Source organism: Lissotriton vulgaris, unplaced genomic scaffold (genome assembly GCF_964263255.1).
Source record: "Lissotriton vulgaris unplaced genomic scaffold, aLisVul1.2 SCAFFOLD_661, whole genome shotgun sequence".
Taxonomy (NCBI): domain Eukaryota; kingdom Metazoa; phylum Chordata; class Amphibia; order Caudata; family Salamandridae; genus Lissotriton; species Lissotriton vulgaris.
Window position 1 is genome coordinate 65,326 of NW_028249328.1, and position 552,138 is coordinate 617,463.

Sequence of the window (552,138 nt, forward strand, 5' to 3'; positions counted from 1 at the left end):
AATCTGTACGTGTCCTCATACAAAAGGCTTCTTAAGTTCAACACCCTCTCTGACAGCTTTACTCCAGGTCAGGTAGATGTTCCATGTACAAGAAATATCTGCCTACATAATATTTTGTGGAGAGTCAAACAAAGATGCTCTACCACGCTTGACAGAGGTGTTCCTCATATATGCCAGCCGTTTAGTTGAATTCCACCCTTGAAGCTGCATATAATCCATGAGTATTTCCCTAGTAAAATAGTTTTCAGATCTCACCTAAATAGTGAACCATCTGATCAAGGGATGCAAGGCAATGAGATCCGACATATAAGGCAGCCCCAACTTCTCATGATCATAAAAGTAGGAGTAGTTGCCGGGGCTGCCAAAAGCTGTCTACAGAACCCATTGCTGTCCACTCAGTGGTGGCCATAGTGATCGGGGTGTTGGGTGGGGACGGGGGAGGCAGGGGTAAATAAAAAATTTAATAAAACTTACCTCCTGTCCACGGTGCCGCATCCTCCTCGCCGTGTCTCTCCACTCCTTCCTACGGCCGGAACAGGAAGGATACAGGAAGCACCCAGACTCACCTCAGCCAATCACAGCGCTGCAGTGCAGCATTGTGATTGGTCTGAGCGTGGTAGTTCGGCACTCACATGGGGACTGGGGGCCTGTGCATGATCTCCACCCAGGCGATAATGCAGCCTGGGCGGGGAACATGCTGTGTGCACATAAATCTTTGGCCAGCCCGATACGGCCAGCCACACATTCATGCGCACATAGGGAGTGAAAACCACTCCTCCCCTCCCCTGCTCTTTCAGCAGAGCAGCCTTGTCCCACCTCACAAAGCAGCCGAGCCCGCAACAAGAAAAAGTCAAATGCTAATAACTGAGTTATTATTATTTTTCTTTTCTTACACTGCTGACAAGCTATGTGGCGACGCTCCTATGCCTTAGCAGAGGAGCCGCCTCTGCCTCCACTTGTAGCTCCTTTGGGTCTTCCATATCCCCACACATCGTTGCCGTACGTGGCAAGCAAGACCGATTTGGCCTGGTAGATCTTAATCAATGCGCCCAGTGGTTCACTACTAATTCTGTCCGAAAAAGAAATAACGCTGCAATAGAGACAGCCAGGTATACTCTTTTAGATCTTTTCAACGGTGCCCAAGTAGATGGATCCTCAAAACCCACACCTAAATATGTCTATGTCTGAACCCTAGCCAACTTGTGGCCCTTAACATTAAATGTTCTTGACTTGGTCCCTCTAGGGCCCAAAACCATCACCGGAAATTGTCCATAGTCTGTTGAAAGGTCAAGACTATTCATTTACATGACAAAACCGTCAAGCAGTGTCTGAAGGCTCGGGCAGTTCTCGCCAGCAACACGGTGTCTTCCACATATACCAATGCGAGATCTGGCAAGTACCCGCCCGCCGGGCAGTCACATGCTTATCTAGTACTCTAGCCCCCAGGTCATTTATATTCTGTGGAAACAGAAATGGCACCAATATACATCCTTAGTTTACTCCGCTCTTTAGGCGAAGAGCAATGGTACTTGACCCATCAAAATTATATCGGACAACTGTCACCATATCCCTGTGCAACTTGCTGAGGTAGTAAAGGATGTCTTTGTCCATTCTCATATCCAAGAGAATGGGCCACAGCTTGGATCTGTTCAAAGGTAGAGGACAGATCCATGAATGCAATAAACAATGACCCTGCTTTTGCAATGGTGTATTTTTTAATTTACAGAAAGAGATTTAAGCATTGGCCACTCCCCTAAACCTGGTCAAAACCAAAACTGTAAACCCGACAAAATGGAACCGTCCTCTGCCCATGACATTGCCCTCTCCAAAATGACCCTACCCATCACCTTGACTACCGAGTCTATCAAAGAGATGGGCCTGTAACAGCTGGGTAGATCTCTGGGGTCCTTTTCAAACACAGGGATGTTAATGGATTGGGAGCAGGAATGCAGGAGACCTGTACGTACTACCAAATTGAACATTCAGGTTAATATCAGAATCCAAAGTTCAGGTAACAACTTAAACAAATCGTCGGGAATCCCATCGGGACCAGGGCCTTATGACCTGTCATATATCGTAAAGCTGATATACCCTCATTAACCCTAAATGTCAAATTACATTGATGGTAAGTAAACAAAGAGAGCTTATGATGGACACTACCATTCAAGGATTTATAAATAACCTCAAAATACTTAATCTATGTCTCCGAATGAATATATGAAGAAATAGTGTGCCCCCCCCCCCACCACTTTCATTAAATAAAGGGCGATTAACAACCTCCCAGATTTTGCCACTATCAGCCCAAAGTGAGGCCTCCGCGAGATCAGCCCAGGCTTCTGATTTGAGTGCTGTCTTCTGTAGATCTATCGCCTTCTTATGTGCAGAACACCTACTGACTGTAACACAATGATCTTTAGCTTTAGCCTAAAGTGCAGACTTTAGGGAGTTATATGCTTTTGAGCAATGTTTATTGAACCAGCTAGGATTGCTCCTCACTGCTGGTTTTGGGGGAGCTTAGATTCAATTTCAGCTTTAATCTCTGAGCAAGCATTATGGAAAGCACCATCATCACATGGGTCCCCCAAACACAGGTCAAATTCATCCCACTAAGCCAAGTCAAGTCAAGTCAGCTTTATTCTGAGTAATTTTACAGCCATTAAAGCATTCCACAAATCCACTAATCATTCAAAATAGGAAAAAATACTTCAAGCCTTTACAGTGTTAAAAATGTCAAAAATTCAATTCTTTCTCATAATCAAGTTAAAAATACGCATTCCTAAAAGTCCGCATAAGCAGAGCGGTATATTATATACATTTTTAAAATATCATTAAATTCAATCATTCAAATCTTCATATAGTAAGGCATCTAGATAAGACAGTTAATTTCAGATCTTAATTGCCCTTTGTATAAAAGACATTACAGAATACACAGTTTTTACATCCCATTAAACTTCCACAGGGCTTTCAAAAATTCCACTGGGACGATCTGCGTCCACCTAAGTCTTTTACTCTGATCAGTCACTGAGCTGTCCAAAAGGTTAGACACAGTCTGTGCCGGAGATCATGCAGACATACCATTGAAATTAACACAAATACAGTAATGATCACTAAAACCAGAAGAACATCTCAAAATAAAATGATGGACGGAGTAGTGAAACTTTTCCAACACTCAACACCAGTCTCAGATTTGGGTTTATTCCATCGTTATTTTGCACGCCACGCCATCCAGTTTGGACCCAGCTATTTGCAAATCAGTCCTGTCGGACTGCCAGGTGAGGACCAGAAACAAGCCTCCTGGGACTGATTTTGGGGTATCACCCCATCAGCCAAGCTAGCTTGTATCAGGTGGCGCAGCGATCGAGGGACCCACGTCTGGGTATACCCTTAGCCTGCACCTCTCGACTTCAACGTAGTTTTTTTTGGGGGGGGGGCCCTCCAACCCCCCTTTTTGAATTGCACCCTTTACTACACATGCCTTTACTACGTACCTCGTAGTAAACGTATTCGTGGTAAAGGCTTTTGTTGTAACCACGCATGTGTTGTAATGCATGCATGGTGAAGGTTTTCGAGGAAACGGCCGAGTTGTAGTGGCCGTTTCCCAAGAGGAAGAGCCTGGATGATAGAAGTACAACCAGGTTGCCTAGCTAGATGTAAATCATTGAGACAGCTCCTGGACAATCAACTTTGATGACTTCACAATCCCAGTTAGAGGTTTTTGGGGTTGGACCAACCCAGTCCAACCACTGGGCCATGACACCCCTATTGGCCAAAGTTTGCCCTTCATATCCCAATTGTGACATCCAGTGACTAATTCTGGAAAATCTCTAACCCCTTGTTCTAAAACCGAGACCTCCATCAGTACCACAACATAGGAGAAGATGATGCAGAAGGAAGGCTAAGTACTATTTGGGAGGGTACAGAGACATCTCTACCGCTTAAAGCGCAAGACTGGTTCAATTAAAACATTTTAGCCCCTTATTGAAGAAAGTAGGGGACCTTACATCTTCCTGGATGAGTCACCTCAGAGCCTCCTGAAACAAGAATGTTTCTGTGCAATGCATTAAGGGTAAACATCTTAAAAGTGCTGCACCTGAGTTAAACATACATGCATATCAGAGAGATATTCACAGGAGGCCAATCTGCCCACAGGTGAACTGTTCCACTGTATGCACCCAGAGATAACGAGTAGTAGTGTGAAGATTTGGTTTGTAGTAGGCTAGTGTGAATGGGGAACACCAATCAGAATAGTGTTGCTCTATTCTAAGTTAGACAACACTAGAGCGTGGCTGGGGATACTTAAATCAATCATAAAGGTAAGTTGTGTACATTTTTAAGAGATGTAACCAATATCCACAAAATTTGAAGAAATGTAGGCAAGTGTCTGAAATAAAGTTGGAAATTAGGGAAGGATAGGTGATACAGCAAAGGAAGGAGGGTAGTCACCCCTTGCTGCGAAAAATAAGAAGAGAGAAGGCAAAAAGGGTTCAGGTAGGCTGTGTTTTAAAGAACCATAGGGCATTCTATCCTCACTGGTTCAAACACATTTAACAACTTGGTGGGCATCTACCTATGCAGGTCTACTCCCAACAAAGCATTACAAAAAAAGTTAAAATCATCGACAAATTCAACCTATACAACATTTCTATAGGCATTTAGATATAAGAAATATTTGTGAGTTCATTGTTGCATTTAGACATTATGGTAAGAGAGCAGTGCGTTTTAATGGCTTTTTGTGTATCTATTAAGTTGTATTTTGCTTTTTAATTACAGTGAAAAGACTGTGGTAACAATGCCTAGCTTCTGTTTAAAAACGTTATTTTTCATTATTCACCAAACATTTACAATCAGTCATCAAAGTGTATACATCCTTTATATTAGATCTGAACAATTGCTTTCACTATTTAAATACTCACTTCTCCCTTCGAACGAAGAAAGATTTACTACATAAATGTAGTTAATAAAAACAAGAGGTTGAATTAAACAATAAAGAGTCTCAACCAATAATCTATACAAATAGATTTTAATAAAGAAAGCATTGTTATCCCCGCTAGTAAATTGAAACCTTTCCAGAATTACCAATGTAAAGAATTAATAATCAGCCTTAGGAAATGTTGAACTCTTTTATTTATGCAAAATAATCTTCTATATTAATGATGTAGGCTTCAAGAATCATATAACTTTGACCTGATTGAATAGTTTTGTACTATTATCATGACTACTACTGCACCTCTCTGCGCGTCTCATTGAGAGGGCTCAGAACTACCTCAGCCGGATCTTGGTAGTTGGTAGGTCGAGCACATAATCGGTACCTTGATTGCCTCACGCTAACTCCTCATGATACACCACCCTCATTGCATGATATGATCTACCCTGGAAAAGATGCTCAGATACCACACCAACTGTTTCCAACTATCAAGTCAACCAAGCACATATGTACCACCTCCCTGAACCCATTATGCTTCCAAATGGCCAAACGGGGATGGGTCGTTTGGTATCGCCATACCCAAAGCGCGACCTTCTGGAACTTTAGCACAGTATATCTACAGTTTGATAACACATTTCGGTGGTTCACGAAGGTTTGAAGATGTGCTTATTCCACATCACCTATGTACCCGTGGTCCTAAATGCCCCAGCCACTCTTGCACATGGAACCCAAAAGTAAGACCTGTTTTCTGCCTTCCACCTTCATGAGCCATATTGAAGCGGTCGCAAGCAGGACTGAAGGCTATTCTAGAACCACAAATTAAATACATTGATAGTCTTGTCCTTTCTTATCTTTGAATTCTGGTGTTATCACAAAAGCAAAGCGCCCTCACAAACTAAGGTAGCATTATTAAGGTTTCAGGCACTTGTTTAAAAATTTAGTTCAGCTTTTGGTAAAATTCTAGATTTTCCCATGCAAGATTCGAAGAACATATTTTGAAAACCACAAACATGAATTGTTTTTAATTAATAGCTGTTAAAAGTAGCTGTGAAGAAAAAAGAAACTATTGATTGTATATTGCATATTCAGACCCATTATGAGATGCCCCTCCTGTGTCTGTGGACCAGGGGTATGCTAGTTCTCCACCATGAAAAGGGCCGGCAGAAAGAAATATCGTAATGCCTGTGGCGGCACCTTGTAGGCACCACCACAATTGTCGGCAACACTCTGCCTCCGATGGAGCCCGTAGGATCTGTGGCAGTCGGTCTTCTCAACCGCCACACAGCCGCCCACCATCCAAATGTGGTGGTTGTTGAAGCTGTTGAAAATGGTGGGGAGACAGGCTATTGGTGGCGGTCTCCACGCCATTGTAATCAGGCTCTAAGTCCCAGCCATTGAATCTCTGCAGTGCAGTCACTAGGGTTAAATGTGTGCCAACCCACAGTAAGGTCTGCCCTAACAACCCCTCCTGCCTCTGAATACTTTCAGAGAGTCCCTCCAAACTTGGAAGACCACTCTTCAGTCTGCTGGAAACTCCTTAGGCAGTAAGGAGTATGTTTTGGAAGGATATGAATTCACCTATTGCCCACAGTTAGTTTAAATATGCCATATTCACACTTTAATTCAAATAACCACTCATTGATGTGCCCAGGTAAGTTTGTTAAAAAAAGGGGAGGATGGACAACACTGTGACTGATGTGGGATAGGTGGTTAGCACCACACGTTTCACTGGATTCATCAAGGAACTCCACCCTTGAGAAGCAACAGAGAGACATTTGAAACTATCCAGGACCCAGAGACCGGAAGGGGTCAAAGGAGGTATTGGTGAAGAAGGGAGATATAGGGCCTGATATAGACCTTGACACATGAGTTACTCCAACCAATAGGATTTAATTTGATTTATATTTCAGTAGACGGGATATCCGTCACCATTATGACAGAGTAACCCGTCTGCCAAGATCTAATTCAGGTCCATAGTCCCTTGTATGCTAAGAGCCCCTGAAATGCCAAAATGTTAAATGTCCTATACTTGTAAAGCGCACAGCTGCCCCAGCAAAGGGGCGTCCCGGCGCTGTATACCGCTGGAGAACCCATCCTAGCTTTCCCTGTGAGATGGTCCCTCCTGGGCATCTCCAAGGTGAAGACAAGCATCCCCGGCGCTGATGGGCCCGTTAGTAGAGATTAAGCAAGCTATTGCCCAGAGTTGCCGAGTGGGAGCCATGATTAGATCAGGCACCGAGGCGAAAATTACCGAGTCCGCTGACCATGGCCCAAGACTCTGCCGCGTCGGGAATCGAACCCTGGTCCCGGGCCGACCTCTGCTTCCGGGTCTGCCGCCTCTAACTAGTGAGCCACACCACTCCACACAAAACAGATACTGAGGCGGAGATTTATTGTAGTATGTTGACCAATAAATTCACCAAAAGGGTCACAGATTCCATCTGCCAGTGCAAGAGCATTGTACAGACACAATGACCCTCATGTACAAAACCATTTTATGGTCTGTAGGGCTCTGAATTATAGGGATTCAGTAACATGTTACTGAATCTTACGGAATCGTTCATTGGGTTTGGGAATAAATACAGATTCTGTATTTGGAAGGGGCTTGTTAGGGTGTCCCTTCCAAATACTGAATCTTTAAACTATGTATTAATGTTTTACAACCGAAATCTGGTCGCAAAATATTCATATTTTACCCCTTCCTGAAAGGAGGCGGCAAGACATTCTCAAAGGGGAAGGAGGCCCCTCAAGGGCCCCCTTCCCCAATATGAATCTTCACAAAAACTTTTTTTATGAGCAGGCAGGTGTTCATGAGACCGCTGCCCTCTCATAAAACGGGCATCAATATATTATTTTTAACACATCCCCTTTTCCTTTAAAAAAAAAAAAACATGCTACTTTTTTTAAAAAAAATACATTTATATAGAAGCAAACACAGTCATAGTGGTCTGCTGACCCCAGCAGACCACCATGCCTGTCATTGTAGCTAATAGTAGTGGGTCTCAATTTACAACCTACCTCGTGCATATTGATGATAATAATACATAGGTGGGTTCTCAAAATACTAATGGATTCATTAAAAGCCGGTGTGCAAATTTCACCCACTTCAAACAAATTCCTTTGTGTACATTCAATTTAAGGAATGCAAATTGCGAATTGTTATTAGTCTCCATTTACGATTCCTTACATTTTACCTTGGTACATGAGGGCTCGAATTGTGTAGCCAACAGAGCGCCCTTCCATAAAGCCATGGTGGTCTTGATAAATGAGCAGGCTACTTGCAGGAACTTTTGCTAAGCTTTTTCTTTCCACATTTGGTACGATTTGCTGTTGGTTCAGAGCTTCAATATTGGGATCGGTGCCAGACTGAAAGAGAATGCCTTGGGCACATTAGCATAGGTTGACAGTAGAGGCGGAGTAATCATTTTCAAATGCTTGGGGCTCGGTCAGCAGTCTCCCATCCTCACTCAGTTCTTCCTTTTATTAGCTTGAGAGCCACTTTTATTGCCACTATTTTATTTGTTGTCATATTTACCAATACAATGTACTATTACATATTTCTGCACCAGGATAGGATTTTAATCTTGTTATTAAAAAATATAAAGATGTATTCTTAATCCATATTCTTGAGTGTGTCTACTTATGTTGAAAGAGGGTTTGGAACCGATTAACAAGAAGTACTCCTGGGAGTCTCACAGGACTGATTGTTTCCAAAAATGCACCATCTCTATTTAATGCACAGACGATTTGTTGAATTATAGTCCATCTGGTTCTCAGTCTCATGATTGGTGCACTGACTAATTCCTTGCTACCAATGGGTCCAAGGGATCCCAGTTCAAGCAGTATTCCAGATAATGGCCAGAAATATAATTATGGCCACCAATGTGGGGCAAATCTTTGAGTAATTGTTATATTCTATGGTTTATTGTTGACAGCCTATCCTCTTAGTCTGTCTCTTTGGTATTTAGATTGTTTGTGTGAGGATTCTATGTTCTGGATTCGTGGCTTGGCAGTTACACCAGACCTCTGTTCCAGGCTGTTGTTCTTGGTTGATGCTATGAAGGAATTAAGAAAAAAGAAGTTTTCCTTCTTCCAACTTGACTTCTCTGCTTTTTGATCAACCGGATTTAATATTGGCGACGATTGGGATCTTTTTTCCTTCATCCTCCAGTGTCCCTCGAACGATTTTGGAGCTGTAAAGAATTCAGATTTCACAGATCTTGCCTGAGCCCTCTACCGGATTAAGACTTGTTGTCAGGTCATATGTTTTTATTACTTTATCTCGACCTGTGACTTTCTTTTCTTCCGCGAGCGCATTTCCCTGCCTGCAAGATAAATCCTAACTAAGCACTTTCTCACCGTTCACTGTGCTTAGAATCCCGAACCTCCGGAGTTCCACGGCCATCTTCCACTACCTCACAGCCTTTTTCCTACGCGTCATTTCACGTACTGCTGGATGATGTAACACATACGCAGCGTGACGTGCCGCCATCTTTGATTGGGTTACAGCAGCAATTTGAAACCTTTCTAAATTCACGTTATTTATTGTGATGATGTGCAGTTTCAAACTATAAGGCTCCTTGACAGTTCTTGTTTACTTCTTCGATTTCTTCGTGATCATTCTGCCATTCAAGGTGCTTTATTTCTTTACGATGATGCACACTTCACTTCTGGTTTAAAAACATGTATTCATTGTGTACATTCAATTTACAAAACTTATCCACAGAACTAATGTGCATTTTTGATTTCTGCTTGCATCATTTCTTCACGATGATGCACACATCTAATATTTAACATTTCTTACTCATTTTACACAAATTTATTTTAATGATGTGCACAGCTGTGGATTTCTTGGTGCACTGTTTCATCATGATGGTGCGCACATCTCAACTTTAAAATTACTTGTTCTACACTTGTTGAACACTCATCGAGCATTTTTAATATTTGTCTCTGTTGATTACAATTTTAACATACCTACAGGTTTTAGCTTCTTACAAATATACTCTCTAGAGTTTATTTTATTATTTGTGTGAATTTTGAAGTGATTGAGGTTATTGTTTTATAATGGCAAGTAACATAGTTACTCCTCCTTATTTCCTAGCAGAACCAGGAGTTCAGAAAACTAAATGGAAACAATGGTTTAAAGGTTTCGGAAATTACATCATAGCATTAGATGGTCAAAAATTCGATCCTGTTAGGAAATTAGTACTATTATTTCACTGATGAAACCAGTGTTGTTGTCGAAAGACACAAATTCTACACTAGACATCAATTCGAATTTGAATCTATTGACACCTTTTTGACAGAATTAAGAGTATTAATTGCCACTTGCGAATTTGATGGAAATATTGATTCTTATTTAAGGGATCATATAATTGTGAATTGTTTTAACAAAAAAGTGAAGTAGAGAATACTCTATTGTAGGGACCCTTCCTTAAAAGAAACTCTTGAACTAGCCAGGGGTATAGAAAGGTCCGTCTCTTCTCAGAAAGAATTGAATAAGAACAAAATTGAGTCTCTTATTGAATGAGTTAATGCTTTAAGTACAAAACCTACATTCTACCCTAACAAGAATAAGGACAATGTAAAAGATTTAAAGAAACCTAGTGCTTGTTATAGATGTGGATCATTTCTGCATTTAGCCTACGCAAAGAATTGTCCTGCCCTTGGTAAAACGTGTTTAAATTGTAAAAGACAGGGGCACCTCACAAGACAGTGTAATAGAAATCCTGTAAAAGTTAGTGCTATAGAGAATGTTGATGATTTTGCAGTAAATAATATTTGTAATGTCAAAGGTTCTAAGAAAATTGTTTTATATGTTGACTCTGTTGGTCCTGTGTGTGAAGTCACCAGTGGTAATGTAAATTTACAAGTGTAGGAGAGTAGGGTCTGCTATCCTATGGTCACCCCAATTTTTGCATTTTGCTTCACTGGTTTTCGATTTACTGAGGCTGTGGGCCTGCTAATCAGACCCCCAGCCTGCTGTTCTCTCTCTAAATTTGTAATACATGTGCTATAGGTACATACCACAATTGGAAATGGACTCCTTGTCAGCCCCTGTACCATGCACTACAGGTGCTCAGGGCATAGGTGCCACCAAGGCCTACCAGGGGCTGAAGCATAGCTTTTGCCACCCCTGGCTGGTTCTTAAATTGACACAACTGGCTGATCACTCAGCTGGGGCAAGTGGGTGTAATCACCCCTTGCTTAGGTATAGTATATCTATACCTAAACCTATATCTGGACACATATATAGCCTGTAAGCCACTCCTATGGAAGGCCTCATCAATCCTGGAGGCAGAGTGCGTGGTTTTATGTGAGATGGAGCTCTGGCATGAGATGAGCCTGTCTGCAGCTGTCGGGAACAACTCCCTAAGCTGATCCGGGATAATGCCATACCATATACTCTTAAGCGCCTTATAATCCTCGCGGTTATATAGCAACTTTGGTTTGGCTTTATCAAAACATGTCGTGTAAGGTGTCATACGATTTGGAATACTACCCCCTCGCCAGTTCTGGCGACGGGGGTAGCATTTCACCCTTCTAGAGGGGTAGCATTCCACCCTTCTAGAGGGATAGGACATGTTACTTTACTGAAACGCGGTTGATTTAAAATGAGCCTCAGATCCACAAAATGGATGCCCCTGCCACAGACACGGGTCTGGCCTCCTGCTGCTGACCGAAACTCAGCATATGGTGGCCTGGACAAAGGGTTTCCTGTCGCAGGGCGGTGTCAAACCACCCCAGACAGGAGATAGTGGATTGTAGTAGGGAGGTTTCAAAGAAACCAGACACTGCCTGGGGAGCACAAGGCTGCCCCTTGCATAATCCGGTCAAACCGGTTCTGGGGCCTTCCAGCCCCCGTCCCAGCGTGGCCTGGATCAAAGGAAAGGGGTGTAACCACCCCCTTCCTGGGTCCCACCCATAGGAGGGGACCTAGCAGGATGTCCAGCCCACCAGATTCGAATAAGAGTGGGAGCAGTGCCAATGCAACTCAGATCATCCTGAAGAAACATAAGAAACGAATTCTGGACCCTTCGACATTCTACTCAACATAGAAGACTGAAGAATCTCCCTTGTGGTCAAGGAGTGACGACCCTGTGCAAACAGGCACCATCCAGCCCTCGACCCTTGCTTTGTTGCAGTTCCCGCCAGAACTCGAGTGACAGAGATCGACGAGATCAAGCTTGCCTGCCTTCTCCCTGCCCGATCCACAGTCCCTGCAGAGCTGAGACCCGTGGAGGCGACCGGAAGCGTGGGGCACACCATCTTGAAAAGGCCACGAGACGCTGACCGTGCAGCCCACGGGTGACCCTCGAAGCTGTACACCGGGGTTTGAGAAGCCCCAACACCGAGCTCCACTTGCACCAAAGCTACCCCCTCCACACTCGACGAGTGCTGCTTGGGGCCCTTCTGCTTGTGTTGGCTCGACGCGTTGGCCCGGTCACTTGCCAGCTGGCTTGTGGCCCCTGTGCCGACGCAAACTTGAATACGACTCGCTTTTCTGGTTGCTCCAGATATGCAACAGCTCCTGTAAAAAGGAGCCCCCACTCTGACCCTCCTGGTTCGAGTGATAAGCAATCTCCCGGTTCCGCGTGGATTGCTTTTGCCAAGTGCTGTTTGCTGCAATCTTGAAGCCGACGGTGCTGACGGCGAGAGCCTACGTGGGACAGATCGTGACCTGCTCCTGGACGTCGCAGATGCCCCAGAGCCCACGTGACAGCGGAGAGAAGCCTATCGACAACCACCTGATTGCGCCCGACATTGCCTGGTTCCGTCCTGGTTCCACCCTGGTCACTGCTGAGTGACCCAGACTCTGTCCCCTCTGCTTTCAGGTACTTTTCTACTTCGATCCACCCTTGGATCGCACCGGACACTTCTGCTTCACATCGCCTGCAGCTGCAACAGCTTCAAGCACCAAGAGCCTGCGTGTCAAAACTCGACGCCACTTCGACCCTGTGCACCACCGGCCTGTGGGTGAGGTAACATTGCAACGCCGGTGTTCCTACACTGGTACACACCTCTAGGGTCTGTGTCTAAAGTTTTGTTCCTCTAGGTTCAGCGGAAGCCTCTTTTAATTCACTTTGTGTAACTTTTACGCACCGTTGACATTGCATTGGTGCAAGCCGCACTTTCCGTGCTGCACCCACATCCTGTGGGCTACTCCCGACTTCAGCATTGCTAGTCCTGACTGCTCCCAGCGAATCTCTAGGCCCTAGGCCTAACCACTGTTCGATTGGTATCTCTTATACCACTTTTTTAGTATATGGTTTAAGTGGCCACCGGCCCTTATCCAAAATTGTGCAACTTTGTATGTTATACTGTGCTTTTGATTTAACGCTTGTGCCCCTTTCCTCATAAAGAGTACTGGGGAGTAATTTAGAAATAAATACATATATTTTTATAATATATACTTGTGTGGTGTCCTTTCATTTGATTACAGGATTGTATGTGGTAAAACAGCTCGCTTAACACGACCTCTTAAGTTAAGCCTTTAAGGCTGCTTAGTCCATGCTACCACTAGGATAGCTTGTCTAACAAGGTTGACTTACAACCTGACATCTTTGGGGTTTGTTTGGACTGATACCAAGTGGTTCCAGAATTGGAAACACTACATATCAGGCCAACTTCTCACATTGGTGTGCAGCGGTGCGGATTTGAGCTTCCTGTTTGTTTTACCATTGCAATCTTTACATCAAATTGAAAGATCACATCAAGTACCTTAGGTACATATAAATCAAAATCTTAGCATATTAAGTTCTACTGAACTTAGTAGTTGTAGATTAAAGGGAGTAGCACATCCTGACTACAACTCACTAGCAAGGTACAGTAGGAAAACACTTAGTGTAGGTAAGTGCATCACTTACACCTCACTAGCAGTCATGTCTGATACAGGTGGAGCCTCAGGGTCTGCTCCCGTAGCAGTTGACCTTACCAAGGCAACTTCCAGATATGACAACCTTAGCCACAAAGACCTGAGTGCCTTGTACACAGCCAGGGGGCTAAAAAAGGGCAGAGGCCCTACCATCCCTTCCCTAATAGCTATCCTGGAAAAGGATGACTTAGATAAGGTGAGTCAGGCTCCCTTAGATTCAGGTGAAGGGGTACACTCCCCTGAGAATGAGGATCTTCCAGAAGATGAAGAAGAAGAGGAGGAGGAAGAGGAAGAGGAAGGCTCAGATGTAGATGAGACTGAGAATCAGGATCAGAGGGTGACCCAGGTACAGGTTGCCAGGCGTAACCAGGCCAACCTAGACCTACATGGGAATGGAGAGGGCCAGCACCACTCCAGATCTCATAACCAAATTCTCCCAGGTAACAGGAGGATGAGATCTCAATCAGGGGACTCTCATCTTTCTAGTGCCTCAAGAGAATCTCAAAGAGGGATGACTCCCTCCCAGAGGAAAGAGCATAGGGCCAGAATGAGGGCTGTCCAACTCCAGATAGAGAGGGAAGAGGTAGCCTTGGCTCAAGCTAAACTTGCGTGGCTTAGATGCCACTGGTGGCAGCAAAGTTCCTAAAGAAAAAGACAGGGCCTATGACAATAGAAACCTGACAAAAATTGTGCCCCCCTACAAGGAAGGGGATGACATCCACAAATGGATGACTGCTCTTGAGAGGGCCTGCATGGTACAGCAGGTCCCTGAGGATCAGTGGACAGCAATTTTATGGTACTCCTTTTCTGAGAAAGGGAGGGACAGGCTCCTCACTGTTAGACCTGAGGATGCCAAAAACTACTCTGTTCTGAAGAGTGCTCTTATTGAAGGGTTTGGCCTAACCACTGAGCAATACAGGTTGTTGTTCAGAGACACCCAAAAAGCACAGACTCAGGACTGGACTGATTTTGTTGATTGTGCCACTAAGGCTCTGGAGGGTTGGCTGCAGGGAAGTAAAGTTTCAGACTATACAGGATTGTACAATCTAATGATGAGAGAACAGATCCTTAATAACTGTCAGAACCAGCTGTTGCATCAATACCTTGTTGACTCTGATTTGACCTCTCCCCAAGAATTGTGGAAGAAGGCAGACAAATGGGTCAGAACAAGGATTAAGCAGAAAAGAGAAGCCTTAGCTTGTCTGTGGGCTACTAAACATTTTGAAACTTTTCTTTGGGGTAGGAAATTTATGTTAGTTACTGACCACAAGCCGTTTGTTTTTCTTTTGTCTAAAATGGATCACAACACTGCCAGTCCTAGGTTGCTAAGGTTACTTTCTAGGATGTTTGAGTTCAATTTTTTCATCAAACACATTCCAGGTGGAAAAAACCAACGTGCTGATTTCTTGACTAAGTGCCCTTTAAGTGATTCTGTTAATTCTGTTCTGCATGATGATGACATTGATTGTGTTGTTGGTTTGGTTGATGGTTTAGTTGTTCTAGATGGTACCATTAACAGCGCAGAGTGGTTGGAATTTTCAAATTATCAACAATTTTCAAAATTAGGGTTGGCCAAATGAAAGAAATCTGGATTTAGGTTTGTGTCAATTTTACAAAATTAAAGATGAACTTACAGTGGAGAATGATTTTCTCATGAGTGGAACCTTATTGATACCTCCAAACAAACTTAAAACTAAATTGTTAAACTTAGCCCATCAGGGTCATCTTGGTTTAACTGGCACAAAAAGTGGTTAAGATTATATTACTGGTGGCCTGGAATGGATGTTGATGTAGAGAATTTTGTAGGACGTTGCACTAGTTGTTTGGATGCTAACAAATCTTTAAAGCTTTGTAATACCCCTCTTCATCCGGTCGCTTTTCCTCATGGTCTTGATTAGGTATTAGGTATTGATTTTATCGGTCCAATGTATAATTTGAAGTCAAACATGAGGTATGCCTTAGTTGTTGTCGACTATTTCTCAAAATGGGTGGAATGTACATTTATATCTGATCCCACCACTGTTGCTGCTATTGACTTTTTAGATGAATTATTTTTTAAAGAAGGCCTCCCAAAATTTCTAATCTCTGACAATGCTGTTCAATTTAAATCTCATGTTACACAAAAATTTCTCTCCAACTTGGGTATTAAGCATCTCACCATAGCCCTCTACAGTCCTCAAGAAAACGGCATGGTAGAAAGGGTGAACAAAATGCTGAAAGATACCATTCAGTTAGCGTGCATGCAAGATATTTCTGTTTTTAAAGCAGTGCAAGAAAGACTATGGAGTTATCACAACACTCTACACTCCACGACTGGGGTCACTCCCTTTGATCTGCTTAAGGGTCGTTTTGGTTCTTCAAAACTTAGTCCTTCTTGGGTTCTAGATCAAACTAAAAGTCATGAAAAGTTGCCATCTATTGATCAAGTTCATGAAAGTGTGGAATGTATACAGTCTAAAATGAAAATTAATTATGATGATAAGTTAAAAACAAAGTAAGTACAGTTTAATATTGGTGATTTTGTTAAAGTAAAAAGGCCTTTTAAAGGTAAAAATCAGAAATCAAAATGTTACTCTCCTACCAGAATTGTGTAACGTCCTGGTGGTCTCAGGATCGTTAACAGACAATCACAATGAGGACACAACAACTATAGTACGTATTGGGACTTTAATGAAGGTAAAAGAAATACAATAAGTCAACGAAAAAGAGTCGCTGGAATCTTCCAGCCTTTATACGTTACCAACCCACAGCACGGATGGTCCTGACCGTCCTCTGCAAATACGCCGGTCCCGGCGTACGCCAACAGAGGGCAGAAAACACAGTGGCCGAAAATGCCACTCGATATGCTGTGAGGGGCACGAGGAGTCTGTGGGTGAACAGAGAAGTCAGGGAGACACCCAGCCGGGGTCTCTACCTGTAGGGAGCAGCCGCTCGACCTCTTCCTCAGACTACACCGGGATGCTGAGTCACCTCCTGGTGCTGCGTCACCGATGTCCAAAACAAATGCAGCGATGGGATCGAGAGCAGCCGCTCGATCGACCCTGGGGACCCCGCGGCTGCGACGCGGCAAACACCTCCCGGTGTGCGTCACAGAGGGTATCCCCTGAAACACGGGCAGGGCTGGGAGCTTGGGCTCACACCAACCGGTTCCCGTTTGAATAGTTGTAACACAGCAATCACCTCCTGGTGTGCGTGTTAGCGTGAAATGCGGCAAGGTACTTGTAGGCACCACGGCGGCTGGGAGCCACGGCTCCGACCAGCGTCTGTACTACAGGGCTCTGACTCCGCCGAGTCAATGCGGCTGTAAACGGATGCCCGGTAGAGCTTCTGTGACTGAAACAGAGCGAGCTTGGCAAGACACGGCCCAGGGAGTAACGACTCGACCTACCTCCGTTCTTGCAGAAAGCTCCCGCTGCTTCTCTTCTCTCCGGAACGCCTCTAACAACGATGCTGGGATGTCGGTGGAAAACTCAATATCCGACAGCGTTCCTTTCCCAGGTTCCTCCTTTATGGGCGTGTTTTCCCTGAGTTATGCAATGGCTCTCCCGTTTGCATAACATCACTCACGCTAAGCATCCTGGGAGTCGTAGTCCGCCTTCGCCGATCACTGCGTTTTCCCCCGCACGACGGGAATTCTTGACAGTACATCCTCCCTCCCTCAGCGTCCCCCCACGGGGCCAGCGCTGGAAGGAAAACGGCGATGAAAAAACGAGACCAAGCGCGGAGCGTGTACCCCCTCAGCAGGTTCCCATGATTGCTCCTCAGGGCCATAGCCTTTCCACGCCACCAGGTACCACAGCTTGCCCCTACGCCACTTGGAAGCCAGTATGCCCGACACCTCGTACTCCACCTCCGACTCCACGCATACCGGCTTAGGTGTCTCAGACTTCTTGGAGGTCGCTGGTTTGAGCAGTGAAACGTGAAAAACTGGGTGAATACGCAATGACTGGGGTAAGCACATCTTCACGTTCACTGGACCCATACACTTGGTAATTCGATAGGGACCCATGAACATGGGATGGAATACACTGTTCTTTCTAAATCTCATGTTCCTCATGGATATCCAAACGTAGTCTCCAGTTCGGTACAGTGGCCCCGGTCTTCTCTTCCTGTCAGCCGTTGCCTTGTACTTCTTTTTGGCCACTATCAGGACAGAGCTCGAACGCAGCAAGGTGTCCTTAATGTGTGCCACCCTGTCCGCTGTGGCAGGAATCTTGTACTCTTTGAGAGGATGGAGAAATGGCAAGAACCTAGGATGATGTCCATAGTTGCTGTAGAACGGAGATGACTGGGTGGAGCTGTGTGTGGCATTGTTATATGCTATCTCCGCAACCCATAGCAAGTTGACCCATTCTTCCCTACCCTGATCCACAAAACAGTGCAGATACTGCTTGAGCGTGTGGTTCAGGCGCTCTGTCTGGCCGTCCGTCTGAGGGTGGTAGCTGGGGAACAGGGCAGTCTTGACGTGCAGTGCCGTGCACCAGGCTTTCCAAAACTGAGCAGTAAACTGCGACCCCTGGTCTGACACAATCACCCCTGGCAAACCATGCAATCGTACCACATTCTTCAGGAGTAATGACGCTAATTCTCCAGCTGTAGGGACTCGTTTGCAAGGTATAAAGTGCCCCATCTTCGTCAAATAGTCCATAACCACCAGGATCGCCGTCATCCCTTGGTCTACCGGCAGACCCACAACGAAGTCTAGCGATATATTATCCCATGGTCTATCCGGGGTAGGAAGTGGATGGAGGAGCCCTTGGGTTCGGCTGTGATCGGCCTTCATGGTAGCAAACGTAGTGCATGCCTGTCCCCACCTCCGGACGTCCGCTCTCATGGCTGGCCACCAGAAATGCCGTCCCATGCTAGCCACCGTTTTTTCGAAACCCAAATGACCTGCACAAGGAGAGTCATGGCACCAGACAAACGCTTGTTTCCTGAGTCTAGGCGTGGGTATCAACAGGCACCTGCCTTTCAGGGGTATCCCATCCCTCACCTGCCATTCCTTGTGACTGAGGAGCCACCTCCTCCATGCGAACGAACGGATCCCTCTCTGGATTCCCCTAAGGAAGGTATCCGGCTGAATAACCCCCAACACCATCTGAGGGCGAATGATGGAATGCTCGGCAACAGGCAGTGGTTCCTTGACCGCAGACTGGCACGACAGGGCGTCCGCCTTCCGGTTTTCCAACCCAGGCCGATAAGTGATGTGGAAGTTAAACCCCGCGAAGAATATCATCCACCGCAACTGCCGGGGAGAAAGGTGTTGTGCTGCCGTCATGAACTGTAGGTTCCGATGGTCCGTGTACACCGAAACCACATGCCTGGCCCCATTAACCAATGCCTCCACTCAGCGAAGGCGCATTAATCGCGAGAAGCTCCTTCTCCGCGATGTGATAGTTGCGTTCAGCGTCGTTAAGTTTGCGGGACATGTACGCTACTGGATGAAGCACCCCTGTGTCTTGATTACGTTGGGACAGGATTACCCCCAGTGCCACATCCGACGCGTCCGCTTCTACCACGTAGGGGAGATCCGGATCAGGGTGAGCCAACACCGGTGCTTTACCAAAAGCGCTTTTCAGGGCTTCAAAGGCTTCCTGCGCTTCCGGGGACCAGACGAACTCCTAGGACTTCCTCAGTAGTTGTGTGATCGGGCCACCAACCCCGAAAATCCATCTATAAACCGCCTGTAAAAATTGGCGAAGCCTATGAAGCTTTGAACGTCTTTAACTCCTTGAGGCACCGGCCACTCTTTCACCGCCCTGATCTTGCATTCCGCCATCTCTTGTCCGTCCGGACTCAGCATCACTCCGAGGAATTCCACAGATGTGACGTGGAAATCACACTTGCTGAGTTTGCAAAACAGCATGTTCTCCCTCAGCTTCTGGAGTACTGTCTTGACGTGGCTTACATGATCTTCCTCATTGGCCGAATAGATGAGAATGTCGTCGATATATACGACGACGTATATATCCATCACATCCCTAAATACCTCATTCAAAAAGAACTGAAAGGCCACTGGGGCGTTGCACAGGCCGAACGGTATGACGAGGTACTCAAAAAGGCCGAACCTGGTCTTAAAGGCGGTCTTCCACTTGTCTCCGTCCCTCATGCGCACAAGATGGTATGCCCCCTGCAGATCCAACTTTGTGTATATACGAGCCTTCTTTACCTGTTCCAGGAGAACACTGATGAGAGGCAAAGGGTAGCGATTCTTTATGGTTGTCGCATTCAACGCACTGAAGTCCACACAGGCTCTCAGCTCCCCGTTGGCTTTTGGGATGAAGAAAGCGGCGAGGCGGCCGGGGATTTGGACGGACGGATGAAGCCCAGCTTTAGGAGCTTATCCAGGTACCCACGGAGATGCACATTTTCTGGTTCTGTCAGGGCATACAGTCTGCCACTGGAAACGCTTGCCCCTGGCACCAGGTCAATCTGGCAGTCGAACAGTCTATGAGGAGGGAGCACCTCGGCCTTCACTTCATCAAATACGTCCTCAAAACTGTGATAAGCTCGAGGGAGTGCCACATCCGTTTCTGCCGCTGTAGCCACCGTCTGTCACCCGCTCTCTTCTGCGAAAGGGGGGTCCGGACGCATTCCACAATGCTGCTTGCAATACGGTGACGTCATCTCAATGCTATGTGTTGGCCAGTCCACTGATGGGTTATGCTTCTATAGCCAAGGCAGTCCCAATATGACACCGTATTGTGGTGCTCTGATGATGTTAAAATCAATCTTCTCCAGATGGCTCCTTCCGTACTTCACCGGAAGGACCCCCGTGTGCTGCCCGATGGGCCCCGTCACCAGTCGCCTCCCGTCTACTGCGTAGACATCTTCGGGTATGGCCTTGGGAAGAAGCACTAGCCCCAACCTACACGCCTCGTTGTAATCCATGAACATGCCTGTAGCCCCCGAATCCACCATGGCTACAACGGGTATCCACTGGTCGTGCACACCCACATGCACCGTTATGTTATGTTATGTTATAACAATTTATTATGCGCACAGCGACTCCAGCGAAGGAGCGTCCCGGCGCAGAGACAAGGAGCAACATAACACAACAGGGAGATAGGCCTCAGAGAGATGGCTAAAACAGGAAAGTCTTGATGGCTCTACGGAAAGACAACAGGTCCTCAAGCAGTCGGATTTCAACTGGGAGGGTGTTCCAGTTTAACGCAGCTTTCACCCTGAAGGAACGACCCCCCATCCTGCTGAGCCTAAATCTGGGGACAGCAGCAAGGGCCTGACCTTGAGATCGGAGGTTGCCGGTGGGGGCATAGAAGGAAATTGAGTTGGCCAAAATCTCAGGGCCTATACCTCTTAGGATTTTGAAGGTCAAACAAAGGACCTTAAAAAGAATACGCTTCCTTACAGGGAGCCAATGCAGGGAGCGGAGGACATTAGCCACCGGGCAGAATCTAGGTAGGCCGACAATGGCTCTCGCCACGGCGTTTTGCACCCGCTGCAGACGTGTTAACTCAGCCTGGTTAGCCCCAGCCAGCAAAGAGCTTGCGTAGTCCAGACGAGAGATGATGGTTGCCTGGACTACAAGCTGTCTGGTAGGGGTGAGGAATAGGTGTCTTTGTCCTTTGGTGACAGAGTTAGATAGGGAAGGGATGTATGCGTGACTCCGAGATGCCCCTTCATTGGTCTGGGAGTCCTCTAGTTTTCCGCCGGGACATCCACCACGGCTGTTACCGACCAGTTGGCCCGGTAACGTGAGGTTTTTGGCTTGGCAGGACAATCACGTACGTCGTGACCCTTCTTGCCACAGTACAGGCACAATCCCTGTTTACGGCGGGATTCTTTTTCCGTGGCAGTGAGACTCGCTCTTATAGCGCTAATGTCCATGGGATCTCCCTTGGCTGCGGTAGAGGGTTCAGGACTACCCACCGTCACGTAGGACGGAAGGGCTTTCCCTTTTCTCCGATGATCGCCTTTTCGTTCGCTTAGCCGATGATCCAAACCCAACACCAGGTTGATAAGGCCTTCACATGTCTTGGGTTGAGGGTCGATTTGAGCCACGACATCCTTGAGCTCATCACACAGCCCTTGGTGAAAGAGCGCCATTTGTTTCGCGACAGGCCACTTGGTTTCCGCAACCAACCTACGGAATGCGCTGAGGTACTGCACCAGATCGTTAGATCCCTGTCTCAACTCTAACATTTCACGGTCCGCAGTGTACGATTCTGCCCTTCGGTCGAACACCTTCAGTAATTCTTCACGAAACGCCCCCAGTCGCATAGGATGGGGTCGTCCCTGCTCACCAGAGGTACGGCCCATTGTGCCGCGTTTCCAGCCAAATAGGAAATAAGGAATGCCACACGGGCTTGGCTTGTAGGGAACGCCTTAGGTTTGCACGATAAATGTAGCGCCACCTGCGTGAGGAACACCTGCACTGTGTTGGGATCCCCACTGTATCTCTCCGGTGTCGCCAAGGGTATGGAAACCGGCATTTCCACCACTACCACTGGGTTTTGGTTCGTGCGGGAGGTGCTGGGCGTGAGCGGGTCGCTCTGTAGGGCATTCAGCCTGTCCCTTACATCGGCAGTTTCTTGCCTTGAGGCCGTCAACTATATTTGCATGGTGGCTAAAGCGGCCAGTACGTCTTCCAGTGTCGCCATGTCTGTTATCGACCAGGAGACCGTTATTGTTGTAAGGTCGGATATTTTGTAACGTCCTGGTGGTCTCAGGATCGCTAACAGACAATCACAATGAGGACACAACAACTATAGTACGTATTGGGACTTTAATGAAGGTAAAAGAAATACAATAAGTCAATGAAAAAGAGTAGCTGGAATCTTCAAGCCTTTATACGTTACCAACCCACAGCACGGATGGTCCTGACCGTTCTCTGCAAATACGCCGGTCCCGGCGTACGCCAACAGAAGGCAGAAAACACAGTGGCCAAAAATGCCACTCGATATGCTGTGAGGGGCACGAGGAGTCTGTGGGTGAACAGAGAAGTCAGGGAGACACCCAGCCGGGGTCTCTACCTGTAGGGAGCAGCCGCTCGACCTCTTCCTCAGACTACACCGGGACGCTGAGTCACCTCCTGGTGCTGCGTCACCGATGCCCAAAACAAATACAGCGATGGGATCGAGAGCAGCCGCTCGATCGACCCTTGGGACCCCGCGGCTGCGACGTGGCAAACACCTCCCGGTGTGCGTCACAGCGGTTATCCCCTGAAACACGGGCAGGGCTGGGAGCTACGGCTCACACCAACCGGTTCCCGTTTGAATAGTTGTAACACAGCAATCACCTCCTGGTGTGCATGTTAGCGTGAAATGCGGCAAGGTACTTGTAGGCACCACGGCGGCTGGGAGCCACGGCTCCAACCAGCATCTGTACTACAGGGCTCTGACTCCGCCGAGTCAATGCGGCTGTAAACGGATGCCCGGTAGAGCTTCTGTGACTGAAACAGGGCGAGCTTGGCAAGACACGGCCCAGGGAGTAACGACTCGACCTACCTCCGTTCTTGCAGAAAGCTCCCGCTGCTTCTCTTCTCTCCGGAACGCCTCTAACAACGATGCTGGGATGTCGGTGGAAAACTCAATATCCGACAGCGTTCCTTTCCCAGGTTCCTCCTTTATGGGCGTGTTTTTCCTGAGTTATGCAACGGCTCTCCCGTTTGCATAACATCACTCAAGCTAAGCATCCTGGGAGTCGTAGTCCGTCTTCGCCGATCACGGCGTTTTCCCCCGCACGACGGGAATTCTTGACAAATTGTAAATGTTTCTAAATATTCTGTTTTACTTGCTAATGCTAAATGGTGGAGTAAAATAAATGTTGTTCTTGTTAATCAAAAAATCTCTAAGAACTGTAAAGCCCATTTGAATTACAAAGTTTCAGACTGTTTGGCATCTAATTTTCAATCCTCTGTTTCTTCATCCACTTGTGATAATCTTCAGTCTGCCGGCGGTGGAGATGCATCTTCTTCATCTTTGCCTTGTCGGCAGAGTACAATCTGTTTGGATAATGATGTTTCTTCTGAGAATTTAAATTGTCAAAATTAAGTTGTTGTTTCTGGTGATGTGTCATCAGCTCACAGAAGGAGCAATCGCAATACTCATGCTCCCACTTATCTTAAAAACTATATCCATTATTATTTTTTTAATTTTTGTTTCTTTGTTTTTGGAAAGGGGGAGGTGTGTTATATTCTATGGTTTATTATTGACAGCCTATCCTCTTACTCTGTCCCTTTGGTATTTAGATTGTTTGTGTGAGGATTCTATGTTCTGGATTCGTGGCTTGGCAGTTACACCAGACCTCTGTTCCAGGCTGTTGTTCTTGGTTGATGCTATGAAGGAATTAAGAATAAAGAAGTCTTTCTTCTACCAACTTGACTTCTCTGCTTCTTTATGAACCGGATTTAACAGTAATCTTGAATGAAACACAAATATTTTTGATCATTATTACTAAATAAGGAAGGTGTCTATTGTAATATTGGGAACCACCCTCAGATTAGACAGCAGCACCCTCGCTGCTGTGCTTCACTAGTACAAAGTGTTTTAACAGTTTGATATCAGTTTGAATTTCATTTATTAATCTGTTTTATAATAGTGCAACCTCCTTTCCTGATAGGATTTAACTATAACGGCACTGCAAGTAATTGGGTTGTTGGTTGTTGGTGTTAATCAAGCAACAACAACAATCCCTGTCAGGGTGAACTACAAAAGTCACTAAATTCACCTGTTCTTAACACTCTAGTGTCATGGTTCTGATAGGCTTCTGGCTTCTGGCTTCTGGTCTTCCCGGTTGACTGCGGTGGATGTGCATGCTTCTTGGCATATGCGGAAGTCAGAGCGCCTAACTTTCCATTTCTATCGAGGTTAGCAGTCTAGCTCCGCTACCGGAAGCTACCACTGCGGCGTCCAGCCCATCCGCATAGGAACCACGGTTCGTGCCGGGTCGGCCCTTCGGATACTGTATTCGCCGATGTTTGAATGCCAGGACAAAGGTATTCCGTGTAGCGCAAGCATTCTTAACCGCGCTGGAGCACTTGTTACATTGGCAGTCACTGTGCTGTGTGCTTTCCGCGCAGGAGCGTTTATCACGTAGGCAACCACCGCGCTGGAGCGCTTGTTGCTTTGGTGTATCACCGCGCTGGAGTGCTAATTGCTTTGGGATATCACCGGGAGCGTTTTTGTTACTTTTTACAGCGCTGGAGCTCTATTTGCTTTGGGGTATCTCTGTGCTGGAGCGCCTTTGTTTTTTTTTACTTATAGTGGCGCTGGGGCGCCAAGACCGTTCCATTACGCGCCGGAGCGCTTTGTTTTCGTGTGTACAGTTCGCGCAGGAGCCCATTGTTTTTGTTTGGACAACACCCACTCTGGGGCGCCTGCTTAGTTTCTTAGTGTGCAGGAGCGCTAGTCCACTGTGACTCTAACTGTTAGGGCTACCTTACTGCTTGGTGCTTCCATGACAAGGTAATTGTCTATTCCGCATGTGTCTTTGTAAGTAGAAGTAAGGGGTGTGTTTGTGGGTTCTTCTTAATAGGGTCTGCTTTTTTCTTCCTTATTTACCGGTGCTCACAGATATCCCCCAGACAGAGGGAGGTTCCTCTACCGGGCTTCAGAACACCATATCTGTATTCTCTGGCTTCCTTTCCCGTACCCATCGCCATCCTATCCAGTTTACATGCCTCTGCTGGGGTATTGTGGGAACGGTGGTGGTGGCTCATGTCGTCTCTGCGAGATTGCTTCACAAGCCGAAGGTAGGACTTGTGAGGCGCCTGCCTGCTAGTAGCTTGGCACAAAAGCAGTCAGGCTTACCTTAGAGGAAGTGTGTAAAGTAATTATGCAGCAAACAGGCAGCAGTAAAGTTGAAACCTAACACAGGAAAAATCCCAAATCAACTTAGAAAAATATAGTAAATTGTAATATTTATTAGACCCAAAGACGAAAAAAATCTAAACAGTACAACTGGAGCTATGGTTTTTTAAATTTTAAAGTGAAATCTAGTTCCTAGGTGATCAAATCGCCAACAGTTGACATCTAGTCGCAGGAGACCGAGGAAAAGTTGAGAAAATATGGGCAACCGCGATGGTGCGAGGTTCGGATGTAAGAAGTAAATTGTGCCTTCTTAGCGCTTACATTTGGACTGAAAGTGCAGTGGGGCAGGGCTGCAGGCAGTGCTTCAGGAGAGGCGTTGTTGTCTGAAAACCCCTGGACAAAGTTGAGATGAATATTGCCCGTGGCAGGTACTTTGAGGTGTCTGTCACGGGGTGCAGGGATGAACGGCACCTCCCATTCCCCTATGGGAACATGTATTATGACCGTAATGCATGCACCCATAGCAAAATGTAGGAATGTGACCGAACAGTGTTAAGTCGCAACATAATTAAGCGGTTGGGACCGCCGATCAAAGGGTGGTCCTAGGACTGAGATGATGTCGGGCGGGTTCAAGTACGCCCGACAACGTAATTAACCCCTTTGTTTCTTTTATGGAAGTCGAAAATATTCAGTGGGACGTAGCTGGAGGCTGTAGCCCACGAGAGTTCCAGGAGGCTGGATACTCCTTTGGCGAAGGACAGCTGATTAGCATTTGCTGCTGCAGAGATGAATAAAGGAGGAGCTACCGCAAAGTCAATCCAATTGGTGTTGCATCTTTGGCGGATAGACAAGCAGATTGGTCCTAGGTTTCCCCCGGTTCCCAGTGAAGTTTTCGTAAAAAGTCCCAATTAAGATTTTGGTTATCTAGGCACTTTTAACACCACAACCAAGGGTCCAAGACTAAAGAGGCACGTCACTGAAAGGGTTGGATCCAGGTGGGGGTTGAAGATTATTCGAGCCTTGTCTCACCTTGAGGCTCTAATCAGGAGGCCAGCAAACTAGCCCTTGTTCCGGGTTTAAGTAAAGCATGGGGCTCAAGCAGCAGGGCAGACCTCTGAGGGTTCAAGGCAGGCTCCAGGCATAAAAGCAGTCTTTCAAGGTGCAGAAAATAAGTCTTGTGAGGTACACAGTCGGACACCGCAGCAGACAGTCCTCTGAGACTCCTTACGCAGGTCCAGAAATTGAACTGAACAACGGGTCTTAGGGCCCTATTTTAAAAACTGGGGCCTTCTTTGAAGTAGGAGAAGTCTCTAGAGAATTCCCTTTGAAGTACTTGAAGTTTCCTGACTCCCCTGCCGTGACTCAAAGCTGGCTGCATGAACAATGCAGGGGTGACAAGTCCTTTGTGTGAAGGCAGAGCACAACCTATTCTTGCAGGTGAGATGTGCTAAGCTCTGCCTCCCTATCCTGGCAGTTGATGGCTCATCCTGACCAATCTAAACCCTCAAATGTGTGGCTGTCTGGGAAGAAATAAACAAAGTCCAACTGCACCCAGTTATGTGACCTAGGGCAGGCTGCAGGCATCAACTAGTTAGAGCAGGAAAATGCCAACTTTCTGAAAGTGTCATTTTTAAAAACTGACGAGTTCAGAAGCGGTTGCTCCCTTTGCCCTGCTGCCTGCTCCAGTACGGTATCGTTATTTAAACTGCATTGCTTTTAATCTGCCTGCATTTTTCATTCAACAATTGATTTGCCTGCATAGCGCTGCAACGCGAGTGCTGCCACTGTTAATTAGGACATTTTAAATAGCTTCTGGGGAATGCTGAATCGGCGCTCATAGACCTACTAATAGAAATAGGAACGCTTGGGGGCATTGTACTGCCGGCGCTTCATCTTTAACATTAATTTACAGAGGACGTTTCAGCTGCAAGCTTAGTCAATTACCTGAGCCTCAGCATAACGCAAGTTGCGCTTTTTTACACAGCTGCCGCCATCTTACGCCTGTTGTTGTTGTTGTTCAGACCGGCCCCCACAGCCCGCCCCGCCTCCCTGCTGGCCCTCCCTCGCCCCTCCCCCCCGCCAACCATTTATGACAGATGCTTTTGCGCGCAGCGGTCACGCGCAGCGTTCGCGCCCCATTCGCGCCAAAGGTGCGCCAAAGGTAAGCCCGTCTACGCCCGTCCGCGCCTGGACCGCGCCCAGCGCCAGACCCCCTGGCCCCCGTCCCTCCCACACCTCCCGCATTACTTACGATGCCACCACCCTCCTAGCCCTTAACCCCGGCCGACTTCCCAACTGCGCCCAAGCCGCTCCTGGACACACCCATGGACCCTTCTCCTGTAACTCCTGCAAGTTCGACGGCACCAAGAACAAATCCTCATCCACGAACACAAAACAGACATCTGACTCCAACCACCTAAAATGCATCCTGCTCAACACCCGCTCGGTCCACAGACACGCCATCGACCTCTGGAATCTACTTGACACCAACTCTCCCGACGTCGCCTTCCTAACAGAAACATGGATGAACGCCTCATCAGCCCCAGACATCACCATTGCCATCCCGGAAGGATACAATATCATCCGTAAGGACCGCACTGACCAAACAGGAGGAGGTATCGCTATCGTCCACAAGAACTCCATCCGCATCTCAACCAGCTCAGAAGTCAACCTTGCTAGCGCCGAACACCTTCACTTCCAGATCCACACCGACCCCAAGACCACAATCAGAGGTACACTCCTCTATCGACCTCCAGGACCCCGGGCACAATTCAGCGACGTTATCACAGACTTTATCACCCCACACGCCCTCCCCTCCGAAGAATACATTCTACTGGGAGACCTCAACTTTCACCTGGATAAGAGCAATGACAGCAACGCCACCTCCCTTCTGGACAATCTCGCCAACCTCGGACTCAAACAACTTGTCACTACGCCCACCCACATCGCAGGTCACACACTCGACCCTATCTTCACCTCCAGCAAACATGTCTCCTTCAGTCACACCACTACTCTCCATTGGACGGACCACAGCTGCGTACACTTTATCTACAATAAAACCACAACTCACAACCATCCTCAACCTACTCTGCGAAGAAACTGGAACAAAATCACCATCGACCAAATCTCCTCATCGCTTCTTCAAAACCCCCCTGCCCACTCCTTAAACCCCGACCAAGCAGCCATTAACCTCACCCAATGGCTATCCAACAGCTCCGACATCCTAGCACCACTGAAAAAACGTCAAATCAAACTAGGCAGCAAAAACGCCTCCTGGTTCAACGATGATCTTAAGAAATCGAAGAAACTCTGTCGCTCCCTCGAGAAGGCCTGGAAAAAAGACCCAAACACCAGCACCAGGGACGCCTTCAAAAACGCCACCCGCATACACCACCAACTAATCCGATCTGCCAAGAAAGCCGCATTCAAAGACCGACTAGACAACAACGCCCACAACAGCAAGGAATTATTCAACATCGTCAAAGAATTTACCAACCCCTCAGCCAACTCCAATGATATCACGCCCTCTCAAGCCCTCTGCGACTCCCTAGCTTCGTTCTTCCACGACAAAATCGCAGACATCCACAACAGCATCGAAGACCGACCAGGAGACCAACCCACCCAACCTTCTGCAGGACCTTCACCCCCCTTGAACATCCTTAATGACTGGAACCCAATCTCTACCGAGGACACCATCCGCCTGATGAACTCCATCCACTCAGGATCCCCCACAGACCCTTGCCCTCACGACATCTTCAACAAAGCAGACTCCATCATAGCACCACCCCTCTGAGACGTCATCAACTGCTCCCTCAACTCCGCCACCTTCCCAGAAAGCTGGAAACACGCCGAACTGAGCGCCCTTCTGAAAAAACCCACAGCTGACCCCACCAAACTCAAAAACTACCGCCCCATCTCGCTCCTTCCATTCCCAGCCAAAGTCATTGAGAAAGCTGTCAACAACCAGCTCGCCGCCTTTCTCGAAACCAACAAATCCCTCGACTCCTCACAGTCCGGCTTCCGAGCCAAACACAGCACGGAGACCGCCCTCATCGCAGCAACAGACGACATTTGAACTCTACTGGACAATGGAGACACAGTCGCCCTCATCCTCCTCGACCTCTCCGCAGCCTTCGACACAGTTTGCAACAGCACCCTCCTACAGCGCCTCAGAAACATCGGAATCCAAGGAAAAGCACTGGAATGGATCACCTCGTTCCTCACCGGAAGAACTCAAAGAATCCGCCTCCCACCGTTTAAGTCAGAGGCCACCAAAGTCATCTGCGGTGTGCCACAAGGATCTTCACTCAGCCCCACCCTCTTCAACGTATACATGAGCCCCCTCGCGGCCATCGCACGCCAACACAACCTCAACATCATCTCCTACGCAGACGACACTCAACTGATCCTATCACTCACCAAAGACCCTAACACCGCCAAAACCAACCTACATGAAGGAATGAAAGAAGTAGCCGAGTGGATGAAGCACAGCCATCTGAAACTAAACTCAGACAAAACAGAAGTCCTTATATTAGGTACCTCCCCCTCCGCTTGGGATGACTCTTGGTGGCCAGAGGCCCTTGGAAAAGCACCCATCCCAACGGACCCCGCACGGAACCTGGGCGTCATCCTGGACTCCTCACTCTCTATGAACAGACAAGTCAACGCCGTTTCATCATCATGCTTCAACATTCTTCGCATGCTCAAAAAAACATTTCGCTGGATCCCCACCGAAACCAGAAAAACAGTCACTCATGCACTGGTTACAAGCCGCTTGGACTACGGAAACACCTTATACGCCGGTATCACCGCAAAACTCCAGAAAAAACTCCAACGCATCCAGAACGCATCAGCCAGACTCATACTAGACATCCCGCGTAAAGACCACATCTCTAGTCACCTGAAAAACCTCTACTGGCTCCCCGTCAATAACCCACGCACACAAAGCACTTTACGAACTTGGACCCGAATGCCTCAACACACGACTTTCCTTCTACACCCCCTCTCGCCAGCTACGATCTTCTAACCAAGCCCTTGCTACCGTACCTCGCATCAATAAAACCACCATGGGAGGTAGATCCTTCTCCTACCTCGCAGCTAAAACCTGGAACTCACTCTCCACTCACCTTCGTCTCACTCAGAACCACCTTGCATTCAGAAAGCAACTTAAAACTTGGATATTTGACAAGTAATTCCCCACCCTTCTTCAAGCGCCTTGAGACCCTCCGGGTATGTAGCGCGCTATACAAATCCTCTGACTTGACTTGACTTGACTACTTTATCTTTAAAGAGGATTATTAATTTCAATTTTTCAGACACCAAACATGAGATGCCTTCCTCTTCCCAATCAAAGGTTAACACTTATTAAATGTAATAAGGCAACCCAATGTTACCTTATTGAAAAGGAAGGCCTCACAGTAGTGAAAAATGAATTCAGGACATGTAAAACTTAAAAGTAAATGCCCAACCTTATAATTACAATGCACCCTGCCCTATGGGTTACCTAGAGCCTGCCTAAGGGTGACTTCTATGCAAGAAAAGGGAAGTTAATACTTGGCAAGGGGTTTATATTGGTAAGTCATATTGGCAGTATATAACTACATTCAGCCTGCAATGGCAGGTCTCAGACATATTTCAAGAGGCTACTTAAGTGGGTAGCACAATAATAGCATTTACTTTACAGGCCCTGAGTATATATTCTTCCACTATACAAAGGACGTCTACATAAATAAATATACCAATCAGGTGTAAGACAGTTCTAAGGAGAGAGCACAATAATTTTAGCACTGGTTAGCAGTCGTAAAGTGCAGAGAAAAACAAATTTCATCAAAAAGTAGAGGGTGCCGGCAAAAGGTTTTGGGTGACTCTGCAAAAATGGCCAAGTCCAGCAGGCACCATTCAATCAACATCTCCTGGCTAGAGGTGTCCCTGATGTGGGGGATGGGGTTACTTTCTTTATAAATGCACACTCTGCATACCACCCTGGAATGTTGTACTCCGGAGTAGAGTTGTATTCTGTTGACTTTAATATCAAGACGCCTATAGCAAAACCTCCTCCTAATAATCAACCATATCATAGCTTAGAAGTACCGTTAGGTTTATCAAAAACACCAATTACCTCAAGTAGATTAGAATGTCAAGTCAGGTTCTTTAAGTACTGATGGGGTTACCTGGCCTGTATTGGTACAGTACAGATAACATTCTGAGCCAGAAAATCTGCCTTCCTTAGATTGAAGATTTTTTTTAAAATCAGTTAGTGGTCACCTAATGGCAACTGTGAGAAGTTGGCCTGATATGTAGTGTTTCCAATTCTGGAACCACTTGGTATCAGTCCAAACAAACCCCAAAGATGTCAGGTTGTAAGTCAACCTTGTTAGACAAGCTATCCTAGTGGTAGCATGGACTAAGCAGCCTTAAAGGCTTAACTTAAGAGGTCGTGTTAAGCGAGCTGTTTTACCACATACAATCCTGTAATCAAATGAAAGGACACCACACAAGTATATATTGTAAAAATATATGTATTTATTTCTAAATTACTCCCCAGTACTCTTTATGAGGAAAGGGGCACAAGCGTTAAATCAAAAGCACAGTAAAACATATAAAGTTGCACAGTTATGGATGAGGGCGGGTGGCCACTCAGACCATATATTAAAAAAGTGGTATAAGGAACACTTATCGAACAATGGTTAGGCCTAGGGCCTAGAGATTCGCTGGGAGCAGTCAGGACTAGCAATGATGAAGTCGGGAGTAGCCCACAGGAGACGGGTGCAGCACGGAAAGTGCGGCGCGCACCAATGCAAAGTCAATGGTGCGTAAAAGTTGGATAAAGTGAATTAAATGATACTTCCGCTGAACCTAGGAACACAAAACTTTAGACACAGACCCTAGAGGTGTGTACCAGTGTAAGGACACCGGCGTTGCAAAGTTACCTCACCCACAGGCCGTGGGTGCACAGGGTCGAAGTGGCGTTGGGTTCTGTCACGCAGGTTCTTGGTGCTTGAAGCTGTTGCAGCTGCAGGCGCTGTGAAGCAGAAGTGTCCGGTGCGATCCAAGGGTGGATCGAAGTAGAAAAGTACCTGAAAGCAGAGGGGACAGAGTCTGGGTCACTCAGCAGTGACCAGGGTGGAACCAGGACGGAACCAGGCAATGTCGGGCGCAATCAGGCGGTTGTCGATAGGCTTCTCTCCGCTGTCACGTGGGCTCTGGGGCATCTGCGACGTCCAGGAGCAGGTCACGATCTGTCCCACGTAGGCTCTCGCCGTCAGCACCGTCGGCTTCAAGATTGCAGCAAACAGCACTTGGCAAAAGCAATCCACACGGAACCGGGAGATTGCTTATCACTCGAACCAGGAGGGTCAGAGTGGGTGCTCCTTTTCACAGGAGCTGGTGCAGATCTGGAGCAACCAGAAAAGCAAGTCGTATTTCAAGTTTCGTCGGCACAGGGGCCACAAGCCAGCTGGCAAGTGACCGGGCCAACGCGTCGAGCGCACACAAGCAGAAGGGCCCCACGCAGCACTCGTCGAGTGTGGAGGGGTGAGCTTTGGTGCAAGTGGAGCTCGGGGCTGGGGCTTCTCAAACCCCGGTGTACAGCTTCGAGGGTCACTCGTGGGCTGCACGGTCAGCGTCTCGTGGCCTTTTCAAGATGGCGTGCCCCACGCTTCCGGTCGCCTCCACGGGTCTCAGCTCTGCAGGGACTGTGGATCGGGCAGGTAGAAGGCAGGCAAGCTTGATCTCGTCGATCTCTGTCGCTCGAGTTCCGGCGGGAACTGCAACAAAGCAAGGGTCGAGGGCTGGATGGTGCCTGTTTGCACAGGGTGGTCACTCCTTGACCACAAGGGAGATTCTTCAGTCTTCTCACGTCGTGTAGAAAGTCGAAGGGTCCAGATTTCGTTTCTTATGTTTCTTCAGGATGATCTGAGTTGCATTGGCACTGCTCCCCCTCTTATTCCAATCTGAGGGGTGGATCTCCTGCTAGGTCCCTCCCCTATGGGTGGGACCAGGAAGGGGGGTGGTTACACCCCCTTTCCTTTGTCCAGGTCTCACTGGAGCTGGGGCTGGGCTGCCCCAGAACCGGTTTGACCAGATTATGCAAGGGGAAGCCTTGTGCTCCCCAGGCACTGTCTGGTTTCATTCAAACCTCCCTGCTACAATCCACTATCTCCTGTCTGGGGTGGTGTCACACCTCCCTGTGACAGGAAATCCTTTGTCCAGGCCTCCTCTGCTGAGTTTCGGTCAGCAGTAGGAGGTCAGACATGTGTCTGTGGCAGAAGCATCCATTTTGTGGATCTGAGGCTCTTTTAAAAATCAACCGCGTTTTAGCAAAAGTAACATGTCGTCCCCTCTAGAGGGGTGGAATGCTACCCCCGTCGCCAGGACTGGCGAGGGGGTAGTATTCCAAATCGTATGACACCTTACACGACATGTTTTGATAAAGCCAAACCAAAGTTGACATATAACCGCGAGGATTATAATGCACTTAATAGTATATGGTTTGGCATTATCCCGGAACAGCTAAGGGAATTGGTCCCGACAGCTGCAGACAGGCTCAGCTCATGCTAGAGCACCATCTCACATTAAACCACGCACTCTGCCTTCAGGATTGTTAAGGCCTGCCATAGGAGTGGCTCACAGGTTTATATGTGTCCAGATAGGTTTAGATATAGGCATACTATATCTAAGCAAGGGGTGATTACACCACCTTGCCCCAGCTGAGTGATCAGCCAGTTGTGTCAATTTTAGATAGCCAGCCAGGGGTGGCAAAAGAGATGCTGCAGCCCCTGGTAGGCCTTGGATGCACCTATGCCCTGGGCACCTATAGTGCTCTGTACAGGGGCTGATAAGGTGACCCAAGCCAATCTAGTTATGCACCTAGGGTACATGGAATCCATTTTACAGAGAGAGCAGATAGCCTGGGGCCCTGATTAGCAGGGAACCAGGCCAACTAAGTCGAAAACCAGCTAAACACAAGGCAAAAAATCTGGGGTAACCATAGTCAGGTAGCCACCTTCCTACAGCAACTATAGCTGTATTTCCTACAAACAGCAGCCCACTAGAGCAGTATTTCCAGACCAGGCACAATATGTGTCATTAGTGTAGAGACTATTAATGTTAAGTGCTGGGAGAAGTGCCAACATAGTGAGAGGAGATTCCATTCTGGATTACTTGCAAATCTAACATCCGTCTCTCCTTCCCATTCTCCCTCCTACTCCTTTACCCTACCCCGTTTCCTCCCTATGCTCCATTTATCTTATCCACTATGATCTCTAAATGTTTTCCTGTGGAGACCTACGTATTTGACTGATGACCGGTGGAGCTACCTGATAGCTATGGAGGAGATGGGCTGTGGACTTCCCCCTTGGCCGTAACCTACCCAGCCGGACTTTGGGCAGACTCTCCTTCGTCTCTCCATCCTATTTCCCTCCTACCCCTTTATCCTACACCCTTTCCCTTCTAAGCTCCACTTATCTCATCTTCTACGTTAGTGAAATGTTTTTCTAGTAACTGATGTAATTTGTAACTTTAGTAATTTTGTAACTTTGTGGAACCTTATGTAAAGCGCTCTGATACCTCTGGGTCTAGCCAGCGCTATATAAACGTAAATATATCAAAATAAAACACCCACCTCAATATAAGCATAAAATACTCACTATGTGTGTTGTACTTGTTACTGTACTATGTGTAGAAAAGTGTACTGCAAGGGTAACAATCTTGGCGAGTATCTATCCTGCTATGCATGGCACATCCTCTTTGGCCTACTGGAGATGTAAAAACAAATAAGAGTACTGATTTAAGTATAAAATTAATGGTAATTTTCAGATAATTTCTTCAATAGTAACATTCAAGGAGAAGCTGCAGTTCTGGCAGTACAACAGCACTGATCATGAACAGAAGCTTCCAAAAATGTTTTGAGAAACATACACCTCTGTAGACTGCACTGCTTAAGGTTCTTGAGCCCCAAAATCGTAAAAAACAAGTATGAGGTTCCAGTAAAGAAAAGTCTGCTCATGAGACTAAGACAAAACAGAAAGCTAAACAGAAAACCAGGACTGGGTCTCCTCCACTGGGAGCCAGCTACTCCTCCCCCATTTAGAACACGATAACCCCCTGCCCCTCTGCCCCAAAAGCAGGAGTCGGCATTAGTATTGACTGTCAAACTAGACAAAGACAACACCTGGTAGGGCAATGAGGTCAGGCTGGACTAGGTAGAACCCACCACAACCAACAAAGCGGAATAGCGAGTACAAACAAAATACCAAAGGAAGAACATCTCTCTGGGGCGGCTCACCCAATCTACCACAAAATTACGGAGCCGCACTTATTTCAACCACTTACTCAATCTTCGGGACAATGAATCCAACTGGTAAATATACCTTTTTAAAGGACCCAACTGCAGCTATCTACTCAACGCCTGAAAAGATAAATGGCCTTTTAAAACCACTGGTGCCATACAAATTAGCCTCCACCCAGAAGGAGGACAAAAAAGTTAATTACTTACATAAGTCGATGGCAACACACACGAACGTTGACCCCCACATCCCAGGGAATAAAGAAGCTCCTCAAGTGATTGAGCGTACTGTACAAGAGGTCAAAAAAACGTACTGTTGGAGCAACAATACTCAAGTAATCCAAGCACAAATACATACAAACAGAGAAGTGCACACTAAAGAGGAAGCCTCAGCTCAGATTAAGAGAACAGCCGCCACCCCGGGGATTGCGAAGGTGACCGAAATAACAACATTTTGCCAGAGTAGCTCTAATCAATTAGGGCAAGAGCATCTATATCTGCACAATAATCAGGATTTAATGCACAGAATAGATGCAAGACCCCTCAACAGCTCAAACACTACAAATGACCCAGAAAAACCAAAAAATCAATGCACACCAAGACAACAACAAAACAATAAAAATGAAGACATCCACAACACAGATGAATTCAGTGACTCCTGGATGGAGTCCCAATCAATACTGAACAACAAGGAGATACTGCATGCAATAAGTACAATATCCAAACCCCTAAAACAAATCAACAACACATCAACACCTCAACAAGGAGAACAAATACCAACAGTAGAAACATCAAGTTCTCCAGTACAGGCAACAGTCAGTATAATAAATCAAATAAACAATAGCACCGAACAATCTAATAATAATAAATCTAGCAATCAAGCTACAAATCTAAAGGAAGATATAAAGGCCCAGCACATAAAGTCAATCCCAGCCACCTTAGTACAAGGGAAGGGACTGTCAGATAAGAGTCTAACAGAGGGTCAACAATGGAAAAACATAATGCATGTATCAATAGATGAACAACAAACACTAATTGACATATCTAGTTCATCTGAACAGTTAGGACACAATACTTCTGAGCCAATCACCAAGTACATAACATAAATAAATTCCACACCGATCAGAGGACTCATATGGATAACGTAGCTGACAAAATCAGCTCTAGCCACTCATCCACTAAAAAATTAAGGCACTTGCCAACAATATTTACACGTATTCTTTGTGAATGTAAACAGGCAAATCATCCCCCCGAAACAAATAAAGTAAATGGCAAAGAGCCACTAAGTGGGGAAATAAGTTCCCAAAGCATCGTTCTACCTAACACCCAACAGATAACCCTTCTGTCAACAGGAAATAAGTCAAAAGCTGGAGAATCAAGTGTTGATTCAACCATCGTAGATTCACCCGCATCGCATCCTGCAACAAATAGCCGCACCTCACGAACTCAAGCGATTCACCAACCACTCCATCAGACGAATCAAATAAACAACCCTCTTCCTGGTCTAACAAAAAGACAGAACTAAACGCGCAAGGAAAGCGATAAATTGTCTGCACAAGAACAAAACATCAAGAATACAGGTATTGGTGAACTACCCAATCTTCAATTTCAATGACGTAATCAGCCCTCATTAATAACCGCAGGGCAGTATCAAGAACACAAGTAGAAAGATGAGGCAGGGTGCTCGTATCAGTCGGGGACAATCGACTCGTCACATCCATCGCATAGGGTATTGCCAGTGCCAAATAGCCCAGACTCAACAAACCTGAATTTCGAGAATAGAGGCCTGTCATCAACCAGAAAAAACAAAGAAGTACCCAAATCAGGTGGGAGTAGACAGGGATGCCTAGAGGATTTGACGAACAAAATAAAAAAAAACAAAGGACTAGCATGCCTCCAAGAGAGAATGATCCCAGGCACACAAGAAAATGGCCGCCCCTACAGGAACCCAGGTTCCATTCTACAAGTCTACAACAGGGACAACAGAGGAGATAGGCAAGTCATCTCAAGGATAGGTCAACAATCAGGAAGTGCCAAGAGAGGACAGTTGCTGATTAATATAAAAACTCAATGTGACAACGTGTACGAATCAGAAGGACCACTAAGAATCAAATGTCCACTGCAGGTATCAACAACCCACCCGCAAACGAAGGAGCCTAAATCAAACTTAAACAATAGGATCCTTTTCACACCACACTATTCCTCGAAAGGACCACAAGAGTATTTAAACAGAGGGAACATCATTCACCTTTTGGCAGTAATTCCAACATTAAAACATCTAGCAAGCACAGATTTATTGACAATAGAATTCATCAACCCAGAAGTAGAGGAATGGAAAAACCTTAGCCACGTGGAAGACGGAGAAATAATGTCAGACAACTAAAAAATTTGAAGATTGAGTGTAGCGGCGGGACTAGTAAAAGGCAAGAGTCTGGTTTTGGTAATGCTAGGATTTAATCTTTCATATAAGGAATCAGTACAAGTTTTCCGAATTGCTCCTCGGCGTGGCGATCTGCTCCTTTCCCGCCGGGTCTTCCGAAGCACTCCCTCTTCTTTTCTTCTTACTGGGCTCCTCCTCCTGCTGGGCTCCGGAGGCTCCGTGCTGTCCGCCCTCGCCGACACCGTACAGGGGTGAAAAGAAGAGAGGCCGGTATAAGTATGACCGTCAAAGCAATGATTGGAGCTCAGGGAAGGGGGACCGTGAGGGAAACACCCAGTGACGCACACAAGCAGGAATCCCAATTAAATGCAACTGAGAGGGTAAGTGACAGTGTAGGAACCCAGGGTTTTTAATTAAATCAGACAACCCTCTACTAGTTGCGACTAGCTCGCTTTTTGATCCAGCCTATGAAACGGTTACGCACCTCAGAGAGCCGTAGCCCTCCTGGCGTACGGCTGGGCGGATCGTGGTGTTGGCCTCCGGGCGTGTCCAGTGCTTCTTCTCCTCTCCCGTCTTGTCCTCTCCCCTGCTCCGGGATCCTCGGTGCGTCCGCGATGTTGTCCTCGCTGATCCACGTGTAGCTGTGGTCCGGCTCTCGTCCTCCGCTCCTCCAGTCTTTCTCCCCTCTCCTCCAGTCGTCCTCCTCGCTCACTCGTCCTCCGCTCCTCCAGTCGTCCTCTCTGCTCACTCGTCCTACGCTCCTCCAGTTCTCCTCGCTGCTTCCCGCCTCTCCGCCCTGCTCCTCACTGACCGCTCCTCCGGTGAAATAACACACCTGGGTCTTGTCAGATATGCCTTTTAAGGGATTTTCTGACTCCACCTCCTCTTCCAGGTCTTTGGTCCAGTTAAAGGGCCCGTCTTCCTCCTCGTCGCAACTGTATCCCTCCAGGCCAGTCCATCTCGTTGCAGGTACGGGCTGAGGAAATAAGAGGGGGGGGTCACAAAAGGTTAGTTCGCGCCCTAATGCGGGGCTGTCGCTGGGACCCCGGTTACACACCTCCCCCCTTGGACCCTTCCGCTTGGGAAGGGGATGCCGGGACAGGTAATCGGCCCCCTTGTTGTCCACCCCCTTTTCGTGGCACACAGTGAAGGAATAGGGCTGTATCGCCAGAAACCAGCGCATGACCCTGGCATTTGAGGACTTGTTCCGAGCCATCCATAACAGTGGGGCATGGTCTGTGTACAACGTGAAGGTCCTGCCCTCCAGATAGTAGGCCAGTTTCTCAATAGCCCAGCGAATAGCCAGGCATTCCTTCTCCACAGTGGCATATTTGAGTTCTCTCGGGAACAGTTTTCGACTAATGAAGAGTACCGGATGATTCATTTCGTCATCCCCCTTTTGAGACAGCACTGCTCCTATTCCGAAGCATCTGTATGCAGTGAAAAGGGTTTCTTGAAGTCAGGCAAGGGGAGAATCGGGGCCGAAGTGATAGTCCTTTTCAAAGCCGAATAGGCTTCCAACATGGCTTGGGTGGGACACCTCAGGACGGACTGTTTGACGTGGGACTGCAGGGCATCCGTGAGAGGGGTGGCCAGCTGCGCAAATTGCGGTATGAACCTCCGATAATAGCCAATGAGACCTAAGAAGGCACGCAGCTCTTTCTTTGTACTGGGAAACGGAGTCTCCGCTATCGCCCTCACTTTTTCTGTTTGTGGCTCTATGAGGCCGTGTCCCAATACGTACCCTAGATACTTAACCTTGTGGAAGGCTATTCGGGATTTTTTTGCGTTTATCCGTAATCCTGCTTGGACGAGGGTTTCTAGCACCTTCTGTAAATGAACCAGGTGGGTCTCCCAGTCAGGGCTAAATACGACAATGTCATCCAGATAGGCGGAAGTGAATGAGGATATGCCTTTCAAGACGTTGTTCATGAGCCTCTGGAAAGTTGCGGGTGCTCCGTGTAGGCCAAACGGAAGCACCGTAAATTCATAATGACCCTCAGCAGTTGAAAAAGCAGTTTTGTGTCGATCTTCTTCCCGCAGTGGAACCTGCCAGTAACCCTTTGTCAGGTCGATAGTGCTGATAAACTTGGCTTTTCCTAATTTCTCGATCAGTTCATCGATACGCGGGATGGGATATGCATCGAATTTAGATATTTCATTTAGGGCGCGAAAGTCCATGCAAAAGCGTCTTGTTCCATCGGGTTTAGGTATCAAAACGATAGGACTCGACCAGTTACTGTGAGATGGACGGATCACACCCAGTTTCAGCATCTCTTCCACTTCCCGTTTAATATCTTGTCTTCTGGCCTCCGGAATCCTGTAGGGGCGTATCTTCACTGTTTTCCCCGGGCTGGTCTCAATGCAATGTTCTGCAGAGGGTGGTTTTTCCTGGAATGTCGGAAAACACCTGTTCTTGTTTTCTAAGGACTTCCGTCAGCTCCTGTCTTTCTTTTTGTTGTAGGTCATCATTGATTACCAGTTGGGGTATGGTGCTGGGATCGGGAGGCAGGTCTCTCCCCACTATATGCACACCTACTGGAGTTTTACCCAGCCATTTCTTTAACATGTTGATGTGATACGTTTGTTGTTTTCGGGGGTTCATCTGTAACCGGTAACTGGTATTTCCGATAGTTTCCCGGACCTGATAAGGCCCACTCCACTCTGCTTTGAACGTTTGTGTGGAAGAGGGTAACAACACCAACGCCCAGTCCCCTTTCTCCAACTTACGCCATTTCTTTCCTTTGTCATAGACTCTTTTCTGTTTCTCCTGGCTTTTTTCTAGATTAGCGAACGCCAGGTCCCGTAATTTGCCTAGTTTAGAACGGAGGTTGCGTGCATATTCCAGGGTACTGGCCGTTTCTTCCGGGGATTCTCTCTCCCAGGCTTCTTTGGTCATGTCAAGCAAAGTTCTGGGTTGACGACCGTAGAGCAGTTCAAAAGCAGAACATCCAAGGCTACTCTGTTTCTGTCCTCTGATGACATATAAAGCAAGAGGCAGTACCTGATCCCACTCCGTACTGTTGACTTCCAACATTTTTCTCAACGTGGTTTTTATCGTACGATTGTACCTCTCCACGAGGCCATCCGTTTGTGGGTGGTAAACAGCAGTGCGTATTTGGTGTATGTGTAACATTTTGCAGACCTCACCCATGAGGCGAGAGACGAAAGGAGTTCCTTGGTCGGTCAGTATCTCTTTCGGGAATCCCACTCTAGAAAATAGTTCCAACATTTTGTCAGCGACATTTTTAGTTGTCGTCGAAGTAAGGGGAAAAGCCTCAGGGAATCTGGTTGAGTAGTCTACAATCACCAGGACATATTGGTACCCCTGTCTGGTTTTCGGTAGGGGCCCGATGATGTCCATCCCTATCCTTTCAAAGGGAACGCCTATTATAGGAAGGGGCTGCAGAGGTACGGCTGGTGGCCGGGTCATATTTCTTTTCTGGCAAATGTCACATTCTTGGCAATAGTTCATGGCATCTTTATAAATACCAGGCCAATAGAAGCATTGTAGGAGATTCTGAGTTGTTTTTTCGGCCCCTATGTGACCTGCTACCAGGTGAGAATGTGAAAAAAACAGCACTTGTTCTCTGAAGGACACCGGGACTAACAACTGTTCCGGGTCTTCTTCCTTTCCTTGTCTGTACAATAGTCCATTCTTGATGAACATGCGAGGATACCGAACAGGCACCAAGCCCTCGTTTTGATGCGCATTCTCCCAGGCGTTAAACAGCGTAGCATCATTAGCCTGTGCAAATTGGAAGCTGCGGTCCAATGTCCAGGGGTCGGGAGAGATCATTGCGGGTGCCTCACTTCTAGTTCTGGGGTTCTTTCTGGCATGTATCCCCTCTCCCATACTCTGTTTGAACATTTTCAGAAAGGTCGGGTTGTCAGTCCCTATGATCAGGTCTTCTGGAAGGGTGTCTAGTACCCCTACGCGTACTCGCGAAGGGGGGCCTTCTTGCGATATCAACGTGATAACAGCCACGGGGTAGGGTTTTATGTCCCCGTGGACACATCGTATAAACACCTGTTCTTTGGGTAGGACTTGCTGGGGTAGTACATGGTGGGCTTGTACTACTGACTGGCGGCAGCCAGAATCTAGGAGAGCTTGTACGGTGTTACCGTTGATTCTCATACTTACTCTGTAGGCGTTTCCCATTTCGGCGGAATAGAGTACGGCGCGGGGCAAGTATCCCACCTCCATTGGTTCCTCGGTCGATTTTTTTCTGGGACAGAATCTGGCAATATGACCCCGTGTGCCGCACTCAAAACACTGAGGTCCACTGTGCGGAAGGGGTTCGGTCCTCCAGTTACGTGGTCTGGGAGGTTCTGGGAGTCTTACTGGCCTTTTCTCCGATTTGAAGGAGGTTTTCTGTTTTTCTGTTTCTACTGGAAACATGGGTCTCTGTTGTACCCGAGAGAAAGTATTTGCCATCTCCACGGCTTGAGCTGTGGTTAAGTCAGGGTGTTGTTTTAGCCATCTTTGTGTGGCAAATGGTAGAGCCTCGAGAAATTGTACCAGGTATATCCTGTCCATAATTTCCTCTTTTGTGCTTTCCGTAGGGCTCAGCCATTTGTCTGCTGCCATTTTTAGACGGACAAACAGGGTTTTCGGTGTCTCCCCGGTTACTCCTCTTTCTCTTCTGAATCTTAGCCTATAAGCTTCCCGGTCTAGCCCCAGATGATCTAGGATGATCCTTTTAATATCAGCGTAAGGTGTGTCACCCCTTGGGTTAGCTACCTGATAGGCGGCTTGGGCTTCACCGACTAGTAAGGGGGCCAAAAAGAAGGGCCATTTCACTCCAGGCCATCCACAAGCCCGAGCAGCACGCTCAAAATTCATTAGGAATGCATCCGGATCTTCGCCGGGTTGATACTTCTGTAACGACACTCCTCCAATAGTGTGAGGTATGTTGCTCACTGTTACTGGCCCAGAAGCAAGGGGGGGGTCCAGGGCTCGGGCCGCCACGGCGGTTTTAATTAACTCCCTGTCAGCTTCTGCGGCCCTGAGCTGTTGTTCCGCAAGTCTCTCCAATCTTTCCTGGCCCTGCACCAGGTCTTGTACAACACCTTCCATCGTCTTGGTACAGACGCTCACACTACCCGCATTCTCCATCACTGTAGCGGCGGGACTAGTAAAAGGCAAGAGTCTGGTTTTGGTAATGCTAGGATTTAATCTTTCATATAAGGAATCAGTACAAGTTTTCCGAATTGCTCCTCGGCGTGGCGATCTGCTCCTTTCCCGCCGGGTCTTCCGAAGCACTCCCTCTTCTTTTCTTCTTACTGGGCTCCTCCTCCTGCTGGGCTCCGGAGGCTCCGTGCTGTCCGCCCTCGCCGACACCGTACAGGGGTGAAAAGAAGAGAGGCCGGTATAAGTATGACCGTCAAAGCAATGATTGGAGCTCAGGGAAGGGGGACCGTGAGGGAAACACCCAGTGACGCACACAAGCAGGAATCCCAATTAAATGCAACTGAGAGGGTAAGTGACAGTGTAGGAACCCAGGGTTTTTAATTAAATCAGACAACCCTCTACTAGTTGCGACTAGCTCGCTTTTTGATCCAGCCTATGAAACGGTTACGCACCTCAGAGAGCCGTACCCCTCCTGGCGTACGGCTGGGCGGATCGTGGTGTTGGCCTCCGGGCGTGTCCAGTGCTTCTTCTCCTCTCCCGTCTTGTCCTCTTCCCTGCTCCGGGATCCTCGGTGCGTCCGCGATGTTGTCCTCGATGATCCACGTGTAGCTGTGGTCCGGCTCTCGTCCTCCGCTCCTCCAGTCTTTCTCCCCTCTCCTCCAGTCGTCCTCCTCGCTCACTCGTCCTCCGCTCCTCCAGTCGTCCTCTCTGCTCACTCGTCCTACGCTCCTCCAGTTCTCCTCGCTGCTTCCCGCCTCTCCGCCCTGCTCCTCACTGACCGCTCCTCCGGTGAAATAACACACCTGGGTCTTGTCAGATACGCCTTTTAAGGGATTTTCTGACTCCACCTCCTCTTCCAGGTCTTTGGTCCAGTTAAAGGGCCCATCTTCCTCCTCGTCGCAACTGTATCTCTCCAGGCCAGTCCATCTCGTTGCAGGTACGGGCTGAGGAAATAAGAGGGGGGGTCACAAAAGGTTAGTTCGCGCCCTAATGCGGGGCTGTCGCTGGGACCCCGGTTACATTGAGGTATAACACTTTCTACTCCCTCGGCTAAACGTTATCCATCACCTTTCCTTTTAACCAGCACACCCCCAAACAATAAACCCAACGGCAAGAATAGCCCCCTCGGTCCTGCGTGGTGCAATAGGTGTAGATGGTACATATACACAACAACAAACTCTGCACAAAACAGCACACCATAGTCTCAACATATCCGGACAGAAAGGAGAATGACATGCCATTACTCCAAGCGTAATAGAGCACCCCCCAATTAAAATGTTGTTGTGGTACATAGCAGGAGCAAAAGAAATCCTACAGGAAAAAGGGGCTTCTGAAAACTGGGATAATTATGAAATGGTCCCACTACAAGAAACATGGTTGACAGCTCCAGTAGAGGTCCCAGGCAGGATCCTTCACCATGTGAACGCAATACGAACACGGCAATACGGAGGACCTAAAGGCGGATTAGCCTGCTATATCCCAACAGCACTAAATATGTCCTCAGCTCAGCGGTTACCAACCACATCAGCCATGCAAATAATAACTATGGAGCTGGGCTCACAATCAGGGGTCAGTGCCATCATCCTAATTTACATCTAAGCACATCCGAAACAAAAGATGAAAAAAGATCTATTTAAAAAACTCATTGCCACAAACGCATAATTTTGCTTTGAAGAACCAACTTGGGAAATTATTTTAATGGGAGACTTCAATTCAAATCTATTGCATACCCAAGAAGAGGAAGATAATATCACTGCAGCAAACGCAATCTGGGCAGTACAAACACAATCTTATCCCAATCCAAAACATATGGATAATGAAGGATGGCAACTCATAACAGATCTCGAACATCTAGGAATGCGTACATTAAATGGGAGAATAAAACAGGATAGACCCACCGCTTGCACGTATAATGGCCTTCGCTCAAGTTCAGTTCTGTATTATACAATACTAACCCTCCCACTTCTAGGACAAATAGAAAGATTTCAGATCAAATGCTTCACCGATAGTGACCACTCAGCCCAGCATATCAAACTCAAAATGTCATTTCAAAGACACATAGAAGCCCCAGTAGTGGAGGGGTCAACATCGGCAATAAATCTAAAACGCCTGCAATGGACAAGTGATGCACTTCCGCAAATTGCTTCAAAGGCAAAAGACCTAATGCAGACCCTTGAGTCACAATAAGACTTGACAATTGAAACATAGACCACCTTCCTGGCAAGTCTACCACTAGCAGGGGCATCCACTAAACAGTCAAATTAAAAACACAAAAACGATAATAGTCACCTTAGTCAAACTGCATGCACCATAAGGAAACAACTAAGAAAGGTCCTCAGGATGGCACATCATCAAAGCCCATCTTCAACAACATGGGAGCAAGTACGTCAATTAAAGAAAAAATACAAAAAATAAATCTAGATTGATAAACAAACTAAACATAATAACTTTTGGACAAAGCTACTACACAGTGCAAAGAAATCAGATGCTAGAGCTTTCTGGGACCAAGTGAATTCCTTGACCAGAACCTAAAAAGTCATCAACGTAACCTGTGTCACAGAGCCTGCCTGGGTAACGGTGCCTTCAGCAACAAACACAGGTGGGCCAAACTCCACAGTAATTACTACAAAGGGAGAGCAAAAAGCGTTAGCATCTTCAAATAAGAACAGTACCAGGAAGGACAAGTTCTCTATAATTACCAAAGCAACAGGAAATGGTATACAGCAGAATGAGGCAACACCACAGTCATACACTCCGTACTCTGAAGTAGAACTTTTATAAGTTATAACAAAAAGTAGGCTTGATGGGGCACCGGGTCCTAATGGCGTACCACAAGCAAATTACAAGCAAGATCCCAATTATTGGGCAAGTAAGATGTACTGCCTGTTCCAACTGATAGGTGCATCCAGTCGCATCCCAGAGAGCTGGAGAGGCGCAAAAATCAATCCAATATACAAAGGAGGAGAGCGTACAGACCCCGCTAATTACCGATTGATCGCGTTAATAGATGCAGAGGCCAAATACTACGCATCTGTGATCTTAGCAGACCTGATAAGTTGGTACAATACGAACAAAAAAATCCTCCTCAATCAGTCGGGATTTTGACAGTGCACAGGTACAGTCACAAAAGCACTAGCGATAGGGCTAATCGCTGATAAAAGCCTTTCGACAGCGACTAGAACTTCATCCATGCTTTGTGGACTTTAAAGAGGCATTTGACCGTGTTAGTAGACGTCCGGTGTGGGCCAAACTGAAGCAGCAGGGTCTACTGGATTCAATCCTAAACCAATGATGGATCTCTATACTGACACCTGGATGCAGGTCAAAATCGTCCATGGCCAGCGGCTCACCATGAAGATCTATACCAACGAGAGATTAAAGCAAGGATGTGTCCTGGCACCACATTTGTTCAACCTATTTATGGCCGACTTTACACCAAGGCTAGATGGGGTCAACTCGCACCCACCATGCCTGGCCACACTGCCTTTGACACACTTGTCCTACACGGATGATATTGGCTTCTTAAGTCACACAGCTGACTTCACCAAAACAAATCTGATGGCAATAAATACAATTAAAACAAAGGGCATGATCATAACTATCAGATTACATAAACAAATGACATACCCAATTAACAAGGTTAGAAGTGGTCAACAGCTACAAATATCTCAGGAATTTTAAGAAATCTCAAAATAAATGTGAATTTTTTACATACATACCAATTCGCAAATCTCTAATAGCGATTTCTAAAAAATCGCTATTTGAGATTCGAAAATCTGGATGTTGTCAAGGTTACAAGCACTCTTACCTGTAGGTTGCTTGTAGATGGATTTCGCAGAGACGTTATGGACCCACTTCCCCGAATTCTAGGCAACACCTAGTGATTAGTTAGTACACTTAGGTAATCAAATAGGGAGGTAGGCCGGATCGTGGACGCTACCTGTTCCTTGGTTGTCGACCTGCGAGGCAACAAAGAAACCTTTTGTAATATTTATCCCTTTATTCCTGTAAACAATTAACCTACAACTACTCTTACAGTTCTCTTTCAACTAACTCCAAAAAGCCTATCAGAGACTGTTAGAATCTAAGTGTCGCGTCCGTGTTGTCGTCGTGAAGGGTTGGATCAGTGTAGGCTGTTGACGAGAGAGTTGGAGCCAAAAAGGAGAGTTTTCGGTTTCTTCTAAGAAAAAACAATTATATGAGAATAAGTTACTTCCTTTCTAAAGTTGTTCAACACCTCATCATTGCATCTACTATTTTACATGTCACTTACTCTATGTACTCTGTCGTGTCTTTCTTTTCCTCCACAACCTAGGTAGAAAGAATACTGAACAAAGAAACAAATTGACAACCACAATCATCAAATAAATATTGTCCCAAGTTTTCTCTTTGATATTTTTCTCAAAGCCTCTTTCTTTTCTTTCAGAATATCTTTATCAGGATGTCTCCTTAATCAAGATTCACCAAAAATGTCTTTGAATAATTTTCCAGGTAAGTTCTAGTCTTTTAAACAAATTGCTGCTTGCTTGCGATGGGCGCCTTGTAACCAACAAATATTAAGGTTTCACTTAGCTTAAAATGTCTGTGTTCTTCTTGCAGGGTTGCGCGAACAAGAGAAGAATTCCTTCGGAAGTCTCAGGGCGTTGGCTGGCGTTCAGGCTCCCAGGGCGCTCCAAGGTAAGATCCTCTCGAGGGCGGCAGGAGGCAAAGCGTTGAGAAGCGTTGGGTGTGGCTATTTATAGCTGAGCCACACCCGAGGGATGATGACGCATCGCGCACCGTTTTCCTGCGTGCGTGTGGGTCTCCAGAAGTTTCCTCAGTCTGCTGTTCAGTTCTTAAACTAATCGCCTGCAACTAACTCCCCAACCAGAATTTCAAATCAAATTATACCATTACCAAACAGTGCTTTTTTCTTGAAAACACACAGCAATTGGCAACATCATTCGGCAATGCACCTGGAGAGATCCAAGTGCGCAAGCGATATGTACAATAAAACCACTGAAAATCTGTACAATCACAAACGCAATACACTACTGAAGTTATGTACAATCACAAATGCAATACATCATTCTTTACATTACACTTTGGCGTGCTGGATGTAAGGGACAAGGGGTGAGTTTCTTGATGGAATAAGACTGCTCTCTTTAGGGCAGAATGTATTACGACTTGCGGATTCATGACAGTCCTCCCCTCTCAAGAGCCCTCCCAAAATCTGAGGAACAGGTCTTGGTTTGTTTGGATTTTGAAGATTAAAACGTTTTAGTAGTCGAGGAGAATTTTGTAAGTTAGAAAGAGGTTCCCAGGTCCGTGCCTCTGGACCATAACCTTTCCAATGTATTAAATAAAATAATTTTCCTCGAATTCTTTTTGAATGTAGAATATTTTGAACTTCTAATTCTGGAACTCCATCAACTTGTATGGCTGCAGGGTTCTTTTTAAATCTAGTCATAGGATCACAAGGTTTAACCAATGATACATGAAATACCGGATGAAATTTATATCTGGTTGGTAAAGTTAGTTTAACACTAACAGGATTTATCAGTTTCTCAATAGAAAATGGTCCGATAAACTTGGGACAGAATTTCTTACAAGTCTTTATTTTTGAATTTTTTGTGGATAACCACACCTTATCTCCGATGGAGTATTTGGGTGGTGGCTTTCTGTGTAGATCTGAAGTTTCTTTTTGTCTCTCCTTTGCTTGAGCTAAATGATATTGGGCCTGGCCTTGAACGTGAACTAGTTTCTTAATATGATCTTCCAATGATGGTATTACAAAAAGAAACTGTACAGATCCAGGGATATTTTTAGGATGAAATCCATAGGTGCAGAAGAAGGGTGATAGAGTAGTGGAGGAATTATCCATGTTATTATAAGCAAATTCCAAGACCCATAATATATCTGACCATTCTTTTTCTTCTTCTGCTAATGCACATCTTAAGAATTGTTCTATGGTTTGGTTGGTTCTTTCGGTTAGGCCATCCGTTTGAGGATGATAACCAGAAGATGTGCGAATGTCCATGTCTAAGGTTTTTCCTAAATTTTGCCAAAAGTGAGAAACGAACTGAGGGCCTCTATCAGAAATTATTACTGATGGGATGCCATGCAAACGAATTATTTCCTTTGAGAATGTATGAGTTAACTCTTTTGCAGAAGGAATTTTCTTTAACGGGATGAAATGAGCCATTCGAGAAAAATGGTCAACCACAGTTAAAATATATGTTAAAACCTTCCTTAGTTTTGGGGAGTTCAACTATGAAGTCAAGGGATACTGTGTGCCAAGGTTGAGGTGGGATTGGGAGAGGAAGTAAAAGACCACTAGGTGCTTGATGTTGTGTTTTATTCTGAGTGCAAACCACACAAGTCTCAATATAAGATTTCACATCGCTTAACAAAGAAGGCCACCAGAATTTTCTTTTAATTAAATGACTGGTCTTTGTTACTCCTGGATGTGCAGACATTAAAGTGTCATAATGTAAGTGTATCACCTTATTTTGGAGTTCTTGTGTGGGTACCAAAATTTGTTCATTTATATACAACAAATCATCTCTAATTTGCAACAAAGGACACAGGTCATGCCATTCTTGCATTGTCTTTTCTTGTATCTTTTTTATATGTCTTCCATTACATCAGTTACAATTACACCAACTTTAAAGCAACGATCTGACAATACCGGTTGAACTTTTTCAGGTGAACAGTCTTTTTCTTCTGTGATTCCCATACGTGACAAAGCATCTGCTTTTAAATACTCTTTTCCTGGACGATAAGTGATTATAAAATTGTAACCATTAAAAAACAATGTCCAACGTAATTGCCTAGCAGTGAGAGCTTTAACAGAACGCAAAAATTGTAGATTTCTATGATCCGTATAGATTGTTACTGGATGTTTAGCCCCTAACAAATAATGACGCCATTCTTCAAAAACTGCTTTAATGGCTAACAACTCCTTGTCAGCTATAGCATAATTTTGTTCAGTAGGGGTGAGTTTTCTAGAATAATATGCAATTGGATGCATCTGACCAGTTTCTGTATGTCTTTGAGATAGAATACCACCAATGGCAACCTGGGAAGCATCCGCTTTGACTATAAAGGGATTGGAAGGATCTGGTTGCATCAATACTGGTGCTGTAGTAAACTGTCTCTTAAGATTTTGAAAGGCTTCCTCTGCATCATTATTCCATTCAAATTTTACATTCTTTCTTAGTAACCTAGTTATTGGGGTTATCATGTGAGAAAAGTTACAGATGAATCGTCTATAAAAGTTAGCAAACCCCAAAAAACTTTGAATTTGCTTTACAGAGGAGGGACTGGACCAATCAAGTACCGCCTGAATTTTCTTTGGATCCATCTCGATACCTTTAGGACTTAAGACGTACCCAAGAAATTCTACTCTTGTAGTATGAAACGTACTTTTCTCAAGTTTTATGTACAAGGAGTTGTCAAGAAGTTTTCGAAGAATAGCTCTTACTTGTTTTACATGTTCTGTGGTATTTTTAGAATAAATGAGAATATCATCTATATACACAAAGCAACAAAATTCCAAGAATTCCCTTAAAACTTCATTTATAAAAAATTGGAAAGCCGCAGGAGCGTTGCAGAGTCCGAATGGTATGACCTGATATTCATATAAACCGAATTTGGTATGAAATGCTGTTTTCCATTCGTCTCCGCTCCGAACCCTCGTAAGTCCAATTTAGTATAAATGGTGGCATCCTTTAATTGATCTAAAAAGGTTGGAATTAAAGGAAGTGGGTATCTATTCTTGATGGTGACATTATTTAGGGCTCGGTAGTCAATACAAGGACGCAATTCACCTCCCTTTTTAGGGATGAAAAAGAGAGGGGAGGATACAGGTGACTTAGAATGTCGAATGAAACCGTTGGCCAGATACTCATCTAAATATTCTCTCAAGTGTTCGTTTTCTTTTTCGGTGAGTGCATATATTCGACTACATGGTAAGGTAGCCCCTAGCACTAAATCAATTTGACAATCGAAATCCCGATGAGGTGGTAAAGTGTTGGCCTCTTTTTTATCAAACACGTCATGAAGAACTGAATATTCTTTTGGAACTCCTTCCAACATTAATACACTTTTTGAGTTCATGGGGAAATTACTACCTTGAATCAGCAATTCCAAACCTTGAGATAGTAAACAAGAAGATTGACAAAATTCAGAATCTAATAGTACTGTTTTCTTCACCCAGTCAATTTTTGGATTATGCTTTACAAGCCAGGGTATGCCTAGAATCAAGCGAAATTGAGGGGCATCAATGATGTCAAAAGTTATGTTTTCTTTATGTTTATTTAAACAAGTCATTAGAAGAGTTTCAGTGTGAAATTGATTCAATCCAGATGATAATTCTTTACCATCTACTGCTTTAACAACTTCTGGGTGTTCTTTAGACTCAGTATTAAAATCCAATTCCTTCAAAAACAAAGTGTCAATAAAATTGCCTGTGGACCCTGAGTCAATTAAAGCGTCAACTGTCCAGACCTTGTCTTTTCCTAAAAGAGACTGTAAAGAAATCTTTATACTAAGATGATGAGAAGTTATGTCTGGAGTTATGGAGGCCAAATTAGATAACATACTCGACAATCTGACCTCTTGATTTGTCGAGCCAGTTAGTTTTCCGACTGCTGCACTAAATCTACCTCTGCGTTTTTACCTTTAGGTTTGTTTGGGCGTACTGGACATTCCTTAACAAAATCCCCTAACTTTCCACAATAAAGGCATTGATTCAATTTCCTTCTTTTGTTCTTTTCATCTTTACTCAAAGGTCCCTTAATGGTTCCTATCTGCATAGGTTCTCCTAAATCTACCCTAGGTGTGGATTCTGTTTTTACACTGCTGTTTCTATCTTTGAAAGAAAATACCTTAGGTTCAGTTTTTCCTTTTTCCCCTCTGCATTCAGACTAGCGATGATTTAGTTTTACCACTAAATCAATGAACTCCTCAATATCATCTGGTGGATCTAAAATTTGTGTGATCATATCCTTTAACTCGTCCTTAAGACCTTTGTAAAAAAGCGAAACTCGCTTATCTTCGGGCCAGCGAGCTTCAATAACTAGTCTGTTAAACTGGGATATGTAATGTAGTAAGTCCGATGAACCTTGTTTCAAATGTAGTAGTTCATGATCAGCAGATTGAACAAAAACATGTTTGGCAAACAATTTTTTCATAGTATTTTTAAACCGTCTAAGATCATAAAGAACAGGGTCATCTCGCTCTACTATTGGTACTGACCATAAGGCTGCGTCACCTCCTAAACAAGATAAAATGAAAGCTATCTTAGAGGAATCATCAGGAAAAGCTGCAGGTTTGGCGATAAAATGTAGATTACATTGATTTAAAAAGATTGAGAACTTGTTACTGTCCCCATAAAATCTTTCAGGTTGTGCCAAAGGAACTGGTACAGGAGTCACAACTTGAATCTGAGTTGGTGCAGTAGGAGAACTAGAATGCAAGGTTTGAAACCCTGGTTGGAAAGTTGCTGGTTTTAACACAGATTTCTGAGTTGGGGAAAAGCTCCAAGTACTAGGACCAGATTGTATACTGTTTTGAATCACAGTAACATCTCTACGAAGGGCAGCATTTTCGGATTGTATAGCAGTCAACATGTTTGCTATGTCTTGCAGAGAAATCGAGGCGGAAGGATCCATAACGTCCGGGCGAAATAATCGTCATGGGCTTTGCCTTCTGTCAAGGTTACAAGCACTCTTACCTGTAGGTTGCTTGTAGATGGATTTCGCAGAGACGTTATGGACCAACTTCCCCGAATTCTAGGCAACACCTAGTGATTAGTTAGTACACTTAGGTAATCAAATAGAAAATAGGGAGGTAGGCCGGATCGTGGACGCTACCTGTTCCTTGGTTGTCGACCTGCAAGGCAACAAAGAAACCTTTTGTAATATTTATCCCTTTATTCCTGAAAACAATTAACCTACAACTACTCTTACAGGTCTCTTTCAACTAACTCCTAAAAGCCTACCTGCGACTGTTAGAATCTAAGCGTCGCGTCCGTGTTGTCATCGTGAAGGGTTGGATCAGTGTAGGCTGTTGACGAGAGAGTTGGAGCCAAAAAGGAGAGTTTTCGGTTTCTTCTAAGAAAAAACAATTATATGGGAATAAGTTACTTCCTTTCTAAAGTTGTTCAACACCTCATCATTGCATCTACTATTTTACATGTCACTTACTCTATGTACTCTGTTGTGTCTTTCTTTTCCTTCACAACCTAGATAGAAACAATACTGAACAAAGAAACAAATTGCCAACCACAATCATCAAATAAATATTGTCCCAAGTTTTCACTTTGATATTTTTCTCAAAGCCTTTTTCTTTTCTTTCAGAATATCTTTATCAGGATGTCTCCTTAATCAAGATTTACCAAAAATGTCTTCGAATAATTTTCCAGGTGAGTTCTAGTCTTTTAAACAAATTGCTGCTTGCTTGCGATGGGCGCCTTGTAACCAACAAATATTAAGGTTTCACTTAGCTTAAAATGTCCGTGTTCTTCTTGCAGGGTTGCGCGAAGAAGAGAAGAATTCCTTCGGAAGTCTCAGGGCGTTGGCTGGCGTTCAGGCTCCCAGGGCGCTCCAAGGTAAGATCCTCTCGAGGGCGGCAGGAGGCAAAGCGTCGAGAAGCGTTGGGTTTGGCTATTTATAGCTGAGCCACACCCGAGGGATGATGACGCATCGCGTACCATTTTCCTGCGTGCGTGTGCGTCTCTAGAAGTTTCCTCAGTCTGCTGTTCAGTTCTTAAACTAATCGCCTGCAACTAACTCCCCGACCAGAATTTCAAATCAAATTATACCATTACCAAACAGTGCTTTTTTCTTGACAACACACAGCAATTGGCAACATCATTCGGCAATGCACCTGGAGTAATCCAAGTGCGCAAGCGATATGTACAATAAAACCACTGAAAATCTGTACAATCACAAACGCAATACACTACTGTAGTTATGTACAATCACAAATGCAATACATCATTCTTTACATTACACTTTGGCGTGCTGGATGCACGGGACAGGTGTGGGTTTCTTGATGGAATAAAACTGCTCTCTTTAGGGCAGAATGTGTTACGACTTGCGGATTCATGACAGATGTTGATACATCTGCCCCAAAGATCTTAAAAGAAGAGCCAAAGGCATTATCATAAATTGATGACACAGCCATTGGAGATAATATCTTGACTGAATATATCAATAGGGTGTACACAGTAGAGTAACTTCTGGGCTCATATGGGAATAAAATTAATTCTAGAAAACCCTAACATTGCTTATCTTAATGGGATCTTCCTCATATATGAGCAATCCAAGTACCAAAAAGGAGTGACATCTGACTCCCTACAGAAGTGTGCTACTTTACAAACTCTAAATCTGATGATAAAGTTACAAGTCCTGATGGGGGATTTGAACTTTGGAACGGCTTACTTGCCACATTTTGCTCAGCAAATTAAGCTTCGATACAAATTAAGCACGCTGACTTTTCTGAAAAAAGTTAGACAAAAACCTGCACAGCTATATTACATGGAATGTAAGCAGACAAGTTAGAGACATACAGGCTATCAACAATTGTTATATACACGTGTGAGTAATTTTCACATGTAAATATACACTTACGCTTCGGAGTAACTTTTCTACTTTTGCAATTTAAAAAATCCAAGTGTAAAGTTACTCAAAAGTGTAGACTAACATCTCCACTCCATGTAAAAGTGGGTAGAGACATGTACAAGTGTAGTTTACCATTAAAAAAAAAATAATAGTAAATCCAGGGCCAGTTATGGCCAACCCTTAGTAGTGCAAAACTCTACCATAGAAAAAAATGGCGGCAAGGACTTAAACACAAACTGCATGAGTACCAGCATTAGCTCATTTAAAAAAAATCTTTCAAACAGATATGTAAATAATTATAATTTAATGTTAAAACATATATAAGAAAAAGTACATGTTTAATTTTACTATAAATATGTAATACATTTTTATATTTAAAAAATAATGTAACAATTAATGTGATTATATATATTTAAATTACATTCAATTACATCTGTACATCACTTTTAATATCATTAGTGCACACTCATTTAACTTTTGGTGGCAGTTTATTTCCTAAAGTAACCTTGAGAAAAATATTTTTAATGTAATTTATTATATTAGATATAATTTTGTTTTTATATTACAAATAGAGTTATTAGTGCTTCGCCATAAATAAATAAAAATTATTTACATTAATATTTAACATCACAATATATTTTTACAAACGTTTTTCCAAGCTAAAAAAAGTTTGAGCTTTCCTTGTACTTTACCACAGAGAGATCTCTGCCACTTGAGGGGCGTGCTCCCTAGAGTGAAGTATGGTGAATTTTCCTCTATACTTTACGATGTGGAGATTTCCACCCAGACTGCAGAGTCTTCTATTATAAAGTATTTGTAAGAAGTAAAATGTTTATTAAACTTCAAATTGAAAATATATTTCTGATAAATATTAATGTTAATTAATTTAAATAATGTAGTTTAAATATAGAACTAGATAATAAAATCGTACAGCACTATTAATTTAATTTTTAATTAGATCTATAATTAATGTAAATACAATAAATTCATTTAAAATATATTTTCCGAAGTTTAAATTAAAAACTAAATTCCCACCTAAGGTTAGAACACTTTTTATTAGGCAATAATAATTACTAAACATGATGTACAAAAAATATTAAAAGTAATTTAATTATAATTTAACAAAATGTATTTTAAATGTGTAAAAGGGTTCTTAAATATGTTATAATTAAATTACAAATATACAATAACGACAGAAGGCTGAGGTAAAGGCAGTCCACACTTATCAATGATATCCAGGCAGTGAGTACTGGTGCTGGAAACAAAGGGGTACATCCCTCTCTACTCCATATTTTGGTAAAGAATTCCAAGCCAACATAAAACACAAAGTGGTTCCGCACTCCACAGTTAAGTCTGTGGAATTCAGTTGGAGAGTAGCCTTTATGTATTTGTCAAAACATTTCCAAGGCAAAGTAATGTCTTTTTTCCAAGTAAGTTCTTTATTAATTTCACTTTCACGATATGACAGGTCAAGCAAAATGAATTCCTGTAACAGACACGTTTCATCTTGAAAGGACTTCTTCAGGGCTACAGAAAAACACATTAAGTACATTTAAAGTATATACAAATACATAGACAAATGCACAAATACATTTACCTAATATAAAAGTGTGACTTGTAATATTTGGGAGTCAGCTTTTACTATATAGAGAGCCATTGTTTTTATCGATCAATAAAATTCAGTTACATTAGCATTATACTTTCTTTTCTAATAAGGAAGGGGAGTACTTGCTAATATCTGCTATTATCAATTGGAGAATATGCAATCATGGTCACATACCTCTAAATCATAAATCCAATCTCAGATTTTGTTTTCACCACAACCAATGTACTGGGCTCACCCATTTTATACAGTGTGTTTTATCCTATAATGTTAAAACTACCAATGTTCTTGCTTACATCATGTAATGTAATATGACAATTTAAAAATTGTAACATTTATGAGTTCTCCTATGCACAATCTTGTTAGACAGATATGGTCTCCTATACTAACCAATACATGTTTTACCTCCAGTGTGCATGGCCTTGTAAAAGCTAGAAAAAAAGCACATCTATCTGAATGAGAACTCTTGTTTAGGGAAACGATTCATAGGAAACATTTTAGCAATTGGAATGCACCATTTCCAAACTATTTCACTATCAAGTATGAGCTCTATATATCAAACATGTATAGACCACACAATTTAATAACATGAAATTATGCTGCATTTCCCATCTCAGTCGTGTTGTGACAATAGATATGATTCGGTTATGCATAATAGGTCATGTTTATAACCCTTATCTTTGTTTCTCCCAAAAATGTAGTATAAACAATTTTGCTACCCTTGATGGTTGTCAAAGGGTCTAAAACTATGTATTGGTAGCTATACAAAACAAAAGACATAATATTTAGAAAAACAACATATTCTCATTTTTAAAAGGTTATCAGTTTTATGTATACTAGATCATTAATAATCATCAGCCTTTAATTTTATGCTACTTTTCTTGACTAGGTATTTGTTAAACAGTGCGTGTGATTGCCGTTAACTGTTGAAATAATCTACAAATGACAGGCAAAATAAATACAGGACACATCACTTTGGCCTTCACATATTGATATCCCACCCTTTTAAATAGGCTTAATATTACATGTTCACAAGCATTTTTTGGGAGATGCTTGTGACTCTACAGTTGCCAAATTTCTGTAGAGACACTATACATATTCCTCATTGTTACTTATACACAATGAATAGGGTAAATTAGTCTCTGTGATCTATTTAGATGCCATTTCAAAACAGGCAACATGCGCCATTCGTGCTGCTTGCCACAGGATATCACATATATATTATGTTAAGCTCAACAATATTTTTGAGATGTTATTTCGCATTTACTCATTTTCCAAGTGTTTTTCTATTATTAAAGTACCATTCTATATTTAGAGGTTCCTATGACGTCACAATGCCTGTCCACCAATGTTACCAGTGATCAAGGAGCCTGCTCGAATAATCCATGCTCATAGTAAATCATTCCACAGGAACCACTGTTTTACCTATATAACCAATAATCCATGGGGCATAGCAGAGTGCCATCCTAAGACCATCATCGCAAAACCGACAACATGTGACAAATATCAAGAATACTTGTTAAGCAATATTCTTGATGTGAAGTAAGAAGCAAATCAAAACAGTGAATCTTGCAGTGTTTATTACGTTAAAAAGGAACACATGCATGTATAGCATCAGTAAATTTAAAATAGTAAACTAGAGGCGCATTAGGATCGAAAAGTTTAGCCTCATTCTGTATTATAACGGACACTTACATTTTCACGTGGTTTGATAATCAAAGTTCCATCCATGTGTGTGCTCCAAAAAAGAGTTGAAATAGAACGCCACGAATGGGACCATTTTATACTTTGATCATTAAATGTCGAATACCTGAAGATGTAAAAACAAACAATGGTCTTGTTGGACACAGCTAACTCTTACAAATTTGGCGCCACCTTGGAGTGGACAACTTAGCCCGTATTATTTATTTTGTTTGGTTTGGTACTTTTTACTAAACAATCATAACATATTCAAGTTAAACGTTCGGCCTGTAATTCTATCATTGGATATGTTATTGGCATGGAAATCAAACATTTGATCTAGCACAATTGAACAAACTTGATTCAGCAAGAGGATAGTTTGGAGAGGCACAAAAAAAAGGACAGTCTCCTGAGGCATGGGTAAGTCTTGCCAATTGAACGACATCTTTGAGTAGACGGATAATATCTTAAATGGTCAAAACGATATCCTTTATGTAAAATAGTATGCAAATCAAAGAAATGTAGATCTTTCAGTACTTATCGTGTTAAATAAGACATCAGTAAGTATAAAATGGTGATTTAAAGGCACATTACAATGTGATACTTGATCTTCACACTATATTATAACGCTCACTTACATTTTCATATGGCTTGATAACTGAAGTTTCGGTCCATGTGTCTGCTTAAAAAAAAAGAGTTGAAACAGTACGCCACGAAAAGTACTGTTTTATACCTTGAACATTGGATAACTAACACCTGAAAGTGTAGAAACAGATAACGGTCTTGCAGGACACAGCTAACTCTTACAAATTTGGTACCATCTTTAAGTGGACAACCGAAGCCATGTTACGAATTTTCTTTAGTATTGTTCTTTTGTTAAAAAAAATCAGGACAAACATTAGTTTAGCACAATCGATTTAAACTCATCTAGCAAGAGAAACACTAGGAGTGGCACGAAAAAAAAGGACATTCTCGTGAGGCATGGCTGATTCTTACGAATCGAACACCATCTTTGAATGGACAGATTACCTTGTATGGTCATATGATTGGCATTGAGACGCCCACAAATAGAATGGAGCAGGGGAAGGTGTTTGTGAAAATGACCCTATTTCTTAATCCACTCTAACTTGAGTCCAAGATAAGACTAAAGGTTTCTCACTAAAGCAATTACATATGTTGCTAGTAATGGACTCAAACTCATCATATTTAAAGCATTGTCTTCTTTCATAGTACAACAAAGGTCCATAGTGAGGACTTGTCCATATTTATACCAAAGCCCCATTAGATTTTGTACGGGCGCATTTCCCCACAAATATATCATGATATGAGATATCTAATATTACATTTAAATAAAATCCAACACATCCTGCATTGGTCATTTACATTTTCCATGATAAGGCAGTGGTCCATGATGGGGATAAATGTGTATTTATGACAGGAACCAAATGGCATAAGTCACCATTGTACCTATAATGATGGAACTTGTGTTAAGTGCTGAACATAAGAAGTGATGAAATTCGTTGGTAATATTTAATCCGTATTTTACACTGCGTAGGCAATGCCTCAAGCTGCCTTAGTGATAACTCTCGTTTGCCACCTCTCTCCTGTACCATTACGTGGTCTCCAGCATGGAACATGATGCCTTTGTCAATTGGCTGATCACAGTTTATGTGTATTGCAACAGGATACTTCACATCACTATTTTTGTATAACTCTCACATGTTCATGTATACGCTGTTTTAAACTGCATATGCTACTGCCAATGTACATCTTCTTGCAGGAGCATATGAATGCATATACAACAAATGCTGTGTTGCAGTTGATAAAGCTCTTAATGGTATACTCTTTAGATTTATTATAATTACATTTCATCAGTTTGTTCTGTTCAAATTTACAAATGCAGCAGTTTCCACAAATATAAAAGCCCATAAGTTTATCAGGCAACCATGTCATGTTAGTCTTGTTCGTTGTCTTGACTTAACTCGGGCATACTGTGTTCTTTAAGGTTCTGCCCTTCCGATATACTACTTCTTGGATTCTTAGATGGTATACCTGTTGGGACACTTTCTGAATTCAAAAGATGCCATTCTTTTCTTAAAATGTTATATACATGGCTGCTATAGAAGTTATATTCAGCAATAAAAAGGATTTCTGACATTCATTGTTTTTTTATAATTTTTCTTTTTAGCAGATGGTGTTATCATGATTTTCTGTCAAATAGTAATGCCCTTCTCTCTGCATTATGCAGGTATTCATCATTATATCCCCTTATGCTGAAATTCTCTTTTATCTTGTGGATCTAATTGTGTCCTGGTTTCAATTGTGCCTAGCGCGAACTATTTCACCATAAGGTATGGCTTCTATGGTGGAGCGTGGATGAGAGCTACTGTCATGCAAAACACTATTGCATGAGTTCTTTTTCTTGTATATATCACTCTGTATGGTAGTCAGTGATAGAGTCTCAGATCTAAAAATTCGATATCACTCACAGAATGTTGGATTGTCAGTTTCACAGTAAACTTGTTGGTGTTTACATATGTATGGAAGTCATTTAAATTCTCAACAGTACTCTTCCATATCATCACAGTGTCGTCTATATAATGACAATAGTATAGGAAGTTGTCAATCCACATCCTTGGATCCCATCGCCGAGCCCTGTTTTTGTGCATACGACATGTTGTCAGGACTCAAGGTAGGCCGCTACCCACACAGCACAGCGCCACCTGTGTGCTTGTATCCCGGCCCGCCGGCTGCAAGCTCGTCGCTGCTGTCAGGCTCTTGTTTGTGCTTCCTGTTGTCTACTGCTTACTACTACTTATTTGTGCTCCTGTTGTCATTGCTTTTTCTCTCCCCTGTTAAACTGTTGTCTTTGATTTTGGTTTCTTCTCTGCTCTCTGTTACCCGCTGTGTCCGCTCCCGACGTTTTTTCCCCGCCGCTGACTCCCCTGTGGCCCCGCCCCCTCAGCATCCATTGGCCACCCCGCTCCCGCCTCCCAGTTGCTCCTCCCTCCCTACTTCCCTAATAAGGAGGCCACGTAGCTGTAGGGAGACCGACCCTTGACCCTGGTTCAGGGTAGGCCGCTCCCCACACCGCACATCGCCACCTGTGTGCTTGTATCCCAGCCCGCTGCGGCTGCAAGCTCGCCGCTGCTGTCAGACTCTTGTTTGTGCCTCCTGTGGTCTACTGCTTAAACTACTAATTTGTGCCTCTGTTGTCATTGCCTTTTCTCTCCCCTGTCAAACTGTTGTCTTTGATTTTGGTTTCTTCTCTGCTCTCTGTTACCCCTCTCTGTCCGCTCCTGCTGTTTTTTTCCTGCAGCTCACTCCCTAGCGGCCCCATCTCCTCAGTGCCCATTCGCCGCCCCGCTCCCACCTCCCAGCTGCTTCTCCCTCCCTACTCCCCTTATATGGAGGGCGTGCAGCAGTAGGGAGATCGACCCTTCACCCTGGTTCAGGGTAGGCCGCTCCCCACACCGCACAGCGCCGCCTGTATGCTTGTATTCCGGCCCGCTGCGGCTGCAAGCTCACTGTTGCTGTCAAGCTCTTGTTTGTGCCTCCTGTTGTCTACTGCTTACTACTACTTATTTGTGCTCCTGTCGTCATTGCCTTTTCTCTCCCCTGTTAAACTGTTGTCTTTGATTTTGGTTTCACCTCTGCACTCTGTTACCCCGCTGTGTCCGCTCCTGCCATTCTTTCCCCGCCGCTGACTCTCTTGAGGCCCCTCCCCCTCAGCACCAATTTGCCACCCCGCCTCCCAGGTGCTCCTCCCTCCCTACTCCCCTTATATGGAGGCTGCGTAGCAGTAGGGAGAGCGACCCTTGACCCTGGTTCACGGTAGGCCGCTCCTCACACCGCACAGCGCCGCCTGTGTGCTCGTATCCTGGCCAGCTGCGGCTGCAAGCTCACTGCTGCTGTCAGGCTCTTATTTGGGCCTCCTGTTGTCTACTGCTTACTAATACTTATTTGTGCACCTGTTGCCATTGCCTTTTTTCTCCCCTGTTAAACTGTTGTCTTTGATTTTGGTTACTTCTCTGCTCTCTGTTACCCCGCTGTGTCCGGTCCCGCTTATTTTTTCCCGCCACTGACTCCCTTGCGGCTCCGCCCCCTCAGTGCCCATTCACCGCCCGCTCCCGCCTACCAGCTGCTTCTCCCTCCCTACTCCCCTTATATGGAGGCCGCACAGCTGTAGGGAGAGCGACCCTTGACCCTGGTTTAGGGTAGGCTGCTCCCCACACCGCACAGCACCACCTGTGTGCTCATATTCCGGCCCGCTGCAGCTGCAAGCTCACTGCTGCAGTCAGGCTCTTGTTTGTGCCTACTGTTGTCTACTACTTACTACTACTTATTTGTGCTTCTGTTCTCATTGCCTTTTCCCTCCCCTGTTAAACTGTTGTCTTTGATTTTGGTTTCTTCTCTGCTCTCTGTTATCCCGATGTGTCAGCTCCTGCCGTTTTTTTCCCGCCGCTGAGTCCCCTGCGGCCCCACCCCCTTAGCACCCATTGCCGCCCGCTCCTTCCTCCCAGCTGTTCCTCCCTCCCTACTTCCCCTATATGGATGCCGAGCCACTGGCGTGTCTTAGGCAAGCCCGTCTGCGCCCATCCGCGCCTGGACCTAGCCCAGCTCCAGAACCGCTGGCCCCCGCAGACACCAAGTCACCTGACTCGCCTACGAAGCCAATACCCTCCACGCACTTAACACCAGGAGATCGCACCCACTGACCTTTCACCTGCCGGAACTGCAGCTACACCAGCATCCGCCCCACCAAGCCACAAACCAGGAATGAACCCAACTACCTTAGATGCATTCTCCTCAACACCCGCTCCGCCCGCAAAAACGCAGTTGAACTCTGGGATCTTCTCAACTCAACCTCCCCAGATGTCGCCTTCCTGATGGAGACCTGGCTGAATCCCTCCTCAGCACCTGACATCGCCGTCCCTAAAGGCTACAAGATCATCCGCAAGGAATGTACCAATGGAGTAAGAGGAGGAATCGCCATCATCCACAGGAACACTCTGAGTCTCGACTGACTCCGATGACACCCTCAGCACCGCTGAACACTTGCACTTCCAGATCCACACCGACCCCAACACCACCCTCAGAGGAACCCTCTTCTACAGACCCTCCAGACCCCGACCACAGTTCAGCGACTCCATCGCCGACTTCGAGCGCACACGGCCTCACCTGCACAGACTACATCCTCCTCGGGGACCTGAACTTCCACCTCGAGAACAACAACAACACCAACTACACCACTCTAATTGACAACCTAGCCAACCTTGGACCCAGACAACTCGTCACAACACCCATCCACTCTGCCGGCCACACGCTGGACCCCATCTCTCCGCAAGCCCCCACGTCTCCTTCAACCACACCACCAAACTCCACTGGACCGACCATCGCTGCATCCACTTCACCTTCAAGAAGCCCACCACGCACAACCGCACCCAACAAATGCCTCGCCGCTGCTGGAGCAAAGTCACCACAAACCGGCTAACCACAACCCTCGCCCAGAGCCCACCCGCTGACCCCGACACTGCTGCCCGCTACCTCAGACAGTGGATCGACAACTGTGCCAACACCCTCACCCGTTCAAGAAACCTTGCAACAAACACACCAGCAAGAAAGCCAGGTGGTTCACTGAAGACCTCCAAGCAAACCTGCCTAAAACTGGAGAACTGCTCCGTGAACGAACACCAGACAGCTATGCAGCCCACAAGAAAGACACCCGCAGACACCATCACCGCCAAAAGAATCTCAACAGCAAAGAGCTCTTCAACATCGTGAAGGAACTCTCCAACCCCTGCTCTAACACCAACGAAATCCCACCCTCGCAAGACCTCTGCGACTCGCTGGTTGCCTTTTTCTTCCCGACAACCACCGAGACCTCCGCCCCCATGACCACTACCCGCACCAACCGTTTGCTCTCCTGGACCAACACCAACGACAACGACACCATAAAGATCATGAACACCATCCACTCCGGATCTCCATCTGACCCATGCCCACACCACATTTTCAACAAAGCCAGCACAGCCATCGCACCCCATCTCCGGAAAGTCATCAACATCACCTTCAAGATAGCAACCTTCCCAAAGAGCTAGAAGCACACCGAGATCACGCCCTATTCAAGAAACCCAAAGTGGACCCCAAAGACCTCAAGAACTTCTGGCCCATCTCCCTGCTCCCGTTACCGGCGTAGGTCATCGAGAAGACCGTCAACAAACAACTGACCCGCTACCTCGAGGAGAACAGCATCCTGGACCCTTCCCAGTCTGGTTTCCGCAGCAACCACAGCACCGAAACTGCCCTCATCGCCGCCACCGGTGACATCAAGACCCAGCTAGATAAAGGAGAATGTATCTTCAAGATGTTGTGCACCCCGCAATAACAGAAAGTATTTCAGGGCACGTAGTACATGTACACTCTGAATACAGGTGTGTAAGCACTCAATGTCCACTGTTACAAAAAGTAAATCAGTTTGGTCTCACTTAAAATACTCCAATTTACACAGTAAGTCTCCACTGTCCCTTAGATAAGAGGGAAGATTTTGTACAATCAGTTGAAGATAACAATCAAAATATTCCGCAATGTGTTCTTTAGGCCCACTATTTCCAGAAATGATCGGCCTGCTCAGTGGAAAAAGGCCTGCCTTTTGAATTTTGTGCAGGATATAGATACAAGGATATCTGGAATGGTGGGCCTGTAGAAACTTGTACTCTTGATCAAACAATAGACAGGATTCATGCCAGTCCCATAATTTGGCATTGATTTTATTTTCAATCTGGGGAATAGGATTAGATTTTGATTTCTCATAGCGTGATAGGTTGTACAGTTGTCTCTCAATTTCCCCTAATTAGTCTGTGCGGTTCATAAGAACAATTTTCCCTCCCTTATCGGGTTCCCTAATTACTAAGTTGTCATCATCCTTGAGTGCTTTCATTAGTTCCCAATCCTTTCTGGTCAGGTTGGTCCTATGTTTACATTTGTTGGACCCATATTGCTGATCTTCTAACTTGTATAGGTCACATGTGACTTTATTATGAAATTCATCTATCACTGTCTCATCCTCCTGGACCTATCAGCTGCCTTCGACACGTCTGCCACCGCACACTACAAACACCCCTCCATGAATCTGGGATCCAAGAGAAGGCCCTGGACTGGACCACCTCCTTCCTCTCCGGCAGAACACAGAGCGTCCCACTTTCCCCTCTGCCGCTCCGAAGCCACAGAAATCATCTGTGGCGTACCCCAGGGCTCAGCCCAACACTGTTTAACATCTACATGGCACCGCTCGCCCACATCGCCCGATGGCACGACCTCAACAACATCGACTATGCCGACGACACCCAACTGATCCTCTCTCTCACCAAAGAACCCGACAACGCTAAAACCTACCTCCATGAAAAAATGAAGGCCGTTGCCGAATGGATGAGGAACAGCTGACTGAAACTGAACTCTGAAAAGACGGAGGTCCTCATCCTCGGATCCACCCCCTCAGTCTGGAACGACTCCTTGTGCCCGAACGCACTGGGAACAGCCCCAACACCCACCGACCATGCACGCAACCATGGGTTCATCCTCGACTCCACCCTCTTCATTACCAAGCAGGTCAACGTCATCTCCTCCTCCTGCTTCAACACCCTCCGCATGCTCCGCAGAATCTACAAGTGGATCCCCAGCAAAATGAGAAGAACGGTCACCCAGGCCCTCGTCAGCAGCAGGTTGGACTACGGAAACACCCTCTACGCAGGAGCCTCGGACAAACTCTTGAGGCGTCTTCAACGCATCCAGAACGCCTCTGCAGACCTGATCCTCGACATCCCTCGCCACAGTCACATCACACCCCACCTGAGAGACCTGCACTGGCTCCTCGTCAACAAGAGGATAACCTTTAAGCTCCTCACCCATGCACACAAAGCACTCCACAACAGCGGACCAGCATACCTCAACAAATGACTCAGCTTCTACACCCCCACTGCCAGCTCCGCTCCGCTGACCTTGTCACAGTCCCCCGCATCCGCATCGCGACCTCCGGTGGCAAATCGTTCTCCCACCCTGCCGCCAAGACCTGGAACACCCCCCATCCACCTACGGCAGACCCAAGACCTGCTGACATTCAGAAGACTCCTCAAGACCTGGCTGTTTGAGCATTAAAATCATTTCTGACATGTCCAAGAGCATTAATGTATCTTCAAGATGTTGTGCACCCCGCAATAACAGAAAGTATTTCAGGGCACGTAGTCCATGTTCCCTCTGAATACAGGTGTATAAGCACTCAATGTCCACTGTTACAAAGAGTAAATCAGTTTGATCTCACTAAAAATACTCCAATTTACACAGTAAGTCTCTACTGTCCCTTAGATAAGAGGGAAGATGTTGTACAATTGGTTGAAGATAACAATCAAAATATTCAGCAATGTGTTCTTTAGGCCCACTATTTCCAGAAATGATCGGCCTGCTCAGTGCAAAAAGGCCTGCCTTTTGAATTTTGTGCAGGATATAGATACAAGGATATCTGGAATGGTGGGCCTGTAGAAACGTGTACTCTTGATCAAACAATAGACAGGATTCATGCCAGTCCCATAATTTGGCATTGATTTTATTTTCAATCTGGGGAATAGGATTAGATTTTGATTTCTCATAGCATGATAGGTTGTACAGTTGTCTCTCAATTTCCCCTAAGTAGTCTGTGCGGTTCATAAGAACAATTTTCCCTCCTTTATCGGGTTCCCTAATTACTAAGTTGTCATCATCCTTGAGTGCTTTCATTAGTTCCCAATCCTTTCTGGTCAGGTTGGTCCTATGTTTGCATTTGTTGGACCGATATTGCTGATCTTCTAACTTGTATAGGTCACATGTGACTTTATTATGAAATTCATGTATCACTGTCTCATTCAGTTGAGGAGGGATGTACTTTGAGCTTGGACAAAAGCCACTATCGATTGGTACAGTCTTCATGTATACCCAGCGTACTAGCAAGTTGAACAACAAAGCCAATAAGTACCTCATCATATAATGTTGCAAGCAGATGTGTGTTATGTACATCCTCGATTGATAATGCGGTCTGACTATCGCTACTTCATAATGGAACACATGGTGCAATTGGATGTTCTTCAAAGTATACTTTTATTTTCAACTTGCGGAGAATTTATACAGGTCAAGGTGAACAGTTTCAAAATCACACTTATTCGTTGGGCAATAGTTTCAACCCTTACACAACACTGACATTTCATGCTCAGTAAGTTCTTTAACACACAAGTTGATAATACTAAGTTCATTGGAAGCTGCGGGAGCGCTATTTCCATTTGAGGAATGACAATCTATCGGGCTATTTTTTCATGTTCACATCCTGTTGCCTGGCTCTTAGTCCTGCTCTGGTGTTTCTAGCCACCCCACCTTGTTCTTCGTTTATAGCTTTATTTGCGATTCCCTAAACGATACATTTGACTTCTTGTAAAAAAACATAAGTCCATTGGTAACCGGACCACTGCTAATACCCTTCCCTGGGTCACTCTCAAACTAAGACAGTGAGGTACTACTGGAGATGATGCTGGCATCTTTTTCAATATCACCTGAGATTGGATTTACGATTTAGAGGTATGTGAGCATGATTACATATTCCCCAATTGCTAATAGCAGATCTTTGCATGTACTACCCATCCTTATTAGAAAAGAAAGAATAATGCTAATATAACTGTATTCTATTGATCAATACAAACAATGGCTCACTATATAGAAAAAGCTGACTCCCAAATAGACTCCCAAATATTACAAGTCAAACTTTTATATTAGGTAAATGTATTTTTGCGTTTGTCTATATATTTGTATATATTTTAAATGTACTAATATGTGTTTTTCTGTAGCCCTGAAGAAGTTCTTTCGGGACGAAACATGTTGACTACTGGATTTTATTTTGCCTGACCTGTCTTATCGTGAAAGTGGAATTAATAAAAAGTTACTTGGAAAAAACACATCACATTGCCTTTGAAATTATTCAACGAATATATAAAGACTACTCTCCAATTGAATTCCACAGACTTTACTGTTGAGTGCGGAACCACTTTGTGGTTTAAATTACAAATATGTACAATTGTTATAAAATATTTTTAACATTAATTTATAATTATTGATATATATTACTATTTTCAGTATTGACATATAATTTAACATTGCCTCTTATGAGGTCTTATTTTAAGTCCCTTATCTCCATTATTGCCTATAGTAATGGATTGCAATACCAGTGGTTGGCCATTTGCCATGCTAGTCTTATGCCAGCTCATAGCTGGAGTACTTTGCTACTGCTTTAGGTCCCTTTTTAGGTCTCGCACCAGACGACGCAGCGCGAAGCGCTGTCGCCAGTGAGCAATATTGTCGTCGACTAGGCTTTCAAGGGCTCTCAAGGTAGACAGGAGATGGGCACGCCCAGGCTGCAGGCCGGACTGGAACTGTGAACGCACGCGTTCACCACGAACAGTCTCGCGCTGTGCCCATCTCCTGTCTCCCTTGATGCGGAGAGGAACACAGGGAATTGCAACTCACCGGGCTGACTCAGGACTCCCCAGCTGCTCTCGAGGAGTACCTGCTCACCGGGCTCTCTCTCTTGTCAGCGTGGCAGGCTCAGCAGCAGGCGAGGCTCTCCACGAGCACGGGAGCCCCGCTGGCTCACACGCTCTCTTTTTCCGGCAGGCTACACGGGCACAGGAGCACGGGGGTAGGCTCCCATCTGCTACCTGTCTTCTTGAGGATTCGCCCCTGTCCCAACACAGGTTGCCTTGCTTCCTGTCGGAGCCGGGCAGTCTTTAAATGTACAGCACGGGGCCGCACTGGGCGCCTCAAGCGGTCCTGACGAATGTTCCTCTCACAGCCAAGCACACTGGTCACTTTGTCACTGGATTCAAGCAAGCCTGGCTGAAGACGGCTGAAATGCCAGAAACCGGTCCTAGGAAGCTTGTTTCTGGTCCAGGGAAGGCATGGCTTGGCAGTTCGGGCTGGACTGTTCCCATGAGGCACAGGGTCAGACTGATTTGCATATGGCCATGTCTGGGGTGGCAGAGTGGGCTAAAGAACTGTGATGTTTTAGACCCGGATCTGTTGACTGGGTGTGAGTGTTTGATTGGTTCAGATGCTCTGTAGGAAGGTGGCTACCTGACTATGGTTACCCCAGATTTTTTGCCCTGTGTTTAGCTGGTTTTCGACTTAGTTGGCCTGGTTCCCTGCTAATCAGGGCCCCAGGCTATCTGCTCTCTCTGTAAAATGGATTCCATGTACCCTAGGTGCATAACTAGATTGGCTTGGGTCACCTTATCAGCCCCTGTACAGAGCACTATAGGTGCCCAGGGCATAGGTGCATCCAAGGCCTACCAGGGGCTGCAGCATATCTTTTGCCACCCCTGGCTGGCTATCTAAATTGACACAACTGGCTGATCACTCAGCTGGGGCAAGTGGGTGTAATCACCCCTTGCTTAGATATAGTATACCTATATCTAAACCTATATCTGGACACATATATAACCTGTGAGCCACTCCTATGGAAGGCCTCATCAATCCTGGAGGCAGAGTGCGTGGTTTTATGTGAGATGGAGCTCTGGCATGAGCTGAGCCTGTCTGCAGCTGTCGGGAACAACTCCCTAAGCTGATCCGGGATAATGCCATACCATATACTCTTAAGCGCCTTATAATCCTCGCGGTTATATAGCAACTTTGGTTTGGCTTTATCAAAACATGTCGTGTAAGGTGTCATACGAATTGGAATACTACCCCCTCGCCAGTTCTGGCGACGGGGGTAGCATTCCACCCTTCTAGAGGGAGAAGACATGTTACTTTGCTGAAACGCGGTTGATTTAAAATGAGCCTCAGATCCACAAAATGGATGCCCCTGCCACAGACACGGGTCTGGCCTCCTGCTGCTGACCGAAACCCGGCAGAGGAGGCCTGGACAAAGAGTTTCCTGTCACAGGGCGGTGTCAAACCACCCCAGACAGGAGATAGTGGATTGGAGTAGGGAGGTTTCAAAGAAACCAGACACTGCCTGGGGAGCACAAGGCTGCCCCTTGCAGGATCCGGCCAAACCGGTTCTGGGGCCTCCCAGCCCCTGTCCCAGCACGGCCAGGATCAAAGGAGAGGGGTGTAACCACCCCCTTCCTGGGTCCCACCCATAGGAGGGGACCTAGCAGGATGTCCAACCCCCTAGATTCGAATAAGAGGGGGAGCAGTCCCAACGGACTTCAGATCATCCTGAAGAAACATAAGAAACGAAATCTGGACCCTTCGACTTTCTACACGACGTGAGAAGACTGAAGAATCTCCCTTGTGGTCAAGGAGTGACCACCCTGTGCGAACAGGCACCATCCAGCCCTCGACCCTTGCTTTGTTGCAGTTCCCGCCGGAACTCGAGCGACAGAGATCGACGAGATCAAGCTTGCCTGCCTTCTACCTGCCCGATCCACAGTCCCTGCAGAGCTGAGACCCGTGGAGGCGACCGGAAGCGTGGGGCACGCCATCTTGAAAAGGCCACGAGACGCTGACCGTGCAGCCCACGAGTGACCCTCGAAGCTGTACACCGGGGTTTGAGAAGCCCCAGCCCCGAGCTCCACTTGCACCAAAGCTCACCCCTCCACACTCGACGAGTGCTGCGTGGGGCCCTTCTGCCTGTGTGTGCTCGACGCGTTGGCCCGGTCACTTGCCAGCTGGCTTGTGGCCCCTGTGCCGACGAAACTTGAAATCCGACTTGCTTTTCTGGTTGCTCCAGATCTGCACCAGCTCCTGCGAAAAGGAGCACCCACTCTGACCCTCCTGGTTCGAGTGATAAGCAATCTCCCGGTTCTGCGTGGATTGCTTTTGCCAAGTGCTGTTTGCTGCAATCTTGAAGCCGACGGTGCTGACGGCGAGAGCCTACGTGGGACAGATCGTGACCTGCTCCTGGACGTCGCAGATGCCCCAGAGCCCACGTGACAGCGGAGAGAAGCCTATCGACAACCGCCTGATTGCGCCCGACATTGCCTGGTTCCGTCCTGGTTCCACCCTGGTCACTGCTGAGTGACCCAGACTCTGTCCCCTCTGCTTTCAGGTACTTTTCTACTTCGATCCACCCTTGGATCGCACCGGACACTTCTGCTTCACAGCGCCTGCAGCTGCAACAGCTCCAAGCACCAAGAACCTGCGTGACAGAACCCGACGCCACTTCGACCCTGTGCACCCACGGCCTGTGGGTGAGGTAACTTTGCAACGCCGGTGTCCTTACACTGGCACACACCTCTAGGGTCTGTGTCTGAAGTTTTGTGTTCCTAGGTTCAGCGGAAGTATCATTTAATTCACTTTAACTAACTTTTACGCACCATTGACTTTACATTGGTGCGCGCCGCACTTTCCGTGCTGCACCCGTATCCTGTGGGCTACTCCCGACTTCTTCATTGCTTGTCCTGACTGCTCCCAGCGAATCTCTAGGCCCTAGGCCTAACCATTGCTCGATAAGTGTTACTTATACCATTTTTTTAGTATATGGTCTGAGTGGCCCCCCGCCCTCAGCCATAATTGTGCCAACTTTATATGTTTAACAGTGCTTTTGATTTAACGCTTGTGCCCCTTTCCTCATAAAGAGTACTGGGGAGTAATTTAGAAATAAATACATATATTTTTACAATATATACTTGTGTGGTGTCCTTTCATTTGATTACAGGATTGTATGTGGTAAAACAAGCTCGCTTAACACGACCTCTTAAGTTAAGCCTTTAAGGCTGCTTAGTCCATGCTACCACTAGGATAGCTTGTCTACAAGGTTGACTTACAACCTGACATCTTTGGGGTTTGTTTGGACTGATACCCAGTGGTTCCAGAATTGGAAACACTACATATCAGGCCAACTTCTCACATTGGTGTGCAGCGGTGCGGATTTGAGCTTGCTGTTTGTTTTACCATTGCAATCTTTATCAAATTGAAAGATCACATCAAGTACCTCTAGGTACATATAAATCAAAAGCTTAGCATATTCAGTTCTACTGAACTTAGTAGTTGTAGATTAAAGGGATTAGCACACCCTGACTACAACTCACTAGCAAGGTACAGTAGGAAACCACTTAGTGTAGGTAAGTGCACCACTTACACCTCACTAGCAGTCATGTCTGATGCAGATAGAGCCTCAGGCTCTGCTCCTGTAGAAGTTGATCCTATAGGGACAACATCCAGATATGACAACCTTAGCCACAAAGACCTGAGTGCCTTGTGCACAGCCAGGGGGCTAAAAAAGGGCAGAGGCCCTACCATTCCTTCCCTAATAGCTCTCCTAGAAAAGGATGATCTAGATAAGGTGAGTCAGGCTCCCTTAGGTGCAGGTGAAGGGATAAACTCCCCTGAGAATGAGGATCTTCCAGATGATGATGTAGTGGAGGAGGAAGAGGAAGAGGAAGGCTCTGATTTAGAAGAGCCTGAAGATCAGGATCAGAGGGGAAACCAGGTACAGGTTGCCAGCCTTAACCAGGCCAACTTGGACCTACATGGGAATGGGGGGGGCCAGCACCACCCCAGATCTCATAACCAAATTCTCCCAGGTAATAGGAGGGAGAGATCTCTATCAGGGGACTCTCACCTTTCTAGTGCCTCAAGAGAATCTCAAAGAGGAATGACTTCCTCCCAGAGAAAAGAGCATAGGGCCAGGATGAGGGCTGTCCAACTCCAAATAGAAAGGGAAGAGGTAGCCTTGGCTCAAGCTAAACTTGCTTTAGCAAGAGAGAGAAAATTGTGTGGCTTAGATGCCACTGGTGGCAGCAAAATTCCTAAAGAGAAACCCAGGTCCTATGATAGTAGAAACCTGACAAAGATTGTGCCCCCCTATCAGGAAGGGGATGACATCCACAAATGGATGACTGCTCTGGAGAGAGCCTGCATGGTACAGCAGGTTCCTGAGGAACAGTGGGCAGCAATCTTATGGTACTCCTTTTCAGAGAAAGGGAGGGATAGGCTCCTCACTGTCAGACATGAGGATGCCAGCAATTACAAAGTCCTGAAGAGTGTCCTAATAGATGGGTTTGGCTTAACCACTGAACAGTACAGGTTAAAGTTCAGAGATACCCAGAAGACACAGACTCAGGACTGGACTGATTTTGTTGATTGTGCAACTAAGGCTCTGGAGGGTTGGCTAAATGGCAGCAAAGTACATGACTTCACAGGATTGTATAATTTGATTATGAGGGAGCAGATCCTTAGTAATTGTCAGAACCAGCTCTTACACCAGCACCTGGTGGACTCAGATTTGACCTCTCCCCAAGAATTGGGAAAGAGGGCAGATAAGTGGGTCAGAACCAGGATTAGGCCTAAGAATCAGGACAATAACCAGAAGAAGGAGTCTACCAAGCCTCAAGATAAGGGTGGGGATAAAGGTAAAGAAAACACTTCCCCAGGGCCCCAAAACTCCAAGAAGGGGGGTGGGTCCCAAGACACTTCTTCAACAGAGAAAAAGCCTTATTGCCATGCCTGTAAACAGGTTGGGCATTACAAAACAGACAGCTGTTGTCCCAAGAATGGCAATAAAGAAAACATACCTCCAAAGCCAGCTCCAACACCTCCTGTTACTGTCAGCAGTAATCCCCCAGGAAGTGGGAGCACACCCAGGAATCTGGGTGGGTTTACTTTTGGAGCCCAAGGGGACCCTGGCCTATCCAGGTCCCCATCCCCAAATAATCTTGTTCATGAGACTGGCATGGGGTTTGCCAACTTCTCTGTTTGCCCAAATACCTTGAGCAAATATAGACAAGAACCCATCATCAATGGTTTGAAAGTTGAAGCTTTTAGAGACACAGGGGCTAGCATCACCATGGTGGCTGACTGTATAGTCCCCTCTAAACAACTTTTACCAGGTGCCACATACCAGGTAACAAACATTGATGGCATCCAAACAAATCATCCCATGGCAGTAGTAAGTCTCAGCTGGGGAGGTGTCACTGGCCCAAAGAGAGTGGCAGTGTCACCAAACTTGCCTGTAGACTGCCTACTGGGCAATGATTTAGAAATCTCAGCCTGGGCTGAGGTTGAACAGGAAATCCATTCTAGAATGGTAAACTCTAATGGAAAGGTTAGTGGGGCTGTACTTGCTATAGCCCCAATCCAAGATGTCCTTCCTGAAAAGGTTGGTAGGGCTGAGCAACTCTCTGCCCCATCTTTAACAGAAGCTCTTCCCAGACAGAATAGCAAAGCTGTTATGATAACAGCAGAAACCCAAACTGAGTCTCCTCCTGAAAAGGTTGGTGGGGCTGTGATGGCCACAGCCCAAACTCAAACAGATATGTGTGTTGTGAAGCCTGAAATGATGGATCACTCCACCCAAACTGAGAGCATGGAGGAGGAAGAGAAATCTCCCCCTCACCAGACAGTAGGACAGGATCAGCCTCCTCAGGGAACTGATCTTACCCCTGATGAAGGAACTGCCCCAGAGGTTGTTAGGCCTGGCCTGACAGAGCCTCTGATGGCAGTGGACCCTTCTCAGGTGGGATCCAGTCTGGAGCAGGTAACCTGCCCCTCTCTACCTTGCCTCAGTCCGCCCAGGGCTGCAGAGGACAAGAAGGACAGTGAGACCCAGAGGGCCCCCTGTCAAATAAAGCACCCCCATCAACAGATTAGGGGCACCAAAACTAGTAGGCCTAGTAAGGTGAAAACTTTAAAAACTCCTGAGGGAGCCCCCTTAAAAACAGTTAGGGACCTCCCACAGATGGATTCTGTTGGGCACAGCCAAACCTGGGACCCAAAGGGCCCAAACCTGAACTGTCCCTCCAGCAAGCCAAACAGAGGGACCCAGCCTCCAGCTTTAGGTAGCCAGAGGTTGACCCTGAGAGCTCAGTGCAACTCAGTTGAAGAAAGAAAGGCACACATGGTGGAAGATAATTGGAGGAAGCTGAGCCCAAAAATAGTGGAGCCTCACTTCAATACTCCAAATCCAAACCAGCCTTTAACTTTGCATAAACACACCCAAGGTAGTGATTCCCTATGGTGGAGACCCTCTAATACCCCTAGGGTGAGGGACTGCTTAGTGGACCATGAGACAGGGGGTACCCATGCTAGTGCAGGTACTTCCTTATATGGCCACTCAGGCAATAAAGGCTTACCTGGCCAAGGATAGCCTTATCTCCTTTCGTTTGGGGGGGGGTTATGTAGGAAGGTGGCTACCTGACTATGGTTACCCCAGATTTTTTGCCCTGTGTTTAGCTGGTTTTCGACTTAGTTGGCCTGGTTCCCTGCTAATCAGGGCCCCAGGCTATCTGCTCTCTCTGTAAAATGGATTCCATGTACCCTAGGTGCATAACTAGATTGGCTTGGGTCACCTTATCAGCCCCTGTACAGAGCACTATAGGTGCCCAGGGCATAGGTGCATCCAAGGCCTACCAGGGGCTGCAGCATATCTTTTGCCACCCCTGGCTGGCTATCTAAATTGACACAACTGGCTGATCACTCAGCTGGGGCAAGTGGGTGTAATCACCCCTTGCTTAGATATAGTATACCTATATCTAAACCTATATCTGGACACATATATAACCTGTGAGCCACTCCTATGGAAGGCCTCATCAATCCTGGAGGCAGAGTGCGTGGTTTTATGTGAGATGGAGCTCTGGCATGAGCTGAGCCTGTCTGCAGCTGTCGGGAACAACTCCCTAAGCTGATCCGGGATAATGCCATACCATATACTCTTAAGCGCCTTATAATCCTCGCGGTTATATAGCAACTTTGGTTTGGCTTTATCAAAACATGTCGTGTAAGGTGTCATACGAATTGGAATACTACCCCCTCGCCAGTTCTGGCGACGGGGGTAGCATTCCACCCTTCTAGAGGGAGAAGACATGTTACTTTGCTGAAACGCGGTTGATTTAAAATGAGCCTCAGATCCACAAAATGGATGCCCCTGCCACAGACACGGGTCTGGCCTCCTGCTGCTGACCGAAACCCGGCAGAGGAGGCCTGGACAAAGAGTTTCCTGTCACAGGGCGGTGTCAAACCACCCCAGACAGGAGATAGTGGATTGGAGTAGGGAGGTTTCAAAGAAACCAGACACTGCCTGGGGAGCACAAGGCTGCCCCTTGCAGGATCCGGCCAAACCGGTTCTGGGGCCTCCCAGCCCCTGTCCCAGCACGGCCAGGATCAAAGGAGAGGGGTGTAACCACCCCCTTCCTGGGTCCCACCCATAGGAGGGGACCTAGCAGGATGTCCAACCCCCTAGATTCGAATAAGAGGGGGAGCAGTCCCAACGGACTTCAGATCATCCTGAAGAAACATAAGAAACGAAATCTGGACCCTTCGACTTTCTACACGACGTGAGAAGACTGAAGAATCTCCCTTGTGGTCAAGGAGTGACCACCCTGTGCGAACAGGCACCATCCAGCCCTCGACCCTTGCTTTGTTGCAGTTCCCGCCGGAACTCGAGCGACAGAGATCGACGAGATCAAGCTTGCCTGCCTTCTACCTGCCCGATCCACAGTCCCTGCAGAGCTGAGACCCGTGGAGGCGACCGGAAGCGTGGGGCACGCCATCTTGAAAAGGCCACGAGACGCTGACCGTGCAGCCCACGAGTGACCCTCGAAGCTGTACACCGGGGTTTGAGAAGCCCCAGCCCCGAGCTCCACTTGCACCAAAGCTCACCCCTCCACACTCGACGAGTGCTGCGTGGGGCCCTTCTGCCTGTGTGTGCTCGACGCGTTGGCCCGGTCACTTGCCAGCTGGCTTGTGGCCCCTGTGCCGACGAAACTTGAAATCCGACTTGCTTTTCTGGTTGCTCCAGATCTGCACCAGCTCCTGCGAAAAGGAGCACCCACTCTGACCCTCCTGGTTCGAGTGATAAGCAATCTCCCGGTTCTGCGTGGATTGCTTTTGCCAAGTGCTGTTTGCTGCAATCTTGAAGCCGACGGTGCTGACGGCGAGAGCCTACGTGGGACAGATCGTGACCTGCTCCTGGACGTCGCAGATGCCCCAGAGCCCACGTGACAGCGGAGAGAAGCCTATCGACAACCGCCTGATTGCGCCCGACATTGCCTGGTTCCGTCCTGGTTCCACCCTGGTCACTGCTGAGTGACCCAGACTCTGTCCCCTCTGCTTTCAGGTACTTTTCTACTTCGATCCACCCTTGGATCGCACCGGACACTTCTGCTTCACAGCGCCTGCAGCTGCAACAGCTCCAAGCACCAAGAACCTGCGTGACAGAACCCGACGCCACTTCGACCCTGTGCACCCACGGCCTGTGGGTGAGGTAACTTTGCAACGCCGGTGTCCTTACACTGGCACACACCTCTAGGGTCTGTGTCTGAAGTTTTGTGTTCCTAGGTTCAGCGGAAGTATCATTTAATTCACTTTAACTAACTTTTACGCACCATTGACTTTACATTGGTGCGCGCCGCACTTTCCGTGCTGCACCCGTATCCTGTGGGCTACTCCCGACTTCTTCATTGCTTGTCCTGACTGCTCCCAGCGAATCTCTAGGCCCTAGGCCTAACCATTGCTCGATAAGTGTTACTTATACCATTTTTTTAGTATATGGTCTGAGTGGCCCCCCGCCCTCAGCCATAATTGTGCCAACTTTATATGTTTAACAGTGCTTTTGATTTAACGCTGTTGGACTTGGCCCGCAGGGCAGGTTCACCCCTAGACTTTTTGCCTTATTTGTGACCCTGTGCTAGTGATTTTTGGGTCTCTGCGCACTTTCCCCTGAGTCCCAGAGTGAAAGTGCGTGCGTGAAGTATGGCTGGCCTGCCCTCCCATAGGAATGCATGGGGAATGTGTGTGTCCCTAGTAGTTCCTGATGCGTGGGGAGTGCAGGCTCGAGTTTGGTATGCCTGAACTCGTGAGAGTGAATGCTGCAAGATGGTGTCTGCGGCATGTGTGTGTCTAGTTGGGAAGTGCTACTTCTGGACATTGAGATATGTGTGCAGTGAGGGTGCTGGAGCGTGATTGGCTGGAGCTGGCTGGCATGCCAGGCTCCAGGAAGTCTGGATGGGTCTGCCCGGTGGTGAGTGGGAGATTAGCATGAGTGATGTGTGGGAGGAGTGTACCTGTGTCCTGGATGGGCTGGGTTTTCCCCACACAATGCTGGCTCCGCCCCCCTGTGGTGTGTCTAATGACCCTAGCCTCCCCAGTGAAAGGAATGGGTGGTTGGGCCATCAAGAGTGCTCCAGAACCCGCTGCGACTGGTTTTCCCCCCACCCTGCACATTGTAACAAAGGATTTGTTGGTATAAGAAGGGGCTGTGTCCCCACTGAAAATGTTCTTCTTTTGGAATCCTGCCAGAGGGGGCTTGTGCCGCTGCTGGGGCCAGAAGGACCGCCACTTGGGGAGTCTCCCTGCCTGGAGACCCAGTGTGCTGGCTCTGGCCCAGCCTTGCCCCCCTGCCTGCCTCCAGCCCTGCTGGAGCTCTGCCCTGTCCTCCAGTGCTGGGGAGCACTGAGGACTTCTTGCCTAGCGCTTGGGAGCGCTTTATTTCACTTATTGCGCTTGTGAGCGCTGTAATTACAGAGGCCGGTGTCCACCCGGCACTGTCCGCCCCGAGCGAGTGCACACCTCGCTGACTGTGAATTGCTGCTGGGACCGGGCGCTGTTCCTTGCCGAGGATCGAGTGCCCACCTCGAGTAAGTTCTATGCCGAGATCGTCCTGAAGTTGCGAGTGCCACCTCGCTTCTTACTTTAATTGGAGCCGGTGCCCACCCGGCATTGCCCCGTGTCGTCCTCGCAGAGGAGAAGCCGAGGAGGAGAAGCCACCCGCGTCATCGCCCTGCCGCGCTGGGATTGGCCCAGCCGGCCGAGCCTCCGGCCGCGTCATCGGGAAGACCGGAGAAGCAGGAAGCAGCCTGCCGCGTCTTGCCTGGAGCTCCCGAGTGGAGAGGAGCCCCGCCCGCGGCCCAGCTGAGCAGCCGAGGCAGCCGGTGAGTGCGGGGGCGGGTTCTTTGTTGTGCTGCGGGCGGCCCCGTGGAGAGAGGGTCGCTCCGACAAGAGGGGCCAGTTCTTTGTTCGCGCCTATGATTGAGAGCCTGCGAGGCTCTAGGCGACCAGTATTTCCCGAGTCCCCCGAGAGGGACTCCAACGATTGTGGCCATTAGTGTGCTCAGAGCGGCCCCGGTTGGCAGCGGGCCGCTCCCACGATCTGGGGGGCATTGTCCCTTGCATCCCGAGTCCAGGGGGGACTCCAACCCGAGCCTAAGAGAGGCTCCGACGAGAGGAAGCATCTCCGCGTTTGTGGAGCCACGAGGTGCCCCGGGGGCACCAATTGATTAGAGCCCAGCGTGGCTCTTGGCAACATCATTGCTTTGGGTCCCCAGAGCGAGGGACCCCCCCAGCCCAGCGAGGCTGCACCTTTTTCTGTTGCTGGAGCCCTGAGAGGCTCAGCAGCCCCCTTACTGGTGAGAGAGCCTAAGAGAGGCTCACCAGTGCCACAGTGGTGGTTCTTTGAGCCCAGAGAGGCTCCAACTCTGTGCTAACTTTCCCTGCTCCAGTTGTCCAGCACTTAGTGGACAACTGCCACGTTTAGGCCCTGACATTGGGACACCGGGACAGTCACAGGTGGTGACTTGTGAGTATGGGGTAATGGTTATTGATTCTGCACCTCTGAATGTATTGCTTATGCGTCATGTGCCTTTACACCTCTGAATGTTGATACATCATGTGTTTTATCCTTGCACCCCTATAGGTATTATGACATGTAGGTGGTTGTTTTCTCCCTAGTACAGGTGGTGCTAGAGAGGTCCTGTTACCAGTGATTACTGGTTGTATGCTCTACTGTTATATTTTTGTGCTACAGTAATTGTTTCTAAAAAGTGCTGATACCCTTGACAGTGGTCCAAGTGGCCCTGTCCTGTACAAATATCCCTTGTAAATTCCGCCTGTGCCTGTTGGCACCGTGTAATAAGATGTGTGTTTTATCTGATGTATATTTTTATAATACAAAGGCTATTTTTACATAACCTTGTGTGGAGTGTTTCTTTGTGGTGGGCCTTGGGTGTTGTTGCTGGGGTGCATGCGCAAATACTTAACTTACATCGCCTCCAAGTTTAGCCTTGACTGCTCGCGCCACGTTACCTAGAGGGCGAGTGGGGGTTGCCTTGGTGTGTGACTCCCTTGCCCTGACACTTAGAACTGGCGATCCCTGACTGACCTCGACGCGAGTCTTGGCCGGCCAGGGTCCCGGGTCTAACATTGGCGGCAAGCGGTGAGGATGAGAATTTGTGTTTGCGTTGTACCACAGTGGCAACTGGCCACTACAAAGCTCTGCATTTTAGATGACCACATTTTTGGGGATTATTGTGTTTTTGGTGAAGTTCCATTATTGCTTCTCCTGAAGAGTGTCACTTGATAATTGTGTTCAGTACATTTGTCCCCCGCCCTGCTTCCAGAGTTTGGTACCTGTGTCACATGTGGTCAGGTTGAGAAGTCAGGGGTGGTAGAAACTGCCTTACCGATCCGAGGGGAGGGTGTGTGTGGATGAATGGTGTGTTTTCCTGGACGCATGAGTGAGTTCTTTTTTAAGGAGATTGTTGAGATTTTGGAATTGTGTACTCTTACTTCAGATTGCTAGGTCCCTTGTGTTGCACGAGTCTGTGAGCATCCTGTCAAGATGGAATCTCCTTTTAACCTGTGTGGCCTGTCTAAGTACAGTGTGCATGAGTTGGTACGGTTATGTAAGGAGAGAGACATCCCAGTGAGTGAGTCAGACACCCAGTCCAAGCTTAGGGATAACATGATCCTGTGGCAGAAGAGCGACTGGGAGCGTGAGCACAGTGAGAGGGAGAGGGCCCGGACCGCACACCATGAGGGTGGTGGGTCTGAGGGGAGCCCTGAAGAGTCTGATGTGAAGAGTGAGTTTGACAGTGAAGGGGCGCCAGCAGAGAGCGAGTACCCCCTAGATAGGGAGTCCCTTGCTGGGTCCCGTGTCAGATGTAGCACCCCATCCCTTTCCCTGTCCCCAGAGGAGTGGATGGATAGGAGAGAAGAGAGGGAGCACCAGCTGGCCATGGAGAAGCTCAGGTTAGAGTATGCCTGGAAGATGGCGCAGCTGGGTGTGAATGAGCGGATTGCAGAGGCTGAGAGGGCCTGGGCCAGGGAGAAGATAGCCCTAGAGAGTAGGTTATCCCCTGCCCGCAGTCCGAATTTTCTGGATCCCCCAGGGAGGGTGGAGTCCAGTGGTGGCAGCTTTTTGAGTGTTGATGTTGACAGTCCCACTCCCAGTTCCCAGAGTATGGTTCCTGGTTCTCCAGAGGAGGAGAAAAGGTTGAAATTCAGGGGCAGTAGGAAGCTGCCTCACCAGTCGTGGGAGGAATTTGAGGAGGACTGTTGTGAAGCCCTGTGCGATTGGGTACAGGAGCCCACGAAATGTGATTGGGACATATTGTTCGATGTGTTTCTCAGAGAGCAGATGCTCAGTTGTTGTCCCCCAGGGTTGCGACAACACCTGATGGGGTGTGGATTGTCTGAACCATGGGAGCTTGCACTGGAAGCAGACCGCTGGGAGAGGGCCAGAGGTGCTGTACAGTCATTAGAGAGTGAGTCCAACAGCAGTGGTACAGGGAGCTTCCAGCCCAGCGTGGTGGAAGAGGCTCAGTGTAGCCCAGCTAGGTCCCAGTATAGTGGGAAGGGTGAAGGGGCTGACTGCCTGGCTCAGTGGAGCAGGAGTCAGGGGGTGGCTGAGAGCACCCAGAGGCCCGAAGCCCTGTCTCAGAACTTGGGTGGTTTCTTGAGGGAACACCAGGTTGGGAACCTAGGCTGTCCTGTGAGTACACTTGAGGAAGATCTCCTACTGCCTAGGGAACCTGGAGTGTCTGTAACTAGAACTCCAGGGGTTCCAGTGTCCGGCAGTGTCGCTCCAGTTGGGAGGGCACAGAAGTCCGAAGCGAGGAGTGATTGGGGGACGAGTTTCCCAGTGGATGCACCAGTGGACCAGAGACTAGCCAGAGGGGCTAGGTCTTGGGTGGACCCGGGTGGCGCCACTTCTGGTCTGGGGGATCTTTGCGCACTGTCAGGTGGACAGGAGGCGGAAGATCTGCGCCAGACAGACCGTCACACGACACATGGGTCATGTGTCAGCCTCAGGGGGATTGCGTGTGAGTCCCCAGAAGTCCTGGAGTGCCAGGAAATTATTCCACCAAAGGTTTTAGACCGGAGGTTGGGAGGCCAGGTGCAGGTTCGGCCTGACCTGAAGGGTAGGACGACTGTAAGCAGTGTCCTGACCGGTTCTTCCAGGGGAACTTCTCCAGTTGGGAGAGGGCAGACCTCTGGAAGGGGGTGCAGAGGATGGGAAAGCCCACCTCTGACCCCGGTGCAACCTGAGGGGTTAAACCCTAGGGTGGAATGGCGTTCGGGGTGTCCCCCTCGCAGGAGGAGGAGGAACCCTGGAAGAAGAGGTAAGGGGAGGAAAGCCTTCTCTGAGACTCCTGGTCCGCCTGAGGTTGTAGGCCAAAGGTTGGTGAACCAGTGGCAGTCTAGTCCTGTCTTGCAGACAGGGAGAGTGGAGAATGGACACTATGTGCCAGGGGTTACTACCCCCCGCTCTGCGAATTGGCAAGGACCGGGGGCACCTGGGTGGCCCAGGGCCGGGTCCTGGCCGCGGACAGCTGAGGAGTACCAGTGGGGTAGCCCAGTTGGTCCTTACAGGAGCTTTAGAAGGAACCCTAGGGGTTCCCCGTGGCATAGAACAGGAGAGTGTCCCGGCAGTGGCGGGCCTGCGTCCGTGTTCTATCGCCCCAAGCAGGGAAGTCCATCACGGTGGTGATTGTTCTCCCCTGCGTTTTGGCTGGAAGGGGGTTGTGTTGGACTTGGCCCGCAGGGCAGGTTCACCCCTAGACTTTTTGCCTTATTTGTGACCCTGTGCTAGTGATTTTTGGGTCTCTGCGCACTTTCCCCTGAGTCCCAGAGTGAAAGTGCGTGCGTGAAGTATGGCTGGCCTGCCCTCCCATAGGAATGCATGGGGAATGTGTGTGTCCCTAGTAGTTCCTGATGCGTGGGGAGTGCAGGCTCGAGTTTGGTATGCCTGAACTCGTGAGAGTGAATGCTGCAAGATGGTGTCTGCGGCATGTGTGTGTCTAGTTGGGAAGTGCTACTTCTGGACATTGAGATATGTGTGCAGTGAGGGTGCTGGAGCGTGATTGGCTGGAGCTGGCTGGCATGCCAGGCTCCAGGAAGTCTGGATGGGTCTGCCCGGTGGTGAGTGGGAGATTAGCATGAGTGATGTGTGGGAGGAGTGTACCTGTGTCCTGGATGGGCTGGGTTTTCCCCACACAATGCTGGCTCCGCCCCCCTGTGGTGTGTCTAATGACCCTAGCCTCCCCAGTGAAAGGAATGGGTGGTTGGGCCATCAAGAGTGCTCCAGAACCCGCTGCGACTGGTTTTCCCCCCACCCTGCACATTGTAACAAAGGATTTGTTGGTATAAGAAGGGGCTGTGTCCCCACTGAAAATGTTCTTCTTTTGGAATCCTGCCAGAGGGGGCTTGTGCCGCTGCTGGGGCCAGAAGGACCGCCACTTGGGGAGTCTCCCTGCCTGGAGACCCAGTGTGCTGGCTCTGGCCCAGCCTTGCCCCCCTGCCTGCCTCCAGCCCTGCTGGAGCTCTGCCCTGTCCTCCAGTGCTGGGGAGCACTGAGGACTTCTTGCCTAGCGCTTGGGAGCGCTTTATTTCACTTATTGCGCTTGTGAGCGCTGTAATTACAGAGGCCGGTGTCCACCCGGCACTGTCCGCCCCGAGCGAGTGCACACCTCGCTGACTGTGAATTGCTGCTGGGACCGGGCGCTGTTCCTTGCCGAGGATCGAGTGCCCACCTCGAGTAAGTTCTATGCCGAGATCGTCCTGAAGTTGCGAGTGCCACCTCGCTTCTTACTTTAATTGGAGCCGGTGCCCACCCGGCATTGCCCCGTGTCGTCCTCGCAGAGGAGAAGCCGAGGAGGAGAAGCCACCCGCGTCATCGCCCTGCCGCGCTGGGATTGGCCCAGCCGGCCGAGCCTCCGGCCGCGTCATCGGGAAGACCGGAGAAGCAGGAAGCAGCCTGCCGCGTCTTGCCTGGAGCTCCCGAGTGGAGAGGAGCCCCGCCCGCGGCCCAGCTGAGCAGCCGAGGCAGCCGGTGAGTGCGGGGGCGGGTTCTTTGTTGTGCTGCGGGCGGCCCCGTGGAGAGAGGGTCGCTCCGACAAGAGGGGCCAGTTCTTTGTTCGCGCCTATGATTGAGAGCCTGCGAGGCTCTAGGCGACCAGTATTTCCCGAGTCCCCCGAGAGGGACTCCAACGATTGTGGCCATTAGTGTGCTCAGAGCGGCCCCGGTTGGCAGCGGGCCGCTCCCACGATCTGGGGGGCATTGTCCCTTGCATCCCGAGTCCAGGGGGGACTCCAACCCGAGCCTAAGAGAGGCTCCGACGAGAGGAAGCATCTCCGCGTTTGTGGAGCCACGAGGTGCCCCGGGGGCACCAATTGATTAGAGCCCAGCGTGGCTCTTGGCAACATCATTGCTTTGGGTCCCCAGAGCGAGGGACCCCCCCAGCCCAGCGAGGCTGCACCTTTTTCTGTTGCTGGAGCCCTGAGAGGCTCAGCAGCCCCCTTACTGGTGAGAGAGCCTAAGAGAGGCTCACCAGTGCCACAGTGGTGGTTCTTTGAGCCCAGAGAGGCTCCAACTCTGTGCTAACTTTCCCTGCTCCAGTTGTCCAGCACTTAGTGGACAACTGCCACGTTTAGGCCCTGACATTGGGACACCGGGACAGTCACAGGTGGTGACTTGTGAGTATGGGGTAATGGTTATTGATTCTGCACCTCTGAATGTATTGCTTATGCGTCATGTGCCTTTACACCTCTGAATGTTGATACATCATGTGTTTTATCCTTGCACCCCTATAGGTATTATGACATGTAGGTGGTTGTTTTCTCCCTAGTACAGGTGGTGCTAGAGAGGTCCTGTTACCAGTGATTACTGGTTGTATGCTCTACTGTTATATTTTTGTGCTACAGTAATTGTTTCTAAAAAGTGCTGATACCCTTGACAGTGGTCCAAGTGGCCCTGTCCTGTACAAATATCCCTTGTAAATTCCGCCTGTGCCTGTTGGCACCGTGTAATAAGATGTGTGTTTTATCTGATGTATATTTTTATAATACAAAGGCTATTTTTACATAACCTTGTGTGGAGTGTTTCTTTGTGGTGGGCCTTGGGTGTTGTTGCTGGGGTGCATGCGCAAATACTTAACTTACATCGCCTCCAAGTTTAGCCTTGACTGCTCGCGCCACGTTACCTAGAGGGCGAGTGGGGGTTGCCTTGGTGTGTGACTCCCTTGCCCTGACACTTAGAACTGGCGATCCCTGACTGACCTCGACGCGAGTCTTGGCCGGCCAGGGTCCCGGGTCTAACAAACGCTTGTGCCCCTTTCCTCATAAAGAGTACTGGGGAGTAATTTAGAAATAAATACATATATTTTTACAATATATACTTGTGTGGTGTCCTTTCATTTGATTACAGGATTGTATGTGGTAAAACAAGCTCGCTTAACACGACCTCTTAAGTTAAGCCTTTAAGGCTGCTTAGTCCATGCTACCACTAGGATAGCTTGTCTACAAGGTTGACTTACAACCTGACATCTTTGGGGTTTGTTTGGACTGATGCCCAGTGGTTCCAGAATTGGAAACACTACATATCAGGCCAACTTCTCACATGCTCCGTCCATCAACACCCCCTTTTGTACCGCTTTGTTCGCTATAAGTAGGCAGGGTATGCTCAGACGTGAGTCACTTGCTCACTTTGCCACTGGATTCAAGAAAGCCTGGCTGAAGACAGCTGAAATACCAGAAACTGGTCCTAGGAAGCTTGTTTCCGGTCTAGGGAAGGCATGGCTTGGCTGTTCGGGCTCGACTGTTCCCATGAGGCACAGGGTCAGACTGATTTGCATATGGCCATGTCTGAACTGGGGTGGCAGAGTGGGCTAAAGAACGGTGATGGATTAAACCCAGATCTGTTGACTAGGTGTGAGTGCTTGATTGGTTCAGATGCTCCGTCCATCACCACCCCCTTTTGTACCGCTTTGTTCGCCTTAAGTTGGCAGGGTATGCTCAGACGTGAGTCCCTTGCTTACTTTGTCACTGGATTATTGCAAGCCTGGCTGAAGACGGCTGAAATGCCAGAAACCGGTCCTAGGAAGCTTGTTTCCGGTCCAGGGAAGGCATGGCTTGGCAGTACGGGCTGGACTGTTCCCATGAGGCACAGGGTCAGACTGATTTGCATATGGCCATGTCTGAACTGGGGTGGCAGAGTGGGCTAAAGAACAGTGATGGATTAAACCCAGATCTGTTGACTGGATGTGAGATGCTCCGTCCATCTCCACCCCCTTTTGTACCGCTGTCTTTAAGTATAGAGCACGTGGGCCGCACTTGGCACCTCGAGCGGTCCTGACGAATGTTCCTCTCACAGCCAAGCACACTGGAAACACGAGAGTTTCAGAGGTGTCAGCGATGGGCCAATGCTTGTTTACAAGGTGGCAGGGAGGGAGGGGCTGCAGATCAGAAGGCGTGCTTCTGAAACATTTACTTTAATCTTTGGGAAATTCCGACGAATAATCTAAACACCTGGAGTGACGAGGCACTACGGCAGCAGGGAAATGAGTTGTGGGTGATTAATGGTCAGTCAGCGTCATCTACAGCCCATTGATACAGCGCAAACTCGACCCGAAGGTATTAGAGCGCATGACATAAGCATCAGTTACGTATTACAAAGACACATAAGCATGGGGTAATTAAGTGGTTTCCCCACAATCACAGACTCCTGAGCCGACACCGAGGGACGAACTTGGTTCCCTAGCTCCAAGGTCGGCAGCTTTGTCCCTAACGCCACATCCTCTGTCCCCTTGTGTTTCTGTGCATGTCATCCCGCCCAGTGTGTTTCTAGTGCTGATTTATGCATTTGATTAGTTCCAGAGTAAATGATCAGAAAGGAGGCCCCTTGCTAAATAATGCAACACCAATAGCTCAAACTTTATTGTAAAATGACGCTGAACGATATGCCCACTGTATTGAATACTCCTGTACTTGCATACTGATGTGAGAATTCACCTACAACTTAATGCCAATTAAAAAAATGTTTCCCAAAAAACAAGGAGAGTAAATAAAATGTGCTTGAAATAAACAGGTACGAGGGAAGCCTTTTTTTGCAGAGGGACAGCAAAAATCCACTAGAGACTAGGGTACTTCGACAAAAAAAGAACTGCCCACCATGGTATTGGCCATACCTAACTTAACTAGCATTTGCAATGCAACAGGTCTCGCATTTACGTGAGTTTTAGCTATCGGCATTGTAAATGAAATGCTTTTTATTTATGTTTTGGTTTGTTGAACCATAAATAAAATGCATTGTCATGACAGCAGCGTAAAGTCTCGTAATTGCGAGACCTATTGCATTAGAAATGCTTGTTGGCTGTAGTAACTAACTATAGAAGTGCAGCATGGGAAATAAGTAGAATCCATGATAGGTGCCTAAACTGCACATTAAGCAGAACTGCAGAAGCGCTAGTAAGTCAGGTGGAGGGAGGCGGGTGAGTGGCGTGATGGGTGGGGCGAAGAACACGAGAGTTCCAGGCCCGCCCCTTACTGCCTTAGAGGCAAGACGAGAAACATAAAAGAAGGACCAGGGTAGTCAACGGACCAATGTGCTATATCACATAAGCGGATGAGGAGAGGTAAATGGAACGCTTGTCCTGCAAAACATTATCTTGCGTACAACAATTATTATAAAAACGTTGCCTTACATGCATTGCTCCTCGTGAAAATGAGACGATAATATCAAGATGTTAATATGTGCAGAATGCATACATTTGGCAATTACATCAGGATTTTAATATGAATAGAATGTATAATATAAAAAACCGTGTAGAGATTCTAAATACTGTAAGTGATGCGTTATTGTTTTCTTTCAATAACTGTACTTTAATTATCTTTTGTTTATATGCTCAACTCAATCACAGCGAGTAATGGTAGTTATAAGATGGCAGCTAGACTGGCATCCTGCGTTGACAGCCGCCAGTCGTTACGCATGCTCAGTGCGTGTCCGCGCACGCGCCGTCCCTTACCTGCCATACTTCACTTGTGCCCGCCCCCACACCTGTCAGTGTGCGCGCATGCGCCGTGCGTGCTCCTGTCACCTCTTCCGGGTCGCGGTGCGATCCTCCGTTTCTAGCCGCTGTCATGCACGGGATGTGGTTCCATTCAGAGGCAGGGTCCCTCCTCTGCTGGCTCGGCCTGCTGGCCGTAGCCTGGCTGGGACTCCGGGCCGCCTACACCCTCCTCAGCGCCCTGAGAGTCTGGGGAGTCGGGGGCGGCATCCAAGTGGGCCCGGGATTAGGGCGGTGGGCAGGTGAGTCACGTGGGAGCAGCCTTTGCCTTGGAAAAAATAGAGTTCACTGAGGGACAACTGTACCACCCCCAACCCTTGTGCAATGCTCTGGGGGTAACTGGCACTGACATCTGGGAGCTGTGCAAAGCAGTCTATTGCTGTACCCTTGCTAATGCAAAAAGCGGATTTTATTGTAGTTGTTCAGAGTTTACTGTGCAATTTTACAGATGCTGATGGTGGTATTCTGTTGAGGACCAGAACAATCTATAAGGGGACAAACCCTGGGAGACTGACCTCAACTGCTGGGGGATTGGAAGGGGGCTTTGTAGGGGCTGCACTAATAATCATTTGGTATATCCTATACCCCATGATGAAGCAACCTGCAATTGCTGGTTTACTCCATGGTACAGCTCCCATTAGGATGGCATATGCCATCCTAATAGGAGCTGTACCATGGAGTAAACCAGCAATGCAGGCTGCTTCATCATTTAGTATTACCAAAGGTGACTCAGCGAAACGCGGCCGTGGACTTTGGAATCATAAATGGACAGTGTACAGAGGTGCAGCATGGGGTATCGCAGGAAGTGGAGTGCCATGGGACATGGACCAATGCAACATACCGTGGTTACTGTGCCAACACTCGTAGAAGTAAGCCCTTCCCAACCTAAGAGTAGATAGTCGCAGAGAGTGACTACTAGCACCTATGTCTGCTGCATATTTACACACATGGACAGGAGTATAAATGGGCGACTTTGCACCTGCACAGGAAGATAGGTAACCGTAGGCTAACCTCGCTACGACTGTGGATGCTATATGCCACGAGTAGGAGTGAAGGAAGTGGAACAGAGCTGCCAAATCCCTGCAGGGGCCGCCACGCAAATATGTATCCAATCTCAGAGGATTATTATATTAAGGATATATATTGGCGTGGTGGCCCTTTGCAGGTACACAGCTTGCACATGCCTAAGGCCGCCTCTGAGGCTGCTCAATTGCTTTCTGTAAGCCCCAAGACAAAATTAAGTTGTCCTACCACATTTAAAAAAAAAAAAGTTTTTTAACTGCCTCTATAGTCGAAAACCATATTGGCGCTGAGGCAGGAAAGTAAGAGTGCATGGACGCATTTTAAAGGACTGCAGTTGATTGTTTTACACCAGGTTTTATTTTACTTGTTGTTAATTGAGTGAAATTGCTTATCTGGTGAATATAATCCCCTTTCTACAACTTGAATTGTTGAAATTGAATGTTCAGCATTCGGATATTTCCTAGAAATTCGAGAAAATTAGCATAATTACGCAGTAATGGAATTAAGTAGTTGTGGTTGATCCCAGTTAAATCAACCTATTTCATGCTACTGTGACAGGCTACTGGGGTGAGAAGCACCCATGCTGTTGAGGACCTGTCTATTTGCCCTAGAATTGTCTTTGGCTGCGTGAAGTCAGGTGCATCTTGTTCATGCTGAATTCTCTCCATGGTGTCCTTGCCTCTCTCCTATGTCTTTAGCTTCCTGGCGATAAAATCATGAATGTACGTGCCAGCACACGTATGTTAGCTCATGTTATCCATGGGGAAGTTAACAGCTGAATACAAAGTTGGGGAAATTAACTGTGGATGGCTGAACAAACACTGTGCCAATATATGCAAAAGATGGTAAGCACTAACCGTGGAACTCAGTACCAACACATAAGTGGCAACTAAATGTAAATATGGGAGACCTTACTAACACAAACAGAGCAAGGCAGACTATTTTACTAATGAAAAAAGCTAATCTCTTTTCTAACATGCATATCTGGGGAATAAACTGTGACTTACTGAATGAACATGCATAAACGGTATGGTAAACTAAGGTTTGGGAACTGTACAAATTCACACAGTGATGAATTGACAGGGTAACGGATAAACAATGGGTACAGCGCTGGGATGCTCATCGAGTTACTACGCGCTTTATAAAACCATTAAATAAATAAATAAATAAATAAATAAATAAATAAATAAATAACAGCTCACCAAGTATAGGTGAATGAATCAAAGTATTAGAGTCTGTTCAACTGTGTACATGGAAAGAACACCATGGTGCATCTAGTCGTTTCCGAGTTAGTTTTCAGTTTCAGCGATGAATGTTTTCTGCAATATTATTTTTTTCAGAGCGAGAGACCTACGTCGTGACAGCCTTTAGGAGGAATATTGTCGGGGCTTGTTCCCCTACCTTATGATCAGTCATGCCTGAACTAAAGTTCTCTGCATTGATCATTATTGCCAGCTTAGTGCCCTGCTGCCATTTCTTGGTCTTAGTGCATGTGCCTATTATCTTAATTATTAATGGTTTCCTGGTGGTAGACGTGATAGGAAAGGTGACCAGCATTAAGCTTTCCAAAATCTGCTAAAGTGGCATCCTGTAAAAGGCTTAAAGGAAAATGGCGAATCTAATATCTTCCGGAGGGTAGGGGCATCTATAAATCCGCCATTAGGCAATATTTTAAGTCCGTAAAAAAAGGCAAGAGGATTTTTTTTCTACCAAAATGGAGGAGGCTAGAAATGCTCCATAAGAAATTTTTCAAGAATACGTTTCTTTATCCCAGAGCCTGTACTGTGGAAATTCTACCTTCACAAGAATTTTTATGTGATGAAATAGGTGAGTTTTTGAAACACAAAATAGACCTCCAGTCACATTTACCAATAGAAAGGAAAGGTGAAAATAGAAGAAAAAATATTACCTGTATCACTCTTCTCGATTCAACAGTACGCGGGCTGATTTTAAATTAACCACACAAGCTGGTAAAAAGGGGTAGGAGGAAAAAGAAAGTAAGACAATTAAAGCTAAATCACTGTGAATTAATAAGGTTCCTGGGAGGATACCCAGGTGTGCAAAACTGCCCTCACACACAGCAAGCTGTATCATGCTTCATCATAGGGCTGCTAACACACCTCTGCGGTCGCCAATACTGGAGGTGGAGCAATAGGGCAGGGGAAGACAATGCAATACATAAAGAAAATGCGAAACATGGGATCAAAATGTGTGCATAAAGGTGCAGAAATAGTGATATAAAACTGGATCAAAGGATGCCCTCAAACCAACTTTAATTAAGGACTCCCTTGCCCAGAGTTAAAAGAAAATGGCCACAAATAAGACCAGTGGATGAAGGTAAGGTGAATTGTGATGGATCACCTATCCCTCCACTCTCCAAAAAAAGGTCGACATGTTTCAGCCAAATCACAGGATTGAATTAATCATTATCCCGGCTTTCCTCAGGACTTCACATAGAAGAAAAGATCTCAAAAGAACTAACCCTAACCCCTTAGTCCAGGAGTAGGAAATAAACACCCCTACTTAAGGAATACTACCTACTCATCTATAGGGATAATTTCCATGGGAAACCTGCAAAAGAAACCATAATAACAAGTGATAAAGTGTTAACTATCATGTGGATAGTGACAACAAATAGCCTTGGTAATACACCCAGACCTAAAAAAATCACACAGCGATCACGCAGTGGGCATTATCACAACGCTTATGGACCTAACCAGTGAAGTTTTCCTCACACATAAATGGAAATCCCATATATTTCTCACTTGGTGCCATTGCACCATATAACATCTTATTTTGTCACTATACCCTTTGGCAAGTTCTAAAGATCCGACCATCACAGCTCAGGAGAGAAGGTAAATACACAACCAAGTGCTTGCTCTTACCGAGTTTAAGTTCAAAACTCAAATGGTGGGGGAGTGAGAACAACTTCCTGTAGTCAAACTCTGTAAAATACATTAAATTGGATTAGAGTATGCACACCATACATACATTAATTTTTAAGGATGGACCTGTGACTGCTTCATGTCAGCGTCATAATATTACATTGTAACAGTAGTTTTGCAATAAACTAAGCACCTTAGATGAACCCATTCTGAGCAATATGGAAACGCCTGTAGGAAGCCGGAGGCAATGTCGTCACTGCCTCCCCCCTCGAGAGTGCACTTACTACTTCAAGATGAGTGTATGCCCATCGGGACCGGGACAATCTTGTCACTGTCTGCCCCCTCCGATTCTCACTTACTACATCAAGGTGAGTTGTTGGCCCTCAAAGGTCCCTCCCGGCCCTGTGTAGGTCACTGGCAATGCTAATCTGTAAAGTTTTGAACTATGTCTCCCTGAGCCACGCAACGCAGCACATGTACATGAGGTGCCTCCATTGGTTGGTGTTACGTGGCAGGGAAAAACGTCTAGACCGCTGCCTGTCCCACCACATGATAGTTGAGGGAAAGGTGTAGCGCTCTCACAATGCGTGGGAGGAAAATATTACTGGGTCAGCTATAATTGCATAAAGTTCCCGCAGAACCCTGTTGTGTTCGGTATCATGTGCATAGTGTTCAAGGATTAAACGGAGGGGCCCCTTCTCAAACACTGTCAGCCATTATGAAAGCTCCTCATTTATGCTGGTGTTTTTATTTTTTTTAAATTGTGTAGGAGCAAATGAAAATTGGTAAAAGACAAATACATTTGAATAAATTAAAATAGAAACTTTTACCATAAAATTCATAAGGAACCGATCCTAAAATGAAATACACCTATTATTCTTGATTGTCAGGGTACTTGATCCTAGTTATTAAACACAATCAAGGTGGTGCATACCTCAATAAGCGGGATGCCCTATATAAAAAGAAAATAAGGGCACTCATGATAGCCCTAAATAGAGAAGCACACACCTATCCAGTGTGGGGACCCCTACTTATATTCTGAAATAAATTGGAGGCCTAGTCTAATGTGATCACCCATAGTATACACCACTAGGTAGTCCCTTTATGGCCTTAAACTTCAGACTGGTCACTAAGAGCTAATTTAGAGTTGACCAAGGGATCTCGTCATCAAGCCCCTCAGCATGGCTCCAGACTCTATAAATCCACTATTATTCTCTTAGGAAGATGGCATGTTCTGGGTTGCGTGTGATGTTGATGTTTGGCTTATCCAGTATCGTCCAGTATCATCCATTGTAATCATGTTACAGGACGCTGAATTGATCTTAAGAGCTTTAAATATGGATCCTTTTGGACCCATATCAACCAGAAATTTTTGGGAAAGCTCTTAGTATTATTACAATATTTATAAATTTTGTATTCTACTCTGACCCATGCTCAAGTCCGTATATCATCGAAGCAGGTTAAAACCTCTGTTGAAGAAGGTTACGGTGGACCTATAGAACTTGACCAATTTTAGACCTACCTCATTACTCCTCGCCTTGTAAAATCGTTTGAAACATAAGTGAATGTACTACTTACAGAATACTTTAAAAGATTTAACCTTCTTCATACTTCCTAGTCAGGCTTTAGACCATGACGTGGCACGAATTCAGCCTTTCTGAAAGTTCCAGAGTCTATCAAAATAATGGTAGACAAAGGCTTAAACTCAGTCTTGATCTTACTTGATATGTCGACGGCATTAGACACCGTGTCACATGCACTATTGCTTAATGGCATAGAGGACCTAGGTATTTGTGAAAATGTTACAATGGTTTTAATCTTTCCTCCATAACAGCAAACAGGCATTACACTATGACACATCAGTTTGGGAAATAGGATGCTCAGATATAGGGTTCCCCAGGGCTCCTTCTTGAGACTGACTGACTTTGTTTAAAATCTATATGATTCCTCTTATCTCGCTCTCGATATTGTTCGATAAGAGCTCTTTAGGTGCTAAATTGACTTTTAAATTGTATCTTTTCCAGGTCATTGCCTAGATGGATAACCATCAGTTAAAATATAATGCAGATAAAACCAAAACGTATTTGTCAGAAATAATGTATTTTCTGCTTCAAACAGGTGGCCCAAAGAGCTTGCTGCCCCCCTCCAATCTCAATGGCCAGTAATTTAGGGGTCAGGTTAAATTGAGATCATTCTTTCAATCTCAAATTTTGACAATATTAGGCACCTGTTTTTCCTATATAAAATCTATGAAGAGATTTTTGGACTTCTGCATTTTGAATCTTGGAATTTAGTTGTCCATGCACAGATCATCTCTGGATTGGAACATTGTAATATTTTCTACTTAAGACTACCTAAATATATTCTACGCAAACTGTAGGTGGTACAATATGCAGCAGTGAGACTGTATCCCACAGCATGTTTAAACTGCATTTTTAGTAGAATTAAGTGAGCAGGAGGAACCAGCTTTCACATACACAGAGGGCCTTGTACTACACACATCTATTTATTTTAATGTGGAAAAACACTATAACATACTGTAGAAAGTCTGTGACTGTAGTATAAAAATAAAAAAAGTTAGTGGTCCGACCAGTAAAGGAAAGCGGTTCTCTCGTTATAGATGTGCATCACCCCCCCCCCCCCCCCCACCCCCCATACCATGAGGCGAGACAGAAGGTTATTAGCACCCCACCTCACTAAAGGCTGAGAGGGGAGCCGAGGGGTGGTGGGGGTTAGTTTGAGGGGCGAGAACTCCCTTGACAACAGTGCTGCAGTGACCAGACTGTGTGCCAAAATCTGGAGTAACACTGAGCACCAGTGCTTTAGGAGAAAGATGAAAATGACTACTTTTGAGTATGTGTGAAAGGTGGATGGGCAGGTATAGCTCTCATTATCATACCAAAAGCACCTCAGTTTTCTCCTTAAGAGTGAAGGAGCTCCGTAGCATCTCGCTAGGCTACACACAGATTTCTGCAGGGAAGGTTGTGGCATTCATCCTTGAAGTGAGGAAAAAAGAGCCTACACAACATTGGGTTAAGAAATGTTCCTGTTTTTGGCCAGTCTCCCAGCAATGATCACCAGTTAGAAACCTTGGAGCCGCAGGCCATATGTGATCTGCTTGTTAACGATGCTTAACCATGTGTTAAAACATGTATTTTGTGTGTGTATCCCCTGCAGAGGCATCTGATAAACCCTTCTACATGTTAGAAGTGGTGCTCTCATTTTTATTTTTAGGTTGAGCCTGGGCAGCGCAGACGCTGCTCTGCAAGGCATGTTGTGTCGAGTCTGGGGCTTAAAACTCCTCCACATTTTTTCATTGGCTTGTGTCATTGTCTACTGTAAACTGTGGCTGCTCATTGGTCAAAAGACTTAGTACTTTCTCCTTAGTACCGCCTTGTCTCATTTTTTAACCTCCCATGGCGACACCACTTGTACGTGTGTTGTTGCTCAGGCGTTCATAATTACAGTCTCTGAGCACTATTTTCTCAAATTGCTTTGCCCTGCCTACTATTTCAGGCAGCACTTGCTCTCTTTTAACGCTTTCCCCAGAGATCCTTAAAACGTGCACACTGTGTCAATAATTATTTAGAAAATGAGGCTCTTTCTGAAGAAAAAAAGCAGTATATGTGAAGTGTAAACCTTTCTGTGCCCCCATGTAGAATGTTCTGTAAGAAATAATACCGAATATTCAGTGGTCTACCCGAAAATGTACCCTTTGGCATTAAAGCCTGGAGAGTGCTAGTTCTGTTATGTAACTTTCTGTGACGGCAGTGTAAATTTTTAATATTGACCCCCCTTCCACCCCCAATCCCATTTTTGTAACTAATGCCACATAGCGTCAGAAAATTATAATATATTGTTACGTTGGAACGTTACTGTTACCATTTTAATAAGCAAGCTTAGCAAATTGTGCCACATTTTTACATAGCAAATATTTACTGGTAAGACTGACAAAACCACCTGGGAAATGAGGCAGTTACACGAGATCACTTGTATTTAAATGAGTTCCTCTTTCATATCCCACTCCTGAGCTGGCAATGCCGTGGGAGGGTGTATAGTAGCCCCCAGAAGCCCCTTGGGGGGTGCAGCTCGTACACTGTTGGCATGCCATGACACGCGTGTTTATGGTACACTGCACTGTGTTGTATTCTGTCTCCAAGTTCCTTGCTGCTCAGCCTGTGTGAGTGAGAAGTAATGGAATGTTCGCTGGTGCAAGGTTTATTTGAGTGGTCATTTGGAATGAGTGGGGCTGAGCAGCAGGATGCTGTTCCCGTGGGGCCTTTACCATCTTTCTTGTAACTGAATAAACTACATAATATACACTACTGGCCTAATTACCCGCAATTACCCTTCTTCACTTACAAAAGTGGCGACAAGGATGGGTCCTTGTGGGTAATTAGTCCAGTAGCGTCATGTAGTGCCCCAGGTAACCTGCTATTTCATCCATTGTTGACTGGACTGTCTAGCCCAGCTGTGGACTTTAACAGCCTTCTGTTTTTACGACGTGGGACATTTATCGTTCCAGCACCTTTTTATCTCTTGCCATGTCTTCCTTGTGTTACAGTCCAGTTTAATCCTCCAACCCTTCCCTTTTGTTTCTCTAAAACTTTATCCTTCTCCCACTCCATTGTTGTTTCTGTATCCTAAGTGCAAACCTTCACATTTGGTTGCAGTGGACGAAGAAAGAGTACGTTCTGCCTCTTTAAAATGACTTTTCTTTATTTTCATTTCCCTGGTCAGGCTTGTCTGGCACGACTTGAAGGGTCAAAGGACCTGTTAAAAATCCTAAGTAAAACCGCCTTTCCTTCTGTCGAAAGAATGGCTAAATATTGAAAGCTGCTTACAAACGAGGGCTTCCGGCTTCTTAAAAATCCCTCCGAGTGACGCGAGTAAGCCGGATAAGCCTTGAGCAAGGCCGAGCCAGATAGTGAAGTCTGTGTGGTGTCTGGCAGTGTGACCTCAGTGATGTCTAGGTGGCTCAGTGAAGGAACAAACAGAACTGCAGATCTATGCGTTGGATGGTGGTTTTGCCCCAAGGCACGGCCACAAAATTTGAATCATAGTGAATTGGTGCCTTGAGCTGTACTTAGCAGCTACTATGGAACCCTGTGATGTTTACACAAGTCCTATTTTAGTAGGGATGGTTTGTGTGGGGTAATTAAATAGCTGTTAAGACGAGCTTTGCCCAGTGTACGGTTTCCTTTTTCATTTTTAGTTTCACATGTGGAAAGATTCGTAATCTAACAATATCCATCCTTTCTCTTACCACGTGCTGTCTGCAGCACTATCTAGAGGGCGTGCATAACCTGCGAATGACTAAGTTATTAGTAGTCCATGTTGTCTCTCTGGTGAGAGAACTTGTATTGAATGTAAAACATTGCCTAAATTCAATAGCATATACCTTATTATGTCCCCCACCACTTAATGCATTTTCTTTTTCCTTTCTGATTCTTTATCCCAATGACTGCACGTTATGTTTTAATTTAATAATGGAATGCTCAATTTGTACGGAAAAATTGAATAAAGTGTAATTAGGGTAGCCCCCCCACCACCCCTCCTCATAACGTTACCACCGTTTCAGTGGTCGTTAAGGGCTTTTTCTTCTGGCAACACCTGTTTCTCACTCCTGAGCCTTCATTTTTGACAAAATTAAATTCACAATTCATTCCCACATCTAAGTACACTTTGCACTGAAACACTCTGATAATCCCAAATTGAGTCCCTTTGGCACAGACGAGGTTGTTGACAGTTTTATTGAATCCACAACCTTCTAAGGGTTGCCACCAATAGATATATTTCACCTTTCTTCTCTTCATTCTTCCTTCCATTAACCAGCAGGAGAGATGTACTGAGGCAGCATTCCACGGGAAACGGCCTCTACAACGAAGCCGTTTCCGTGAAATCCTTCACCACGCATGCTTTACAACGCATGCGTGGTGACAACGAGAGGCTTACCTTTACTACAAAATACGTAGTAAAGGCATGTGTGGTAAATGAAAAAAAAAAGGGGGGGGGGTCTCCCCCATAAAAAAAAATAAAGTGTTGGGATAAAAAGGGGGGCTGGGGGGGGGGACTCCCCCCCCCAAAAAACAAAACTTACCTGAAAAGCCGAAGTGAAGACGAAGCTGAAGCAATCGACGTCGTTAGAGAGGAAACGGAAAGTAACTTCCGCTTCCTCTCAACGACGTACGACCAACGTAAACAAAGAAGAAGGCGAGTTAAAAGGTAAGGGGCATTTTAGTAAAATAAATATATATATATATATATATATATATATATATATATATATATATATATATATATATATATATATATATATTAAGGGTTAAGGGCAGGGGTAAATATAAGGAGTGGAGGCAGGGGGAATTTAAGGGGAGAGTTATAACCTTTATCAAGAGTATACCCTCACCATGCATACATTTACAACGAAAAACGATGTGAATGTATGCGTGGTGAGGGTATATTCGAGGTAGAGGTTAAGCGTGGAAAACGAATTCCGTTGTAACGCATGCGTGGTAAAGGCATGCGTTGCAACGGAATTCGTTGTAACGTCATACATTCTTGCTGAAATGTCTCACCTACTCCAGAGTTTTGCTTTTGTATTTTTTTAACATGTCTGGTTTTACCAATTAAATCCGAACTTCATGCCCCAAAGTGCTCGCTGCTGATACAAGGATAGGACACGAATTGGAATAGCTGATAGGTCTCGCCTATGCGGCCTTATAAGTATTTAGTTATGCAGCACAATATCGTTTGTGCAACAACATCAACTGTTGCATGGCTAAACACTTATAAGGTCCCAAAGGGGAGACCTTTTGGCTATGCCAATGCTGGTCCTGACAAGTCAACATGATAGTTTAAAAACTACATGGCCGGCTGAAGGAGTGCAGACCTGGGACATAGGTTTAGAGCTACAGTAGTGGGTATCAATGCGCATAGACCATTCAAATAGTTTTGCCTCCAACAAATAGGAATATATGAAACCTGGTAATAAAATTGCACACTTTTCTCAAGTGTGATTTTCACATTTGAAGTTTAAATGTACAATAATGGAGATAATTAAAAAAAATTGTAAGTTTTTTAATGTTTTTAATAAAAATAGTATTTCATCTGTTATTGTTTGTATAGCCTAAACTGGCATTATAGCTAACAAATTATAAGTTTTTCGCAAAGAAAGTTAGTTTCAAGCACAAAGTTCCAAATCGTGATTAGGCCGTGAATACCACTTTGGGGACCATCTCCAGGTTGTGCCCTAAACAAGATTATGCTTCGTGCGCATGATGTAAGTGTTTTCATCCGCAAAGTGAGAAAGACTTCCCCACATACAAATACTACAAAAACGTTATTTGCACATGCAGACATAGGGAATATTATGCAAAATGAGCTACAAATATAACTGCTAATTTGTGAACCCAGCCCTATCGCATTGGTGCGTAAACACTAGTGACCCAGCTGTGATATGATCGGAGATCAACAACTACCACAAATAGTACGACTGCTTCACATACACAATGTATACTGTATTAACCAGGTTAAACTCGAGAGAGTGAATATAGTCTAACTGCTATTGCGGTTGACCTCAGAGCTGGGGAACCGGGTTCGAGTCTCGGCAGGGATGCTCCACATTCTGTGATTCTGGGCAAATCACTTAATCTCACCTGCGGAACAAAAATTAATGTTTTCGCCTGTAACCTAACTGGTACTCAAGTATAGCGCTCTGATACCTCTGGGTCTAGTTTGTGCTATATAAAAAAAAAACCCACACAAAAGACAAGGTGGCAAAGCTTGTGTGGAGTTAAGAAAAAAGACACTTGTCGATCATGTTTTCAGCACATTTCAGGCGATGAACATGAATTTACTCTTGAAGTGAATTTGATGCAAATAGCACCAGCATCCTTGCGCAAAGAGGAAGGTGGTAAATTTCAGTTACAATTTAAACAGCTGAAAATAACACTATTATACACAGCTTTGCTCGATTTTCAAAGCTTCAAGTGTAATATTTACAGGGATCAACCCTACAAACTGTGGAGGGCAAATAAAGTGCAAGAAAACTATGGCTTTGTCAAAGTGTGCGATGACTGATTAGTTTCTAATGTTTTCCAATTTTGAAACAATCGGATATTTGAAATAAACGCACATGTGCATAACGCACAATCACGAATTCTGCAGATATGTTGCGATCAACTGATCACGCGATACTACCAGCACGTGCACAATTTTTTTAAAGTCAACACCGCTTTGCGTTTTGGGACTAGTAGTTCCCAATGTAGCGGCATTAGTACGGATGTAAAAATGCCAGCATGAGCAATTCTGTTGGCTCAAAAAATCAGGAGGGTTTGCAGGTGTGTTACATTCTCTTTCATCATATGTGTGTTTCTCTTTAAGGTTTATATCTGTCGCATGCACCTGCATGAGCTCCTGCGTGAGCCATGGCACGAGACATGTTTTTACTTCAAGAAGTTCTACATTCCAGTGGCGTTACTGAGGCTATGTAGTGTATTGATTTGTTCAGTTGAACTGTGGACTCTGCACTGCCTGTACCTGTTTTTTCGTGCTGCAATAAATCCTGCTTAAACTTCAAAGAATTCATTGAATATATTCCTACAAGGTGCCATGAAAGACGTGGTGTCACTTGACAACTGAAGAGTAAACTAAAATGAATGTTAAACCAAATAACAGAGAATGTGTTATAAATCGCGTAATTACCCCACAGACTGTATTCGGTATGTCCTCTTCGGACTGAACGCTGGACATGTTGAAGGCCTCCACTGAATGAGGAGGTGTGCAGGCCCGTAGAGGACCAAACTCCACGCACTCAGCTGCTCAGTACATCAGGCGGTGAAGCCTTGAGATATGGAGCGCACACATCATATAAGTGGTCGCAAATACATTTTTTTGAGTAAACAAACATTTTTTTAAAGTCCAATCATTTATACGTTGACTTAATTCAAGCTGAAGCAGATATAGGACAGACACGGCCTATTTATGTCTGTTCCCTTCCACAGCTGGACTTGAATCTAGCTGTAAATTCAAAACATTGTCCCGCAGTACTTGGCACAATACTTTGTGACTTTAGAACAGTCTTTCTAAAACTTGGAGAGTCCCAAACAATAATCGGGATGATCAGAGGAAACCGAGCGTTGCTTATATTCTAGAATAGCTGAACTACTTCTGTAAACATATGTAAATTTACTGACAAAAATGTCAGCACGGGATAAACGTTATGCAAGCACAAAAATAAATTGTGTATTTCAGCATCGGTACTCCAATTAGATCAGACACTTTGCACAAGAAGGGAAAGTACATTTTGGCACCAAAAGGGGACCGTACCTGTTCTATAACACGACATTTTGCATCACACATATTGAGTGAGAGAACTGGTAGCATATTTAAGATGTTAATATTCTGTATCCTTTATGGCCTTACTTCGGAGAGAGATAATATTGCTAATTAAATAAATGCTAGCAGAGAATGCCCCAAAGGGCATCAGAGCACGTCACACAAAAATTACTAATACTACTTTACAAAGAATGAACTCCGCTACAACTGGACAACCAGGTGGAAGGCTTGGATGAACAAATGAATATTTCGCATTGGGGTAAAGGGTTCTGCTTGATAATGTGGGCAGTCGTTTTCCTTCTTTTACGTAACATTGTGGTTTTTGCACTTGAATTTTTTGGAGCATGCTGAAGTCTTATGCAGCGTGGTGACCGGGATGAGCAAAGTATTCTACCAAACCGGAGATAGAAAATTCAAGGCCTTTAATTTTTGACCCTGGGAACACTACACATACACACTGCACAGGGCACCCCAAAGCTTTCAAGGCTCTCAAAATCGTTCCCTAAAGCAATCAATCTAGATTGCCCTAGATACTGAAGCCAAGTCTGAACGGGTGCAGGTGAACAAGTAAGAGGGCTTGAAGAGCCAATAGACTCTAAGGCAGAATCCGAACTCTAAACAAACAGTATCCCAAGCTGTGCAGAACTACTCGGTACTGGGGAGGTTATAAACGTTTAGTCTAGCAATATCTTCTGTTTTCTCTTGGGGCATATTTCATGAGCGTGGTACTGAGAAGGATGTCACCCTAAAACAAACTGCAACTCTCGATTGTAATAGGGCTCTACTAGCCCTATGTTATCTGGGGAATGAAGTCAAGTAGACATTGACTCATTTCAAACTGTAGAGGTACCACAAAAGGGAGAAGACGGAAATGGCAAGAAAGGAGGGTACACAAAAAAAACTGGAAACATAATAAAGTAGCAAGACAAAGTACAAGATGTTAAACGAGAACAAGACTTATTTGGGCAAGCTGTGGACCAAAAGAAAACAGGTTGTAAAAAAAAAAAAGAGAGAAAGGAAGAACGATTTCAACATGAATAACAAGTAAAGGCAGGCAGCAATGTAGGAAAAAGAAAAATTGTAAACTGCAAATGGTTTAGAGAAAACGAAAAAACAACTTGTTACAGGAAAAAGAGCGAGAGGAGTAATGAAAATAAGCGCGCTTGCCTCGTGCTAAAAGTGGGGGGGCGGGGGGAGTGCGAGAGCACACACAAAGTTTCCCTTGCGGTAGTGAGCCAGGGGCACCATGTGCTTTGTAAGTTAATTACAAACATATGGTGTCTAGCTAGCGCCCGCTAGGGAATCGCCAAACGTGCACGGGTTGCCATTAAAGACAATGGAACGCGTGTACGTTTTTGGGACAAAAACCTAAGTGATAGCTTACGTTTTTTTTCCTATGCAACGCATGTGCGCTGCGTAGGTGAGACCTAAAAACCCTGTAGTTCTGGGTTTATAGTGGCAACACGTGCTAGACTAACACATTTCAGCTTGACACAAGAGAGTGAGCCTGCAGAGTGAATGGAGGGCTATACTTAGAAGGCCCTCGTACAGTTAAAAATAAGCACATGAATGGAGTCTGAAGGATCAAACAGCTACTAAAGTTAGATGGTACCCTCATTGGCTGACCCGAGACATGACTGACCATGGCCTGTGTCCGTGTCTGAGGGAAGCTGGTCGAAGAAAGCGAATGGTGTAAAGATACTAAGTCCACTCTATGTATATGGTTACTATTTTGCCAGATTCTGTTCGACAGCAATACTGTTAAGCCTAGCCCTGAAAAGCAGGGCTCATTTGTATACCAAGCCTGCCCCAAAGACAGGCAAAATCAGAAGTCACTGGTTTCTTCTAGTTGCGGCTCACCAGTCATTGCTTTTCTTTTTAGGTTGAGCCTGGGCAGCGCATGCACCGCGAGCCATGTTATATTGGAGTATGTACATGAAGACCCGCCCACTCTACGCCCATATTTGTCATTGTCTTGTGTCATTGTCCTTCGTAAATGCTGCCTGTTGATTCGTTATTAGGCCTGTTAGTCCCTCCTTAGTACCACCTTATCCTCATTTGTAACCTCCCATGAGGACTGGCCCTTTTACTTCAATCGTTACACAGTACTTCTTCTTTAGTCTGTAAGCATTACTTTTTTAAATGAGTTTCTCTTGCTGCATGACAGTCTCTCATGCGCAGTTGTGACCACCAGCTTGTTTATTTAACTCTTAGAAAATGGGCAGCTCTTCTGGGATGATGGGAGACAGAAGGTGGCAATTCAGCGATGCCATCAAGCATTTGGAATGCAATAGGTCTCGCATTGTAAATGAAAATGCCTATTATTTATGTTTTTAAAACCAAAACCTAAAAAGGCATTGCCATTTACAATGCCAATAGCTCAAATTCGTATAAATGTGAGACCTATTGCATTGCAGATGCTTGAAGGCTTGAAAACATGCACACATTTGAAAGAGGCTCATCTTGTTTTCACTTAGCCTTGCCGCTTCCTCAAATACTGTTGTTACTGACCCTGCCCTAGCTCAGATAGGGGAGTTCACGCGATTTGTTATAACAGACTGTTTCTTCACTAGCAGCATTACAGGATTAGTTGATTACTGTGTTCAGCCACTTTAGGCTTTGGGGTTCACTTTGGATGCGGCTTGGTGCATTTTCTTTTTATACTTTATAAATGCAGACTACAGTACAAGAAGTCCAAAATCAGGACTTGCTGATCATTCCGCAGCTCACATGGGAGAACTTGAGCGACATGTATCTACCAGGGGGCGCCATTTATAACAGATTACAAAGGTAAGTAAACACCACGCGGATGAAGAACTTCTGGACAGAAGTTTCAAGCTGTCCAAAGTCTACTGAATATTTGTTTTTATTCGTTTAGCGGAAACGTTTTATAGTTGGTTAAAAACATGTTTGAATTTTTTTTTCTATTGACTGCATTATCCAAAAAGTCGCGAAGTAGGTTCTCCCTGCCATGCTTCTAGCGATCTGCAGCGTAGCAGGAAAGTTTCAATTTCTGACGCCAGGCACTGGGGCAGAGAGCCCCGCTGTCTCCTTTTAACCTACCCAAAGATCCAGGTCTCACCCCTGCTGCTTGCTTTCAATCAGCTTCCACCCCCTCTGCTCTAGCCCGTGATTCCCAGACTATTTAAGGAGTTTGCCATATAGCCCTATTATATATAGGGAGGGGGTATACCATATAGCCCTATGAGCATACCTTTGGAACCACAGTCCGACTCTGAGGAAGGGATGCTTGCTTGGCTGGATACTATCCTGTACTATGGAATGGTTGAACCTGCAAAGCAATTCTCTATGCTGTACCTGCCTTGTGAGTGATGGAAGATTGCACTGTTGGTGCCATGCTGACTCTGCCCTGAAAGGGAAGCTTGTCCTAACTATGTTCATGCTGATCCTGCTCTGGTCGGGAGGGAAGCTTGCACTGCTGCTGCTGTTTAGGGAGAGCAGCATGCATTTCTGTTGCCCAAGCAGTATTTGCTATGCGAGTAATGGAAGCTTGCGCTGTTGATACCTAAGTTGTACCTGATTTGTGAGTGGTGCTTTGCAGTTCCTTTTTCCTGAGGGAAAGAATAACTGCACGAGGCCCTATATGGTTTTGTTTATTTAAATTGCAGCACTGTTAGTCGTGATGTACCTGAGGAATGGGCACAGCTGAATGATATGCAGGACCAATTTTAGCCACTCGGGTGCCCACGTTGTCCTGTTTTCTTCTCGGTATCAACCTTGTCTATTATATATGGCTGTATATTTAGGTGCCTGTCTCGAATATATATGCACATTTATTAATCTTCTTCATTGGGACATGATCACTCAGCCTAGATATTAATGTTTTCTTCTGTCCTGTTTGACTTTCCTTGCCAGTGATTTGTGGTAAATAAAAAACTAGTTAATTACGCCGTTCGGAATTTCTATAATTACCCAAGAAAATGGTAATGCATAAAATGAGGAGCAGAGTCCGTGGTCTTCGAATTGAAAGGGTTTTATTCCAGAACTCGAGTTAAGGGAGAGCTCCTTCACCAAGCGGGTTCAGGAGTAGTCTACTTTGCTTGGAACATGTCAGCACTTTTATACAATACGAGTACAATCAAAAAGAAGGAGTTTCCCTTAGACTAGATTCAATCATTTCATGACGTAATCATACAGAAGACATAGCATACTTGTTCTCGTTTAAAGAATAACCTGAATAGCATTTACACATAGACACACATATTGCATCGGGGTGATTGAGGTAACAATTTACAGGGTTGCTAGTATCTGAGGACAGAGAATCGAGGCATTGTCACAGGGTCAGTTCTGTCGGAAAGGTAGAGAGGACGAGGCATTGTGCGTTCTTTGCTTCGTACACAAGGGCGGGGATGTCTCACAATGGTATGTGTGTGCAGCGGGGAAGAGGGAGAATGGGTTGTAGTAAACTATTCTTCTTCGTGGCTGTCTTGTGTGCTTGATTAGGTCTCCCCTTGGTTATTAACCCAACCCGTGGCTGTCCTCGCAAACTAAGAAATCATTGACGAGCGAGAGCTGCTCGTTCGGTGACAGGGTTAGGGAGGGGGTTTTCCGAGTCAACCATCCGACTGACTCTGTTCTGGTCTAAAGGAAAATATCGAACGGAACGGAAACCCATAGGATACATGATGGCTGGTCATTATTCTTTGCATGTGCCAGTACTATGAGAAAGAGAGCAGGCAAGAGGGGGTATAACGGGATTTGTGCTTGAAGTAGGAGAATCGGCTTGCCTGGGTGGATAGGGTGCATGATGGGACACCAGGCGGAAAAGGGAGCTTTTTAGTCAAATTCCACAGATTGTTTTAAATAATGAGCAAGGCTTTATGAATTGATATCTTGATTTCTCACTTACTGTTATTACACACAAAGCAGGGTTTCACTGAAAGTGAGTGAGCTTAGAAGGGATTTACTATTTATTTTGATGATCTTCAACAATGTACTGGCAAAATATATAAACTAGAACAGAGCGTCAGGAGATCGAGACGGACTTGTGACTGGGATACGAGACTAAGGTTTATACAGAAGTTAGGAATCACCTTGCCCTGCTGAGGGTAACCACAGCTTTTTCTTTGCTAAATATTGGTTCTGTTGTTCAGTAAAGGTACACAGGTGCAATCTATATATGAAACTCCACTAGGACTCTTTGGGTGTGAAGTTAGCTAGGAGAAAGGACTGCCTAGGTATATGGATGTAAGGAAGCTTTGTGATATAGTCTTAGTTTTATAATATTTTCTACTTTTCTGCTTCCTGACGAATCATTTCCACAATCGTCTTATTTTTATAATAGTAACTATTGATATTGTGTGCTCTAGGTTAGGATTTTGATTTTAATTTTGAAAGTATATTTCTGGTGTCCTGGAATTTACAGTTGCTGCTTAACTGCGCAGACACCGTAAGACCCTCTGAACAAACTGTGTGGATTCCCCCAAACTAAGATTAAAACTGAAATCCTTTTGCTTATTCAAACCATCTACTACTCTGTTAAACTCCTTTGAATGCTTAGATCCCTGTTAAACATGACGCAGAGCTCCTTAGTGTAATCTGAAGATGCGTTCGCTGGACCCCTCCGAGTAATTCTTAATGCCCTTGGATTTCCATCAGTTAAAAATCAATTGGAAATAATGCAAGTGAAGCTCATACTTTGATACACCTTTTGTTATCTCGGCCGAGTATTGTTTTCCAAAAGGCCTCACAGTAATATTTATATGTAGGAGGACTTTAGTAGCACGCTCCCTCTATTGGGCGGTTGATTTGTCATGCACACTTTGCTTCTGCCGACTGTACCTATTGGCGCCCTTGTTGTAATTATGCCTTGCGTTGTCTACTCCATTCATTTAAGCAGTGTACCACAAGGTATGTGTCAGATTAAAAGTGTGTGTGTTTTTGCATCCTTTTATGCTTTACATTTTGTGACATTTCTAGTTGTTACTAGGGATGTATATAAAAAACTGTGCTCTTTACCTACGCCCCTAACTTCACATCTATTACTTTCGGTAATGTCCTCCAATGCTTTTTATCCATCCATGCTGTTCTCGTACTTGCCACCATGATTCTGCATTCAAAATCCAAGCTGAGCTTTATGCTGCAACAATCTCTTGTCTGCTAGCATAAAAATTAGATTCTGTTTTGCTTCCACCCTGTGTTGCTCCCCCCACCCAATTATTTTTTTGGTAAAGGTTTTTGCATGTTTTCCTTCTATTCATTTATCAATCCCTACCATAGCCTCATTTTTTTTTCTTTAGCCACGCTGCATAGCATCAGGGATGCTGTATTGGATTTCAACAAGGCCTATGCACAAAAGCTTCCATTTTACAAGTTCGCTTTTAAACTTGATCTCTTTTTAGGATGGTGACTTTTAACATAGTTTGCATGTACATGATGACACCCTTGGTGCTCTGCTTGCAACGCACATTACTAAAGAAGCATTTTATCACAACACTGTACATCATGTTCAAGGATAAAGTACTCTCAGCACGCTGCCCTTGTATTTTGTTGTCTGTTTGGAGATTCCTCTGAATCGGTAAAATAAAAAATAATATTGGCAAATAACCTAAGAAACGGCACAAATGGGACCGTTTTTGATTATATAAATAGCTTCCGAGCTTAGTGTGATAACTATTCCTCGTGCATCAGTAAGTTCTGAAGTGGAAATAGTCTCTGGGTTTGAAGGGGGGACGAGCAGTTGGATTGCGACAGTGGACGGGCCAGCTATAAACCTACTTAGACACTTCACTCTCTATCTGCATACCTTGTTTCACTGGCGACGAGCAGTCGGTCCACACAGTAAAGGATCTTCCTCAAAGAATATAGTTTACATCAAAAGCCTCTTTTTTAATTGCAGTGTAATTGTGCTCTGCCTCTTTCAATGCACGCGAGGCACAAGCAATGCTGTATTCCTTTCCACCCTCCTGTTGAAGTACAGCCCCCAGACCTTTATTATGGGCATCAGTGTCCACTTTGAATTATGAATATATTTGGAGTAGGTATTTTCCGTGCTTCATTTTTAGGTCGAAGCCTGCGTTGCAGCGCCTTCACTGCTGCAGGCAAAGAGATATTGTGAGGAGGGGATTTCAGTATGGCGTGAAGCCACGCCCCTTTTTTCCATTGGCAGGCCTCTCGAAACTGAGGCTTGCCATTGGAAAAAGCTGCTGTTTAGCAGATTTGTCTGCTCTGTATACTGCCTCTCGAGGACTCCATGACCTGCCTTACGGTAGCACGACAATATTTTTAGAAATATTGCCTTGGCAACCATGAGGCAGGTCAGGGTGTCCTGGAGGGGCGGGATTCAGCCTGTTTCCGCCCGTTTGTTTTGTTTTTGTTTTTTTGTTTCGTTTGTGCCATCATTCCTGTGCGTTCCTGGGCGGTGATGGTTATGTTTGTTGCAGGATGCCTTTAAACATTATGGTGTTCCTAAAAATACGTGGTGCAGCACACCATTTGTGAATGTTTTCCTTACTGCATATAATGTGCAAAGAAATGCTCTTCCTTTTAACCCAACTCCCCCAATATTTAGTCCGCCCTTGTCAAGGGAAGTGACGTCACAGATTGCTGACCGTATTCCGGGTAGAAAGAACTGATCGGGCGCAGGGGCAGCCGGCATCCGACGTAATCCGGGGCTGTCTGAGGGCTCCTCAGTGCAAGCGGTGGCTGAGCAAGAGCCCCGGAACCCGGGCAAGCCATACATCGGGCCATTGAGAGTCCACCGCCACCGGGGCTGAGTGAGCTATGGGGACAGTGACGCTCGGGGTCTGACCGGGAGGGAGCCGGAGGAGGCGAGAGTTGAAACTCAGGAACAGGAGGCAGGCAACAATCGGCTGTTGCTGGGTCCAAAAGACGGAACCGGGGACTAAAAACTGCATATTCGGGAAGGTGCCAGAAGAATTAAAACTGTTTTCGTGGTGACAAGTAGTCTCTGGACCGGGGGAGATCCAACAGGCCGGGGAGCCGCCCCAGGATCCCCGGGAGCCGACAGAACGATAGAGCCATGGAGCTTCGAGTCTGGAACAGATACCGACTGGGCCGGAAGATCGGCAGCGGCTCTTTCGGGGACATTTATTTGGGTGAGGAAGTAAGGGCGAATGTGGAAATACAACAGTGGTGATATCGTATTCAGAGGGTACAAATGGGGTGGGGGGAGCTGGGATTTATAGGCTTGTTGGTTCCGGGCGGTGGAAAAAGTCTGAGAAATACAGAGCTTAGGAGTGTCAGTGACTAAAACATAGAGCCCTTGTTTTGGGGGACTTTCAGTGGTTGGTGCCTGCCACGGGGAGCAGAAAAGATTGTGCAAGTTTACATTTCTGTGTAAGCTTATGGGGGAGTACATTACGTATACTGAAGGGTGTAGTGGGCATTACAGATCCCGTGAGTTACTTTGAGGGGTCACACACCCTTGTATGTTGGGGTACTGCAAATGTGAGGTGTACTCCAGGGAGCGTATTTGGGGTGTGGTGAGCAGTACATATTTTTGGGAGGTTGAGGGGGGGGTCAGTGACTGGTATAGAGGTTACAGTGGATCGTGTTCTTTTAGCGAGAGTCTGAGAATATGGTAAGGCAGAGGAGTCTTATAGGCTGGGGGCAGAAGGGTTGAGAACTACTCTTCGTTTTAAGGGCCTCGAGCTAAGGAAACGTCAGGTTTTAATTAACAAGCATTTTCAATGCAATAGGTCTCGCATTTGCAAGACTTTTTAACCTATTGGCATTGTAAATGACAATGCCTTTTATTTATGTTTTAAAAACTAACACGTAAATAAAAGGCATTGTCATTTACAATACCATTTACAATACCAATAGCTCCAAAACTCGCAGTTGGGAGACCTATTGCATTGCAAGTGCTTGTTTATTATTCAAATTCCTTTTGGCAAGCCTTACTCAACACAAATACCACCCCTTTCTTCCACAGACTTCTCATTTCAACAGTTTTACCAGACATATTTTTACTAACTTGCTGTAAAACTTCGCCATTCCTAGAGACAATGCTAATTCCTCTATGTTCTTTAGAGGGCACATTGGTTTTATTTTATTGCATTGCTCATGTTAAGGCTTATCGTTACATGTTAATATTATTCCTTAGATCTGCTACATCTCCATCGGTTTGATTGGCTGATTTCTCCACCCCATCATTCTGCAAGGTATCTGTGTATATGCTACTGTGTAGTTATGGTTCAGGAAAAGACAGTTTTCCTAAAACACTATATAACGACAAAAATTGGCACTCGTTTTTGCGCATGCAGCGAATGCCCAGCAAGTCAATTTTAGTGCATGTAAAAATTAACAGGATGGAAGTGGTAAACAATTTGCCTTTTTTTTTTTTTTTTTTTAAGCTCGGTTTGAATAACGTCCAACTTTGCATGCATGTAGAGGTTTACCTGGAAGGTGTGGTTTTGATTTGATGGGCTGATGAAGGGGATCCAAATCTTTCTAATCTTTAAAAACGTAATTTTGGACAAAACACTAATTTGTTTTAGAAAAAAAAATCTACATAAAGGGGAAACAATATGGAAAGTGCCTGACTGGGGAGAGGAGTATTAGGTGATACTCCGATATGTATAAAGAGGGGAAAAAACTGATTTGCTATAGTAAAATTGCACATTTCATATAGCGTAAAGCAACGCCATTTTCTACTGGAAAACTGGCATTTTTTTCATGACAATCGTAATATTTAATAATAAAACTATCAAAGCTGTGGTTTTGTGAAAGCCCTGGTAATGTGCCTGTGGTGCAGGCATTCTGCCCCAAAACAGAACTATGCGTAGGATTATGGGACCCTGGTGCATTGGGACTAAGTCATCCTACCACCTTAGTACCCATGATCCCAGCACCGACTCACTCACATAGAAACAAGTGATTAGACACCCTAGAACACAACACTCCCATATCTCTCAGGAATTGCGGTGGCAAGGCACACCGTTTCGCTTGCACTCTTGTACTTGTCCACAATAAGATTTGACAGATACACAAACAAGTTTAAATTATTTATTTAAGCTAACATGCGCTAATATGCAGTATACTTGCCAAAAAAGCAGAAAAATGCATAATACAAATACAGTCAGCATAGCAGTTAGTCCATAAATCATGAAAGGAGATGTCATTATGATAAGACAGTATAGCCTGACCTCCCTCCCCTTGCATAGAAGTAGTAGTATTATATATTAGAAGATCTCTGGGCGTTGTCTGCAGACCCCATACTTTAGCCTAAAGAGGGCTGATCTACATATGGGTGCTGCCTCGCTCCTCTCCCTAGAAAGGTACCCCTCCAAGTGTGTGCTACCTATTCATATATTCCAATAAGACCAAAGTTGTCCCAAACAAGAGCTGCATCTGTATGTTTTTGTTCAGGTGCAAAGGCCTGGCCAGAACAAAATAACAAGGGGCATTGTTGCTCGACCTTACCCACAATGTTCAGACAAAATCCCGAGAATCCGCAGAATGTGAACACAGCGATAGGTTCTAGTGTAAAAACTGCAATAGAGACTTTGGAAAAATAAATGCTTATAGTAACGCGTGCAAAGCAGCAGGCAATCTGCAGCGTGCTCATGCTAACTTAGAGAAGGACAAGGTCCCCATGGGTCATCTGACACCTGCCTCTGGGGCCAGGCCAACCTGCGCAAGGCCAAAGGCCAGTGTACAACTGGGTTATGCCAGGTAAATGCAGATCGTCAAAGGTTAATTATGGTTCAGCAAACCCAAAACCTAAAAACCAATTAAATTATGCAGTAATACTACTAAGTCCATTTACAGAGCAGGAATTTTACTGTTTTTGAGAAGAAAAATACCTCCTGTGCATGCTGCCTCTGAAATTTAGCAACCGCCATCAAACCAAAGGCTGGATGCTATAAGTAGGTTGTTCCCTCTGAAGATATGGAGACTTACTTGCTGTACATTTTTTTAATTCCTAGCTCAGAAAATGACTCAATTGATATTTTGGAGGTGCTGGGAGCCATAACTGTGTTTAAGCTGCTGGGCTCCTGTCAGGTTAGAGACAGCAGTTTCAGTCCTCTTCTGATCTTCGCAGCTCCAAACAGTGTTCCAGGCATAGTTGAATTGAATAAAATCTATCCTTATTGTGACAACTCTAAAACTGTTACCCAGGACCCCACTACCAACAATACAACTGTCTGGACTAAAAACCTATTCCAGGAGGCCTTTGCCAAGTAGTTGTCCAGTAAGGTGTAGTAAAGAGTCTTAAATGCAAAGCTGGGCTCCCCCTGGACTCATCTCCGCCTTTCATCCTGCACCGTGTCAGAGAGGAAGCCATACCCATCTTTACTATTCTATGCAACTTTTCCTTATGACCTCTGTAGTTCCTGAATGCTGGAAAATGATCGCGATATGGCTTTAGTCCTCTATTGTCTGATCCACAATGCATAGATTAATTAACAAAATATTCTGCAAACTTATTTGAGGACAATCAAGTCGGTACGTCTAAACAAATTACCTGGGACGCCTATAAGGCGGTTACAAGGAGGAAGTTGATAAATCTGGGAGCTCACAAGTCTAAAATCAAGAAACCGGAAATTAGAACTATGAAAAATGACATTAAACTTATGGAAGAACAAATTGCGGCAGGAAACCCCATAGAACCGAAGGAAACATTAGAAAAAAAGAACCAAGAGCTTAAGGAGAGATGAACCGACTACCTGGAGAACATAGTAAGGAAAAAATGGGAAGCCAGCAAACCATAAATATGGGGAAGGATGCGGAAAAATGTTGGCGTGGAGAACTAAAATAGATCAAACAAGAAATAAAATATCCTGTATTCAGAACCATAACCAAATTACATCAAGTTCTGACGATTCCGTAATAATGCAGGAGTTTACAACCTTTTTTTCTAATCTATTCAAAGAAGATATAATTTCAACCGAAGATCAGATTAGAAACTATTTAGACACTGTCTCACTCCCTTCATTAACGGAAGAGGAGAAGAAAGGGTTAAATAGCGAAATTAAACCCGAAGAAGTGAGAGCTGCCATAAAAGACCTGAAAAGAGGTAAAGCTGCTGGACCTGACGCATTACCTAACGACTTCTATTTACCATTGAAGGAATCTGTGGTAGATCAACTAACAGGACTAATAAACACAATTGATATTGATCATGAAAAGATTCCCGATTCATGGAATGATGCGACGATCAGCATCATTTTAAAACCATGAAAAAACCCTAAACTCTGTAAATCCTATAGACCCGTTTCACTGTTAAATTGTGACTATAAAATCTTCATGCGAGTCATAGCAAAGAGGCTATCTACAGTAATATCAAAATTGATCAACCTCGACCAGAAAGGATTTATAAAAGGAAGACAAATTCACGAAATAAAACACGAACTGTTCGCAACAATAGACATAGCCATCTGCGAAAAAATGCCTCTCACCATAATCACGTTTGATGCAGCCAAAGCATTTGGCAGTTAACTGGGCATTTTTAAACCAAGCTATCCATAAATACAACCTAGGGGAACATTTTGGCTACACGATAGGGGAAATATACAAAAAACCAAGAGCAAAAATACTATTTGAAGGAAGTCTCACCAGCAACATTGAAATACAAAGAGGCACAAGACAAGGGTGCCTGTTATCTCCCTTACTTGTTAACCTTTATATTGAGCCACTTGCATGTTCCCTGAGAAATCGTTCCTCAATATCTCCTTTCAAAAATCAAAACTGGTCAAAAAAAGTAGCACTTTGTGCGGATGATTTGATGATATTCACAGATAACTTTGAAAACTCCACCGAGGCAATAGAGGACACAATAGTTACAATTGGCAATGTGTCAGGCTACTTAACAAACCAAACGAAAACTGAGGCTATGAGCTGGAATACGCACCCCAACACCTCATACTCTAGAAATATTATAAAATACTTGGGGATAAATCTGACTAAAAATCTAGAAAAAATCCCCCAATTGAACCTGAACAGAGTCCTTGTAGAAACAAGGAGAATATTTAAAGTTTGGGATGGGCTACCCTTAAGCTTCCTGGGAAGATCCAGCATTATGAAAATGTTAATCATACCCAAATTTACATATCTTTTTAATACCATACCCCTGGAATTCCAAAAAGATGCACTAAAAAAATCCAGGGTGAGCTAGCCAGCTTCATTTGGTCATCCAAAAGTACAAGGATTGCATGGAGCAAATTAAGGAGGAAAAAAGAGCAAGGAGGAATAGCTATCCCAGATATTTTCGCATATTACAGGGTATTCCAATTTAAGAACCTGAGATCCCTGTTAAGGATTTATCAATCCTACCCAGTTTTTAGGTCTCGCTCGAGACCTATTGTGATTAAGTCGGCTCTCAAGGGACGTTGGCAGGGGCACGCGCGGCGATTTAACAGCGTGGACGCGCATGCCCCGCCCCCCGAGCCGTGCACATCACCAGAAGCCGATTGCCAGGGTCAGCCATGCCTCTCCAGTCACACGCGCACACACACTGCATACACGCACGCGCACACACACACACACACTGCATACACACACGCTGACACACAGGTGCCAAGCCCCCCAAGCCCCACTTACCGCCTGAGCCGCCTCTCCTGACTTCTGCTGCCATCCACTTTGTGAGAGTGGGCGCGGGCTTCTCCAAAAGACGGAAGTCCCGCCCCACGACTGCCGTGAGCGTGCACATCCCGAGACCGGAAGTTCGGGAGAGTGCACGCTCACGGCTTGTGTTCCACTGTGGCGGACGCACAGACCTCTCGCAGGATGCTGCCCTTGTTATAAGTGCGTGCGCACATCTTGTTTACTAATGTGATGCCTGCTGCTTGTTATATTTTAGCACGGCTGCCGCTTTATACAAAAAAATCGTGGATACTGCACACCTCTCGGGATGACACATTCAGCGTCTGCAGAGATAACAAGGGTCCCTGTCAGATAATCCTGCCTCCCCTATTGTGTAATGGCTTCGGGAGCAAGGGGAGGAGAGAGATTTAGCTCGCTGCCGGGGTAACGGCTACCAACGATCACACATTTTGCACGCGGAATACCATGTCTAAAAACCTGTGTTCCGCCACCGGATCCACCATGTGCATTTTTAAATGCGTGAGCTCGTACAAACTGTGCTAGCAAATGCTCCGAAGCCTAGAATAAGGGAGCTGGGGGGTATTGTCGTCTGGCTTTAAGCCTTCCATAAAAATCAACTGTAAAAAGGCGTAATTTGAAAACCTCAAAACATTACACAACGTCAGGGAGAGTTTGCAGAAGCGGCCTGCATATCTAAATTAGGCGCTGCATTAGTTTTCCAGCACGTCCCAAAATATGGACACGGCCTGCTTTCAAACTTCCAAGTGCTCCCCCCTGCCGGTCAATCACGTCTCCTTCACATCTGCAAGTGCAGTCGGCTTCCTTTGTTAATTCACACCTCTCCAGTTGACATTACGACTTCAGAAACAAATACGCTTTTGGCACTGATACACTTGCACACGCTGTCCCCTCCGCCCCTATCTTTGCTGCAAGGACTGCATTCTGCATGCGGAAAGCAAAACAGGGTGATTCCTAGCATGTCTAGTGAGTATCTCTGAACGGGATCTCCGCGGCCCTCCACACACGTCACTGAAGCAGGGCCACAGGGCCAAACACACAGCAGCATCGGTAGGGAGGCAATTAGTTAAAAGCATTTAAATAGTTACAGCAGCAACGGGCCATGCCGAGAATGTTCCAGAATTACATGTCAGCTAACACAAGTTAATACATGTCAAGGAGAAGTTCGTGTTTACATGACTAAATAAGATGTTTCTTTTAGTAAGTCTGCAACTGTTTGAGACAAAATGAGCAGATTGGATTTCAGCTCAGATTTAAAAGAGATCGCCACGTTTCACATCCGAGGGGCACAACAAACAACACACAGGTCTCTAGCTTGAAATCAGGGGTTGCCTCCGAGGCACCGGGAACAATGCTTTGGGGGCTATGACGTGTAACTTTGACAGCCTGGTTCGGGGCACTTTCAAATACATGGGAGGGAAACCTTGAGAAACAAGTGAGAGAAATCTCCATCAAACATGTCAGGGATATCTGGTGTGCGAAGTGAGAGGACACATAAATGATTTGTAAGGGTAGTGATGGTTGAGAAGTGAGGGAACATTTCAGGGGCAAGAAAGGGAAACTGAGGGCTTGTGAGGAGAAACTTAGGGAAGTGAGGGGAGCATAGATTTACAAAAGGGGGTGGTGATGAACAGAGTGTCTGAATTGAGCAGACCACTCTTACCCAGTCCAAAGATCAGGGCTTGATCCATCACCGTTATTTATCTGAGGGGAGCATAAGCATAACAAGACTTGTGGACCAAACCTTAGCATACAAGTGATGTAAATCTAAAAAGTCAGGTACAGAAAACGTAAACGAAAGTGCGACATACATAATAATAGTCTTCGCTTTGAAGCCCTGCACAATGGTGCCGGGCTTTCCACGGCACGTCAAAGCGCCCTCCAAGCCCCGAAGGAGAAGCCGAGATCTAGTGGTTTCATAGCGATGACAGAAGCGGATGGCCCGGGCTACCCAAGGATGAGATGAAGATAAGCGTGAATATGGTATGAGGGTGAATGATGAGTCCAGCCTGTTCCACAGCACCTTCCCCGTCTGTGTGTGATTCTTCTTTTTCCCGTGCCAAGGACATGCACTGGCTTTGATGTCAGAGTCCAATGCCATCCCACATCTGGCCACCCATGCTCTACGGGTCCTTTCCTTGCCCTTAGTGCCCACCACTGACTAGTTTGTGCCACCCTCTCTTCGCCACCCCACCTGTAGCCACCCTTGCTCCAAGGGCCCTTTCCTCTTATTCCCCACCACCGACTAGTATGTTTTTGTATCGTGCGTTAAAGCTGAAAATGTAGATTTATAAATAATTGTGCCCCTCTTGTATAGATCTGTTCCGCTCTGTTTTCTATTTGCGGTAAAACGATAGAAATTGTCCAATTGTATAAAAGGATGAAGTTGTTTGGCGTCGTCTGAGAGTCCAGGTTCTTCACGGCTAGGAAAGGGTGAAAAATTGACTTGTTGTTGCCACTTTTTTTTCTTCTTGATCTGCAAAACCTCTGCTAATCTTCTTCCCTTCCCAGCTGCCGGTCTTTTGTTCCCTGAGAATGGAGCTAAAGCGTTTTTCTCCCCCACCAGAGGCAAGCAGGGGAACCCCTCACGCGCTGGGGTGGGCTTCACAGCTTTCATTGCACCGCTCTTACCAGAGACGGATATGAGTGCGTCCATGGAAATACACACATTTGTAGTTAGTAAGATATAATTGATTATAAGGACTGATGGTTACATGTTTTACTTGGAGGCTTCCGCTTTTAGAAAACTCTTAGACGAGTACAGTTATGGCATTGCATATTCTTGTAAATCGGCCGTAGTTTTATATTTTAAAAACCGTAAGTTCGAAACAGTTCTTTTATTTGTATTGTTGCATTGGTACTTAAATGCGTTTGTTGGAATTCTTAAAAATAATTAAGAACATATTGCACTATGATTACGACTAACTGTACGCTTACCTATGGGTGATGTTCTAAAGAAGTGTACATTTCCCACTGGCGGCATCAATTCAAAAGAGGTGTGTATTTTTACTGGCGACATACATTTTTCCCCTTTCCTTCCTAAGGAAATGTTAATGCTTCCTGAATTTGTTTAGCAGCAGGCTTATTTGGAATAAGATTTTTCCACTCCCAAAAATATCTGGAAATTCGATACACTCATGTGGCGTTCCCACATGGTTTTCCATTTTTTTTGCGCGACATGTTACCATTTTGTATATCTGCCCCCCTGTATTTTAATCTCGTTTCTTACATTTGAATAGTATTCTTCAAGCTTGTGTTCACAATAGTGGAAATTTATTGATGTGACATTGACATTTGCGGGATTGTGTTTCATGTAGCGAGTTATTAATCTTAAGAAAAAATCAAGTCAGCAGCTTTTCAGATTATTTCTCAGGAATCCTGTGCACTACAGTACATTCGGTCCACTTGTTCGCTCCAATCGTGCTCTTATTTTAATGTGCTGCACTTCTGCCTCACTGCCTGACCAGGCTCCTTTGCAGTCATGGGTTCTGTATTGGATCATCACTTGCTTGAGTTATCGATTACACCAAAGCACATTTTTTAGTGACTGCAGAGTAAGTGTGACTGCAGAGTAAGTGTGACTGCAGAGTAAGTGTGACTGCAGAGTAAGTGTGACTGCAGAGTAAGTGTGACTGCAGAGTGAGTGTGACTACAGTGTGACTACAGTGTGACTACAGTGTGACTACAGTGTGAGTGCAGAGTGAGTGCAGAGTGAGTGCAGAGTGAGTGCAGAGTGAGTGCAGAGGGAATGACTGCAGAGGGAATAACTGCAGAGGGAATGACTGCAGAGGGAATGACTGCAGAGGGAATGACTGCAGAGGGAATGACTGCAGAGGGAATGACTGCAGAGGGAATGACTGCATTGTGAGAGTGACTGGAGAGTGACTGCAGAGTGAGAGTGACTGGAGAGTGACTGCAGAGTGAGAGTGACTGGAGAGTGACTGCAGAGTGAGAGTGACTGGAGAGTGACTGCAGAGTGAGAGTGACTGGAGAGTGACTGCAGAGTGAGAGTGACTGGAGAGTGACTGCAGAGTGAGAGTGACTGGAGAGTGACTGCAGAGTGAGAGTGACTGGAGAGTGACTGCAGAGTGAGAGTGACTGGAGAGTGACTGCAGAGTGAGAGTGACTGGAGAGTGACTGCAGAGTGAGAGTGACTGCAGAGTGAGAGTGACTGCAGAGTGAGAGTGACTGCAGAGTGAGAGTGACTGCAGAGTGACTGCAGAGTGAGAGTGACTGCAGAGTGACTGCAGAGTGAGAGTGACTGCAGAGTGACTGCAGAGTGACTGCAGAGTGACTGCAGAGTGCAAGCAGAGTGACTGCAGAGTGCAAGCAGAGTGACTGCAGAGTGCGAGTGACTGCAGAGTGACTGCAGAGTGCGAGTGACTGCAGAGTGACTGCAGAGTGCGTGTGACTGCAGAGTGACTGCAGAGTGCGAGTGACTGCAGAGTGACTGCAGAGTGCGAGTGACTGCAGAGTGACTGCAGAGTGCGAGTGACTGCAGAGTGACTGCAGAGTGCGAGTGACTGCAGAGTGACTGCAGACTGACTGCAGAGTGCGAGTGACTGCAGACTGACTGCAGAGTGCGAGTGACTGCAGACTGACTGCAGAGTGCGAGTGACTGCAGACTGACTGCAGAGTGCGAGTGACTGCAGACTGACTGCAGAGTGCGAGTGACTCAGCAGTGTGAGTGTTCCAGAGAGAGCAGGTTATGCTAGTGCGCTTACACGGTGCACTGACACACAGGAGCTAAAACAAAGAACAGCTGAACACGTGTCTTGGGAGCTTCATTGAGGCAGCCGGCCCTCTGTGAGGGGAGCAGCAAAGAGTGGACGCCCCAACCAATGAAGCGCAACTACTCACTACCTACTGTACGATTACAACACAGGCCGAAGGGCAGAGCTAGTTTTAGACTTGTAAGTAACACACACTTAGGTCTACTCTGGTCTAGGACAAGAATACATCTTCCTTCCATTAACATGATAAACTATGGTTGATTCCCACACAGGTCACACTCACATCCCAAAACAATGCAAGGGCAAAGATGCTGAATCGTTCTATCCCTGGGTCCTCTTCTATTTTACTGCCCCTTTAAGTGCATCCCACATAGACCAAACAACAAGGCATCGCCCTTCCAACAAAGCGTAATCTGCGGGTACATAGCAGTCCTAGACACATTTCAACGAGCCTTACCAGGTATCAGCCGGATCCCCCGGCTCCCGGTTGTTCTGTGTGATGCTGTCTAAGGCAAATGCCCGTCCACCTTGTGATGGGAAAAGTAGCATAGACATGGCCGAGCGTGGCCCTGCGGGGGCGAACGATACGATTTGTTTCCTGGGAAGGATTCTCATTATACAGTGCATAATAATTGGATCTACATTGCAGATCGTGCCCCAGGGCCAAATGTTGATGTTCTCTAGCCGACGCCTCTTTGTGGCTCTGCATCAATGTGTAATCTTGTTTAAATCAGCATGCTTATAAGCAACAGCTAACCATTCACAAACAATGTTTATATACCAATTGCAAATAAAATAAAAAAATGAATGCAAAGCATTGTCATCTGTGAGCCCGTGCCTGAGGTGCATCATCAGAGCTGTGTGAATAATAACTGCGTCAGCCCCATGCGTAAGGTGCATCATCAGAGCTGGGTGATTAATAACAGCTGTGAGCCCCGTGCCTGAGGTGCATCATCAGAGCTGTGTGAATAATAACTGTGTTAACCCCCCCGTGAGGTGCATCATCCACATTGCTCAGGTTACCCAAATTCCTGCACTCTCTACCACACTGCTTTCAAGAACAGCATACTCTTGCACACACTCTCACTGCTCACCAATTCAAAGTTTGCTAAACATTTTATGCAACGGCATTGTCATACACAATGCCAATAACTCAAACTTTAACGCTGCGAGACCTATTGCATTGTAAATGCTTGTTCTATAGAGTATGACAGGCAAGCTGGACCATTTTTTATACACGTTTGGCCACCCAAAATAAAAAAAATAAAAAACTAAATATTTTATACATGCTGCAAAATAATGGTATCAAATAAGGAACACAGTAAATATACCGTATTACAGCATCATGGCTCCGATATGGGACTCCCCTGATACACCAGACGGTTTAAAGTGAAGTAGTGTGGCTCACTGGTTAGAGGCGGCAGACCCGAGAGCAGAGGACGGCCCGGGACCAGGGTTCGATTCCCGACGCGGCAGGTTTCTGGACCAGGGTCAGCGGACTCGATAATTCTCTCGCCTCGGTGCCCACTCTGATCAGCGATCACACTCGGCAACTCTGGGCATTAGCTTGCCTCATCTTCACTAACGGCCCCACCAGACCGCCGGGGATGCCTGGTCTCACCCTGGAGATACCCACTAAGGGACCATCTCTCAGGGAAGCCAGGAAGGGTTTCGCAGCGGTCGAAGCGCGAGATACTCCTCCGGGAGTCGATCCTAGCGCTATATAAACCTGCAATTAATTAATTAATTAATTAAAAAAGGATTCTCTAGCCATACCACTAAAACTGCTAGAATCGAAAACTGGGGGCAACTCTTTATAGACAACTCCATAATCACGTGGGGGCAATTACTCTTATCCACTAATTCTGCTTTATCTAAATTTAAATATTATCAGTTGACCAGCTGGGCCAAATCCCTTACGGAAAAAAATGGGCTACGAAGATCTGGAGAAGGAAATGATAAAACCCACACTAATAAAAAAGGAAATATCTAGATAGTACTGGGCGTTCATAGTGGCCGGAGAGGAAGACTGTCCATTTCCTGAAACAACATGGAGGAAAGATATGCTTTGATTTGATCTACAATCTTACTGGCAAAAATCTCTAGAAAAATGCTGGTCTACCGTAAAACCAGCAACCTTGAAAAGGAACCACTTCCTCACAATTCATAGGGCATACTGTACTCCAAAAAGATTATCGAAATTTAAAGGAACAAACATAAAATCTTGCCCAAATGTGGAATGGAGAAAGCGGACGACATCCATATGTTCCAGAAATGCCCCCTACTCACTTCCTTTTGGCACGAAGTTGGTAAGACGATATCCATGGTGTTGGGACATCAAATAGATGTCCGTATTTCCCTTATTATCTTTGGGATTCAATTCACTAATGATATAGATTCAAGTAAGTTGACCAAAAAACAGGAAAGGCTTTTGTTTGTGTTAATACGACTAGCAAGTAGAGAGATTTGTATAAATTGGGTTAAACCAGCTCCTCCTATACACACAAACTGGCTAAACTCCATATTAAATACTAACAAACTTGATAGGAAAAGGAAAATTGGCAAAAAATCAAACTCCTGGGAAATATGGGAACAGTACTTCCAAATAGTTAAATAATCTCTTCCGTATGGTCCCGGAAACTAAATCCGATGATTAAAGTGATGGCAATAATTCAGGCGGAAATCATTTTCTGCCGAGTAGCCAGGATGGCTAGCTTCTCCCCCCTCACGAAATAGAATTATTGACAATATAAAGGATAAAGGAGAAATCTGTTTGGATCCAACACCTAAAGGGATACTCCCCAAACAAACACGAGAAACATGGGGCTGTGACGGGATAGACGATTGGAACAACGGACTCCCGAAACTCCTTACACATACAATCGCAAAATGAGGATAAAAAAAAAGGTAAGGCTTTAGTCGTCTCAAATTATCGTCCAATCGCTCTGCCTTTTCTGCGAGACAAGAAAATTGAGACTGTAGTAAATGTTCGACTATCTGAAGAAGAAACAGTAAATTGATTATTCCTATTTAGGCCAGGCTACAGCACAGTAGCACATAAGACGTTCTAGGAAAGATCCTGGACAGAGGGATCTGCAGCCCTCGTCCTATTTGATCCCTCCACAGACTTGGCTACCGTCTGGCTTTTGGCCTTACACATTTTTTTAATGTTTTCTTTTTGAAGTTTTAAGGATAAAGTGTATCAACGAAAGGAGTAACAATTATAAACAATGAGTTGTAATAATAATGTAATCCATACAGTTAGAAATATATTAACTTTCTTATAAAATTTGTATGAAAGCCAAAAGATAGAAAGGGAGGGAAAAGAAAGCATAAGACATGTTAGAAAATATAAATGAGGTGAGATTTTTTGCCCTTACTCTTGAGAAGCATAATTCTTATGTCCTATGTAAAGAAGCCTTCAGCTGCACAGCCCCTTTCCTGAAATACTAAACTGATCTACTCTCTCACCATTCTAAACTTGCGCTGAGGATAATCTGCCCGCTGCCTGAATGAGCACTGTAGGAAGCTGGGTTTCTGTTGCAGTAACCCCCCCCCCCGCCTCCCCCACCCAACACACACACACTTTTGCTACACTGCTGATGCACTTTAACTTGCTGTGCCATGGGTCCCTGCCAATCAGGTTCCCAGGACCTGTGTTCTTTCCCAAAACTGTTCCTTGTACCCCAAATTGGCACCCCTCTGGCCTCATGTCAGACCCTTGTAAAAAGTACCATGGGTACCAAGGGCACTGTGACCAGGGAGGGCCTCTACGGGCTGCAACATGTATTGTGCCACACTTAGAGGCCCTGTGCACACACACTACCATTGCAGGCTGCACGTTTTGGTGCAGAACAAAATAAAGAGTCGATATGGCACACATCCCTGTTTGTCATGCCTACAACACACTACCCTGGCATGGGTCAGCCAACCCTCTAGCTGGGTGCACTATCAGTGCAGTGGTGAGGGTACAAGTGCATGAGCCCTGTATCTTTACAGTGTTTAGACCAATTCTAAGACACTGTAAGAGAAGTAATGCCATTAAGAGTATATGATCCTCAGAGTTTCATTATGAAGTCCACAGCACCACAATGGCTTTCCTGAAAACTGACTAGTTTGGTATTAAACTTCTCAGAACATTAAACCCACACTGATGCCAGTGTGGGATTTAATGAAAAATGCACTCAGAAAAACTACCAGACTATGGTGGGTTCCCTGACTGGTACACACCAGCCAGCCACCACAAGACATGTTTCTGGACCCATGGGATGTGGGCCGTCGCTCTCTGAGACCAGAAACAAAGCCTGTACAGGGAGGAGGTAGTCACACGTCCCCCTGGCCAGGAAGAGCCAGCGTTGGATTGGTAACACGGGCACTCGGGCAATGCCCGGGGGGGGGGGGGGGGGGCGGTGACGAGTTCCAACTGTGGGCTGCTTTTTGGAGTAGTCTGGAGGGCAGATATGGGGGATGTCGCTGATGTTCGGATACAGCCATCGGCCCAGTGGGTGTCAGAGTGGCCTTTCTGGAGGCAGATGGGCGCTCATTACCTCACGTTTAGCAACAGGCCGAGGTGTCACTTTCTTTCTCTCATATGGACGGCCCATTAACCACTTGTATGCTGATGACGGCCCCCAGCCGTCATGCACTACGGCGCTCGTGTGCTGATGACGGCTGGGGGCCGTCATAAACCCGCCCACTTGCGATTTTGCCGCACAGGCGCAGAATCGCGGCCGCATGCAAGGGGTTAATGTATGCATACCTAGTGGGGCAGGGGGCCTGAGCAGAAGTGGCCTCACTTGTTTGCAGTCATCAGTGTAAACTAATCTGCATTTTTTTTTTGTATCTTCCACCCCTTTTTTTAAATAAAATTTCGCCAAAGCAGTGTTTTGAGGAAAGGCAATATGCCCACTATTTTTTAGCGTGCCAGGGCCGATTTTGAATCCTAGGCCTACCCTGGGAAGAGCCATCTATGGCAGGGGAGCTACAAAGGCCTTGCCGCCTTTGTAATGCAACCCCCAACCTCTCCTGCTATCAGGAGCACCCCCCTTACTATCTCCCCTCTTTTTCAGCGGGAAGACAGGCGGGAAAAATTAGGCAGCCCAGAAGGTGTGCCCACATCTGTCAACCCCACCCTTCAGGCGGGGGAGGCTAGGTGTTGCCCACTCTTCTGTGCCCACCATCTTGTAGATGGCAGGTACTCCCCAATCGGGGTTAGGGATTGTGCCCACTCCTCCACGTGGGGTGATCACACCAAGAGTGTAGTGACCCCAAAGGTCCGTAGCCCATTGGCTACTGACCTCGAGACCCCTAAAATGCCTCCTAAATACAATATTTAGGGGGCAGCCCTGAACCAGGAAGACTGATTCCAGCAACCTACGAAGAAGAAGGATGAAAGAAGACACCCAGCAGAGGAGACTGCAGAGTACAACTGACTTAGCCCCAGCCCTACCGGCCCGCCTGCAGTATCCAGAGATACTGCGCCAAGTGTCACCTTGTCCTGCATCAGCGACCTCCAGAACCCCTGAGAGGAATGACTGCCTTCAAAAAAGGCTGGGTCTCCTGTGAACAGCAGCTCTGTTAAAAAAACAAAACTCCAAAGACAGACTCTGAGCCTGCTGAGCACAAACAAACCCTTTGCCTGGCACCACCACTACACCCGTTGCCACAGCTAGAGTTTGAGTGACCCACCGGTCCCAGTGAGGTACCCCAGCGCTCCATAGTCTGAATCCAGATTGGGTTGACCCCTCTAGGACTTCTCGATGTCGCCAGCAGCCTCTGCAAGAATACCCCGCTCCCCCCAACCGCTAGGGGCCCGGTAAGGTGAAATCTGTAGTCAAGACACCCCTGCATCCAGGCGCCCTGTAGAAAAGAACCCAAGGGACACCTACGTGCCCGAGCCCTCCAACTTACCTGCCCAGCTTTCGATTCCTCCCCGAAGTCTTCCTGGACCGAGCCTGCAGCTAAAAACAAAAACCGAGAATCAAGGCACCCGACGCCAAAACAGCACCCTGTACCCAGCCGCCCCTGCGGGTTCACTTTGTGTGCTAAACCGGATCCCTCTTTGCCCTGAAAAGCCTAACACCAGGAGCTTTGCTCCCAAAACCTTGTGGCCTGCTTGTGAGCAGCCACCACCGAAGGCCCCCAGTCCCCCATTGGATAACATTGGGCCTCAGCACTCTCCATCGGGCCGCCCTAGTGCTGCTGAGGATGCTTTGAGAGTGCATCCTTTACTCTGGGGGAACCCTGGTTTCTAATCCTAGAATACCATCATCTAGACATCTTCGACCTGTTAGGCAACGACCCTCCAGACTTATTTTGCCTGACAGAGACTTGGCTGCAGGATGCTGATACGGCCGCTGTCAACTTGGCCTTCCCGCCTGAATACTCAGTATTTACTCTCAACCGAGCCTCTAGAGGTGGAGGGATAGCCCTTGCAGTTAAGTCCTGTTACTCGTGCACTTGGCAGGGACAAAGCATCTCTGGCTGTGAAAGTGCAATGTTTAAGGTGGCTATTACGCCTAATTTTACCCTGTCGGGGCTACTGATCTATCGGCCCCCAGGGAGTGAAGTGGCCTTTAGAGCGGCACTACCAGACGCCATTAGTGAGCTGGCTGCAGGGTGCTCCAACTTCTCCATTATTGTGGATTTAAATCTGCACTTCGACAATCTATCTATCCCTACGGTGTCCAGTTTTACGGCAGATCTTGAGGCGCTCCAGCTGGCTCAGCTGGTGTCACAGCCTACCCATATAGGGGGCCACACCCTCGATCCGTTTTTTACCAACGTTGCGGAAGCCAGCATTTCCAGCCTTACATCGTTGGCATGGACTGATCATTATTTGATACAGATCCAGTGCCCCACACTGGCTATACAACCTAAATCAGTGGTGTGTTCTATTCCCAGACGGCGCTGGAATAAATTAAAGCTGGATGAGTTTTTCCATCTCTTGTCCGACCCACTAGACACAACTGGGTCGGCAGATCAGGGCTATGATGGCTTTTGCGACTGGGTAACCAGGGCTTTAGACACCCTCATCCCTATCGTACGATGTAAAATGGGGGCTAGTAAATCCAGCCCATGGTACGATGACTCGTTACGGGCACTTAAGGTCACATGTAGGCGGGCAGAGCGGGTCTGGCGCAAAACCTATAACAACGAGAAGAAGGTTTTGTATTTGGCCACCGTGAAACTTTATCATCGGGCAGTGTGCAGAACACGCGCCGCCTTTTATGCCTTACAATTTCGGACTAGTTCTAACCCCTCTAAGGCTATTTTCAAGGTGTTGAAAGACCTCACTGCCAAAAAGGTGACTGCGACCTACCAGAGCTCTGTTGAGCACTGTGAAATATTGGCGGACTTCTTTATGGAAAAGGTTAATGCTATTTATCGGGCTTTTCCGTCGGCTACTCCTTCGACCGACACACCTCTTAAGCCATTGACATCAGAGGAGCTGTACTCCTTTCCAATTCTAACACCTGAAAGCCTTGGCAAACTGGCGCACCAAGTGAAGTCGGGGTCCCCGGCGGATCCGCTTTGCCCGGCTGTGTTTAAAGACTTAGCTGTGCATGACATCTCACCGCTATGTTCTTTGATTAATACGTCGCTCACATCCGGCATACTTCCACTGAAGTGGAAACAGGCCATGGTTCGGCCTATTCTTAAGAAACCTAACTTGGATGCTAGTAAGCCCGAGAGTTATCGGCCAATTTCACTTCTACCGTGGCCTGCCAAGGTGACTGAGGCGCATGTCAATGCGGTCCTCTCGGAACATCTACTTCATACTGATGTCCTCGATATGACGCAGAATGGGTTTCGGGCCGGCCATAGCACGGAGCCGGCTCTACTGTATATGGTGGAGCATCTTCGCTCCGTGCTGGATGCGGGTCAAACGGCGGCGCTGGTGCTATTAGATCTGAGCACCGCCTTTGACACCGTATCGCACCCGATCCTTCTGCGTCGTCTAGAGGAGGTTGGTGTCACCGGCATCGCTCTCCATTGGTTCCGGTCCTTTTTAGCCAATCGGGCCTTTAGCGTGACCGTCCTGCCGTTTCGGTCCAAATACCATCCGCTGGGCCTGGGGGTTCCCCAAGGCTCCTCGCTGAGTCCTACGTTGTTTAATCTATACGTAAGGCCGCTAGCTGAGATTGTCAGGCAATGGGGTGTGACAATGGTGTCATACGCCGATGATACCCAGCTAGCGGTCACGATCAGCGGGGATGCCGATGTGGATGCCCCCAGATTCCAACAAGGACTGCGGGCGGTCGCCGGCTGGATGACGTCCAACTGTCTCCAGCTGAACGCTAGTAAGACCGAGGTCATGATTTTTGGCAAACAACCGGAACTTTGGGGAGAGAGATGGTGGCCAGGGGATTTGGGTCTTACACCCACCCCAGTCTCCGAGCTTAAAAACCTCGGGGTCTGGTTGGACCCTTCCCTTACGTTTGTTTGTCACACCAAACGTACGGCGGCTTGTTGTTTCGGCATCCTACGCGGGCTTCGTCCTGTGCTCAAGTTTTTTGATGCCTCCACTAGGCAACTCGTGATCCAAGCCACTGTCATCTCCAGGCTGGATTACGCGAGCTCCTTATTAGTAGGCCTAAACCAGGCAGAGATTGGACGCCTGCAGAGGATCCAGAATGCCGCAGCAAGATCGGTGGTTGGACTACCTAGATCGTGCCCCACTTCCAGTACTCTGCGCTCGTTGCACTGGCTCCCGGTGGCTCCGCGGATTCGGTTTAAGGTCCTCTGTGTCGCCTATAAAATTCTGAAGGGGTCTCCAGCTACGATCCTCTCTAAACTCCTGGTCCATTACATCCCAGTCCGAGCTTTAAGATCTGCTGATTTAGAACTGGCTGTTGTCCCTCGCTTCAAGCGGAGTATGGCCGGCGGTGCTCTGGAATTCCCTTCCCCCGGCGATTCGATCCCTCAGGGATTTGCTTTCCTTTCGCCGTGCGGTGAAAACCTTCTTATTTCCTTAGTTTAAAAGTGTTCTGATTTATTGTTTCGTTGTGTTGTGCTGCTACCTTGTCGGGCGCCAGGACGCTCCTTTGCTGGAGTATCTGTGCGCCTAATAAAAACACATAACATAACATAACATACCAACTCCCATAACAAAATATATACCTGTTAACCGATAACTTAATTTCTCTCCATAGGAACACATTGACTGAGTTGGTTTTGTATGGAACTTTGAAAAACTGCAAAGAACTAAAAAATTGTTTACTTACCTTATCTCTAGGAAATGTCCCAGTATGATATCTAGGTGTTTCACACGGAGTAGAAAAAGTAATCCCGAAAGTTATCTGTAAAGTAATCAAAAGTAATCCAACAGTAAATACCACTGTATTGAAGAGATTTGCAAACCTGTAACAGTCATTTTCATTCACCTTGCTTGTATTGTTCGACCTGCCTTGAAAATGATCAAATGAATTACCTGTGCCAGGCTTGCTTGGTTCTAGGAACTAAATATAACTAAATAATATTTGTATACAAATCAAATTGGTCTGAGTACAGTCTTTGAGTGGGTGACATCATTTGCTGATTGAGTGTGTAGAACAAATGCTTAACATTACCCTCTGATAAAACCTTACTGCTCGCCCACATTACCACAAATACAGAGAAAGGTGCTATCTACTATTACCTCTGCCTAACTTTGGGGTTCCACTGGACACTGTGCACACTATACCTCATTTTGTGTAGTATATACAGAGCCAGCTTCCTACAAGCACATAATTGTGCAGGCGTTTATTACCGCACATTATGCCGGGGTGTGGAATTTATTTAAATATCTACTTATCCATGGGGCAAGTTGCTTCATAAATCTACTTGTCCTATAACAAAATCCACTTGTCCCTTTGGTGCCATGTGGTTCGGCGACAAATTATGGTAGCAATCTCATAATATAAGAGCTTATATAGCCTCTCTGATTATGCCACTACTCATACCATAGTGGTTCTTGAATGCTGGCAATCCCTTTATGTTGCCACGTTTCTGCAGATCTACATACTGGAACTGAAGGTAGTGGTAAGCAATGGTTCCAGGGTTGGAATGCCCTTCAAGTCTGTGCAAATCTACTAATTTGCATGTTTTAAGAGTTTTCAACAACTCTTCTCTAATCTTTTCCAATACTGAGAAATGTTGGAAATTTACTCCTGACAATAGAAGACGTAAACCTTCTTCCAGAGTTGGGAAAAAAGTGGTTGATGGGAAAATGACCTTGCAAACACTTGGGTTTTCGCATGAGCAAATCTACACATGAATATTTGGTCATGATAAACTGCAGTTCACAAATATTTTCCAGGAGTACATTTCTTGCCCTACTTCTATAAATTCTTGTAAATTCTCGAAAGCCATAAAGCTGCACTTAATGCAAGGACATATACCAAGGGTGCACTTTGAGACTTTCTTTAATAATAGGGCCCCTAATTTGGTCTGGCGTTAACCATAACCTTTTGTGTTTATTAAAATTCTCTCTCCCTCTCTCTGTAGCGGCTGGCTTCACTATGAGTGACGGCATTAAGCTCTTTCACACGGAGTTATAATGGTGAGGGCCCGGCAGCTCTCACATCAAGAAGGCTTTACAAAAACCATGCCAAAACAAGTGACGTATTGGCAAAATTAAAAAGCTGACACTAATTTCAGACCTACTGGCTTTGCCAATGCTTGTTTGTTTTTGTTTCTCATAATCTTATTGAAACTGGTTACACTGGTTTTCCTATATGAATATTTTTGCGAAATACTAGCATGCATCAACACATTTTACTAAATGATGCTGCAAAGAAACGGTACCTGAAATTTCACAGTAGTTTAGCAAAATGTATTTTTTTCCTACTTTCATCTTTTTAGGAACATTTTATATTGAAAGCAAAGAGTCATTAATCTTTCAAACTTCTTAAAATATTTGTATCTAATCGGAGAGCATTCTGGGAGCATTATGCATAGCCTCATATTGCTAAACTTTGAAACTGTGAGTACACATTTTTATACTGTAACCACTGTCAGTAGTGCAGTCAGAACGTATATTTACTTAGAGCGCTCACCCTAATAATAAAGTCTTTCAATTAATGAACCATAAATACAATTTTGAACAGCATTTACATAGGCACACAATAACCTGACTTCAGGCTGTGCCCTTCCCTGGCCCTTAATGTGCTACTGCAAACTGGCAGCCAAAGGGTTTCTGCTGCAGGGGGTTGGACCTACTTGTCCCAAGGACAAAATGCACATTAAAACTTGTTGCCCTTCACCCCAAACAATATGTCCTGGCCTTCAGGCTAAAGGAATTCCACATCCCTGTCATGACTATTTGAACCCCATATATTTTTGCATTTATCAATACAGAGTACAAGGCCTTGAGGTTGCCTAAAGTATGGCTGCTATATTTCTACTGCAGAATATCAAATTCGCCTCTCTCTTTACACAGTTAAAGCACTTATATTTGCTTTCATTGCATAAACACCTTGTTCTTCAAGGCGCTATGCCTCACCCACAAAACTTTTAATCCCCCCCCAGTACTATACGTGATGCAAGTCTCACATCTGAGGTACGGACACACCTTGTAACATCCAATGCACTCACTTGTAGTAATAAATACTCCTCGTTATAGTCATTGATGCTCTGTCCTGACTGCACACACTTCTGACTTATGACGCAGACACTCATTAAACTTACTCCTAAATCTACATGACACCTGAATTATTGAATACAGAAGCTAGACACACCCAACACACAGCTTCCATGCGATAGACTCCTTTCGCCTGACTGTGCACACTTTAGAAAGCGACACACTACTGACACATTCATATAACACACAGTGAATATGTGCATTCAGGCTGATGCATGTCTGGCACAAGTGACTCGTGCAAACATCCCACAGGGGCCAGTATAGGCACCCAGTGCACACACTCGCCTGATACAGCTATGGCACACACTCCAGACAACCTACTATTGACTGCAGCCAAGTCCTGGAACCAGCTACCAGCAGCCATCAGACGCGCCCCCTCCTTGAACACCTTCAGGAAGACCCTCAAGACCTGGCTCTTCGGCTAACAGTTCTGCTGAACCCCCTCCAACCTCCCCCACCCCCCCTTGAAACCCTCACGGGTGAGTAGTGCGCTTACAATTTTCCTGATTGATTGATTGATTGACCACATATACCCTGTAGAGACACACCCTGTCCTGACACACACTCTTAACTCTCTATTCATTGTAAATGGTGCACACAGCCGATGTACAGGCTGAGCGTGCCCTTAACTACAAATAAATGTACACATACATAGGCCCCATCTTCGCAAGAAACCTCAAAACCTGGCTCTTCGACAGACCCCCTCCTTGATGGAATGGAACCTGCACCCCTCTCCCCCTCCACCCATAGCGCCTTGAGACCCTCACGGGTGAGTAGTCGTGCTTTAACAAACTCCTGATTGATTGATTGAGGCCCCTCCAAAAACACTGCAATGCCCACTCCTGACTCTTTACGCCTGCCTCTACTCTGTTGAAAGTAATTTTCCTGAGACACTTGCACACAACGTTGTAAAACACACGTCTCAGATTCTGTTTACACTCTGAATGATAACATAACCGCTGCCTTCACTCAAAAAAACACACTCTTCGAACACATTTTAAACTGTACTTTCTTCATAAGTATGATTGAAAGTCGCACACATCTGGATAGGCTTATATATTTTTTAAACCGTATTGATTTCTTTATAATGAGCTGGTTGTAAAGAGGATCTTAAAAACGCATGTTGATACCAACTGTGAATGTCTAGAAAAATGTAATGAAGGGATAGCTGTGAAAGGTGTAATGATTGAGTTGCATTTGCACAATTTGATAATGGGCACACAGTGTTACTGCCTCTTTGAGGTATGATCAGATTCACTGCTAAGACACTAAGCTAGTGGAGGGGGGGTGTTGCGCATGGGCATGTTTGAGGCGTGGGCATGTTTGAGGGGTGTGGGGCATGAGCATGTTTAAGGGGTGTGGGGCGTGGGCATGTTTGAGGGGTGTGGGGCTAGTTGGCCTGGCTTACAGTGTATCAGGGAGACATTCAGGTAGATGGACTGATGCCTCCAGATGAGGGGTGGTAAGTTGTTGACATAACTGGGACATGGGGAAGATTAGTTGGATTCGTGGAGTTTCCGCTCATGTTGGCTTGGAAGTGCAGTAGAACTAACTATTTTGTCAAAGTTTTTATAGATGATGATCTACTAGTGAAAGCAAAAAATAAATTGCAACATGGAAAGAACTTTTCGTATGTGTAACATCAAGGCACACCGCCCTTAGCAAATCAACAAATGTTAACCTTTGTGGGAATTCACAGCCCACAACCATGAAGCTGTTGGCCTAGCTTGAGAGACTGACAAGGAAAATGTGTTCATGCCTGCTGATTTGTAGCTCTAGCCTAAAGACCATGTTAGCTTTCTTGCTAGCCTGATGTCCCCCTCACTTCCCAAGCAGAAATCGTGGTTAAAATGTAAACAACCCTCTTCATCTTTTCTATCTATGTTAGTTTTAAGTGTACAATATGGGGCAACGGGTCTGCCTACTTCATCTAATAGTGAGTGATAACATCTTCATTCGCCATTGCTAGAGCTGATTTGCTTATGCTACTGAACTACCCCTTTATTTTTTATCAAGTTTTTTGCACATTTAGGGGCGCTAGAGGGCGCACGAGCTGAATGGCCGCACTCTCGTGAGGCTCCAGCAGCCTGGCGTTTATATCCTTCCTTTTTATCCTCTTTGACCTGCTCCTGCCCGTCCAAAACCCCTTATGATGGAAGAGTGAGTGTTCCTCCACACTCAGTGAAAGTTTGGCGGCTCGAGATTTCAAACATCTGAAGATCGGGCTGGTCGTAGTGTCACCCTGAAGGCGCCCTGCCGCTGCGGAGCTCAGTGGCGGCACGGACAACTACGCTACACTGAGGCATGACACGAGGTGAGAGGGCCTGAGCAGCATAAGCGGCGGACCTCCTGGGCGCGATTGCGGGGGTGGACTGCGGCTCCTCCCGCGGCCCTACGGACACTGTGGATCTGGGATACAGACAACCGCTGCTGATGAACCTGACTGCCTACTAAGCGGCGGAAACGTTTGGTAAGCCGCTGTTCTGCTCTGACTGCCGCTTCCGTGAGGAGGCTTGAGGTGAGAGGCGCTGTCGGCTCCGAGTCCGCCACGCCGGACCCTGCACTGCTGCTGCATCACGGGCGCGCGCTGATACTGACGCCCATGCATGAAGAGGGCTCCTGTGATGCCGGTGAGAGCATTCATCTTGATAGTGCTGGGGGAAACTGCCAACTGTGGGGCTTTCATGTGAGTGCTCCCTGGGTTCGCTCTGCACGCAGTTGTCTCGGCTGTGGCGTAGTGGCAGCACACGTTATCCTGATATTGTTGTGGCAGCGCACAATCTCCTGACAGTGTTGTGACCCTCGCCCTTGCCCTGCAAACACGCAGCTCTAACGAGAATCTGGGGCCACGGACTCTCCGACCCTTATGATAGTGAGAGTACTTTGGGCGCAGGGGGACTCTTTCACTCTCGGAGCAGCTTCAGGAAGCCGGTGTCCATGCTGAATTCACGGGCTACATGACAGTGGAATTCAAGTGCTAAGTAACCTCCCTATACGCTCGCCCGAGAACAGAGACTTTCCCTCCCTGCATGTCACAGCTGCGGAAACTACTGCGCACTTGTTGTCTGGCTGCCATCGTGACACAGACAACGCTGTTGTGGAGTGGGGGTGCTTAGCGGCGAGGGAGATTCTCTGCTACCGGCTGCAACCAGCAAGATCTGCACTAATTTAGGACAGGCACCCTTCTCCACGTGGCGCCATGGGAAAGCCGGATAATAGGCAGCCCAACTTGCAATTTGAACCCGCAGCGCAGAAAAAAGGCACTCGCAATACAGTGGATAGCGGACAGCCTCGGAGCCCCTCTGCTGAAGTCTCTGCGCCAGCTCAGGCGATGCCAGACATTGCTATCATGCTACAAGAAATGCGCCAGGGCTTTGCCACTGTCGTGGACAAGGTCGACAGACTCTCAGCTAGAATGGACGGCATAGTCCAGAAAATGGATATCCACGAAGAACGCATTACCGAAGTGGAGCGCCGCATTTCTGACAATGATGACACCACAGCATCTCCATCTCATACCTCGACACTGTCACGAATGGATAATGTGCTGCGGGTCATTGCCGCAAAAAATGAGGAGTTGGAAGCGACGAGCCGACGAAACAAAATTCGCGTCACGGGCATACCAGAGACGACCAACACAGGGAAGATGGAGCTATATATCGAAAAGATACTGGTTGCGGCGGTCGGAGCGGAGGCCTTCTCCAACCAATTCATTGTGGAGCGCTCTCATCGATCGCTTGGACCCAGACCTAAACCTGGAGCCGCGCCACGACCCATCATAGCGCGCTTGCTCAACTATAGAGATCGGGATGCAGCACTGTGAGCGGCCCGGACAAATCAGAACCTCACGCATGATGGAGTGACTTTTTCTATTTATCCGGATTTTACCCCAGTGGTGCAAGAGCAACGACGGAAATTTCTTGTAGTTAAGAAAAAACTCAGAGACCTGCAAATTGATTATGCTCTTCTGTACCCGGCCAAACTGCGGGTGACCCATCAAGGCACGCAACATTTTTTTATCAACCCACAACAGGTCGAGGACTACATCAAAACATTGCCGAAACGGGGAAGACCGGCTGCAGGTGCTGAGAACCAGAATGACTCCAGCTCCGAGTAGGAACACTGCTGCACTTTGCTACCTGAATGTATATGCACCATTGAGACACGCTCCCTGACTCACGGCACAACATGGTGCCTTTACTGACTGTGGACACAGAGCCGATTTCAAGGGGTACCACGGACGGGTACGGACTACAGGTGGTAATGTATGCCAGGCTCCCACCCCCCCTCTTCCCCTCCCCTCTGGACAGAGACATAAGGAGCTTGCTTGCACAGAGCGGGAGAAATGAGGGTGGTTGGTAGTGCACCTCAGATGACCCCTGATGGGTGTACCCCATGGGACTTGGCACTATTTCTGTTTTTGTTTAAATGTTTGAATCAAACTCTGGGTAGGGGGGTGGGCCCGAGGTACTGTTAAGTTGGGGATGCTTCAGTGGGAGGGGGGTGGCAGGCGGAGGAGCTTGCATACGATGGGCACAAGTAACGGGACTTGGACTCTTTGTGAAAGAGTGCGTGGAATGCCGTTGGGCAGATGGTCGGAGGTTACTGCTGTTACTTTTGTGCACACTATGTGCCTGTTGGGGATTGTTGGGGATGGGTGGGATGGATGCATAATCGGGGGGACTGTTTGGTTTATGTTCGTGACATGTGCAATAGGTATCAGAGAACTTCTTTTACACTCAGGATTGGATGTTTTTGGCTACGACCAGCCTGTGAGTGGGTCTGGGGTGCGCATTGGAAGCTCTATATTACGGCACTGCGCTATGAAGGGTGATGACACTTTCCATGGGACTGGCCCTCTGGTCCCACTGGGGAAATGGTGCGTCCACAACTTGGAAGCAACATGTGGTTTGCAGATACTGGAATTACCATGGTATGGGCCACGGTCCCTGACTCATCTTTCCACCTGCACGCATGGGTGACACTGCCTTGAATATACTCACGTGGAATTTGAGAGGATTGGGTGATCCTAGGAAGAGGAGGCAAATACTGGGCTAACTTGATCGTCATCAGGTTCATATTGCTTTACTCCAGGAGACACATTTCAAACTACATGGGTTACACTCCTTTGGGAAAAAATGGGCCTCACATACTGTATTCTCCTCCTATTCGTCATACGCACGGGGCACAGCTATTTTAGTAAAGAGAAACACACCCTTTCATTTGGCGGGCTCTAAGGCTGACTCACAGGGGAGATTTTGCTTGATGTGGGGGAAGTTGGGGCGCATAGCTGTGACACTAGCCTGCTGCTACGGTCCCAATGTGGATGACCCACGATACTTTACTGACCTGTGGGCGGCAATTGTGGAAACGGGGCCACAGCACCTTATTTGGGCGGGGGGACTTCAATGTTACCCTAAATCCTACTTTGGACAGGTCACATCCTGCCCCCCACCACTATACTAAAGGGAGGGAGACTCTTAGTGCCACGATTGAGGATAATAATCTACTAGATGCATGGAGGTCTATGCATGGGACCAAAGGAGAGGGTACGCACTTTACTGCTCAGGCGAAGTCATGGGCCAGACTGGACTATATACTATTGACATCACAGCTTTATACATCACTGCAGCACTCCGCGCATCTCCCCAGAACATATTCAGACCACTCCCCTGTACTCATTACGTTGCGTGGCAATGAATTAGGTCCCCCTATTGCGGCATGGCGTATGCAGCCCACGATGCTGCTTGACACTGAATTTCAGGAAGAACTTAGAGTCGAATGTTTGGATTTCTTCAAGCGTAACAAAGATTCGGTGAATGACGTTGAAACCATTTGGGATGCGTTCAAAGTCACACTCAGGGGACTTTGCATTTCAAAAGGATCAGGAGTGCTTAAGAGTATAAGGAATAGGTTGAAAGCTCTGGAGTCAGAACTTAGAGATGCAGAAAATACTCTTCGGGATGGGCCTGGGAGTGACACGCTTGCGGTAATACGAGATAAGCTGTCGGAATACTCAGATGAAGCCGCACGGGAGGTGAAATTCAGGAATAAACACTGGGTGGCTAGAAGATACGGGGAGGGCGAAAGACCGGGGAAGGCCTTAGCTGCGACGATTAAACTTATACGTTCACCTACTGTCATTATTGAATTAGAGACTGCGGAAGGAGTTCTCCTCAGGGACACCACACACATATTAAATGAATTTGTGGGACATTACAGTGCCCTATTCCTCTACCCGGGCGGGCGACTTAACACTCGATGACTACCTGGCAGATGTGTCGCTGGGATGGCTGAGCGATTCGCAGCGAGCGTTTCTCAGCGCCCCGTTTGAACTGGATGAGGTACGGGAGGCCATCATGCACATGAGTTCGGGTAAGGCCACTGGACTGGATGGCATTCCTATTGAATTTTACAAGACTGACTTCATGGCCCCAGTTTTGCGCGAAGTATATGAAGATGCTCTGGAGGTTGGTCACCTACCTGCATCCATGCGAATGGCCCTTATAACGTCCCTTCTTAAGCCTGGGTAGCCTGCTAACAGATGCGAATCAAACAGACCATTATCGCTATTGAACTGCGACGTGAAAATCCTGGCCAATTTAATAGCCACGCGAATTGGTCTCCTTTTACCTGACCTGATACTCGCAGATCAGGCAGGTTTTGTCCCGGGTAGGGCAACGTCGCATAAGCTCCGCACTTTTTTTTCAGTATATGATTCAGTCCACGAAGATTTTCCAATGGCTGCTATTTTTCTGGACGCCACAAAAGCGTTCGATTCATTGGAATGGGACTATGTCTTCCGGGTGCTCGGGCGTATGGGATTTCCCGTGATCTTCATATCCTGGATTAAATTGTGGCCAAGGTCCTCATTAACGGCAAACTGTCCTCGGAATTTCGGATCTCTAGAGGTACTAGGCAGGGCTGCCCCCTCTCCCCGCTCCTGTTTGCCATAGCCACTGAGCCCCTTGCGGCCAAGCTGCGCCAACATCACAGTGATAGTGCGCTGCGGTGCTTTCAACGGCAGATTCTGATCTCAATGTATGCCGACGATATCACGCTCTATGTTCGACACCCTTGCGAGAACTTGAATCCTATCCTTAGAGAATTTATACGATTTGGGGTCCTCTCTGGTGTCCAAATAAACTGGACCAAATCATGTATATTCCCTCTTACCGCTTCAACGCATAGGTTTGCATTGGACGTCCCACTTGCCTGGTGCGAGGGAGACTTTAAATATTTGGGGATACGTATTGAAAAAGACAGAAAAGCATTGATGCGTGCTAACTATGGCACTGTAATGAGTAAAATCAGTGATAACGTCTCTAGATGGATAACCCTACCACTGTCCATGGCTGGTAGAGCACCACTAATTAAGATGGTAATACTCCCCCAATTACTATATCTCTTCTTAAACATACCATTCCACCCGGGAGGCTTTTTCTTTCGATTGTTGCGTACTGAACTAATTCGACTAGTGTGGGGCGGGAAATCGCGAGACTCAAATGGGAGATTCTCATTCGACCCTACTCACAGGGGGGCTTTGGAATCCCTGATTTTGAACTTTACTACCGCGCAGCTCAGGCCCATTTTGCTTATTTTTGGATACGGCAGCCTAGATATATGCCCCAATTGGCAGCGGAACACTGGCTGGCACACCCGACACCGATTGAGGGTGCACTTTATTCCACTGTGGAGGGTAGGGAAAAAACACCTAACACTGTACTAAGCACTGTCACTGCATGGCAGTATATCGGCTCGAAGCTTGACATCGGGCTGTTATATGCCCCGCTATTGCCGTTGGTATATCACCCCAAAATGCCGCTTTTACAAGAATCAGGTTTTCAGAAACTTCTGAAGAAGATGCATGTCGTTACATGGGGGGACCTGTACCATAATGGCACATTCCGCTCTAGGGAGCAGCTCTATGTAGGGATCCAGCCGACGCCACTAGATATTTTTTATTATGTCAGGCTCCAGGACGGACTGCAGGCGGTTACTCCTGACTTTCCACATGAACCACCTATCCTGACCCTGTTACAACATATCCTTTTGAATGACCACCCCAGCAGACTAGTGTCCACGCTGTACAAATCTGTCCGTGCCAATGTAGACTATACTGATTTGCCGGCCAGGGAGAAATGGGATCAGGAGTTGGCCGTGACTATCACGGATAGGCAATGGGATTTCTGTTTGCAGCAGACGGAACGCATCTCATCTAGTAGTAGATATAGGATCCTTCATTATAAATTTCTACACGGGCTTTATCACACACCGGCGCGAATGCACAGATTCCAACTGAGAGACACTGATAATTGTGATAGGTGTGGGATTCCGGGGGCAGATTTCTTACACCTTGCATGGGGTTGTGCTCAAATTCACCACTACTGGGAACAAGTTTTTACGCCCATTTCTAAAATGATACATACGTTGGTGAAACCATCTCCGTTGTTGGCGCTGCTGGGCTATGTAGAACCACTTCAGGCAGCCCACCGTAAGTATATAGCACTGGCTATGCTATTGGCTAAACGTAGAGTTGCGTGCAGATGGGGAAGGGGGAGAGCCCCCAAGTTTAAGGAATGGCTGAGATACTTGGTATACTGTCAGGACCAAATGCATACCTACTCTGAGCTGTTGCCGGTGGCCTCCAGACCTACCGATATCTGGGCTCCTCTGCAATGTTATCTACTGGAGGTATCTGCGGAGGGAACCGAGGATTAACTATCTACATTTTCCATTATTGTTATACCTTTGCATGTTCTTGCGATCACAGACTACGGGAGGGATGTGGGTGGGCGGGCTCACGGTTCCTGGCATTGATACCCCCCCTTCTATCCTACAGCGCACCCCCCCAGGGCCAAGGATATCTGTTTGTAGACAGCTGGATGTATGTCATATCGGATTGTCATTTATTCAAAATGTCATGGCTTATCGCAGCTTGCTTAGCACTTTTGCAGTGTGTTGAGTGTCATGCACCGTGATATTGCAGGGCCCACCGCAGATGGTCGAAAAGACATCTCACGAGTAGATTGAATACCGCACGAGTTGAAGGTTAAAGAACATGTAACAAATACAAAAAACTATAAAAAGTGAGACACATTGATTTGATTGAATTGTATAAGCGTACTGTCAAGATATTTCGTTCTCAACTGTAAGTTTGCATGTGAACAATTACTTTGGATGCTTTGTGACTACCGGATATGTACAGATAGCGGCCAGCCTCAGGGTTGTAGGCGTGACTCTGTGTACGTTTGACAGTACTAAATAAACGTCCTACACCAAAAAAAAAAAAAAAGTTTTTTGCACCTTTCATATGCTGCCAATAAAAATGAGCATTGGCAGTGCCAATTGGTCTGGCTTTAAAGGAGTGTTGTGTGGTAATATAACAGAAATTGATATTCATTTGTGTGGAAGCAAAGCACTGTAGAATATTATTGATGTAGGTGAAAAAGTCAGGTGACGGTTACAATATTAAGCAGGACCTAAAAATCCATGTATCCTAATCACAGCCCTCCTCCCATTTTTGCTGCTGCAGAGAAAGACAACTGCTTTAAAGTATCTACTTATCTAGTTATCTAAAACGTTTACAGCATGTTGTATGTTTGCGCCCTTGAAAGTCCAAACAGCTGGATGAATAAACAAAATGATCACACCTGGTGGAGGGTAAACTTTTTTGGGTGGAAACACACAACTTCTGTCCAATCAAAACATGTACTCTTTGCTGTCAACATGTACGTGGAGCTATAGCCTCACACTAGTGATCTTCACATGATTGTCTGAAGATAGCTACTCTGTCAAGCCAAACCATTTAAAAGTACACTCACCAATGCGAGATCTACTAGGTTTGCCAGTGCTTTTTTAGTAGGTGTTTTCGGGGTGGTAGTTTGGGGTTTACAAAACTCACTTCTTGTAGTCCATCAAAAGTTGTTGCATGCTGCAATCTGAATCGGTCCTGGTCACTGTGGTCTTGGGTCAAGAGCACATGTGATGCAGCGAATATCAGTTGCCATCATTGTGATCAAGTCCGTGTTGGAAATGAGGGCGAAGCATGCAGATCGTGGATCCGGCAGCTGGTATGGAGCTGGATGTGGGATATAGGCCTGCATTGGTGAAAAGTGCTGACTTTGTCCTAGTGTCAGCAAGTATCACCAGTTCAAAGTTGGAGGCCCCTGTGCTTTCCGTGCTCGGTGTCCAGAGCTGTGTGATGGGAGTCACTTAACTTTCAGTTCCAGCCTAGCCCAACACAAATGAGTGACTTAATGAGCCATCAGCGCTCTTTTGGTGAGAGTTCTCCTGGCTGGGGGTCAGGCGGAGCCTTAACACTATTGCCTATGCCATCCAGGACACAAGGGTATACACACTTTCGTTTCACAAGTTCTTGAAATTAAGTACGAGTTGGAGGCTGGTTTTTGAGTTTCCATGTAAGCTCCATCTGTGATTGTGAAAGTGCTCAATTTTCTATCACATTATCCCCAGAAGTGTCATTCTCAGGACTTTTAATTTACCGTCCACCTGGCTCAATTGGACAATTTCTGGAAGGAACTATCGAAACTATTATAGAGTTAGCCAGCAGGGTCTCAAATTTTTTAGTACTGGGAGACTTGAATCTCCATTTCAATAATCCCTCAGATACTATTGCCACAGAACTAACCAAGGACTTAGCTGCATGTGAACTGAGTCTGATAGTTTCACACCCCACCCACTCCAAAGGGAACCTTCTAGACCCTATATTCTCAAACATTGTGGATTTATCATCAGCCGAGCCATACTCAATTCCTTGGACAGACCATATGGTCATACCTTTCACATGGAAGACGCCCACACCTGGCTTAACAAAACCCCTTAACAAAGTCCTGGGTAGGCGGTGGACGAAACTGGAAGCGAATGACTGGCTAGAGGCATTGAAAACAAGTGAACCCCAGGCCAATCAGGGCATTGACAGGGCAAATAAAGACTTTAATCAATGGATCAAACTATCATTGGATAGTGTGCTCCCAAAAAAACATATTTCTAAAAAGAAAGGTCCCACTAAACAACCCTGGTTTACTTCAGAATTAAGGTCCGTAAAACAAGAATGTAAACGGCTGGAGAGGCAGTGGCGAAAACACTTTGAGGAAGAGAAAAAAACCAAATACAGACTCACTTTAAAGAAATATAAATCTGCTCTTAACATGGCCAAATCCACCTTCTATGCAGAAAAAATTGAGGTCTCCGCCAACGCCCCAAGAGAGATGTTTAAGATAGCTAAATCTCTGCAAAAAGTCCCTGACCCGTCATCATCACCTGCATGCGCTGAGGAAGCTGACGCTCACTGCGATAATTTGGCGAATTTTTTTGCCGAAAAAAATCAAAAGATTCTCCTTTCCCTCCCTCCCCTATCCTTGGAAGAACTAATCCCTTCTCCAGTAGACGATATTGACACTATTCCGCCTTGCCTCCCTTTCTTCTCTCCCCTTAGTGAAGAGCTTTTACCCCCGCTTTTCAACTCTATAAAAAGCGGCTCTCCACTAGACCCTGCCCCTATCTTAAATCTAGCCCTGCCTTACATTAGTACACACATCACCCACCTAGTTAACACCTCACTTGATTCCGGTAAGGTACCTCAAGATTGGAAACTGGCCATGGTCAGGTCCTTGTTAAAAAAGCCACACCTCGATCCTCAAGACTTCTCCAACTACCGCCCCATCTCGCTGCTCCCTGGCATCAGTAAGCTTGCTGAAAAATGGGTGAACAAACAGCTAGCATCCTTTTTGGAGACCCATAATCTGCTTCATCCAACTCAAACTGGGTTTCGGAGAGGACAGGGAACGGAGACGGCATTGTTGAGGGTGGTCGAGGATTCCAGGAGGATTCTGGACGCAGGTGGCAGCGCGGCCATTATCCTCCTGGACCTCAGTGCCGCCTTTGACACGGTGAATCACCGTGTCCTCCTGTCTCGTCTCAGAAGGATTGGGGTCAAAGGCAGGGCCCTTACGTGGCTGGAGTCCTTTCTTGGCGACAGATTCTTCAAGGTCTTTTCAGAAAACAGCTGCTCTCCGCCAATACCATTACAGTGTGGGGTGCCACAGGGCTCCTCCCTTAGCCCCACACTGTTTAATGTTTATATGGCGCCCCTGGTGGAAGTAGTAGCTCCTTTCGGAATCCAATTAGTAAGCTATGCTGACGACACCCAGCTAGTTGTTTCTCTTAATCAGGTGGAGTCCCTCCCTTCCAATCTTTGCAGCTGCCTGGAGGCGGTTGCGAAATGGATGGACTTGTCCCACCTGAAACTGAATGGAGGAAAAACGGAGCTGATGCTTCTAGGGAAAAAGGCCATATTCGACAACTTGACACACTGGCCCTCTTGCATGGGCCCTGGACCCACTCCAAAGACCGAGATTAAAAGTCTTGGGTTTTGGCTGGATGCAGAGCTGTCATTTAAGATCCAGGCAAGGAAGACAGTGGCCACCTGCTTCGGGTTGCTGAAAACAATTCGAAAAATCCTTCCTCAGCTACCCGAAACAGCTAAGAAAACCATAGTCCAGTCCCTTGTTTTATCTAGGCTGGACTATGGAAACGCGCTCTATCTTGGAGCCCCTGTCTCGGTTATCCGGCAACTCAAGGTTGCCCAGAACTCCGCAGCAAGGCTACTTACGGGCACTAGCCACCGCACATCAGCTAGACCCGCGCTTTGCACCTTGCACTGGCTCCCCATAAAGGAGCGAGTCCACTTCAAGACACTTTGCACGGTCCATAAAACACTCTACGGGAGAGGCCCCCCCCATTTTAGATGACCTGATTAGGCCATACAAACTTCCTAGGAATCTTCGTTCGAATCAACAAAACCTTCTGGTAACTCCCAGAATCAACAGGGCCCGCACATGGGGCCGTCTTTTTTCGCATAATGCGGCTAGGTTATGGAATGCTCTTCCTCTACCCCTTCGACAAGAACGTAACCTACTCGCCTTTCGGAAAAAGTTAAAAACCTTCCTGTTCCCAAGAAGCTAGATAGCACAGACCTCTGCATCTTTGTAATCCATCTCCTTCTGGTTTGTCCTAAGTGCTGGGATGCTTCCGAGTAGCCATGCGCTATAGAAGAGCCTTTTAATAATAATAATAATAAGAGCATTCACAGTGATAAGCTCAGATTAGAGGTTGCTAAGCCCGCATATTACCTGGGAGAGCTGAGCCAAGGGACTTACTTGGCTGTAAGAGACTTTGTAAGAGCCTAGCCGTGAAAATATTCTGCATAGTACTCGAGTAACAAACGACATGTAGATTGAGAGACTGACTTTCCTGTCACCCAGCCCTGGCAACTATGCCGCTAGTGAGTGAAGTATCAAATCAGTTGTCGCGTGGACCTGATGGTCCACATGGTCTATTTTCTTACTGTAGATGAAGCATCATTATGGAATTTTTAATAAAACACAAGGCTTTTGTACAGTGCACACCTGTAATTACATATGTGAAGGTGCTCTCATATGTGATAATAAAGAAAAAGGAGGCTCAGTGTAATAAAATATTTGCCTAGGATCACATATGTGGTCTAGCAGTGCAGCCAGGATTGATCCCAGGTTTCGGTTTCACAATGTGCACTTCAGTCACTAGATGGGTTTTTCCTCCTTTCTCCTTTTTTTGTTGGTGCATGAGGTTATAGATTGGCCTGGGCGGAGTTTGTGGAGTTCTGCTACTGCTACGCGGATCTCTGCGTGTAGTTCCACTTGTCATGAAGCTCATGCTAGTTTTTAGCGCAGGTTATTTGTCCTGCACTGTGTAATCAGTGCCAACAGCACCAGGCGCAGCACAAGAGGGCACTGCTTCTTTCTGCCGCTTGAGTAGAGATGTTCCACTCGAGCCGCAGCTTCCTCAACGCGAGGTGTAGCGACCATCTTCGACTGCCCATTTTTAGAAATCTTGCCGGGAGGGGGTTTGGAGTATGAGTTTTCATGCCAGTCATTTTAATGTTGGTAAGCCGCATAACAGGAATACCTCCAAGCCGCAGAGTTTTTCAGAACTCCGCGCGCTGTGCGGGGTGGAAAAAACTTTGCAAGCATCACAACCGGAGCAGGATTTCGTGACCAGGCCTAGTTAGAGTAGGTGGCTGGCTGAAGCCAGGGCTTGAGTTTCCAAGAGTACCTTTAGCTGAGCTAGGCACCTGCCTCAATCCTGTCCTGTGGCTACAGTGTCTTATACACTTCTAGGTCACCTATATGTGCCTATGTGAGTAACTACGCTAAAAACCAAATTAGTATTTATTGCTACTGTTAGACGGGGACCCGGAGGGTCGGCCGAGTACAGGGGGAGAGGCCTCCGGTGAGGGCCGTCTCCGGCGATCATACAGACAAGTAACTTCCCCCCCCACAGATGGACACCACACAAGGATGAGGTCTACACACTTTATATCAGATTCTTGAGGCAAGGTTATCAACGATACAGTGGGGGCAGGACACGAGGATCCTCCCAATTCTAGTCTCTGTAGGGAAAAGGGGTAGCGGGACAGTCTTGGTACCGGTCTGGTACAGGGGCCGCAAGGAGGAGCTCACAATCCTCGAGCTTAGGGGTCTGCAAGGTCGGGCCGCGGCAGCGCCAGCAGGCTAGGATGAAAGGTCTCGGCAAGGAGGGCCGCGGCGCGCCAGCAGGCTAGGATGGAAGTTCTCGGCAAGGAGGGCCGCGGCAGCGCCAGCAGGCCAGGACGAATGCTTGTCAACGAGGAGGGCCGCGGCAGCGCCAGCAGGCTAGGACGATGGTTCACGTTGCAGAAGGGCCGCGGCAGCGCCAGCAGGCCAAGGCGATGGTTCACGAGGATGGGCCGCGGCAGCGCCAGCAGGCCAAGACGAAGGTTTACGTTGCAGAGGGCCGCGGCAGCGCCAGCAGACTTCAGAGATGGTTCACAAGGCAGGGCTGCGGCAGCGCCAGCAGTCCGTCAAGGATGAGTTCTTCTCGGTGTCTCTCGACTCCAGGGTACAACTCCCTTCCTGCTCTGGAGCTGCCCCAGTTATAGGTCTGGCCTCCTTTGATGTCCGGACCCTCGCACTTGGAGGTTGGGAGGTCCGGGATGAGGGAGTCCAGACACCCAGCAGGGGGGTGGAGCCAGCGCCCGGGGAGGCCGGGGGCGATCGACACCTGGCGGGGGAGAGCCGTTGACACTCCCTCTCCCATTGACCTGCCAAGTGGTCTCTTCACCTCCTGGGTGGATGGTGGTGCCTCGATGTCGGGGCCTGGCCAGGCCCAGGGTTGGGGTTGAGCCGAGGCCACGCGGCCTCGTGATGCAGGGTCCAAAGATGGCGGCTGGGTTGGGGCAATGGTGCTGACAGGGGCCCGGCCAGCCGATACGGGGGAGTTCAGGAGCTGGAGTCCCGTTGGGGACGGGTTGCGGGTGGCCTCGATGGGTTGCCGGGATGGTTCTTGTCGGGGATACAGGGAGAGCAGGGGTCCGGTCCCCGTCAGGCGGAGAGGGAGCGGGCCTCTCCCGAGGCCTGTCCAACAGCTACCAATACGAACCATTTTTTTAACTTTAGAATAATGAATGTTTGAGGGAAAAACAACTATTTTCTTCACTTATTGTCTGCAGTTTGTACGCAGCTCTGTTGCTTCATTTCTCCCAGCGCTATCTTATAAGGTTTTTGACTTGCGACTTTTGTCAAAGGTGCATCTCTGCTGCAAAGGCAGTAACACTCGGAGAAAATGTACCTAAAATACAAATCTGCGACCTGCACGTTCCACCTTTTGGTTTACACCTGGCACGTTAATCCTCTGATATTTAAGAATCAAACCTCGGACTACACGGTCCACATATTCTTAACTACTTTAGTTATCATCCGAGTTGTCTTTGTTATTACACTCTGGAGATTTCTAGGTACAGTTGCAGCAGGTGCCTTACTCGATAAATATTCAAAAGCCATTCTGTGAGCAAATACGTAAACCAGCCGGGCTTGCCATCACATTTGTCCTCGAGGGCAGAGTTTTTATACATTATATTAGTGTACGTTTTGAGCGTCAGACTTCAGTTTCGATGAGTCGGCCCCGCGTGATTGATTCCACCCTCATTATTCAGCCGCCGCTTGAACTCACCCGCCCATCCCGCGGCCTCATTGTAAACTATTTCCATTTCCAGCTCTGGGTCGAGCATTGCCGTGCGGTCGGTGCCAAGTCATCGCTGAGCCATCTTACAACGATGGGATTTACTGTAGGAATGTTGTGTTAAGGGGAGAAACAGAGCGCCAGGAAAGGGATATTTAGCAGTTTATTTAAAGCACGTTTTAGAATTCTTAAGCGTTGATTCAAGTACTAGAGATGTGTCCAGGTGGCAGGGTACCAGTTGTGTCCGCTATTAATCCTTCCACAAGCGATAAATTGATTGCCACGAAACAATGTTTAACATCGCTATTACAAATATAAATTGTCCTTTCCGCCAGTGCGAGCCCTTCGTCTGCAGTAAACCTCGAGTAGCTTGGAGGTGGCCGGTGCTGGCAGACACTCGCCAGGTTGGCATGGCCTAAATAACCCTCTTTCTCTAATAATACAAATCGTTCACAAACCCCAGAGATTCCTTCTAAATTGACCCCAGAGTCTGTGGTCACGCCGGGGGTCCGCGTCCTCGCTGGCCTCTGCCCCCCTTTTCTTCTCTTGTACCTTCCAGCGTTGAATCCAGCGGTGAGCGTGAATGGGCGCTGTTTCTCTGAATGGAGGCCGGTGCCATTCATGCGCTGTGCCAGCCGTGTGCCCTGCGCTCCTCCCGCCGCACCGCACGTGACGGCCGCATGGGCTGCTACACGTGAGGGATGCGGGGCAGGCCTGGCACGCGGAGGGCCCCACCTCCCCCTGCTCGGCCACGGAGAAGTAAGTGCATCAAGTCAAGTGCGGCTGAAATATTTAAGGCCGCCCAATCCCAGGCATCCGCTCTGGGAGGAATGCGTCGTCGTGGCACAGACCCGCTCTGCCCAGTACTTTTCCACACGCGCCCGTGTGCTCCTCTTTCATTTCTTTGTTGTTTCCTTTTGTTGTTTATTTTATCAGGGCCTGATAAAATGACATGGCCTATAAGGCCAAACCCTCGAAGTGTTGAATAGTGAACTTGGCCAGTCCTCTGTGGTGCCTCTGTCCCCCTGCCATCCTAGACACCGCTGTATGGGCAGCAAAGAAGCAAACTCCACCTCTTCATCGGTGTGCTCCCTCAGATGGGAAAGCAGCAACCTCCTCCTGCTCCCTCACAGAACCCACATAGCACCACGCTTCAGGGAACTATACTGGCTCCCAGCTCAACAAGCATTGGCATATCCAGTAGGTCTCGCCTTTGGGACCTGCTCCATAACTAAAAACGTATAAGGTCCCAAAGGCGAGACCTATTGGCTATGCCAGTGCTTGTATTTTTTTTTAAATGTCCACACCTAGTTCAAGTAAAGTAAAAAGATCACATGTTAAGAAAAGCATGACAAAAATCGAGCAAAACCGTTCAATGAAGAAATGTAACACTGCTGCGAAGGGCAATTCTTGGCCCAAAAATGATATGTTTCTCACAAACAGCAAGAGTTAATCCACATATTCTTGTGAATGAAAGTAGCCTCCCTCCAGTGGTTCTTTGGAGATGTGTTTCGCAGACAGACTTCGTGAATGGAGAGGGGTCAGCGCAGGGGTTATTACTGTTCCTTGCTGTGAGAAGTTGGCCTGATATGTAGTGTTTCCAATTCTGGAACCACTGGGTATCAGTCCAAACAAACCCCAAAGATGTCTGGTTGTAAGTCAACCTTGTTAGACAAGCTATCCTAGTGGTAGCATGGACTAAGCAGCCTTAAAGGCTTAACTTAAGAGGTCGTGTTAAGCGAGCTGTTTTACCACATACAATCCTGTAATCAAATGAAAGGACACCACACAAGTATATATTGTAAAAATATATGTATTTATTTCTAAATTACTCCCCAGTACTCTTTATGAGGAAAGGGGCACAAGCGTTAAATCAAAAGCACAGTGAAACATATAAAGTTGCACAATTATGGATGAGGGCGGGTGGCCACTCAGACCATATACTAAAAAAGTGGTATAAGGAACACTTATCGAACAGTGGTTAGGCCTAGGGCCTAGAGATTCGCTGGGAGCAGTCAGGACTAGCAATGCTGAAGTCGGGAGTAGCCCACAGGAGACGGGTGCAGCACGGAAAGTGCGGCTCGCACCAATGTAAAGTCAATGGTGCGTAAAAGTTGGATAAAGTGAATTAAAAGGTACTTCCGCTGAACCTAGGAACACAAAACTTTAGACACAGACCCTAGAGGTGTGTACCAGTGTAAGAACACCGGCGTTGCAAAGTTACCTCACCCACAGGCCGTGGGTGCACAGGGTCGAAGTGGCGTCGGGTTCTGTCACGCAGGCTCTTGGTGCTTGGAGCTGTTGCAGCAGAAGTGTCCGGTGGATCCAAGGGTGGATCTGAAGTGGTGAAGACCTGAAAGCAGAGGGGACAATGTTCAAAGTCACTGACCAGTGACCACCGTGGAACCAGATTGGAACCAGGCAAAGTCGGGTGCAAACAGGTGATCAGGGGTTGCTTCTCTCTGCAGCCACGTGGACACGAAGAGGTCAAGGACGTCCAGGAGTCGATCACGAGCTGTCCCTCGAAGGCTCTAGCTGATGGCGGTGTCGGCAACTCGATTGAAGCAAACAAGCCTTGGCTAATGCAAGCCACGGGGAAAGTGAAAAAGGCTTATTACTCGGACCAGCAAGGTCAGAGCGGGTACTCCTTTCTACAGGAGCGAGGGCAGATCTGGAGCAACCAGACCCACGGTGTAAATCGTAGGTTTCGTCGCCAAGATGGCCGCTGATCACGTGACAAGCGGACGGGATGGCGAGTCGAGTGGCACAAATCAAAAGGGCCCCACGCAGATCGTGGAGATGCTGGAGGGCTGATCTTTGGTGCAAATGCTGCTCGGTTATGGGGCTTCTCAAACCCCAAAGCACAGAGTCGAGGGTGCCTCGGGTGCTGCGCAGTCAGCGTCTCGGGGGTCTTTCAAGATGGCTGCTCCCACGTCTCTCGGTGCCTCCACGGGTCCCTTCTTTGCAGGGACTGTGGATCGGGCTGGGAGAAGTCTGGGAAGCTGTGTCTTGTCAGGCTCTGCACTCGGGCTCCGGCGGGAGGCGGCGGCAAAGCAGACGTCGAGGTGCTGGGTGGTGCCTGTGTTCACAGGGTGGCCCCTCCTAGGCCACAAGGGAGATGCTCTTCAGTCTTCTATCATCAGAATGTCGAAGTCCAGTCGTCTTCTTAGTTTAAAGTTGATTTCAGGATGATCTGAGTTGCATTGGCACTGCTCCCCCTCTTATTCCAATCTGAGGGGTGGATCTCCTGCTAGGTCCCTCCCCTATGGGTGGGACCAGGAAGGGGGGTGGTTACACCCCCTTTCCTTTGTCCAGGTCTCACTGGAGCTGGGGCTGGGCTGCCCCAGAACCGGTTTGACCGGATTATGCAAGGGGAAGCCTTGTGCTCCCCAGGCACTGTCTGGTTTCATTCAAACCTCCCTGCTACAATCCACTATCTCCTGTCTGGGGTGGTGTCACACCTCCCTGTGACAGGAAATCCTTTGTCCAGGCCTCCTCTGCTGAGTTTCGGTCAGCAGCAGGAGGTCAGACATGTGTCTGTGGCAGAAGCATCCATTTTGTGGATCTGAGGCTCTTTTAAAAATCAACCGCGTTTTAGCAAAAGTAACATCTCGTCCCCTCTAGAGGGGTGGAATGCTACCCCCGTCGCCAGGACTGGCGAGGGGGTAGTATTCCAAATCGTATGACACCTTACTCGACATGTTTTGATAAAGCCAAACCAAAGTTGACATATAACCGCGAGGATTATAATGCACTTAATAGTATATGGTTTGGCATTATCCCGGAACAGCTAAGGGAATTGGTCCCGACAGCTGCAGACAGGCTCAGCTCATGCTAGAGCACCATCTCACATTAAACCACGCACTCTGCCTTCAGGATTGTTAAGGCCTGCCATAGGAGTGGCTCACAGGTTTATATGTGTCCAGATAGGTTTAGATATAGGCATACTATATCTAAGCAAGGGGTGATTACACCCACTTGCCCCAGCTGAGTGATCAGCCAGTTGTGTCAATTTTAGATAGCCAGCCAGGGGTGGCAAAAGATATGCTGCAGCCCCTGGTAGGCCTTGGATGCACCTATGCCCTGGGCACCTATAGTGCTCTGTACAGGGGCTGATAAGGTGACCCAAGCCAATCTAGTTATGCACCTAGGGTACATGGAATCCATTTTACAGAGAGAGCAGATAGCCTGGGGCCCTGATTAGCAGGGAACCAGGCCAACTAAGTCGAAAACCAGCTAAACACAAGGCAAAAAATCTGGGGTAACCATAGTCAGGTAGCCACCTTCCTACACTTGCCCATCCTGCCTTCTGTGTACTGCTCCTGGTGGCATAGTACCAACTAGACCCATTCACCTTCTAGCCAGTCCTAAACGCCATTATTCCACTGCCTCGATAATACTGGGTTTAAGGAAAAATGCACATGGGTTTTTGAAATGAAATCCCAAGCTTCCACTTTCAAATGGGTAGAAGTTTATGCTTTTCATTTACTTTCTGAAATAGCGACCTGCCATATTGCGTGACTAACCGAGTCCTGCACTAGGATCACAGTATATCCTGTTTCCAAGTCCCTAGCGGTAGATATTTGTAACTGCTCTTACTTTCTTAAGCAACCTTAATGTTGCCATATGTAAGGCTGATTTGTAGTAGAATTGGCTTTTTTTAACTTGTATATCGCTATTAAGTTTTGAATATTAGTCTGCACACATTAACGAAACACCTTCTGAATAAATCGAGAGAGGGGTTCTTAAAAGTGTGACAAAATAATCCGTGGATGAATATTTTTTTTAAGCTGCTAGGGGTATCGCTGCTCTTTGAGGTTTCCTTGGTAGAAAACAGAAGTTTTATTTTTTATACACGATGCAGTGTGAGCTCACTGCTCCAATCTCCTAGATGCAGATGCGCTACACCAAAGGCTGCACGGACAGCGAAGGACTTGGCCTTTCAAGTAAATCTATACTATGCAAATTTGTAAAGCGCATGGCTACCTTAAGGCTTCCCAGCGCTAACCGAACTCCAGTTACAACACCTGTGCTGAGCAGGGATCTGTATGAATAAATGTTAATTAATTGGGAAATATCCATGTTCCTAATAGTTTCCTGAGCAGCAAACATCCGTAGCTCGCTAGGCAGTGAGTTCCATAGTTTTGGAGCAAGATGGGGAAAGGAGTGGCCACGCACACTGTGGACGAGCCTGTTTAGCTGTCCTTAAGCCACAGCAGATTTGCAAAGACCCCCAAACATGAAAAAAACAAGCATTTACCATGCAACTGTCTCGCCTTTGCAAAAGTTAGAGCTATTGGCATTGTAAATGACAACATTTTTATTTAAGTGTTGGTTTTGAAAACCGATAACTAAATGGCATTGTCATTTACACTGCCAATAGCTTAATCTCTCGCAAATGCGACCCCTATTGCATTTGCACCTACACACATCGCCACACACACAGAGACACACACACACAGCCACACACACACAGCCACACACACACAGAGCCCCCCTCACACAGAGCCCCCCTCACACAGAGCCCCCTCACACAGAGCCCCCCTCACACAGAGCCCCCCTCACACAGAGCCCCCCACACACAGAGCCCCCCACACACAGAGCCCCCCCACACACAGAGCCCCCCCACACACAGAGCCCCCCCACACACAGAGCCCCCCCACACACAGAGCCCCCCACACACAGAGCCACACACTCACACAGAGCTACACACAACCAGGGGGCAGAGGCAAGAAAAGCGAGCACAACCAGGGAACAGACGCAAGAAAAAAACAAGCACAACCAGAAAATGCAAGTCCTTTTGCATTTGCACCCACACACACACACCAAGCCACACACACACAGAGCCACACACACACACAGAGCCACACACACACACAGAGCCACACACACACACAGAGCCACACATACACACACAGAGTTACTTGTTTCAATTACGAAAGCATAAACTACTGGCACTATCAGAAAAGGTTTCACCCTTGCAGGGGCGTAGCATCCATCGGTGCAGGTGGTGCAGTGGCACCGGTAGACAGAGGCCTGAAGGTTAGCGGCCTCTTGGTGCACCCAGGCCCACCAGTTATGCCCACTTATGTCCAGTTTTACAGGCTGGACTTGTTGCTAGAGCTGCATGTGTTTTGTAAGCTCACATATCATTGGATACAAAGAGGTGCACGGAGGCTGGGAATGTACCGGAAGATAATCTGCTCAGACTCTCAGAGCGTTAGTGGCGCAGCCTGGAAGCAGTTCTTCGGAGCAGCCCTGTATTTAAATTTTCTCATTCATTCATTCAATCATTCTTGATATGCTGGAGCATTTCATGTGTAAAGGGTGGCTTCAAAGCGCTTCCGTCATGGAAGCTCACTAGTATAGATCTAGTGCACCACAACCCCACTCTCCGCTATTAGCTGTCCCCTAGTGCACTGAAAAGCCCCATAAATCTCAATAATGCTATGCAGTGCCCATCATCTGCTTGCAGGGAGTGTACATCAGCGCTAAGAAGCATAGTCAATGCGCCTTGCTCTCAACAGGTACTGTACTAGAAGCGTCACCTGCAATCAACCCCAACTGGAACGTGCTGTATGCGTCTTCTCAGCACAGTGAAGTATCACAACCTAACACCGTGCATGCAGACTCAGTGAGTGTAGTGGAATGCTGCTAGGCACCTCCAGTGCACCTCGAACATGACATGCAGAATACTACCTCACAGAAGAGGGAACAAACACAATTTAACTCCATTCATGCAGACACTGAGTGTAGTGGAAGGCTCCTAGGTGCCTCCAGTGCACCACATCCAGGCATACAAACACCGTGATTGTAGTGGAATGCTGCTAGGCGCAACTGATGCACCTCAGCCAGGCATGCAGATATAGTGAGTGTAGACTTGTTTAAATGCCTCCACATTAATTATTCTCTTTAGATAGCACGTGTGGAACAGCGAGTTACCATACCTCGTTGCACACTCCTCCGGCTGGGAGCTCAGTCACTGAGTACCCTGCACACTCCTTTGCCCTGGGATCTCAGTCACTGAGTACCCTGCACACTCCTCCGCCCTGGGAGCTCAGTTACTGAGTACCCTGCACACTCCTCCGTCCTGGGAGCTCAGTCACTGAGTACCCTGCCTGTCCTCGTTGCACTCACCGGCCTACCCGCCAGCACTCTGCTCCTGTTGAGGTCGGCGGAGTCCACTTTGATGAGCCGATGCTTGGGGGACACCAACCTCCCCTCGGGCCCAGGCTCCTGGAGGGGGACTCGTGGCCCTCCGGGGCCCCCTCCTCACGGAAGGGGGGCTCGCAGTCCTCGTAGGGATCCTCAAAGTCCAAGCTCTTCTGGGCCCGGTAGGCCCTCAGGATCTTACTCTCCATGCAGTCAGGCTGGGGAGGCTGCGGAGGAGACCTGCTGCTCCCCAGACTCAAGTAGTCCCTCAGCCACTTGGCCACGTGCTCCAACCTCGTGGCGCAAAGGTTACCGGGTTCAGAGAGAAAGAAGGGCGCAATATAAGGGAGGGGCAGTGGGGTGGGCACTCCAAGCTTCTCACAGGGCAAGGCCAAGAGTCACTCACAAGAGAGTGACTGACCCCCCATCTGTAGTGTAGTTCCTATATTCCCAATAGGCTCTGCGGATTGGAATAATATATTCAGCAGTGTAGACGTAGGACTGAGGTCAACTAGGTCTCTACTGACTATATTAGACTTAAGGTTTGCCAGCTAGCTCAGAGGTCACTAGAAACTTTCTCGAATAAATGAGGAGGAGTTTAACCTCCCTGGATAGACAAGAAGGGATTAGCTTCCGACAACCATATAACATGACAACTTTGCTCCCTCAGAATAAGAGTATATCTCTAGAGTCGTGTGAAAACAATAGACAGCTATTTCACTCAGTCAAATGTGCGTACTTAGTTTCACAGAGTGCAGAGAAAAGAGAGACGGGCGTTTTCAATATAAGGTGTCATTTATTGAGCAGTCTTCTTTCTCATGCAAGAGAAATGAATTGCAATACTTAATGTAAAGTAAAATGCGTACAGTAAAAAGAGTATTATGAAAAAATACTGTAAAAGCATTGATATGGTTTCTTAGCCATAAGATATCTTAAAATGGATAAAATATATACATACATATATACATTGACTAACGTACTCAACTGGTGCTTCTAAAATACGCCTACCCCGGTGTACCTGACCTAAGCCTAATACGTGGGAAGGAGTAAGTAAGTAGCAGTTTAAGTTAAGTTGGTTTTGCCAAGAATCTGACTCAAGAATTCTCTTTAAGGGTTTTGTCAGCTCCGTACCTGGGTAATAGAATGCAGGAGGTCTGGTATCTCTCTTTCAGGACTCGATATCCCAGCAGCCCGCGAAGGTGGCTGAGAACACCGGAGCTGGATTTCTCGGCAGGAGAAAAGACAGCGTCTCTATCATTGTGTCAAAGAGGAGGGGCAGCGTCCGTGGGCTCTTGCATCAGCTGGGCTCTCGGGCAAGTAGATAGCTGCTCGGCTCCAAAACCACCACTGTGTGTTTGCTTAAGGCAACGTTGGTATATTTATACCTGAAAGGTGCAGAGTTTGACGTAAGGTTTGGACATAAGACGTCAATAAAGATGTCACTAAGAACTGACTGTTCCTTTAGTGTTCGCAGGAGTTTAATGACAAATCAAAACAAAAGCAAGTGCGGATTTCCCAGGTTGCTGGAGGTTTGGTGTGTCGAAAGAACTCGTTGTGCTTTCTAGGAATCCAAGGAAGTAGCTTCTGCCGTGCTTTGGACTGCAAGGTCTATTTACTTAAATATGGATCTGATTCTTATGCCATTATAGGGATATTATTGATTATAGCCGTACAAGGGCATAAAATAGCAATATTGATTCAGGTTCCTAGATAAAAACACAATACATCCATCCCTGCAACCTCCCAACCTCCAGTTTCCAAAAACATGTATACCACGCCCATTCTCCCACGCGCCCAAAATTGGTCCTGTTCATACGCAGCGCTGCATTCGAAGTGCACAGCTACAGCTTGCAGTGCAAAACATGCACCTGTTGTTGTGCAATGTTATACTCCCTAACGACACAATGCCATTGGCTTCATGGAATTGTATTTACTGGTCGTCCGGATGCGCCTTAAAACCGGTCCTTGTGGGCGCTTTACAAACATAAAAGGTACAAATCCTTATGGCTGAAGCCAGCGGCTTTCTTTGTGAAAACACTCTTGGCGAGTAAAGTTTCTCACAGTGAATGCAGAAAGTGGCAAACTTGGAACAAATCGTCCAGTTTAGGAGGCCCGGGAAACTCAATCAGTCGACAGCAGGTTTAAACCAGCCCCACTGGGACGTGCAGGGTTTATTCAGAAGGTTCACGCCCGTGCCCAGCTGGCCTTTGCACCGGTGACCCTGGGCAATTCTCCACGTGTCACAAGAACTCCAAATCTAATTTCAGTGCCAGCATGGGGGGCTTTCAGCGAGCGCCCGGCTCCGGAAGTCCAACAGAGAGTGTCCGCCACCCTTCCGGCGAGGAGAATGGATTTGCTAAGAAATCACCAGGCGAAGAAACAATGCGGAAGCGCAGTGGGTTACTGCGCTTGCTGCAGAGGTGCTGATGCAACCGCAAATTGGAATCCAATCCAACTTTTCATTCTGCGGCGGCCCACAAAGCGCTTAAGTGCCTCTCGGCGCCTTGCCATACCGTCCTGTTGGTGCTATATAAATTGTTTAGAAGTAGCTGGTCGTCTGCCTCAGGATCTGTTTCCGACCTGGAAGTTGTATAAAGTGCCGCGGGCTGTGGTTTCTCGGCTCTTTCTTGCTCAGAGTATGGAAAGGTGGCGCTGGGGGGAGGGGGTGGCGCTGAAGATTCCCCCGGCCCCTGGAGTCCTCAGGTAGCTAGCTGCAGGAGAGATAAGACACGGAGCGGCGTCCGCGCAGCGCACAAAGGCAGGGGTTGAAGGCTGTCCCCCGGGGGCCCCGGCTGGAGGCGGCTGGAGGGATGGAGGGTCAGTCGGTGCTGAGGGGGTGCAGTAGCAGCTCTGGGGGGTCCGGGCACAGCAGTATACCTCCAGGCCAAGCTCCGGAGACAGCAGCTTCTCTTGAATCAGCGGCTGGGAATGGATGGATGGATGGGCAGAGGGGAGGGGAAGATGAAAGAGGCCGGGCATGGGCGGGGGAAGGCAGGCGAGATGCAGAGCACACAGTGAGAGAGGGGAGGCGCTGGGAGCGAGGGAGCTGAGAAGAGGAGGAACCTAGGAAGAAGTGTGAGGGGGGGTAAAATTGGGGTGGCTGTGAGAAAGGAGGACAGCACAAAGAAATCTAGAATAAAAAAAAAAACAAGAGGTAGCAAAAGGTACATTACAAGAGGTATAGACTGGGACCTCAGCGAGAGGGAGGGTGTGGGGGGCGGGACTTAAAAAAAGAGACAGAAACGCCCATAGATCGCGTCGTGGCGGGGAAAAGAGTGATTGACAAACATCTCTTCCAATGGATACCCTCCATTTATGGAGCTAGCCAATGGAAGAGAGACGGGACAAAGCCCCTTACTGTCTAACATAAGATTTCGCCTGCGCGAACACTGCTGCGCAGTGGACGCCAGGCGAAACCTAACAAGTGGCTGTGTACCACTTAGCATGGAGTCTGGCAGCTTCCTGGAGTCTGGCAGCTTCCTGGTGACGTGTTCCAGTTCCTGGCGGCACCTCCTATCCATTCCCCTGTGAGGGGGTAATATATGCTCCGTGGCCTGCAGGGCCACTTTTGTACTGTAGCAGCATTTCCTTTTATTTACAGCCCAGCAGGTCGGAGGTGGCTTCGCAGAGCCGGGCCTTCTTTCAGTATTCGGGTGGCAGGAGGTGCTCTACGGCAGGAGTTGAGAGCTTTGACAGCTGGGTGTGTCCATGTACGGCGATAGCGGGGGCGCTACATGTCTGGCTGGAAGGTGCGCTGCTCCAGCCGTGTGTGAGTTCCGGTGATGAACAGCAGAGAGAGTGTAGGTGAAGTTGTGTCGTTTTTTTGAGGGTGGGGGGGTATTCAAGGGAGGGTTGGATTGCTTTGGCACAGCTATTTATTGTCATTCATAGCACTTAAATATAATGGCTACTCTAGTCCGTATCGGGGGAGTGAGTGCACCCCAGAAATACAAATCGGCGAACTCTGCCAACCAGGAGTGAGGTGCATTGATAGAGCTGTATGGAAAGGCGAGCAGGCTGCAGGTCAGGATTGAGGTGCTTTGGGAAATTGTGTGTGGGCCCAGATCTCCAATATGAGGGCTGCACCAGGTTGGCATTGAGTGGTGCGCGGGCCTTTCTGGTGGAAACGCAGATACTACTTGCGCATGGGGATGCATGTATGCGCACGAGGATGTCTAGATACTGTGTGTAAGACACTGGCATACAAAGCAAACGTGTATGACCGGACCGGTGCACAGGCACCGCGTGAGCTTACGCCTACCTGCCTACGGTGCCTCTGGCTTTAGAGCCAGGCCCCTAATCCTATGTACCACCGCACTGCCGGCAGGGATACCCTTGAAGGTGTGACAACCAGGCCTGGGGTGTACTGTTTTGTCATCATAAGTGTTGAGAGTATGCTTGAGTGACCCTCCCCGAGGCCATTGCCAAGTAGTCCTGACCTCCCCACCATGTAACTAAATCGCTGCACTATGCTAAGCATACCTCCCTCCAGTAAGTACTGCCCCCAATGTGGAATCCTGTAGCCTGCCCCAGAGGTAACTAAATGTAAAGCCAGGAAGGTTTGGGCCATCCTGGCGATTTACCAACTGCGTGAGCTGACTCTACAGTGATGGGTCTGAAAGACATTTACAGGGCCACCCCTGCGGGTGGCACTACTGGTAGTGCAAGCCCACTATCCGCATTTGGCTTACAGGCCATGGCACCCACCCATTTAATTCCACTAGATTTACCAGTAAATCCGATACACCAACCTTAGGACACTCGGGTCATGTTGCTCCGCTTTGAATGAGTGTTCTTGCTGAAACCCACCAAGTAAAACTGACTCATCACACATTGTTCCAATCACTGCATACTTTATTCCTCAATATTAAATGCCACTGCCCTTAACTTCCTTTCACACAGTTTTCTACAGTGTTACTTCATATATTTGTAATACAGGCCAAGGCATTGTTTTAGCCGACTAATGCATTTCCAGACAATTTGGAATGGGTCAAATGTATATGCTGCATCCAAGGCTCTGAGTACTGACTTACATGCATAACCCTTATGTGTTCACAATTGATCCGAAGCCGGTAACAAGCGAATATGACCCTGATTTCCTGCAACCTGCATTAGTACTGGCCTGTGTTTCCAACTGTTTGTTTGCTGATTACAAGAACCGCAACAAGTCTCAAAAATTACACACGTAATAAATTCCCCTATTTTAAGCGCACGTTCACCACTACGGGTATCTTAGCGCGGAATATCAGATGTTTGTTGTTACCCAACTCAATGGTACTAAATTTTTCGACCTCAGATAGATGAAAGGCTGAGTGGACCCGCCAGGATTTGAACCTGTGACCATGAGGTCTAACACAGGCCCCTGCTTTTCTTTAGCTTTGAGAGCAAAACCATAATCCTCAAAGCAATGATCTAGCTCTAGGAGGTAATATTCAATCAATTGCACGTGGTACAGTCGCCATCCTTTTGATTAATATCTGACATCTATACTGTTGCATTAAATTTGAACGCGCCCGATTACATTTGGGAAAACTGAAAAGCGTTAAACAGCAGCCGCCTGATTCATCTGCGCTCACCTACAGGTGCGGCCTCCAATACTGGAGAACCTGTGACAGGGGTGTCGGCCACAATTGTTACTCAGACTTACTTACTTAGAGCGCTTACCATAACACCAGATGCAGTCCCTCAGGAACATTGGAAGCAGACTCAAGTGAGAGTGCCCCGTCTAGAGCCAGTGATATCCCCTGTGTGGGCTGTTTTATGTATGCTGGTGTGACCTGGACCTCACTCCCCCTTGCTGCGGTGAGTGATGGTCCCTGTGTGCTCTGGTTTGTGGATGCTGCTGTGACCTGTACCTCACTCCTCTTCTCTGCGGTGAGTGATTGTCATCTGTTTGGGCTGGTTTGTGGATGCTGCTGTAACCTGGACCTCACTCCACTCTGCGGTGAGTGAAATCCCTGTGTGTGTTTTATGTATACTGGTGTTACCTAGACCTCACTCCCCCTTGCTGCGGTGAGTGATTGTCGTCTGTGTGGGCTGGTTTGTGCATGCTGGTGTGACCTGTACCTCACTCCTCCTCGCGGTGAGTGATTGTCCTCTGTGTGGGCTGCTTTGTGGATGCTGGTGTGACCTGGACCTTAAAACTCTTCTCTGCGGTGAGTGATTGTCCTCTGCTAGGGCTGCTTTGTGGATGCTGCTGTGACCTGTACCTCACTCCTCCTCGCGGTGAGTGATTGTCATCTGTTTGGGCTGGTTTGTGGATGCTGCTGTAACCTGGACCTCACTCCACTCTGCGGTGAGTGAAATCCCCTGTGTGTGTTTTATGTATACTGGTGTTACCTAGACCTCACTCCCCCTTGTTGCGGTGAGTGATTGTCCTCTGCTAGGGCTGGTTTGTGCATGCTGGTGTGACCTGTACCTCACTCCTCCTCGCGGTGAGTGATTGTCCTCTGTGTGGGCTGCTTTGTGGATGCTGGTGTGACCTGGACCTCACTCCTCCTCGCGGTGAGTGATGGTCCCTGTGTGCGCTGGTTTGTGGATGCTGGTGTGACCTGTACCTCACTCCCATTCATTGTGGTAAGTGATGGTCCCTGTGTGCTCTGGTTTGTGGATGCTGCTGTGACCTGAACCTCACTCCTCCTCACGGTGAGTGATTGTCCTCTGCTAGGGCTGGTTTGTGGATGCTGGTGTGCCCTGTACCTCACTCCTCCTCGCGGTGAGTGATTGTGGATGCTGGTGTGACCTGTACCTCACTCCCATTCACTGTGGTGAGTGATGGTCCCTGTGTGCTCTGGTTTGTGGATGCTCATGTGACGTGGACCGCACTCCTCTTCTCTGCGGTGATTGATATCCCCTGTGTGGGCTGCTTTGTGTATAGTGGTGTAACCTGGACCTCACTCCCCCTTGCTGTGTGGTGAGGGATTGTCATCTGTGTGATCTGCTTAGGGGTTGCAGCGCAGTGTGGTGTGTTTCTGGGAGCTGCTGCAGCTAGAGGGCGCTCCAGAGCTCCACAGAAGGTTCTGCCTGACAACAGCAGCGCCTGACGCTGCTGCACGGAGAGCTGGCTGCTGGAGCAGAGGCAGCCCCCAGGAGCACAGCAGAACTGAAGACCCTGCCGCTGCCTCTAGCGAGGGGTGGGAGGGGGGCAAACATCACTCAAGGGCTCGCTCCCAGAATGCACCTTAGTCACGTTTCTGTACAGACTTTGTTTTCGTGCTAGACCTGTTATTTCTATTCTATCGGTTCTCAGCGATGATCAGTTCTGGAATTGGCAGCATTTACCTGGGGATCCATACATTGTGGGTCCGTGTGTGGTAGCGGTGAGTGGAAGGGGCGCAGCCATGAAACGTGGAGTCTGGATTGTCAACATACATCTATCTATTTTCTAGTACTCTACTGCACATACATTTGGCAACATTGAAAACGTGACATCAAATCTGATCTGCCTCACTTAATCGGCCACAAGGAGGCTGCATTGTTACATATCTCTGGGCTAAGGCACCTGCTGCAGAGATCTGTGTGAGCTGTGAACTGTGGTCGGCGATGCACATGCTCGAGAGGTTTGTGTTCTGGCCAGTCACGGTTTAGACCCACGAAGTAGCATTGAGGGTTTATGTGCCTGCTGCTACCATATCGTATGAGGTTGACTGTATTTTTAGTAGATGTGTGAGTGGGTTACTATTTTTTGACAGACGTCCTTTTGTTTTTTCAATCTGTCATTCTAAGGTTGCTAAAAGGGTTCCTCCTAGTAATAGTCTTAGTACAGCCAACCCTAACTACTGTTACATTTTAAATACAGACTTTTTACTTTTCCAGACCATGCAGTTTTAATGTAGAGTGCCTACCTTTAAGAGTGATATCTAACTCACACACTTTGTTACCCTTATTAAGTCTCGCATACGCAGCGCGCAAGCGCTTCTTAGGAGGGGGACCTCTTGAAATCGCTCTGGGCTTTTGTGGAAACTTGTGCATGTTCTGCACTGTTTCCAATGGGCCCTCATGCATGTGCGGCGTTTGCCTTGCTGGAGCGAGCAGAGGCGCCATCTGTTAGCAGTTATCGCGCCTGCCGCTGCCAGCTCCCGTAACGTAAACGCTGTAGATGTTTGCGGGCCGTGCTTGTCTTTCAGCACTTGTTTGGGTAAAGTTTGCATTTCTCATCTGCTGGGTAAGTAAGGCTGGTACATGTTGTGATAGTTGAGTTAGGTCTGTGACGCTGTAATGCTGGGTGAATACGGCTGGAGCTAGGTGGTGATGTCGGGGTTATGCCTAGCCCTCTTATGTTGAATGAATGAATGAATGAATGAATGAGGAATTTGTATTGCGCGATTTAGCCCGGAGGCATCAAGGCGCCTATGTTGGGTGCCACCCATGTTGTGGTAGCTGGTTTAAGTCTCCGGGTGTTTTGTGTTGGGAGACTGAGGCTGGAGCCAAGTTGTACTGACCGGGTGAAGTCTGCGGTTCTTTGTGCTGCGTGAGTAAGGCTGGACTCGTGTTGTTTTGGTTGGCTTAAGCCAGTGGCCCCTTGTGCTGTGTGAGTAAGGGATTTGTTGTGTTCTCTTCTCACTGCGTAAGGCAGTTTACCCTTTTGGGTAAATTTGTCGTACTTATTGTGTACGTCAGTTGACCATTATCAGTGACGCTTGAACCACTGTGTCCTAGCTGGCAGAGGCTGCTGTCCTGTGGCCATGGCTGGGCAAGGCTATTATTTCAGTATGGTGGGGGTGCTACTGCTTGCCTGGGTAATATTGTTATACTGACTGCTTGTGACTGCTTTTTTCATTGTTCAGTTGTTGCTTCAGTCTCGCAGCTAAGTATTAAAACTGCCAACGTCTTGTGTCCAGAGGCTGGGGTCAAAGGGCCACCTTTGACCCCACATCACACTGCCAGGTAGGGAAACATGGCCATGCAATAAACTACACCGATTTCGTCAGCAGTCTGTGGGGTGCGCAACTATCACTATCTGGTCACTATTTTGGTTTTTCGCACTTTTAGGTGCTTTTAATATTTTGTAAGTCACATTTTCCATCCCTCCTCACTTTCTTCTTCAGGTTTCCACTCACACTAGGTACCCTTTTCTTTTCTTTGATTTTCAGTTTGTAATGTGTTGTTTCGCATTCTCATTGTTATCATTCCCAAATCCTTTTCTTCTTTGTATCACCTCCAGGCCTGAAGAGTCATTGGGTATACACCCTAACTGACGAAACACGTGTCGGCTGGTTTTCTTTCTTGGTGGTGTCTCCTTTGATAGGAGTACCACTCGCATACCCATTACACCAAGACAGAAAGAACATAGTGTGTGATCTTATCCTTGAACTCCCTACCTTGAATAACCATAATCTATAACTGTTGTGTGCGCTTGACTGGCTGTTTGACTTATCATAAGGGTTAGTTCCCACACCCTTTGGTACAGAGTTTTAGGGTTCCCTCTGTACAAGCGGCACCAACCAATACTACCTCTTTTCGTGACTACTCAACCACTACACGTTGTGCGCCACCCAATTTCCGAACACCAATTACCCCCCGCTGAACCGTAACTGTAGTAGCTTCTAGATCCGGGATCCAGCTACTAATGCTTTAGATTAGTCCCCTTACTGACCCTTGTGCACACCGCTTATTATTTTGTATATGGATGTCTAAGATTACCAGGTGATAGAAGGACACTATGTTTCCAACTTGGGCTGTCTTTTATTAATCCTTCTCAGGTGTGTTACTCCAGTTGCTCCATTTGAACTAAGCCAATATCAATACTACACCTCACACACAGAACAGACTTCTTAAATGACAATTAGGACTAGAAATATTGTCTTTGGTGCCAATGAGTCATCTTGTTACCCATCATTTCACATTGCCCAATTTACAGCTATTTGTCAGTTCTTCACTAACATCTGTAATGTTTGTTTTCAGTGACAGTGTGCTTAGGATGTCTTCCCCTAAAGACTAGATGCTTTGAACTTGTGCTGCACTTTCAGGAAGCAGATGTCTTCTACAAACCCTCATGACATCTGTACTTGGTGTCTCTGATAAAAATATGATTTGTAGTCCTGCAACAGTGCTCACTGATGCACCCAAAGGGCGTCAAGGAGCAGGATACACTTTGTCGAGCACAAGTAATAGTTGCGCTCCAAATCCTGCTCCTGGTCCAGTTCCTTGGATAAGTTTAATAAGAAGTCCAAGAGCATATCTCTGATCAAACACAAGCATTCTAAACTGAAGTCCTTGTTTCCTTGCTATCTGTCCTGGGAGAGATTGCAGTCAGCTCAAGGGCAAGACAATGCCCCATATTACACCTACCACATTTCACAGCTAGACTGGTTTTCTATAAATTTCCCAGGCCTTGCTAGACTCCAACAAGTACAGGAACTCAAGGAGGCAATGCTGCGCCTACCAGAAGATACCAAATCCTCCTGCAGTCCTTTCCAGCCTTTTGATTAAAGCAGGACTTCAATCAGCAGGTTCTTCCCAGTCGCCTACTGGCTCTCTTAAGGCACTGTCCGGTCATGCCCCTGGCTTGAGAATCTTTTCCTTTGAACATGAAATACCCTGGAAAAACAAGAGGCGTTTAGCGAAACAGTAACAGTTTGTTTAATTATACAGTGTGGCCGGGAACACAGTCAAGGTATATGGTCTGAGGACTGTTTCAATTTGCAGTCGGTCTAACATAGACTTTTATACAGTACATTTAATGTAATAAAGTGTTTCCGGCTAACCTTTTTTGGTAAGGGATGTGTACCTCTCTAGCAATAAATTAAGGTATTGGATGAGTAACTCAAGAACCACAGGTCCCTCATGGCCAAATGCAAGTTACACCTAATCTACCAGGTCCAAGTCTTTTTCCCTAAATGTCCGCATCGCACCCTGTATTACACCCATGGGCTAAGTGTAACATCTGTATCACGCCCAGTATTCCAAGCATACTGACTGTCACACCTTGTGGAAAAAACTTACCATCTGTGTTACGCCAGCAGTCCAAGTGGCCAACACCTCTCACTTCTTGGCAGTTTCTCACTGGGGTACTGAGAAACCCTTTTAGCTTTTAAAAAATTTAAGGTGTCAACACTGACGATAAATATTCACCTTTACTAGTGTGCGGACTATTGAAAACAAGCATTTGCAATGCAATCGGTCTCTCCTATGGGACATTATATGTATTTAGCTATGCAGCACATTAGCCTGGGTGCTGAAACATCTAATGTTCTTTAACATGGAGGGAAAATAAGCACCAAACTGTGTGACACGCCAGGTATGGAAACACATAAAATATAAAATCAGGGCCTTTGGTGGTCAGATCACTGAAAGTACAAGATTTGAAAAAAATATTATTTTCTACTGTGCTCATCGAAGACAATGTCTATGGACTGGAATCTAGAGAATGCTAAAGTGATTATGGTATTTTACTGACCTCTGCCTGTCATTTTCTATCAAAAAAGTTAAATAGGGGCAGTTGAACAGAAAAAAGTCCCTAAACTGAAGCGGACAAGTCCTAGGGTTGATCTCCAGAGCCCACAAAGTACATACACCTATAAGTATATACTAAAGTATATACAAGAGTTCTTGAGTGCTCGACCTAAAAAGAAGACATCCATGTGACGCCCCTCCGAGTCCGTCTTGAGACGACTCAGCTAGGACATGTAAAACGGGCTATATACCAGATTTATGTCAGTGCCAGGGCGTTCAGGTTACCTTTTACACTTCTCCCTAGTTTTCCGTACATCGGATGCTTTACTATGCTTCTTATGTAGTCTCTTACCCTCTGTGATGGCTGCTTTAGGACGGACCTCTGCCCCTCAGATTCAGAAAAACTTCCAATCAATTTTGGTGTCTGCTCACCTTCCTTGTTACGCAAATGTGAAACAGTCTGGGGTTGCCTTCCTTTGGCTGCATTCGGGTTTGAGGTACAAATCTGTTCCGATGGTGGCTTGCCAAAATGTAGCTTTAACATGAAATACCTTAAACAAAAGAAAAGAGGCGTTTAGAAAAACAGCAACACTTTCTAATAATTAAACAATGCGGCCGGGAGCATAGTCACAAACCTAAGGTGTGAGGACTGTCTTAATATGCAATCAGTCTAACATAGACTTTTATACTGTTCACTGAATGTAATGAAATGTTTCTGGTAATCCATTTTTGGTAAGGAATGTGTAGCTCTGTCTTTGGAGCTATAAATTAAGGTATTGGATGAGGAATCCAGGTGGGCCTCAACTTTGCTTGGACACAGTGCAGCCAGTGGGTAACGTGTCCAGATGTCCAGCTTGAGGAGTGTTTGATCACTGTGTGTGCTGTGTCTTGATTGGCTAAGTATTCCAAACTTCACGTGGCATCTGACTTTAAGGTGTTTTGGGAACGTGCCATGTGTGCTTTATTGGGGCAAATCTCCCTGGAACATTGTGGTGTTGTTGGGCCTATCCGTGGGATCGATCTGGAATTTCCTGTTTATACCGTTTGTCTACTGGCACTTGGCACTTCACCTGTGACCTGATCGCTTCATGCGGTTTGATTATAAAGTAGATTCAGCCTTGGAGAGATTTAATGATTTAAGCACCACAGCGATCCTTAGGCTTGTTCGCTCCATCCCGCTAGTTTGTTCAACAATCCCAAAAGTTTCTTGCTTTCCCCCCAGGACCTGGCTTACCACCAAAAGCAGCCATTTCAGCGAATGCTGAGACCGTCCTGCCCTTTTACACTCCCAGAGGCGGCGTGGTGGCAGAGGATGGGCGTCCTTCAACAGAACAACCGTCGGCAAGGCCAGTCCTTGCTGAAGTCACGGCAGGCCTGCCGCAATGATCACCCCTTTTGGAGGCATCTGTGGCCACTGAGATGCACAATACACTTTTACCAGTCCAAGTGGTGTGTAGTTTACGCATACCAGTGGTTCCTTTATAATGATGTCCTGCCCTTTTTCCATCCTCCACTGCAGATCCTGCTGTCTTCACTCAGACCTTGACCCAGCATGCTACCATTCTTGCCAAAGAGGTTCAGTCAATACTTGACAAAAGGAAAATGGACAGAGTGACTGAGTGACTGAGAAAAGGGCCAGTGTGCGCAGCTCCTGCAACTTCTTGGTGCCCAAAAAGAATGGTTGCCTACTAACAATTTTGGACCGTTAGACCATTAAGTTATTTGAGGACCCTTTTATCCTGTGTATGTTTGCTGGATCTACCCTCTTTATTTAGGTCACCAGTTGTGATCCGTTCTTGGAAAGTGCTTCTATATGTTTCATCCTGCGTCTATTGTTATGCATCAGTGTTACCTTAATTTGGTTATTAGTTTCTTAATTTACTTACTTTTCAAGACTGTGCACAGCTGTTCCTCTTTGTGATTACTTCTGTGTGCTGTGTCCTTGAACCTCAGATGCTGTCAGTGCAACCCCCATATACCACCTTCCTTCTGTACAAGCTGATGCTTCGGAGTAGCATTTTTGTCAAAAGTAGTCTTTTCTTTACATGTGGGGCAGTACATCACGATTCATCTTTGCTTCTTTCCGCCACATCCTTCTAAGCAGAGGCTTCACCGGTTAAACCCCAGATGGGCTGAACGTGTGTGGCCTTCTCTGGTGTTAAGAAGGGAAAGACCGTCCCGAAACAGGCCATATCTAGGGGGATCGTTCTTACATAACCATGTACCATACGTTGGCCAAGAAAGAGCTTTCCCGACTCATTCTCCATGAGTGAAGGCCTCATGCTGGCCTTGTCCATGGGTGTTACGGTTGCTGGGCATCAGCCGGGCAGTTTCATGGGCATTATTGCCTTGACTCTCAGGGCTCTATGGACTTTGTCCTGCTGAGTCCTGTAGCATTTCCTGGTGTAAAGACCAATCCTCAGGCTATCCACTTTGAGAGGTAGTGCTATGGTATCTACTGAGAGGGTTAGAATATGTGGCTAGAAGCATCAGTCAGAAGTACAAGTTACCTTCGGCAATGCTCTTCCTGGTGGTAATGCGGATCCCGCAAAGACCACCCTCCCCACTGTTCTGTGAAGTTCCACCTAGGTGTTGATAAGGTCCAAAGTATGACTTGGCACACGTTCACTGTTCTGTACTTATCCCTGATGGTTCATATATAAGGGTGTAGAAGGGCTGGTTATACACTGAGGTTGACATGCAAGGGTGGTGCCTGCCTGTGCACTTACAGAGGCGGTGTTGGAAAAGCTTCCTAATCCAGCCTCGTGCCGGGGAAATTCAAAAGATGAGTAATCTGTTATTTACCAGAAAGTGCACTCCCAAAGGCAAGTAAAGTGTTTTCTTGACTTCCATTCCATTCCTTAGTGCAGGAATCAGACCTACAAACACAACTCGGGTCACTTCAAGTTCAAGTTCTGCAATTTGTATAGCGCACTACTCACCCAGAGGGTCTCAAGGCGCTTGTGGGAGAGAGGTGCTTTACTTATCAAATATCCAAGTTTTTAGTTGCTTTCTGAAGGCGAGGTGGTTCTGTGTAAGGCGGAGGTGGGTGGGGAGGGAATTCCAGGTTTTGGCCGCTAAGTAGGAGAAGGATCTACCTCCCATGGTGGATCTGTGGATGCGTGGAATTGCGGCGAGGGCTTGATTAGATGATCGTAGTTGGCGGGGGGGTGTAGAAGGAAAGTCCAGTGTTGAGGCATTCGGGTCCTAGGTCGTAGAGGGCTTTGTGTGCGTGAAGGAGACGGAAAGTTATTCTTTTGTTGACAGGGAGCCAATGGAGGTCTTTCAGGTGGTCAGAGATGTGAGCTTGTCGAGGATGTCCAAAATGAGTCTGGCTGAGGCGTTTTGGATGCGTTGGAGTTTTTTCTGTAGTTTGGCTGTGGTTCTGGCATATAGGGTGTTTCCGTAATCCAGTCGGCTTGTGACCAGTGCGTGGGTGACCGTTTTTCTTGTTTCGGTGGGGATCCAACGGAAGATTTTTTTGAGCATGCGTAAGATGTTGAAGCATGATGATGAGACGGCGTTGACTTGTCTGGTCATCGAGAGGGAGGAGTCCAGGATGAAGCCCAGGTTACGAGCGTGGTCCGTGGGACTGGGTGCGGTTCCCAAGCCGGTGGCCACCATGAGTCGTCCCAGGCAGAAGGGGATGACCCTAATATGAGGACTTCCGTTTTGTCCGAGTTTAGTTTTAGGCGGCTGTTCTTCATCCACTCCTTTCATTCCTTCGTGTAAATTGGTTTTGGCGGTGTTTGGGTCTTTGGTGAGGGAGAGGATCAGTTGGGTGTGGTCTGCGCAGGAGATGATGTTGAGGTTGTGTTGGCGCGCGATGGATGCGAGGGGGCTCATCTAGACGTTGAAGAGGGTGGGATACAACGGAAGATTTTTTTGAGCATGCGTAAGATGTTGAAGCATGATGATGAGACGGCGTTAACTTGTCTGGTCATCGAGAGGGAGGAGTCCAGGATGAAGCCCAGGTTACGAGCGTGGTCCGTGGGACTGGGTGCGGTTCCCAGGGCCGGTGGCCACCATGAGTCGTCCCAGGCAGAAGGGGATGACCCTAATATGAGGACTTCCGTTTTGTCCGAGTTTAGTTTTAGGCGGCTGTTCTTCATCCACTCGGCCACTTCTTTCATTCCTTTGTGTAAATTGGTTTTGGCGGTGTTTGGGTCTTTGGTGAGGGAGAGGATCAGTTGGGTGTGGTGTACGCAGGAGATGATATTGAGGTTGTGTTGGCGCGCGATGGATGCGAGGGGGCTCATCTAGACGTTGAAGAGGGTGGGACTGAGTGATGAGCCTTGTGGTACGCCGCAGATGACTATGGTGGCCTCTGATTGAAAAGGGGGGAGGCGGACTCTCTGGGTTCTACCGGCGAGGAATGAGATGATCCAATCCAAAGCTTTTCCTTGTATTCCGACGTTGTTGAGGCGTTGTATGAGGGTGCTATGACAGACTGTGTCGAAGGCTGCGGAGAGGTCGAGTAGGATGAGGGCAACTGTTTCTCCGTTGTCCAGTAATGTTCGGATGTCGTCAGTTGCTGCGATGAGGGCGGTTTCGGTGCTGTGTTTGGCTCGGAAGCCGGACTGTGAGGGGTCGAGGGATTTGTTGGATTCAAGGAAGGCGGCGAGCTGACTGTTGACGGCTTTCTCGATGACTTTGGCGGGTAATGGGAGGAGCGAGATGGGGCGGTAGTTCTTAAGTTCAGTGGGGTCTGCTGTGGGTTTCTTCAGAAGGGCGCGGAGTTCGGCATGTTTCCAGTTTTCCGGGAAGGTAGCGGAGTTGAAGGACCAGTTGATGACATCTCGGAGGTGGGGAGCGATGATGGAGTCTGCTTTGTTGAAAATGTAGTGGGGACATGGGTCGGTTGGTGATCCTGAGTGGATGGAGTTCATCAGGCGGATAGTGTCTTCGGTGGTGATTGGGTTCCAGTTGCAAAGATTGTTGGAGAGCGGTTTAGGTTCGGGGGAGGGTGGAGTGGGTTTGTCTCCGGACTGGAGCTCAGCTCCTATTCAGTCAAGCAGGGCTCCACGGGGGTCTTGCTGATCGTCCACTTATGCGCCTTGGGGCATCATAGGCGATATGAAGCACTATATAAATACATTTTCAATGTATTACAAGATGGGGCAAGGATGCCTGGCCGTGTTGGAGAGAATCCCGCACACGCTGCGCTCGCTCCTGGCATGTAAGTGCCACCTTCACCCATCGCCCCCAGGGCACGCGTGTACGTCCCTGGCAGCAGCCCCAGTGCTCGCCGGCACTCAGTGCGCTCTCTGCTGTGAATTCTAGGGGCCTGTTCCGCAGGCACAGTGAAGAGGAGGCCTTGCGGTCGAGGTGACAGTGACCGCAACGAGTTGAAAGGGTCTCTCTCCTCGGAGCGGCCCCTTAGAGAACGCTCCGAGTGCCCATATAATGCTTCACCGACAGGTGGGCTGGGCTCGTGCTGGAACCGGCCTTACTTTGTTTTGTGAAAGTGCGGAATCCACATACACATGGCTGCCCCTGGGTGGAGATTGGCCACAAAGGCCCTTCACCTGCGGTGGACTCCTGACAGGAACTTCCACGCTACAAACAGTCGCTTTCCTCACTCGGAGCCGGTAGATGCCCCCCCCCCCCCTTCTTCTGTCGGTATCCACAAAACTGTGTAGGTTTTGGATACTCTGAGACCACATCTCTACCAAACAAGGCCGGGAAAGTTTTTAAACCTTGGAAGCGTCTGGGAAGCCCAGAGTTGAGTTTGCCTGGAACATTTCGCAGATGTTGGTTTCATTTTTCCATTATTTTTTTTATAAACCATGTGAGGTTTTATTTGTCATGGCCAGATATCGGTGTTTATTTCGAAGCACGGTCACGTGGTTCGCCCCGGATTACAAAGGGTTTCTGAAAGGTGGACGGAACTCGGAGTCTGGGCTTTAATTAAGCAAAACGCCAGGGGTAGGAAAGGTGACGTGAAGGGCCCCTGCCACCTGGCACCCCCAGCGCCTACCCTGCTCAGACCCGCTCTGTGCGCGTATTGGCGCATTAGTCCGTGCGCACCTGTACACTCTGCATGAGACCCCGATCCGTGCATCGGTGATGCTTTTAATTCGAATATTTAGGTGACCGAAGAGGGGAACCCCCGTAGCGTGTGTGGGCGCCCCAGGATGCTGTGGCGCTGCTCTGCCTGCTGGGCCCGGTGTCTGGCGCCTCTTCCTCGCCAGGGAGACTTTGTATTCCAGCGGTGTCTCCGAGCCAGACGGCTCTGCGGCAGAATGCTCTATTTTTAGCTCCTCGGTTGCCATTTTTATCCTGTAAAAATATTCATCAGCATCCGTGTGACAGGCCATCAGTTTGTATAAATGCTTTGGAGCCCAGATTCCCCTTTCTTCTCACCCCCCTCCCGTCACCCCAAAATCTCCTTTCTTCTCCGGCGTGCGGTGCTGAAGAGCTCCTCGCGCGGGGAGTGGGGGGCCGGGGGGCTTTGATTTCGATTCATGCCCGCACCTCCAGCTCCAGATCCCTGCGTCACCGCTCTCACTCGGACGCCTTCACTTGCGCATCTCTGCGCTTTGTTCGGTGTCGTGCGGCTGGCGGGGGCGGTGGGCCTCGTTTCACTGCCTTTGCTTTGAGTGTGCTCGCCCCCGCTTTAAAGAGACCCTGCCCGGTGAGCCGTGCACGTGTGTGAAACCCTCCTTTACCCCCGTCTCCCTCCAGCCCTTCCCAGTTAGGTGTGTGTACCACACTCCAGGTGATCAGTTTGCTTCAGTCTTTGAGAGTTTTTGTCTTCATGAGCACCGCATGCTTTAGTGTCGTCCCACAGCAGCTACAGGATGACGGAAGTGACCATATCCTGTTTTACCATTGTCCCCAAATTGGATACGATTGTTTGTGGCCCTTTCAGTGGAGGCAGGGCGACACCGCTGCCTCCACTGACTCTTGCGGCCCGTGCAGACACCATATGCCAATTTCAGTACACAATGAGCACAACTCAGCACACGATGAGCACAATTCAGCACACGATGAGCACAATTCAGCACACGATGAGCACAAATCAACACACGATGAGCACAATTCAACACGTAGTGAGCACAATTCAGCACACGATGAGCACAATTCAGCACACGATGAGCACAATTCAGCACACGATGAGCACAACTCAGCACACGATGAGCACAAATCAACACACGATGAGCACAACTCAGCACACGATGAGCACAATTCAGCACACGATGAGCACAAATCAGCACAGGATGAGCACAATTCAACACGTAGTGAGCACAATTCAGCACACGATGAGCACAATTCAGCACACACTGAGCACAATTCAGCACACGCTGAGCACAATTCAGCACACGATGAGCACAAATCAACACACGATGAGCACAATTCAACACGTAGTGAGCACAATTCAGCACACGATGAGCACAATTCAGCACACGATGAGCACAAATCAACACACGATGAGCACAATTCAACACGTAGTGAGCACAATTCAGCACACGATGAGCACAATTCAGCACACACTGAGCACAATTCAGCACACGCTGAGCACAATTCAGCACACGATGAGCACAATTCAGCACACGATGAGCACAATTCAGCACACGATGAGCACAAATCAACACACGATGAGCACAATTCAACATGTAGTGAGCACAATTCAGCACACACTGAGCACAATTCAGCACACGCTGAGCACAATTCAGCACACGCTGAGCACAATTCAGCACACGCTGAGCACAATTCAGCACACGCTGAGGACAATTCAACACACGCTGAGCACAATTCAACACGCAGTGAGCACAAGTCAGCACAGGATGAGCCCAAGTCAGCACAGGATGAGCCCAAGTCAACACAGAATGAGCCCAAGTCAACACAGAATGAGCCCAAGTCAACACAGGATGAGCCCAAGTCAGCACAGAATGAGCCCAAGTCAGCACAGGATGAGCCCAAGTCAGCACAGGATGAGCCCAAGTCAGCACAGAATGAGCCCAAGTCAACACAGGATGAGCCCAAGTCAGCACAGGATGAGCCCAAGTCAGCACAGGATGAGCCCAAGTCAGCACAGGATGAGCCCAAGTCAGCACAGGATGAGCCCAAGTCAGCACAGGATGAGCCCAAGTCAGCACAGGATGAGCCCAAGTCAGCACAGGATGAGCCCAAGTCAGCACAGGATGAGCCCAAGTCAGCACAGGATGAGCCCAAGTCAGCACAGGATGAGCCCAAGTCAGCACAGGATGAGCCCAAGTCAACACAGGATGAGCCCAAGTCAGCACAGGATGAGCCCAAGTCAGCACAGGATGAGCCCAAGTCAGCACAGGATGAGCCCAAGTCAGCACAGGATGAGCCCAAGTCAGCACAGGATGAGCCCAAATCAACACACGATGAGCACAATTCAACACGTAGTGAGCACAATTCAGCACACGCTGCGCACAATTCAGCACAGGATGAGCACAATTCAGCACACGCTGAGCACAATTCAACACGTAGTGAGCACAATTCAGCACACGCTGAGCACAATTCAGCACAGGATGAGCACAATTCAGCACACGCTGAGCACAATTCAGCACACGCTGAGCACAATTCAGCACACGCTGAGCACAATTCAACACGCAGTGAGCACAAGTCAGCACAGGATGAGCCCAAGTCAGCACAGGATGAGCCCAAGTCAGCACAGGATGAGCCCAAGTCAGCACAGGATGAGCCCAAGTCAGCACAGGATGAGCCCAAGTCAGCACAGGATAAGCCCAAGTCAGCACAGGATGAGCCCAAGTCAGCACAGGATGAGCCCAAGTCAGCACAGGATGAGCCCAAGTCAGCACAGGATGAGCCCAAGTCAGCACAGGATGAGCCCAAGTCAGCACAGGATGAGCCCAAGTCAGCACAGGATGAGCCCAAGTCAGCACAGGATGAGCCCAAGTCAGCACAGGATGAGCCCAAGTCAGCACAGGATGAGCCCAAGTCAGCACAGGATGAGCCCAAGTCAGCACAGGATGAGCCCAAGTCAGCACAGGATGAGCCCAAGTCAGCACAGGATGAGCCCAAGTCAGCACAGGATGAGCCCAAGTCAGCACAGGATGAGCCCAAGTCAGCACAGGCGATGAGCATAATTCAGCACACGCGATGAGCACAATTCAACTCGGCACACGATGATCACAAATTAACACACGATGAGCACAAAAATCAACACACGATGAGCACAAAAATCAACACGCGATGAGCACAATTCAACACGCGATGAGCACAATTCAACACGCGATGAGCACAATTCAACACGCGATGAGCACAATTCAACTCAGCACACGATGAGCATAATTTAGCACACGTTGATCACAATTTAGCACACGTTGATCACACTTTAGCACACGTTGATCACACTTTAGCACACGTCAATCACAATTCAGCACACGAATAGCACAATTCACCACACGCTGAGCACAATTCAGCACACGCTGAGCACAATTCACCACACGCTGAGCACAATTCAGCACACGCTGAGCACAATTCAGCACACGCTGAGCACAATTCAGCACACGCTGAGCACAATTCAGCACACGAGCACATTTCTGCACACGAGCACAATTCTGCACACGATGAGCACAATTCTGCACACGATGAGCACAATTCTGCACACGAGCACATTTCTGCACACGATGAGCACAATTCTGCACACGATGAGCACAATTCTGCACGCGACGAGCACAGTTCAGCACACGACGAGCACAATTCAGCACACGACTAGCATAATTCAGCACACGACGAGTATAATTCAGCACACGACGAGCATAATTCAGCACACGACGAGCATAATTCAGCACACGATGAGCATAATTCTGCACACGGCCAGCAAAATTTAGCACACGACGAGCACAGTTCAGCAGACGACGAGCACAGTTCAGCAGACGACGAGCACAGTTCAGCAGACGACGAGCACAGTTCAGCAGACGACAAGCACAATTTAGCACACGACGAGCACAATTTAGCACACGACGAGCACAGTTCAGCACGCGACGAGCACAGTTCAGCACGCGACGAGCACAGTTCAGCACGCGACGAGCACAGTTCAGCACGCGATGAGCACAATTCAGCACGCGATGAGCACAATTTAGCACACAACGAACACAATTTGCCTGTTACGTAATGCAAGTCGTCAGATTAATCTGATGACCTTGTCACCTGGACTTTAGGCAGCAGTGAGGACACATTTCCACTTTGCTTATTTTTGTGGGTGGAGGAGTGAGTATACCTCCCTGGTTATCGCTACATGATTCAATCACTGCAGATAATCTAGCTGCGGTGGGTTGGTGCACGTATGAGGTCACAACCTGGATGTGTGCACGTGCCCTCATTGAGTAGTGAGTTTGTTAGTTTCCTCATTAAGTAGGAATGAGATCATTCAGCGTGAGATGAGTGAATGCCGCTTGCTGAATGTACAAGGATATTAATATTGCTACTGAGGTGGACTGAAGCTAAGATTTATTTGTGATTTATTTATCTTTTACAGAGCTCGGCTCTTATTCAAAGGGTTGGACGTGCGCTTAGCAAATTACTGAGTTCAAGAATGGGTGAGAAGGGAGATACAGTTTAAAGCCAATTTCACTGAAGTAAATATACAATATGGGCACCACCTCTTTCTGTAGAAGTCAATATGTCAGATGGTGTATGTGAAGCAATGTCCGATATCACCCAGGGCCAATGATCTGTTTTAAACAAAAAGGCCCTGCCCCCTAAGTACGCCTTGAATTTTCTGCACCCTACATGCACACCACCATCTCCTTTTCTATAAATGGGATACTTAAGCTCACTCTACTGGCCAGAGTGTTATTGTTGCAAAGCCCACTATACATTGTCAACTGCTTCCAGTGGAGAAAATAATCATATTCAAGGCTATGACAATGGCCTATCGGACTCTGAACAGAAACTGCCCGAAGTATCTGAAGGAAAGACTATGCCCCTATAATTAAAACCGGGTGTTGCGCTCAAACACTCTCAACTGGCTGCAGACCCCACGCTTTGAGAAATCCCGGCTAGGTGGGAAAGCATTCACGGTTAGAACGGCCGCTCTCTTCTCACTCTCGCTCTTACTCCTTCTGTACCTCTGTCACTCTCTACTTTCCTATCCTCATCTCTAGCCTTTTTATGAGTGCTCTGTACTATACATAACATGCCCCATGTCATAAATAAGTTTCCCTGCAACTTCGAGGAAAATATGCTGTCCATAGGACCGGCTTCAATCAAGTTTGATCCTCTGGGACCGTTACGAAGGATTGCACAACTCCAGCATCTTGCCCGATCACGGATCTGGCAAGTACAACTTGCATGAATGCATGTTTGCTGTTTCCTTGAGGTATTGGCCACTGAGGCCAAGTACTACTTGCATGTTTACTGTCTTCTTGAGGACTTGGTCACTAAGGCCTACTGCATTCCAAGGTTATACACTCACTAACTTGTGTCCCTTCGCATCGATCAGATTTTAATGTACCATCTGAACCACCGCTTGCTGTCTTCTAGTAATGGCCTCATGGCTGACGTGATGTACACACAATACTTTGCCCTGTCTTTTATGCATTTTGTTTTTGTAAGGAAAATCAAATACATTTCTTTGAACAAAAAGAACGGCCGCTCTGTGGAACGCCTTACCAGTTTCCTTACGAAATGTCAAGCCAGAATCTTGCTTTGAAAAAACCTTGAAGACGAGTCTTTTCAGTGCAGCTGCAATCCAGACTCGATAAGCGTATTACTCCTTTTGACGCACTGTCACCTATTGTTTCCAGCGCCGGGACACCCCTGTGTTGGGGGTAGCTGTCGCGCTTAATAAATCTCAGTATTATTATTATTATTATTATTATTATTATTATGCTTCGCCTCGAATATCGTCCCAAAAATAGCATATCAAATGCATTTCCCTTAAATGCTGTTGTAGTGAGGCCCAGATGTAGCAACAACTTGCTGGCCCAAAACCCTTGAACTTGTCACTCCACTATTGTGATAGGAGCTCCCTAATTCACTAATAATTGTATGTGTCTTTAATCAGTCTTTACATTAATGTCAAGATCTACATTACACCCTTCCCCGCCTCCCCAAAAAAGTACAAGTTTTGCATTGTCAGACAATAGCTGTGCATTTGATTGTGTTAAAGGTGTGTGAGCCACACATCCATCACACATTACTTTCAGCAGTTGTTTAGCCGATTGTCTAGATTTGAGTTGTTTGTATTTGGTTTAATTAGTAACTGTCCAAGACACAGCCATTAATGCAAAATATACTTCTATTGGTTTCGCGTCAAGTTCCAAATTCTCAATACCTTTGAAAATGTAAACCGCTTTGTGTAGGTTCGGATTGTTGTTTGCAAGCAGCTTGCAAGTAGCAGTTTATTGGTCACAAATAAGTTGTTAGATGAAATTCACGAATTCACAGTTTGCTCCTAGTACCTTTTTATGCAGTTACATATGTACCCATAGATTTATTCTGGAAAGAAGCTCAGATCTATACACTTTTTTGAACATGTAAATTACTTTTCCATCTGTTTTCCCTGCTGTTTCAAACTTGTCAGGATTGTTACCTTCTGCTGGTGTGTATTATGGAAAGCAATCAAATGAATTTTAGCCATCTACACCTAAAGAGCAAAATAATGGTATTCTTTTTCTATGGCAGTGGTTCTTTAGCTGTGGTCTGGGGACTCCTGGATGTCTGCGACTCCTTAGAAAATTTAATAATACCAAATTAATAAAGTATATATAAATAAAAATTCACAGTGTAAAATTGAACATTTTAAAAAGTTCAGTAAATGTAAAGGAATTTAAAATCGGAGGCAAAAATTTGAGTTGGTATCCTCAGATTGGTTTGTGTGAGCTGTGCTAGTGCACCACACCTAATTTAGTGTGGATGATTGGTATCCTCAATTTAAAATAAAAAAAACTTAACTTCCTGTTAGAATTGCCGTCTTTAGCGTTGTTTCCCCTGACTTTTTGCCTCTACTTCCTGTATTTTGAATGCTGCGCTGGATTTCTTTTTTGCTGGCTTAGATGCTGACGCTTGCCAGATTTCCACACATCGTACCTGTGCGGCAAGTTTTTGCAACGCATCACCAGCAGACCTGAACTATCTTGGAATCGACGCATCACCCCCCCCCCCCCCCCGCCCCCCCTCCACCCCCCTACAGACCGGAGTCAACGCATCACTTCTCCTGCGAGCAGCAGAACTGTTGCATCGCCTCCCAATGGTCTCAGGAACTGACGCATCTCTTTGTTTTTCAACACTTTCCATCTCTGCGGCTGTCTGACCTTGTGAATTTTGTCGCAACTACAGGCACTTTTGAGAGAAATCATGCATCCATAGTTTTCTATGGGCCAAGTTGTTTGAAACCTTTTTAAAGTCATTTTCTTATTACATGTATGTTGGATTTTTGTCGTTTTGGTCTTGTTGAGTTTAGATAAAGATACTTTTTTGTCTAAACTGGTGTGGTGTCCATTTGTGGTGTTATCACTGTATTACTGTGCCTTTTGAGTACAAATACGCCACACGTTGTCTTTAAGATAAGTCTGTCTGCTCGTGCCAAGCTACCCAGGGGGTGAGCAGGGGTTATCTAAAGTATGTATACCCCATTCTGCAAATGTCCCTATTTGGACAAAGGTACCTATCTCTGCCAACTAGAGTCCCCCATTTCTAACACTTCCCATGAAATTTTCTTTTAAATATATATTTTTTGTGTATTAAATAAAATGTCATTTTTTGTATTTATTTGTTGAATGCTTCTTTCTGTAATTTTGTCTATTGTTTTGGAGTTCAAATCATAAAAATTGCTTAGGCCAGGGAGCCTAGATTCCAATGATGACTCAACGTATGTCCCTGGATTCAAATAATCATTCAGTGGGGACGCCCAGGTGCCTGTTGAGTAAGTGGATGTCCACAGAAGTCAAAAGGTTAAGAACCACTTCTGTAAGGACTATATCTCTGCACATCAATCGCCCGGTGGTATTCTTTAAATTACATGAATCAACACCTCCATCCGTTGATGAATCAAGGGTGGTATTGGTATCCTAAACTAGTCTATCCCTTTCTCTAGATGTATTGTTATGTGATGATCTTTTGTGAGGATCCCTGGATCTGCTTCCTTCCACCTTTACAGCTCATACATGAGGGTTGGGTCTTGCCAGTTGTAGTGGACTGGTGTCTTAAGGAATGTTGAGCATGTCTTAGCTTTTAGAATGATTGATAGGAATGCAATGATGTACTTGGAGTGTGTGTTCCCGTGGATTTGATCAGCTGTTGGTGATCGTAATCCGAGGAACACACTGCTCCGCACCGTGGCTTTAGAAACCTATGAAACTGAATAAAGAAGAATACGCTCATTCTACCTTCAACTTCGTGGAGTCTCTTCTTTTAACATTTGGCGACAAGGATGGGAGTTTCTTTTTCCACCTGCAAGTTTCTTGCTGGAACCCGCTGAAGGCCACTCGTCATCCTGTAAGCAGTAGTCTTTGGTGCTATCTTTGGGCTGGAACCGGACTTTGGTCGTTCATTGTAAAGACTGGTAGGACCTATTATTGACTTTCAATTGAAGTCTTTGACCTAGGGGTCCTTGGCGGCTCGAGCGGTGGCTCGCGCTGAGGCTAACGGCCGGGAGCAGTGTTTGCGTGAGCTGTGTTTGCGTTCCTGTGATGTCACAGTATCGCGTTGGCGCAAAGGGTCCTGGAAAGGGTCCGGGAAAGCATGCTGACGCTGGTTACGTGACGGAGCGGCCATTTTAAGTAAGGAAGGTGGCTGCAGTTTCCTTGACAGCGCGCTGCGTGTCTAACTCCGATTTCTTAACGCTGGGATGTCTGATGTCTTCACAGCTAGATGTGTGTGTATCGCAGTGATACACACACCTGTTTTAGGTGAATTGGAGGTACAATTCGGAGATTTTGGCTCTATTTTTTTTTCTTTTTTTGAGTTAATTTTTGATTTCTTTTCATTTTAGCAATTTGAGTCAAGGATTCTTCGTGGAACTTTTGAAAGCTTTGTTTAGTATAAATCTATAACAAGGTATTTGGGATCACAAAGTTTCAATTTATCTGAAAGACTGTGTCAAGGTCCTGTTTCAATATAATATCATATTACATTTAGCTGCAGTTTTTGGGCAATTTGAAGATGGCTTCAAACCAACAACAACTTAGTCAACTTACGCAACCTCCTCCATTTTTGGCAAAGCCGAGTAAGCCCAACCTGATATGGTCTGAGTGGTTTGGGCTTTTCGAAAACCATATAGTAGCCATTGATGCAACAGAATATTCTCCTGAAAGGAAATATGCTCTTCTTTTTGTCAGTTTGTGTTTGGCTGCTCGGCATATTTTACAGAGTTTACCTCCTATTCCACTCCGACCTGGTCACTCTGGTTCTGGGGATAGACGTTGGAATGTCTATTTGGCGGCTATAGAGAGACTTAAAAAACTGTTTTCTGAAACACCTAACATTATGTTGGAGCGACATAAGTTTTATAAACGGAAACAAAAAGAAGAGGTGAAAGTGGAGGAGTATATTTCTGCATTGAGTGTTGGCTATACCTTGTGAATTTGGTCCAACAGTGGATGATATGATTAGGGACCAATTTGATTTTAATTGCTTTTCACATAAAATTCAAGAAAGGATTTTAAGTTGTAAAAATTCTCCTCTGTCGGAGGTAGTTGACTTGGCTCTCTGCATTGAAAGGTCCACTATTTCTACTAAAACTTTACAAGCTAGTGCTGCCAAAGTTAATATAGTTTATCAGCAAGAGGATTCTGCTGATGATGGGGTTCTAGCTATTGGTGGAAAAGGTGTCGAAAAAAAAACTTGCTACACCATCAGTATCAGTTCAAAGAAAGCCTCTAATTTTTTGCTTCAGATGTGGATCAAAAATTCACATTGGTAATTTTCCAAATTGTCCCGCTTTGAATAAGCGGTGTTCGAATTGCAAAAGGTTTGGCCACTTTCAAAAGTTTTGTAAAGCACAAAAAAGAGTGGTACAGATTAGCAATGTGAGCAGCAGTTTGGAATCCTGTTCGGAAGATTTTGACAATTTGCTGATTACTCTGGATTATAAGGAAGATCTTTTGGAGATTAAGGGTCCCTTTTGTGAGGCGTTGATTGATGGAGTTCAGACAACAGTGATGAAAGATTTGGGTTCTCCGATGACAATTTTACGTGACTCTTATTTTTATGGCAATTGGGGTAAGGATGTACAATTCGCTCCCCCTGATTTTAATCCAAAGGCATTTGGAGAAAAGGACATTGACATGTTGGGGTTCTTTTTGTCAAAGGTTGAAATTCTTGGTCAATGTATTATGATAAAAGTTTATGTTGCAATTAAGGGGAAAAATATAGTGGGGTGGAAGGTCTGTATTTGGTACCAGGGGATGAAAATCCCATTAAGGTGAGGAGTATGGAGGTCATGAGTGTGGAAAGTTTGGAAATTGACTGTAAGCACTTGCTTGAAGATTTTAAGGAAGTTTTTAAATATCAAGTAGGGTGCATAAAGAATTTGTCATAAAAAGAGATTGGTTCCGGACGCACAACCGGTCATTCATAAGGTACGACCTGTACCGTTGAGTGCTAGAGAGGAATTAAAGAAAATGTTAAATGACCTTTGTGATCAAAAAATAATACAGCCAACTGAGTCTTCCCAATGGGTCACCCCTATTGTTGTGGCGAGGAAAAAATCAGGAGAGATTAGGCTCTGTGCAGATTTGAGGGAATTGAACAGAAATATTGCAGTGGATTGCCATCTCCTTCCTAAGATCTACAAACTTTTGGCTAATTTGGGGGGCGCTAGGTGGTTCTCCCTTATTGACTTAAAGTACGCCTACCACCAGATTCCTTTGAGTGAGGAGTCTCAGGAACTTACTACGTTTGTTACAACTTTTGGTGCGTATAAGTTCCTGAGACTCCCTTTCGGGCTGGCCTCAGCAGCAAGTATTTTTCAGAGGTTGATGGACTCTATGTTCAAGGGAGTGGTGGGGGTCCAAACTTGGACAATATCCTGGTCTTTACAAAGAACCGTGATGAGCATTTGACTCTCTTAAAAAAAGTTCTGGGCACTTTGGAAGGTAATGGAATGACGATCAGGGCTGACAAATGTAAGTTCGGTGTGAATGAACTTGATTACTTGGGGCATAAGATTTCTAAAGGCATTAGTCCAAAGTTTTCAGTAATTAGAGCTCTAAAAGATGCTGCTCCACCTACTGACAAAGATACTTTACGCTCTTTCCTTGGGCTAGCTGAATACTATGCTAGGTTTGTGTGCAATTAAGCTCAGATGGTTGAACCTCTTCGCTGTCTGATAAAGAAGGGTCAAAAGTTTATCTGGTTGGAGGACTTGAACAAGGTTTTTGAGAGAGTAAAAGATCTAGTCATTTCTGCAAAAGCGCTACATGCTTTCCGTGATGATTGTCCTTCATTGATCACTGTGGATGCTAGTTTGAATGGGCTAGGTGCAGTTCTTAGTCAAAATGTAAAGGGACATGAACAAACTGTGGCTTTCGCCTCAGCAGCACTTAAGCCTTTTGAAAGAAATTACAGTACGATCGAACGGGAGATGCTAGCCTGTGTGTGCGCAGTTCAGAAATTTAAAATGTATATCTGGGGAAGGAAATTTCAGATTTTGACCGATCATAAGCCTCTTGCTTTCATTTTTAACAGAGTTTCAAATACTAATTATATGTCTGCTAGGTGAACTAGGTTGGTTTCCAAGCTGTAGGAGTTCAATTTTGACATTAAGCATATTCAGGGAAATAAGAATTTTCGTGCAGATTGTCGGTCCAAAATGCTGATGGATAAGGATGATGAGGAGCATTTTGAGGAGGATGATGTAGAATGTGTGGCGATGTTGGATGCAGTTGAAGGTTGTGGTTCCCTTATTTCTGAAGAGGACTGGAGAAAAGCTTCTCTGGAAGATTTAGTTCTTTTCTAGAGTTTTGAACTACTGTAAAAATGGTTGGCCAGAGGTGAGAGATCTTTCTGGGGATTTAAAGAATTTCGTTTTGGTTGCGGATGAGCTTTCCGTATGTGCCTGGTGTGTTGACTGTGGGTACTGCGTGAATGCTTCACATGTCCTCCGTAGTTTGGCCTGCATGCTTGGTTCCATGCTACCCCCTTGGAGATTTGGGTAACCCACATTTCTTACAGTGGCGGTCTCTGATACCTTTTTCTTCCCTTCCAGTCGTGCTTTACTTCTGTTGGCTTCTAGAGTCTACAGAAGGGCACATCTCTGGCACCGGGGGCATGACGTAACCCCGTTACACTGACACAGTGGAATGCTAAACCCACGTTAGCTGCTTGGAGTTGGATATCTGTGGTGAACTTTGATAATACATTACATGGAATCGTACTCCGTTCAAAGATGCACATTGCGGGTTCCTCTGTATCTCTGGCCTCTACCGGAGATCACAGTCTCACAGTGGGTTTTTGGAATTAATGACCTGTGTTTTCCTTAAGGTCCTTTAAAAGTTATTTTCTTCTGCCATTTCAAGCACAGTAATGTGCAAGTTCGACCACTTGTGGACGTATTCAGACGTCTTGTTTGAAGGGCAATGTGTCACATCTTTCTTTCCAGTCTCCAGGATGTTTAATAGTTTTGTTTGAGCTTCTCTCTTGGAATTACCAAAGAGTAATGTAAACATAATAGGCCTCGGCGGCGAACTCCGCTCTGTTCGTGGAGTTTTTTTTCTCGCCCACCAATATTAAGTTGGTGAGCACGTGCGATAAAGTCAGACGCTCGACCACCTTGCAGCGAGATTTCTCAACGTGGGCGGCCGTTGATGGTCTCGACCACTCGGGTTGAGAAACAATCCATTTGCGTTGAGAAAGCTGCTTCTCGAGGAGGAAATCGAATCGAATGGCAGAAAGAAGAAGGCCCTCTTTTGCTACGCATGGTGCTGTTCACGCTGATTTTCTAGCGTGGGACAAGCACCCGGCGCTAAAAATAAATGCAATGTCCCATGAACGGACATTGGTCAATCCTTGTCCATTAGCCCTTGCCAATGCTATCTGCAGCACAAACATTTGGCTTGCATATCTTCTGAAAAAGAAAAGACAACCCTCTTCACTGTGATCCCTTTGGCAGGAAGAGCTGTGCGCGTGTTACACCAAGTATCCTCTGAGGGGCCATCTGAACTCTGCGACTGTCTCCAGTCATTGGGGCTCTGACCGTAGTGACCTACATCATTGTTTTTTGAGAAGGCTGGCCTGGAGTTTCTACTCCATCCTTAGGTGGAGAGTCGCATCCTAGTGCAAGAGAGCACGGGACCAGTGCAGACTCCACCCATTCTACTGTAAGCGGATCCCATGATGAGCAGCGGAAGTATCTTCTGGAGTCCAGAATTGTCTACTTTTAAGCTTTGATAGTAAACATAGGATGTTTGGTGGATGCCACGATACAATCAGGAATTTGTGAAGTGTGCTACTAACCCGTGAGGGTCTCAAGGCGCTGGAGGGATAGAGGGCGGGGGAGGGTTTTGTGCAACTTCGTCTCATTCTAAGAGCCAGGTCTTGAGGTTCTTCCTGAATGCTTGCAGAGTGGGGGATCGTCTGTTGCTGAGGGGGTTTTCTTTTCCGGTTTTGGCCGCGATGTAAGAGTAGGCTCTTCATTCCGTTCTGGCTCTGCGGATGCATGGGGTTTCGGTCAGGGTGAGGTCGGCGGCCTCATACAGGTGTTTCATATATTTATATTGGTGATTGTACAGCACAGGCATGCTTTTGACTCGTTGCCCTTTGTTGTTGGATATATATGAAACTTTACATTGAAATAGACTGTCTGTACAGCAATCTGACTTGCCTATAATCTGCATTAACTTGTATGTTGCATGGGCATGTTCTATGGGGTTCAAGGGCCCTAAGATGCTGTTAAATAATTGCTTTGTTTTACTACGTATTAAAAGCCAGTGGCGACCAGTTGTTTTTGCCCTGTTTTGGCATGTCCAGTGTCTTACCACACTGGTTGGGACTCTACCTCAGCCCTGCCTCCCACTCAGGATTCTTAGGCAGAGGACATAGGGTTATGTTTTTGCCATAAAAGATTCCCAGCCTAGTGAATCGATTGTCCGTCAGAATATATGTTTCCGAAGTTGTTTTGGAAGAGCTTGGTGCTTCCATTGCCTCTCTCTGGTGCTAATTGATTGCATGGTGATGTTGAGTTCATGCCATGGGTGTAGCATGGCCCTAGTTCGGTAACCGCTTTCCCCTAAATGTGCTGCATGCTTACCTTACACTACCCTTTTCTTTCTTAGGACCCTTCTTGCCGGCAGCCTTCGCGCCAACAGGTCTGACCATGGTACGGGAGTGTGACTGGTGCCTGAACCTAGGCCTTGGTGTAACACTTGGTTAGTCTTCGTTGCAGACCATCACTGAGAGACTTAACATGTTGCTTTGTCCTTTTCATTTCTCAAAGCCCTGGGCCGATAGAATGTGCTAAAGTCTGGTTGAGGTTCTCATCTTTAGGTCTTCTATTTTAGCTCATGACATCCTTGTGGCCCCATTTATGGTGCACAGAAAATAGTCGAACATCACGTCCATCCTTGGACTGGGTGCTTATTGGACCATTTCTTCGTCTCCCCCGCTTATCCACCCCCACTACCCCAAACAGGTTGGTAAAGGCTGAATCCCCTTAAATTTGCCATTAAACCCTTCAGCAACGCCCTACAATTCTTCATTACCCCATTCTTTTTACGCGCTAATATTTGCGCTTCCAGCTACATAGACATGCCAGAGGTCCTGTAAGGAGTGCTGTAAACTCGAAGAGCGCAAGAGCATCTGCAAGGTGCTTTTTACTTGAGATATATACTGGAGCAGACCTGGTGGTGGTCAGGGCGGCTGGGCTAAGATTCTCAGAGCATCTGCAGGGTGTTCTGTACTTGAGGTATATACTGGGGCAGACCTAGTGGTGGTCAGGGCGGCCTCAAACCCGTCTCCCCTCTCATATTGGAGTTTGTATGATCTGACCTCTACCCTTGGTGCTACTACCCAACCACGGGTGTACCTGATGACATTTCACGTCCCGGACAGACACCGTCCAGTTGTGCCTTGTTTGGGGTCGATCTGCAGCCAGGGTGCTCTCCAGCACCCCCTCACCCTCCCTTAAACTTGATAGTGCAGTGAAATGAAATGAAATGAAAGGAAAATCAATTTTTATAGCGCAACTAAGCCCGATGGGCGTCAAGGCGCATAACCAGTGTGTACTTGTATTGTATAAAGATACTGGGTTGGGTTCATGCAAGGACGCGAGTTCGGCCTAGACTTTAAAAATGGAAACTAGATAACTTGAACTCGTTGTCAGCTCCCGCCCTCTTTCTCTACTCCGGTGTATTGTATTGTATGGTATTGTGCATTTATATAGCGCAGACTGTCACCCCACGGGTACCCTGGTGCTTGAAACATCAGAAGATATTGCGGCTGAGCTGGCCTACCATTACAACGGGAGAACTAGATGTCGCCCCTCGGGAACAACCATGTTTTCACCAGCTTTCTAAAGCCAAATAGTGTGTAGGACTGTCTATTAGGCTGGGGTAGCTCATTCCAGAGTTGCGACGCCACCACTCCAAAGGCTCTGCCCCCCCCCCCGTCCTAGCTCACTTAAAGCCGATGGTCTTTACCAGGTTTTTATTGGAAGAGCATAGCTGCCTTTCCGGATTGTACCAAGAAAATCTTTCCCGTAAAGGGATAGGGCCCATGTTGTGCATCGCATTGTAAACGATGCACAAGGAGTTAAAGCGAATCCTCTCCTTAATGCGCAGCCAATGTAAATCTCTCAAAGCTGCAGTCGTTGAGGTCCTCCGTTGCCTCTTCAGGGCCAGTTTAGCTGCCATAGACTGGACTCTCTGTAATATCTGTACGATGTACTGCGGGGCTCCCAAGTACAGAGCATTACAGTAGTCCAGTCTACTAAGAATGACACTCTGTCATTAGGCAGGAGCGGGAGGATCTGGCGTAGAATTCGCAAAAACACAAAGTCAACAAAATGACGTTATTCATTTTGTTGACTTGGGATTCCATCTGGAGATTACCCTCCAATTGTACCCCCAGGGTACGCACCGTTCTGGCCGGAGTGTCTGTTCTGTGCTCCGGTGTCTGCTCTGTGCACTGGTCCCCCTCGCTGCCGGCCTGTCCCCCCCCCTCGCTGCCGGCCTGTCCCCCCCCCTCGCTGCCGGCCTGTCCCCCCCCTCGCTGCCGGCCTGTCCCCCCCCCTCGCTGCCGGCCTGTCCCCCCTCGCTGCCGGCCTGTCCCCCCTCGCTGCCGGCCTGTCCCCCCCTGTCCCCCCTCGCTGCAGGCCTGTCCCCCCCTCGCTGCAGGCCTGTCCCCCCCCTCGCTGCAGGCCTGTCCCCCCCCTCGCTGCCGGCCTGTCCCCCCCTCGCTGCCGGCCTGTCCCCCCCTCGCTGCAGGCCTGTCCCCCCCTCGCTGCCGGCCTGGTCCCCCCTCGCTGCCGGCCTGGTCCCCCCCCCCCCCCTCGCTGCCGGCCTGTCCCCCCCCCCCTCGCTGCCGGCCTGTCCCCCCCCCCCTCGCTGCCGGCCTGTCCCCCCCCCTCGCTGCAGGCCTGTCCCTCCCTCGCTGCCGGCCTATCCCCCCTCGCTGCCGGCCTGTCCACCCCCCCGCTACAGGCCTGTACCCCCTTCCCTGCAGGCCTGTACCCCCTTCGCTGCAGGCCTGTACCCCCTTCGGCTGCAGGCCTGTCCCCCCTCGCGCTGCAGGCCTGTCCCCTCGCGCTGCCGGCCTGTCCCCCCTCGCGCTGCCGGCCTGTCCCCCCTCGCTGCCAGCCTGTCCCCCCCTCGCTGCAGGCCTGTCCCCTCACGCTGCCGCGCTGCAGGCCTGTCCCCCCTCGCTGCCGGCCTGTCCCCCCGCGCTGCAGGCCCGTCCCCTTAGCTGCAGACCTGTCTCCCTTGCTGCAGGCCTATCGCCCCCCTCCTCGCCCCCCCTTCCTTGCTGGCCTCGACCCACTCGCCGGGTTTGCTGGCAGCTCTGACCTTGGCCGGAGCGGGGTGGTGCCCCGGGACCCATGGCCTCTTGTGGGGGCTGCCGCCCACTCTTTCAGCCTCTAAAGCCCCTTCTCGGTCCCTTGAGTGGGACAGTCGCCCCCGCAGCGCCTCTATCCTGGGCAGGAAGCTTTGCTGTCACATGCATGCAGCAGGTTGAAGCCGTCCGCACGCTCAGGCGCTTTGTTCTTCCACAGACACGAGCTGCATCAGCGGCTCTAAATCCGGCTTCGATCCCTGTTTGTCGAATCCATCGGGGCTACTATTCTTAGCAACAAAGGGGCCAGAAATAGCCCTTTCTTCCCGTGCACCGGGTCCCGGGGGCCCTCGGATGCAGGTCTCTGTCACTCCGTGTTACCCTCGCCCCCGCTTCCCACGCGAGAGGCAGCTGCCACGGCCGCCTGGCACCATTAATCTTTAATCCATCGAGCGTCGGGGGCGCTCAGGTGTACGGCGGGGGGGTCACTGGCAGGAGCAGCCCAGAATAGCCCAGCGCCCGGGGGCACCGGGCACACGCCGCAGCCCTGATGGCAAGAAATAGACAAGAGGGGCTAAAAATAGCGCCCGGCTGCCGCTCTGACTCGCTCGTCTTTGATGCCTCCTTGTGATAAGGTTGATTGGGTCTGGCTAAAAATAGCTGTTCCCTGCGAGTCGAGGGCGAAGTGAAGGAGTATTCTTAGCTGCTGCTCCGGCCGCGGGGGCTCAGAAGCTCTGGGGTCATCTCCCTCCATCCATCCTGCAGCAAGGGTTGCCTGCAGAGGTCTGGCCCGCTTTATTTATTTGTTTAAAACATTTATTGAGCGCACAAATACCCGAAGGTGTCTCGGCGCTATGGATACCCTAACGGTAAAGAGCAATTGTATTGATTGAAAGGCCATGTCTTTATCTGGCTTTCTTCTGCTTGGTACTTGCAGGTCTCTTGAATCCCTTTCTCATCTGTCCTGGCACACACTTTTTCCCTCAAAGTTTTCTGGGCCTGGGAGCTGGGCGCTGCCCACCCTAACCCAGTCCTTCTCTGGACCTTTGTGTATTTCTTTTTTTATACATTTTCCAGTTGTTTCACTAGTTCTACCCCATCCTCCTTGTTGGCCACTCTTGAAACGGTTGGATCTGTGGATTTATCCGCGCCCCACAAGCGGTGTCCTCAGCTCAGTATTAAACCATATTAATTCGCTAACGGGCGGCTAGAGATGGTTGAGGCCAGATCGGTGAACCCTCATCCAACAACGTCAGACTCTTGAATATTCACAGTTTATATTTACATTGTATCTCTCTAAACACTGGTGAATTCTGATTGGCCAACAACCTGGTGGAAAGGAGAACGATGATGCAGACGTTCTTGTCCAACATTAGTTGGCCGCCACGTCTCTCTGAACCTTGACATGGCTACTATTCAGGTGGTTGAAGGATGCGCTCTCGCAGATCTGCACCCGGAAGATATTTCTCTGAAGGTCCTTTTGTCTTCTCAGTCCCGACCACCAGTTACTGACCTGGCTTGGTTTTTTTTGGAAGGGGGTGTTTATCTGTACAGCTACCTCCTTTCATAGGTGAGCTTCCCACACACATGAACAGTCCACGACCATATGGAAGGCCGTTCCTACATACTTTCCTTTGTCCTCTTGCCTCCACTGCCTCCTCTTGGGCCGGCTGTCCACTTTTTGAACCCTACCTCATGTTAGTAACCCTACACCTCTGTTAGTCCTTCTGACACACATGCACAGAACACCTGTTCAGTGCAATCTTTCAACTATACTGATGTTGGCCTCACACAGCATTACAAAATCAGTGGAAGGAACTCCATTTGTAAAGGTGATGTTTCAGCTTACAATGAAACTAAGTTGGCCAGGTGCATTCATCAGGGCAAGAAATAGGTTTCTTTACCTTGCTGTGGTTGAAAGAGTGTATTCCATCCAACGGAGCTCTCGGTCTTAATCCATGGGTACCTTTGTTAAACCACCCATATTACGTTAATCAACTCTCTCAATACCTATGTTTCACTAGTTGTTACTACCGGTTCGCTGTCACTCCTTTGATGGGCTAATCTATTACAGGATGCTGCCATGTAATCTTTGTCTACTCCGCAAACAGTGTTTTCTTCTGTAACACTTATTAATTGGTGTTAGAAAATGAGGTCTCTAGTTGGCAGAGGTAGGTACCTTTGTCCAAATAGGGACACTTGCTTCTAGTCAGGATAAGGGGATACACACTTTAGATAACAACTGCTCACCCCCTGGGTAGCTTGGCACAAGCAGACAGACTTATCTCAAAGGCAATGTGTAAACTATTTGTAACATATGCACCAAAGAACTGTCACTTTTATCCTCATTTGGTAGTAAATTGAAAAAGACACAGCCAATCACAGAGGTTCCATTGGCGATTCTTCAATAAATAATCCAAACTATGCATACGAAAAAATCCGCAACAATGAGAGAGAAGCTCTGAACCTGGTATCTGATGCCTACGCTGACTTATCAGGGTCTGGCGGTGTACAAATCGGATTGAGCCATTTGGATGGTGCTTACGAGAGTGTTTTGAATTATAAGGACAGTTATTGACAAACCTGCTGCCACGTACTCAACTGCGGCTCAATAAGCTCACATTCTGCCGATCGAACATGAGTAAACAACAAGTTGAGTTAGAGTGAAACTTTTACACTCGAAACACTTGTTCTTGAAATTGAAACATATTTTTTACAGTCTTGACAGAAGCCTTGAAAAAGTCCAGGAAGACGAAACGCGCGTCGGCTGCCGTATTTTTGTCTTTAATGGAATAAATCAAAATGACCTGATACGCTGACTGCTTTGGATTACTTATTGCAGAATCGCCAATGGGACCTGTGTGATTGGCTGTCTTTTTTTCAATTTACTACCAAATGAGGATAAAAGTGACAGTTCTTTGGTGTGCTTTGGTGCATATATTGGAAATTTTGGTCTAGACTGCGGCTGTAGATCTAGTGGACTTATACCCTAGGTGGATTGGTATGGTAGCACTATGGGAGCACCCTTATGAATTGACAAGTTGTGAAATGTGTTGCACTTTTACAAAATTACTGACCTATAAATGTGCAGATCTGTAAGCATATCCACCGGTGGTACACTGATAATGTAAAGTATTTGTACTCAAAATACACACCACAAATGGACACCACACCAGTTTAGGAAAAAAAGGTATCTTTATCTGATCTCAACAAGACCAAAAATCCAACATACATGTAATAAGAATAGGACTTAAAAAAAGTTTTAAGCAACTGGGTCCATAGAAAAGTATGGATGAGTGATTTCTCTCAAAGTACCAGTAGTTGCGACAAAATTCACAAGGGCAAACTGCCGCAGAGATGGGAAGCGTCAAACACAGATGCGTCAGCTCCTGACACAATGAGGAGGCGATGCAACAGTTCTGCTGCACGCAGGAGAAGTGATGAGTTGTGTCCGGTCTGTAGGGGGAAGTGATGCGTCCACTCCAAGATGATTCTGTTTCCTGGGGGATGCATTGGGAAAATTTACCGCACAGGTACGATGCATGGAAATCCGGGATGGCGCGGTGATCGATGCAGTGGTATTGAGCGGCGCTGCGGCACTTTCTTCAGCCGTGAACCTTTGATGCGTCGGTGACAGGCGCATTGGGTTCGGGCGCGGCAATGCAAGGAGATTCTTCTCGCACAGTGGTGTTGCATCGGGAAAACGGCTACAAGAAGAGCAATGCGTCAATTTTTATTAGTAGTTGTGTTGCTTTTGAAGCTCCTAACTACTGGCACAACCTCCAGAGGCCCAACACAGTCACAGGCACCTCTTGGCAGACCAGAACTCCCAGCAAGGAAGTTCAGGGGCGCTGGAGGTGAAGTCTTTGTGTCCCTGAAACTTCAGTACAGGAGGAAAGCTCTACTCTCGCCCTTGAAGATCTTCCTCCAGTAGGGGGGACACAACACGCAACTAAGTCCTTGTCCTATCCTTGGCAGAATCAGCTACTGTAGGTCAACCCCTGAAACACAGCAAAGGGGCAGTACATCTCCTCAGTTTCTCCAGCTCTCCTCCTTGGCAAAGGTTCCTCTTGATTCCAGAAGTAGTCTAAAGTTCAGGGGTCTGGGCCCCACTTTTTATACCACAAAATAATTTTTTCTGTTGGAAGAGAAGCTCTTTGTTCAGCCAAAACCAGTTCTGTCCTATCTGGTGCAGCTGCCCGGCAGGAGGTGGAGACAGCATTGTCTACTGCAGATCTGACCCATTCAGGTGTGAAAGAAATCTCTCCCGGGGGCCATATTAACAGTGTTGTTTGAGGCCGAGGGACGCATTGGTGAGGATGGGGTCAGTGGGGGCGCGGGGTCAGTCGGGGCACGGGGTCAGTCGGGGCACGGGGTCAGTCGGGGCCCCCCAGAGAAAGTTTGCGAGTACCCATGATGTAGACATACATGCAAGATGGCTGAAGGCTTGTTGACAGCTGAGCAGGCCTAGGTGCAGTGGTCACACTGGACTCAGAGTTGTGGAAATTCCCGCAGTCACAGGCAGAAGTGGAAACGAGGGTGGTGCGGGGAATGCGAGGGTGGAGGTCAGAGGTCAGACCTTTGACTCCGTTCTCACCTTGGTCAAACAGGTTTTACGTTGATCAGAGGTTCAAACACAGATTTCGGCTACATTTGCTTCCCCCACTTTCAAGACCTGTGTACATGCAGCGTGTACTTCATACTCTGGCTGCGCAGAGTTCTAGAAAGTGTAGCCAAAGGGAGAGAGAAAAGGAATGATAAAGAATCTGCCGAGGTCAGCAAAAGAGACAGTGTAGGCTGGTTGAACAAGACACATGAGGAGCAGTCAAGATAGGGCAGCCTTAGTATTCGGCAACTTCATCACTGGGCATCAACAGGTTCCTTAGAAAACCGTAGCTATTATTGTGTGTATATTTAACAAATATTACACATTAATCACAGTCTGTTGCTATGTTAAAACAAGCGCGCACGTGCCTCGTGTGGCAGCAGGGAGAGCGGAGGGGCCTGTGCCGGTTTCCCTCGCGGGAGCGAGCAGTAACCATTTGTCAGAGCTCGTTCCCGCAAGGGAATCGCCAAACGTGCACGCGTTGCCATTGAAGGCAATGCAAGGCATGCACGTTTTTGGCTGAAAAGACAAATCAATTGCTAAAGGTCTCCTTCCTATGCAGCGCATGCACGCTACGTAGGCGATACCTAACCAGTGCTGCAACCCATGTTGTGGTGCTCTCATAGCTCAGCAAATCAGAACACGATCTGAAGAAACCTGCAGTTAAGTTGTGTGATGCTTAGTGTCTGTCTGATGGGCTTTCGATGATCACAAGGTGAAATAGATAAACTGAAACTCTTTTGTCTTCTTCCCCTGCAGTTGTCACTGGAGCTACAGACGGGATAGGGAAGGCCTATGCACAAGAGGTAAGTGTGGTGGCATAGGAGGCTTCAGCGATGGCTTTATAATGGTGTGTGCAACTCTGTGCATGGGGTTGAAAATTAATTGGAAATGTACTGTTCTATTGCTGTAATGCTGTGCTCCACTAACTGCCCTGAGTGCATGCCTTTACTGCGCGACAGTGTAATGCTGCTCCCTGTCTTACTCGCTGTCTCCTACTGCACTCGCTGTCCGCAGCGCATGCATGTCTTACCTGTGCTGTACTATCCTGAGTGCATGCCTTTACTGCACTGTAGTGTAATGCTGCTTCCTGTCTTACTTGCTGTCTCCCTACTGCACTCGCTGTCCGCGGCGCATGCATGTCTTACCTGTGCTGTACTATCCTGAGTGCATGCCTTTACTGCGCGACAGTGTAATGCTGCTCCCTGTCTTACTCGCTGTCTCCTACTGCACTCGCTGTCCGCGGCGCATGCATGTCTTACCTGTGCTGTACTATCCTGAGTGCATGCCTTTACTGCACTGTAGTGTAATGCTGCTCCCTGTCTTACTTGCTGTCTCCTACTGCACTCGCTGTCCTCGGCGCATGCATGACTTACCTGTGCTGTACTGCCCTGCTGCCTCACTGGACTGAGCAGGCTTCTGTGTTACTTGCGCTCTTCTCCATTGCCGCCTGCCTTTCTTTAAAGATCTTCTGCATTCAGTGTTTTGAGAGTGCTGGTCCCAGTTGTGCTGTGCCTCGACTGTTACTGTCCTGAGCGCGCGCTTGTTTTACGGCGGTTACACTGCACTCACTGTCCTGCTCCTGTCCCTCTGACCCTTGCTGCAATAAGTGGTCTGAGCATGTGCCCGTCCTGTTTGTGCTGTACTGCTCTGCTAGTCTCTGTGATCTGTGTTGGTTCTTTTTCTCTTTTCACGTGATGCCTTCATTGTCCTTTGTGTGCAACTTTCGTTAGTGGTGCGCTTCTTCCAGGTCCTGCACCCAAACTCTTTTGGCCGTGCCCAGCGAGGGCTGCTTTCCTGGCAGTGTGCTTATTTACTAGCTTCCAAGAGATCTGTCAAACAGCACAGAGTAATTATTTAATTACACTTTAACTGTACCCATTTTTCTTAGAAACTTCTATTCGCAGATTCCTCACCTGTTGAATATTCCCTCAGCATCTGACTGGGTCCTTTACATTTTGGCAGTACTTTGTCGTGCTGTCGAGTGGCACTCTGCGTCCCCGCCTTGACTTGGTTCATCGCCAGAAATGGTGTGCAGAACCTATATAGGCCCCACCCCTGCGTGCTGACATCAGTTACTTTCTTTCCTCACCTTTAGATCTGAAGGTCTGTTAATGTCGCTCAGAGACACTTATTTAAACAAAAAATGTTTTCCAGTCTGTAAAGGATGTAACCCCTAAAACTGAGCGGTTTAGAGATGGGGACAGTCGAAAGCAATGTCTCTGCTGGATCCCCACCAGGTATGTCTATGATGTCTGGGGTCGAGCCTTGACTCCGAGGCCTGCAGCGACTGCACGTCAATGAACCTGAAAGTCATCCCGGACCAAGAGTTGAAGCTTTATATGACCAAGCATAACCACTCCCCCCAGCACGGCTCCAGGTCATGGTCACATTGAAAGTAGATTGACAGAGTCGACAGCCGGAGTCTAGAGGCTGGGTTTGTAGTGTCCAAAATACTCGGGTAAATCAAAGAGGAGGCACAAAAAATTGAAGCAGGATTATGCTCACTTACCTCACTCTTGTTCACCTAAACAGGTGTGGGTGCGGTGCTCCAACACTCAAGTTCGCTTCTGAACTATCTGGTTTTTGAACAATGCACGCACCTGTTTCTGGCACAAACAGTTACTGGAGCCGGCAGCCATGGCATATCAGAACGAAGAGTTCTACGCAGCCATGCTTCTGAAATCCCTATCTGCTTCCTCTGGCATACCTTTGGGTCACAAGGCATCTAGAGACCCTCCATCTGGAGTGCTGTCAGGGGATGTGCGCCCTTGGCGCCAGTTGGGCCATCTTAGCTCATCTTGCCTCCGGTCCTCACTCCGCTGCGGAGATCAGGAGCCACGCTGGCCCAGGGCACTTCGACACTGATGCCGGATCCATCTATGTGGAAGGAGAAGGTGGTTCTTATAGTTTGCTCTGACTCTGAATCGGAGTTAATCATACCTGTACTAAATTCCCTGTCCATTTCAGTTGAACCCCCAACTTGAATTGCTGCCTCTGCAAGGAAAAACACACATTGTATTCCCTTATTGGCACAGTCTTAGATAACAAGTACAGGAGGCTAGTGGTCTCGATACCTACCCAGAAACGGGCTTACTCTCACACCCTGGCCCAGCCACAGAGGAATCTGCTTTCCCCCCATAATTCATGGGGCGACCAAAGTACTTGACCTCTGGCTCCACATAGTGGAGGTCAACATCAGTGTATTGACCGAAGTCCTCCAACTAGGATAAACATCTACCTTTAACACTGTGATCATTAAATACCAGCTGCCTGGTGGGATGCTGCTCCCATGCCCTTTGGGACACCGTGGCACGATTCCTCCGAGGTGTGTCTGTGGATCTCCTACCAGTCCTTGCTCAGGCGATTCACGATAGTAGTGATGTCATAGCCACTAGTGTTGCCTTTCATCAATAGGCGATTGACTGGGTTCTCAGGTGAAGTCCAGTCCTCCCTGATGGACATGCCCTGCGAATTGATTCGCATATTTGGGGTGAAGGGCTACTGTACTGGAAGATTTAGTAGAGCTGTACCATATCTCCAGCCTCAACAAGGAACCCAGCAATTGCGTGGTCGAGGCCATGGTGCCCACTGCCCCAGTGGCCAAGATCATCAACCCACTCCGTCCCCCCACCCACACACTGTCTGCCAGCACCACCTGTCAAACCTCTGCTGTGTTCCTATAGAGGAGCACCATCACCCGGTGGGAGGCAGAATCTACAGATTCGTCCCACGTTGGCAGGACTAAGATCAAACGGGTGGCTACTCGCAGTAGAAACACCTTAACCACCCTATCTTCCGCTGCACCCTCCATAACCTCCAGCGACTGACTGAGACCCATTTCTTGATTTTCCAGCAGGATGTGCAAGATATTTTGGCCAAAACGGTTATCGAGAGGGTGCTTGTGCTCGAAGTAGGATGTGCTTGTTATTTCTGCTATTTTGTGGGAAAGATGGACAGTGGTAAATGTGCAGTGCTAAGGGATATGTCAGAAACTTTTGACACAATCTATCACAGCATCCTTCTTCAACGGCTGCTTGACATTGGTATTGGTGGTCTGTGTGGAGGCGGCTCCAGTCTTTCTTGGAAAATAAGAGGCAGGTGATCACCATTGGACATTTTTAAATCAAAGGAATAGGTGCTCAAATATGAAGTTTTGCTGTGCTTGTCCCGAAGTCTAATCTTATTTAATGTATATATGACCCTCCCCACTAATCACTCCTATCAAATCTTTTGGGATCTCCGTTATGTTTCATGCGTGTGATACCCAATTGATCTCGGCTCTTGATAAGAACTTTTCCACTTCGGAACTTAATTTTAAAACTTGTCTCTCCGACGTGGTCAGTTGAATGAACCTTAATTTCTTAAAATGCAATGCAGAGAAAACAGAAATTCATTGTTTTGGATCTCGCAGCCAGTTTTCTGCCTCGTACTGGGGGGCCTGACAACCCTCCTTCACCTACCGAGGTTGTAGTGAACTAGGGTGTTAAGTTTGACCATGATCTATCTTTTTGCCAATAGTTCAACCCCGTCTCAGGGCCTTGCTTCTCTATAATCAAGTCCCTCAAAAAGTTTAAAGATTTTCTTCCCCTCTCAGCTAGAGAGACTATTACTCACTCTTCGGTCACCTTAAGACTGGACTATTGTAATAGTCTATATTTGTGGTTGCCCAAATATCTAACAAAGAAGATGCAGGCAGTTCAAAATGCGTCAGTCAGATTGACTCTAAACTGACGGTCTTCGGCAGCTTCGTTTTCTTCCTGTTGAAAAGCTGATTTTATTTAGACTCTTAACTATTGTGGATGCCCGATGGGTTGCAGTGCGCTTTATAATTATACTGTACTTTACATTACATTATAAGGCAGTTCATCAAAGGGGGCCCGCTTTGTGTGTTATGCCCCTCTTAGAGAGTGAAGAGCCACCAAGAATAGATTGCTAAGGATCACAAAGTTCAGGTTACAAACCAGAGAAGATAGAGCTATCTTTGATCTCCTGCTTACTGTCAAATTAGCTCTCAACCTTCAGGTTTTTACAAAGTTTCTAAAACCGTGTCTTTGTCCTTTTTCTCTCTTCTTTTCCTTTAGAGGTGGGCAGACAAGTATTCTCTGTTCTCAGATGGTAGCGCCGAGATACCAGTTGGGGAGATTGTTTGTGATTTATAAACGCCATTCATTCGTTCATGGAGCCTTTCGTCGCAGTCATTCTGGACATTGCTCGCTATTTGCCTTTCCTCTGGGGCATTCAGGCTATAAGCCCGATCTTTCAGCCTCTATCTTCTATTTTAGTGAGGTTGACTCTGAGGATGTGGGGACTGATGGCCTCCTGTATCTTCTTGGTCAAGCATGCCAGGTGGCATATGAAGGTTCTGCAGTGGGATCTTCAGTCCCAGTGAGCATAACATTAACGGGACGTCTGCATGCACATTCCGATTTTAAAGGAGTGTGAAAGACCTGCAATAGTAGTTGCAGGACTATGATTGGGTCTACGGAAGACCCCTCTGTCTACCCCACCCAGAACTGATAGTGGTGATAGATACATTACTTCTGGTTTGGGGTGGCCATCTAGGAGAGTTGAAAATCAGAGGCCTCTGTACTCCGGCGGAATTACTGGCTCCACATCAACCTTCTGGAGCTGAGGGCCATCCGTATGGCGTGTTAAGCCGGTATTCCATACGTCAAGGGGAGGCTAATTTAGGTTTTGACAGACAACACCACTGCCATGTGGTATTGTAACAAACAGGTAGGGGTGAGTTCCCAGTACCTATGGAAATTGCTGTCCCACCTACTGACTTTCCAAGTTGCTAACCACTTGGCAGACTCTTTGAAGGGCAGGGTAGACTAACTCTGCTGTCGGCACCTAACCAATCACGAGTGGCCATAATACACACAAAGGGAGCAAAAGGCCACTTTGGCTCATGGGAAGAAACTAGGCCGGATCTGTTCGCCACTGCTGAGAATACATCATGTCATTCCCAAGGCATCACTTGCTCGGAGATGAGTTCCCCTCAAGTGGAACGCTAGACTCCTGTATGCGTTTTTGCGATATCGCTCCTACCCAGAGTTCTCCTGAAGATCTGGACAGACCAGGCCCAAGTCTTCCTAATTGCTCCGGATTGGATATACAGGACTCCTTTGTTTGAGCAGATGTACACGGATAAGGCTGCCCCTCTGAGAGGACCTAGTGTGCCAGCAATAGGGCATGGTTCTGCATCCTGTTCTACAGTCTCCACCCTCATGCTTGGAGATTGAACAGCGACAGCTAAACCCCTACAACCTTACTCCAGAGGTGGTTGTCTTTTTGCCAGTCAGGCGACCTTCCCCAAAAACTGTGTACACCTGGCATTGAAACAAGTTTGTGGTTTGGTTCGGCACACGCCAGATTAACCCCCACCCGGACAAGTTATGACGTTCTGTTCGGTTTTTCTCTTGCACGGCATGGCTTTGCTTTATGCACAGTTAAGGTTTATCTTTCAGCTCTTTTAACCGTCTAACAATTGCCAGATCCCGACCATCATTTCTACCAAAGGTTGTTCTACTGTTCCACGTCAGTCAAACCATCACCCTGCTGGCGTTCCAAGTTCCACCTCACTCCTCCAAGGAGGAAGAGGGACTCTATTGCTTAAATCCCTAAAGAGCTCTACTCTTTTACATCGATCGTACCAAAGAACACGGAGTGGGGGATCAGCTCTCTGTTGGGTTCACTGGAGCACAAAAGGCAACGCAGTGCAGGAAAGGACCCTCTCCCTCCGGATCATATTCTGCATTAAGATCTGCTGCACTCTGGCCAAAAAGCAGGCTCTGGAAGAACTGCATCCTCATTCTACCAGGGCCAAAGCTGATACCAGTGTGTTAGCACGTGAGGTTACAAACCGGGACATACGCCAGCAGCTAAGGTTGTGCTGATCCACATGCTCACAAAGAACTATTGTCCGGACAACCAGGTTGGTTGAGAAGGGCTTTTCGCCCACTCCTTCTAGCTTTCTGGTGAGTCTATTCACCGATCCGTCGCCAAATAGGTACTGATTTGGTATCTATTCAAATGAGGATAATGAATCTGCAGGTACAAGTCTCTACCAGAAGGAGAATTACTAAAGGTGAGACTTTTGTTCTTCTAATAGAAACTCTGTCTAGCTGCAAGTTCCTTACTGACCCTCCCATCCTCCCCGTTCTGTGATTGGACTTGATCCATCAATAAGATCCCAATTGTGGGAACCTGCACATTGGTCACAACCAATTTGCACTTGGGATTCTGTGTTTGGATGCGTGGACAGCCTTGAAAGTAACTGATGTCTGTTTGCAGGGGTGTTGTCTACAGGCTCCGCACGTCCCTTTCGTAGTGGGACTGTAAGGAGCCACACGACAGCACTGAGCGCCGCGCAAAGATACTGCAGAAATTTTTTTGATTCCAGTCAGACGCTGTGGAAATATATAAAACGTAGGGAATCTGCGGTTAGACAGTCTCTACCTTACTGACTGTAAATATGTTTATCTTTGCCCATCCCTCTTGACCAATCAGGTTAATATTTGGCATACCCACCAAAAACGACACCCTTTACAGGTCTACCAAATTTTGTGCAGAATAAGAAAACTGTATCAGATTTGTTAATAGGTAAACACTTCTTTGACTCCACCCCTATAAATCTGCTGCCCAACGCCTCCACTCTTTTGATGGACTGCATGAAATTGATTAAACAAAGAGTAGGCTAAACATGCTAAATCTCAACCAAATTCTATGCAGATTCAGAAAGGTATGCCAAAGTAGCTGCACAAAAGCTGAAATACAAGCACTGAGTGTTTCTTCCTAACTTCCTGCCACATTTGTTGCATGTTCACCAAGCAGTGCTTACATTACGAGCAATTAAAATTTGCATTACTTCCACTTAAATTTTGGGTCCATCCATCTAGAATGGTAAAGTTGACATACCAATGGAAAACTGTGAGGAGAGTGGTTTTTTATGTGGTATGGTTCTGCAACCTCACTGTGTAATAAACTCGCAAACCTGTCTTGGGTCCATTCAGGTTCCTCTGGAAGATTTAAACTCTTCCCTGAGTAGCAGTGACTTCGAGTTGTCCGGCTTTGGCAATGAAGCAAGTGCAAAGCAGTTAGAAGTACCAACACAGTTGAACAAGAAGAACGCGAAACAAAGGAAACCGGACACCAGTTTATAAAGATAGATCTTATTTTTATGGATTTCTAGACGCTAATATGAACAAAATCCGAGGTGTAAATTATTAAGCAAATAATAAATTGCTGCTTTTAGTCAAATCACAAACCGCATTGGCAACTACAGCAGTTAGCTGTTACTTGGAAAATGTTTGAAAGCTTTTGTAAAGTTGTGGTCAGTTACTCTGGCCTGCTTTTAGCGTCCACCTCCGGCAGGAAGCATGTCACAAGGGGCAACGAGGCTTGGCAGGACAGGTACGGTGCATTCAGAGCAGCCTCCAGTCCAGTTTGGGCTCTATTGGCGGATGCCAAACACATCAATGGAGTGGTCCTGATGCAAGGGATACAGGATGCTGAAGATGCTGATCCCCCGTGACCAGGGCAAACTTGGGCCACCTGTAGTAATCTAAATGATCACAAATTCATTAGAAGTACTAAGCAAGTTACATTTATTAAAAGAGCATAAAGATGAACCCGCTCGTATGCTGCCGGCAGTTCACATCTGATCCCTTCACATTTCATAAATGGAATCCATAGATGTCATAGAATGCATCAGCAAAGAACTTTAAAGAATGCAATAAACTTAAAGACACATATTGCAATATACTGAGAGTGGCAAAACATATTTACAATAATATATTCTTAAATGTTATTCAAGAATATAACACATCTTTCTTTTTTATCACTAAAGTAAAAATAACAAACAAAACAGAAACAGAAAAACAATAAAATAATGGAGAGCAAGAATCCCCACAAACATAATCCTCCAAGTACCTAGGTGGAACTCTTAATCTTTGAGCCCTACCAGAATTCAAAAGGTTGTCACCACAACTAGATTGGATGGCATCAGTAATGTTATTGCTGACTCCAGAATCTTCCATAAATAAATGTGGATTCAAACCCTTATTATCCAAGTCACTTACCATTGTATCTTTTGAATTCCCACTCTCATACAGTGCAACTCTCCTCAAATTCCAATTTTCCCCATTGTAAAGAGTCACATGCCTTTTGTATACATTTTTCACCTTGTAGCGCCCACGTAATTTGGTAAATCCCTGACTAAGTCTTCCCGGCTTCACTTTTGCCCAATCATTCGGTGAAATACCTGATATAAATCATCTTACTGTCTTCCGCTCTTTTACTCGAAACATTATCCAAATCAAGACAGTCCTTCAACCAATCAGGATACAATTTTGTACTAATGGAGCGTCCTCTCATGCACACAAATGGAATCCTCCCTGTAACAGTGTTTTCAGTTGTCCTGTACGCCCATACTAAGTCCTTCACCATTTTCCTTACATCACATCTACACATCTACTCGCTAATGCCTTTTGAATTGTTCCTTTTATCATGCGGTTGGCCCTTTCCACAACACCAATCCCTTGTGGGTTGTACAAAGATGTCCTTGAATGAACAATTCCACATGATTTCAGAAATTCAGTAATCTCATGTGAAACGAATTGTGTACCGTTGTCCGTGATCAGCCGTGTGGGAAATCCTTCTTCGCCAAAGACTTCAGACAGTATGTTTAGGGTAGACCTAGTGGTGATTTCCCTTACAAACTTCACCACCAACTATTTAGACATGACATCAACCATGACTACCGCAAATCTCAATCCCCCCCCCCTCCCCCGGCCACTCCCCCCCCAAACCTGAAAGGGGACCAATGAAATCGTAGCACACTATGTGCCATGGTAACCCTGGATCCTACATCTTCCCCATTTCCGATTGACTTCCCACTTTTAACCTCTTTTTACTTTCCACACACACAACACATCTCTCCACCCACTCTGCCACTTTCTGATCGATAGCAGGCCACCAAAAGTGTTCTTTTACCCTTTTTTTAGTTAAGGATTGCCCCAAGTGACCCTCATGTGCCAATTTAAATAAATCAGACCTAATTCCCTGCGGTGGAATTATCTTGTCACCCTTCATCACTATATAGATATCATCATCTATAATGGACAAGTCGTCCAAAACTTTAACGAACGGTCTAACAGCAACGGGAATGTTACTTTCCCTTCTCACCCCTTTAACCACCAAACCCTTCACTAATCCCAAGGTCTCATCCTTATCCCTACTTATTCTCCACTGGTCCTTTCTTATCCCTCCTCCACACAACTCCAAGACATCTTCGACAAAAGCGACAGCCCCTTCACTTTGAAACAATTCGACATTCAACTTGTCAACATCTTTCCATGGTAAAGGTAATCTAGATAATCCATCAGCTTGACAATTCCTCCAACCAGCTAAATACTCCACCCTGTACATATACTCCTGAAGACGTGAAGCCTATCTAGCTAGGCGCGTAGAAGTCTTGTGTGTACCACCAGGACTCAATATTTTGATAAGCGGCTTATGGTCAGTTTGCAAAGTAAAATTGAAACCCCATAAATATATCCTAAAATACTCTATTCCCCATGCCGCTGCCAATGCCTCCCTCTCTATCACTGAATAATTCCTTTCAGAAATTATCAGTGATCTTGAGGCGAAGACCACCGTCTTCACTACACCATCATGTACTTGTGCTAATGCAGCTCCAATCCCTACCGCACTGGCGTCAACAGTGATAATTGATCTCAGCTTTGTATCAAATGGTGTTAAAATATTCGCTCACATATTTCTCTCTTAATTTGATCAAAGGTACACTGTTGCTCCTTTGTCCACACAAACGTATGGCCTTTTCTGAGAAGCCCTCTGATATTCTCCGTCTTTTCTGCAAAATTCTGAACGAATTTAGCATAAAAACTTTGAGACCCAGAAAAGATCTCAGTTGGTCCTTATCGTTCGGTGCTGAAGCCTTCTGTATTGCCTCTAACAGATCCCTTTTCGGCTTAACACCATTGGCAGACAAGGTGTAACCTAAATATTCCACCTCCTCAACAGCAAACGTACATTTTTCCCTCTTAAGTGTAAGGCCAGCATTCTCCATTTTTTCAAAACATCCTTCAATACGAAATCATGGCGCTCTCTTGTGTCTCCAAATACTAGCACGTCGTCTTGGAAATAAACCACGTTTCTATCTCCTGCAACACCGGATGATGGCATCCTTTGGAAAACTCCAGCCGCCGATGCCAGCCCAAAAGGCATCCTTGTGAATTGGAATATTCCCTCAGACGTGATAAATGCAGTAAGCTTTTTAGAGTCATTGTGCAATCTGATCTGATGATACGCACTGCGTAAGTCTAGTTTTGAAAAAAACTTACCACCTTTAAGTAACAAAATCAACTCATTTATATTCGGTAAAGGAAAATTATCCACCACAATGTTTTGATTTAAAGAGCGTAAGTTCACACAGATTTTAAAATTACAGTCTGGTTTGCTCGTGATCACCACCGGAGAAATCTAGCTAGAAGTTTCAATTGGTTTTAGGATTCCTTGCTCAACCATCCCACCAAGCATGTGTCTAACTTCCTGTCTAGCTATGATAGGTACCTTCCTAACTTTGTTGTATCTGTACTACATCTGATTTCAGAATGATTTTGTGTACATATCCCTTCAATTCGCCAATCTTTTCTGCAAACAAACTATTCATACTGTTAACTATCATTTCTTTATTCATTTCCTCAACAACCATAACTTGTTGACTAGCCCTGGGATTAAGATAATATGCAAATCATATTGATGCCACCATCTCAATATCGGTGGTCTACTATGCGCTATGTAAATTTTACCTTCTACATTCCTACCCTGAAAATGAATGTCACCAAACATATAACCCACAATGTCGATTTTCTCACCATGGTAACCACCTGGGTTAATATCTTTGGGTAGTGGCTTTTCCTTAGGCCAGTTTTGTTCATATACTGACCAAGGAACAATCGTCCAAAACGACTCTGAATCTACCATTAACTCCACTTCCTTACCATTAATCATAAACTGTAAGCCTTGGGCCTCCTTTTCCTTCCCGGGGCCATCATGTCATCCTCATGTTAAACACAAAAAGTGTCATCCTCAACACACAACAATTTATCCATACCTTCAATCGTACAAGTAGAAGATACCCCAATCATGTGATTACCAATAGCAGCCACCCTCTGTCTATTGTTTGACTAACGCACCTTGAAGAAATGGCCTTTTTTACCATATTTCTTACAATGCTTATCCAATGCATAGCATTTCTTATACTCTGCAGTATGATACGTGCTTCCACATCTAGAACATACTCTTTCCTACATTCTATTTTGTTCTCTGTTTGTTCCAGGAGTACTGTTACGCTTTCCACTAGGAATCACTTTCTTCCACACGCTTTCATTGCTCTTATTGCTATTTACTACAGCCACCTCCTCTTGAGACACACTATTTACATCAGCTGTGCTTGTTTTCTTTTCCGTCTCCTTCATACATGTTTCTGATTGTTCTACAACCTTAGCTATGTCAATCGCATTACTCAGTGTTGGATTTTTTGCCGCCCATAACCTTTCTTGCATCTTTTTGTTGCAACATTGCACTATCAGTTGATCTCTTATCATCCCATCCTCGTCGCCAATTGTAGTAATCCAATTGATCACAAATTCATTAGAAGTACTAAGCAAGTTACATTTATTAAAAGAGCACAGAGATGAAACAGCTCGTATGCTGCAGGCAGTTCACATCTGATCCCTTCACATCTCATAAATGGAATCCATAGATGTCATAGAATGCATCAGCAAAGAACTTTAAAGAATGCAATAAACTTAAAGACACAGATTGCGATATACTGAGAGTGGCAAAACATATTTACAATAATAGATTCTTAAATATTATTCAAGAATATAACACCACCCCTCTGCCTTCAGGTTGAAGTCCAGCCAGAAAACAGTTACTTGTCTCTGGTTTCCGCAAAGCCAGCGGTTCCCTTTAACGGAAGCTAGTATCAGTCTTGGGCGACAGCAGACTCTGGTGTAGCTTTCCAGTGTTGAGACTGTCTCTCAGGCTGCACTTCAGTAGCAGTAAAGCGTTTGAAGCTACCAAATACACCAAGGCAGGATCTATAGCCTTTGTGGCCCTGAATTTATCCAGTGGGAGGGTTAGTCCCCGCTTGATTACCTAACTTGCAACTTACCTTTTCTAACCGTGACCGTGCATTTATAAACAATAGACCCAACCCACTAAATACATTGCCCTTTGTTTAACCCCTTCACTGCGGCGGCTATTCCGCCGCAGTGCTAAGGGGGAAGGGGAGCCGCGCGTCGTTCCCGTGCTTGTGACGGAACCGCTCCGTCACGGCACGCGGGTGAGCTGTGCTTGTGACGGAACGGTTCCGTCACGGCCCCGCCCGCTCAATAGAACGAGTGGGCCGTGACTGAACCGTTCTGTCACCAGCACAGCCCACCCAAGGTTCGTGACGGAACGGTACCGTCACGAGCATGGGAGAGGTTAAAAGTAAACAAAACTTGAACATTCTGATTCCAGTCTGGGCCCAGGGCCCGATAGCTCCCACACCATTTTATAAACAAAAAGACAGCAATTAACAAGCATTGACAAATCCAAATGTCTTTCAGGCAACGCCAGACTAATTGCCTCTACCAACGCGTATTATACTTGTGCTTTAAACTGGTATTGTTGCTATTCAGAATGCGTCGGAGTTTGTTACAGTATCAACATCCGTATATTCTATAGTGATGAAGTAGGCCTTATTCTGAGGCAGCAATGAGTTGTTCTCATGAAAGAAACTGTTTTCAAGTGGATCTTGTGGCTGTGCTTGCAAAGAAAATCCACAGTTCCAGTAAAGTCACTCTCACATATTGTTACCAATGTGCCTCAGCCCCGATCAGCAGCACTAAAACATATTCCACTGAAGACACCTTAACAAGATACTGCAGATTACCTAAATCCTGCCCGAGTCCCACACACATAGCGGTCAGTGACCTATCCTGTCACCACATGCAGACGTAGCCCTTGTAAAACAACTCCATCATGTGGCGAAGCATCCTAGGGTGCGTTTCCCCCTTGCTCTCAAAAAGCTTTGCCAGTGCACCCCTGCTATTTCAGTACTGTGGATCCAAGCAGGTCTGATGAAGCACCCCAGTCCTGACTTTCAGAACCATAAGCCGGGTTTATGCGCTGCAGTTGGACTCTGTGCACCCAGTTATCTTCCATTCATCTGCAGCAGATTGGGAAGCGACAGGGATGAGGGGTGACGGGTGACGGGTGGTTAGTGTGGGTGGCAGGGATTTAAAAGTGTTAGATCGTAGGAATGAAATGAGGATTGGTAATGCAACAGGGATGGGAAGTAAAGCTGGGATTGGCTAGTCCCAGGATGCCTTACATTAGGATTGATATGAGGATTGGGAATGTGACGGGTGGGAAGTAAAGCTGGTATTGGCTAGTCCCAGGGTCCATCACATTAGGATTGATGTGAGGGTTGGGAATGTTCCAGGTGAGAAGTGAAGCCGGGATTATCTGGTCCGAAGAAGTTGCATACTAGGATTAATATGAAGATTGGGAATGCGACAGGGATGGGAAGCGAAGCAGGGTTTGGCTAGTCCCAGGGCGTTCCATGCTAGGATTATTATGAGGATTGATAATGCGACAGGGATGGGAATTAAAGCTGTGATTGGCTAGTCCCAGGGTGCCTCACATTAGGATTGATATGAGGATTGGGAATGTTATGGGTGAGAAGTGAAGCCTGGATTATCTGGTCCGAGAGTCGCATACTAGGATTAATATTAAAATTGCGAATGCGACAGGGATGGGAAGAGAAGCCGGGATTGGCTAGTCCCAGGGTGCCTCACATTAGAAATGCTATCCGGATTGGGAACGTGGCAGGGATGGGAAGTAAGGCAGGGATTGGCTTGTCCCAGGTTGTCTCGTATTAGGATTGATATGAAGATTGGGAATGCGACAGTGTTAGACGGACCGGGAGGGTCGGCCGAGGACAAGGGGAGAGGTCTCCGGGGAGAGCCGTCTCCAGCGATCGTACAGACAAGTAACTTCCCCCCCACAGACGTACACTACACAATGATAAGGTTTAACGTTCTTTATAAGCAATCTTTAAGTACGGTAGAATGGTACTAGGAGGTCTGGACTCAGGGGTCCCCTCGAATCTTAGTCTCTTGGATGGGAAGGGGTTAGCGGGACAGTCTTGTTACCAATCTGGTAGATGGGATGATACGATGGATAGCTCACAATCCTTGAGCTCGGCGTTCTAGATGGTCGGGCCGCGGCGGGGCCAGCAGGTCCCGAGATGATCGAAGGTGACGACGGTCCGCGGCGGTGCCAGCAGGTCCCGGTGAAGATGGTTGTTACAACGGTCCGTGGCAGAGCCAGCAGGTCCCGACGAGGTTGAAGGATTCAGAAGGTTGCGGCAGCGCCAGCAGGCAGGACAATCGTTCGCAAGGCAGGACTACGGCAGCGCCAGTAGTCCGTCAGGGATGAGTTCGTCGCGGTGTCTCTCGACTCCAGGATACAACTGCCTTCCTGCTCTGGAGCTGCCCCAGTTATAGGTCTGGCGCCCTTTGATGTCCGGACCCTCGCACTTGGAGGTCGGGAGGTCTGGGATGAGGGAGTCCAGACACCCAGCAGGGGGGTGGAGCCAGCGCCCGGGGGAGCTGGGTGCGAACGGCACCTGGCGGGGGAGAGCCATCGACACTTCTTTCTCCCATTGACCTGTCAAGTGGGCCGTTCATCTCCTGGGTGGATGGTGGGGCCGGGATGTCGGGGCCTGGCCAGGCCCAGGGTTAGGGTCGATCTGAGACCACGCGACCTCGTGGTGCAGTGTCCAAGATGGCGGCCGGGCCGGCCGAGGGAGCTGGAAGGGATTCGACCATAGGACACAGAGATGTCCGGGGGCAGGAGTCCCGCCTGGGACGGGTTTTCGGGTTGCTTCTGTGGGTAACATCGGGAGGACCGGGGCTCGGGCCCTGTCATGCGGGGAGGAGGCAAGCCCCTCACGTGGCCTGTCCAACAGACAGGAATGGGAAGTGAGGCAGGGATTGGCTAGTTCCAGGGTGTAGCATGCTAGGATTATTATGAGGATTGGTACTCTGACAGGGTTGGGATTTGAAGCAGGGAGTGGCTAGTCCTAGGGTGCCTCACAGTAGGATTGATGTGAGGATTGGGAATGTGACGGTGGGTAGTGAAGCCGGGATTGGCTAGTCCCAGGTTGCCTCACATTAGGATTGATAGAGGATTGGGAATGTTATGGGTGAGAAGTGAAGCCTGGATTATCTGGTCCGAGAGAGTCGCATACTAGGATTAATATGAAGATAGGGAATGCGACAGGGATGGAAAGCGAAACAGGGATTGGCTATTCCCAGGGTGCATCACATTAGAAATGCTATCAGGATTGGGAACGTGGCAGGGATGGGAATTAAGGTAGGAATTGGCTAGTCCCAGGGTGTCTCGTATTAGGATTGATATGAAGATTGGGAATGCGACAGGGATGGCAAGTGAAGCAGGGATTGGCTAGTCCCAGGGCATAGCATGGTTGGAGTGATATGAGGAATGGGAATGCGACAGGGATTGGAAGTGAATCCGGGACCGGGGAAGTGCAGGGGTCTGGGAGCGTGAGCGGAATAGTGAGGGTAGCCGGCATTGGGATGGTGATGTGGATATGAGCGTGACTGATCGAGCTAGTGACAGGGCCTCGTGGACTGATAAAAGATGCTGCCACACTCCCCCTGACGCCCACTCTTGCTGATGTCACAGTGAATTGCTGAATGAAGCCTGTCAGAAATAGCCCTAATGTTACCTCATTCACAGTTATACAGAGTATGTTAATTAGAGCACCATAGAAAGTAAGAGATCACTTCTCTTCACTGTTCCTTCCCTCCCCCCCTGCCCCTGTTACCCTCCCTCAGATGCCTCTCTCCTCAGCACCGTCCTCTTTCCTCCTCCCCACTGCTGGCGATGCTCGCCTCTTCTGTCCTCACCTTTCTCACCCGCCTGCTCCTCATTTCTTTTAGTCCATTCACTGCTTCTCTCCAGGTTCACCTCATTTTGCTTTCTTTCTCGCTCTCCTCCTCTTTTAATCCCGTCCCCCATATTGGTATTTTTGTATATAGTATCGCGCATATGCGGCTTCCTTTCAGTGTAACCAGATTTCACTTTCCAAGTGCTGGGAAGTTAACGCGAAGTGACGTGGCGCTATAGAAAGCCTCAAGTTGGACACTAACTAAAAATGACTGTAAGCAATGGGTCTCGGTGTTCTGTTCCCAAAAGGATTCGATTCCCTGTCGAGATATGGGTTGGTGACGTGTTTGTTGCAGACACGTCTGTGCAGCCAGTGCTTTACCCGGTGTGCCCTCCTCGCAACCCCCTCGCTGCTGGCACGGATGCACTGTCCTATCCCCAAGGGAGACGGTGACATTAGCAGATCTGGTTGCTGACAAACCTACCAGCAGCAGGATGGCCCCGTTTATCAAAGAAAATATTGGCTATTTATGTTTTGAGATTATGAATGGGCTAGGACCCGATATTTCAAATAGAATGTCTGTAAAATCCCCTTTATTCCTTTTTGACGTCGATATTCTGTTTTTTTTCTTTGAATGAATGAATTTAGATTTCTAGAGCGCACATAGCGGCCCTGAGGCGTCCAAGCGCTAAGAATACCAACTGAAGCTAAAATCAGGAAAAGGAAGTGTCAAGCTCCACTATTTACGTGGTGAACAAGAGTGTTTTCAGCTGTTTACGGAAGAAGAGGATGTCGGGGTTGGATCTTAGTTGCTGGGGAAGGGTATTCCACAGCTTGGCTATATTATAAGAAAAGGAGCAGCCTCCAGATCTTGATTTCTTTATTTGCGGCACAATGGCTAGATTTGCGGAGGTAGAGCGCAGCTGTCTGGTGGGAAGATAGGGTGTGATGAGGGGGAGATTAATTGCCGGACTTAAAGACCAGAAGGTCTGGTGTGCAATGCAAAGTGATTTGAAGTTTACTCTTTCCCTTACGGGAAGCCAGTGCAGTTTCCTTAGTCCGGACTTTACTGAGGATCTACGGGGGATTTGTAAAAGCGTTCGTGCTGCGCAGTTCTGTATCAGTTGTAATTTGCGTAAAGTAAAGTCAGGAGCTCCGAGATATAATGCATTTCCGTAGTCCAGCCGTGATTGGATCAGGCCCAGAACCACGGTTTTTCGTGCAACAAAGGGGAGTAGAGGTAAGATCTTCCTGATGACTCTCAGGATGCCGAAGCAAATGGCAGAAAGTTTTATTGCCTGTTGATCGAATGACAGGGACCTATCAAGCCAGACGCCGAGGGTCTTAATGGCGCCTTTGGGAACAGGGGCAGGACCTAAACTGGATGGCCAAAGAGTGTCTATGGAAGATGGTGCAGTGTGACCCAAGAGCAGGAGCTCGGTCTTGTCTCCATTAAGTTTGAGACAAGACTTGGTCATCCAGCTCTTGACCATCTCCAGGCAACCAGCAAGATCTACACTCGCCGAAGATCCCCCTGCCTGTGCTAGAGAGACCACCAGCTGAGTATTGTCCGCGTAGGTAACGATCTCAATACCATACCATACGGACGGACGATCTCAGCCAGTGGACTCATGTAGACGTTAAATAACGTCGGGCTCAATGATGATCCCTGTGGGACTCCGCATCCCAGAGGCTTGCTAGAGGAGGTGACATTGCCCTCATACACCTGGAAAGATCTGTCACTCAGGTAGGACCTGAACCACTCCAGAGCTCTGCCAGATATTCCGGTGTCCAGGAGACGCTGCTAAAGGATACCGTGGTTAACGGTATCGAATGCCGCGCTCAGATCCAGGAGGATGACTGCCACCGATCCTCCCCTTTCTAAGCTTGTTTCTTCAGGGAAGAGGTTTACATATTTTTATAATACATTTGAATTGCTATTGACTTCAATGCAATTACTAGTTTTTGTTTGTACAGGAAGTGGTAAAAATACTAGCTTTTATATTTTTACCACCACTTTCAAACATGTTTACCTGGTCTTGAAATGGAACAGGCTGTAGTCCTTCTACCCCAGAAGAACCACAAGGGCCTTGGCCCGAGCGCCCCACATTCCAGCACTTTCCAATCCTTACTCATGCTGACAGGAGAGAAGCCCCAGCCTGGCTCTGACCTGAGCCCAAGATCCTCCTATCACCAGACAGAGTTGCCAAGCCCACTCGTCAGCCTTCCAGCCTCAGCAATGTCACTTCACATATTGTTTCTTGGACCAATGCTAGATGCCTGATTACTGGGGTTTGCTTCACTTCGTCTTAGAGCAGTGTACCTGGTAACTCCAGAACCAGGAACACTGCACCGGCTGCACTTTTCTCCTTGACGTCCCTCCCCTGCTCGGATCATGTCCTTGCCTTTGCCCACCCCATGCCAGCGCTGAGGTGATGGGACACCAAAATAAGAGTGACCAGCGGAGAGAACGTTCAAATAGAATAAAGTGCAGTACATTTATATTTAGGAATGCAAACATGTCCATTTGGAAAACCAGAGGGGCTTGACATACTTTACAAACACTGCATTTCCTTCTTAAATGCACGCGGATGCCATTGTAAGCATCAGCAGCCCTCCAATCCAGTCACTAGGGGTGAATTGTCAGCTTCTGTAACAGACAACAAGCCAGAGGGGACCATGGTAGTGTTGCCCCCCTATTATCACTGCCACTGAGTCCACTCACTGTCCTTTCACTAGTGTCTCTCCGGACTGTCTTAAGCTGCGCTGCCCGCCGTCCTGACTGCTCACCTGTTATACTTGTGCTGTTGTGTACTGTGTCTTGAGCGGATACCCGTTTGTCGTGTGCTGTTCTACCCTGCTTCCCTCACTGCCCTACCCTGCTTCCCTCACTGCCCTGATCACACTCTGTTTCTATCCGCAGTTGGCTCGGCGTGGAATGAGCATCGTCCTCATCAGCAGATCCCAAGAGAAGCTGGACCAGGTCGCTGGTGAGATTGGTGAGTGCCCTTTAACACTGACCGTAAGTGAGAAGGGGTGGCACTGTGAAGAGCCGATCTTCTTCCTGGCAGAGTAATGGGTTGGAGTTGGTTATTAGGGCAGAGTGACCGCTGGATTGAGAATGAATTCAGACTAACAGAGGGCATAACACGCTTAATTGAGTAGCGTCACCACTTGAAATTACCTGAGAATTCTGTAGGATACTGCATAATTACGTGAGAAGAGTAAGTCTGTGTTTAGAGCGATTTCTTAGCTCCAAAACGCCTCCTTGCATCCAAAATGGGTGCGAGAATGCATTTTTAACTAAGAAGTGGCACTAAACATGCACTTTGTAGGGTTTCCCCAATGTACTCCCATCATTTAGTGCTATTTATATAGCGTAAAATGCACTCTCGTAACTCATAAATACACAAGCAGGTGTACTTGCGTAATTGTTGGTTATTCAGCGTAAAAGAGTCGCACGGCATTACCAAAATTACCACAATTACTCCAGTGTCATTGACATTCCGCCCAGGCCTAATGAAGACAAGGGTTTGTTGCTTAACTACTTCAGTTTCCTATTTTATAGTTCTCTATGGCAAGCTGTCTGTCCTCCGTTGTGAGCCCAGTCATGTTTTTGTGATTTTCTGATGAGAATTTCATGTGATGCTCCAGCGTCTCATGTTGTGAAGCACCTTACACACTCAGGATATGGTGCCTCGCTTGCGCAATATGTCCAGGACAGGACCCAGCATTAAAGTAGTCTGCAGCTTTTTCTTGCCTCGTGCAAGCAGGATAGCTGTCTTACTAAGTAATATTTCCCAGCGCAACGCCAGACCAATCTGATGTGACTGAGAAAAGTGATTTTTACTCCAGACATCTATCGGTAATCCAACTTGGAGTGGGCTTTAGTTACCACAAGATGCCCACCTCAGCATAGTTTTGGAAGGGCCTAGCTCTTCCACTCATCACTTGCCTCTTTTTATAGTGTACAGGAGGATTTGTTTTTATTTGATTTCCCTTGAACCTGCCCGCCCGGAAGGACAGTACTTCTCTGTAACTTTACAGCATATTATAAAATACGTAATCAACAGGTTTTATACAGTCATTACATTATACACATTTTTTTCCTGTAGAAGGGTGAGAACGCTTAGTAGGCAATATCAGTTTAAAATTGTGTTAACCCCTTAAGTGCTGCCGTCGGCTAAAGGTCGTTGCGAGCACTACCTTGTCAGTGCAGCGCTAGCATTCGTTCTTCGAACGTTCAGCACTGGGCGCTGAACGTTCAACGCTCCTATGAGGTTAAAAAATAAGCCCCATATGTTTGTAAATACTTGTGGGCAAGCCAATGGTTTATGCAAGGGGTTTCCACAGAGAGGTTGCCATACACCGCGAAAAAATAAAATCAAAGGTTTTCTGTCGAAATGTGCATACTCTGTCACATGTGTTTGTGGGATCTAAAGAGCACAACTGGGCTAAATAGCAACCTTGTACAAAAGGGGAGTTGCTATCTAACAAAAGGAGGAGAGAGTTAAATGGCATTAACCCCTTCCATGCTGATGACGAACCAAAGCTGTCATGCACTACGGTGCTCGTGTGCTGATGACGGCTGGGGTTCGTCACGGCCTGCCCCTGTTCGTGTTGTTTACAGCACACCAGGGGAATCGCGGCCGCATGGAAGGGGTTAAGGGATTCTAAAACATTTGAGAGTGTCAAAGGGTGGTCATTGGGGGGAGATTATGCCGATAGTAGGGTGTGCTGAGATCCTTGTGACTAAATGTGTTCTCATACTTTAGATCAAGAAAATGTTCTGAGCGTGCCTAGGCTCTTCTGGGTTTTGGGGGCTTAGTAAGAGAATGTTGTCGTCTTTTCCCTTTCTTGCATCTTTTGGTTTCTCATCTTGTAACGTTGCTACCCATGGGCACAGGAACCACTGGAGATTGTGATCTTGGAAGCTTGATAACGAGGAGCTTTTGTGTGACGTGGTCTGACCATGTGAGATACGTCATCCTTTGAATATTCCCTGGTGCTGCCTGGCTCCTCCAGTTTTCCTTGCAGAGCTCCTGCAGCTGCCATGTGGTGGCTCTGCGTGGACTTCCATCTGCCCCAGATGGCACTGAGCAGAGCTGCAGATAAACCCCACCCCATTGTGTGCTGGCTTCCCCCCACCCCCAACTCTTTCAAACCCCCCCTCATGTGGCGTTATGCTCAGGTGCATTATCATAATGAGGGGTGCTGCCAGGGGCATCTAGCTGGTCAGAATTGGTGGCCACAGTTAGAGCATCGACCAGCAGTGTGGGGCTCCTATACAGCTCTAATGCACAGCATTTTGCCTGTTTCACAGCAACTTAATGTACGGTCCGCGTACAGTGCTCTTAGTAGCCAGTTGTTATATTTGGAAAAAACGTAGTTCCTGTAAACTGAATGAATGTTAAGCTCTAAGTGAACATAAAAAAAGAGCCGCTAAGATAGCTCAGGCTTCCATTGTAAAACCTCTCTATAGCCTAAAGGTCACAGATTCCTTTCCACTCTTTCATTCTTCCGGAGTGGATTTAGTGAGTGGCAACCCCCATTATCAATCCCTAGACACCAGGCGACTGGTGCAGTGCTCTGTATATATGCGATTATTATTGTTAGTCTGACTCTTGTACTCTTCTAAGATGCTACATTTTGATTGGCTCGTCGGCAGCTGAAATATATACATATGAAATAACTGCGACAAGCCGCTAAAAGCATCAACCCACATCACTAACCCTTCTTTCACTTACAGAAGTCTTTCAATTTCAGAGGTCTAATAAGTTCTAGGCTTCACCTGGCTATGAGGCTGTGCCCGTCTGATTGGGATGCCGCAACACCAGTAGAAATGTTGCAGCCGCCATAGCAGGACACCAGGACGCTGCCACGGTGTCTTAAAAACACTTAAAAAAAATATCATATAAAGCGGCAAATTAGGGGTACCCTGATGCCTTCGACAATGTGGGCTGGAAATTTTGGGGTGGGACATTTGGAGCATTTGCTGAGATCCTGCAAGAGTTCAGTGGTTCTTTCCAGAACTCCTGAGGAACTATCAAATGACCAGGAATCTAAATGTTAAAAAAAATGTGGGGTGTGTGCTCGCGGGGAGTTGGCGGCCATCGACCAGGTCCAGCGCAAACCCCACACTGCGCACAAACAAAGGCCACGCTGGAAGGAGGTTGCCCACCCAACCCCATGCTATGCATGGCGTTCTTGAGCCGCAGGGTGTTGGCCGCCTACATGGAGTTGTGTATCAGTATAAGATATTGGATACGTAGGACTTGAAGATAGCTAACAAGAACTTATGCTCCCACCACGGGTCAGCAGCCCTTGCCATACTTTGGTTTCATCATATGGTTCTAAACTCAAACACTTCACTCAAGAGGACCACTATAGAAATATTTGACACTAAAACCACCTAAACCTTTGCTACAAAAGCAAGATTTCCCGAGAGTATGGTACATGGCCAGTGCCTCCTTTATTTAAACAGAAAGGTTGGATTGATTTCTGAAAGACCAGATAACTTTGTTTCATCTGAATGAGAACAGAGGCTCATTCCGAAATGCAGGGTCCTCAAAGGGGAATGACCACCCCGACTGCAAGGTTTATTTATCCGGGAATCCGGAGACGAGCATGATCCATGAGGGCATTCTATTGTAGCAGATTTTATAAGCGAGGCAGTGGGTCATAAACCTGGTACTTTGGTCCAAGGACAGCCAGTGAAGCTTACACTTTCAAAACATCACATGATTTAGTTTACAGAACAGTCTTACTGGATAATTCTGGATATTCTGGGGCCTAGCAGGGAGCCCTTAATTCAGGAGATAAAAGTAGCCAACCTCGCTGTAAACTGAGCATACCTGTAGCGCTGCAATCACTTGCAAGGAATGGTAGAAGTTTCCTATGTGTCTTCGGTAACCCACCGCAGGGGTTGGCAACAGAGAAACATTAGGGGATAAGGAACAGATTTTCCTGAATAATCCTACTAATCGATTTGACCTTTGGCATGGGCATTGGTGGTTCACCCATGGAAGAAGGCAGTGAACAGTTGCTCTGGTGAAGTTTTTCTTCTGAAAAGTAAGAGCTCTGGCTGTGTTAATGCTTAGGAAGCTGTGATTCATCCATTGCTGGACAATAGAATTCAAGTTTGGTCAAAGATCGGGGTCTTTGGGTTCAGCTGAACCAGAATCCATGTGTCCTCTACATACGAAACCGCTTGGCATCCAAAAGAGAGGCTGAGGTGCAGCAGAGGTAAAACGGAGATTAAATTGCAACAAGGAAAAGGAGGAGCCGTGCAGCACACCACAGTTAATCACAACACAACCAAACGGTAGACAACCTCAACACTCGAGAGAGCCCCATCAGTAAGGATCTAGAACAATGCCATATCATACTTGCAAAGCAATATTTCAAAGATTTACCCATACCTCCTGCCGCCTCCAACAACACCCTCTCTCCCCCCCCCCCCCATAAGACCTTTGCAACAAGCGCTTGGATTTCTCCAGTATCAAAATCACCTCCATATACAGCTGGTTCGTCCCTCAACCAGAGCAAAGCACAGCACATCTCAACTTCCCATCACGGTTTCAGTAATGAACCCTGACGTTGTGGCCTGCCATTGCCACCATCAAAATCACTAGCACTATGAGGACCATTCACTTGTGGCCTCCTTCTGACCCTTGCCCCCACCATGCCTTCACCAAAGCACTCCTACTGATCAGTGAAGCACCAACACCCATCCCCAATGCCTCCACCGACTCCGCCGCATTTCCAGACACCAGGAAACAGGCCACCATCATGCCTCTGCTCAAGAAACCATCCACTGACCCATACTTCCAACCATAGCCCAATCTCCCTCCTACCACCCATGACAAAGGTCTTAGAGAAACGAACCAACTGACCCCTCACCAGCCAGCATCTGCAAGCTATCCAACAGGTTGTTTAACTCCCATCATTTCTGAAAATAAATATCCTAAGCCTTGTAGAAGTGGTATCAGGAGAGTATTTCTCTTACATCAGATGAATCCAGATTACATTTTTGTCAGTAGTGTGATGAATGCAGCTTGGCTGTGTGAGGCCTACACCGTACCAGAAAGATGTAAAGTATGAGTTCAGTTCCGTGATATTACCTGACGGGCGGGGGTCTTGGGGAGGGTGTAGGGTCATCTGGTTACCCAGAGCCATGAGGCCCCGCCCACTCTGTGCAACTGCTCACTCAGTAGGTCCAGAAGAAGGGACAGGACGACACCTGGGGTCCGTGCCCGAAGCATGTTGGCACCTCTTTCTTGGGATGAGAACCCAGGTGCAGGGTGGCAGCTCTTTCTAGAGCTGTTCGTGGCTCTTTCCGCCTTCACCTCGAAGGAGTCTGTAGGCAGAGGTCCGCAGAGGGAGTTATGGGAACAATCACAGGTTCAGAACTGGAACAAACACACTCCCCTCCAGCAGACCTGCTCTGGTGGTGCCAGCTCCTGCCCACCGTGCCTTGGGCACAGATGCAGGCCCGGAGTAAAGCACGAGCTGTGGGCACAGCTGCAGGCCGGGGGTGAAGCACTGAGCTGTGGGCACAGCTGCAGGCCCGGGGTGAAGCACTGAGCTGTGGCCCGGAGTGAAGCACTGAGCTGTGGCCCGGAGTGAAGCACTGAGCTGCAGGCCCGGGGCGAAGCACGAGCTGTGGGTACCGCTGCAGGCCCGGGGTGAAGCACTGAGCTGTGGGCACCGCTGCAGGCCCGGGATGAAGCACTGAGCTGTGGGCACAGCTGCAGGCCCGGAGTGAAGTACTGAGCTGTGGGCACCGCTGCAGGCCCGGGATGAAGCACTGAGCTGTGGGCACCGCTGCAGGCCCGGGGTGAAGCACTGAGCTGTGGGCACCGCTGCAGGCCCGGGATGAAGCACTGAGCTGTGGGCACAGCTGCAGGCCCGGGGCGAAGCACTGAGCTGTGGGCACCGCTGCAGGCCCGGGATGAAGCACTGAGCTGTGGACACAGCTGCAGGCCCGGGGTGAAGCACTGAGCTGTGGGCACCGCTGCAGGCCCGGGATGAAGCACTGAGCTGTGGACACAGCTGCAGGCCCGGGGTGAAGTACTGAGCTGTGGGCACCGCTGCAGGCCCGGGATGAAGCACTGAGCTGTGGACACAGCTGCAGGCCCGGGGTGAAGCACTGAGCTGTGGGCACCGCTGCAGGCCCGGGGTGAAGTACTGAGCTGTGGGCACCGCTGCAGGCCCGGGATGAAGCACTGAGCTGTGGACACAGCTGCAGGCCGGGGGTGAAGCACCGAGCTGTGGGCACAGCTGCAGGCCGGGGGTGAAGCACCGAGCTGTGGACACAGCTGCAGGCCCGGGGTGAAGCACTGAGCTGTGGGCACAGCTGCAGGCCCGGGGTGAAGCACTGAGCTGTGGGCACAGCTGCAGGCCCGGGGTGAAGCACTGAGCTGTGGCCCGGAGTGAAGCACTGAGCTGCAGGCCCGGGGCGAAGCACGAGCTGTGGGTACCGCTGCAGGCCCGGGGTGAAGCACTGAGCTGTGGGCACCGCTGCAGGCCCGGGATGAAGCACTGAGCTGTGGGCACAGCTGCAGGCCCGGAGTGAAGTACTGAGCTGTGGGCACCGCTGCAGGCCCGGGATGAAGCACTGAGCTGTGGACACAGCTGCAGGCCCGGGGTGAAGCACTGAGCTGTGGGCACCGCTGCAGGCCCGGGATGAAGCACTGAGCTGTGGGCACAGCTGCAGGCCCGGGGCGAAGCACTGAGCTGTGGGCACCGCTGCAGGCCCGGGATGAAGCACTGAGCTGTGGACACAGCTGCAGGCCCGGGGTGAAGCACTGAGCTGTGGGCACCGCTGCAGGCCCGGGGTGAAGCACTGAGCTGTGGGCACCGCTGCAGGCCCGGGATGAAGCACTGAGCTGTGGACACAGCTGCAGGCCCGGGGTGAAGTACTGAGCTGTGGGCACCGCTGCAGGCCCGGGATGAAGCACTGAGCTGTGGACACAGCTGCAGGCCCGGGGTGAAGCACTGAGCTGTGGGCACCGCTGCAGGCCCGGGATGAAGCACTGAGCTGTGGGCACAGCTGCAGGCCCGGGATGGGCAGCTGGGGCTGGATCTGCGGCCAGTGGCTGTCGTGTGCTCGAGGCTCCTGTAAGGCTGCTCGCATATCACGACACCTTGGTATCGTGCTGCGCGTGGCACAGGTACACTTGAGCCTGTGTGTGGGCGTGTTCCCTCCGAGCACGATCTCGACACCCCGTGTTTGAGCGGAGCACAGCGAGCTGGATGAGGTTCACTGCTGAGATGGAGGCCCGTCAACTAACGCAAAAATAAACACCACCACGGAGCGGTCCTTTGCCTCGCCGCGTCCTCCCCGTCCGAGCATCTCTGTAGGGTCTGATACGTCAGGGCCACCGGCTTCCATCACTCTCTGCCACCCTCCCTCCCTGCCAGCTGAGCCAGTCCCACGGCGCAGGGGGTGCGAGCAGGACTACAGCACCCCCGGGGCACCCTACCAGAGTCTGTTCTGGCATTTGGCCAACAGTCATTTTTTAAATCCCTCTTTGACAATTCATTGAGGGTTCGTTGTTCATAATTACCACATTTGTTTGCACATTAGTTACTATTTGTGTTTTTTTTAATTTTATTTTTTATAATTAATAAAGCGAACAGTCCCGCCAGGCACCACCAAAGGTCACGCCAGGCACCATCCAAGGTCACGCCAGGTAGCATCTTGTTGCTGTGAACATGAAACTGAGAAACCCTGCGCACCGGCCGTGGGAACCCTGCGCACCGGCCGTGGGAACCCTGCCTACCAGCCGTGGGAACCCTGCGCACCGGCCGTGGGAACCCTGCGCACCGGCCGTGGGAACCCTGCCTACTGGCCGTGGGAACCCTGCCTACCGGCCGTGGGAACCCTGCCTACCGGCCGTGGGAACCCTGCGCACCAGCCAGGGGGACCCTGCGCACAAGCCGTGGGGACCCTGCGCACCGGCCGTGGGAACCCTGCGCACCGGCCGTGGGAACCCTGCGCACCGGCCGTGGGAACCCTGCGCACCGGCCGTGGGAACCCTGCCTACCAGACGTGGGAACCCTGCGGACCGGCCGTGGGAACCCTGCGGACCGGCCGTGGGAACCCTGCCTACCGGCCGTGGGAACCCTGCCTACCGGCCGTGGGAACCCTGCGCACCAGCCGTGGGGAACCCTGCGCACCAGCCGTGGGGAACCCTGCGCACCAGCTGTGGGGACCCTGCGCACAAGCCGTGGGGACCCTGCGCACCGGCCGTGGGAACCCTGCCTACCGGCCGTGGGAACCCTGCCTACCGGCCGTGGGAACCCTGCGCACCGGCCAGGGGGACCCTGCGCACAAGCCGTGGGAACCCTGCCTACCAGCCGTGGGAACCCTGCCTACCAGCCGTGGGAACCCTGCGCACCGGCCGTGGGAACCCTGCGCACCGGTCGTGAGAACCCTGCGCACCGGCCGTGGTAACCCTGCGCACCGGCCGCGGGAACCCTGCGCACCGGCCGCGGGGACCCTGCGCACCGGCCGCGGGGACCCTGCGCACCGGCCGCGGGGACCCTGCGCACCGGCCGCGGGGACCCTGCGCACAAGCCGCGGGGACCCTGCGCACAAGCCGCGGGGACCCTGCGCACAAGCCGCGGGGACCCTGCGCACAAGCCGCGGGGACCCTGCGCACAAGCCGCGGGGACCCTGCGCACCGGCCGTGGGAACCCTGCCTACCGGCCGTGGGAACCCTGCCTACCGGCCGTGGGAACCCTGCGCACAAGCCGTGGTAACCCTGCCTACCGGCCGTGGGAACCCTGCCTACCGGCCGTGGGAACCCTGCGCACCGGCCGTGGGAACCCTGCGCACCGGCCGTGGGAGCCCTGCGCACCAGCCGTGGGGACCCTGCGCACAAGCCAGGGGGACCCTGCGCACCGGCCGTGGGAACCCTGCGCACCGGCCGTGGGAACCCTGCGCACCGGCCGTGGGAACCCTGCGCACCGGCCGTGGGAACCCTGCGCACCGGCCGCGGGAACCCTGCGCACTGGCCGCGGGAACCCTGCGCACCGGCCGCGGGAACCCTGCGCACCGGCCGCGGGAACCCTGCGCACTGGCCGCGGGAACCCTGCGCACTGGCCGCGGGAACCCTGCGCACTGGCCGCGGGAACCCTGCGCACTGGCCGTGGGAACCCTGCGCACTGGTTGTGGGAACCCTGCGCACTGGCCGTGGGAACTCTGCGCACCGGTTGTGGGAACCCTGCGCACCGGCCGCGGGAACCCTGCGCACCGGCCGCACTGAACGCAACCAACAAAAGAGGAACAAAAGGAGAGCCTTAGTAGACAGTGGATGAATTTCATCTTGTCCAAGAGCCAGTAGAATAGAATTCCAGAGTAAGGGCCCCAAGTTACAGGCCATGTCAAGTCAAGTCAAGTCAAAGAATTTATATAGCGCACTACATACCCAGAGGGTCTCAAGGCGCTTAGGAAGGGGAGGAGGATTATTTGTCATATAACCATGTTTTAAGTTGCTTTCTGAATGCTAGGTGGTTCTGGGTAAGGCGAAGGTAAGTAGGGAGAGAGTTCCATGTTTTAGCAGCCAGGTATGAGAAGGATCTGCCTCCCATGGTGGTCTTGTTGATGCGAGGTACGGTGGCGAGGGCTTGGCTGGAAGAACGTAGTTGGCGGGAGGGGGTGTAGAAGGACAGTCGTGAGTTGAGGAATTCTGGTCCGATGTCGTAGAGTGCTTTGTGTGCGTGGGTTAGCAGTCGGAAAGTGATTCTCTTATTGACGGGTAGCCAGTGGAGGTCTTTCAGGTGACCAGAGATGTGTTCGTTGCGCGGGATGTCTAATATGATCCTGGCTGAGGCGTTTTGGATTCGTTGGAGTTTCTTCTGGAGTTTAGCGGTAGTACCTGCGTAGAGGGTGTTTCCGTAGTCCAGTCGGCTCGTTACCAGAGCATGGGTGACTGTTTTCCTGGTTTCGGTGGGGATCCAGCGGAAAGTTTTTTTGAGCATGCGAAGAATGTTGAAGCAGGATGAGGATACGGCGCTGACTTGTCTGTTCATTGAGAGTGAAGAATCCAGGATGACGCCTAGGTTCCGTGCGTGGTCTGTCGGGATGGGTGCTTTTCCAAGGGCTTCTGGCCACCAAGAGTCGTCCCATGCAGAGGGGGATGTGCCTAATATGAGGACTTCTGTTTTATCTGAGTTCAGTTTCAGGCGGCTGTGTTTCATCCATTCGGCAACTTCTTTCATTCCTTCGTGTAGGTTGGTTTTGGCGGTGCTGGGGTCATTGGTGAGAGAAAGGATTAGTTGAGTGTCATCCGCGTAAGAGATGATGTTGAGGTTGTGTTGGCGGGCGATGGTCACGAGGGGGCTCATGTATACGTTGAAGAGGGTGGGGCTGAGTGAGGATCCTTGTGGTACGCCACAGATGACTTCAGTGGCCTCGGATTTGAATGGTGGAAGGCGGACTCTCTGGGTTCTTCCGGAGAGGAACGAGGTGATCCATTCAAGTGCTTTTCCTTGTATTCCGATGTTATTGAGGCGTTGTAAAAGGGTGCTGTGGCAGACTGTGTCGAAGGCTGCAGAGAGGTCGAGGAGGATGAGGGCGACTGTGTCTCCATTGTCCAGTAGAGTTCGAATGTCGTCTGTTGCTGCGATGAGGGTGGTCTCCGTGCTGTGTTTTGCTCGGAAGCCGGACTGTGAGGAGTCGAGGGATTTGTTGGCTTCGAGGAAGGCGGCGAGCTGGTTGTTGACAGCTTTCTCGATTACTTTTGCCGGGAATGGAAGGAGCGAAATGGGGCGGTAATTTTTGAGTTCGGTGGGGTCCGCTGTGGGTTTTTTCAGAAGGGCGGTGAGTTCAGCGTGTTTCCAGCTCTCAGGGAAGGTTGCGGAGTTGAAGGAGCAGTTGATGACGTCTCGGAGGTGCGGTGCTATGACGGAGTCTGCTTTGTTGAAGATGTGGTGAGGACATGGGTCTGTGGGGGATCCTGAGTGGATGGAGTTCATCAGGCGGATGGTGTCCTCAGTGGAGATTGCGTTCCAGTCGTAAAGGGTGTTCACGGGGGGAGAATGTTCAGCATATGGTTGGGCGGGTTGGTCTCCGGGTTGGTTGTCGAAGCTGTTGTGGATGTCTGCAATCTTGTTGTGGAAGAATGAGGCTAGGGAGTCGCAGAGGGCTTGCGAGGGGGTGATGTCGTTGGAGTTGGCCGAGGGATTGGAAAATTCCTTGACGATGTTGAAAAGTTCCTTGCTGTTGTGGGCGTTGTTGTCAAGTCGATCCTTGAATGCTGTTTTCTTGGCCTTTCGGATTAGTTGGTGGTGTGTGCGGGTGGCGTTTTTGAAGGCGTCCTTGGTGCTAGTGGTTGGGTCTTTTTTCCAGGCCTTTTCAAGGGAGCGGCAGAGTTTCTTGGACTTCTTAAGATCATCGTTGAACCATGAGGCCTTCTTGTTGCCAGGTTTGCTTTGACGTTTTTTCAGTGGTGCTAAGGTGTCGGCGGTGTTGGATATCCATAGGGTGAAGTTAGCGGCGGCTTGGTCTGGGTTAGAAGAGTGGGCTGGGGTGTTTAGAAGGAGCGATGAGGAGATCTGGTCGATGGTGATTTTGTTCCAGTTTCTTTGCAGAGTTTGTTGGAGGTGGTTGGTGGGTTTTGGCTTGTTGAAGGTGAAGTGAACGCAGCTGTGGTCAGTCCAGAGGAGATCCGTAGTGTGGCTGAAGGAGACATGATTGCTGGAGGTGAAGATTGGGTCGAGTGTGTGACCTGCGATGTGGGTGGGGGAAGTGACCAGTTGTTTAAGTCCGAGGTTGGCGAGGTTGTCCAAGAGGGTGGTGGTGTTGCGGTCGTTGATCTTTTCAAGGTGAAAGTTGAGGTCTCCCAGAAGGATGTAGTCTTTGGAGGGGAGCGCGTGTGGAGTGATGAAGTCCGTGATGTCTTCACTGAATTTTGCGCGGGGTCCTGGTGGTCTGTAGAGGAGGGTGCCTCTGAGTGTGGTCTTGGGGTCGATGTGGATCTGGAAGTGAAGGTGTTCGGAGTTGGCGAGGTTGGCGTCAGAGCTGGTTGAGATGCGGATTGATTTCTTATGGACGATAGCTATTCCTCCTCCTGTGTGGTCGGTACGGTCCTTGCGAGTGATCTTATAGTCTTCAGGGATGGCAATGGTGATGTCAGGGGCGGAGGAGGCGTTCATCCAAATTTCCGTTAGGAAGGCGACGTCTGGAGAGATGGTGTCTAGTAGATTCCATAGGTCAATGGCGTGTCTGTGGACCGAGCGGGTGTAGAGAAGGATGCATTGTAGGTGGTTGGGGTCGGGAATCTGTGGTGTGGTCGTAGCGGAGATGTTGTCGGTGCCGCTGAATTTGCAGGAGTAGCAGGAGAAAGGTCCATGGGTGTGTCCAGGAGCTGCTTGGACGCAGTTGGGGGCGCGACCGGGGTTGAGGGCTAGGAGGGTGGCGGCATCATAGGTAATGCGGGAGGGCTGGGCAGCGCGAGGGGCAGGGGGTCTGGCGCTGGGCGCGGTCCAGGCGCGGACGGGCGTAGACGGGCTTACCTTTGGTGCACCTTCGGCGTGGCCGTAGCGCGTGGACGCTGCGCGTTGGGACATCAGTCTTAAATGGAAGGTGGAGGGGGAGGGGCGGGGGAGGGAGAGCTGGGAGGCCGAGGGCGGGGTGTATGTCCGAGCAGGGAGGCGCCACAACAAACGTGACGAAGCAAATGGCTGCTAGCAGAGTAGCAGGCTAACCAGGTAGGAATGGGCAGTGCCGGTGAAAGCAAAGCGAGGCACAAACTTAAGATGCAGGCGCTACGGTGTCAGAGCACTGGAGGTGGCACAGTTACAAAATATGAGCAATGCGAGGCACAAACAATTGATTAATGCAGGCGCTGCGATGCCAGAGCGCTACAAGCAGCACAGTTACAGCTAATGAGCAATGCGAGGCACAAATCAGTCTGCAGCCCAAGCGCTACGATACCACTGCAGGCGGGTGAGGAGCTGCGTGGGGGAGCGGCCGTCTCAGGAGGAATCCGGACGGTCACCATAAGCCCCACTGCCTGCGTTCTTTTAGTTTTTGGCCCCTAGAAAAGTAGTTTACCATCAGACCTTAGAGTGAATGAGGGTGTGTATGTGGAAAGGTGGTCTTTGAAGATGGGACTGTTACTCGTAGAGGGTGGCTCTACGCTAGCGGCTCTGAATACCAGACCTTAGAGTGTATGGGGGCGTGTATGTGGCAAGGTGATCTTTGAAGATTGAGTTCTTATTAATAGAACGCTTTACGCAATCAGCTTTCAGTCAATAGCTTGTAAAGCGCATCTACTCGCCTTTAAGGGTCTCAAGGCACTGTTGATGGGTTAGCAGCTGGTTCTTCAGAGCCGCTGTGGGTCAGTCAAAGGGCCAGGTCTTGAGGTCCTTCCTGAATTGAGGCCATGGCAGTGATTGCCTGAGGTCGAGAGGCCAGATGTTCCAGGTCTTTGCTGCGAGGTAGTAGGAGAGGCCAGGTGTTCCATGTGTTTGCTGTGTGGTAGAAGAAGGATTTACCTCTGGCTGTGGTCTTGCAGATTTGTGGGACGGTAGCCAGGGCCGGTTAGGCAGAGATGAGGTCTTTGGTGGGTACGTAGAATGCGAGATGGCGTTTGAGGTACGCTGGTCCTGCTTCTTGTGGGCTTTGTAGGCGTGTGCGAGAAGCTTGAAGGTGATTCTTTTGTTGGGTTGACTGGGAGCCAGTGGAGGTCTCTTAGGTGGCTGGTGATGCGGCTGCGGCAGGGGATGTTGAGGAGGAGTCTGGCGGAGGTGCTTTGGATGTTCTGCAGTTTCTTGGGTTTCTGGGCGATGCCGGCATATAGTGCTGTGCCGTAGTTGATTCAGCTGCTGACGAGAGCTTGGGTGATTATCTTTCTAGATTTGGTGGGGATCCATTTGAAGATCTTTCAGAGAAGTTGCAGTGTGTGGATGCAGGATGTTGAAACCGCGTTGATGCTGGCGGCTCATGGTGAGCGAGGAGTCTAGGATGATGCAGAGGTTCTGCGCGTGGTCTGTGGGGGAGGTACCAAGTGCTGCAGGCCACGTGGAATCGACCCAGTCAGGGGAGGGTGGAGGCCCTTGTCGCCTGCCTCTATGTCCGTCATGCACAACACTTGAGTTGGTGTGTGCTGCGAGTTTGTGTTGGCGGGTTCAAGCAGGATGCTTTCAGTAAGAGCGGCTGTCCCCTTTCAGCCCAATTGGACATAATTGGCAGGCCGGAGGCATTGGAACTTCCTCCTTACCAGTGAAGCCCTCCAGACAGAAAGATGTGTAGCTAAACAACTCTCCCGTCATATCAAGGACAATGATCTTCTTGTCAATTTCCAGTCTGGCTTTATTCAAAACTGCAGCACTGAAAGCGCCCTGCTGCAAGTGATTGATGACACGCTGCGGATACTCGATTCGGGGGAGTCTTATCTTCTAATTCTCCTTGACCTTTCTGCAGCCTTTGACACTGTCAATCACAACACCCTCCTCAACACTCTTCAACAGAGAATGGGCATGGAAGACACAGTGCTTAAATGGTTTGCTTCCTTCCTCTCGGATAGATCGCTAATGATCAAAATAGCGAACAGTCTTTCATCTCCTTTGGTGGTAGGTGAAGGTGTTCCTCAAGGCTCTATACTTGCACCCACTTTGGTCAACCTCTATTTGGAGCCATTGGGAAATCTCCTAAGTACACCCATCATCTTTATGCGGACGACACTCCAATATTAAGGTGTCCTCCACACACAATCTCTCAATCCTAAACTCTACTCTCGACTCCATTCAAAACTAGATGTTAACTCATCAACTCATCCTGAATCCCTCCAAAACTGAATTCCTCCTCCTCTCCTCCTCACTCTCTCCTCCTCCAGTTCAATCATGGATAGATCAGATGAATCTACTTAACGATAAACCCATCATTGTCGACAGCGCAAAATCCCTAGGTGTCATACTCGACAAAAGACTCAATCTAATCTACCGCATCAATTCCATTGCAAAGTCTTCTCGATACCAACTGCGCCTTCTTTGGGGGATTCAATGCTTCTTCCCGGAGCAAGACCTGGTCCAATTGCTGGTTCTCTCTAGATTGGACTACTGTAATTCTCTTCTTACTGGCTTCCCCAAATCCCACCTGTCCCCCCTTAAATCTGTTCTCCATTCAGCAGCTCGTTTCATATATGGGGCCAAAAGAAGGGACCACATCACACCCATTTTATAGTCCCTCCGTTGGCTTCTCATCGAGGCAAGATATATCTACAAGACTGCCTGTATCGCCCACAAAGCCTTTCTCACCTCGCTACTTAGTGAATAAACTGTAACTCTCTGGAGGCTCTAGACCACGTTACGCGGAAAATGTATTGCTTGAACCTCCCACTTTCAAAAAGGAAAGATCGATGGCCCAATCCTTTTCAGGCAGTGCAGTGAGAATCTGGAACTCACTTCCGCCTCAGCGCTGGACCACCACCTCTTCCCGGTCCGTCAAAACTGACCTCAAGTTTCTCCTCCTTGAAAGACACTTCCAAATCTAATTCACGCCCTCTCTATATTCCCTCAAGGAAGTTCTTTCACTATATGAAATTCTGTACTCCATGCCTATACAAGTGCCTTCCCAGTGTGTTCTTGTGTTTTGAGTGTCTGCCATTTATTGCAGTATTATACCTGTACTTGTATCTTGTATGCCTATGTACCATGCACACTCGTCACTTTTTGCTCTTGTAACCTATCGTTTGCTACTTCTTCTTGCATCTTGTTGGCTTTTGTTACATGTACAATTGTCACTATTTCCTCATGTAACGTACCGTTTGCTTTTGTAACATGCCCACTTGTAATGTTCTCCCCACGTTACTGTTCCTATTGTAAAGCGCTCTTACACCTTCGGGTAAAGTCCGCGCTATATAAAAACGCATAAAATAAATACATTTTAATAAAAAGCATTTCGGTTGTTCCCGTCTGGCGAGGAGGTGGCTGTGACTGCACCCCTGACGTGACCCGGAGAGAGGCCGCCTGCCACGCGGTGGCGCCAGCCCCATCAAACAGTCCCGCAAGACCTTCAGAGAACACAGCTGGCCTGGGAGGCGCCGAGAGCTGAAACGCGAGAGTCTCTCTCTGCAGTGTCAGAGGGCTGTGGTCTGGGGTAAACCCCCTCACAAGCTTTTACTTCAGTATTTAAATCGGTCAAATCTTTCCAGCAATTTCGCAATTCATTTATCACTAGAAAGTGTCACTCATAGTGTTTGACTGTCACTCCTAATGAAACGGAAATTATGAAAATGTCACACACGTGCAATCTGAAACCGTGGCAGCTATGGAACCAGGATGTTTAAAATAAGAGCTGAAAAGAAAAGGCTCCCGCCCAAAATGTGTTGCGTGCAGAATATAAACTCGGTGCCCTGTCTGCGGCGGAGGGCACCGTGGGCTGGCACCGTGACGCGTGGGCGGACGCTTGCACCGAGCGCAGTCCAGATGACCCCCTTGAAGTGCCCACCCACTGTCGTGCTTTACCGGCAGGAGGACTCGGTTCATGGGAAGCAGAACATCATGTGGCAGCAAATGGCTGTCTGCCTTTCAAGTTGCGCATTTTCATTTATTTACGGATGACTTTTAATCATTACTCCACTATAGTTAATCAGATTTGATTTGATGTGATTTTTAAAACTGGTATAGCGTTTTGAGTGTGGCTGGGTGGAGGGGGTGGGTGAGTAGGACGAGCATCCTGTTTTATGTCAGGGTGGCCTTGCTCCCTACGCCTAAAATAATTTTCTAATGCCCTGGAACCGGGCTGAGATGGGCTCCATTCCGGGCAGCATGGCAACAGAGCACCTCCAAAGTTGATGGGGTGCAAGAGAAACTGTTTATTCACAGGAAATGTTTCTCTTTTGGGGGAAAACACTAAAGGAAAAAAAGCGCACTGACACGAAGGCGTTTCCGCGTGCACACTAGTATATTTTCTTCAGTGGTCCGCGGACTGCACACCTGTGCACGGGCATATTGCGGAGTCATATATGTTTTCTAGGTGTCCCATGGATTCCTTGTGACGCTCCTGAATGTAGAAATTTGCGTCTTCCCGCGGGGTCATTTATCTCCCAAAACTCCCGCCTTCCTGTCATCTTGATTTTCGCCCCAATTTATGTTCAATAGAAATGGGTGCTATACTAGTTTATCGTTTTCTCTCTTATCTGTTCCCACTTGTGAACATTCCAGATAGATGTACACCTTTTTACAGGACACTGTTTTCAATTTTGAGGTAACAAGAGATAAAGTGATCGCCCAGAATCACACGTTTCGTTGCTGAAGGTCCTAAACTGGGATTAAAACCAGGGTTCGAGCAATTCAGCTCTTAGCTGCCACTCCAGCACAGCCCTGGCCAATTACAGATAACCGAGGTAACAAACTTAACACCTTTATAGTTTAAATACTTATTTAAGGGTTCACCCCTTTCAAGTGCTGGTGCATTTTCCCCAGTGTTCAGCGCATTCTTTTATAGTTCGTGCCACCCGTGCTTAATGCTTTATATATTTTTTTGTAGCCTTTATTACCTATAAACCAAAGTCCCGTGCACACGTATGAGGATAGTGGGTTTTAGTGTAAAAAACAAAATTCTAAGAAATTGTTCTTGAAGAAATAATAAAGATCGACATCAGGAATTTCATGCTAAAGGATTTATATATCAATCCAGGTCCGTACAGAACAGAAACAAACTAGCCGACACGTGTTTTGTCACAATGTGGTACAATTGTGACTCTACAGGGCTGTAGGTTTGGAGAAAGGGTCAGGAAATCGCGAAACCGGTGATACTTCCGACCTGGTTGCAGCATGGGTAGCGATCAAAGTATACCATCGAGAAAGTTGATCGTAAACAACTCCTAGCGTCTGAGTCGAGTGACACGACAGCACAGGACGGGTGTGTCCGTGGAAGTTGGAAATCTAGGCTTCAGCGTTGTAACGTAGTCGTTGTGTTAATCGGGGTAATTACCTATGTTGGTGATTTTAAAGTTACCCTGGATTTTTTGTGAGAGATAACATAGAAAATACTATAAATGGGACTTTTCTTTCTTTTGGAGTCAACAAAAGGTTGTGCTTTTCTAAGACTGCCATCTTCCCACCTTTCAGAGTTTTGTTTCGTACGTTTTTGCTATTTTCTAAATGATGGTTGTAAAGTTGGATTATTAATTGGGGTAGGTGTCTTCCCTCCTCTCGGAATAATCACAAACCTGGTCACGGTGAGCCCTCCGAGTCACTAAATGAACCAGAGCTCAACCGAAGCTCCGCTCCCTGCTAGACATGGCGCAGAGCAGCCAGGATTCACTTAGAGCAATGTGTAAAGTATGTATGCATTACCAAAACAATAATAAAGTCCTAATGCAAAACAAAGAAAAGACTAAGATTTAATAAACAAAGATCCAATGATGGGAACCGGGGATATGAATTCTTTAAGTATAATGCAGCAATAGCGCCTAGAGTGGCAGTAATAGTCACCGGCCGCAGTTGACTGGCCCTAGAAGCAATTTGAGGCTGCCCAAAATGGTCAATAAGCCAACCAGGTTTGCGCTGTTCAAAGATTTTACCTTCTGACTTAGTCCTTTAGGTTACAGCTCTCCATAGGAATACACTGGTAGCCTTTGAGACTCACAGGGTGTCGGGCAGACGCCAACACCAGGGTCTAGTCCAAGTGTAGTTTAGGAGTGTTGCCCCTTACCCTAACTAGACGCAAGAGTTCCTATTTGGCCATAGGTACCTACCTCTGCCAATTAGAGACTCCCAAAGGTAACAGGCCAGTTTACTGGTGAGACTTTATAGTTGTGGTCAATCTTTCATTAAAATATACTTTGTAGCATATCTTCACTTACCCAATGGGGCATTCAACTCTTTGATAATAGTCTACAAACCTCACTCACAAGTTCACTTCACATTTAAGCAATCATTCGCTAACCTGGGAGCTGCTTTCTGAACTACCTCCTTCCGTCATGTTCTTCAAATTACAAGGAGAGTGGTCATGGGCACGACCATATTTATACTTATCTGCTACAAAATGGCCACGTAGAGTTTGTGATTTTGCTGTATTTTTCTGATTGGGGGCTGCTAGAATGGCGTAGAAGCAAATGTTCCTGTTTTCTGTGCCCCGACATCCACACAGGGTGTTTGTGTGTTTACACATGAAGGCCAACGCTAAGGGGCCCACTGATGATTCGTCCAGTGAGGTAGACATTATGACTTACTTGGCAGTAGGGGGCAGTAGCAGCAGTGTTGCACTCCAGACTTTGGAGCATATGAAACATTTCTCCCGAGTACTTAGCATGAACATGGTTTTCTTGTTCCCAAGAGCCATTTTCTGGGATGTAAGCTTTCTAAGAACCACAAATCTGCTTGTTTAACAAACAAATAAAAGTCCTTAAAACTTTTTACTTCAATTTCTTGCGAACCCTGAATACAGTTTATTAGAGGCTGTGATCTTACTTGGCCTATGGCTGGTTTGAACAAGGACATTTGCAATAGAGAATGTATTTCTATGAGAATAAAGTAATTTTGCTTCAAATCTGACTGGGTTTTGTCGCCTTATTTTTCCAAACAGACCTATGTACTTGGGATGGAGGTTTTCTTTGACTTAAAATTGAACTTCTTGGTTGGGAACCAAACTGACTTTACTGATTGATGTTGCGTCCCTGCTTTCTTCATTCGATCTTCTTTAGCCGTCATTAGATGTTGGGTTGTCTTACAAACAAAAGTTTATCCTTGGGTCTTACAGAGGACACTCGCGTGTAGAGAAAGGTCGAGTCAGTGGTTGCGGCCCATCTTTGCAGGTCGGAGATGCATGTGTACCTGCCCGTCAGCTGGATGCTAAAGGTGAGCTTGCATCCGGAAGTAGCGGACCGCCTTCTGCTGATGGTGTTGCTACTGCCCTTCATGAGTGTCTCCACCAGCCAGACCACCTGTAGCCTGGGCAGATGATTGAACGTTTAGAATAGCTGTTCTGCGCACATTGATGAATTGGATTCCAATCTGTATTTTCATCGAGTCTGGGACGTTCATGCTGTGAACTCAATATTTTGGGCTTCAGCATATGAGACGAGACTTCTGGGGCTCCTGCCTATGAGCATTCTGTTGTCTCACTCCTATTGTCATATGTGCCCCCTCCATTGGGCCCGACGCTGGGGGTATCTTTTGGACGACTGTAGCATAATGGATTAAGCAGTTCAGGACCTTCTGTAGTGGATGTTTGATGCCAACCTGATGGCACATCCTGAGATCATAGTGATGACAATTGCTTCATTCGTTGGCTCGGGTAGTCACCTTGACAACTTGGAGATCAGAGGCCTTTGGTCCCCGGGGGAGCAGCTCCATAATCTCAATCTTCTGCAGTTCATTCCTTTGGCCCTGAAGACCTTTCTTACCTCCCATCAGGTCTCAGTATTGACAACATGACTAGCATGTGGCACTCCTTCTGTGCTCTTCACCTAGAGGCTCTAGCGGTGGCTGCCCTTATAGGGAATTCCCAAATGGTCAGTCACCCAGCGATACCTCAGCATCAGGACGGACATCCTCTTGCTGACCATGAATTGCAACACCAATGCATCCAGTGGTTGGGAATATCTTTGTCCGGTGGGGCAATGTCTTAGTATATCTGTTTATGTTTATTGGTTTGTATAGCGCTGAATCACTCATGAGGGTATCTCAGCGCTTTAGGGCGTCACAGAAAATCCACGAAAAAAATTACAACAGGTGCGTTTTCAGCAGCTTTCTGAACAGAGGCAAATTCTGGCAGTTGCGTAGATTGCAGGGTAAGGAATTCCAGTATACCGGGACGAGGTAAGAGAAAGCTTTGCCTCACTGCATGTTTTTTTTTACTCTTGGGGTTCTGAGCAGAAGTTCAGACCCTGATCAGAGTGCTCGTAACGTGGTATATCGTGTAAGTCTGCTCGTGAGATACGAAGGGCCTTGGCCATTGAGGGCTTTAAAGATGGTACATACGATTTTGAATTTAACCTGCTTTCTCACCGGCAGCCAGTGGTGTTGGTTAAGGAGGGTAACCGAGGGTGTTCTGGTTGGGACATCGGTGACAAGGCGGGCTGCGGTTTTCTACACTACCTGAAGTCTGTTGAGGGAAACTTTGTTTATTGAAAATAAAAAGGCATTGCAGTAATCAAGTCTACTTAGTACCAAGGCTTGCATTAGTATCTGTTTGCTCCCACTGACAATACGCACCACCCTACTTTTGGCATCCTAGAGTTTCAATTATGATATTCCTCCTACACAGAAGGGAAAATCTCTCCGGTCATGTACAAGAGAGCGAGTGTAAACGCCTAATAAACTGCGTTTGGTGATCGCACTTCAAAGATAGCTGTAGAGAAAACTCCTGACCATAGCTTATATTCATTTTGACTCTAATGGCGCAGTGGAGAAAGTGTTTGGTTGCACTTGCTGGTAGAGACGTGCACATCGATACTGTCCAGATTAGGGTACTTTCAGAAAGGCCGGGTCACCTGGAGTGGGCCTGTACAATGGTTTACAATTACTGGAGAACCTGAAACTGGTTTGGGCGAGCTGGACACAAGGAACTACCTTCAGGCTACATGAAAGAGCGGCAAGGATTGTGAAGAGTAAGGCCTATGCACCTTTCTGCTTCGACGTACTACCAAAGGAAACGAAGCCCGTTTTGTGGGGGCTTCTAGGGTTAAATGTACCTTTGTTTCAGGGGCAGTGTGGCATTCTCTATGTCTAAATATACGCCCACCTCAGTGTATTGAGGGTGAGCATGCAGTTCTGTCCCTCACTGTTGCTGTGGGGGATATGTTCCTGACCTTGAATGGAATCTAAGTCTGAGCCAAAGCGTGCCGCCATGGGCCGGTAATATTGCTTCAGAGGCAAGGTGCTTGGGCGAGAGTCCTCTTAGTCCTGGGATCGTGCCTTAGTTAGATGGTAGTATTCTAGGATGCACCCTGGTTGAAGCCGGCTTAGAATCCGCACCAGCACTGGGATACACTCCACTGTCGCCACCATCAGAGGAACAACTAGCAAGGCCTAGACCCCGAAGTTAGGATGTAGCGAGAACAGTCCGCACCAGGAAGGACTTACTGACTCAAAAACAATTGGACCCGTGTGCGTCAGAGTAGCAACACAGGGGCCTGGAACGATCTTGAATAGTTGCTGCATGGCATCCATGAAGGCTGCAGTCTACTCCGAAATAAATTATGCCTCATGGAACCCTGGGTATATTGGTTCCAGGACAGAACTAGATCTGAAGTGCGCCTAAGACATAGTCCGCATCTTGCAGCACCAGCTGTTGGACCCTGGAGTGGGAGTACCTAGAGGGTGAAGAGCCATGTTGGACTACTTGTGCTTCCAGTTAGACTTGTCCGTCGACTTCACCTTGTACTTACCAGAGGAAGGAGAATGGGAGCAGGTCCAGGAAAAAATCTGCAATTTAGAGAGAGGCTGACCGCATTTCTTTTTTGATTGTGGCCCGCTCCGCCTTGCTTCCATCTCTTATTACTTCACTGTTCAACCTCTCTTTGAGTTCTGCAACCGTGCCATTGGAATGGAAAGCATACCATAAAGAAAAAAGTGTGTGCAGCATTAACGGTTAAACCTAATTCCTTATTACAAACACACTGTGTCTGAAAAGCCATCTAAATTTATTATGGCAACAAATATTTAAAAAAGACCTTACGAAACCATATATTTCTAAACCTAGTCATTAGCGTTTTTATTTTCCTTATCATATTTTATGATGTACCATTATTTTAACAAACAATCATCGATATACATAAAACCACATTTTCCACAAAACAGAAACAAAATGACGCCTTTCGAAGATATTTTTACGTCAAAATTCACATATGCAGTGTTGGTGCCATTCTTCCTCCGTACTAGTTTGAAATTCAACCCACAAGCTAATGTATGAGGACCACAGTCTTTTTTAAGACTTTCTGATTTGATTCCCAAACCAGGATAATTGATTAATCACTTCCATCTGTGGCTTGTTACTTCTCCCAGAAGGATAATAGTCGCTTGCCGACATTCAAGGTTTTTTCGGCCTCACCAGACCTCAAGATAAAGGGTTGACCAATTTATTCTCTCGTTGTTAAAATCATTGCTAACCCCTTTAATCCTGCTGGGTCACAGGACACAGCTCCTGATTTGTGGCTACGTCCGTGGTACTGTGGACGGTCCTCCATGCGCTGGCCTCCTGGTGATGTTAGTGTTACTAGAATTGTCAGCCGCATTTGAAAAATTCTCTCACTCCATCTTGGCCCACAGACTGAGATCGGTATTCACAGAATGTAAATGTAAAATGTGAAGAGCACTTTTATAGCGCACCTATCACTCCAAGGAGTATCTTGGCGCACAGACAAACAGATGAGAAGGTTGAGGGAAAGAGATCAATTCGATGGAGAATGCTTTACACTTTACACCAATGCTCTGCAGGCCACATCTGTAAGAGAAAACACCCACGTTTTTAAAGCTTTCCTAAACTGAGTTTCGTGGGACAATGACCTAAGGTAAGATGTAAGCTTATTCCAAGCCCTAGCACCCAGGATGAAGAGAGATGTTCCTCCTTTGGTAGCCAGTCTGAATCTGGGGATTATTAGTAGGTTCTGACTAGCAGACCTCAGGCAACGGGTGGGATGGTACCGTTTAAAACCGTTACACAGATATTTGGGCCGTGGCTGTTGAAAAGCTCTAAATGTGATCAGCAAGATCTAAAATAGGATCCTTTTGCCAATTGGTAGCCAATGCAGCGCTTTAAGCGCAGCTGACGGATGACTTACGGGGCCATCGTAGCACCAGCCGGGCAGCAGCATGTTGGACCATCTGTAGCCTATGGAGTACAGACTTATTGACTCCAGCATATAGGCTATTACAGTAATCCAGCCTCGAAGTTATTAAGGCAACTGCGACTGATTTTCTGGCTGACAGAGGAAGAAGGTCAAAAAACTTCCTCAGAGATTTAATTATGTGGAAACACATACCAGCTACGGCCACCGCTTGCTGTTTAAAGCACAATTGGTCATCAAATTTAATGCCAAGGTTTCGAGCAGATAAGATGGTATCAGCAGGGGCTTCAGCACCGTCCGGCCACCAGTTTTTCGGGGAAAACAGATTTTGATTTCCGTAAGGCAAGATTTCCGTCTTGCCGGAATTGCATTTGAGGTGGTTCTCAGTCATCCATTTAAATGTGGCTGTTACGCATTTTTTCAGGTTTTCCTCTGCCCCAGGCAGTTCCCCATCCAATACCAGGATAAGCTGGGTTTCATCTGCATATGATATTGTACTAATATGAAATGATGCAATTAGCTCAATCAGGGGTACCATGTATAGATTAAAAAGAACAGGGCTTAACCTCGCGCCCTGAGGGACCCCGGAGCTGATGACCTTAGCTTCCGACTGGAATTTGCCCAGAACTGTAATTTGGCGTCTGTTGTTTAGAAAGTTCCTAAACCAACCCAAGACTGTCCCTCCTATTCCTGTGGCCACCTACCGGTCCACTAAGATGTTATGTGAAACCGTGTCGAAGGCTGCGACAAATCTAATAAAATCAGGACAGCCTTCTTTCCCTGGTCTATGGCCATTCGAAGGGTCTCTGCTGTGAACAGCAGGGCAGATTCTGTGGAGTGTTTCGACCGAAACCCTGACTGGTTGGGATGTAGGATGTTGTTCTCCTCCAGAAAGCTCGTAAGTTGACTGTTAACGAACTTTTCCAGCAGTTTGAACAGCAATGGGAGCAGGGATATAGGCTGCATGTTAGATAGGGTCGTTGGGTCAGCTAGGGCCTTTTTGTGAAGGGGCTTAACTACTGCGAGCTTCCATTCACTGGGGATTTCTGCTATATATATATAAGAAAAGCTATAAGTTGGCTTAAAGACTTTTCGAACAACATGACCCAGACGGTGTCCCTTGACTCATTTAAATCTCGCACTGACGTTGGACAAGGGGGTCCCTCAAAGTTCCTCCTTGAGCCCCACTCTTTTCAACATCTATGTGGTACCCCTTGCCCAAAAAGTAAAATCGGGTGGCTTTGAAATCGTCTAGGTTTGCTGACTGTATGAGATAAGTTGCCTCCTGGATGACTTTAAACTGTTACAGCCTAATGGAGACAAGGCTGAGATTTTTCTGTTTGGCAAGGCCAACTGGATGACTGGTGACTGGAGTTAGGCTGTGCTCCTCACCCAAAGAAGGCTGTTAAACATCTCACCATCCTGGGTGACTGAAATGTCTCTGAGAGAAAAGAGTAAGTCTACAAGAGGTGCAGGCTTTGATAATATGCGCATGCTCAAAAAGTGTACATTGCCTTCTGTTAAGCTGTAGTAGAACTCTTCTTCAAGCACTCCTTGTGAGCCACCTTGTTTATGGGAATGCCCTCTTAGCAGTTGCCAGTTAGTCGATGCTTCCTAAACTGCAAGTGGTTCAAAATACTGCTGCACGTTTGGTCTGGCAACTCCCTTCTGGCTTCCTTTGCACAAACTCCTTCACTGGCTTCTCGTGAAAACACGCTCCTTGTTTAAGCTTCTTTGCCTTTTGTTAATGAATCTTTAGCTGGCAAGTCTCCACTTTAACTAGAAGAGAAACCTTTTCCTTACTTAACTATTCGGAATCTCAGCTCAAACGATAAACTGCTGCCGTGTCCCCACCGTAATGGGGTGAGGGGGGTGTAATTTTCCCCATCTTGCTCCTCATCACTGGATCAAACTTCTTTTCCATAGATATTCCTTCTCAAACTTCAATAGCTATAACAACTCTTAAGATCTGGCTATTTTGACCATCTCTCCTGCCTAGAACCTCTCAAAGCGCCGAGATATTCCTTCGGGAGTGAGTCGCCTGCGCTATACGGGACCTTCTGGTCACAAGGTTGAGTTGAAGGTAGGCTAACCCAGTCTCTCTTACTCTTGAGGTTGGTAAGTGTAGTACCTATAATTGGGTCCCAATAAACCTGTTGCCACCAGCGCTGAGCACCAGTGAAAGTGCGGTAGAGTGTTCCATGGCATCTTTAGCAGGGTAAAGAGGTTGCTGTTACCCCCCTCGTAGTCTTCATCCCCATCTACCCTAAAAGGTATGGAGTGTCCCTAGAGCGGCCAGTCATCCTCCATTTTGCAGCTTTATCTCCTGTCCTGCAGCCTCATGGAGGCACTGGGGATGAGCCAATTCTCACTTGCTCAGCTCTGTAGGAGCTGTAAAGAGCTGCCTGCTTGGAGATGGGAGGAGCACAGGAAGGGTTCTGCAAAATGCACCAGCAGGAACGCTGCCGCTAGCACCACCTGCATTTAAAAACCCCTCAAGCTGTTAATAAAAACACTGCTGGGGTACTTTACTGCCAGTCTGCCTTGTTTAATCCATCACGCCTGTTTCAAATGGCTTACATCAATAGTTCTCAACCTTGACTACTGGCGAACATCATTGAATGACAATCGAAAACACATCTTAGCAGCTTGGTGATCTGCACCTCAATACAATACACACATTATAGAAACAAGTGTACATTAAACAAATACATACAATATGAAATATTCTGTTTAATACACAGGCAAAAGATACTCAAAAGCTGAAATTTTAATGGAAAGGTGGCGTGATTCAAAATGTGGATTTATTTCTAAAAGCCAAAGCGATCGAATAGGCTCTAGCATATTGTTAAGTCTTTTTGCTCCTAATGTAGGCATTTTGCTGATGTCTGAGGTCACCAATTGTCCATACTTAGCTGTTGATGAACTGTTCTCACGAATCAAACTAAGGGTACCATCTTAATTTTTAGCTTCCAGTTTCAAATTCCTACACGCTTATGAACGTTTTAAACATTTATATTTTTTATGTAGAAAAAACTTTATTAATCTACTAATTATTACATTTTCTAAACCAATGCGGACCACTTGAATAGTTGCCATGATCATCGACCCCCCCCTCACCCGGGGGTCCATAGACCCTAGGTAAAAATCAGTATCTTCCAGACTGTTGTATCAGTAGACAGAGACACACGGGCGGTGTGGCGAAGTAGAGAAGAGGTGCTGGGTTTGCAGAGTGGAGAAGCTGAAAGCAATGTTTTTACAGCATTGTACTTCAAATTCGCTTTCTAGTTTTATGTAATGAGGTGTATGTTTGACTTCAGTCATTCTAAGTACTTCCTACAATGTGATTTCTCCCAACAGAAAAGTTTGCAATTCCATTATACGCTTACTAGATGACCCCAAGCAACGAAAGCCAATGAGCCAGTCCTCTGCTTTCCTTTTACAAACGCATGTAATTCAATGGTATAGTCGAATTGTTGTCATTCACAGCAAAGAAGACAACAACTGACACAATGCATTATGTGAAATAAAAGCCCAGGGCTGTGGTTTTGGTGGCACGGAGTGTTCTATTACCGCAGTGTTGCCTATTTTCTTTTGTTAATTAGAAATAATTCACATCTTAGGCTAGCAAAAGCCTAACCTCTTGACTTGCAACACCATGGCATTCAGCACGTGCTGCTCAGATGTACACAATGATGAACTCGTGGCTGCCCAGGAGCGCCAGGTCACAAAGGTCCTGAAAGGCAGGTCAAGTGTTTGTACGCTGTGACATGTTCACCCCTGATTGTAATACTACATGTGCTGGCGTGTAAAGTGCTGTGTGCCAATGCATGCAAACTATCAAACTGAGTTCCTGAAGTCAACGCTGTCTAGTGGTTGAAGTGCATTTAAAAAAGTATAGGGATTGTGATGCGCGCAAAGGGTGTAGAGAGAGTGAGCATAGCTGCGGGTCAAATGCGTGGTTGAAAAACCCAAAGTGTACTGTAACTTTTTTCAGCCTTTCACCTTCAGGTATCTAGATATGAAATAACGCACATCTTAAATGAAAATTAACTGCAACTTAAGCTAATCAATGGGAAATGCACCGCCATACATTAAGAACCCACTGTAAGTTAATGCACTGCAGAGGTCTGTGTGTGTAAACAGCGAGCCATAGAATTAAATCCTGATTAGTACAGTGGAAATTAGGAACTTGTGTATGTTGAGAGCTACGAGAGTCCAGTCTGTGACAGAAAGCACTATGAATATGAAAGTCCTTATTTTTAACTCGTATTGCACACGGTTACAAAATGGGCAAAAAGGTGTAAGAGAAGTGTTCCAAAATATAGATTTGAGTAATACTCAGTGTTCATCAGGCTTTTTTTATAACTGTACTTTAAAGGCACTCAGCCCAGTTCAGTCGGTTACCCCCAATGCACTCCCACTCAAAAAGAATACATCTGTGTCTTCAGGAAGCTTCAGGGGATTCCTTCAATTAAAGCCAATACCCGCTTCAAGCTCTCTGTACATGAGCAAATTAATCAGCTGTCTCGTTTACATGTGTTCGAGGCTAGCAGACGCCATGGCAAGTAGGCTTGTGGAGTTGTCTGCCCTTCCCTTGGTTTCACAGCACCGGAGTCCACCTGCCTCACCTTCAGCTAAAGCTTTTCTACTCTCTGAATTACAAGTCCTGCGGCGGTTGGTTAGTTTTTCACAAAAAGTAGGGGGCCTCTTTTTTATGAATCAAAAAAGTATGGCACGTTGTGCCCCTCGGATCCTGGTGCTTTTACTGGAAATGTAATAGTGCAGGTATGCCGTATTTTGAGAACCTGCTCCTCCTGACGAGGGCCAGTACTCTCCCATTAGATGTATTACATCAGTACTGAGAAGTGCCGGGACAATCCTTTTTTAACTGAAGAAGTGCAGGTACTCCGTAGCGGACAGCACCTACCGTTCTAAAGCACTATAGTCAATGCTTTAAATGGGCCGGTACTTATTTTGAGAGGGAGAGTACCGGCACTTCTCAAGAGAAATTCCATACTTTTAATAAAAGAGTACCAGCAGCACTTCTCTGAATCAAGCAGGTACTCTAGTACAGAGTGCCTGCACTTCTATTTTTTTTACTATAGTCCCTGGTAGGAGTCCACAGCAGTTGTATCTGTAGCCCAGTGTCCCAGCCTAAGACCGTGACGCTACAAAGTGCTCGTTTCTGCGCTCACTCCCGGCGGGGAGGGAGCGCGGGGGGGGGGGGGGGGGGGGGGGCGCAGCTGCCACTGAGGCCGGGATGGAGCTGCAGCGAACCTCGGTGCCAGCTGCCGCGGGGCACGCTGGGAGCCGGGCCTCCTGAGCCAGCCTGGGATCCAGGGCGCGCGCGTCTCAGTGAATGGCATTTCCAGCTCATTCACAAGGGACGCCTGACGTTTTTTCTTTTTATGTGAATGGCAAAACAGCACAGTACATTTTCCACACACACGTTTTTTTTTCTTTGCAGGAAGTGTAATTAAACATGTTTCCTACCGACGAGGAAAAGGTGAATGAGGGTGTACGTGGTGGCATTTTTTTCCTTTTTTTGGAAGTTTGTTTTCGTTGAAGTTGCGCACACTCCAGTACATCCACAATTAATTGTATCTTGATGAGGAAGAAGTTATTGTTCTTCGACAAGAATCGTTTTTCAGCGCCTGCATACTTGATCGCACTCAAAAAATTAGGCAAAGTGACTAGTTTTTCACTTTTTCTTTATTTCTCTATCGCCTGACCTCCCAATTGAGCTTGTTTTTAGTCTGCTGTTCATTTCGTACAGGTTGGGGGGGTGGGGGGTGGGGGGGCAGGATTCCATTTTCCCTTCTCAAGACACTTGTGATGCATGGAGACACTCCAGTACATGTTGCATAGGAAGTGGTTGAACTGCGCTTCACAGCACATTTTAGGAGTTTCGTTCCATTCGCTGCAGACACGGCAACATTTTAGGGCAGGGACCTGGGATTTTTAAAATACCAAAAATCGGCAGGATGAAAATTCCCCATTGACTTCTATTGTAGAAAATGCAATTTCAGACGGGAGCCATTTTTGGCTTGAAAAATCGGTAGTCTCCCGCCTGAAGCGGGTCTATTGGCATGTATGAACCTGTCTTCTCCATTTTAAAGGATCTAACACTATTGTGCATTGAGTGTGATTACTGTATTTCAGTTTAGTCTATTTACTGCCCTCTGCAGTTAGCACCGGCTGCTTGGTATCACTACCTTAGTAGAGGCCTGCATACAAAATAGGAGCTCTGGTATCCAAATGCATTTCATTCGAGTTAGGGCCTGAATCAACACCAATAAGGGGCGGTGCTCAGCATGGCGGCTGCCTGGTAACCACCTCCTGCTCCCGCAGGTCTTGCAATCTACTACTGTACTTTTCCAATCTATGAAAGTCCTGAAAAGTGCCAGTACTCTCCCATTAAATGTATTACAGCAGTACTGGAAAGTGCCCGTACACTCCTTTTTCTAATGAAAGAAGTGCAGGTACTCAGTAGTGGACAGCACCATCCGTTTCAAAGCACTATAATAGGTGTCCACATCAGTTGTATTTGTAGCCCATTGTCCCAGCCTAAGACTGTGATGCTACAAAGTGCTAGTTTGCAAGAAGCTCTTGCTTGGCATCGATGCATTTGGTCCCTGGCAGAGCAGGATGTTGGCATCGGACGGGTTCCTCTCCTCTTTAAAGTTCGTATTCCCTCCCGGCCATTCCTTGTCTCTTCCACGCTGCCCTGGTTTCTGCGCTCACTCCAGGCAGGTAGGGAGCCCGGGGGCGGCAGCTGCCACTGAGGGATGGAGATGGCAGTGACCCTTGGTGCCAGCTGCTGCTGGCAGCGCGGGTGAATGGCACTGAGCATACTGGGAGGCCAGGCCTACTTTCCCCTGAATGGCGCGGAGCATGCTGGGAGGCCAGGCCTCCTTTCCCCTGAATGGCGCGGAGCATGCTGGGAGGCCAGGCCTACTTTCCCCTGAATGATGATGAGCCAGCCTGGGATTCCAGGGCGCGCGCGTCTCAGTGAATGGGATTTCCAGCTCGTCCTCAAGGGACGCTTTTTCTTCTTTTATATAAATGACAAAATAAAACAGTACATTTTCCACATAAATGTGTTTAGGTCTCGCAGAGGCTTGGGCGGAACAGCGTGGCTGCTGCCACACCCTGCGAGAGATATTGTTCTAAAATGGGTACTGTAAGCCCCGCCCCTCTTTTCCATTGGGTAGCGTCAGCTTTGATGGTAAACGCTGGCTTCCCATTGGAAAAGAGGGGTTTTGCTGCCACCCTGTCCGCACTGACCCTCCACACAAGGTAGCCTGCTTTGTGGCTGGCGTAAAGACTATTCTTATCTGCTTGTTTATTTAACAAGCAGATAAGAACATTCTTCAAGTCGGCTGTGAAGCGGGCACCGAGCACAGAGGCACACAGGGAGGACAGGGGGAAACCCAGCAGACTCTGTGTTTTGCACGGGCAGCCTCTCCTCGTTTGAGCCCCCACCGTCCTCGGAGCACACCTCCACTCTGGGAGCCTCTCCTCGCCCCTCACCCCCTCCCAGCTCGGAGCACACGTAACTATTTGTAATCTGTATATATTTATGCCAATGTGCAAGAAATGCGAATTTCCTTTCTTTACTCGGAGAGAAAGTATAAATCAAACTTAATACATTGTAATGAATTATGCATTTGTAAAGAAAGTGAAAACTGCACAGCTCCCGCCTTCTGTTTAAAGAGAGCGCCTATGATATACTTGCGATTTCGCATCTGAGGAGAAGGCGTTGAGGGGAAACTGTTTGCAGGCTGAGTGCTCTTTGCTGCGGACAGTTGTGGTATTCCCTCCCATTTCTTCCAGGTACATCACCGTTCGGAGGAGCCTATAGACATTGAGGCCTCCCCCCTCCTCTGTAAGAAGGAGGCGCAGAGCACACACTGTTTGCAGTGTGGGTGCTCTTTGCTGCGGGCAGTGGTGGCTGCAGGAGGTAGTGCCCTCCACCCCGGTCGGAGGAGCCTGTGGATATTAGTGGAACAGAGAAGGGCTGGACAGAGGAGGCTTGGCTGGAGCAGAGAAGGGCTGGACAGAGAAGGCTTGGGTGAAGCAGAGAAGGGCTGGACAGAGGAGGCGTGGGTGGAACAGAGAAGGGCTGGACAGAGGAGGCTTGGTTGGAGCAGAGAAGGGCTGGAGAGAGAGAGGAGGCTTGGGTGGAGCAGACAAGGGCTGGACAGAGGAGGCTTGGGTGGAACAGAAAAGGGCTGACAGAGGAGGTGTGGGTGGAGCAGAGAAGGGCTGGACTGAGAGGAGGCTTGGGTGGAGCAGAGAAGGGCTGGACAGAGGAGGCTTGGGTGGAGCAGAGAAGGGCTGGACAGAGAGGAGGCTTGGGTGGAGCAGAGAAGGGCTGGACAGAGGAGGCTTGGGTGGAGCAGAGAAGGGCTGGACAGAGAGAGGGATGGAGCAGAGAAGGGCTGGACAGAGAGGAGGCTTGGTTGTAGCAGAGAAGGGCTGGACAGAGAGAGGAGGCGTGGGTGGAACAGAGAAGGGCTGGACAGAGAGAGGAGTCTTGGATGGAGCAGAGAAGGGCTGGACAGAGAGGAGGCTTGGTTGGAGCAGAGAAGGGCTGGACAGAGAGACGAGGCGTGGGTGGAGCAGAAAAGGGCTGACAAAGGAGGCGTGGGTGGAACAGAAAAGGGCTGACAAAGGAGGCGTGGGTGGAACAGAAAAGGGCTGACAGAGGAGGCGTGGGTGGAGCAGAGAAGGGTTGGACAGAGAGGAGGCTTGGGTGGAGCAGAGAAGGGCTGGACATAGGAGGCTTGGGTGGGGCAGAGAAGGGCTGGACAGAGAGATGAGGCTTGGGTGGAGCAGAGAAGGGCTGGACAGAGGAGGCATGGGTGGAACAGAGAGGGCTGGACAGAGAGAGGAGTCTTGGATGGAGCAGAGAAGGGCTGGACAGAGGAGGCTTGGGTGGAGCAGAGAGGACTGGACAGAGGAGGCATGGATGGAACAGAGAAGGGCTGGACAGAGAGAGGAGTCTTGGATGGAGCAGAGAAGGGCTGAACAGAGAGGAGGCTTGGGTGGAGCAGACAAGGGCTGGAAAGCGAGATAGGAGGCTTGGTTGGAGCATAGAAGGGCTGGACAGAGAGAGAAGGCTTGGGTGGAGCAGAGAAGGGCTGGACAGAGAGGAGGCTTGAGTGGAGCAAGAAGGGCTGGACAGAGGAGGTTTGGGTGGAGCAGACAAGGGCTGGACAGAGGAGGTTTGGGTGGAGCAGAGAAGGGCTGGACAGAGAGGAGGCTTGTGTGGAGCAGAGAAGGGCTGGACAGAGGAGGCTTGGGTGGAGCAGAGAAGGGCTGGACAGAGAGGAGGCTTGGGTGAAGCAGATAAGGGCTGGACAGAGGAGGCTTGGGTAGAGCAGACAAGGGTTGGACAGAGGAGGCTTTGGCGGAGCAGAGAAGGGCTGGACAGAGGAGGCGTGGGTGGAGCAGAGAAGGGCTGGAGAGAGAGAGGAGGCTTGGGTGAAGCAGATAAGGGCTGGACAAAGAGGGGCCGCTGTGGTGGAGCAGAGAAGGGCTGGCAGAGAGAGGAGGCTTGGGTGGAGCAGAGAAGGGCTGGACAGCGATAGGAGGCTTGGGTGGAGCAGAGAAGGGCTGGACAGAGAGAGGAGGCTTGGGTGGAGCATAGAAGGGCTGGACAGTGAGAGGAGTCTTGGGTGGAGCAGAGAAAGGCTGGAGAGAGGAGGCTTGGGTGGAGCAGAGAAGGGCTGGACAGCGAGGAGGCTTGGGTGGAGCTGAGAAGGGCTGGACAGAGGAGGCTTGGGTGGAGCATGGAAGGGGTGGAGCAGAGAACGGCTGGACAGAGGAGGCTTGGGTGGAGCAGAGAAGGGCTGGACAGCGAGAGGAGGCTAGGGTGGAGCAGAGAAGGGCTGGACAGAGAGAGGAGTCTTGGGTGGAGCAGAGAGGGATGGACAGAGTGGAGGCTTGGGTGGAGCAGAGAAGGGCTGGACAGAGGAAGCTTGGGTGGAGCAGAGAAGGACTGAACAGAGGAGGCTTGGGTGGAGCAGAGAGGGCTGGACAGAGGAGGCATGGGTGGAACAGAGAAGGGCTGGACAGACAGAGGAGTCTTGGATGGAGCAGAGAAGGGCTGAACAGAGAGGAGGCTTGGGTGGAGCAGACAAGGTCTGGAAAGAGATAGGAGGCTTGGTTGGAGCATAGAAGGGCTGGACAGCGAGAGGAGGCTTGGGTGGAGCAGAGAAGGGCTGGACAGAGAGGAGGCTTGAGTGGAGCAAGAAGGGCTGGACAGAGGAGGTTTGGGTGGAGCAGACAAGGGCTGGACAGAGGAGGTTTGGGTGGAGCAGAGAAAGGCTGGACAGAGAGGAGGCTTGTGTGGAGCAGAGAAGGGCTGGACAGAGGAGGCTTGGGTGGAGCAGAGAAGGGCTGGACAGAGAGGAGGCTTGGGTGAAGCAGATAAGGGCTGGACAGAGGAGGCTTGGGTAGAGCCTTGGGTAGAGCAGACAAGGGTTGGACAGAGGAGGCTTGGGCGGGGCAGAGAAGGGCTGGACAGAGGAGGCGTGGGTGGAGCAGAGAAGGGCTGGAGAGAGAGAGGAGGCTTGGGTGAAGTAGATAAGGGCTGGACAAAGAGGGGCCGCTGTGGTGGAGCAGAGAAGGGCTGGACAGCGAGAGGAGGCTTGGGTGGAGCAGAGAAGGGCTGGACAGCGAGAGGAGGCTTGGGTGGAGCAGAGAAGGGCTGGACAGAGAGAGGAGTCTTGGGTGGAGCAGAGAGGGATGGACAGAGTGGAGGCTTGGGTGGAGCAGAGAAGGGCTGGACAGCGAGGAGGCTTGGGTGGAGCAGAGAAGGGCTGGACAGAGGAGGCTTGGGTGGAGCATGGAAGGGGTGGAGCAGAGAACGGCTGGACAGAGGAGGCTTGGGTGGAGCAGAGAAGGGCTGGACAGAGGAGGCTTGGGTGGAGCAGAGAAGGGCTGGACAGCGAGAGGAGGCTAGGGTGGAGCAGAGAAGGGCTGGACATAGAGAGGAGTCTTGGGTGGAGCAGAGAGGGATGGACAGAGTGGAGGCTTGGGTGGAGCAGAGAAGGGCTGGACAGAGGAGGCTTGGGTGGAGCAGAGAAGGGCTGGACATTGAGAGGAGTCTTGGGTGGAGCTGAGAAGGGCTGGACAGAGAGAGGGCTTGGGTGGAGCAGAGAAGGGCTGGACAGAGGAGGCTTGGGTGGAGCAGAGAAGAGCTGGACAGAGAGAGTAGGCTTGGGTGGAGCAGAGAAGGGCTGGACCTGCGGAAGGACTCTCGTAAGAGCTCCTTGATGCCTGTGGCATGCTGTCTACCTCCAAGGACTGCCCTGCTGCCTGAAGCTTCTCTGGGCCCTCAGACGACTGCTTTACCGTCTTGAGACCTGCTTTCCTGCTTGTACCAAAGACATAGAGTGACTCCAAGGGCTAGTTCGCTTCCCCCCTATTCTAAAACTCAGCGACATAAAAGGCTCAAATTATCTTGAACCTGCACCTGGACCCAGCCTTGGTGAGTCCTGAGTCCTGGACCCTTGGAAGTGCTTCTTACTGTGCCCAGATAGCCCAATTCCAAAACTCGAGACATGGTAATTTTTCTGCCAAAAAGTGCTCTGTGAAAAGAGAAGACTGGGAACTACCTGCTTGCCGATCTGCCAAAGATTCAGCACTGGCAGGCATGACTTTGGCTTTCTCCGTAGCAGCAAATCCTGTTCAGCAGCTCCTCGCCGAAGAGGCATCCAGCTGTGTGGAGTAGACGTCTGCTACAATCGGCAATTTCGTACCACTGGAGATTTTGGACGTTAGACATTTTCACTGGGACTTTGTCCAGCGACCCCCTCAGCTATGACGACTGCTTGTCAGACACAGCTTGATCCTTTTCCCCACTGAACGTTACTTTCTAAAGCATTATCTTCAAAAATTCCTTTAAGTCCGATGGTAAGCAGAGACTGGGCCCAATCCACTTTGTGTAACTTTATGAAACTCTACTTTTTTTTGCTAAATTACTGTGGGATTTTTCTTGTGCTGTGTATGCATTTTATGACTGTTTACGTGCTGCGTAAACACTTTGTACATTGTCTCTAAGTTATGCCAGACTGGTTTTGTGCCAAGCTACCAGAACTTAGTGATATTTTTTCTTTTTTGTGGTTTACCAGGATTAGGGCTATTGCTCCAGTAGGGTTTCACCTCCTCCAATCAACAACCTCATTTCTCGCACCGGTAAAGTTCTTGAGACCCTTTCAGCTTCTGTGTCTGCCGGTGCATGGACCACCCTCCCTCCTGCCCTTGAGACCCTGACAGCCTCGTATGTTTGCTGATGCTCTGTCCAGCTGGTGCATGGACCACCCTCCCTCTTGTTCTTGAGACCCTTTTAGCTCTTGTGTTTGCCGATGCTCTGCCCTGCTGGTGTATGGGCCACCCTCCCTCCTGTTCCTCAGATCCTGGTTGCTCATTGTGTGTGGCCTTTCCGCAGACATTGTACTATGTTTTTTTTTGTCCGCCTTTGATGTAAGTTCCACAGTGGGTTTGTGAGGGAAGGGGACAGGGTGGTGGTGGGTGTGTTGATGCTGGTGCTGTCCTTTTTAAAGTGGGGCACACATCCCTCATTTTGCCTCCCCTGGACTATAATGCGAGGCATGATGCTCTGGGTAAGTAAAAAAGGGCAATAGGCACAGGGAGAAAACTCCCTGTGATTCATTCCATCATGTTTTGGATTTCTGTAAACAAATTCTCCCTCTGAAAGGTTTTTTCCAGAAAACAAAACGTGTTGCCTGCAGGCACGTTAGCCATGGTTCCTGCTTGGCAAACCTCAGTGCTCTGGGTGGCATCGTTGAAGGCAGAGCTATCCCAAGCATTCCTGGCAAGGATCTCTGAATATGGCGGCCCATCTTCTGCCAGGGGAGTGCAGCCCTTAGCCCGCATCAGGGGAGCAGAGGCCATGAGCTATGCTGGCCTGATGGGACGCCATGCTTCCCACCCAGCTCTACAGCAGACCCTGAAACTAAGCTACCATACCTGCTCTCCTTTTGGAAGTAGGGGCTTGTCAGCACTTTAAAATAAGAGGTGACTTAGTATTTATTTCTTGTACAAGCCTCATACATACCCTACTTATGCACTTTCTTCCATCTTTTTTATTGTCTTTTAGAGGAGAAATTCAAGGTGGGCATCAAGACGATAGCTGCTGACTTCGCAGAGAGCGAGGCCATCTATGGACGGATCAAGTCTGGGCTGGATGGGCTGGATGTTGGTGTTCTGGGTAAGTGACAGGAAGTTTGAGGAAATTGGATTGTGCCAGTAGAGAACTACACCCAAGTCATCTTACAGTACTGTACTCCCTATATTTGTGAAAGTGGCAGCACATACTGTGATATTGACGTGTTTTGAGGATTGTCATCATTGTTTCAATTGTTTCTGTGTACAGTATTCCTCCATATTAGCCCCTCCTGTTGAGATACTGACTGTCACAAATTAAGGCTTCTCACAAGTCCAGTTGTATGGCTTTGTCTTTCGAGAGACAGTTAAGCTGGAACCCCAGTTTCTAATGTTCAACTGAATTATTCACATCTACATTGAGTACCCGAGGCCCCAGCTCCCACTTACCTGGATTGTTCCTCCTACCAGTTAATGCCAGTGCTGCCCTACTCGGCTCTCTCCCTTATCGCACGATGTCTTCTCCCCTAATTTCTGCGTTCGAGGCATGTGGGCTGCTGAATTCATATCTGTGCATAGATCGCCACCTAGTGTTGGGTCCGGATGATCGCACATTGTTGTCCTGGAAGAGTCTTCGAAGTATCACGAGATAGGTGGCTCCTCCCCTGGACTACAGTGCGCATGGGCATCGACTCCATCCCCAGATTGTTTTTTTCCGCCATTGGGTTCAGATGCATATTTGTTCCCTCAAGTTCGGAATCTATAAAAAACTTTCTTTTTGGCCAAAAGGCCTTTAGTATATCGTCAGTATTGTCTTGCGATCGGTGCCCAGTTCTGTTCCAGCTCTGTTCCAGCTCAGTTCCCGAGTCTGACATCCAGAGGAGTCGCGTGGCTTCTCGGCACTGAAGGCCCGGCCGACGCCAGAGGCCTTATCGACGACCCATCATGGAACTGAGCCCATTCAAGAGGTGCCCCGTATGCAACCCGAAATATCCTCACATCGACGTACACCCGGTGTGCAACAAGTGCCTGTCGCCGGATCACGATGAAGCCAGTTGTATGGCTTGTTCTCGTTTACGCTCCAAGAAGACGATTCGACTTCAGCGCGCAAGGAGGCCCAGCAGACGGCACCTGACCCGGTGAACATTTTCGATATGAGGATGATGAGGGAGTCGAGCGGGAAGTTCGAGAGATCCTGTCTGATCCCGCATCGGAGATCGACTCCAGCTACGACGCTGATATTGAAATGCAAAGAAACAGAATGGAAGGTGCACTCAAATGAAGTCAATAGAGAAAGTAATTTTAAATATCTTCTTCTTTATTCAAAAAAGTGTTCATGAAGCAAAGGCACACCCAACGCGTTTTGTTCCCATTTTTTGCCTTTTAGGAACTTCGTCAGGGCAAGTTATATTCAGAGGGGGCTGAACTCCTAAGCCAGATAGAATTAAGCCGGAAGTAGTGGCAAGTTCGGTGGATCAGGTTTAGTTGCCTTGAATCGTGAGAAATGCACCCTGGTGGGGATGACCTTGAGTAGTCCCAGTTGGTGCAGTACAATCAAGTGTGTTCCAGATGCTCATATTAGGGCGGCAGCGCATGTAATTGGTCCAATGTTTTAAAATTCCAAAGTGTAGTAGCCGCTAGCGTAGCCTAACCGCCAGGGGTCCAGTAGTGACCCGTGTCAAGAGCCAAAAAAGCGAAGCCGCACCTGTGATAAGGTCCCGGCTCCTGAAACGTCAACGAAAGAGGCGTCCTGCTTGACCTGGTCTACTGCCTTTGGTCTTTTGGTTGTACTGATATTGAAATGGTCGATACTGAAGACGTCGTCGACGAGGTAGGAGACGACGAGGGGCCTTTGGGGCCGTGGAAGATAGCTCGAGCGAGGAGCTATGCCCAAACGTCGGTACAGGGGCCACAACGCTTAATAAGGCTCAGGGCGAGGGATCGCCACATGGCCTTACCCAAAATCTTACACTGGGTTCTACAGCCTCGCCTCAAGGCCCGGCTTCGTACACTTCTAAGGAGCCACAAGTTGTGAAATCGAAACCGAAAGAGAAAGCAGTTGTGTCTACGCAACCAAAAGCACTGGAGGCGACATCGAAACCGAAAGCGCGTATTGCGTTGGTCGGCTCGAAGTCCTCTGAACTATCGGCGCCGACGAAGCTTAAAGGTGTTATCGACCCAGTGAGGTCGCTAAAGGGTGTCGAGCCGAAGACTGGGACACTGAAAAAACAGGTCAAGGACGTCGACCCGAAAAAATCGGCCCGAAGACCGTCGACACAGAAAAGCGCAGAAGGTTCTCGATCCTACGTGTCGGCCAGACAAGGCCGAGAGCGCTACGAACCTAGAGTCCACGCCTGGCGGTAGCTCGAAGGAACCAGTCGAGTCGACGCAGCCGTCCGCCTCCTTCTCGAAGCAGGTGTCGGAGTCAGTTGCCGTTGGACTCTCTGCTTGTTTCCAATGCCCGGAAGAGGGCAAACTCACAAACAACGGGTGATGCTTCTCCCCCTGACAAAGAATCTAAAGTGCTAGAAGCATCAGGGAAGAGGGTGGCAGCTCAAGCGGCCAATATCTGGCGCATTTCAAACACTCAGGCACTCTTAGCCAGATATGACAGGGCCCATTACGATACACTTGAGACCCTGTTACAACACTTGCCAGATGAATATAAGGAGGCAGCAGAGATGCTCATACAGGAAGGAAAGCTCATCTCAAATGCTTCTATCAAGTGTGCAGTGGACGCAGCAGACACCGCGGCCAGAGCCATTAATACAAGTGTGATGTTGCGGCGACATGCCTGGCTGAGAATCTCCGGGTTCAAGCCAGAGAGATACAGACCACCGTACTAAATCAGCCTGTAAACCCTGACCACTTATTTGGGCCTGAGGTGGACACCACCTTAGAAAAAATCAAAAAGGACACTGAAACTGCGAAGTCTATGGGGGTTCTCCAGTCGCAGCAGTTCAGGGGTGGTCTTTTCGTCGCTCAAACAATAGAGGAGTTTCCAGAGGCCAGCTGTCCCAGCAAACACAGTACAATAAAGGTGGCGCGCAAACCACGTACACCAAACAAGGTAGATGTGGATATCGTGGAAACAGCGCCAAGGGCAGAGGTCGTGGAAACAACAGCTCCCGATCCTCTGCCGCTAACAAACAGTGACGCCTTGTCACTGCACCCGACCATACAACACCGGTCGGGGGGAGACTACAACAGTTCCTGCTGGTCTGGAAATCCATCACTACAGACAGGTGGGTGAGGCAGCTTATCCAGTACGGTTATTGTCTGGAGTTAACATCCACTCCACCCAACATACCCCCAAGACACCGTCCTATGTCCGCAGAGCATTTACAATTATTGCAGCAGGAGGTAGTCAGTATGCTGCAAAAGGGAGCTCGTGCCTCTGGAACAAAAAGGTACAGGGGTGTACTCGCTGTACTTCTTAATGCCAAAAAAGGATGGGTCCCTCAGACCCATACTAGACCTCAGGCCCCTAAACCAGTACATTCTATCAGAACACTTTCACATGATCACTCTACAGCAGGTTCTACCGTTACTCAGTCAGGGAGATTTCCTCGCAACACTAGATCTCAAGGATGCTTATTTCCATATACCGCTTCACCCGTCACACAGGAAATATCTCAGATTTACCATTCAGGATCAGCATTATCAGTTCAAGGTCCTCCTTTTCGGAGTGACGACAGCACCCAGGTGCCTGGCGACAGTGGCTGCACACCTACGGAGACTGAACATTCACGTCTACCCTTATCTGGACGACTGGCTTATCCAAGCAAAGTCGGCCCAGCAGTGTGCGCCCACATGTCCCACACCATTCACCTTCTTCACGATCTGGAATTCTCACTGAATTACCCAAAGTCCCACCTTCAGCCCGCCCACGTACGACAGTATCTGGGCGTGACAATAGACACTCTGGCAGCCAAAGCACAGCCAAATTCAGTGAGTATCAACAGCATTCGATTGCTGATACAGAAATTCAGACCGCAACACTCGCTCCCGGTACGAGTGTTCATGCAGTTGATAGGCATGATAGCCTCCTGCATCTTCATAGTCCCGCACGCGAGACTACATATGCGTCCGCTTCAGGAGTGCTTAACACGTCAGTGGAATCAGGCTCAAGGACAGTTGAAAGACCGAGTGTTGGTAACTGGTCGTGCATACAACTCTCTGCATTGGTGGAATCCACAAAACCTTTGCAAGGGACGACCGTTCCAGGAGCCTGTGCCACAGATTATCCTGACAACGGACGCCTCTCTCCAGGGTTGGGGAGCTCATGTACTCCACTACACAGTGCAGGGACTATGGACAACGCAGCAAAAGAAGATGCACATCAACCTTCTGGAACTGATGGCTATCTTCATGGCGATGAAAGCATTCAAGGTACATCTGTGCAACAAGGTCGTGTTGATCCGGACGGATAACATGACGGCCATGTACTACATTCAGAAACAGGGAGGAACGCACTCTCCACAGTTGTCTCATCTGGCTCAGAGCACGTGGAAGTGGGCCATTCAGAGGAACATCTTCCTCATGGCGGAACACCTCCCAGGCAAGGACAACCAGATGGCGGACCTGCTCAGCAGGTACAGCCACCAAATGCACGAGTGGGAGATACATCCATCAGTACTCCACCCGTACTTCCAGCAGTGGGGTCATCCAGAGATAGACCTGTTCGCCACAAAGGAAAACGCCAAATGCCAAAGCTTTGCCGCCAAGTTCCCACAGTCACAGGGCAATGCGATATGGATGAACTGGTCAGGCATATTTGCGTACGCTTTTCCCACAGCACCTCTAATACCGCTGGTGGCACGCAAGCTGAAGCAACACTCGATAACACTCATCCTGGTTGCTCCAACGTGGGCACGCCAACCATGGTACACCACGTTTCTAGAACTATCCGTGGTACCGCATCAAAGGCTGCACCTCACACCCAGGCTTTTGACGCAGAGCCATGGCGGCATACAGCACCCGGATCTGCAACAGCTCAACCTGGCGATCTGGCTCCTGAGGTCTTAGAATTTGGCTACCTCAATTTGCCTCCAGACTGTATGGATATCATAAGTGAGGCAAGAAAGCCCACCACCAGAGCATGCTATGCGGCGAAATGGAAGCGGTTTGTCATTTATTGTGCAGACCACAATATCAACCCGCTAGACGCGTCTACTCACAACATCATTTGTTATCTGTTACATCTATACAAATGCAATCTGGCCTATGCTTCCATTCGTATACATTTGTCCGCAATAGCAGCTTCTCTACAAAACAGGCAGCATCTCTCACTTTTCAGAGTGCCTGCCATTAAAGCTTTTCTGGAAGGACTCAAACGAGTCATTCCTCCCCGGACCCCGCCAGCTTCTGAATGGAACCTAAATGTGGTCCTCACCAGACTGATGGGTCCACCTTTTGAGCCTCTACATTCATGCGAGATTCAGTTCTTGATTGGAAAGTGGCTTTCCTGATAGCGATTACATCACTGAGACGCGTTAGTGAACTCCAGGCACTAACTATCCAAGAGCCATTTATACAAATTCACTCCAACAGGGTGGTGCTTCGCACTAATCCTAAATTTCTTCCTAAGGTAGTTTCACGGTTCCATATCAATCAGACTATAGAACTGCCTGTGTTCTTCCAAAATCCTGAGTCAGTGGCGGAGAGAATGCTCCACACACTAGACGTCAAGAGAGCTTTAATGTACTACATTGATAGGACCAAAGATTTTCGGAAAACGAAACAACTGTTTGTTGCCTTTTCGCCACAACACAAAGGCAACCCCATTTCCAAAGCAGGTATAGCTAGGTGGATCATTAAGTGCATGCAAATTTGCTATGAGAAAGCCAAGCGCACTTTAACGGTCCCCCCACGGGTCCACTCCACCTGAAAGTTGGGGCCTCCATGGCATTCCTTGGAAATATTCCTTTAGAAGACATATGTAGAGCAGCAACATGGTCTACCACACACCCATTTACAAAACTCTACTGTGTAGATGTGCACTCCAAACAGCAGGCAGCTGTAGGGCAGGCTGTTCTAAAAACACTTTTTCAAACTGCTGCAGCTGACACAGGCGGCCGCCGCTAATGGAGGGACCGCTTTGTATTCTATGCACAGATATGAATTCGTACCGAATATGCTACTTACCAGTATGCATCTGTTCTTGGCATGTAGGGCTGCTGACATTCATATCGCCCGCCCTCCTCCCCGGCGCCTGTAGCGGCTGCAGCACTCAGAAATACTCTTAGCATGGTCATCAATCACGGTGTTACACTCCATCTTTGCCGCAATGGCTAAAAACAATCTGGGGATGGATTCGATGCCCATGCGCACTGTAGTCCAGGGGAGGAGCCACCTATCTCGTGATACTTCGAAGACTTTTCCAGGACAACAATGTGCGATCATCCGGACCCAACACTAAGCGGCGATCTATGCACAGATATGAATGTCAGCAGCCCTACATTCCAAGAACAGATGCATACTGGTAAGTAGCATATTCGTTTCTTGCCCATTTCTCACCTTTCTGCTCAATCTGTGCCATTCTGCCACTGCTGCTTTTTTGCTATTTCTCACCTTTCTGCTCGTTTTGTGTAGTTGTGCTAGTTCTGCATTCTTGCACATTAGTGCCTTTCTGAGCTTTCTCTGCCTACTCCATGGCCTCTTTGTGCCCCGCTCTTTGCTCCTTTTTGCCCCTCTAGCCTCCCTCAGCTTCTGCCCTCGGCCACCAGCCCAAGGGTCCACTCCCCCCTATTTTCCGCCCCTGCCACCCTTCTCCACTCCTATGTCCGCCTCTCTCTACCTGCTCTTGTCCTGCTCTTGGGTGCCCTCACGCCCGATGTTCTGTTCCTCATAGAAACCTGGCTCAGCTGCACCTCGGCCACTGACATTGCCACCACTATCCCAGAAGGCTACAGGAACTCCCACTGAGATCGCACCAACTGACCAGGGGGAGGGGGTAGCGATCATTTACAAAGAACCCATCCACTGTACCACCATGATGGACGGCGACAGCCGACCATGGGACACCTGAACCTCCAGCTGCAACCGAACAAAAGATCCACCATCAAGGGAAACCTTGTCTACCGGGACCAAGAACGAGCGTCAGCAACTTCCTCAACGATTTCATAGCCGCCATCGACCCCTTGGACCTTCTACTCCTTGGTGACCTCCGCTTCCACCAGGACGACACCACCGACCAGAAATCTACCAATCACCTTGAAGGCTTGGAAGGCATCAGCCTCAACCTACTTGTCTGAAGCCCTACTCAAACCGCAGGACACATGCTCGACCCCATTTTCACAGCCCAGCAACAATATCAAGTTCAGCCACACAGCACAAATCACCTGGTCCGACTACCACAGTGTCCACTTCAGTATCGCCTCACCATTCACCCACACCTATAATGCCCAGCTCCCCACGCCGCAGCTGGAACAAGGTCACAAACTGAATGCAACAACTCCCTGACCCCAACCAGCCGCTCCCATCCTGCAAAATGGACCACAATGAAAGAAGCTTCAGCAGCTTGAACACACGCTGCGCCAACACCACAGCACCACTCCAGACCCCAAAGGACAGAAGATCCAAGCAAGCCAGCTGGTGCACAGAAGACCTGAGAACCACACAGCCCTACTACAAACATCTCGAAAGGATATGACTCACAAGCAAGGATGACTGATTGAACCTCCTGCAAAACGGCACTCAAAACATAACCATAAACTACCCAAGATGAAGCGAAGAGTCCTAGCGGCATGTATGAAACTAGCTCTAAAAGTAGCACAGGACCTTCACCATCGTCCGGGAGTTAATCAACTCCCCTGCTGTGGAGAAAACCATCACCCCGTCCAAAGACCTCTGCGACCGACTAGCAGATTTCTTTCACCTCAAGATCAACAGAATTTGCAGAAACTATATTCTCAACCCCGGGACTCAAACCATCGGACTTCACTAACCAAACATCAGCCAACCCACACGGGCCCCCAGCTGATGGCCTGGAAGCATATCACCGACCAGGACACTGCCACCACCATGCAATCTATCCACTTAAGGGCTACCCACTGATCTCTGACTAAACTATTTCAGCTATGAATACCTACAATCCATCGAAATAAAAACCTACCTGAACAAGTGGAAACGCACAGAAGTCCGCGCCCTACTCAAAAAACCTTCGGCTGATACCCACAAACTTAGAAACTACAGATCCACATCACCAATCCTCTTTCCAGTGAAAGTGGTGGAGAAAGCGATCGACCAGCAGCTCCTCACACTCCTGGAACAGCACCACCTCCTGGTCCACTCCCAGTCCCGATTCCGCAGCACCCATAGCACAGAAATAGCCCTGATGGTAGCTACTGATGACAACTGGACTCTACTTGATAGGGGAGAGACAGATGCTCTCATACTCCTAGACCTCTCAGCTGCAAGCAACGCTGTAGCGCACCACACCCTAATCTCCCGACTACATGACGCCTGTGTCCATTGCCCAGCTCCCTACTGGATCACTTGCTTCCATACAAGTAGAGCGCAATGCCACCATTCACCTCCAAGCACGAGAACATTATCTGCAGTATCCCTCCAGACTCCCCCCTCAGCTCAACTCTCGTCAACACATATATGGCACCACTAACCAACTTAGTTTGGAACCACGGACTCAACATCATTTCCTATGCAGTCGACGCCCAACTCTTCCTCTCCCCATCCAAAGAGTCTAACATCACCAGAGCCAACTTCCACTGCTGCATGGCCAGCGTTGCCACCCGTTGAAGTAAATTTATCTGAAATTGAGCACTGACAGACCGAGGTTTTTATCTTTGTCAGCAAACCCTCCCCATGGGATGACTATTGTTGGCCTTTGGAACTGGGACCCACTCCCACTGACCCCACCAGAAACCCAGACCTCCTCCTCGACAGCAGGCGCACCATGAAGCCCCAGATCCACAGTCACCACCTCCCTTAGGTCCTTTTCATGCTGCACAAGATATTCAAGTGGCTCCACCCAGAATCCAGGCGCACCGTCACTCAAGCCCGCATCATCCGCTCGCTGACTGGAGTACGCAACGCACTCTACATCGGGACCGCTAGGCACCTCCACCACAGACTCCAAACCATCCAGAAAGCTCCCGCCAGACCAGTGTTTGACTTCCCATGCCAAAGACGCAACCAGTCTCCACCGGCTGCTGGTCCAGAAGAGATGGCAATCCAAGATCCTCACCCAGGGGCTTAAGGCAGTGCCCACCTCTGGCCTGGCATACATAAGCCACCGACTCCACTTTCACCAACACCAGGGACCTTTGTTCTGCCTCTTTCAGGCCGACACCCCCAGTACACCGTGGAAGGAACAGAGGCCGGTTCGGATCCTGCCTCGCAGCGAAGGCCGGCGTCCCGCACCTTCTTGGATTCTGAAAGCAGCTGACGACCTGGCTCATCTAATGAAGCGCCGGCTCCCTTCCTCCACATGGACACCCTCACGGGTGATATACGCGCTTTACAAGTCAATGGATTGATTAATTGGTTGCAGAATTATCATGTTGTCTGCAAAGAAGTACAAAGTTGTACTTTCTGCGTCTTTTCCAAAACTCACCCTGCAGAAGAAATTTCCAGAAACACTTTATTTATATACATTTCCACGTCCTTTTTTGAAGTTCAGAAAGTTGGCCACCCTTGCACTTTCCTCTGTTTGACCAGATTGTCTGTCTGTCAGTCCACACCTGTTCTCGCCTTACTTTCTGCTCTGTCTGCTTGCCATCCAGTGCTCTTTTGTCGTCAATTGGCGAAACTGCCCCTTTCCTCTCCAGGGTTGGTCTGTCTCTCCTCCCTTGACTCAGTCACACCCGTACCCTCCAGTGGCGTCACTGTGCCTATCCCCTCTACTCTTACTTGTACCCCCTCCAGTGGCAGCTCTACTACCAGCCCCTCCCATGGCAGTTCTTGCATGTGCCAATTCAGTGACCCTCTGGCCCTCCCCACCAGTGGGCAGCTATCACCCCATCTGCCCCCCTCCACCTCCCATGGCGTCTCTTGGCCCTCTCATCCCCCCTCTCCCCGTGACCCTCGTGCCCCTCCAGTGGGCGGATCTTTCACCCCGCCCTCTTCCCAGGTGGCTCTTTCCCCTCCTCGCCAGCCCATTTATTAATTGATTGATTGGCAGCATGCCAGCGTCTGAGTGGGCTGCCGTATACCCCTTTTTAAGGAGTCTACAGTGCCCCCTCTCTTCTCTTTTACAACTGAGTCCTCATCTTTCTCTGTTCGGCCCCTCCCTCTACAGTGACCCGACGCCAGCACTGGGAGCCCCTGCACCCGTCGCTATCCATGCTCGTGACAGACCGCCCGTCTGTGCATGTAGAGACAGATGTGTACTTGTGCCTGCTGCTAGGTGCACACGCAAGTTACCTTGGCTGTATTGGGCACCAAACCGTTGACTTCAGGTATATAAGATGTGAAAAACTATGCATGTAAAAAGTATGCATATAACTATATCATCCAGTAGTAGGCGAGGGTTCTGAAACTTCTGACTTGCTTGGCTTTGCCGCGGCCACGGGCACACTAGATTGGGTTTAGTCGGATGAATTTTGTTTTTTTTTGGTGCAGAGGCTTCGTCACGTTGTGAACTGTAAAGCTGGCAGTCAGTTTAGACATGATTTCTGACCACATATGACACTATTTTGTTATATCTCTTACTGTTGTGTGAATGACCCCCCCCCCCCCCGCCCCTCCCTTTAAATCTTATTGGTAGATTAAACCTCTTAATAAAAAAAAACCGCAGCTTCCCATTTCGAGTAAATCCGTTAGGATACTTGTAGGTTATGGCCGCCATCTGCTGGCCACACGTGTGACTGCATGTGAAACAACGTCTTTTGTAATTGTGATTCTAAAGCGCTTACTACCTGATGAGGCGTCAAAGCGCTTTTCGGCGAGTAGCGCTCTACTCCCGAAACCAAAGAACTAGTGGTGGATTAGAAAAGGGATTATACATTATTTTGAGCACTGGGCATGTGACTGTTCGTTTGATTGGGATAAAGGAGGGTCGGAGGAGGGAGGAGTCCAAAAGGGTTATATGGGAGATCATCCTAGTAGAGTGAGATTTGGGTAGAGTCGAGGAGGGATAGAGGAGGATCTTGGGAGAACATTGTAGGTGAATAAGATTTGGGATGAGTCAGAGTGGAGGTTAGATACCTTGAGAGCAGCATAGCATGAGACCTAGACTAGTGCATTGGAGGGAGTTTAAGTTTTTTCTTTCTTTTGCAGGAGGCCTAAATTAATAAATATCTAGATGCAGAACTACATAGAAAGGGTATATATAAATAAGGAAAATTACAGAGATATAACATTGTATTGTATAAGGTTCCATATATGCAAGTATGGCTAGAAAGTTAGAAATTCAGGCTTTCAGGTGTTGATATTTGTAAAAGGTAATTTTTTTGAGTAGATATGATAGTTATCCATCGCTCTTCTAACCCTATGTTTGATATTAGCTTGAGGTTTAATGTGTTTTTTTTTCATCTTTTACAGTGAATAATGTGGGTGTTTCTTACTCCTACCCAGAATATTTTCTGGAAATTCCTGACCTGGAGAATGTGAGTATAGCATGCAAAGTGGTTTTAAGGTAGAGGGGGCGAGCCTGAAAATTAATAGGGAGAGTTGAGCCAATGGTCTGGCTTGGCTGTAAGAGCCTGTGTATGAGCTGATCAATGAAAATGTTTGGCATGCAAATCATACAGCAAAAAAAGCGTATACACATAGCATAAGAACTGTGAAAGAATGTCACTGTAGCATACGTGCAAACGTCTGCAAAGCAGAAAGATAAAAAATAAAATAAAAAAACCTCAGGATGGATATATATATATATATATATCTCGCTCACTATTTCAGACAGTAGGAAACTAAAGTAAAGATATTTTCGGCTTAACAAATCAGTTTCCAACCTGTATAGAGCCTTATGCATGTATGCTTTCGTATATTCGATTATAGCAGGGCATTGAGTGGCAATTATTAGTAGTGAGTTTCTAAAGATTTACTTGGGAGCGACCCCTTTATGCCCTAACGACAATGCCATTAGTGATCCTTGGGAGGCAAGTCGGCTATCATGTGCCCCCTATATTTGGCTTAGGGTGCTATTAGAAATGGTGCCTCATTTTAGTCTATTAAATCACTGGCAAGAAAGCATTTTGCATGGCGCACACCCTGCACTGGTGTATTTCATGCGTACTTAGAATCACACAGATTGATCAAGAATCTCGGATTGATCACACTTTTCCTTGTCCTCAATTGTGTACTGCATCTTTCAGATGTGTATCTGGTACCTGTCTTACTTCAAATGTTAGTGTTTTATTTTTAACTCTTTGAGGAGTTAAATTGTTGGAAAGTGGGTTATTGGTAGGAGCAAATGTAGGTCTGCCACTGGCAATAAGGCCACTGACACGTGATAGAACTCAGCATAGGTCTTAGAAAAGTATTCCTTTGATCAACCCATGGTAACGTGGCTGCGTTCAGACAGGCTTAACTTCAAAGACAGGTATGTAAAGCATTTAAAAACACCATTTCAGTAAATAATTAAGACACCACACAAAATAAAAATCCAACACCAATTTATTAAAATAGGTAATATTTTTATCTTTTAAAAGACACCAAAACGAAAATAATCCACTGTAGGGAACCAGAGATATGAATTTTTAAAGATTAGTCACTTTCTAGTGCTAAGAAAACCAACAGTGCCCCTTTAAGTCATTTAGTTTTCTCTGTCAGGGACACACCTTTATGAATTGTTCTGAAGAATTCTCACCACTGTAGTGGGCCACCTTCTTCAGGAAGCGGGGTCCAGTTAGAACACCTTCCTGGTGTTCTGCTTGCATGTCCCAAAGTATCCAACACACAATCCAAGGTTCTGGAATCTCCAAGAGGGTCCTTGAAAGTGTGAAACTTCAATTCCGCAATCCACTTGAACAAAACCCTTACAAATCCACTGGTACTCCAGGCTTTGAATTCTTTGTGGGGCTGTTCAGGTGAGCTCTGTTATCCTGTAGCTTGCAGGGAGTTTCCACTCTTGAGTCTTTTGGCAGCAAGGTAATCCACAGGACTGTAGTTTCAGAGGGTGCAGTCTTCATAGGTCATGCCTTAGAGTTCCTTGCACACAGCAAAATCTTCAGCAGGGCACTTCTTGCTTTATTCAGTTTCAAGCAGCAGATCTGGAGGGCTCTGCCCCTCTCAGATACTTATTCAAAATTCTCTGGGTCAAGCACCAAGTCACTGCTGACCAATGAGAGCAGGGCAACTCCTCCTAGTTATGACAACATCCGGTGGAGTGTGGCATTTAGTTTGTCCCAGAGTGCATCATCCTTCCAAATCCATAATGGCTGATTTTCCAGCAAGGAGGTCAGAGCTGGCTAAACACACCCCCTGGGATATCTCATTTCCATGGACCATCCCAGTAACATCTGCAAATTCCTTTCTTAAGCCTAGTCCTGACTCTGGGTCACTACTGTCAAAGTGGACTAAAACCCAGGCCTCCCCTCTTGCCTTTGAAGAGCGTAGTTTACGACGCCACCTCCTGGCCTGGCATTCTTATAGAACAGATCACTGCCCTCCCAGCAGCCTGGCTAATCCACTTAACTCTGACCAATCAGGGCAGACCACTGAAAGGCTGAATTTGGACTTACAAATTAGAAAGTCTCATAACTTATTGTATGTACACTTCAGGAGAAATTCAACAATATAATATCGTTGGATTTAATACGACCATTCTGGGAAGTCTTTGAATGGTCCGGCTAGTCCTCTCCTATCAATATTTATTAATCAATCACTTACTACCATGTTAATCTATGGGCCATGGGGTTTGCAATGGGAAAAATGACTTGCGCCACTTTTGTAGCACCAGGGCTTATAAAACCATATTTGATAAGTATTTCCTTAATTTCTACCAGCCCCCCCCCCTTAATTTCTATCGGACCCCCACCCCCTGTGCCACTAGGGGAGACTTACTAAATTTGCTTACACCAGACATGGCAACTCCCATCGCTGGTTTTCTGAGGAACTTAAAGGACAAAAATCCAAACTACGCCATTTAGAATGCAACTGGAGACGGGGCTACTCCAAGGAGGACCGCGCTGAATTTGTGAGGGCTCGTAATGAATATATAAAGGCTGTCACTAAAGCAAAGGCCTCATATATTACGGAAAGAATTGACACAGCCAGCAATAAATCCAAAGAAATTTTCAAAATCCTAAACGACTTCTCTTCCGATCATAGAGTACTCCCAACTCAGGCCCCCACTCAAGAAACCTGTAATGCGCTAAACTCCTATTTTATTCAGAAAATTGTAAATATTAAGAATGCTATCCCCCTCTCCACTCCTGTCAGCCCCTCTGCTTCCCTCCTGCTCAATCCCTGCTCTTTCACCCAGTTCCCACCTATCACCATCAGCACTCTTTCCGAACTCACCACTCGTGTCAAATCTGGATCTCCTAGGGACTGTTGTCCCCCCCCCCCCCCCAATCCTCAGGGCGATCTTTGCTGCTCTGCCTGACAGCAATCTCCCCCTTCTGAATACCTCCCTCAGCACTGGCAAGGTCCCTAGAGCGTTTAAGGAAGCCATTCTGGTTCCCCTTCTGAAGAAAGCAGGAGCTGACCCTCCCAACCCTGCTAACTACAGGCCCATTTCTTTTACCCTACACATCTAAACTTCTGGAGGCCTACGTGACCACCTGCCTGTCGGCATTCATCGAGAGCTCTGGGTTCTTGGAACCAAATCAAGCTGGCTTCAGACCGGCACATTCTACTGAAACAGTCATCTTAAAAGTCCTCGACACCCTACGGGAGAATGCCTTCAGAGAGTCCCCACAGGCACTGTTCCTCCTGGATCTATCGGCCGCGTTCGACACGGTGGATCATGACATCCTTCTCCACCGTGTCGGACAGGCGGGTATCCAGGGACCTGCATGGGAATGGATCAAGTCCTTCTCGGGCAGAGTACAAACAGTCCACCTTGGCCCCTTTACTGCAACCCAGGTCCCCACTACCTGCGGAGTCCCTCAGGGATCCTCCCTCTCTCCATTATTGTTTAACTTATATCTTCGTCCACTGATCCACTCATTGAGTAACTGGAACTGCACTGTCCTCAATTATGCTGACGACATGCATATTATTTTCCCTCTAGACACCCCTGACGCTGCATCTGACCTTCAGGCAGTGATGCTTCACATCCAACAATGGATGATCTCTAACCAGCTTAAATTAAATCCTGAGAAGACGGAACTCATCCTGCCCGGCACTAGCCCTTCATATTGGGGCCCCCATTTCTGGCCAAACGAGCTAGGCACTCCCCCTAGTCCCTCGAACTCGGTAAAAAGCCTAGGCGTACCATTGACTCCGACCTCTCTCTTAAATCCCATGTCGGTACCATCATTTTGGCCAGCATGTTCCAGTTACGAAAAATTCGTAAAATCTCCCATCTACTCTCCTACGAATCCTTGGTACAAATCGTTATCTCTCTAGTCCTCTCCCGCCTGAACTTCTCAAATTCTCTTTACTGGGGACTATCTAAGTCCCTCCTTCATCGTCTTCAATTGGTGCAAAACCAGGCAGCTAGGCTTATTTGCAAAGCCCCCAAATGGCAATCTGCTAGACCCCTCTTGGCCAAGCTGCACTGGCTGCCCATCGAACAAAGAGCTGCTTTTAAAATAGGCTGCCTGGTATATAAGGCCCGGCAGACCAATGGCCCGGCTTTCCTGAAATCTCTAATCAACTCCCACTGTCCGGCTTGTAACCTCCGTTCTGCCCATCTCCACCTCCTCACCACTCCTGTGGTAAAATGTAAGAAACTGGGCGGCTGCAGATTCAGATATCTAGCACCCAAACTGTGGAACTCCTCCCCCTTCTGATTAAAACCTCTGACACCCTGCTAAGCTTCCGAAAGAGCCTAAAAACTTGGCTCTTCTCGAACCTCATTTAAGCTTTGGCCCTCACCCTCAATCTTAATCACAGCACCAGGAAACCTCCGGTGTCAGCGGGCTTTATAAATACAGCATAAGATAAGATAAGATAAGGGGTTCTGAATCTGCAGAAATATTGCAGATCACCCTTACCCAATTCTTCCAGCAGCAAAGTCGAATTTGAGCACCTCTTTAATACGCTGTGCGGAGTGAAATGTAAAATTTCACTTTACCCAGGCTTCTAAAAACTCATTTTATAAGGGCGCTCCTTATAGATAACTGACCCCCCACCCCTGGAATACCTAGGGGTGACCCTGGGGGTCCCTAATATGCAAAAACATGGTAGGTTAAAAAGGGCCCCTACCCCCAAAGTCGAGTTTGGGCACAATTTAAGGTTTTAAAACTGTCCTGGCCACCAGTGCAGCTTTTAAACTGACCTCCCGCTTCAGCGCTGCACACATGCTGGTGCAGAGAATCTGCTGGCCTCTAAACTGGCATGCCCCAGGATACTGGAGACTTCTAGGTAGTTTCAATCCCCTGCCCTATTACATACTAGGGGCTTAGGTGGTAGGTCATGCCTACTACAGGGGTACCCCACCATACTAAAGTGTACCCTAGTGTAGGTTGGGTGTCTTAACTGTGTTCTAATGTGTTCCTTATGGCTTGGCACTGGCCCTGGGCCTGGTTAAAAAGAGCCCAGGGTCAGTCCGAGTCAGTTACCACCAGTTCCAGTCAGCAAAAAGTTGGGGGGTGCCCAGGGCACAGGATGACTTTGCAACATAAATCCATTGTATTCTCAAGAAAGGTACCTTATTACACGTTCAATCTAGTTGGCAAAAGAAGCCCTTCTGTATAAAATGTCAAAGTTAAGGCAAGGCCGGGTACTACTCATGATGCCACCAGCTTCTCATGACATAACAAAGAGGGGTCTTTAGGACCCGCTCTACACTTGAGCAAAGGCAAATGTGCATTTAGCAAAACAAACTATGTGGGAGTTCCACCCCTTAGCACCTCTCGTCATCCATAAAAGGGAAGTCTGGTGGTACGACAGAGTTCTTACTGTGAAACTCTTGTGCATTTCTGTTCTAGCTCTCGTCCCTTGTGACAGCTTTCTTTCGGGGGTGCATCAGCGCTACGATAACCCTTTGGTGATGATTCAAGCACTATACAAATCAATAAAAAATAAATACATTTGTTTTTACACCCTTGTGGGCCAAGACTGTGCAGATGGGCTCTACTGCTCCTTACTGCCTCCTCTCTGTGTAATGGCCGCACTGGGCAGCACTGGGCAGTACCTCTACTGCAGGACGGGCTGGGGAGAGAAGTGGAGCATTGCATAGTGAGAAGTGTGGCAGCAGAATGCTCGCTTTGGACTCAAGGGTCTAGGAGGACCTTAATCTGAATTCAAGACAGGCCTCTGGCTCGGCCTCAGTGGCTCGCCCACCTCCATTTTAAGGTGGAAGATATGGGGAGCGGTGCAATGCACGGCAGTAGTTCCTAGCTTGCTAGTGGTACTTTCCTAGCAATGGCCACTTCCGAATAGCAGAGTTTGGAAGTGAAGGACACAGAAATAGATATTTCCAGGGGTTTGGAATTCCTATCGCCCGACCCCTAGGATATAGTGTTTGGTGTCAAGGACAACACATCTTCATGTTTTTAACGTCCCCTAGAAAATTAGGCACAGCCCCCAGCAGCGCTAACCAGTTCGCAGTGGCACTTTGTGGTAGTGGGAAAGAGCTTTCTTTGCTGTTAGGCTAAGGGATTCGTCCATGGGAACAAGATGTTCAGAATTGTGTTAGTGATTTATTAATGCAAAACATTTATTGGTGTGGTGAGCATTCTAAGGAACTTCAGTGAGCTGTAACTTCAGCACAAATTACTGATTGTTTCCTGTATTAACCCCTTCGCTGCTGATGACGAGCTGAGCTCGTCATGTAACGCGGTAAAATGAAAAAATCTGCACAGCGCAAAAATCGCCGCAGCAGCGATGCGGTTAAAATGTGTGTACATGTGTAAAATGTAATAATTTGTGTCCATTTATAAATGTCACAGATTGCTTTTCATCTAAATGCCAATATACAAACAGAAAATGGAAGCAAGACTGGGGATTTTACTTTGAAAGCAGTTGATGTACTCGAAAATATTTGTGACAAACTGATCAAGGGAGCAAACAGTTTTGATGCATTTTCAAAATATAATCTACCCCCAAAATATTTGCTTTTTAAAAAGAAATGAGTTTGGCGGTTACATACAGTCTTGTTAATCTACTGTGTTCCTAAAAGGTCCGCATTAAATACTACTTCCCTAAGGCATCTTTTAATAAAATGTTTGATCCAGCCCTTGCTGCCTTAGCGACAGAAGGTCGCACCCACTGCATGCATCTGCAAGAAGACTTTAACATTTGTTATCAGGCTCCATGGTAAAATATTGTTTATTTTCAATTTTGATTTTCATTCCAGACTCTGAACAGAATGATTAACGTTAACATTACCTCCGTGATCCAGGTATGTGTCCTGTGGGTTCTGCTTCCGTATGTGCTGTGTGGGCTGACTCGCACTGTAATAAAACCTGTTTTTTTCTTCTATCTCTGTTTTTTTTTTTCTTGGAAAATATATTTGTTTTATTGCCTTTTACTAACAGTTGGGGGTGCCATTGCTTTCATCTGAACATAAATCCAAGCTAGTTTGCTATAGTTTCTTCGCAAGAGACATGCTTACAGTAGATACGAGAATGATTAAATTGGGTGGTCGTTTACAGCTCTTGGAAATTGCAAAAGTGTCAAATTAAACACTGTGTAATGGTTATTGTACATTTCATGCAACATGCACATGGTGGCGGTACATGTTTTACTGGTTAGGGGTTAATAGGAGAGGGGTACACTTAGCAATGTCTCGAAATACAGACTGTGTTTGATCGTGAAGATCTACATGTTGTAAGTCAACCGGCAGGGAGCGGACGAGTAGGTGCTCCCTCGTGGTGGTCCTTCGGATTAATTTGTAACTACGAAGGCCACCACCCCTCCTCCAGACCGAGTCTATGGTATCCCCTAAAACCTTTGGTACATGATGAATTATGCATGACAATATCCCAGGTAGGATTCACTTGGGCACACATTAGGTGTACTCTCTCTTCAGTTAGTAGGGATATAGGGGACACCTTGTTTTGTTCTTGTAGGGGTCCGACAGCCCTGATGAATGCCCCAGGCCTATTTGGCTCTGTGTGGGCAGAAGCATGTTGGCCTATTGTGAGATGGATTACAGACATTTTTCTCTGTAGGGTCCATTGACATATTTGTTTTAACCGAGGTGGATGTACGTTGTTACAACGCATGCTTTTAGCACGCATGCTGTAACAACGCGGCTTGTATAACGCATTATTTTACAACGCATAATACAAAGGGGTGTTGGATAGTGAATATTTTAATTTACTATTCCAACACCAGTCCCCGTTGACACTAGGGTAGGTGTTGGATAGTAAATTAAAAGTATTCCCTATCCTTGAGCGCCCCCCAGAGTCATGCATTGTAATAGAATGCGATTTAAAAACCGCGTTGTAATAGCACTGCGTGCTAAAAGTTGCGTCGTAAACGACGTTCCCCAACCGAGGTACATGAAGGTATTTTTAATTGCACTGGATCCTGCTTTTGTCCTGTTTTATGTAAGAACTTCCTCCTTTCGCCAAAAGTCATCGCAGAGGTTGAGTCCGCCCTGGTAGTACCATCTTACAAGGGTGGAGAGAGGATTCCTATGATGAAGCACGACACAATATTGTGTGTGAGGCATCCTCTTGCACTAAGGATGACCTTCTGGAACTCCCTAGTTCTCACATGACTTACAACATTTAGATCTCCACGATCAACCACGCTTTTGTTGCTTATTGCATTAACACTGTCAGCCTACTTCTTTTGTCTTCATGTTTCGTCGTGGGGACAGTAGTGTTGCCTTATCTTCCCCTGACTCTTTTGTAGTTTTTGAAATACAGACTGTCTCTGATGCAGTGGGTGGGTGGGTAGGTTCGGGTGGTCCTTCCAGAGACTGTTCGCTTTTACCGTGATTGGAAGCAGCATCGTCTTCCATTGGATTAGAGTATTCCTATTGGTTACATTATCAATAATTGTTAATTAACACTGAACTGCCTCAGATTTGTAATTTTAGTGCGATTGCCTAGTTGTGGGCAGTTGCAGGCCATATCCTGCTTGTGTAGTTTCATTGGTGTCTATACGAAGCGTGTCCTGTGTGAGAAGAGTTGGGTGTAGCTAAAAGTGTGTTCTAGTCATACAGCGGTCAAATTGTTGTTGAAACCAAGCAAGGAGGTGGGGCAGAGAAGTGCAGTAAATATATTTGGTATGAACTTCATCAACCCCCTCATCTGGTCATCTTAGGCCACCTATGAGCTGGAAGACTGGTGTCCCTGTACTCAGCACAGAGGAAAGACACCTGGTCTATTCATCTTGAAGTAAGACCACAACAGCACTCGTCATTTCTGTACCTGAGTACACCTGTCGGTTCAGTGGCTAGTAAATACTCCACTTGGTACATCCAAACGTAAGAAGCCTGACAGCTAAAAGCGTCACCATCAGATGTAAGATGCGGAGTTAGAGAGGCATAGTTCTGGCTCTGTATAATGTACTCGTTCCATCAGTTTTAAGATGGTTCAGTAGCTTTCAAATGTCCCCAACCTGGTACCCCAGGTGATGTCGATGACTGGAAACGCAGCCGGCACAGATATCTTCCCTGCTGTCCCTGAACTCTACCCACCCTTTGCCCAAGCAGTGCATGCCTGGGGAGGGCACAGATGTCATTCTGCTGTAAATGATCACACTGTTTGTACTTCAACTCAATGATCCTGGCGAGGAAGACCCGTCCTGTGACTAAATCTGGTCTTTGGGATCAGAATGGTAGTTGTCTCTCCTTCGTATCAACTGAGGAGTGCCCTGTGAAACTTTGACTTAATCCTGAGGTGCTTTTCTTATCATTTCGTTATAAAAAATTATACCCCCCCACCCAGTCTGACTCCCTAACCTGCAATTCATCATGACAAGGTTATCCTTAGGAAACAGTGCCCTTCTGTAGGTACAGACGCCTCTTATTTCTGCATCATTCTGTGTGTTTCCTTACCAGTGTACTTTCCTAACATCATACCATTAACCTGGCAGACAAAACTTGGCCGCCAACCGATGCAAAAATCCCCTTGAAATTTTACACTGAAAGAAAACTACAAAGCCTGCCCCAAAACCTTTATTTGTGACCTTTCATGTCTCAGAGAGGTCTCTTACAGATGAGACTATCTCCATTAATATTGCTCACCATAGTGAATATTAGGAGATTGCAAAGGAATTTGTGCATGTTTATGTTTGTTTGTATGTTTATATAGTGCTCGATTGCCGTGGCGTCTTGGCGTGGTTGTGTGTGAGCTGAAAAAACACACTGTATTAACCGGGAGCCTATGCAGATGTGAACAACAATGTTTTCAGACCCTTTGTGAAAAGCTGCAAATTGGGTTGAAGTTTCATGGCCAGAGGCATTTTATTCCAAAGCTTTGCCGCACATTGTGATATCGCCCTTCCACCCCACCCTGCCCGTTTGGTCTTTATGATCCTAATAAGACCTAGATTAGCAGATCTAAGAGCGCGCTGAGGAATATAAGGTGGGAATAGTCTTCGAATGTCTTCTACACCGCCACCGTATATTACCTTGTGCACAAAGCATAGGGACTTAAATTCCATATGCTGTTTAACAGGAAGCCAGTGTAGTGAAGTAATTCCTGCTGAAGTTGGCTGTCCTGTGGGTATACCCAGAAGTAGCCTCGCTGCTGCGTTCTATAAGGATTGTAATTTTCTGATTTGGGCCTTGTCGGTTCCTAAAAATAGGGCATTGCAGTAGTCGAACTTAAACGGGAAGAGTGCAACCCTACCAGTCTCTTGAGATGAATGGAAAGATTTTTCTCAGGGGTTTTAACAAAAAAAAGCAGGAGATGGAGAGACTGTTTACCTGGGCAGCGAAGTGCAATTGGTCATCAAAGATGACCCTAAGGTTCTTAACCGTGGTAACCGGGCATGGACATTTTCCAACCTCAATTGGCCACCAGGACTTATTCCATAAGGGCTGGCCGGGCACAACTCCATCACCTCCGTTTTTCCTGTGTTAATTTTAGGAAGCTATGATTTATCCAGGTCATAATCTCAGTGAGACAGACAGGAAATCTGGCAGCTGTGTTCTCAGGCTGGTTGGTAATAGAGATGACAATTTGAGAATCATCAGCATAATAGACCAGGGCAAAACCATGCTTCCTGACAAGTTTGGCCAACGGGGTGACGTAGATGTTAAACATTGTCGGGGAAAGGGCAGATCCCCCTGGGACCCCGCATGGGAGTTGGAAGCTCTCCGATTGCAGTCCATCCCAGAACAGCCTCTGCTCTCATGCCTCCAAAAAGGAGGATAGTCGGGCCAGAGCAGTAGCCTCCACCCCCACATCCCTCAGCCACTGCATCAACACCAAGTGGTTCACGGTGTCGAATGCGGCCGACAGTACGAGGAGGACGAGGAACGAACCCCCCCCCCACCTATCCGCCACCCTGCGGATCTCTTCGGTTGCGATGATAAGGGCTGATTCAGTGGAGTGACCAGCACGAAAACCATGTTGTGAAGTGTCCAGTAAGTTGTTGGCGTCTACATATTTAGTCAGCCCTGTGTTCAGTGATTTTTCCTTATTCTTCGCCACTATTGGTAGGCCAATAATAGGGCGATAGTTTTTTTGGCCCGGTTGTGTCCAGGTTTGGTGTCTTTAATAGTGGTCTAATAGATGCTTTTTTCCAAATTTCTGGATAGTGACCTATTCCCAGGACTTGATTAATAAGGGGTGTAAGATTATTACCGATCTTCTGGGCGGCCTGATGCATAATGGTAGGGGAACAGGGATCTGTGGGTGAGACAGTTTTTATGGAGAGAAGAAGTTTTTGTACTTCATCGTTTGAGACTGTCTGGAAACACGATAGTCTACAATGAGTTGAAATCATAGGTTGTACTTATTTTATCCTGAAACCCAGGAGAGCTCAGGAGGCCATTGTAAATTCCTTGCACCTTGTCTTGGAAGAAGATGGCGAGTTTATTACACATAGCTTGATCGGGCTTAAAAACATTATCCTGTTGCGGTTTAGGCAGAAAATTGACTGAATTAAATAGTTTCTTGGTGAAGTTTAATTGCGTCCTTATATTGTTGACTAGCTAGGTTATAAATTGACTTCATTCGATTACTATAGCCTTGTTTCCAGAGACGCTCAGCTCTCCTGCAATCAACTTTTAAGCATTTAAGCTCAGGTGTGTACTAAGGTGACGATATCATAGCTTTCTTTACCGTCACCAATTTTTTAGGTACAACGCACTGGGCTGCTGCCAGTACCCAGCCATTGAACTGCAAGGCAGCTTCATTATTGTTCCTTTCTAAATTGGCAGGGAAGTAGCCAAGAGCCGACTCTAGGTCACTGCCTTTAACTTTGTTCCAGCGCCTAATTTGTACCTGTGTGCGTGGGTGTAGCTGTGTAACTTTAATGTTGAAATGAATAGCCTTATGATCAGTCCACGGCAGGGATAATATTTTAGTCAGTTTAATATCAGAGTTGCTAGTAAAAATACCATATAACGTGTGTCCTGCCTGGTGGGTAGATACAGTTATGAGTTGTTTTAAGTTGAAAGCCTCAAGATTGTCTAACAGTCTTGATTGTATCCGAGTTGTTTCCTAGTTCTAAGTGCTAGTTAAAGTCACCCAGAATTGTAAGAAGGTGAGGATCAGTACATGACTCCAAGAGCGTCAGAAGTGCTTAGGAGAAAGCTGCTTTGGGTCCGGGTGGGCGGTATAATAGTATCCCTTGAAAGGTCGCGAGATTGTTTATAAGTACACAGAAATGCATTGCTTCTGCCGGTAGATCAGTAATAACTTCAGTGCGCACATTTAAGTAGTCTCGATAAATATTAGCTATACCCCTCCCTTTGCCTTTTCCCTGTCTTGCGGATGGAGAGCGTACCCTGTTGGTATAGTAGTATTCCAATCAGGGCATGATTTACTGTCTGTCCAGGTTTCAGTTACAAAGACTATATCTAGGGTGGAGAGTTGATTTAGATCTTCCAGCTGGTATTTGTGTTTTACCACACAGCAGGCGTTTATCAGAAGATACTCCACATATGACTTTTGTATTGCCTTGGAATCTCTAGAAATCCCATTTGTGTCGTTGTCCCTACACCCCTTTTCTCTGCCACTATAATCTACAGGCTTTCTAGTTTCTAGCCCTTTCCCCATCCTAGTAGTAGACCTAGAAGCCATATGAACGTCAAGATTAATCCGAAAGGAACATTTAGAGCAAAGGGCCTCTTTCCCGTGTACATTTTGCAAAGATATGTTGTGTGGTATGCATGTACCTTTTCCCGAATCGAGCGGTTGTTTTTTACCGTATGTCTGGGACATAATTCGACCTGGGGTTCTGGCGCTGGTCACGCTCTGGGCACCTACCGGCGAAGACGGGCTTGCCTTTGGCACAGACGGGCTTGCCTTTGGCGCGCCCGCTGAGCGGTCGCTCCTGCACAATTGAAATAGTGGTGGACGGAGGAGAAACTAGAACGTCAACCGCTGTGCAATGCGGTCCCGTCTAACATCTGGGTGCCGCGGGGGTCAAGCGGATTTGCCTGTCTCCAAGGTTGTAAAATAGTCTTTGAACAGTCGCTCGGCAACCAAATACAAGTATGCCAGACATGACTTCCATGCAAATCATACAATGGACATGTGGCTTGATACTGGTTCTTCACCCACTCACATGTACAACCGAGAAATGCTTAAAGGGCTTGGGACTTGTGCCCAGAGATCCGATTTTCAGAGATCATGTTAAACCTGTAACACATTGATGCAGTCTTCAGTCTTACCTCAATGCTGGCACTTGTCCTGTTGATGTACAGCCCCTCCAGTTTGAGAATCCTTTTACAAGCACTGACCTTGTGGCTCCTAACGTCGTAGACTTCAACAAATGTCTCAGTGCTGGGATAGTTTAACACCAGGCTTTGCTGCCACACCTTAGGAATACCTTTTTTCAGTGGTTCTTAACCTGTGGTCCGGGGACCGTGTAGGGCCACAACACTAACTCGGGGGAGGGGGGCCGCGACAGGCTTAGAAAGTTAAATAATATAACAGATTATAACGTTTATGTAAAAAAAGAAATAAAAGGTCAAATTAAAATATATATGTAAATGTGTAGGAATTTGCAATTGGAGGCTAAAAATGAAGGTGGTGTCCTTTGATTGATTAGTGGGCGCAGTACATATGCATGAAATAGAATATAGTATGAGTGATGCGGGGCCTCAGTTGAATTGAGAAAATCCCTGCATTCCAATGAAAGGAATATTAAAAAAATAATAATAATATTTAATTTTAAATCCCAGGTACCATTGTGATTTCTTTGAATGGCTAATAAAGACATTTGAATGCAACATGTGAAAGTACGCACAAAGCCGTAATGGAAATGAGCACTGCCAAAGTCAGTCAGTCAGTCAAAAGTAGCTTTATTCGGTATCAATTTTAAAACACCATAAAAGCACATTTTAAAATACAATGACAAAATTCATCATTCTTCTAAAATTTGTGTATACATCTGTGATATAGATAAAACATAATAAAAACAAAGCAGTTCTTAAAAACCCGAAATGCCACTTATCTATGACTGACATTAAACACTATGATTCATAGATAGTCTGCATCTCATAAGAGATCTAAGAAACGCTGAAATACTAAAGAGAGTAAGCTCATCCTCCATCATTTGCAGTCGCAACAAAGCCGGTCTGCACTGTCGTAGGCCCCAGTGTCTAAGCAAGCCAAGCATATACCTTTTCCTAATTGCGGCATAGAATTTACAAAACATAATACAATGTATATTTGATTGTTACGATACATCGTCACAGGGACAAAAAGACAAGGGATCTATCCAGGTGTTCGTCTCAGGGAAAGTCACCAATCTAAAAAAGCTGTCCACCCTGAAACGAGTTAGGATCCTCCAGGTAAAACAGTTTAAGGTGACGGATAGCTACACAACCATATGTTAATGGGCAATGGAGGCCATTGCCCATTAACATATGGTTGTGTACAACAGATTTTTTCTTGCTCTCCATTTGCCACCTGGAATATTCCAGGTATGAAAGACACATCTCCTTAAGTTTCCTTCTAGACACACCCACCATATTACCTGGGTTGTCGAAGTAATCCCGATGTCCAATGGCTGTTAGAAAACGTCTAACGTAGTTTATCCATTCTACACTCAAATGCCCCCGGTGGCTCATGCAGTCGCTGATAATGTCCCTGTTCAGCCCTGTCTTATGAGACCCAGACCCTGTGCCACAGCAGTACAGGGCTCACCTTAATAAGTTCAGACACATATACTATGCCCAACTCTTTGTGATAGACATTAGTGGCAGTTGACTTTGGGACAGCCAGCAGATACCGTAGAAAGGCGTTTTCACACGCCTGAATCTTGCTGGTCTCTGTGATACCCCATATGCCTGCTCCGTAAATTGCTGTGGACACGCATTTGGCATTATAGATGTCCGTGAGGACAGCTATGGTTCTGCCTCCTAATTTTATTGCAAAATTCCTTGCGGCACCGATAGCTCGGGCGAAGGCTAATTTCCTGCCATTTGCAGCTGAAGCCCACTTCCAATTGTTATCAAAAACGATGCCCAAGTAGGAAAAAGTTTTGGTAGAGTTGCTCTTTTCCCCCCGCAAGGAATATACTGCAGTTAACCTTTCTTTTTCTTGGACAGGGCATTCTATAGGTTTTACTACTATTGATTTTTAGACCCCTCACACCCATAAACTCAGCAAAGGAATCTAACGCTCTCTGAAGTCCCAATTGCGTGTGCAACATAATGACCGTGTCATCCGCATAAAGGAGGATTGGGACTGGCCGCCTTCGACTTGTGGGTAGTCCTGCCTAATATCCAGCAGGTGGGATGCTATATTGTTGATGTATAAATTAAATAAAAAAGGTGCCAATATGCATCCCTGTCGTACGCCCTTTTTAATTGGGAATTTTGCGGTACATTCACCTTTCAGTCCAAAACTGACTCCTGCACCCGACCCGCGATAAAGTTCCCTTATAAAACCTATGATAGTGGGGTCAATTTTTAAATGTAGAAGTGTTTCCCATAACCTTTGATGACTGACTCAATCGAAGGCAGAGCTGAGATCGCCAAAAGTCATGAACAGTTTACCCCCCTTTAACCACCACAAGTTTGCCAATTAAAATGGCTAGGTTTAGGCCCTGCTCTACCGTGCCCAGGCCATCTTTGAATCCATATTGATAAATGGAGAGCGCACCAGTATCAGCCGCCCATAGGTGTAACCTGTTTAGAATCACTCTGCCTGCCAATTTCATTAGTGAATCTAATAACGATATGGGCCATTGCTATAGCATTTGGGATCTTGACAGCACGCTTTTTAAATATGGGGATTACTATTGCCTCCTGCCAGGTTTTTAGAAAGCCACAATTATTAGAGCAGTTTAACACGTTGGTCAGGAGAGGGGCCCATAATACCTCGTTGGATTTGAAAATGTCAGCCGGTACCCCATCTGGTCCTGGGGCTTTACCTCCTGAACACTTCAATCTCTGCCAGTTCGAAATTTAAATCTAAGGGGAATAGCCCTGAAGAGTTAAAATCATTCGGTCTGACGTTGGCTACCAACGTTGCTAATACTTGCTTTGTCGTAGTTTTGGTAAAACTTTCTTCAGGGAGCTGCCTGGCCCTCACCAGTATATTAAAAAATACATTGGTCTAAAGCAAAAGATTTGTTTTTGGGTCTTTAAAGGCATACATTCCAGAGGAGTCCTTGACACTCAAGTGAGCTTCTTAATGAATGTATGTTCTCCCTGTTAGAGAGCAGAATGACGTCCCTCGTAGCCTTACGACTAGAGCGTCGACCTTGAAGCTGGGGAACCGGGTTCGAGTCTCAGCAACGACTCTCAACAACCTGTGATTCTGGGCAGAACACTAAATCTCCCCGTGCCTAACAAAAATTGGTGCTCATGTAAAGCGCTCTGATACCCAATTTGGGTCTAGTTTGCGCTATATAAAACGCTATTAAAAAAAAGATGAGTCGGTGGCTGCAGTGGACTGACTCGCCCCATTAATTGTCAGAACTGAAGTGGACAGTAGAAAAATGTAAATGACACTATATATATATATATATATATATATATATATATATATATATATATATATACACACATATACACACGTTACTGGGACGTTATAGTTAGGCTCACATTTCACTTGTACAAAACCATAGAAATTCTGCAGTTCTAGGTAGCTGAGCTAACTATAACTTACGCCCTGCAATTCACTGCTATTGACCTCACATGTTAAATCACTCATGACATCATCCAGTGAGTGTAAGTATTACACACACACATATATATATATATATATATATATATATATATATATATACTAAGCTACTACAAAACTTACATTTGTATTGTAGGTGTACTACTAATGAGTGATATCACTTCTAACATATATTTTGAAGTGAGTGACTGTATGTGAGTGGTTGTGGGGGTGAGTCGCTCGTTAAGCTGTCCATCATACTGGCAAAAGGCAGGAAGACGGTTGCATACTACGTAGGTGGGTGAGGCCAAACAGCAAAGCTTCCAAGTGATTTGTACATTTGAAAACGAATAGCCTATTAAAGTGTGAACCATGGACTCTGCTCTCACCTGGTAATGACCAGAAAGAACGCACGTGTCACACACTATAGATTACACTCCAGTAGAACAATGACGAAGCATTTCAGATCGTCTGTCAATATGGAATTGCTGAGAAAGCACACACTTTCCCTTTGCCAAGCCCAGGAGTTCGGAACGTTTGTCCTTTACAGAAGTGCAGCTTCAGCCGTTGTACCTGCTATGTTTATATTTGTATGTGCTTCCTGATGAGGTTTAATTTCTGCAAAATGAGCATCAGGGCCAGAGCGGCCCCACAGACCCTTTCTTCCAGGGTCCGGCCAAAAATTAATAGGGGAGGGAGCCCATAATAGGTGAGTGTAGCTGCATGACTGATTTCGGCCCGAGGACCTAAAACCCCTAGGTTCCAGCCATGTCTCCCTGGGTGCTCTGGAGCCCACCCAGGGCATCCTATGTGCATGTTGGCGACCGCTGGGGTATCCTCAAGGCCCCCGCAGCCCCAGCTGGCTCCCCTGCCTCTTGTGGGAGCTGGCATTGCTCTGGCACCCAGGGACCTGCTGGAACTGAAGTTTCCTGCGTGCAGGACCAATAGTGTCATCTCTTTCCCTCTCCCGCTCGCTGGAAGCCGTGTTTTTGCTTTTGCTTGGTGGGAGCTGTCACAGCTCCTGCCAAGCAAAAGCAAACTGCTAGCTCCCGAAATAGCAGGAGCCAACCCTGGGCCATTGGCACTATATATTGCTCCAGAAGGGCGGCAGTTTGGCCTCCTTCCTTTGTTCTGCACAGTACATCCCTGTGGAGATGGTGGTCCCCAGGGCCGTATATGACCCGGGAGGGGGCAGCACGACCCCCTCCCTCTTTTTTTAAAATTAAGTAGTTGTTCCGGGGAGGCGTGGTTCTCAGGGCTTCATATGGCCTGGAAGGGGTGGGCTGCACGGTTCCCCTACCTCTTTTGTTTTAAAAGTAGTTTTGTCCCGGTAGGTGGTGGTCTCCAGGGGAAGGTCACGTCCCACCCCGCTATATGTAAATCAGTTTTGACCCTGCTCATGGGATCAGTCCGGCCCACACTGCCTTTGCCAGGTCCTTCCTGGACTGGAAACAAACATCCTTGGACTGGTTTTGAGGGTAACACTCCTAATCAGCTGGAATCCAGTGGCACAGCTATCAAGGGATCCACTTATAGACATACCCATCCCACATAGGGCATAAAGTGGAGGGGCAACAGGAGAAGCCAGGTCAAGACTGATTTACATATGGCTGGCTCCATACTGGGATGATGTAGTGAGGAAAAGAATAATGGATTTAACCCAGATCTGTTGACAGGGGTGAATGTTTGATTTACTCCGCATTCTGTCCATTTGTTGCTGTGGCACTTTTTGCCCTAACGGGGATGGGTATGCCCAGACGTGGGTCCCTTGCTCGCTGCGCCACTGGATTTACGCTAGCCTGTGCTGATGAGGGTGAAACCCCTAAACTGGGCCCGGGATGCTTGTTTCTGGTCCAGTGAGGACCCGACTTGGCAGTTCGGGCTGGACTGTTCCCATGAGGTGCAGGGTCCAGATTGATTTGCATATGGATGGCTCCAAACTTGGGTGGCGTATTGAGCGATTTAATGCAGCTCTCTTGACTGGGGGTGAATGTTTGCTGTACTCCGCATTCCGTCTATCATTTGTTGGCGATTCACTTTTAGAAAGATAGCAATTTCTTGCCCCAACCATTTGTTGCCTAATCCTGGGTCACATAAGTAGGTGTAGGTGGCAGTTTGTGTATCGCTTCCCCATAGGTGTTGGCAGGATGGGCAATCTCTGACTTGATACGCGGGAGGAGTTGTCACCTACCCTGCAAACACATCACAGAAGTTCTGCCTCAGCACATTAACAAAGGGTTTTACACTAGTCATTTGTGCCCCCTAACAAGCCAGGGCAGGGAGGCAGGAAATTACAAACATTTCCTCTGGGAGCGAAAACCTCCAGAACTTTCTCCTACTTCAGAGTTGGCACCAGGTGTAAATATTGGACCTTAGGCCCAACTCTTCAGTTCACCTTTGGACCTGTGGAAGACTCAAAACTGCTGTGCTGCACTGCTGGAAAATGGCCTGCCAGAGTGGCTCCAAAGGCTAATTGAATGGCCTCCTGATTAGATCCTGAGGGACAGACAAAGCTCCAACCACCTTGAACCAAGCACCCAGGCTCTGTTCTGAGTCTTACCCCCGTCCCCCACCCCCCCCCCCCCACCTCCCCCTCTCCCTGCCAGCCATCCACCTAATTATGCCAGCCCTGTCCTGAACCATTGGAAATAGTCCTAAAGGTGCTCAGCCAGCACAGCTGTGCGCTTTTGAGTAGAACTGACTACGTGCAGCACATCTCCATATTAGAACCGCCGCTGTGTGACGCTTCTCCATGGTAGTACCTTTTCACAGCTCCTCAGCACCGCCACTGCGCGCAATACCCATGACGCAGGCCCTGGCATTGCCAGCACTCTGGCCAGCTTCATCTGGACTGCTGCTATGTGAGGCATCTTCAGCGAAGGACCTCACATCGAAAGTCTATGTTCAGCTCATCTTCTACGCAGGTCCTCTCGTCATAGCCCGCTGCTTGTTTGAAACTGCCGCTGCGTGACGCAAGATCCTTTAATCCTTGAACACTACAATTTGTAGTATTTTGTTCAGCAGGCCTAGCTTAGTGCCTGTATCTGGCCCATCCTCCATCATGGTCACCCTGAACGTGTGACTTTGTCCCTGTCTGGTGCGACCAGATTTCCACAGTTGTGCTTTTTAGGCACATCTATTTCCTACATTTTCTAAGTTGCATATCTCAGTGTCACTGATTGGATTTTTATTGTTTTGGTGTTAAATATTTTATTAAATGTACTCTACTTTCCTAGATTGGTGAGATTTTTCTTCTGTTAATTACTGTTTGAAGTGCTGCAAAAATACTTTACGCATCGTCTCATAGTTAAGCCTGCCTGTTTTTGTGCCAAGCTATCAGAGGGGTTGAGCACTGGTAAATTTAGGGTTTGCTTGTTTGCCATTCTGTCCAGAATTGTGGTTACTGCTCGAGTAGGGTTTTAAGCCCCTCCACCCCCATCTGATCCTGTTGGGTTGACAATATTCTTATGAGTGCACCACAAAGATTCTTGCTAAACTAGTGAAGGGTATTAAGTTAGTGCAGGGCACAAGTCCTAAGAATAGAGGTGGGGGACTAACCTAGCTAGGCAGTATGCAAGTGACATCACGGTTCACGACATCACGGCACATAACATCACAAATGACATCACAGTAATTAACAACATAGATAGTGACATCACAAGCCACGACTTTACAGGAAGTGGCATCACAAGAAGTGACATCCGATCTAAAGCCCTCACATATAAGTTTACACATATATGTTTAGCAGGTCTATCATGTGTATGTTTGAGCGCATTGCAAGGATAATAGCACAGTAAGCTACGGAAGATGATCTGTGTCTTATACACCTTTCAATCCCCCAGTTTTTTGTAACACATCCTGCACATTTATTTACAAACGTATATAATGTATTGTACATGTAATATGCACGTGTTGATGTAAAGCGCTCTGACACCCTGCATTGAGATAAGTAGGGCTATACAAGAAAAAACAGTGGTACTTAAATTATTTCAACGCCTCCTCAAGGGAGAGTAAGCTCTATAGAAATGCAATTTGCTTTGTGTAAATACTGGGAAAGACCAACAAACCTGACATTCTTACAGTGCATGCATATCACCTAAACAGGTACTGAACAAAGTGAAAAGCTGCCTCTCTTAAGTATGTGTGAAGTGCTAACAAGGTGTGAGCCTTTGTTTCCCATCTGCTTCATTTGCATCAGGTGTGATACTCCTGACTGCTCCCAGCCAAGAAACTCGAATAAAAGGAGGCTTGATTACCCCTCAAATTCGACTTTTGTTATGGGCCCAGCAGGAGTCTTAAATAAGAAAGCCCTAGTCGGTCCCGCCTGCACGGTGTTGCTTATTGATGTAAAGCAGACAACGTGCCTGCGATGCTGAAAGTGTCCCGCTGTTTGGAAATTCCACCAAGAGGAGTTCAGCATATTTTTCAATGGGGCCTAAATTCTTGGCAGGGTGGACTTTTCCAAACAGTTCATTTGTATAATTCGTTGTTTTTGTATGAAAATAAACACTAATTTAGTCCAATGCATTTTGGGCTGGAAAGCCCTTCATCTGGGACATGAAACTAGAAGCAAGACAAAAAAGGCTATTCAAGCATTTGTGCATTATCCAAGACACATATAAACATGAAACATTCTGGTACAACGAATTATACAAATGAACTGTTTGGAAAAGATATTTAAATTGATGAATATATAAAGACTTTATTCATGAAAAACCAGTATGAATTATTTTCTTAAACTAACTCAGATGGAGTATTCTAACCACATATGAGTGAAGCGCCAGGGGATGCTTCCAACAATCGTTGGGATCACAGCTTTTTTCAAATGCCTGTGACCACACAGCCTAGCTCCTTAATCTTTTTTCGATTTTTTGTTTTCCATCATGGCTGTTTAAAATGCTTTGATGACCTGCACCCAATAAAAGTGAAATGAAGTTGCTTTAAAAAAACAAAAACTTGACGCAAAAAAAGAAAAGCGATCTTGAGCTCCTGAAATTCTCAAGGAGGCAGAGTTTTACATTAAGAAATAGCTTCCTGCTCAAGTTAAACCAGATAAGAATCCCTTTTTAAACAAATGCACTCGACACCTCTCCCCCGACAATAGAACGTCCTCTGAGCTGCAGAATTCAACTGATTAATCCTTGAAGAAGCCCCCAAGTTCTAGGTGTTGAAGTAAAACGTGTGGCACGCTGAAAGGTACTATGGACATAGGAGAGGTCCCGCCAAACACCTTCCAAGTTTGAAAGGCTCGGAGCCTAGTGTAGGTCTCAAAGTTCAGAAAAGAGTAGAGCATGAGAATTACATTCATAAAAAAATGTTCTGTTTCGAAAATAAAGCACTACATCCAGCCACTACTACAAAAGAGAACCAGATACAAAGCCAACTAGACTTGCTCATTAATCAACGCCATGATGGCACAGTAGGTAAAGAATTGTGGCCCATGTTCTATGTGATGACAATCTGTATTACACAGGCTGGTGGTACTGTGAAGAGTGGGAGTAAATGTGAAGCTGTAATTTGGCAAACCTGGGAGTATATGGAACAGGATTGGGTTTTTCAGAGAAGGCTAGCTACATCGTTATCCCCTCCCTGGTGAGCCCTTCCGAGGAGAGTAACACAATGCTTACATTGGCAAAGAAGAAAGTGCGTGTTTCGGGTCATGTCAGAATGCTGATGGAAGTGTGATTGACCAACGCTTGACTTGAATATGCTGAAAAAAATATATAGTTTTCTGGATCAAAGGCACATTGGTTTTGGAAAAAGATCTCTGGCACTTGTGCACAAACATTTCCACACCTTAGGTCTTTACCTTTGGGCTCATGTAATATTTTCTGGAAAAACTCTTGCCCCCTATTCTGTTAAGCAAAATACAAGCGAACGATTTTTCTGGTATTGTTAGGAGTACGACGTCTTTCCTTCCAAAAGTGGTTCACGATTTTCAAGTATACAAAATAATAACCCTTCTCATTTTGTTAAAAAAACAAACCCCTCAAGTTGAGAAATCTCTACAAAGGTTGGGTGTTAAAGGGATGTTGTGTTACGGTCTACAAGAGAGACCTCTAAATAGCAAAATAATGACAAGTATGGCTCTCTTTAAATGGGTCTAGTTACCATCTATTACTTGATGGATATGTTCATTTTTAACCCCTCCCATGCTCATGATGAGCTGAGCTCGTCATAATGGCTGCAACGCTCGCACGCGGGGCTAATTCCCCCGCTGTGCTGAGCGTTCTAAAGAAACAGGTGTGTCCATGACAAGTACAGCTAGTCATGAGCACAGCGCCACCGTGCTGCGTGACGAGCTTTGCGCACCCCCCTTCACCGCGGGGGAATTAGCCCCGCAAGGAAGGGGTTAAAGCTGTGCTCAAGGAAGGCCACGAGGGATAACCTGGCATTATCGGGTTTCTAGGTAATGTTCCCATTTAGACATTGCACAAATAAAGTGATAAGGCAGTCTGTCCATCCCTTTTCTAGACACAGGTTTCTAAATTTAGACATGTTTGAATGAATGGTTTGTAGGGATATACCCATATGGATTGACTTTAAAATACATTTTTGATAATTTTTGAATTCATGATTATTGCTTGCTTTTGTTCCTCGGCCAGCTTGGGGGGGGGGGGGGGGGAGTACATTCATTGGCAACTTTATAGCGCTTTTGTGATTGAATACGGGTAAAGACTTTTTCTGTACTTTCAGTTGTTTGAAATGTAGACACCCATATGGATCATCCGATACATGGGCCATGCGATGCATGATTTTTTGTAAATGCCATTGTTGATTGTTTTCAAACCGGTTTTATTGCGATCTATTGACCCTTTTCGTGTGGTATTATTCTGCTATACTATATGTTTAGGGGCATAATGAAAATCACTTGACTGAGAAGGAAGTTACTTGTAGTCCTAGTTCTGCATCATGGGGATTATTATTCACATCCTTAACTCCTGGCCCTCCCCCGGCAGTGACAGTAGTTTGGATTCAGGATCCTGCACCCCCTTAAATATGTCCTGAGACCCCCTTTCATTACGGGGTCTTGTGGCAGATGTTGGGTTACCTGTTGTGCAGTTTGGCCTCATTGCCGGTAGATTGTCCTTTTAAAAAGCATTGCTGTTTTGAGGATACTCAGTCTAATTCCTCCCATTTCTATAACTTAGTTGAGATAATGCAGCTGTGTCAAAATATACATTTTCTGAAGAGATTTCTTTTTGAAAGTGTTCCAGTATACCATATCTGACTGTAACAAGTCAGTAAGATTGGCAGGTAAGGCAAGCAGAAAAGATATTATTGACATTTGTGGTTTAGAAAACAAATGCCTAATAAATAGTCTTAAAGGAATGTTTACATCCATGATTGTTTTATACAGCAGTCCCCTCTACACTTTCTCAACTACATCTGAGAAGTTTGAGTATGTCACAGATTTCTATCATATTATAAAACGTTGACCTTCTCGATCATACAGTGTGCTTTCTTGAAGGTTGCTTGTAATGTTGAAAGTATCTTGTTCCTGGGACCAAAACTTTTGAGACAGAAATTTCCTTGTCCAATTCAGGAGAGAAACCATTGCAAAGAAACCTTTTGAGCAACCTCTCCCATTCACATACCTATATGTAAAGTAGCAGTGCTGCTATTTGTGCAGAAAACTAAACCAAGGGTAAGTAACACGAAAATCCTGCGTACAAATCTAGCTACCACTTACTTACTTGCTGACGTAATCATGGCATAACCAATACTTGTGACCTATTTTGTATCCAGCACAGGTACATGTATCTAAGCCACAAGAGTATATGTTTAAAATGGTTGCTTCATTTGACATCAGTAACCATGCTAGTTCAATCCTTGACAATTGTCAACAAAGGTGCCTGTTATGCACCCACTATGATTAGATCAAGTATGGGAAAGGAGTACCAAAACAAACAAGATGAGTAGTATTTCATTGTAAAAATTCCCTGCAAAAGACTCCTTTTGATAGGAAAGTTGTAAAATATGAGGCATTTGTTCAGAAGAACAGTACTGATGACTCAGTAGGAGTTCAGAGGTAGTCGGCTGTAGTGCCACTGAACTGAATTTTGAAATCATTTTAGGGGAATATTTTAAGGTAGACTTGGAAATTTTATGTCCCGACTATAAAATGTAGTTGTTCTGTTTTGGGTGGTAGGCTAATACAAATTAAAGGCGGGACTGACAAAATGGCAGAAATCTGTCAGAGTGTACACGGTTGCTTGCATGACACCAAGAGAATGGCCTTGAATGAAAAGGACCGATTACTAAAAAAAAGCCCCAACTTTGGGAGCGTCGGACATTGATGCACCATCTTGGCAGTGTGCTACGGTCTTGCCGGATTGGTTCATCTACTTATAGTTTGGGTGATGTATTAAATTCCCCGATGAACAGTGTCCATAGCAAGCTTTGCGAGTAATGTAGAGGCTTATCTTTGATGGGAGTGTCGTGCCTTCATGAAAGTTAGGTGGCAGCTTGTTGTACGTACTTTGTCGTGGTATTCTGAGTGGCTTGCTTCCATTGAAGTGTATCTTCAAATGTTAATTTGGCGAGTTTGAAGGATCATTCTTATAAACGCCACTTGTTGCGACCATTTCCTCGTATTAGAACACTTCCAAAACAAATTAACAAAAACAAATCTCTGTGAGCTTTGGTATCCAATTTTTTTTCTTATTCTTCGCATTGCAGAACATTTCCCAATGAACCTTTCTCTTCCCGCCCCCCTTACCCCGCTGGTGCATCTTCCGCCCCCTCTACTCTTTCTATAGACCGAACCAATGCGTTAGTCTCAGACATTCCCCTGAACAACACGAACCAACACCCACGCAGGCTGCTCTCCCACGCAGCTCCCCACCCACGCAGAGCCAGACACGCGCTTCCCTTGCAGCCCCCTCACCGCTGCTGGCTCAAACAACCTTTTAAAGCTCTATCTTTCTGAAGCTAGCTTTAGTACTCCTCTGACGCACAGCTAAAGCGTGAATAACATCCCATTAAAAGAAATTAGAATATCCAAATGCAGACCAATGCTAAAGCCCCTGCAGGTTTTTTGTATGCAATAGTTACTTCTGTCAAAATGTCATGGAAAGCTATATTTAATTTTTCAAACAGTTTTTAGGATAAACATATAAATACATTTACATTATAAGTCTGTATAACTGTTTGGGTAATGCAGGAGTCGAAGTAAGGCCTAACCACATCATACTGCGTCTGCAGGACCGCAGGCAATCCACACCACAAAACATTTTGCCTTGTCCACCTCACAAAACAGTTTGTGCAGAATTTCAACCCATGCACCGTCTACAATACAAACCACTGCAGGACTCCCAAGATATGCAGATTGTACAGTATTCGACCAATAGTACAGTGCACCATCCTCACTAACGCTGCCCAAAAACGTCCGCAACACCTTCATGCCACAAAACGATGTCTCTAGGAAATTGGGCGATGAGTCGTCCACAGCAACCAGAAAACAATGCCTTCAGTCCCTCAGCCCACCAATGCCACATCCACACTGCAATAGATTGTTGCAGCCTCAGCCTCTCCACCACTTCTACTGGGACCTCAGCCGGTGCACGGGCCCCATCACAGAGTGTCTGCCTAACTTGAACCCATGTACCTTTGACTACCGCAGAACATGTGCAGAACCTCCGCCTATGGTGCTCCCAAAAAAATATCTATAAACCCTCAGTGCAAGCACTGACCGTACGTCATGATCGACATGTCAGTCATGTACACCATAAAACTGTAAGCAGGACCACAGACCAGCCCCCATCCCTGGCTCCCACAATAATGAAACAGTGCAGCTGCCTTTGCTACAGAACAAAGGTCAACCTGAGTTCAAGCCACAAGATCAGGTCTGTGGCGCCAGACCAGTGCAGTGTTACTAGGATGCAGCGGTAATTCCAAAGGTGGAAAGAAACTGGGTGCTAAAGCCCCTGCAGGGTTTTTGTAAAGCAATAGTTACTTCTGGCAAAACGTCATGGAAAGCTCTATTTGCCTCTCTGGCCTTCCTGTGTGGTCTCAGGTTTGGCTGTGGTGTTAATGGTGTCATTAGAAATTCCTCCTGCATGTTGTATCTTCTCAATTCCCCAATCATTGTGTTTCCCCTTTGGGAAGAAAATGACGAGCCGGTGATCCTCTTTAATGTTTCCAAACACTGCAGCCTGGCAGTTAAAGTTGTACGTGTCACGTCGCTGCTTGGCGACCATCTTGGTTGTATTTGCTGAGCAAACTAGCCAAGCATTCCAGTCGACATGTCACGTTACCATGTGCGCCATCTTGGTCATTTTCCGAGTAAGCAAGTTCGCTGTTCTGTCACTGTAGTCCTGCAGCCGGTGACGTTGGCGGTCGCGCCAGTTTGGTGGCCATTTTGGATGTATATGCGGAGAGATAAAAGTGCCGTTCCATTTGTACTTCAAGTAAGTACTTCAAACTTGTTGGCTTTTAGGAAGGGGCTCAAAACCTGGCTTTTTACTTCTTAGTTTTTTCTTGGGCTTTTTTATGGTTTTTCTGTCTTTTATCTGTTTCTTTCTTGTTATGTTATGAGACCGGTGTGCAAATTAAAGCGCCAGGACACTCTTTGAGTAGCCGTGCGCTATATAAAACCTAGTTTAACATAACCTAACATTTGCTGCACTTTTCACATGATGGAAATACACCTGTGTGAAGCGGCCAATTTGGTCCCTTGGAAGGACTGTGATTGTGTTTCTGCGAAGCTGACGTTTTTGAAGCCGGCAAGTGCCGGGAAATGATAGGCAGCATTCCCTGCCCTGCTTTTTACAGGTGCATAATTGTATTGAGCAGCAATCGTAGAGGACAGTGCTCTCTAAGCTCATCAGTTTGAGGGACTGGTATTTTTGCAGTTGCTCATCGGTGATGCGCACACCTTAATGGTAGAATGTGTTAAAAGTGCAGCTTCATGCACGCTTGATATGGATGTATATCTTGACGATGATATATACACCTAAACTTGGGACTGAAGTGGCATAAGCTGTGTGGGAGTGAACGGTTGCAATGAACTTTTTATACATTGTGTCTACAATTACATGTCATAACGTGTGTGCTCTGCAACAGGGATGTGCACATGGAGCATTAAATGCATGCACTTTCTGTGATATGCACCCCTGAACTTTAGACCTATTAGTTCTGGATATTGTGAAACATGATTGGCATGCTAGTGTTAAGTGCAGTTACTTATGGTTATATGCACTTTTTGTTCACAACAACGAAGTATTTGTAGAAATTGCTCATATCATTTTAGGCAGGTTAACAGCACATTGTGGTGAATGCAGGAGAACATCATTCCCCCTCCTCCTATTCTTCCGAGTCCTGGTCACCTGTCCATAGATTGGTAACAGTGGAAGGGAGGTTTTGAAGCATATCTTGATGCCATTGATAGAGATGACTTTACTCCTAAAAAGAAATCTGCTTTATTGAAACATTGTTTAGGTTTGAAGGTAGAAAAATATTGAAGCACTTACATTGTCAATCTGTGATGGGAGCGTGTGTTGCTGTAGACGAGTATGTATCTTCACTTAAAATGTAAGATGCAAGGTTTAAACCTCATAATAATGTAATTTGGATAGAGCTAAATTGTACAGAGGAGGAGTTTAGAGAATACTTTGTTATAGGTAATGCACAGTTTTGTCACATAAACGCCTGACTGGTATATGCATGCTGTTGTGCACCGTACAGTTACATGGACTTTGTCATATTTAAAAAACGATAAATAGATCTTAAAAAACAGCGTGAGCTGGCATTACAATGAATTAATATTCTAGGGGGTCCGTTCATTGCAAGCATGTTCGAGAGAGCCTCTCTCTGGTTGGGCATACATCCTGCACAATACCTCACTTCAACAGTCTGCACCTTTCCCAGCCTTACCTGCAATCAGGAGAGAGCTGATGCCTGCTTAATCTTCTCTGGTCTGGCTCCACAGTGTAACTAGATACTTTATCTGCAAGCATCAGTGTAAGTAAGTAAGTCACGTGTATTTGTACATGATTAATTAATACCTTTACAAAATTATAAAAACACCAGTAGGTACATTAAAAAAACCATTTGTACTTAAGCGTGTCAAGTTAGATTAGATTAAAAGTAAAAAGTTAATTAAGATCAGTCGTGGTTCTCCTCGGAACCATATAACATTCGTCAAATGCCATTTAGTCTTTTTCTTATTGAACCAAACAACCTCACGACCTGGCAGTTCAATTTGGTGTTGTTGGTGTTAAAACACAGTTTGACTGTTAAATGTTAAATGTTACAGGATTTCTAAAGCGCATGGCTGCCCGTGAGCGTCCCATCGCTGAATAAGTACAGACAGTCAAAGTGGGAGGATCACGGGAACAGCCAGGTTTTCAGGGATTTTCGGAAGGCCAGGAGGTTAGGTTGTGCACGAATATCAGGAGGGAGTGAGTTCCATAATTTGGAAGCGTTATAGGAGAAACGCCGACCTCCTGATCGTGCTCTCTTGATCTTAGGTGGCAGATCTGCCTGTCCGCAAGTCCGAACGGCATGTAGTTTAGAATGGTTGTAAAAAGTTATACCTCAGGTCCTTTAGTCTAGGACAGATTCAAATCACATGAACGATGTCCTCCTTGGCTGTTTTGCACAGGCGACACTGCTGTGATGATTTGTTTCTTTCCCAGGGTGGAAGGTGTGGGAGTATAGGGATTACGCCAAGGCGTAGTTTTAGAAACTTTTCTTTAACTTTTGTTTTCATACCGATGTTGAGGTATGCTTGTGGTTGTATTTTTTCCATAATCACCCAGCGTTATCCAGCCGTGCGCCCTATTTGCTAGATCCTGCTTGTCTTCAATCGCTGAGACAATGCGTGCCGATTTTTTGGCGACTCTTTTGACGGACAAAAGGTCTATTGACGTTTCCCAGATGTCAGTCAGGCCTAGAATTTGGAGTGATTCAAATAGGTATTCTATGGGCAGAGATTTGCGATGCCGAAGTAACTCTTCTCGTACGTTGGAGCTGAAGGAGCCGGTCTCTGCAGTGCGAATCTTGTGCCAGCTGGCTACGCACACACTCCGCCTTTATAGTGTTTGTTTGAGGATGCCGAATTCTAGTCGGATCTGAGCTGGAGAGACATATTTTGGAAGGGTAAAAGTAGCCCTATATGTGTTGCTATGACTGTGTCCAGTAAGACGGCATCCTTCCCATGGAGCGATTCACTACCGTATGTAAGGGTAGGCTGTAGTTTTGCACGCAAAATTTTAAGGAAAGGTTTAAAAGTGAGGACAGGAAGTTTGGCCTTTAATGGTTTTAATGCCAAGTAGATCGTTTTCGCCTTACCTCGTAAGGAGTCAAGTTGTGCCCTCGACCTGTTTTTTGAGTCCAGGATTACTCCCAGGTACTTATAGGTGGTCACCCGATCGAGCTTTTCTCCATTCAAGTGCCAACGGAGATTTCATTTTTTTTTCTATAATTCACAGCCATGACCTCTGACTTGTTGAAGTTTATTTGAAGGGCATTCTTTACTGAGAAAGTGTGAGCTACGTTCAAGAGATGCTGAAGGCCTGTTGGCGTCTGACTTATCAGCACCAGATCGTCCACATATAGCAGATTAAAGAGGGTGATTTTCCCTAATTTGGGTGCATGATTAGGGCATTTGTCGAGTACCCCAGGTAGGTCGGCTAAAAAGAGGTTGAATTATAAGGGTGCTAGTACGCACCCCTGTTTTAACCCTTTTGTTGTCCTGATGGCCTTCGAGAGGTGCGTACCTGCCCCAAGTTTGATTTTAATTCAGGTTTTTGAATGGTGCATTATTAGCACATCTAGGAGGCGTTTCGGAATTCCCCAATTATCCAGTTTCTGCCAAAGTTTAATGCGGTCCACATGATCAAATTCTGCGGTATAATCGATAAATAAGAGGGATAAAGATGACTTGATCTCTTTTGCTGCTCCCATCAGCAAGGACAGTGCCATGATGTTAATTGTCGTCCCTTGGCCTTTGTAGAAACCTGTTTGGTTAATTGGGATGATAGTTTTCAGATGCCCATGATGTTAGTTCCTCCAGGATAATTCCAGCAAAATATTTTGCCTCCACATCTAGTAGGGCAATGAGCCGATAGTTGTTGGGATGCTTCTTACTACCGTTTTTTTTGTAAATCGGGCTGCTGACTGACCCGTACCAAGACTCTGGAAGAGTCCGGGTGTGTCTTATATTATTAAATACTGGTGCCAAAGATTCACTCCAAATCTCCGCATCGGATTTATACAGTATCGGTGGTATGCCATTCGGCCCCGGTGCTCCAGTGGATCGCCTCCTCGTTATTTGCCGTCTGATGTCTGCTGGAAAAATGTTCTTCTTTGGCCCTAGCTCGACAGCCTTTGCGGGGCCTTCTTCCATCTTTGACTTATCAAGTTTTGATGGGCTCGTAGCTCCGTGCTCACAGTTTTCTTGGGTTTGTGTGCCCGTGTAGTAGTTCGATTTCCCTTTTGTTTTCGACCTTATGGCTTTTGTGCAGGGATTGTTTGTAACAGCGCCCTCTGTGGTGTCCTCGTTGTTGAAATGCGTCAATAGGTATTTTGTCCATACCTCCTCTGATGTGCATGAGTTTTCACCTAGATCAGGATTCTGTAATCTTTTGACCATTTGCCAAAACTTAGAGCTGTTTTTCTGTTTCCTTCATAAAGTAGTTTTACCCACAGGTCTTCATTTCTTAGCTTCTGTTTTTCCCATTTCAACCATTTTAGCTGTTTTTTTTGCTTCCCGTAGAGCACCTTGTAGGCTCTGGTTTGTTTGCTCCTTTCGCATTTGTCTCAATCTTTGATTTATTAATTGTTTTTGTGTTTTCATTTCTGGAAATGGTTGTTTTTCATTTGAAGTTCCCTTCCCTTGACGTAAGTTATTAGGCATAATTTTTTCCATTTTCTCTCTAATGGCTTGAATGAAGTTTTGCCAAACGTCCGACACCTTGGTTGAGGAACTGGCAGTTTCGATGAAAAGGGTTTACGCTTTGGATTTTATGGAGTCAATATTGCCGGCATTACACCGTAAACGCTTTAAGTTTGTACTGACTTCTGTGTCAGGGCCTATGAATGGCTCTGTTTCCCGTTGGTAGTTCGATCTTATTTCGGCCTCTAAAGGCAAATGGTCACTGAAGTCGCTCGTCCCTATTCTGAAAGTTGTTACCCAGAAAGACATGTTTAGAGATATAAACATGTAATCGAGATGAGAGGATTGTTTATTGGAATGGAAGGTGGCTACTGGTGGATCATCATCGACATAGCTACCATTTAGGGCCCTTAGGTTAAGTTGCTCCAGATGTTGCCGTAAGTTTTTTGAGTGCTTCATTGGTTTCTTATTTTTTGTTGGGCCTTGTGTTGGTACGCCTCATGCTGCAATCAAATCTTGGATAAGGTCGATGTCTTGATCTTTGTTAATGAGGTGCATATTACAGTCACCGGCCAAGATGAATGAGTCGGACTCCCTTACTTCCATTATTTTTTCCAGCACTTTTGCCAGGTCTTCCACCGCTTTTTGTTTCTGCTTGGGGTGGTTGTATGTGTTAATTATAATTACTCCCTGGATCTGATTTTTTTAACCGGAGTAAGATCTTTACCACCTGTATGGCGCTTGGGGGAGGTATATGAAAATCCATTGTCTCAATTTCGCCTATTGTTGGTATTGAGGCGAAGTTTATTAGGCCTCCTGATCGTCGTCCAAAGGTGGCATTTTTATTTGCCGGAATGCAGCAAGACGTGAACCCTTGGAGCTCGAATGCTTTTTCTTCCCAGATTTCTTGGCGCAATAGAAGGTCAAATGCACTCAGGTATTGAAGATATTCGGGATCATTACTTTTACTGGCTAAGCCGTTGGATGTTCCAGGAACAGATTCTGATTTCCCTGCGCTTAGCTGAATGGGTGGTAAATTCTTTCCTTTTTTGTCAGTTATCGGCGGTCGTTGTGATGATTGTACATTGCATTGACTTCCAATTATAGATGGTTTCTGGCGAAAGATAACTACCTTGATTTTGATTTTGTCCAGATAGAGGACTTTTTATTTCTTGCGGGTACATCTTGCTCCCTTTTGTATAGAATTAGTAATTTTATGTACCGAGGGTCTTGTAGGTGGTAAAAGAGGTGTCGGATAGCGTGGTCGCTTTTCAAATCTCAGTTCTATCCCCCATTGCTGGAACGTTGCTTCTTCTTTCATGATTTTGTATGTTGTCTATGATGAGTGCCATGTTGCTTTGGTAATATCTGGACGATGAGGCTCAGTGTTTGGCTGAAACGCTATTTGCATGAGGTCAGTGGAGCTGATGGTTGCTAGGTTCGTTACTGAGCGTAGGAGTCTTAGTAAATTACCCCTATTCAGTGTGTCATCCCTACCGCGAGAAATGTATTCAGGAATGAATAAGATTGATGTTGGGCTGTTCAAATGCTGGGGTGTTGTTGAGTTAGTTTAAGGTCTCTCGTAGCCCTGTTGAATTGGTTGAGGAGAATGACTTGGGCATGTCGTGTCCAAGTAATTTGGTTGCTCATTTAGATCGTTGTCTGTCCTTGGTTCCCGGGTTTTACTATTCAACTTACGTACCGGTTCCTGAGGTGACTCCGCATTGATAGCCGTGGCGTTGTCATCTCTTCCTGTTATTGGAACACTTTCAGATGGTGTTGATTCAGCGTTATAAGTGTTATGTACTGTTTGGGTTGGTTTGAATTGTAAAAGTTTCTGTTTGAGTTTTTTTTGATTTTTTTGGTGCAAGTTTCTTAGTAACGCTGGCTGTAAGTTTTACGCAACGTAGTGGGGACTCTGATGGAGTATTTTCAGAGACCTTGCGCGTGGGAGACGATTGTTCGTTATCATTTGGTGTCCTGCCCTAGGTGGCTGGTAGAGGAGAAGAATTTGATTGTGTTTCTATATTTAGTCTTGCATTCGTTAGTGATCGATTTCTTCCTTTCCTTGTTTTTCTTTCTGCGGGTCCTACTAGAGGCCTGATTATTTGTTGACGATGGTTCAAATATAGTCGCAGTAGTAATCATTAACTCTGTTTCCATAAATCTGGGCGATGGTGTTTGAACTGAGGACAGAGTGGTTACTGAGCTCAGCTGGCTGCTGTTGGTGCCACTGAGAGCTCTTAGGTGGATCCAAGGTTTGCGGGATCATGGTTTGTTGAACTGTTGATTTTAGGTCGCTTATCAAATCCCCTAACATAGATGGTAAGAATGATAATTTATCTAAAATTGGATCACAGGATAATGGTTGTGGTGGAGTTATTTGAGCAGCAAAAACGGCGCCTTGACCCCTCCTTATGAGACCGTTTAATTCTGAGATTTTCCAGTCTATTCCTGAGATAGAATCGGCCATTTTCTGCAGAACAGAAAGCTGCAAGTCCATTTTTTGTGACTGGAATTCCAAGGCTGTGGCCGAGTGTTGCAGGGTGTTTAAGATTGTTAACCATATGGATTCGGGGACTGGCTTTCCTGGGTTGCTACTCCTCTCTGGTCTCGGCGATGCATCAATGGGTGGTTTCTCTTCGGATGTTTTGAGGCTATAGGTAGCAACTAATTCTTCCCACTCCAGTGCTGCTAGGGAAGACATGTCATTATGTATGGAGTTGTTTATGGATTGGGAAGGTGCGGCCTTAAGATGGCGTTTGCGTTTCTAACTTATTTGGTGCTCTTTGTTCGGAAGTGTTACTCAGGTTTAATTGGGGTATCTTGATTTGAGTCAAGGATGTGTTTGACAATTGGGGTGATTGAATTCCACTTCCTTGCTCTTCAGTTACTGTAATTGGTTTTGGTCGTGGGTCTCTGGTTTCCTTCATTGAATTGGGTGAGCTACTAAGTAATTGAGAGAAAGATAGGTCTTCTCTTCCCTCCTCTTTGTGAATCAGTACCTTAACTTCAACTAGCGTGTCTTGATTTCCTAGATGTGGTGAGCTGAACTTCCTAGGATGAGTCTCACCCTGATCCACTAAATGTGTATCAGTTGCTGTTTCTAGGGGCTCTTTGGTAAACTCCAGTCTTTGTTGGTAGTTTTTCTAGTAGACGCCATTTGCAGAGTATTGTAATTGGTAGGTTCTTGGTCTGCTAGGTAAGTGTCTGCTGCCGCTCTTCTTAAATCAGATGATACTGGTATTGATGTGACAGCGGCAGACTCGATTCTGGATGAGTAGAGGACTTCGGCTAGTCGGGGTAGGTCTACATGGTTACTGTTAGTCCGGCTACAGTCAGGTTCGCTTTGTAGAGACCTCTGATGTTTCCTGTCTTGGAGTAGATAGCTGTCCCAGGGTCTTTTAGGAAGGAGAACTTAGTATAGTTTGTTGGTTGGTGGGAACATATCCTTTTCTTTGCTGGCATTCCGTCAATGGTTACTAGGCTATCGGAAACTGTTGGTGGTGACTTTAATACTGGAAGTAATATGGTTTGTGTGGATCTCTGTGGTTGCTGAAGGGCTGTAATTAGACAAGGAGATGCTGCAAAGGTCTTGACTTGAACGTTTTTGTTTGTTAATTGAATTGAGGTTGGATTTTGACTTTATTAGTGTTGGCTTTTCCGCTACTGCCAAGTTGTGTCTTCTTTATTTTTGCTGCAGGCGGTTCGGCTGTCTTCCTGCGAGTTGTTTCGATGTAATGGAGATACTGGCTCCAGTTTCCTTTCCCGTGATTTAGATTTGAAGTTAGATTTTGGTTTTGGTTACTGCCTAACTCTGCCTGATCTCAATGCTCTGCTTTTTTCCTACTCTCCGTTTCTTCCCTTTTTTTTTTTTTTTTTTGCCTTTATTATATCCTTATTATGTCTGGTCGCTGGTAGTTTTGGGAGCTAGACAAGCGAGGGTTTCTCCCTTTTTTGAAGTCCTCCTAGTGGGGTCTATTACAGTGTTCCTGCTTAAGCTTCGGTGTTCCCCCCCCTTTTTTTTATTTTTAAATTCAATTGATGCTCTAGTTTTGATTGTAGCTGACTAGTGGCGGATTACTATCTGCTGGGTACTGGTGGCTGCTGGTTGCTGGCTGGACCTAGTCGAGCTGCCTTCCTGTCACTCCCCTGGCTCTTACTTAGCAGCTGCCTCTATCGGCAGCCGCGCTCGCGCTCACCCGCCCTGTGGCACGACCCCCCCTCCCTCCCTCCCTCCTGCTCCTATTCTTGGGTCTGGAACGGTCTCGCAACACCCTCCCCTCACCTCCAGATAAGCGTGAGCTGAGACAGAGCGTGCAGACTCTTCCTCCTCCTCTGAAACAGAGAAATTATATGACCCGCAAACCGGCGGAGACAGGGAATGCAAGGGGGATGACAGGCGATCAGGTGCTCGCCAAACCGGGAGATCATCAGCCGGCAGTCTCCTTCTCCTGGCGAGCAAACGTAGATATTGCGGTATCGGTCCACCACGAGTCCAGATTCGGAAGGCCTGCTCAGGAGGGTGTTCGAGCAGGTATTCAGACTCACTGGCTGCCAGCAGTTTTCCCATAGCTCGGCTCGTAGCTTGACTCGGCGTACCGCTCCGCTCCCCCTCGCTCCTCAGATCAGCGCTCTGTACTCTGCACTGCGTCAAGCATCAAAATCTGCGTCTTTCAGAATCAAAATATTGCGTCATATTGCCCATTGCTGCATCTTTTACGATGTGACCTAATAACTCGTGCTGCTCATTTCAGATGCAGCCCACTGGGCAGAACCAGGTCTGGGGGTGCGTTCGGTTACCGAGGGGGTGTGGCCAGCGGTGAAGTTTGACTTCAAGATTGGACCAAGGCCAAAATGTTTCTAGTTGGTTACGGTCTGTAAATGCAGAGTTGTATCTAACAATGATTGAGTGGAATTACTGCTGCTTTGGATCAGATTGCCATCCATCACTTTGTGCTGTCTCCGGCTATAATTCAAGCAAAGGACAACACACCGTACTTGGTTTCTGCTCCCACATATTTATAATTATATCCAATAGCACAGCCTTGTATTGCAAGCCACTGCCTGACTCGTTAAATGCCTAGTAAGGAGCAGATCCTTGCATCTAATCATTGTACTCTAAGGATGTGACTCAGTTGCTCAAACACTGCTTTGTATTTGTGCGCTGTGTAAATCTTAAGAACCTAACATAACAAGTTGCTCACTTGAGTGCGTTGGGTCATTCCTTGATTAGCGCTCAGTGGCTCATGTTTTACCTCCTTGCGTTCGTTTTTAATCCGTTGGATTGAGCTTCTCTACGGAGACCAACCAGGCCCATTGAACATTCGGCCACCACTAGTTACATTAGAGAGTCTTATAGTTTCCTCTGCAAACCAAAAATGCCCTATTTTAACCCTCATTCAGACCCAACACTATTTTATATTTCTCTCTCCCGCTGGCCTTCACAGACTATATTCAGATCATTCTGAAGCTGAACGAGGACCTTCAGTCTGCATAAGTGAACTTCGAAGCATCCGGTCTGCTTCGGCTCCAGGATGAACAGGAATGCATGAAAATTCAGTATGGAAACACCTGAGACATTTACTCAGCCAGTGTAATTTGGCGTTGGTGTTTGACTTGATGTCCTCCTGAGCTTGGACCACTCTCTATCCATGCTCATACTTTTTAATACATTTCTCAAGTTCTCTCCCCAGATTAGTACAATATCTTCTATTCGAATTTGAATTTAATGATAATACTGAAATGAAAGAGCTTGCCTTTCGTTTGACTATCATTTTACAATTATTCAGGGTGTTATATGGTCTCCGTAATCCTGTGCATCTAACTTATCTACTGAATTGGCTTAAATCCGCACGGTGCAGGTTTGTTTTTATCCCCTAGTTATAATTAGGAGCAGTGGAACACGCGCAGTTTGACTCTGCGGAATTCTGTGGATTGCATAAAAACTCCACGGGATTCCGCAAGCAGGTATAAATTGACATGTTGCACTGTTCGCGCTGATTTTTAGCACCAGGAGCTTGTTCTGCAGTGTAAAATCGGCGCCACGCAGTGTGCCAGAGGGCGATGCTTCTTTCTGCTGCATGAGTAGATTTTCTAATCAAGCGGCACCTTTCTCAGTGCGAATGGCTGCAACTTCCCTCATTGACAAATCTTGCCAGGAGGCGTACTAGCTCCCGAAAATCACGCTAAGGGATACAAATACTCCCTCGCCAACCTAACGGTGATGAGCGACGCGCCAAAAAAAACTCCACCGCGCAGTGGTTGCTGGAGTTTCACCAGAGCCCATACAGGAATTGGCAGAACGCCGCCAGCGGAGATGGATTATTTGTCCTCCCTTAGTTATAACGTTAAAGGTAAATTACATGCTTTCGAATGCAACTTTCTATTGCCTGAAAATTGAAGTTTAGCTAACGTTTTATACATAGCATGGAGCCTCTTGAAATTATAGCTGATTGTCATGGGACTATTGACAGCCAGCTCGTGCAAAACTAATCTTTGCACTGAAAATTAAACATCTCACCCTTGGGGGAGAGATAGCAAGAAAAAAAGAATGCTCAGAAAATGGAGCCAGGTGAAGGATCTCATTTGCCACTTGACACCTTATGTATAATGCCTTCAACAACCATTGGGTTTTAGCAAACAACATTCTTTGTATTTTAATTCTGGGCCAATGGGGCAACAGTAAAGCATTTGAAAGGCAGTAGTTCATTGGTTTAAGACAATTTCGTTGTATGTTCGGCAGTAGCAGCGAGGCCAATTGGGATTGCCGTTGCTTGTTTCCTTGCTCCCCGTGGCCTGTAATACTGGGCTTTGCAGCTGTAATTGATGACCAGGTAACAGGAACTAAAAGCTGTTCTTATTTCATGAATGGATCTGTTGTCACCAGGAGGAGCCCCATTTTTGTTTCATTAATGGTGTTACAAATATCAAGAGAAACAGTTTTGCCTACTCTATTCTAGAAGCTGTCGTTTCACTATTCTGAATCTGGGAATGTGGACCTAGGTGGCAGATGGGCAGACCCTCGCCATAGTGCTCGTCTGGCACTGCTAATGTTCCTTACACGCAGGACATTTTTGGGGGTAGAGGCCCCAGTTTTCCCCGTGCTTTCCTTGGACCTAGCTCTATACAATTGTAGGATGACTTACTGAGCCTCACTTTACCCTCTGGTACTAAATGGACGTACAGAGAAAACCACAGGTAACCAGACCTTTCTCATAACCATCCCCTCTGCGGAGCATAGATTGGTGTGCCAGTACTTGCTAAGGAGTAGGAGCTTGCCCGGCCGTAGCCTGATGCCCTGCTACTATCCGCACTCTTGACCTACATGGTTGCCCTAAATGTGCAGCACTATACACTGCTCAGTACATTAAGGGCAGGAAGGAAAGCTGGGTCCTTCGAGGTCCATCCTGCTTTAGACAGAAGCAGGAAAATATTAGAAGTGGGTGTTGACTGGGAGCTTTGCAATTAAATATGGAGTTATTTCGGTGCAAAATCTAGAACAGGATGTCCCTCAATTGAGGACTTTGGCTTCTCTGTGCTGTAGCTGCCCCAACAAGGGTCTTCCTTAACAGCACAGAGTGGTCTCTGTAGGTTCTAGGTAACTACTTGCACAAAACTAAATATGTGGGGTGGGCAAAGTTGAGTAGTTATTTCCCACATAATGCAGAATTTTCGGCAGAATTGTGCGTTTTACTTCGAGTGAAAATGGTGGCTTTTACCAGAATTTTCATCGCAAGATCTCGATTTTCAGCCCTGGTTTGTGAGGATAGCTGCTCTGCATAACTTTCCCTCACAGCAGCCCAGTTTCTGTAGGTCGTGCTATGGCCAATGGCTGTGCTGTGTGCACTACACATGCGGCTTCACATTTCTTGAAAACATTTCTCTCAAACCGGCGAGAATGCTAAACTGTCCTTGTCAGAAAATTGCGTCAGAAACAAGCCGCCCATTAATCAGGGTCTCAAACAAATTATGCTAATGTGGTGAAAATTAGCCGTTGGCCCTTCTCTGTGTATTATACACTGTGCATTCCCCCTGGAGCTGCCTGTAAAGTCCCTGCTGCTCCCTTGGTGTCTGAGACTCCAGGACCATGCTTGATGCCGTCTAGTACACCCTCATTTAATTTGCACTCATTACATTCCCAGATATCGCCTAGGAAAGTAGAATGTAACTTACTGCCCTTAAACTTCTAAAAAGAAGATGCTCAGTCCAAAGATGTGACCGGTTTGAAGCAACGGTGCTGCAAGTTAAGCCTTTTATGACGCCAGCTTGGTTTCTTCCATTCAAATCTGCATGTGCTGAGTGTTGGACCCGGCCCTTTAGGCAGGTTCACCCTGAGACTTTTTGCTTTTTCCTAGCCTGTTTATGGAACCTGGTGGTGGTGATTTTAGGCCTCTGCGCACTTTTTCACTGTGGTACAGTGTAAAGTGCTTGAGCTCTCTGTGTATGTGTGGTGAGTGACCTGCCCTCCCATAGGAATGAATGGGGAATATGTATGCCCATGGTAGTTCCTGATGTGTGGGGAGTGCAGAGGCGAGTTTGATATGTGCGAACTCGTGAGATTGAATGCTGCTAAATGGTATATGCGGCATGATTGTGTCTAGTCTAAAGTGCCACTATTAGAAGTTGGCATATTTGTGTAATTTGTGTCTGGCGTGTGATTGGCTGGTGAGCCTGGTCCAGGAGTGCCTGGGCCTGCTTGTGGATTGACTGTCTGGTTTGAGGGTGACAGGGGCTGGAGAGCCCAGCAGGTTGTCTGAGTCAGCCCATAGATGAAAGGCAGCATCTGCTGCCAGGGAAGTGGGAGGAGATGGCACCTGATAGTGAAGGGCTGTGCCTGCCTGACCACAATGCTGGTTCCACCCCCCCGCTGGACGACTGTCACCTCTGTCCCTGATTCTGAAGGGACTTCCCTATAACCAGTTCTAGCTGGTTCTAACACTGCCTGCACAAAGACTTCAAAGACTTTTCCCTGTATAAGAAGGGGCTGTGTCCCCTTCCAAAATGTTCTTGTTTCTGACTTTAATCTACCAGGGGCGGGCGCTGCCCGGCCCCTGGATACCTGATGACCCTGGATGCCCTGGAGTACTTATTTTGGACTTTTGCCTTTAAAACCTTTTCCAGGACCTTTTGCCAGAAGGGAGCGCTGTGCTTTTGCTGTTGTAGCTGAGGCCCCTTTGCTATGGGAGCCCTTCTTGGGGGGGCTTGGGGTCTGCCTGCTCCCTTGCGCTTCGTGTGCGCTTTATTTGGGCTCTGCATCGTGGAGCTACTCTCTGTCCTGTTTGTGTTCGTAGCAGGAGCCCCAGAGGAGGCAGGTTGGTGTGCTCATAGCTGCCCCGGTTGGCAGCGGGCCGCTCCCACGATCTCCGGGGGCATTATCATTTACTTTAAGAGCCGGAGAGGCTCGAGGGGTCATTTGTGTATCTTGAGTCCCCCAGAGAGGGACTCCAACAACATGGGGCTAATTACTTTTAGAGCCTCTGTGGCCCCGATGCACATGTTTAGTTAAGAGCCTAGAGGGCTCTTAGGGGGCAAAGTTATTTACGGAGCCTGCGCGATCCAACGAGGCCGCAGTCAATGCCAGAGCCTGTGTGGCTCCAGCGTGTGGGGCATGTGATATGCCCAGAGCCTGTGTGGCTCCCACGTGCGCAGTGCAGAGCCTGTGTGGCTCACCATTTGTGGCGCAATTCGCCAGAGGGGCTACTGAAGGCCCTGCCACAGTTTTTCATAATTCTCCAGCTGCCCAGCAATTAGTGGGCAGCTGCACCGTTTAGGCCGAAGATAGAGAGTGAGTCCCTGAGAGGGACAGAGGTGGCACAGTGGTGCCAGGCCTGCTACAGCTGCGCAGCACTTAGTGCCAGCTGCAACGTTTAGGCCCTTGTGATTGTTTCCAGGTGCCCAGCAAGTAGTGGGCACCTGCACCGTTTAGGTTTTGCCCCAGTGGCGCACCCCTGACTGGCGCTGCATGGCAGCGCGCCCTGACATTCTGGACACAGGGCTCTTTTAGTCCCTTTATTAGATGGAGGCTGGTATGTGATTTCTGCGCAATGTGATTTCTATGTTTTAAGCGGGAAGCGAGGTGGCATTCAGGGCCGATTTTCCTGATGCGGTAAGTTCTTTGGCGGTGGGGTGTGCTAACTTTTCTATCTTGAGGGACCTTAATTTGCACTTTGAGAATCAGAATATCCCTACGGTGTGCTGTATTCTAGCCGATCTGGAGGCTCTTCAACTCCATCAAATAGTGCGGCATCCCACACATGTAGGCGGCCACACGTTAGATCCGTTCTTTACGAACTTGACAGAGGCCACAGTCATGGCCGTTACTCCGCTCGGCTGGTCGGACCATTCTTCAGCGGCCATCTATGTCCCCTTGCCGGGAATTTCTCCTTCTGCACCCGTAAGGATAGTCTCCACACGGCATTGTAGTAAACTGAGACTTGAGGACCTTCATCGAGCCCTCGCAGCAGTGCCTTTGGGACCTCTGGAGGACGTAGATGCTGGTTACGATCGGTTCTGCTCGTGGGTTACTAAGGCACTTGATTCCCTGATTCCCATCTCGACTAGGAAAATCAGCTCCAGGGAGTCAAGCCCTTGGTATGACAGTGCATTACGCGCACTTAAGGGCAGTTTTAGGCGAGCAGAGAGGGAATGGCGGAAGGTGTACGACAGCGGGAAGAAGGTCGCTTATCTCGCTGCCGTTAAAATTTACCATTGTGCTATATGCCGGGCCCGGGCAGCTTTTTATGCTGCGGAGTTCGGCAATAGCCCTAATCCATCAAAAACCATCTTCAAAGTGGTAAAAGACCTCGTGGCAAAGCGGGCCTCAGCTACAACAACGAGCTCCACTGCGCATTGTGAGGCTCTTGCCTTGTTCTTTTTAGAAGAAGTTCAGAACATCTACCTAACATTTCCTGATACTAGGCCACCGGCAGGTACTCTATGTAACATCTACAGAGATTCTCTGCTTCATGTGTTGCCCCCGTTGACATCTGAGGGATTTGACATCATGGCCCAGCAGGTGAAATCCGGGTCGCCTGCTGATCCGCTTAAGCCAGCCCTCTTTAGAGACCAGCTGTTTGTGGGTCGTACCTCGGTACTCTCCCTGATTAACATCTCGCTGGACTCGGGTACAGTTCCAGCAAGCTGGAAGCGGGCTATGGTTTCTCCTATTTTAAAGAAACCCTCCCTGGACCCGGAAAAGCCGGAAAATTATCGGCCTATTTCCCTGCTCCCTTGGCCGACCAAAGTGGTGGAGGCCCACGTGAACAAGGTTCTTTCCGACCACCTCACTCGAGCTAACATCTTAGACCCCCACACAGAACGGGTTCCGTGCTGGGCACAGCACGGAGACCGCCCTTCTCACCATGGCTGAACATCTTCGCACAGTGATGGATGCAGGACAGACGGCGGCGCTTGTATTATTAGATCTAAGCGCCGCCTTTGATACTGTCTCTCATCCCATCCTGTTGCATCGCCTGGAGGAGATTGGAGTGGGGGGATCCGCCCTTCAGTGGTTCCGGTCCTTCCTCGAAGGTCGCTTCTTCAGGTTCCACCGTTCCAGTCCAAGTTCCATCCTCTGAAACAGGGAGTGCCGCAGGGATCCTCGCTGAGACCCACGTTGTTCAATCTATACGTGAGACCGCTGGCTGAGGTTGTCAGGCAGTGGGGCATGACCATGGTGTCATATGCCGATGACACCCAGCTAGCGGTTACGATCAGCGGGGATGCGGACCAGGATGCCCCCAGGTTTCAGAGTGGACTTAGGGCGGTGGCAAGCTGGATGAAGGCCAACTGTCTCCAGCTCAACACGAAGAAGACCGAGATCATGATCTTCGGGAGAAGGGCGGATCTTTGAGGGGACAGGTGGTCGCCTTCGGAGCTTGGGTCGGCCCTGCTTCCGGTGACGGAATTAAAAAACTTGGGAGTGTGGATGGATCCCACTCTCAGTTTTGTGGGGCACTCAAAGAAAACGGCTGCTTGCTGTTTTGGAATCCTCCGGGCCCTGCGACCAGTCCTGAAGTTCTTCGACCCCGCACCCGGCAGTTGGTAATACAGGCGACTATTATATCGCGCCTGGATTATGCCAGCTCTCTCCTGGTGGGGGTTAACCTGGCCGAAGTCACCCGCCTCCAACGCATGCAGAACGCTGCCGCTAGAGCAATCGTTGGTCTTCCTAGATCCTGCCCTGTTTCCAGTACTTTGAAAGCGTTGCACTGGCTGCCAGTCAGGGCCAGAATCCAATTCAAGGTACTGTGTCTAGCCTTCAAGATTCTAAAGGGTACGGCTTCTCAAATTCTTACGGACCTCCTGTCCTGGTACGTCCCCACTCGCCCTCTGAGATTTCTGGGCCAAGCGCTTACTATCGCCCCTCGATATAAGCTGTGCCGTGTTGGTGGTCGTTCCTTCGGGGTCAAAGCGGCCGAACCGTGGAACTCCCTCCCGGTGGAGATTCGGCTGCTGGAGGATCTTTTCTCCTTTCGTAAAGCCATTAAAACGTTCTTATTTTAACCTGGTTTCTTCTCTTTAGCTGTTTTCTTGTGGCTGTTGCGTGTTACCTTGCCATGCGCCAGGACGCCCCTTGGCTGGGGCAGCTGTGCGCAGTACAAATGCACGTAACAAAACATAACATAATAGTAATTGCCTACTGTGTGTGTTTGCGCTATTGTGTTGTTCTGGCACCTCTGAATGTTTTTAGGCATCATGTGTCTTTCTTTCCCTGCGCTGCACCTCTGAATGTTTTAGGCATCATGTGTCTTCTTGCGCTGCACCCCTGAATGTATTTTATTGCATCATGTGCTTTGTTCTCAACACCGCTGAATGTGTAGGTTTATGCATCATGTGTTTCTCTTTACTACTCCTCTGAATGTATATTTATGCATCATGGGTAATGCGTTCTTTCCTAGACCCCTAAACGCTGTGTGATACTTAGGTGGTTGTCCTTACACCTCTGTATGTTTTTAACATCATGTGTTTTTCCTTTACTACTCCTCTGAATGTGTTTCATGCATCATGGGTAATGTGTTCTTGCTTATACCCCTGAATGTATATTGTTCTTAGGTGGTTGTTCTTTTTAGTACAGGTGGTCCTAGTGAGGTCCTGGTACCTGTTCCCAGTAGTTACTGGATGTGATTTATAACTGTTACTTTGTGCTACAGTGATTTTATATTCTTTTATTCTAATTTCTGACAGTATTTCATTTCTACTAAGTGCTGATTCTGACAGTGGCCTATGTGGCCCTGTCTTGTAAATAATCCCTTGTGAATATTGCCCGTGCTGGTTGGCACAATGTACATGTGTGATACTATCTGATGTGTGTTTACAATACAAAAGTTATTTTATAAATAACCTTGTGTGGAGTTCCTTTTGTGGTGTGCCTAGTATGTTGTTGCTGTTGTGTGCTGGGGCCAATGCTTTACACATTGCCTCCGAGTTTAGCCTTACTGCTCGTGCCAAGCTACCAAGGGGGTGAGCAGGGGTTATCTTGTCGTGTGACTTCCTTGCCCTGACTAGAATGGTGGTTTCTGCCTGGCTGTGGCGTCAGCCTTAGCCTACCAGAAATAGCCAGTTCTAACACTGAGGATTTCAGATAGTCTCATATCCTGCCACTACCCGCAGGTCGTAGGCTTACGAGGGTAAATTATAGCAGCCTGGGAGCTGCTGCTACAAGGGAGGAAGAATTGAAGAATAACTGCCCATGCAGGTGTATACTGCCACGGCCGTCACCTTGCTCTGTGCCCAAAAGCGGGTTGCAGTTGCTGCTGCACCGGCTGAGTTGGCACTGCCAGTTAGGCAGGCCGCTAGAATAGCCCCTAAATATTCTGTACCACTGGTGGAATTATCAGGCTGGTAAGAATTCCTCCAAAGACCAAGCTATAGCGCGACTCTCTATTAATCGCTCCAGCGCAGTCTGCCAACTCTGAACATCGAAGGGCATGTCTTTTAGGGATGCTTGGACAACCCCTGAAAACCAGGTGTTGGCTTCCAGCCAAGCCGTCTAAGCACTACACTGGGCCAATAGCACAGCCTATGCAGTTGGTGGTATCAGTGACGGCATGCCACACATTTAGCCTCATCCTGTCTATCTTGGATCTTCTGCTCCAGTAAGTTCCTGGTGCTCCCTGGTAGGTCTGAGCATGGTCACACAAGCTGTGTCTTGTAAACCGTTGGGTGTGCCCACCCAGAAGACGCACCGCATTCAAAAAGTTTAAAACCTGGCTAGCTATGGGGCAGTTTGAAGGTAAGAATTCAGATTGACTTGAGCATTGTTGCACCACAAGACTTTCAGGCATTGGGTGTCTTTAAAAAAAGAAACCAGGATCACCAGACGGGTCTTGTTTGTCGGGCCTTGGATCAGCAGACTGGAGAGGCTGGCTGAGCCCAAGTGGTCCGGAGACTCGACAAGGGCTTGTAGAATGGTAACAGTGGCAAGATGAAGTTTGACCCGTTTTAAGACGTTCCGTTAGTAGATTTGCCCTGGCTTCCTTGGTAGTATATTGCATTCCAGTGTTATTCGATGAACCACTGCTGCAAAAGAGGCTCTATTTTTATTGGTGGACCAGCAAATTAGTTCAGCTTACTTTACTGTGAGGTATGTAGCACACCTGCTTTTTAAAGCCTCAATACAGTCTGTGTAATGAGGGTGGAGCGATTGTCAGACTACTTGTCATCAATGTCATGAGGATCATTGGGCATGCCCTGGACCACATCAGAGTTTGAGAAGCTGATTGCCTGTCACCTAGCTCCAAGTACGAGGCTGAGACTGAAGGTCTGGCTGTATAACCATGGGTTGCAGCTTAGTTATTTCATAGCGTGACGTAGGCTTGGTGCAGGCAGATGTCGCTTCGGGGACAGAAAATCTACAGCTGATTTGGATCTGGTATGGACGGGCTGAAGACGGCTGGAATGCCAGAAACCGGTCCTCAGAAGCTTGTTTCCGGTCCAGGGAAGATATGGCTTGGCAGTTCGGGCTGGACTGTTACCATGAGGCACAGGGTCAGACTGATTTGCATATAGCCATGTCTGAACTGGGGTGGCAAAGTGGGCTAAAGAACGGTGATGGATTAAACCCAGATCTTTTGACTGGGTGTGAGTGTTTGATTGATACAGATGCTCCGTCCATCACCACCCCCTTTTGTACCGCTTTTGGCTGCCATAAGTGTGGCATGGTATGCTCAGACGTGAGTCCCTTGCTCACTTTGCCACTGGATTCAAGCAAGTCGGGCTAAAGACGGCTGGAATGCCAAAAACCGGTCCTCGGAAGCTTGTTTCCGGTCCAGGGAAGACATGGCTTGGCAGGTCGGGCTGGACTGTTCCCATGAGGCACAGGGTCAGACTGATTTGCATATAGCCATGTATGAACTGTGGTGGCAGAGTGGGCTAAAGAACGGTGATGGATTAAACCCAGATCTTTTGACTGGGTGTGAGTGTTTGATTGATTCAGATGCTCCGTCCATCACCATCCCCTTTTGTTCCGGTGTATCAGTCGCTGCACAGCTTTATCCGATTGTTTTTGAGGAAGACCTCTTCCCTTGTACACTGTCTTTGAGACAAATATTGGAGTCTTCATAAAACCGACAAAGTTGGGAATGGAGCTACAGGTCCTCATTGAAGACTAGGACGAACAAGCATTAAAATATGCAATACATCTCTCCTTTTATTAAGTAAAAGCCATTTGCTTTGCAATACAATACCATTAGCAAAGCAAATGGCTTTAACTTAATCAAAGGTGAGACCTATTGCATTTTCAATGCTTGTTAATGTGAAGCTGTTACACTATTAGTGCCTAGAGAATCATTCCATGTATATGTACAATGTATTAGTGCCGAGTCAGCCATTCACCTCATAGGACTCCAGAGTGTCAGCTACTTCCAGTGCTACCAGGGCACAGGTCTTAAGGAAATAGAGGTGGGACTATTTATTATATACAATTCACGATGGGAAGTGACATCACAAGAAAGAACCTTCTAATCACGCTCACTTAAAAGGTCAAGGTCAAGGTCCTATTTTGCAAAAACAACAAATCAACATAGACCATATGCATTTGTTCCACTTATTAATGTGTAACTAAGCTTGAAAACGACTAAACGACTAAAAATGGCAATATATTTGAATAAATAAACAACTTGCTAAATGCGCTTTTAGTAAGTAAGTGTGCTGGGTGTATATTTTTTTAAACATTAAACTTGCTGTTGAAGCTGTTTGATTTCCTTCTGGTGTTTTTTATCTAGCTACAAAGCACAAAAGGACTTTACATATGCATGCTGTTAAGCAGCAGATGGGTTAATGGAGTGAAGTTCTTTGTTCATTACATACGACATAAAACTCAACCGTCTCCTGGGCTATTCTCACTAATAAAGGGGATGCAGCCAGTGGGGTGGAGGTTTACAAACATCCTCAGTTTTATTGCCTAGATGTCAACATTGAGCTTCATACTCTGGTTCCTTCCGTTTCTAGCCGTTAAGCTTGTACAGAAATGTACTGAGAAGTTATTTGCCCAGGATCACACAGTGTGTCAATACTGTATTAAAACTCTAGCTCCTCACCCGGCACATTGTGCGTGTCATTTGCATGAACATGATTAGTGTAGCTATAGAGAAGACCTGGACGCAGGTGGCAGTATTCTTATGGGACGTGCCAGCCTGTCCCGGGAGAGGGGAGTAGAGCAGGGCAGGCCTAGGGCACATTCAAGTAGGTAAGGTGCTGAAGCAACAGCTGGATTCCAGGAATATGCCTGGTCCGGGATGAAACGAGCGTGGAAGAGAACTGTAGAGGGTGTTCGATAAAACAGAGGAGCAAACGCAGCTTGGAGAAAGAGAGGGAAAAACTCTGCTTGGGTAAAAAGAGGAGCACGGGTTGGGACTGGGGCAGTGGGGGAAGCTTAGAGGGGGCGCGCTAAGAAGCAACAAGGGGAAGTAGTTTAGTTGGAGTGGGCTGTGGAACAATGGGAGAGAATGGAGCAGTAGAAGACTGCAAAAGAAGGAGGTGTGAAACTACGTAGAAGATAGACTGGGTAAAAAGAGACGAAGAGAAAGTAGAAACGTGGAAGGAGAGAAACACAAAAATTGAAGAGAAGCAAAAGGACTCGAGAGGAAGAACGAAGTGAGAGTGAAAAGAGAAAGCAGACGATGACAGAGAAAGCCAAGAACTTGTACAAAAGAGGGAATCAAAGGGAGCGAGGGTGAGCGATGCAGAATGAATGGAAAAAGCAAAATAAGAGCGGAAGCGAGTGCAGCATTAACAAGCCGCTAAGCAAGCCATGCAAGGCTGAACATCACTGCCGTGCACTCCTGCAGCATGCACCAATAGGCTCTCTGATTGGTTGACAAGGTCCACCAATCACAGTGCTAATTTGCTAATTGTCAACTAATTAGAGAGCCGACTGGCGCATGCAAGGCAGCATGACAAAGCTTTTGATAAGAAACTTTGTCACAACAGCCGTAATGCAGGCAACTGAGTCCTTGGGGGCCGTCCAAAAAAGCCAAAGGGCAGCAACCGAAAACCCTCCTTTTCAATGGGAAGCCATCGTTTGACATAAACGAAGACGCTACTCAATGAAAATGAGGGACGGGGCTCGATTCCCCTTCTCGAAACGGACTTGTTGAATATAGCTCTGACAGACGAGGAGCGCATGCGCGCTCCAACGCCAGGCGAGACCTAAAAAGGAGCAGACGTCCGCTTTCGAGGGTAGTGTTTTTTTGCGGCTGTGCTCCATCACTTTTTTGGCGTTGTAAAGTCCCTGTAGGGTGATATGGCACTAGAAACATCCGAGGTTAGAAAAATGTGGTTAGCTTAGAGTATCCACCAGTAAGAGTGGTAAGCAAAGTATTCTTTTTGAAGAACAAATGCTCGTTATCTCCACCCATCAGACTCTAGTCTGTAAGTTTCAAAAGCAGTAAAAAGGTAAAACCACAGATCGCAACGAGAGCAAGTTGCTTAGAGGCAGATTTATTCATTCAGTTACTGCCATGGTAAGTCATTTGATGGATATGAACTAGTAAAGCCGTCTTCGCGTTTTATTATTGCATTGCTGTGTGAATATTTTTATACCCAATGCCAAAGCGGCTGTAGTCTGGGGGAAGGGATGGTCGTGCTGGTTTCTGATTTTGATGGGGGATATGCCTTTCCTTATCGCCACTTATTACCAGATGAATTGGCGATCACTTTGCAGTAAAGCTTCAGAAACCAACAATTTTTAACAGGTGATTTGGTCTTTTGTCATTAACATACTCCCATCCACCAATCAATCCATTCCTACTTTTTATTCCGAAATCACTAGTGGACTAAAGGTCTTCGTAAGCTACATGCGGCATTGACCAGATGAGCTCTGCAGTCCTACTCCTAGACTGTCGTGCCCATTTGTCGCAAAGGTTCTTTCCCAGCACGCCTTTTTTTCACTTAAGACACCTTATGTGAAGCTACTTATTGCACCCTTTGGACCAACTCCACACTCCCTTGGCCTACTCCATCTAATGGAGGATGCACTTCTGCTCCGCTCTGTTTCTGTGCTTTTCTGTTTTCAATACAATTTTTCTAAATTTGCATATGCTTAAAAAAATAGGAAAACAAGAGAGGGTTTGCATTGCCATCACTCGACGACGGTTGTGACCCTAGAACAAGTTGGACATAAAGTGAATTCTTTTAGTAGAAGAAACACAGACTTGACGTAGACAGTCTGCAGGCGGAAGACCAGAAACACAAAATGTGATGGCTTGTCATAAACTGTGTTCATCCCTCGCCTTCTCTCTGCCCACAGCTGAGCTGCATGAAGAATGGCTGCACTTCTTCTTGCTCAAGACTTCCAGCATCAGTGATGCTTTTTTTTTTCATCACTTCACAGGGTTCCGAATTGATGGGCATCTGAAACCTATAATAATAAAACACTGCTGTTTCTCCTTTTAATTCAGGTCCCTCCCAGCGCTACCTGTGCTATGGTTCTGTTGGCACAGCAACAGTCGTACTGGAACCCCTTTACAAGTTTATGCTTACAATCTGACACAGGAACCTCTTTAAACATGTATGCTTGTGATCAAACATATGACTTTCTCTGCAAGTGCATGCACAAGTCATCAATCCCATTGTAAACAAAGTTTTGAATACCTCATTGCCATCAGGAACTGTTCTGGTGCAAGGGAAAAGTGACAGAATTCGGGACACAGCCATTACAACGCAACTATAACAACGCACTACCATTTCAGCGAAATTTTACAACGCAGCTGCTATTACAACGCATGCCATTACAACTTAAGTATGGGTAAGTATTTAAATAAATTTTAACCCCTACACCATCCAACACTTACCCTACTATTACACCCCCCTGGAGTTAGAATAGTAATTTTAACCCCTACACTATCCAACCCTTACACTACCATTAAATTCCCATTAATTAAAAAAAAAAATACTTACCCATACTTACGTTGTAATGGCATTCTTGTAATAGCAGCTGCGTTGTAATGGCAATGCGTTAGAATGGATCCTGCGTTGTAATAGTTTTGTTGTAATGTCATACATCTACAGATTTCTGCCTTTGTTTAAATGCCCATGACTGATCCCAAATGTCTAGCAAATTATGGGCCCATTTTCCTTCTCCCTGCTTTTTGAAAAAGTTTTGGGGAAATGTTGTAAATGACCAACTCTCCCAGTATATGGATAATATTGGTCTTCTGCGTCCGAGTCTGGATTCAGAACTCACTTTAGCACTGAACCGGCCCTATTAGAGGTCACAGAGCATATTAGGGCACTCTAGGCAAAGGGGGGAAGGCTGTCTTGATGATGTAGGATCTATCTGCAGCCTTCGATAGTGTCTCCTACTTGAGACTCCTTGACCGCCTCCAATCAATTGGGATTGGTGATCTAGCTCTGAAGTGACTCACTTCCTTCTTGGATGAAAGAAGCCGAGAAGTTTGACTGCCCCCTTCCTCCTCCACAGCTCGAGAGCTAACTATTGGAGTGCACAGGGCTCAGCACTCAGCCCCACCTTATCAGGGTTTATCTTGTGCTCTTAGCTGTGCTAGCTGAGACCGTGGGTGTTAGTTAAGGTAATCTCATAAATTGACGATACCCAGCTTCTTTTCTCCTGTGGAAAGTGAGAAAAATCGCTTGAGTAGGCATTAAAAACTTCCTCTATCACCCCAGGCATACAGCTCTATTCACCAGGCATACAGCTCTATTCGCCAGGCATACAGCTCTATTCGCCAGACATACAGCTCGTAATATGGTCGGTATTGAACCTGCCACCAAGATTGTCTCCCATTGGTACCTCACTGCTCCTCGTTTACACAGAGGCAACCGGAATCGAAAGTCTGAGTGTCGGTGCAACTATGATTCCTTGGGCTCATTACTGCATAATCTATGGGAATGTCCTGCTCTCACATCTTATTGGACACAGATATTGGATGACGTAGACACCCATTTCAATGCACATCTGCCCCGTTTCCCTGCTTATGTTATATTGAGCATACCTAATGCACTTACTTTCCGCTTTAAAACTCGACGAGGCAGAGAAATTGGACTAGCCTTGGGTGGAGCTTTACTAAACATCCTATCACACTGGGGTACGGGTCGGATACTGACATACCAGGGATGGTAACATCGACTATAGTCCACCCTAGGGAAGGAGCTGTTCTCTCTGTATCGATCAAAGGAACCTGTTCTCCGTCTAAGGCGACCATTTCTGACCATGTTGTCCTTGGAGTTCAGAGAACTTACCTGCACCAAATACTTAGGCTTTCTTCGTCTGACTGCGACTCCCCGCAGCTCTCTGTAAATGCCCATTGGAAAGTTCTCTGGTTGAGTTCTTGAGACTTAAACCATTCTTTCTGCTTTGGTCCTGTGGTTGGGTGGGAAGCATGTTTAGATTATTCAGGAATTTTGTAACGAGAATACAGCCAATGGACCTCAGGCCTTGTATTGCAAAATAACTTCTCTATGAACATTAATAAGTAGATTTAAACCAGAAAATCTGCCTCTCTGTTTCCCTGGCTGTCCATCAACCAATTAATGTAATCCTGACAAAATGGATATTGTGTTTATTGTCCCTAGATTCACCAGACTTATAGAGGATCTTCTGGCCGAAGGACGCCCTCTATCCCTACCCTTAACACGACACTGAAAAAAATTTAGGAATCTAATTTGACAGTGTCCTCACCTTCCAACCACAAATCCAGACCTCAAGTGGTGCAGAATGCGGCAGCCGAATCTACCTCATCCTTCCCCCGTGAACCCATATGTCCTCGCATTTGAAGGCCCTTCACTGGATTCCTAATAATAGAAAAATCCTTTTCAAATCCCTGGTCCTTGCTCACAAAGTCCTGCCCGATGCTGTCGGTGGCATCTGAGAGAGAGCCTTTGTGGCTGCGTCCTTTATAGAAACCTGCGGCCCCCCTACGGTCAGTTGGTCAAAGTTCCAAAAGTCTTCCAGGCTAGAACTGGATGGAGGTCCTTTTCCTGCCTCGGACCGGTCGCTTAGAATAACCTTCCTCTGGAGGTACGTACCGCAAGCGAGCCAACCACCTTACAGACCTTGCTTTTTCAAAAAGCTTACAGGACGATCTGTGCCTTGAATCCAGCACCCGGAATCTGTGTGCTTTACAAAATCTCATCTCATCATGCATGTTTCTGGACACTGGATTCTCTTTACAAGCGCATGTATGATCAGACACTGGAATCTCTTCATAATCTCAGGCATGTTACCAGACCGTTTCAAATAGATCTTCATCTGCAAACAAATGAATCTCTTTGTTCATGTTTACCTTCTGGGAGCGGCTACCAGGGCCCATCCAACGCTGAGCTACTCTTGATCAAACCACTGGCTGGTCGGCCACAGAGCAAGATTTAGCTTGTCTTAGCGCTTACTTATGATAATTATTTTGTTGGAATCCGGTGTGCCAAAAGAACTAGCGGTCTGCCACTGATCTGCATACCAGGGCAATATAAAACAAAATTCTGCCTCTCCCTTCTCCCAGATATCACACGGACTCCCTACGATTTCTCGAAGTAGGAACTCGTTGGAGGCTAAATAAGGAACTGATTCACACAAGAGCAGAGCCGAGGGTTTATTTGGGGGACATGAAGATAGGCTGGATAAAGAATATACATGTTTTAAATGTAGACCACAGTGGGAGCTCTGGGAATGTTTTAAATTCACGGATCCGGTCAGCTGCCCCGGTGGGAATGGCTGATACAGGCCCTCGCCGTGGCATCACAGACCCACGGTCGCTCTCTCGGTCTGTCTCTTCCTCCCTCTCTCGGCCTGTCTCTTCCTCCCTCTCTCGGTCTGTCTCTTCCTCCCTCTCTCGGCCTGTCTCTTCCTCCCTCTCTCGGTCTGTCTCTACCTCTCTCTCTCGGTCTGTCTCTACCTCCCTCTCTCGGTCTGTCTCTTCCTCCCTCTCTCGGTCTGTCTCTACCTCTCTCTCTCGGTCTGTCTCTTCCTCCCTCTCTCGGCCTGTCTCTTCCTCCCTCTCTCGGCCTGTCTCTTCCTCCCTCTCTCGGTCTGTCTCTACCTCCCTCTCTCGGTCTGTCTCTTCCTCCCTCTCTCGGCCTGTCTCTTCCTCCCTCTCTCGTTCTCCATAAGGTTGTGGAGAAAGAGTTATTCTTAAAGGCCATTCATGCAAAGTCCTCTCGTCTGAGATGCAGTTCTCATATTTCGTCTGTGCTGCCTGGAAGCATCTTTTGTATCAGATGCTTTAAACCACCAAAATACAGTTCTGAATGAAAGAACGGCCACTTATTCTAATCTGGGTGTCGCATATTGATTGATGTGACACGCACTAGGACCCTCGTGGTGCGGGGGTGGACAGGAACTGCGTCTTATGCATGGAGGTGCAAGGGTGTGATAATGCTGATTACGAGATAATGGGGGGAGGTGTGTGTGCGTGTGCACGTACGTATGTACACACAGCAATAAAATGGTATTTGACTGCAGCTCCCGTTTGGGGTGTTTCTCTGGGGGGAGGACACCTTGGACCACCCGACATCCTGAAAGTTGGCAGCTGCAGTGTTTTTTCAAAATGTGATGAACTGTGGGGGCAGTGAAGTGATGTTACTGGAGATCTCTTGTTCATACTCTCACTGTGTTGGCGTTCTTTGGAAAAGCGTTTCAATGTCCTAACTGATGTAAAGCCTCTACTAGGAAGTGTCGGACTCGTGTCACACAGTCCCCTGTGCCTCTAAAACGCACTCTGTACTATCTATATGTACAATTTAATGCATGCAGGAGACGCTCAGGCCCTCAAACAGAACGTCGAGTTTAAAAAAACATGTTTTATTGTCTTTTAAAAGGTCGATTGCGGGGCATATGCAGCATTTTGTGAATGAGCCGGTCTTCGCTGCAGTCACTGTATGTAAATTGATGCAGAGTAAAGTATTGTGTGCGATGCTGCCCAGCGCCTTGAAGTCCGCCTGCGCCTGGTGTGCTGTGCGGAGGGGGCTTGAGTGGGTCAGTGGGGGCTCCAGGCTCTTGATACGAGCTGCGGGGGTACTGTCTGTCTGTCTAGTATCCTCAGCGCCTCTCTGTCACGCCCTGTCTGTCTGTCTAGTGTCCTCAGCGCCTCCCTGTCACGCCCTGTCTGTCTGTCTGTCTATTATCCCGAGCGCTCTCTCTAGTCACGCTCTCTGCCCCGTACTTACCTGCCCCTTCTCTCCCCTGCAGATGACGCGGCTGCTGCTGCCCGGCATGCTGGAGAGGTGAGTCACGACTGCACACACGGCGGCGCACACGGCGGTGACTCATCGGCCCGGGGATGACTCACCGGCGGCGGCGGCGGGGGACCCCGGGCCGGGGCGCGGAGGCGGCTGCAGGCAGCCGAGGACGAGGGCTTCCCCGGGAGGAGCCGGCTCGTTCTCCCGCGCTGCCGTGGGCCTCGGCTCCATTCTCAGCATCTGCTGCTGTGTGGATAACACCGGCCCGGGCTCCCAAGGCAGAGAGAAGGGGGGGAGGTGGAAGGGGTGCCTTAGCTTGACCCCACCCATGACTGGGCCAACCCTTTAACCCCCCGTGGCCTATACACGCCCTTAGCTGGAAATTCACCTGTGACTGCACAACCCATTGACCCCCCCCCCAAGTGCCTATACACGCCCTTATCTGGACCCAACCCGTAACTGCACCAACCCTTTAACGCCCCATGGCGTATACACGCCCTTACCTTGACCCCACCCGTGACTGCCAACCCTTTGACCCCCCTCCCCAGTGGCCTATACACGCCCTTAGCTGGAAATTCACCTGTGACTGCACAACCCATTGACCCCCCCCCCCAAGTGCCTATACACGCCCTTATCTGGACCCAACCCGTAACTGCACCAACCCTTTAACGCCCCATGGCGTATACACGCCCTTACCTTGACCCCACCCGTGACTGCCAACCCTTTGACCCCCCTCCCCAGTGGCCTATACACGCCCTTAGCTGGACCCCACCTGTAACTGCACAACCCATTGACCCCCCAAGTGCCTATACACGCCCTTAGCTGGACCCAACCCGTAACTGCACCAACCCTTAGATCCCCCATGGCGTATACACGCCCTTACCTTGACCCCACCCTTGACTGCACCAACCCTTTGACCCCCCATGGCGTATACACGCTCTTAGCTTGACCCCACCGGTGACTGCGCCAACCCTTTGACTCACCGCAGTGCCCCCCCCAGTAGCCCGTGTGTTGCTGTGGCACTGGTCGACCTACGAGTACACGCAGTGCCGCCACTCATCTTTCAACCACAAATTTTAAATGTGTACTCATTTGTTTTACTTAACATTTGTAGTTATGTATTTTTAATTTTTACTATTTTTTTTTCTGTACCCATTGTTTTAATTTAAACATGATATTTTCTTTTCTGTGGTTTTCCTTACAATCCTGCTGTCATCTCTTTAGGTGGAACCTTCTAGACCGCGCATGGGCGGTCTCCTGCAAGACAGTTTGTGGCCTTACCAAGAACTCTCAGGGCATGGCTCCTGCCCATTTTCTTACTACTAGTTGTGTAAGAACATGGATTTATTGGGAGTGGGCAGTCGTCCACCTCAAGCAATAATAACCCTAACTTGCCACGGCGAACCCCGCAGTCTCTATATAGACCTGAATCCCCCCTCCTGTAGCTATATTACAGAGCAGACAGGCTAAACTTGAACTATTTAAACTATATGAGCAGTACCAAAACAGTAATAAAGCCTGAATACCAAACAATAAGAATCCTAAACTGCATTAAAACAAGCACTGGAAATGCCAATAGTTTTGGCTTTAAAGGAATGTCATATGATAATGTGAAGCATTATAAGTAGATACAATGGGAATGGATATCCATTTATGCAGAACCAGCAATGCAGAATATTGATAATGATGTAGGTCAAAAGGTGAGGTGACAGGTGCACTGTCAAACCAGACCCAAGAATCCAAGTAAGATGATGCCTTCCCTCCTCTCGTTTGTGCTGGTGCCAGGGTATACCATCTTCCATTAGCTAGTTATCAAAGACACTTTAATAGCTTTAAAGTGGCATGGGTGGTCCTGAAAGTTCAAGTTCACACAGCTGGATATTTAAGCAGATGATCACAGATGTGTGGAGGGCTCTTTTTTTGTGCGGAAGCACACAACTGCTGCCCAATGAAAACGTACTCCTGGCTCCGCACATGAGGGTGTAGCCAAAGCCCCTCTCTTAGTGATTCTTGCATAATTTTCTGGCAAGAGCTGTGCTGTCACATCTAACCGTAAAACTGGAGTGCATTTGAATGAACATAATGACCCCCAAAACGAAAAAAAATCCAATAAAGAGAACTGGAGATGAGAATTTTTAAGTTTTAACCCCTTCGACGCTCATGATGAGGACAGTTCGTCATGAGGTACACCTCTCGTACACTCATGATGAGCTGAGCTCGTCATGTAACGTGGGTTTTTGCAATCTGCAGCGCACTGCAGAAATCTGCACCACACGCAAGGCGTTAAGCAACAGTAACACCAAAGAGTACTAATAGCCAATGAAAGTTCATCGAAGCATAAGACAGTTACCTAGACACAATTTCGAGAAATAACTGCCAAGAAAAACTGGTTTTAGCCAAATAAAGGTATTTGAGATTCTCTTCAGAACAAACAAACCACCAGTTGAGGAAAGCAGTTCAGAGTAGTAAGGGGCGCCCAAAATCCCTTGCTCACCAACACCCCGTCCGACTCCCTCTGATCGGTGGCTGCGCCAAAACAGCTCCAACAAAGTACAAACTGTTGCTTACTCGTCCTCAAAAACTCTCGTGTGACTGTATGCCGGGCCACTGAAATTACACAGCTGTGCGGCCACTGCATTTTCCCCATAATTATGGATTTGCCGCATATCCAGCATCTGCTTCATAATCTGCAGATTTGAACAAAAAGTTCAAAAGTTATAAAAAATGCAGCAACACTTGTTACCGCGCAGTGGAACACCCTTTGCAAAGGTTGACTGGTTGACTTTCTGTTGCTTATTGCTATATTTGGTTGTTAGTGTATAGAAAAAGGCTAATCAATACAGTTGCTAAGGCAGGGTAAATATAATCATGGGCTCAAAATATTAGGCAACTTAGCAATTAACAAAACAAATCTAAATTTATAGTTGATTACCACAACAAAGAGGGTACACAAAACAATGACCGGGAAGGCATGGCACTATAAATTCTGTTTATTTGATATTCAATTCTTTTTATTGTGTTAAAGTCTAAGGAAACGATATAATCCAATGATCTGAAATAAAGCTCCACAATTCACTTAACTCCATTAATTTAATCTTTCATACCCTCTCGTGAATCAACAGAATACATCAATTGAACTTAATATTGTTCCTATTGAAAACTTGGTAACAGTGATAAATAAATCAGAAATACAATATAAAGAATGTACAAAGAATATCTATCTCTCAGTGGATTTTCATTTCAATTGTCTACGCTTGTTTCGGCTCAATGCCTTTTTCAGGAAGCCGCATGTTTAGAACCAACTGTTGTATCTGTGAACATAACGCATCCTTATGTAGAAACACATGGCCCTCATGTAGAAGTAACCAATAGATACGAACATGCTAAATTAAAAGTCAAAAAATGAAAACTCCTCTTCCAAAACCATCCGCATTCAACCTAGAAGAGTCCTGATATTATACAGTAGTGACTTTTTATTCGTAGTGCAAAGGCTGTAACATTATCAAGTGCTGGGAACTATCACCACCCTGTGGTGGTACCCAGAACGGCTCATTTAAAACTGTTTAAACTGTGGTCTTGAAACGGTGTTGCGTTATCCGCCTCGCTGCGGCGGCTTTTCCTGCTGTGTGCAGCATTTTTAAAATTACCGCGTTACATGATGGTCCCAGTCGAGCTCTTGATCAAGAAGAAGGTCCGAGCATCGCTCCGGTGAATAGAAATCCTCTGTCAAAGTCTTATAGGTCAGGTAAGTGCATCACGAGAAGTCTACTTCGCCCCAACAGTCACACGAGGCTGTGGAGGAACCTCGGTGTTCGAGTACCTGCTCTGAGGAGCGGGTGCCCATGTCAGTTCCTTGTTTCCCTCCCTTTCCAGGGCCGGTAACGACCCTCGCCTAACTGAAAGAACTTTATGATGCCATGTGCGCCATATTTGGGCGGCCTGACTCTACCGGCACCCTTTCGGGCCCTGCAGGCTCAGAAGGTGGAGGTGCCCTGTGTTTCCTATGCCTGCGGCTCTGGTGCCACAGACCTAAGTGGAGCTGTTCCTGGATCCAGACCGACGCCGGTCACACCTCCACAGCAGCGGTTCCCGGCGTTACGGCCGAGGTCCTTGGCGTCACCAGCACCCACCGGCGGTGGTGCTCCCCTATCCTCATTCCCAAAGACACTTAACCGGTCAGGCAGCCTCCGATGCAGAGAGACATGCAGTTTTTTCTGCCCTATTTGAAAGGGTTAGTATTGGAGGAGGAGCAGGATCCCTTAGATTTCCTGCAACAACAAGATCTGGACTGGTATGAGGAATTAGGTGAAGCCAGGGGTCTGGACACCTCTCCAGACACTGGTATGCTTTCCCCTCCTACTCTGGTTACGGAGGAGACAGCATCTTTTGCCATGGTGGTGTGTAGGGCTGCAGAGGTCCTTGACCTGCAGCTTCTTACAGTGGCAAGTCTTGACAGAGGTCCCGCAGCCTGGGGTCTCGAGTTCGGAACCCCTACTGCCTTTCAAAGAGGCCTTGCAGACCTCCTTCTGGGGATATGGCCCAAACCCAGCACAGGGGCTACTGTGAATAGGACGATCGCCCCCGCCAACGCCCTGCATCGGGTGACCAAACTTATCTCACCACCTATCCCACCCACTCCTCCCCCCCCCCCCCCCCCTCCACCCCGAAGCTCTGTGGTCCAAGTTTCCACTTCTGGTGGCGAATTCCCTTCCGCACCCCCGGACAGGGAATCCAAGACACTGGAGAACTTTGGAAATAAACTTTTGTCATCCACCAGCCTAGCATTGCGGTTTGTAAACAACGCATGACTCTTGGGCCATTAATCCCATTCCATGTGGGATACGGTAGGGCAAGTGCTGCCCAGAGTCTTGGAGGAGGACCAGGTTCTACTATAACAAGTGATATCAGACGGGCGGGACGCAACTAAGTTCCCAATCAAGATGGACTTACTAGGCAGAGCAATTTCCATGACAGGGGAGGTATGTCGCCATGCCTGGGTGAGAACATCTGGTTTTTCGGGTGATGTCCAGGCCAACCTCACGGTCATGCCCTTTGATGGCACCTGTATCTTCAGAGATCAGGCGGATGCTGCTCTTGAGCGCTTTAGAGACTCGCAGAGCACACCCAAGTTGTTTGGCCTCACTACCGCCCCCAGGGCTTCATCCAATTTTTACTCCTTTTGTGGCTATGGAAGTGCGTACCAGCCGTGCCATTCCTACCCTGGCCAGAGGGTGCCGCAAGTTCAGAAAACTCTGCAGGGCTGTGCACGTGGTTCACCCCGGCCTCTCGGGTCAGGAAACCAGAAGTCGAGCCAAGCCACCACCCCGTCCTTGACCGTAAAACCTTCTTAGTCTGATATATGCCAAGCTGCCACATGGGCAACGCTGCCCTCGTTCGCCATACACAACTGCCTGGATTCTCGAGTCTGCAGAGTAGGCCTGATTGGTCACTCTGTTTTGCAGGATTTTCTGGTCTAAGCCCGGGATGGTATTGCGTGGGTATCTGTACAGAGGTAAGAAATCTGTAGCTAGATATCCCTATTAGATGGACAAGTTACTTATCTTCATCAACGCCTTATCTGGTAGAGACATGATCTAGCTGCAGATTTCTTACCGACCCACCCATCCTCCCCGCACTGCGGAGTTGATTTTTAAGTGTCAGAGTTGTTCCCCTTCAGGGCCCTAGCTGTTTATTTTTTAACACACCATAGTCAGTCACTTCCTGGCTTTGCACTTCTGGCGTGGAAAGTCATAAAAACTACTGACTTGAGCGTGCCGGAGTTGCGGTTATATTGATGATGCAGACGTTACAACTATGCAGTCACGCGGAGTCAACCAATGCCACCTGGGTAACCGGTGTACTGCTGAGAAGAAAATCTTTCGGATCCAGCCTGACGCCTGGAAGTTCAAAGGTGAGACATCTGTGGCTAGATCATGTCTCTACCAGATAAGGCGTTACCGAAGGAAAATAACTTGTCCTTCTTGACCATCAGAGATGCGGGCCTCCTCCGTGCCAGGGCCTTGGACGGCCCTCTCTAATAGTGGCTGTCTTCGCAGCTTGTAGATTACTGCTGCATGGAACACTGCGCCCAGTACTGAGCGCTTGCATTCTCCCCACAGTTTCTTTTTCACCAAGGACTGTGGACTTTAAAAAAAATCATTTTTATTAATGAAAAGTTACTTTTATCATGGGTATGTTTATGATTTCATTTGCACCAATTTAATTTCCGACAGTTGCAAGTTCGTTAGATATTCACATAAGCGTGACGCTGGCAAAAGGAAACTACCGGACAAACATACATCTGTGTTTCATGGTGCTGTAAATATTAAATGGAGGATTGTGTAAGTGAGAAGTACTGTATGGTGCAGAATTACCAATTTCCTTAATGTTAGCAGACCATTGCTGGGGTCATTAAATACTCATCTGTCAGATCCCCTTCTGGGGCAGGGGGGCAGGAGCTTCAGGAGAGACTGAATACTAGACCCAGATGTGGGGGTGGTGGTTGTTAGCCACTGGTGGCCTGGGTCTCTCCTACTGTAACTCTGCAAACAGCGCCAAGTACAACCCTTTCCACACTTGACTCTCAGGGTAGCGCAGGATTACATTCATAGGCTTGTCAGGGAGTAAGTAGAGGAGGCAAGAGCCCCGAACTCAACAATCAGGCAAGAGATGCATAGTTTAACGTCCAGTGCTTTTTGTGTGAATAAAAAGCAAGTACTTTAATCACACAATAGAATGACATTATATACAGTTCTGCTTATAGCAAGCAGATGCAGGGTTAGAACCCTAATTGTCTTTGACGGAACGTGCCACACCCTGTTAAACCTAGAAACTACCGTCCCCCGTAACTGATGGCAGAAGCATGAATTGGGCAGAGGCAGAGCTGCTAATCACTGTATCCCTATGGGGCTTAGAGGGCAGCCAGTCACTTCTTCTTACCCTTGATTTACTTTGTGCAGAAATAGTCCAGTCTCCACACTCCACTCTGCCCATGCAGGTCCCGTTCATTGTCCTCTGTTTACAGCCAAGCCTTGTGATGCCTGTGGACCAGTGCTCTCAGAGGGTTTGGGAAGGTGGAGCAGCCCGCGCCTTCGGTCTTCACGGAAGCCTCTCCGTGGTGCCAGTAGCGATGGCGGAAGGCGGAATGGCTGGTGTGGGACCTCAGCCTAGATCCTTTCACATTTGCAGTCTCCAGGCAGATCAGTCTCGCAAGGTGCATTTGCTGACAGCGGGGAGGTGCAGTAGCGGACTCTCTCGATTCTCCGTGGCAGACGACCACTCTTGATTGCTGCAGTCTTTGGGGCAGTTATGGGGGGAATAACCCCTTCTGTGCTGATGGCGAGCTCAGCTCGTCATGAGGCACAGTGCTCGTGTGCTCATGACGAGCTGAGCTTGTCAGGACTACACCCATTTCTATTATGGTCCAGCACAGCAGGCAAATATCTCTAGAAGCCAAGGTGATAATGAAGGGGGTCAGTGGGACGCACTACACGTAAGCGACGGGGTGAAGTCCTGGTTTAACTCGGATTGTGGGCTTCCTCTGGGAGCATGCTAGCCTCCCTGACTAGATGCTCTCCTGCAAGTACAATCACACTCCTTCCCTCTTTCAGGAGGCAGACAGGGTTCTAGGCAACAGGAAGACCCTCAGCTTCTCCAGCAGAAATGGCAGAGGTTAGATGATGTCTCATTTCCTCTGAGAGCCTGACAGTCAGGCAGACACCAGGGCGGCTTACGCAGCTGCTGCTCACGTACTCTGTGGTGCACTCCCTTTATTGGTCAGGAAGAACTTGGTACTGGAACCCAGTGAGTGGTTTGGATCACACTTTTAGACCTATTTTATAGACTGGGATGTGGATCTACAGTCTGAAACTTCTGAACCCGTTTGGGGTGGTCGCTTTTCAAGTGTCCTTCTCAGGCTGGTCTACATGCACAGCCTTTGCGTAAAGTGCCACAGTGCTACCTGCTGTGAAAAGTGTCAGTCTACAAACAGGGCCACCTGCCACATAGACATAATGAACGGCGTTCTCTGCACCTAGCTGTTGTCAGCCTTTCTAAAACCGTAATCAGAAATAAGATAAAAGGCCTGATCTGCTCTAGATACGTCCTCACCTAGAATAACAAGTTGCTGTCCCACCCTCTCTACCAAATGGCAAAGCACAGGAAGAATTCATTAGCAGCCTCTTGCTAGCAAAATCTTCTGAGAATTTCTATGTGTTGACTGGTCGCCACTGTCCTAACTTCAGTGTCGGTCTCGCCACCTTCCAGCCACTGGAACGCCATTAATGAATGTCCATATTCTATGGAGCTGCATTTACTTTCCTGCTCGTACCAAGCTAAATCAGGGGTATCCAAAATGGAGCTCACTGGCTTCAGTACTCCTACACGTAAAGCGCCTGCCCACTGTACATGTACTGCACACAGTATGTCAGTGCAATATTCTGGAGCACACATAACATGGAGACAATACACAACCATGGTCAATCAACCACACTATCATTGATGCAGATAAAACTATCTAGTCATAGTAGGGATTCATAAATGCTGTGCACTGCCACTATCATTTAATGTCCTACTCAAAGGACAGGGACAGTAGTCCTCTGTCCACGTGAGGGCACGCTTAGAGCGTTCCGCCAAGACACTGGGCCAGATCTGGATTGCTAATTGTCATGGATAGATTTAGGCCTTTAGGCATAAGCTAGATTACAGTGACTTCAAGATTCTTTTTTTAAGTACATCTGAATTTCTACTAATTGTCTAAGGTTCAAGTGAGAAGTCCGCACACCTCTATGGCCCACTGATGGATGGTGAAAGAAACTTTCTCTGTCTTCTGCCTCTACTTTAGAGCTATCAGTCATGTGCCATCATGAACTGTAGGACTTGCCGAGAAGTCCACACAGGAGCAGCAGAGGAGCAAAGCACAGAGGGGCATTATTTCCAAAAAGGAAGCCTTTGGTGATGATTCTCAGCTGTATCAGATAAATGAATACCTATTTTGCAGGGAATAATTTAAATTGAAAATGTTTTCTTTCTGAAAAAGAGACCGTAAATAAACATTACTATCTCTGTATACGCGCTATTGACTTTCGCAGCATCTGAGACACTCTTGTTTTCCCCTACGCACTGCTTTCTTCTGTAGTCTCACTCTGTTTGCTAGTTCTGCCTTTTATCCGCTCTGCATCTTCCTGAAATTCTCCATCTGTGCACCTTCCCACTATTTACAATTGGCACATATGCAACTCTGTGCATTCTCTAGAGAGGCCAATGATTGGGTGTGCATGTAGTCTGCACACCTCTATGACCCACTTATGGACAGTGTAAGAAACTCTGACTACCTTCTGCCCATATTTCAGAGCTCTCAATGTGCTGTCATAAACTGCAGTATATGCCAAGAAGTCTATACAAGGGGCGAGCAAAGCATAAGGTGGTATTCTACAGCCAGCTTTCGTGTATGCTGCAAGTGGCTAACCCTGCTTTCGTGTATGCTGCAAGTGGCTAACCCTAGAGCCGCAGAGGAGCGACCCATAGGACAGCATTACACAACCAGCCATGCTGTATTCTTCAGGTGATCCACCCAGGAGCTGCAGAGGAGCGACCCATAGGAGGGTGTCGAACTGCTAGCCGTGGTGTATGCTACAGGTGCTCCGCCCAGGAGCCGCCCATAGGAAAGCGTTGAACATTCCATCCGTGGTGTAGGCTACAGGTGCTCCGCCCAGGAGCCGCCCATAGGAAAGCGTTGAACATTCCATCCGTGGTGTAGGCTACAGGTGCTCCGCCCAGGAGCCGCCCATTGAAGGGCGTCGAACTTCTAGCCATGGTGAATGCTACAGGTGCTCCGCCCAGGAGCCGCAGAGGAGCTGCCCAAAGGAGGACGTTGAACTTCCAGCTGTGGTGTATGCTACAAGTGCTCCGCCCAGGAGCCGCAGAGGAGCCACCCACAGGAGGGCGATGTACTTCCAGCTGTGGTGTATGCTACAGGTGCTCCGCTCAGGAGCCGTAGAGGAGCCACCCATAGGAGGGCATCTAACTTCTAGCCATGGTGTATGCTACAGGTGCTCCGCTCAGAAGCCGTAGAGGAGCCGCCCATAGGAGGGCGTCTAACTTCTAGTCGTGGTGTATGCTACAGGTGCTCCGCTCAGGAGCCGCAGAGGAGCCGCCCATAGGAGGGCGTCTAACTTCTAGCCATGGTGAATGCTACAGGTGCTCCGCTCAGAAGCCGTAGAGGAGCCGCCCATAGGAGGGCATCTAACTTCTAACCATGGTGTATGCTACAGGTGCTCCGCTCAGAAGCCGTAGAGGAGCCGCCCATAGGAGGGCGTCGAACTTCTAGCCATGGTGTATTCTTCAGGTGCTCCGCTCAGGAGCCGTAGAGGAGCCACCCATAGGAGGGCATCTAACTTCTAGCCATGGTGTATGCTACAGGTGCTCCGCTCAGAAGCCGTAGAGGAGCCGCCCATAGGAGGGCGTTTAACTTCCAGCCGTGGTGTATGCTACAGCTGCTCCTCCCGCGAGCCGCAGAGGAGCCGCCCATAGGAGGGCGTTGAACTTCCAGCCGTGGTGTATGCTATAGGTGCTCTGCCCAGGAGCCGCCCATAGGAGGACGTTGAACTTCCAGCCGTGGTGTATGCTATAGGTGCTCCACCCAGGAGCCGCCCATCGGAGGGCGTTTAACTTCTAGTCGTGGTGTATGCTACAGGTGCTCCGCTCAGGAGCCGTAGAGGAGCCACCCATAGAAGGGCATCTAACTTCTAGCCATGGTGTATGCTACAGGTGCTCCGCTCAGGAGCCGCAGAGGAGCCGCCCATAGGAGGGCGTCTAACTTCTAGCCATGGTGAATGCTACAGGTGCTCCGCTCAGGAGCCATAGAGGAGCCACCCATAGGAGGGCATCTAACTTCTAGCCATGGTGTATGCTACAGGTGCTCCGCTCAGAAGCCGTAGAGGAGCCGCCCATAGGAGGGCGTTTAACTTCCAGCCGTGGTGTATGCTACAGCTGCTCCTCCCGCGAGCCGCAGAGGAGCCGCCCATAGGGGGGCGTTGAACTTCCAGCCGTGGTGTATGCTATAGGTGCTCTGCCCAGGAGCCGCCCATAGGAGGACGTTGAACTTCCAGCCGTGGTGTATGCTATAGGTGCTCCACCCAGGAGCCGCCCATCGGAGGGCGTTTAACTTCTAGTCGTGGTGTATGCTACAGGTGCTCCGCTCAGGAGCCGTAGAGGAGCCACCCATAGGAGGGCATCTAACTTCTAGCCATGGTGTATGCTACAGGTGCTCCGCTCAGGAGCCGCAGAGGAGCCGCCCATAGGAGGGCGTCTAACTTCTAGCCATGGTGAATGCTACAGGTGCTCCGCTCAGGAGCCGTAGAGGAGCCACCCATAGGAGGGCATCTAACTTCTAGCCATGTTGTATGCTACAGGTGCTCCGCTCAGAAGCCGTAGAGGAGCCGCCCATAGGAGGGCGTTTAACTTCCAGCCGTGGTGTATGCTACAGCTGCTCCTCCCGCGAGCCGCAGAGGAGCCGCCCATAGGAGGGCGTTGAACTTCCAGCCGTGGTGTATGCTATAGGTGCTCTGCCCAGGAGCCGCCCATAGGAGGACGTTGAACTTCCAGCCGTGGTGTATGCTATAGGTGCTCCACCCAGGAGCCGCCCATCGGAGGGCGTTTAACTTCCAGCCGTGGTGTATGCTACAGCTGCTCCTCCCGCGAGCCGCAGAGGAGCCGCCCATAGGAGGGCATTTAACTTCTAGCCATGGTGTATGCTACAGGTGCCTCGCTCAGAAGCCGTAGAGGAGCCGCCCATAGGAGGGCGTTTAACTTCCAGCCGTGGTGTATGCTACAGCTGCTCCTCCCGCGAGCCGCAGAGGAGCCGCCCATAGGAGGGCGTTGAACTTCCAGCCGTGGTGTATGCTATAGGTGCTCTGCCCAGGAGCCGTCCATAGGAGGACGTTGAACTTCCAGCCGTGGTGTATGCTATAGGTGCTCCACCCAGGAGCCGCCCATCGGAGGGCGTTTAACTTCCAGCCGTGGTGTATGCCACAGCTGCTCCTCCCGCGAGCCGCAGAGGAGCCGCCCATAGGAGGGCGTTTAACTTCTAGCCATGGTGTATGCTACAGGTGCTCCGCTCAGAAGCCGTAGAGGAGCCGCCCATAGGAGGGCGTTTAACTTCCAGCCGTGGTGTATGCTACAGCTGCTCCTCCCGCGAGCCGCAGAGGAGCCGCCCATAGGAGGGCGTTGAACTTCCAGCCGTGGTGTATGCTATAGGTGCTCCACCCAGGAGCCGCCCATCGGAGGGCGTTTAACTTCCAGCCGTGGTGTATGCTACAGGTGATCCGCCCAGGAGCTGCAGAGGAGCCGCCCATAGGAGGGCGTCAAACTACCAGCCCTGGTGTATGCTACAGGTGCTCCGCCCAGGAGCCACAGAGGAGCCGCCCATAGGAGGGCGTTTAACTTCCAGCCGTGGTGTATGCTACAGGTGCTCCGCCCAGGAGCCGCAGAGGAGCCGCCCATAGGAGGGCATTGAACTTCCAGCTGAGGTGTATGCTACAGGTGCTCCGCCCAGGAGCCGACTATAGGAAAGCGTTGAACATTCCATCCGCGGTGTAGGCTACAGGTGCTCCGCCCAGGAGCCGCCCATAGGAAAGCGTTGAACATTCCATCCGTGGTGTAGGCTACAGGTGCTCCGCCCAGGAGCCGCCCATTGGAGGGCGTCGAACTTCTAGCCATGGTGAATGCTACAGGTGCTCCGCCCAGGAGCCGCAGAGGAGCTGCCCAAAGGAGGACGTTGAACTTCCAGCTGTGGTGTATGCTACAAGTGCTCCGCCCAGGAGCCGCAGAGGAGCCACCCACAGGAGGGCGATGTACTTCCAGCTGTGGTGTATGCTACAGGTGCTCCGCTCAGGAGCCGTAGAGGAGCCACCCATAGGAGGGCATCTAACTTCTAGCCATGGTGTATGCTACAGGTGCTCCGCTCAGAAGCCGTAGAGGAGCCGCCCATAGGAGGGCGTCGAACTTCTAGTCGTGGTGTATGCTACAGGTGCTCCGCTCAGGAGCCGCTGAGGAGCCGCCCATAGGAGGGCGTCTAACTTCTAGCCATGGTGAATGCTACAGGTGCTCCGCTCAGAAGCCGTAGAGGAGCCGCCCATAGGAGGACGTTGAACTTCCAGCCGTGGTGTATGCTATAGGTGCTCCACCCAGGAGCCGCCCATCGGAGGGCGTTTAACTTCTAGTCGTGGTGTATGCTACAGGTGCTCCGCTCAGGAGCCGTAGAGGAGCCACCCATAGGAGGGCATCTAACTTCTAGCCATGGTGTATGCTACAGGTGCTCCGCTCAGGAGCCGCAGAGGAGCCGCCCATAGGAGGGCGTCTAACTTCTAGCCATGGTGAATGCTACAGGTGCTCCGCTCAGGAGCCGTAGAGGAGCCACCCATAGGAGGGCATCTAACTTCTAGCCATGGTGTATGCTACAGGTGCTCCGCTCAGAAGCCGTAGAGGAGCCGCCCATAGGAGGGCGTTTAACTTCCAGCCGTGGTGTATGCTACAGCTGCTCCTCCCGCGAGCCGCAGAGGAGCCGCCCATAGGGGGGCGTTGAACTTCCAGCCGTGGTGTATGCTATAGGTGCTCTGCCCAGGAGCCGCCCATAGGAGGACGTTTAACTTCCAGCCGTGGTGTATGCTATAGGTGCTCCACCCAGGAGCCGCCCATCGGAGGGCGTTTAACTTCTAGTCGTGGTGTATGCTACAGGTGCTCCGCTCAGGAGCCGTAGAGGAGCCACCCATAGGAGGGCATCTAACTTCTAGCCATGGTGTATGCTACAGGTGCTCCGCTCAGGAGCCGCAGAGGAGCTGCCCATAGGAGGGCGTCTAACTTCTAGCCATGGTGAATGCTACAGGTGCTCCGCTCAGGAGCCGTAGAGGAGCCACCCATAGGAGGGCATCTAACTTCTAGCCATGTTGTATGCTACAGGTGCTCCGCTCAGAAGCCGTAGAGGAGCCGCCCATAGGAGGGCGTTTAACTTCCAGCCGTGGTGTATGCTACAGCTGCTCCTCCCGCGAGCCGCAGAGGAGCCGCCCATAGGAGGGCGTTGAACTTCCAGCCGTGGTGTATGCTATAGGTGCTCTGCCCAGGAGCCGTCCATAGGAGGACGTTGAACTTCCAGCCGTGGTGTATGCTATAGGTGCTCCACCCAGGAGCCGCCCATCGGAGGGCGTTTAACTTCCAGCCGTGGTGTATGCTACAGCTGCTCCTCCCGCGAGCCGCAGAGGAGCCGCCCATAGGAGGGCATTTAACTTCTAGCCATGGTGTATGCTACAGGTGCTCCGCTCAGAAGCCGTAGAGGAGCCGCCCATAGGAGGGCGTTTAACTTCCAGCCGTGGTGTATGCTACAGCTGCTCCTCCCGCGAGCCGCAGAGGAGCCGCCCATAGGAGGGCGTTGAACTTCCAGCCGTGGTGTATGCTATAGGTGCTCTGCCCAGGAGCCGCCCATAGGAGGACGTTGAACTTCCAGCCGTGGTGTATGCTATAGGTGCTCCACCCAGGAGCCGCCCATCGGAGGGCGTTTAACTTCCAGCCGTGGTGTATGCTACAGCTGCTCCTCCCGCGAGCCGCAGAGGAGCCGCCCATAGGAGGGCGTTTAACTTCTAGCCATGGTGTATGCTACAGGTGCTCCGCTCAGAAGCCGTAGAGGAGCCGCCCATAGGAGGGCGTTTAACTTCCAGCCGTGGTGTATGCTACAGCTGCTCCTCCCGCGAGCCGCAGAGGAGCCGCCCATAGGAGGGCGTTGAACTTCCAGCCGTGGTGTATGCTATAGGTGCTCCACCCAGGAGCCGCCCATCGGAGGGCGTTTAACTTCCTGCCGTGGTGTATGCTACAGGTGATCCGCCCAGGAGCTGCAGAGGAGCCGCCCATAGGAGGGCGTCAAACTACCAGCCCTGGTGTATGCCACAGGTGCTCCGCCCAGGAGCCACAGAGGAGCCGCCCATAGGAGGGCGTTTAACTTCCAGCCGTGGTGTATGCTACAGGTGCTCCGCCCAGGAGCCGCAGAGGAGCCGCCCATAGGAGGGCGTTGAACTTCCAGCCGTGGTGTATGCTATAGGTGCTCTGCCCAGGAGCCGCCCATAGGAGGACGTTGAACTTCCAGCCGTGGTGTATGCTATAGGTGCTCCACCCAGGAGCCGCCCATCGGAGGGCGTTTAACTTCCAGCCGTGGTGTATGCTACAGCTGCTCCTCCCGCGAGCCGCAGAGGAGCCGCCCATAGGAGGGCGTTTAACTTCTAGCCATGGTGTATGCTACAGGTGCTCCGCTCAGAAGCCGTAGAGGAGCCGCCCATAGGAGGGCGTTTAACTTCCAGCCGTGGTGTATGCTACAGCTGCTCCTCCCGCGAGCCGCAGAGGAGCCGCCCATAGGAGGGCGTTGAACTTCCAGCCGTGGTGTATGCTATAGGTGCTCCACCCAGGAGCCGCCCATCGGAGGGCGTTTAACTTCCTGCCGTGGTGTATGCTACAGGTGATCCGCCCAGGAGCTGCAGAGGAGCCGCCCATAGGAGGGCGTCAAACTACCAGCCCTGGTGTATGCCACAGGTGATCCGCCCAGGAGCCACAGAGGAGCCGCCCATAGGAGGGCGTTTAACTTCCAGCCGTGGTGTATGCTACAGGTGCTCCGCCCAGGAGCCGCAGAGGAGCCGCCCATAGGAGGGCATTGAACTTCCAGCTGAGGTGTATGCTACAGGTGCTCTGCCAAGGAGCCGCCCACAGGAGGGCGTTGATCTTCTAGCCGTGGGTATGCTACAGGTGCTCCGCCCAGGAGCCGCAGAGGAGCCGCCCATAGGAGGGCATTGAACTTCCAGCTGAGGTGTATGCTACAGGTGCTCTGCCAAGGAGCCGCCCACAGGAGGGCGTTGATCTTCTAGCCGTGGTGTATGCTACAGGTGCTTCGCCCAGGAGCCAAAGAGGAGTCGCCCATAGGAGGGCGTTGATCTTCCGCTGTGGTGTATACTACAGGTGCTCCGCCCAGGAGCCGCCCATAGGAGGGTGTTGATCTTCCGCTTTGGTGTATGCTACAGGTGCTCTGCCAAGGAGCCGTCCACAGGAGGGCGTTGATCTTCTAGCCGTGGTGTATGCTACAGGTGCTTTGCCCAGGAGCCAAAGAGGAGCCGCCCATAGGAGGGCGTTATTTCTAAAAAGGAAGCCTTTATTGTCATTGGCAATGATTCTCAGCTGTATCAGATAAATTAATAACTAATTTATGGGAATAGTTTGAATTGAAAAGGGAATTGTTTCTGAACACGAGACTGTAAATAAACATTACTAGGTCAGCATAAGAGCTAGTGAATTTCGGAGCATCTGCGACACTCCTGTTTTCCCTACACTCTTTCTTCTGTAGTTTCACTCTGTTTGATACTAAAATATATTTCTGAAATTGTCAATCTGCACACGTACCCACAATTTATAATGTCTACATCTCCAAAACACTCTGTAGAGAGGCCAATGATTGGATGGGCATGCAGTCTGCACACCTCTCTGGCCATTCAAGGCCATTGAAGAAACTGTCGCTGCTTTCGGCCTCAACTTCAGAGCTCATTACCATGTGCCGTCATGAGCCACCATCAACCACTTAAATAGCCTGGAACAACTCTTTACAAAGTGTATGTTGTGTAAGACGCATATGTTGCAGGAAAAAAAGTGCAGAAACGTCTTGGTAAAAACCCAGATATTCTTAGGGATTTAAAGGGTTGGTTTATGGTCGTTTTTTTTAAAGATCGATCCGTTGTATACAAGTAAAGTTGAGGACCTGATCTAAAGCCCGGTAGGGACCTGTGTCATCGTCTGTTTTTCGGTACTGCCTGGTCTAAGCCCCGCCCTGCTGAAAGCCCCGCTCTTCGTCACTGCTTAGCCGTGGATTGCAGACGTCTGGGCTCTGAAGTATTGCAAGTGTATACCACTTGCCTTACAAAACATCTGTATTGAATAAAAATGAAAATGACCACTAGCTGTAGGAGGCAACAGTTGTCCACACACTGGATGCCAGTGGCCTGCAGAGCTGCCGACATTGTTTTAATTTTTTTATTTGAGGAGGCTTATATAGCGCTGGCCGGACCCGAGGGTGTCCGAGCGCTTTATTGCAGTTTTTATTCGCATGAGTCCTGTAATAGTGTGTTACCTTGTCGGTTCGGAGGTGCAAGTGTGCTGCGCAGTATTGAGGTGGTACATTGGGCCAGGGCCCCGTCTCGGCGTCGGCTGAATGGACACCATGTATTCTGGGCACATCGCGTTCATTTCCCGGTGCCTCAAACATGAACGTCGCCGTGTGCCATACAGCTCGTGCTCATGCACAGCGCTTCAAATCTTGGGATCGAGTTTGCTCTATCCAAAAACTGCACAAAACAAATGCCGTCACGAGCGCGCAGCAGCCCACCCGGCGAGCTCTGGTCCCATTGGGCAGGCAGCGGTGTCTGTGCGCGCACACGACCCCCGTCACCCTGCGTCGTGTCTGACGTGAACGCGCATCCCCGCTCCTGAGCCATTGACTGCCTCTGCCATCCAGGCGATTGTATTTATTGCAATGAAAACGCAGCAAGTGCATAATTACATTACAGAAGAAACACGCGTCTCCCCTCGCTCCCCCCCCCCCTCCTCCCTGGAACTATAAACATTGTGTACAGCTGGGATGGGAGGAGGTTGGCATGGCAACTGTGAGAAAGCTATATTTAGCATCTGATGTACTGTACTGCTTAAGGTGGGCCAGTGCGTACCTGGGTGTGCGTGGGCCCCGGTCTTGGGGGGTGGGGGCGTCTGATTTCTGCCCCAGCCTTTTCATGTCCTGCTGAGCATGAAATGAAATTGTGAATTAGGGAGTGAAGGGCTCAGAGACTGAACAGAAAGCAGCAATGTCTTCGATTCTAATTCAATGGCCTTTTCCTCATTTCCACACGTCATCACGTCTCTGCGCCCTGCAGAGCATCTTTTGGTAAAAAGCCTACTTGCGTATTTTGTAACGCAGCGTACGCAGTTGGTCAGCAGACGTGTCTGCGTCAACCAAGGTGACCACAGCTAGCTAACAAAACAGAGGGAGCAACTATTGAACCAACATTCAACCAATCCATCCGAATGTATAAAGCGCGCCAAATCACCCGTGTCTGTGACTCGGTGAAAATCAAAGGTGCCGCAGAGTGCTGCCATTACAAGTGTGAATACACCACGATTTTCGTGTTTGTGCAAGTGTGCAAGGAGTCACAGCACTCTGCTGGCAGGAGGATAGCATGTTGGCCACACTTGCCATGTTCTGGCCATTAGTAGAGCGCGTGTTCAGTCATTTGTATGGCCTCATGGCGCTCTCAACAGCCTGGCGAGACTCCACATGGTTCTCTGGTTTCTGTGTCTGATCCAGTTGGTCTTGATGTGTTGTGTTCTGGTCATACTGGGAGCTACGGTCTTATTCATTGAATTGTGAGTTTGTGACACTGATGTCCTGTACATGATTGTCCAATTGGGCCATTGGCTGTTATGTGGGAAGTGTGTTGTGTGCATGCCTCTGTCGACCCCGTCTTCTCATCCAGCAAGGACATCGTCCTCAGCCACGCCACCGGACTACACTGGACGGACCACAGCTGCGTCCACTTAAGCTTCAAAAGGACCACGATCCACCATCACCAGCAACAGGTTCCACGCAGAAGCTGGAACAAGATCACAGCCGACCAGCTCGCGACCTCCCTGAGCAAGAACCCACCTACCAGCCCAACGAACCCCAGCCAAGCAGCCACCAACCTCACGAAGTGGATCAGCGACTGCGCAGACGACCTCGTCCCTCTGAGGACCCCGCCTACCAGACCCGGCAGCAAGAAAGCACCATGGGTCACCGACGAACTCAAGAGCTCCAAGAAGGACTGCAGAGGCCTGGAGAAAGCCTGGCGCAGAGACCCAACACCGGACAACATGACTGCCCTCAAGATCGCCACCCGAAAACACCACCAACTGATCCGCACCACCAAGAAAACTGCATTTATGGAACGACTGGACAACAACGCACACAACAGCAAGGAACTCTTCAACATCGTTAAAGAGCTCTCCAACCCCAACGCCGGAAACAACGACATCACCCCTTCGCAAGACCTCTACAACTCCCTCGCCTCCTACTTCCACAACAAGATCGCAGACATACACAACAGCTTCAGCACTCAACCGACGCACGCCACGATGAAACCACCGCCCCCCACCACCACCCTCCGCGCCTGGTCCCCGATCAGCACCGAAGACACCATCCGGACGATGAACTCGATCCACTCTGGATCTCTGACCGACCCTTGCCCTCACCACGTCTTCAACAAGGCCGACGCTGTCATCGCACCCCACCTGCGGGACATCATCAACACCTCCTTCAACACCGCTACCTTCCCGGAGAGCTGGAAGCACGCCAAACTCAGCGCCCTACTAAAGAAGCCATCAGCCGACCCCACCCACCTCAAGAACTACCGACCCATCTCGCTGCTCTTGATCCCCGCAAAAGTCATCGAGAAGACTGTCAACAAGCAGCTGGCTGCCTTCCTCGAGACAAACGGATCCCTCGACCTCTCGCAATCTGGCTTCCGGGCCAACCATAGCACCGAGACCGCCCTGTTCGCAGCAACCGATGACATCCGAGCCCTGCTTGACAACGGAGAAACAGGGCCCTCATCCTCCTAGACCTCTCCGCGGCCTTCGACACTGTCTGCCACTGTACCCTAGTACAGGGCCTCAGCAACGTCGGAATCCAGGAGAAGGCACTGGAGTGGATCACCTCCTTCCTCGCCGGAAGGACACAGAGAGTCTGCCTTCCCCCGTTCAGATCAGAAGCCACCGAAGTCATCTGCGGCGTTCCTCAAGGCTCCTCGCTCAGCCCAACCCTCTTCAACGTTTACATGAGTCCCCTCGCAGCCATCGCACGCCAGCACAACCTCAAAATCATCTCCTACGCCGACGACACCCAGCTGATCCTCTCCCTGACCAACGACCCCGTAACCGCCAGAGCCAACCTACACGGAGGGATGAAAGAGGTAGCCAAATGGATGAAGTACAGCCGCCTGAAACTGAACTCGGACAAGACGGAAGTGCTCATCCTGGGATCCTCACCCTCCGCCTGGGACGACTCCTGGTGGTCCCCCGCCCTAAGCAGCGCACCCAAACCAACAGACCACGCACGCAACCCGGGCTTCATCCTGGACTCCTCCCTCTCCATGACCACACAAGTCAACGCCGTCTCCTCGTCCTGCTTCAATACCCTGCGCATGCTACGGAAGATCTTCCGGTGGATCCCCACCGAGATCAGGAAGACGGTCACCCAGGCCCTCGTCACCAGCCGACTGGACTACGGCTACTCCCTCTACGCGGGAACCACCGCCAAACTCCAGAAGAGACTCCAGCTGATCCAGAACGCCTCAGCACGACTCATCCTGGACATCCCCCGTCGCAACCACATCTCTGGACACCTGAGAGACCTGCACTGGCTCCCGGTCAACAAGAGAATCACCTTCCGTCTGCACAACCAAGGCCCAGGATACCTCAACAGCCGCCTCAACTTCTACGCTCCCAAACGCCAGCTTCGATCGACCGGCCACGCCCTCGCCGCCGTCCCCCGCATCCGAAGAGCCACCACAGGGGAAGGTCCTTCTCCTACCTCGCCGCCAAGACTTGGAACTCCCTCCCGACCCACCTCTGCCTGACCCAGGACCACCTCGCCTTCAGGAAGCAGCTCAAGACCTGGCTGTTCGAGCAGTAGCGGACCCCCCCTCCCCTAAGCGCCTTGAGACCCTCCGGGTGAGTAGTGCGCTATACAAATGCTTTGATTGATTGATTGTGTGAGTTTGGGCGCTGTTGAGGACCTTGTGTTGTGTGCATGCCTCTGTGTGTGAGTTTGGGCGCTGTTGAGGGCCTTGTGTTGTGTGCATGCCTCTTTGTGTGAGGTCATGCGCTGTTAGGGCCTTGTGTTGCGTGCATGACTCTGTGTGTGAGTTCAGGCGCTATTGAGGGCCTTGTGTTGCGTGCATGACTCTGTGTGTGAGTTCAGGCGCTATTGAGGGTCTTGTGTTGTGTGCATGCCTCTGTGTGTGAGTGCAGGTGCTGTTGAGGGTCTTGTGTTGTGTGCATGCCTCTGTGTGTGAGTGCAGGTGCTGTTGAGGGTCTTGTGTTGTGTGCATGCCTCTGTGTGTGAGTTCAGGCGCTGTTGAGGGCCTTGTGTTGTGTGCATGCCACTGTGTGTGAGGTCAGGCGCTGTTGAGGGCCTTGTGTTGTGTGCATGCCTCTGTGTGTGAGGCCAGGCACTATTGAGGGCCTTGTGTTGTGTGCATGCCCGTGTGTGTGAGGTCAGGCGCTGTTGAGGGCCTTGTGTTGTGTGCATGCCCGTGTGTGTGAGGTCAGGCGCTGTTGAGGGCCTTGTGTTGTCTGCATGCCTCTGTGTGTGAGGTCAGGCACTGTTGAGGGCCTTGTGTTGTGTGCATGCCCGTGTGTGTGCAGTCAGGCGCTGTTGAGGGCCTTGTGTTGTGTGCATGCCTCTGTGTGTGAGTTTAAGCGCTGTTGAGGGCCTTGTGTTGTCTGCATGCCTCTGTGTGTGTGCGAGTTCAGGCGGTGCACTCTAGTAGGAGACACGGTTATGTGCACAGTTATAACCGTCTAGCAAATCTGTGGTGTGTCGGATCTGTGTGAGGTGTTCTTTCTCATGCATGGGACGTGTCTTGGTTTTTTTCAGTGTTGTGAGGCGTGGGTCATTCTTAGTCAGTGATGGGTGTAATACGGTATTCTATATACGTTGAATGTTTATGTTGTTTCTTAGTGCTTCGTTCCAATGTGCACTGCCTGATAGACTGTATGTTGGTGGTATCCATGTCAGACCACCAATGCTGTGCACTGCAGTACAAAAACATAACAAAAAGTGATCTCATCCTCCCTCTGTGCCCCCTTCATGCACCTGACCCCTAAGTCTACGCCTACATTCACCACTTGTCGCTGCTCACATGGTGCAGAAAGTGCTCTGAAGTACGCAATGGTGGCTTGTTGGAACAGAAGTGATAACCATGAGTTTGAGGCATGTGGGCGGCTGAATTCATATCTGTGCATAGATCGCCGCCTAGAGTTGGGTCCGGGTGATAGCACATTGTTGTCCTGGAAAGTCTTCGTAGTATCACAAGATAGGTGGCTCCTCCCCTGGACTACAGTGCGCATGGGCATCGACTCCATCCTTAGATTGTTTTTTTCCGCCATTGGGTTCGGATGCATATTTGTTAACTCAAGTTCGGAATCGATAAAAACCTTAACATTTGGCCAAAAGGCCTTTAGTTATCGTCGGTATTGTCTTTGCGATTGGTACCCAGTACTCGTTCCAGCTTTTTCCTCGAGCCGTACTTCAAGAAGAGCCGCGTGGCTATTCAGCACCAAGGCCCGGTCGACGACAGAGGCCTTATCGACGATCCATCATGGAACGGAGCCCGTTCAAGAGGTGTCCCGTTTGCAACTCCAAGTATCCTCACATCGATGTACACCCGGTGTGCAACAAGTGCCTGTCTCCGGATCACGATGAAGCCAGCTGTATGGCTTGTTCTCGGTTCCGCTCCAAGTAGACGATTCGCCTTTGACGCGCCGCGCGGAAGGAGGCCCAGCAGACGGCACCTGACCCGGTGAACATCTTCGATGCCGAGGAAGATGAGGGAGTCGAGCAGGAAGTTCATGAGAACCTGTCTGATCCTGCATTGGAGATCGACTCCAGTTACGACGCAGATGTAGGAATAGTCGATAATGAAGACGTCGACGAGGTAGGAGACGACGAGGGGGCCTTCGGGGTCGTGGAAGATAGCTCCAACGAGGAGCTAGGCCCAACCGTTGTTACGGGGCCCGAGACCAAAGCACTCGATACGGCTCAGGTCGAGGGATCGCCACATGGCCTTACCCAAGATCGAACGCATAGTTCTACTGCCTTGCCTCAAGGCCCGGCTACGGACATTTCCAACGAGCCATCAGTTGACCGATCAAAATCGATACCAAAAGCATCGGTGTCTACAAAACCGAAAGCACCGGAAACGAAACCGAAAGTGCGTATTACTTTGGTCGACTCGAAGGGTTCTGAACCATCAGCACCAATGAAACAATAGACTGTTATCGACCCGGGGAGGTCGCTACAGGGTGTCGACCCGAAGGCCGGGGTGCCGTAGAAAGTGGCCAAGGACGTCGACCCGAAGAAGTCGGCACCAAAGGCCGTAGACACTAACAAGGGACTCGAAACACAGAATGTTCTCGATCCTAAACGTTGACTTGACAAGGCTAAATGCAGTAAAGACCTCGAGTCCAAGACTAGCAGTGGCTCTAAAGACCCCGTCGAGTCAACACAACCATCCGCCTCCTTTTCAAAGCAGGTGTCAGACTCGCTGGAACGCATTAAAGAAAAGGCTGCTGCTGTCGGGCCAAAGGCCGCTCCACAACCGAAGCCAGTCAGTAAACCCCCGCAGTCGTCGGCACTGATTCAGTTCACACTGCCTCCGAAAGTGGTACTGAAAGCGTTCGCACCTACGACGGGCGTCGAGGCGGCCAAAAAGGTATCCATGGGGCAGAAGCCTACAACTACGGAAGGGGCCACCAAGCATCGACAGCCTCCGCAAGAAGATCAGTCGAGGCAATTCATCGACGCCGAGATGGGTAGACTTTCCATTTTCAAGCGAAAGATCGCCCCAGAACAGCCTATGGAGTCATATAAAATTCCATTGAAGAAAAAAGAGGGATTCTGATAAGTCACCTCTTCTTTTTGAGCCAATACCACCACATGGACAAGACGCTGCTCCTATTTCACCCACATACTCAAATGTGGATTTAGGAGAGGGTGACAATGAGGAATACAGCTACCCTATAGACACTGATCCAGAAGATCACACTGAACCCTGGACAGACTCTGTTGACCCAGGGGATTCACAAACTACCCCGGGCAGTCATGTCTATGCTGTTAAAACGTCACCTACGGAAGACACGGCTGCGTTCAATGCACTTATTGAGAGGGCATCAAAAAATCATGATGTCCAGCTCCATGCTGACCCTATTGAAGAAGACTTTTTGTTTGACAACTTCTCAACCTCAGAGAGAACTGTCAAAACTCTACCCATGCTTAAAGGTGTCCTGAAACACGCTGGAGACATCTTTAAGGAGACCACAAGGACAAGGGTAATAAACCCCAGAATTGGAAAAAATACAAGCCAGCACCTGTGGACGCTACGTATATCAAGGGACAGTTGCCGATGGACTCTTTGGTTGTTTCCAATGCCCGCAAGAGGGTGAACTCGCAAACAACGGGTGATGCTCCTCCCCCTGACAAAGAATCTAAAGTGCTAGAAGCATCAGGGAAAAGGGTGACAGCTCAAGTGGCCAATATCTGGCGAATCTCCAACACACAGGCACTCCTAGCCAGATACGACAGGGCTCATTATGATACACTCGAGACCCTGTTGCAACACTTGCCAGATGAGTATAAGGAGGCAGCAGAGATGCTCATACAGGAAGGGAAGCTTATATCAAACGCATCCATTAAGTGTGCGCTGGACGCAGCTGACACTGCAGCCAGGGCAATCAATACAAGTGTGATGTTACGAAGACATGCCTGGCTGAGAATCTCCGGCTTCAAGCCCAAGATACAAACCACCATACTCAATCAGCCGGTTAACCCTAATCACTTTATTTGGCCCAGAGGTGGACACCACCTTAGAAAAAATTAAGAAAGACACAGAGACTGCAAAGTCTATGGGGGCTCTACAGTCGCAGCATTTCAGGGGTGGTTCTTTTCGTCGCTCCAATAATAGAGGAGCTTCCAGAGGCCAGCTGTCCCAGCAGACACAATACAGAAAAGGAGGCACGCAGACCACTTGCAACAAGAACAATAGGGGTGTCTACTGTGGAAACAGCACCAAGGGCAGAGGTCGTGGAAACAGCTCCCGATCCTCCACCACTAACAAACAGTGACGTCTTGTCACTGCCCCCTGACCATACCACACCGGTCGGGGGGAGACTACAACAGTTCCTGCTGGTCTGGAAATCCATCACTACAGACAGGTGGGCGAGGCAGCTTATCCAGTACGGTTATTGTCTGGAGTTAACATCCACTCCACCCAACATACCCCCAAGACACCGTCCTATGTCCGCAGAGCATTTACAATTATTGCAGCAGGAGGTAGTCAGTATGTTGCAAAAGGGAGCCATAGAGCTCGTGCCTCTGGAACAAAAAGGTACAGGGGTGTACTCGCTGTACTTCTTAATCCCAAAAAAGGACGGGTCCCTCAGACCCATACTGGACCTCAGGCCCTTAAACCAGTACATCCTGTCAGAACCCTTTCACATGCTCACATTACAGCAGGTTCTACTGTTACTCAATCAGGGAGATTTCCTCGCAACACTACATCTCAAGGATGCTTATTTCCATATACCGCTACACCCGTCACACAGGAAATATCTCAGATTTACCATTCAGGATCAGCATTATCAGTTCATGGTCCTTCCTTTCGGAGTGACAACAGCACCCAGGGTGTTTACCAAGTGTTTGGCGACAGTGGCTGCACACCTACGGAGACAGAACGTTCACGTCTACCCTTTTCTGGACGACTGGCTTATCCAAGCAAAGTCAGCCCAGCAATGTGCCGCTCACATGTCCCACACCATTCACCTTCTTCACGATCTGGAGTTTTCACTGAATTATCCAAAGTCCCACCTTCAGCCTGCCCACGTACGGCAGTACTTGGGCGCAACAATAAACACTCTGGCAGCCAAATCACAGCCAAATTCAGTGAGGATCAACAGCATGCAATTGCTGATACAGAAATTCAAACCGCAACACTCACTTCCAGCACGAGTGTTCATGCAGTTGATAGGCATGATGGCCTCCTGAATCTTCATAGTCCCGCACGGAGACTATATATGCGTCCGCTTCAGGAGTGCTTAGCACGTCAGTGGCATCAGGCTCAAGGACAATTGAACTCGCTGTACTACTTACCTAGTGTTGGTGACCGGTCGCGCATACAACTCTCTGCATTGGTGGAATCCACAAAACCTTTGCAGGGGCCGACCGTTCCAGGAGCCTGTACCACAGATTATACTGACGACGGACGCATCTCTCCAGGGATGGGGAGCTCATGTACTCCACTACACAGTGCAGGGACTATGGACAGCCCAGCAGAAAAAGATGCACATCAACCTTCTGGAACTGATGGCTATCTTTATGGCAATGAAAGCATTCAAGGTACATTTGTACAACAAGGCTGTGTTGATCCGGACGGACAACATGACGGCCATGTACTACATACAGAAGCAGGGAGGTACACACTCTCCACAGTTGTCTCATCTGGCTAAGAGCACGTGGAAGTGGGCCATTCAGAGAAACATCTTCCTCATGGCAGAAAACCTCCCAGGCAAGGACTATCAGATGGCGGACCTGCTCAGCAGGCACAGACACCAGATGCACGAGTGGGAGATACATCCATCAATACTCCACCCTTACTTCCAGCAGTGGGGTCATCCACAGATAGACCTCTTCACCACAAGGGAAAACGCAAAATGCCAAAGCTTTGCCGCCAGGTTCCCACACCCACAGTCGCAGGGAAATGCGATATGGATGTACTGGTCAGGCAGATTTGCGTACGCTTTTCCCCCAGCACCACTAATACCGCTAGTGGCACGCAAACTGAAGCAACACTCAATGACTCTAATCCTGGTTGCTCCAACGTGGGCACGCCAACCATGGTACACCACATTTCTAGAACTCTCCGTGGTACCGCATCAAAGGCTGCACCTCACGCCCAGGCTTTTGACTCAGAGCCATGGCGACATTCAGCACCCAGATCCGCAACAGCTCAACCTGGCGATTTGGCTCCTGAAATCTTAGAATTTGGCTACCTCAACCTGCCTCCTGACTGTATGGATATCATAAAGGAGGCGAGAAAGCCCACCACTAGAGCATGTTATGCGGCAAAATGGAAGCGGTTTGTCATTTATTGTACCAACAACAACATTAATCCGTTAGATGCATCTACTTAGAACATCATCTGTTATCTGTTACATCTATACAAATGCAATCTGGCCTATGCTTCCATTCGTATACATTTATCCGCAATAGCAGCTTATCTCCAAAACAGGCAGCATCTCTCACTTTTCAGAGTGCCTGCCATCAAAGCTTTTCTGGAGGGACTCAAACGAGTTATTCCTCCCCGACACCCGCCAGCACCTGTATGGAACCTAAATGTTGTCCTCACCAGACTGATGGGTCCACCTTTTGAGCCTCTACACTCATGCGAGATACAATTCTTGACATGGAAAGTGGCTTTCCTAATAGCAATCACATCGCTACGACGAGTTAGTGAACTACAGGCACTAACTATCCAGGAGCCATTCATACAGATTCACTCCAATAGGGTGGTACTACGCACAAACCCTAAGTTTCTGCCTAAAGTGGTTTCAAAGTTCCATATCAATCAAAGTATAGAACTGCCAGTGTTCTTCCAGAATCCTGATTCAGTGGCAGAAAGAATGCTCCACCCACTAGATGTCAAAAGAGCTCTAATGTACTACATAGATAGGACAAAAGATTTTAGGAAAACAAAACTGTTTGTTGCCTTTTCCCCACAACACAAAGGCAACCCCATTTCCAAAGCAGGTATAGCCAAGTGTATACAAATTTGCTATCAAAGGCTAAGCACACATTAACAGTCCCCCCAAGAGCCCACTCCACACGAAAGTTAGGTGCCTCCATGGCTTTCCTTGGAAACATTCCTTTAGAGGAAATCTGTAGAACAGCCACATGGTCTACCATACACACATTTACAAAACACTACTGCGTAGATGTGCACTCCAAACAGCAGGCAGCTGTAGGGCAGGCTGTTCTAAAAACACTTTTTCAGACTGCTGCAGCTGGCACGGGCGGCCGCCGCTAATAGAGGGACTGCTATATATTCTATGCACAGATATGAATTCAGCAGCCCACATGCCTCGAACCGAATATGCTACTTACCAGTATGCATCTGTTCTTGGCATGTAGGGCTGCTGACATTCATATCGCCCGCCCTCCTCCCCAGCGCCTGTAGCGGCTGCAGCACTCAGAATTACTCCTAGCATGGTCATCACTTACTGCATTACACTCCATCTCTGCCACAATGGCTAAAAACAATCTAAGGATGGAGTCAATGCCCATGCGCACTGTAGTCCAGGGGAGGAGCCACCTATCTCGTGATACTACGTAGACTCTTCCAGGACAACAATGTGCAATCATCCGGACCCAACACTAGGCGGCGATCTATGCACAGATATGAATGTCAGCAGCCCTACATGCCAAGAACAGATTCATACTGGTAAGTAGCATATTCGATTTGTGGGAGAGGCGGGTGAGCTAAAACACGCCACCCCTGACTCATGTGGGATTGTCGAGCCTTAAAAGTCCCAGCGCTGATGCGTCTTTCTCGTTTGCCCGCAGGTCTAAAGGTGTGATCTTAAACATTTCATCAGGCAGCGCCCTGTACCCAGTGCCACTCTTGACCGTGTACTCTGCTACCAAGGTAAGGCTGCTCTGGCTCGGCAGAAACCCTCATTTGTTGACAGAAATGTGGTACTTGTGTTCTGTTTATGTAATAAATAGCAGAGAAATTCTCACACCAAAGGTGCATCTCGGCCTCTTCATAAGCCAGGTTTTTATCAAATGTTTTGAATTGAGCAAAGTCCGAGTAGCATCGAGGGTGGCTTGAAACTGATTCCCGCCATCCTGACATCAAAGGAACGCGCTCTACCCCATATCTTGAGGCAAGATGTGGGGGGAAGGGAGCGGAGCAGTCGTTGCGTAACGTGTCTTTAAGATACAGAGGGGATGGGAAAATACATATTTTATTTCATTTATTTATAAAAGATGACTAAACAAGGAAATCTTGCAAATATAGCATAATACTTAGCGCCCCGTTTGGTCACCCTACTCATATCCTAAGGGTGAAGCCCTTGGACTCTAGTACCGGAAGCGTTTGTTTGACAGGGTGCTCCTTTGCAGGCAGTCGAAGTGCCTGATAAATAAGCGCAACTTGCTAAAGAGAGAATACTCATTTCAAAACAATGGAACTGTAAATGAACATTTTTGAATTAAGTTTGCCACCTCCCTTTGGCATCTGGGGCAAAGGGCTTACCCATAAGCATTATATTAATTTGATAGCATCTCTTGGTTCCTAGATTTCCTGTTGAACTATTACTGCTTTTGAGAGATTTTAAATATCATTACTTATTTCTTCACTAATTTGCCTTTTAAAAGTGATTGGTTTACAAAGTCATAGAACAGATTCATTTAGTTCCCAGGACTGCTTGGGGCGTTATCTGTACGTGCATGACTGGACTGTGAGCTATTTTTTGAGCTCCTACTTGTTTGGGGTTTTACAAGCATAGGTTGATACTTCTTAAGGTTCCCGGATAGTAGGGAAATTTTCATTTGATTTCATATCCGCTTAATTTTCTAGTATGGGTTGAAGGAAAACCCATTGTAATAAATGGTTAATACTATGAGTCGCACTTGTCTACTTGTATCCGCTGTTTGGTTGAGAGCAAACGATCTTACTTTGTGTCGGGCGTGGGGTTAGAGGTACTAAGGCCTAATTACTTTAGTGAAAACTGCTTCTATTGATACGTCCTGCCAAGCACGGAGGTTGCAGTGTGGGGCTATAGTTGTCTCTTTTTAATAGAACTCCCATATTGTCTCATATATGGAGTTTCTGATAGAGACTTGTATCTGCAGATTCCTCACCTTTTGAATATTCCCCAGGCGTTGTACTATATCCAGAAATGTTTTCAGCTGTACCTTAGCGCACCTGAAGGTGATGATGCCTTGCGGCTCTACGCTGCCACTGTTCCACTCTGAAACTGACTCTGGGGCCTGTAAAGGTGCCACTCTTGGGTGCCGACGTCAGTTTTTTCTGCGCCTCCAGATGCAGGTTTGAAGTTCCCTCACGTGTCCCCGAGATACTTGGACTTCGATATTTCAGCAGCTTTCTACAGTTTGCAAGGGATGTCACCTCCTAAAACAACATGTTTTATACCCTGTAGGACCGGTCGCAAACAGATGTATGTGATAGATCCAGGTCAGGTGACCCCAGGCACATCAAGGCCTACAGCAACCGCACACCAATGAACCTGAAGGCCATCGGGGAACGTATGGCGAAACTTTGTTGCCAAGCATAAGAAGACCCTGTGTCAGGACCACGCTGCCTCTCATTCCCATAGTAAATGGAGCCGCTGGTCCTTGTTCTTCAAATCCTCAGTTAAGCCTAAGAAACAAAAGTAAGAGCGGCGTTCCGCTACCTCCCGTCACTACCATTTACCTCAGCAAGCGTGTGGGCAGCGCTTTCATGTTGATTTTCACCTAAAGTCTGCCGACTTTGGAGTCAATCCTGCAGCTGGTTCTCTTGGAGGTAGAGTTTCCGAGGCCTACAGTCAAACTGAATTGGATCCAAGAGTTTCAAGCAGCCATGCCATGGCTCTCTGGATACCTGCCTGTCTCCCTCTGATACGCCTTCAGACCCTGAAGAGCCTTGAGGCTTTCTACCTGGGATACCGCCGGCGGGTCTTCCCTCTGTGCCAGCTGGACCTTCTGCACTTGTCTTGCCTTGGACTCCTGCTGATGCAATGACCCTCGGTGGTCCCAAGCATGTTGCCTTTGCCACTTGAAGTAGCAGGGCTCACTGTCCAAGGTCAGCGCACTGCCTACCATGGGCCCTACCTGCAAAACCTCTTTAGCATGCCCTTGCAGGGCCACAGTCACCAGGTTGGATATGAAATCTGCTGATTGCTGTCACCTGGCTGACAAGCAATCACTTTAGACAGATGGGTCCTACGGATTGTTGGCAAGGGACACACCTTACCCTCTCACTCTTCTGCTGCACCTTCCATTGTCCCCTTGGCGAGTGACTAAGGACCATCTCTCCCTTTTGCAGCCGGAAGTGCAAGTCCTTTTGGCCATAGCGGCTGTGGAGAGGGTGCTAGAAGTAGGTGGTTGTTCTTAGTGCTTTTGGTGCCCAAGAAGGATGGAGGACTTCGACCTGTTCTAGATATGCGCTCTCTCAATGCTGTTCTCTGGAAGGCAAAATTCAAAATCCTCTGCCTGGCCCAGGTTTGTTCAATACTTGGCAATGGAGACTGGATGGTAGCATTGGATCTAGAATGCACCTATTTCCACATTCCCGTTCTGCCAGCCCATCGGCGCTACCAGCAGTTCGTCGTGGGAGAGTAGCATTTTCAGTACAGGATGATCCCCTATGGTCTCACCTGTGCCCCTCGTATGCATATGAAGGTGATGGTAGTACATCTTCAGAGGTCAGGGATGCCTGTCTTCACCTACATTGACAACTGGCTTTTGAACATATGCTCTCCCCAGGCAGTTGTCACCTACCTCCAGATTACAATGTACCTCCTGTCATTCTTATGTTTCACTATCAATGTGCTGAAGTCACACCTAACTCCTTCTCAGATACTTCTCTTCATCGGAGCCCTGGATGACTAACTTTAGTTAGGATATCCGGTCGACTGAACAGATACATCAGCCCTGAATCCAAGTAATAGTCTGAATTTCCGATATTGTCTCCTTGTCCTTCTTTTGGTTTGCTACATTTTTTTAGGGTAGAGGGTGAATGGGTGCTAGTTATTCTTATTTATGCTGGGAGTTTATCTTGCTGCGCATTTTGACTCCTTGATTGTTTTAAGGCATTATCTCCCCAGAAATTCACTTTTCCCTTCTGAGGTCTTGCCCCGGTTCCTGTTTGGCTGAGTACCCTGCCTGCGGTTGCTGCTGTCAGGTGTCTGCCCAACTACTGATCCCTGCTGTATGGATGTGGCGGCCGGCGAACGTCCCTAGGGCTGAGTGCAGTAGTAGAACTCCCTGTAGTCTGATTGCTGCCAACGTCTCTGGCCTCTACCGCCATAGATGGGCTGGAACCCTCTGGGGTTCTGTGGTGGAGCTTCTTTTAAGACTGGTGCCATCTGCACATTCGCAGTCAACGCGGCCCCCTCAAGGGTGGTCGTTTTGGACCAATGTAGCAGGGTCTCCCTGGACTTACTGTAATGTAATATGTGGTCTTTTATCTCCTGCCAGGGCTTGGTGTCTAACCCAACCACACTGTTCAGTCCGCTCTGTATCTTGGTGGCAGCCCTTTTTGAGTTTATTGTAAAATAATACAACTTGTGGGCCTCTATCGGTCCACAACTGTCCTGTCTCTTGTCCCCATCGCACTCTCAGTCTATTCAGGAAATCTGTTGTGCTCTCCCCTGGTTCCATAGCCGTTGCGATTAACCATCCTAAGTCCGGGCAGTTAGGCAACATCTCTCTCGTGGCCATCCATATTTGGTGTCTGTTTGAATTAAATGAAGCCCCAGCATGCTCGGTGTCTGTCAATATAATTGCTGTAATGCAAGCTTGGGCGAACACTGCCTTAGTCTGCTCTCCGATAAGACTACCTTGCAGACTTTTAATATCGCCTTTCACTAGGTTTATTCCTGCAACGTTCTTAAAGCAAGAAATCCATTTCCCTACTCCATTCAGCAATGGCGGTAACTTAGTTCTTAACCCCTCTGTTCGAGGCATATGAGCTGCAGATCACACACTGTGCATAGATAACCATCTGGTGTTGGGCCCGGTTGTTTTGCACTTTGTTGTTGTCTTGGAAGTAGTCTCTGGAAGGCACGAGATAGGTGACTCCTCCTGTGGACAATAGTACGCATGGGCATCAACTTCATCTTCAGATTGTTTTTTTCCACCATCGGGCTTGGGTGTGTTTGTCGCTCGCCGGTTCTGTGTCGTTACCGACCTACCTTTCGACGCGCAATCCTTCACCCATTATTCGGTATCGTTTTCGATCGCGTTTCCCATTCGACACCAACTCTACAAACTTGAATTTCTTTGATTCCGGTCATCGACGTAGGCCTTCGGGCCCATCTGTGCCATCAGGCCTTTTGGCACGTGGAAAGGACTCCTTTCAAAAAGTGTCCTCAATGTGGATCCAAGTTTCCACACGCTGTTCTTTACGCGGTGTGTAACCTCTGCCTTTCGCCCGAGCACGAGACCAAAGACTGTCCAGCTTGTGCCTCTTTCCACTCCAAGAAAACAACATGGGATCGTCAAGTTCGTAGAACTATGGCTCGATCATCGACATTGATGCCTTCTTGCAAGATGTCGTCTGGTATATATGTACTGGACCAGGAGCAGATCAAAGAGGGCAAATTTAGCGCCTCAGAAGCAGACGACCCTGACTACGAAGACATCACTTCAGGGCAGCGGGTCGTAAGTACTGGCGTTGACCCCTCCCCCCTACCCATTCCTAAAAAGGCTTTGGTAACATCTTCACTCTCGGGCCTAGGTGCACACTGGGACAAAACTTCCCATGCGCTGCCTTCGTGCCCGGCAAAGAAGTCAAGACATAAGCCTTCATGCAACTCGGGGTCGAGACAGCCTACCATCAGTGCCGTAACCCCATCCCCGGCACCGAAAAAAGACAAACAGAAAGAGAAACCACTGACAAGCCAGCTTACCGTCGTTACCGAGACCCCATCCCCGGCACCAGAAAAAGACCCCCCCCCCCCCTCTCACCCCCTCCCCCCAAAAAACACAGTTTTCGTCCGCACCGAAGCATGGTTCCAAATCGACACATTCTGCACCGAAATACACTGGCACTGAACCTTCGGATCCGAGAAAATCATCAGAACCAAACAAATCACCTGTTCCAAAGACCCCAACTAAACCTTTGGAACCCAAGAAAACTCCTGATTCCAAACCTAAGGAGCATAAAACAACTCAAGAACTTGTGCCACACAAACAGTCGGACCCGAAAAAAACGGCGCCAAAGCAACACACTCCACAGGAGGAGCTTTTTAGACCTGATCCAACCCAAAAAACTCTTGAAATAGATCCAAAGACAGGTCACCTTTTAGTTAATCCTTCCGACAAAAGGAAAAAGGAAAAACCTGCACCATCTCCACTCCCTTAAAGAAAAGAGACATTGCTTCTTCTCCTTTAAGAATTCCTTCTTCACCTCTACCTCCTCCTCCACACCACATCTCTGCTATCCCATCTCCAGTACCCTCACAATCTCCTCCACCTCAGGATGACGAGGACCACTTTGGGGACAGAGGAGATCATGAACCTTTAGGGGAACATATTCATCCTAATATCCCAAATGACCTATGGGACAATTATGGCACACCAGATGTTCCTGATACCCCACAAGATGATATCTACCCATCTAGACCATCCCCTCCAGAGGACACTATAGGATTCACTCACCTAATGCACAGAACTGCAGAATACCATGGTGTGAATTTGCACACAGACCTTATAGAAGATTTCCTCATGGACACTTTTGCACCATCTCAAAGGTCCACTTCCATTCTCCAAATGTTATAAGGGGTAATCAAATACGCTAATACATTTTTTAAAGATCCTGTAAGGGCTAGAGTCACTAACCGAAGAGTGGAAAAGAAATACAAGTCTGCCCCAGCTCACCCTGTCTATATTAAAGGGCAGCTTCCCTTAGATTCCTTGGTAGTCTCCAATGCCAGGAAAGGGGCTCTCAGACCTCCGGCGATGCTCCACCTCCTAATAAGGAATCAAAACTGTTCGACGCATCTGGTAAAGGAACAGCTTCCCGGGCAGCCAACATATGGAGATTTGTCAACATACAGGCTTTGCTGACTAGGTATGATAGGGCACACTATGAAGAACTAGAGATCCTACTACAACACCTTCCATATCAATATGAAACAACGCCAATGATCTCATCCAGGAAGGGAAACCTATAACTAATACAGCTATTCGATGTGCTCTGGATGATGCAGACACCGCCTCCCGAGCGTAGTCTTTTACGCAGACATGCATGTCTACGTATTTCGGGATTCAAACCCGAAGCTCAAACTATCAAACTACTATATTGAACCAACCCTTTGACCAGGAACATTTATTTGGGCCTAGTTTAGATTCATCTTTAGAAAAGATAAAAAAAGATACTGATACTAACAAATCAATGGGAGCTTTGCAATCGCAAACTCCAAGAAGTTCTTTTTGTTGCTCCGGTTATAGGGGCGTCTCTAGAGGTTTTACCACTGACAATCCCTCCACCTCCTATAAAAGTCCCACCCAGCCCTCCTCTACCAGAGGTTATTACAGAGGAGGCTACAGGGGCAATAAAAACAAAGGTAGAGGCAAAACTATCAATACTTGCACTGCCTCCACCTCCAAACAATGATTTCACTCCACTCCCCCGGACCATTATACTCCGGTCGGAGGAAGACTGTTACAGTTCCTACCTGTCTGGAACGCCATTACCATGGACAGGTGAGACAAATCATACACTCAGGTTATTGTCTGGAACTCACTTCAACTCCCCCAAACATACCACCCAAACAGCGTCCAATGTCAACATAGTATTTAACAAATCTAAAACAAGAGGTGCTATCCCTTCTTCAAAAGCATGAAATAGAACCATGCCCCCTGCATCCTCAAAACACAGGGGTTTGCTCCATATATGTTCTCATTCCAAACAACGACGGAACCCTGAGGCACATTTTAGACCTCAGACCATTAAACCTCTACATACAGTCAGACCATTTTCATATGGTCACTCTTCAACAAGTCCTTCCTCTACTCAAACAAGGCGATTTTCTTGCCACCTGAGATCTCAAGGACACCTACTTCCACATTCCCATTCATCCTGCTCACAGGAAATATCGACGGTTTGTATTGGACGGTCAGCATTATCAGTTCAGTGTTCTTCCATTCGGAGTCACCACAGCACCCAGAGTCTTCACAAAATGTCTGGCAGTGGTAGCAGCCCAGTGAAGAAGACTACAAATTCATGTCTTCCCATACTTCTACGACTGGCTCATAAAAGCCAAGTCACATATCTTGTGTGTAAATCACACACGCACCACAATTCAACTACTGCACGACTTAGGGTTTATAATAAACCTCACAGAGTCTCACCTCCAATTGTCCCACATCCCACAATATCTAGGAGCCACAATAAACACCTCAAAAGGCCTTGCATATCTCATTCCAGCCAGGTTAGCAAGTATGCAAGCCCTTATAACAAATTCCAGCCCCTACACTCTTTTTCAGCACGGGTGTTTATGCAACTAATAGGGATGATGGCCTCTTGCATAATGAATATGCAAAACTCCAGATGCGCCCCTTACAGGAGTGCTTAGCACGTCAGTGGAACCAAGCTCAAGTTCAGCTAGCAGATCTTGTGTTGGTGGACGGCCGCACACATCACTCTCTGCAGTGGTGGAACACCCAAAACCTTTTCAAAGGCCGACCGTTCCTAGAGCCGGTTCCACAGATCGTGCTAACTGCAGACGCATCGCTCACTGGCTGGGGAGCTCATCTACTACATCACACCACACAAGGCACATGGACTCCTAGACAAAACCTACTCCACATCAATCATTTGGACTTACTGGCAATCTTTCTGGCATTAAAATCCTTCCGGAAGCACCTATCAGGCAAAGCTGTCTTAGTCCGGACGGACAATATAACAGAAATGTATTACTTACAAAAACAAGGGCAGATGCACTCTATGCAGCTCTCTTCACTAGCATAGAGCATATGGAGGTGGGCTATTCCTCAAAACATATTCCTATTAGCCCAACATCTTCCAGGAATACAGAATCAGATGGCAGATCTGTTAAGTCGTCAAAGCCAACAGATTCACGAGTGGGAACTTCATCCACAAGTTCTTCAACCGTTTTTCCAAATCTGGGGGTATCCAGAGATAGATCTCTTCGCCACACATTCAAACACAAAATGCCCAAGCTTCGCTGGCAGATATCCACACCCATTGTCCAAAGGCAATGCCATATGGATGAACTGGTCAGGCAGATTTGTGTGCGCTTTTGCGGCTCGCCCACTCATTCCATTAATGGTGCGCAAGCTGCAACAACAGTCACTCACACGGATCCTAGTTGCTCCAACATGGACCAAGCAACCATGGTACACAACATTACTGAAACTATCTTTAGTCCAGCACCAAAAACTACATCTCTCCCACAACTCTTAACGCAGAACCATGGAGAGAACAGACCTCCAGATCCAGCACAGCTCAACCTAGCAATCTGGCTCCTGAAGTCCTAGACTTTGGTTACCTCAATATTCCACCTGATTGTATAACCGTTGTCAGAGAGGCTAGGCGCTGCACCACTAGAACCTGCTTTGCAGCCAAGGGGAAAAGATTTGCTATATACTGTACCAGTAACACAATCAATCCTCTAGATGCGTGCATTCAAAACATCATATGTTACCTACTGCATCTTCAAAGATGTAATCTTGCATACACATCAATTAGATTACATCTTGCTGCCATAGCAGCTTACCTGCAAAATAGACAATATTTGCCATTGTTCAAGGTACCAGCCATTAAAGCATTTATGGAAGGCCTTAAAAGAATAATTCCTCCCAGGGTGCCACCCTCTCCAGTGTGGAATCTAAACATCGTCCTCACCAGAGTAATGGGTCCTCCATTCAAACCTCTACATAAATGTGAGCTACATATGGAAAGTCGCTTTCCTTGTGGCCATCACATCTCTCAGAAGAGTCAGTGAGTTATAGGCACTAACTATTCAAGAACTATTTTTACAACTCCATCATAAAAAAGTGGTTCTTAGGACAAATCCCAAATTACTTCCTAAAGTTATTTCTCCCTTCCATCTCAACAAATCTGTTGAGTTGCCAGTGTTCTTCTCACAACCACAGACAGTAGCAGAAAGAGCTGTTCATACACTGGACGTAAAAAGAGCACTTCTTTACTATATTGACAGAACAAAACCTTTTCGCTAAACAAAACCACTTTTTGTATCCTTCTCACCACCACATAAAGGTAATCCCATATCAAAGTCTGGAATTGCAAGGTGAATTGTCAAATGTATACAAATTTGCTATCTCAAAGCAAATTGTACACTATCTATTCCCCCTAAAACCCACTCTACCCGCAAAATACGGGTTTCCATGGCATTTGTAGGGAACATTCCCTTAGATGATATCTGCAAAGCTGCTACATAGTCTACACTGCACATATTCACAAAACACTATTGTGTAGATGTGCAGGCAAAACAACAAGCTAGTGTGGGCCAGGCTGTACTCAAAACACTATTTCGAACTACTGCAACAGATACTGGTGGTCGCCGCTAGAGAAGAGTACTGCTGTGCAATCAATGCACAGTGTGTGATCTGCAGCTCATATGCCTTGGACGTAAAATGCTACTTACCAGTATGCATCTGTTCTTGGCATGTAGAGCTGCAGATTCACACAAGCCCACCCGCCTCCCCGGCTACCTTTATCTGTACCAGTATTATCTTATTTAGATGCATCATATAGGCATCTTTTTCTGTTTCTTACAAAACTCCATAATTTCCCTTCTTGGTGAAAAAACTATCTGAAGATGGAGTCGATGCCTATGCCCCCTATTGTCCCCTATTGTCCCCTATCTCGTGACGTGACTTCCAAAGACTACTTCCAAGACAACAACGAAGTACAAACATCCGGGCCAAACACCAGATGGCAATCTATGCACAGTATGTGAATCTGTAGCTCCACATGCCTAGAACAGATGCATACTGGTAAGTAGCATTTTCCTTATCCATCTGAGCCCATGGCACATATATGGCCCCTGACTTTTCATTATGTAGTAATGGGTACATTCTTACTACAGGTAGCTTTTCGTGTTTCTGTTTGACATTCCCATCTTTTTTAGGCATTTCTGCATTTAGCGGAAGTACGGTACTAAGTGAACCTTATAGTCTGCCAGTACAAGCTCAGGGACAAAGGTAATAGCAATAGTTTGCGGAAAAGCCACAGGCCCCTCTTGGATGCACACAAGTTACTATATACAAAACATGGGGGGACTGAGAGCAAATAAAGTTACCCCAGTATTGGAACTTTCATAGATTCCCATGCTTTGTATCATTCCCCGTCGTCGGAATGGGAGTCTCTGTAACAAAAATACCATAGCTGTAGGTACAAAAGACAATGGAAAAAAGGCCTAGGCCTCATTCCCTTTTATAGCATATCACCCTCTTTGTGTAAAAGAGACCAAACTTTGGCCGCAGCCAATCAGAAGTGCCTCACCACTTAGAACCTTCTTGAAGGAACCTCAGAGCCTCAGATTTTCTATCGCACGTTGTGCTAGGGAGTCTCCTTTGAGCTCTGCTCAACTTCTACTCTTCAAAAGGATTTTCTTCAGAATCTTCCAGATTCTCTTCAGGATTGTTGCTGCCTTCCAGGATGTCGGAAATTGAGAAGAAAAAAGCCCTTTTCAAGCCTTGTTCCACCTGTGGCAAGAAAAGGTTTTTTGTGGAGGATAAGCATAAGGACTACATTTATTGCCTCTATCCTGACCACCAGGCGGCTGACTGTAAGATCTGTCGCACTTTTTCCACCAAAACTCTCCGGGACCGTGAGGGTAGGCTCCTCACATGGCTTCAAAAGCTTAAATCAAGGAAGGACACTGTCTCTAGTAACAGTGAGGATACAGGATCGATATCTTCTACAAGAAGGTCAGTGAAAAGTGGTAGGGGTTCCCCTTCTACTTCTTTGGGAAGATCTTCAAAGGCTTCAAAAAAGACCCCCAGTGAGTCTGAGAGCCCAGGTCCCAGCAAATCTCCTCACGGAAGTGTAAAGGAGAGGGATGGACCTTCTACGCCTTCTACAGGTGAGAAGACTGCTACAGCCTTCAAAACACCTTCATTCCAGTCTTCTGAGAGGAGCTCTAAGTCCTCGACGACGAAGACGTCGACCGCGGAAGGCCCGTCGACGAGGACAACTAAATCAGTTTCGACGTCGTCGAAAGCTCCGTCGACAGCAGGTTCGTCCACGACGCTACCGTCGGCGGCGGAGTCCTCGCCGTCGACGGAGAAACTGAAGACGCCGACGACAAAGGTACTAGCTACCGCGTCTCCATAAAAAGTAAAAAGCGACCGATGATGCTCCTGCGGCTTTGACAGGTCATCCAAGACCAGACTCTGTGATCTCGCAGGCGGCGCAGAGGAAATCACGCAACCCTTCTGCACCTCTAACAACTCCTCCGGACAAGGAAGGGCGGAGGTTAGATAACGTAGGAAAAAGATTCTTATCAATGGCAAGTTTGCTGGTGCGAGCGGCTAATGCCTTAGCGATCCTGGGTAGGTACGACCGCCAACTCTGGTGCAATGTCGCCCCGTACCTTGACCAGCTGCCTCCCGAATCTACGTCTGAGGCAAAGAAGATTTTGCAAGAGGGAGAGGCGACGTCGATGGAAATCATCGATTGTGCAATGGATATTGCAACTACTGCATTCCGTTCATTGGCTGGAGCGGCAGTACTCCGTCGCCAAGGATGGCTAAAAGCTACCTGGTTCCGGCCCGAGATCCAGAAGAAAGTATTAGATCTCCCCTTTGATGGAGAAGCATTGTTCGGCAAACTCATTGACGACACCCTGCAAGATATAAAAAAGGACACAGAGACTGCTAGGTCCTTGGGGACACTTCAATACAGGAAGTCGCCTTTCAAGGGATCCAGAGGCAGGGGTGCTAATTACAGAGGATCCTTCCAACAACAATGCTATTCCAACACAGGATCAGGTTCCCAGCAACACAGTCAGCATTACCAGCAGCGGCAGGGCCAGTCTTCCAATTACTCCAGGCCTTACAGTAAAGGAAAGCAGGGGGCACGAGGACGAGATTCGTCCAAGCTCCAATAGCGGCCACCTGGCTCTTCCTACTGGACCCTCCTTCAGGAAGTCATCAGTTGGAGGCAGGGTCAACAAATACCTTCACAACTGGTCCAAGATAATATCGGACCGTTGGGTGCTCAACATCATTCGGAAAGGGCATACCTTGGAATTCACACAAGTCCCTCCAGCCAAGCCCCCGGCAGCCACTCCTTCAAAACACCAGCGTCTCCTTCGGCTCGAAGTTCAACAAATGCTCCGGAAAGGGGCGATAGAGCCAGTTCCAACAAACCAAAGAGGTCAAGGATTTTATTCCAGGTTCTTCCTGGTGAAGAAGACGTTCGACAAGTGGCGCCCCATTTTAGACCTCAGGGGGCTAAACACCTATCTCATTTCTCTGTCCTTCCGGATGGTGTCCCTCCAGGACATCTTGAAGCTGATCAGCCCGTGGGATTTCATGGCCACACTCGATCTCGAGGATGCCTATTTCCACGTTCCGATTCACCCAGCGCACACAAGGTTTCTGCGATTCACAGTAGCCAAGAGCCTCTACCAGTTCAGGGTTTTACCCTTTGGACTCCACTCAGCCCCAAGAATTTTCACAAAGGTGCTGGCGCCAGTAGCAGCTTTCCTGCGAAAACACAGGTTTCAGGTCTTCCCCTATCTGGATGACTGGTTACTGAAAGCTCCGTCCAGAGAAACAGCCCTGCAGGCGGTTCAAGCATGTACCAATTTATTTCAGAACCTGGGACTCACTCTAAACAACGAGAAATCTTGCCAGATTCCGTCCAGAAGGGCTCGTTTTCTGGGAGCCATCTTGGATTCGAAGCTATCACGAGCTTTTCCTACTCCGGAAAGGAGGCAGAAATTACAAACCATGGCCCAAGACTTGCAAACAAGAAAATCTCTTTCAGTACACCGCTACAAGTCTCTGCTGGGAGTGATATCATCGTGTATCCCACTAATCCCCCATTGCAGACTGAAGATGCGTCCCTTGCAGGAGCAACTGGACAATCAGTAGAAGCAAGTCCACGGTTCTTTCGACGACAGGGTGACGATCACTCCAGAGATGAAGGAAGCGGCCTTATGGTGGACAGATCAAAACAACTTGTCCCAAGGCCTATCCTTCGCAAACGACCCGACTCCACAAGTGATAACAACGGACGCGTCATTGGAGGGTTGGGGAGCAGTGATGCAGGACCTACATGTCAGTGGTCATTGGTCACCCCAGGAAAAACGCCTCCACATCAACCTGTTAGAACTCAGGGCGATACGACTGGCTCTGCAAGCGTTTCTTCCTCGCCTGGAAGGTTCACAAGTGCTTATGAGGACGGACAACACCACGGCCATGCTCTATGTGAACAAGGAAGGAGGGGCCAGAGCGCGCCCATTGTCACTAGAGGCTCAGCAGGTCTGGGAATGGGCGATCCAGCACAAGATGTCACTGATGGCAGAACACTTGCCTGGCGTCCTAAACGAAAACGCAGACAGACTGAGCAGGTCATCCTCGGTCAGCCACGAATGGGAGTTGAATCAGGAGGTCTTGGAACAAGTCTTCAGCCTGTGGGGCAGGCCGGACATCGACCTTTTTGCCACTCCGACCAACAAGAAATGCCGGTCTTACGCAAGCAGGCTTCCCCATCAAGATTCACTGGGAAATGCCCTTTCGATAGCCTGGTCGAAGACATTTGTCTACGCTTTTCCTCCCATTCCTCTGATACCAGGACTAATCAAGAAACTCAAGGTGGAACCGTGCAGGATGATCCTGATAGCCCCGGCTTGGCTGAGGCAGTTCTGGTTCACGGAGCTCCATCTGTTGTCGATAGCTCCTCCCTTGCCTCTAAGGATTCTGCCGGATCTTCTCACGATGTCCGAAGGACAGATTTTGCATCCAGACTCTCCGTCGTTACACCTGACTGCATGGCTCCTGAACAGCGAGAATTTATGAACCTACCATTGTCAAGGGAGGTTAGGGAAGTTCTGTCCCAAGCAAGGGCTCCTTCAACTAACAAAACATACCGCCTTAAGTGGAAAAGATTCTGTTGTTGGTGTCGAAAACAAAGCATTGATCCATTCAATTACAGGCCTCATCAGATCCTACCTTACCTTCTGTCTTTGGCCAAATCTGGTCTAGCCCATTCATCAATTAAGGTCCATTTGGCTGCTTTGTCACGATTCAGAAGGACAGACTCCGGGCCTTCATTGTGGTCTTCCAGAATAATCAAGCCATTTCTTAAGGGCTTGTTCAGGGTCTATCCACCGGTGAGACCGCCTCCTCCAACATGGCATTTGAATCTGGTCCTTTCTCAACTTATGAAGGGTCCATTTGAACCAGTCCATCGTTCTGACATCAAATATCTTTCGTGGAAATTGGCTCTCCTCCTTGCTCTCACGTCGGCTCGGCTTGTAGGAGAATTACAGGCTTTGACCATCCAAGAACCTTTCCTTCAATTCAAGAGGAACACTGTCATCATGTGGACTAACCCTAGGTTCATGCCAAAGGTTCCTCGGATTTCCACTTGAATGAACCGGTCATTCTGAAGACATTCTTCCCTCAACCTTCTACGCCAGCGGAAAAAGCGTTGCATTCGTTGGATGTACAGCGATGCTTAAAATTCTATTTGGACCGTACTAAAGGTTTTCGAAAATCTTCTCAACTGTTTGTGGCCTTCGGGGGACCGAGTAAAGGCCTTCCACTATCCAAACAGGGTGTTTCAAGATGGATCACAAGCGCTATATTACATTGTCACAAGGCTGCTGGAAAACCTCTGACTGGAAAGATACGAGCACATTCCACAAGATCTGTGGCTTCTTCAACAGCCCTCTTCGCAGGGGTGCAAATAAAGGATATCTGCAGAGCTGCTACCTGGAGCAGCGTTCACACCTTTACCAAGCATTACTGCTTGGAATCTCTGCAACAAGATGATGCAGCAGTAGGACAGGCTGTACTGAGGAACCTCTTTCACTAATGGTGAGCTTTCCTTTCTTTCCCACCTTCCATTTTTTCACATTTTGTATCTAATGTCATGTTGTCTATTGCTATTATTTACAATGCTAAATGTGATTATCTTGCCAACTGCTTGCTACTCTGATACAAAGCATGGGAATCTATGAAAGTTACCTGTAACTTTAGTTCCCCAGTATTGGTAACTTTCATAGATTCCCATGCGCCCACCCACCTCCCCGGGGAAAGCTTAGCCTACAACAGATATGGTGTCTAAGTACACAACGGCTACGAAAATCTGAGGCTCTGAGGTTCCTTCAGGAAGGTTCTAAGTGGTGAGGCACTTCTGATTGGCTGAGGCCAAAGTTTGGTCTCTTTTACACAAAGAGGGTGATATGCTACAAAAGGGAATGAGGCCTAGGCCTTTTTTCCATTGTCTTTTGTACCTACAGCTATGGTATTTTTGTTACCGATACTCCCATTCCGACGACGGGGAATGATACAAAGCATGGGAATCTATGAAAGTTACCAATACTGGGGAACTAAAGTTACAGGTAAGTAACTTGTTTTCGTCATGTACCCATGCCAGAAACACTTTTACACGTATGTATGAGGTACTGTTCCTATAGTAGGATGAAAGGGAAAGGTAGACGACTCCATAGGGGTGCTGATGATTATTTCTTGGTACCCTCACACATCCAAATGGATGTCATGCTACATCATAGGGCGTGCTCCTCTTGAAGTCTGCGCTGTAATGGCATACGAGCCCCACAAGGGTCTCTGTGGCAGAGTTCTTTTTATTTTTAGCCGTAATTAAGTAAGTATGTGTAGGGGCGTGAAACGTATAGGGTGGAGTGAGAATATGAAGTGAGGTAACTTAGAACTAAAACTGTCTAAGGGATACCAGATTGTTTAATGTGGTGGTTCCCTTGGAGGGATAGAATTAATAAAGGGAGGCTTACTGGACCAAGGTAGCCTGAATGAATAGATGCGGTCAGGTCTACCTGATTTGTGCCTATTGGTCCAGTCGGATCCTTAGCCCTTCCTCAGGATCTAGAAAAGATCCCTACCCCACATCTAAGAAATGATGTTTAGTGCCAGATACTCCCCTCCACCTCCCCTATCGGAAAATACCTACATAACATGATCGTCCAACCCTTTGTATCAATCAGTAGCTCTCCTTAGGACAAAACCAAATACTAACACACTGCTGTTAATAAAGTCGTCCTGTCCGGAGAGTGCTAGAGATCTACCCAAACTCTGCTCGCAGTACAATACTTCCATACATTAGTGCACAACCTAGTTACATCCTAATTTCCCAGGTTCAAATCTTTTTCCCCTACATGTCTAAACCGCACCCTGTACAACACCCTGAAGCCAAGCATACCAGCTGTGTCACGCCCAGTGGTCCAAGCGAATAACTCCTCTTTCAGATCACAACAGTGTTAAAAAACCGGTGGCACTGAGAAACCTTTTTCTACTAAAAAATATAATATTTAGGTGCCAACTACTCCCAATCAGGATAGCTTGATCACAAAAATAGCATCCTGAGAGCCATAAAGGGTTATACAATAAATATTCACCTTTCCTAGCGTGCTGACTATTGAAAAAGGTGACTGCCCTTGCATCTCCTCCGAGGCTGCCTTACGACTGTACAGGTAGGACATAAAAATAGGTAATATGCCAGATTCTGCCAGTGGTAGTGCGCTTAGGTTATCTTTTTACGATTCTCCCTAGTTTGCCATATGCCACATTATTAACTAATGTTTTGATGTAGTCTCTTACCCTCTGTGACGGCTACTACAGCCTGACTGGCTGCAGTCAGGTGCAAGATACTAATCCACTCCAATGGTGGCTCGCTAAAATGTTGCTCGAACATGAAATACCTTGAAAAAAAGTAAGAGACGATGCGTTGAATGAAACGGGAACAGTTGGTTTAAATAAACAATGCGGCCAAGAGCAGAGGTACAGCCATAAGCTCTGAGGACTGTCTCAATTTACAATCGATCTGAGACGCTCTTTTATATAGTTCATTGTATGCCAAACAGTTCTAGTGATCCTTGTATGGTAAGCAATGTAGTCTTGAAGTCATAAATTAAATACGTGCTCATTCTACCAGGGCCAAAGCTGCAACCACTGTGTTGGCAAGAAGAGTCCTTGTCCTAGACCTTTGCCAGGTGGCTATGTGGGCATCCCTCATTACATACATGCAGCAATATTATCTAGACAGTCTTTTCACAAGGGAGGTGGTGGTGGTGGTGGTGGTGGTGGTGGTGGGGGGGGGGGGGGGGGGGGGGGGAGTTCTGCTCAGTCCTACAGGACTTTCTGGTTTGTGCCCATTCACAAATCTGCCTCCGAATAGGTATTGCTTTGGTGTCTATTCAAAACGGAATCCTCAGCAAGGAGTCTATTTCAGAAATGTTACTTATCTTTGGTAACATTCTTTATAAGAAAGACTCATCTCGCAGCAGAATCCTCACCGACCCTCTCGTATTCTTTGTTCTGTGATTGAACCCTACCCATTAATAAGATCCCAAAGTCAAGGAACCTGCACACTAGTCACACCAATTTGCTTTTAGGGCTTTGCATCTGGAGTTTCGAAAGCAACTGATGTCAACCCACGTGAGTGGCTCCTTTGTAGGCCCACATGTCATTTCTGGAGCAGAACCATGTCTGTATGGAACTGCAAGGTGCCACCTTCTGGCCAGCAGAGGTACTGCTTTGAAGTTTCCAGATCCTGTCTGATGCCTGGGAAATATTCAAAATATGAAAAATTTGTGGCTAAATAGAGTAAAGTTTCTAACTGAAGGAGCGGTACCAAAGCTAAGTAACTTGTACGTTAGGTTTTTAGTTATTCTGTTTCTATTACTTACTTCAATGCAGTAGCCTGTGAAATAATCCATGGTCAGCATGCTCTCCTCTTGTGCTTACTGTTGGGCTTGCGGTCTGAACACTGGGCTTTCTGACCTCTTTTCTCAATGTTATCGAATATATAGCAATCAATCCTAACCATACTTGCCGCTGTGAATACTCATTAGTGTTCCGGGAGCTTGTATATTAGAATTTGATTGGGGTGGTTGCCTTTTGTGCTTCTTGCTGATATTGAGAATCTGGTTGGAGTTGCAGTCATAAGCACGCTGGTTTCCTTGTATGGTCTTTCATGTCCTGTAGTTAGAGCTATTGGGCCTTGTTTTAAGATTGTCAGTAAATGGTCTCTCTAGTCTCTCTGAGTTTTATATGTTAAGTATTGATTTATTGGATTAACCCATGGCAAAATTAGGTTCTGTCTTGTGCTCCCCTGGGGTTTGAGCTCTAGGTGGTAGAATCTTGTTTACTTAACTTCTTCTTTTTATTTCTGCATAGATGTGTGTTCTTGGCAGTATTCAAACTCCTAGTCGTGTGCTCTTGGCAGTAGGCCATGTCATAGTTGTGTGCTCTTGGCAGTGTTCCATGCATAGTCATATGTTCTTGGCAGTTTTCCATGTCATAGTCGTGTGTTCTTGGCAGTATTTTATGTTAGTCATGTGTGACGACATTCACTCTATCTCCAGCGAGTGCTCCCTGGTGAATTTGTAGTTTTGATTTCTTGGTTTATAGAGTTTCCTCGTATTCACTGAGCTCAAGATTTAGGTTCGAACTAGCTTTCTTTTAGCTTCTATAGTTTGTTGATTAATCCTTGGTCTAGGGACACTCATGCCCCTGCTGGGCTTGAGAGTGGAATTAATTACTTTTAATTGCTGCAGTTTTTTGATAAATCTTTGTTTTAGCAAGTTCCCTCATATGCCAGGCTTGGCTTGGGATTGGAACCAGATTGATTTCAGCTTCTCTTACATGACTCGCACTCTCTCGCTTCTACCAGTGTGTTCTCTTACGTTAGGAGTTTGAAAATTAACAATTGGTGTATTGGGTTCTCTTTTTTTACTCTTTGCTGGGTTCTGGATTTGAAGTTTAGAACCTGATTGCCTTGTCTTCCACTGGTATTTCCTGCTATACTTAGAAGGTTTACCTGGTGTTTATTTTGGACTCTTGATGTACTTCCTTATGTCTTTAAATTCTGGACCATCTTGGTTCTCTTGTGCCTTTGCCTGAGGTCCTACAACTGAGGGATATTTTTGCACTTTGCTACCTTGAGATGAAGTGGTGGGTTATAGTCACTTTGACTTCTTGATTTCTTCTTACCGAGTCAGGTGGCTCTAGAATTATTCTTGACCCACGAATCCCCTCTTATTAGTCTGTATGAGTGCAGTGCTTGGGCGTGTTTATTTCTTCTTCTTGCTCAGGCACTGGTTATGGGAGATCAAGGCATATACTTATACTGTTGTGATTGCTAATAGAGTTGGTAGTCTCGGTACTGTTACTTGTACATTGCAGTCTCATGTTCCTTAATACTAAGCTTGAGTTATTGGAGTTGGGTTGATGGCCTTCTTTTTTGTACTTCCTGTTGTGTGGGAAGTGTAAGGTGTTAGACCAAGGTCTAAAATGTGATGGTGCTTCTGCTGAATTAGGCATTGAGTTTTCAGTTCTGATTGCTCTGATCTCCTTTTATGCTTCTTTGTGGTCTTGTGCTTAAAATAGTGTTAGATTGGCTTCCCTTTAGTTGGTAGATCCCAACTAATTAAGTCCCTAGTATATGTACCATGGGTTTCTAGGGTCTGTAAGTTAAGGTATCTCTCATGGACTGCAACACTCATTGTGCCATCAGGAGTACGGCACTGTAAATGACTCTCAAGCTGCCAGTACAGACTGGAAGGACAGTTTAAAACTGAAAGCTCAGCTTTGCACTTAAAGTAATGCCCAACCCGCCTTTTTTAATGTATGTGAGTCACCCCTAAAGTAGGCCTATGGATCCATACTGCAGGGTGTTGTATTTTTGAAGTTGGAACATACACTTTTTCATGTTCCACTAGTTAGAAATCCAGACTGTCATTTTTTTTAAATTATCTTTATTGGCATTTAGTTAAGATACATTACACTGCATAATGGTTGTGTTCCATTTGTTATTACATCTCAGATTGTAATTCTCACTATGGAAAATTGGCTGGTACGGAGGTTCAGGCTGCTATGTCAACCTGCTAACTTCTGAATGGGTTTACAAACGTCGGTACTATGAGGTACAAAGGAATCCGTGCATTAAATCCGATTTTATGGTGAAACTGAATTTAATGTCACTGGTGGGACAAGTGCAACTTTTGAAGTTGCCACTTTAGTTGCCCAAAGCCTCAAGTGCCCATTTACTGTTGTACACTAGGTCTGTCCCGCAGACAGCTTCCTGCCCTCCTGAGGAGCTGTGCCAATGATTCCCAGGAAAGAAGACCATTAAAGCTGCACGGGAGAGAGGTGTTATCTCTCTTCTGAAGGAAGCTTCACTGGTGTTGGCCCAAAAGTCAAGCTTCAAAGGAGAAGCTGCCTTCAAAGAGCAATGGGTAACACTTGGGAGAGGGGGTGCTCCATTGTAAAGATTTACCGGCTGGCACTAGGGACAAAGAAGGATAAAGCAGTTGCCAAACCTTTTTCTCAGAGACATGTAGCTCGTCTTGGTAGTCACACCTCTGAGTTGGACCAGGCAGCTCTAGATGTTGGGAGAAGGGTTCTGCATGCTGAGAGTGAACAGAATGGTACATCCTAGTATAGCCAGATGTGACACTTCCAGGAGGAGGTCATCAAGAGGCAGTGAACCTAGTATCTCATTGGCTACTGACCGCGTCTACCTTGAGGGCACTTTCTGAGCATCAAAAGAGCACTCCTGGCACCCAGCACTCGGAACAAGTCTGGACTGGAAGAAGGGCAGAAGAACTGCCCTGCTGCACTGTGAAACCGTACAAAAAGGCAGCAGCAGTGTGGACTGCACCTGCTCATCCTGGCGGCTAGCAAACTAGAGCTTTGTCCTGCTCATGGAGAAGTAGTCTCCAGAACCCAGACAAAGCAAGTGACTTAGGGTCTGTTGGCTGACCTCCTGTTCGCAGTACAGGGCCACAACAGCCGAAGAAACTTGCTCGGGCAAGTTGCTAGCCCAGAATCTTCGCACCACCACCAACCGTCTCCATGCAGCATCAGAGACCAGGACTCAACGCTCAAAGTTGCTCCCAAGACCTTGGAGAATTGTCTGAATACAGCTTGGTTGCCTAGAAGACGAGTTATCGCCCAGGGAAGGATTTGTCAGTGACCGCAATATCAGATGACTGGACTTCTGCCAGAACCGAGAGCATTTTCAGGGGCGCCGACCCCGTTACCAGGATGGCCTCACCCCCTCCATAGATGAGGAGTATCCACATCTCCTACAGTTGTTTGGTGCTGTTTAAATGCTTTACACGTGCTCCTTTGTTTAAGCATTGCTATTCGGAGCCACAGCTACCCAGGGTTGAGTTAGAGGGCTTAACATAGAAAACCTTTTAGTCCTAAAGGGGTTGGTAAGTGTATCACAAGACCATATAATACACCCGATTTCCTCACACTATGCTTCCATGAACCTTGTGGGTTCGATTTTAGTTTCCGGATCATGGTTTTTCTAATTTCTTTATTCTGCTGTAGGTCCTCTTAAAAGGATTGATGATGAGAAATGTTTTGGGTTGGTCGCTCCTGTGCTGGGGATTTAACGGATTGGTTCATATTTCTCATGCCTTGCTCCTTTTTCATTATGATGATCCACTGCCTAGCCTTTCGATTATTTCCTGTCTCCTTCATTAATGTTCATTGATCATTCTCTAGCATCTGATGGTTTTGAATTGCTTTGGACATTATTTGTTTTGGACATTTCTAGCCTTGGGCACCGGTGGCTCTATAAAGTGGAGTCTGGATTCTTTCTTATGCGAGTCTTTCTTGACCCAGGCTGAGCCTCCAATCAGTATCATTCAGATTAAGGCCACTGAAGGTTTATCTCAGACAAGGTAAAGTTTCTATTCAGTGCCTGTATCTTTATTTATGCTTCTGAATGAGTAGTGGGCCATCAGTCTTTGTGGGTTCTGCAATTCTTGTGTCCCTTCAGATGTTACCATATTCATTCTATTCCTGTGGAGCTAGTTGGTATTTGTTGGTATCCGGTTATGTGTTTTCTACTCTGGTATATCCTCATTTACTAAGTCCAGGGATGAGGTAGGATTGAGAAAGTAACGTGCTGTACAAACCACTAACCTTAATTAAATCCAATCATCCTTTATCGGTGCTGATCTCCCATCCTCACTTACATGATCACAACCTTGATCCTTCGTGCTTGGGGATTACAGGTAGATATCGGGGTCACTGCCCCGTTTATAGTCTTTGTGAGGAGGGATCTGAAGGCTTAGAAAGGAATTAAGGGAGGCTACTTTTTTAGTTTAACAAAACAAAAGAAAGGAGTATCCCAGGACTGAAAGTCCTAGTGCAGAGAACGAGAAATGGGAAAAGAAAGAGTTCTTTCTTTCTTAATAAACCCCTCACTCACCGACCTGGTCGGTGACATGCTTCATCATCGAGGTCCTCCTGAGTGACCGAGTGCCACTCAGGCGTGCTTCGATGCCTGCAACTGCAGCGGAGCTGGATTTTCTTGTGAATGTGTGAAGAAGTGAAGTCTAAAAAGTGTACTACGGTCCATTTTTTCACACAAAATTTGATACTCTGGTCAAAATTACACCAATAGAAGTTTCCCACTTGTTTTTATTAGTGTCATACTGACTCCAGAATAAAGTCAATAGGGAGTACACGTAATACACTTTTTTAAACTTCACTTCTTCACACATTCACAAGAAAATGTCGCAACACACCTGAGTGGCACTCGGTCACTCAGGTGGACCCCGATGATGAAGCATGTCACCGACCAGGTCGGTGGGTGAGGGGTTTATTAAGAAAGAAAGAACTATTTCTTTTCCCATTTCTCGTTCTTCGCACTAGGACCTTCGGTCCTGGGGATACTCCTTTCTTTTGTTAAATTATATTCTACCAGTGCAGCCTCACCCACGACTGCTGCTGCTGCTTGGTCAGCAACAGCAACAGGGTACTGCTCGGTCTTAGATCTTGCCCAGATCCAGTGGTGATCTCCTTGCAAGAGATGCACAAATGAGGGCCCTGGGCACGGCCTTAGAGCTTAGTACCATTGACTAGCATAATCTGTTCCTGACCATGTGCTCTACTATGCTGTCATAGCTGAGATTTTCAAACAAATGTCCCATTGAGATCCTTGCATCTCTCTCAGTAAATGAGGGTATCTATGCCTTGCTGTATGCAGCAGCACTCCCTCTGAAGACAGTCCTGGTTAAAACCTCAGGTTCTCAAGACTGGGTAGGGAAAGTTGAAGGAAGCCTTTCTTCTGAGCTACTATTAGTCACTTTACAAAAAATACTATGCTCCAAAGGACAATCCAACCTTCGAACCCGATTTAGAATTTGGTGGCAGGCTACTCTATTGGAAACGCAACCGAGTACTCTATTCACCATACTGACGGTCTGCATGCCTCATTTAATATCAGGCTGGAACCTAAGTGTTCCATCGACTGTACCCCCTATAGCGGTCAACTGGATACTTCACCTGATAGCCTGACGGAGTACAGGCCATCGGAGGAAGTACTTAACGTTTTGTACACTATATAGGGTCAACGAAGCAAAGCCTTTTTTTACCTGATGGTAAGGGACACAAAATAAAATGATCGGCACACCCTTGGAAAACCTACCCAGGGTCTTGTTCCCATCCATCTCCTCACCCCCTTCCAAAAAATAAAGTCCCATTTTGGAAGTTTGTTTTTGACAAACTGTTTAAAAAGTTTGACCGCCAGCAATCATGGTTGACTGTAACCATCTGTCAAACGTTTCATACATTGAAAGAAGCTGACATGATGGTGACTCCTGTCACTATAGAAAGTTGTCCACAGGGCTAGTGGACAACTCTAACTGTGGATAGGTGTAGTTAACTCAGGATGGCGGAGGGTTTGTCCTCTGCCATCCCGATGGAGTTGACTCCTCCCACCAAACTCTAAATCAGGGTCCTTAATGTCTTGCACTACCCCATCTTAGTCTATGTTGGTGATGGAAGCTTCCCTGAAGGGTAATGTGGCACCCGTTACCTGGGGACTTATGGCAATAGACTGAACCAATCCTGGCATCTTCCTTTGAGAGAGCTGAATGGCTTCATTATGGCCAACTACAAGCTCCATCTCTGGCTCAGGTTCGGCCACTATACTTTCTTTCTATGTCCGAGTTACTTGGCACAGTCTAATCACTACTGTCCAAGACCCTCTGCTCTCTGCAGGCAGGCACATGGCTTCTAGTCTTTAAAAGTCTAGATCACCCATTCTCCCATGCCCCAGCTGGAGCTTCTTCAGACAAGAGGCAGTCGAAGAGGCGGTGCTACAGAAAGACCAGGCCTGCCTACTGGCCTCGTTGAAGGTCAAGAAGTCCAAGTGACACCCCCGGTGACCAGCTGCTCCGCACAGCACCATTTTAGGAAGCGTGCTGCAAGATTTTCCTCTGTGACCACCACTGGGCCTGAACAACCCTTGACGTTTGAATCCTCTTAAAAGTGAAGAATACCTATGCGCTGTGGCAGCTATGGCACCCCCAGCTGCCCTACCTGAATCCTAGTGTGCACCCCAAGAACGTCTGCAGGAAGTAGAGAAGGTACTACATTTTGTAGCAAGCTAGCAGGAACTACCCCAGAAACTAGGCGTTGCTTGCATTCATATTATTTCCTAGAAGGGGAAAAGGGAGGAAGGGTTTGCCCCTTCTTAGGTCTTGAGGCTCTGAACCAGGCTCTCCTCCTGCAGAAAGCTTTGGCTCAGGCTGGTGACTGTCTGTGATAAGTGGATCTTCAGGACACCTACTTCTATGTAACTTAATGGAATTATCTTTTGCAGTAGTAAACTGCACTACCAGTGTAGGAGATTGCCACTGGTGACAGCAGATGGTCTATGGATAATCCATATTTAGATATTCGTCTCAGCAGTACATCACTAAAGGAGGCGCCAAAACTCCGTTTAGCCTTTACGCATGGTCCCATGCAGGCGTAGGTTCTTGGTGAACTAACACAAGTAGACGTAGGTTCCTTTTAAAAGAGTCATTTCATAGACTCAAGCCTGTGACTTGATAGCTTGGCTATTCCAGAGACTTCTGGAATTTCTGGCATTGTCCACTCCTCATATGTTCCCTTCAGTTCAACTTTGTGGAACAATGATACAAGCTGCTGGACAGCTGGTCAAAACTCATCCCAGCCCACCCATCTTTGGTTTCAACTTTGAAGTGGTTGGCAAATATTCCCAGCCTCTTTGTGAGATGTCTCATAGACCAGTTGGCTGTTCGTGATCATCACTGACTTCTCATAGTATGAGAGTTGCACAAGAGGACAGACCTTGTGTCAGCGGAGGAAGAAAAAGTACAGTTCCATTGGTCCTCAGGCCAAGTTCTGAAGCAGCAGACATTTCAAAATCTAAGTCTGTCGTAGAACTAAGGGTCCTGGCAGCTTCCAAGACATTCACTCGTAAATTAAGGGACCCTCTAAGAGGCGTATACGGTCAGGGAGTAAGAGGGGAAAAAAATACAACCAACCAGAACAAGAGTTCTCCCCTATGACCTATGTTTCTTTGCAAGAGATTGAATCTAGTATGGGTTTAAGTACATATGCAAAGTTACAAAATTACAGCATTCAAGTGCACATATACATATTCTTTTTTTTTTTTTTTTTTAAACATTCCTTTTTTTTAAAACAAAAATTATTCCAAATGATTATACAAAATTTAGTACCACTGTATCAACCCCCAATAAATAGGTCAAACTTGTATCAAAACTCATTCATTCCTCACAATCATACAAGACACATATACACATTTGGGTATGAGGAACACATAGATGTAAAACGTTTCCAATGAACAAATTTGATGACCAAAAACAAAACCAAAAGTTCTAGACACACGAGGTTGATGCGCGTTTCGGTAGGGTAACACACACCGTGAACCACCTTCATCAGGACCATGCCAAAATAGTGTCACTCAGGCAAATAGAAACGGGGGTACTAGTTTAAATTGGGATTAATCCCAACTCCAACAATATGCAGGTATGTGAGAATAGGACAGCGAAGTTTGTGTCACCGGTGGCTGTCAGTCCACTTCATTTTCTTATGGATCAATATAGGAGTTGCCTTTGAGGTGCCTTATCCAGTTTATTAGGGAGCCCCAGCACAGATGTATATACAAGTTATCAATTCATATGTATGTTGAGTTACATGTTATTACTGTATCGATGCAGAGTGTGGTACAATCTAAGTCGCAACAAGGGAAAATATTCCCACAATATATCCAGGCGTGCTCAGCTAGATGTGTCTTCAATTGATGTTCCTGTTCTTTCAAAAAACGCTCCTGCAAAGCTCCGCGTCCATCACGTACTGCCAGATCTCCAGCTGCCAAGACATTCTCCACCAAAACCAAGTATGAGTAAATGCCTGAGGTTCTGCTACGAATTCTAGACAATTGTAGGCCATCCACCTCCTTACATAATCTCTGAATAATGTCTTTTTTTTGCTTTTCTTGGGTGCTTGTGGAAACTTGAGAGAAAGTGGATCTTACAAGGAACAACTGAGATGTCCTCGATCAGTGAGGCAACCAAGCGACAACTGTGGTCATAACGTGTCCATCACCGACCTATCGTACAGGCTAAGTCTGTTACTGTCACCGGAGTTGGAGCATTCTATCAGACAGACACCAACTTACGGTCAACTCAAACCCCAATGCAAACTGGCTGCGTTAGATAATAGGGCGTGATTTCCCTCCCTTAGGCGTTATTAACCCAATGATAGCTAGAATGTGTTACTTCTATGGCTTCAGGACATCCGTGGTATGGAGGCGTTGGAGCACTACGACTAGTATGCTGATCTCTTCAAGTTCTAGTAAAGGGTGATTATGATGTAATTTTCCGCTCAGTGGTTCGTACAAGAGGAGGCGTCACTGTGGACGGTGCAGGTAGCCCGGGTGCTTTGCCTAGTTCTAACAGATTGTCTACAGACCAGGGTATTTGGAAATCAACCTTGGTATCCTAGATGCTGTGTTCTTAACAGACATATAAACATGGAGAAAAGCTCCATAGACTCCCATCTTGCCCCCACCTAGGAGAGGTGAACTGCTTGTGTGGGCATTTATGCTTCTCACTGTCCTGTACCGACTTTAGGCATCTGTGCTTCTTGTTGGACTTCACTCTGGACAATTCTTTATATCCAGTGACTTTGATAATCAAGATTGTACGTTTTCTGTTTGTCCTAGCTTCTGTGCAGCTGATCTCCACATTCCTTTGATCTCCTGAAGGGCTGATCTATAAAGAACTAATATTGTTACCTCAACCGCTCTCTTGCCTCAAGTCTTGCCAAGACTTGCAAATTACAATGCAGTTCTGTCCCATTCATAAAGATTTTAAAGGAGGTACCCGTGAAAGCTATGGCGTAGCTTGTGATGGATACTGCTAAAAGCAGATTCCTCACCTTTCTTAAGAATATCCCCAGGAACCAGCCTAGAGCTGGTAGCTTTTTCAGCATAGCCCCTGTGCGGTGCTATGTGGCATCATGTGGCTCTTTGCCGATGTCACTCCTCCCAGGAAGTGATGATGGGTGCCATCAAGGCATGCTGACGTCAGTTCCATTCTTACGGTGCCTTTTTTGCTGGCCCGGTGCTGGCTTTTTTTTTTTCTTCTCATCACTTGAGAAGCTTTTTTTCTTAAACTTCTTCCAGTGTGTAAGGGAAATGTCACCAGCTAAAACCAGACATTAAACCTTGTAGAGATTATCTCAAACAAATATCTGTGACTGATCTCCACAAGGTATACTTCTAATGTCTAGTGTATGGCTAGTACTCAGTCATGTGAGGAGTGTACCCTGATAAATCAGTTTCTGCGGCATGAGTCCAAGCAATATGCCACATATCTTCTCTGGATGTGGCATAGAGACTGCTTGTAGACAAGGACTCGTACATGTTCCTGTTCCTTGCGCCGGTCCTTCAATGGATTTTTGTTGGACTCAGTCTTCTGGTTAGTTCAAATCAAAAAAGGAACCTAAGTCCAAGCTGGCCTTTTTTCCAACCTTATCACTTTTCTTCTGAGAATAGGCGGGGACATCAGGGTCCCCTGAGTTTTGCTCCAGTTCCCTGCCAAGGAGCAGATTCCACAAATGGTTCCAATGCACCTCCCAGGTTCTGGGTCTGTCAGCATTGCTGCAACGTATTGAAACGTTTAAGGAGCCCATGCTTCGCATCTTTGGCACCTTTCCGAGTCTGCAAAGGTCTCTAGCTGGGTTAACGCAGGTGGGTCTGCCCACTAAGCCAGGTCTGCTTCCACACTTGGGTTTCAAATCCGGAAGCGGATTCTGCGTGCAGCGCCAAGATCCAAAACAGTTCCTACTGTGTCTGTCAGAGGAGGATGTCTAGACCATAGTTCTGTCCATCTCCAAACCAAATCTGTCCCATTCTTCATCTAACTTGAGCCCAAGTATGTGTCCAGCACTCATTCCTTCTGACCCAAGCAAGACAATGCCTTTTCCCAGAGGCCGTCCTCTAGTACATCAATAACTATGACTCAGCCTTTGATCAGAGCTGTTAGACCTGACATCATTGGCTTGAGTCTCTCCTCCATTCTTTTGCTGTTTGCCTCTACTGTTTTACGATGTTTTGCTGGTATATGCTTTGGGCGCCGTGTCACTGCTGATCAGTGCCATAGCGCAAGTGCTCCCGATGTTAAATTGATGTGTCTATTGTATCCATGTTTGGCTTATTTGGTTTACTGTCAGTCCCTAGTCTAGTGCACCAGGAGTGCCGGGGCTTGTAAATACAAATGCCGCTCGTGGGCTTGCAGCACGTGTTGTGCCACCCACAGGAGCGGCTTCGTAAAAGAATGCCTACGGGTCGGTCATTGCGAGACCCACGTGCAGTCTTGGACTGTCACGCAGGCTGCGCAAGTATACCTACTTGCCAGCCCCTCCAACCTTCCCTTAACTTCATGTTAGTCACCCCTATGGTAGGCCCGCGGGCAGGGTGCATTGTAAGTGTAAGGTAGGACACGCCTGACCAAGTTGGCATGTCCTGATAGTGAAGTACCGCCATCTTCGTGCTTCACTATTGCGAGGTAGCCTGCTCTCCATTGCTTAGAATGGGCCGCCGGGATTATTAATGTTATGATCCTAGCTGGCTCGGAGAGCGCGGTGCAATGTCGAGTTTGGTATCCCTGAACTCGGGGTTTAATTACGCATCCGTTGGTGTGGATGGTTTTTGGACTCTGGGTTCGAAAATAGCACTTTTAGAAAGTGTCTATTTTCTTGCCTAACCATATCTGGTTTCTGCTGGTCTTGCGTGTGTGTGACAGGAGCTGGGTGGCTCCACAGGTCTGGATGAGTCAGTGTGGGATGAGTGGGACATTACGTTGAGAGTAGGGGGAGAGTAGTTGTTGATAGCCTGCCTTGCCTGATACAATGCTGGCTCCACCTCCTGCTAAGCGACTGATGGCTCTGTGCCTGCCCTGGACGATCCTAGCCCCACCTCCTGCCAGGAGGGCGATAGCTCTGCCCCTGCCAGTATCAATGCTGGCTCCACCTCCTGCGGGGCGTCTGAGGACTCTGCCCGGCTCAATGAATAGGCCAGGTGCTACTGCCTAGCTCCACCCACCACAGACCCAGGATGTTGGGAAATCCCCGGCATAGACAAAGGGATCAAAGACGAAAAGGGGTATAAGAGGAGGACCCCTGAACTAGGAAATCAGATCACTTCTGACAAGGAACCCTGTAACCAAGGACAAGAGGCCTGCTGATCTAAAGGACTGCCTACCCCTTCTGCCAGTGTGCTGTTGTTGGGGGAATCCCCCTGAAAACCTACCAGTTAATGGTGGGTTGACCGTCTGTTTTTTGCCAATCTGCCACCATAGATTAGTTTCTGACCTCCAAGGACGAGGGCCTTTGCTCTCAGTGAGCCATAAACCAAGCCTGCTCAAGCAGAGGGTGCTTTGCATTCCCTGCCTACAGGATGGCCTATAGATTAGTATTCCTGAGCTGGAGAGCTTCAAAGAGGCCCACCACCTGTGGTATGTGAATCTGGCTTCTCTCTCAATAGAGGAAACTGACCTCCTTTGTCCAGATCCTTTGGCACCTGGACAGGCAGGAAAATTAGCATGGCAAAACAGGCATAGAACAGGCCTGGTACCCTAAGGCGAGTACCACCCTGGAACTGGGCTACTGGAAGAAGATGCGCCCATGTTGGTAATGGCAAATTTACGATCTCCGGGACAGGGCTTTGCACACTTCCCGCAGATAGTGGTCAAAGAGGGGATTTAATGACCCTAGAGGTAAGTATCCCATTGGCTATTCCACTATGCTCCCCTAATGCCCTTAAATTTGGTAACTATGGGATCCCTGACACCAGGAAATCAAATCCTGCTGATCAAAAGAAGAGCCAAAAAGCCCCGAAAGTAAGAACTGCAAAAGCAACTGACTTGGCACCAGCCCTGCCGGCGTGGCTGCTGTTTCCTGTCGAAACTGCGCCATAGACGTCTCATCCTGCAGCTGCTGTGCCTCCAAAGCCTGGGAGGACTGTCTGCCTTCAGTAGAGACTCAAGCACTTCCGTGGAGCATCAGAGCTGCTTCCATGCATCCTGTAGGCACCCCAAAGAAAACTGAGCGGTCTAGACTGCAAAAACCAGATGCTGCAAAACACCACTGCACGCTTGCTTTCTAGCTCGAGCTGAAGTGGGCCAACTGTGCCACACGTGGTCCTCCCGTACTCCAGAGACAAAGCCTAGTTTTGTCTTGCCCACTGTGGACTTTCTGATGCTGCCTGCAACCTCTGTTTGCAGGACTGCTCTACTGCGAGTTCGCCCAATGACGAAAATTAGACGCTTAAAGACCCCTGTGCATCCACCGCCCCTGAAAAAGAGGACTATGTGTCCCTACGTCCCTGAGGGTCGCAAGAGTTGAGCCCCCTACTTGGTTCAGCCCTACTGGTCCCCAGTCGAAACCTGCAGCCTCTTTTCTGACTGCTCAATCTTCATAGACTTGAATCGGCACCAAGCGCTGTAAGGCACCTCTGCACCCAGGTGCCCCAGTGGTGCCTGAATTGAACTAATGGTGCTACCTGTAGTCAACTGTTGGCGCTGCCTCGGGCCGTGCCCCATGTTCACCTTAACTCAAGAAGATTGGTTCTGTAAGTCGATGTTGAGTGCCTGAATGAAATACATTTTTTTTACTCCAGAGGATAGCATTACCCAGAAGTGCTGCGATGATTTAAAGTACCACATCACCCGATGCTGAAAAACACACCCTTGCACCAGGACATAAAAGTACCTCCCGAGGTGAGCTGTTGGTGTTGCCTTGGACCTTGCCCCATCATCGCCTTAAGACCTGGGGAAGGGTCCAGTAAGTCATTAAGTGACCGTATACAGATATGGTTTCTTCCTAGGCTAACTTTGCTGCTAAGTGCTTCGGTTATGATTTAAAGTATTTAAAAAAATCAGTTTTCTTCAAATGTGCTATTTTAAAAAGTACTTACCTGATTTTGATCTTGGTGCCTGAAGTGATATTAAAATCAGTTATTTTTATATATTGGTGTTGATCCCCTTATTGAGTTGTGTGTATCATTTATAGACCATTGTGTGTATTTGAAGATATTGAACACTCATTCCTATTAAGCCTAAGGCTGCTGGACCACACCACCTCCTAACAGAACACCGACCCATTTCTCCGTGCCCACCTTCTCAATCCGAGGCTGCCGATCTGAGAAGAAGAGTGGAGTGGTGTACTCCGTGCTTTAATTTGAGCCGGTGCTTTCCAGTGCTCAGCACCGGCACCTAAATGTCAACACCATACTTAGAACAGTCCACCACGCTACTCATCTAATTTAGAGATAAGCAGAACAACAGTAGTTTAGGACTAAAATATGCACTAAAATTGCTAATACCTGCCTCCACCGCCAGCCCTTTAACTTTGGTGACCTGGAATAATCTGAACTGTCGCATTTACATGCGACAGAGATGGTTAGTAGTTGTTTTGGCAGCTATGACAAAGGTAATGGGTGGTACAAGGTGCAGTGGCCTCCTGGTCAAGACCCCGGCACTTAATATTTTACAAATTAAGCACTGGGTGTTCTGGCTTTGAACGCAGTGCCTGGCTGTGTTCAGGAGGATGCTCTAAAGTTAGAAGGCACAAGTTCCAGTTGTAGTTGGCTAGTGGCTTCATTTTGTTCTGAAAACTCCATGCTATGTGCGAGGGTTTACTCGTACTTTTTTTAATCCAATTTCCATGCCGTGACTGGTTTTATGTGTTCCTACTGTGATTCGACTTGATATTGGACTCACTTACGGAACTAACTAAACTAAAAATACTATTTAGTGCTCGTGCATGCTGCACACTTATCAGCTATGAAACCATTTGTCTGTAATCCAAGAGATAGCTCAGTGAAATAAACGTTCGCCCCCTGGTCAGACCGGTTATTGCAGTTTTTAAATTTTGTCTGTATATCTCCACCAATTCACCCAGTGACGCTAACCAGTGTTTTGCAAAAGGATACAAACGGTAAATGGGACCCACTTTTATGGGGGCTGCCGCGCCTATTTTTGCAATACAACCCTGCGCATTGGTTCACAAATACAAACTGATCCATTGATTATTTGCAAGACATAGGCCCTTTTTAACTGGGAAGGCTAGGTGGCCTTAGGAGAGAGCTGGCAACAGTTTGGCACATAAGACACTTATTATTGGTTCGTCAGTAGGGCTGCGCAGTTGGCGATTGAGGCGTCTCGGGCTATGCATCACTCCCGGCTCCCTAGTATGTTTCAGGTGGGCTGCTTCATTTGCCTTTTTGTTGAACCAGACTCCCAGATAGTTGTAGATGGAACAGGTTGCAATTTGTAACCCGCCTATTCGCCAGGGCAGGTATTTCTTTCGTGTGTGGTGGCCGAAAACGTATACTTTTGTTTTTGACTGGTTCACCAGCAGTTTTTTTCATAGTCTTGAAAGTGTTGAGGGCTCTTTGTAGACCCGTTCTTGTTTGGTCCACGATGACAATGACATCTTCATATTACATGGTCTGGAGACCTGCGCCCCCAAGCTTTGGGGTAACTAGGCTTGCGCCTGCCAAAGATTTCATCTGATCAGCGGTGTAAAGGTGGAAAAGTAGCAGTGCTAACACACAGCCTTGCTTTAGGCCGTATTTTGATGGTAGTTATGCAGATACTGCTGTGGCGCTTTTTTTTATCCTCACCCAGTTCTCCTGATGAAGTGACTTTAGTTTATTCCATAGAGTTCCCCGGTCGACTCTGTCGTACGCCGCGCTATAGTCCTCAAAGCAGCAGAATAGAGGTAGCGGTTTGTCCCGAGTGGCTCTCCACGATAAGTATGCCATCTCTGTTATGTTGTCTGTTGTTGAACAGCCTGATCTACATCCTGACAGGGTATGGGGAAGGATACTTCTTTCTGTGGCTCAGGTTTCTAGTTCAGCCAATAGGATGCGGGCGTAGGCCTTTGCTTTGTCCAGTAGCTAGGCTGACCAGATCGTGCGCCCCAAAAAAAGGGACATTTCGTAAAAATAGAGGAAGGTCTATAAATGTACATCAATAAAGTGGCAAATAATGACAGTCCTCATCCTCATAGAAACACGGAACAGGCACTAAGAAAATGAATAAAATATAATTTTTAAAACCAGCATCATGCCTGGTAATAAAACTGCTTACTAGCCCTGCTTCGGAACACCTGAAAAACAAGCCGCTCACTGTTTTTAGTTCACCCTCTCAAAAAAACGGGACATGAGCCACTTTTAGCTAAATCTGCCGGTACAACTGTTGAAAAACCTGGACGGCCGGGCAAACCCGGGACTCCTGGTCACCCTACCAATAGCGCTCTTAGCCGGTAATTGGTTGGATTTGAGCATTTGCCATTTTTATGGATTGGGTGCAGCATTGAGCCCTTCCATGTGGGTGGAATCGTGTCTGTGACTATGTTGAGATCCCACATACCACGAGGAATACACAGGTGTTCACTATTTAACCCTGTTGAGATTCCACATACCGCGAGGAGTGTACAGGTGTTCAATATTTAACCCTGTTAAGATCCCACATACCAAAAGGAGTATACAGGTGTTCACTATTTAACTCTGGGATCCCACATACCGTGAGGAGTATACAGGTGTTCACTATTTAACCCTGTTGAGATCCCACATACCACGAGGAGTATACAGGTGTTCAATATTTTACTCTGAGATCCCACATACCACGAGAACTATACAGATGTTCACTATTTAACGCTGTTGAGATCCCACATACCACGAGGAGTATACAGGTGTTCAATATTTAACTCTGAGATCCCACATACCACGAGAAGTATACCGGTGTTCACTATTTAACGCTGTTGAGATCCCACATACCACGAGGAGTATACAGGTGTTCAATATTTAACGCTGTTGAGATCCCACATACCACGAGGAGTATACAGGTGTTCACTATTTAACTCTGGGATCCCACATACCGCGAGGAGTATACAGGTGTTCCACTATTTAACCCTGTTAGGATCCCACATACCACGAGGAGTGTACAGGTGTTCACTACTTAACGCGGTTGAGATCCCACATACCACGAGGAGTATACAGGTGTTCACTATTTAACTCTGAGATCCCACATACCGTGAGGACTATACAGGTGTTCCACTATTTAACCCTCTTGAGATCCCACATACCACGAGGAGTATACAGGTGTTCCACTATTTAACCCTGTTGAGATCCCACATACCGCGAGAAGTATACAGGTGTTCACTATTTAACCTTGAGATCCCACATACCACGAAGAGTATACAGGTGTTCACTATTGAACTCTGAGATCCCACATACCGTGAGGACTATACAGGTGTTCCACTATTTAACCCTGTTGAGATCCCACATACCGCGAGAAGTATACAGGTGTTCACTATTTAACCTTGAGATCCCACATACCACGAAGAGTATACAGGTGTTCACTATTTAACCCTGTTAAGACCCCACATACCAAGAGGAGTATACAGGTGTTCACTATTTTACTCTGAGATCCCGCATACCACGAGGAGTATACAGGTGTTCACTATTTAACTCTGAGATCCCACATACCCCGAGGAGTATACAGGTGTTCACTATTTAACCCTGTTGAGATCCCACATACCACGTGGAGTATACAGGTGTTCACTATTTAACTCTGAGATCCCACATACCACGTGGAGTATACAGGTGTTCCACTATTTAACCCTGTTGAGATCCCACATACCACGAGGAGTGTACAGGTGTTCAATATTTAACCCTGTTGAGATCCCACATACCACGAGGAGTATACAGGTGTTCAATATTTAACCCTGTTGAGATCCCACATACCACGAGGAGTATACAGGTGTTCACTATTTAACCCTGTTGAGATCCCACATACCACGAGGAGTATACAGGTGTTCACTATTTAACTCTGAGATCCCACATACCACGAGGAGTATACAGGTGTTCACTATTTAACCCTGTTAAGATCCACATACCATGAGGAGTATACAGGTGTTCACTATTTAACCCTATTAAGATCCCACATACCACGAGGAGTATACAGGTGTTCAATATTTAACTCTGAGATCCCACATACAGGTGTTCCACTATTTAACCCTGTTGAGATCCCACATATTATGAGGAGTATACAGGTGTTCCACTATTTAACCCTGTTGAGATCCCACATACCGCGAGAAGTATACAGGTGTTCACTATTTAACCTTGAGATCCCACATACCAGGAGGAGTATACAGGTGTTCACTATTTAACCCTGTTGAAATCCCACATACCACGAGGAGTATACAGGTGTTCAATATTTTACTCTGAGATCCCACATACCACGAGAACTATACAGGTGTTCACTATTTAACGCTGTTGAGATCCCACATACCAAGAGGAGTATACAGGTGTTCACTATTTTACTCTGAGATCCCACATACCACGAGGAGTATACAGGTGTTCACTATTTTACTCTGAGATCCCACATACCACGAGGAGTATACAAGTGTTCACTATTTAACCTTGAGATCCCACATACCACGAGGAGTGTACAGGTGTTCACTATTTAACCCTGTTGGGATCCCACATACCACGAGGAGTATACAGGTGTTCACTATTTAACCCTGTTGAGATTCCACATACCGCGAGGAGTATACAGGTGTTCACTATTTAACTCTGAAATCCCACATACCCCGAGGATTGTACAGGTGTTCAATATTTAACTCTGAGATCCCACATACCACAAGTAGTACACAGGAGTTCACTATTTAACGCTGTTGAGATCCCACATACCGCGAGGAGTATACAGGTGTTCAATATTCAACTGTGTTGAGGTCCCACATCCCATGAGGAGTATACAGGTGTTCAATATTTAACTCTGAGATTGCACATACCACGAGGAGTATACAGGTGTTCAATATTTAACCCTGTTGAGATCCCACATACCGTGAGGAGTGTACAGGTGTTCAATATTTAACCCTGTTGAGATCCCACATACCGTGAGGAGTATACAGGTGTTCAATATTTAACCCTGTTGAGATCCCACATACCACGAGGAGTATACAGGTGTTCAATATTTAACTCTGAGATCCCACATACCACGAGAAGTATACATGTGTTCACTATTTAACGCTGTTGAGATCTCACATACCACGAGGAGTATACAGGTGTTCAATATTTAACCCTGTTGAGATCCCACATACCATGAGGAGTGTACAGGTGTTCAATATTTAACTCTGAGATCCCACATACCGTGAGGACTATACAGGTGTTCCACTATTTAACCCTGTTGAGATCCCACATACCACGAGGAGTATACAGGTGTTCCACTATTTAACTCTGGGATCCCACATACCGCGAGGAGTATATAGGTGTTCCACTATTTAACCCTGTTGGGATCCCACATACCACGAGGAGTGGACAGGTGTTCACTACTTAACGCGGTTGAGATCCCACATACCACGAGGAGTATACAGGTGTTCACTATTTAACTCTGAGATCCCACATACCACGAGGAGTATACAGGTGTTCACTAACTCTGGGATCCCACATACCGCGAGGAGTATACAGGTGTTCCACTATTTAACCCTGTTGGGATCCCACATTCCACGAGGAGTGTACAGGTGTTCACTACTTAACGCGGTTGAGATCCCACATACCACGAGGAGTATACAGGTGTGCACTATTTAACTCTGAGATCCCACATACCACGAGGAGTATACAGGTGTTCACTATTTAACCCTGTTAAGATCCCACATACCACGAGGAGTATACAGGTGTTCGCTATTTAACCTTGAGATTCCACATACCACGAGGAGTATACAGCTGTTCACTATTTAACCTTGAGATCCCACATACCCCGAGGAGTGTACAGGTGTTCGCTATTTAACCTTGAGATCCCACATACCACGAGCAGTATACAGGTGTTCACTATTTTACTCTGAGATCCCACATACCACGAGGAGTATACAGGTGTTCACTATTTAACCTAGAGATCCCACATACCGCGAGGAGTATACAGGTGTTCACTATTTTACCCTGTTGAGATCCCACATACCGCGAGGAGTTTACAGGTGTTCACTATTTAACCTTGAGATCCCACATACCACGAGGAGTATACAGGTGTTCACTATTTAACTCTGAGATCCCACATACCGCGAGGAGTATACAGGTGTTCACTATTTAACCTAGAGATCCCACATACCACGAGGAGTATACAGGTGTTCACTATTTAACCTAGAGATCCCACATACCACGAGGAGTATACAGGTGTTCACTATTTAACTCTGAGATCCCACATACCATGAGGAGTATACAGGTGTTCACTATTTAACCCTGTTGAGATCCCACATACCCCGAGGATTGTACAGGTGTTCAATATTGAACTCTGAGATCCCACATACCACAAGTAGTACACAGGAGTTCACTATTTAACGCTGTTGAGATCCCACATACCGCGAGGAGTATACAGGTGTTCAATATTCAACTGTGTTGAGGTCCCACATCCCATGAGAAGTATACAGGTGTTCACTATTTAACGCTGTTGAGATCCCACATACCACGAGGAGTATACAGGTGTTCACTATTTAACCCTGTTAAGATCCCACATACCATGAGGAGTATACAAGTGTTCACTATTTAACCTTGAGATCCCACATACCACGAGGAGTATACAGGTGTTCAATATTTAACCCTGTTGAGATCCTACATACCATGAGGAGTATACAGGTGTTCAATATTTTACTCTGAGATCCCACATACCACGAGAAGTATACAGGTGTTCACTATTTAACGCTGTTGAGATCCCACATACCACGAGGAGTATGCAGGTGTTCAATATTTAACTCTGAGATCCCACATACCACGAGAAGTATACAGGTGTTCACTATTTTACTCTGAGATCCCACATACCACGAGGAGTGTACAGGTGTTCACTATTTAACCCTGTTGGGATCCCACATACCACGAGGAGTATACAGGTGTTCACTATTTAACCCTGTTGAGATTCCACATACCGCGAGGAGTATACAGGTGTTCACTATTTAACTCTGAGATCCCACATACCCCGAGGATTGTACAGGTGTTCAATATTTAACTCTGAGATCCCACATACCGCGAGGAGTATACAGGTGTTCACTATTGAACTCTGAGATCCCACATACCACAAGTAGTACACAGGAGTTCACTATTTAACGCTGTTGAGATCCCACATACCGCGAGGAGTATACAGGTGTTCAATATTCAACTGTGTTGAGGTCCCACATCCCATGAGAAGTATACAGGTGTTCACTATTTAACGCTGTTGAGATCCCACATACCACGAGGAGTATACAGGTGTTCAATATTTAACGCTATTGAGATCCCACATACCACGAGGAGTATACAGGTGTTCACTATTTAACTCTGGGATCCCACATACCACGAGGAGCATACAGGTGTTCCACTATTTAACCCTGTTGAGATCCCACATACCGCGAGAAGTATACAGGTGTTCACTATTTAACCTTGAGATCCCACATACCACGAAGAGTATACAGGTGTTCACTATTTAACCCTGTTAAGACCCCACATACCAAGAGGAGTATACAGGTGTTCACTATTTTACTCTGAGATCCCGCATACCACGAGGAGTATACAGGTGTTCACTATTTAACTCTGAGATCCCACATACCCCGAGGATTGTACAGGTGTTCACTATTTAACCCTGTTGAGATCCCACATACCGCGAGGAGTATACAGGTGTTCACTATTGAACTCTGAGATCCCACATACCACAAGTAGTACACAGGAGTTCACTATTTAACGCTGTTGAGATCCCACATACCGCGAGGAGTATACAGGTGTTCAATATTCAACTGTGTTGAGGTCCCACATCCCATGAGAAGTATACAGGTGTTCACTATTTAACCCTGTTGAGATCCCACATACCACAAGGAGTATACAGGTGTTCACTATTTAACCCTGTTAAGATCCCACATACCATGAGGAGTATACAGGTGTTCAATATTTAACCCTGTTGAGATCCCACATACCACGAGGAGTATACAGGTGTTCAATATTTTACTCTGAGATCCCACATACCACGAGGAGTATACAGGTGTTCACTATTTAACCCTGTTGAGATCCCACATACCACGTGGAGTATACAGGTGTTCACTATTTAACTCTGAGATCCCACATACCACGAGGAGTATACAGGTGTTCCACTATTTAACCCTGTTGAGATCCCACATACCACGAGGAGTGTACAGGTGTTCACTATTTAACCCTGTTAAGATCCCACATACCATGAGGAGTATACAGGTGTTCAATATTTAACCCTGTTGAGATCCCACATACCGCGAGGAGTATACAGGTGTTCACTATTGAACTCTGAGATCCCACATACCACAAGTAGTACACAGGAGTTCACTATTTAACGCTGTTGAGATCCCACATACCGCGAGGAGTATACAGGTGTTCAATATTCAACTGTGTTGAGGTCCCACATCCCATGAGAAGTATACAGGTGTTCACTATTTAACCCTGTTGAGATCCCACATACCACAAGGAGTATACAGGTGTTCACTATTTAACCCTGTTAAGATCCCACATACCATGAGGAGTATACAGGTGTTCAATATTTAACCCTGTTGAGATCCCACATACCACGAGGAGTATACAGGTGTTCAATATTTTACTCTGAGATCCCACATACCATGAGGAGTATACAGGTGTTCACTATTTAACCCTGTTGAGATCCCACATACCACGAGGAGTATACAGGTGTTCACTATTTAACTCTGAGATCCCACATACCACGAGGAGTATACAGGTGTTCACTATTTAACCCTGTTAAGAGTCACATACCATGAGGAGTATACAGGTGTTCAATATTTAACCCTGTTGAGATCCCACATACCACGAGGAGTATACAGGTGTTCAATATTTTACTCTGAGATCCCACATACCATGAGGAGTATACAGGTGTTCACTATTTAACCCTGTTGAGATCCCACATACCACGAGGAGTATACAGGTGTTCACTATTGAACTCTGAGATCCCACATACCACAAGTAGTACACAGGAGTTCACTATTTAACGCTGTTGAGATCCCACATACCGCGAGGAGTATACAGGTGTTCAATATTCAACTGTGTTGAGGTCCCACATCCCATGAGAAGTATACAGGTGTTCACTATTTAACGCTGTTGAGATCCCACATACCACGAGGAGTATACAGGTGTTCAATATTTAACGCTATTGAGATCCCACATACCACGAGGAGTATACAGGTGTTCACTATTTAACTCTGGGATCCCACATACCACGAGGAGCATACAGGTGTTCCACTATTTAACCCTGTTGAGATCCCACATACCGCGAGAAGTATACAGGTGTTCACTATTTAACCTTGAGATCCCACATACCACGAAGAGTATACAGGTGTTCACTATTTAACCCTGTTAAGACCCCACATACCAAGAGGAGTATACAGGTGTTCACTATTTTACTCTGAGATCCCGCATACCACGAGGAGTATACAGGTGTTCACTATTTAACTCTGAGATCCCACATACCCCGAGGATTGTACAGGTGTTCACTATTTAACCCTGTTGAGATCCCACATACCGCGAGGAGTATACAGGTGTTCACTATTGAACTCTGAGATCCCACATACCACAAGTAGTACACAGGAGTTCACTATTTAACGCTGTTGAGATCCCACATACCGCGAGGAGTATACAGGTGTTCAATATTCAACTGTGTTGAGGTCCCACATCCCATGAGAAGTATACAGGTGTTCACTATTTAACCCTGTTGAGATCCCACATACCACAAGGAGTATACAGGTGTTCACTATTTAACCCTGTTAAGATCCCACATACCATGAGGAGTATACAGGTGTTCAATATTTAACCCTGTTGAGATACCACATACCACGAGGAGTATACAGGTGTTCAATATTTTACTCTGAGATCCCACATACCACGAGGAGTATACAGGTGTTCACTATTTAACCCTGTTGAGATCCCACATACCACGTGGAGTATACAGGTGTTCACTATTTAACTCTGAGATCCCACATACCACGAGGAGTATACAGGTGTTCCACTATTTAACCCTGTTGAGATCCCACATACCACGAGGAGTGTACAGGTGTTCACTATTTAACCCTGTTAAGATCCCACATACCATGAGGAGTATACAGGTGTTCAATATTTAACCCTGTTGAGATCCCACATACCGCGAGGAGTATACAGGTGTTCACTATTGAACTCTGAGATCCCACATACCACAAGTAGTACACAGGAGTTCACTATTTAACGCTGTTGAGATCCCACATACCGCGAGGAGTATACAGGTGTTCAATATTCAACTGTGTTGAGGTCCCACATCCCATGAGAAGTATACAGGTGTTCACTATTTAACCCTGTTGAGATCCCACATACCACAAGGAGTATACAGGTGTTCACTATTTAACCCTGTTAAGATCCCACATACCATGAGGAGTATACAGGTGTTCAATATTTAACCCTGTTGAGATCCCACATACCACGAGGAGTATACAGGTGTTCAATATTTTACTCTGAGATCCCACATACCATGAGGAGTATACAGGTGTTCACTATTTAACCCTGTTGAGATCCCACATACCACGAGGAGTATACAGGTGTTCACTATTTAACTCTGAGATCCCACATACCACGAGGAGTATACAGGTGTTCACTATTTAACCCTGTTAAGAGTCACATACCATGAGGAGTATACAGGTGTTCAATATTTAACCCTGTTGAGATCCCACATACCACGAGGAGTATACAGGTGTTCAATATTTTACTCTGAGATCCCACATACCATGAGGAGTATACAGGTGTTCACTATTTAACCCTGTTGAGATCCCACATACCACGAGGAGTATACAGGTGTTCACTATTTAACTCTGAGATCCCACATACCACGAGGAGTATACAGGTGTTCACTATTTAACCCTGTTAAGATCCACATACCATGAGGAGTATACAGGTGTTCACTATTTAACCCTATTAAGATCCCACATACCACGAGGAGTATACAGGTGTTCAATATTTAACTCTGAGATCCCACGTACAGGTGTTCCACTATTTAACCCTGTTGAGATCCCACATATTATGAGGAGTATACAGGTGTTCCACTATTTAACCCTGTTGAGATCCCACATACCGCGAGAAGTATACAGGTGTTCACTATTTAACCTTGAGATCCCACATACCACGAGGAGTATACAGGTGTTCACTATTTAACCCTGTTGAAATCCCACATACCACGAGGAGTATACAGGTGTTCAATATTTTACTCTGAGATCCCACATACCACGAGAACTATACAGGTGTTCACTATTTAACGCTGTTGAGATCCCACATACCAAGAGGAGTATACAGGTGTTCACTATTTTACTCTGAGATCCCACATACCACGAGGAGTATACAGGTGTTCACTATTTTACTCTGAGATCCCACATACCACGAGGAGTATACATGTGTTCACTATTTAACCTTGAGACCCCACATACCACGAGGAGTGTACAGGTGTTCACTATTTAACCCTGTTGGGATCCCACATACCACGAGGAGTATACAGGTGTTCACTATTTAACCCTGTTGAGATTCCACATACCGCGAGGAGTATACAGGTGTTCAATATTTAACTCTGAGATCCCACATACCGCGAGGAGTATACAGGTGTTCACTATTTAACCCTGTTGAGATCCCACATACCACGAGGAGTATACAGGTGTTCACTATTGAACTCTGAGATCCCACATACCGTGAGGAGTATACAGGTGTTCCACTATTTAACCCTGTTGAGATCCCACATACCACGAGGAGTATACAGGTGTTCAATATTTTACTCTGAGATCCCACATACCACGAGAACTATACAGGTGTTCACTATTTAACGCTGTTGAGATCCCACATACCAAGAGGAGTATACAGGTGTTCACTATTTTACTCTGAGATCCCACATACCACGAGGAGTATACAGGTGTTCACTATTTAACCTTGAGATCCCACATACCACGAGGAGTGTACAGGTGTTCACTATTTAACCCTGTTGGGATCCCACATACCACGAGGAGTATACAGGTGTTCACTATTTAACCCTGTTGAGATTCCACATACCGCGAGGAGTATACAGGTGTTCACTATTTAACTCTGAGATCCCACATACCCCGAGGATTGTACAGGTGTTCAATATTTAACTCTGAGATCCCACATACCGCGAGGAGTATACAGGTGTTCACTATTGAACTCTGAGATCCCACATACCACAAGTAGTACACAGGAGTTCACTATTTAACGCTGTTGAGATCCCACATACCGCGAGGAGTATACAGGTGTTCAATATTCAACTGTGTTGAGGTCCCACATCCCATGAGAAGTATACAGGTGTTCACTATTTAACTCTGTTGAGATCCCACATACCACGAGGAGTATACAGGTGTTCAATATTTAACTCTGAGATCCCACATACCACGAGAAGTATACCGGTGTTTCACTATTTAACGCTGTTGAGATCCCACATACCACGAGGAGTATACAGGTGTTCAATATTTAACGCTAGTGAGATCCCACATACCACGAGGAGTATACAGGTGTTCACTATTTAACTCTGGGATCCCACATACCGCGAGGAGTATACAGGTGTTCCACTATTTAACCCTGTTAGGATCCCACATACCACGAGGAGTGTACAGGTGTTCACTATTTAACCCTGTTGAGATCCCACATACCACGAGGAGTATACAGGTGTTCACTATTTAACCTTGAGATCCCACATACCACGAAGAGTATACAGGTGTTCACTATTTAACCCTGTTAAGACCCCACATACCAAGAGGAGTATACAGGTGTTCACTATTTTACTCTGAGATCCCGCATACCACGAGGAGTATACAGGTGTTCACTATTTAACTCTGAGATCCCACATACCCCGAGGATTGTACAGGTGTTCACTATTTAACCCTGTTAAGATCCCACATACCATGAGGAGTATACAGGTGTTCAATATTTAACTCTGAGATCCCACATACCACGAGGAGTATACAGGTGTTCACTATTTAACGCTGTTGAGATCCCACATACTACGAGGAGTATACAGGTGTTCACTATTTAACCCTGTTGAGATCCCACATACCACGAGGAGTGTACAGGTGTTCACTATTTAACCCTGTTAGGATCCCACATACCACGAGAAGTATACAGGTGTTCACTATTTAACCCTGTTGAGATCCCACATACCACAAGGAGTATACAGGTGTTCACAATTTAACTCTGAGATCCCACATACCACGAGGAGTATACAGGTGTTCACTATTTAACCCTGTTAAGATCCACATACCATGAGGAGTATACAGGTGTTCACTATTTAACCCTATTAACATCCCACATACCACGAGGAGTATACAGGTGTTCAATATTTAACTCTGAGATCCCACGTACAGGTGTTCCACTATTTAACCCTGTTGAGATCCCACATATTATGAGGAGTATACAGGTGTTCCACTATTTAACCCTGTTGAGATCCCACATACCGCGAGAAGTATACAGGTGTTCACTATTTAACCTTGAGATCCCACATACCACGAGGAGTATACAGGTGTTCACTATTTAACCCTGTTGAAATCCCACATACCACGAGGAGTATACAGGTGTTCAATATTTTACTCTGAGATCCCACATACCACGAGAACTAAACAGGTGTTCACTATTTAATGCTGTTGAGATCCCACATACCAAGAGGAGTATACAGGTGTTCACTATTTTACTCTGAGATCCCACATACCACGAGGAGTATACAGGTGTTCACTATTTTACTCTGAGATCCCACATACCACGAGGAGTATACATGTGTTCACTATTTAACCTTGAGATCCCACATACCACGAGGAGTGTACAGGTGTTCACTATTTAACCCTGTTGGGATCCCACATACCACGAGGAGTATACAGGTGTTCACTATTTAACCCTGTTGAGATTCCACATACCGTGAGGAGTATACAGGTGTTCACTATTTAACTCTGAGATCCCACATACCCAGAGGATTGTACAGGTGTTCAATATTTAACTCTGAGATCCCACATACCGCGAGGAGCATACAGGTGTTCACTATTGAACCCTGAGATCCCACATACCACAAGTAGTACACAGGAGTTCACTATTTAACGCTGTTGAGATCCCACATACCATGAGGAGTATACAGGTGTTCAATATTTAACTCTGAGATCGCACATACCACGACGAGTATACAGGTGTTCACTATTTAACCCTGTTAAGATCCCACATACCATGAGGAGTATACAGGTGTTCAATATTTAACTCTGAGATTGCTCATACCACGAGGAGTATACAGGTGTTCACTATTTAACCCTGTTAAGATCCCACATACCATGAGGAGTATACAGGTGTTCACTATTTAACCTTGAGATCCCACATACCACGAGGAGTATACAGGTGTTCAATATTTAACCCTGTTGAGATCCCACATACCATGAGGAGTATACAGGTATTCAATATTTAACCCTGTTGAGATCCCACATACCGTGAGGAGTGTACAGGTGTTCAATATTTAACCCTGTTGAGATCCCACATACCGTGAGGAGTATACAGGTGTTCACTATTTAACCCTGTTAAGATCCCACATACCATGAAGAGTATACAGGTGTTCAATATTTAACCCTGTTGAGATCCCACATACTGTGAGGACTATACAGGTGTTCCACTATTTAACCCTGTTGAGATCCCACATACCACGAGGAGTATACAGGTGTTCCACTATTTAACTCTGGGATCCCACATACCGCGAGGAGTATACAGATGTTCCACTATTTAACCCTGTTGGGATCCCACATACCACGAGGAGTGGACAGGTGTTCACTACTTAACGCGGTAGAGATCCCACATACCACAAGGAGTATACAGGTGTTCACTATTTAACTCTGAGATCCCACATACCACGAGGAGTATACAGGTGTTCACTATTTAACTCTGAGATCGCACATACCACGAGGAGTATACAGGTGTTCACTATTTAACTCTGGGATCCCACATACCGCGAGGAGTATACAGGTGTTCCACTATTTAACCCTGTTGGGATCCCACATTCCACGAGGAGTGTACAGGTGTTCACTACTTAACGCGGTTGAGATCCCACATACCACGAGGAGTATACAGGTGTTCACTATTTAACGCGGTTGAGATCCCACATACCACGAGGAGTATACAGGTGTTCACTATTTAACTCTGAGATCCCACATACCACGAGGAGTATACAGGTGTTCGCTATTTAACCTTGAGATCCCACATACCACGAGCAGTATACAGGTGTTCACTATTTAACGCTGTTGAGATCCCACATACTACGAGGAGTGTACAGGTGTTCACTATTTAACCCTGAGATCGCACATACCACGAGGAGTATACAGGTGTTCACTATTTAACTCTGAGATCCCACATACCACAAGGAGTATACAGGTGTTCACTATTTAACCCTGAGATCCCACATACCACGAGGAGTATACAGGTGTTCACTATTTAACCTAGAGATCCCACATACCGCGAGGAGTATACAGGTGTTCACTATTTTACCCTGTTGAGATCCCACATACCGCGAGGAGTATACAGGTGTTCACTATTTAACCTTGAGATCCCACATACCACGAGGAGTATACAGGTGTTCACTATTTAACTCTGAGATCCCACATACCACGAGGAGTGTACAGGTGTTCACTATTTAACCCTGTTGGGATCCCACATACCATGAGGAGTATACAGGTGTTCACTATTTAACCCTGTTGAGATTCCACATACCGCGAGGATTGTACAGGTGTTCAATATTGAACTCTGAGATCCCACATACCACAAGTAGTACACAGGAGTTCACTATTTAACCCTGTTGAGATCCCACATACCGTGAGGACTATACAGGTGTTCCTCTATTTAACCCTGTTGAGATCCCACATACCACGAGGAGTAAACAGGTGTTCACTATTTAACTCTGGGATCCCACATACCGCGAGGAGTATACAGGTGTTCCACTATTTAACCCTGTTGGGATCCCACATTCCACGAGGAGTGTACAGGTGTTCACTACTTAACGCGGTTGAGATCCCACATACCACGAGGAGTATACAGGTGTTCACTATTTAACCCTGAGATCGCACATACCACGAGGAGTATACAGGTGTTCACTATTTAACTCTGAGATCCCACATACCACAAGGAGTATACAGTTGTTCACTATTTAACCCTGAGATCGCACATACCACGAGGAGTATACAGGTGTTCACTATTTAACCCTGTTAAGATCCCACATACCATGAGGAGTATACAGGTGTTCACTATTTAACTCTGAGATCCCACATACCACGAGGAGTATACAGGTGTTCACTATTTAACCCTGTTAAGATCCCACATACCACGAGGAGTATACAGGTGTTCGCTATTTAACCTTGAGATCCCACTTACCGCGAGGAGTATACAGGTGTTCACTATTTAACCTTGAGATCCCACATACCCCGAGGAGTATACAGGTGTTCACTATTTAACCCTGTTGAGATCCCACATACCATGAGGAGTATACAGGTGTTCACTATTTAACCCTGTTGAGATCCCACATACCGCGAGGAGTATACAGGTGTTCACTATTTAACCTTGAGATCCCACATACCACGAGGAGTATACAGGTGTTCACTATTTTACTCTGAGATCCCACATACCACGAGGAGTATACAGGTGTTCAATATTTAACTCTGAGATCCCACATACCGCGAGGAGTATACAGGTGTTCGCTATTTAACCCTGTTAAGATCCCACATACCATGAGGAGTATACAGGTGTTCACTATTTAACCCTGTTGAGATCCCACATACCGCGAGGATTGTACAGGTGTTCAATATTGAACTCTGAGATCCCACATACCACAAGTAGTACACAGGAGTTCACTATTTAACGCTGTTGAGATCCCACATACGGCGAGGAGTATACAGGTGTTCAATATTCAACTGTGTTGAGGTCCCACATCCCATGAGAAGTATACAGGTGTTCACTATTTAACCTTGAGATCCCACATACCCCGAGGAGTATACAGGTGTTCACTATTTAACCCTGTTGAGATCCCACATACCATGAGGAGTATACAGGTGTTCACTATTTAACCCTGTTGAGATCCCACATACCGCGAGGAGTATACAGGTGTTCGCTATTTAACCCTGTTAAGATCCCACATACCACGAGGAGTATACAGGTGTTCACTATTTAACCCTGTTGAGATCCCACATACCGCGAGGAGTATACAGGTGTTCACTATTTAACCCTGTTGAGATCCCACATACCGCGAGGAGTATACAGGTGTTCGCTATTTAACCCTGTTAAGATCCCACATACCACGAGGAGTATACAGGTGTTCACTATTTAACCTTGAGATCCCACATACCACGAGGAGTGTACAGGTGTTCACTATTTAACCCTGTTGAGATCCCACATACCGCGAGGAGTATACAGGTAAAGTGGCAGGCTTTGCACTGGTGGGTGTGGGTGGGGTGGCGTTTGTAGCAATGATAATGCTTTTTGTGCTTCTCTCTGAAGTTGTTGTCCTAGTACTGGTGGGTGTGGGGGGGGGGGTGGCTGTTGTAGTAATGAGAATGTTTGTGCTTCCCTCTGAAGTGGCAGGCCTTGCACTGGTGGGTGTGGGTGGGGCGGTGGTAGCAGTAATGATAATGTTGTACACTGTGGCGTTGAAGCTGTGTTGTGCCCCTTCGTACACCCCTCTCTACCGTGCACCCCCAGAGTCGACAGTGTCTCCGTGTTGCTGTGTTGTGTCTGACTGTCCCTCTCTCTCTCCTCCAGGCGTTTGTGGATTTCTTCTCCCGAGGCCTGCACGCAGAGTACAAGAGCAAGGGCATCATTGTGCAGGTGAGTGCAGAGCTTCACTTAAGTATCCCTGTTATTGTGTGGTTACCACGGCAACTGCAGGCTGTCTTGACAACCGTAGGGAATTGCATTCCCTCACTTAAAAACGTGACGTCGGCTGACCATTCGAGGTGGCTCCGTCCCCTCGTCCTGTGCTCCTCTGAGAGCCCCTCTAAGCGTGCAAGCTGGGGGCCCCCAGAAGCATGCAAGCTGGGGGCTCCCCGAAGCGTGCAAGCTGGGGGCTCCCCGAAGCCTGCCGGATGGGGGCCCCCAGAAGCATGCAAGCTGGATGCCCCCCGAAGCGTGCAAGCTGGGGGCTCCCCGAAGCGTGCAAGCTGGGGGCTCCCCGAAGCGTGCAAGCTGGGGGCTCCCCGAAGCCTGCCGGATGGGGGCCCCCAGAAGCATGCAAGCTGGGGGCCCCCCGAAGCGTGCAAGCTGGGGCCCCCAGAAGCATGGAAGCTGCCCCCCCCCCCTCCCGAGGCGTGCAAGCTGGGGGCCCCCCCGAGGCGTGCAAGCTGGGGGGCCCTCTAAGCGTGCAAGCTGGGGGCCCCCAGAAGCGTGCAAGCTGGGACCCCCCGAAGCGTGCAAGCTGCCCCCCCCCAAAGCGTGCAAGCTGGGGGCCCCCCGAAACCTGCCGGATGGGGTCCCCCAAAGCGTGCAAGCTGGGTGCCCCCCGAAGCGTGCAAGCTGGGGGCTCCCCGAAGCCTGCTGGATGGGGGCCCCCAGAAGCATGCAAGCTGGGGGCCCCCCGAAGCGTGCAAGCTGGGGCCCCCAGAAGCATGGAAGCTGCCCCCCCCCCCCGAGGCGTGCAAGCTGGGGGCCCCCCCGAGGCGTGCAAGCTGGGGGCCCCTCTAAGCGTGCAAGCTGGGGGCCCCCAGAAGTATGCAAGCTGGGGCCCCCCCGAAGCGTGCAAGCTGGGACCCCCCCGAAGCGTGCAAGCTGCCCCCCCCTCCGAAGCGTGCAAGCTGGGGGCCCCCCGAAACCTGCCGGATGGGGTCCCCCAAAGCGTGCAGGCTGGGATGCAGATGTTAGAATAGCCCCGAGGGGCACACGGGCCTCTGGTTTTGTCTGAGCCCTTCACGCTGTGCGCTTTTAGCCATTTTGGAAGACGCCTGGTGCGCCTCTTGCGCACACGCATTACATGTGGTTGTCTTTAATTAAGAGCGACGAGGCGTCACAGCCGCGTGCCTCCACATAACTTGTGCGGTGTGTTTCTTTGCCTGGTGTTACGCGCGATGGAAATATTTTGTTTATCTATTTAAAATAGAATATATATCCCCTAAACCTGTAGGTGCTGACCATTTTAGGGTTCACGTTCAAAGTCCCTTTATCTCTTGACTTTAAAACTGCAGAAAAAGCGCTCTGCATTGGGTCTGTAATAGAGATGGACACAAGGCAAACAATAAACAAGGAAATCCAAGCCAAGGGCCCGCCTCGGATGTGCGAGCCCATGCACGAGCCGAGCCCTGAACATGTTTGCGATGTAAATCATACAACAAACCGAATGTGAAATATGATAAAGCCTCTTCAAAATTCCAAAGAGTGCATTTCTTTAACGTGTAGTACGTTTAGCTTTTGTAGGTCACATTATAACACCGATCTGAGAGCTACTTATTTAAGTGATCATTCACTAGGGGTTCATGTTTAGCAGCTAAGAGGTCAGACAGTTGTCACATATACCCAGAGGTGGCCCATATTATTACAACAATATTATATAGTATTAAATCAAACACAGTAGGTTCTTGTACCAACAACATTCTGCACACACATATTTGAAACTGCTTTCATACACGATAGTGAAGGAAAAGGTTTTTGTGAAATAAAGTATTTCCCTAAGATCACACAATGTTAGTGTAGGACCCCCGATTTATCCAGGTTTTCTGGTTTCACTTTGTACCAAACAGCCAGTAAATGGTTATCTATTTGCATTTGCTTATGCAAAGGCTTTGTTTTCGTCGCTTTGAGGGAAGATGGGCGGACACAAATGCAGGTAAGCAGGTTTTATTCAGCAAAGGAGAGCAGCAGGCGCGGCGCCTCTGTACGCCGCAGTTCTCCTAGCTCGCATTCAATTACATTACCATTGAAAGCGAGCAACACAGAACCCAACATAACACACCCCCTTCCAATTTCAATGTGAACAATGACACAAAAAATTAAAACCATTTGGGAGACACAAATATAAGGGAACATATAAAATGCATATCAGTATTGAGGTATTACAATTTGGCACTACACCCTAAATCAGATTTTAAGAACTCAATAACAAAAAGCGATTTATAAGTAAAGCGCTATATACATATATGAACTACCTGCTGGCGGTCGCCACTAGGTAGTTATAGTTAGGACCATGTTGCATACAAAAGCGTTTTTTGACTTGCCTATATCTTTAGTGCCATTTGACAAATCTTCACAAAATCTCCCCCAAAAAAGTGCTCCGGTGAGTCTTGTGCTTGGGAAGTTTCAGGGAGATCCATCCAGCAGGGGCCGAGATGTAGATAAAAAAAAAGGGGTTTTCCAAGGTTAATTCCCATAGGGATTTTGAGCACGACAACAGCCCGAAAACACTGGACTGAATTGCATCAAATTTGGCTGGAAGCTAGCTCTTGGTCCAAAAATAGTGCTTTTTGTTATTTGGTGTGAATCCGTTTAGTAGTTTTTGAGATATTAAGGAAAACAGATTGATCTATATAGGAACGCAGATCCAATAGTCCCCATGCTGTCATCTGATATGCTGCCAACACTTCAAACAGGAAGCCACAAAAACATTTTTTTTTTTAAAGCAAAGGGGAAAGGGTATGAATACCCTGACCCCATACCTGGGGTTCTGTGTCCCCCTGTGACCCTATTAGGGCCAAAAAGCACTTTAACCCTTTCGCTTGTAGGTCCCCCATGCTAAGACTTTTTGGGCGTTTTTGGGTAGTTTGTGCTCAGGCCCCTGTAATTTTTTGTCCACCTAATTCATCCATGCCATATTTGCGCCCTTTTCTTCCAACATTGGGGATTTCAAGGTACCCAGGGTTTGTGGAGTCTCCTAGAGAGGACCCAGAAATTAGCCAAAATACAGCATTATTTTATTATATATAAAAATGGGGGGAAAGTGCTGCAGAAGAAAGTGTCTTGTTTTTCCCCTGCAAATGATACCTTGAAGGGTTTTGTGGTGCTGAAATCATCATCTTCTCAGCTTTCAGGGACAAGCAGACTTTTGTCAGAAACCCAACATTTTTTACACAGTTTTGGAATTTTACTGGGACATAGCCTATTTTTGCTTCTTTTTGTGCTTTCAACCTCTTTTCAGTTAGTGGTAGAAATGGGTGTGAAAGCAATAATGGATCCCGGAAAGCTATACATTTCTAAAAAGTAGATAACCTTCTGATTTCAGCAAGAGGTCATTTGTGTAGATCCTTCAAGGTTTTTATAGTAACTAACAGTTAAAAATCAGAAAAATTGAAAAAGGGTTGGAAAAAAGAGCCATTTGTGCCAACGTTTTCACCTGTAACTTCTTCTAAGTATGACAGATGTTTAAAAGCAATATATTGTTAAATTTTCTCGACCCTTGCGGTTGTGGAGGATTTATAGGACTTGTAGGTTCACCAAGAACCACAGGAACCCAGAGCCAGTAACTGAGCAGTGTCTTGCAGTGGTATTTCATTGTGTACCGAGTATATAACAAAAACAGTAGCTATTTGTACATCTCTGAAATTGTGGTTACCCATACTGGCCTGTGAATTGTAGGACATTTTTCAAAGGGACTTCTGTTTTACACATTGTCTTACATTAGTAAGACAGAAATGCATAGAAAGTCAATAGGTAATAACAGTGGCTCTACAATTCTCAGTCCCCCTAAGTCTCCAAATAAAAATGGTACCTCACTTGTGTGGGTAGGATTAGTGCCCGTGACAGGAAACGGCCCAAAATGCAACGTGGACACACCACATTTATACAGTGATAACAAACCCTTTTTTTGCACTGTGCCTAGCTGTGGATTTTTAACTATAGCTCAGCCGGAACCTAGGGAAAACTATCAAACCTATATAGTTGTGAAAACTAGACACCCAGAGGAATCCAGGCTTGGGTGACTTGAGTTGCTCTCACTGGGTTCTGTTACCCAGAATCCCTTGCAAACCTCAAACTTTGTAAAAATAAAAAATATTAAAACACATTTTCCTCACATTTCTGTGATGGAAGGTTCTGGAATCTGCGTGAATCCACCAAATTCTACCCACCCCACACTCCCCAAGGTCTTCCGATAAAAATGGTACCTCACTTGTGTGAGTAGGCCTAGTGTCCACGACCGGAAACGGCCCAAAACGCAACATGGAGACACCACATTTTTACAGTGAAACGGAACCTTTTTTTGCAAAGTGCCTAGGTGTAGATTTTGACCGCTAGCTCTGCAGGCACCTAGGGAAACCTAGCAAACCTATACATTTTTTTAAACTAGACACCCATGGAAATCCAGGATGGGGTGACTTGTTTTGCTCTCACTAGGTTCTGTTACCCAGAATCCTTTGCAAACCTCAAACTTCGTAAAAAAAAAAAGCACATTTACTCACATTCCTGTGATGGAAAGTTCCTGAAATCTGTGTGGATCCGCAAAATTCCACGCTCCCTGCATTCCCAAAAGTCTTCCGATAAAAATAGTACCTAACTGGCGTGGGTGGGCCAAGTACCCATGACAGGCAAGGCCCAAAACGTATTGAGGAGATATCCAAATTACCTATCACAAAACAACCTGGTCTTGCAAGGGGGTTCACCTGGGTTTTTGGTCCCGGGCTTCGCGGCTATCTTGGGAAACTACCAAACCTACACATTTCTGAATTCTAGACACCAAGGGGAGCCCAGAGTGGTATGGCTTGCTTGGACCCTAGGGTGGTGGGAAATATGTGCCTGCGTGGTGATCCTACAACTTACCCATACAGAAATGTGAAGAAAATATGACTTTGTAAGTAAATTCGAGGTTTGCAGGGGATTCTAGATAAGCAGGGGATTCAAGGTAAGAAAATGCTGCGGGATCCATGCAAGCCACACCGCCAGCCAAGAGTCAGTACACGCACACCACCATCTAATCATTCCACCAGCCAAGCGCCATCCCTGCACACCGTCAGCCAAGCGCTGGTCCTCGTACGCTGCCAGCCAAGTGCCACTCCACACACACCACCAGGCAAGCGCTAATCTACACACATCGTCTTCAAGCGCAAGTACACACACACAACCCGAGCTACACACACTGCCAGCAAAATGCCAGCAAAAGGTCAGTACACTCAGACCGTCAGCAAAACTCCAGTTCACTCACACACAAACTCTCCCTGGTTTCAAGTGGTTTTCGGGCCCATATTAAAAATAATACTGAAACAACCAAAATGTGTGCCTAAAAAAAGGGGATTGACCCGTGACTATTGGGCTTCTACCTGACATTCCCAGAAACATATGCCTAGTACCTAGAAGTCTTAGATAGCCCCCTGACCACCAAGGCAGTGAAAGTGACACTGAATATCCGTTTCTCTAAAATGACCTCAATGTGACGTGCGCACTGACGATCATTTCAGAGAAATGATCAAAATACTGTCGGGGCTGGGGTAGCTCTTCCCCAGCTCCAGAGGGTGTTTGGACAAAAAGGGAATCCCTCTGGTGCCCGCACCAGAGGGATTTCCTGTACCTTGTGCGTGGACGGCCAGGTGCCGTCCGACGCACATGGACACTGGTGCGTCGGACAGCTCCCGGCCGTCCGACGCACTGAAAGGGCAAAAATAAAAAAGAAATTTGCTGTGAAAACATGACGGAGCTACGAATCCACCAGCGGGAGGGGGGGTATGGCTCCCGCACTTGTTTTCTTTGAAGCCGCTGGGTAAGCCAGGTCCGGGAGCATTTATTAAAAAAAATATCAAAAAAGAGGGGGAGCCGAGGCCCTCCTCCCAAGGCTGTTAGAGCCCTGAGTACTACCATTTCCCCGGGGATTTATTTCAATAATGGAGGGGGGTGCACAGGGCCCCTCCTCCTCAGGCTTTATTCACCCTTGGGATCACCACCTCCCCGGGGCAAGCAAACCACTGTAAAGGATGCCCCCCCCCCCCCCCCCCCCCCCCCCGGGACCACCACCTCCCCAGAGCTTTCAGAGTAATCCCACCCGCTATAAACAGAAGTTTCATCTCTTTCCCTGTGACAAGACATGCGGGCAGGGAAAGAGATGAAAGGGTTGCTGCTGCACGGATAGGGCTGTCTTTTCAGCAGCTTCCTCCTTGCAGCAGCAATGTCGGTTCCCACAGGATGCGGTAGCCGGCTTGGACTGTGGGGGCCTTGAGGGCCCCCCCCCCCCCCCATGGTGCCAGGGAAAAAGAGGCAAAATAAAGAGCAGAAACTAGCAGAAAGAAGTAGAAGAAAAGGTCAGAAAGGAGCATAAAGAGGCAGAATTAAAGGTAAGCAAAGAGCAGAAAGTGGCAAAATAAAGGTGAGAAACAGGGACAGAAAGAGGTAGAATAAAGGTCAGCAGAGAGGCAGAATAAAGGTGAGAAATTAGCAGAAAAAAAGTGAGAAATAAGCAGAATTAAGGTCAGTTAATTCCAACCTTGTTTCAACATCTTCACCATTCCAGTGTTCCATACTCCATTTAAACAACCAACCTGGATTATACTTTGTTCTGGGATTTCTACCACTCCTCACCTTGAATGGGCCAGTAGCGTCATTATTAGATACTTGGTAAGCCCACCTAAATTTCTCTAATTGAACTTCCCAAGATAGACCACTCTACGCTGCTTACTGAATCACATCCTAAATGAGTCAGTTGAAGCGCTCAATCAAACTATTTCTTCTGGGATTATATAGCGATGTAGTTTTGTGATTAATCCCAGTCCTGCCAAAATACTCTTTGGCCTTGTTAGAAAGAAACTGAGAACCATTATCGCTTAAAAAATGGTGGAAGTACCTACAATATCCAAGAATTTCAAAACCGAATCTGTGCCAATTTTATTCACAATCTCCGCAACCGACCACCTTGAAAACACATCAGTTAAAGCGAAAACCTATTTCTGCGATTTTCCAACGGACCTGTAATATCAATTGCTACAGCTTCCCATGGAGCTTTGGGAACAACACCTGCCAACATCGGTGGTCTAAGAGTTTTATGGGATTTGACAGCCTTAACCCCTTCAGCGCTGCGCGAATTCCGCTGCGGTGCTGAAGTTTCTAAAGAACCAATAAAACCATGGCGGAACGGTTCCGTCATAAGCACGGGCCAACCGACGCTCATGATGGAACCGTTCCGTCATGAGCATGGAAGGGGTTAACACAAGGTAAACACTCTCTTACAAACCTTTAGATGTCAATGTCCATTCCAAGCCACCAATACAATTTTTTTCAGCACTTGTTTGGTACTGACAATACCAACATGTCCTTCATGACATCATTTCACAATATCCAGACTCATAGAATTTGGAAGTACAACTCTTTTACTCCTCTCAAGATAGTTTCATCCACTTAAGACACCTCTGATCTATCCTCTCAAAATGGCTTTACACAGTGATCCAAGGTACTTCCCCCAGGCCTGCCTGTTTGTATGTGACCAGTCACTAACTGCAAATCAACATCTTTTTTTTAGTCTCTCCCATTTTCCTTCCTGATGGCAGCATGTACTAAATCATGGAATATGCACTACATGAAATTTGTTTCATACTTCTTCCCCCCATACCTCTAAATGTTTTTGCCATTCTTGACAAGAAGTCTGCAATTATGATAATTTTAAGGTTCCCTTAGCTCGCATTACATTGCATCAACATAAGCGTTACTACAGGTAAGTAACTTGTCCGTTAACATAGTGGCGCTAGGGGTTGAAATAGTACAGCAAATTGTTTAAGGCCTTGACCAGGGTTGTCCAATGTAGGGCAAGGAGGCTGCAGCCATGCCAGATTTTAGGAATGGCTTCAAAAGATAAATTAACACACAGGTTGTATGACAGGAACTCTTATACGTTTTTGAATGATAATCCTGAAAATCGGTCTTTCTAGATGTTCTGTATGATGCAGATTTAACACTTATCCTACTAGATCTGTTTCACTACTGTCTGATCGAGACCTCCAGCTGCAGATTCTTCACCTTATGAATATTCTTCAGGCTTCCAACTGGATTCAGAAATTTTCAGCAGTTCTTTGGCACACTGTTAAGTGACATTGTGCAACTCCGGAAATGATGAGCAGAGACACCTCCTCTGCACACTGATGTAAAAAAATAAATTTCTGTCAGCGCCACCTTTTGCAGATCCAGGGTACCATTTGTGTGTCTTGGAGAGTTTCCTCAATTATTTTCTTCCGTGTTAGAGAAAGGTCACCCCCAAAAATGACTGTCGCAAACAGATGTATTGAATACATCTCCACTAAGTGTGCCTGCTGTGTCTAGGGTTGAGCTATGACCCCAAGGCCTGCAGCTCATGTACGTCACTGTACCCAAAGGCCATCAAGAATGCAAGGCAAAACTTTACTTTGCCAGATCGCAGGCTTTGTCTAAAGTTCCATCTAGGTACCACTCCTATTCCTGGAGTGGATGAAGCTGCACGAGAGGTCAATATTTATTGCAGTCAAAATCATCAAACAGGAGGTTGGGAGCACACTGCCTCACATCCCAGCACTCCTTGGAGCTACGGTGCGATGGTTGGGGAGCTGGAGATCAAGTACCACCGCCGTCCTTCTGTTTCAAAAGGCTCGTTAGAGCGGATGAGCTTGTGCTGATGCACCTGCACCCAGTGATGGTACACAGACTTTAGAAAAAGTTGGGCAGCTTTTACAGCACCAGGAAACCGACCTGTTGCTCTCTACTGATGAAGGAATGAATCAAGAAATACGTGTATAGAGTTAGACAGCACAAGCTGCACCAACAAGGGTGAAAAATTAAACATTCCCACTGAAGTAAATGTGATCAGGCACTGTATTTACCATGATGCATTTAGGCAAATTGAGTGCTGGGCTGTGAGGCAGTGTGCTCCCACACTCCTTCGTGTAAAAAGTACAGTTGAGCTGGGTAATAGTCTTTAATATATTGAGCATCAAATGACACTCTGTAAACACCTTTTGTGCTTTATAAATCGTAAGGAAGCAATTTATTTATTTATTTATTTCTTTATTAATGCCATTTGTAGAGCGCGAACAATTACCCTTGGGCGTCTCGGCGCTAATTGGGATACTCTATACAGAAAAGCGTACTGAGGTGACTTATAATAGTCTTACAGCCCACATGGTGGTGATATTGTGGATTGTGAAACCATACTATAGGTCTGGCCTGAGCAAAAGCTATTAAAACACCATGATAAAGCACAGCTCCCACATAGGCGAGAACCATTGGCTTTGCCAATGCTTGTTTTAGTTTTACTTTCCATTCACCAACAAACACGCTGAAGAAAACTAAATCCGATCGGTGCTTAGTAGCTTTTTCTCTTTAACAGTACTCGCATTTTTGCAAAGAAAAAGTACTATGTTTCTACCTCTACTGAAAAAAGCAAATGCGGATCCTAAGGTGCATAGCATTTTTCGGCCTGTCTCCCTGTTTCCAGCTGCTGTCAAAATGCTAGAGAAATGGGCTAACCACCAAGTCTCAGTTTTCTGGAAAATAACAACTTTCTCCATGATACTCTGGCTTCCGTGCAGGTTATAGCACGTATTCCGCTCTGTTGGAGGTCGCTGAATTGATTAAGGTCAATCTTGATCAGGACTCAGTAGCCAAATGTTGTCCTGGATTTGTCATCGGCCTTCGATACGTTTTCCCACTCTATCTTTTCGGACAGTGTTGGAAGTACAAAGATGACAGGATCCAAAAGATGGTGAGTATTATTTAATTGCCATCCACTCTCCTCACTGAGGACTACACAACATTCCAAGGTAAGCTTCAGGTGGGGGAAACCAAGTGAGAAGAGGGACAGGGGGGAACGGACTGTACCATTACAATAACAATAAGATATAACACATCTCCCTTCCCATATAACTATACAAGGAAAACAAAGCGAATACAGTAGTAAGAGGTAGTCCTGTGAGGGGCAGAAAGGTTTAAGAACTCGTACTACTTCAATCTGAGATTATACAATTTAACAAGACATAACAAGGCATATTGCAGAGGTAAGACAAAGTCCTGTAGAGGGCAGAAAGACTAAGACAAAGCCTCCTTCACATCTGTGATTTTACAGTTTTGTCTGAGCTCCACAATTGCCCATTTTCAAGTTGGACTACATTTTTGAGGACTTTAACTACCTTACTCACAGGATATAATTTGCTTTGATTAATCCCTTCTGTATTACATCTTTTTACCTGCACAATGTCACCTATTTTCCAGTTGGAGACTTTGACACCATGTTTCTGGTCATACCACTGTTAGTATTTGGCTTGGTGTTGGTTGATTTTTTCCGTGATTTCTTCCTGGTTGACGTTATTGGTTCTGCCTCCTTCCAGCCAACCGTTATTAAACTTTGTGCATGGTTCTCTCCTGCAGAGGGAGACCCCTGTCACCTTGTTAGGTGAGGTATGGTACGTCCATAGACCTTTCCGAAGACAACTCTATATGTCGTAACCATTGATGGTGGCCAATTGAATGTGCTCTTTAATGAGTCTATTCACTCGCTCGATTAGGCCATTTTCCTTTGGGCAATAGAGTGCAGTAGTTTTGTGTTTTATGTTCATTTTCCTTAGGAAGTCCTTTATTTCTTCTGAGGGGAATTGTCACTAAGGTGGAGGGTAAGGCCTCGTCACATAACACTCCTTTGAGGAATTCAATAACAGTTTAAGTGGTGATACAATGCACAAATTTCAATTTTATCCAATGTGGAGTATAGTCGATCAGGACTAATATAAATTTCTTTTGGAATCCTAGGTTGTGCATTGGCCCAATGATGTCCATAGCTAACTTGCTCTAAGGTTTAGTAGGTATTTTGATAGGGGCATCTTTCGTAGTGTCTTAGATTTATCCCTCTTGGCACATGTGACACAATCCTTCACCAGTTGCTCAGTCATTGTGTCCATTTTGGGAAACCAGAAATTCGCGCTCACTTTACTTTTAGTTGCACTCCGTCCCAAATGACATTCATGTGCCAAGTCTATGATTCTTTTCCTAAGGCCTTTCGGAGGTACTACTCTGTTTTTGCGATATACTTTGTCTCCAATAACACTGAGCTCATTTCTGACTTCCCAAAATTCTGCAATTCCCTCTTCAAGTTCACTTCTCTTGTTGGGCCACCCTTCTTGTTGATGCCTTTTAATGTGTCCATTTCAGTGTCATCTCTCATACAACTTTCCAACTCTTGTTCAGTGATGACAGGTCCATCCATTATCCTTATTGGACTATCCACTGCTTCTTCAGGTTCTTCTTCTTGTAATGGCGTCCTAGATAAGAAATCGGCAATCTTATTCTCCCTCCCTGGAACATATTCCACTTTGAAATTGTAGTGTTCCAGTCCTAGGATCCATCTGCTTATGCGTAGAATGCAGTTTACCAGACCTTTCACCGTAAAGATGAAAGTAAGAGGCTTGTGGTCTGTTCCGATAGTGAAATTTTTTCATTTGGGGATGTACAGGACGTAGCTTGTGGACTACGGGCTTAGCATTATACTTTAGCTTAATTCTATGCTGGAAATTGTGCAAACATCCCAACTCTTCCTGGAATAGCTGTTCTGTAAGTAGGACTTGCTCAGTGCTGTTTGGGTCTAAGAAGATACCTAACATTTTTTGAAGTTGTCAACCTAAAAGATTTGAACCAGGTACAACGATATACACCTCACCATAGGCTTTCCTACCTTTGAATTGTAAGTGCATCTCTTTCATCCCTATGAGGGGAATAGGTTCCTTGCTATATCCGGTAGGGGAAATATCTGTTTTTTTCAACTCGCTAATAGTATTAATTCCTAGGGTGTCAGAATCATTCTTATTCAAAATTATCAACGGAGTACAAGAATCAGCATACATAGTTAAACTTTTGTTATCGATTAGCACATCACATTTACGATAGATGGAATTCACAGAATCAAGAATATCCTTGAGTTGCAAGACCTATTTCCCACCCTGGGACCCTATGCATTTTATTTCCTTACTGGGAAACTTTTCTACATCCTTTCCAATATCTATTAGGTGAGGTTCACCTTCCCTGCATACTATTGCAAAATGCCCCTCCTATTACATTTTTTACAGGTGACATATCTTGCAGGGCATTAGAAAAAATTAGCGAAATGATTATTACTCACACGTCTGTAGCATTTTGGACTCTTTTCTCTGTTGTCTACCTTGCTGCTCAAGCTTTCCTTCTGTTTTACTCTGTATACCTCAGATTTTTCTTCATCTTCCTTAATACTAGCAACAACTTCATCATTTGGTTTCATCTTTTTTATGCATTTAGCAGTGTGCTCTATAGACTTTGCAATCTCTATTGCCTCTCTTAAACCTGGATTCTTTGCCAGCAATTTCTCCTGTATACGTGGATTATTGGTACAACGCACTAGTTGATCTCTCATAAGAGAATCCGTGAGATTGCCAAACTCACATAACTGTGTTAGGCCCCATAGTGCTGCAATATAATTAGGGACAGATTCTTGTTTACCTTGTACTCTTTTTAAAAAATGGTGGCGTTTTAGCACTACGTTAACCTTGTCATCAAAATGCTACTTTACGTTACGTTAACCTTGTCATCAAAAATTGGTCCTGCACTACTTCCGTCCTGCCTCTCCACCGTGCAGGTCAGCGGTCTAGTGGCTCACCGCAACTAGACATAAAATGGCGACCTGGAGCAAGCGCAGCGGACGAGCGCAGCGGGAGTGCCGACTTCGGGCATTAGTCAAGCCCGTCTGCGCCCGTCCGCGGCCGGCCGGGGCTAGGGGCACGTCACTCTGCCCATGGTATCATCTACTCCCCCGCCGAACTTCTCAGTCTCCAGGGCCCATGGCCGTTAGCCATTACCACCTGTACCCGTATCTCCTCCCTCGGTTTGTCTCCTGCTCTCGCTATTCCTCCTCCTCATCACACTCCCCCTAACCCTTCTGAGGGTGATGTTATTCCTGGATCCCCTAAAACCCTTTCGGCCTATTATCTGAACACCCGAACCGCCGTAGCCCACTCGCATGAACTGTCGGTGCTGTTGGACCTCCACGCACCAGACATTCTGTTTCTTACTGAAACTTGGTTTTGCGAAGACTCTCTCCCCGTCCTATTGGCCACTTTACCAGCACCATACTATGCTTTACGCTCAGATCGCCCTAATGGCAGGTCCGGGGGCGGTGTAGCGGTCATCGCCCGAGCCGATTTCCCCTTTCAAACCCTCTCTCTGCCAGAGATTGCTACCACGGAGTACCTGGCTATCCGCACCACTTCCATCACCCCCCCTCTCACCTGTGTACTTATCTATCGCCCCCCCCCAATCGCCCTTATTGTTTCTCCCCAGCTTTTTGGAAGTACTTGCTACGATCACGGTAAATAATTCCTCCATTCTGCTCCTGGGGGATTTCAATTTCTGGCCCACAGACCCCGCAGAATGTCCTTCTTCTAAGGAATTTTCAGACACTCTTCAATCTCTCAATTTCACATCCCAGATCCACTCCCCCACCCATGTTAAAGGACATATCCTAGACCAGATATGGTCCTTGAATTGCCCCGTAAAGTTTTTATCCATCTCACCTTGCACATGGTCGGACCATCACCTGATCTCATTTGCCCTCCCCATCCACCCCCCGGTCAAGCCCCCACTCCCTAAAAATGTCTGGGTCCGGGCTTGGGGGCTAGTAGACCCCGACAATCTATCTGCCTTACTCACCGCTTCTTACCCCCTCCTACAAGGTCTATCCACTCTCTCCCAAGTCACGCCCATTGATCAGTGGCTCACCTCTGGTTGCGACTCCATCGCCCCCCTGAAGCGGGTTACCTCAAAGCGAGAGAAGGATGAAAACCTGTGGTTTAATGAGGACCTCAAGACCATCAAATTAGCGGTGCGCAGAGCTGAGCGTGCCTGGAGGAGAAACTACTGCCCCTTACTTCGAATGGAGTTCACTAACATCTTGACCCAATATAAACAGGCCATCTTGGTGGCGAAAACAGCCTATTTTTCCTCCAAAGTCCTCGCCGCGGAGAACCAATCGAGGGAAATCTTCTCGATTGTGCACAACCTGGCATTCTCTGACAGAACTACTCTGAAACCCACCCCCTCTCCGGAACTCTGTCACTCCCTTAACAACTTTTTCATCCAAAAAATTGCCACCATCAAAGCTAATATTCCTTCCCCTTCTCCTACTTTTGTGGATCCTCAGTGTCCTCCCCCCAAGGGACAACTTGATGCCCTTCCTCTCCTGACCAAGGAAGCCCTGACTTCGATAATCCCTTTAGTCAAATCTGGTTCCCCCCTAGACCCCTGCCCCTCCCACATTCTTCGTCACATTTTTTCCTCCTGTTCCGACCCCCCCCTTCACCTCCTCAACAGTTCACTTTCTCAGGGCGTTGTACCCGCCCCACTGAAAACAGCAATTATCGTCCCTATTCTAAAGAAACCGGGCGCGGACCCCTCGGTCCCCGCCAACTATCGCCCCATCTCCCTCTTGCCATTTTTGGCAAAAGTACTCGAGCGCCATGTCACCTGCACTCTGAGCTCTTTTGTGGAGACGCATGGGGTCTTAGCCCCCCGCTAGGCCGGTTTCCGCCCCGCACACTCTACGGAGTCCGTAGTACTTTCGGTCCTTGACAACCTCAGGGAGGGAATGGATACCAACCAGACCCAGGCCCTGGTCCTCCTCGATCTCTCAGCCGCCTTTGACACGGTTGATCATACTATCTTACTTTCCCATGTCAAGGCGGCGGGGATCGGAGGTACCGCCCTGGTATGGTTATCCTCCTTCCTGAGGCACCGCACCCAGGCAGTTCGCCTGGGTGACTTTACTGCGGACTTCCGGAAAGTTCAGTGCGGGGTTCCCCAAGGTTCCTCCCTCTCACCCCTTTTATTTAACCTTTACATCGCCCCTCTTATTTTCTCACTGCAGCAGCTGGAGGTCACCGTATATTATGCGGATGACCTCCAACTTGTCTTTAATCTGTCTTCTTCCCCGTCTTCTGTTTCTAATTTTCAATCTACTATGATTCACATCCGAGACTGGATGAACCACAACCATCTGAAACTAAACCCAGACAAGACTGAGCTGGTGTTGACGGGTGGTTCATCCAGTCCCTGGTCTCCTTTGTTTTGGCCCCCCTCCCTAGGCTCTCCACCTGTCCCCTCTACCTCAGTAAAAACATTAGGCATCAAGCTCAATCCCCAGCTCACCCTTCACTCCCAGGTTAGTTCTGTGGTGTCCTCTTCCTTTCTTTCACTGCGCACTATACGCAAGGTGTCCCGCTTCTTTTCTTTTCACGCTTTGAAATTGATTACCCTGGCAATGGTCATCTCCCGCCTGGATTACGGCAACGCCCTATATGCCAGTATTCCTGCATATAGTCAAAAGCGGCTGCAGCAGATTCAGAACCAGGCGGCGCGCCTGGTGTTTAAATTGCCAAAGTTCCACCATGTCACCCTCTCCTCAAATCTCTGCATTGGCACCCAGTCCGTGAACGTGTCCAGTTCAAGCTGGCCTCTATCTCCTTCCAAGCACGACTGGGCACGGCACCGGCTTTTATCTCTTCTGAGATTATCCCCTATATCCCTACCAGGGAACTACGTTCATCCACCCAATCCCTTCTCACAGTCCCGCGATTCCGGAGGAAGAAATAGGGAGGATCGAAATTTGCGACCCTTGCTCCACTCTTTTGGAACTCTCTGCCTCCTGAGCTCAGAGCCCTAACTCTTTATCCGCAATTCAGGAAACAGCTCAAAGCTCACTTGTACACCAAAATCTTTAATTAGCCGCCCTCTTGCAGCTCGAATTCTTTTATTTTAGCTTCTGCCATTTCCGCCCTGCTATCTGCAAGTTGTAGCGCCATGAAACCACTGGTGAACGTGCGCTTTATAAATAATTTTAAATTCAAATTCTTCTCTACTTTACCCATAGTTTGAGCAAGCATATCCACTCCTTCACTAGACTCTTCCTCTTCTTTTGGTACCGGTAAAGTCTCATAAAGTTTACGCCCATGCACCCCCAAATTATGGAGGAGAATGTATTTGCGTACAGAGCTAAATCTCTCGCCACCAATAGCTATAAGGTAGGATTCGAACAACTTCACCCACTCCTTCCAGCAAATTTCAGGTACCCCAATATCATTTAAGAAAGGGGGAGGCTGGCATTCTAGAGATATACCAGGGGAGTCGGGGAATAAAATAAAAATTACAAGGGTACAGTATGAGATGGTAAATGTAAAACTTAGGATAAAAAGAAAATCACAATACTTGGACCCAAAAACAGTTGTAGATATACTGTGGCAAGTTAATAAGTTCATACGGTGAGGATCTACAATAAAGGTACAAAATGCTCACCACATAGTAGTGCTAACAGGTATTGACTAGTAGTGTTAATATGAATGGCTTACGAGGTCTACAAAGGCTATTCAAACAGTAATCTGGGAGATTTTAAATTCTATAGGAAGAACTCCATTAAATGTACGGCATGCTCACAAACATTAGCAGAGTAAAAGTCTGAGACCGAACAATATACAATAGTGTCCAAACCTGTATAGGAAAGAAAGAAATACTTCCCACTTTGAGTTAGCAAACAGCAACTACAGCGACCATGGAAAATTTTCAATATGAGTAAGAAATGACCAATACACATAGCGGTACCATCGCTCTTCAATTGTCCTCTGTTCCAGGTTCCCTCTAAAACGATGGATGGCGCTAGACAGCAATGCGGGGAGTACAGTGGAACTCACAAGGGGTGGTGCCCCGGTAGTCCTGACAAGATTCAGGATCGTAGCTCCAATCACATTGCCCCGCCGGGATGAAAGACAAATGCGCGCAGGCGGCCCTCTGGTAATGGTGCGCCTGCAGTCCTGACAGGGTACAAGATCGTAGCTCCAATCACGTGGCCTGCGGGATGAAAGACACAGGCGCGTGGGCGGCCCTCTGGTAATGGTGCGCCTGCAGTCCTGACAGTGTACAGGATCGTAGCTCCAATCACGTGGCCTGCCGGGATGAAAGACACAGGCGCGTAGGCGGCCCTCTGGTAATGGTGCGCCGGCAGTCCTCACAGGGTTCAGGATCGTTGCTCCAATCGCGTTGCCTTGCCCGGATGACAGACACAGGCGGCCCTCGGAGGGTGATGCGCCGGCTGGAACATGAGTAATAATCACGCATCCCTCACTTCCTATAAGCACGCCTGAGGTTCAGTCGAGCTTGACCGGAAACACCAGGACAGCTGACAGGGATGGAAATACAATGCAGAACTCTGTTACGTTAAAAGTGGAAGAGGCAACCGAAGCTTATCGACCAAAAATAAATGACGGTGGCTCAGGGAAAGCTGTCCACGGAATCTAGAAGTACCGACCACAAAAGGCACTTCAAAAGTGGGAACCACCTAAAATTATTGCAGGAAAAGTTCCAGAACACGCCAATGTTAACGAAAAACTTCACAGGCACAGTACCTACACCATGAGAGGACGGTCCAGCTGGATACTGTGTACAAATGTCCACCACGACCTGAGATGAAATTCACCCAAACGTGGGACCTGGACCGGTGTGGAGAGAGCACTCATAGGGGAAATGGCCACAACTGCCCCCTGCGCAGAACTCGTCGCCAGTGTTGGAAGTACAAAGATGACAGGAACCAAAAGATGGTGAGTATTTTTTAATGGCCATCCACTCTCCTCACTGAGGAGTACACAACATTCCAAGGTTAGCTTCAGGTGGTGGAAACCAAGTGAGAAGAGGGACGGGGGTAACGGACTGTACCATTACAATAACAATAAGATATAACAGACAGATTATGGGATATGCGTATCCAAAGTTAAGCTTGGGTTTTTGCTAAAGTCTTATTTAGAGGATCTCTCACTAAAAATGTTCTTACCTCCTTTTACATCAGCATCCAAAGCACTTGATTGTAGGGTTACTCATGGCTCTGCCCTGAGCCCAACGCTTTTTAATATTGACTGGGCTCCTTCGGCCAAGCTATTAGAGGCATGGGGCATAATGATCATCTCTTGTGCAGCTTGTACGCAGTTGATGCTCTCAGCCCAGGAGGAAGAGGTAGGTACATTGATGAAGGAATGCTTGAGGTCTGTTGGGGAATTGATGAATGCGAGTAGTCTAACGTTAAACTCTGATTGAAACAAAGACTTATTTTTGGGCACTAACCGTCGTCTTGAGACCCTCAACTGGGCCCTAGGAGCTCTGCTCCTCCCCCTCCGCCCCCTGCAAAGGTAGCAATGATGATTCACCTGAGTATGGAGGAGAGTCATAAGTCTGTCACCCATGCCCTGGTAACATCAAAACCAGGCTATAGAAACCGCTTGAACTTGGGGTTACCATCCTGTCTACTCCACTACCTACAGATTATTCGGAATGCGGCAGCTCGGCTGATCTTGAAGTTACCCGCACACGCTTCTGTGACGGCCTTCCTGCACAGTCTTCATAGGCTGCTTTTGCTAGCCGCATCAAGTTTGAAGCCCTAATACTGGCCTACAGAGCTTACGAGCATAAAGGCCCTGAGAAAAGACTGTTTCCTTATCAGGTGAGAGCTCTTCACTCCAGTGGACAAAAACTTTCAAATAGCCTGAGGATCAGTAAGGCAAGAAGAGGGGCCTCTCAGTTGCCTACTTACCCGCTAAGCTTTCAAATTCTTTGCCTTCAACCCTTCGCCTCGCATCTTCTGTACCTGTTTTCAATAAACCTTTGAAAACATTCCTGTTTGACAAGTAGGAACCAAGTTTTGGTATCGGTTTTTTCTTTTAGTACAGCTCTGAACCATTAGCGCCAGTCTCAGGACCTTGTGAGTCCACAGCCCACCCTCTTACCTGTAGTGTTCCACAGGGTTCCAAATTGTCACCATTACTTTTCAGTTGTCCTCCTTATTTTTCAATCTGAATATGATGCTGCTCTGGGCACACCTTATACAGTTCTTTGGTGTGGTACTCTGTTGTAATTTGAGAATGTAGTCAACAGGATTCTTGGGAAATGTACAGGTTGTCTTTCGATCACTCATGCCTGTGTGGTTAGAAAGCTGTTTCAAACCTGAAGGCATTTTAAGGAGATCAGGGCCTTGGCACGCTCTCTGGGCCTCTCTGTCCGTGCCAATCGTTTGCATCACAAGTTTAGAAAATTGTAAGTCTGCTCCAGAGAGTTGGCATGCAAGCAACACCAGTCTCCCCCGCTCCTACTGCAATCACTTCAGTCCTTTCAAGGCCAGGGATGTGGCTCTGGCAGGCAATGCATGGGTCATCATGGGCGTCAGTCATCCTAGTTCCTCTCCCCTCCAGCCTGCTTTAGCTGACCACCAGTGGTGCACAGCCAACCTGGTGGAGGCAGGTTCCAGTACTTTCTCCCAAAGTGGCAATCCATCATGTCTGGCAGATGGCTCCTCCAAATATTGCAGCATGGCTATACCGTACGGCTTCTTTCTACCCTGCTACACCTTCCACCCACATCTAAATGGCTCTCAGAGGAGCACCTGTCCTTTCTAATGTAGGAGCTTGGAGCATTCCACTACAAAGGAGCCATCAAGAGGATTTGGGGGATGGAAATAAGGGTGTGTTGTTACTCTTGCTATTTCTTTGTGGTTCAAAAGGATGGAGGGCTTTGGTCTTATATTCTCACCCTCTGACTGCCTTTCTGCTGAAGGATACGTTCAAAATGCTCACACTGGCCCAGATTCTGTCTGCCATGATCCGGGCGATGGATGGTGGCCTTGGACCTGCAGGACGCATACTTGCATATACCTGTTTTGCAGTCTCCCTCTAACAGTAGCTGCAGTTCAAGATAGGCCAAAGGCATCTTCAGTTTGTTGTTCTCCCTTTCGGGCTCGTCACTGTCCCTCAGGTGTTCACAAAAGTGACAATGGTAATCACCATCCATTGTAGGTTGGGGATACCAGTCTTTTAGTACCTCAACGTGTCTGTTGAGGGTGAACTCCTCACAGGTGTTGACCACCTCACATGGATGGAACACAGAGCTCCTGTATACCTTTCCACCTCTGCTGCATCATTTTCTGTAGAAGATCAGGTACGACCCGGTCCAAGTCATCCTAATGGTTCTGGACTCCCCTCGATGAGGCTACTACTTTGGGAGGATCTTCTGTCGCCGCAGCAGAGCAGGGTTCTGTGTTCTGGTTCAGGGAGGGCCTGGAGGTTCAGGCTGGACTGTTTCCATTGGATCAGGGTCAAGACTGAGTTTTATATGGTTGGTCCAAACTGAGATGGTGGGTGGGTAGGAGGGGCCAAATAACAATGGACTGTAATGCGGCCTGAGAGATTGAAAGTGGCGAAGATTAATTCGAGCATTCCTTCAATTCCTTTTTATTCACATTTTTGTATACTCTAGTCTCCTTTCCATGTTGCCCAATGCATCACTTTCCTCGAAGGAGGCAGAGAGGCTAAATCAGTTGAACCTAAAAGTAGTTTTATGCTTTTCCCTCAGTCATACCAAGAACCATCGGGTGAGCTTTTTATGGGGTTTCCCAGGTTGAAGAAAGTGAATGCGGTGCAGAAGAGACTCTCTTCAGTGGGATAGTCCTCTGTGTTATGTTCCGCTGGCCAAAAAGCAGCCTCCAGAAGGTCTGAGAGCCAATTCCGCCAACGTTATGGCTGCTGCCACTGCTATGTCACCAAAGCCTTTTTTGGGCAAGTTGGCCTTGTAGCTGGAAGCTGTATCCATCAGTGCAGTCATTGCTTTCCACTATCCCCAGACCTTTGCAGTAGGAGCCTCTCCAAACTTGCAGATAAACTAATTGAACCCTTACGGCTGAATCGGATTGTGGAGCTCGTCTAAAACGCTGCAATTTGACTGAATTATAAGGATAAGCAGGAGCGAACCAGTATCAGTCTACGCCTGCTTTCCATTGGCTGTCTATACAAGACACTTCGAAGAGCGTCAACAGTCTGGTCCCCAGATACCTAGAGGGTAAAATGAATGTTCGAGGACTCAAACTAAGGATTACTGCTGCAGTAGAAATCTGAAGAGGCGAGGTGGCAGAGCTTTCTCTGTGCGGTGCACCTCGTCATGGAGCTCCTGACCAATGAATATTATCCATATCCCTGATCTGACCACGTTTAGAAGGTCCTTCAGGGTTTATGTGCCTTACTGACCCATGCTAAGAGATCTTCAGGCAGTGAGCACGATTGCAGTGTCCCGATTCATTCAGATATTCTGAAGCTACTTTGCGCCTTGTTTTTACTGTGATACAAACACCACGTCTTCCATTCTGTATGTACACAAGCTGCCTGAATATTCCAAGTAGTGTCGCCTATTTTTCACCAGTCCAAACATTTTGGAATGTCTCCTTGTCCTTTGTTTGGTACAAGTGGGGACCTTTGTATTGTTCTGGGAGTATCTTTCTCTCCAGCAGCCAGTGTACGTGTATGGATTTGGGGTAGTGACTTTGTCTCACATGCAAGATTAATCATGGTCTGTCTTTGTTAGAGTGAGTACAAAAATTAGGAACAAGGAAAACCCCAAGGGTCGAAAAGGGATCAGGGGTACTATTAATTGTAAGAGACAGCGGTCCTTTTGAGTTTGAAAATCAGAACCACTGAAGCCAAATTATTACAATAAAGACTGGCTCTGTTTATGTCTTAATAGACAATATCAAGATATTTATTCACATATAATGAAACACAAAACAAAATATACAAAATCCGTAAGCTAGACGTGACAGGGTAATGGGAAATCAGCCAACTTCCTTACCACAGGCAAGTGACTTTAAAAGTGACTTTTATGAAGAAATAATGTGAATATGCAGAAGTCACATTGAGAAATGCAACTTGTACTGCACACAAATAATTAATTAAAGTATAGAGTTAAGATGCAGGTGTCAACCACGTTTCGATCCCAAGAGAAATTCTGGGATCATCATCAGGACTGAAATATAGAACAGATGCCTGGAAAGTAGCCCGTGGTTAAAAAAGCGGCGTGCTTGCTGTGGTCAATATCAATGACCAGGAATCAGGCAGCCAGTGGCTAGATCGTGATGGAACAAAAGTAGTGATGAAAGTCTGAATCCAATCAAGGCAACGATCCGGCGTTATTTGATGCCTGGATATCACGTCCCGCAACGGGCGTAGTCGGTGTATTGAAGGAAGACAACCGGAGGTCCGGTGTAGATGGGAATGGAGCCAAATTTAGGCTGATGACACGCAGTGAGTTCGTGCAGGCGAGCAGAAGTCCTGGCAATGTGCCGCTGTGTAATGCAATAGTCGGTTGTCTTCCTTCAGTACACCGACTACGCCAGTTGCGGGACGTGATATCCAGGCAACATATATATATATATATATATATATATATATATATATATATATATATATATATATATATATATATATATATATATATATTATCGGGTATACCATACACCCGCCCAATTGTTTCGTTACGGCTTGCGCAAGGACTCTTGGTGCTCGAGATGTGGCCTGGATGTCGCAGACTTTGCACACGTAGAGCGGTACTGGCATAACGTGCGTCACTTTTATTTGTCGATAGTTCAAACTTTGCAGGAGATGATTGGGGATTCATTGGTATTTACTCAACTGATGGCCCCACTGGGCTACGTCAAAGATGTTTCGAAGACACTCCGGCACCTGGTGGCCTTGGGTTTGCTTCTGGCACGACAGAGGGTGGCAATGCACTGAATGAGGGGTCCTGTACCCTCAGTAAAGGCGTGGCACACTGAAATGGTATATTGCAATACTCAGACACTGATCATGACTGTGCGCCTCCCTGTAACCGCCCGTTAGATAGATTGGACCCTTACCAGCTTTTGGCGTTTGGGAGGAATGCTGCTAGTGGGGAGGATGGGATGAGTCGCTGAATGGTTTGGCTTTTATAACGCCACTGTATGTACGTAGAGTGCACTGACCTGTTTGTGGTGCATGCAAGGCTTTTAGTGGGATGAAAACACGGGGAGGGGGTCTCTCAAAGGGCCAATGTAATAAAGGGCATGGCTTTAAAAACATAAGCTAATAGTCTGTGCTTAGCATAGTGTGCCGCCCGACTTGTATTTTGCTGTTTCTGTCATTGCATCCAGGTATATGATACAAGTAACATCATACCTATAACAAGTCACGACTATTGGCTTTGTCAATGGTTGTTAGTTGCATACGATAAATAAGCAGCAACTATGCCTTGTATATAATATTGAAAACGCTTCCAATTAAAGCCCTGATGACACCAGACAATGTTGCTGCTCCTGAGATTCAAAAAGAGAAGGGAAATCCAGAGAGAAAATGACTCTTTAAAGGATTTCCCTTCCCTTACAACGCACACCTGGCATGACGTCATGCCGTAACTTCTCCACTAGTGAGAAGAGAGCAGCGCACATGAAGCGCCTGGAGTCACTGTAGTCAGGAAGAGCACGGACCGCCTGTGTCAGGGCACAAAACAGAGCCCGACAGTGGCCTGTTTCGAGGCCCCCTTGAAAAAACTACCGGTGCTCAGACCTGGTGAGACCCTGCGAGACCCGGCCCACTTAAAGCCCTGGGTGCATGGTCGTAAATATCATTATGACACTGATCGTTCATTTACAATGGGGCATTTTGTTACATCCGGAGGTGCCTTGGTGATATGCATTTACCTTATTTTGTAATACTGTCTGTGATTGGCGGAATGTACCTTCCCCTCCACACCACATTTATGCTTCACTTCGCACTCGCCTGTGTCACTCTGATATTCACCGCTTTGTGTTTTCAGTGTGCCAGAAATGTCATAACTCATTGTCTAGCTGTGTAACTTTAATAAAATGAAAATAAAGTTGAAAAAAAGCATCTGCATACAAGAAACTATTTAGGAGCGATTTAAATTTTCAATTTTACAATTAATATTTAGAAATCCTAAATAGTATGTTTGGAGACATGAAGAATAATAATGGACCCCTTGCGAAATAAAGCCAGCCAAAAAGCAGTCAGCAGTGCGGCGGAAGAATATATCGGAATCCGTCTCAGTCAAATTATGAAAAAAAAGGCTGTAGTTTATGATGTGTAGAACATGTGAAGAGATTCTGTCTTTCCTGTCATGATTTATAGAAAAATAAACATGTTACGTGAATATCTCCTTTCTACTGATCACAATTCATTTGAGAAAAATAGATCGGAAGGGAGTAAGTTGTGATTTAAATTGCACTGCAGTGGTGACTTGCCTCTACACCTTGGCTGCTGGCTTTGGCGGAATGATGTGACTACGCCACTGTAATAATTTATTGCAATTCAGCAACTACATCATTTTCTTATTACAAGGTAGGAGTGACTTCACACCGAAATTCTATTTAAGGAAAGGCTTTCATGTTTCTGTTAAATGTACACACTGATGCAAGGGCTTCTTTTTAGCTATTTGTATTGGCCTGTGCTGCCACCCGGTGGTACGTTTGTTCAATTGACGCCTTTGCATCAATGAAAGGCTAGAATTGGCCAAACCAAACATGTCTGACTTTTGTACAGTGTGCAGAGCAGGCGCGCGCATGCTCGAGAAACGCCAGGCGCGGAAGCATTTGAAAAATGGATATATGGCGGAAAAAAGAGTTCCTTCTTGCTGTAGCATCTATTTTTCAGAGGGTTTCGTCAGCGCTATTGGTCGGATATAATATGTTCGCCAATGCATTCCAGTGGAAGGAAAGGGACACACCCTAACAGCTACTTGGAAAACGTGGGTACACAAGCACTCCTGTGGGACGGTCCCTGGTGTGATTGACAGGGTCTCACGCAAATAGCTGAAGGTTTTGAAGCAAAAAAAGCCGAAAAATGAATGAGTCTAATCGAAACCCCAGGAAAGTAAGCATAGGATAAATTGTAATTCGTATTGATAGAGCGCCTACTACCCACGACAAGGTGTCAAATGGCTTTTCGGCGAGTAGCAAGCTACTCGGAAACCCAAAAGCATACCTGCCATCTCACACAGTGCCACCGTGTGACACAATATCCGCTCCCATCACGTGTCACACGGTGAGGAGCCAATATCACACGGTGGCAGCGAAAACGAGCCGAAAACCACAGTAAATGGTGGGTTTACGAGGCTTTAAAATACTGACATTCATTAAGAGGTGTTAAAACACCCCAGGACATCAGCAAGATTTTTTTTCCCTTAGGAGGAGAGTCTTGGGGGCAGGGTTCAAAAGTGCCTCGAAGGTACTTCTTTGTGAGATGCCCCGCCCCCTCCTCACACAGTGAGAACGTTCTTCAAGTGGACAGGTATGCAGCAAGGATTAGTCGTGTATTAGTGTATGGAACGTGTGCTCATTTTAGCGATGGACATGTCAGTCTGTTAGTTGGGTTAAAAAGGAACATGGAGGGTTAGAAAAGGGAAGGAAGCGTCTAGAAAGTGTTTATTTGAATATCATAGTAATAGGAGGAGGTTTGGGACTAGGGAAGAGACCCTATAAATGAATTGGGGAGAAAAAGGAGGAACCGGATGAGTCTAAGGAAGGATACATGAGGGAAGGGTTTAGAAAGGCGTGTTTGGGAAATCTGAAAGGTAAAATGATGTCTGAGATATTGCAAAGAGAGATCGAGGAAGGAAGAGTCTAGAAAGGGTTATTTTGGAGACCATAGGAGTAAAATGACGTTTGGGACAAGTTAGAAAGTGGAGATGGTGGATATATTAAGAGCGTTATAGGGTCATTCTGCATATATATTAATAATGACTAATGCCTGCACCTCAAGCTATTATTATGGCTGTGGGTAGCCTGTAATGAATGAATGAATGAATGAGGGGTTTCTTGTATAGCGCATACTTAGCCCAGTGGGCGTCAAGGCGCCTAAATCAAATACAGAAGCTTACATCCTACCAGGTCCTATTCTATCATAAGTAGGCCTTCTTAAAGAAATAGGTTTTTAGAGCCTTTTTAAAAGACTCGATGGAGGGGAGAATAGTCGGAGTTGTCATACCCGTAGGAGTGTTATGGTTAGTATTTTTTTTTAATGCTGTCATTGTCAGCGTTGGCAGCAGCAATGGGTGGTGCGGGTTATAACGGCCTCCTGACAATGGCCCTGGCACTTACTTTCTTAAAAATTAGGCACAGCCTTGACTTATTGTTTTAGAGTGTGTCAAAGGTTTCCAGAAAGTGGCATTAACAAGACTTTCATGGCATTGAACGACACACAAACTTGTAATTTAATTGGAGTGCTGACCCGTTGCCAACTGCTGATAATCTTGCGTCGGAAAACGCAACTGTTAGTGCACAAGAAAGTTACATGGCATAAGCAATGAACTTAATGAAATGGAAGAAAGCTGTTCATATAGGTGAATATACAGTTAATTAGTTGTACAAACTGGTAACAGAGGTAGAATCCATGTACCTCTAATCCATTTGAAACCCAGTCCATGTGTTACTTGACACGTGCTTAAATAGCAATATGGGTCTGTTAAAGATGTGGCTTCCTTGTTGTCCGCTCTTTTGGGAGAGTGAAGTGACTTCTGACTATAACCTCTGTATCCTATACTAAGATATATCACAATTATATCAAGAGGATTTTCTTTGGGGTGGGGGCTCCACCTGTTAAAAGGGGGGGGGGGTGACGACATGGGAATAGATGGGCACCTTATAATAAAAAGAAAAACAGTAGTAGGCAAGTGGACTGCAAAATCTAATCTCAGACTTGTTTTCGGGTGGTGGGCCAGCCTGCATAGCTCCTCTTCTACAAATAACATTTCCAGGGAAAGGTGACACAGGATAAAAAAGGTTAATGTGGGGTAAAGTGAGAAGGATTTACCATGTTAGTAGGAAAACTTTAGGTATAGTAATTGTTTGCGTTGTTAAACTTGACACTCGGAAAAGTCATATAAATAGAACAACCTTACAAAAATGCACTAATAAACAAATATGTGTTTGTGTATATTAGGGGTGGGCAGAACTTGCAGAGGTTAACTCCTGCTGACTTACTGAAAAATTCCACAAGATTCAGGGGAAATCCACCAACAAGTGAAAATAGGCAGCTCACGCTACAATTTAGTGCTGGTAGCGTGAGCAGCGCCGAAAATCAGGGTGACCGGGACCCTGGGTTGCGCAAGAGCCCACGGTCAATCAAGTTGATTTTGCTGCCACTCGAGTAAAATATCAACTTGTTTGGCACAAGCCTACTTGAATGGCAGCAAATCTGCGTGAACGATGCCCTCTGACTGCGAATGCCCGCTGTAGAAAAATCTTGCGAGGGAACACCAAATGTCACTCGTGCATTCTTTAAGCCTCACAGGAAAACAATTGTGCCACAAGGCTTTGGGCACAACTCCGCGTTAGAGTAATTTGTAGTGGCCAGAACTAAATTGGCGTGTGAAAAAAAAAAAGGTTAAAATAACAATATTGTTGGGTGAATTTGCCTTGGAACATATATGTGTGTGTATGTATATATATCATTATCAGTCTGTTCAATGAATTCTTGAACAGCCTATCCATTCGGCGCTCCATAACTGACTTTCACCAGTTTGGGTTATCCCATGTAACTATTACTTATGCCATGAGGTAACTAACTCGCGCACTCAGCATGCACTGCTTAATACTCACATATTACAACACTTCTGACATCATCTATGACATCATTGATATTGTCACTTAAACATTTGCAATAAATTATTGAGGAGAAAACTGTGCATGGCGCAAGTTATATGTTAGGCAGTCCCTCACACTTTCCATTTACTGCAGTTGGTAAAAGGCATCTCTTTTCATGGAACTGCAATATTCTAATTCTGACAGTTGAAAGAGAAGTGATTTGGTTTAACTTTACTCAGTACTCCTGCTCTGTATTCTTAACATCTTGAATGCTACGTACAGTGACCAATCCCCAGCACTGGTGTTGATCGTCACGGATGAAAAATTGACGTTTTAATTGATGTTTTTTAACAGATTCTTTGTTATAAAAAAAAAAATCCCCTGGTCCAAGACTGAACCTGGTAATAAATAGTAATTCACTCATCCAGTGCTGCGTTGCATCCCAGGAGCGCTAGCTGTGCAGTCAGGTGGCTCCTAGAAGAGAAGAAGTTGCCTCATAAAGCTGATGCCTGCACTATATGATTTGTGTTCTTAGAATCCTATCTTTTTCTTGTGGCGAAATCTTTTTTCAACATTTTCTTGGCCTTGCAGTTCTGCAGAGTTCAGATCTTGTAGTGTTTGTGGAAAGACACACATGATGTGTGCCTGCAGTGTGTGGACTGGATCTTGATGCAGAGGTGTGCAACCCTGGTGTTGAGACAAACACCAAACCTATCAGATAAACGGAGGCCAAGCATTCCTCTCCACCAATCAGGAGTGTAATTCACATTCACCTACCAGGAGCTGCCTGACCATTCATGGAGCTCGCCCCTGTTTAGGGAACAATTTACCTGTTGATCTAACACAAGAAGCACGAGGAACATCCAGTTCTCTTCGTTTAATCAGAAGTCTCGATCCAAGCCAGAGTATCGCCAGCGTCAGTTGACCCCTGTGAAATTGCTGATCACTCTTAGAGAAGCTACAGGTGGAGTAACCACAACAGATGATTAGTTGTAGATGGAAGCATTTCTCTCTCCAATGCTGCAAATATTTATCAAATGCTTTTTTAATGCTACATGAATGTAATGGCTTATGGCAATTGTTGCATAGCTGCTGTTTGTATGTTGCAACTCTGGCCTACTCGGCTGCTCCGAGGTTTTTTTTTTATGTATACTTCCAACTGCTGATTCTCCACCTTTACAATATCCCCAGGTACCAGACTGAATGTGGAATATTTTTCAGCTTCGCCCTTCAATGGTGTGCCTCAGTTTTAACTCTGATGTGTCCCAGAAGTGGTGTCTGGAATCTCATGAAGGCGCTACCAGAGCGCTCTGACATACATTCCTTTCTTTCTGTGCTTTCAATTGCGTATCTTGAGTTAACTCCCTATTTTGTTCCTGACAGTTGACAAGCTTTTGCTCTTAAAAAATGTCTTTCCATGGACCAAGGGCACATATCCCTTACCAAAACTACAAGGTACGTCTCAAGTGTTTGGGTACAGGCCACAACTGCAAATTGTGCAAGGAGTGTGTCCTAATGCCAAAAAACAAAGGGATCCACCCTTATGGGAATCAAAAAATAGTAGTGTTCCCCCAGACTACGTGTTTCTCCTACAATGGTGGAAAGCACACAGCTTTGTTGAAATACCCCTCACCCACCAAAACAACCATTACTTGCATGCTTCATCATCGGGATCTTTCCGCTCGCTGCGAGATGGGGCGTGCTGCGACCTACGACTACGTGGGTGGTGTAGGAGTGTGAGTGGAAGGGTCAGAAGTGAGTGAATGGTGAAAAAATTAAAAAATACCTGGGTCAGTGGAAAAAATAAATATTAATATTCCTTTGTGCTGGTATCGTTAAAAGTGGGGAATGAGATGGAGATACTATGCTTTAATGAGCAGTGTCTCCTGTGTCGACATGTTTCGAAGCACTCCCCTTGCTTCTCATCAGGAACCTAGAAGAGATTACTTCTACACTCAAATCAAAAATGTGCGAATACCCCCACCTTGTTTTGCATATTTTGAAACACCACGCTTTTTCTGAACAAAAAACACACTTCAGAGTATGTCTGGCTGCACACTCCCTTGATACAATGTCTATCATTAATGCAATTATGTGTACCTACCACATTGCTTGCAACTCAGATGGAGGTGGAGTTGCTGCAGTGCCTGACCCCAGGATGGCGGCTGGGGTCAGCCTTGGCTACCACGTGGGGGTCTCCTGAGGCCCCGGGGAACTCCCAATCTGAGCTGTTGGGGCATTCTACCTCCCCCCCTCCCCCCCCCCCCCCTACCGCCTTACGAAGGCGCTCTATTCTGAGGGCATTTCGAGACCGGAGTGTCCACTGTAAGGATGGGCCAGGACAACTCCTGACTTTAAAATCGTGCCCGCGCCCAGACTCCGTACTGCCCGCAATCTTCTCCAGTTCTCTGCCTCGACATTTTTCAGAGTAATCGTTATCATTTTACTGACCGCGGAGACCGAGCAATTATGGCCGATGCCCGGTGGAGCTGCCATATGCAGCTTTAGCGGAGTCTGGCCCTGGGTCACCACATCGGCAGACACCTTCCCAGCCGGACATCGGACATTGTTTTTCACAGTTCTTCATAGTTTTATTAGTCTCTCTCTCTTAGACTACCTGGACTTCTTTATTCTCCCGGGAGTACTCTCCCCCTTCAGATCTATCTGACTGTCGGCTTTCATCTCCCCTGTTTACCTTTCCCCCACTACCTTCCATTCCCCATATGACGTGTATCTAGGATATGCTACGTGCTAATTTCTTATATTATTGTGTAAGCTCATGTTTTTCTCCCAAGCAGATACTGATATGTAACAATGTTCTGAGGCAATGTCTTATCTCATGTAAAGCGCTCTGTGTAGTAACAAAGCAGAGGCAAATGTAAGGGTTCGGAAGCTTTATTCTACAATAGCCACCTACACAACTCTAGGGGTCAGTCGTAGGCAGTCGCAATGCAGTGGAAACCGTTAGGGGTGGCCGACAATGGGGGGAATGGAATGTGGAATGTGGGGGACCAATGAGGGGACAGAGATAACAGTAGGGGCTCTTGTGCAGGAGAGCATTAGACCGCCAGGGGCTGGCGCGTGACCAGAACACTAAATATAACACTCTGATACCTCTGGGTCTAGCCAGCGCTATATAAAACTTTCAAATAAGTTATTAGAACATGTATATAAAAAAAGTAGTATGTACTTTATTCAATACATTTTTTTACCATAAAAGCATGTACATTCATAGTTCACATTCAAAAATCCTTACAACCAGTATAAACACTCATCTAAAAATTGCGTTAAAAATATTTACAATAGAAATAGCTGCTATACAGGCAATAAAAACACCAGTACATCAAGAATGGGCCCACACACAACCTAGCTCTTCTTTTCCTTTAACAGCTTGGTTTGTGTTAGCCAAGCACAACCCAAGTACTTGGCTACCCCACAAACCATAGTGAGGGAGGTGTTGTCAGATTTTAAAATGTGTAGAGCCACCCTGTAATTCTTGGAGCCCAGCTTTTTACAAATTGGTTTAAGCCATTTTCTTCTTGGAAACCTGTATGCTGGGCAAGCAAAGAGGAAGTGGGCAGTGGACTCCGTGGGGGTTGCACAGCCGGGACAAGAAGCAGATGTTGAATTACACTGCTTCCAGCCTGCTGTAAGTTCATTAAGCGGGAGAATTACATACCTAAGCTTCAAATAAAGTGTCCTATCTCTTGAAGTTTGAATAAAGTCGAGAAAGGGTTCCAGTTTCCGGACGGACTTATGTACCAGAAACTGTTTGGTGAGGATCCTCCGCCTGCACCCAATCCCAATATGCTTTCTTAATTATTTGTTTGGGTGGCGGAGTCTGACTATCCCATACCTCCCCAAACCCTATATCTGATACAAGCTGTCTGAGCTTACAGATCCATTTGATCTTATTGCCTCTATCCAGTTTAATATGTTCACTAAAGGCAGCAGCATAATTAGTCAATTCAGGGGACCTTATTACGCGTACCCAGAATAGTAAAGGGCGAAGCCGTACAATATCTTTGATGGAGCGTTTCCCCAGATCCTGGCGAAGTGGTATCAGTGGAGTGGAAGGTAGGCCTAGACCTCTGTAGAACTTATTTTCTGATCTTACTAGGTCAGAGGTATTGTCGAATCCCCAAAGTTCCGACCCGTAGAGTGCAGATGGTAATGCTTTGCCCTCATATACCGCCAGGGCTAATGGTCTACTAACAGAGAGCTGCTGGTCTCTTAAAATTGCCCCGGACACCCGCTTGTGGTTAAGGAGTATTTTGGCCGAATGGGAACTCCACTTCATCGAGTTATTAACCCGAATTCCCAAGTAGTCAAAGGACGCGACTATATCTAGTGGAGTACCATTGAGGGTGATACCATTTCTAAATAGTTTGGGCGGGGATAATGTCACCAACTTGGTTTTGGTGGTAATAATGGATAACCCCCGTGAATCACAAAACAGGCTACACCTATCCAGCAGTTTTTGCAGGCCTCTTGAACTTTTCGATATCAGGAGGGTGTTGTTGGCAAAGAGGGGAGTAGGGGATTTCTCACGAGCCAGGGTTGGGGTATCGGCTGGATCCTCTCTCAAATGGTCTACCACCCCATTACCAAAGAGAGAGAACAAAGTCTGAGCCAGCACACAACCCTGGCGTACACCCCTATTCACCGCCACCCTTTCTGTCAACTGGCCCTGGTTGCCCCACCTGATCCTAGCATAATTTCCCTCATGGAGGCGTTTGATAAACTCAAGAATCAGAGGGGGAATACCTAGGTCATACAGCACCTGCCAGCTTGGCGCGAGGTACCAGGTCGAAGGCGGACTTCAAATCGATGAAGGCAAGGTATAGACTGCCTTTCCCGATCACGTATTTCCAGTGGATCATAAAAAAATCTACAGACCTGGTCCATCGTGCCCACCTTCTGTCTAAAACCTGCCGGAAAATGTGAAAGGATGTTCCCATCCAGGAACTAATCCTCGTGAGGAAAACCCTGCCAACCACCTTCTGTATTACATTGATTAAACTAATCGGCCTGTAGTTGGCAGGGTCCTCTCAATTCCCCTTTTTAGGTTTCGCTGGGGGGCGGAGCCGTTAGGCTCCTCCTCCAGCGAAATCTGTAGTTTCTAGTATGGGTGACTTTAACCCGCCTCTCTGCTTCATTGGCTAGCTCCATAAATGGAGGCTAGCCATTGGAACAGAGAGGCGTCCGTCAATGCCGGACCAGACACGGGGGCGTTCCCGAGATTCTTTGGCTTTTGCCGACGTCACGCGACGCCGGGAACGCCCCCGTGTCTGGTCCGGCATTGCTGGCACCCGCCTTCCTGCTCCGGCCGTCGTCAGCGTCTCTCCTCCCCCTTTCCCGCCCCCTCCCGCTTGCTTCCTGATGCCTGCCTTCCAGCTCCGGCCTCTCCTCCCCCTTTCCCGCCCACTCCCGTTTCCTGGTGCCCGTCTTCTGCTCCGGGGCTCGGGGAGGCTCTTTCAATCCTGAACATATCTCTCTTCCCCCTTTCCCGCCCCCTCCCGCTTGCTTCCTGATGCCTGCCTTCCTGCTCCGGCCTCTCCTCCCCCTTTCCCGCCCACTCCCGTTTCCTGGTGCCCGTCTTCTGTTCCGGGGCTCGGGGAGGCTCTTTCAATCCTGAAAATAATCCCCTCCTTTCTCAGAGGACTGGGCGTAATTAATTTTACAGCAGAAAGCGAAATGCCAGTGCAATGATTGTTTTCTGTCAGCAGCAAGCATTGCATTTCGTCACAGGGCCTGAGCAGCACGAGCCCCGGCAGCTATCGGGTGTCAGCCTGGCCGCGCGTGCCGCAGCAGTGCAGACCCAGCCGGCCGCTCTCCTAGGACAGAAATAGTTAATCTCGGCGAGCAGCGCCGCGGAGGGGGAGTTGCCTGGCCTAGGCAGCAGCAAAAACACGAGCGCGCATTCCTGCTTCTCCTTCAGCTGCCAACATCTGATTAGAAGCGGCGGCGGCGGCAGCACAATCCGCCCGGCTCTGAGTGGCTGCTCCGGGCTGTCGGGGAGGAGACTGCGGACAGGGAGCCGGGTAGGAGGTACGAGAGCGGCGCAGACTGCCGGACGGTGGCTGCAGGCCCTTGGCAGCGGGAGGAGCCGGCGGACACCCCAGCCCCGGGGGACGTGCGAAGAGCCTGAGGCGTCAAGGACCTGCCTGCTGCCGTAAGTAACCGAGGATGCTCGGTGGCTCGTGCGCTGCCGTGGGGTGTCAGATGGCAGGGTCTCCCGAGGGGGGCCGGGGCAGGCAGCATGTCACAGCGTGGGGCGGTCATTGGGATGCCCGGCAGGCCCTGGGGGTGAGCCGCATTCTGCAGCACATTCACCGCTCTCCAATGCCTCCCTCTGCAGCCGGTCGCCGGCCCGCAGCTGTGACACCCGCATTTCTTCCGCTTTGTCCCTGCCATGTTTATTGTATCACGATCTATTTCTAGGGGGTGGCGGCGTGTGCCGCTGGCTGCACACAGCATCACCCTCATTTGTACTCCGCCTTGGTACTGATTTGATGAAAAGCCCGTGTGTTGTGGCAATGCATGAATACCTTCGCGTGTTCTGTTAAGAGCACCTATCGGCGACCTTCCATGCTCGCTTCAGGTGGTGGGGTGTATATGCAGTGAATTGAAATGGCCCCAAGTAAGATGTGCACGTCTAAGTAAACTGTGGTGTCTCACTGGCCCTTGGCATTGTCTGCTTTCTCAACACTAGAATGCACAGGTGTGCATGTAACAAAAGGTACATTTGACACGTGCTGGATGTATCCAGTGAGCGCATAGACTTATTTTGTTTCTTTCTGTTTATTGCGCATTTTCTAGTATTTTTCTTGCATTTGTTTTACGAAGCCTTGGAGTTGTCACTGGTGTACTGTGGACGATGTTAAATGATATCATTTTTGTTTCTATTTCACTGTTGGTTAAATTTCTTTTTGTGTAATTAATGTTTGTAAGCGAAGGAGGCAAAAGACAATGCAGAATATTGTACCTCTACCTTTAAAAAAAATGTTTCATGCTGCCTGGTGAAGAGATACAGTGGAAGATATGGAAGAATGTATTTGTGCACTATGCGCCTGTGTGTGGTACTGCTCTTTCTGTTGAACAGAAGAATTCCCTTCTTTTACATTGGCTAGGCCCAGAAGGGCAAGAGATCTTTTAATACTTGCCTACCCTGACAGCGGATCAAGCAGGGGAGTTGAATGATTTGGAGATATGTTTTAAAAAACATGATCTGCATTCTTTGCCCAAGACTTCAACGTTTCTCGAAAGATATTATTTTGGCAGGAGCATGCAGAGAAAAAGGGGAGAATGTTAAGAGTAGATAACTGTTTTGAGAAAACTTGCTTCTATGTGTAATTTGGAGTGGAATTGAGATGAGCATTTGTGAGAGCTGTGTGGGCTGTCAGAGCTGTGTGGGCTGTGTGGGCTGTGAGAGCTGTGTGGGCTGTGAGGGCTGTGTGGGCTGTGAGGGATGTGAGAGCTGTGTGGGATGTGAGAGCTGTGTGGGCTGTGAGAGCTGTGTGGGCTGTGAGAGCTGTGTGGGCTGTGAGAGCTGTGTGGGCTGTGAGAGCTGTGTGGGCTGTGAGAGCTGTGTGGGCTGTGAGAGCTGTGTGGGCTGTGAGGGCTGTGTGGGCTGTGAGAGCTGTGTGGGCTGTGAGAGCTGTGTAGGCTGTGAGAGCTGTGTGGGCTGTGAGAGCTGTGTGGGCTGTGAGAGCTGTGTGGGCTGTGAGAGCTGTGTGGGCTGTGAGAGCTGTGTGGGCTGTGAGAGCTGTGTGGGCTGTGAGAGCTGTGTGGGCTGTGAGAGCTGTGTGGGCTGTGAGGGCTGTGAGAGCTGTGTGGGCTGTGAGGGCTGTGAGAGCTGTGTGGGCTGTGTGGGCTGTGTGGGCTGTGTGGGCTGTGAGAGCTGTGTGGGCTGTGAGAACTGTGTGGGCTGAGAGAGCTGTGTGGGCTGTGAGAGCTGTTGGCAATGTAAATAACAATGCCATTTATTTATGAGTTAAAAAAAAAAAAAAAGAAATGTCATGAGCAATGCCAATAACTCTAACTTTTCCAAAGGCGAAACCATTGCATTGTAAATGCTTGTTGTAAATGGTTACCACCTCAGCGCCCCTACAGGAGTCTGTGACCTCGTGGCCTCTAGCAATAAGGTTCATCAAAAGGAAGGTGAAATGGGCCCAAGGCTTAGGGTCATACAGGAGTAAATCCCCTGGGAGGCCATCGGGACCCGCCGCCTTTCCTGGAGCTATACTAACAATAGCCAAGGATACCTCGTTGATCTCAAAAGGTTCAGCTGATGTTGAACCCTCGGATATAGATAGAAACGTCTCGCTCGGTGAAGACAGATTACCTGCAGCGTCATAGTACAGGTTAAGAAAGTGGTCATACCACTGATGTCCTGTAATGTGGTTTAGGATCGGATCGGCTCCCCTTAGGATACCTTTATTAATTAGCTCCCAAAACACGGCTGTATCTTTCAGTTGAGAGGCGGATTTAAGCTCCTGCCAATGGGATTCTTCCCAGTTACGCTTTGCTAGCTCATTTGCCCTAGCGTACTCCTTCCTTGCTAACTCTTATTGCTAAGGGGTCTTTTTTCTGTAAAGCTATAGATAAAGCCCGTCTTTTTTCCCTGCAAGTGGCAGTGTACCAAGGTTTAGAGGGTCTAGGTGGGCATCCTTTCATCTCACTACGCTCCTTGATAATAAAAAACGTTCCCAGCCTTTCTATTGTATCTTGGTAAAACTTAGGGAATAGGAAGTCGTATATTTTCTCATAAGTACCGTTAACCGGGTCGAGCTCTGCAATCTTCTGGTCTATAAAGTCCCTTCTGCTAAGCAATTTATCTTCCTGATGTAAAATCTTATGCCATTTAAGACGTCTGTTGCAATTTGAGGCCACAACCTCTTTGTTGACATCATGGGGGCATTAAATGGCTTAGTGGAAGTAACATTTATATGGTATCTCCTGCATTCTTCCCTTTAGCCAGGGTTATGGTGTGTTCTTGTGGAATATTAGCATGTTTCTACTTGAGTGGGGAGCAGTAGAGGCGGTTAGCATTTTTTTTCTTCGGAGTTTTATATAGCGCGAACTTGTCCCGAAGGTATCTCGTATCAGAGCACTTTGCATGAGCACCAGTTTTGTTACAGATGGACCCATTCATTTTTTGTTATGCACTGGGCCATTTCGTGATTTACCCAGAATCACAGGATGTGGAGCGTCGTTGCAGAGACTCTATCCTGGTTTCCGAGCTTCGAGGTCGACCGCTCTAGCTGTAAGGCCACAACCTCTCCCCTAACATTCTGACCACCTAAACTGCTTCTAGTGGCTGGAGTTTCCATTCCCTGCAGTAAACTTGTGGATTACTGTCACACTGGATTTATTTACTTTCCACACAATCCTTGTTAAATTTCTGGTATCTTGCCTATGTGCTTTCCGTCTCCTGTGGCCGCTTCCATCAACGCTGCTTTTGGTGACCCATCTATGACAGAAGTTGGGCTCTGGTAGTGAGGACAGTTGTATCCAGAACCGCTTTCAAGGTGCAATTTGTCAGGCTTGGCTATTCTGTAGTCTGGGGCCTGGTGTGGATGAGTGATCAGGTGGGATTGGTTTTGTTCTGTTTTTGTTTTGCAGTGTTCAGTTTGGTAGATTGTTACGGGGAAGGTATTACAATGGAACGTTCATATGGCCTAGAAATGTGATCAGAGCTGTCCACAAACATCTCCAAAGAACTTTTGGGCCAATAGAATTTAATGTACTCTTCTACTCATTTGACAGTTCCTTCGCGCCATAAGCCATCACCAAGGGCCCAATACTAACTGCAGACTCGATCTTTAAGAACCCACAGCAAGGCATTTTTTAATGCAGCACACAATATTTTCAATAGTGAGGCCAGGGTGTGGCTGCACCCAGCACATCAAGTGCAGAGAGGCTCACTGCGGTCAAAGAATCAACATTAACCAAACATCTGCACAAAAATACAAGGTACTTGTTATGAAGCTCTCGCGAGCGATGTGACAGATCTAAGGATGCCTTTAGAGTCCATTGGATTCGACTGTGGCCACCACTGTCCTCAATGTCTGATTATTGGTATTCCTAACAGAGGAGAAATTTATTTATCTAGTGCTCTTTTGGATTCTCCTGAGGATGTTCTAACAGTTACCTTCTAGTATTAACCAGAGATTAACAACCTCTTTCCAGTCAAGAGATGAGAGCCCTCCTTTAAAAGTACACACGCTCTATTCAATGCTCTGTGGAGTTGCCTGGAGTTTCTGTGGACGCCTGAGAAGGCAAAGCAGCGATGATCCTTGCCGGTTCCGAGTGACTCTTTGCCTAACTCTTACTGCTGTTTGCAGAAGAAGTAGTAAGTGAGGTGCAGTTCATCTCCAAATACATGGTCCTACACCGGTCGTAGAATTATGCTCTATTTTCAGGAGGCTGCTTTCTTTTCTATTTAATTAAAGATTCTTAGTGGCATCAAAAACAGCGCTATCTGGCGTCCTTTTTGGCATGTTATATTATCTGCTCAGTAGAATCTAATCTAAAGCTCATTTTGAGGTGATGTACCTATTTTTGGATTTCTACCTGTAGCAGAGCTTTAGACTTGAAGAACGCCAAAAAGTTAACTTTTCTCGTAGCTTTTGGCTCATGCCACACACGGGCAAGGTTTTGGGGATAGTGATAGAAATTTTTATCATGAACCTAATGCTGGTGCACATTTAAAAATTCAGTCACTGTGATTTAAACTAGGTCCCAGTAAATTGAGGGATACTTCCTCCTGGTTTGAGTATGCCCTATTCCGAGCCCAACCTCTGCCTACAATCTTGGATCTTTTTCAGCCCCCTCGGTTGTAATTCTCTGCTGATGGGTATTGACTGCAGACACCCAAAGGTCTCCTCGGGAGCAACATACTGGTGTTGTGGTCATTACTGAGTGCCCGTACTACAATATTATGAGTGCGAGCACAGTCAAGATCTGCTGAGCAAACAGAAGCCTACACAAAGGTCTGAATGGAGAGTTGACCAGCTAATCATCCCAGATCATTTGCTGCTCTCACGTTTATCCTAAGAAAGCCTAGGTACATACCTGCGGACGAGGTGGAAAGCCACTGGAGTGTCAGAGTTGGTTGCTCTGGTGAATGTGCTCAGATTTTTCTTCGAGTGCCCACTCCCTTGGATAGAACACTACTATTGAGTCAATGTATTAACCTCCTTTAGGTAGGGACGAAGATATCATCTCATGCATGGAAGAAGATGTTGACTGTTTTGTTGTCACCATCTAGACCTAAGCAGTCCTGGAGATTGCTCCCAGTGATAGTGGAGACGTGGCCTTCCCAGAGTGAAGGGGTTTCCCCTCACCTCATGGGCCCGGCCTGTGAACCTGCTAACTGAGACCCACTGTAAAGACCGGCCTGGGAAAAGGAGTCTGCTGAAGATCGGACCTTGATCTGCCCGCTTCAACCGGTTTGCAAGAACACTAGATGCTGAGTCAGAGGCCTGGTATGGTGTCCACAGCAGGCCTTCCTGCTGTGCCATATTCTCTACTTTTTCCACTTGTAAACACTCCTGTTGAAGTAGACATTTAGCAACCAGGGCTTGCGGCATGATGTACTTGAAAGTAGGAATCAGTATTTCTTTCTGAGCCTCTAACCAATCACCCCTCAGTTGTTTGCGGGGTCCCTAAATCCTTGCGAGTCTACTGTATAGGATCTCTTGGGTAATCCCATTTTCACCTCAGTCTCCTGGGTCGATGGCTATTTTAAGGTAAGAGCATGGGAAGTTCCTGAACACTGAATAGACTGTATTGCCCCAGTCTTTGAAGATTTCACGTTCCCAAATCACGGTAGTTCCTTAATAACCCAATAGGCAGAGGTTCAATAATTTCTTTTGAGAGGTGAGATTGTGATTTGAGGGGTTTGTAAACCTCAAACTCTCCAGCATGCTCCTTGGCTACTGAGCTACTTAGCTACAATGCAGATAATAACTCTGAGACACTGTTGTAAGTGTTTCCACAGTCTGTCTGTGAGTTAACTTCTGCAAGCTAGACTGTTTAAGTCTTCTATAACTTCATTGTCTCCGTAACGCCAACAGTACATTAATTACAGCTATGAGCCTTTTAGTGGTGGAAGGGATTTTCCCTGGTAATCGCATGTTGGTGGATCGGCCTCTCGAGGGAGGGCCATTGTCGCAGGACATTGTCCATACTCTCTCCCTCCCAGTGATTCATGACAACAGTGTCTGAAGTTTGGCTGAAGGTTCTGTGAGAGTGAGCGTGAGCACAGTGTGTCCAAGCGTCATTCCAAGTCTTAGAAACACTAAACTATAGTTATTAACCGTATCGCTGCTAGAGAGTTTCCCCTGCTGTGCTGGACAGCAATAAAAACTGGTGTGGTCATGACGAGCTCAGCTCGTCACGAGCACACGAGCACTGTGCTGCATGACGAGCTGAGCTCGTCATGAGCATGGAAGGGGTTAACATTACTGTGGGGTCAAGTAGGATATTTCTTTTACCCGTGGCCCAATTCTTTACCCATGGCTTAAGTAAGAGAAATCTCCTTCTAGTTCTGGGGGTTTTGTGGCAAAATCTTGCGAAAAGAAAACTTCAGCATCATCATATTAAAAGAGGCCATGTTTCTTGGCGGCCAAGATCACTTAGAACGCTTGCTGGTGTCTTAGGAAGCACACAACCTACTGGCTCAGGCCATCTCTTTTTGCTACCGTGTGGTCTAATTCTTTGTGGCCTCTGCAGTTCCAACTTTGGGTCAGAAGAGCGCAAAAACGGATGGGACAGTCCATCATGATGTCTTTTTGCAGAGATTCTAAGATGCTCAAGAAGAGTGAAGCGTCTTTTCTATTTCTATATTCAAGTTCAGTTATCTTGCTTTGCTTGTACCAATGATCTTATTCCCTGTTTTTGTTCAATGATCTCTGTCTGTTTTCAGCGGCTAGTAGTTATGAGTTGAAAGCTGAGGTATCCTACTGGCTACAGATGAGCTCAGCTGCTGTTTGCTCAATTACTTTAATGGTGTACAGTTCTTGAGATGGTTTCTAGCATGGCTTCTTATGCCATGGTGCCTGGTCCCTAACTCCTTTTTAGGGCTCGCCCCTTTCCTATTCCGCAGGAATAGGAAAAGAGCCCTAATGCAGCCAAATCATACTTAAGGCCAAGGGCTCTCCAGCGGATTTTGGGAAGTGCACGCCTCGTGCACGTGCTTGCCTGAGCCTTCTGCCTATCAGCCTGCCAGTTCTCCTCCCCTAATTATTCACTTCACTGACTCTGGCTCTTCAAAGGCTCTGCTACCCGCCCCTCCGCCTGCACTTCACGGCCGCTTGCCTTCTGTCCCTTAATCTCCCTGTGACTCCCCCCTCACCTCTCCCACTCCACTGCTTCAGGCCCCCACCATTTGCTCAGGACATTGCTTGTTTAATATGGTGTTGTGTAACGATTGCTTGTCCTCTCACTCGCAGTGCAAGCTTTAACTTGGCACCCTCTGCAGCTACAAAGTCTCTGAGAAACAGTGGACGGCCGTGTATGTTTTACCGCATATAAGAGTTTATTTTTTGTGGTATGATGCCTGCCAGGGCACTGTGTAAGGGAAGGTAGCATTCTAGTGCTTTTAACCAGCGTGTGGTCAGTAATCGTGCAATGCGTCTATTATGCACTCTGTGCTAAACTTGGTCTACCCAGGGCAAGGCTTCTTCTTCCAATATTTGAATTAATTCACATTAAAAAAAAAATCCTTGTACTGGGCTCTCACAAGAGCGTTGCAATTAGATGCATACTGTAGTGAATATTTCTTATTTTGGCGTAGGAAAACTGTGGCGCTTTGGTTAGCCTATGTCTTGAACTGATCAAGATCACGTGCCTTAGTGGTGATAAGTGCCAGATTCACCAAAATTCACAAGGAAGATATTAAAATGTTGGCAAAGTTAGAATACTCGTTCCAAAAGGAACGGAATGTCTTGGGTATTTAAACGAATACATAATTGAGAGGTTATAACAAAACATGTGGGATGGAAAGCAAATGGAATACTGTAGATGTCACCTGGATAGCGAAACGTTTGTAGCAACCGTGTTTCTCAAACACTAAAGGTACATCACGTGACACTTGTCGAACGGCCGCGTGCACTCTGGGATGCAATGCAGATCTACTCTGCACCTGGAAACTAAAGCAATTCACGAAGCTCGTGAGCCTTACTAGATATCTTCAAGGCTAAGCAAGCTCCGACTCACATGGCAGTGGGATCGCTTACAATATTTCTGATTTATTCAAACTCAAGAAATAGTTGCCTTTCATATGTTGATTCACTTAACTCTAGCGCTAAAAAACAGTTTTCGGGATTAGATAGATCTCCAGCAAAATGACCTGGCCAACCCCTCTTGTCCTCAGAGCCCTGGGCCTGCGAGCAGCCACCCTGACACCAAAGCACCTTTCCCAGCCCTGCACCCATGCAGCCCTCACCCACCGCGGTGGCTTCCGTGCCAGCCACGCCCCTGCATAGAAGCACTTGGCACGTAATTAGCACATACATCCTAATGGCGCTGCCTATCTCTGGGCTTTTGTCTGGCCTTTCCTGGGGCTGTCGGGGTGTGAAACGACAGGGACTTAAAGGAAATGTTTGGAGCTGGGCGGCATTGACGAGTAAACTCTGGATTTCACTGCAGTTTGAAAGTTCCTCTTTATTCAAGACGCGGCGCACAGGTTTGCTAAGCTGTAGGATTTCGAACTGGTAGTGCATTATGTTAGTGATGCATGCAGTGGCGTGTGATAGTGCATAGGCCCTACTTCAAGAAAGGTGAATGAGTTTAGTGCACCACTGCTGGTAAACGAGAAAAGAGCCCATTGGGCACTGAGGCCACTGCAGATTTCTTACCACCTTTCAGGCACAAACACGTATTTATAAATGTGTGCGCCTCTATCTGTCTTTCTTGCTCCATTCCACAGCCTCTGAATTATTCACCACTTTCCTTCTTGCTCTCGCAGCCCACTCTCACTTTATCTCACCTCTCTCACTGCCCCCCTTTTCTGTCACTTCTTCACTCATTCCATCGTTATCACTTTTACCCTGTCTCCCTCTCACATTTTCTTTCTTTCTCTCATTTCCTCTTCTCTCTCTCTCTCTCTCTCTCTCTATCTCTCTCTCTCTTTATCTCCTATCTCTCTCTTTCTCTCTCATGTTCTCCATCTCATTCTCCCAAGCTTTCTCTCTCGGTCTCTCCAGCTTTCTCTCTCGCTCTCTTCTCTCCCACTCTTTTAAGGGCATCACCACATCTCTCAGGGGCACCACCACATCACTCAGGGGCACCAACAGCACCACCACATCACTCAGGGGCACCACTACATCACTCGGGGACACCACTACATCACTCGGGGACACCACCACATCACTCGGGGACACCACCACATCACTCGGGGACACCACCACATCACTCGGGGACACCACCACATCACTCGGGGACACCACCACATCAGGGACACCACCACATCACTCGGGGACACCACCACATCACTCGGGGACACCACCACATCACTCGGGGACACCACCACATCACTCGGGGACACCACCACATCACTCGGGGACACCACCACATCACTCGGGGACACCATCACATCACTCTGGGACACCATCACATCACTCGGGGACACCATCACATCACTCTGGGACACCATCACATCACTCTGGGACACCATCACATCACTCTGGGACACCATCACATCACTGGGACACCACCACATCACTCGGGGGCACCACCACATCACTCGGGGGCACCACCACATCACTCGGGGGCACCACCACATCACTCGGGGGCACCACCACATCACTCGGGGGCACCACCACATCACTCGGGGGCACCACCACATCACTCGGGGACACCACCACATCACTCAGGGACACCACCACATCACTCGGGGACAGCACCACATCACTCGGGGACAGCACCACATCACTCGGGGACAGCACCACATCACTCGGGGACAGCACCACATCACTCGGGGACACCACCACATCACTCAGCCCAACCACATCATCACTCAGCACCACAACAGCATAACTCAGCACCACAACAGCAGTGTCCTTGCTTGCTACCAACAAGCATTGCCATAGCCAATAGGACTCGCATTAGGAAAGTGTAAGCTATTGGCTTTGTGAATAACCATGCTATTAATTTATATATTTTCAAAGCGAACACATATTTTAAAAAAGTTGTCTTTTACAATACCAATAGCTCACACTTTCCTAGTGCGAGACCTATTGCATTGCAAATGCTTGTTGAGTTTTGTTTGTGACAGTCTCCGTAAACAGTAGGTTACACACTGGTTTTGTGATCTGAGCTGGTTAGTATGTGTTGGCTATGCTGTCAGTTCGGTGAAGGTGTAGAAGGGGTAAAGTCGTGAAGATGATAGTGTTGTTTCCTGGTCCAATGGTGGTCTCTAGGTTATCCACACAATACCCTCCGCCAGTTACACGGTTACCATGTCACAGTAAATACTTTCCCATATGTTATTCTTAATCCGCTCAACTATACTCTGATACCAAGGGACAACGGGCCACTGCTTGGCAGTGGTTTTAGTTTTCTCTCAAAACTCAATTCAGGTTTGATTCATGCTCACTTTGCTGTATATTTAACCCAGATAGTATGTGCTTAGTGGTTTTAGGCGGAGCGCAGAGTGGTGAAATGGAGTGCTTGATGCAGGGTAGTAAGGGTATGATCCTACATAGACGTTCCCTTGTAGCCTCTTTCTGTGGCCTTAGTCAATAAGTGTGACATCAGCTCTCTCTCCATTACCAAATATGATGGGTCCGCTCAAATATGTCCACTGTGTTTCACCAAAGAAGCGCTTTTTTCTTAGCCATATACTGAATGGTATGTTCTTATAGGTCATCTGAGTGGTGAGGAAATTGTCTAGCTCTGCTCACATCTCTGCCAGTAAGAATCTGTGAGAATCTTTTGTGTTTTTTATACATACCTGATCTTGTATTACAGTCTGAGATAGTATATTTTTTTCGGTGAAAATCCTTGCATTTTCATGAATTTGCTATTCTTCATAAAGGCACTGCCCAAAAATATAGTTTCTTGTGCAGGTTGTGTCATGCTGATCTTCTCCTTGTTGGGAATTTGTCAGGAGAGGTATAGCCCTGACCCCACACGGTTTACTATGTTGTAGAACTTCTAGGTTGCTGGTTTATGCCTTTTTTTAAACTTAAGCCGAGGTCACATAAATGGTCATTTTTTTATGTGCTTTTCTCTGGCCTGTCACTTTCCCAATTACCTAGAAGCAGTGATGAAAAGGTAAATCCCAACACTGTGAAAAGTAGAGTGAGTGATTCTAGACAACAATTACAAGATGGGTGAGATTGTAGGTGTTAATCACACAGAGTTTTAGATAGTGTGTGGGTGAGCCTTTTCAGGGGCCCATCGGTGCAGGGGTTCGCCCTTCTTTGCGCACTAGTCTTTTAGACTGACAAAATGGAGATTGGTACAGAAGCTGTAATATTAAACAGATAGTTGAGTAACACCCATGAGTGGAAGTGAATCGATACCTAACCCTCAGGCAATGTATGAGGCAGTACATGGAGTACAGAAGCCATGGTGCTTATAAACTTTGATAGTTGCAGTGTAAGCATAGAGGCTCAAAAAGAGACAGTACATATATACACACAAATAGTCTTTTACATATAAGGGTACATGAGAATCGCTAAGTCAACAAAGTGGGAGGAGCTACACAACTACAAAATCTGAATGATCCATTATTCAAATTGAAGCCGAACAAATAACGGCTGTCAAGATGTATAGGTATCGAGAAGAAAGCTGTCTTAAAGTCGATCACACTGAATGTAGTTGCAGTCGGAGGAACCATAGTAAGAAGTGTATTAATGTCAGAGACTATTGTATATTGGGGCACTACGATCTTTTAACCTCTCGCAAATAAATTACAAACATTGTAAGGGACTTCTTCCACAACTCCTACTGCAATCAAATCTTGAACAATACGTATCAGTGCCTCCTCGTCTTCTCGAGATATTTTATATCGAGGCAGTCGAGGCAATGAAGCGCCCTCCTTCACTTGAATATCAACTGGAGGAATAACCATTTGCCCCACATCAGTATCTGATGTAGCCCACAAAGTACTAGGTAGTGAAGACAAAGCAGTTTCTTCTTTAAGAAGACAAGACCTCTCAGCCAGTTGTCATTTAAAATATGTACACCTTCTAGGCAACAGCGTATCGTGGCACGAAAATGTTTGAGAAAATCGAGACCCACAATATTATCCGGTGTGTTAGGAGAAAGCAAAAATGGACATGCAGCAGAAAACTTATCAACATGAAATGCAAGAGGTTGTGACAGTGGACAAAGGGAAGGTGTCCCATTGAATCCTATAGATGTTATTGTTAAGCAAGAGAGGGGAGCCCTAGGAACCAGTTGTTTAGACAGGGCACTAAGAGTAGCTCCCCTATCAACCGAAAACCGATCAGTAGAACACAAAACGTTTGCATTAACATAGGGCCCCTACTGATCTACTGGGATTTCGACTGATTCCTTACCCCATCCTAGGCATTCCTATGTATAATTAAAATCCTTCAAATTATCAGGCAAATAATCAGACATCTGATACTAATTTCGTCTGGCAAAAGTATTAGAAGAATGTTGAGTATGTTCTACTGCCTCAAACCTCGTGCGATTATCCATACCTCCTGACCTGGGGAAGATTTGTCATCATCAGAGACATCCTCGGGCAGAGGGAAAAGTATATGGTGGCGGATATCGATCTAATAGAATTGAATCATCCTGAAGTTGATTAAATAGATGATAAAGGGGGCGCCGGACAGGGCATTGGTAATTTACCTGTAGACTGCGCTCCCTATCCTCTTTCTCCTTTATTTCTTTATTTTTCATCTCTAGCGTTTCGCATAAATATTTCTGCGTTGTTCTTTTTCGGCTAGTGCTTATTCTCTCTTCACTCTCTCATGCGCTTCTTTCTCCCACATTTGTACACAGTCAAACATATCTTGTCTACTTTTGCACTTAAACACACACTGTTCCATATACTGAATTTTTCTAATATCGAATGACCCATGTATTGGCCATCGTAAATCAAGATCATTCCTAGTATATGTATTCCATAGGGCACTATACATTATGGAAGAAATACTGTGTTTAATGTACATATCCCTATTTGATGTCCCCTCGGGGGTAGCCGGCTGATTTTGTTCTAAATCCATATTGGTACCTCCAAGAAAGCAACACATCCTTCGGACTGTGCTTGAAACAGGCTCTCCAAAAATATTATAGTTTATATAATATTATAACAAAGTAGTACTGAACGCAAATAGTGTACTGTTCAAGAATTCAAAAATTAGAGAAAAATCTTCTCATTGCCTGCCTATATAAATAGCAATTTATATATACCCAAATCAAATCAGAATCTTTGGCCAAACAAATGAAGAAGTGGTGCAACCAACGACGGTACCAAACAAAAGTCTCCAGCCTCCTACTGCCAAGTTCTGAATCGACCAAATGGTCACTGGAAGACAAACGCCAAAAGGGATCTCAGTCGGAGACCGGCACCACCTGGAGGGTCAAATCATGAAAATCGGAAAAGCACTTCGGCCTGCAAAGACAAGGGCCTCCTCATGCAGTGTACATCCTTAGCGAGATTCCAAACCTCCGTCGAGACTACTCCTTACGGGCATCCTAGTCTCCGATGAGCCCCGTGTAACAGGCGCCAATTTGTGCGGGTGAGCCTTTTCAGGGGCCCACTGGTGCAGGGGTTCGCCCTCTTTGTGCACTAGTCCTTTAGACTGTCGAAATAGAGATTGGCACGGAAGCTGTAATATTAAAGAGATAGTTTATTAACACTCATGAGTGGAATTGCATCAATACATAACCCTCAAGCAATGTATGAGGCAGTACATGGAGTACAGAAGCCATGGTGATTACATACTGTAATAGTTGCAGTGTAAGCATGGTGGCTCAAAAGAGGCAGTACAAGTGTACACACAAATAGTCTTTTACATTTAAGGGTACATGAGAATCGTTTAGTCACAAAGTGGGAGTAGATCACAACTGCTGACATCTGTAAAAATAGCCTGACAGTTAAGTTTGTAATAGGTGCAATAGGTGCATTCCAACAGCTACAAGTCTTTCTGAGCATGCGCAAGGCTCTGGCTCAGTGCTGAAAGAGTTAATTATAGTTGATGACTCAAGCGAAATACAAGGGCAGGCAATAGTGAGGACGGGAGCAGCTTGTGGTGAGCACATGGCTAACTAAAATGGCTGCCACAAACAAAATGGCTTCAGCTCATGCTAACAGCGATCTCTGCCAGTTTTCACAATAGGAGGTAGAACTCATATGGCTACTGGGAGGATTGGGAATGGAGGTAACAATCACGAACTGATTGGGATTGGAGGTGGCAATATTATGGTAAGAGGAGTTTGTAGGATTGGAGATGGCAATCAAACGATGATTGAGATTGGAGCTGGCAATCACATGACAATTGGGATTGGAGGTGGTAATCATGAGACGATTGGGGTGTCTTGGTATTGTGAATGGCAATAACTTGATTGTGATTAGAGATTACACTCACATGAGGATTGGGATTGTAGGTGACAGTCACATGAGTATTAGGGTGATGGGATTGTAGGATGCAATCTCACATAAGGATCGGGATGGTGGGATTGTAGGTGGCACTCACACGAGGATTGGGGTTATGAGATTGGAAGTGGCAATCACACGAGGATTGGGACAATAGGATTGGAGGTCGCAATCACACGAGGATTAGGGCGATGGGATTGGAGGTGGCAATCACAAGAGAATTAGGGCAATGGGATTGGAGGTGGCAATCACACGAGGATTAGGGCGATGGGATTGGAGGTGGCAATCACACAAGGATTGGGGCGATGGGATTAGAGGCGGCAATCACACAAGGATTAGGACAATAAGATTGGAGGTGGCAATCAGATGAGGATTGGGGCGATGGGATTGGAGGTGGCAATCACACGAGGATTGGGGCGATGGGATTGTAGGTGGCAATCGCACAAGGTTTGAGGCAATGGGATTGGAGGTGGCATTCGGACAAGAATTGGGGCGATGGGATTGGAGGTGGCAACCACATGACTATTGGAGCGATGGGATTGGTGAAGGCAATCACACAAGGATTGGGGCGATGGGATTGGAGGTGGCAATCACACAAAGATTGGAGCGAAGGGATTGGAGGTGGAAGTCACACAAGGATTGGGGCGATGGGGTTGGAGGTGCCAACCATCTCAGGATTGAGACGAGACTGGAGGTGGCAATCCCATGAGGATTGGGGTGATGGGATTTTTAGGTGGCAACACACGAGGGTTGGGATGATGGGATTGGAGGTGGCAATCGCATGTGGTTTGAGATGCGCTCTCTAGTGAAACAGAAAGCAGTACGGAATTCTTCCACAGTGTCCTTGTCTGCGCATCCAGCACAATTGTTGTGGTACAAATAAGAACCCAACCCCTTTGATTCTCTTTGTGTTTATTTGGATGTTATAGTTTCATTAGGCGCAATTAACAGAACCAGATTTGTAGATTGCCTCGTCATTTCTTTTTATTTTGCTCCGTACAGATACATTTTGAGGGGTATTCAGTGAATTGTTTTTAATTAGTTGCATATGTCCCATGTATTCATATGTTCTGTAGAGTAGATGATTATGTTCCATATACGCATATGTTCCATGCTGTCCTTAAAACATTACAGTGGGTGAGGCAAAAACACTTCATGGATAAATTAATAGCCTATAATTGCCTTTAAATTGTTGAAAAGGAGAATCCATTGCATGTATTACTCTGTTATTTTTACTTCAGCAGTTCTTTTCAATAAGTAATGTCACCTTTACAGTCTTACTAATTTACTATAAATGAGATGTTCTCCTTTTTTCTGCAGAGTGTTCTTCCCTTCTTTGTGGCAACAAAATTGAGTAAAATTCGAACTCCGACGTGGGACAAGCCGACCCCCGAGACCTATGTGAGATCAGCCCTCAACACTGTTGGTCTGCAGTCACAAACCAATGGCTACTGGCCGCATGCTCTGCTGGTGAGGCGCTGGGTAGTGGGATCCTTACACCTTGGTCACAGCACATCGGAAGTGTCCCAAACTCACATTTGTCTTATCCATTAGTTCTTGGTGTTGTAGTTTTGTTTTGCTTCAGTTCAACTAGTTTTACCTGAGTAGAAGGATTAGCAGGACAAAAGCCCTAGAGTGTAGTTGTGCTGCCATGCGGTGGTCTGGCAGTCCTGCTTTCATGCAGTGCTGCCATGCGGTGGTCTGGCAGTCCTGCTGGCGTGCGGTGGTCTGGCAGTCCTGCTGCCGTGCGGTAAGTTGTCTGGCAGTCCTGCTGCTGTGCGGTAAGTTGTCCGGCAGTCCTGCTGCCGTGCGGTGGTCTGGCAGTCCTGCTGCCGTGCGGTAAGTTGTCTGGCAGTCCTGCTGCCGTGCGGTGGTCTGGCAGTTCTGCTTTCATGCGGCGGTCTGGCAGTCCTGCTGCCATGCAGTGGTCTGGCAGTCCTGCTGCCATGCAGTGGTCTGGCAGTCCTGCTGCCATGCAGTGGTCTGGCAGTCCTGCTGCAGTGCGGTGGTCTGGCAGTCCTGCTGCAGTGCGGTGGTCTGGCAGTCCTGCTGCCGTGCGGTAAGTTGTCTGGCAGTCCTGCTGCCGTGCTGTAAGTTGTCCGGCAGTCCTGCTGCTGTGCGGTGGTCTGGCAAACCTGCTGCCATGCTGTAAGTTGTCTGGCAGTCCTGCTGCCGTGCGGTAAGTTGTCTAGCAGTCCTGCTGCCATGCGGTGGTCTGGCAGTCCTGCTGCCGTGCGGTTAGTTGTCCGGCAGTCCTGCTGCCGTGCTGTAAGTTGTCTGGCAGTCCTGCTGCCGTGCGGTAAGTTGTCCAGCAGTCCTGCTGCTGTGCGGTGGTCTGGCAAACCTGCTGCCATGCTGTAAGTTGTCCGGCAGTCCTGCTGCCGTGCGGTAAGTTGTCTAGCAGTCCTGCTGCCATGCGGTGGTGTGGCAGTCCTGCTGCCGTGTGGTAAGTTGTCTGGCAGTCCTGCTGCCGTGCGGTAAGTTGTCTGGCAGTCCTGCTGCCGTGCGGTAAGTTGTCTGGCAGTCCTGCTGCCGTGCGGTAAGTTGTCTGGCAGTCCTGCTGTCTTGCAGTAAGTTGTCTGGCAGTTCTGCTGCCTTGCAGTAAGTTGTCCGGCAGTCCTGCTGCTGTGCGAGTAGTTGTCTGGCAGTCCTGCTGCCGTGCTGTAAGTTGTCTGGCAGTCCTGCTGTCGTGCTGTAAGTTGTCCGGCAGTCCTGCTGCCGTGCTGTAAGTGGTCCGGCAGTCCTGCTGGCGTGCTGTAAGTTGTCCAGCAATCCTGCTGCCGTGCGGTAAGTGGTCCGGCAGTACTGCTGCTGTGTGGTAAGTGGTCCGGTAGTCCTACAGTGTGGCCGGGGTTTGACTTCTATAAGGGTTCTGCTTAAGAGTAGGCAAGAGGTTTTCACCCATTTACCAGTATTACAGTCATGGTCTCTGACCCTGTTTCAGAGTCTTCATAACCAGCTTCTCTAGCATCTCATTTGAGTATGCCTTCCAGGACCATGTTCTGGTTCATCACTCGCCTGCCGTGGTAGCCCAGTTGAATTGTGGGTATCTCAGGGAAACCAGAAACCCCTCTTTTTGTCTATCCTGGCCTCATTAGCAAAGGTACTCCAGGGTCTTCTACAAACATATTGCCGGACGTAGTGGAATTTATTTGGTGTATTTTATTTGTTACTTCAAATGTATACCTTTTAAGGTGTGTAAGGGGTACTGAGTTTTCTATAGGGAAATTTGAACTTGGACGAAGGTTCAAATTTGTAAGTGAGGAAAACTAAAGTTTGAAAACATTTTAATAGTGTTAAAGCTATGACTTAGGTCACTGCAGAGGGTTAGTTTTAGGGTTAGATATAAGACAGATTTGTAGCTGAGCATAAGGTGTTGAGGGCAGAGGCCGGGGGCTTGGGTAAGGGTTATTATTATTCACATGAATAAGCAGAGCCGCTTTAGCATCATAGGCAGAGGGGCCACTTGCCCACGGCCCCCACCAAACAAGGCGGACCCTGTTATAGTGATTGGAGCAGTTAGGACTTTCTTTATCTCTCTCTTTCTATGTCTTCTATCTCTCCATCCCAGCCTCTCTAGCACTGACCATCCTTACCTCGTCTCCGTCTACACTCTGTGCCTCTCTGTATTTGGACGTGTATCACCCTCTCACTTACTCCTACCCCGATCTATCTACCCAGGCCCCCTCTACCTCTATTTTTTCTACTCTTGGCATTTTTCATTTCTCCTTACCTCTCTATTCACTAAATCCCCACCCTTCTCTGTATTTCTCTGGCTACCTTGTTCTCTCACTCCCTGTCACCTCTTTACCACCCTCTGCCTCTCATTCTTAAGTATTTTTGTCCCATTTCGTTGTCCTTATTCTCCTTTTTCTCTATTTTCTGATACTTACTCCCTGTATCTGTCTTTACCTCCCGTGTACAACACATCAGTCCTACTATCTTATTATTATTATTATTATTTAGTGTTTTATAGAGCGCACAGCTACCTCCGACGGAGGTGTCCCGGCGCTGAAGACCTTATCTCAGAGGGGGGAAGGGGGAAGGAATGAGAGTTTAGATCTGGGGGAAGAACCAGGTCTTTAATTTTTTTCGGAAAAGGGGTTCTGAGGTGGCGAATCTTAACTCTGTGGGTAACTGGTTCCAGAGTTTAGAGGTGACAACGGCGAAGGCCCTTCCACCCGTACGTGTGAGACGAAAACGGGGGGTTGTGATTAGGCGTAGATTGTTGGATCTTGATTTATTTTATTTTTTTTTCTCTCACAATCTCCCCTATCTAGTAGGCTGTGCTCATGCCAGCATTCTCTACCTCAGCCTTTTCTGTACACCACTCTTTCCATTTCTCTTCTATTGTCTCTTCTCCACCTACTTGATCTTTCTCTTGCTTCTTTCTCTCGATGCCTCACCACGCTCTTGTTCTCACTGCTCTATACCTCATTTCCCTGCCTCACAACTTTCTCACTACCTCCTTTTTTTACCTCACTGCCCTCTTTCTGTCTTCGTATCTCACCTCTTACATTGCAGGAACCTGGGCTCCTTCTGTACCTTACCGCTGTCTCTGCGTTACTTGGATCTAGATCCAGACCTCATCTCTTTCTACCTACACTGCTCTCCCTGCCGCATTACTCTCTACCTGTCTTCATACGTCTCGGTCCTCATTTTCTATCCCTATACCTTGTGTCTCATTACACTTTGTCTACCTTTAGCCCTATCTGCCTTTACCTTATCTCACATTTTTCTACATCGGCCAGTGTGCCCCGTCCACTCACAATTCTTTTATTCTCCCAAACACTTTGACTACCTGTCTGTACGTTCTTACATATCTTCCTACCTCTTTATGTACCATTTCCACTATATCTTTATTTCTACCTTTCTCCTTTTGCATTTATTTATTTATTTAAAAGTTTTATATAGCGCTAGCTAGACCTGAGGGTATCAGAGCGCTTTACAGCATTATCTCACGAAGACAAATGTACACAGTAATATGTACGGTGAGTCGGGACGTATCGCAGAGTATCTTCAAAAAAAAACATTGTCCTTCATAAGATATGTTAGCATAGTAGGGTGTCCGGTGTCTTGTGACGTTTCATAGTGATGTCGAAGAAAGCACTGTGGCTCTAGGTGACATTAATGAGGTTAGGTCTTAGTGTCAAAGTGTCTGAGTGCTGCTATGGGCAGGTTTCGATTAGTTGGGCTTTAGATCGGTTGAGGAAGAGGTCCTTGAGCTGCCTTTTGAAAATTAGGAAGGAGGGATTGGTCCTGATATGGATTGGAATGGAGTTCCAGATTTTTGGTGCATTTCCTCCCCCTACCTCGCATATACCTCTACCTCATCTGTCTCTACCTCCCTTCATCGCTTGTGATTTTACTCACTACGCTGTTCTCTTTATCGGTCTGTCCTTCTCCTGACACCTCCCATTTCTCTTAATATTCAGAACCCGACGTCACAGTGTGGCCAGAGATGGGTACACACAAAGAGGGCAAGAGAATTTAGAAGAAACTTTCATGTGGCGGGAGGGTGAAAATCCTCAGAGTTGTGCTTTGATTTTCCCTCTTGCAGCAAGAATGCCAGTTGTGAAGAGGAAATTATTTGAGATTACACATGTTTTGGAAATACAGTGTTTTGTACAAACGTCTTATTTTAATATTATGCCCTAGTCTCTTTACCCGTTCGGTGCTAATGACTGCTCCCGGCTGTCATGAGTTACGGTGGGCGTGTGCTGACCACGCCCGCAATCGGAATGTCCAGCACCGGCGTGGAATTCCGGCCGCAGCCAGGGGGTTAAAGAATCAGCAAGTCCGCATTACTGTGTCTTTCCTACTATGGGAGGAAATGGGTGGTAAGGTAAACAATCACAATACAATATAGCTGTGGCAAGAAAAGAAAGTCTAGCTCCAAGTTGGAAAAAAAACTACTTTGTCAATACTTGTTTAAAATTTCTCAAGGTACCTTTAAGCTGTCTGTGTGTCCCCATTTCTGAAATTTTGACGTATAATTCAGTAGTGTTAAGGATCATGACGGGTTGGTTTAGCTGAAAATGGGTGAAGAATTAAAATTCTTCTGAACAGTGGGCTCCAAAATATGCCTTGTACAAAGCTGCAAAAATCGTCAAATTAATTTTCAAATTAAATGTTTCATAGTTTTCGTTTAGAATTTTAAGCTTTTTAAACTAAATTATTCGATCTTTCAACCTAGATGTAAACTAATGGTGGTGGGTTGTAAGGTTGTCGTACTGGCTGGGAGGTAATGATGCGCCTCTGTCTTCTGTGTTTCTTTAGGGCTGGCTCACCACTTCTGTCCCAGCCTGTGTCGCCATGAAGCTGGGCATGTATATGAATAAGCAGGTGAAAGCGCGCGTCCTGAAGAAAGCCAAGGCCAACTGAAGACACCTCGAATGAAGCAAGTCTGCATGATGGCATGGATGCAGCGTACCCCAACAGAGACACCTGTGACACCTAATACTGTAAATCCAGGGCTACATCTGAGAAACGCATTCCACTCCCAGGGCAAGGAAGATGTAGATAACTCTGTAACATGCAATAGAATGTCTCCTCCGCTCCAACACTGCATTCCGTGTAACACAACTGCCCCGAGCCACCAAACCATTTATTTACTGAGTGCTGTATTTTCACACTGAATATAACTAAATAAGCATTATTGTTTGTTACTTTCTTTTGAACATTGATTTTTTTTTATTTCGCTTGAGACAGCGCAGGCTGTTGGTTACACGTCTAATGTTCCTTAAAAAAAAAGCAGCTAAAAAAGGATTTTAGCTCACCCCTTACTTATCATTGGTTGGCTTCCTCGTCGGTCTTAGTTCTTTTGTTTTCATTGGCCGGCTTGTTTCGTTTTGGCAACCTCGCTCACTACAGATGGCTGTGATAGGATTTTGGCTACACCTTCTATAGATTCTACAAACACACAACCTTTTCGACCCTGCCCATTTTTATTTATTTTCTTCGATGTATGAGAGTGAAGATCAACATTTAGACACGCATTAAGCCCTCTTCCTACCTCATGCCCCCCTCTTGCCAACAGCATTTATGGAAACTGCAACTGCTCTCAGAAGAAGCCTGTGAATAGCTTTGATTTGTCTGCAAGGGCGGGTAACACTACGCCGTGTGTGTCTCACCTGAGACAGCGAGAGCTCTTGTAAACAAGTAGACCCAATGCAAAGCATCCAGTATGGGATTTAAAGAGTGTAGCAGGATTGGTGAGATTGTCACACTCTTCAAATGAAACAATCTGAGATCTCTGTATACAGGTATTGGCGTCACACTACTTGCTGCAATGCCCATTTTGGAATCCGCATCGCTTATAGTGCACAGGAACACTGCAAAAGTGACATGCTTCCTTTAACGACATGTGGTGTTTGTCAAACTTAACACCGAATGTGCAGAATTATGAAGTTGGCCAACCCATTTGTGCACTCAACTTTGTGAAAGCTTTCAGACAAGCAGGATCTTGCAGAAAATGTTGGTTTCTAAAAGATTTTGTAGTGATCCTGACAGAAAAAGATCCGCTTTTGGGGATCTTTTTGTGTTTTCATCTAGTTATTAATGTAGAAAAATCCTGTTATAAAAGACAGGACGGCGAGTATTAAGCCTCACTGTCTTGCTTTATTTTTATCTGGAAGCCAGAGACCTTGAAAAAAGACCTTTGATTTATGTACTACAAAGTTAATATAGGTGCGTAAGTAGCCCTATTTAAGTTCACGGGAACATCACCTCCTCCTACCTTAATGCAGAGTGGTCAGTCCATGTTGGGGTGGAAAGAAACATTATGAAGAAGAAATAGATTACCATCAGGATAAAGGGCAAGAAACACTTCTTGAGCAAATGAATCATGTAGATTGACACAAAATAAAAAGGAATTAGGGAGGGAAAGAAAAGGGAATTCCACTGAGAAACCAACTTTCTGATTGATCAGCTGTCAAAAGTGGAGGAATGATATTTGTCTCCATCTCTTTAATAAAATACGGACTTTCCTACATACATAACTTGGAAATCCCCAAGCTCATATTGTTCCATTTTAATGCATGCCTATAACTGGTTTAGATATGCTCATAACCCTTTTATAGTAAACTGTTTTAAATGTTGGAGCCGAAGGCCAATCGGCTGCTCTCAGAATGTCTTCCAACCTAGAACCTAAATGGAAGGCATAGGAAGCCTTTGTCTCCTCTGAATAATGAGTCCCAAAGACTGATTCCAGCCTGCTACAGACTCAGTTTTTGCCAATGTAGAACACTGTGCAGTAGAAATGGGTAAGATTTTCTGAAAGATATAACCAGATAGAGAGCAGGTGGTCTGAGAGGTGACTTACGGTCCTGGTATTATTCGATGATCCCACACTGATTTGCATAATCTTTCAAAAGCAAGATAATCAATTGTAGAAGAGTTTTTATCCTTCCTTAACTAGTAACAAAGACTTCTGAAGGAGTACATCCAATGCTATCCCATTAGTAACTCTTAAAAGATTAAAGGCATAGAAGCATTGTTACCTTTGTTGATTGACATTTTAAAGAAAGTGAGTTATTGCTAGGCCGGGAAGGAGACCTATTCAACACAAACTTGATGGCAAATGTTACTTTGTATTAAGATAAAGGAGGAATGCTTAAGCTGGTGCCTTTGAATAGACATCTAAACAAAAATTGTTCTCCGACTGGTTTTCCATCAACCAAGTTGAGTTGTAAAGACATGGCTCACCTGTGTGTTTTGACTGTTTTGTAAAATTTACCCGCAGATGCCAAGGAACTAATGAAATTAGCCACAATAGAGACATTAGCTGTGATATAATTTGTGTATGATTCTACATGCCAGCGATCCCAGTAAGGCCATGGGGAGTAATAAATTATTTTTGTACCTGGTGAACAAGACCCTCGGCAAATCTGACAGTGTCTACTGAAAAAGGCCTGAGACCGTCCGTGCCCCTAAAGATTACCTGATCAGATCAAGTAGTGAAAGAGACCCATTAAATTGAACAGTGAGTGGTCAAAGAGAAGGAGGAGGATGGGAGTGTCTGTGGTATTTGCGTAAGAGCCCAGTACCCCAAGCATTTTTTCTAACCCGTCCTTTTGTCCTGGAGATACATATTTATGGAAAAGTTACACATCTTCAGGGCATTTTGAAAGGATATAGGTTGTCACCACCATTAAGAGCTCCTCCATAACCTGGCTAGGAGGTTATCATGTTCAGAGATCCTGAGTTTGAACAGGCAATAAAAGATCACTATGAAGGGAGGAAATCCATCGCGGAGACCCTGATCCTGGGGGGAAGACATGCCCACAGAAAACAAATCCTTTATCTAGGTATTAAAACTGCCTGAGCTGGGTGATAACTCTGAAGGCGAACAGATTGAATCATTGGGAAATAGAGTTGCCAGTCACTGAGATCTTTAAGTGCATAGGAATTCCAGGTTGCCTCTGAATTGAGAGCGGCTGGAATGTGTTCCACTGTGATTAATATCAATGTTTGGCGATGAAGAGAGTACTGTCAAAATTTGTTGGTAATTCTGTTAATACTTTTGAGAGGGTACCCGTAGGTGATGTATGTACGTTATTGCAATCAAGTTGTCCATTCAGATTGACTGAGCAATGGCTATGATGTTTTCGTAAAGTCTTACATGCAAAGGCATCGGCAAGCAGCTATAAACAGTTAACATGAATGGAAGACTGCTTGGACACTCGCCTACAGTCAAGTGGAGGGTGCACAATACCCTCCAGTTCGACAAATGCATCAGACTGCAAGAGTAGATCACTAGTAGAATTGAAGAAGGCCCTCTGTTCCAGTAGTGCAGATGGTCCAGCCACCAAGATGCTTTGTTTCTAAGTCTCAAAGAATTATGTCTTAGTAAAAAAATGTCCGATGACTGAAGGGGCTGACATGACGAGGACCCAGAAATACTGCTTGAACTGAAGTAGCCAGCCTTTCTACTATTCTGGCAATGTGACGCAGGGAAATATACGATCGTGTGAAAAAGTGAGATAGCACCATCTGGTTATCAGCCAGTTTGGAAGTTGGAGAATGGTAGAAATACCATTGACCTCAACACCTAGGAACCCCAGTGACTGTAAAGGGCAAAGAAAGGAGGTTTCCTTGTTGATCACAAAACCTAAACACTCCAGAAGAAAGAGTCTGTGTTGAGGTGTTAAAAAAAGCGCAAATTTGTCCTGAGTATTGAGGATATGATCCACGTTGATCAAAAGATGAATGCCTAGAGATCGATGGTGGTATACTACTGGTGTAAGCAGCCTAGTGAAACACCAAGGAGCCAATGGTAATCGGAATGATAGGGAAGAACATCTATAAGTTTGTTTTTCTCAAGAAAACTGAAGGTACTGCTAGTGATGAGTAAAAGAAGGGAAAAGAAAGAGAAGTTCCTTTGAGGTCCAGGCTCATCATCCAATCCTGAGCTTGGAGACCATCTCAAATGTAGAACAGTCTCTGTATTGGCATGCTATTAGACTACAAATGAACTGAGATGTCTCAGATTGATCACAGGACAACATTTATTCTTTTAATAACATTATTTCTTTTAATAATCTCCGTAAGGGTTCTTTCATCTTTATATGTTAGATGAAAAAATTCTGGAAACAAAGGTTGTACTGGATCTGTATGAAACTATGTGGCAGCCTCTGACTGTTTGTAATACTCATGGATCTGTTGAAATAATCAATTTTTCAAAAAATGTGTTATCCAACCCTCTGTATTAAGAGGTATGGGCCAAACACTTGCCTGAAGTGTTATTGGGTCTTGTTGGTTCTCTGTTGGCCCTGAGCCTGTAATCCTCCTCTTCTTTGAGGGAAGAAGGGTGGTCTGTTGGATTCTTTGAGACAGCGGAGTTTTTTCATTGGAAGTTAAAGTTTAATAAATTTCGAGTTGTCTTTGAAGAAGTTTTTTTCTCACTAAACAAAAGTCTTGGACCTGGTTCCTTGAAAGTAAGTTTGGCTAATGTAGCATCGATCTTGCTGCGTTCTAGGGAAAAGGCTATGTTAGCATTGCCAACATCGGAACTCACTCTGCCAGCACGATAAATCTGCTGGTGTGATGGATGCAAATCCTTTGTGGCTTGTTCAGCCATAACAAAAGATTTTCAATACTGGTTCCATGACATCAAGCACTTTATCTCTGAATGAAAATCAGGCCCTGCCTACAGCCTTTTTAGGGTCTTTCCCAGATTTTGTGCTAAAGCCAGGAACTTCTGGTCAATGACTGGAGTGAAGAGTATCTGAGTATATATTGTGAAGTGAGGTCATTCAGATTGTAGCTTATTATTGGCTGGTTTATTAATGCCCTTTTTATTCCTGTCCCTGATATAAGCTGCGACATGTGGGAGAGTTGTCCAGTTCTGGTGCAGGATCTCTCAACTCCCTATTTTCACTAATTAACTTTTGAAGTTCTTGTTAGTTTGTTTATCTTTGAGCCAACCCAATTTTGAATCCATGCCAGACTGCATTAAAGGAGTTTATGTCCCGTGAGTAAACAATGGCGCCTGAGTCGTCATCCTTGTCTTACAAATTAGAAGATTTGTAAGGTTAATATTTTTTTGTACTTCCGCTCTAAATCTCGTTTACAATGGGTCTATTGACTTGCACCAGAACAAGAATGGGACGGCCCGTCTTCAGTCAAATTGCTAATGGCCTTGGACGGCAAAAAGCAGACTGCGAAGCGGCTGCCACATTTGTATTATTACACTTTTCTGTTCTTTTAGTAGTTGCCAAAGAGTTTGTTAGAAAAGAGATCACATCTTCATCTGGGGAGTCATTAACACAATCCCCACTAAAGCACTTAGGTCTGTTACCAACAGCAGGCTGGATCTGGGCAGTAATCCTCTTTGACTTTCTTTCCAATGATCTGCACAGTCACTGACATGGAGGTTGCCTGAGCTTTCTTGACAGTCTGCCACCAAACGATCAATATAATTTCTTAAATGTTAAGAACCATGCATTCCCTTCCGAGATATGTTATGAATGCTGCATGATTTGCAGAGAAGAAACAATATATAGATTGATTTCTGCAGAGTTCCAAAATTTTCTTTAAGTATTTTTCAAGGAAAAGCAGAGTAAAAAAATGTCTAAATCTATAAAAGGCACACCTTTAATCCATAGGTGGAACTTCAACCCACACTATTCAGGATGTAAGTAAAATGCGTAACCAGGAGTGGTTTAGGCACAGTGGCGTTGGTGGGCTGAAATGAAAACGAATGCATCAGCAGAGAAAAATGTCACTAAGTAACCCATATCCTAATTCAGCTCCTGAATGTGTTGTCAAAAGCATTGCATTGACGCGACACAAAAAAGCAGGCGCTGAGATGGTGAACACAGGAGATGGGCTCTGCTGTGGAGGGAAAAAGCAGTAAATGAATAAGATACAACACAGCTATACACAGTTGGCTTTGAAAAAGGAAAATCCACTAGCAGAGGGTAGCAATCAATGAAACACGTACTGGGTGAAATCGACTTACTTAAGTACAGGTCTGCATCTTTGGGTTTCTTTGATTAAAGGGGCAGACAAATAATGTAAACCAGGTTTTTGGCATGGTAGTGAAGCATGCCATTCCTTTGAGATGCAAGACTTGAGTGTCTGATTTCTTGGCATGTTGCTAGCTTGCCATAGTGTCTTCGTTTTAGAAATCTGGTGGGCCATGCCACACTCTGCAGCTCAACAGAACAAATCAACATGGCTTCCCACTCGGCTCTAAATTGCATTTGTTGCACCTGTGGTCGCCCTGTGTTAAATTCAGAAATCTAGAAAGTTATCAAGCAATGTGACAATATTTGAAGCACTATTACATCGAATATTTTCTTTTTAACAATTTTAAGAGTGCTGTCTGTAGGTCAGGCTGATTGTGAGACATTATTTTGGACCATTTATTGTTCCTTACACTGTTCAGCCTAGAAGCCCTTCCTTTGGTAATTTTCCGAAAAATTTCATTACAAAAATACGAAACAGTTAAAACTATTCGATGTGTGGTTTATATGACTTTCTCTTTATCACCATATTCTCTGATCATGAAAATTTTTAATTTTGCCTTGATTTTCCTAGCTTCCAAAATCAGGAAGTCCTTGGAAACTAATTAGTACAATTTATATATATTTTTTAAGCTTACTACATTTCCTCTTAATAGCTATATTTGCCTGTTTACCTTTCTACACGAGCAGCTAAGAGAATATTCTTGAAGACCGCTCCCTCCAGATGTACCTTGCGGAAGCGTCATTGTGACCTAATTAAAAATGGACACATGGCCATTATTCCACTGTTTGCTACACAATAGTTTTTTTCTCCAAACATTTGTCTGCAAAGCGTAGATCAGTGGAAGTCAGTGCTTTGTTTATTGATTACACTGGCACTGCCTGCAAAACAGAGACGAAAAACATCTTCCTATTTTGTTACATACAGATGAGGTTTTCAATTAGTGGAATCATTCTCATTTTTTGTGACACAGACAAATATTATCAACATATTGAAACCTTTTCATTGACCATGTGACAGAGCCAAGATGTTAAGCCAGTGGAGGGGGAACAGCCATGACAACGCTTGGATTACAGCGAAAGTAGTTACAACGACTTCCGCTGGAGGGCGCTGTTGGAGAGGGAATAGTTTAATTTTTTATCCAACACCTTCCCTACTGTCAACGTGGGCTGGAAAATTCAACTATTCCACTATCCAGCGCCCTCCCGCGATAGTCGTTGTAGCGACATTCGTTGTAATCCATGCGTTGTAATGGCACGCATGGTAATACCATGCGTTGTCATTATATACAACCCAATGGAGAGCATGATCAACGTGCAGTAAGCTCTGTACTTGAAAATAGGGACCTAGATGGCGAACTGTGCAGTAGGGCAGCACCAGATGGGCAACGCCAGAAGGGCAACACCAGATCAGCCTTCAAAGTCGTAGGATAAACTGCTCCTTCATCACAGATTAGAAAGAGCCAGAAGTGGACCAACTGCACCAAATGTGTCTTTAAAACTTTGACAAGAATACATTCATTAAAAAAGTGTTGGTTTTTCAGATATCTGACAAGGAGCTTGACTCTATTAGCTACTCGCGTAATGTAGGAAGTTGAAACGCCCAGTGGACCAAATTCTGTCGGCATCATTCAACACTAGCACCTAGCCAAGCAAACACTGACTCTGTAAATAACCTCTTCTAACCCTTATTAATTTGGGACTGAAACAGAAGTCTACTTCACAGAATGTTAAAGATCAGCTGTTCAATACAATACTTCGATCCGGTATTGGTTGATGTGATGTTATAGAGCGCAACAATTACCCAAAGGCATCAAGGTGCTATAGCGGCCTGTCCGAGTAAATCCCAATCTTTAAGTCCACCAGAGAAACAGAAATGCAGGGTTTGAGTGCCTTTCTGAAATAACTCTGGGATAGCCTTTTCTGGAGGGAGTTCCGGAGTCTGCTGTCAGCGATTGAGAAGGCTCTATCTACCTATTTCTTACAGGTCCTTCATGCAGTAAACAGGTTATAGTGTTCAGATTGTAGGCTTCTACCTGGAAGAGGCCAGTGACCCATATCTTTGATCCCAACAGGACTGTGCAGAAATAGGGACTTATGAACCGTACATATTGCTCTGTACATAATACGCTTTCTGATTGGGAGCCAGTGTAAGGCCCCCAACCCCACAGTAGCAGATGGGCGCCTGGTATTATCCAGAATTGTTCTAGCAAGCACATTCTGTACTACTTGCAGTTTGTGCTGAGTGCTAATATTGGGAGTCAAAATACAGGGAGTTTCAATAGTCCAATCTAGACAAGACCAGGGCTCGTGCAACTTGTGGTCGTGCTGGCAGGGGGATACATGGAAAGAAATCAGTCAGTAAGCCACCTACCAACTGAGTACTTTTACAAAACTATTTCATGTATAAAATGTAATCAAGACTAAAAAAATGTGATTCAGTGACTACAAAGGTATGGAGATCCAAGGAAACAGTTTTACTCTAAGCTTCACCGTTCTGTGTGAACAATCGGTGAAAGTTTCTGTGCGTTACTCACAAGTGGGCAATGGAGGTTTCCTACCAGTCCAGGTGCACAGTAAGCCTACCATAGCTTGACAATGACTTTTGCCTTGACTTTTGATTGATCACTCACCTTGTTATGGTAGATACTGTTCATAGCTTCCAAACCCCAGCATTCTGTTTGGAGAGTCTCTGACATGTACCTCCGCAGCAGGCAGCTTTCATCCAGTCCCTGTGAGTCTACCTAAACAAGTACGTTGTACCCCGCTTTCACAATTTTAAGGTAGAGATACCAGAGAGGTCATTTCACTGCGTAGTTCTCCTTCCAGATTCCAATTAACATTGATCAGGCGTCTACTTAATCGTTCGCTTCTAAATTTCAGCAGAACATCTTGACAAGACCAATACAATACCTTATATAACCAGTCCACTGGTCTACTTCACACAAAGATGAACTTTCCATGTCCTTTGGTGTCCTGGGGTCCATCAGGAGATCAGCAGATTTTGATTCCCTTTGCGGGTACATCTAGGTCTTCCGTGAGTGGTTTCTCCCTTGTGGCGAAAACTCTGCACTGTTCAAAGCATTTCATGACCGATCATTTACATGTACTCCCTCCACTGGTACACCAATGCTGCTTGATTTAATCGCCCCTGAACACAGGTTCTTCTACATTCTCACTCAATGGCCCACTGGAATCTGTGTGGTGGTTGCACAGGGCTAGCCCTAGCAAGCTTCCTTCACATTCCTTCCCTATCTCGTCTTGCACCCCATTCATGAACTTCACAAAGGTAACCTGCATGGCCCTCTTTTACTGGCACTACGTTGGCGATGCTTTAGACCGGTCATGTGCCTGCAGCTGCTACACTAAATGCAATGCATTTAAATAGAACTACAAGTACTCCTATGCAGAGTCTTTCTATCACTATATGGTGGAAGGAAAGTGCATGCAATGGAAACTCCAGTAGTGAATTCCCAGTGTGCGGAGTCAGTATAGCAGCAGTGTGTAGTAGGGAAAAATAATGGCAATTGTGCAAAAAAAGCCAGTTGTCAGGCATATATGTTTGACTGCCTATTTACACCAGAGGTATTGTGAGTACCACATCCTTTCCCAGGCAGTTGAAGTACTAGCAGATCCTTGACCTTTTTCTGTGTAGCACGCTGCTACGTTTTAAGACTAATGTTGGAAAGGCTCAGATGTTGAGCCCATTGATATAAAGCACATTGTCAAGATGACCAGGTCTCTGCCCGCGTGGACATGCTCAATGTTGAACGTCACTCTGGCGTTAGGTGGCAGTAATGCTGTGCTCTGCTCCGAGGATTATTTTGACAACGGTTATAACCTGAAGAACACTCCATTGGTTTTGGAGTAAGATTTCTGATACATTTATGCACATACCTAAACACATGTCGTAAATGTCCCTTCTTTTACAAAAGAAAGCATTGGAACAACTTTACTTAATTTCCAGAAGCTTAATTTTACCTCCACGTTCCTTATGTCCAAAGGTCCTTAAAGACGTTAGAGCCCAGCACAGAAGTTCAGAAAAATTAGAGGAGGAGGAGGTTTCCGTGCCTGTAACTGTTAATAGGTATTATGGTTACTATTATCCTCATTATCTTTGGCTTTTCAACCAATTTGTTTGCCATCCTTTGCACCAAAAGCTGAACATACATAGCACGTTTCTTGAGCAACGCAATTATTAATGCAGAGGTCTGAGGTCTACTGAATGCGGTCAAACAAGGTTGAAGGTCTGTTTTTGTACAACAACAACAGCCTTGACGTGGAAGGTAAAGGGGAACAGAGTGGCTCAACTGGGTGAAGCACTGGTCTTCCTTCCAGGTAGGGGATGGGATGTGGTATGGGGCTTTCCTTTCAGCGTGATGCATATAAAGCTCTTGTACCTTCTTTACCGAGGACATGAACTACAACTCCAATAAGATGTAAATATATACATACCTAGGTGTTACAAAATGCATTTGTTAGAGCAGTATTATAATGAAAGATTTTTGTAAGAATTGTGTGAACAAGTGACTTTGTAAAAGGTGACCAGATACAGCACCAACTGTTTTTCAGTACAGCAGACTTTTTTAATGATACTACACCTAGTCTACTAATCTATACGTACAGATCTATAGGTACCATTATATATTTGTATATACACACATATATATATATACACACACACATACATATGTAGATATATTTACCTTGGTTTAACTTGATAGCCAATGTTCTGTACACTAATGTTGCAAGTGGATGTAAAAAAAACTCCTAGTAGTAGAGTACACAATCGGCATTTCAAGGCCCTTTCATTAGGATTTATAGATATCCATATGAATTCGTTAGTGTCAAAATGAGCATCTTCTGTCACACTCAAGGCTGCAGATCCCTCATCGTAGATGAAGTATGTCGAAGCCTTCTTCCCGATTGCTATCCCTTCAGGTTTCTCCCAAGTTGCTTGCCATCTGTTCACTAGTTTCCTTTCTAAAAACCTTTGTGTCTATAAAAGTATAACATGATAGTTACTTAATGCGTGTGCTGTGAATTAATGTAGTGACATCACTTGCATTAATATTTTAGATAGCAATTACTGTACATACAAATCGCTGACTTTAATTTAGAAAAATATACCTTATGGATTTTTTATTTAAAAAAAGCTTATGTTTTTAAAAATGTGTGCCTGCAGGAATTTTCAGACAAACCTTGTTTGGTTCTTGTATATGTTTGCTTGTTTTGTGGGCTGCTAGCTTTTCAAGAATTGAGATTATTGGTGCTTAAAATACAGAGCTTGAAATTAGCGTTGTGGATCCCAAGCAGTAAATGACCAATCAAAAGTATGTCAGTGCCGTTCGCTTCTATGTAGGACACCCACATTTCAGAGCCGCCGTTTGCTCAACTGGGAGTGCCAGTCATCCTTCAGGTTACGACAGAATGCAAAAATGGCATCTGCACCAGGAAGGGCATTGTCGTTGACTACAGTTTAAAAGCCTTGTACAAAATAATATTTTTTTCATAAAACATAAGAAAGCCAGCTTAATTGCAGTTGTGTCTAACAATTTACACAAACGCAAAGAAAGTTGCCGTAACAAATTTACCATCATTTAATATAAAGCCAAAACTGCAGTATTTTTTCTATGGACCTCAGTTTTGGGAGAGCGTTGATGCTCTTGCTCTAGAGATGGTCAACAGTTTGTGTACTGTGTTGCCATTTTAATATTTCTGTTGACACCTGAGGGATAATGAAGCTTGTAAGGCCTTCTTCACACCAGCAGATGGAACTATCGAAGGTTGCACTCAGACTGGGTGGAAATGCACCCACCAAGAGGGTTTCCATTGGGTTGGTTCAACAGCCGGGAAAGAAACCCATCAGCTGACCATGAATGGTAGTCAGACACAGAGTCTTCTCAGCTACGTCGCTTCAGACACATCCGGTCCCTGCAGTCAGACCCAGGGAGAAAGGGGTTAGGTGCTCTTTAGGACTTCCAACTCCACTTCACAGTACGTACTGGGAATGGTTTGGAAGAAGTAGAGGCATCAGAACTTCAGCCAAGGTAAGACGTTGACATGGTGACTTACAGGAGAGTCCTTCCCCCTTAATGCAGCCAAGTGAGAAGGGCCCAGACAGAAAGAAAGCATCCGTCTACCGTGCTCTATATGGGATTGCACATTACAAAAAGAGCTTAATTTCATGCTCTGATATGAAAATTAATCTCTTGTTCTGAGGCATGGGGGAGGGGTGTACAGTAAAAAGTCAATGAATACCGATGCATTGGTGCTGATAAGGTATAGCATAAGGGCCTGTGTCCCATAGCCTTACTGTGTTATGGAGTCCGGGTCATTAATTTATCGTGGTGGCGTTAGAGTGCAAATAACGTAAATTGGACGTTTTCAGAGAACAAGGTGAGGTAGCCAGTCCCTTGTTGTGTAATCTGTATAAGCAGTGTATTCACACATTCCCTAACACAAATGTAAATTGATCTAATGTACAATAAAAGGAAAGTTGTTTCTGGAGACAGTTACCGGTCTGTGTCGTCTTGTTTTTTGTCTAGCAACGCTGCAACGGATTTCCATGCAATGTGTGGCTCTGCTAGTTTGGGTTTGCCTTTCAGGTCCCAAATAGCTAACTTTCAAGTTCAAACATGTTTCTCTACACCTTTTTCAGGGTTCAGAAGGCGTACACAGAGGTTTCTTTGAGGTTCAGCTGGATCTTTCCAATATAGCTCTACTTGTCCCTCGTTCGACCTTTATTCTTGTTCTTGACACTGAATATGCATAAGAAGCTTTTTATTTATTTATTAAAGAAAAACAGAATAATGCAAACAGGCATGCACACCCAAGTCAACATTAAACACTTGCCAGCTCAATGCTTCAAGAACATTTTTGAATTATCTTCCTTTCAATGAATTTGATAAAATTATTATTAGATTTATTTATTTATTTATTTATTTATTTGAAAGTTTTATATAGCGCGAACAAGATCTTTGCAGATATCAGAGCGCTTTACAAGGCCGGGAATGCCAGCAAGAGAGTGGGGTAACACATAAATAGTACAGCACATCAATAATACAAATATAACAGTTAAATGTGTATAAAGATAGTCAGTAGCGTCAATAATACAGGTGAAATACATAGTCACAGAGTTCGAACAGAGAGTTAAATGTGTGCATAGATGGTCAGTAGCGACAATAATACAGGTGAAATACATAGTCATAGAGTTCGAGCAAAGTAATACAGGTCGGTGTAGGGTCTTTCCAGATCCACGCTAATAGGTCAGGTGTATTTGGCCATAAAAATAGCTTTTACTTCTTTCTTAAAAAGTGTGAAGGAGGAGATGAGCCTGGTTTCAGGAGGGAGTGAGTTCCAGATCCTGGGTGCCATTCCTGAGAAAGAGCGTTTATAGGTTTTTACCTTCCGGAATCTTCGAGGTTTTAGCAGAAGATTTTTTGTGCCTCTAGTGATTCTAGAGCCGCCAGAGATTGACAGCTTCTGAGTGAGGTATCCGGGAGAGCTCAGATGTAGAGCCTTGTGTGTCATGCAGGCGATTTTCAAATGTATTCTGGCTTCAAAAGGCAGCCAGTCCAGTGTTTTCAGATCAGGGGTGATGTGCGAATGTTTTTTTGATCCAGTGATGAGTCTGGCTGCAGCGTTTAGAGAGGCTCTTAGGGGTGCAGTGCTGGTTAACGGGAGACCGCAGAGGGCGGTGCTGCCGTATTCAATTTGCGGGATTACTAGAGCTTGTACTGCAGTTTGGAAGTCTTTGGCTGGTAGGAAGGGTTTAAGTTTCCTCAGTGTATTGATTTGGAAGTTCGCTCCCTTAGTAGCCTTGCTGATATGATGCTGCATGTTAAGGTTTGAGTCGAGGGTTATGCCTAAAGATTTCGCTGAGTCCACTATGATGGGTTGGACATTGAGTGCAGTTAACTGTTTAAGCCAGGTTTGCGTGGTGGGGATCTTCGCGGGAGGTGTGATCAGCAGGAATTCTGTTTTCAGAGCATTGAGTTTGAGATGATTATCAGCAAACCAGGATTGGGTGCTTCTAATCGTAGAGTTCAGTAGTAAAATGTCACTGGGGGATTGTAGTTTGAGATATAGTTGGGTGTCATCTGCGTACATGTGAAAAAGTACTTTGGATGCTTGTAGCAAGGTGGTGAGGGGTTCCATAACTAGGTTGAACAAGGTTGGTGATAGGGAAGATCCTTTGGGGACGCCTAACGACAGAGGTATTGGAGAGGACATCAGGTTGTTACTCTTGAATTTCTGCGACCTGTTGTGTAAAAAGGAAGTGAACCACTTGAGAACAGTCCCAGAAAGGCCCATTCTTGTGCTCAAAAGATCGAGTAACTTCTCATGTTTGACAGTGTCGAATGCTGAAGAGAGATCAAGCAGGATGAGGAGGCAGGTATCACCTTGATCTAGGATTTGAAGGGCATCGTCAATTATGTGAGTCATAGCAGTTTCAGTGCTGTGTCCTGCTCGGAAGCCTGATTGATGCGGGTTGAGGAGATCAAACAGATCGATATGTTTAGTCAGTTGTAGTTGAGCGCATTTTTCCAATAATTTGGCGAGAGTGGGAATATTGGTAATGGGACGGTAGTTGTTTAGGTCGGATGGGTCGGCAGTAGGTTTCTTTAGCAAAGGTGTGACTTGTCCAACTTTGAGGGAGTCAGGGATGGTTCCTTCTTGGAGCGAGCTGTTGATGATTTTAGTCCAGAGAGGAAGGAGCAGTGGGGTGAAATCTTAGACAGCGTTAGCAGGGAGGGGATCCGTGAGGTGATTGGAAGGTTTCAAGGGGCTGAGCAGTTTGCCTATTTCTTCTTCGGAGTAGGTTTCAAAGGTTGACCATGTTGCATTGTTTTTAGGTTCGGTGGGTGTTATGCAGTTGAGTGTGTTGTGGAGTCTTGCGTCAGCGCGGAGATCATTGTTATGTTATGTTATGTTATTTATTCTTTTGTATAGCGCGCGGCTACTCAAAAAGAGTGTCCCGACGCATTTTGGAAAAGGAGGGCTGCAACACAATAACATAACACCGTTAAAAAGAAAAGGACAGAAGGCCGAACGAACACATACAGGAAAAACAGGCTACTGGGTAAACAGCCAGGTTTTAAGGCCTTTTCTAAAGGCAAGTAGGCTGGTATCTCCCCGCAGAGTGAGCGGCAGAGAGTTCCATAACTGTGGCGCCAGTAGTCCAAAAGAGCGGCCTCCCAGGCGAGCTCTCTTCACACGCGGAACAACCGCCAGAAACAGGGATTCCGACCTCAAAGACCGAGTCGGTTGATAGAAGACCAGTCTCTTTTGAAGATACTTTGCTCCCACCGCGTGGAGAGCTTTATAGGCCAGAGTCAGAGCCTTAAAGGCGATCCGTTTCCGGATTGGAAGCCAATGCAAGGTTTTCAACAGGCCCGCTGCACTGGCCCGTCTATTTAAACAAAAGAGTGCTCTTGCGGCAGCGTTCTGCACCACTTGGAGCCGCTGCAGCAGATACTCTGGCAGGCCCAGGTAAAGAATGTCAGAATAATCTAACCTGGACCCGATCAGAGCCTGCACTGTCAGTTTCCTATGCTCCTCAGACAGCAGGGGAAGGAACCTCCGCAACATCCTAAGGATGCCGAAGCAGGTGCCCGACACCCCGAGGATCTGGGATTTCAATGTTAGCCCCTTATCCATCTTGACCCCCAGATTTTTGGCGACTTGGGAAGAACAAGACGGAGGAAACATATTGATCGGCCACCAGGCCTGCCAGTCTGGCTCTGTGTCACACCCAAAGAAGAGTACCTCGGACTTATCGGAATTCTTTATGTTGTCAGTTTTTTGGGTAAAGAAAGTGGCAAAGTCTTCACAGGAGGGTGCTTCGTGCAAAGTGCTGAGAGGTTGGGGTTGTTCCTTGGCTTGTGTTCCTTGGCTTGTGTTCTGATTAACTCAAACAGTTTTATAGGGCGATTTTTTTTGCTTGGTCGAGCTGGAGGCTGAAGAAGTTTGCTTTTGAGCGCTTTATTTTCCTGAAGTAGGCGTTTCTCTTTTTCTTCAGGGTTTTCAGGTGTAGTGCAGAGGGAGCTGCCCTCCAGGTGCGCTCTGCCAATCTTATGGCTCGTCTATCTTCATTGAGACTCCCGTCGTACCATGGGTTGGAGATTTTAGCGGAGACTCTTTTTAGCTGCATGGGAGCCGTCTCATTAATTATTGAGGTCACTGCGTTAAGGTAGTGGTCAGTTAAGGATTGGACATCTGTAACGCCCGTAGGCGGGAGTAGGAGGTCGCAACTGTTCGGGGGTATGGAGAGTGGGTTGAGTTTTTTCCGGTCTCTTTTCCAGACTTTAGGTCTGGAGGGTTGAACCGAATTGAGTTTGACTTTTTCATTGATGTGAAATGTGACAATATGATGGTCTGACCAGTCACAGGGTTGAATAGACTCAAGTTGAGTAGCGCCCTCTTTGGCGATGATAAGGTCGAGGATAGAGCCTTTCTCGTGGGTCGGGCTGTTGCATAATTGTGTGAGGTCCAGGGCGCTGAGGAAGCTTTTAAGACTATTTACCACCGCATCATTAAGATCGTTCCAATGGAGGTTGAAGTCTCCCAGGTATATTTGGGTGAGCTGTCGTCCTGCGTTGGTTGAAATCAAGTCCATCATTTGTTGGGCGATGATGAGGTGGTCTCTGGGAGGGTGATAAATGCCATGGAGAGAGCATATCGGTTTGCCATCACTGATCAGGGGCGGTGGGTGACATTTGAAAGTGGTGGGGCGCAAAGTGATTTGCATACAGCACCGTAGCGAGCCAGCGCAGCGAGCGAGCTCGAACCCCAAAAGGGGGGTTTGGGGGGATAACCCCCCCAAGAAAATTTTGAAAAAAAAGAAGAAAAATCGTGCATTTTCAAGCAAATTTGAGAAAGCAGGAAGGTTTAATAAAGCAATTGTGAAAGTGCAGTTATTACATTAATAGATGGCATAACATAGGTAGCTATTTATTCAGTATAACGACAGAGCTTCATACATTCCGTCCTATTAAGCTCAGGTGCTGAATTCAAACTATAAGACTTTAAATAAATACCAGCTTGAAATACCATGTTTTAACAGTGTGTCTCACGCTCGCACCATGCACAGCTTGAGGCAATTAAATAAAGGCACTAGTGTAGCATGTAAAACACAAACAATTGAAGAAGGGTCTGAGGGAAATTTAAAGACCTGCCCAGTTCGTATCCCCCTAACTGTAATCCTAACAACAAAAGAACCGGGGGTCTATAACGGAGCTTCAAGTACTCAGAGCTGCCGCAAAACTCCTACATAAGTGGGTTAGGCGTTAATAGAGCTACATAAGTCTCTATATCAGAATGTGTGCGAGGACAAACCTGTCGAAGGACCTACTGAGATTGTTGGTAAGACCCGTACAGCGATGTGTTGGATTCCCATCAAATAGGTATGTAAATCAAGTGTTCTCATTTGGTCATCCAAAAAATGGGGCGGTATGTCTCTTGATCAATGAGACCCATCCATCGCCCTTACTCGATTGATGGTGCGACCCAATTGAGTAAGGGCGATGGATGGGTCTCATTGATCAAGAGACATACCACCCCATTTTTTGGATGACCAAATGAGAACACTTGATTTACATACCTATTTGATGGGAATCCAACACATCTCTGTACGGGTCTTACCAACAATCTCAGTAGGTCCTTCGACAGGTTTGTCCTGGCACACATTCTGATATAGAGACTTATGTAGCTCTATTAGCGCCTAACTCACTTATGTAGGAGTTTTGCGGCAGCTCTGAGTACTTGAAGCTCCGTTATAGACCCCCGGTTCTTTTGTTGTTAGGACTAGTGTAGCATGCCCAGGCCAGTCCGAACATTTTGATGAACTGGGGCAAAAACTAAGGGGCAGAGCCATGAACTAGAGACTCTGGTTTCACTTCTAGCTTTCTTGCATGACAAAACTGTGACACTCTGGGCAATTACTTTTCTACACTGTGGCTTGTTATCCATGATAATCAATTTTGAGAGAATCTTAAAATGATTCAATTCAGGATGCACACTGTACAAACAATCAAACATCTGTTGTATATGGTAGGCTATAGTATTGCTCTATATATAACAACAAAGGCTTACATATGAGAAACAAGACAACTGACTTGCCTCGAGTCATTAATACAATTGTCAGAGAAGACGTGTTGTGGCTCACTCACCTTAGTAAAAGCAGACCACTCAGTGCAACGATACAGTCTAAAGAGAACCAATCCAAAAAATACTTTAAAAAATAAATAATGCAAATGTTCATAGCTCTGCCATAAATAAAATGATAGTCAGCAACACTTGCTGCAGGACTGGGGATCCAGGTTGTGCTAACAGCTGTTCATGCAGAGCAGATTTTCCAGACAGGATGCAACACAGGGGCATCCCAGAATTATGAGACCGGACCATAACCGTCTTACAGTATTGGGGTTATTTGCCAGGTAGGAGATGCTTGGGTGTTGTGGGATTATGACTCGGGGTCTCAAGGCCTACGTGTGCCCACTGCCCATCCTAGTCAGTTGCAAACTTGGCTTGGTAGCGTGGGCATGGCCTGTTTCTTAGAACAGGCTGTGAGAACACTAACTGCTGGTATCGTATGTCATAATGCCACTTGACGGACTTGTAAAATGCATAGAAAAATGAGATCCTGGCATTCTGTCTTGTTTTCTTGTATGAAATCACAGCTATAATACACCACAGTGGATAAAAGAGCAGGGGTAGTCTTACAAATGCAAGCATCTCACAGCCAATGGGCTAACACGAACACTCTTTGAAAAACCACCAGGCTAAGAAAGATTTTATTTACCAGAACAAAGAGAGCAGCAGTTGAATCTGTGTTAAGAAACACCGAGAAAGGGGGAAACAATGCATTGACAGCCTTCTTCTTAAGGGCAATTTGATGGGAGTTAGGGGGAGGGCCTTCAACAGCCCTGTGATATGCCTTGTACAAGTGCAACAGGTTGAACATATAGAAATAAGACACCTGCCAAAGAAACGCAACTGGTAGAGAGTGAACACTATTTGCTCAATACCAGGTAAAAGTAAAACACCATCTCATATTAAGGATAAATGAAACTCTACCTGCAGTCAGATTAAGCATGAAATTAAGCCCTACCTCTGCTCTGTGACATTCCGCAGAGTTCCACCCACCTCTAGTTTCATGTATAGCCCTAGGCCGGATGCTCAGATTACTGTCAAGCATAATCATTGGGGGGACAGTGTACACAACCACAGAACTGTGTTCTGGCATGGTTGACAGGGTGAATTGTCATCCAAAGTAACTTTATTCACAGGTACCATAAATACTTTTGTCTGAAAGTCATGCACCCTACAAAAATCCCCTTGGAAGGCCAGAACGAGGCGCACATGGGAGAAACAGGATATGTACCTTGGGAACATTAAACCATCATAAATATTTGTACTGTAAACAATACATAATGTATCGATATGTATCAAACATATGCAATGTATAATTGTACCTATTAGTTTTATTTTTTCCCTTCCTCTTTATATTTATTTATTAATGTTTTCACACCAGATTACCTTGCTTCAATAACATATTTCTTTTTATTCAATATGGCCTTGTACATATATGATTTACTTAGACAACAACCTAAATGTAAATACATATGTGGCCTTGATATCTATATGATTAAAAATTTATGTAGCTCTATTTCGTTGAAATAATAAAGTTCTTTAAATTAAAAAAGTAAAGTTGAATGAGCATTTGGACTAGCAGGGCCTCTTGGAGCTATGCAGATGACGTCACTGGTCAGGCAAGGCTTGCTTTCAATGTATCTGTCCAAAGTTTAAGAACTATTTATTGTACATTTCAAAGGCTTCAAATGAAACGGTTCGAAAATGCACATTTGCCTGAAAATGTCTTTTATTCAAATCATTTGAAGGAAAGCTACATTTCTTTCTACAAAAATCACCAGATGCCTATCTGTTACCCCTTCCCCGATTTCACAATATTCAGTCATCCACTTCTGATTCCGTCCCCTACTTTCTCATCTTTCTCTAGAGCCTGTTACCCGCGCCTCCTTTTCTCATCTCACCCCTTACACGTCAGTTTCAACCTTGTTTATTCCTGTGGTGGCCATGCCCTTAATTTCTCGTTTTCTTTCTATCCCCCACTCTTTACATGTTCCCCTCCGGTTTATTTTACATCCACCCATCTCTCTGTCTCATTCTACACTTTGTCACCAGTTGTGTTTTCCAACTGGTTCGAGCCCCGTGTAATTTGATGTAAATCCCTTGAAGCAGTTAGTGGACCTGTGAGAGCCCCGGCTCATTGAGTGCACTCAACAGCGCTTGGCTAATGCTGGTAATTTCTTTGGATTAAAGCGCCAAGAAGCTGAAGGAAGCGCTGGCATGTCTGCTATGTCCTGCCACCCCAGGGCAGCACCTGGCACCACAGCCGCTGCACAGACCAAAGAGGGCTTCCCTCGAGCCCCCCGGGATAGTAGAAACGTTCTTGTTTTTATAATACATTTTGAACTCGAAAGATCATTAAATGTACTATAGATGCTACTCGTGCTCTGTGGGAAGGACTTGGCTAAGTTCACGTTTGTACTAGACATTTTTTAGTGCATCTACTACAAGACAAAGTAGTCAACGATGCGGCAGAGGAAGCCCTCCTTGCATCGTGAGTCAAGTGCAGCGAAGCCGGCAGCAGGGTGGCCTGCTCCCTCACCTTCTCTCATAGTCACAGGCACCTCTCACCAGAAGCAGCGCTCACGGCATCCCTCTCAAATTCGCACAGAATGGTGTGTAGACAGCAGCACTGCAAGCTTCCAAGCCGAGGACCCGGGTTCGAGTCAATATGAATATTGCAGATCATTCTGGAAAGGTTGCAGTTTTCTCGGTTCCTCTGTTGTTATAATGGCGCCCTTACAGAAAAAAACAAAATGCTAAAGCCACAAGGAATATGTGCATCAAACTCTCTGGGAGAATAGCCACTGCTCGGTCATAATAATAAAGCTGTCTGGTTTACAACATAAATTTCTGGCAAAGCCAGTAGGTCTGGTGTTGGCCTCCAACTTTCTAGCTGTGCCAGTGCTTGTTCTGTCATAGCTTTAGTAAACATTATTGTTGGGGGATCTGCGGAGCCCTGCCAACATCTAAAATACAAAAAACATTGGCTAAAAGAAATGCATTTTTTTGATCTCCAGAATCACACACTGTCAGTTGTCATAGTAGTTTGTCGGCCGCACTGGTGGAAGCTACTTTGTGTGCTGATGTGCTCTATGGTAAAGAGTAGAATGCTGTCACTCTTTGTGAAATTAGGTAATGGCTAAAGGGGATGGTCCATTGCCATTCTGTGCGTTGTAGTGGGCAAAAGAAATGTGAGAACGACGCAATAGCAGACCAATGGATGTAGAGGATGCATTAAAAGACCCTATATGTTAGTATATAACTTTAGTAAAATCAAAAGGCCTCACCTAACACCAAACTTAAAAATAACACTAAAAGGGTATGCTACCCATTTCAACACACCATTGATCGGTTTCATTATATTTGTATGAATCATAGCATTTCCTAAACTTCCTCCTCTCATCAAGTAACCGCCCTTCTAATGTCGCTAGTAAAGCGGCTTAGCTTGTATCCTTCATTTTAAGACTGGTTTGTCCTCTGCAGAAGAGCTGATGCGACGTCATGAGAATAATCTTAATGCAAATGGATGTAACACTCTTCCTTTGCATTCACACCATATTACAGATGTGTGCACAGTGGAGATGGAGCGGCCAAGAGGTGCATTGTCAGTGCTCCAGATTGAGGGGATCCCCTGTTAGTCGTCAACCCGCCCCTCCTGGCCCCGAAAGATTCGTATACTGGGGTTAAAGAGGCCCCCTGGCCTCCCCCTCCACGCAGGTGACGGAAGTGCTCATTTAAACTGACGCTGGGTCTCCGGCTGCAAGTGAAAGGCAGATCGGTGGTTTCAAACAGCTGATCTGCATTTGACTGATTCCCTGTTCAAAGCAGCGCTGTAAGTTCGCACCTGTGCCTTGAACTGTGCATTTGCTGTAATAGGCCTCTCTCCCACGTCCCCCCCCCTCCCCCCCACCCCCCGCTGTGCACAGCGAAACCGGTTGTGCGCGCGCCACGCACAACGGGCCGGACTCTGAGTGAGACAATGACATCTATTTGTAATGCTTCCCAGGGGTCACCAATTGGTATCCGGCCCGGAAATAATAAGCAAGTTGTCAAAAGTACTTTGGTCACCTATTTCCAAAGTCCAAACAAGTCTTAAAACAATATTCTTCTCCGTGGCTTCCTTACATTTTAGACATGATTGCTGTGTACATCTGTCCCGTCCTACAAATGAATAGGAATTGTCAAAGAATATATGTTTTACACTGTCTTTCTTGGTCTCCTGTACTTGCCATGACGTGACCTGTGTAATGTAACTGGTGCTCATGTGAACTGTGTGAAGCGCTTCAATTCCTTCGGGTCAAGCTTGCGCTATTTAAATCTGCACTTACCGTCTTCGACGGAAACTTTCCACAACTTCTGCTCTGGCACCGGGAGGCTGTGTGGGTGGGGGGGGGGGGTCACACACCGGGCCTGGGGGGCTCTCACCGGGGTCTGCTTGCCAGCTTCTCCTCCTACCCGGGATCGCGCTCGCGCCACTCTGCCCCCGCCCACCCACGCGCGGCATCCAATAATGGATGTTGCGCGCTGGACAAGCCAATCCTGGTGCTAGGGGGGCACACTGTGTGCTCGCCCTGGGCAGCCTGTAAAAACCCGGCCCAGCTGAAGCCGCACCCCTGGCCCCTTCTCTATGCTTGCTGGCATGGCGCATGCGCGGGCAAGTCTCAGCCCGGGAGTCTTATGCGCAGAGTGCTGGCCTGCTGCAGACTGTCACTCAAGCAGCTGCAGCAGACCAGCAGCCCCGCCCCCCCCCCTGCGCACTCCGGCCGCACAACCAGGCATTGACGTGTCACTCCCGCGCTGCTTGTGAAGAAGTCACGTAATTACTTAGCAGCCTCAGCTGCAGTGCCACGGTGCGTCCAGGGCTTAGTGGGGCTACGCCCCTACGCCCCAATGGACGCACCGCTGCTGTCACTGATGATATTGAGGCAGATGTATTCGTAGGAAGTTGGAGAGGGTAGGGACGGCACGGAAACTTTCAGAACAGAAAGGCTGTTCCTGTATATGCATGCGATTCCGCCACCTATCTTGCCAGACCTGTCAAGCCTAATGATGTGGTTGTTAGGGGGGGACCAGAATGTCCATTATAGGTGTAGAGGATTCGGTTAGCCAGGTTTCAGTCAGGATGATTAGGTCAAGGTCCAATCTTAGGATGAGATCAGCGATGGCGGAGGAGCGTTTAGAAGCCGATCTGCAGTTTAGGAGAGTGCATTTGAGACGGGGTGTGTCGGGAGAGGAAGAGGGTACTAGAGAGAGGGGGACTTTTCTAAGGTTAATCGGGACGGATATTCTGTTGTTAAGAGTGGAGGATCTACGGGGATTTGAGTGTATTGTGGGGATGGGGAGGTGCGAGGTGGTTGTGAGGTTTAGGGGAGCTGGGTCGTAGGAGCGGAGGAGGGAGAGAGTGTGGAGGTCCGAGAGAGGGTTGCATGTACGAAGGGGGCGGTTGTTGCGATTGTGGGCGGGGATCGCGGTCCAGTGAGTGCGGCGGGTGTGCTTGTTGCGATTGTGGGCATGGATCGCGGTCCGGTGTGAGGGACGTGGCTTAGGAGCGTCGTCGGGACGGGAGGGGAGCAGGTTGAGAGGGGGGGTGGTGGTGAGTGAGGCGAGTCTAGGGGGTGTGGTGAGCAGCTCTTTGATGGTGTGCATGTCTTCCTTGATGGTGTGAATTTCTTCTTTGAGTTGTAGGAGGAAGGACATAATCTTTTCTAGCGTGGGGTAAGTATTAGTGCTGGGGGTGGAAGTCATGGTTGGGTGGCTGACCTGGGACTTAGCGTGCGGGTGGGGGGGAGGGTTAGTGTTCATGCAGGGCTCCGTGTTGTCGTCGTACGGGTTGGTGTTAGGGAGGAGAGAGGGTAAGGGGGCGATGGGAGTGGATGAAGTACGGAGGAGGTTGGAGGCGTAGAGGCGGGGATTCGTGGCAGGCGGAGAGAGCGGGGTGGAAGTGGAGTGTATGATGGCGGTGAAGGGGGAGCCTGAAGGGAAGTGAGGGCTGAGAGTGGGGGGGGAGCTAGGGTTGGAAATGGTCCTGTCGTGGGGAGGGGGAGTTAAGATAGTAGATGTGGTGTGCTCTGCATGGTTAGTTAGCGTGTGGAGGTGGGGGCTGAGAGAGGGGGGGCAGAGTGTGGGATTTATCGCTATGTGTGTCGATCTGATGCTGAACTAGGTTAGAGGGGTTGTGGGCGGGGTCTATGATGTCAGGGGGGAGAGGAGGGGTGGGGGTAATATGAGTGAGGGTCCCCGGGATGGGAGTGCGGGGGCGGCTGGTGTATGATGGGAGGTTATTTATGTCTGTAATTGCGGAGTGTGGGGTGGTTGCAGCAGTTGGGTGAGTGACTGGTGTGGTGGGGAGGAGGTGAGGTGCATGTCGTTCTGGTGCTGTGCTAGGTAAGAAGAGTTGTCGGTGGGGGCTGTGAAGACTGGGGTGATATTACTTCAGTGCATCTCCTTATGTCCTGAATAGTCTTACAGTAAGATGTCTGTGGCTGCTGTTTGTAGGACTTTAGCAAGATGATGAATGTGAGTTTCTTCCTACAGATTAAGAGATGTTCTCTGATTCAAGAATCATTCCAGCATTTTTTTCACAAAACTCCTATAAGTCTTCTCAGCTGAGCTGGATGCTTTTATGGTCTCAAGTGCTCAAAGAAATAAGATTATTCAAAGTCTTAAAAAAGAGAATTGAATCGTTTCCCGTTTATTCTCTTCTGGATCATCTCATCCAGCGTTTTCATCTTCATCCATGGCTGCAAAGGAAACATTTCAGGAATATTTGGAGAACATCAACAATACCGTACACACTTCTATCCTGTGACCTACCTCCCATTGCTCCACTCCCACTTGCACTCCTTGAAACCTCCTGTTGTACATTGAACTCAGTGACATCCTGAATTCTCATAAAACCAACTCCTGCGAGGATGGGATTCTACGACCATTTAGCCATCTTTTTTTATAACTTGTCATTTGCCTAGTAGGATATGTTACTTAATGTATGTATATATGTGTTAGACATTGGATTTCTGGTTGGCAGAGGTATGTATCCTGTCCATGAAGGAACTACAATCTTAGTCATGGTAGGTCACAACACAACCTACTTTATCCTGTGCTCACCCTTCAATAGCATGGCACAGAGCAGTCAGGCTTACCTTAAGAGGCAATGTGTAAAGTAATTGTGCAACACTACATACGATAACACAGTTAACACATCACAGAAAGACTCCACATCAGGTTAGAAAAATAGAATATGATTTTATAGGTAAAAATTGAACAAAATGACAAAAATCCAATGTGTAGACGCCGATATATTAATTTTTCAAGAATAAATTAATACTTTGCGCTTTTGAAGCAATAGGCGCTTAAATGGTTTTTCTGGTCTGGTCGTGCTAAACCAGGGCGAAGTTTAGGCCAACAGCAATCGAGTACACGCCGTATTCAAGGACCCACTTGGGCCTGCTGAATCAAAGTACCTTGATCCGGGATGCTTCATAGTCGGCGTGAATGCATGGTGCAGCAGTGCCTCGGTGTCGAGCCACACAGTGGACGAGATGTGCTGGTTCCAAGTTAGAGCACTCATTCTGGATGCGATGTACAGCTGCTGATTCTGCAGTAGTCTATGCTGAGAGCGATGCGCTGATCATTAGGGGATTGTGCATGGTCTGCTTATTGGGGCATTCTGCATGGTCTGCTTCCTGTAACAACGAGGATCTGCGGGTTCCAATTCATGCAAAGGCAAAATGTGCTTGTTCCAATGAGGATGCGTGGGTTCTTGATGAAGAAGCAATTTATGCCCCACATCCTCGGGTCCAGGACTGGGGTGACACCACTTGGCAGGGTTGACTCTCAGCTGGCAGAACCCCACTGCCGGTAGTTGAAATCTATGATATCCCTGAGACTTGGACCAGCAGGGCAAGCCCTTGTAGTCACTTTGGGTTCAAGCAATGCAGGACTAATCCTTCTCACCGAGTGGTAGTACTTTCAGCTTTTCTTCCTGGCAAAGTAGTCACAAGTCCAGAAGTGTATTGATTTGGTAGTGCCAGATGTCCAGTACTTCTACCCAATTGTGTCTTTGAAGTGTGGGGGACTTCAAAAAAAGCTTTGACGTGCACAGGAGTACTCCCTTCCGTGGCTATAAACACACTACAGGGGGTAATCAGTGCTCTGTGTGGGGACAGGAAATAGCCCATAGAGCTCCTCCTTCCTATCCTGCTCAGGATTGCCCATCTGCATACAGATGTCCACTCACGCACACCTACCCTTTCTTTGTGTGTAACTGTATAGAGGGAATACAGGAAGCCAGCTTTCACCCTCCCCAGATATCTGCCAAATGGCACCAAATGGCTAAAGTAAGCAAATGCCAACTTTCTAAAAGTAATAAACACCACAAGAAATGCTAATATTGATCACCATTCACTCGTATTTCTTTCAAAGATCACACAAACCAATTGCTATGATCCACAGAATTATATATATATTTTTTGTTGGCCAAATAAGTGTTCACGATTATGAGCTACCATTTTGGCTCACAACCAAGGTCTTTCTTGAAACAGTGACCCAGTAGGGTCACTATTTGGCAGCTGACTCTGAGAAGATTCAAGAACGGTACCTAGAAAGATAGTAGTCAGGGGTGTTAGGGAATTATTGAGGTTGAAACCTGTACTGAACTGGAGCTATAACTGTTTTTTATGCCATTCTTGTCTCTTTTTTTAGGAATGTACTTTACAATGTGATTTGTACGTCATTGATTATTATTTTTTGTGATTCCAGGGTATGTTTAAAAATAATTTAATGAAGTTTTCCATGTATCAAAACAAAAATTTATAAGTATTTGCATCTAACCATACCAAAAAAATGATATTACATAATTCAATTTTAATTTTGTGGATCATAGCAATTGGATTTTTGTGATCTTTGAAAGAAATGTAAGTGAATGGTGATTACTATTGGTATTTCCTATGGTGTTTTTGTATATGGCCCGGCCTTGCTGCTTAAGGGCCAAATCCTTTTATGGCTACTAAACTTTATAAAAGTGCCATTTGCTAAACTGGAATTTAAAATCCAACTTCACCATATTTTAAATTGTGAGTTCTATGACACCAAATTTTAAAAGTCTATCTCTTCACAATTAGGAATTACACTTAAACAATGTAATTAGTAGGGGTGGGCTGAACTCAGTGTTTTACTCTGTGCAATTTCGCTAAGTTATATACAAATCCTGCAAGATTCTGCCGAGTTTTGCGAGCATACGAGAGCAAGCTACAGGAGGTTACCCGTAAACCCAGTGGAGATCAGGGTATTTAAGTATAGCATAAACAATGTCTCAAAGGGTATAGTCTGTAAGGCAAATAGTTAAAGAGCAAGATGAATTGCTGTGGAAGAGTATAGAGAAACACAAATAAGTTGAGCAAGCCTGTTTTATTAAAGGAAAGAAGAGTTGCTTTCTGGAAGCAGGCAGAATTCAGCAAGTTGCGTTGCTCATTCTGATTTGTAGCAAAAGCAGCCTTTTCTGCACTGTAACAGCACAAACTGCAGCTTTCTCAACGCAAACACTGTAGACTTGCTGCGACTGCCTGCTATGAGAAATCTGACGGGTAGTGTTCTAGTGCCCGAAAATGGTACTAGGTGGCACACAATTCTCACTTGGCAACTTAATGTTGGCGATCCACACTTGAGAAATAACTCTGCCATTCCATAACTGCCTGGTACTAGCATAGCGTGATGTGGGCGAAGCTCCACTGGCATAGCAGATCTGAAAGAAACACAGTAGTTATAGATTCCTTACCTTAGAATTATCCCCAGGTGTCAAACTGGATCCAGAAAGTTTTTTCGTCAGCAATACCTCTGCGTGTCGGAAGGTGGTGTTGGTTGACTCTGCGTTAGTCATCTGCATCGTGGTCGCCGGGATGACATCGCAACAGCTTCTTCGACGCCGCCCTCACGCTCTGGCGTCAGTTCTTTCTTTTTCCGCACCAGCTAGCGCAGAGCCGGGAAGAGCGGTATTTTTTGACTACGTTATTTTCGACTTTTGTCGACTTCTTATTTCGAGTCTCCGACTCCCAACAGGTGCACGAGTGATGCCTGGTTTCAAGGCCTGCGGTTCCTCTAACCGACTGATGTCGGTGACAGATCTGCACCGCATGTGCCTCTTTTGCTTGGAGCGCGACCACGACCCCAAGTCGTGCTCCAACTCTCGGTCTATGGTGCCACAGGATTTGCGGGAGCAGTCCCGAAAGCTGCTTGAACGCCGACAGTCTGCTTCGTGCCGTTCGAGGCCAGCGTGCCTTTGGGCCCGCGTACTTGGTTGGGGGGTCTAGGTCTTCACTGCCAGTGGCTCTGACCCCGGCGCCGCAGGCACCCCTTGGATCCAGGCCTGCTTCCGATGGCACCCATTCTGCATTCCAGGCTGGTCGGCTCCCTGGCCGGCGTCGACTCTGGCCTCCATCCCGATGTGGACAAGTAGCCGGTTCAGAGCCGTCCAACGCCGGATCTGGCGCTGGATGGGGTATTTGTGCCCCTGTTCACTCCTGAGGTTCCTTATCAACAATAGTGGCACCCAGAGGATGAGGAGGAGCACTGGGAAGAGCCAGGTGACCCTTTAACTGACCAGTTAGAAACTGACCAGGACTGGAGAGAGGAACTAGGGATGCAAGTGGTCTTTACACTTCACCTGACCTTGGCATGTTGTCTCCTCCTACCGTGGCTACGGAGGAGGGAGCAACATACGCAGTGGTATTGCGTAGGGCGGCCAAGGCTCTCAACCTCGCGCTACCTATGGTGGCGGTCTGGACTAACCTCCTGACAGAGGTGCGTCAACCGGCTGCGAGCTCTTCGAAACCCCTGCTGCCGTTTAATGAAGCCCTTATAGACGTCCTTTTGGGCACATGGTCCAGGCCCAACACGGGGGCTTCCGTGGACAGGGTGATTGCCCGACGCCACCACACGGCTCCGGGCGACCGCACTTTCCTCTCCCAACACTGCACCCCTGAGAGCTTGGTAGTTCAAGCTTCCACCTCGAAAAGCGCCTTACCTACCGCTCCACCGGTAAGGGAATCCAAGAAGCTGGACCACCTTGGAAAAAAAAAATTCCCTTCCGCCAGCCTAGGACTGCAGTCCGTAAACACTGCATATCTCTTGGGCCGTTATTCACACACTGTATGGGATACGGTGGTGCAAGTGCTGCCTAAGTGTCTGGAGGAGGCCCGGGCAGTGCAGCTGGGAGAGATGCAGCATAGTTTACAATCCGCTGTGGGCAAGACACCACCGACTCTCTGGCCAGGGCCATTTCAACGTCAGTATCGCTTTGTCGCTACGTCTGGATGAGGTACAGTGGCTTTTCAGGGGATGTCCACAACACCTTGATGGACATGCCCTTTGATGGCCGTCACCCTTTTGGCATCAAAGCAGACAACGCCCTAGAGTGCTACGGCCAAGTCCTTGGACCTCTTCACCCGTCCGGCGCAGTCTGCTTTTTGTCCCTTTCGTGGCTATGGAAGGGGTGCCCTGCTACATCCCACCCAGGGCCACACGCTGCAGCAAGTTACCCAACCTTCGCGAAGCTGTGGATGTGGAAACAACCGACGAGGTTCCAGGGGCCTCCACCAACCACCCCCCACCACCCCCCCCCCCTCTGCAGCAGCCTCCAAACCCTCCCAGTCCGACCTTTCAGGCCCATCAAACGCCAGTGGGCAGCAGGATTTGTTATCACCTCCCCCACTGGCACACCATCACGTCCGACAGGTGGGGTTTGCAAATAGTGCGAAGGGGTTACTCCCTCACCTTCGAGACTACCCCTCCAGCCATGCCACCACAATACCACCGCATGTCTGAGGTTCATCTGGCATGTTCCTGTCCCAGAAGTAGGTTGTGGTTCTTATTCCCACTACTTTCTGGTTCCCAAGAAGGACAAGTGCCTGCGTCCTCCATTGGACCTCAGGGACGTCAATTGCTTCCTCTGTAAGACGTGCAAGATGTTGACGCTTGCTCAGGTCTTGTCTGCCCTTGACCCGCAAGACTGGATGGTAGCGTTGGACTTGCAGGATGCTTATTTTCAGATTCCCGTCCTGATGGCCCACCGGCGTTACCTATGGTTCACGGGAGGCCACAATCATTTTCAGTCTACCGGGATCCGCTTTGGCCTTGCCAGCGCCTCCGGGTGTTCACGAAAGTGATGGCGGTGGTCGCAACTCATGTGGCCAGAACAGGGGTTTCAGTCGTCCCCTATCTAGACGACTGGCTTATGTAGGCAGGCTTGTCCCAGGCAGTCGTCTCCCACCTCCAGACTACGGCCGATCTGCATTTGCTGGGGTTCTCTATCAATGTGTCGAAGTCACACCTGATACCCTCTCAGAAGCGAACCTTCATCGGAGCGTTCTGGACATGATGCGGTTTCGGGTCTATCCTCCCGAACAACGAGTCCAGGATATTCGGGCTATGATTCCGATCTTTCAGCCTCTATCCCGGTTTTCGGTCAGAATGACCTTGTGGCTGCTGGACCTCATGGCCTTCCTCATCCCCTGCTGGTCGATCATGCCAGGTGGCATATGCGGGCTCTGCAGTGGGACCTGAAGTTCCAGTGGGCACAGAATCGAGGGAATCTGTCAGATTGCGTCCAGATCTCGGAGGGCACTGCTCGACAACTTCAGTGGTGGCCTACGAACCAGAATTGGGTCAATGGCAGATCCCTCTCCCTTCCATAACCAAACCAAACTGTGGTGACGGACGCATCCCTTCTGGGGTGGGGCAGCCACATGTGAGAGGCGGAGATCAAGGGCCTCTGGTCTCTGCCGGAGTCCAAGCTTCACATCAACCTTCTGGAGCTCCAGGCGATTCATCTTGCACTGAAGGTATTCCTTCCCTCTGTCCGGGGAATAGTAGTGCAGGTGTTCACGGACAACACCTCCACCTTGTGGTACTGCAACAAACTGGGCCGGGTGGGGTCGTGGACCCTATGTCAGGAGGCCCTTGGTGGTTCAACACCTGGCAGGTACACTGAAGGGCAGTACGAACAAACTCAGCCGCAGGTGCATGATGGATCACGAATGGCGTTGTCACTCGGACATCGTGCAAGGTCTCTTTCAACAGTGGGGAGCGCCTTGGTTAAATCTATTCGCCACCGAAGAGAATGCGCAATATCAGCAATTCCGCACGTTGGAATTTCCAAGGCGGCACTCACTCGGCGACGCTTTTCGTCGCGAGTGGAGTTACTGTCTGTTGTACACCTTTACGCCTATACCACTTCTGCCCAGAGTGCTGAAGAAGAACAGGCACGACCAGGCCCAAGTCATTCTTGTGGCTCCAGATTGGGCACTAAGAGACTGGTATCCCAAGGTGCTCAACATGGCCATCGGTCCTCTGTTCAGACTGCCTCTTCGGGAGGATCTTCTGTCGCAGCAGCAGGGGAGGGTACTCCACCAAAACCTTTCCAGTCTCCACCTCCTTGCGTGGAGATTGAGCTGTGGCAGTTGACGTCTTTCGACCTGCCTCCTGAAGTCTGTGATGTAATCTTGGCAGCCAGGCATCCCTCCACTAAGACGGTAAACACCTGGCGGTGGAACAAATGTGTGGCATTGTGCACAGCAAAGCTGTGGATCCTCTTTCTGAAGTACTCTTGTTTCTTCTATCCTTGGCCCAGGAGGCTCTGTTCAGGGCACTATCAAGGACTATCTTTCAATCATCTCTGCCTTCCTTCGGTTGCCAGATCAACCTTCTCTTTTCAAGTCCCAGTAGTTAACCATTTCCTTAAAGGCTTAACGTATCTCTTTCCTCCAATCCCCTTCGTTATGCCTAGGCTTTCCTGTTTTCAGTTTCAATTTTTGGTAAATTCTGATGGGGTATTTTCAGTGTTTTCCAGTGATTTCCATACCTTTAAGAAAAACAGTGGTTATTAATTTTCGCACCAAAAAAATCAACTGAAACCGTGTTTTACTGGTGTTTATGGAACGCTTCGCTTTTATTATTGCTCTTTCTATTTTCTTCACAAATTGTATACTACTCTACATTTCAGAAGTTAATACAGTCATTAAATACTTTCCATTGTCCTTTGATTCTGCAGCTCAGATTTAACAAGCATTTGCAATGCAATTGGTCTCGCATTTATGTGAGTTTAAGCTATTGGCATTGTAAAAGACAAAGCCTTTTATTTATGTTTTAAAAACTAAAACAAAAATAAAAAGCATTGTTATTTGCAATGTCAAAATCGCGTAAATGCGAGACCTATTGAATTGCAAATGCTAGTTTTAAATGAAAGTGTGAATTGATCACTCAGCGTTTGTCAATAAATATACGTAGAGAATTTTTTTTAAATGCTATGATGAAATTGCAGTACGGCCAAAGGGGCATATGCAAGTCAAGAAAATGGGGTTAAGAAAAAGACTTCCTCTAGCAAAAATAATAAGTATTTGGGGCTTTGTTATTGCACTTGATTTTTTTTGTCCGCCAGTAATGGTAGCTGTTGCTCTTTCGACTGCTCTCCAACAGGATTGTGTAGCAATTGCTGAAATGCAATAAGGTACTGTTAGGTGCACCATGCCAATAGGTCTCGCCTTTGGGACCTTATTAGTATTTAGTTATGCAGCACAATATCCTTGGTGCAACAACATTAACTGTACCATGGCTTATAAGGTACCAAAGGCGAGAGCTATTGGCTATGCCAATTGTGAGAAGTTGGCCTGATATGTAGTGTTTCCAACTCTGGAACCACTGGGTATCAGTCCAAACAAACCCCAAAGATGTCAGGTTGTAAGTCAACCTTGTAGACAAGCTAACCTAATGGTAGCATGGACTAAGCAGCCTTAAAGGCTTAACTTAAGAGGTCGTGTTAAGCGAGCTGTTTTACCACATACAATCCTGCAATCAAATGAAAGGACACCACACAAGTATATATTGTAAAAATATATGTATTTATTTCTAAATTACTCCCCAGTACTCTTTATGAGGAAAGGGGCACAGGCGTTAAATCAAAAGCACAGTAAAACATATAAAGTTGCACAATTATGGATGAGGGCGGGTGGCCACTCAGACCATATACTAAAAAAATGGTATAAGGAACACTTATCGAACAATGGTTAGGCCTAGGGCCTAGAGATTCGCTGGGAGCAGTCAGGACTAGCAATGCTGAAGTCGGGAGTAGCCCACAGGAGACGGGTGCAGCACGGAAAGTGCGGCTCGCACCAATGCAAAGTCAATGGTGCGTAAAAGTTGGATAAAGTGAATTAAAAGATACTTCCGCTGAACCTAGGAATACAAAACTTTAGACACAGACCCTAGAGGTGTGTACCAGTGTTAGGACACCGGCGTTGCAAAGTTACCTCACCCACAGGCCGTGGGTGCACAGGGTCGAAGTGGCGTCGGGTTCTGTCACGCAGGTTCTTGGTGCTTGGAGCTGTTGCAGCTGCAGGCGCTGTGAAGCAGAAGTGTCCGGTGCGATCCAAGGGTGGATCGAAGTAGAAAAGTACCTGAAAGCAGAGGGGACAGAGTCTGGGTCACTCAGCAGTGACCAGGGTGGAACCAGGACGGAACCAGGCAATGTCGGGCGCAATCAGGCGGTTGTCGATAGGCTTCTCTCCGCTGTCACGTGGGCTCTGGGGCATCTGCGACGTCCAGGAGCAGGTCACGATCTGTCCCACGTAGGCTCTCGCCGTCAGCACCGTCGGCTTCAAGATTGCAGCAAACAGCACTTGGCAAAAGCAATCCACGCAGAACCGGGAGATTGCTTATCACTCGAACCAGGAGGGTCAGAGTGGGTGCTCCTTTTCACAGGAGCTGGTGCAGATCTGGAGCAACCAGAAAAGCAAGTCGTATTTCAGTTTTCGTCGGCACAGGGGCCACAAGCCAGCTGGCAAGTGACCGGGCCAACGCGTCGAGCACACACAGGCAGAAGGGCCCCACGCAGCACTCGTCGAGTGTGGAGGGGTGAGCTTTGGTGCAAGTGGAGCTCGGGGCTGGGGCTTCTCAAACCCCGGTGTACAGCTTCGAGGATCACTCGTGGGCTGCACGGTCAGCGTCTCGTGGCCTTTTCAAGATGGCGTGCCCCACGCTTCCGGTCGCCTCCACGGGTCTCAGCTCTGCAGGGACTGTGGATCGGGCAGGTAGAAGGCAGGCAAGCTTGATCTCGTCGATCTCTGTCGCTCGAGTTCCGGCGGGAACTGCAACAAAGCAAGGGTCGAGGGCTGGATGGTACCTGTTTGCACAGGGTGGTCACTCCTTGACCACAAGGGAGATTCTTCAGTCTTCTCACGTCGTGTAGAAAGTCGAAGGGTCCAGAATTCGTTTCTTATGTTTCTTCAGGATGATCTGAGTTGCATTGGCACTGCTCCCACTCTTATTCGAATCTGGTGGGCTGGACATCCTGCTAGGTCCCCTCCTATGGGTGGGACCCAGGAAGGGGGTGGTTACACCCCTTTCCTTTGATCCAGGCCGCGCTGGGACAGGGGCTGGGAGGCCCCAGAACCGGTTTGGCCGGATTATGCAAGGGGCAGCCTTGTGCTCCCCAGGCAGTGTCTGGTTTCTTTGAAACCTCCCTACTACAATCCACTATCTCCTGTCTGGGGTGGTTTGACACCGCCCTGCGACAGGAAACCCTTTGTCCAGGCCACCATATGCTGAGTTTCGGTCAGCAGCAGGAGGCCAGACCCGTGTCTGTGGCAGGGGCATCCATTTTGTGGATCTGAGGCTCATTTTAAATCAACCGCGTTTCAGTAAAGTAACATGTCTTCTCCCTCTAGAAGGGTGGAATGCTACCCCCGTCGCCAGAACTGGCGAGGGGGTAGTATTCCAATTCGTATGACACCTTACACGACATGTTTTGATAAAGCCAAACCAAAGTTGCTATATAACCGCGAGGATTATAAGGCGCTTAAGAGTATATGGTATGGCATTATCCCGGATCAGCTTAGGGAGTTGTTCCCGACAGCTGCAGACAGGCTCAGCTCATGCCAGAGCTCCATCTCACATAAAACCACGCACTCTGCCTCCAGGATTGATGAGGCCTTCCATAGGAGTGGCTCACAGGTTATATATGTGTCCAGATATAGGTTTAGATATAGGTATACTATATCTAAGCAAGGGGTGATTACACCCACTTGCCCCAGCTGAGTGATCAGCCAGTTGTGTCAATTTAAGAACCAGCCAGGGGTGGCAAAAGCTATGCTTCAGCCCCTGGTAGGCCTTGGTGGCACCTATGCCCTGAGCACCTATAGTGCATGGTACAGGGGCTGACAAGGAGTCCATTTCCAATTGTGTTATGTACCTATAGCACATGTATTATAAATTTAGAGAGAGAACAGCAGGCTGGGGGTCTGATTAGCAGGCCCACAGCCTCAGTAAGTCGAAAACCAGTGAAGCAAAAAGCAAAAATTGGGGTGACCATAGGATAGCAGACCCTACTCTCCTACATAACCCCCCCCCCCCCCCCAAACGCAGGGACATTAAACTTAACCTTGACCAGATAAGTCTTCATGTTCTAAGTGGAAGTACCTGGAGAGACCATCTGCATTACCATGGTCAGTCCCTGGGCGGTGCTCCACTGTAAAGTCCATCCCCTGTAGGGAAATGGACCACCTGAGCAGTTTGGGATTTTCACCCTTCATCTGATTTAGCCACAAGAGGGGCTTATGGTCTGTCTGAATTAGGAAGTGAGTGCCAAACAAGTATGGCCTCAACTTCTTCAGGGCCCAAACCACAGCAAAGGCCTCCCTCTCAATAGCTGACCAACGTTTCTCCCTGGGGGTCAGCCTTCTGCTAATAAAAGCAATGGGCTGGTCTTGACCATCTTGATTAAGTTGTGAAAGCACAGCTCCCACCCCCAACTCAGAAGCATCTGTCTGTACAATGAACTGTTTGGAGTAGTCAGGACTCTTCAGGATAGGTGCAGAGCACATGGCCTTCTTCAGGTCATCAAATGCCTTTTGACAGCTAACTGTCCACTGAACCTTTTTGGGCATCTTCTTGGATGTCAAGTCATTCAATGGTGTCACAATGGACCCATAGTTCTTTACAAATTTTCTGTAATACCCAGTCAGGCCCAAGAAGGCTCTGACTTGTGTCTGGGTAGTTGGAGGAGCCCAGTCCTGTATGGTCTGGATCTTGCTCTCCAGTGGTTGAACTTGACCCCCACCTACTAGGTGGCCCAAGTACACAACCTTGCTCTGCCCTATCTGGCACTTAGTAGCCTTGATAGTCAGGCCTGCCTTTTGCAGGGCCTCCAGAACCTTCTTCAGGTGGATCAGGTGATCCTCCCAGGTGGAGCTAAAGACAGCAATATCATCTAGATATGCTGCACAAAAGTCATCCAACCCAGCAAGGACTTGATTCACCAACCTTTGGAAGGTGGCAGGTGCATTCTTCAAACCAAAGGGCATTACCACAAATTGATAATGTCCACTAGGGGTCGAAAATGCTGTTTTGGCTTTTGACTCTTCAGCTAGTCTGATTTGCCAGTAGCCAGCTGTCAAATCAAATGTGCTCAGAAACTTGGCAGAAGTCAATTTATCAATGAGCTCATCTGCTCTTGGAATGGGATGGGCATCTGTCCTAGTGACAGCATTGAGACCTCTGTAGTCCACACAAAACCTCATTTCTCTCTTCCCATCTTTGGTATGAGGTTTTGGCACAAGGACCACTGGGCTAGCCCATGGGCTCTCTGATGGCTCAATCACTCCAAGCTCCAACATCTTTTGCACCTCAGCCTTTATACAATCCCTGACATGGTCAGGTTGCCTGTAGATCTTATTCTTCACAGGCAGATTGTCACCAGTGTCCACCTCATGGGTGCACCAGTTAGTCTGGCTGGGTGTGAGTGAAAACAAATGTCTGTGGGCCTGCAACACCTGTCTGCAGTCCACCTGTCGCTGCTCAGTGAGGCTGCCTGCCAAGGCTACTCCATCAACTGAACCATCATCAGGGTTCTGGGAAAGCAGGTCTGGGAGAGGGTCACTCTCTTCCTCCTGTTCCCCATCTGTGGCCATGAGGAGACTCATGTCCTCCCTGTCAACAAATGCTTTCAATCTGTTTACATGGAGCACCCTGTGGGGGCTCCTAGGGGTGCCAAAGTCAACCATGTAGGTGACTTCTCCCTTCTTTTGAATGATAGGGTAGGGTCCAGTCCATTTGTCCTGGAGAGCTGCTGGCCCCACTGGGTCCAACACCCACACCTTCTGTCCTGGCTGGAACTCAACCATGACAGCCTTTTGGTCATGCCAAGCTTTCTGTAATTCTTGGCTTGCCTCAAGGTTTTTGGATGCTCTCTCCATGTATTCAGCCATCCTGGAGCGGAGACCAAGTACATAGTCCACAATGTCTAGTTTAGGCTTTTTGAGAGGTAACTCCCATCCTTCCTTCACCAAACTCAATGGACCCCTTACAGGGTGGCCAAACAAAAGTTCAAAAGGGCTGTAGCCAACCCCCTTCTGTGGGACCTCTCTGTAAGCAAAGAGCAAGCAGGGTAATAGGATGTCCCATTTCCGCCTAAGCTTCTCTGGTAGACCTTTTATCATTCCCTTTAGGGTCTTGTTGAACCTTTCCACAAGCCCATTGCACTGTGGATGGTAGGGTGTGGTAAACTTATAGTTTACTCCACACTCTTTCCACATTGCTTTTAAGTATCCAGACATAAAGTTAGTACCTCTGTCTGAAAGAACCTCCTTTGGAAAGCCCACTCTTGAGAAAACTGCAATGAGGGCTTTTGCCACCACAGGAGCTGTGGTGGTCCTCAGGGGAATTGCCTCTGGGTACCTGGTGGCATGATCCACTACCACCAGTATAAATCTGTGCCCAGATGCTGTTTGAGGATCCATGGGACCCACAATGTCTATTCCAACTCTTTCAAAGGGTACCCCCACCACAGGTAGTGGTATCAGGGGGGCCTTTGTTGTACCACCTGACTTACCACTGGCTTGGCAAGTGACACAGGAGCGACAAAACTCCTTGACATTTTCTGACATGTGAGGCCAGTGAAAGTGTGGAACAAGCCTGTCCCAAGTCTTATTCTGGCCTAAGTGTCCTGCAAGGGGAATATCATGGGCCAAGGTAAGAAGAAAGCCCCTAAACTTCAAAGGTATAACCAACCTCCTGGTTGTGCCAGGCTTGGGGTCTCTAGCCTCTGAATAAAGGAGTCCTTCATCCCAATACACCTTATGGGTACCTTGAGCATTCCCTGCAGCCTCAGCAGCAGCCTGCTGTCTGAGGGGTTCAAGTGAAGGGCAATCTAATTGAGCCTGCCCCAGATCTGCCCTTGAGGGTCCCCCTGTCCCCAGAAACTCAACCTGTTCAGGTTCAAGCTCATCTGAGACAGTCTCCTCTTGGACTGCAGAATCAGTTTCCTGTGAAACTGGATCCTCAACCTGGGGCAAGTGGGAAGGCACAGCCTTAACCCTCTTGCTCCTCCTCTTGGGTTGTGGTTGGTCTATTGTCTCAAGATCCACCACTGGTTCAGGAAGGCACTTCTTAGCCTGAGACCTTGTCACTGCAAGGACATGAGCTGAAATCCCTAGCATTTCTGCATGAGTCCTGTACTCCACTTCTGACCAAACTGAGCTTTCAAGATCATTGCCTAACAGACAGTCTACTGGGAGGTCTGCACTCACAACAACTTTCTTTAGGCCATCTACCCCTCCCCAGGAGAAGTTCACAACAGCCACACTATGTGAAGTAGTGGAGTTGCTTGCATTGGTCACTAGGTAACTTTCACCTAGTACAATCTGACCAGGGTCCACAAAGTCAGGTGTCACCATAGTGACACTGGCACAAGTGTCCCTGTAGGCCTGAGCCAGTTTCTCATTGATTAAGGGAGTCTGCCTATATTTGCCCAGGTTACTGGGGCTTACTGCAGTGGTCAAAGATAAGTCCACATCATATAGGAGAACTGCCTGTGTGGGGATTCTGACTAGGCCAGATTCCACCTCAGTACCCAGGGTCAACCCTACTAAACCCTTTGGCTGTGTACCACCACTGCTAACTGTACTAGGGGGTGCAGGTGCTTTAGGAGCTGCAGTGGTGGGGACTGGATTTTTCTTAGTGCATTCACTGCCCCAGTGTGAAACTGATTTGCAGGTATTACACCAAGGTTTCTTTGGGCCATCATTCTTCTTTTTCTTGTTTCCATTTTGGGAACCCCCCTCCTTATTGCTAGTTTGGGGGCCTGAAGACTTCTGGTCCTTTTCTTTATCTTTCTGATTCCCACCCTTCTGGTCTGTTTTCTTCTGGTCACCTTGGTTCTGGTTTTTCTGCTTAATCCTTGTTCTGACCCATTTGTCTGCCTTCTTTCCCAATTCTTGGGGAGAGGTCAAATCAGAGTCAACAAGGTATTGATGCAACAGCTGGTTCTGACAGTTATTAAGGATCTGTTCTCTCATCATAAGATTGTACAATCCTGTATAGTCTGAAACTTTACTTCCCTGCAGCCAACCCTCCAGAGCCTTAGTGGCACAATCTACAAAATCAGTCCAGTCCTGAGTCTGTGCTTTTTGGGTGTCTCTGAACAACAACCTGTATTGCTCAGTGGTTAGACCAAACCCTTCAATAAGAGCACTCTTCAGAACAGAGTAGTTTTTGGCATCCTCAGGTCTAACAGTGAGGAGCCTGTCCCTCCCTTTCTCAGAAAAGGAGTACCATAAGATTGCTGCCCACTGGTCCTCAGGGACCTGCTGTACCATGCAGGCCCTCTCAAGAGCAGTCATCCATTTGTGGATATCATCCCCTTCCTTGTAGGGGGGCACCATTTTTGTCAGGTTTCTATTGTCATAGGCCCTGTCTTTTTCTTTAGGAACTTTGCTGCCACCAGTGGCATCTAAGCCACACAATTTTCTTTCTCTTGCTAAAGCAAGTTTAGCTTGAGCCAAGGCTACCTCTTCCCTTTCTATTTGGAGTTGGACAGCCCTCATCCTGGCCCTATGCTCTTTTCTCTGGGAGGGAGTCATCCCTCTCTGAGATTCTCTTGAGGCACTAGAAAGGTGAGAGTCCCCTGATAGAGATCTCTCCCTTCTGTTACCTGGGAGAATTTGGTTATGAGATCTGGGGAGGTGCTGGCCCTCTCCATTCCCATGTAGGTCTAGGTTGGCCTGGTTAAGCCTGGCAACCTGTACCTGGTTTCCCCTCTGATCCTGATCTTCAGGCTCTTCTACATCAGAGCCTTCCTCTTCCTCTTCCTCCTCCTCTTCTTCTTCTGGAAGATTCTCATTCTCAGGGGAGTTTATCCCTTCACCTGATTCTAAGGGAGCCTGACTCACCTTATCTAGGTCATCCTTTTCTAGGAGAGCTATTAGGGAAGGAATGGTAGGGCCTCTGCCCTTTTTTAGCCCCCTGGCTGTGCACAAGGCACTCAGGTCTTTGTGGCTAAGGTTGTCATATCTGGATGTTGTCCCTATAGGATCAACTATTACAGGAGCAGAGCCTGAGGCTCTACCTGTATCAGACATGACTGCTAGTGAGGTGTAAGTGATGCACTTACCTACACTAAGTGTTTTCCTACTGTACCTTGCTAGTGAGTTGTAGTCAGGGTGTGCTAATCCCTTTAATCTACAACTACTAAGTTCAGTAGAACTTAATATGCTAAGCTTTTGATTTATATGTACCTAGAGGTACTTGATGTGATCTTTCAATTTGATAAAGATTGCAATGGTAAAACAAACAGCAAGCTCAAATCCGCACCGCTGCACACCAATGTGAGAAGTTGGCCTGATATGTAGTGTTTCCAATTCTGGAACCACTGGGTATCAGTCCAAACAAACCCCAAAGATGTCAGGTTGTAAGTCAACCTTGTAGACAAGCTATCCTAATGGTAGCATGGACTAAGCAGCCTTAAAGGCTTAACTTAAGAGGCCGTGTTAAGCGAGCTGTTTTACCACATACAATCCTGCAATCAAATGAAAGGACACCACACAAGTATATATTGTAAAAATATATGTATTTATTTCTAAATTACTCCCCAGTACTCTTTATGAGGAAAGGGGCACAAGCGTTAAATCAAAAGCACAGTAAAACATATAAAGTTGCACAATTATGGATGAGGGCGGGTGGCCACTCAGACCATATACTAAAAAAATGGTATAAGGAACACTTATCGAACAATGGTTAGACCTAGGGCCTAGAGATTCGCTGGGAGCAGTCAGGACTAGCAATGCTGAAGTCGGGAGTAGCCCACAGGAGACGGGTGCAGCACGGAAAGTGCGGCTCGCACCAATGCAAAGTCAATGGTGCGTAAAAGTTGGATAAAGTGAATTAAAAGATACTTCCGCTGAACCTAGGAATACAAAACTTTAGACACAGACCCTAGAGGTGTGTACCAGTGTTAGGACACCGGCGTTGCAAAGTTACCTCACCCACAGGCCGTGGGTGCACAGGGTCGAAGTGGCGTCGGGTTCTGTCACGCAGGTTCTTGGTGCTTGGAGCTGTTGCAGCTGCAGGCGCTGTGAAGCAGAAGTGTCCGGTGCGATCCAAGGGTGGATCGAAGTAGAAAAGTACCTGAAAGCAGAGGGGACAGAGTCTGGGTCACTCATCAGTGACCAGGGTGGAACCAGGACGGAACCAGGCAATGTCGGGCGCAATCAGGCGGTTGTCGATAGGCTTCTCTCCGCTGTCACGTGGGCTCTGGGGCATCTGCGACGTCCAGGAGCAGGTCACGATCTGTCCCACGTAGGCTCTCGCCGTCAGCACCGTCGGCTTCAAGATTGCAGCAAACAGCACTTGGCAAAAGCAATCCACGCAGAACCGGGAGATTGCTTATCACTCGAACCAGGAGGGTCAGAGTGGGTGCTCCTTTTCACAGGAGCTGGTGCAGATCTGGAGCAACCAGAAAAGCAAGTCGTATTTCAGTTTTCGTCGGCACAGGGGCCACAAGCCAGCTGGCAAGTGACCGGGCCAACGCGTCAAGCACACACAGGCAGAAGGGCCCCACGCAGCACTCGTCGAGTGTGGAGGGGTGAGCTTTGGTGCAAGTGGAGCTCGGGGCTGGGGCTTCTCAAACCCCGGTGTACAGCTTCGAGGATCACTCGTGGGCTGCACGGTTAGCGTCTCGTGGCCTTTTCAAGATGGCGTGCCCCACGCTTCCGGTCGCCTCCACGGGTCTCAGCTCTGCAGGGACTGTGGATCGGGCAGGTAGAAGGCAGGCAAGCTTGATCTCGTCGATCTCTGTCGCTCGAGTTCCGGCGGGAACTGCAACAAAGCAAGGGTCGAGGGCTGGATGGTACCTGTTTGCACAGGGTGGTCACTCCTTGACCACAAGGGAGATTCTTCAGTCTTCTCACGTCGTGTAGAAAGTCGAAGGGTCCAGAATTCGTTTCTTATGTTTCTTCAGGATGATCTGAGTTGCATTGGCACTGCTCCCACTCTTATTCGAATCTGGTGGGCTGGACATCCTGCTAGGTCCCCTCCTATGGGTGGGACCCAGGAAGGGGGTGGTTACACCCCTTTCCTTTGATCCAGGCCGCGCTGGGACAGGGGCTGGGAGGCCCCAGAACCGGTTTGGCCGGATTATGCAAGGGGCAGCCTTGTGCTCCCCAGGCAGTGTCTGGTTTCTTTGAAACCTCCCTACTACAATCCACTATCTCCTGTCTGGGGTGGTTTGACACCGCCCTGCGACAGGAAACCCTTTGTCCAGGCCACCATATGCTGAGTTTCGGTCAGCAGCAGGAGGCCAGACCCGTGTCTGTGGCAGGGGCATCCATTTTGTGGATCTGAGGCTCATTTTAAATCAACCGCGTTTCAGTAAAGTAACATGTCTTCTCCCTCTAGAAGGGTGGAATGCTACCCCCGTCGCCAGAACTGGTGAGGGGGTAGTATTCCAATTCGTATGACACCTTACACGACATGTTTTGATAAAGCCAAACCAAAGTTGCTATATAACCGCGAGGATTATAAGGCGCTTAAGAGTATATGGTATGGCATTATCCCGGATCAGCTTAGGGAGTTGTTCCCGACAGCTGCAGACAGGCTCAGCTCATGCCAGAGCTCCATCTCACATAAAACCACGCACTCTGCCTCCAGGATTGATGAGGCCTTCCATAGGAGTGGCTCACAGGTTATATATGTGTCCAGATATAGGTTTAGATATAGGTATACTATATCTAAGCAAGGGGTGATTACACCCACTTGCCCCAGCTGAGTGATCAGCCAGTTGTGTCAATTTAAGAACCAGCCAGGGGTGGCAAAAGCTATGCTTCAGCCCCTGGTAGGCCTTGGTGGCACCTATGCCCTGAGCACCTATAGTGCATGGTACAGGGGCTGACAAGGAGTCCATTTCCAATTGTGTTATGTACCTATAGCACATGTATTATAAATTTAGAGAGAGAACAGCAGGCTGGGGGTCTGATTAGCAGGCCCACAGCCTCAGTAAGTCGAAAACCAGTGAAGCAAAAAGCAAAAATTGGGGTGACCATAGGATAGCAGACCCTACTCTCCTACACCAATGCTGGTTTTTAAACCCATGATCTTGGTGCTTGCCCAGTCGTTTTCTGGCTGCCGATATACGCTGAGTGTTATACATGGAGATGGTACTTTTGAGCTAAAGTCAAATATGATGTAAAACAACATACGTATACAATCCCGCTGTGTTGGAATTAGGTAGCCTGGCCTAGGGCAAGACTAACATTCAGAGGCACAGTGTAAAGGTTGCAGACCACCCAAAAGTAATTCCACGCAATAGCACTCAAAAAGAAAACACTACACCAAAATTATATGAAAATACGTACTGCTTTATATAAAAATAATATTCTTCTTTGTTGTCAAATATAAGTAGCTCACATATAAATAGCTCAAATCATTTCAAGTCACTTTTAGGATCAGCAGTTACACTTCTTAAATTACTAGCAGATTATCACTTTGTCTTCAAAGCAGTTACTATATTCTTGAGCTCCTATCACACTTTTGCATTAGGATAAACTGTACTTCAGAATCAATCAAGCTAATTATTAATCCGCTAGAATCTTGGGAGAGAACTACTACTCACTATAAGCCAAAGCAGATATCATCACAATATTAGCATTCTTTTTTTAGCAGGATGACTGACCTTAAGAATTCACATCACATTACTAGATTTCCTAATAGTTAGCTATACATTTACTGTACTCTGCGCACCTTATACTATCTCTTAACACAGCATTACTTTAAAGGTTGGCAAGAGCAGCACTTAAATCAGATCAGAGCAACACCCCTTTGCATGGATAACAGTACAGTTTTTCTACTAATCCTCTTTTAAAAGCAACTGGTTAAGAACCACTTAGATCAATAGTTAATTAAGCCCTGCCAGAGTTCCCTTAGGGACCCTAAACTCTTGGAGACAGAGTCTCAGCGTACTCCCTGGTAGGGTATCTAGCCAGAACACCAGTTCCTTAGGTAGAAGGCTCTTTCCCCTTATACTACCTCCTTACTTGCAGTCGAGGTCCGGTTTTGCCAGGGAGCGTAGGGAACTCCCAGGTTAGGTTGTCTGTGCCCAGCGCCGGCGAGAGTCAATAGCCTTGGGACACTCCAACTCCCCTCTCCCACTCGAGCCAACTCTTCTGGTGGCACTCGAGCGGGGAAAGGATATGGGCCGGGTAAGCAGCCGGCGGATGGCTCTTCCGTTTCTCCCTCTCGCTCGCGCCGGCTCCTCCGGTGCGCTTGAGCGAGGGAGAGATGCACGATCCCCACTTGCCTGCAGCGGTAGCTGGCGCTCCCCACTCACGCTGATGCCGCCGCCCAATGCGCAGCCTCCAAGGAAGGACTCCTCTCGCGCCTAGCTTCCTGAAGGCGCTCACCTCACTCCAGAGCGACTGAAGGACGCACTCCTCTTCCGGACCCGCCCGCCGGCTTCCGCCTCCTCCTATTCGGCTCTGCCTCACGGAGCCAGGCAGCTCAATGGGGCATGCGCGAAAGGCGAGTGTCTCACCGCCTGAGATCGCGCTGTTCGATCTCCGCTGTATTCCTCCTCCGCCCACGTCGAAACTGACGAGGGCTTGCGCAGTCCGCTCCTCACCTCAGAGCCCTCGTTTACAGCTCCACCACAACGCCGCTCGCCCACACCGATGCAGGGGCAGCACGGCTAGCTGAATGACAGTTTCTGCTCCCTCAATATTCCAACGCCGATCCAGGTGCAGGACAGCTTGTGGTCCCGCTGTCCCCGCTTCCCCAGCCCTCGTGGTCTCAGGTAGGAGGAAGGACACGGAGGGGTTTTGGCACCAAGGGGGGGGGGGCGCGATTCCAGCAGTTGGGCAGCACTTGGAAGACAAGCAGAATATGGAGAATCCTTCTTCACAGTCTCTCTAGAATCGAACTGCTGAGCAGAGGACTGCGCTCCGCAGCGCTGCAGTCTCCTTCTCCTATAGACTTCCCCTATATATTTTAGAAAAGGGGCAAGCTAGGCGCCCAGGGTCTCCAGTAACTTCCCACAGCGGGGCCAGGGCAAATAACCAACAGGGGAATAGTGGGTTGGACCAATAAGGTGGCTTCCCAGTCCAGGAGGTCAATCCTAAGTCCAGCCTCTTCCCACCCTCAGCTACAGCCTGTCCTCCAGCTGACTTCCACAGGTAGACAAAATGGCTGCCCCGCATTCCGCCTTATATAGGCTGCCCTTCAGTGGTCCAGAATGGACCAGAAGGTTCTGGAATGCCCTATGTTAGGCTATGGCCAAGTTCTGTTGGTGACAGTTGGGGCAGTTGGTGGCCACCATTTTAGGTGGTGCCAACTTTCCTGTCAGAACAGGCCTCTGGGCCTGAGGTAAAAGATTATGAGGGGGAGAAAGAACACCTATCCCCCTGGCCAACACCTACAAAAAGTCAGTAGACAAAAAAAATTATTAAGGGTATGAGGGGCAAAAAGGGGACAAAATAAATAAAAATTAGGAGGGACTTCGCCAAAAAGCCAGACAGGTCTAACACGCTGCCTACCTCATTTGCTCCCAACACTAATCTATCAATAACACTTTAATTTGTGAATCTCAGAAAGAAAAAAACAAAATATTGTATAACTGTACACAAATAAAACCACTTGAATGTTAAAAAACAGCATTGCAATTTACGTGATGCTTGTTTGTGTAATTAGGTACAAAAGGGGGTGGTGATGGACAGAGCATCTGAACTAATCAAACACTTACACCCAATGAAAAGATCTGGGTTTGATCCATCACCGTTCTTTAGCCCAGTCTGCCACCCCAGTTCAGACATGGCTATATGCAAATCAGTCTGACCCTGTGCTTCATGGGAACAGTCCAGCCCGAACTGCCAAGCCATGCCTTCCCTGGACTGGAAATAAGCTTCCGAGGACCGGTTTCTGGCATTACATCCGTCTTCAGCCCGGCTTGCTTGAATCCAGTGGCAAAGTGAGCAAGGGACTCACGTCTGAGCATACCCTGCCACACTTATGGCGGCCAAAAGCTTGTTTCCGGTCCAGGGAAGACATGGCTTGGCAGTTCGGGTTGGACTGTTCCCATGAGGCACAGGGTCAGACTGATTTGCATATAGCCATGTCTGAACTGGGGTGGCAGAGTGGGCTAAAGAACGGTGATGGATTAAGCCCAGATCATTTAACTGGGTGTGAGTGTTTGATTGATTCAGATGCTCCGTCCATCACCACCCACATTTGTATCGCTTTTGGCCGCCATAAGTGTGGCAGGGTATGCTCAGATGTGAGTCCCTTGCTCACTTTGCCACTGGATTCAAGCAAGCCGGGCTGAAGACGGCTGGAATGCCAGAAACCGGTCCTCTGAAGCTTGTTTCCCGTCCAGGGAAGACATGGCTTGGCAGTTCGGGTTGGACTGTTCCCATGAGGCACAGGGTCAGACTGATTTGCATATAGCCATGTCTGAACTGGGGTGGCAGAGTGGGCTAATGAACGGTGATGGATTAAACCCAGATCATTTGACTGGGTGTGAGTGATTGATTGATTCAGATGCTCCGTCCATCACCACCCCCTTTTGTACTGCTTTTGGCAGCCATAAGTGGGGCAGGGTATGCTCAGACGTGAGTCCCTTGCTCACTTTGCAACTGGATTCAAGCAAGCCAGGCTGAATCAATCAATCAATCAAGGCATTTATAGAGCGCCCTACTCACCCGGAGGGTCTCAAGGCGCTTGGGGTCGCCGCTACTGCTCGAACAGCCAGGTCTTGAGCTTCTTCTTGAAGGAGAGGTGGTCTTGGGTCAGGCGAAGGTCGGGAGGGAGGGTGTTCCAGGTCTTGGCGGCCAGGTAGGAGAAGGACCTTCCTCCTGTTGTCGCTCTTCGGATGCGGGGGACGGCGGCGAGGGCGTGGTTGGTCGATCGGAGGTGGCGTTTGGGAGCGTAGAAGTTGAGGCGGTTGTTGAGGTAGCTCGGGCCTTGGCCGTGTAGGGCTTTGTGTGCGTTGGTGAGGAGACGGAAGGTGATTCTCTTGTTGACGGGGAGCCAGTGCAGGTCTCTCAGATGTCCGGAGATGTGGCTGCGTCAGGGGATGTCTAGGATGAGTCTGGCTGAGGCGTTCTGGATCCGCTGGAGTCTCTTCTGGAGCTTGGCGGTGGTTCCGGCGTAGAGAGCGTTGCCGTAGTCCAGTCGGCTGGTGACGAGGGCCTGGGTGACCGTCTTCCTGGTCTCGGTGGGGATCCACCGGAAGATCTTCCGTAGCATGCGCAGGATGTTGAAACAGGACGCGGAGACGGCGTTGACTTGTCTGGTCATGGAGAGGGAGGAGTCCAGGATGAAGCCCAGGTTGCGTGCGTGGTCTATCGGTTTGGGTGCGGTGCCCAGGGCGGGGGGCCACCAGGAGTCGTCCCAGGCGGAGGGCGAGGAGCCCAGGATGAGGACTTCCGTCTTGTCTGAGTTCAGCTTCAGGCGGCTGGTCGTCATCCACTCGGCTACGTCTTTCATCCCTTCGTGGAGGTTGGTTCTCGCGGCGGCGGGGTCGTTGGTCAGGGAGAGGATCAGCTGGGTGTCGTCGGCGTAGGAGATGATGTTGAGGTTGTGTTGGCGTGCGATGGCCGCAAGGGGGCTCATGTAGACGTTGAAGAGGGTGGGGCTGAGTGAGGAGCCCTGAGGAACGCCGCAGATGACTTCCGTGGCTGCAGATCTGAACGGTGGTAGGCGTACTCTCTGTGTCCTTCCAGCAAGGAAGGAGATGATCCACTCCAGGGCCTTTTCCTGGATTCCGATGTTGCTGAGGCGCTGCTCTAGGGTGCGGTGGCAAACAGTGTCGAACGCCGCGGAGAGGTCTAGGAGGATGAGGGCCGCTGTTTCACCGTTGTCCAGCAGGGCTCGGATGTCATCGGTGGCAGCGATGAGGGCGGTCTCGGTGCTGTGGTTGGCTCGGAAGCCAGACTGTGAGGGGTCGAGGGATCCATTCGTCTCCAGGAAGGCGGCTAGCTGCTTGTTGACGGTCTTCTCGATGACTTTGGCTGGAAACGGGAGGAGCGAGATGGGGCGGTAATTCTTGAGTTTGGTGGGGTCCGCTGTTGGTTTCTTTAGTAGAGCGCTGAGTTCGGCGTGCTTCCAGCTCTCTGGGAAGGTGGCGGTGTCGAAGGAGGTGTTGATGATGTCCCGCAGGTGGGGTGCGATGACAGCGTCGGCCTTGTTGAAGATGTGGTGAGGGCAGGGGTCGGTCGGATAGAGTTCATCGTGCAGATGGTGTCTTCTGTGTTGATCTGGGTGCAGGCGCTGAGGGTGGTGGTAGGGGGCGTTGGTGCGGTCGTGGGGAGCGTTGTTTGTGGGCTGAAGCTGTTGTGTATTTCAGCGATCTTGTTGTGGAAGTAGGAGGCGAGGGAGTTGCAGAGGTCTTGCGACGGTGTGATGTCGTTGATTCCGCCGTTGGGGTTGGAGAGCTCTTTCACGTTGTTGAAGAGTTCCTTGCAGTTGTGTGCGTTGTTGTCCAGCCGGTCCTTGAATGCTGTTTTCTTGGTGGCGCGGATCAGTTGATGGTGCTTCCGGGTGGCGAGCTTGAGGGTGGTCATGTTGTCCGGTGTTGGCTCCCTTCTCCAGGCTTTCTCAAGGGCTCGGCAGTTCTTCTTGGAGCTCTTGAGTTCGCCGGTGAACCATGGGGCCTTCTTGCTGCCGGGTCTGCTAGGCGGGGTCCTCAGTGGGGCGAGGTCGTCTGCGCAGTTGCTGATCCACTTCGTGAGGTTGTCGGCGGCCTGGCTGGGGTTCGCTGAGCTGGCGGGAGGGTGCTGGCTCAGGGAAGCGGCGAGCTGGTCTGCTGTGATCTTGTTCCAGTTTCTTCGAGCAACCTGTTGCTGGTGGTGGTGGATCGTGGATCTTCTGAAGGTGAAGTGGACGCAGCTGTGGTCCGTCCAGTGGAGTCCGGTGGCGTGGCTGAAGACGATGTCCTTGCTGGATGAGAAGACCGCGTCGAGTGTGTGTCCGGCGAGGTGGGTGGGGGTGGTCACCAGCTGCTTGAGTCCGAGGATGGCGAGGTTGTCAAGCAGGGTGGTGGTGTTGCGGTCGTTGTTGTTCTCCAGGTGGAAGTTGATGTCCCCCAGGAGGATGAAGTCAGCGGAGGGGAGGGCGTGCGGGCTGATGAAGTCGGCGATGTCTTCGCTGAATTGTGTGCGTGGTCCCGGGGGTCGGTAGATGAGGGTGCCTCTGAGGGTGGTTTTGGGGTCCGTGTGGATCTGGAAGTGCAGGTGTTCGGCGGTTGTCAGGGTGTCGTCGGTGTTGGTCGCGATGCGGATGGTGTCTCTGTAGATGATGGCGATGCCTCCTCCAGTCTGGTTGCCGCGGTCTCTTCGGGTGATCTTGTATCCCTCTGGGATGGCGATGGCGATGTCGGGCACTGAGGAGTCGTTCATCCAGGTTTCCGTGAGGAAGGCGACGTCAGGAGCTGTGGTGTCGAGGAGGTTCCAGAGTTCGATGGTGTGTCTGTGGACGGAGCAGGTGTTGAGTAGGATGCACTTGACGTGGTTGCTGCTGGTGTTCGGCTTGGCGGTGGGATGCCAGAAACCGGTCCTCGAAAGCTTGTTTCCGGTCCAGGGAAGACATGGCTTGGCAGTTCGGGTTAGACTGTTCCCATGAGGCACAGGGTCAGACTGATTTGCATATAGCCATGTCTGAACTGGGGTGGCAGAGTGGGCTAAAGAACGGTGATGGATTAAACCCAGATCATTTGACTGGGTGTGAGTGTTTGATTGATTCAGATGCTCCGTCCATCACCACCCCCTTTTGTACCGTGTTTGTGTAATAAGCCATTTTTATAAAGCAGAAAGTAGCCAATGTATTCACATCGGCCCAACTCAACAGTGCTCATTTTATCGGGGATGAAAAGTGGAATCTGCCTTGTGGTGTTTACGGCTGTGGCCTGTAGGCTACCTCCAGAACCCGCGTGGGAGCGTTTAACTGAGCTTTCTTTCTTGCCTGTGTGGCAGTTTGCATTCCTATCAATAACAGTTATAATCCTTAAAATGTTAATTACATTAAACACTCACACTTAGAGTTGCAGGAGCGCTGTTCGTTTGTTTCCAAATGTGACCATTTCTGTTTAATCTTAAAGCAAGCCCTCTTTTTTTTTTAAAGTCCTCTGCAACACGGTCCCAAGACGGGTAGGAGAGATGAAGTTGGTAGAAAATGTCATTTCCTTTCATTAACAAGTCTGCCCCACAATCGGTGTTTTTTTTTTTCCTTCGTAATTTTATATAGCGCGAACTTGACCCGAAATCGAGTATCGGAGCTCTTTACATAGAACCAGTTGCGTTACATGAGGACACATTCATCATTTTTTTAGGCATGGGGAGATTAAGTGATTTGCACAGAATCACAGGATTTTCAGTGTAGAGCTAAATGTGGAAACCACAAAGTATGGTCAAGGCTTCTGCCATGACTCTGCTCTAGTACGCTACTGCTGGTTCGCTATCACAGATACTCAAATGTTCTCACTGCCAACACAGCTGCAGAAATTGGGAATGTTGCTGAAACCTAAAGATATTGCAGTTGTTAACTTCTTTTTGCTCTGGTTGTGCTGTGTAGTTGTTTTGTGGTAGGCAGACTGACCATTGCACTCCAGAAATCTAGTATCCAAAGCTCCTCTCTGTGAAAAGGGAATTCTCAACATTGGAGCACAGAGTATCTTGATTTCACACAAACCAGGCATAGACTTCAAACCACTTCAGCCCCTAGGGAGAAGAAAATGCAGGCGGGGATTGGCTGGAACTATGAAATGAGAATAACGATAATTAACTGTTAAGCATTTCCAGATCAACAAAATGACACAGAAAAAGGCCATGCCTCCAGGTTTGGGCCAAAAGGGAAGATAAGCGGCCTTGACTAAGTACATATTCACAGAAGTGCACTTCAAGCTGACACAGAGCCCAGAGGTACTTCTGAAACTGAACCATGGAAAAGGAACACGTACTGAACACACATTTTTTCTGACAATGCATTGTTCTATAAATACACATAAACGCTGCCACCACCCTTCCATCCCCCCCAAAGGTAATGATGTGCTGAAATGTGCTACACTATGGCAACCAAAAAAAGGCACAACAATAAAAAGTGTTTTCTATGTAGGGAGGTACTTTGATAAAGGTCAATAATGCAATAGAAATGTTCTAGTGTATCATTAGGTGACAGAAAAACACAGCAACCATGTACAAGAAAGATATTATAGCAATGTGATAGCTTCAACAGAAGTTGCTGGAGTGGAAAATGTTTAAGAAGTAAAACAGAAATGACACGCATTAAAAGAAAGAGCTTACACTAGGAAAAAGTGACAGAAAATTACCAGAAAACAATGATGCTCAGTGCTTGGTAAGTTCAAAGCAGTCCTCGACGTGACATCTGCCTCAAGTCTCCTCATAGCGGCCACATCTGTTAATAAGCATTTTCCTAAGGAGTCACAATGGCTTTCAGGTCGGAGACAGATTTGCCCTCACAAACATGTTCTGGGTCTACTTTATGACACCTCTGTGCTCTCCGTGACCCCCAACACTGCTGCAGTTTAGCCTAAAGGGGTGGGAGTGCGTGAAAGGGAGGGGAGGTTGGGTAGGTTAGCGATGCCACACATCGAAAGTGGCACGTTTTTGTTCCTGCCTCTGACAGGTATGCGCGAATACTTCTCTTTAATTGCCCCCTGCCAGGAAGTGTTAACCCTGCCAAATGCAGACAAATACAGGGTGGCCCACCAGCGAAATGCAGGCAGGGCGATGACTGATGCAAGGCCTCTGAGCTAAAGGGGAACCGTTTGCATTTCTTTTGGCTTGCAAATGTTTTGTGTTTCCTATAAATGCAATGGGGGGGGGGGGCTTAAGTCCACTGGTCTGGCCATTGCTGAATATTTCGGCAGATAATCCTTCCAACATACAGTGCTGAGCCTGCCAGGCAGAAGGCAACTCTCTCCTCGCACCAGGTGTGCAAAGCAGGGCCCTGTAGCACCCGCAGTGCCTGTGTGGGGAGGGCAGTCTTCCCTATGGTGGAGGGGACCATCACACACATCCAGTGACAGTATAATCTGGCTAGATAGGAAAAGTTAATTCTGCCCTCTGGCTGTAGCCTATGCGTGGAAAATGGCAGGAAACAAAAAAACAACAAAGTTGCACAATTTTAATTTATTATTGCAAGATACGAGACCAGACCTGCGGCCAAAACCTGCAACAACGATAAAAATCAGTGACACTCGGTTTAAACCGGGTCAGCTGATTTTAATCTGGTAGGGTACTGTCGGGTAGAGTCGGTTTAAACTGATTTCCAGACAGCCTAGTTATGCCTCAGTTGGACTTGCACCTTGTGCTAGCCTATCTCATGTGTACTCTCTTTGAGCCACTGCATAACTGTCCTTTATGCATTCTGATTCTTAAAACTGCTTTCATGGTAGCCATCACTTTTGCTAGGAGAGTGAGTGAGTGAGCGAGCTCCAGGCTCTTTCTTCAAAGCCTTCTCTGTTCATCCGTACAAGGTGGTTCTCCGTACCCGTCCATCCTAACTTCCTAAGGTGATCACTGCCTTTCACATCGGGCAGATCATTACTTTGCCCACCTTCTTTTCGCCTCCGCATCCTTCAAAAGGAAGAAGAGAGGCTCCACCGTCTGGACCCAAAATGCGTGCTCTCCTCCTATCTGGATCGCACAAAACAGTTCCGGGTGGATGATCAACTTTTAGTTGGTTACGTGGGTGCAAAGAAGGGTCAGGCCGTACACAAACACACCCATTTCTCGATGGGTTGTGTTGTGTATTAAGGCTTGATACTCTCTAACTAAAAAGGAGCCTCCAGTCGGGCTACACGCTCCCTCCACCAGGGCGACGGCAACCACTACTGCCTTGGGAAGGGGAGTGCCTCTGAATGACATCTGTCCAGCTGCCACGTGGGCATAGCTGCACATGTTCACCAGACACTACTGCCTGGACAGCCAAGCCCGAAGAGACCGCTTCTTTTACCGTTCTGTTCTCCGGAACTTTCTGGTGTGATCTTGGTTCGCAGACCCACCACCGGGGTAGGTATTGCTGGGGTATCTATTCTAAGGTAAGGAATCTATAACTAATGTGTTTCTTTCAGATGCACAAGTTACTTACCTTCGGTAACGATATATCTGTAAGAAAGTTAGTTATAGATTTTTTACCGCCCCACCCATCCTCCTTGTTCTGCGAACTGATTTCTAGGGTTAAGGACATCCTTTCAGGGCCCTAGTTGTGTGCACCATTGGTCAGTGTCTTCCATGGCTCTACATTTCTGGCGCGGAAAGTCATGTACAGAACTGACGTCAGCGCACAAGGGCGGTGTAGCTGCCGCAACATCATCCCTGCGACCACAACGCAGAGCAGAAAGACGCCACCTTCAGACGCTGACGAAAAAACTTGCCGAATCCAACCTTAAGCCTAGGGTAATTCTAAGGTACGGAATCTATCACTAACTAATGTTTCTTACAGATATATCGTGCTTTATCACCCACTCCTAGTTACTACCAGGACATGTAAAACTTAAACGTACATATCCTTTTAAATATATGGCACCCTGCCCTGTGGGTAGACATGGCCTACTTTAGGGTTGACATATGTCTGAAAAGGGAAGGTTTAGGCCTGGCAAGAGGGTTACCTTGCCAGGTAGAGGTGCCATTTTAATACTGCACAGACATGCTCTACAATGGCATGCTTGAGGGCTACTTAATTGTGTGCAATTGTGTTGTAATTATGAGTGCTTCAGGCCCACTATTAGCATTTAATATGCAGGCCCTGGTCACATGTACTACACTTTACTAGGGACTTATAAGTAAATTATATATGCTAATTGGAATAAGCCAGTGTTACCATATTCAGCGGAGAAAACACAAGCACTTAATCACAGATCAGCAGTGGTAAAGTACCAAAAAATATGAGTTCAGAAAAATGGAGGAAGGCAGACAAAAAATTGGGGGAAGACCACCCTAAGGCTGTCAGGGCAAACTGTGAGTAAATTTCACTAATAAAACTAAAGGTTACAGGGACTTTATAGTTGGGTTTGGATTTGACTCGTACAAAACCATACAAATTGAACAGTTTTAGTTACCTGAGCGAACTATAAATTACACCTGCACAATGCACTGCTTATGACCTCACATACTACATCACTCATAACATAATCAGTAACTGACAGCTCTTTTCAAAACAAGCGCAGGAGACCACACTTGGTATTTGTTTTTTTTTTCCACTTTTGTTGCAAATTTGCAGAACCACCCGTGATTTCGCAGTAAAATTGAGGAACACAATGTACTCACCCATACAGCCTTTCACTCACACAAACATTCACTCTCCAATAAAGCCAAAGTTATTGGCAAAACCAAAAATGCTTTTCCTATAGAAACTAATTCCTAACTTTACCCACCTACTAGTGCTTTTTGCAGTGCAAAAACTTGGGAACATGATTTACGGCAGGTCAGACTGTAGAGCACTGCACCACCATGAAAAGGTAATTTGAGGGTGCTGGTTTCAAAACCATTCCTAAAACAAGTGGCGCAGCAGAGAATGAAATACAAACATGGTTGTTTTAATTCCTGAGGCCCACTGGTGGGCTTTTGAACAAATGGATAATGGATTCCCAATGGAATTACACAGAACCCACTTGAGTGTTTGAATCGGCATGAAGATAAACTACAAGTTCCGGCATGCAATTAAAAATTAACTCACCTGAGAGGCACACCGGACGTGCATAAAACTGTAAAATATGCAGGGCACTTCTTTTTCTATGAATTCAATGTGAGCCTATGAATAAGGGGTTGGAACACCGAAACGTGTCAAGCAAAGGAAGTGATCAGGATTAAATGCTGGTTTTGCAATAAAGGATTTGTAAAATCATCTGCTGCGGAGTGCGTACTCCTTGCAGGGCAAAATCTTGGGAACATATATATATTTATTTATTTCAAATTATATAGCGCATTATCACCCGGGGGTCTCTAAGCGCTTGTACCAGGCAAACAGACAACTCCATAGAACAGGCAGCACCCCTACAACTCTCCCCAAGCTTCTCGAAACAGTATTGTTTTTAGCATCCGACGGAATGGCAGCAGCTTTGGTTCCTTACGGAGATCTGGTGAAAGTTTGTTCCATGCTGCCGGGAGCAAAGTAGAGAAAGCTCGACCGCCCTGAGTCGACAGACGATAGCGAGGATTAGTCAGAAGCGTAGCCTCTGAAGACCTCAGTGCTCTACCTGGAATGTAATTCAATAGTCTACTTTTAATGTAGTTCGGTGCGTTGCCATAGATAGCCTTATGAGAGATGCACAGGCCTTTGAACAATGCTTTCTGTCTAACAGGAAGCCAATGCAGCTGGCGCAGGAGAGGAGAAGAATGTGCCTTCCTGGGCTTCCTATAGATTAATCTTGCTGCATCGTTCATCACAGTTTGAAGCCTCGACAGTTGTTGCTGGGGCAGACCCAAATACAGCGCATTCCCGTAGTCCAGTCGCCCCAGAATCATAGCTGTCACTGCACTCCTTAGAGTAGAGATGGACAGTAGATTAGAGATTTTACGAAGTTGCCTAAGGAGGCCTATGCATGTACCCACCACTGAGGACACCTGCTTTCTCATGGTCAAATTGCCATCAATAAGGATGCCCAGGCTTTTTACCATGGTAGCTGGAACCGGCGTCCTGCCCAACTCCCTGGGCCAGAATCCATCGTGCCAGGGGCTGACTACGGTGGTAATTGGCAGCACCTCTGTTTTGTCAGGATTGATCTTCAGGGAGTTGGCAGTCATCCAGTTAACTGTGTATCTCAGAATTTTATGCAAGCGTGCTTGGGCTCCAGGAGTGTCCTCTATTTGAATGATGATCTGTGTATCGTCAGCGTAATTATAGACCTGACAATCCATTTGATTGAGCGCTGACATCAAGGGCTGGAGATAAATATTAAAAAGGAGCGGCGAGAGCGCCGACCCTTGCGGCACTCCACAGGTGATGGCCGCTGCTGCTGATACTAGGTCTGAAAGCTGTACTTTCTGCGATCTATCCTGCAGAAAGGAAGTAAGCCAGCCTAGTGCGGTTCCCCCGATGCCTAGATCTCTCACACGCGACAGCAGTTGACTGTGACCCACAGTGTCGAATGCCGCGGAGAGATCAAGCAGCACCAGGGCCCCGGGGATTTTTTTATCAGCTCTGCATCTCAGTTCGTCCAAGATGGATACCATCACCAGCTCCGTGCTGTGATGTACCTTAAAACCAGCTTGATTACGTTCCAACAGATCATTGGTCTCCAGGTGCTTGGAGAGGTGTGTCAATACATGCTGTTCTAGTACCTTCGCCAAGAACGGCAACTGGGAGATGGGCCTAAAGTCCTTTAAAATCTTAACATCCGCTCCGGGTTTCTTGAGCAATGGAATCAACCGCGCCTCTTTAAGCATGGTCGGAACCAGTCCCGTTTCCAGTGATTTGTTTAGGAGGTTTAACACGTCCTCCTCCATCCCTGGCATGGCTTGCTTAAACACTCTAGGGGGACAGGGGTCTACCTTGGAGCCTGACTACACCTTCCCTACTAAGTTAACTAGCGTCTCCTTCTTAACTAGAGGTATACTATTCATGGGATCCTGAATTTTAGGTTTGCAAGGAGTAATTTGCAGTGGGCATTCTAATACAGGGGAGCGCGAGATTTCCAACAAGAGCTACTCAATTTTGTTGGTGAAGAATTCAAGGAATTTATGACAATCCTCAGGAGAAAACTCGGGCCTCTGTTCCCTGTTCTTCCTTAATTCAGAGAGCACTTTAAAAATTTCTTTCTGGGGGTTTTGGGCAGTAGCAATCCTTGTCTCGAAGAAGTCTGCCTTGCGTATAATGATCGCTCTCTTGTATGTAGCAAGCTCCTGCACATACAATAAATGTGCCGCCGCATTGTAGTCCCTTCGCCAGGCTCTCTCCGCCTTCCGAAGAGCTTGTTTCCTAGCTCTCAGAGAGTTGTTAAACCAAGGCGCTCCTGCTCCTTTGCCCACCATTTTCACCTTTCTAGCTGGTGCCACAATTTCAATGGTGGCTTTCAATTTATCAACTACCTTATGACAGACTACTTCGATGTCAGCATCTTGACCCGAATGGGATACTGCATTTCGTAGATTAGTTACCAATTCTGCCTCATTTATTGAGTTCCATTTCCTTACCATTTTCTAGGTGGCCATGGGTTTCCCTCCACCTTTAGACACCACTCTCTGGCCCCTAATAAGGTAGTGATCGGACCATGCACAAGGGCTCCCAGTGACTACCCTTGAGCCTGGCTCAGTTGACCATACCAAGTCCAGGGTGTGGCTCTTTATGTGCGTTGGCCCAGCCACCTGTTGTGACATCCCCAACGCAGTTATGCTTCCTCTAAAACAAGAGCCTGTCCTTCTTTGGGGATGGTCTCCCAGTAGAAGTTAAAATCTCCCATCACCAACATATCCTTGTATCGAGATCTGAGGTCGTATATCAGCTCAACGAAGCTATCCATAAAATCCTGTGTAGCCAGCGGAGGCCGATAGACCAACAGAATAACCAAACACTCAGTGCCTAGCTCAAATTTAACCCCTAAGATGTCTGCGCCCCCATAACACTCAGCGCAGATTCTTTCAGCCTTACAGCGACTGTTAAACAAAAGCGCCACCCCTCCACCTCTTTGGTCCTTTGGCCGGTTTTGGAAAAGAGCCAGGTAGTTGGGGGGGAAGAGCGGCCACCACATCTGGCGTGGATGACTCTTCTAACCCCGTCTCCGTTAGCCCTAGGATGTCTAACTCACCCTCCTGTAACAGGGTGAACACTTCCAGGTTATGTTTCTGGAGTGACCGAGTATTTAGAAGACCGAAAGGGACTTCAATATTTGTTTTCCTGTATCTCCTTCCCTCCTGTGTCAGCGAAAGGTTCAGCAACCCCTCCTTTCGTAGCCTTTGCAAACAGTCATGTCCTAGCTGCAGGTTACCTCTATGTAGGTCCATCAATTCCTTCCTGCTATACCTGGTGTTGAAACCAGGGGATCTGGCCCCCGGTCCCGTCTGGTCGTGGATGGGCGTAGATGGGCTCGCCTCTGGCGCGCCCACGGCGCGCCAACGCTGCACGCTAGCATGAGGCAGGTTTAAGTAGGCTTCGTAGGATCCCGCCTACCTCCTCAGATGCTGCCCCAAGATGGCGACCGCCAAGCAACCCAGCCAGCCCAATCCAAAATGGCGCCTCCTAAAAGTTCGAGGGGAATTCACGGGACCCGCCAAACAGCGGTGAATTGGTTATTTTTATGGTGCAAGTGAGGGGCATTAATCAGCAATTTTACAAACAAAATTCGGCGATTTTAAAATATTATACTAAAATGCACAGAGTGCCACAATCACGCGCAATTCAGCAGCGCGAGCCTACAGGAGCTAAAAGAGTCACAGCCTTCTTCTCTCGAGTATCGAGTTGCCTAGTAGCAGAAAGGCCCACAAGAGCTTCTGTCTTAAGTAGGCTTCATAGGATTCCGCCTACCTCCTCCTATGCTGCCCCAAGATGGCGACCGCCAAGCAACCCAGCCAGCCCAATCCAAAATGTTCAAGGGGAATTCACGGGACCCGCCAAACAGCGGTGAATTAGTTATTTTTATGGTGCAAGTGAGGGGCAATAATCAGCAATTTTACAAACATCATTCGACGATTTTAAAATATTATACTAAAATGCACAGAGTGCCACATCTATGTAATATATATAGGGATATGTTACATATTTCACACAGGTTTTTCCCACTGTGTAGTTATAATTCAGCTGCACCTTTCACTGAAAAGGCATTTTTGATTTACCTAGCACTTTTGACCCTGTGTACAGATTTTCCAATCTACTTACTCAGTCAACTAAGTTTCAGTGTGCTGAGTTTCACCAAGGTCGGTCCACATGAAAAAAGTTAAGGAGGGGTGAAAGCGTATGTTAGCTCCCATGGGAAATTTTGCAGAAAGAGCAAATACCACTGAATCTACTTCAAAATTTCATCAACATATAACTTTACTCAGAAAGAATGTTTTTTATTAACGTTAATTGGTAGTTTTTGCGATATTGGCTTTAAAAAAAAGGTGCTCAACGTAATTTCTAGGGTTAACATTTTTGTATATGGTTGTCAATACTTGCAGGTCAATCCTGTCAATCACATGTTCCAAGTTTCAAACAATGTGATTGTCTGAAATTATTTTTTCGCCCATCTTAAATCTCATGAGTCTTCAACGCGCGTGTTTTGTGATGGGATGAGATGAGATGGGAACAAAAAGAAATTGGATCCCCTTTTAGTTTTAAATTGTCCTCAAGGTTTCCCTACAGCTCTTGGGACCATTACAGTTTATAGAGTGCTGCCGCTTTCAAAGCAGCATGAGGGTCACTGCACTCGCCATAGATGGCGCTATCGAGCAGGGTCAAAAACCTAGGGAGAACCGTAGTGCACTACCTCCTGCTCCATCGTGGGGAGCATAAAACACCTACCTGTGATGATCGCAGGCAGGAAAACACAAAGAGCATCTAGGTCTTCACAGCTGTATACAACATGATGAGTTTGGGTTCCCATTTGGGCCGGCACCCATTAAAAAAATTAAAAGCACTCCGGCTCCTGCACTGGCACAGAAAGGCAGTGTCAGTCAGGTGAGTAGCAGGCCATGGTCACATGGGTCTGGCCTCTCAACAGAGGCACCTGGTTACTGTGCCAGGGGTGCGTTATAATAAAATGAAATCTGTTGGGTGTACAGCACTTCATAGGAAGTGCCTTGAATCCCCCCTCATAAATAAAGCTCTAGCTGTGATGCACAACTCTTGTATATTTACCTGGTGGTTCCCTCAGGAACGCAGTGATACCACCAGACCAACTTTAAGGTGTTTTGGAGGCTGTCCAGAGCACAGTGTTACCCTCATTGGAGCCTCTTGGTAAAACCCTATGTCTCCAAGGGGGTCTACTTTATGCCCCTTGGAGAGATGTATGCTGTTTCCAAGCATTCCTACAGCTGGGGCTTACAGTCTTATGGCCCAAGGCCACTTTCTTCTTCTCCAGTGCAGTCTTCTCCTCCAATTAAAATCACCTTCACACTGATTTCCATCTGGAGAACTGCCAGCCCTGAATGACTAAGGCTGTGAGAGTCCTCGCTTCCAACTGTTGAAGGTGCACATGAAAATCCTCCTTGAGACAGATTTTCACCTGCCTCCTCTTCTCCTTGGGCTTCATTATTCTCCTAAGAGGGAACCTCTAGTGGCAGATCTCTTCCTGGGCATGAGCGCTCTGTGGAAATCCACCTTCCTGGGTTCCTCGTCTGCTTAGCCAGGATTCTCCGCTCTTCAATGCTGGGGCTGTGCATTGTGGACAGATCTATGTTGATGTTCCAAAACCCTTAAGGTGCAAAAAGTGGTAGAAAAAATCTATTTGGAAAAAAAAATCAAAACAACCCCAATCAAAGACCTTTGCCAATCGAACATCATGAACTATAGTAAATGGGACTTTAGGGTGCTTTGCAGCATGTACAGAAATAGGAAACTTGTGTACACAGTATTTTCAGACATGCAATATTTTATTGCGAACACAAGATGCTGGACGGAGCGCTGAAACTTTTCAGACACTCACACTCACACCCAGTCACAGATCTGGGTTAAATCATCATCATTCTTTAGCTCACTTTACCACCTCAGTTCAGACCCAGCTATATGCAAACCAGTCTTGACCCTGTGCCTCATGAGAACAGTCCATCCCGAACTGCCAACCCAGGTCTTCCCTGTACAGGAAACAAGCATCCTAGGACCGGTTTCTGGGTAACACTCTTTATCAGCCAGGCTAGCTTGAATCCAGTGGCAAAGTGAGCAAGGGACCCACATCTGGGAATACCCTGCCAACTTAGGGCGAATAAGGCGCGCTGGGAGAGGGAACTGAGGAGGGCACTCAGTAATAAGGACTGAGAAGGCATATATTATAGAGCTAGGCACTCTGCCTATCACATGGGGCTTACAGACACACTCACTAAAGTGGCAAGCTACTGGTATTATACCACTGAGCGGCCGCATGCGATGGATCACGCAAGGGAGGTGACGTGCTGGCGAGGCTGTGGTCAGACAGGCACACTGGTTCACCTGCTGTGGAATTGCGTCCATCTTCAGGAGTACTGGAAGCAAATTTTGGACGGGGTGGATGCATAATTTACGCAGAGATCCGTCGATTTCCCTCATATGTACTGTTAGGTTTGCCAAACCCAGTCACATATCCACTGCGCTCCCGCAGAAGCCGCTTGATTGCTATTGCGTTGGGCTCCGCCATTCAGAATATCGTTACCCACTGGCGCACCGCACACTTCCCCACATTCCAGGGCTTGCTTCACCGTATGGGTATGGAGAAGCTTTTCTTGACTCTGGCGGGGGAGGGAGCTAAGTATGCAAATCTGTGGCAGTCGTTTCAGTCCCTGTTGGCCTCGGAATTCCGGGAGGCCCCCTATACCCGCTACCTGCGATTATTACGTCTGTGATGTGGAACGGCCGACGACGGACTAATGGGGGTGTGCTTTTGGACGAGTTGAGTGGTGGACTTGGAACACGGGAGGAGGTAGGGAAGGGGTGGGTAAGGGTGGGAGTTTGGGGATTTTATTTGATTATGCTCTATCTACTTAATGGTGATTGTTTGCACATACAGTACGCCCGTCAGTGGGCCTCTTCCTGCAGCCTAGAATGGTCCTGTCAGTTTCTTTTGAGCTTTGGGTCCCACTAAACAATGAGCGATGGGGTCTATGTGAACAAATGCTATTTATGTATGTGCTATGATCTTTTAATAAAAAGATATAATACTAAAAACCAGATAAAAAGGAAATAAAAATTATATCCATAATTACACAAGTTTTAGCGACAAGCTTCATTCTAATGAGCAAAATAGATTAGCAAAACTAAGAACGCGGTGCACTCAACATTATCATGTTACGTAGACCCCTGCAAACTAATCCTTCTAAGGGCCCACGTCCAACTCCAGAACTTGGCCATAGCAATAACTATGACTTTACTAGTATCAGTTTTTCGGATACACATAGCCGTTTGAGAAGATCTTGTACCTAGTGTAGCACAAACCGGATTGTGCCATTTATGACGAGGGCCCATGTAAGCAGGACACACAAACTAAACATGCGATAAGGTCTCTCACATGGGCAGAGATGACATTTTGTGTCTTGATTGATCCTCCATTTTTTAGTGAAAGATTTTAGGGGGAGAGAGCCCACTCTAAATTGGTGATAGTTCTGCTCCAGTATTGAATCTTTCATAGATTCACATGCTTGTTCTTCCCCCTTGTCATGGTGGGAGTCTCACGGTAACAGAATGACTATAACAGTATCATAGAGTAAAACACTGCATAGAAAGTCCCATAGGGGATCGTAATATTTGGTTGCCAAACCTCCTCATTATTTGGACCAAAACTCAGCAAATCAGCTGCCAGCCCTGACATCACACTCCCCAGCAGAGCCATCATACCTTAGATTTCCAACCGCCTTTGTGTGAAGAGAAGTCTCCCTGAGCTCTGCTCATTTTAGTTCCTGTGAACTTTTCACCTTTCTCAACTGAAGGTTTTCTTGCTACTGGATTGAGGTACTGTGCTATTTCCTTTACCTACAATGGCTGAAAGCTCTAAAAAGAGGCTTTTCAGGCCCTGCAGATCCTGTGGAAACCCAAGACTATACTCTGGGGTTCCACATAAGGTCTGCTTATACTGTCTCCACCCTAAACATGCCCCTAAAGACTGCAAGCATTGTAGCACCTTCTCGGCTAAAACTACGAGGGACAGGGAGGCACGTTTATTATTGTGGCTTTAAAAGAAGAAGGCCACTACCGATTCGGACTCTGAAGATGAAGTTGATCCTCAAACTCCCAAGAAAAGAAAGTCTTCTGCTCCGGAGGAGAAAATGATTGCTAAAAAGCAAAAAAACAAAGAAAAAGAGGCTTCATCTTTTTTGCCTCAAACACCGTGGAAAGAATCCTCTGTTTCAAGGGAGGTATCATCTGCTCCTTCATCCAAGGTAGGAGTATCTAACCTCGTCGACGCCATCTGTGACGACTGCACCATTGACGTCGACGACATCGTCGACGATAACCCGGATTTCGCCGACGAGGGGAACTTCGTCAACAACACATTTTAAGTCTCCAAAAACAAAGTAATCCATTACTCTGAAGTCCTTCCACCTGGCGGAGGGCTCGTCGCCGGAAAAAAAAATCTACTGACCTTACCAGTTGGAGCAAGGTTTCACCGTTGCCACCTTCAACTCTGCTGGAAATGCAGTCAGAGGATGAGGAATCTGGAGTAGCTTATAGTCTATCGCAGCTGCAGATAAAAAGTCAAGACACTGATGATGAGAAGTACCAGGAAGTACAGGAAGTCTTTTCTTTCCAAGAGCGTCCAGTGACAGAAAAGATATGAATCTTTTCATCAGTATTACGACTATGAGGAAGAAGAGGTACAGCAGGAGGTGAGGGAGGAAACTGTTTCTATGCCAATTTCCCTGGTAACAGATCTTCGCCATATGATAAACGACTACTATCACCATTTCCCAGAGGCTAACACTCCCGCCTTAAAGTCCGTAACAAGTCCTGTTCAGGTTCAAAAGGCTCAGCCTCCACCTCTACCTACGCATTCAACTAAAAAAATGCGTTCCCCCGCCTATTGTTACAATCAGAGATGATCTAATAGAAAGTGACGGAGAATAACCAGAGGAAGGTGAACTCCTTCAAGACAGCCCAGTTGGGACGGAATGGGATGAATACGTTATCTCTATGGCGCCATCTCCATCACTATCTCCAGCACCTTCTTCTCCTCAAGATATTGGGGGATTCCATGATATCATGGAGAAGGCCTCAAAAAGATTTGAGCTTCCGCTTCCAGTCACAGAAGCAGAATGTTTTCTTTACAACTTTAAAGAGGAATCACGAAAATCTGTCCATCAATCCCAATTATAGACTTCATTTGGGAAGAAGGGTTAACATTGATGAAGAACCCAGCCTCTGTCGCAGCCTCGGTGCTCAGGATAGAAAAAAAGTATCGGGCACCTGAATCCTCTCTTGCGTGCTTAATTGGGCATCCACGGCTGGAATCTGTGGTAATGCAGGCAGCGCAACACAATTCGAAAAATCCGGTCTCAACAACTGCAGCGCCTCCGGTTAAGGAAGGAAGACGCGTGGATGGAGCGGGGAAGCGCTTTGCTGTGCTGGCAGCAGCAGCGATTAGGGCTGCAAATGGCTTAGCTCTCCTCAGTAGATACAATTGCCAAATGTGGTCAGATATAGCTCCTTTATTGTCACATTTGCCAGAAGAAAAAAATGACGAGGCCGCCACTATAATCCAGGATGGCTCCAGAGCGACTTCTGAGTCCATTGATATACCAATGGATATGTCTTTGCTTTCTTTTTGACAGATGGCAGCAGCTGTAGCGCTGCGAAGACAGGGATGGCTTACGCCCACTTCGTTTAGACCAGAAGTCCAAACAAAAATAATTGACATGCAGTTCAACTGAGAAAATCTGTTTGGTAAGCACGTTGATGAAGCCCTACAAGGCATCAAGGCTGACACTGATACGGCACGGGCACTAGGATCTTTGCAACAAGGAAAGTTTCAGTCCTTTCGCAGGAGAGGGTTGAGAGGACAGTATACTCAGAGACCAGCATATCAATCTGGCAGATATCAGCCTTACAATCAACAGGGATAGCCAGTTCTCGAGTGGTCAGCAGTTTCGTTCCTCAGGTTCCTCGTTTCAGCAGCAGACAAGAAGAAAACCATCGGCAAGAGGCAAGTCTCAACAGACTAATAGAAGACAGTGACTTCAGCATTGCGCCCAACACCTGTTCAAACTTCAACAACCATTATTTAACTCTATTTTACCAAGCATGGACGTTAATTACAACGGACAAATGGGTTTTGGACATAATCCATCAGGGCCATACCCTGGAATTTATACAGAAGCCTCCAAATCAGCCTCCTATCCTCCGAAAACATGCACCTGTTCCTCTCAAAATGGATTTTTTATCTCTCTTACAAAAGGAGGCAATAGAGGAAGTGTCACGTCCTCAACGAGGGAAAGATTTTTTATTCGCATTTCTTTCTGATAAAGAAATAGCTTACAGGGAAAGGGAGACAGGTAATGGACCTGAGAAGTTTGAACAAATTCATCAAAAAGATTTCTTTTCACATTTTATCCCTCAAAAAATATTACTACTTCTTTGCCGAGGGGACTATTTGGCATCCCTGGCCCTCTTAGATGCTTATTTTCATATTCGGATTCACATAAAACACAAAAATGTCTTTGCTTCATGGTGGCGGATCACCACTACCAATTCAAAGTCTTGCCATTAGGTATGAATTCACCCCAAGGGATTTAACGAAGTGTATGGCGCCAGAGGCAGCTCACTTAAGACTTCAAGGTCTCTAAGTCTTCCGGTATCTAGACAATCGGCTTATAAAAGGTGCTTCAATTCAGGAAACACAGCTCTCTCTGCAGCGTTGCATGGATCTCTTCAGTCGTCTCGGTTTGAAAGTCAACATGGAAAAGTCGTGTCTTCTCCCATCTCAATCTCTTCAGTTTCTAGGAGCCATGCTTGGCACAAAAGAAGCGAAAGCTTACCCATCAGAAGAGCCGGTTCAGAAGATACTAAATCTGGCATCTCTTCTGCGAACAGAAAAGTTCACTTCAGTGAGAATCTACAAGTCATTGTTGGGGATAATGTCTTTTTGTATCCTGTTGCTTCCCAATTGCAAGCTACATATGAGGCCTCTACAAGAACTTCTGGACAAACAGTGGTTTCAATCTCTAGGATCTTTCGAAGATCGGGTGTCCATCTCTACTCAGATAAAAAGAGCCCTCTCATGGTGGACAATCAGAAAACACTTAACAAAAGGTCTGCTATTCGAACCAATAGCATCACAGTTATGTAATGATGACAGACGCATGGGGGGCACATCTCCAAGAATTAGAAATTCAAGGTCATTGGTCATAAAGAGAATCTCATCTTCACAACAACCTACCAGAGTTAAAGGCAGTGTTCTTGGGATTACAGGCTTTTCTACCCAGGATCAAAGGTTCCACGGTTCAGGTAAGGACCGACAGTACGACTACCATGTTTTACTACTAAAACAAGGGGGTACAAGGTTGGAACTTCTCTCAAGACAATCGCAGGAGATTTGGAGGTGGTTACTTCTCCACAACATCTCGCTGCAAGGGCAGCACTTTCCGGTAGTGAACAACTAGAGGGCAGCAGATCTCAGCAGATCTCCACATGTTTCTCACGAATGGGAATTACATCAAGATCAACTTCTCCAAGTCTTTCGCCTATGGGGAACCCCATCACTGGACCTTTTCGCGACAGTTCGCAACTCATAATGCAAGCACTTCGCAAGCAGATTCCATCAGAAAGGGTCATGGGGCAATGCTCTCCAAATGTGCTGGGCAGGAATGTTCGCATATGCCTTTCCTCCATTCCCTCTAATTTCAAAAGTGATCCGGAAAATGAAATCGGAGCCGTGCCACTTGATTCTCATAGCTGCAGCATGGCCGTGACAAGCGTAGTTCTCCGATCTACTCAAGCTGTCAGTGGCACCCAGGGTTCAGTTCCCACTCTCTCAGAATCTGATTTCCATGAACAAAGGCCAAATTCTTCATCCGAATTTGAAATCGCTCAATTTATCGGCCTGGAACCTCATGACCATGAGTTTCAATCTTTGAATATTTCTCAGGAATGCAGAGATATTCTTTCCAAATCACGGGCGATCCCTACAAACAAGACCTATACGGCAAAATGAAGGAGGTTTTGTCAATGGTGCGCTTCTCAAAATCTACATCCTTTTAATATCTCTTCAGAACAATTCCTGCCTTATCTTTTGCATCTGGCTAGAGCAAAACTTTTCCATGCTTCTATAAAGGTACATTTGGCAGCTATCTCAAGGTATAGAAGGCATCCTAACCGTCCATCTCTCTGGTCTCAGAGAGTAATGAAGGAATTTCTCAAAGTACTTTTCAGGACGTTTCCACCAGTTCACCGCCCAACAGTCTCATGGCTGCTTAACACTGTTCTAGCACAGCTCATGAAGTCTCCTTTTGAACCGATACATAAAACGAATTTGCAATTTCTCTCATGGAAAACGGCCTTGCTTTTAGCTCTCACTTCAGCAAGGAGAGTAAGTGAAATTCAGGCTTTCTCGATTTCTGTACCATTTCTCCAATTTCGTCCTGACAAGGTAGTCTTGAGGACAAATCCTAAATTCATCCCAAAATTTCCCTCCATATTTCATCTCAACGAACCTGTGGTGTTACCTACTTTTTTTAAGGATCCTTCGTCGCCTGCGGAGCAATCTCTACATTCTCTGGATGTCAAAAGGTGTCTAAAGTTCTACATAGACCGGACGAAGTCATTCAGAAAAACGAACCAGCTTTTTGTAGCATTTTCTGGTCCAAGAAAAGGGTTGGCACTTTCAAGAACCACTATTTCTAGTTGGATTTCTTCGGCTATCTATCTGTGCAATGACAAAGCTGGTAATCCTCTCCAATCCAGAGTACATGCACATTCCACCAGAAAAGTGGCAACTTCTACGGCCCTATTTGCAGGAGTGTCCCTGCCAGACATTTGCCGAGCAGCAACGTGGAAAAATGTGCACACTTTTACTAGACACTATTGTCTGATACAGCATGGCGAAATGAAGCAGCAGTGGGACAAGCAGTTCTTCGCCATCTATTTCATTGAGGTATTGTTCAGAACTATATTTATTTATATATATCTATATATATATATTTATGTGTATATATTTGCTTTTCTTTCAAGGTTATGCTCTTGCTTTATTTGTATTCTGTTTGTTCAACAGACATGATTTGTGTAAAGTTTGAAAACTATAAGTTTCTGCTATTTATATACAAAAAATAGGAGCAGAGCCCACAGTCTGTGAGGTTCTATCCTGAGCAACGCTCCTTGTAATAAGTACTGCTCGCTATTGTGATACAAGCATGTGAATCTATGAAAGATTCAATACTGGAGAAATTACTTACCTGTACACTATGGTTCTCCAGTATTATCTTTTATAGATTCATATACGACCCTCCCACCTCCCCGTTACTCAGGTAGACCTCTAATCTCTAGATATATCCTTGGCTCTCACTCGGGCTGGAAATCTGAGGTATGATGGCTCCGCTGGGGAGTGTGATGTCAGGGCTGGCAGCTGATTGGCTGAGTTTTGGTCCAAATAATAATGAGGAGGTTTGGCAACCAAATATTATGATCCCCTATGGGACTTTCTATGCAGTGTTTTACTCTATGATACTGCTATAGTCATTCTGTTGCCGTGAGACTCCCACCATGACGACGTGGAAGATACAAGCATGTGAATCTATGAAAGATAATACTGGAGTACCATAGTGTACAGGTAAGTAACTACTTTTTTCCTGTCACCTGGGCTTGTAATGGTGTCCCAGTAGGCCTCCAGCCTGTATTCTATTTTGTGATCCATAAATAGACCAGTTAGGGAAACACCGTTCACCCGAGATAAAGACTTTTGGCTAACCTTATCCCTATATAAGGCTTTAAAATCTGCTTTTGAAGGTAAATAATTCCCTTCAGGATCCTCCCACAGGTGGGTGAGGCCCATAGCCGATAAGGTAGCCTTGATCTTTTGTAACCATGTGATTTTATTGGATTCATCAGCATCTCTTGTGTGTTTAACTGCTTGCGCATAAGGAGCTAACTCCGGGGTGGTCCAAAGTATTTGGCAATAAGCGAGAGGTCTGAAACCCGCAGCTTCCTCAAATGAGATACAACCCAGATCTGCAAGTAGTGGTCTGAGTGGTGTCGATTGTGGAATGCCGGTCAGTGCCCTCAGAACCCTGTTCTGTGCTTGGACTAATAGAACTAAGTTTTTGAAGCCCCAAAGTTCAGTACCATAAATAATTGAGGCTCTTACCTTCCCTAGGTAAATAGTTATAGCCGGAGCAACTGGTTTAGTTTAGGATAACCGGTGTTCTTTTAATAGGGCCCCTGCTAGTTGGTTGTGCCTTAGGACTAACAGATCCGTCTGTGGCTTCTAGTTCATCCTTTTGCCCATAGTAACACCCAAATATATAAAGGAGTCAGTTTGTTCCAAGGACAAATTATTTGTTTCCAGTCTGGCTCTCACATTTTTATGTTTATTTAAGACCATGAACCTTGTATTGTCAACTACTACTAGATCATGGTCATTACAAAAAAGACTAAAACGGTCGAGGGCTCTTTGCAGACCAGCTTGAGTTTTAGACAGAATCAGAGTATTGTCTACAAGCATTAAAAGAGGGACCCTCGATCCAGCAAGAGTAGGAACGTCCGTAGCATAATCGGTGTAATATGGGACAACAATATTTATGAACAACGAGAAGATGGTAGGGGCTAGAACACACCCCTGCCGAACACCCTTGTTCACAGGAAAACGTTCGGTTAACTCACCCTGTTGACCCCATCTGCTTGGGAATAGGTAGATTCATGTAGTTTTATAATAAAATATAGGATCTCCGCGGGCATCCCTTGTTTCTTAAGACTGTCCCACAGCTTACTGCGGGGCACTAAATCAAATGCAGTTTTAAGATCTATAACCGCTGCATACAGGGTCCCCCCAGCTAAAATCACTGTGTTCCAATATATCAACATTAATCTGAACAACTGATCAATAGTGCTAACACAGGAGAGAAATCCTGCTTGGTAGGTGGATAAAATGTCATTGTTATCAATCCATCTGTTAACCCGGCATAGCACTAATCTGGCAACTAACTTTTGCATCGTGTCTATAAGGCTTATGGGCCGATAATTGGTCGGGCTGGCACGATTCCCCTTTTTGTAAATGGGGATGATTTCAGCCCCACGCCAGGATTCCGGAATGGGGGCACCTCTGGCCAAGCCATTCGCAAAAATAAAGATATATTTGATCCAATTCTCCCTGTCAGATTTAAATATGCCTGCCGGGATACAATCCGGGCCGGGGGCCCTACCTGCAACCGCGTCTAGCAAGCCCCTAGCGTCTAGCGTCTAGCAAGTCCCTTCATCTATTTTCGTCGAAGGCACTCTTGGCCTGTTGTTGGGTTGCCTTATAATCGAACCTCAATTTCCTTACTTCCTGTGTTGTACCTGCCCTTATGGTTTTAGACAGATCCCTGTAGGCTATCCTACATGCCTAGTCATACCACTTAGCTGACTTGTGGATAGGGTGCATATTCGTTCTTTTTTACGATTTTATAAAAAAGGATCTCATCTTAGCAAACAGGGCCTCGTGAGCTATTGTGAGGGCAGGCAGAGTATCCTCATTAGGGTCAAGTTGTAAGAGGGCAGTAAGAGAATCTGCAAGTGTGGATTTAATCCAATTCAAAGTGCCCTCGTCCTCAGAAATCTTTGCCCAGTTTAACCTGCGGCAATCATTGGACAGAATTACATCTGCTGTAACGATATCCGTAGTGCCCCTCAAGGGTGGGCAGGAATTTACCTCTAAAGACAATATCAAGGGATCATGATAACTCTACAATCTTTTCAGAACTTCCGTGTAAAAAAATAAATATATATATATATATATATATATATATATATATATATATATATATATATATATATATATATATATATATATACGAACAATCTTCCTTTACCTTCAAAAGAAGCGCACTGACACTGGTAATGTTGCTTCTAAATTTCTTTTATTCATGGAACGACACGGAGGCAAAGAGGTTCACTGTTCCCAACGTTTCTGCTCACCAGAGCCTTGATCACGGGAGGCAGTCTCTCTGACATTTGAATTGCCCACGTGATTCACCTTTTAAACACGCAGGCCGTATTCTATTGCAGAGTGCGCAATGGAAAGTTTCACGACTTCATTTTTTGCAGAGTGCTGCTTTCACAACTTCATTTATTGCAGAGTGCTGCTTATAGACAAAGTCCTTATTGGAGTATTCTGCATATTTATTCCATATTCGTCTTTTCCATTGCACAAAAATAAGTGTCCCATTAAGCACAGTCCGTTTTTCACATTTCCACTTCGACTTTTAAAAGCAACAAAACCTGCAGTCCTGGAAATAATTCCTTCTGCTCCCTTACTTTCCACACTCCGAGGGTCTCAGGGGGCAAGTAGGTCAGGCTTCAAACATCAAATCACCAACTCCGAGGCCACGCAGGGCCTCGGAGTTGGTGATTTGATGTTTTGCAATGGAAAAGACGAATATATATATCAAATACCAAATGCCCCAAGCATTGAGAAGTCACACGCCATACCCCACCTTCCAGGATAAATGTGCTGCTTGCATCTTGGTTTCCTGGTTCTTTATAATATTTCGCCAACGCGTTTCGGGGCTCCAGGCCCCTTCTTCCTGGGCATGAACACACGAACACCAAGATCTGCATTCAATTGCGTTGGGGTATGGCGTGTGACTTCTCAATGCTTGGGGCATTTGGTATTTGATTAACGCACGGCGGCCCGGCCGTGGAGAAGAGCACCGCTGACAACTGAGGGAAACGCCTACCATCGGCTGTCGGAGCTGAAGCTTGGAACTGTTCCGAACTTACACAGTGCCATGTCCCTAGTGCACAATGGGCTTGCACCACCGTTTCCTTGGAACTCACTCAGAGCCTAAAAATAACTTTATTTGAACCTAAAGACTCGAACCCGACTCTGCATGGCTAAACTACACGCCCCACAACACCCCGAGTGTCAAACACCTGATAAATGGAGGCGGGGCTGAGGTGAAATAAAAAACGCAATTGAATGCAGATCTTGGTGTTCGTGTGTTCATGCCCAGGAAGAAGGGGCCTGGAGCCCCGAAACGCGTTGGCGAAATATTATAAAGAACCAGGAAACCAAGATGCAAGCAGCACATTTATCCTGGAAGGTGGGGTATGGCGTGTGACTTCTCAATGCTTGGGGCATTTGGTATTTGATTAACGCACGGCGGCCCGGCCGTGGAGAAGAGCACCGCTGACAACTGAGGGAAACGCCTACCATCGGCTGTCGGAGCTGAAGCTTGGAACTGTTCCGAACTTACACAGTGCCATGTCCCTAGTGCACAATGGGCTTGCACCACCGTTTCCTTGGAACTCACTCAGAGCCTAAAAATAACTTTATTTGAACCTAAAGACTCGAACCCGACTCTGCATGGCTAAACTACACGCCCCACAACACCCCGAGTGTCAAACACCTGATAAATGGAGGCGGGGCTGAGGTGAAATAAAAAACGCAATTGAATGCAGATCTTGGTGTTCGTGTGTTCATGCCCAGGAAGAAGGGGCCTGGAGCCCCGAAACGCGTTGGCGAAATATTATAAAGAACCAGGAAACCAAGATGCAAGCAGCACATTTATCCTGGAAGGTGGGGTATGGCGTGTGACTTCTCAATGCTTGGGGCATTTGGTATTTGATTAACGCACGGCGGCCCGGCCGTGGAGAAGAGCACCGCTGACAACTGAGGGAAACGCCTACCATCGGCTGTCGGAGCTGAAGCTTGGAACTGTTCCGAACTTACACAGTGCCATGTCCCTAGTGCACAATGGGCTTGCACCACCGTTTCCTTGGAACTCACTCAGAGCCTAAAAATAACTTTATTTGAACCTAAAGACTCGAACCCGACTCTGCATGGCTAAACTACACGCCCCACAACACCCCGAGTGTCAAACACCTGATAAATGGAGGCGGGGCTGAGGTGAAATAAAAAACGCAATTGAATGCAGATCTTGGTGTTCGTGTGTTCATGCCCAGGAAGAAGGGGCCTGGAGCCCCGAAACGCGTTGGCGAAATATTATAAAGAACCAGGAAACCAAGATGCAAGCAGCACATTTATCCTGGAAGGTGGGGTATGGCGTGTGACTTCTCAATGCTTGGGGCATTTGGTATTTGATTAACGCACGGCGGCCCGGCCGTGGAGAAGAGCACCGCTGACAACTGAGGGAAACGCCTACCATCGGCTGTCGGAGCTGAAGCTTGGAACTGTTCCGAACTTACACAGTGCCATGTCCCTAGTGCACAATGGGCTTGCACCACCGTTTCCTTGGAACTCACTCAGAGCCTAAAAATAACTTTATTTGAACCTAAAGACTCGAACCCGACTCTGCATGGCTAAACTACACGCCCCACAACACCCCGAGTGTCAAACACCTGATAAATGGAGGCGGGGCTGAGGTGAAATAAAAAACGCAATTGAATGCAGATCTTGGTGTTCGTGTGTTCATGCCCAGGAAGAAGGGGCCTGGAGCCCCGAAACGCGTTGGCGAAATATTATAAAGAACCAGGAAACCAAGATGCAAGCAGCACATTTATCCTGGAAGGTGGGGTATGGCGTGTGACTTCTCAATGCTTGGGGCATTTGGTATTTGATTAACGCACGGCGGCCCGGCCGTGGAGAAGAGCACCGCTGACAACTGAGGGAAACGCCTACCATCGGCTGTCGGAGCTGAAGCTTGGAACTGTTCCGAACTTACACAGTGCCATGTCCCTAGTGCACAATGGGCTTGCACCACCGTTTCCTTGGAACTCACTCAGAGCCTAAAAATAACTTTATTTGAACCTAAAGACTCGAACCCGACTCTGCATGGCTAAACTACACGCCCCACAACACCCCGAGTGTCAAACACCTGATAAATGGAGGCGGGGCTGAGGTGAAATAAAAAACGCAATTGAATGCAGATCTTGGTGTTCGTGTGTTCATGCCCAGGAAGAAGGGGCCTGGAGCCCCGAAACGCGTTGGCGAAATATTATAAAGAACCAGGAAACCAAGATGCAAGCAGCACATTTATCCTGGAAGGTGGGGTATGGCGTGTGACTTCTCAATGCTTGGGGCATTTGGTATTTGATATATATATATATATATATATATATAAATATAATACACATAAATCATTTTACACAATAAAAAATTACAGAAATCAAAAAAAAGAACTTCCATGTCCCTCACCCTCTGCCAAAATTCCAAGTTAATAAGGAAATAATCTATCCTACTACTTCTCAGCCCGTTGGTATAAGTGGTGTTTCCTTTACTGTCTGATCTTGATCTACCATTGACAGCTCGAAGCCCCCTGTCCAGTGTTAGACTTTTCAACTGCAGGCCGTCTTCTGACCATTTCTTGATTGGAGCTAGCGTCAATGACGGCACACCCCAAATGGTATCCTCATCACAGGTTAGGCTACCGTCTACTAAACCGAGTGGCTCAAACATGCAGTTGAAATCTCCTGCGATAACCCAGTTATATGACCCTTTTAATGATTTGATAAATGTACCTAGGCTGGAGATGGTCGGTGAAGCCTTACCACCCACCAGCCCTCTAGCGTAGACATCTATCACTACTCGGGGTCATACTCAAGCGTTATTTTAATAGCCAGAAAATCCTGATTATCAGTCCCTAATTCTTCTACCTGGTAACCTGCCTGTTGTCGCATCCACATAGTTAATCCACCTGAGGGTCGCCCTTTAATGCTTGCGATTTCCTGCTTACTGAATGCCAGATATCCTGGCCGAAAAATTGTACTCAATGACCAGGTCTCCTGAAAGGCAATAATATCATAGGACTCCATGAAATTAGACCAATCAGAGGAGCTAGTCTTCGATAGCAACCCAGCAATGTTCCAAGATAAAATCCTCAATGTACTGGGGCCTAATCCCACGCACTGTTCTGCCTGTATCTGATCCTCTACCCATTGTGACCCGCTAGTTGGCACTGACAGAGGGCCTGAATCTATTACATGAGGAGTAACAATTTGATTAGGGATAGTCTCTATTCTTGGTAGTTACTACAGGTGGCAGTTAATCACAACCGTCTAGGCCAGACAAGGGTGCAAATCTATTGGCTAGGTTAGGGTAAATGGGTCAGCCTATTACACTGTAATGGACACTACGAATCCCCCCACCTGGCGGGGAATGATGGTGAGGTCTATAGAAAAACCCTACTGGCAGAAGGGAGATTTTACCGTGATGATACCCTTCATTCCTGCTTACTAGACATTCCAATAAGAGTCTAACTACGCATTCTTTGTTAAAGTTGGCAACCACACAGTCACCCCCCCCCCATCCTTGGTGGAATGTCCAACACAAGACGAATGTCTATCCATTATCAATTGTTTACAGATATCCCCCCCCCCCCCCACCTCTGCTTCCTTCAAATTTACACTAAGCCAGTGCATTGTTTTTGTCATTAACTGCTCAGTGGATTCGATTTGTCCAGGATGTAGGGAAGGGACACTCCTCAGAACCACCAACAGTGGAGCGGCGGTAGGTGGAAGATGTAAAGCCTTGTGATCTATTCTAGGGAGGCTAGCAACCAAGCCACGATGTGCTGCTATGGAGCCGTGACCAGGTCGCCCAGACGCAGAAATAGGTTGGTAATCTAAACCACAAATTAAATTGATTTGGTTGTATGTTACTTGTTAGTCTTGCTGTCCTTAAACAGGATTTATCACCCTCCACCCTCAGAGTACTCGGAATGAGCTGGGCAAATTCGCTAGATGTATTCACAATCTCGCCTTCTTGGCATCCATGTGCCACTACACCGACATCAGAGGCAATACCAGCCCCATCATTCCTACTGGCTGATATAAACACTGAATTAGATGTCATTGGGGCGGCTGATGGGGGATTGGGATTTACAGGATTTCGCAACACATTTGTTGTCATTACAGAGGACCGAAGATTTCCCCCCAGTGAGGCTTTAATAGAACCAAAGTCAGACACAGCAAGCAATTCAAAATTTGATAATTTTTCCTCAATTGATGACAACCTCTCAAGAATTTGCGACATAGATGCCGTGATTAGAGCCCCCAATTTACCCCAAAAGCCCTCATAAGCCTGGGGCTAGGAAACACCAACTTGTGTCCAAGTTTGGGGCGCCTAATAAGGGAGTAATTGTCTGAGGCTCTGTTATCGTAGGCAATACTGTAGTCCCAGACCCACCATTCTTGTTCGTTTAAGGCACCTTTGCATTTTTTTGCCTTTGAGGGCCCCCTCCCCGCTTCCTCTTAGTGGGCAGCTCTGGTACTTGTTCCATAGCTTGGGATATGGATTTAGGCACGGACCTTGTAGAAACACGAGGAAATGTACTGCAAACAATACCCTCTTGCGCTAGATCAGGGGGTGGAAGGCTTGAAGGAGGCTCCGTTGTTATAGAAATGTTCGCTGGTTCCTGAAGAGGCTGGCTGTTACCTCCTCCCAGTTCTAGGGGGTTAGTGCCTGTGACTAAATGATATTCAGGAAAGCGTGCAGACATAAGACCTCCCAAAGTAGATTGTTCAGATTGCAGGGGGTCTAGCGATAGGCGACGCTCATTCAGGGCGATTTCGTGGGCAAATACTGCAGTGGCTCTGATTATAAACTGATCCAGTATCCCTGCCACACTTCCGCCCATAATGGCATTCCTCCCCTTTCCCTCGCAGGTGGTCATCGTAAACTAGACACTATATCAGCAACTGTCCCAGTAAATCAGTCCCCACATGGGATGACAATGCACAGATAAACTGATATGGACTGACCTTACAGTATTGCAGAATTTAGAGGGGGGGCCCGACCCGGTCTCTAACGGGCCCGGGCTTCCCCCAGCGCGCGCCAGCGAGTGTTCCGCGAAGCGGGAGGGGCAAGGTGCTAAGTAGACTTAGGGCAAGCAGGCTCAGGTGCGGGCTCACTCCACATGCCCCCTGGGATTTGTAGTTCCACAGAAAGAAAAGCGTCCACCTTATTGGCTGATGATGCGGCTCCTTTTTCACTTTTATGACGCAGCGGCGGCACAAAGCCAGCGCCATGCTGCAGGGTATTTACAATGTGACGCATCTGGGAGATGCGTCACGTTGTAAAGCCCTGCGCCACATGTAGGGCGCAGGGGGGGAGGGGGGGCGTTTTGGCACAGGAACGCCTCCTAAAAGTGGCTGAGTGAAATCTACAAGATTTCACTCAGTCACTTTTAAGGCCATGCTGGATCAAAACCCTGCGCCGGCTTGAAGCAGGCGTAAGGATTGACGCAGCCTGTTAGGGATAGGGCACCCCCGATCCTAGCTGGAGCTGCGTTGCGCTTGCGATGCAACTCCAGAAATGCGCTGCCTTTCCGACGGGGGATGCGACACGCCTCTGCCCATCTGTACGCCACAGTGCACCGCATTGTAAATGCGGTGCATCAGTGGTGGCGCACTGCTGGGCAGATGCATCGCTACTCTTCTGGCTAGCAGAGATCCGCCAGAAGTAGTAATTCTGTCCCTTGGTCTTAATATCTGTTGTTCTTCATCTGTGCTAAGACTGAGCATTATTCTTTTTTTTTTTTATTAATCTAGTGCCCTTCCAACGTGCCGCTTGGATTCCTTAGAAAGTCTGCATCACTCCCCGACAATGCACTTCGCTCACCATTTTGGAAAGAAGTGACAGGATGTTACACAAAACTCTTTCTTGGAGCAGGAATAAAGCTGGACTGAAGTGCTCACATTTTTGTGTACTTTCAGATCCATAGGCTGTCGGGGCAGTCTCATCTCATCTGGCAGACACTCAGCCAACATGGCTGAAACAACTTTAAACATGTAGTTTTGGATTGGTATCTGCAAGATGAGTTACAGCTACCCTGAAAGTGTGTGATTATGAAAGACAGTGAAACAGTTTTGTGCAGCATCCAATTATTTCACCATGACGATGAAGAGTGGGACTTGTTGATTGTGATAAGGCATTAAAAGATGATAAGGCATTAATAGATGTAAAGGCTAACATACCTAGAACTTTCAATTCTATTTAGGACTCGGAGACGAGGAGTATGCTTCTCATTCTTCACCGTTTATTAAAGTTGTTTTCTTACAGCAGCCAATCACATTAAACATTTTTTTAAGCCAACTACATTTCACATTATTCTTGTGTGACATCATACTCATTGCTTCAATCAGTGTCCCTTGTGCCATAAAAGTCCTGGACACCATTGTAGTGCGTCTTTCTTTCCAACTGGTAAACCAAACTTTACAAAAACATAACTTTATCAAACAATGCCCGGGTAACACAATTCAGAATGTAGGAAACTGTAAAGGTGTCCTCCAAATGCAGGACTGGAGAAAAGGGTACTGTCCATAGCTCCATCTAGAAATATGATAAATGAGTGATGGTAACTAACCTCTTGTCTCTTTTTGTTTCTGTATTTGATTGGTCCCTGAAATTAAACAAAAAAACGTACCTCATCTCTATACCAATTAGATTTTACAATATGCGTTTATTGTGATGCATGGCAATATCAGGGTGGGTAAAAGAGAAAGCATTCAAACTGAAAAAGAAACCTTGATCCCATTCTCAGAGTAGGATTATCCTCAATGATGAGTCCTGAAGAGAATCGAAAATTCTAGACTAGTTAGCTAGAAAACATTTTCTTTTATGTCAGGACCAGAGGCATTTCCAATACCACTGATGCGACATCCAGTACTGGTTTGTAATTGAAAGACTTAAAGGTTATTATGTCCACTGCTACTATTATGTTACCTAACTGGGAACCCTGCAGGAAACATTTGGAGTCCATAGCTCCCCTCTCTGAATAAGCACCAAATCTACTGACATCTACTGTCTCAGACATTAACCATTTTACCTACGTGCTATAGTAGGAGATGAAACCAGGTTGATAGGTTTCTGTAGGGCGATGAACAATTGTCCACTATTTAACTGTCTGAATTCCCTTGTGCTGTCTCTGTGTTCTTTCAGACATCGCTCAATACACAATTTTGGGTTATCAATAAAACTAGAATACAACATCTATTTCAAGACAACAACAGCAGCAACACATGAGTGACTCCTGGTGGCCGTCGGATCTAGGACCCACACACACTCACTCCGACCATGTCAGATTCCTCGATTCCTCAGAATCATCATTGCAACAAGCTCACCATGGAATCACAGATCAACACCATTTCCTCTGCCTACTTTCTTACTCTGCGCATGCTATGTAAGATCTTCAGTTCATGACACACGCCCTCATCACCTGCCAACTGAACTATGACTAATCCCTCTATGTAGAAATTGTCACACACCTCCTACAGAGACTTCAGACGATACAGAACGCGTCAACCAGGCTCAACCTCTGCCTTCCCCAACAAACACACATCACACCCCCACCTCAGGCAACTAAACTGGCTTCCTGTACAGAAGAGATGCCAATTTTAGCTGCTGACCAACGGGTACAAGGCTTTACACAAATAAGGATTCGCCTACATTAACCACCACCTGAACTTCCACCAACTGGTAAGAAGACTTCACTCTGCCTCCCTCTTACTTGCCCATACTCCACAGCATCCAGTGCAGAAGTGGAAGACGCTCCTTCTCCCACATCACAGCAAAGACCTGCAACACCCTCCCCGCACACCTCAGGACCATCACCTCACTTCCAGAATTCTGAAAGGCCCTCAAGACCTGACTGTTTAAATAAGCCTCTGGGACCTGCAAACGCCTGAACACCCTATATGATGATAAGCTGCACTTTATAAATTCTGACTGATTGAAGTATGTTTTTGTTCTTTAGATATAGTAAAAGAAACTCCTTCTGAAGAGAAACCTCATAAATCCAGTAATGCAAAAAATGCAGAATGCAGTGAACTATTCCATTCTTGGAGTTACGCATCCAAAGCAATGGCCATCAAATCTAGTCTCCATGAACAGAATCTCTACAATTGTGTTGTCAGACGAGAGGCAAATAGATCCGTATTACATGGACCCCACTATTTTTTGGAGTAGAAGGAAAATTGGCAGGTTCAGTTTCCAGTCACAAGAATCCCAAATATATCTCAAGTCCAGTCGGCTACCACTTTATTCTGGCATGGGAGACATCCTACTCTCACTGAGGTGCGATGTTGGAAGTAGTATTGCCAGAAGAACTTTGCCTTTTCCACTAGAATTCTGGACCTGGCCCCCTCTAAGTTTGTTTATGTACTGAACTGCTGAGATGTTGTCCATTTGCCGCAGGATACAGCAGTTTGACTTGTTAGGTGCTATTGTCTTTATTCCAAAGGGCCCACTAACAGTTCTAAAACATATGCTAAAGTAGGTTCTGTTGGAAGAAGAATTACTTTAAACTATCATGAACATTTATGCATGAAGAAAGAAGAACACACCTAGTTTGACGTAATCAAAAGGAATTGTATTAGCAACTTAATCCATTTTTTCTTTATAGAATTTTACCTGGTTTTAAATTGATGCAATTCATCTTCCTTGACAAGAATCCAACCCCTGGTGGATCACAAACTGAAGTACTCTACTTGCCTTTGGTTGCTTGCCTCACTGGTTGTCCCCCCGTGTCCTAAAGAAGACCCGCTGTGACTCCTACCTGAATCACGCACTTCTCTGGGTCGAAACGTCGTCATGCCTACACAAACTATTCCCTACTCTCTCCACTCGAAAAGCAGCGCAAACTATATATGGACTGGAGATTTATGTGTATAGGGATAGATGTCTACTGCAGAAACATTTTAGCTACATCTTGTACAGCACTGTATATACTTTATCCACTTAAAGCATTTTGTCACACCTAGATCACCTTATCACCGGTTAGTTTGCTTTGCGTCGTTCATCAATATTGTTTTGCTTTTTGTGACAGCCTATGTTACAACGAGATAAAATTGTAAAAAGGAAAAATGGATTAAGTTGCTAATACAATTCCTTTTCATTACGTCAAACCAAGTGTGTTCTTCTTTCTTCATGCAGAAATGTTTATGATAGATTAAAGTAAATATTCTCCTGACAGAGCCTACTTTAGCATATATTTCAGATACCCAGGTTCTGAGGGTCACTGGGTCAACCTATTATACTTGATCACTAACAGTTCTAGGCAGTCAATTTGGAGACTTGCCTTGGTTGGAGCCCAACAATCTCTAGTGGAGATACTCCTACATCTGGCACCCCAACCCCACAGACTGGCGTCCGATTCTATAATGACGTCTGGGTAAGTGCAGAAGATAGCTCTACCGTTCTAGGCAGACATGTTGTCTAGCCACCATCGTAATTCTGCCTTTGTCTCTGGAGTCAGGCAAACTATTTCTGAGTTCGAAATTCTTCTATGAGGATGCTGAATTTTCAACCTTTGAAGGCCCTTGTATTGTAACGGGTGGGACAGATAGCCTGAATGGAGAACGCTAGAAGACCTACTATCCCTTGCCCACAGGGAGACCACATCTCTGTTGAGAGCTGTTCTTATCTCTTTTTGGAGTGCCTTCATGTTCTGCTGGAGAAGGGAGAGTTGGGCTGTCGTCGAGTCGTTCTTAAGGCCCAGAAATTTTATACGTTGAAACGGTGCGAGTATAGATTTTTTTCTTGTTCATCAGAAAATCTATTTCCTGGTGAAGTTGGAATGTCCAATTCAGGTAGGTTAATTGGGATGTGTCTTGAGCCCTCAGCAGGATGTCATCGAAATTTATGATCTCTTTCTACAACCAGATTTTATTGGTTTTCAAAAGCATCAGTCACAATCATGAATTTTACACACTTTCAATATAGTACAAAGTACATGGTTTTGGCAACTAGGTGTATTTATTTAACACTTATTACCAACAAAACGATTCCCCCTCTCTCCTTTGGTTGCGCCTACACATATACAGTCTGATCTCTGAGTATTCATGGGTTCCTAGTTATCGAGCGACCTTACTAGCACCTTACTGCATCTGTCAGCCTTATTCTTGATGCTCTTGTCTACCATGCTCCTCTACTGGGGAGCCCGCCTCGTCATTGTATTGTCCATCCGCTGCTAGTTTGTTTATTAGATTTTCCCAGGCTCTGGCTCCATCTATCTTACCTATCCCTCGGTTAACCTCCCTATGCAGCAGTCTACCTTCCAAGCCACCCACTTCTCTAGCTCCCTTTTCCAGTTGGCACTTGTGGGCCCCCCTACCACCGTGGTGCCTTCCAGTTTCTGGCTATCTCTCTTTTGGCCAAAACATAGGCCAGATCCTGAAATCTCCCAGTCATTTTGTTTTTTGCTGTGTGTGGGAACCACCCTAGGAGGAAATATTCTGGGGTGTGCGGGAGTTCCTTGTCTATGAGGTCCCATACCACTTATCTGATCTACTCCCAGAGGGTTTTTAACGTGGGGCAGCTCCAAAACATGTGGATGATGTGTGCCTCTCTCTCACCGCACCTCGGACATGCTGCAGCGTCTATGCTACAGTATTGTCTAATGCAGGACGGGCTCAGATATGCCCTTTGTAGAAATTAATCAATATGAATTGAGCGTTCCTGTACACTTTTGAGGTCCACTCTAAAATCTTGTCCCATTCTACTTCTGGGATCTGTTCACCCAAATCCGCCTCCCATTGTAATCATGAGTGCTCTAGTGGCTTCTGCATATCTTGCCTCATTGCCTTATAAAGGCAAGAAACTGCCTTGATTCTTCCTGCTGAGAATGCTACATACCTACATTAATAACACATCTTATAAGAAAGGTTGTTTTTAAATCATGTGTTTGAGAACAGCACTTTTAGAAAGTTGCTATTCTCTTGTCTGACCTTTCTGTATGCCTTGGTCTGTTTGCGAATTGCGAATTGACTATCTGATTTGAGAGTGACAGGGGCTGGGGAGCCACCAGGGGGCTGGCTGGGTCAGCCCTAGGCTGAAGGACTGCATTTGCAATTTGAGTGGTGGGAGGAGATAGCACCTGGGCCTGAATAGGGCTTCCACTCCTGCTGGGCGGCTGACGACCCTGCCCCTCACTCTGAAAGGAAAGGAGAAGCCAGGAAAACAAAGTGCTTAAGGAACACCCAGAACTGGTTCAGGCCGGGCTCAGGGCCCACTTACACAAATAGAACAAAGACTTTTAGATCATCCTGGAATCAAGAAGGAACCTCTGCCTAGGAGAAAGCTGAAACTGAAGAAGGAAGACTATTCTGCTGTTGCTCTGCTGGACTGACCTGCTGTTGCTTTGCTGCCAAAGAGAGGGGAAGGATTTTGCTTTGTGCTGTATCCCCTGTCTTATGCAGGGTCTTGGGCCATGGTCAGCGGACTCGATAATTCTCGCCTCTGTGCCTACTCCAACCATGGGTCCCACTCAGCAACTCTGGGCAATAGCTTGCTTAATCTCTACTAACGGCCCCATCAACGCCTCTGAGATGGTCCCTCCTGGGCATCTCCAAGGTGAAGACCTTGGAGATGCCCAGGAGGGACCATCTCAGAGGGAAAGCCAGGATGGGTTCCCCAGCGGTATACAGCTCCGGGACGCCCCTTTGCTGGGGCAGCTGTGCGCTTTACAAGTATACGACATTTAACATTTTATAGGAATCTCCAAGGGTGTGAGAAGAGCTGGCTCCCTGTTCTGAAGTCCCAGGAACAAAAGGACTTCACCCCCAGCTTCCCTGAACTCTACTGAGAGAGTTATGTCCTTCCTGGAGTGCGTGGCCCATGTGTGGTGCCTCTAGTAGTTGTACCTGTGTTGGGAATCTGGAAACCAAGCCTTTAAAGACTTTCTGCAAGTTTTGTTGCCTTGCTCGCTTGCGGAGCGCATCCCAGACAGTGCGAGGAAATTCCCGACACTGCGAAGGTCGAGATAGTCGCATCGCCTGTTCCGCTGCCAGAGCCGTCGCATCCTTTGTTTGCGGGATGCACCAGACTGGTACGGAAAGATTACCAACGCTGTGAGTGTCGCCGCAGAGCCTGTCGTCGCTGGGTGAGATAACCGCACTGTTTGCTTGCGGACCGCATCACGTCCCTGCGAGTGTCATCACAGAAGCCATCGCATCGAGGAGCTGCGAGAGAGATCACCGCTGGTCCCCGCATCTTCGTCCTGGAGATCGTCGCAACTCCAAAGATCATCACATCATGCCTTTGCGAGAAAAAACTTCCTACGGAACCTACGCACCGGAATCCATACAAGTCCGTCTTCCTCCGCATACAGACCGGATTCGTCGCAACACGCCAGCTGCTGCAGCGGGGTTGTCGCATCGCTTCCCCAGGGTCTCAGGAGCAACGCATCGCTTGTTATCCACCGCACCAGCTTCTGCTATGGTACTTTGTCGCATTTAAAAGGTACTGTTGGCTAAACATGACGCAACTGTGAACTTTTCACACAACTGTAGATTATTTTATCGCAACCTTAAGTACTCTTTTGCAACTATATTCTTGAACTGTGTATGTTGGACTTTTGACGTTTTGGTCTTCTGTAGATTAGATCAAATACCTTTATTTTTCTAACCTGTCGTGGAGTCAGTTTGTGGTGTTTTCACTTGGTTACTGTGAGTGTTGGTACAAATACCTAACACATTGCTTTTGGATACGCCTGACTGCTTGTGCCAAGCTACCAAGGGGGTGAGCAGAGGTTATCTAAAGAGTGTTTCCTCCTTACCCTGACTAGAAGCAAAGGTCCCTATTTGGACAGTGGTACCTACCTCTGCCAACTAGAGACCCCCAGTTCTCACCATCTTCCATCCCTGTCTCTAGGTCATAAATACTTGCGTGGCAGGCGCTGCTTGTGAATTGCACAATGGCGGGTGTGATCTATCTAGGGGCGTGTCATCTACGCTGTAAAAGTCGTACCCCACTAGGGTAGTGCCCATCAGCTACTGTTTCAGACAATGGTTCAAACTCGCAAAGAAGGCTGGCGGTTCTATATTGGGGGCATAGACCATAAGCATACTAATGTCTCAACCTTCTAGATGCCCCTTTGTAGCCACGTATCGACCCTCCGCGTCTACCAGAGAATCCGTCAACTGAAATGTGACCTCCGCTTGGATCCATATTAGAGCCCGTGCATATGCTGAGTAGGTAGTATAGAAAAGTTGGCCCCTCCATTGCCTGTGTAAAGCTTTTTCCTCTTTCTGAGTGAGGTGCGTCTCCTGTAGTAAGGCTATTTGGGCTCCCCTCCTTCGTATGTGCGAGAGACCTTTGTTGCATTTCGGCATTCTGAGCATAGCCTGGATGTTCCATTTCATGCATTTATAATTTTGCTTATCAGCAATTAGGAGGTATCATTGTTCTCGACCAATCTCCCTCCTTGTATGCCACCCCCGGACGCTCTTCCCACTCAAACCCTCATGGTCTCTGATACGCTGCAACTCAAGGCATCGCCTTGCCATTGAAATTAAACATTGTCCCCAACTCCCACTTCCCAGGATAAGCAGGATAAAACCCCCATCCAAACTAAGGTCGAAAGTCCGCAAGTGACTACTTGCAGGTCGATCAGTTAATTGCAAGGGGGAAGGCGTCACGTACGCCGCTCTCCCAGTCTCTGTAGCCGCACTTCAGTTCCATTCTCCCATCAAGACCCCCCCCCACAGCGCACCCCACAGCAGTCCCTGTACCTCATTGCTGGGTCGTACATATCCAGTTCAGCTCCAACCTGTTCTTGGGAAATCCTCACTCCCTTCATCTAAGTGATATCGTCTGCGGAGTTACGTCTGGAAGCACCACACTTGAAGTTTTAGAATCATGTTCTGAGCCAGTGTCCACTGCTGTCTCGCTTCCTACAGGGAGTACAAGGTTCCTCTCTTTGCCGCTGATCAGCGCCACCACCTACATTGCGTTCTGGCGTTTGTTCTGTACCTCTTCTTGTGGCGGGCTAGGTTTTCCCTTATGGTTCAACGACCTCCGGATCGGTTCTCTCTCAGTCTTCTCCTCTACGGCTCCTTTGGCGGCGCCCATCCTTCGTGCTGCTCTAGCCAGTCGGCCTCCTCCTGTGATGTCCTGTAGAATTACGTGCCTTTCTCTGCAGTGACTCGCATACTAATAATTTAGCTGCCATAGTCTTTGCTTTACTTCTCTGTAGGACCCTCTTTCCCGTTGGACTTCTCTAGAGAAGTCTGGGAAGATTCTCACCACAGAGTAGCCCACCTTTATGTCCCCTTTGAGGCGCGCCTGGGTAAGTATGTGGTCCCTGTCTCTAAAATGGAGAAGTTTCACCAATCGCGGCGGTGCTCCAGGCACAGGTGGCTTTGCCGGGACTCGTGTGCCCTCTCTAGAGCGAAGAAATTTGTCTGATCATCTGGAGCTACTTCCTCTCTTATCCATTTTTCCAGGTAGGTTAGCATGTTGCTGCCTACTATTTTCTCCGGAAGGTCTATGATTCTGATGTTGCTCCTGCATGATCTGTTTTCCGCAACCTCCGCTTGGAACTCCAGTGTCCGTACTTTTGACTTTAGTGTCGTTATGCGCTGTTTCATGTTTAGATAATTTTTTATGGTCTTCTCTGAGTATGCCTAAGACCAGGCCGAGAGAGTCGATTTTGGTTTCAAGGCGCACACTGGAAGAGTTGATGGCCTGCAGAATGTCCTGCAATGTGGGGCCTCTGGGGCTGTCCGCCTGCGAATGGGCCCTCTCCCTCTCCACCATCAGTTTGTCTGCTGTAGCCTCCTCCCTATCCTTCTTCTTGGGGATCTTCCCCATGATGTCAGTTCGATCTATGGTGCATCAGGCACTGGGTGCAAGCGTTCCCAGGCAGCCCCTGGTGCTCTCTGCCACCCGTGGGGTCCGGTCTCCTAGGAGGCGCTCTGCGAGCTTGCGTGCCCTCTCCCCCACTCCCAGGTACGTTTTGTCTACCGTGGTCTTGGTGTCCCCCGCCGCTCGCTCATCTTGATCCCTCTGTCTGGGAAAGCAGGGGGGTGGGGGTCCCCGCCAGGTCGCAAGTCTCTGCTGTTGTTGCCTGCACACCTTGCGGGGTCCCCGGGCCCTGTGCTCCCCCTTGGTCAGCCGCCTCCTCTGTTGGGGCTCAGCACCACAGGCTGCCGCCCGGCTCCACATACATATCTGCTGAATCGCAGGTTCAGGCTTGCCCGCTGCAGTCCGCGCCCTGACTCTGTGACACTGCCTCTCGCTGGTGCTCCCTATGTACTGCCGCAGTCCCAGGCTGATCAGACCGGGGAGACACAACAGCTCAGTCTGTCACAGCTCAGTCACTGTCGCCTGTTCAATAATGCCCATAGGTCCTCAGGGTTCAATTAGTTGTATCCCTCAGGATAAGTGCCTACAGGCTTTTTGGTCCGAGCCCAATTAGTCCTGCCTCCTCAGCACTCTTATCTGTTGGCTCAGCCTTCAGCAGGCGCCTACTTCAAAGCCCTCTCAGCAGTCTCAGGGAATCCTCTCACCTTCCTTCAGGGCAGCCTCCTCTAGGAGCCCTCTGCTCAGGGCAGGTCCCAAGTTTTAGCGGGAGGAGAGGCACTTGCGCCCACCGTCCTCTTCAGCCCAGGCAGTGCTGTCAGCCTCTTGCTATCTCCGTACCAGGTACTCTCTGACAGGCGCCGCCATCTTAACTCGCCCAGCGGCCACGCCAGGTTCCATCCTCTTCACTGGTGCAGCCGCGGGGGGGGGGGTTCCCTCTGCTCAGGCCAGGTCTCGCTATCGGGCGGGAGAGGAGGCCCCCACAGACACAGGCACTACAGCTACTGCAATGCTGCTAGCCCACTATTCCTCGCCACATTGGACCCTCTCCAACAGTTGCCGCCATCTTAGTTCGCCCGTGGCCGCTTTCGGCTCTTTCCTTTCTGCAGGCATAGTCATGGGGGAGATCTTCTAGTATTCTGGTCAAATACCACGAGAGAGCAGGAGAAGGGGGTCCTCACAGACCTAGGCACCGCAGCGGCTAGCCCGTTACTTCTCCTTGCATTGGCCCCTCTCCGCGGGTTCCGCCATCTTGTCTCTCCTCACGGACTTAAGCAGTGCGGTTAAATCCACTGGTACTGGTAATTTTCAGGGGATTTTCGGTCCCTGATGCACACTGCTCTCCATTGTCAGCTGTGGAGGTGCACTACTGGGGCTCCAAACTCGCTTAGAGGGTCAGGATGTCGATGAATAGCGGCTGGTGGACCGGTGTTCCTGAGCTTGCTGCTCACTCCATTGGAACCAAACCAAGCCTCCTCTGGGAAATATATGATATCTCGTCGCCTCCAGAAGTGTACATTCTCTAGTATTGGCTTCATCACCTTGGTGAAGTACCAAGGAGTAGAAATTAGACCAAAGAGAAGGACTTTGAATTTTTACCAGACTCTGCTCTAGAAAAATTAGAGGAATTTCCTGTGAGGAGGAAAAATCGGAGATAGGTGTGCTCTAGGTCGAGACAGACCAACCAGTCTTTGTCTCAGAGAAGTTGTCGTAGAGGATGACTCCCTTCCATTTTAAAGTGCAGGTACAGGATTCAACCATTGAATTCTTTGAGGTTGATTGCCAGGTGAGAGCCCCCGCCCTTAGTCACCTCAAAAATATTGCTGCAAAAACCTGATGGGTGAGGTAGAAGGAGCATCTGCATCTTTCCGCTGAAGTTGGAGGATCGCCTTGTTATTAAAGCTCTGATCTTGTTGGGAATAAAGGATAGGTTGCAGTACCTGGGTTGTTAGGGATGATCCATAGAACTCGGTTTTGTAGCCTGCCACTATCTTTAAATCGCATTGGTTGCTTGTCCAGGATTTCCAGTTGGAAAGAAAATCCCTTGTTCTGCCCTCGCTACCCTAATGTTACTAACGATAGGGAAATTATTCTTACCTGATTAACCTGTTCAGATACTGACATTTCTTTGTTTACTGAATTTTCCTCTTTCATATCTGTACCACTCTCCATGATTCCTGGAGCGATAGAAGGTTGAGTCAGTGGAACCTTGACTTTTGGCATGCAAAGTTCTGAAAGTGCCTTGTTAAGTTGCATGACTTGTTGATTGCCCTATGTAACAACCAGCCAGCCAAAAAGGTGAGGATAAAATACTTTCTGTGGGGGAAGATTACACCTTGTCGTGGGATGTGAAAGTGTATACAAACATGAACAAATCTTTCACAAATTTGTTGCCAAAGGTCAACACATTCACCATGGGGCTTCAATCAATCAATCAATCAATCAGGGGTTTGTAAAGTGTGCTACTCACCCGTGAGGGTCTCAAGGCGCTGGCGGGTACGGGGGGGGGAATAAGGAGCAGCTCCGGATCAGTTGAAGAGCTAGGTCTTGAGGTCCTTCCTGAACATGTGCAGGGTCGGGGAGCATCTGAAGTTCACAGGGAGATTTTCCGGTTCTTGCCCATGATGTAGGACAATGCTTTTCCGCCAGTTCTGTTTCTGCAGATTAGGGGGACCTCTGCCAGGGCAAGTTCGGTGGAGCAGAGGTTCCTCGGAAGGATACTCTCTCATTGGGGTACTTGGGCTCGATGTTTTGAGTGGCTTGTATGCGTGAGTGAGGAGTTTGAAGGTAACCCGCTTATCCACAGGGAGCCAGTGGAGGTCTCGGAGGTGTTGGGTCATGTTTTCGTGACGCGGAGTCCCAAGGATGAATCTGGTAGCGGCGTTCTGGCGTAATGGTTTGGAGTCTGTGTAGAAGGGCTCTGTTGATTCCGGCATATAGGGCATTGCCAAAGTCAAATCTGCTGGTTATGAGTGCGTGGGTAATGGTCCTTCTGCAGTCGGGGGGGATCCATTTGAAGATCTTGCGGAGGATGCTTAGGCATTTGAAACTGGGGGCGGCATCGGCGTTGGTCTGGCAGTTCATGGAGACGGTGGAGTCGAGGATGATGCTAAGGTTTCGTGCGTGGTCTGTAGGGGTGGTTGGGTTGCCGAGGGTGGAGGGTCACCAGGTGTTGTCCCAGGCAGAGGTGCAGGGTCCGAGGATGAGGACTTCGGTCTTCTCGGAGTTGCGCTTCAAACAGCTGTCATTCATCCAGGCTGCCATTTACTTCATTCCTTCCTGGAAACGGAGTCTGGTGTCTTCGGGAGTGAGAGGATGAGCTGGGTGTCATCGGTGTAGGATATAATGCTGAGCCCATGCTGTCTGACGAAGGTGGCGAGCGGGGGCCATGTAGATGTTGAAGAGCGTGTGGCTGAGCGTTGATCCTAGGGGTACTCCGCAGTTAATATCGGTGGGTTCGGAGAAGAACAGAGGGAGTCTGATCCTCTGGGTTCGGTTAGAGAGAAAGGATTAGATCCAGTTGAGGGCGGTTCCTTGTATCCCCACATCATGAAGTCTGGCTGTGAGTGTGAAATGTGAGACAGTGTCGAAGGCTGCAAAGAGGTCTAGCAGGAGGAGGGCCGCAGTTTGTCCCTGTTCGGGTAGCATGCGGTTGTCATCAGTGGCTGCGAGGAGGGCAGTTTCCATGCTGTGGTTGCTGCGGAATCCAGGGATTGTATTGTAGATACATCGATCCCAGAACACGAACAGACTAGTAATTTCGGACGGCACACACATGTGCTTCACCGGGACTGATCCGGGGTCATTATCCTTCATTTTATTAGTTGCGGTGGGAACTCTCACTCGAGCACCTGTACTGGTGTCTAGACCTACAATATATTTGGATTAGTTCGTACTTTTATTCTTGTTAGGCAACTGCCCATCAAGACCGATCATACCCTACCGGGTTGGCATTATCACCGGCTTTGGATATCACAGACTTTTGAATTCAGCCACAAAGCCCTGAAGAGTTGGAGAACACTGTTTCTCTAATGAAACACGTGTCGGCTGGCTGTGTGTCTTTCTGTTTCATGAACAATTAAAGAATTCAAGAACTTCAAAGTTGGATTGGGTCCATTTGCTTCTACATTACGTCAACCCGATGTACTACTAGACTGTATGTGCACAGGACTTTTGCTATATTTGTATGTGCTTGGCTTTTCCTACACAGATTAAGGGGTTGTAGGGTCTCCCCTTCCCGCTTAGCACCATACCAAATTGTTTCTAACTTGTGAGAAGTTGGCCTGATATGTTATGTTTCCAATTCTGGAACCACCTTGTATTAGTCCAAACAATCCCTTATGGTGTCTGATTGTAAGTCAACCTTATAGACAAGCTATCCTAGGGGTAGCATAGACTAAGCAGCCTTAAAGGCTAAACTCAAGAGGTTGTGTTAAGCGAGCTGTTTTACCAATCACAATCATGTAATATCAAATAAAAGGACACCACACAAGTATATATTTTAAAAATATATGTGTTTATTTCTAAAAATAATCCCCAGTACACTTTATGAGTAAAGGGACACAAGCGTTAAATCAAAAGCACAGTATAACATACAAAGTTGAACAATTATGGATGAGGGCGGGTGGCCACTCAAACCATATATTAAGAAAGTGGTATAAGTGATACCAATCGAACAGTGGTTAGGCCTAGGGCCTAGGGAATCACTGGGAGCAGTCCGGACAAGCAATGCTGAAGTCGGGAAAAGCCCGCGGGGTTCGGGTGCAGCGCTTACAGCACACGCATGCACCAATGTAAAATCAATGGTGCGTAAAAGTTACACAAATAGAGTTTTAGGATACTTCCGCTGAACCTAGATGGACAAAACTCAAGACACAAGCCCTAGAGGTGTGTACCAGTGTGGGAACACCGGCGTTGCAATGTTACCTCACCCACAAGAAGCGGGTGCATAGGGTCGAAGTGGCGTCGGGTTTCGTCACGCAGGTTCCTGGTGCTTGAAGCTGAAGATGCTGCAGGCGATGTGAAGGAGAAGTGTCCGGTGTGATCCAAGGGTGGATCAGAGTAGAAAAGTACCTGAAAACAGAGGGGACAGAGTCTGGGTCACTCAGCAGTGACCAGGGTGGAACCAGGACGGAACAAGGCAATGTCGGGCGCAATCAGGTGGTGTCGAGGCGCTTCTCTCCGCTGCTACGTGGGCTCTGGGGCATCTGCGACGTCCAGGAGCGGGTCACGAGCTGTCCCACGCAGGCTCTCATCGTCGGCGTGGTCGGCTTCAAGATCGGAGCAAACACCACTTGGCAAGAGCAATCCACGCAGGACTGGAAGATTGCTTCTCACTCAGACCAGGAGGGTCAGAGCGGGTGCTCCTTTTCAGAGGAGCTGGTGCAAGTCTGGAGCAACCAGAATCACAAGTCAGTTTTAGGTTTTCGCTGGCACAGGCGCCACAAGCTAGCTGGCAAGTGACCGGGCCAACGCGTAGAGCCAAAGAAACAAGTAGGGCCCCACGCAGCACTCGTCGAGTGTGGAGGGGTGAGCTTCAGTGCAAGAGTGGCTCAGGGTTGGGGCTTCTCAAACCCGGGTGTACAGCTTCGTGGGTCACTCGTGGGCTGTACGGTCAGCGTCCCGTGGTCTTTTCAAGATGGCGTGACCCACGCTTCCGGTCGCCTCCACGGGTCTCAGCTTTGCTGCAGGGACTGTGGATCGGGCTGTAAGAAGGCAGGCAAGATTAATCTCGTCGATCTTTGTCGCTCGAGTTCCGGCGGGAACTGCAACAAAGCAGACGTCGAGGTGCTGGATGGTGCCTGTTTGCATAGGGTGGTCATTCCTTGACCACAAGGGAGATTCTTCAGTCTTCTACGTCGAGTAGGATGTCCAAGGGTCCAGAGTTTCGTTTCTTATGTTATATCAGGATAATCTGAGTGCGTTGGCACTGCTCCCATTCTTATACCAATCTAGGGGGCTGGATTACCTGCTAGGTCCCCTCCTATGGGTGGGACCCAGGAAGGGGGTGGATACACCCCTTTCCTTTGATCCAGGCCGCTCTGGGACTGGGGTTGGTGTGCCCCAGAACCGGTTTGGCCGGATTATGCAAGGGGCAGCCTTGTGCTCCCCAGGCAGTGTCTGGTTTCTTTCAAACCTCCCTGCTACAATCCACTATCTCCTGTCTTGGGTGGTGTAACACCTCCCTGCGACAGGAAAGCCTTTGTCCAGGCCTCCTCTGCTGAGTTTCGGTCAGCAGCAGGAGGTCAGACTCGTGTCTGTGGCAGAAGCATCCATTTTGTGGATCTGAGGCTCTTTTAAAAATCAACCGCATTTCAGTAAAGTAACATGTCATCTCCCTCTAGAGGGGTGGAATGCTATCCCCGTCAACAGAACTGTCGAGGGGATAGTATTCCAAATCGTATGACACCTTAAAAGTTGCTATATAACCGCGAGGATTATAATGCACTTAATAGTATATGGTATGGCATTATCCCGGAACAGCTTAGGTAGTTGTGTCCGAAAGCTGCAGACAGGCTCACCTCATGCTAGAGCTCCATCTCACATTAAACCACGCACTCTGCCTCCAGGATTGATAAGGCCTTCCATAGGAATGGCTCACAGGTTTATATGTGTCCAGATATAGGTTTAGATATAGGTATACTATATCTAAGCAAGGGGTGATTACACCCACTTGCCCCAGCTGAGTGATCAGCCAGTTGTGTCAATTTAAGAACCATCCAGGGGTGGGAAAAGCTATGCTTCAGCCCCTGGTAGGCCTTGGTGGCACCTATGCCCTGAGCACCTATAGTGCATGGTACAGGGGCTGACCAGGAGTCCATTTCCAATTGTGGTATGTACCTATAGCACATGTATTACGAATTTAGAGAGAGAACAGCAGGCTGGGGGTCTGATTAGCAGGCCCACAGCCTCAGTAAGTCAAAAACCAGTGAAGCAAAAAGCAAAAATTGGGGTGAACATAGGATAGCAGACCCTACTCTCCTACACACCTTCATACTTTACGTTAATTCTTGCAGAGCGCCATTCCTTCCTGTCCACGAAAACCCTGTCCGCTTTACCCACTTGCTGCAGAATCCAGACTGGGAGGCATCCAGGATGGAGTTCTCTTCGATGAAGGCGGTCAGTTGGTTGTTTACGAGCCGCTTGGTGACTTTGGCCGCAAAGGGGAGGAGAGAGATGGTTCTGCTGTTCTAGTTCTGTTCATTTAAAATCTATTCTTTTGAGGACAGATCTCCATCTTTACACTGATAGGGCACAGTTTGCATACCTTAGGAGGCATACGTCGCGTTGAGGCCACCATGCTAAAATTTTGAGGTCTCTGGATGGACGCTCCAGTGTCTTACGTCTGGATCGCCATCTCAAAGGTCTTCCACAGGGGGCCTATCAGGTCTAGGACTATGTCCTGAGAGGCTTTCTTTGACCTGTAGGGCCCTTTAGTAAATGTATTTTGACTGCAAGATATGACTATTGGGTCATACCCAAACCGTGGAAGGATCAAAGCTCAGAAGTTTATTTTCACAAGTGCTGCTATTATTAATTATTATTATTAAAAGGTTCTTTTATAGCACATGGCCACTCGGGAGCATCCCAGCGCTTAAAACTGACCAGACAGGGATGAATTAAAAAAGGAGATCTGAATTATCTGGTTTTTGGAAACAGAAGAGTTTTTAACTTTTTCCGAAAGACAAGAAGGTTAGGCTCCTGACGAAGAGGTGGAGGAAGAGCATTCCACAACCCAGCCGCATTGTGCGAGAACAGACGACCTCCTGTGCGGGCTCTGCTGATCCTGGGAGCTATCAGCAGGTTTTGTTGGTTCGAGCGGAGATTCCTGGTGGGTTTGTATGGTCTGATCATGTCATCTAGAATGGGGGGGCCACTCCCATAGAGTGTTTTATGGACCGTGCAGAGTGTCTTAAAATGGATTCGCTCCTTTATGGGGAGCCAGTGCAAGGTGCAGAGTGCGGGCTTGGCTGATGTACGATGGTTGGTGCCCGTAAGTAACCGTGCTGCGGAATTCTGGACAACCTGAAGTTGCCGGATAACCACCACGGGGGCTCCAAGATAGATAGCATTTCCATAGTCCAGCCTAGACAGAATAAGGGACTGGACTATGGTTTTCTTTGCTGCTTCGGGTAGCTGAGGGAGGATTTTCCAAATTGTTTTCAGCAGTCCGAAGCAGGTGGCCACTGTCCTCCTTGCCTGGGTCTTGAATGACAACTCTGCATCCAACCAAAACCCGAGACTCTTTACCTCGGTCTTTGGGGTAGGTCCTGGACCCATACAAGGGGGCCAGTGTATCACGTTATTGAATATGGCTCGTTTTCCTAATAGCATCAGCTCTGTTTTTCCTCCATTCAATTTCAGGTGGGACAAGTCCATCCAGTTTGCTACTGCCTCCAGGCAACAGCAAAGCCTGGAGGGGGCGGATTCCACCTGATTGAGAGAGACAACTAGCTGGGTGTCGTCAGCATAGCTTACCAGTTGGATCCCAAAGGGAGCTACTACTTCCGCCAGGGGCGCCATATATACATTAAACAGTGTGGGGCTAAGGGAGGAACCCTGTGGCACCCCACACTGTAATGGCATTAGTGGAGAGCAGCTATTTTCTGAGAAGACCTTAAAAGATCTGTCACCAAGAAAGGATTCCAGCCACATGAGTGCCCTGTCTTTGACGCCCAGCTTTCTGAGACGAGACAGGAGGACCCGGTGATTCACCGTGTCGAAGGCGGCACTGAGGTCCAGGAGGATAATGGCCGCGCTGCCACCTGCGTCCAGAATCCTCCTGGAATCCTCTACCACCCTCAACAGTGCCGTCTCCGTTCCCTGCCCTCTCCGAAACCCAGTTTGGGTTGGATGGAGAAGGTTATGGGTCTCCAAAAAGGATGCTAATTGTTTATTTACCCATTTCTCGGCAAGTTTACTGATGCCCGGGAGCAAAGAAATGGGACGGTAGTTGGAAAAGTCCTGGGGGTCGAGATGAGGCTTTTTTAACAGGGCCCTAACCATGGCCAATTTCCAGTCTTGGGGTACCCTTCCTGATTCAAGTGAGGTGTTGACTAGATGGATGATGTGTGTACTGATATTAGGCAGGGCCAGCTTTAGAATATTCATAGGGGCTGGGTCTAACGGGGATCCGCTTTTTACAGAGTTGAAAAGTGAGGGTAAAGGCTCAGTGCTAAGGGGGGAGAAGAAAGAAAGGCAAGGCAGAGTGATATCAGTTTCATCTGGCAGAGGAAGGATTGGTTCTTCCAAAGATAGAGGGGGGAGGGACAGCAGGATCTTCTGAATTTTTTCAGCAAAAAAATTTGCCAGGTTGTTGCAGTGAGCATCAGCCTCCTCCGTGCTAAGTGGTGGTGATGGCGGGTCGGGGGCTTTTAACAGAGAGTTAGCTATCTTGAACATCTCTCTTGGGGCATTGGCAGAGATCTCTATTTTTTCTGCGAAAAAGGTGGATTTGGCCACGTTAAGGGCGGATTTATATTTTTTTAGAGAGAGTCTATATTTGGTTTTTCTCTCTTCCTCGAAATGTTTTCGCCACTGTCTCTCCAACCGTTTACATTCTTGTTTTAGTGACCTTAGCTCAGAAGTAAACCAAGGTTGTTTAGTGGAACCTTTCTTTTTTGAGATGTTTATTTTTGGAAGCACCTTATCCAATGATGATTCAATCCATTGGTTAAATTCCACATTAGCCCTGCCAATGTCCTGATTGGCCTGGGGTTCGCTCATGTTCAGTGCCTCTATCCATTCATTCATGTCTAATTTTGTCTACCGCCTACTCAGAGTTTTACTGGGCAGTTTTACTGGACCGGGTGTGGGTGTATTCCAGGTGAAGGGGATGAGCATATGATCTGTCCAAGGAATAGAGTATGGCTCGGCTGATGTTAAATCCACGATGTTTGAAAATATAGGGTCTAAAAGGTTCCCTTTAGAATGGGTGGAATGGGAGACTATCAGATTCAGTTCACATGCCGCAAGATCCTTAGTTAATTCAGTGGCAATAGTATCTGAGGGATTATTGAAATGAAGATTCGGGTCTCCCAGTACTATGAAATTGGAGACCTTACTAGCCAACTCTATAGTTGATTCGATGATTCCTTCCTGAAATTGTCCAATAGCGCCAGGTGGACGATAAATTAAGAGTCCAGAAAATGACACTTCTGGGGATACAGTGATGGCAAATTGTGCACTTTCACAGTCAGGGATGGAGCTGTCGATCATGCGACAGGTTAGATACTCCCTACATACTATGGCTATCCCTCCTCCAACTTTAAGTTGTCTGTCCCTGCGTTGTATCAAATATCCCGGAGGAAGAGCCTGGACAATATCTGGGCCAGACGTGGATCCCAACCACGTTTCAGTTAAAAAGAGAATGTCAAGTCCAAGATCTTGGATTAGCAAGGAAATTTCAATGGCATGTTTAGGTAATGAGCGGCAGTTGACCAAAGCCATTTTCAAGATACCTTCTGTTTTAATTGTGTTAATATCCGCTTCCGTGGTTCTAAATGGGCAGTGTTGACAGAAAGGACGGCATGCCGCTGGATTTATAGAATGAATGCAAGGGGGCGGCAAGATACTCTTAAGTGCAAGGAGAGTCAGGCGGGAGTAAGTCTGTAAAGAGCTAGAAGAGCGCTCAGAGATACTGGCCCCTGGGCCCGTCCGAGCGCGAACGGGCGCAAACGGGCTTACCTCTGGCGCACCTCCGGCGCAGGTCCGGCGCGTCCGCTGCCCGCGTCCGCTGCGCGGAGGCATGCCTGACCGTTTAAATAGAGTGAGTAGAGCGCTCGTTCAATAGCGCCCAACCTAGGATGGCGCCAATACCAACAACCCGGGACCCGGTGACTTAGCCTCGAGGACGGCCAAGCTGCGCCTGGGAAGCGGGGAAAAATGATTTAAAAGTGCTGGCGTGTCCTAATGAGAATTATCGACCCCTAAGGTGTGCAAAATATGGCTCGAGGGGGGGGGGCGGACACAAGGGGAAATTCAATACACAATTGCAGGATTATGTTTTAAAGGTTTAAAATAGCGTTTCCAATAAAAACGACCGCTCAGGAGCAGCCTTAAGCGTCTGTATGGGCAATCTCCCGATTTGGTGGAGAGCCCTTCCTTAAATAGAGCGAGTAGAGCGCTCGTTCAATAGCGCCCAACCTAAGATGGCCGCCAATACCAACAACCCGGGACCCGGTGACTTAGCCTCGAGGACGGCCAAGCTGCGCCTGGGAAGCGGGGAAAAATGATTTTAAAGTGCTGGCGTGTCCTAATGAGAATTATCGACCCCTAAGGTGTGCAAAATATGGCTCGAGGGGGGGGGGCGGACACAAGGGGAAATTCAATACACAATTGCAGGATTATGTTTTAAAGGTTTAAAATAGCGTTTCCAATAAAAACGACCGCTCAGGAGCAGCCTTAAGCGTCTGTATGGGCAATCTCATCACAGTTCGACTTCAAAGACAGCTGAAGCATATCTCAACTTTATTGTGAGATCCAGCCTACCAGTGGCTCAGTCTGTGGAACAAATCATTACTGCCACCAATGCAGACAAAGACATGACGATAATCAAAAAACGTATTACCACACAATCATGGAAGAGAAGTACCTGGCCCCTTGCCAAGGGATGAATCAGCCGGATGGTTTAGAACAAATGACCCCCGTCTCTGCATCGAGAATGACAACCACCAAGGGATGTCAGACAGCTGCGTGTCGAAGATTCGGCATACAGGACCCCCGTCTCAGCTTGAAAGTAATTCTCCTCTAATTTGTAAGAGGGAGTGAGTGCCTTTTATAATACAGTGGTAACTCTAGAATCGATATATTTTTAAAACAACCATGGATGTTTTGAAACCAATCATAAATGTTTTGAAACCAATGACTGATGCTTTTTTAAACAAGTGTGATCATGCACAGCTGGCTGTTGGCCAAGGACGAAAAAAAATGGTGACCCTTATACAGAATAAATCTGCTTTGCCTGCGGACATGTGTATGGGATTCTGATCGAAGACTAAGAACCTGGTGTCAAAGAGACAGGAGCAAGCTATTAGGCAAAAGGTCACCTGTTTAGAATTGTTATAGTCGTGTGGATGGGATGTTGTATGTAAAATGGAGTATATATCACAGGGTGATCCTATAGGAAATTACAGTAATACTGCTTAATTGTTTTTATAGTAGCAGAAATTCCTAAATGTTCAACATGTGCTAAAGTAAATAATCTGTCACATAACCCAAAAGGTAGTACAAAAGCATCCTGCCTCACAACAATGGCATTAAATACCGACAACTTTCTGTTGGAAAAATTCAGTTACATTCAACATGTTGGTAATAGCAGTCTGCACACCCTATTTAAGCATAAAATGTTTCCTCTCTGCCAAACCGTTAGAATAAGGTCTGTACAATGGTATTCTACACAGCTACCAAGGTTTCAGATTGCTATGTGTGACATTTTTATAATTTCAGTATAATTATGAGTGACATTTCAACCACTATGAGTGACCCTTTTCTCGCCGAGCAAAATCAAGCAGTAATGACGAGGGAAATTTATCAACATAAGAAATGACACCCATTTGAGCAGAAGAAACTCACAGAAAATCTTAAAACTGCCCGAAATCACAGAAATGTAAGGGCACTAACCTAGTGCCCTTGTAAACTGATCGTAGTTTTGGGAGGAATATGCAATGCATCATTGGTACAGTCAAATGCTTTCAACAGTCCGAAATCACTGTGGTAGCGTTAAATTTATAATAAATACTTATGTCTCTAGTAAAGTCACAGCAATACACTAGTGCACCTGGGTGGGGGGGGAATAATAATGCAGGTGCTGATGTCCTTGAGCACAGTGTCTATGTCTGTTACACTCACTGGAGTGGCGAAGTTATTCTGCCCGCAGTCACGACGCTGGTGAGGAGCTCTGAATGAAAAAAAACTGGTCACGATGGCACAGCTCTGCCAGTATGAAAAGTGCCTGCACTTAACATTGCCAGCTCAGCCTCTCTCTGGGCTCAGTGCAGAGTTCTAAAATTGCCAGGCGTGTTGACAGCAACTCTTAGTGAGGGCCCGGCTGAGGCACAGGCTGCTGGAGGAAATAAGAATCGGAAGTAGCCAGTACTACACTAACCGCTCAAAACTTTAACAACAATCCACACACGGCAGCTGCGGAGAAATGTTTACAAAGATGTAATTTTTGAAAATTATAGTTTAGTTAATAGCTTACCCGCTCTCTCAGGCACTTAATTATTCATGATCGTCACTGGGCAACTGAGTCCGGCTGCTGCCCGGTAGCAGGCTTGGTCCCATTTGCATAATATTACCGCCACTGATGTGCCATCAGTCATGCTGCAACCAGTGAGCACTTTTTCAGTATAAGGAGTTAGGTCCTGGGACGTGCAGTTGGATCGACCATTATTAAATACTTTGTATAAGCAACTAGTGGGCACAGCAGCTTGCTGCACCCACTCTCACTGTGACTGCCCCCCCTCCTGCGCTGCCTCGGTGACCCTGACTCGGGAGCCTGCCGACCATAAAACTCTCAACTCATATGAGTGACTACTCAAGTCACTCGATGCTGGCCGCCTCCCGCGGGTTTTATTAGGAGACAGCTTAGCTGTGAACCACTACCAGGACTCGCCGACTATTGAATACCTAACATTTCTATGACCTTACCTCACTTCATCTTGTCTCCTCCAGGACGTGACGAGGCACGAGGTGCCAATCTCGCCCCCACCCACGGTGCCACACAGCTGCCATTAGCAACCACTGCTGATGCCAGTCCTCGGCCGCCCCGGGTCTGATGAGTGCGAGTCAGTGGCGTCTGAAAGCCGTGCAGCGCAGGAAATGAAATACAGCGAGGCAGATTGTAACATTGTAGCTCTCTGACTCCAGAGCTGAGCAGTCAGTTCTTTAACTATTTACTTACTGAGCCAGAGTGCTGCTGGCAACGCACGTCTGTGGGACGCAGCGAGCCGGGGCACAGGATATGCTACAGGCACCCAGTTTCAGACTGGCATGATTAAAAATGTGTGACAATGCATTTCAGTGCGGTGATGCGGATCACCACACTGAAATGCATTAGTGTCACACACGATGCGTGATACTTGGCATTCTAACATGTCGTATGTCATGCATCCCGAGAAGTGCAGCCATCTCCTCAGACACTAAATGTGTGTGTGTACACATGTGTGTGTGTACATAGGTACTAGGGCCATAGTGGTTCTGTGCGGACTCTGAAGACAAAATACGTAATGTGTGTGAAGGAGCTAGGGTGTGGTTAATATGAAGTATTATGTAATGCGCAGTGTGTGTGTTCTACACCACTCCATGACACACTGTCGCTAGAATCTATGCTACTTCATCACATTGCACTTTTCAACATGCAACTCTTCTTTACCCCACTAACTTTTAGCCGTGCTGAACAGCCACGCTCGTGTACAATATGGCTAAAACTTATTGGCAAAGACAATAGCTCTTGCAAAGGCCAGACCATTTGGCTTTGCCAATGATTTTTCATTTTAACCGATACTACAGACCATCGACAAGACATTGGCAAGTCACATGGTCAAAAAGGCAAAACCTATTGGCTTTGCCAATGCTTGTTTTTGTAACCATTATTTGCTCTGCTAACAAAGTAATAAAACTGTATTTCTTAACATCTTGTGAATGGAAAATAAGTATTACTACTGGAGGTCATCCTAGAATAATACTTCTGCATATTGACACCGCCATGCAGTAATACAGCCAGAACCCATCCTGTGGTAATACATACCCATTATTAATTAATCAACTTGTACAGTTCCAGTCACATTCTAAAGTTTTCCTTTGATCATTCATGAGTCACAAAATGATTATGTAATAATACAGCCCCATCCTGAAATACTCAAAGGATCATCCTGGAGTAATCCAGCCTAATCTGAAATCATCATGGGATCATTCTGGAGTAGTACAAGGTCATCACATGTTTTCCACTGAAGTAATCAGGGACCCATCCTGGAGTAATCCACCCTAATCGTGTAATCAGCATGGGATCATCCGGCAGTAGTTCAAGCTCATCACATCTAAGTAATCAGGCCCTAATCCTGGAGTAGTTTCTCTGATGACTCTAGATAAAGTCATTCCATTTAAATAAATAACTCTGTGGGCAGACTTCAGGATGGTCTGGGATGACGTCCCCAGTTAATTACAGAAACAGCTCAGTTGAAGTCATCAGATGGCTTCAGGATGGGTCCAGGATGATCTTCCTTTTTGACCAGGGGAATAAAGTAATGCTTGATAGCAGCTTTGGTGTGGTGGATTTTATTTGCATGCTCCTTTGCTGGGGAAGACGCTGCATTACAGAAAAATGAATGATGTATGTGTATGTGTCACAAAAATGTTATTCATTGAACGTAGTAGCATCTACAAAGCTTACCAAAATACGATTGCGTCATAGTTTTATCAATATTCAGGAAACTAAATTTAGTACCACTGAGTGCTACAAAATGGTTACTGGTCATCACCTTTCACTCGTTTCAGTAAAATAAAAAAATAAAGACTGTTCCAAGATG

At 47.1% G+C, this 552,138-nt stretch overlaps 1 protein-coding gene across 1 annotated transcript; it reads left to right on the forward strand.

Annotated features, from left to right (window-relative positions):
• The first annotated feature begins 88,327 nt into the window (after positions 1-88,327).
• HSD17B12 (hydroxysteroid 17-beta dehydrogenase 12) lies at positions 88,328-450,072 on the forward strand. The gene is made up of 11 exons (XM_086950325.1): positions 88,328-88,577; positions 194,386-194,432; positions 213,549-213,624; positions 250,511-250,621; positions 262,021-262,085; positions 268,895-268,939; positions 317,279-317,313; positions 345,713-345,794; positions 395,217-395,282; positions 444,725-444,874; positions 449,684-450,072. Exons 1-11 carry the CDS (start codon positions 88,409-88,411, stop codon positions 449,786-449,788), a joined length of 951 nt encoding a protein of 316 aa, XP_086806451.1. The 5' UTR covers positions 88,328-88,408; the 3' UTR covers positions 449,789-450,072.
• The last annotated feature ends 102,066 nt before the right edge of the window (positions 450,073-552,138 follow it).

Excerpts from the sequence above, each read along its gene's own strand:
- HSD17B12 (XM_086950325.1), top strand. The coding sequence starts at position 88,409 with ATGCACGGGATGTGGTTCCATTCAGAGGCAGGGTCCCTCCTCTGCTGG. Across the intron at positions 88,578-194,385 it reads GGGATTAGGGCGGTGGGCAG|TTGTCACTGGAGCTACAGAC; the intron begins GTGAGTCACGTG and ends CTTCCCCTGCAG. Across the intron at positions 250,622-262,020 it reads GCTGGATGTTGGTGTTCTGG|TGAATAATGTGGGTGTTTCT; the intron begins GTAAGTGACAGG and ends CATCTTTTACAG.